The sequence below is a fragment of the Aquila chrysaetos genome, chromosome 1 (assembly GCF_900496995.4).
Source record: "Aquila chrysaetos chrysaetos chromosome 1, bAquChr1.4, whole genome shotgun sequence".
Taxonomy (NCBI): Eukaryota; Metazoa; Chordata; class Aves; order Accipitriformes; family Accipitridae; genus Aquila; species Aquila chrysaetos.
Window position 1 is genome coordinate 29,131,760 of NC_044004.1, and position 436,840 is coordinate 29,568,599.

The 436,840-nt window shown below is 39.9% G+C and overlaps 8 protein-coding genes across 31 annotated transcripts; 2 read left to right on the forward strand and 6 right to left on the reverse strand.

Moving 5' to 3' along the window:
* Nucleotides 1-549: 549 nt before the first annotated feature.
* COMMD8 (COMM domain containing 8) lies at nt 550-7,215 on the reverse strand. Of its 3 annotated transcripts, none has more exons than XM_030022503.2 (5): nt 7,099-7,215; nt 5,771-5,926; nt 4,588-4,740; nt 2,728-2,883; nt 550-1,035 (listed from the first exon to the last, which is right to left on the reverse strand). In XM_030022503.2, exons 1-5 carry the CDS (start codon nt 7,141-7,143, stop codon nt 1,015-1,017), a joined length of 531 nt encoding a protein of 176 aa, XP_029878363.1. In that variant the 5' UTR covers nt 7,144-7,215; the 3' UTR covers nt 550-1,014. The 3 variants fall into 3 exon arrangements, with proteins under 3 accessions (XP_029878363.1, XP_029878347.1, XP_029878356.1); XM_030022487.2 differs by having other exon boundaries at nt 7,027-7,160; XM_030022496.1 differs by lacking the exon at nt 550-1,035 and having other exon boundaries at nt 2,680-2,883.
* A 12,770-nt stretch (nt 7,216-19,985) lies between these two features.
* Nucleotides 19,986-79,282, forward strand: ATP10D (ATPase phospholipid transporting 10D (putative)). Of its 10 annotated transcripts, none has more exons than XM_041122832.1 (24): nt 20,013-20,068; nt 23,498-23,581; nt 32,385-32,690; nt 33,465-33,659; nt 41,351-41,555; nt 45,492-45,577; nt 46,674-46,780; nt 47,521-47,652; nt 48,483-48,610; nt 48,757-49,009; nt 52,818-53,053; nt 53,727-53,915; nt 57,971-58,586; nt 60,038-60,144; nt 61,056-61,182; nt 64,697-64,881; nt 68,161-68,470; nt 69,105-69,181; nt 69,712-69,837; nt 70,158-70,358; nt 73,117-73,197; nt 73,444-73,548; nt 74,795-74,982; nt 77,574-79,282. In XM_041122832.1, the coding sequence occupies exons 3-24, from the start codon at nt 32,425-32,427 to the stop codon at nt 78,121-78,123; spliced, it is 4,470 nt and encodes a 1,489-aa protein (XP_040978766.1). In that variant the 5' UTR covers nt 20,013-20,068; nt 23,498-23,581; nt 32,385-32,424; the 3' UTR covers nt 78,124-79,282. The 10 variants fall into 10 exon arrangements, 9 of the variants coding, with proteins under 9 accessions (XP_029867704.1, XP_040978766.1, XP_029867731.1 ...); XM_041122837.1 differs by lacking the exon at nt 20,013-20,068 and adding an exon at nt 20,436-20,881 and having other exon boundaries at nt 60,041-60,144; XM_041122838.1 differs by lacking the exon at nt 20,013-20,068 and adding an exon at nt 20,438-20,881 and having other exon boundaries at nt 41,351-41,534.
* A 3,126-nt stretch (nt 79,283-82,408) lies between these two features.
* CORIN (corin, serine peptidase) lies at nt 82,409-252,902 on the reverse strand. 2 transcript variants are annotated; one of them, XM_030011921.2, is made up of 22 exons: nt 252,714-252,902; nt 235,575-235,719; nt 224,892-225,344; nt 198,225-198,435; nt 171,269-171,450; nt 156,228-156,341; nt 140,618-140,725; nt 138,912-139,022; nt 137,864-137,980; nt 134,189-134,287; nt 126,846-127,077; nt 120,485-120,630; nt 117,776-117,883; nt 113,189-113,302; nt 110,621-110,731; nt 108,910-109,039; nt 96,275-96,397; nt 93,181-93,230; nt 91,464-91,638; nt 87,855-88,126; nt 86,011-86,144; nt 82,409-85,547 (listed from the first exon to the last, which is right to left on the reverse strand). In XM_030011921.2, the coding sequence occupies exons 1-22, from the start codon at nt 252,786-252,788 to the stop codon at nt 85,365-85,367; spliced, it is 3,393 nt and encodes a 1,130-aa protein (XP_029867781.1). In that variant the 5' UTR covers nt 252,789-252,902; the 3' UTR covers nt 82,409-85,364. The 2 variants fall into 2 exon arrangements, with proteins under 2 accessions (XP_029867781.1, XP_029867791.1); XM_030011931.2 differs by lacking the exon at nt 134,189-134,287.
* A 3,372-nt stretch (nt 252,903-256,274) lies between these two features.
* On the reverse strand, nt 256,275-306,255 carry NFXL1 (nuclear transcription factor, X-box binding like 1). Of its 2 annotated transcripts, none has more exons than XM_030016450.2 (22): nt 305,959-306,253; nt 304,387-304,557; nt 303,918-304,027; nt 301,629-301,762; nt 299,741-299,919; nt 299,412-299,573; nt 299,208-299,308; nt 297,845-297,959; nt 297,358-297,482; nt 296,254-296,376; nt 294,739-294,829; nt 291,666-291,786; nt 290,869-291,025; nt 290,034-290,125; nt 286,549-286,570; nt 280,155-280,295; nt 277,536-277,702; nt 276,669-276,738; nt 269,103-269,207; nt 267,762-267,848; nt 264,566-264,619; nt 256,275-259,551 (listed from the first exon to the last, which is right to left on the reverse strand). In XM_030016450.2, the coding sequence occupies exons 1-22, from the start codon at nt 306,116-306,118 to the stop codon at nt 259,378-259,380; spliced, it is 2,661 nt and encodes an 886-aa protein (XP_029872310.1). In that variant the 5' UTR covers nt 306,119-306,253; the 3' UTR covers nt 256,275-259,377. The 2 variants fall into 2 exon arrangements, with proteins under 2 accessions (XP_029872310.1, XP_040979379.1); XM_041123445.1 differs by lacking the exon at nt 256,275-259,551 and adding an exon at nt 263,801-264,126 and having other exon boundaries at nt 305,959-306,255.
* A 1,150-nt stretch (nt 306,256-307,405) lies between these two features.
* On the reverse strand, nt 307,406-318,051 carry CNGA1 (cyclic nucleotide gated channel subunit alpha 1). The gene is made up of 8 exons (XM_030025779.1): nt 317,838-318,051; nt 313,892-314,015; nt 313,518-313,580; nt 313,104-313,136; nt 312,896-312,994; nt 311,873-311,980; nt 311,619-311,725; nt 307,406-310,755 (listed from the first exon to the last, which is right to left on the reverse strand). Exons 2-8 carry the CDS (start codon nt 313,996-313,998, stop codon nt 309,338-309,340), a joined length of 1,935 nt encoding a protein of 644 aa, XP_029881639.1. The 5' UTR covers nt 313,999-314,015; nt 317,838-318,051; the 3' UTR covers nt 307,406-309,337.
* Nucleotides 318,052-325,741: 7,690 nt separating this feature from the next.
* On the forward strand, nt 325,742-338,352 carry NIPAL1 (NIPA like domain containing 1). Its single transcript, XM_030027814.2, has 6 exons — nt 325,742-325,783; nt 330,012-330,278; nt 331,377-331,433; nt 331,883-331,973; nt 334,467-334,627; nt 334,765-338,352. The coding sequence occupies exons 2-6, from the start codon at nt 330,104-330,106 to the stop codon at nt 335,367-335,369; spliced, it is 1,089 nt and encodes a 362-aa protein (XP_029883674.1). The 5' UTR covers nt 325,742-325,783; nt 330,012-330,103; the 3' UTR covers nt 335,370-338,352.
* A 3,066-nt stretch (nt 338,353-341,418) lies between these two features.
* LOC115341681 (tyrosine-protein kinase TXK-like) lies at nt 341,419-361,309 on the reverse strand. Of its 3 annotated transcripts, none has more exons than XM_041125790.1 (14): nt 356,690-361,309; nt 356,360-356,462; nt 355,342-355,547; nt 354,212-354,277; nt 353,444-353,498; nt 352,550-352,629; nt 351,012-351,139; nt 349,799-349,873; nt 348,668-348,839; nt 347,730-347,946; nt 346,732-346,796; nt 344,503-344,621; nt 343,996-344,043; nt 341,419-342,550 (listed from the first exon to the last, which is right to left on the reverse strand). In XM_041125790.1, the coding sequence occupies exons 1-14, from the start codon at nt 356,761-356,763 to the stop codon at nt 342,543-342,545; spliced, it is 1,416 nt and encodes a 471-aa protein (XP_040981724.1). In that variant the 5' UTR covers nt 356,764-361,309; the 3' UTR covers nt 341,419-342,542. The 3 variants fall into 3 exon arrangements, with proteins under 3 accessions (XP_040981724.1, XP_029870895.1, XP_040981727.1); XM_030015035.2 differs by having other exon boundaries at nt 343,886-344,043; XM_041125793.1 differs by lacking the exons at nt 341,419-342,550; nt 343,996-344,043 and having other exon boundaries at nt 344,524-344,621; nt 346,707-346,796.
* A 3,362-nt stretch (nt 361,310-364,671) lies between these two features.
* Nucleotides 364,672-417,566, reverse strand: TEC (tec protein tyrosine kinase). Of its 9 annotated transcripts, none has more exons than XR_005932500.1 (19): nt 417,441-417,566; nt 398,189-398,371; nt 381,891-381,992; nt 380,791-380,872; nt 379,116-379,244; nt 377,729-377,769; nt 377,080-377,261; nt 376,080-376,145; nt 374,270-374,324; nt 374,028-374,107; nt 373,404-373,537; nt 372,113-372,187; nt 371,140-371,311; nt 370,758-370,974; nt 370,145-370,209; nt 368,918-369,036; nt 368,409-368,566; nt 366,551-366,677; nt 365,719-365,794 (listed from the first exon to the last, which is right to left on the reverse strand). XR_005932500.1 is itself a non-coding variant. In XM_030025920.2 (18 exons), the coding sequence occupies exons 2-18, from the start codon at nt 398,324-398,326 to the stop codon at nt 365,717-365,719; spliced, it is 1,893 nt and encodes a 630-aa protein (XP_029881780.1). In that variant the 5' UTR covers nt 398,327-398,371; nt 417,441-417,564; the 3' UTR covers nt 364,672-365,716. The 9 variants fall into 9 exon arrangements, 7 of the variants coding, with proteins under 7 accessions (XP_029881780.1, XP_040979778.1, XP_029881790.1 ...); XR_005932501.1 differs by having other exon boundaries at nt 365,719-366,460; XM_030025920.2 differs by lacking the exon at nt 366,551-366,677 and having other exon boundaries at nt 364,672-365,794; nt 417,441-417,564.
* Between the last annotated feature and the right edge of the window lie 19,274 nt (nt 417,567-436,840).

Consider the following 436,840-nt stretch of genomic DNA (forward strand, 5'->3'; position numbering starts at 1 on the left):
AAAAACCATAAAGATTCCTGGTGTATGCTTGTCTAGTGTTACAGCTTCTAACTTGTTACATACTATGACCAAAACCCAATCCGCTTTCAGAAAGATTTAGACTACACTTCACCAGTTCTGTGCTCCATTATGTGGGCTGGGAATAGCCTTTTCACAGTCTATGTAGGTCAGCTCCTCTCCAGCACTGCACCTCCTTCTGAAAACATTGATATATTTAAGTGAAAAGCCATCAACTAAGCTTGGGTTTTGTATCTAAAACCCCAAACTTTACTCTGAGTAAAGCCCCAGTGCTTCTTCCTCAACTTCCGAATACTGGAACAGGTTGCCAACATCCTTGGGAGACACTCAAAACCGATCTCAACAGGGTCTTGTGCAGCCTGCTCTAGGTGGCCCTCCTTGAGCAGGGGGGTTGGACAACATGACCTCCAGCAGCCCCTTCCAACCTCAAACATTTTGTGATTCTATACTGCTTTTGCTTGTAAAGCTGATTTTTCCCAACATCTAAAAGGATTCTGAGTTTACTGATTAATAAATCAAGAAACAACTTACTGCAATTATTCACACACAAAGTCAAGTGTTTATTTACTATTTACAAATATAAATACATTAATGCTACAAGTACTGTCATGTTCTTCATTATCATGGCACCTTAGATAAGGATAACATATTATGCAAGTAAGACACCTTAGTTTTAGCAGGCACCTGTGCAGTCACTGCCAAAGTTTAATCAAAACAAATATGGCACACGTAAGAGATACTTTTCCATAGTTCTATAAATCTTTAGTAGTAAAAGCAACTGTACATTGGATTTTTATATTTTTGGTCAGATACAAGATTTTATTATTTTCATCAAAGGATTAGTAGTTTATTTGGTCACAAGTCGTAATGGCCTCCTCACTTCAGTATTTTACAGTATCAACAGTTTTTGACTTTGCAGAGAACATTTCTCCCCCTGTCCCCACAAGTCAATTGGGGAGCCATTGCCAGCAGACACTGTCGATGATCTGAATTCCATCATTTCAGTTGCAAGACAACCTTCATAAAGGAGAAAAGGAATGACATTAAAGTTGGATGAGACCAAAAGTTATGCAGTCTAGGAAATACAGCTTTTTGCTTTCTGTTACAGTATAATATGCAAGCATATAAACATGTCTTTCCTCTGGAAAATACACCGTATCTCTCTCAGTTCTCTTTTACAACCTCACATGACTGTCACTTCCAATAATGTTCTTTAGCACTTACTGCACACAAACCATTTCTCAGCTCCCTGTAATCAAAAAGTAGAATGGTAATTTCCAGGTCCAGTGAGATTACTTCCACACAAAGTGGAACCGAGGGACCATTTCTGGAGTGAATTCCTCCTTGTACACACATAAAACTGAGTAAGGAGATGACAGCATCCCACAGCTTCCATACAGATCTTGAAGCAGAACAAAAGGATTGTGAAGACTGCTGGAGTCTGTCCCGGAAGAATCCTTGTTTGCATAGTGTAGAGTTAATCACAAGCTACTATTTTTATATTTAGTTTTGGAGGGAAAAATCCAGGGGAAAGCAAGCTGTTAAGGGCTCTCATTTCATGAGAGCATCACCTGTATCTGGACTAATGCATTTTTCTCACTGGGAACTGCATAGTTACTCAGAGGTCTCACAGCCTCATTAAAGCAACTGGTAGACATAAACTTAGTGTGTTTTTAAATTCAAAATACTAACAGCACTGTTACAACAGTATTTAACTCTATGAGCTATAAATCCATTATTTTCAATTGTTACATATTGATGAAGATTTTTTCTAAACGTTGGTCTACAGATTCCAGCTATAGCATCATAACATTACATAAAACATGTAAAGAAACACCTTACTTGCTAAATGTTATGAAGCAACTAGAAGCTGCTAACTTCTAAAACATTGTTGATACAACTCTTTCACATCCATCCTGCAAGATGTCAGAGAACCCCATCTCCCAGATAATAGACTTAAATATTTGAAGACATTTTCAGATTAAAAAAAAAAAAAAAAAAACAACAACAACAAAAATCCCACTTTCCTTTATAACAGAGCCAGAAGTAATCCTGAAAAGTAACTGAATAAGGAGGGACTTCAGGGTTTGCAGTTATCACCTGGGTGCAAGTCAGATGACACTTCTTCCCCTAACAATTTTTCTTCAAATCCTCACTTCCTCTAGTCTTTTCTATTAAGAAATCTGAGACACTCCAAATAAAGTTTCACTTGAAATTTTCTTCTTGGGTTACTATATTAGAATCTTTGTAACTTTCTTCCTGATTTACTATGCCATGAAAATTAAAGCACTCAATTTGAACCAAACAACTCTCCCATACGCGTTCCCAGCCACTGACATTTTGTGAAGCTGGGGGAACACTGGAGTTCTCTCCCATCTTTCAAAATCAACTCTCATCTGATGCTGTCATTTCATTTGCTTCTCCACCTATTCTCGCAAGACATTTTAATGGCGGTCTGAACAGACTATTAAGCTTATCAGGATTCTAATTACATTTTTAAAAAATTCTTGACTAAACTGTGTTAAAAAAACCCTAAAGTCTATCCAAGATAGTCTGCCTTATGTAAGGCTTTCTGTAACTCTATAGTCATTTTGCCAATGAATGATTTACTTTGGGTTTTCAGCAAGATATCCAGAACAAAGAATTTCAGTTAAAATAAACTCGGTACATGAAAAGTCAGGAACAAAGGATGGTATCAGTAAAAGCTACCTTATTAGCAGCTTCCAGTGCATTTAGTAGGTTCTGCAACTCTTCCTTATTCATCTCTATAGAAATTGGTTTAATTTCACCATTTTCTCTCACATCCAAATCAAGATTGACAAGTGGCATTTGCAGCATGGAGATCTTGTCACTGGAGAGAGCAAGCTATGCAGATTGATAAAACAACAATAACAAAGTGTAAGGTGGAGCCACTAAGTTTTTAGTCTTCATACCATCACATCTGCACTTTATATTAAATATGTACCACCAGAAGAAACATCAACATGACAAAATTAACTTCTCGCAAGTCATCTCTGCAGTTTCTGGGGTTGCTTTTTTTTTTTCCTGTTGTTGGGATTTTTGCTTGTTTGTTAATACCAACAATATACTGAAATACTAACACCCCCCCCTTCACAGCAAAACACTTGTTTAATCAATTTGTTAAAATTACTGGGCTGCTACATTTTTGTGTTCTAGGTGAAAAGAAAGGATACATTTGATCATGGCTCTAAAAGTGAAGTATATGAATTCTGAAGTCACTGTATTCAAATAGTTCTGACAATCAACAAGTAAGAATGGTCTTATAGAAGGGGCAGTTGGGAGAAAGAGGACACCTTTGTGCAGTTTTCAACTCTATCTACAGCTGATCAAACACTGTTTGTCAGATATCCTATTTGACAAACATTGATGAAGAGAATTACACACCAACTGCGCTTTCTTTTTTGTTTGCTATTATACTCACTCTAGTATAAATAAGGCTTTTAAAATACATTAAAAACAAAGATCAGTTGATAATACTGTAGGTCAGTATTGTACACACCTACCTTATTTATTTAGAGAGCAGAATGTGGTACAGCAGAGGAGAGACAATGTCCTTGGTAAGTTTCAACTATAGTAAGTGAAAAAAATCACAACCAGCTCAAGGGGGACGGGGCGGGGGGGGGGGAGTGGTTTAAAGCAAAATGAACACAATAGTTCAGACACATACCAGAAATTTGTATCACAAAATAGAAACTCAAAAAATCCTCCAGAAGAAAAAGTTAAAAGAAACCACAAACAAAAACCAAGAATTCATGTAACTCTAGTTTACATTTTTGTCAGCAGTAAATACAGTTAGCAAGAGATCAATCCCTAGTATCAGTTCATCTGAAGCACACTATGATGCCATATTTGCTCTTCTAAAATCTTGTCTATTGTGGGCATTGCTCTTTGATTTCCAAAGCTGTTTGCTGCACAAAGCATTTAACAATCTTGGTGAAATGGAAAACTATTTAACAGCTCTACAAATCTGTTTAACAGCTCCCATGGACTAACTAAAAATATAAACAGTGTAGTAATGTTGTTAAGTCTTTGATGGAGCTTAATTTAAAGCAGCCATCTTTGTAACCCCAAAGCATCATCTGACTTGAGGCAACAGTTATCACTGGCTTATTATCAAAATAAGTCTAAAGATAAATGATTTCAAACTAATTATTAACTAATTGTTTACCATGGGAATCTAAAAAATTTTTTAAAAATCCAAGGAAACACATGCTCCTTCTTCCTTTGAGTAAAAATACCATCTATTCAGGCCCCCAAAATCGTAATGGCATACAAAACTTTCAGGTGTTCCTGAATAACGCTCATTCTCCTTTCAGGAAAGAGCTAGGTGTTGCAGCTTCAAAAGGAGGAAAAAAAGAAGAATTTTACTTTTACAGTTTATGCAAACTTCTGGCAAGTCTTTGATCAGTCTTATCATGAATGTGCTTTTCTGATACCTATAAAAATTGAACGATGCTCCAGAATGAGCAGGCCTAAGGGTATTATATCAATAGTTACTTCTGTGTTGTGGAACACTTCTTTCAAACAACATTAAGACAACACTCTCACCTTTAACTGCCAGTCAAAATCTTGCAGCTGGGCAGAAGAGATTGCATTTACTCTTTCCACCAGCGCATTCCTGATTTCTTCCTTTCTGCCTTTTAGGCATTTTGTGATTGCTTCTTGATAGTTTGAATTTAACTCATTTATCTGCTGAGCAGCCTACAAAAATAAAAATTGTGATTGCTTAAACTATGAACCACAGAAATAACACGTACCACCTGTAATAGCTGTGCTCTGTAAATATGCAAGCTTCTACCCAGATAGCTGTTATACTGGACTCCACAGTCTCACCTTTCTTATACTGCCCTCACTGGCAGCTCTCTACATTTGATAGTTAGAGTCAGTATTTACCACAGCAACGTATGAAGAAAAGAATAATTTTCTTGTCATTTAAATTAAAAGAGACCAGAGAACGGAGGCTTTATGTGGCATCTAAGGTGCCACCCTAAAATCAAGACAAAAAATGACACACACAAACAACTCAGGTTTAGCTCTGAAAGTTTCTGAACATAAGAGCAGAGACAAAATACATTAGCTGAAACAGACATACTGATGTAGGCACTTTCCTATGGCTACACAAGTATCTTTCTTTGATCTAGCTACTAGCAGGTAGGCAAAATATGAGCCATGTGTAAAAGATGAGAACTAGGATTTCTGATAATGGAACAAGTTTTTGCAAAGTTTATACATATTAGAATGCCCTGAACCTGAATGCCCTGAATGAATGTCTCTGTCCCACATGGTCCTCCATTCACAGTCTAAATTTTTTTTTTTTTTACTTACATACAGTCAATATTTTAACACACTTCAGTGCAGTAGTAATGAACAAAGAAAGCCAAACAAGAGTGTGAATTGGTTTTATTGCTAATGAACAGTAATGACAGTATTTTAGCGAAAACAGATTTAATTTGGTGGTACTTAAGATACCAATTTAAGTGACTAAACCAGTATTTTAACAAGTATTGCCCAGTGCTATTTTAAAAAAAAAAAAAAAAGTGTCAATTTCACTTTTTCTTTTAGAAGTCTTCACAGTGTTCTCTAAATGCTGCTCACCTTCTAACTATTTAGGCTTAGTCTGCTACTATTCAAATGCTAGACTATAAAAGTACTTCAGGACGAAATAAACTACAAGACTAATCAGTCCAGTACGATCTCTCAAAGTCAAGCCCAATCAGTGTTGTGCCCTTACCTCTTCATCAGATATGTTTTTGCCAACTGCAGTTTTGAAATACGTCATTGTTGCTTCTAAAATCTCCATCCACTCCGACAAGCTCCAAATACCGCCATAATCCTGATATCGAGGATACGCACGGCCACATATGCCATCTACTATTTTATGAAGGAACTGAAACAACGTGATACATAACTTAAGAACATAATTCTATCACAGTTAACCTACACCAGATATGAGACTGATCAGGCAACTCAGTTATCACCCCTCCCTTCACTGGGTACTGTCTCAATGCTTCCTCCGAGCGCAGCCCATGCACCATTCTAAAAAGTCATAAAGAGGTAGTCCCTGAATATGAACTGTCCTCCCCTCTTCCCCAAATTCAGTTCACTAGGTTTAGCCACCGAAAACAAAATGTGATTCAGATTCACCTTTGACTTATATTTGGACTTAATAGTTTTGTGCACAACTACAATGTACTGCTGAGCGGCAGCACTGCCACACCAAAGGGCACCTCAGGCATCTCTGCACTGGGATTGTCAGGATGCAAAGCACAACTCAAAAGTGCTGGATCTCCAAGCCTGTGCCTGCGGATCTCTCTAGTCTCCCAAACCAAACCACTGCCCTCTAGCACTGAGGCTCTTCTATATCCCTGGCTTCTTTGAGCACCGTAGTGAGGCAAATCCAGCCAGTCCAGTACTTCACCGACTGGAAATCGCTGGAGCCTCTCTGGGAGCAGCCGAGAGCTCCCGCACGCAGGCCATCGCCCTCAGCGTCAGCTTACAGCGCTCAGCCCTCAGACGGCGGAAGACTTGCGCTGGCAAGAGCTCAAGGCCATTTCCCATCGTTCAATAGCAAAGCCACCGCAGAGGGACCCGCTGGGCGCACCCCCGGCGTGTTCCGAGCCCCTGCTTTTGGCTTCGTTCCAGAGAGGCCGGCGAGGGAGGGCGGTGCGGTGCGCAGCCGCCCGAGGCCCGGCGAGGCGAGCGGCACCGCTCTGCAGCCCCGCGCGGCCGGCGGACGACGGGCCCGGCCTCCCTCACAGGCGCCGGAGAGCGGCACCTCGGCCTCCCCGCGGCGAACACCGCCCTTCCCAGCCCCGAGGGCCCGCTACCCGACGCCGCCCGAGCGGGACCGGGACCGGCACCGGGACGCGCCTGCTCCCGCCGCGCCCCCACCCTCCCAAGTTCGCTTCACGGCGGCAGCGGCCCGGAGGCCCCGACTTAACGGGAAGCAGCCGCCCTGTGGGGCGGGGAGGAAGGCAGGCTGCTGACCGGCACGGCGGTCGCGGCTCCGCCTGCCTCAGAGGCCCCGGTGCCGCCCGCCCGGGGGCGCGGGGAGCCCACCTCCAGGGCCCGTCCCGGCGGGAGCTTCTCCAGCAGCCGCAGCATTTCCCGGCCCTTCCCGCCACGCCTTCGCCGGACACGTGACCGCCCCGGCGCGTCGCGAGCACGCGCTTACCCCCTCCCCGCCGGCGGCGCGCATGCGCACGCGCACGGGCAAAGATCCCGCCCTCCCCCCGTCCTAGGTCACGGGTTCGAGTCCCAGCCCCGGCGCCGAGGGGACCGCCCAGCGGGCTTGGCGGGCAAACCGCCGCTCTGTGCAGCCTTCAGTCAAACGGCGAACGAAGTCGGAACCCCCGGAATTTTACAAGCTTTTATGTGCAATAACACTTAAGCTATTTTTACATTCCGCCTGTTTCGCAGCTTTGCTTTTTCACTCTTAGCAGGCTAACATTCCAACTCGTGGCAGGGCGGGGAGTTCAAGGCTTACAACAGGCCCACATCTCGGATATTAAGTGAAATCGAGGAAGTTAGGAGAAATACTAACTACAGAAGTCCATGCTGCTGGTACAGTGTTTGCCATGAACAGCTAATTTCTTGTTTCTCCTTTGCCAAAGTGGGAGTCGAATGCTAACCAGACCGTGGAGGATGTTTACGGAACAGACTTCAGCATTAGCAATAACCTTTCCATGCCTTAAGTTGATTTGAATGTGAATGTGAAGAAGCAAAAATGCCCCGACCACTTGTATGAGAAAACCTGTATGAATTCAAGTCTCAGGAAGACACTGACATGCACAGAAATCGATATACTTGTAGGCAGACCTTATGTAATTTTCAATAATAATTTCCTTTATCCCCCCTAGAATTTGCTTTGCTACATAATGGAAACCCATTCAATTTCTTTTGACTGTACAATGTTGCACACTACAAAACAGAGCAGCAGGGGGAGCCTCTGCTCCAAAAAAACCGGTCACAGGGACAGCACAGGAGAAAAAGAGAAAGGTCCAAACTTGGAGAGAAATGTTAGGGGGAGAAATGTTAAGGAGAAAGGTAATGAGTGCCCCGCTCATTTGAAAGGGATCAAACAAGTGACAAATGCAAGAAAGAAAAGATGTAACATATGAAAGACAGGAACACATAAAAGAGGACAGGGAACCACCATTCTGTCTGACACAATCTCGGTGAACACTTCAAAGTAGCTTATTTTTGCAGGTCTGAAGAATAAAGAGTTTCACTTTTAATGGATGTGTAGTTTAAAATAATATTTGGATTCAGCCTATTGACATATGAGGTGCAAAGTCAGACTGCCCGTGGAAACCAGAGCTGGGTTAGCTAAATCCATCTTTCTGAGCCCATGCACAGCTACAAAGCAGTAGGGCATACAAAGCTGGCCTTTGGTAGTTTGGCGTTTGTTTGAACTTCAATTATTTGGATCTGCCATCAGGTCTTAGGCCTTAAAAATACCAGATTTTCATGCTTCTGTACCACAGCAGCAACAATCCACCCTACCCCTCTGAATGTAAGCTGCCAAATAACCACAAAATCAGACATAGAGAGGGAAACTTGTAGAACAGTAAGTAGGTAGGCAAGAGACTTCAGGACAGCAAGAAAAGAAGCAGCTTTATGAGAGAGAAATACGGAGTGAACTTCGCATTGTATTATCCACATTGCTGCTGAGTTATAGAGGGTTTTCTTTGCTTTTACAGATAACCCACAACCTAACTGCAGTAATTAAACATATTTTAAAATTAATCCTTTTGTCACTCTTGGTTTTGGAGGAATAGCAATAATTAAAACATTGGGAAATAATTGAATAGTCAGAGGTTCTTAATATTATAGTAGCATAAAGGTGTTTTACACTGCTCTAAGTATATCCACTTGGGGAGAGCATCTGAGCACCAGTATAAGTCTGACCCACAAAGAACTATTAAATTGGTATGGCAACAGAAATAAAAAAATAATTCTACATTTTGCCAACACAGGGGGCCAGTAAATGGGATTTTTAAATGCCAAGGAAACATGAGGTTGCAGTTCAGATTAAGCTGAGCTAAATGTCAGTTGCCGTGGAAAAGGGAGGTCCCACTGGTCCCCCAGTCCCTGTTTTCAGCTCTGCTTCCTTTCCCCCTCCCTTTTGCCAGCATTAGGGTGGGTGTGGCTGCAGGATGAAACTGCAACTGATATGGCTGAAAACTAATTGTTATTTTTGCACTGATTTGTTTTTTTTTCACGGGTTAGATTTCAGCCACATTGGAACAGAGCACCATTTCGGACAGAAGAGAACTTTGTCATTGGGACAAAGGGGGAAGGCAAAACTACTCCTCTCACAGCCCACATTTAGATCAGATGAAATTGGTACTGAAACTACAGCTTGACACAAGAATACCAATCAGTGAAGCACTTTAAGTATTAAACCAGGAATTTTGAAAGCTTTTGTAGAAGCTTACATACAAACATCTTTATAGTGATGTGCTACAGCTGAAGGACATTGAAAATAATGTATCTCTATTTAATTTTTACACTCTGACCAGCCAATGAACTTCCTAATAAGTGAGGCTGGATAAACAACATGACACTGATGTGCAGAACATTCTTTATCAGCTATTTGCTCTTCGTAACCTATAATAATAATTTGTCCTGAATAAGAAATCAGTTCCTTAAATTATTTTACTTGTAAAATTCAAGCACAGAAAAACATGACAAGTTATAGTTCTCTTCCTCCTGCCTCCCCTTTCTGTAAATATACTACCTGTGTATTCAGTCTACGAGGCATGAAGAATACAGTACTTCATGCATAGTGGATACAGTCTATGCCCATAGCTCTATACTTGCCTTTATCTTCTCTAGCTTTTTCCAGTAAAGAGATGGAATTGGAGGGACTTCCTTAAATGTTCTTGATTTCATTTCTCACTCTGAAATTTCAAATCCTCTTGCTGGTTTCTGTAGCAGTTCTGCCCTTCCGACAGATTGCACTGAAGGTCCAGCAACAGCTGTGAGGGACATTGTCATGGTTCAACATCACCTCAGAGACACACAATTTATATACCGAACTCTGTACTTCCTTTCACAGACAAGAACATACTAAAGAGATCATTCAAAACAGTCTGCTACATTTCAAGATTTTCAGAGAGGAACTGCTGTTGCCAAACTTGCTGAGCATACTTTGAAGTACCAGATGGGAAAAATCTTGTACATGTTATTCTAAATCAAACAAGTTATTATCATAGACTTTTTAAATATGTGTACTGTATACATCTCAACACCTGCCTGCCTGAGCTAGTTGAATGACGAGGAGCTGGTATCACATCCACGATTTGGTAGGACAGAGGCAGGTGAACAGTTTAGACCAGAAGAGTGACCTACTCTATAGTCCAAGGAGCCTGTAGTTGGCTTGAGCCATATACCTAGCAAAGTAACAACTCACAGCTCAACACAAACTGGAGTCAGTAACCGGGGCTGTATGCTCACAAGTCCCAATGGTTACAACCTTCTGGCCACAGCTGGGCAGGCACAGACTTATTCTGGGACATGGATGTCTTGCCTTTCCTCTCCTGTCCCTAAGACACACTTCTTTGCACAAGCTTCTTTGACAGGAGAGGGTGGAGCCTTCGTCTCCCACCCAACACGAGGCTCTATGAATATTCTCCTAACTCCTTTCCTGCAATTCAGGACCATTATTTCTTATCCTGTGTTCAGGGAACATGCAAAAGAGTTTATTTTAATCTGATTTATTGCTACCATTTTATAAGGAAAAATCTATCATTACCATTGCTGTTCTTCTGCATCCCTCTTTCCGTGCCTAAGAGTTCTAGGTGAACTGAATACCAGGTATGCGTCAGGACTGGAATTTTACTCACTATGTGCAGGTCTAATGATTGTAATGGTGTCACAACCCATGCTGGACAGACAAGGGAGGGGTTGTGGTGAGTTCAGAATTCCCTCGGGCTAATTAAGGTGAAGTGACACCAAACAATCAGTTAAATGTTTTACTTATAGCAGAAGCAACCTAAACTTGGAAGGCATAATAGTAGGCGGTGTGGTTCCTATTGAAACATCTACAAAGGTAAGGAGGAGAAAGAGAAGAAAAGAGAGAGGAAAACAAGAATAGGGGAGAGAGAGTGAGAGATCACCACCTTTGGATCCCAGGACGAAGTTAACAGTCGATGACTCTGACACGGTAATCCTCCGGTGATGGGTGTGTGCAGGGCGCCCCGATGACTCTGACACGGTAATCCTCCGGTGATGGGTGTGTGCAGGGCGCCCCGTGTCTGCGTCTTTTATAGCCCAGTTCCCGCCTTTTCTCACATCAGCCACAGACCTCTCCATTTTCTTCACACCGCCCCTAAAGACTTATATAGCTCACAATTTTCTGCGCAGGTGTGCCATCATGGGGGGTGGTTGTGAGCCCCTTCCCCAAATAAACTCTGGGTGACCCCTGGCCATATAGGGTGAGTTGTTCTGCCCAGTTCATCAGGACACAGGACTGCACATCCTCCGACATGCCTCCAGCATCCCGTGTCACATGTGGTGTTGCTAAGCAGAACTTACCTTGTTGAAGTGCCTTGCAAGCACATTCTGTTCCTTCCCTCAAAGGCAAAAGCCAGGCCCCGGTCTCTGTCCATCACAACGGGTGTTTGAGGCATTAACTCCATCTGGTCTCTCGCAAATGGCTGGAATGCAAAAAGACAACAACAACAGAAAATTAATAATCACTTTTAGGGCAGATGCAGTAAAACTATAAGCCAAATATTCCTCCCCTTCTCTAAGCCTAACCCTAAGATTTTAATATTAATAATGAATGGTAATAGCATGTTGGTGCTTTCCAAAATTCTTTGGGCATCACAAAAGATAAAAGAAAATGCCGTGTGGGTAGATTATGATGACTCTTAGCCCTATTAGTAAACAACAATTAGTAGACACTGGAATATGCTGCATGGCAAGTTGCACCAACACATCATAATAGCAGCGGTGAGAAAGTATTCCTAAAATAATAGGCACACTACTAGGTACATCTCCCCTCACCCATACAAGGAATTCATGGACTGTGTTTATTATATGACTCTTAGTTGAGAGCTACTATGATAGCTACTACAGATTTTATTTTTATCACATAATATTTTAAGGTAATGAAAACAGCTGTTGGTCAAATAGTTACACTGGTAAAACTTTTTTGCCAACAGAGGTTGTTTCAACCAAGGGCATAGAAAGAGAAGGTAAGTTTAACAGACCAAGTAAAAGCACAATTTGTTGATACAGCTACGTCCATGTCAAGAGTGCTTTTGCCAGTACAGCACAGCAGTGCTTTTTTACCATTAAATTCGTTCCAGGGTAAATCCAGCCAACTTGCTCCCAAGGCAAATGGCCTTGGGATTTACAAGTCTTTCTCAGTCTTGTCAGTCTGTATCCAGTTTGGCAGCACATCATGCTGGCCAGAATGTCTGGACTTCTTTGGGGTCTCTAAATAATTAATATATAAGGGGCAGCTTTTCACATCTACCTCCTACTTCTGCCCTTCCCTTTTCCATGGGAGATAACAACTGAATAGACTTCACTGAAGATGTTCCTAGACTCCTATTAAACAACAAATCCCAACTATCCATGCCTGTATCCAAGCTCAGGAAAGTGGAGTCAGTTAGTACACTCTACACATATAACTTTCCTTGAAGGGTATTTAACATCTGTTCCCATTTTTAGTTTTCTGAGACAGACTGTGTGACTACCATACTTAGCACAGAACTAGCATAAAGAAAAAATTCCAACTCTGCCACTATATTATTTCCTACCCACTTCATCTTCTTGCACCTGAGTTTCCCCAGCTGCAGAATTAAGGTAGTAATATGTGACTGTTCCTACAGGTGGTGTAGGAATCCATTAAGTTTGTGGCTTTACACCATCATGTTTATTAACTTTAACTAATATCTGATAAGAACCAGCAGTTCTTCTGTATTTTGGGAAAAGTATGACCATGGCAGAAAGCCAGGTGTGTGTCCAGAATGCTAGAAATTCTTTTTTCTTAGGAAACACATGGCAACATGATATTAAACACAGCAAATGTAGTGTTCATGAGGAATACAAAGAACCACTTCGCAGAGAAGGAGGCGGCCAAAAAAAAATAATTTGAATGTGACATCTTCTCACAAAGCTAACTAAATATTCATGTATTAATTTGGAAAGCGGGTTTTGAGAAGCAGTTGTAAGAGTCCTGGACAACTTCTTTATAGTTACCACCTTTTTGAACCTCGCGAACTGTCACACTGTTGCTGCAGTTGTATAACCTCCATGACTCCTGGGACAAATTCTGCTTTGAATCATATTACTGCAATTTCCCTTTTTCTTCAGCGTGAGAGTGTCTCAAATTAACAAAGGTACAGAAAGAAGAGAGGCATACTGCATACTTCTTTACAATGGCAAACGATTTTCTCATGGCTGCGTCACTGACGAGTAAGAGAGTCATGCCAATAAAACTATTGTATCTCAGCTTGCCTGTGTATAATCTCTCTTTCTAGGTACAAAAAAAGTTCTAATTTACCTAGAAGCATTACCAGCCAGCTGGAAAAGTCTGAAAACCCTCTGGCTCATGCACAAGTGCAAGGCTTGTATAAGGTAGGAAAATACATGTGTTTATAAATAGGGTTTGCTATAGTGAAATAATGAATCTCATAATGCAGATGACAATATGTTTAATTAGTATTTTGCTCACAGCAGATTTGCAATAGTTTAATGTTGCATCGGTGCAGATATTGTTAATTTTCAGTGAAGTAGCTGAGATGACATTTGCTTTTATTTAGGGTTACTCTGGAGCAAATTCTGGAGAAGAGCTCTCCAGATAATTTCTCTTTGCACTGTGAAGACATGGTCTACTCATTCTTCCACAAGCCACTGTAAGGAATGTAACAAGAGATTTTCCTTTCACAGTTTGGAGAATATTTCAGGAGAAATCCTGAGTGACTTTAAAATACAAAATTTACAATTATATTAATTTTCCCAGTTTTTCTTAAATAGTTCCTCTACCTATAGGAGGAATATAAGGAGAAACTATAAATTGTTCATTTGAAGACAGGGTATGTTTTTTTCCATAAGTTAACTACAATGCATTATATGACATAAAATCCTAGCAAAGAGCAGTTGTTCTAATATTGTCACATACGGTACTAGTTGTAAACCCTAGGCTTCCTTCCAAGTTTGAACTTGACCTACAGATACCTATGAAAGTATAAATCTCTCTCGTCTTTACCATGGCCATGGCTTTTCACTATTAATCTTGGATCTGTGATGTACTGGGCCACCCAAGTGAATCAGGAACACACATGTGGTAACATTTCTTCAAAGTCTAAAGGCGTACTTGTGCTTTGTCTTGGTCTTGGTCTATGCTTTATCTTGGTTTACACTCGCTCTAGAAGGTGAGATGATCAGATAGAAAGTCTGCTGGGACAAGGTTTCACCTTCAAAAATGTTTAAATACGTGTGAACCATAAAAATGAGATTTATCAGTGTGGTGTTTTGTGAACACTTTTGATCTGATACTAGGTTTCCTAAAATGAGATTAACCATCTTATGAAAAAACAGCCTTGGATTTTCCCTTGTGGAAAATACCTGAGAGAATCAAAAGTCCAAGTGGCATCTTCATATCCATCAGCTGGATTATTTTTGTTTGTTCAAGAAATGGATATAGTTGGAGTCATCTGTTCAGCAGATATTATGAGTTAGAAAAACTGTTTTAAAAAAGTGAATAGAAAAAAAAAAGCTTGAGAAAAATTATAACCCAGACAATAACTTTCTACAAGCAAAGAAAGAGAGAAAAAAAACATTTACTAAATAGTTCATTTGATATCACTGACTCAGCTCATTTTATTAGTTGATAGAGTGGTTTGATAAAAAGAAGAGGCAGAATGTAAGGTTATTTTGTGGACCAGATAAAATCAACAAGTCAAATAAATTGTTTATATATACAATGAAAAGGAAGGCACATCTCATAAGCGCATACCAAAAGTGTTCTGATGCACAAGAAAACTGTAGCAGTGTAAACAAGCTAATAACAAGTTTACAGCTGTAGATAAGATAAGGCTGAAGATTAGCCATGGGAAATTGCCACACCACAGTAAACAGAAAAAGACATAAAGCAATTTACCCAAGTGCATCAAAGCCGTCTGTGTGAAATTCCACTTAGCTAGTACTACCTTCCAACCATACACACTTTCCTATCAGCCCAGAATTAGCACCATTAGATGGTGTTCCTTTTCTTTAGAGTTTCAGTTTTGTGTCTTATTCAATGGGCCTGTGTTACTTCAGCAGGGTAGCGAACCTGGGTTGTTAGAAGCTGGAGTCTCACTATAGATTACCAATTCAGCTTCCCTATTGTAGAAAGTACTAATGCCAAGATAAGAGGTAAATTCCTGCTGCATTAGGAGCTGCAGTAAGATGATGATATCTCATTTAAGATGATTTTCTGCTTGTCCTGGTAATTCAGAGCCCCTTAAGAGTGAAAGACTCTTTCAGATTCCTTGTTAAATTCCAGTTGATAGTTACTTTCTGCAGAACGGGCAACAGAATGAAAATCCCTAGAACAAAAAGTCCCATCATCTTAGTGACTTTCAGGATGGAAGTTCCTTATGCACCTGATGGCCAAACCACAGTGAGTGGTATATCAGCAAATGCTATGTCAATAATAATAACTGCTACTGACTGTTAATAACTGCCCTCCGGAACTGGGATATAATGCAAGCTTCCTGATTCCTGGCATTCTGCAATTGGCTAAAAATAATGGTATAAACCACAGGCAAAGCATGAGGATTGCATGAGTGAATATTACAGTCAGTTACTCCCTTAAAACTTGTCTACCCAAGCTATGTCATGGCCATTTATCCAACATTAACTAAGGTCTGAATGGATTTGTTAAACTGCATTGCACCTTTGGCTGGACACTTTTATTCAGAATTTAGTTAGCCTTCATTTGGTTTGATATAACTCATTCTTATCTGGTTTACTTTAGCAAAACAAAGGTGGAATGATAAACATCAGGAATAAAAAGAAAGAACTATTTAAGCCATTAAAACAGTGGTCACTGCTAGTATAACAGCAAATGGGTAGGAGCTTGAGCTTAGAAGGTAGAAGATAATTCTTAACCCTCACAGCAACCATACTCTGGAACAGTTTTCTAATACAGTAAGATGAGCAAAACGCCTAATTACTTTTAAGATAAACCTCAGTCAGTTTATGAACCAGATTACATGGCATGCTTGCAATAAAAAGGGAATAGATTCCATGACCCAGAAGGTGCCTTTCAGGAAAGTTCCCGTGATAATATTTACATAGCTATTCTACTTCTCACAAGATTTGAAAAATGTACATAATATATACAGAATATATCTTGCACTGTAAAAACATAAAGCCAAATGTTAGATCTTTCAAAGTGAGCATGTAGTCTCATAATCACGAGCAAACACTTTTATGTTGTGGTGTTTATTCTCCCTTGTTTCTATTTTTTATTTTAACATGGAAGTAGTAATACCTTCTTGTCTCACAGGGAGCTGTGAAGGAAAATTCATGAATATTTATAAAATGCTTACTCCAGTGATGAACACAATCTCCTCATGAAGAAATCAATAAACTCATACAGATTTAGACAGTGTACGGTAAATAAAGGTTATAGCCATACACAGACTAGAACAGATAAACAACTGTCTCATTCACTGGGCATCCATCATCCTGTAAACTGAGTCAGACTGCAGTCCTGTCAGGAAATATATCTGAGGATCTTGTAGTAAAAGACTACCTTAGTGCATATGCACAATAGACAGCTTTAATCTGCACTGGCAAAATATTGGGTTTTCACATGTAACGTTGGTTAGGACTCTAAATACATCATTTAGCCAATGATCTTGTAAACAATAATTCAATGTAATTTAAGTTTTTTTGTGAAATCTCTGCTAAAGTTAAATTATTTGGGTTCACTGCAGAGCTAAGTAGGAAAAAGAGGATCAAATTGCTGGGTGATAATCAAGTCCCTTTCTTGCTATAAATTATGATTAATATGCTACCACATCTTCAAAGATATTTAAAGCAGTGTGTATATCATAGTATGTCACTATTTGTACTGTAAATACACACCAGATCTCTCAGGTACATCCACTGAACTGATATGAATGTACCTTGTACTTGCTAAGCTGGTCCAGGAGCACCCACACTGCAGTAACGATAACCATCTATGTCTACAACCCAAAATCCCCACTGGCACTGCTATTTATGTGGATTTGGCACTGGAATGCCTGGGGAATCATAACCAGGTTTTTAGCATTTCATTAACTTCAGGTGCTCTGGGAAATGTTTGATGGCAGGCTATGACAAATTTCCCTCTTCCTTCCAGGTCTTCGTGGGAAAGTTTTGAGTCTGCCAACATGTTTAGTTGACAATTCCCATGATGTAAGTTCCTCTCTTTCATGTGCCCCAACCAGTGCCAATATGAGCACAGCTGGACGAGCTGTTCATGCTTGTACTTGCAGAGTTATTGCAGCAATGAACAGATAGAGGGTTTGAAGAACACAGAAGACCAAAGAGCTCTCCAACTGTGCTGGAGTCATCAATGGCTCTCACATGCCCATAGTTTTCCCTTTTCATGTGACTGTTCAGGAGTTAATATGAAAAACACCTACAGACCTCTCTAGAAAAAAAGGGATATATCTGTGTGGATGACATTCAGTGTTATTACTTCCACACAGAAAAGCTGTCAGTGAGATTTCTCAATAAAGCATTATCTCTGGTGACTATCTTCTTTGTAGTTACTCTTCCATAGGGTGCTTGGGAAAAGACAGTTTAATTACACTTCAGACATGCTGGATGGTTGCTTTGCATGCTTGGGATCAAGACCAAGACTACTGGACAGTAGTGCAAAAGGATAAAAGTGAAAACATGTCTAATGGCCAAGTCAGTGCCAGTAAAGCCTTCCACCCACCCAATCAGACCTACCTCTCTCAACAGCTCATATACTCAGCTTCAACACATCTAATTAAACTGCACAGAGAGCTGCACTAAGGCAGCTATGCTCCTTCTTGCAGCCAAGCTAGCTCATTGATGGTTTGGTCAGGTATTTTTGCAGCACACTGATGTGCAGGCCTAATCAAGGCAAATGTTATTGCTGGGCAAACAAGGGAAACAAAATGATGCCTTTTGTAGTTGTAAGCTTACAGAATGGACTGACATGCATGAAAAAATATGAATGGGAAACATGGGACTCTGTATATAAATTACTTACAGCTCTGATGTGATTACAGGATAGATGGCTATTCTCTTAAAAGCTGTGTGATGTTCTCTTCTTTCTCAAACACCTATGCTAACCTGAAAGTTCCAATAAATCAATATGTTAACCAATTAAACAACATCAAAGTAACTGTTTTCTGGCAGGCCTACTACCACCTTGGGTCTTGCAGTAGCTTGTTTTGCCCTCCTCAGAGTTGCATCCTCTTTCCTACAGCTCCTGAGCCACTAAAGGCAGTGGATCCTGCCAAGGAAACAGAAGAACTCTGTATCTTTTCCTGCCCAGAATAAACCTGCGTAATTTCAAGGCGGCCGTTATGGACTTCCTCCATGTAGATGTATTTTTATTCCATCTGACACGCCCATATGTTCTGAAATTCCTGCTAGCCATATGGGCACTTCAAAGAACAGACCATCAGCTGCTGTTCACTGAAACGTAACCAGTGTTTTCAGTGTGTGGTCAAGGGTGCAGGGCATGCTAAAACGCAGGACAACAGAGGAAAATGACGTCACGCGCATGGGAAGGAGAGCACAACAAATTACCACTGCTCAGCACAGCCCTCCCAGCACTCTGTTAGGAATTCGTTGTTGATACTGGACAAGTACTGATAACTCCAGTCCATTTCAATAGGGACCAAGGGGTCTGCAAAAAACTTTTTCTGGGTTTTTTTTTTTTCTTCCTTTTTCAGCAGAAGATGGTCTTGGAATATGAATCCTCTCACTTTTGTGTAAAAGGCCATGTGATTTCATCGTAAGGGGCAGCCTGCAAGAGTGCTCTGGAAGGCAGTAAGAGCAAAAAGGACAGTGTGGGTCTGCAAAAGGGCTATTGATGAAACAACTCACTGAGGTTCCCGATGGCAGTGATTAAAGATAATTTGGGCAGTTTCTCAATAGCCAGAGGCTTACTTCCTAGAAAACAAGAAAGAGTGTTTGCTAACCTTGATTAGCCCAGTGGCTAGAAAACTTGATGTTTTGACAGGCCGAGCTGCCTTTAGTGCCAGACTGTCCTGGCAACAGATCAAGAACATCAGCTTCCCTGACAAGCTGTCAAGGGCATCAGGTTCTGTCACAGCTGCACTCCTGCCACAGCCTCCACCTGCCGAGGCCTCAAGGAAAAAAAAAAAGAGCCTTTAAATGATAACTAACCTTTGAATGGGCAAGCGCTGCGGTTGACGGAGATTGTAAAAGCAACCCTGTTCATATTTTTGCTTTGAAAACTCAGCTCCTGAGCACGGCAGGAGAAAAATGGGTGCACAATGCCTGGGCACGATGGCCCTTTGCCTGCACGCAGTCCGCCGTGCTGGTTTGGGACTCGGTTTGCCCTCGGCTGGACAAAAGGGCTTGCTTGGCAGTACCTAACCTCGCCTCCCGAAGCGGCAACCAAAGGCCTGGCCCCCACGGCAACGAGCAAAGAAAGCTTCCTCGCCCTCACCCGGGGCCGCGGGGTGTGCGGCGGAGACGCTTTTTGGAAGGGTCCCCCGCCGCAGTCCGGCCCGGCGGGTCCCGCCTCAGTCACTCCCCAGGGGAGAAAGACCAGAGCGGGAAAGAGGCGAGCAGAAAAGAGCGGCAAAAGGCCGGTAAGCGCAGGCTGAGGTGCGGAGACCCGAGGGCGACGACGGCCACCGGGGAAGGGAAGCGGAGGCGGGCCGGGACGGCAGAGGGGCGCGGCGCAGCCGCGGGGGGCCGGGCAGCACCGGCGGGGCGGGGCGGCCGCGGAGACGGAGCGAGAGCGGCGGGCGTGGAGGGGGGTCGCGGCCATTACGTTGGGATGCGAGTGGTGCTACCGGTAAGCCCGCCGGGCCGGGCGGGGGGGGTCAGGCAGGTAGGCAGCCTGCCTGCGGGACCGGGTGCGCGGCTGGTGGGGTGGGAGGACACCGGTGCCGAGCTCCTGGGCCGAGACCTGACGGGAGGGAAACGTGGAAGCAGCGGCCGTGGAGGAGCCCGCACTAGTTCGCGAGGGGGCTGTCGCGGAGCCACCCGCGTGGCCGTACGGCCGTGGGGACATGCGAGCCGGCAGGACAACGGGGCTGCCTGCGGCTGCCGGCCTTCGGGCCTCGTAGCCCGCCTCGGCTCCGCGGGCAGCCGCCGGCCCCCAGGTGCCCCCCGCCGCCTGGGGCGGAGGCGAGGCGAGGCTGCCGCGCCGAGGCGGGGGGGCGGGTACCGCCCTCCAGCCGCCGCGCGAGGTGCGTCAGTCCTGCCGCGGCCTGGGGAGTTCCGCCGGGCAGGTGCCGCCCCTCAGGCTGAGGGGAACGTGAAGCCGTCGGTTCTCGGCGTGAAAAGGCACGGTCGTCACCACCGACCTGTCCGTTTTCAGCTCCCAGTCGGACTCGGAGGTGGAGGCAGGTCCCCTCTTCCTAACCGCGGGTGACATTTTGAGGGCGTCAGGGGTCTGGTCCGGGAAGGTGCTGCGGAGACCGAAAGGTCCCCCCCTGCAAAACCCGGCGGCGGCTGAAGCTCAGTGGTGCCTTGGCCGTCGTGTGCAGTGGAAAAGGGCGGTTTGTGCTGTTTCGTTTTTAAATGTCCGCTGGGCCACGAGACCACCCGTGCGTATGTTAATCTCATCGGCTGAGGTGCTCTGGAGGGAGACCGGGAAGAAAAGGTAGTTAAGACCTTGATAGTTCAGGGTGGTGATTGAGGGAACGGATGTAAGCTTTTACGTACTTTATAGTTTTACGGCAAGTAAGTAGACTTAGGTCCATAGAAGTCACAAGGAAATCCCTGAACCTTCAGGGAAGTACGGAGGGGTGCATCATGCACACGGGCAGTTACAGGATTAGGCCACAATAATAGGTACTGGGTTTAGGAGTGAAAAAATGTTCACAAGGATGGGAAGGAAAAATCAAAGTTCCTAAAAGGAAATTATTGTTCGGTCAGAAGTAGAGCTACTGAAGAAAAAAGTACTTTTAATATAAAAACTACTGTTATTTTCATACTAAAATAATACTTAAAATATACTCATGTCTCACCAATGACCATAGTATTGAGAAACCCCTTATTTAAAAACATATTTATCTTAATATCATCACCAAGAGATAACAGAATTGTCATAACCCCTGTTTTCATAAATGCTGGATTGCAGGAGAGAGGCACTAAATGGTTTCCCCACGATCAGAGTGGAATTTAATTCTCTTAACTCCTTTGCATGCCCTAAAAGCTGGTCCGAAGCCATCATTTTAGACTGAGTCTTTACAGTTAGTCTGTGGGCACTTAATATTTACAGGAGCAAAAGCTAGGACTGACAGACAAGGATCACATTCTTTTGTTAATTGCCACTACTGTGGATGATCTGGATTTCAAAGGCAATAGCCACAGCTGATATATATTGCTAATGAAAACTAGACCAAAATCAGGACTGAGTGCCCTACATAAGTACTCAAAGACACTCTAATCTGACATTGCTGTCCCATCTCCCTGTGCCAACAAGAATGCTTTCACGGCTGTAAACCAGATTGGGAAATCCAATGTTATTGTCTTTGAGTTAGTAAAAAGTCTTGCAGATCAGTGAGTCGAACCAGGTTCAGTAAGTACCAGATCGATTATGAAGGAGGGGACAAAGCCAGGAGCAGGAGGTAGGAGAAGCAAGAACAAGTCCTTTCAGTGTTAGCTTTTAAATCGGTTCAGCTACTCACAGCACTGATTCTTTAGTGTCTTAAATAGTTTTGAGATTACTAGGGTCAGAATTTGAGCATTCTTAAACCCCTGCATTTTTTTTCTAGGCTCCTATATCTTTTTGTTTCATTTTTAATAACACGACTTTTAAAGATACACATTTGTAGTTGAGCCCTGAATTACTGTAGGACACTTCTGTCTTTCAGGCCTGACATATCCTCTCAAGAGGCATGTCTTGTAGTGTTGCAGAAACTCTCTAGTGGTTAAAGTGGATTCATAGGTTATTCCTGTCAAAATATCCCCAAGCAGTAGACAGGTTTTATTGCTCCATGAGGAATATCTGATTGTATTCCTGAGGTTATAGAAGAGTCGGTTTTGTCAAAAATTCACTGCAGTGTTGGAAAACTATGTTCACTGCTGTCTTGAATTCTGTTGAACGGTGTTGTGGCTGATGACCACCTATATCACACCTAACTGTGGTTTCTGTAATGACTTTTAAAAGCTCCGTCTTGTCCATATAAAGCCAGAAGCCATCAATATATACTGATATGCTGTTTAAAATGGCTATAAATACTAGCATAATTTCTGCTGTCACTTTAATGAAATGAAAATATGTTTATGTGTTCCAAGCATAGGAACGATGCGCAATTCCTGTGTTGGACAGCTAATAGTTGAAATCAGTGTCATGAAATATTAAGTGAAGCCTGCAAGATCTGAGCCTAATTTTAGACCTGAATATAATAAACAGTACTGGAAGAGAAGTAAAAAGATAATGAGCATGGAGATGAGTAAGAAAGGCAAGGACAGAAGCAGCAATACTAAAATAAATAGAAGCGTCATAAAGGATGTCACAGGGCTGAAAAGAAAACTAGACGCCTGTGTAGTTTCAGTCTGACCCTCAGAACTGCCTCTCTGAAGGGATCTCCCACTGAAAGTCTTAAAATGCCAAGGAAAAAACAAGTGATGCGCAGCTTATGTTCTAAAGCAGCACTGTCATTTGCAGCTGGAGTGCATGTGAGGAAGATGCTTTGCTGGTAGAAAGTAGGAGCTGTGCTGAAGCTACAGCACAAATACAGTGAATCAATACAACAGCATTGACAATTAAAGTGCTGTCAGCTGTAGCGTTGTTGTCCCTTTGAAATATGCAGGTATCTCACATCTGTTGTAGCTGTTGTTCTAGCTTCTTAAAAATCAGAAGGCTGTATATAAATTGTTCATATTCAAGATATACTTTTGGTAGGTATGATTGCTGTATGGTTAAGGTAGCTTTAATCTGTTTGGCTAAAAACCAGTGAAGCTGCACTGCTACAGGCCTGGACATGAGCCATCTAAGTCTGCACAATACTTGAAGACCTTCATGGAAATCTGCACTTTTGTGGCTCGACTGCTGTTAGTTATCTAGATATTTAGTAGCTCAGGTTATGCTCACATGTATAGCATCGACATTTCTGGCTTCCAGTGTTGGCAGAGAAATCTGTTTAAAACCAGAAAGTCTTTAAGATAAAATCATATCTAGTATATTCATTTAAAGTGAGCTATGAAGGATTTTTTTTTTTATTTGGAGTTGTGCTCTTTTTGTAACCATATGGATAACCTCCTTTCCCAGATCCTTTGAAGAACCCTAGAGCATTAAACCTGAAAGCCTCTTGGATGCCTTGGGAGTTTGTGGAACTCTTGAAGAGCTGATAATGTAGGTGTCTTAGAAAATGAGAAGAATAGGACTAGTCAGAGGCCTAACTTAGGATCTTGGGAACTCAAGTACAGTTTCTTGCAGTAACAGGTACTTTCAGTATAAATTTCAATTGAGTGACCTGGACCTTGTTGACACAACAGAGTTTTGTCCCTTTAAAGAAGTCATTATAGTTAAAAACCAGGAATACTGCCAGTATGGATCCATTCCTTTAAAACTGTTTACTGTAACAGTAACTGTAGGGAGTGTACACTGGCTATAAAAAAAATCACATCCTTTTGCATCATAGGGACACCAGTATAAATTTTTTAACATGCCCCACACCTTAGTCTTACTGTGAAATTAATGTGAATTTCACACATATCAAAGCATCTGCAGTGATTAAATGATGCATGACCATGAGCTAAAGATATACTTTTGAGAAAAGATGGTCATAAAAGAGTAAGACTTAACCTGGAAGGTTTTGTTTTACAGTTTTGAGAGGCTGATGTGGCACATGAGAACAGGGCATAAAGCAGAACTTTTCTGATTAATGGAGAAGAGGATGTAAAACATTTGCACAAGTCATAGCTCTCCAGCAGTCTTCAGTTTTATTTTGAAACTGTTTACCTGTAGCAGAAATTCTCAGATTCATCTGAGTTTTAAACCTAAAATTTGGTAGCGTATGGTTCAGTTGTGTCTGCAGGTACAAGATCTGATTGGCATCCTAAATAACTACCCAAGATGGAGGAGATTTTCTGCTTTTATGTGCTGCTCCCACACTATAGCACATTAATCAATACTACTGTATGTATGGTTTAATATCAAATTATCTTGCAGTTGACCTTGTGTCAGGGCCTTGGCACTTCTTGGGTTTTAATGCATCCTGCTGATTGTTTTTCAGTTGTGAAGAGCTGCCAATGGCTGGCTTAATGTTCTCACAACCAAGAAATTTCCTTTCCAAGATAAGGCATTCCAAGGCTTGCAGGTTTTCAGTGTTGCTTCTGCTAAATCAGACTTTGTAGGTAGGAGTGCGTGGCAAAATATTGCCATAGCATTTCACTTTCCATAGTAACATCTGCCTTCCGCTCTCAATCCAAGAGTTCTTAGCATCCCCTTTATGAATATAACTCAGAATATGTGGTTGCAAATAACCACATTTTTTTCTTAGAACTGAAGTTTTGATTCCTGCAGGTTTTTTGCTGTTTGTCCCATAAATTGGCAGCACAAGTCTCTTATCCAGATCTGTTTAGCATATTAGGGTGTCTCTGCAGATTTCATATTGGCTTGCAAAGACATGCTACAAACTTGTGAAATTGCGTGTTACAGAGAAAGTAGCAAACCTTAGGAGAAAAGAAGTATTTGTTCTTCACAGTGTAAATTAATCTTTAGGCCATGGGTCCCTTAAGCTTCTCTGTTGTCTAATAGCTTCTGAGTTTTCAAAAATTATTAGGAGGCATTTTTAACATTTAGCCTGTATAGTTCTGACAGCGTACTCCACTCGTAATGTAGCGACACAAGTGCTAGTGAGCCTGTGCAGTAACACTTGCTAGGAGGTTTAAGTGGGACTTTGTGTGGATGAGGGATGATCCATTCTTCCATAGCTTTGTGTAGTGTGACCTCCATCTGGGTTAACATTTTTATATCTTCCCTGGTCACCCCAGAACCTCAGACCTGCAGAACATCCTGAAATATTCAGGTAGGGAGTTAAGAAAAGGGGTGTTGCTGGAGAGATGCATTGTCTGAATTGCTTCCCTTTTAGGTGCTGTAGACATTTTGCAGGTAAGATAATGCGATTTTGATTGCGTTTCCATTTGCCAAGAATCAATTTATTATTTGCTACTGGAAACAGCCCCAGATGACACAGAAGGCCTACTGTCGAAAGATTGTGCCTGAACAGGAACAGGGTAGAAACACGCACCATACACATGCGTGTGCCAAAGGTCTGAGGAACATTCTTGTGAAATATGTCATTTACCAAGTGTGTTTAACAAAGAATTTTCTGAAAGCAAAACAAGGACTAACTATTTGGAGATCACAGCAAAAGAGAAGCATGTTGTCAGAAGGGAGGAAGTGGTCAAGAGAAGCTGGGGTGAATGGTAGGGCACTTCACATGATGTGTGAGCAAATGACCACACCATAATAGTCAGGTGCAGTTCCAGAGCAGTATAAACATTGGCTGAATTATGTACACATCTGTTTTGCAGACTCTGGTATGGGAGAGGTTGGTGATTGCCAAGTGATTTGCCAAAGGCTACCAAATAATATAACTGGAACTAAGGAATTTTTAGTTGCAGCTCCATCTCCCCACAGGAAAGCTAGGAGCAAAAGCTTGCATGCGGATGTGAAGGTGATACTCCACAGAACTGGAAGCTGACAGAGTTTAAAAGAGACAATGAATGGCAAGTGATGGGAAATGAAAACAACTTTTAGACACGAAATATACATACAAGAGAATGCTTATACTGGGCTTTATGATGAAAGGTCCTTGTTTCAGGGTATGGACCATTTAAAAATAGGGGTTTTCTCAGCAGTACCACTAGCAGAGAGTTATTAAAGGCTTTTTTATTGTGGTATAGGATGGTCAAACATGCATAGTATAGTGTCGATCTGTCCTGTGGTAAAAATGACACTGCTGTGCCTTGCTTTTACAAAGATTTGACAACCAGCTATTGCACATTAACCGTATCTAGTCCTTCCAGTTTTCCGTTTCTCAGAGTGCTTCATAAGAAGAGGGAAGAATCAGGGTACATGAGGGAACTGAGGTGGAGGGAAAGCAAATATGTCCAGTGTCAGATAATTCCCTTCCACATTTCATCATGATCATGTGACATTAGTGAGCTTGCTACAAAAACTTGCCTTTTTGCATGTAAGACATAGCTGGATTATCTCTATATCAGCTATTGCCATTTAGCAAGATCCAAGTAGTGTTCACCTGAGTGCATAGCATGAAAATGAGAACAGTCTAGCTTGTGTGACGCTGTCCTCAGAACTTAGAATATAATCATTTAGGCTTCCTGTTTTCAAATATGCGAACATTATTCTTGGATTTTTTAAACATAAACTTAGTTTTAAAAAATAAACCTTTTAAAATCCTGCTTCAAAGTAACTCATCTTCTGGGTCTTTTGCCAGTGTTTAAAGAAACATCTGCAGTTTTGTATTACTGCTTTGAATTCACGTTAGCTGGAGAACTCAAGAATTTACTGTGAAAAATGATGTGACAAGAGGGTCAAATAATGTTTTAGGAGAAGGGATTTCTTAGAAAAATTGTTTAAAACAGCTTGTATTTGATCTTGGGCAACTTCATGCTTTACAATATCTAACATGAAGTTGATGAATCTCCTTTTGACCTTCTAGCTAACCAAAGGAAAGGTGCTCATTACTTTATGATCCAAATGTAATGAGGAAGAAGAAAAATACTCAAAAGAGGAAAACAAATGCAGAAGAGATTTCTGAAGTTTGAAACCTCATAAATCCTACTTTACAATGGAAATGCAAATGATTTAAAAAAAAAAAATTTGCAAATAGCTCAGTCAAATCCTAGGGGAGTCAGAGGGCGTTGTGGCAAAGTATGAGATCCAGATACTTTTTTCCCAAGATGCTGGTTAATTGTCTGATTCACCTTTTTGACCACAGGAGATTACTTGTTGCTTCTCATACAGTGTTTCCAATGTAGTGCAGTTGTGGTGGTTTTGTGTTAGTTGTTTCTTGTCCATACAATCTTCTTCAGAGTTTTCTTAAAAGTTGTTACAGTAAAATGCTGGGGATACTGGCAGAAATATGCAGTGCACACAACTGAATCTGATGTTTCCTGTTCCTTTTTAAGCTCTGCTTCTCTGAAGGAGGATGAGGAAGGGTGGGGCAGAGGTTTTGGAGCTGAGTCAGGGGTGTGTATGCCGTAGGGGGTGACTGCTCTTCAGCAGCACTGTGTATGCAGTTTAAACATTTGGCTCCAGATCCAGTGGTGAGGAATTCTGTCTTAACATGCTGTCACATTAAAATGTACAGTACTCTTCCCTCCCCACCTTTTTTTTTTTTTTTTTTTAAGAGTGGTCACCAGGTATCAAATGCTACAGAAGGTAATACATTATGAAAACCAAAAAGAGTTAGAATTTAGGAGGTTTTGAAATTTGTCAGGTTTTCCCTTTTGTTTTTCCTGATTCTCAACTCTCTCTTCCCATCTTCATTTGCATGTTACTGATAATGTAATCCTTAAGCTTTTAAAGTTTATTTAGCTGTATAAGTTATTTTGCCTCTATAATTTTCACTGAGTGAACAGGATCTGTCATTTAAAGCCTTTGCATTCCCATTAGCTGTGGGAGTTTGCTTTGAGAAATAGTTTCTTTACTTTTGCTGCTGCTTCTGGTCACAGAAGTCACCAGTATCAGATGTTTGATTGGTCTTATGAAAACAAATATGATTTTCTCTACAAATCTAACCTGCTCTCAAATACCTGGCTTGTATGACATCTTGAGAAATTTTGTGGTGTTTACTTACTTAAGTTTTCTACAAGGATGTTGCACATAGTAACAGTATGTAGAGATAAGTCAGATTACTGCACTTGGGCAAAGAACTATCGTTTCAAGCAGAAGTATGGTTAATATACACACCCTGTATGATTCATGCTAAAGATGGAGGCTTGAAAGAGACTGATAAATTTAACAGGACAAAAAAGAAATCACGGTAAAACTCTCCCTGATAATCCAGCACGTTGTTATTTAAAGCAAACATTTCTTTAAAAAGGCCACTCATCCTCTAAGATCTGTTTGTGAAATTACTGATTTGTCACAGCAGAGGCAGTTAAGGACGAATGTTGTTTCCTCAAAATGGCCAAGCCTTAAGGATGCTATTCAAAATCTAGAAGTTTGGGGTTTTTTTTAAGAGCTGAACTGCCAAAATTTGTGATTGCAAAAGAAGAAAGTACCTCTTTTCAGCCAGTCAGCTTTTCAGATTCTTTAATTTTCAATACTCTGTTCTTTGCTTCAGTCCTGACTCGTGTAGATGTGTCGGTGTTCATTTGGTTTTTAGGAGCTCTAGGTGTATTGAAGAGATCTGCATAGCCAAGTATGGACTCCACTAGCAGATGTTCTGCAGTCCCTAAATATTTTTGAAGACCTGGCTACCTTCCAAGCTTTAGACTTGTTCTCAGACTCAGTGCAAATGAATTGAAGCATCTCTTTCACAATGTGTACAGATCAATATTTGTATGTCTGATTATATGGTAGCTATACCTTAAAAGTAGTTCGTTGTTGTAAAGTTGCTGCTCCTAGATGTCAGTTCCTATCTCCAGAGGAAAGACTGACCCTGACTAAAATGGGATAGTAGCCTCTATGCAGAGGGAAGTCCCTCTGGGGACTGTCCCCCAGGCAGTAGGATTAGAAGGAGCAGGGCTATGAAGATGCCACATTCTGTGAAAATAAGAGGATGCCATATATTTTGGAAAATCTTCACAACCTCCTTCGTGTTTCTCTGAGAAGTTCTGGCCATAGCTGCCTTCCTGTGCAGCAGTTGCTTGCCTTTGGTAGTCTGATGGCTACTGGGACCACAAGGTTTAGCACTGAGAAAAAAGGAAAGTCTCTTTTTCTCAGACTGCTCCCTTACGTTGCCTGGGGAAGCACTACAGAAGGGCCTTGGGAGAACAGTAATTCACGTGGGAACTGCTGGGGCATGCTGAGAGGAGATGCTATACGGAGGTTTGTTTCTCCCTCCTTGTTCCTCTTCTCCCTTCACATGCAGGTCATGGTTTCTAAATAGGACCATGAGTTTCACGTACGTGTTAACAGTCTTCCAAGACATTAAGATTGTAACAGTCAATAACTATCCACATCTAATGATGATAGGACAAAAATGTACCATCTTAATTTGATGAGAGTAAGACACCACTTAGACATTAGGGGAAAGCTTTCTAGCTAAAGGGTAGTGATGTAGTGGACCAGGCTTTTTAGGAAGTTTGCAGAATCTTCTTTTTAAGAACAGAAGGGGTTGATGTACATATATTAATACTACCTCATTGCTGGAGGACCTGCTGGGGACACTGTGCCCGTGTTTTGAGATTTCTGCAATTGTAATAGAAGAAAGGAAAAATCAAGGAAGATATGTAAGAGAAGATACAATGGTGTCAAATTGATAGTTTGGAAAATAACTTTTTGCAGCAACATTTTGGAGGAATCTGAGCAGCACAGAGTGGCATTTGTCAATGGCAGAGAAAAAGATACCACATGAATAAAAGTCTGAGTTGATTGAAGCCAAAATCAGGATTAGTTTGATGACTGTTGTAGTAAAGTAATTTAATTTAGAAAGACCCAGCAAGTTTTAGAGGCAGCTTTTGTGTGGAATTTAGGAAGAGGATTTAGTAAAAAATTTGCTATTATTCATGCAAATAGTAAGATACAGATGGAAGGAAAGTAATCTGCAGCAAGAAGTAGCTGTACTGATGATTTGGGGCTCACACAAGTTATAAAAAAATATAAGATGAGCTGTTCTATGGAAGAAGTAGTACAAGAAATGTAGCAACTATTAATTGTAAAAAAACTCGTAAATTGTAAAAAAACTCACTGGAAAAAACAGAAGTTTTGAGCTTCTATTAAAGCATGGTTTGTGCGTAAAAGTCCTTTTCTGACTGCATTGGGTGGTTTGATAAAGTATCACCTATCCCTATGAACTTTGGCTTTCTTTAGGAAAACAAATTCCTGGGTAGATTGCTAGAGCTTAGCTAAGGTGAATAGAGGAGAAGCGTTGGCATGAAGTTTATTCATCCTCTACCAGCTGGTAAAAATTCTCAAACCTGTTTCTAATTAAATAGGAAGAGTTCTTTTGTTCATGATAGCAACTTAGTGCATTTCACAGGCCATTTCTCACTTCGTGTCTAAGGCTGTACTCATAGAATAGTTTGGGTTGGAAGGAACCTTAAAGGTCATCTAGTTCCAACCCCCCTGCCATGGGCAGGGACACCTTCCACTAGACCAGGTTGCTCAAAGCCCCAGCCAACCTGGCCTTGAACACTTCAGGAATGGGGCACCCACACCCTCTCTGGGCAACCTGTTCCAGTGCCTCACCACCCTCACAGTGAAGATTTTCTTCCTTACATCTAATCTAAATTTACCCTCTTCCAGTTTAAAGGCATTACCTCATGTCCCATATCTACATGCTCTTGTAAAAAGTCCCTCTCCATCTTTCTTGTAGGCCCCCTTTAGGTACTGGAAGGCTGCAATAAGGTCTTCCCAGAGCCTTCTCTTCTCCAGGCTGAACAACCCCAACTCTCTCAACCTGTCCTCATAGGAAAGGTGCTCCAGCCCTCTGATCAGCTTCATGGCCCTCCTCTGGACTCGCTCCAACAGGTCCGTGTCCTTCTTATGTTGGGGGCCCCAGAGCTGGTACTCCAGGTGGGGTCTCATGAGAGTGGAAAGGGGGAGAATTGCCTCCCTTGACCTGCTGTTCATACTTCTTTTGATGCAGCCCAGGATATGGTTGGCTTTCTCGGCTGCGAATGCATGTTGCTGGGTCATGTTGAGCTTCTCATCAACCAACACCCCCAAGTCCTTCTGCTCAGGGCTGCTGTCAAGCCACTCATCACCCAGCCTGTATTTGTGCTTAGGATTGCCCTGACCCACGTGCAGGACTTTGCACTTGGCCTTGTTGAATGTCATGAGGTTTGCACAGGCCCACCTCTCAAGCCTGTCAAGGTCCCTCTGGATGGCATCCCTTCCCTCCAGCGTGTCGACTGCACCACATAGTTTGGTGTTGTCAAGATGCCACTCAGATGCCTGTAACTATATTGTTGATTCCTGAGTTTAATAAAGGTTGTGAACCATGAGCAAGGACTGCAGTGTCTGAGATAAGGATTCCTTTCAAAATGCTGTTCTCTTCAGAATTAACAGCTCGTCTGCTTTTTTCACCATACTGCAGCACAAGAAACTGGTGGGTGGGCTGCTTACATGACGTGCTGTCCTGGTTTCAGCTGGGATAGAGTTTTCTTCATAGTAGCTGGTACAGCATGTTTTGGATTTAGTGTGAGAATAATGCTGATTACACACCGATGTTTTAGTTGTTGTGAAGTAGTGCTTATCCTAAGTTAAGGATTTTTTAGTTTCCTGTGCTCTGCCAGCAAGCAGGTGTACAATAAGCTGGGAGGGAGCATAGCCAGGACAGCTGACCTGAACTAGCCAAAGGGATGTTCCATACCATAGAACATCATGCTCAGTATATAAACTGGGGGGCATTGGCCAGGAGGGGCAGATCGCTGCTCGGGCATTGGTCAGTGGGTGATGAGCAATTGCATCGTGCATCACTTGTATTTTCTTGGGTTTTATTTATCTCTCTTTTTTTGTTATGTTCCTGTTGTTGTTATATTCTTTTACTTTAGTTATTAAACCATTCTTATCTCAACCCATGAGCTTTACTTCTCTTTTTTTATTCTCCTCCCCATCCCACTGGGAGCTGGGAGAAGTGAGTGAGCAGCTGTGTGGTGCTTAGTTGCTGGCTGGGGTTAAACCACTGTATTGGGTCTGGCTGAGACCTTGCCACACAAAGCCAATACAACCACAAAAGGTGCTATTACAAAAATACTGTGCATTTTAAACAGAGTAATCAAACTCTAGAATCCTGAAAGGGTAGGTGAAATTCTGGTAAATTCAACTTTTGAAGCAGGGGTTCCAGACCTCACATAACTCATAATAAACATAACTGTTACTCTCTGTTGGGCTTTTTTAAACCAAACATGGAAGTGACTTTTTTCCTAGGCTTATTCAAAACTGTAACTGTGACTTTTTAGTTGAAAAGCCTTTACAGAATTATTATTTAACTTGTGTTTTAACGTATTTCTAGATAGAGAACGCTCCTTGGATTATAAAGCATTTTGGGTGCAATGGCAGATCCCATCCGCTGGGCCCGATACCGTTGGCAGCGACTGATATCTACAGAGGGCAGAGAAGGTAGCAGCAGCAGTTCAAGTAACAAGTGCTATCAGTCATCAAAAACTACTGGCAAACATAGGATAGTGATACCCTGTTTGGGACATTTTAAGGAAGAGTATGAAAAAGTATCAAAATTGTACATGAACAACCAAATACGGACTACTAAGTATACTTTATTGAATTTTTTACCACGGAATTTATTTGAACAATTTCACAGGTAATGAACTCCTTTTTGATTGTGGTAACTCTTCTGAAGTGGAATCCTTTTATTTAAATGTGTGTGTAACTATATAGATGGGTATTAAAAAATTCCTCCTGACCTGCCTGTCACTTTTGAAAAGATCTCTTTTATTTGGCCATAGTCTCTTGAGTATCATCAGCATAGGGCTATCCTTTTATCCATAGTTCATGTAATTTCCACTAACTCTGTTCTTCAGATTATTGAAATATTCCTTACTCATGGAGCACTGCCACGCAGCAATCTGAAGTAGGATTTTCATCTAATTTCCTGCAAATGTATTTCTCCTCTTCCCTCATTTCTTCCTCTGTTGCCAGGTTTTTTTATCCTCCTTCTGCTTGGAGGACTGCTGATTTGTAAAGTTATGCAGGGAGGTTGTAGGATGGGTCCCTTTTAAAAATGTCATCTCACCCAGGAGATGATAAAATTAAGTTTAAAAGACCTGGCAATTTGAGAAAGTGCAGGTTTACCAAAGCCTCACTAGAAGACATATGCCTGGAGGACAGGTTTGAAAATACAGGAAAATTCTTGGTTTCTGCATCTTCTGATCATGCATATTAAGCAACTGTGCAGCTAAGTAATCTATTGACTGGAGAGTGAAAACAGAGTTCTGGATACTTAGTTTTTAAATTGCAGTTGGGGTGAAGAAAAGATAAATTACTGCTAACTTAAGTGTCTGTATAGCATGGAGTGGAGGAATAAGGATGACTGTCTGCTAGCACAGCTAACTCCCACGTTTTCTCTTTGTTTCAGAGTTGCCAATTTGTATTTCCTATTTCTAGTTGTCCTAAATTGGGTTCCTCTGGTGGAAGCCTTCCAAAAAGAAATTACAATGCTACCTCTAGTAGTGGTTCTGACAATTATTGCAGTGAAAGATGGTCTGGAAGATTACTCAAAGTACAAAATGGATAAACAGATAAACAACTTACTAACCAAAGTATATAGCAGGTAAGAGAGAACAGTCTTTCTGGTTTATTGTTATTATTTGATTATGAGTATATGTGAAAAAGTTGTTGATAAATCTTTTGGTTTACTTTCTGGATACCTAGAGATCATAAAATAATTTAAGTTGGAAGGTGCCTCTGGAGGTCATCTAGTCCAACCCCCTGCTCAAAGCAAGTCTAATTAGATCAGGTTGCTCAGGGACTAGTCCAGGTGAGTCTTGCTCACCAGTTTTGCTAAATGGATATCAAATTAGTGTAAAATTTGCTGAAAAAAATTATTCTTTGGTTGAGGCAAGAGTGTTCATGCACGAGTTTGTACGGTATTAACCAAGGTAGTTTGACTATTTAAGCATTGTCATACATAGCATTTATTTTGAAAGGTGTATTTTTAATTCTTCTAAAATCACTGTAAGCATCATGGAAATTCAAGGGTTGCTAATTTATCACAATATTGGTAAAGCTCACTAATGGTATCAGGATGTACTCATAATGTAATAACATTTCCCCAAACAGAATGAGATCATTTTCTATTTGAGTGCATCACATAGTTTGGTACAAATGTTAGCATCTGTTCCACAGTGCAGGACTGCAGTATTACAGACTGTGTGTAGGTGCAGGTCTGGAGTGGAGCGTGCTAGTGGTGAGAGGTTTGCTGACAGGCAGTTATTATGCATGGATAATAAGAAGACAGGAAGGCAAACTGATCATATTCTAAATTAACTGGCAAAAAAGTTCTTTTAGGGCATAGCAGTGCTGCCCACATAATTTTTCTTTTTTACCTCTCATAAAAGGATCTTCTGAGACTCATTCAAAGCCTGTAAAATACAAAGATAAAGGAAGTATAGTGAACCCTTTTTCTTTCTTGCATGCTCTGTGGTCATGCAGGGAAACAAGTATTTTGAAAAATGTCACTTTTCATGTGTTGTAGTAGCCATCATAAATAGCACTTGTAGGAGAGGATTGATTGGCAGTTAGACACTTTAACAAATTTGATAAGGTCTGAGCAGTAATATACGGTAGTTGCTGTAATGCCAAACCACATTTAAAGCTCCTTCTTTCCATCAAAGACACACCTTTTCCTAGTGAAGGCAATACACCAAAAATAAACATTTCTAAAATCTTAATATGCTAGCTGGTTATGCCAAACCCTAAACTCTGTACTGTAGACATGACCTTAATCAGCCCATGCAGCAGGTTGGCAATCTGGTACTACGTAACCATTAAATATATTGTGATATTACTCAGAAGATGGAATCTCCAGCTTTCTGGCATTTACCATTCTATATTGGTATTTTAAGAGCTAGCTCATAACTATAGAAAAAGTCTGGACTATCATTTTGTATCATCAAAGGAAAAACAAACAGCTTTTTGTTCTGCAAACATGAATATATATAGTAGCTTTCCCAGAAACTTTGTATTGAACCTATAAAAATTTGAGCTTGAAACAAGTAAGTAACTGGGCTGTTAGGGAAGATAAACCTTTTCTTTCTTTTTCGTGTCTGCAGAGAAGGCTAAAGGGAGAAGCAGGGTTATTTCTGCTATAAATTGTCATGTACCCTGAAAGAATTCATTGCCAGAAAGGTGAAGCATTCAATATCCATATTCCTGAAAACTCTGTTTTACTTGCAATCTCATACCAATGTCAATGAAGCAGCATTAATTTCTGAACTTGTTTTCTTTTCTGGCTTGATTCCTTCCCCGTCACCAAAAATGTGTAACAATCAGTGGCCATATTAGTCATGTGTAAGAATTCCTTTTTGTTCCTATAAGTATTTAGTTTTTGTAACTTTTTTTTCCCCCTAAGTTTCTTTATCATGAATTATTTTACATAGTGTAATCTGATTTTAAAAATAAGCTTGGAGGCATAGTTCAGGAGAATTAAGTCTTACTGGTACAAAAATGATTGTTCACTACGTGTGAGCTGATTTATCTTAAACTTCCATTAATCTCACATTAGGATTTGTAATTTCTGGTTTAACAAGAATCCCTTAGAAATTGTAATGATTCTTCCAGTGCATGCATTTAATCAAGTACAGTTGTATCAATTGTAAACTTGATGAAGAACTAGCTAATGTTGAATACAATTTCCAGTTAATTTCTTACTGTGCATTTGTTCATCTGGAGAAGTTGTACATGCCATCTCTATAATTTTACTTACACATCAGATATTGATACCTCCTTGGCTACTGAGAAAACTGCCCGATATAATGGCTCTTCTTGGTATCTCAAAGTAACAAAGCAATAGTTGTCATGCTTGAAATCTGGTAGGCCACCTGTTTGTATCTGAAGATAATTTGCACGAAGCATTTTCAGGAACTCTTGTGAGGTTTGCATTTATACAGTGTTCATAACAGAAACTAGTTTCACTCTGCTCTGTTGTCCATGACAAAATGTGCCAGTCTCAGTGCCTTCACAAATCTATCTGAGCAACTAGATGCTAGTTCCTGTGCTTTTTTGACAAATCTGATTTTGCCCCCACTCCCACCCCCTCCCCCACCATTTGCTCTTGCTTATAGCAAATGTATGACATCCATAGTTTCAGAGTGTTCAGCCTGCTACTTTTTGGAGTTCTGGAATGTATCCATTTGATAGATCAGAGTTATTGTATTTGGCCTTAAATACACAGAGCCTGAAGCTGATTTTTCCAGGAAGGCTTATTTCTGTCTTGAAAACATGATAAAATAAGATAATGTTGCTTAAAATGTTTGGGGAGTTTTTTTCTGTCTCATCTTTCCCTTGTGATAAAACATATCAATAAATGATAAAATGTCCTAATGTGCGCGTAACTTAGTTTGTAATTGTTGCTATGATGTTAATAGTTATCAAGTCCCTGTGCCTTTTGAGCAAGTTATCATTTTGAAGTAGTAAGATCTTATTTAAATAGCCATGAATCACAAAGTATGAAGGCACTTCTGTTTGAGCATCTGTTAAAATCATGTTGTTGGTGTCATTTCAGTAGATCTGTAATGAGGTGATTATGATGGGAAAATCCATTTATGCCCCCATTGACCTACTACTAAAGACAGTTAAACTTTTTGTCTTTCTGCTGAATTGGGTAAAGAATATGTGCATGATCCATCCTGCATCAGCAGCAGGATGGGTAACTTTGCTGGCTGATACATTTTTCTTCTCTTCCCTCTTCTGCAGACCTCTCAAATATATTTGTTTCATTCCAAGCCTTGCATCTAGATGTGTTATAATTACTGTTCTTTATAAATGCATGCTTATGCAAATCATTGTATATATTTGAAATCCAGATATAATTTCATATCCAGTTTTTCTTTATGGAATTGGGATCTGGAAAGAATAATCCTTTCTACAAGATTCTTCCTTACCTTTGGCTTTCCTTTCCTCTTCCAGACTCCAGCCTGGCAAAAAGAAAGTGGGACTTGTCCAGGTGCATCAAAAAAAAGAAGCATCATACACTTTCAGTCCCATGTTTATTAAATAGGTAGTGATTTAAAAGAGAAATATGGCTTGGGTGGGTGTACTCTTTGCTGGGTAAAAAACTGGCTGTATGGCTGGGCTCAAAGAATTGTGGTGAATACAGTGAAATCCAGTTGGTGGCCGGTCACAAGTGGTGTTCCCCAGGGCTCAGTATTGGGGCCAGTTCTGTTTAATATCTTTATCAATGATCTGGACAAGGGAATCAAGAGCACCCTCAGTGAGTTTGCAAGTGACACCAAGTTGGGCAGGAGTGTTGATCTGCTCGAGGGTAGGAAGGCTCTACAGAGGGATCTGGACAGGCTGGATCGATGGGCCAAGGCCAATCGTACGAGGTTCAACAAGGCCAAGTGCTGGGTCCTGCACTTCGATCACAACAACCCCATGCAGCGCTACAGGCTTGGGGAAGAGTGGCTGGAAAGCTGCCCGGCAGAGAAAGACCTGGGGGTGCTGGCTGACAACTGGCTGAATATGAGCCAGCGGTGTGCCCAGGTGGCCAAGAAGGCCAACGGCATCCTGGCCTGTATCAGAAATAGTGTGGCCAGCAGGAGCAGGGAGGTGATTGTTCCCCTGTACTCAGCACTGGTGAGGCTGCACCTCCAATACTGTGTTCATTTTTGGGCCCCTCACTACGAGAACGACATTGAGGTGCTGGAGCATGTCCAAAGAAGGGCAACGAAGCTGGTGAAGGGTCTAGAGCACAAGTCTTATGAGGAGCAGCTGAGGGCACTGGGGTTGTTTAGTCTGGAGAAAAGGAAGCTGAGGGGAGACCTTATCACTCTCTACAACTACCTCAAAGGAGGTTGTAGCGAGGTGGGTGCTGGTCTCTTCTCCCAAGTAACAAGCAGTAGGACAAGAGGAAATGGCCTCAAGCTGTGGCAGGGGAGGTTTAGACTGGATATTAGGAAAAATTTCTTCACTGAAAGGGTTGTCAAGCATTGAAACAGGGTGCCCAGGGAAATGGTTGAGTCCCCATCCCTGGAGGTATTTAAAAGATGTGTAGATGTGGTGCTTAGGGACATGGTTTAGTGGTGGATTTGGTAGTGTCAGGTTTATGGTTGGACTCGGTGATCTTAAAGGTCCTTTCCAACCTAAATGTTTGTATGATTCTATGATATTTGCCATCTCCTGAAGGCTGATCTCAACACTGGCAGTACAGACAAATAGGTTTTCATAGTTTTTCATTAAATATGTGGTAGTTAGAAAAAATAGAGAGATGTGACAGCACCAGCATTTTTCTCCTTTTTTTAATCTTCAGTAAATAGTTACTTCCAGGATAAATCAAAGGGTTGCTTTGTTGCAAAATCTTTAATTTCCAAATACTTCTGTGGTTTTGCAAGCTCCAATTTGCTTTGAAAAATTCCTGTAGAAGTCAGTGGCAGAAATTGACAACTTTTGACCTGATATTTTTCTCTTACTTCATTAGTGATGCCATTGCTTGCTTTGTTCATGAGCTTATTTTGTCTTGCTTACCTTTCTGTTTCCATCCTTTCTCTAACTCTTCTAGATACAAGCTGGCTGTGGAGGTAATTTTCTCCCACCTCCCTTCTGGGTTCTCATATCCTTTCCATCCTGTTTGGAGGGTGACGTAAAAGGGTGCCATTGTGGAGTGGCAGGGCATTCCGTTCTGGTTGGTGTTGTACCCTAAATGGATTCACTTGGCCTTCATAGCAGGGTAAATTGGCCTACACAAAAAGTTATGCTGATGTAGTTTTCAGTACCTGAGGGTGTAGTTCTAAACAACAAAAAAATCACTAGTTTTCAGCTTGCTCAGTCTCCTGAATAGATTTACTTTGTCAGCACCTTTGCAGCTATCAAACCTTAAGTCATACCTTCAGTAACTGAGAGTCACATCCTGTTTCAGGAAATCTTCCTTCCCTTTTCCTGTTTACCTCTATTATTAGGTTGTTTTTTGTCAATTTAGTTCAGAAATTTTTCCTTCAACTCTTTTTTTTTTTTTTTTTTTAAACTTTTCAAGGAAATATACCGGTATGAAAAGTTAATTCCTGCAGTGTTGTTTGAATCCATCCATCTTGTGATAGACCTGGCTGTAGCTTTGTCCTGGTTTCAGCTGGGATAGAGTTAATTGTCTTCCTAGTAGCTGGTACTGTGCTATGTTTTGAGTTCAGTATGCCAAGAATGTTGATAACACTGATGTTTTCAGTTGTTGCTAAGTAGGGTTTAATCTAGAGTCAAGGATTTTTCAGCTTCTCATACCCAGCCAGCGAGAAAGCTGGAGGGGCACAAGAAGTTGGCACAGGACACAGCCAGGGCAGCTGACCCAAACTGGCCAACGGGGATACCGTGTGACGCCACATCTAGGATAGGAACTGGGAGGTGGGGGCGGGGGGGAATCGCCGCTCGGGGACTAGCTGGGTGTCGATCGGCAGGTGGTGAGCAATTGCACTGCGCATCATTTGTACATTCCAATCCTTTTAATATTGCTGTTGTCATTTTATTAGTGTTATCCTTATCATTATTAGTTTCTTCTTTTCTGTTCTATTAAACCATTCTTATCTCAACTGACGAGTTTTACTTCTTTTCCCAATTTTCTCCCCCATCCCACTGGGTGGGGGGGAGTGAGCGAGCGGCTGCGTGGTGCTTAGTTGCTGGCTGGGGTTAAACCACGACAAGCTTTAATTAAGTTTTACATGCTTTCTGTTGTGCTGGTTTTCCATCTGTGTAGAAAACTAGTGATGAGCATCTTAAGGAGAAAGCAGATGTGGCTAATATTGGTTTAATTTTATGTCAGCTTTTGTTGCTTCCTGCTTTTGCTTTGTTTGCACTTTGAAAGCAATATAACTACCTCCACCTTATCTTCACTAGAGAAATTGTCATCAGTACACTGATTAATTGTGTGGGCTTTGTGCCTTCTGTTTGTAGACCAGCATTTTCAAAAGGGTACTGTCAGATAATGCAGGTCTGAAAGGTATGGGTGCAAAGCTTTATACAGGGAATATTTTTCTGATATTTTCTTTGTCATTAGAAGTGTCTGTTTCTATTTTACTATTTATCAGAAGCATTTTATGCAGCTAGCACTTTGATTAAAGCTAGTAGATAAGTGCCAATCTACACACAATGGCCATGTTGTAAAGCTTGTTAGCTTATGTCTGCACTGTAGAAGCTTAGGTGCACTTCCCAACTCACTGGTGTGAGTCTGCTTCTCAGCCAGCTTAGAATGAGATGCAGGGAAGGAAGCAGAACGTGGAAGACAGCCCTAGCACAGCCTGGACTATACCCTAATCTAGACGACTGAGAAAAGAAGACTGTGGAGAGCGCATGCTCCTCTCTTTAAACATAGCTCTAGGGTTAGTCTGTGTAAGGCAGAAAAGCCAGGCAGTCACCAAGGGCAGTAATAGTTTGTACAAAAATGTACTGCATCCAGACCTGTGCAGTGTTTGCAACAGCAACTGTAGGTGTGTTTCATCACCCATGTTGCAGGAGCCTACTACTGTGTGCTAGCTCATCAAGCACTCCTTGTTGCTTATTACCATGCATCCTATTCACCACTCTAAACTTGATTGTGTTTGCAATAAACTGCTGTGATTACATAAAAGGAAGATTCTTCATCTCAGCCGAGGACAGAACAGCAGCTATAAAAAGAAAGTTGAAAGCAGTTCAAACTTACATACATCATGCCTGGATATTTCATATTAATAAAGAATTTCAGCTCAATGCTGACGGGCCTGAGCTTTTATTGACTTCCCTAAGTATTATAGAGTTTTGGTACCTTATGTTCAAAATTAATGGAAAACATATTTTAAAAGCCTGTAAATACAAGTATTTATATTCAGAGCATCAGTGAAGGGGTTGCTGAATATTCTTTGCTTACTGGTAGACGTTCATCATCTTGGGAGACAGACATTTTTGAAAGGCCCTATCAGAAGGGAAAAACATATGCTGTTCTTGGCTGCATAATTGCCAGAAAAAGTGGTGACCCAAAGAGAAATCTGAAAACACTGTTTGTTTTCTTGGAATAATGAAAATACAGGAAGCAAGTGGGCTGAATTTTAAATAGGGCTAAAATAATTCTGGGAGAGTGCCTGGAATGTAATTCCTAGAAAAACAGGGCTTGGACCCCAGAGCTGATTCTTTGTAGTTATATTCACCTTAAGGTAATAGACTATCTCATCAGAGTTTATTTTAATGACTTGGAAGCATGAATTAGAGTAATTTTCTAGTTACAGTGTGTTTGTCTAAGCTTTCAGTTTATGCATTTATAAAAAATTACTGTTTTTATCTGTATTTCAGGAAGGAGAAGAAATACATAGATGAATGCTGGAAAAATGTCAATGTTGGGGACTTCATCCGGCTTTCACGTAATGAAATAATTCCTGCTGACATGGTGCTGTTGTATTCTAGTGACCTGGATGGGATCTGTTACATTGAAACAGCAGGCCTTGATGGAGAAACCAATCTAAAGCAGAGGCAGGTGGTGAGAGGATATTCAGAGCAGGTGATAATTGTGCATTTCTAGGGGTGTGAGAAAGTTGTCATGACAGATGGTCAACTGAAAAACAACCCAGCCCTCTAGATTGCCTAATTCTTGACAGCACAGCAATCCCCATCTGAAAACAAAACAGCTAGGTAACATAGTTCTAATTCATTGCTTGAGTTATTTTTGTGGAAATCTTTGCGTGTTCGCTTAACCCAAAGAAAGAGAGATCTATTTCAAGTAATATTAGCCAGTAAAAATAACTATCCAGGTAAATGTCAAGAAGCCATTTATGGTGCATATCATGTCATGGGTAAGAAATTGGAGTTTTTTAGAAGGGAATTCTGTGGTGTATAAAGACCTAGAGAGAGGAGCAGATATTATCTTCTCTCTTTCACTGTTTTTTTCATATTGCAAATGTATTTTTAGCTCCAATTCTAGTCCTTCAAGGATTTATAAAACCTTTGGAACTCTTAGAATTTTTCTGCTACAAGCCTACTGCGAAAAGCATTAACTGAGTCATCTCTCCCTTTCAAGACTGAGCATCACTGGGTCTCAGAGAGTTTACACGTACCAAGCAGTGGTGGGAAATAGGTGGATCTGTGCTTTTCAGCCATGGAAGTCTTGTGGTTAAGGCTTTATAAGTAATTCATAAAAGCCTTTTCAGATACTGAAGAGATGACTGCCATTGCTTTAATACCAGACAAATAAACTTTATTTAGTATTATACCTAGTAGACAAAATGCTGGAGGCTGGCACAAAGAAAATTATCTCAAAAGAACAAAGACTCCTGGCATTTCTGCAGCACACCTGAAACTGAGTTCTGCTGCTGAAACACCATGCTGACAACAACAGCAGGGAGACTCTGTGCTGTCCATAACAACAGACTGTTCAGTCCTCTGGAGATAAAATTACCTGACCTGCCTCTGAATTGTCAGCAGTGGTGAGGAAGTGAGGAGGAGTACCTTGTTGTGCATTAAGACTCCCCTGTTACTTAGCAAGTATGGTAATACCAAAGGCATGATGTGATATCCATGAACAAAGCTGTTTCTTATCCCCTTACAGTCACATGCATTCTTAAAACAATAAGGCAGAAAGGACTGACTGATCTTTCTGTATATACATATCATTATGCAAGGCAAAATTCAAATGGTTCTACAGGCTTACATCATACTGAGGTGGCCCTGATCTTATACCAGCTCCTGCTACCAAGATCTGATTTCAGTCTCACTCAAGAAAGAGACAGTTTTCTCTGTTTCTAGAAAACTTGCACCAAAATGCTGGGAAGAGTCGTACTGTCCAAAAAAGGTGACAATTCCTTCACCATTTAAGACTTACTTTAAAAAAAAAAGTAAGTCATTGTAGGATCTTCTTGTCAGGACTGCCTGGTTTCTGAATGTAGAGCCATGGTCAACTTCACAGACCTTTAGTGCCCTGCCAGCTGAGTTTGAGCCAGAGGCTTTGTCCTTATAAACTCAGGGTGAATAAGACTGGCAGTGCTGTGTAAGAGGCTGACTGCAAGACCTCTCCATTTCTTAAGCTCAGAAAAGTAGCAATAAACTACATCAAATTAAACAACATCTGAAGACAAGGACTAGAAAGACTTAACCTATCTGCAGGTGTGTTATGTCCTGCTTCTTTGCGACTGAGCAAGTAGAAACACAATGAAAAAGGTTATCAGTGGGGCACCTGTTCTTGCGCTTGGGATTCCTTTAAGAGAAGGCAAAGCAAAATTAAAGCATGAAACAGGAGCTGAAACTCTAGTAGTCTAATTTATTTTTTGGCAACTTAGAATAGCCTTTTTTTTTTTTATTCTTAAATGACAACAGGAAAGAAATTGGGAAAGTAACTCAAGGCTTCTTAGGTAACAGCGGGTAACAAGGCGCAGAACACAGTGTCTCCAACCATCTTGGCATTCATAGAGAAATACACAAAACAGCTGAGGACCTGCTCCCTGAGGATAATGAGCTATTTAGTGAACAAACTGATATACCTCTGCTGCTTTCAAGACACTCAAATGTTGCTTCCCTTTAAGACGGGATTAATCTCCTTTCCCACATCTCATGGTTAGCTGAACCAAGCGCAGGTTCACTGAAGTGGAGAAGCTAATATGCCAATAGCACTAAGTCACTGTGAGCAGTGAATGTTTCCTGTCACATTATAAGAGAGGCCACAGGACTGCACTCATCAGTTCTTTCTCAGCCTAGGTGGTCAATGACTGAATCCAGTCCTAGTTGCAGCATCCTCAAACCTAGTGGAGAGGAAAGTGCTGTCCTTTTCTTCCAGGCAGCCTAAGAAGCAAAGCTGATGAAAGGAGTTGCCAGCTCTCTTCTTTCACCTTGGCTATGGACCTACTCCATTTCCATGCTATATTATGAAACTACATAGTTTGTCTGGACCACAGTACAGCCAAAGCAGCAGGCATGGCCTTGGGAAGCTGCCTCTCTCCCCATTCCAGTGGGAGAGTGATGCAGGGACTATCACTCCCAGCTACCTTACTCAGTTCCCATCATTATTGTCCCCTGTCTTTAGGGACCTTTACACAAAATCCAAGTAACTTTAATTCTGCCATAGAAAATCTTCTCTTTTGTGCCAAGAAACATAGGAAAGCATCTCAAGAAATAAGGTGCAAAATCTTCTACTCTCAATATTTACTTTGTCAAAGTTAAGATTATAATGAAGAAATATAGACCATAAACTTATAGTTCAGGAAGATCTGACTGCCCATATCAATGTACCTGGTTTTGGACATAGTTTTTGTCACCTCTGTTTTATACTGGCAGAGTGTAGACATAACTTCTGTGCCCACTATAGGTTACACCCCAAGTTTCTGTGGTTGCTATTTCAAGGTATATTGCAAGAAGCTCCTACTAACACGTTCACTGCTATTACAAATTGTTTGACCAAGTCAAATGGTTTAGTTGTCCATAAAAAATAAGATGCTTTCACCAGAAATACGTATCTGGAGACAGTTTCCAGGCTGTAGAAGAAAAAAATCAACTGCTTTGGCTATTTTACTTCCTGTTGGAGGTAGTTCTTATTCTCTTTGTGCTCTTTTTTTGTGTAATCATTGTACAATGTGAAATGATTGAAAAGCATGAATCAATTATACTGTCTAACATTTTACAGAAATGTTGTACTTCCTGTACAAATAAACATGAGAAAGGTCAGTGGAGGGAGAGGTCTTTCAAAGTTAATTAAATTTACAAAGAGACTGAAGATATCTGTCTTTCTAAGGCTGTGTTCATATTGACTTGAGGTTAATACAGTGCAACAAATCAGTACAGCAAAACATAGCAAAAAAATTTTTTTAATCAAGTCAACAAAGTACGTGTTAATAATATTATGTCTTCTGTCTTCTGAGTTTCACATACTACTTACAGGATTGTGTTTTAACCTCACAGTTACTATTCTGCCAGTGTGAAGTCACCCAATTGTGGGAGTGCAGCCTTCCCAAGACCTGAAATTATGTGGAAGATGTATTCAATTACATCTACCTGCTTGCTTTGTTTTAGCACAGATAGCATACCATGGTCATGGTATCAGAAACAATGGCTGTTTGGAAGAAATTCTGCTTGCAGAAGATAGTGCCTTTTTTTTTCCCTATCATGGAAAAACCTGTGGGAAATCTGTGCTTTTCAGATGTTCTTATTGCATTTTTTTTCTTCTTCCTCACTATTCCACCCATTTTCTCCTCTTCAGTGTTCTCAAAATACCAGCAATTCAATGGATACTTGCCAGGGTTTGATATTTACTAGGAAGTTCTTCCATGCTGTGTAAGTCTGATTTACACTGGGTAGCAGATCCATCAACACCACCAGCAGCTTACAGTTTTGAAGCTAAATTGTTAGATAGTAATACCTGAACCTATGAATTGATGATGTTTTTAAGTTTTATCATGTTTTGTCTGAGTTCTCTGGTTTTTGTTTTTTGGTTTTTTTTTTCCTGTGGCTTTAGGTCTCTGAAATTGATCCAGAAAAATTTTCTAGTAGAATAGAGTGTGAAAGTCCTAACAATGACCTCAGTCGCTTCCAAGGCTTTGTGTAAGTAGGCTTGTTGGCACTTTAAACTGTTGTCATTTGCTTTGGTGCTCTTACTAATTTTCAGGAACTTGTAACGTTTGCTTTAAAAAATAATGACACTATGTATAGAAGTCAGTTTGCACCACTACATTTCCGGGTGCAGCCCAACAAATAGAGCTCCAGAGGGCTTTCTGAGCAGCTGACTGTGAACGGGGAAAGCCCACTAGTGCTTTTTATTTTGTATTGAATATTTTCAACATCTTAGTTCGGGCTGTTTTGCAATTGTGTATTCCGTATTTGAAATAGCTGTTTCAAATCTGCTCTTAATAACATGTGATATCTACAGTATTTGGTCTGGACCATGGCCTAATTGGACAAGCTGCATTGCTTCCCATTGGAAATGGGAAGGACTGGCTTCCTCTCCTACTTTGATTTGTTTTGTGTAACCATCAGTGACTTGATCAAACTCCTTTTGACCAACGTGCCTATCCGTGTCTTTTCTTCTTAGAGATTTATGATTTTCTGTAGACTGTGGGAAAACAGAATACGATTTCATGGGGTGACTGATTTTCAGTTTTTGAGAGTTACAATGTCTATATTCTTCCCTGTGGGCCCTGACACATTAGAAATATAAAAAGAAAAATAAATGTATATAAATCTTAGTCTCTGAGGAAACAGCTTAACAAAGAGTGGGCCTACCTGCGCTGAAAGTATGCCGCAGGAGTAATGATGCTCAGAGTATATTTAAAATGGGTTTCATATTTTGATCGAATTTTTTCTGATGTTGGCAATCCAAGTAGAAGCCATAGGCTTTCAGACTTCCAGTGTTTGTCTTGAGCTCTTTTCAATAGCGTTGCCTACTTCTCATATGCCAGCTGGCAAATGCTAGGCTTGTAAACACAAGAAAATTTTAATACAGTGCCTACATGCCTGGATTTTCAAAGGTGATCTGCATGCATGTTACGCCATTCTTTTGAAAAGTCCAATCGGAAATGTCAGAATGGCAGTCAGTGACTAGCAGCTTCTTTGGGAAATGTGCTCCCTAATGGTTTTGCAAAGCCTGACTGGTAATTGCTGGAGTCCTACAGCTGAAGTAAGTAATATGCTTTTTTTCCAGCGAGCATTCAAACAAGGATCGAGTGGGCCTCAGCAAGGAGAACTTACTACTCCGAGGATGCACAGTGAGAAACACAGAAGCTGTTGTAGGCATAGTGGTATATGCAGGTTAGTGAACCACCCTGGCTTTCACAGATTGCCTTGCAAACAGGATAAGAGTTATGTGCCCTAAGAAACAGTATCGTACAAAGGGGAATTAAGAGAGTAAAAGCTTGAATCCAGCAGGAGGCAGCTGTAGCTAGAAATGTTAAGAATGCATGTCTGAATTAAGTTTGTTTCTATTTTAACAGTGTAAAGAACCGATATCTGTCATTATTCAGGGGAGGCCAGCTCTGTTCCATGTGAACAGGTCCTTGTCCTCATCTGTTAGTTGTGATGGTAAACCCAGGTTTTGAAGTGGACATGGAGATGCGTAGCTTGCTTAGGAGGTTTTTTTGGTCCAAAACTGAAGCTAGTGCTGTTCTTCAGTGTTCTGTATCAAAGGGCAGAGGTTTTTAAACTAATCGATATGATGTATCCAGCCAGATAGTTGTAATGCAGGTGCAGGATTTTATAGAAAATACTAGAAATAATATAGAAAACAGCAAGGATAAGATTGTTTCTGCAAGAAGGAATATTATTGACAGTATAAAAGTTAATGTGTACATGACAGATTTTGGTTTAGCTTGTTCAGTTTTCTTTAGGACAGAATTCATATATTCTACGAGCAGTTAGTTTGCTCATATTTATAATCTCTGTTCAAATATTAGTTAACAGAAATGTCCCATTTCCCAGAGCTTTAGAAGTATAAAGCACTTGTGGTCCTGATGCCTGCTATTGGAGAATTTCAGCCTGTGTTGTGGTTACAGGTCATGAAACCAAAGCCATGCTGAATAACAGCGGCCCACATTACAAGCGCAGTAAATTGGAAAGAAAAGTGAACACTGATATTCTTTGGTGTGTTCTGCTTCTAATTTTGATGTGTTTAACTGGTGCAATAGGTAAGTGAGAATCAGCAGACTCCTGCTATTTTCCTCTCTCAGCCTACAATGCTTAGTGTTATAATTTGGGGCTGATCATTTAAGCAGCCTATCTTGGGAAATGTAATTCCCTAGCAGTTGGGGATGCTGCCAGGTGTTAGTTCATGTTGTCATGTTTAATCTGGAGTGTGGTCAAGAAGTATGTTCCTGATGCGAGTTCTTAGGTCTGGAAACCTGTTTCTCTGATTCATTTCTCTTTTCTCTCGCTAATTGCTCTGCAGAACTCCTACTTTCTCTTAGGATTTTTCAGGTAACATGAGATGCATGTACAGCATTGTGGGGAGAGGCCTAGTGTGACTAGAGTTGTAAGGACTTGACATTTTAGGAATTAATTAAGTAGTGGGCTTGAGTAAATCTAAACAGGCTAACTTTTATGACAAATCAAAAAGGTGTTTAAAACGTTTAAAAAAACTTCTTCAGACTACACTTAATAATGATGACATGGTGTTCACAGGTTAACTAAAACCTGGACAAGCAAGGATAATCAATTAATTGCTAGAGGTGTTTCGGGGGGGGGGGGAGTGTTTATCAAGTGTAGTTAGTATTCCTTTAGTTCTGAGATGTGCTGTATAGATGTGCTGTTGATAGAAATGCATGTAAGGTATTTATTCATGTGTGCATTGGTACTTAATTAATTTTAATGGGGTTCCTGTTGAGGAAAAACTCAAGAGATGGAATGGTAGTTTAAAAGCTTAGAAAGAACTGCAGTGTATAACAGCTAACACCATGACCCTGAACTGTGATACAGTTTACATACAACTGGCTCACTTTATCTTGTTCTTGTTTTCAAGGCCATGGAATTTGGTTAAGTAGGTATTCGGAAATACCTTTTTTTAACATCCCTGAGCCAGATGGGAAATCGATTCCTCCAACATTAGCAGGGTTCAATATGTTCTGGACGATGATCATTTTATTACAGGTAACTTTGGTCTGCTTTGAACGTGAGTCATATTCTGATCTCATTTATTTCCTTGAAGTAACTCTTTGAATTCAGTAGAGCTACTTCATGTTTGTAACTGGCCAAAGAGTTTGGTTTTATTTAATCCCCATGTTTTATTTTGGTAGGTCTTGATCCCAGTTTCCCTCTATGTTTCAATTGAAATTGTCAAATTGGGACAAATTTATTTAATACAGAATGACATTGATTTTTACCATGAGAGAACAGACTCAACAATTCAGTGTCGAGCACTGAATATTGCTGAAGACCTTGGCCAGATTCAGTATATCTTCTCTGACAAGACTGGAACCCTCACTGAAAATAAGATGGTTTTTCGGAGATGCAGCATTGCAGGACAGGAGTATTGCCATGAGGAAAATGGTAAGACGCTAAACCTGTGTTCACAATGGGTCATTTTTCTCAGAGAAGCTGAAATTTTTGATATGGGTCTGGTGGACTTGTGTGGCAATACACACTCACAGAAGGTATGAATTCAGACTGATCCTACTAATAGCCATGCATCCTTCCCAATTATTAGGATCCCTTCATATATAGTGTGTTAAGAGACTTGAAGGCTGTATCTTTGCAGCTAGTTAAGTTCCAACATATTTGATACCACAAACAAAGTATTCTTTACTTGCTCTGGAAGAAGTCATGCCAACTGTGTTTTGCTTCTGTCTTTGCAATATTCAGAACCCAGAACATTGGAAAATTGCTCATCTAGTCTTTTCTCTCTCTCTTTTTATTTTCTTTTCTTTTTTTCTCCCAACTAGAGTGCAAATGCTTACCTAGCATTTTAGGGTTCAAACAACTTTTTGACTGCCATAGCAGTGTACCACCTTTATGTAGTGTATCTTAAGGCTCTGATTTGACATACTTTTGCCCTTGAGGATACAGTAACCCAAATAAGATACATGCTGAAGTCAGAGCTTTAACAATAATGTTAAGGTACAAGTCAAGCAGGTGTGTATACATGTCTCTGTTAAGGCTGCAAAGATAAGTATCTCCATCAAAAATAATGACTGTTGTATCTTATATCTTACACATCTGTTTATTTTTAGACCAAAAGTCAACAAGCAGTGGTACTGAATAGTTGCTGCTTCATTGTGTAATAGTGTAACATCTTTCAGTATAGGTTTCATGAGAGCCTACTTGAAGCTTTCTGGGAGCCAAGAGAAGATACAAATCCAGACAAAAGAGAAAACTGGGCAGAGTGTCATGAAGTCTTTGATTCAATTAGCTATTTTATTCATTAGATAAAACCACAAAGTTTTTATTACCTTTACTGTATGTAAGTACTAGTGGCTGCAGAAATTTGCTATTTTACTGGTGGGCAATGCAAGTTTTCCATATGACATCAAAGGTGAGGTGCTGACAAGTGGACACGTGAAGCACAGCTGTGTATTAAATCCTCCTTTGTGGTTTTGGTGGTTTTGCTGCCAGATAGAACCGCTCACAACTGCGACCAAAAGGCACACCCTGCTGGCCACAGCAATGAATCAGTTCAGTCCTCCTTTTATTGTGTCACAGGAGCAGATGGTTACAAACTGTTTTTACTGTAATTTCTGCACATATTTTGAAAATTTTATGGTGCAGGTGCGCAGATGCTTCTTTGGCTTTGCATAATTATACTGGGAAGGATGACAACAGCAAAGTGAGAAGAAATATTTTTAAATTTCAAACTTGGTGAATGGCCAATTTAAATAAAAAGTAGAATATATTTTCAGAGCATTTCCTAAAGGAAGGAAAAGTATTTCAGAAGAGATAAACCAAGGAGTGGTGCAAATGATGTAGCTATGGCTGACCCAGGTCTCATTGTGCCAGGGAAAGTATGTCTACCAGTGCTTCTGCTAGTAGTTCACTTAGAGTTATCTTCCAAAACTATTAGTGTGTTAATTATGTTTATAATTACTTCGTGCTGTGCCCTGTCTTTTACCTGGAGGGTAAGCATGTGCTTCGTCCTAACAAATCTAGAAATTATGTGAGCCCTGAAAATCAGTTTGAAAAATGTTGGAGGTCCTGTGTTTTAGTCCTTTTACATTTGTTCAGTTGCATAGAGCTGCTATTTGCAAGGCTCCTGCTACATATAGTAAGAGTTGCAGTGCAAGATAGTAGTCTTTTTGCATACAAAAGCCTGTACCTATATTTCTGTATTTATATGTGTATTGCCCAGGCTAAAGGGATGCACAGGAGGGAAGCACACAACAGCAATGACTGTGATTCAGTATAATCCTCCATATACGTGCCCCCATGCAGTGTTCTGTCTAAAGTAACGTGTGCCTCTTGGACCTTGGGCAGCAGAGCAGTGCGGTGTTGTAAGAGGTGCCACATACGTTACTTCAGACAGAGTATGCGGTCTTCTCAACAGCCTGGAAGCATAGCAGAACGGGCATGTGTTGTCCAAACCTGCCTCTACAAACATGTACTAAGTCACTGTTGCTGCTTTCTGGTAAAAGCTTCATATCCCCACCCATCAATACCCACATGTGGGTATTATATTTGGCAGTTGTGGAGAGCTACAGTTTGTTACGATCCCACCTATCTTTTTTTTAAAAGAACTATTTTAATAAATACATGTTGACATCAGGGAGATAGCCTGCCAAGGAAGGTGTAAGCTCTGGTCACCCTGCTTTCCTTGGGCTCACCAGAATGGCAGGATGAGGAGCAGGAGGCTTTCATTTATGTTCCAGAAAGAGAAGGCAACAGGAAATAAGGAGAACTTAACACGCTAGCAAATCCAGTAGCTCATTTCCTGAACATAGCTAAGCTCCTGTGCTTTGGCTAGGAGAAAGAGGACTCAAAAGTGACATCATAAACCTATTTCCATCCCTTTTTGAGCACCAGAGCTGGGGACTCTGAACTGTGGATAGGTTTCCTGTTCACATAAAACAGAATAATATCGCATTTTTCACTTCTTTCCTATACAGTAGCTGCCACTTTAAATAAGAAAAAAATAGGGAATCAGTGATGTAGCAGGAGATGTCTGTATGTTAATATTTTTTTTCCTAGGATGCCATTGTTTGTATTCACACTTTAATGAAATAAATAGGCAATGCACAGCTCAGAACAGTTTTTCCATGCTGTCTGTGGATGCAGACGTTGAACTGCTAGTGTATGCTCATTGCTCACTATTTTCACAGCAACAGGTAAAAAGTGAAAGCTGAATAGTGTACAGTGATCCAGTGCTGTCTGGGTTGAGATTGCACCCTCTGCATGTGGTCACTGTCCCAGAACACCAGTGCAAATACTTGGCTATGTTCTTAATGAGCGCATGAATAGCATAGGTGTGTTTCCATTTGTTCTCCTCCATACAGAGGTTCTTTACAGCACTGATCTTCCTAGCTAGATTTGCGGGGCACAGAATTGCATTTATATCCTTGGTGCAAAGGTGTTAGACATGTCAGTACAAAGTTTTATAATTGAAACCTGCTTTTCAGTTAAATACTCAGAAAATGTGTATGTGTGTGTGAGGGGGTGTCAAATACAGAAATAAGAAACACAGTTTCAATGAGTTCCTGCGAGAAGCTGTACATGTCAAACCACTGGCATACAGTCCTGATCCATCATAAAATAATTAGGCTAGAAAACTTATCAGGAGGTGATGTGGTCCTCTTTCTCTGGCCTAAGGCAGAGTTGTTGCTGTCATTCTTTATGAATATATTTTTCTTTCTTCAGGACCTCCAGTGATGTCCAATTCACTGCTTTCTCAGGCATTCTGTTCTAGTACGTCACATCTCTGACAAAGTTTTGCTGATACCTAGCCTGAGTCTGTCTTGCCACAATATGGGACCATTGTGTCTTCTGTTACCCACAGTGTGCATATAAAACTCTATGCAAGTGCCCTTCATGTACTTCAAAACTATTATTTGGCTCCTATCAATGTGCCCTTCTGGAGGCTAACTCCAGCTTATTTTACTGTTTCCATGCGGCTCATGTTGTCTAGAACCCTGACCATTCTTGCTCCCTCTTCTGGATTCACTCCAGTTGAGTGTTGCTCTTCAAGTGCAGTGTCCCAAACAGGAAGTCAGTGTGATGGCTTGTTATGGGTTTTATTTTTCATAAATGGTGGGTTATTCTTAACTATATACTAAACTCCTTACTTCAGAATTTTGTTTCCTGAACTTCCAGGCAGTGTTTAAACAAATCTGGTTTTTCTCATGGAACAGTAATGTTGTTTCCCTTTCCACAGCAAAGAGGTTGGAATCCTATCAAGAGATGGATTCAGAGGATGAGGATTCAGCTGATCATCAGTGTGGCTCTTTGACCTATAGGTCAAAATGGCGGGGGCACAACTGCAGAGCTGTGAATAAACCTTTGAACAGAAGGTCTTTGAATCAGTTGTCTGGTAGTTACCCTGCATTAGTAAGGGAAGATGGAGCAGGTGATGTTCCCCACTCAGGACACGTTGCTTTCAGCAGCCCCATTGTAAGTAAAAGCTGTTGGTTTTGATGCTAAATTTCTGAAGTAACTCATGAAGGAATATCTTTTTAGCCCCATTTGGTCAGAGTGCTTGTCATTTAAGAAACCCTTTCTGTCTTCCATCAAAACCAGAGCTTCCCATGATTGCTTGGCTGCATCCCATTTGCAGCTGACATTGCAGATGTTCATTGGGTCACAAAGGTGTATGCTTTGGTTCTTGCTGCTGTAAGTCCATGATCACTCCAGCTAAAAGGACCAGCTTCATCTTAATAACAGTTTGTTCTTTTGTTGTGAGAGGTTTCTAGCATTTTCTTTTCTTTTTAGTAGGAAATATCTACATGACCAATATTTATTGGAGGTTACAAGAGGTAAAAACTATGCTTCTGTACCTGAAGGTGTCTAAATAGCATTCATCATATTTAATCTCTGTTGAAGTGTCTATGAACTAAGGCTCTACTGTTTACCCATCTGGGCATGAAGTTTGCCATTTTCAGTGGGCTAGCACAAGGCAGTGAAGACACCAGAGTGTTCCTCTATTTCCTAGTGTAACCAACTCAGCATCTGACAGGAAGGAAGTTGCATGAGCTTCTAGACTTCATTCATCTGTAACTGATTTAACCTCCAGAGACTGAGATTAAGCTTATATCCTAATGGACAGTTTTGTTCATTTCATCAATAGGAAACAGATGTTGTACCAGACGCACAACTGCTGGAGAAGTTCACTCAAATTTCTTCTCGTTCCTGTCAACAATCAGAAGAAGCTAGCAGCAAGTTATCTTTGGAGACAACATACATCACTGACTTTTTTCTTGCTCTGGCAATCTGTAATACTGTTGTAGTTTCAGTCCCAAATCAGCCACGTCAGAAGGTAAGAAGGCCTTATTTTTTGGCTATTTGGCCATATTCATAAATAAATGAGCTCCCTTTGGTTTGATTGCTAACGGAAAAAACAAATAAATGACATTTAAAAAATGATCCTTTTCTCCTCTATTGGTTTGTCCTGTTAGAAAGAAGGGAGTTACTGTAAAGCTACAGAGCGCAATGAGTTAGTGTGTAATATAATGCTGGTAATGTTTTTCTGATGCAGAAAAACTTGGCTTCAATTTTTTTGCTTCTGTGTATAGACTTGTTCATAACTTTTACAAGACAAATTTTGCGATTAAATTGCAATTGTGATTTTTTTCTATATTCTAGTTACCTTTTTCCAGGTATGTGCATGGCTTCCTTTAAGAGTGCCCTAACACTCAGGTTACCTTTGCAAATAGGTTATTGTTGGCTGAAAGATAAGAATAATCTCAGAAGACTTCCAGATTGGAACTGAGAATGCTCTTACCTGTTCCCTGATTATTCAAATAGAGTTTCAGCAAGAGTATGGAAGACCAAGTTTCATACATGTAATAATCTGAAGAAAAAATGCTTTGCAGTATGACATAAAGTGGTCTCACCTAGAATGTACAGTGCATTTGCTAGACTGTCCTGGTTTAATGGTCTGGAATGTGTTTAAGTCTTCCTCAGACCACATGTTGTTTTCAGAGCACTCAAACTAACATTTATTTAAACATACTACTATTTTTTTCAATATTTTTTTTTCAGTATGGGATTTTCATAACCCCATTTTTTTACCAATTTTGACTGTGTTGCAGGATAATTTCCAAGTTCAGCTTTGATTTCCTTCCCTCCATCCCCTGGTGATTTCCATTTTTTGACTTTGTCTTTTGAAAAAAATGTTTGTGTCGTGCAGGACTAGATTTTGGTGTCCATCTAGGCAGTGAACCTAAAACCATGGCTGAAGACATTCCCAAAAGGTATCCTGTGGAGTATAAAGTACCGCCTATGTATAAATAAGCCTAGTATTTTAGTCTGCTTCAGGCATTCCCAGAAAGCATAGTAGGCAGCCTACAGGTCCATGTGTGGATGGGGCAGCTGTGTTCATAGTTACTAATCAGCCATTCCTTAAAGGTGATGTAGAAAAATACACAGTCAAGATTCTCCTTTTTTTGAGAATAATATTTCTGGATGATTTGCTAGCAGGGGAGGAGATCTCCAGGTCACTAGTAGGTAGATTGGGAGGGTCAATGTGGCATGAGGTCTCTGAGTTCACAATTGGGGAATGGCATGAAAGAGCTCAAGGCAATGGAAGGTTTGTGTTGCCTTAGGGAGGGGCGATGAAAGGATGTTCCTAATCTCTATTTCCATGGTGCTGAATGGAGACACATTACAACTTGTGTGCAGTATCGGTAGAACTGAAGCCAGAGTTTGTGCTTACTTTATGCTTTTCAGTGGCAAAGGAGAACATGCTTCCTGGTGATAACTCATTCTTAACTCTTCACCAGTAATGAGAAATGAATGTCAGCCTTGCATGCCTTGTTCCTTGTTTGTAAGCTATTAGCTGCCTAACTGTTCTGAATAACAGTAAGCCAATTATTTTGTAACATTTGTCAGATGGGAACTGTCTTTTGTTTTAAATTTGGGCATTAAAAAAGTATTGATAAGGTACTGTATGTTTGATAGTACTTGCAGCTAGTTACTGTGAGGGGTATGGAGTTGGTTTACTCTTCACAAGTATCTTGCTAATACAAAACAAAAATTAAAGTGTTTATTTGCATTTGCCACAACTTTTAAAAGTCATGTCACACTGTTCCATGACTAAAACAGTTCTAAAGAGAAGTATTACATGGACAGGGAACTTTTGCTAGGACTCAAGAAAAAAAGGAGAGTTTACGATCTTTGGAAGAAAGGGCAGGCAACTCAAGAAGAGTACAGAGATCTTGTTAGGTCATGCAGAAAGGAAATTAGAAAGGGAAAAGCTCAGCTAGAACTCAATCTGGCCACTATTGTAAGAGACAACAAAAAATGTTTTTACAAATACACTAAGAATAAAAAGAGAGCCAAGGAGAATATCTGTCCTTTATTGGATACAGAGGGGAACATTGCCACCAGAGATGAGGAAAAGGCTGAGGTACTTAACGCCTTCTTTGCCTCAGTCTTTAATGGTGAGATCAGTTATCCTCAGGGTACTCTGCCGCCTGAGCTGGAAGGCAAGGTTGGAGAGCAGAATATACCCCCCTTAATCCAGGAGGAAATAGTTAGTGACCTACTATGCCGTCTGGAGACTCACAAGTCTATGGGACCAGATGGGATCCATCCAAAGGTACTGAGGGAGCTGGCGGAGGAGCTTGCCAAGCCACTCTTCATCATTTATCAGCAATTCTGGTCAACAGGGGAGGTCCCAGACAACTGGAGGCTTGCCAATGTGACGCCCATTTACAAGAAGGGTCAGAGGGAGGATCTGGGAAACTACAGGCCTGTCAGCCTGACCTCGGTACTGGGGAAGATTATGGAGCAATTCGTCTTGAGTGCACTCACATGGCATGTGCAGGACAACCAGGGGATCAGGCCCAGCCAGCATGGGTTCATGAAAGGCAGGTCCTGCTTGACCAGCCTGATCTCCTTCTATGACCAGGTGACCAGCTTAGTGGATGAGGGAAAGGCTGTGGATGTTGTCTGCCTTGACTTCAGCAAGGCCTCTGACACTGTCTCTCATGGCATACTCCTTGAGAAGCTGGCGGCTCATGGCTTAGACAAGTGTACTCTTCACTAGGAAAAAAACTGGCTGGATGGATGAGCCCAGAGGGTTGTGGTGAATGGAGTTAAATCCAGTTGGCAGCAGGTCACAAGTGGTGTTCCCCAGGGCTCAGTATTGGGGCCAGTTCTGTTTAATATCTTTATCAGTGATCTGGATGAGGGGATCAAGTGCACCCTCAGTAAGTTTGCAAGTGACACCAAGTTGGGCAGGAGTGTTGATCTGCTCGAGGGTAGGAAGGCTCTACAGAGGGATCTGGACAGGCTGGATTGATGGGCCAAGGCCAATCGTACGAGGTTCAACAAGGCCAAGTGCTGGGTCCTGCACTTCGGTCACAACAACCCCATGCAGCGCTACAGGCTTGGGGAAGAGTGGCTGGAAAGCTGCCCGGCAGAGAAAGACCTGGGGGGGTGCTGGCTGACAACTGGCTGAATATGAGCCAGCGGTGTGCCCAGGTGGCCAAGAAGGCCAACGGCATCCTGGCCTGTATCAGAAATAGTGTGGCCAGCAGGAGCAGGGAGGTGATTGTTCCCCTGTACTCAGCACTGGTGAGGCTGCACCTCCAATACTGTGTTCAGTTTTGGGCCCCTCACTACAGGAAAGACGTTGAGGTGCTGGAGCGTGTCCAAAGAAGGGCAACCAAGTTGGTGAGGGGCCTGGAGCACAAGTCTTATGAGGAGCGGCTGAGGGCACTGGGGTTGTTTAGTCTGGAGAAAAGGAGGCTGAGGGGAGACCTTATCACCCTCTACAACCGTCTGAAAGGAGGTTGTAGTGAGGTGGGTGCTCGTCTCTTCTGTCAGGTGGCTGGAGATAGGATGAGAGGAAATGGCCTCAAGCTGTGGCAGGGGAGGTTTAGACTGGATATTAGGAAAAATTTCTTCACTGAAAGGGTTGTCGGGCATTGGAACAGGCTGCCCAGGGAAGTGGTGAGCTCACCATCCCTGGAGGCATTCAAAAAGTGCGTAGACAAGGCATGTCAGGACATGGTTTAGTGGGCATGGTTGATGGTTGGACTCAGTGGTCTTAAAGGTCTTTTCCAACCTAAATGTTTCTGTGATTCTATGGAGTCATGAATCAAACTTGGAATGCATACAGTTTTCAGATCTGAAGTATTTTTACAATTCTTTTGGTTTGAATAATGAAGCTCTTACAGAAGCTGTTTAGTGTACTCATATGGTTATGTTTAACTGAGCTGGCCATCTTTTATACAAGCAATCAAACTTATGGTAAATTTTAAAATACTACATTTGTTAAGAAGCATACATAGTTTGTAAGCTGTCCTTCTTTAATAAAATATGAAGAATTTTACATAAATGCTTTCTCTAACTGTTCTGTTCCAGATGAGACACTCTTCACTGGGTAGGATGCCTATTAAATCGCTTGAGGAAATCAGGCAGATGTTCCAGAGATTGTCAGTCCGGAGACTAAGTTCCTCCCCGCTTCCAAGTGTAAAAGAGTCATCATCTGAAAGCCCCAATAGTTTTGTGAGCAAACTGTCTATTTTCAGAATGAAACTGGCTTCACCTGCCTTGGATGGAGCTGCTCAAAGGGCTGCTGAGCATCACAATACTGACAGCCCAGAAGAGTCCCAGGTGCCTCAAGAACTAGATATGGTGAATGTAGCTGCTGGCTGTGAACGCAATAGTGCTGCGTCATCTATTGAATTGTCTCCCTTACCTAAACTATGTTATGAAGCTGAGAGTCCAGATGAAGCTGCCTTGGTTCATGCTGCTAGGGCTTATAAATGTATTTTACAGTCTAGGACTCCAGATCAAGTAACTGTGGACTTTGCAGGTCTGGGATCTTTAACATTTCAGCTTTTGCACATCCTGCCTTTTGATTCAGTGCGGAAAAGGATGTCAGTGGTGGTTCGGCATCCAGTCTCCAACAAAGTGCTGGTGTACACAAAAGGTGCAGACTCAGTCATGATGGATTTGTTGAGAACTGCATCTGAAGGTATGTATAGAACTTCTAATTCTTTGCTCACCTTTGTCATTCTTCAGAACAGTTGAACAGATGGCTTGATTCATGAGAAGAGACAAGTAACCAAGCAGAACTATTATATGTGAATAGTTCCTTATAGGGAACCCAGAAAGATAGTATTGCTTGTCACCTAGATATGGTTGTGCTGGTGTGGAAACTGAGAAGAGGGAAGCAGCTGTTATTCAAAGGATTTAGTGGTGTCTAAGCAGACCCTTTGGAGCCAACTGAAGTATTTCCAGTTATAAAGTAAGGTCATGTACTTGAATAGTTGGCTTCTGCTACACGTGAGAGATGTTTATTAAAATGAGATACTTTCTAGTCTTTACCTGTGTTAGTGTTTCCGACCTGTTGGAGAGAGGTATCGCTGGCAGATGTCACCTATCAATGCTTTTTGAGATTTTTTTCCCTTCAACTACTGACTATTTCTGTGTTTCTAGGTGTAATAATAATATCTGTAAAGTTGTGGGGTGCTTCCTGCTGGGCCCAGTTGTTCGGGGGTAAATGTATTTTGAATCTGCCACAGGAGGGCTGCACCATGTTGTTTAAGCACTAACTGTTCATACGCAGTAGCGAACAGTCATTGATTTTTCACTGAAGGCAGTAAAGAGAAAGTATTATCTATGTATGTTAGAAATAAATACCTAAATATATTTAAGTTCAGAAGATGTTCCAAGGGGATTTTTTTAATGGTTTGGAGTAACATAAGGGAATTATTTTTAAAGGCTTGCTTTCTGCAAAAGGGAGTTTGGTTTGTATGTTCCATGGCTGGCTGGTCTCAGTGAGGAAGAGGGATATTTCCAGTTCCAAGGGTGGATTTTAACTCACCCAACATTAGCCATCTAAAGTCTAGACAAAAAGCCTCTGTAGGCCATGGGGCAGAAACAGTACCTCCAAAATCTGTTGTCTTAGTAGGGGGGTGATTTTCTGTCTGGAGGTGCCTCTCCTTACTTTGATTCTCAAGTTAAACTTGGATCCTAACTTCTACGTGTCCAAAGTTAGGTGGGTTGAATGCCTGTCCAACTAGTCCATCCCTTAATAGTTATTTTTAAATAAGCTTTTCTGCAACTGCCCTTTTAGCTCCCTCCCACTAGACCAGTGAAAGTAAAGCTGCTTGGGTGTCTGTGGCCCAGTTCATTTTAGAAAATCAATTTATTTTAGGAAAACAATTTGATGTACTAGTGGCATCCAAAGATGTATCAGTACCAGATGTGTTCCCCCTCACTGCTTGTGCAGACTGGCGCAGTGCATGCTCACTATAGGTATAGCCACAGTACATTGTGCAAACATGAAGATACGTTCATAGTCAAAATAAAACCTGTTAACGTTTTGGTATTTTTAAAACGTATTTAGACCTTCAAAATTTTCTGCTACAGTTAGCCTAAGAGTGCATATTTAATTTGCTTTCTTTGCTTTTTGTGTGATAGTAGGTACTAATAATTCAGAAATGGAACAAAAGATTAAAGAGAGAACTCAGAAGCATTTGGATGAGTATGCCAGAAGAGGACTGCGCACTCTGTGTATTGCTAAGAAGGTATTCCTTTTAATATCTATTTTTAAGAATGTTTACAGTCTGTGACCAACCTGGGTGGTATCACCAGTGGAGTAGACATCACGGCTTCTGAACAGATGCTTCCATTGCCACATTTTGTTTATCCTTATGTTCTTTCAGGAGGGATTTGTAAGTTGACCCAAATAAATTCTTGACTTCCATTAGATTGCCATAGTTGCTGTCAGTTCAGGATGCCAAGCAGCTTAATAGCCTAATTCTAAAACAGGGGTTGTCAAATAGCCTGATTTTTCTTCAAGAGTCCTGAGCAGGTCTGCTTGTGTGAAACTTACCCTGGTTGGAATTACAGACACAGAAAACAAATTAAGTCAGACCTGTTTTATTGGGTTTCACAAACAGTTTGCAGTGTTACAAGCTCTGGATGCAAAACTTAAGTGATGTTTTGAGATTCCATTTTAAATTCAAAGCTGCTCAGAAGTAAAATTCCATAGGGATTGAAACAGGCAAGAAACCTCTTTACAAAGGCTTATGGAAAGTGAAAGTACATGCTGTGTAGCTGTACAGTCATCAAGCTGTATACAGCTGTGCAGTGATACTGTGTCTGTGTCAATGCTGCAATTAAAGAGTGGTAGGGAGAGTATACTATGCTTACTGGCCTGCCTACCTTCCATCTAAATGGAAATCTGTCAGGCAGCTCCAGGAACCTGCAGGGTGCGGGTGAGTAATCTGGCTTGTGAAGCCTGGCAAAGTAATCTAACACTATGAACATCGTACTAATTCCATGGACATGTTGGGGCATGTAAGTTAATGCACTGCCAGGGACTGTGCTTCCAGGTTCAGTGTGTGGACAGCAGAAGTAACTGTGAGGGCACTTTTGAGGCACCTTTGAAAACACAGGACCAGATACATGCTGTATGTCTTCTCTCCCTCTGTAGGTGATGAGTGATGCAGAATATGCAGAGTGGTTAAATCATCATTTTTTAGCGGAAACCAGTATTGACAATAGGGAGGCACTACTGCTTGAATCTGCCGTCAGGCTTGAGACCGAACTAACTTTGCTCGGTAGGTAGAAAATGCTGTAACTCCCAGGAAACTGCTTATGATGTTCATAATTGGAATTTACCTGCAGAGAGCTGTGCTAAACTCAGTTTGTGTAACACACAGCTTCCTACAGACCTAGAATTTATTGTGACTCCTGAATTTTCATAAATCTTGCTGGTAAGTTTGTACTAGTTGTAAAGCACACTGAAGACAGCTAGTGCTCTTCTGTTGTTTGTAAAGTTTTACTGATTTTTTTCTTTTTTAATTGGGTTTCTTTTTTTGTGCTCACTAGAGTTTTTAAGTGTTATCATAACAAGCATGTGAAATGATAATAAAAAAAATCACAAGCCTGCCTGGACAAACATTCACAGAGATCCCACTTCTGGGCATGTTTTCCATCACTGTTGCATTTGTGGCACAGCAGGTATGCTTGTGCTATGTCCTCCTGTAATAACATGTAGGTAAGAAGTCAGGCGTGCTTCTGCAGGAGCCATTCCTCTGATGGTCATTCAGCTGTGCAGAAATGGGGAGGCCAAAACAAAATGAAAAATGTTTGGTGTAGATGTGTAAAAGGTAAACTGCAGGCAGTCTGGAATAATAGTTCTAGAGGACTGCCCAGCAAATAACATTTGGAAAACAAAGTGCAAACACCTGGCTGTGGTAGTGAAGGCAGCTCATGCTAGAAGCTGAAGAGAGACAGATCCTATTGTGTGGAAAAGTGTTGCTTCCCTCATTTTGTGCCACATCTGCTCAGGGCAAATGCCATAAACCTTGATACTAAAAGGAATTCTGGGATTGCTGGCATGTTTCTCGAGAGAAGCCATAGCAGTGCTGCTAGCTGTTGTAGTTTTAAGGGATGATGTGCTATACAGGTACCCTTTTGCACTAGAGTCAGCAGAGGGAAGTCTAGGTGCTGTGGAGACCTGCTGTCCTGCTGGCCAAGGCACTTTTTTGTCTTGTGTCTCTGGTGGGGCAGTAAGCAATATGGGTTGGCCCTAACATTAAAGGGAGTGAGAATAAGAAGGGTAAATGGCTTCATACTGCCAAGGTGCTTGCTTTCAGTACCTCTGTTAGCTTAGTTACCCCTGCCTGGGACATATGTACATTGTGATCTGCAGGGTAGAACTACTTATAGCACTTCTCATTCTTCTTCTCTGAGCCTTCCTTTACTTTCTTAATAAACATTACCTGGTGTAGCTGCAGCTGTAACTCTGGCTGTCCTCTTAGGACTCAGAAATGAAGACTTTGCTTGTTGTTCTTTGAGGACAAAAATTCAAATCATCTCAGTATTGCCAGGATCATGGAGGACAGCAGTGGTTTGTAGTCCACTGCATAGGCAGGTATGAAATCGATATGGCTATATATAAAGCCTTAGGTCTGTATTTGAATGGAACTCTATTTCTGGAAAGAATAGTCCTAATGTGCAGTACTTAAATAAGCACAGATTTGGATCTCAGCAGTATACGTATTGAAGCTGGCTTCTGTTGGATTATGAAGTGATCAAGTACCTCAGAAGTGGCGTGTTAAGTGTATAGAGTACCCAAGTTAACATTTTCCTCTCTTCCTACGATGCATCGCAGTGTCTCAAAGAAGCTTGCATCAAATAGATCCTAGCATCTTCCTTCCTGCCTCTTTTGTTGACTTGCATCAAAACGCAGGCAGAGTGCAGAGCAAGGACCCGGATGTTTTTGTCCTCCCGGTGACCAGGGGCCATGAGCTGTGTGCCCTGTTGGCAGTTACTTACTGAAGAAATTGCAGTAGCGTTGGAAATTTGCCAGACCTTTTGGCTCTTATCCATCCCCATATGACAGTCAGTGCTTTATGCACAAATTGCTGGCTAGAGTCACACACTAGAATCAAGATAGGAGGGAAAACTTTGCTTTGAATTTTATTGTTTGTCTTTCAGAATGAGCCTAGCTGCAACTGGCTGAAGTTTCTTTCTGAGAAACTTTCTTAGCCTGAGAATCCCACAAGCCAAACCATGTCTCCTGGTTATGATTTAGTACCCTTTGTATTGTGAAAAAGCCATGAAAATGTCCTGTACCGTAGTAAGTCACTGGCACCGCAGCTTTTCAGAGAGGGTTCTGCTTCATGCTGATGTTGTGTTGCCTTACTATTACCAGAACAGAAGGTTTTGTAAGCTGGTTTTAGGGACATAGGTCTGCCTGCTGTGCACACCAGAAAAGAGGGTATCTCTGTTAAAGTCTCTGTATTTTTTTGCTAAAAGTGTTTCTATAACCACTAAGGGGTGTGTGTTAAGAGCCAGTGCTTCCTCCCTGTGGGGGAGTATGTCAAGGTTGGCGGTGTGGGCAGGAGGATGGGCAAAACACAGAGTTCAGTGCTATGAATTGAAAAGACCTGGGACAGGAGGTACCGCAGCAATGAGTGGTTGAGAAACCTGATGATGAATGGCAGGTCTTTGCAGCAGTGTGCAAAAATATGATATAAGAAGAGGGGATTTTGGTGTGGAAAAGGTGAGGGCTTGGGACAAGAGGTACAGAGAATACGGCCTGGAGCAGAGTTGAGAAGAGAAGTGGACCTTGAGATAGGAAGGATCGAGGTGATACATGAAAGAAGGTTTGGGCTAGTCTGAGGTAGGAGGGAGTGGGAGTAATGGCATATATTTGTCATGAGAAGCTTGGCAGTCTGTGTCCCACAGCCACTATGGATGAAACAACTGTGAGAATGAGAAAAGTTGGCTTAAAAGGGTCTTGTGAAGAGTTGGAGGCCCCTGAGGCTGTAACAAGGTTTTGTCTTTAACCCCAGCCAGCGAACTAGGCACCACACAGCTGCTGGCTCACTCCTCCCTGCTCCCAGTGGGATGGGGAGGAGAATTGAAAAAAAAAAGTAAAATTTGTGGGTTGAGATAAGAACAGTTTAGTAACTAAACTAAACTAATAATAATAAAAAAATTATAATAATAATAATTGTAATGAAAAGGAACATAACAAAAAGAGAGAGAAATAAAATCCAAGAAAAGACAAGTGATGCACAATGCAGTGGCTCACCACGCACTGACCGATGCCTGAGCAGTGATCCGCCCCTCCCGGCCAACTCCCCCCAGTTTATATACTGAGCATGATGTTCTATGGTATGGAATAGCCCTTTGCCTAGTTTGGGTCAGCTGTCCTGGCCATGCTCCCTCCCAGCTTCGCATGCACCTCCTCGCTGGCAGAGCACAGGAAACTGAAAAATCCTTAATTTAGGATAAGCACTGCTTATCAACAACTAAAACAGTGGTGTGTTATCAGCATTATTCTCACACTAAATCCAAAACACAGCACTGTGCCGGCTACTAGGAAGAAAATTAACTATCCCAGCTGTAACCAGGACACGAGGGTATGTGTCAACAATCTCACATGTGATGGGCTCTGGGACATAAAGATGTGGAAGGGAGGAATTCCCAAGCATGTCCCAGTAGGGTGTCTGTTTTGGGATGTGGATACACACAGAGGACCATCTTGTTCTGTCACTCTTGCAGCGTTTTGGTTTTGGAAATACAGCAGCACTAATCCTTCTGCTTGTCTAAATTAAGGTGCCACTGGCATTGAAGATCGCCTGCAGGAGGGTGTTCCAGACACAATACAGGCGTTACGGAAAGCGGGAATAAAAATATGGATGCTGACAGGTGACAAGAGAGAGACAGCTGTCAACATTGCCTATGCTTGTAAACTGCTGGAACCAGATGACAGAATCTTCACTCTCAAATCACAGAGTAGGGTGAGTGGAAAATTACACTTTTCTTCAAAATTTTTTTTTTTCTCTGCTGAAAAATTCAGTCAGGCTATGTCACAGGGCAATACAGAAAAATAAAATGATCTCTGCTTTCCCAACCAAGCAAAGACAGCATGATTTATTGGAAGATGAAAATACTGGAAAACTGACAGTTTGCTTCCTTGCAGGTCAAATATGAAATCCTTTATGTGTATGTAAACATCTGTTTCTTTATTTACAGTCCCTAAATAATGATTAATTATTTTAATTGAATAGACTGCTTAATTTCTCTTTGTGGTAGGTGTGATGGTGTAGCAACCCAGACTGGACAGACCAGGAAGTGGTGTTTAATTCGAAATTCCCTCAGGCTAAATTAAGGTGAAACGACACCAAACGATCAGTTAAAGATTTTATTTATGACAGAAGCAAACTGAACTGGGGAGGTGTGGTAGTAGGTGGCGGTGTTTCTCACAACAGGAATTGGCATAAGACTACTTCTGTAAACCATGTAACCATATACATCAATTCAGGGAATAAGGAGATCCCTCCCGTTGAGTCACGAGGTTCAGAGCAGACCCCCTTGCTTTCTAGACTCCTCCTCAGAGAAGAGCCCAGGGGCGGCTGGATCTACTCTTAGTCTCAGACTTGGTTAACCGTTTATATCTTGAAACGGATGAGGTATAGGGATTGTGGAAAAGGAAAAGGAAAGAGAGAAGACGACAGAGAGAGAAAAAGGAAGAGAGAAAGATTTCACCGGTCCTGGATCCAGCGTTGGTTCAGTCAGCCAAGGGGTCCAGTTCCGGTGGGCTTGCATGCCTGGGGCTTCAGTTTGTGTCCTTTTATCATCCTTGCCCCCCCTTCGGGCACCCAAACAGGTTAATGAGCAATTTGTGAGCCTTTGGGCTTGGGGGTCGTTTGTGGAGTAACTTCTCCTTCCCTGCAGACATGGCCATTGTTTGATCTTTGTATCAGAACAGCTCATCAGAACAGGGACCTGGGCACCCTCCAGCACGCCCTCCCCCTCCTGTTGCTGACGTCTGAGGTGATGGGCTTTTCACCTGGGTTCCTTGCTGTGCAGGGTTTGTCTTTAAGCAGAACTTGCCCCACCACAATGTTTGAGACATTAACTCTTTCAGCCTCTCACAGACAAAAAAGGACTTAACTGCAGGGTTCAAGCAAATGATTTATTTGAACTTCACTTACAGACTTAACATGCCACTATCGCAGGTTTTACAGATACAATGGAGGAATGCACTATTGCAATTTTTTAAGGCAAGAATAGTACATTATTACAACCACAAGCACACACACGTTTACAAACTTAAAGCATAAACAATATTCACTTACCCCTCCAGGTAAGGGCTTTCAATCCCAGGGGAGTTACCTCAACCGGCGTCCCAATCAAGGTGGGGAAGAGTTTCTTTCACAAGCCAACTGTATAGCTGGAGAAGTGACTCCCCCATTTCCAACCTGAATCTTAGAGTTTTTATCCCCTGACTTGTGGAATGGTGTGTTTGACTGTCTGAGTGGATTATGATATATGCCTAAATGGATTATGTATATCTGAGTGGAGTTTCCCCTTGTCTTTCCTTTGTTGGTCTGTGCTTGTTTGAATACACAAGGTTGTCATTTGAAACTGAAGCTGAAACCCTCCAGGTTTTGGTTTTTTTTTTAACCTTGCTTCCTCAGGCAACTGAATAGTGGTTGGATTGAGACTCAGGGCATACTATTTGTTAAGGGATTTCAAGGCTCAGTTCAGGTTTTGGTTCTTTGAATGGCACAGCCACCACCCTGTTTAGTTTAGGGTTTATCAGACAACCCAGGGCTAAGCTGTCTACACAGCTCCCCGTGAGTCCTCTCTGCAGAGAGACAGGGCCTCAAGGCAATCCAAGGCTGGGTTGCTTTTGTAACCCCTCATGAGTCGCCTGTGTGCACTAGACATGGTAAAACTCGTTTGTGAACTATGAGCTGGACAATCCACACAGTAGGTTGGAGAGTTGACATGCTTCACATGTTATTAGAGATTTCAAATGGCTGTAAGTTACAGCATATTAGTAATGTAAGAATTATTGTTATGCAAATTCTATTGAATTCAGTTTTGTGCTGCTTTGTGTGGTATATTCGCTCAGCCCTGCTTGTCTTGCGTAAATGTACAAAGAGTTGTCGCATTAAAGTACATTGCACACTATTCAAGAAAACTAATCTGCCAAGAATTTTGTCAGAGAAAAAGCCCACCTTCTCCCCACCACTCAGTAATTGAGTCATGTGATAAAGAGTGGTTAAAAATGCTGCTGGTTTGGGTGGCAGGTTTAATCCTACTCGATTGTTATGTCTTCTTGTGGATGCTTATTGTTATAGACGCTCGTGACAAATTGGAGGAGCCAATTTGTATTAAAAGATCAAATTTATTAGCAAGCGATAAAAGAGCAAAACAGCGCTGGGCGGCCGGGGAGACAGTGCTCCGCCACAAGCTCACACCCAAAGAGGGGAAGAGCCTCTTTATTTATACAGTCTTTTTAGTCCCTGATACGTGATGGCTGGCTGGTATCTTCAGTATCTTGTGCCATCAGGTGTTAAGTGGTCGTAATTTGCCTTCAGGTGGTTGTTGGGATGAAGGCCGAAGTCTTCCTCAGCTGTTCTTTAGGTGACTCAAGTCCCATTCATGCTCTGTAAACGTCTCTCTACATATGCTAATCATCGGTACTCATGATCTTATCTAAGTGAAGAATATCCCTACCTCCACATGCGATTTCATGAACAAAGTTAACCCGTGCATTACATATTGATACCAAGAATCTTTTGGGCATCTTATATTGATTCTGACAAGGTAAAAAATTCCACAAGGCCAGTTCTTCAGTAATTCATTGCACCTCATCTATAATCTGATTTGAAATGCACTTTTGGCTTTGCATGCCAGACAAAAGAAAAGTAGAGAGCAAAAGTCTTCTATAAAAGCTGTATTTATATTACAGAATCCTTAATGGTTGTTTTTTCTGCTAGTCTATGAACATTTTCTGATTTGCTTCAGTTTTTTCCCTTCTAGTACAATGCCCAAGCCAATCTACTTAAGCAAAGTTAAATCACAGGCCCTTTTATTAACAACAGACTGCATCCTTTGTGATTTTAAAGGGTTATTCAGCGTCATGTTTGAGCCTTTCTGGATTCAAGTGAAATGCTACACAAGGGCAGCATTTGGCCTTTTCTCTATATGTATTTTATAAATTGAAATGGGAGCCAGAACACAAACAGTATTTAATAAGTTGCCTTTCTCTTGTCTTTAATTAGGATGCCTGTGCCTTGGTGATGAGCAAAATTTTAGAAGGGATCCAGAAGAATACTTCTGCCAGCAAAAAAAACAGTCAGAAACTTGGGAGTGTTTCTGCAAGTCCCTCCACCCAAGCTCCAGGGTTCAGTGCAGGCCTGGTTATTGATGGAAGGACTTTAGAGCATGTCCTTCATGACAGCCTACAGAATATTTTCTTGGAACTCACAGAAAAATGTCGGGCTGTAGTCTGCTGCCGAGCCACACCACTGCAGAAGAGTATCGTGGTCAGACTGGTGCGAAATAAGCTAAAGGCAATGACATTAGCTGTAGGTGAGTCCTGTGGTTATATTCTCTGAAAAGAAGTAGAAGCCTGTTTCTTCTCTTCTATATTTTTGTTAATGTCTGTCACAAAATTTACTTTACAAGGAAGATAATCCTTTGAATCATAGTTGTCTCTGGCAGAAAATGATGTTAGTCTTCTGAACTAGCAAATCTAGTCCATAAACTTATTCATGGTAATGTAAAGCAACAAGAGCAGCAGTCATGCACAGTGTTATGTAACATGTCCAAAGGAGCAAGTAAGGGGATTCTCTTTGTCATTCTCCATCACAACCCTCCAAAATAGGGAGGGATAGGGGAGATGACTCACTGTGATTTCAAACACCCATATTTTCTGTTCCAGCATACCAACTAAATTCTGACAAAAGGAACAGCTAATATCCATTTGGAGAATATAGCTCGGTTCAGTCAGGCCTTCCACTTACTAATCTTGCTTTCTGTAGAATTTTTCATAGGCTGCACTGCTGGCCATAAAAATGGTTTTCTCTGAACTCTCTGGTGTTCTTGTATATTTGTCTTTTCCTGCCACCTCCATGGCGATGTCATAGCTGGCAAAGCTGCCTCCAGGTTGCATTCCAAATAAAAGAGGTTAGTTTTGTTTTTTCCTCTTTTCTTTTTTCTGTAGGTGATGGTGCCAATGATGTCAGTATGATCCAGGTGGCTGACACTGGTGTGGGAATATCAGGCCAAGAAGGCATGCAGGTAGTGTATACAAAGACAGCTGCAAATTACATCAGACTCCATTTTAAATTGGTTCAGAGTTTACCCTGGAGGCCCAGTGGCTCCACAGTCCATTACCATACACAGGCAAGAGTTTGCAGCCTGAACTGACACCCAGGCCTCAACACTCTTGCAGGAGTGCTCGGAAGCTGAATGCTGCAGAAGTTAAAACTCCAAACAACAGAGCTTGCTGCCTGTCACCAAACTCCCTATTACTCATGTCCTGCCAGGAAACAAGTAGCCTAAGCATCAGTCATGTCTGTGCAGTTGTGTGATAATAATAGACAGCCATGTTCTTGCCTATGTTGTGTTGGACTGAGCTGTGTGTGTTAGTGTAAAACATTGTATGGAGGGGCTCAGATCTGAGTGAGGGTAAGACTGTAAGAACTATGTATAAAAAAATCATAAAATAAGAATTTCCAACAGCAGGTAAGTTGCTCACTTGGCAGTATCTGAAGCTTGTCTTTAACAGTTTGGATACTAACATGTCCTTTCCTTCACATGTGTTGCAGGCTGTGATGGCAAGTGACTTTGCAATCTCTCAGTTTAGACACCTCAAGAAGCTGCTGCTTGTCCATGGTCACTGGTGTTATACCAGACTTACCAACATGGTGCTTTACTTCTTCTACAAGAACGTGGTATGTAGCTGTCCCATCCCAGGGAAATAATAGTTTATGTATTTGAGAGCGCTGAAGGGTTTAGCGGGGCTTTATATTCTTCTTTAGTTTCTATTGTGAATGGGTTCAAAAAGACACAAAAAGCATATGTCAAACAATTCAGTTTCCCATTTATGTCTTCAGAGGCATATAGTTTCAAAGTGTGGCATGAACTCCACAGCATTTATACTTAATTCTCCACAGATTACTGTAACCAGACTTAAGATCTGCCTGTTTTCCTCCTGGCTTTTAAAACACTTGTCCACGGGTAACATTTTGTCATGTCATCTTTGACTTTTCAGGCCTATGTGAACCTCCTGTTCTGGTACCAGTTCTTCTGTGGGTTTTCAGGCACATCAATGACTGACTATTGGATCTTGATTCTTTTCAATCTCCTTTTTACATCGGTGCCACCCATCGTTTATGGTGTCTTGGACAAAGATGTGCCTGCAGAGATACTCATGCAGCTCCCACAGCTGTACATGATGAGCCAGAAATCTGTGGTAGGTTACAGAATTCTTGGCCTGAAGCAAATTGAAATGGTCAGCTTTTAAGCCATTTCTGTGTTTCTTTCCTTCATGGTTCACATCAGGCAAACTTGGAGCTTAAAACCACTGTCTCTATTAGAGAAACATATAGGCCTGTGCACAAATGTATGTGCACAAATAAAAGCTGTTTTTTCAAAAGTTTTTTTTGGGTTCTTTTCAGCCATACACCCAATCTTATCAGACATTTAGATGATAAGAGAAATTAAGGACTTCAGGTGAAACAATGTACTAGATAAACAAGATTACCAGCATGTTCACTTCATTCACTGCCTCAGCTGTCAACATACTTCCTCAAAATGGGTTTCTTTTGAGCATCTGGGCTTAACTTTTAAAGATAAGGGCACTAGATACTGGTTTTTCACTGTCATATAAGGGTCTCAGCTGCAAAGTAATGAGGAATGGATAAGAACCAGAGCAGATTCCTTTCAAATAATCCTCAAGAAAGTTCTGACATTCAGGGTTCTTTTCCCCTTATGGGTATGTTCTGGAATGTGCTGGTGGCACTTTTCTCCCATCTGAAAACACTATACATCATATCTGCTCTATAAGTAAATTCTGTCCAAACATTTAGCACAGAAGGCCACAGGGAGTAGGGGGTAGTTTCGGAATCAAAATTACATAAATCAGTAAGCTTTTTCCTGGTTTCTGCTTTGCTTAGCATGAATTCTAGCATAATTTTAACTTTATCTTTTTTTTTAGTTTAACACTTAATTAAAATAATATTTTTATTATAGCAATTGAAGGCAGTGACATACTGAGCCCGAGACAGAATAGATACTAGTAGCCCAGAGAGAGGAAACACTGAGCATGTGAGTCATCTAAACCTCACCATTTTCTTTATGATCATAGCCTTTCAATAACAGATTTGACATTAGGAAGCATTTTATTACAGAGAGGGTGGTCAAGCACTGGAAGAGGCTTCCTAGAGAGGTGGTCAATGCCCCAAGCCTGTCAGTGTTTAAGAGGCATTTGGACAATGCCCTTAATAACATGCTTTAACTTTTGGTCAGCCCTGAATTGGTCAGGCAGTTGGACTAGATGATCATTGTAGGTCCCTCCCAACTGAAATATTCTCTTCTGTTCTGTTTTGTTCTATTCTAAAAAATACTATTAACAAAAATGAGCTACAACATGTTGTGTACTAGTTGCGCAGTCTCATCTGTATGAACTGACAGAAGTCTAGGTCTGGTTTAGAAGGGAAAGAAGGATATACAGTGAGGGGAAAATTCGTTTTGTTTGTTCATGGACTTTACATTTCTTTTTACATAGCGGTAAATATTTTATGTTGCTTGGTTTACGATATTTTTGCAAAACTAAGTACTCTTTTGATACCAATCTGAGCCTCTGTAGACTGGCCAGAGCGGGTCTGCGCTTTGTCAGTCACAGAGACTTTTGAATAAGTAAAGGTTACAAGGCCTCAGGATTCGGCCCTTTGTTTTGATCTTCAGAATATGTACAGTGATCTGAGCTGAGATGAAGGTTTTGAGGCACACAATCAGAATTACTGCATTACACAATAGTTTTTCTCTTTCCTCCCTTTTTTTTCCCCTTACTTTTTATCAGAGTTTTTCCTCTTTTGTCTAGCATAGCATTGCCTTGATCTGTGGTTGGAGTTATTAAGTAGTATACCATTTCCTTTCTTGCATGGAGGAACACTGAAATAATTGTTTCGAATTAAGTGCAGTACAGAAGAAAGAGAAATGCTTTAAAAGATGTAGTATCACAATATTGCACCATGACATCACAAGTGCACAGCTTTGTATAAGCTATAAAAATGGACAGTAACTTGGATTCATCTTCAGTAATTTAAGACACTTCCCTGACAGGCAAATAAGAAGTTTCCCATGCCACCTCCAGAGAGCTGTTCACTTCTTGAAAGGGCTGAATGGCTTTTGGAGAAACCCATCTCTCTCCAGTACTTGTAGAGGAAGTCCTGGGTGACTAGACTGCTCACCTGTGTGTCTCAATTTAGTGCCTGAAGGAATGGGATCTATCTGAGCCAGGGCACATGAACTGGTTTTATAAGCGGTTGAGCTGTCATAGCAGTTTGCTGCCACTGAGTGAGGAAGGCTTGTTCCTTCTCCTCTTCTCCCTTCTTTTCTTCCCATTCCCTGTTTTCACCCACATAGTTAAACTACCTTCTTTGTGCCTGCTTGGTTGTCCCATCAGATCATTCCAGGAGCTGATTTCACTCACTAAAACAGCAACATGCTACTCCAGCAGAAAAGTGAATTGATTTCTCACACTCTAGTGAGTTAAGTTAGCTCACAGTGGAGTCCGGTCCACACAGATGAGTCAACCAGCACAAATTAAGAGGCAGAAGCATGTGTACCAAAAAGAAGGGAGTGGAGATAGAAGAAAGTGGGACTTGGCTTTCAGTGATGGTAAGCTGCTAGGCTAATTCACTGTCCCCTTGCCCTTTCCCTTCCTTAGTACTCAGTTAGGTAAGGCTCTGGTAGGACTGTTCCGGCAGAAACAGCTGTAAGATCAGAGTTCCCAGATGTGGCTGCTGATTTAAATACTAACAGTTAGGTGCATGTGTGGAGTGAGCTCTTTATTCTTACTATCATAACACACAAAAGATGTCTCTTCATTGGGAAACTAACTGGAATTACTTCTGCAGATAATCTTTCCCCAAATCCAAATTAATACTAATTAAGGATGCAGCAATTTGTTCAATTTGTTTCAATGCCATTATCTTTTTTTCTTACAGGCTTACTTGCCTTCACCTTTCTGGATAACGTTGCTGGATGCTTTTTACCAAAGTCTCGTTTGCTTTTTTGTGCCTTACTTTGTAAGTGCTGGGTATGAAATACATTTATACATTTTGACATACTAAAAACCCAGGCAAATTAGAGAATAAAATGAAGTGCTTGATTTTACTTCCTCATATATAAATGTGTACTAACAGGATCATCATTGGAACTGAGCAGAACTGTGTGCATGCAAATATGTATGGTATTGAAACTGTTCATGCCATTTTGTGTATTAGGACTATACATAAAGAATATATTATGCTGACCACTGTCTGTCTTTACAGACTTACTATGGCTCGGACATAGACATTTTTTCTTTTGGAAACCCTATAAACACAGCAGCGCTCTTCATAATACTGTTTCACCTTCTCATTGAGTGCAAGTCTGTGGTGAGTACTTTGTTTCCAAAAGAGTATATTCCTAACAGAGTATGTGCATACAGCTTTCATTAAAATTAAATGGAAGAAAGAGCTTCATATACAAAACAGAATAAGTATAAAAGGGCCAAAACCTAAATATTTTATGTCACCATGTGAGCTCTCCTGATGCAGCTGTCATTGGAGCCAATAGAATTACTCATATGACTAAAATTAACAAAATTTGGCCTCAGAATTATTTATAAATAGCAAAAGGATCCTGCCTCGTTAGGGTATGGTGGTTTGGGGGATGTCAGTTTAGTTTTGCAAATGGTAAAACCAACCAGTGATCTACTGAGCCTTCGTTAGTTCCCAAAGCTTGCATTTCAAAGACGAGAATGTGAACTGTTGATTTGGAATGCTTGGAACTGATGATCTGCTCTGTGGCCAGGATAAACAATTCAGAGGTATATTTTGGTGCCAGAACTAGAGAACCAATACGCTACAGAAATGCTATTCCAGTTTTTAATTAAGTCTGGGCAAGCTAAAGCATTAGCTTGGATAAATTTACAGCCCTTACAAGGGTAATACTTGGCTATTTTTTATAATTTTAAAGAAAATAAAATAATATTTACAATAGAAGGACACAGATTAATGGGTTTTATTTTTTTCTCTGTCTTTTTTTGAAAAATATATTTTAGGATTTTTTCATAATGGATGAAATTTCAAGTTGTGATTCAGTCTTTTCATTGTTCTTTTGGGAGCATGGCAGCAGTGATAAAAATGTCTTTATTGAGAATATATGGGTAGCATATGTGTATCCACGCTCTGAATAGGAAAACATTACTTAAATGGGTTTTATTTGGCATTTTTGAATATCAGCAAGCTGTCAGACCAGTGACAGTGTTGTTTCCATAGTAACTATTATAGCCATTTAGGTATAAAATTACAGAAACAGTTAATCAATGTCTCAAGCAAAATATGTAAGGGTGGTGTCATATGAAGATCTTGCCTCCATTTGCTTGAGAAGGCTTTCTCTGTTGCCAGTGGATGAGGTGGTCATGAAAAATGTCGTTCACACAGGAATCAAAAGCTATGCATTTAGTACAATAAAAAAAAAATTAAATGGCTGGGTTACCTATGAACTGTAGGAAGAAGGCTCCATTCTTCCTGGAAGAGTGTGTGCATGTTCATAAATGCATGTGTACACACATACAGGTGTTACAGGTCTTTCTGTTTACAGCTTAAATGTGATTTCTTTCCTTTTTTTGAATTACAGACTTGGATACATACAGTAGTTATAGTTGGCAGCATCCTGTTATACTTTGTCTTCACTCTGGCTTTTGGGGCAACCTGCAAAACCCACAACCCCCCATCAAATCCTTATTGGATCATGGAAAAGCATATGACAGACCCAGTATTTTACTTAGTTTGCCTCTTGACTACTTGTGTTGCTCTGCTACCCAGGTGCGTTTCTGTTTAATAATTGCAGATTGCTGCTGTTAGCAAAATTAGTTTTCCTGGAGTCAGTGATGCTATAAATCTCTCTAGGTAGAGGTCTTCCTTGCCCTGTGACCCCCAGTGTAAAGAAAATTTTGTAACTCTACCAGACCAAGCCATGTGAGGACAGCTCCTTAGTGACATGTTCTCAAAGTAAATTTCAGTAAATAAAAAATTCCTTTTGTGATTTATATAACATTAAATTTTTTATATTATATTAAATATTGTCTTTGGAGGGAAAAAAACAGTAATCTCTGTAACCACAGAGTTTATAATTTATATACAAATCAGTTAAATTAGTAATCAAAGTTGAACATGTGCTGTACGTAGAAGTACTGTGCTTAGTCTGTGATTATTTGTGAAACCATTTTCTGTTTGAAATTTATGTCATGAATATATATATATAAGAATATTTAGAATGAAGAATGCATGTACAGGCTTCTTTGTGGGGTGGAAACACACTGACTAGATTTACAAGGGGTCCTGAGTTGTGTTTTTATCGTGCCTAATGTTTAAGTGTTTTGCCTCACTGAAGAAGTGCTAACTCTCAAGTTCAATAACTCATTCACCCTGGAAAGGCAGGAGCGTTGGGTGGAGGTCCCGGACACCAGCACGCTGAGCAGTGAGACAACTGAGTGAGCCAACAGAGAAAAAGTGTGTGAAAACCAGTGAAAGAGACTTCATCAAACTCTCAGTCTAGCTCTATTTAGTAGCCACAGCCATCTTTCTTTCACTGGCTGAACATGAAATCAAGTCTGCAGCCTATTAGCGAAGTGCCTCCAGTGCTCATTTACTCATTCTGCTGTTGTTATGTCTCTTTCTTTCCCTGTTATATAATTTCAGAAAGAGTGGGACCTGAAACTGAATTGCACAGACAGATACTGAGAGAAGTGTTGAGGAGAATAACTGCTGTTTCCTCCTTACCTGACATAATTTTATATCATTAGGCACAGTCTGAGCACACTTTCTGGATCAAGTGCTGCAGTACAGGCTGCATGAGTTGGCAATGCCACCAATAGGAAAGCTGGCAGAGCTGTGGCTGTAGGTGCCTGCAATAGCCACCAAGTATTTGAGTCCCCTTTGAACGCGTCCCGATCTGTGTCTTAAGAATGTCATCACTGGAGATCGTAACTGGTAGCTTTGGTTCATACTTCAATTCAGCAGGACAAACCGTGAGGTGCAAGCAACATGTACGCTCTTCCCTCCCCATCCCTGCTCTCAGCTTGCCATCAGATGGTGACAGTAGAGCCTTTTCTTTCACACACAGTAGATCTTCCTTACACAACAAATAAATTGATAAATGCTGTTCTAGGACCTTTTGATAAGGCTGTAGAGAGCCTAGGTAGAAGAAAGCTTGCAGCTTGGAGACTGCTTCCAACATACAGGTGTTCAGTTTTGAAGATGACAGTGTTTTTCATGGTGAATTAAATGCAAAGTATTTAGCCTTACCAGTGAAATTCTTTTGAGTCTTGCACTCTCCCTGTGCCAATACCTCAGAAGATTTATAGCTGTTGTGGCTAATTCAAACTTTTCCACTTCAGTGATTTGAAGCAGAAGTGCCTATTATGGAACCACTGCTGTCACACATAAGTTTTTTTTCCTTGCTTACTTCTGATGTAATCCTCTGTAAGGCGCTGAAAAGCCACCACTCAGCGGGGAAGCTAAAGGGTGCTCTAAACCTAGCCTGAGGGAGTGAGATTGGGGCTTTCACTGGAGTTTTTAAGGAGCAGCTCTCCTACAGAGGGACAGATGTTGGATGCCCTCTTGACTGAAAATTCACTGCAAAAATCTACGATTAAAACTTTTGCCCAACCTAAGTTGCCAGTCAAGTCAGTTTTAATATGAATTATTCCTAGAGTTTAATTCCGGAACATCATTTGTACTCCATATTCCTCTTACTGCATGTGATGCTTTCTTTCTTTGGCCTTTGCTTTCATGTTCTTTCTTGCTTCTGGTGAATTCTCTGGCTCCTGCAAAAGTTAAGAATTTTAGAATGATGCTCTGCCTACTCTTCCCAGCTTTCCAGGGCTGTATTAGTGCTATATTATCAGTGCAAAACAGCAGCGATAAACAGCTTCTCACTTGGAAGCATGAATTTTTCTAGGCCTAATTTTTTCCACAGTATCTGTTAACTCCTTATATCTGCACTGAAGTGCCAGGGAAACTCTAAACTGTGCACTGATTTTGATGCCTTTTTTCTGGGGCCTGACACTATATGCAGAAAGCTCCACTTTCAGTGTAGTTGGGACCCTGGCCCTTCACTGAAGTTGCAAGTGCCCATTGCTGCAGCTACTAGTCTGTGGGAGAACCGTGTTCAGGACAGAAAAATGGAAGCACCTAATATCAATATCTGTCTTTGAAAATGCCAGTTTTAAAACATGTTCTGGTGCAGTTGCTGGCCTTACAGTTTATCTTCACAAAACGGCACCTGCAAAAACTGTTTCAAAGGCTGCTGCAGCCTCAGCGTTACTTGAATGGTGTTTGGTTTCCTTCAGTGTTCCTGGAAACAGTCTTGAGTCTGCTTCTAAACAGCTTATTTGAAACTGTTTATTTTGTAGATATTTGCTGAGAGTTCTCCAAGGAACATTGTTTCTGTCTCCGGTGTTGAGAGCCAAGCACCTTGACAGACTGACCCCCAAGGAGCAGAGGGAAGCAATTAAGAGATGGAAAGATGACTGCATTGTAAACTGTAGAGTGGAGTTCCAGGCTACTTCTGGGTCTTCCAGCTCAGCCACAGGTGCTGTATCAGAGGGAGAAAGCATTGTCAGTGTTTTGCCAACATCTAAAGCACCTCTTCAGGCCTGTTCAAGACATGGGTTAGTAGAGGACACCTCCTTCTTACCAGACATTCAGGATGAGTCTGGGACTACAAATGGCTTGAACTCTGAAAAAAACGTATTTCTGAATTCAGCAAAGAAAACTAATTCAGACACATTTGGCAGTAATAACTCATGTACCAAAGTCTCTATGTGTGCTTCTGAAGAGGGCAGCAGTGCTGTTTCTCTAGCACACAAAGCAGGTTTGAATTCTGTTTTGTGTGAAGAAGATGCTTTAATGTATTTTACAAAGTCAGAATGCTGTTTAAAACCCAAGAGTAGTAACTGCTGATTTATGCTGCATTGTGGTTTTGTTTTTTTCAGCCAAGGTAGATGATGCACACATTTCCTTAAAGGCTTTTTTGTTTATAAAGCTTTTCAGTAATTTCTTAAGATGTTCAAGATCTAAATGGCTGGGTGTTTTTTTATATTTTTTAACACAGTAGTCTTTGCATAGTGCTTATTTCTTGTATACAACATTGCATAATACCCCATGGTGTTATGGACAGGACATTGCATGAATACGGATTTGCAGGATCTAGTTCAGGTAAGCCAACCTCCTCCCTTGTACTGCTGTCCTAAAATCCTAGCGTTCCCTGGGATTCACCACTTGCTGAAGTAAGCAGAAGTGGTGGGATGTAGTGTTACTTGGCTTGTTGCAAGACTCCTCCGGTATGTGTGTACAGTAGTTGTTTTAACCGTTGTGGTCCAGTTTGTTCACCAGGCTATTGCATGGGCCATCTCGGTGCCGGCCAAACACAATTTTAACCATCAGAAGAGCGGACCAGATGAGATATATGTGTTACGTGTCTCCCTCACCTTCCTCTTCCACAAAAAGCAAATCCTAGTGCAGCCTTTTGTTCTCCACGACAGTTCATCCTCCTGCCACATCCCTCCTTTTTGTCTCCATGTGCCCTTTCATGTCATTCGCCGCCGACTGGACTTTTTTCCCCCTCACCCAACTCAGATGTTGACTGCCTGAGTTTTCACTAAACTCTACCTCATGCCTGCACTGAAAAATTGTCTGCCAGTGGCAGTGGGTAACTCCAGTCTGTCTTCAGGTCTTCTCCTATAAATAGCAGCTTCTAGCTGATGACATTACTCTTCTTCACTCTCAGGTGTTTTTACATTCCTCCAGACTTTCATAATAAACAGCTTAAGTATCTCTAAAGGCTGCTCAGAAGAAGGTATAACCCATTGCATGTCCCAAATTTGAGATCTGTTGCTCATCTATCTTGGAGATGTCCTGCCTCTGCCAGTTCCCTGCTGCTCTGCACACTGCACAAAAGCTGGCTGAGGTGCATGTGGCTACTTCTGGGTTCCAGACTGTCTAAAATATTGCCTCCTTTTTACTTCCCTCTCCAAAAAGTTACATGGCCAATTTATGGAGGAGCTTAGGAAATTGTTTGTATCCACTAGCACCTGTTGAAATAAAGTTTCCTCAAACTGTAGCTGCTAATGAATTAATCAGTATTGAGCCCATGGGTTTTTTTGGTTCTTTTTCTTTCTAAGACTTTCTTTTTTCAAATTGCCAAGATTTGTGTGTTTATTTTTAGGCACCATGTTTGGGGCAAGGGCTCTGCTTTTTAATTGAACCATGAGCTTTCCATGTGAATGATCAACATTACATATTCCACATCTTTTAAGATCTCTGAAAGAATTTAAACAAACGCTGTGAGGTCTAAGAGGCTGCTATGCAGGGCAGATATTGAGGGCATGCTAAGTTCATCCAAATGCAGGTCACCACATGTTACCAAAAGTTTAAAACGGTTCTGTTTTTGAAAGGTAGAATGTAATTAGGGCTGACTCCATCCCTAGTGTTAGTGAGGAGAAAAATATCCTTTTTGTTTAGCCTGTAGAAGAAAAACAGTGGAAGGAGCCAGTGATGACAGCCATTTCTGCAAATATTTTTTTCTAATTTGGTTCAACATATGACAAAATATTTTTGGGAAGTTCTAACGTAAGGTTAGTGGGAACCTTTGAAGTGATGGCAGACATTCAAATTCTAAGAGATCATGTCGAGCATGTTGGTTTGCAGTTACGATTTTCAGATGTTTGCCTGTAGCATCCTTCTTGCTGCAGGGGCACCTTGCCAGGAGTAGACTCCAGGTGTCCCGAGTGGAACATCTCAGCTTTCTGTACATGCCATGGGAACTGCGAGGTGTCCAAGAAGAAGACGCAGAACGCCCAGCAGGTTGTGCAGGGCGATTAGCTGGTACAAGGGCAGAATCATACAGGAACAGACTTGCTGCGACCCAGTGAAGTCATCTGCTCTGCTGCACAGCCCAAGGCAGGCTTGGCTTTACCCTTATCATTCCCAGCAGATGTTCTCCTGCTGTAAACGGCTCCAGAAAAGCTGGCCAGGCCAGTGCTTTCCTGCCCTCAAATACTGGTTTTGTTTCTATTGTCTCACCTGATTGTTTCTTTTGCACCTTAAATCTATGGGCTCTCTTCACTTGCGGTCACAGAGAAGAGATTATTCTGTTCTGTGGTTCTATGACTGAGGTGCGTTGAGCTCTCATGGAGGAGCTCTGGGACTTGCTGCAGTGACCTGAGGGAGTGCAGGGCTCAGCTCTCTCCCCTTCCTGTCACTGTAAAGGACTTTGGGGAGCAACACTGGCCTGTGACCTGCCCTCCTGTTGCTCTGCTGCAGGAGCAGAACTTAGCAGCAGATTTGGTAGGTAGCAGCTGATCATTTAGTCTCAGGAGTTCACATGTGTATCACACAAAAGCTGTAAGCATTCAGAGCAAGATCTTCCAAAATCTTCTGTGACTGTAAGCCGTGGCATCAAAATAACTACACAAAGAAACATGAGCGGCAGTCACCTGCTAGACCTGGGGCCAGCTGCACGCCTCTGGGACACTTAAATTGCTGTTATGTGGCTTTTTATGAGCCTTGTCACCCCACTACTCGCTGCTTAGTGTGGTGAGGCTTTCAGGATGGATTCTTAAATTGGATGAAGGATGATTTCATCTGCATCTCAAAAGTGCCAGGCCTGTGGGTTGCCTTGAAACTTTAGGTCCTTTTAAAAGTTCCTCTGTGCCGAGATTGTAAATACTTTTGAAGTGGTACAAAATAACACATTTTATTTTTTTCGTGGTGTGTTGTTTCACTGATGGTGTGTGTTGCTTAAAATTGTCCACTAGAGGTTGTGTTCTTTTAGAGGACTTCGACAGTCTAAGTGATAAAATTATCCATTGTGTAAAACCCAATTTTTTTTAATTTTTTTTTTTTTTGTGGACAAACAGCAGACATAACTAATGGCTATCTGCTGTGATCAGTTGCTATTTTTCACTGAAGGGGAGATGAGGGTAGTGAGTCTTTAATAAAAGCTTCAAAATGTTAATTGGCCATATCTAAAGTGGTGCCAAATGAAGGATGCAAGCGAATCACTCTCCCTTTGCTTCTCAACAGTTGAGTGTTTCCTTTATTTTTTTTAGCATTGGAGAAGTCACAATCCCCTGCTTGCTTCTGCACTCAGGCACAGCATGACCTGACTTTTCCATTTTGAAAACAAGCTTTTTAAGATCATCTCACAGGTGCCTTCCAGATGTCATGAAGGAAACCACAGCATTTACACTTTTGATTGTCAGTTTAAAACAAACCACCTTCAACTCCCCCCAACTTTGTAGCTACACCTAGAGCAGCTTTAACTCACTTTTTGAGGTGCAATATTTGATTTACAGAAAAAACCCCTATTTTTTAAATTCTTTCACAGCAGCTGCACCTGTGCTAAACATTTGCAGGTGGCAGTCAGCCACAGCTGTTACTGAGCAAGCATTTTGCAGCACAGTGAGCTTTGGTCTGTACCTGTGGCACAGTTTGAGCTGAATGTTTAACCCAAGCTGTGGTTTTTCCCTCAGCCCTGCTGGCTGCAGCCCGAGGCTGAGGATCAGCTAATGCAGAGCACCCACCGCTCCCACCAGCCCTGGCTCTGCTGCTGATCAGACCAGCCCTTGCTCTCTGCAGAGGCTAATGGACAAGTTCTGAAGGTGACTGTTAAGAACGTTCTCATAGCTGAATTTCAGTATGGTTTTTTGTATTGTTTGTTCCTGTTTTATTCTGGTTATGTTACTCTTGCCCTCATGGTCCTGCATACCTTACTGTTGACTGCAGTGAAAAGGCAAATTTTAACTATTTTAATTTTTTGCATGCTTACTGTTTTGATTTCAGCATGTGTACATGTCGTTGAAATGCTGCGTACCAGTTAAAAGGAGATGGTTATTTCAAACTAATTGTATTCCTGAGGAAAGCCACAGAACAGAGAAATTTGATTGCAGCTTTAGTTTTTCAGATTTTTCAATCCAAAGTAGTTGTTGGCAGCAGTATTCTTGGCAATGTTCTGCACTTGAAGCATACATGCAGAAAAAAATAAAAGTTGTAAAGTGCTGGTAGTGCCAGAACCTGCACAAGTATTGTAGTGCTAACAGGGCTGCTTAAAAAAAGCTAGATAAGCGTATGCACGTACCTTTTTAAGGCTATTTTTAGGCATTATTGCTAAACTTACAACTTCACACCTCCATATTGTCATTGAGTCTCTCTCTCTACGGATTAAAACACATTTTCAACAGAGAAGTTACTTGGAAAATGATAGTAAATTTTTATTAGTACAGCTAGAAAGAAATACATCTGCTTGACTGTGTGACATTGCTTCCATTTGGAGCTACAGCTGTGGTAGAAGTAAAACCAACAATTGTTACCTTACAGTGAGGCTAAACTTGTAAGAGAAACAGCGTTAATTGTGATCATAGCCGTTATGTCAGCACACAGGGAAAGGCTTGATACAGTAGAAGGAGGAGTATGTTTGCCTATTTCTTGTGCGCACATAAAAAAGGCAGTATAAAAATACATTTATAAAATTACAAATTTCCTCTTTACATGGAATGTTGTGTCAGACAGTTGTGGGGAAGGAAGAGACCCAACTGCTCCCTCCTAAAGCCGTTTGGGATAGGGCTCAGCCTGTAATTTCTTCCAGGACTGATCCCATACGGGAGGGGGCTGGACCATATGTTTAAGCAGGACTCTCCCTCATTTCCTGGGAGGGACTGCTTGGAAACTGGTGGCAGGCCAAACCCAGTTAATTAAAATGTGTAATTACATATCATTTGGTAATGCTAATATCTACATTAAATGATTATATGTATGCCAGTGCTTTACAAAATTCAAAGCTGCTAACCACTTCATCTGGTAGAGTAATATCAGGCTGGGCTGTTCATTTTACAACAGCACCTCTTTGTTTTTACTTCTGGAAAACAGACCTCACTGAAACCTGCCTGTCACCAGACACGTCGGATGGACGGCAGGGCGGGCTGGCTCTGACAGCCTGGGCCCCCTACTCCAGTAACTTTTCATAATTGGCTTCAGGACTTTGAACGGTGCCACCCTACAGCTGCAGAGATCCTGGCCCCAGAGAAAAGCTGAAGTGGGGGACTGAGAGCTCCAGCTTCCATATCTTTGAGGCAAGGGCATCAATAACCTGCTTCATCTGTAATCTGCTTGCACTGGTAAAACATGGCCACAGCTGCTTTCTCTCATTTATAGCTGGGGGAAGAAGAGCATTTATAGATTATAGTAAAAACAAAATCTTTAATATATATAAAAAAAACCAACAAACCCAAACCTAGCAAAGCCTAGAAGGGTTTTCTTTCTGAACATGAAACAGTGATACAATACTCACTTAAATAGATTTTCAGAATCCGTAACATAAATATTGAATATTTATTAATAACGGTGTCTAGAGCACTGTCTAGTATGTCTAACGTTAGGCATGTTAAAGGAGAAGATACGGAACTAAGAGGTAAACCTTCACTAAAGCAATAGTCAGATCTATGTAGATTAGTTGTAACATGATTAATAGTACCTGAAATGTCCCTTAGTTAGCTCTTTTAATGTATGTTTCCACATATGGCAGTCATGTTATTGTCAAGGTCCTGCCCTGTTGTCATGAGAGCATGCCAGAGGTAGCAGAGAGGGTAATTATATGCCTTAGGCTGGATTCACAGGGGACCAGGCACAGCGCTGAAAACACACAAATTTTTAACTGCATTGCTCCCTGGTGAAATTCATCCTGTAATCCTCAGGTTCCTGACTCCTCCGATTCTGGCCTCCCAAAAGCTGTGAGCTGTGTGTGACGGCACCTACAGCAGCTGATAAGACACACCTCCCCTCTAGCACCATAAAGAGGTGCCAAGCTCCATTATAATTTTTTTTTAACCGGATTCTCTTGGAGTCAAGGCTTAGCCTCTTACCTTCTGCACAGAGCGCTCCGCTGTCGGGCTACCAAGCACTTGAGCAGAGCTCTTTGAGCCTTTGCTGATGAAGCTGTTGTACTTTGCTTAACATATTTCTAATATTCATTTGAACAGAAGCTGGAAGCTGGAATCCAAGTTGTCTATCATTCAGATTTCTTTCTCCCAATTGTTTAAATCTTGCTAAGCAAAATGAAACTTTAAATGCAAGATACTAGAAGAGACCTATACAAAAATACCCAGTTTCCCAGTATTTGGGATGTGGCTGACTGTAGGAGGGGGAACTGCTGCAGTGGCGTTGCCGACCCTGTTACGTTTTTAGAGGGCTGGAGATGGTCAATGCACACTTTATAGGCTGAACATAGTATTCAAAATAGGGAAAAAAGCCAGTGGGCCATAGGTTTGATAAATGCGCTAGTCAGTGTAGTGCTGTCAAGACATGGGTGTTTCCTGGACACATTAAGACATTGGAAGCTTCAGAAAATTACGTGGTAGAAACTGTCCAAAGTGTCTGAACAACTATGTTTTGGTCTCGGGTGCCTCAAGTGGTAGTTATAGGGCTGTTGGCCTACTGGTCCCTCCATCGCCCCGCAGAGAAACCCAGGCTAGCTCTGGGAACAGCAGCTGTGGAGTTAGGACGGTACAGGGTTATGCCCATGCAAGTTAGCCACTCTGAGGGACAGACTGTGTTAGCTCAGGCACACCAGCAGCACACTGCCACGCACCTTTGGAGAGCTGCGCGTGTACTTTGATGTACTCTGTACCACATGGACGTACAAACTGGTTGATCTCTCCCACGCCCTCCAGCACATGGTGTGGCCATGCCAGGTGTTGCCCTTGTGAATATAGGTCCTGTCAGTGCCGTCTGAATGCACCGAGTCCATTCCTCATGACAACAAGTGAGTGAAAATGCATATGCTACTAATTGAGTGGTATTAAAACAGGTTATCTAAAAAGGTTTTTCTAGTCTGTGCTACTGCTTAGTTTGAATAGCTGAAAGGCAGAAAGTGGCTGATTCTTTTCTTTTACGCCTTTTGCTGTGTTTGGAATAGCACCACAACACAGTTAAAAGAAAAGTCAAAAGGATTATTAATTCTACCCCAAAGTATGTTCACCAGCAGAGGGTTTACCGTTAACATACACTGCATATTCCATAGCTCTACAACACGAATAGACAGAGCTTGAAACTCCTTTTCACAGAGTTTCTGGATTGCAAAATCTTCAGTGTTGAAGTGCTGATTCCTTTTTTCTTTTGTCTGTCAGCACAATTCTTACCATCTGGAGTTAGTTTAGCAGAAAGGTGTGGATGTATATTTGCCTTTCAATCCACTCAATAAAATGTGACACATTACTGTAAACTCCAGGTCCCAAAACCTTGGAAAAGCAGACAGAGCCCCAAGATGTTAAACCAAACAAAGTCCAGCGCCCTGCAGGTTGCTCACACACAAGCGGTCCTCCACTGTCACCCTGCAACATGAAAGAAAAAAAACTATCTATGGGGGCTGCCTGTGGCCAGCAGTCCTATGGTTAAAGCTATGTCTCAGTTCCTACAGCGATTTGCCTTTAATAAGTAATTCAGCTGTAAAAAGGGGCTGCTCTGCTGAACAATGTAGCAGCACACAGCATTACCAGTATTTATTCCCTGTCATATTTGTACAAAAAATTACCTGCAAAAGGCTCGTACAAATTAAAAAAAAAAAAAATCAATCTAATTGTTAACTAATACAGATAAACCTTAAAGTCTTCAAGAAGCATTTCATTATCATAAATTGAAGTTGATTACACCAATAATAATAAAAGTGGGGTTAAAATATGTAAATAACTGTTGTCATTCCTATAGGAGATGAAGTACGCTATACCTAATAAACATCATAGTACTTTGATTTCTAAAAGCAAGTCTGGCTGAGTTTCTCCTTAGAGAGAGACCTACCATGCAAGAGTCCACAGTGCCAGACTCATAGCCAGCACACAGCATCCTGCTGGTGATGGTTTTCATGTCAAAGTATGACTGACATTGTTCTAAGGGAATGATGCGAACCTCTCCTTCTTGAAGCTTGAAAGGCACTGAAAAACAGAATTACGCATTAAACTATACACACACAAACACGCAAATACTTAGCTATGATGGCTCTTTGAGATATGATAAATATTTCCATTAGGATAGAAAACAAATATTACTTTATATATATATATTAAATGTAAGGAGAGAAGAATCCCCCTTTCGCACAAAGCTAAGGTGAAAGCAGGTGGGTTTTTGCAGTGCTGCATCGCAGGATTCATGACTGTCATGCTCGTGAGCCAGGAGTGTACGTGTTGCATTCTGGAGAAGGACCAGGTATGTGGGGACTGGTGTGATGCTTGCCGTGTAACAGGCATTTGCACTGACAGACTGAGGCGGGGAGAGCACCTTTATGTGATACGGTGTGGGACTTTGAAGACGGGGGCAGGACTGGCTGGAAAACAGTAATGTGAAGGAGGTGGAGGAGAGGTTTCACTCACTGTTCCATGGCAGGATCTCCCTGTTTCTCAGTGTCTCTAATGGTAAAGCTTGGTATAATCACGGCCATTTTGAGTTATGTTTGGGTAACTTTGACTTAGTTTATCTTAAAGGGAATCAGAATTCAAAGATTTTTTAAATTATTTTAGCGCATTCAGGAGACAATAAAGGACTTCTTCCTAGTCTAAACAGCTGACCAAGCTGAACTTCTAAGGAAAGTTGTTCAACCTAGGGCATGAAGTACTAAATGCTGTGTAACCATGATGGTTTTTGATGCTTCATGACACAAAACCTTTAAAACCAATGCTGAAACCACATTAGAGAACAAAGAACGTTCTTCCACTTACCAGTGGTGCAAAAGCATTCGGGGGGGGGGGGGGGGGGGGGGGCATTTCCTGCCATTACATAAAAGATACTTTTAGATGGGTAGAGCTGCTAGTAACCAGCCTATCCCTCACATGTGCAATTTAATTTTTGCCACATGTCTGACCTGGCCACTAGAGGTGAAGTCGCACCTGAAGCAATACTCAAAGGAAAATTTTCTTCTCCAGTGTACAGAACGACGGCTTTCCCTAGCAATTACTATAATAGCGCAGGGAGAAACACAACAGCTAGAGCATTAACAGGGTTGGGGCCAGGATAATTTGCATATGATGCATACAGAATTGTTTTGCCTAAACAAATATTTACATAACACAACTGTTCTTGTCATGGGACCCAAGGATTGCAGTGGCCCCAGCACAAGAAAACACATGTTCTGTTCAGAGCGACAAAAACAACACTTGTGATTATGCATGGAGGGAATAAATCATGTCACAAGTCCAAATTGTGACACACAGCGTTGATTAAAGAAAAGGTTTGTGCAGCCTGTATGCTAGTACTTTCAGTGCCTTCCGCTTTCACTGAATGTTGCCCCCCCTGCCCTGCCCTGATGATCTGATACCTTCTCAATACGGTTCTGAATACAACCTAAACCAGTAAAATGAAAACCAATTCATGTGACTTTCTTGATAGGAGTTTCTAGATCCTCAACAATTTTGAAAATCAAGCCACTTGTCTAAATAAGGATTAAGGAGCATAAATTCAGGCTGCAGATTTGGAAAAAGCTAGGCTCTAGTCACACGTAGATCCTTCCATGAATAGTTACAGTTCCCTAGTATTTAATAATGTTCCGTAATAGCATAAATGGATAAAGCTTTGTAATGGGATCACTTATTTGATTAACTCAGTAGAAGGTTAACATGTTTTTCCAAGAGTCCCAGAAGTACTCATCTTACTTTTGTTGCCCATGTGTCCCCAGCCTGTGATGTAGCAGTAGGTATCTGGCCGAACCAACTGGTCCTTGCTGGGCAAACAGACAGGTCTTACATAGCTTGTCTCGTTGATATCCTTGTCTAGTTCCACAATGCTGATATCGTAGTCTACAACTGCTCTGTTGTAGCGTGGATGAAGGATAATGGTCTTCACTAGTCGGGTCTGCATGAAGCCTGATGGATGATCAAGATTACTAATCCCAAACACTACTTGCCAAACAGCTGCATTTTCTCTCCTGTGTAAAAAAGGGAAAATGGGAAATTTCAATCAAGAGGATTCTCTTGAGCTGACATACCGGAGAATTTCTTTCTGGCTGATTTTTTGCACATTGTGCTTTGCAAAGCATTGCGCATACAAATGCTACAAGAAAAAACAAACACTTAAGCATCACTACGTACAGCTAAGAGCTGAGCAACAAAAGACAATGGTTTCCATTTCCTTCCTGCATGTTACCAAATGAATTAAAGCGCACACCTTCAGAAGACATGTAACCACCTATTAGTTGCTGTATTAAGTACCAAAGGCTCTCAGAATGACCCCTTGGATCCTGCCCAAGTTTTAGGTGCTCGCATGCTCACTGGTAGGCGTGTACAAATTTCTCTGGGGTGACTATTGTTCAGTAGTATGCTGCTGACAGCAGTAAGTCTAACTGAAATCCCAAAGGAGCACTTCTATTATGAAAACTAAATCTTTCATGATAGCCATGGGAAAAGCCCCTTATTTATTGGGCATTCAGTTTGTGCCAAGCATACTTCGTATGCCTAAGATCAAAGGTTACTTTGACTCTTACAGTTGTTTAAGACTCTTTTGGTAAATATCCAAGATCACAGAAAAATGATGCATGTGATACAAGTGGGAAGACTGAACTAGTGTCTGTTAAGCCACATGAGAAAAACAAAGACTTTATGAAGAACTTCAAGGGTGTAATCTCTTGATCATAACTGGTCACATGATAAGTCACAGGTTCCTAATTAGTCTGTAATTCTAAAAACCCTCAAAAAAGTGAGCATTTCTCACAACTGATGAAGGACCATTCCATGTAACTAAGAACATTTGACAAGATTGAAACTTAATCAAAGCATGCAAAAATTCAGCTTTTTCACAATACTCAACAGGATTGTAATTTCTGTAATTTGTAAAGAGATTTGGTTGCTAAATAAAGGCTATTTTTATCTTGAGAGTTGCATGAAAATTCTGGTGTTTCAGACTGTAATGATCATTTTACCATCAAGATCAGTTTGTGAGTTTTTCCATAAAGTTATAAGATTATGTGCTAAGAATATTCATAAGCTATTGTGTTTATGAACACTGCAAAAAAGCATTGCTCAGAGCAATGAGCAGTCACAGCCAGAATGTATTGTCCTACAGTCAAGAAAAAAAACTTAATGTCTTGGATGCTTTGATGTAATGCATTTCAAAACAATCTTGGCAAAACTCTGGGGACTAGTCTAATAAAACTAGCAAAGGACACGCTGTTTAATGTAGCTCTTTCCATTTATGCCCTCCACAAGTATTCAAATGACTATTTGCATTAATATTTTCTGCTGCATTATTGTTAGATGGTCCTCATGTTCTGTATCGCAAACTTCACATGAACTTCATAAAATACAAAATGGAGCATTTTGTCTAAAGCACTAGAGCACTTTAAAATCTGTTTTAATTGTTGGCTTATCTGGTTGGTTTGGTAAATTTTTAAATACTTTTATCAAGAAAGCTTTGTGGGATCAAGAATCATCTTGCTGTTGCTGTATCAAGCTATACAAATGAAGAATTTAAAGATTTCAGGCCACTGGGAACATACCCTCACCTCTGTTCAGAGAGGCAGTAGAGAAAAAAGTTCATATAACTGCTCAATGAATTATTAAACCGAAATATCTTAGTACTTTAAGGCATTCAGAATACAAATGCAAAAGAGACCTTTTACACATAATACTCTTGAGCTTACATAGCCCTGAATGAGGCATAAATGAACGGCTCCAAAGTGTAGTGGCAGTGTGTCTGCATTTGACAAAAATGGGAGAATTTTTACTTTATAAATTTGACAGCTTCTGTGCTTATCTTTCACTAATGAGAGATATCTCTTACCCGTGAAATTCAGTAGCAGTCCCATATTGCTGAAGGATCTACCTCTAAATCCCACCCTTTATTTTAGATCACCAGAAAACATTCTTCCAAAGGTAAAGAAATATTCCAGATACTGCTTAGCTTTACTTAAAAACAGATGGGGAAAGAAGAAAAATTCCTTGTGCAGGACCCAAAATCTGATAAATACAATATACTTGTTTGTATTATTCAGGTTTAGCACTGTGTTAATTTAGAAGGAAGGTTACCTAGGTTACTCTTCAAAGTTTCTGGCTATTACTTTTCTTCTCTCTGAATGGAATCAGTTCTTGAACATCCTCAGGGCTTGATATGATGTGATAGTCAGAACTGAGGTCTCTCCAATGTCACTTCCTCTAGCATTTCAATTAATAGCCTCACACCTTGAGATACGCGCACTATCACCTGCCTGACGTCTTCTGGCTTGGACACAAAACCCACAAACTTTGTCCCTACCACAAGTTCCATAAAGAGCCAGGGGGGAAAAAAAAAAAAAGAAAAAAACCCCCAACAAATACCAAAGAACTCAGTGTTTCAGAAATAAAAAGATGAAATTGAAATTATTACTGAAAAAGGGAATGATTAATGTTATAAAGAAATACCAGTCAAGAGATACTTGCTTACCACAGAATTTCTGCTGGCTTGAACAGAAAGGTGCTTAGTGTAGTCTAAAATAATTTCCAATGAGCAAGTACCAGTTTAAAGCAGGATTAAGCATCGATGACAGCTGCGTAGCAGAAAAGTACTTGCTAACTACAGCAGAAAACACACATTTCAATTATCTTTGGAAACCCAATTTAAAAACTAAGGTACAAGACGAAAGAAATGAGGTAATCAACTTCCCTCCAAAATCTGTGGTTCATTAAAAATAAATGTTTGTTAGCACCGAAAAGCTGACAATGACCAAGACAATTCCTAAGACATGTAAACTTTCTCTGCACTTCAGACTGTCCATCCACCACAGGGCCTCAGATACTGACTTTTTAATGATTGCAATCCTAATAAAGGAGTGGAGTCTTTATAATTAGAAAAGGCAGTGACTTCAATATGTCAGTTGCACTGTGAGTAAATACTCAGGTTTAATTTTTACTGATGGCCACAGCACTTTTCCAGGGTCATTTCTATGCTGGTGCCCAGAATGTTTTTTTTTAATCTATGGCAGTTGTATGAGAGCTATAGGATTAGTGTTTTGGTCTTCTTCCTTTTCCTGTTTCCTGCTGAAAGTCAGGGCATCTTCATTTAGCTTTCATCAGTAGAGCCGCCCACAATGAATAATAAAGCAAGTGAAAGCCTAAGCTGATGCCGTTTTACACCATTTACTTTCTTTTTTAGCCTCTTAAAACCAGGCCTCTGTGGTTTGCCATTCTGCAAAGGTCATCACCCACCCCCAGTGTGTTTGGTAAAGGGGGAAGGACTTGGTAATTCTTATGTGCAAGTTTTTATGAACAGTAAAACTGTCTGAACCCTCTCACCCTTCAAAGCAGTGTGCTACTGTCAAGACCCATCTCTTCGCAATCAAAACACAGCCACATATGTGTCCACTTGGCTCACTCTGCAGGGAGCACTGCCACGGCCATCGGCCTGGGCGACTGGTCCTACCACCAAGGATCCTCTTGTTCATGCGAGCAGCTGGGCGACGGCCGCAGTCTAGTGAGGAACAGATGCAGAAGGCAGTTAATCATTACCACAAAGGCGGCGCATACAAGACCTTCTGCAAGAAAACTGGGCACAGAACGATATTAACAGAGTCATGAAATTACACCGAATAAGACAGTAAATGAAGTCATCAACACCACCACAGTCATAGCAAACACACTGAGCCGTTTTCATCCTTCCTTTATATTGGGATTTGCTCTCCTGATACTAACTTTGACCAGCTCAGCCTGAAATATTAACCAAGCTAAGTTTGGGATCCTGACTTCCTTTCTCTCAGGAGTTACCAGGCAGCCCTTGGGAAGATGTCCTGGGTTTGCGTCCTTGTCTTTCTGTCAGCTAGCAACATGTTTGGGCTACTTTGTCCTGTCCGTAAGAACTGCTTCTGCAAAAGCTGCTCAGCAATAATAAGGCTTTTCTTAAACTAGGTCTGAGGTGAATGTCACACTGTTTACTCAGCTACATGGCACCAAACCTGCTTTGCCTGTGGAAATTATTAAGGGAGAATATTTGAAGATCTGAAGACATTCCAGTAATCTGTCCATTCTACTTTATATCTACTTTTATTTCTACTGGAAATTATACCAGACTCCCATCTGCCTAGGATAGTTACTTTTCTGAAATAGTTAGCCCTTCACTTTCGTTTCACTTTATATTCTGGATTTGTAAGATGGCAGACATTATTTATCCTGTTTATACTCGGTCTGATTTAGAGAACAGAAGAACACCACCAGTTTCTGCAATCAGCTTCCCAAAGGAGGGTAAGCTGCCATTGCATATATCCGTGGGAATTTAGTGGTGAAGAAATAAATTGGAGCAATGGTTATTTGTAACTTGTAATTCTTACTGTGTTCACTTAACTTCAGAGAGCAAAGTGTTTTAAGTGTACTTAAAGCAACATATGTCAGAAGCAAACACCTTTGACAGGTTCCTATGAGGGTTTTGGGTTTTTTTCTGATAAGAGTAGTAAATGTTTTGATTAGTTTCCCAAATCTAGGTCATGCTTTGTGATTAGTTTTCCCTGTGTCAAGCTAATTCATAATTAAAGTGTTCTTCAGCAAAATTCTCCTTGTCTGTAGAACATTTCTGCATTTTCAAACCGCTTAAACTTGCACAATCTGCTATGCTTCCAGACTTGGTTTGAAGCTTTCTACTTCAGGTTCTTCTGTCCCCTTGAGCTTCACAACTAAACAGATCACAGCTTGAACTCCCAAGCAGATAGCCTGCTAACCACTCTGGTGGTAAAGGATATTTTCAGTAGGAAGTTTTACCAAATAAATTTCTGGAACCTGACTGCTGACAAAATTCATTTTGTGGGAGCAGGACTGGGCTACTGCAATACACAGCCTCGTAGTAAAAAAATAAGAAAAGCTGATGAAACTGAATAGAGTAGGGGAAAAAAAAAACAATGCAAAACTGGATGTTGCAGAAGTCTAGTCAAATTTCAGAATGAATCTGCACTAAACATCCACATTTGTTAAAGTAATTTAACACATCTTGAAAAACATCTTTGTTTTATATACATTTCTCTCTTACCTTCTTTAGTGCAAAAGAGAGCCACTTTGCTTCTGCTTCGACACATCTGTCTAAATATTGAAACAAGAACATGGTGGAAATCTCAATTAATTGATGTAATTTTTGGTAATTTGCAAATCAGCACAGGTATTATATTCATGAACCAGCTGTTAAAAATTCCCCAAAATGGTAAAAAGAAACGCAAGGAACTTCTTATGCCAGATCATACATGGTTTCCAGCATCTGCCTGGAGATAATTCAAAATATTAGTTCAGCTTTACAATGCATTTCATGAGTGGGTTCTACATATTTGGCAGACTACCTCGCTCTCTGGGCACTGATCCAGCTCTGAGGTCAGCTGGGAGGTACAGTTTGTCAAGTCTTAATTTATGGCACCTGAAAGGACAGATATTGCCATTCTCCTCTTCCTTTCAGCTGAAGGATAGAATTTTCTTTGAAATACCTTTGATAACAGATGACCTTTCATGCCCTAAAAGCTTGGGTGTTTTGAAAAAATCCAGGAAGTTTGCAAAAGTAAGTATTAAAACAAGAAAAAATTATCATTTCCATTGAAAATTTTCAGATGAGAGAGGAAAGAAGTGATTCTTTGTCAAAGGAAGGGAGATCCTTGTTAAAAGTGAGCATTGTTGCTCAACTAGCTGGCTGCCTTTTTATTTCCACCACTTTTTCATTCCTACCATATACATGCTTTCCTGAGACAGATGCAGAGCTAAATTAGACTGGATACACAGGTTAGCTGTTCCCCAGGTAATTCTTTGAAGGCTGTAATCTCAGTAGGTAGGCAGTATCTTTAAAATTGCAACCACCTAAAAAGAGGCTGTATTTGATTTTAAGTCATAGATACTAATGTGGGCACAACAACAGAGTGCCAGCAAGCTCACTGGATTAGCTTGAATCTGTGATTTGACCAGACCTCTGTCCCTTACATTGCATATACCCCGTTCATATACTGTGCAAATTAGTCTACTTTCTGTTCCTGAAAACACAGACCATAAAACTCTGTTTCTAGAGACAGACAACCAATTTCAGGAAAGAAAATTCTGTGCACAATTTTGAGGGGTATTTGCACTCCATAAAAAAAATATACAGAATATAACTGAGACCAGCCACACTCATGTTTCACACTCGTTTCTTTGACTTATCAAATAGCCAGCTCTAGAAGATGTAACTTCAAGCTTTTCTGTGTGCATAACCTGTACTGTGCCATTGCCTCTTATCAAAACTTTATGAAACTAGTGGTCCATTTTTTAGTTCTTGTCCAAGTTCCTGGTAGTCCAGTAGCCCAACAGCTCCTTTAAACATACAACATACTCCACAGCACAGATGTTTTACATGCTGAAGTTGATTCAGATGAAGAATACACCTAGACTGCAGGGCTCAGAAGCACTTCCCAGCTCCTGAGCCTTGTCTTGGCTTCATGTTGGGAAGAGACTAAACACATATTGTCCCCAGTGCAATTTGCTTTATACCAGAAAGCAAGCCAGGCACATGTGAAGTGAGGCAGGCCTGCAGGTCCTTCAGTGGGATGACTGGGAGATCAATATGGCTTGCACCTGATCTGCAGTGCATGCACAGCCAGCGAAAGCCATCTACACAGGATGCCTGTTGCAGCCAAAACAAAAACAGCCTCACTCTTCATGCATGGGCTTAGCTTCTCACTTCTTGTTACCCATATTCTGCATTCAGGGAGACTGGAACATCTGTTCCTACAGATAACTTTCATCTCTGCAATAGCTTTATCAATAATCCTTGTTAATGATGTTTTTTCTCCTTTAACTTGTACTTTGGGTGAAACTAGATCTCTTGCTACTAGATCTTGTAACTCAGAGGCTCCAAATCCATCCCTTCACACATACTTCCTAGCAGACCACTTTCAAACATGGCAAAGTACCTTGAAATTTCTGCTTTGTACTTCAGTGACTGAACAGAATACGATTGTGAACCTGCCTTTGCATCTGGTCACAACCCAAGGTGCTTATTCTTTTATTACCCTGGAGAAAAGCATTTAGATACCATTAAGCTAGTGGAAAGAGACAGTGAGAAAGGAAAAGAAAAGAGTTAAAAAGAAAATTTTCAAGTATCAGGCACCAACTTGTAATAGCCCTTCTAGATAAAGAAATAAAAATGAACTTAAATGAATGGGGAAAATACTGATGTAAACCAGAACTAGTACAAAGCTGAGATGTAGGAAAGCAAAAGTAGGCACTTGCAGACACAATCTTTTTAGTATTCTGCCATTACAGAAAAGTTTGACTACAGAGAATAATGGAGCCAAGCAAAAGAAAAGTAGGTGTATTCCTCAGATTTGTGTCTTCACACACTTTGTACCTCTGCATTTAGCCAAGACAGTCTTTCCTTGTGAAACAGAAGGAATTTCTATGGAAGAAGGATGTTCTGAAATCTCCTAGGCATTTGAAAGAGAAGAGGGACACAATGCATCTGCTTTTTGAAGAATGCAGTTGCAGATGGGGATTAGGTGGCTCTCCTAGTTTTGTCCTGGATGTTTGAGTTCATTGGCTGTTCAGTCTCAAAGTCACACTTTGAATGCCTCAACCATGAGATCCTGGCTTCTCATTACCAACTACCTGTTTAGTCAAGTTAATTAAAAAGAATATACCATCATCTGAAGCCAGAGAAGCTGCTAAGGAAACGTACTGTAAGTGGATATAGCTTCTGCTGAAGAAGCTGTGGTTGCTCCAAATCTATGAATCCAAAACTACACAGGCTGCAGAGCATTGTAAGATTTTGCTGCAGGTTTTGCTATATAGTACTTACTGGACTTTCTTGGTCAGCAGGGATTTAATGAAGCTGTCTGGTCCGGGTGCTTCAAGGGCATCACCTCTATGTCACTCAAATGCTGTTAGTCTAGCAGAATGGGCCCCTGAGGATTCACATGGTGGACTCAAAAGAGACTACAGTTGTAGCAGACACTAAAATCATTATAGACTGTATCTTAACAACTCACATGAGTATGCGCTGGGATTTATGCACAGATACCTTGGAAAAAAAGAGCTTACCAAAGGGAGTTTGCCATCTTCCATTGATAAGTAACTACCCACAGCAGTGAAATAAATCTCATTTACCTTTTACTTACCCATTCACTAGAAGCGCATGTAAAGTGGATGCATTTTTATTCTTCCAGTCTGAGTGCAGATTCAGCCACTTTTGATGCTGCATTTCCTCATTCTCTATTACAATTTCCGTTTTGGATGGTCCTCTGAAACAAATGAAAGACACTCATAGACCTTCCAGTAGGTTTCTGTGTTACAATTATGAAGGTGAAGAGGCCCTAATGCCTCCTGTTTGCTCCGAAGATATACAGCTGAATGTTATGTCAAAGACACATGTGGCAGAATCATAGTTAAAGGAATGAAATCACCCCAAGAAGCCAGGCCAGCTAACATATTACTGTCACTTATGTTGTATTTTCTGACAGGAACCAGAATTGAAATCAGGAACACTAAAAGCCTTCTGGTGGCATTTACTGTAGTGCATTCTTTGACATACTGGTTCTACAGTTTCTTGTCTCCAAAAATACAAAAAAAAAATCTTCCTATGTAGAAGAGGTAAAAGAAAAATACTTTCTTAGATTCCTATCTTTGCAAATCCATTGAAATTTAACAGTAAAGAGCAGTCTGGGTCTTGTTAATAACACTTGACAGTATCTCTAAGTCAAAGCTGTCTGCTTTGTCAAACAGAACAAATCATGGGTGACGATGTCAGACCTGTCCTTCTGCAGCAAATTAACAGGAATATGAAAGTAACTTAGAATGGTTCACCAGGAGATATTTTCATATAGCCATTTCCTCAGTTTACTTATTGCTTGACAGAATCAAGCCACTGAAGAAATGGCTGGTTTAGTAGATCTCAAATGCTAAATGGAAAAAAAGAGTGTATTTTGTAAATGCCTTTACAAGTCATGCAACTTTCCAGCACAGAACCATCCATGATTAGCCATCAATCCCTGTCAATGACAAGAACTTTCAAGGACTGCTCTCCTGAACACTGGTCAAAGGCCAAATTCTAAATCCTAGTCCAAGGAAAAAAGAATGAGAAAAGTTCAGAAAAACTGTGATGTGTCATAAAACTTGCCTCTGAACCCAATCTCTCATGGCAGTACCTAGGAACGCCAGTCAGGTTATTAGTTTAAGTCCAATTTTCAGTATTAACTATATTTCTTTTTAAATATTTACAAAACTGCAGCATCCTTTACCCACTTGATTTGCATAAATTAACAAAGATCAGATAATTCTGTTTTACGGTAAAGTTGTCAGTGCAACCATATGGAAATCTCTTCAACAGTGCTGGCAGAATTAACTAGGCTCTGAGGTCACAGCCCTGGATCCTGCCTGTTACATGACTTATTTTTCAGAACCTTTTCTAGGCACCTTAAGCAAGTATCATTCCATCATCTACTACCTAGAATGTGCAGGCAGATAACACAAGCATTTTTAAAGACTGTGTTTTTAACTCATTTAGAGAAAGCTGTTTTCTTCTGCAAAGAGAGCTTTCTTCCTCAGTGCCTGCTTATAGCAAACACTTAAAACTCTCCTCTCTACATTTCCATCATTTGCTTATTTCCCACTTTTTCCTGCCAAATATATACAAACTTTTTTTTCTTAAGATTACATTCTGCCTTATGATTTTCTGAACAATTATGTTCACCATTTCATAACTGTGTACAGTGGTATTTTATGTAGCTGTAAACAGTGTCTGATCTATAAAATATGTAACTCAAAAATGTGCAAAAAGGTGCAAATATCATGCCATCTGATGGATCCAAATCTGTTATCCCAAATACCAGATTATTTTGCTGAAACCTGCAGTTCTGAATTACAGCTTGTGATGCTATAATCATCATTAAGCAGATATGTACTTCTAAACCAGGGCAGCAACTTACAAGGCATTTAAGCCTGTATGAAATTTTATAATTATTAATACAAGGTATTATACTTAGTAAAAGTTAAATGATGGCTATGCCTTTTTTCCTTGGCGGTCACAGCTTGATAATAATACACTCAAAACCAGTATGCCCTAATTTATGTCTTTAGAATGCCTTCTATAAACATTTATAGAGTGTTCCCCCGTTGATGATGTTTATACAAGGTTTTCTCTCAGATAGGCAAGGGCCACCACTTGTCTCCTTTTATCTATTTTAATTAGAAATAGCCAGAATAAAAGGGACCTAAGAGCCTCATTTCTAGCTGAAGAAAGCTGGAGACAATGGTTAGCATTTGTGTAGAGATCAGAGCATACCGGGAACTGCCAGAGACTGAGAGAACACGAGCTAAAAATGTTCGAAGAGGAGTAAGGACTTGGGCTGGTGTGAGCTTCTGGGTCTGAGACTTTCAGCGCCCAGGGAGGGGCTGCTATGCCAGGAGTATACACTGCACCGGGGACTGTAAAGCACTCAGAGAAAAGGAGGGAGGTAGAGCAATGGGGACTCATTTTAGCCAGACCCATCCTGTGCTCCAGAAACACAGCAGGCAGCAGGCCCTACTTGGCCCCTCTTGGAGCTGTAGCACACACCTTCTTCTGTGGACACACTCTAAACAAAAGGGAAAAAGGATCTTTCAATGGATAGAGCCGTGCCAACTCATGGTGTATAATTTCTTCACAAGAATATTTTGCTTCACTGAGTTTCTTACAGACTCCAACAACAAGGCTATAGCTGCTAATTACTTTAAAACATCAATCTACATCCTTCAGTTCGAAATTAGCTTTCTTGCCAATTTTTTATTTTAGTGGCCTGCCAAAGTTGACCTAAATTAAGTCAATCTGCACACAAGTCACATGTGTGGCCATATGTAATATCTTTCAAGATTTCAGGCAAGCCAAATAACCTTTTTTATGAAACACTTTCAGAAGGTTCTTTCACTTCTTTGCAGTTCCCCCCCCCCCCCCCCCCCCCCCCTTTGGTTTGCATATAACAGAACAGCTTTGTTCAGAAACTCAGTGTTGATTTTAGACTAATGCTTTTAATTATTACCTCTATTGCAACAATAAGCAAAACTGAAACTGTATTTGTTGACTGAAACCATATATACCTGGAACACAATGTGCAGTTCAGAGGTGCCTCAGTTTAAGAGGATATTCAGGAACTGGAGACGGCCATGCAGATGGCTTTCAAATTTTTTACAGGCCTCTGGCACTGACGCATAAGGAGAGGTTTGAGGGAATTGGACTTGTTTACTCTTGTGAAGCGAAAGCTAAGGGACAATTCAATAACAACCTGCAACTACTTGCAGATGAGTTAAAAGGTGATGGAATCAAACTTCTCTCAATAGTGCTGCATGGTAAAACCAGGGGATGGCCTAAAGTTGCAGCTTTGGAGATTCATAGCAGATGAAAAGGAAATAGTTTTTCACTAGGAAGGTGGAGCAGCCCTGGAACAGAGACTGTGGAGTCTCAGTCCATCAAGGTTTTCAAGACTTGGCTAAACAGAGCAGTGGTTGAGCTGATCTCATTTTGGCAATAGTCCTGCTTCAAGTGGGAGATGGACTAGATGTTCTCTAGATGTCTGTTACAATGGGGATTTTATGATTCTGTTGCACAGTACAAAGATGCTGTAGCGACCAGTACCTATGCTGAAGAGCTTAATCTTAAAAAAGGCTAACAGCTAGAACAGATTTTTCACGCATAAGAGCATCTTTTAACATTACAGTACAGTCACTGAAATATCTACATCACTTAAGTAAGTTTGTTAGTGATATCTGCAAGCATAAGACATTAATACCATGGCAACAATAATGCACACCTTTTGAGTGGTGATCTTTGGACCAGATCCTCTACCAGGCTTTCAAGATAACTTACAAATCCTACCTGAATCCACATGACTTTATAACATCTCATGGTGCTATTTGGATGGAACCATTTGAGTACTTAAACATTATTTTAAAACCTATGGGTTTCTAAGAATCTATTACTCAATAGACCACAAAAATTTAACTGTCTCATGTGTCTCATATTAAATACCTGCAGTAAATCTTTATATCCAAAAGAACTATGCTAGAGCTTCTGAGCTCAAACTGCTCAAACATAACACTCAATGAATACACTTTAGGGTGCTTGTAGTCTCAGTCTATGGACTTCTCCAAGACCATATCAAAAGTGCCATAGTTAAGTAAATTTATAATATACGCACAATAAACAGCAATGTTTTATGATTTTTTTGCCCATTTGAAGTGATAGAAATACCAAGCTTAGTGGTAAAAGTATGTCTTTCACCTAGATTTTCATGAGGTGCTCTGCACTGTTTTCAAGAATGAAATGGGATTAGGACCTATGAAAAAAATCCTTCCACGAGGTTTTCTTTCACTAAACAGTTAACCAAAACAGTTAACTATGAAAAATTCAGCGAAAAGGAATCTTATGAGGCCATCTGATCCATTCCCCTAATCCAAAATAAGATCAACTTTATCTAAATTCTCTCTGACAGATTTTTGTCTGCCCTGTTTGTAAAAATCAATAATGATGGAGAATCCTCAGCATTTCCAGGCAATACATTTCAGGATTTACAGTCAGCAATTTTTTTCTAATGTTTGTTTTAAATCTTCCTACCTGTCATTTAAGCTCATTACTTCTGCCTTATTTCCACTGGAAATGGAGAACAGTTTATTCCTTGCCTCTTTGCAGCAGCCTTTTACATATTTGAAGGCTCCTATACCTCCCTCCCCCTGACTGACCAGCCAGAGTTTTCAACCTTTCTTCACAGACCATGCTTTCTATATCTGTGGTCATTCCTGCTGACCTATTCTGAACTCTCCCCATCTAGTCAAAATCTAACCCAAACTGTATACACCAGAGGGATTACACATAAATACTCCTAGTTAATTTAGGCCATTTCTCCAGTCTGTCAAAAAATTTTTGAATTCTAATCCCGTCCTCCAAAATGCTTTCAGATCCTCCCAGCTTGATGCTGAATGAGAAATTATTAAGCGTACTCTCCATTCTATCATCTGAATGAGTCACGACAACACTGAATATCACCCCAGATACACTGGGATGTGTCTAGCCCCCCACCAATACATCTTTATAGTTTGACAATGAATCATCAACAGTTTTGTATCATTTCATCTTCATCCATATCTCCCTACTTATTTCAAAAGTCATTTCACATAGCGTAAGTTAAAAATATATCACATCTACTGTTTCTTCCCTATCCACAGTGTCAGTGCCTTTTCAAGGAATAAGTTAAGGGAATCTGACATGATTTGTTATTGATAAATATATTCTGTCATTAAGACCTTATACTTCTGTAATTATTTCTTGATAACTGAAGCTAGGCAACTAGCTGTAAATCTCTGCATCTTCCTTTTCCCTTTCTAATGAAAAGTGGCATACCTAACAGTTTTCAGCCTTATTTAGTCATTCTCCACAACTTCTCAAAACTACTGGCTACCATTATTGGCAGCCATAATGGAGACCTGCCATAACCATAAATCTTAAATGCTCTTGGATTAATTTCAGCGAAACTAGCTACTTTGAAGAGCAGTGTATAACCTATTATTTTCTTACTCTACCCCCAATTCTTAAGTCTTTGCCATCTTAGAAACATAGTATGTTTTGCTGAGGTTTCTTTGTGGTTTTGTTTTGGTTGGTTGGTTAGTTTGCTTTGCTTTTTTTGTTTAATATCCCTGGCTTTTCTGATTCTTTCTCCAGATACTTATGCTTGTTCTATACCAGTTCTTGTAAGCTTGAATTACACCTCCACTCTCTCTAGAATTCTGCTTCCAGTTTCAGGTCACTGTACAGCTTGTGCCTCAGCTGAAGCCTCTGCTTCACAGAAAGATGTCTGCTAGATCTAATGAACATCAAAGGGTACATACAATTCCAACATCTCTAATATATTTAATGTAAGAAGTTTTCTTTAATTTAAGGCAATTTCAAAAGAAGTTATTCAATGATCCTACAAAAACAGTCACTCATAAAACCAGAAAGGCAAGATAATTTCATTATGTCTACCTGAGTGGAAAGTCCAACTTGGATTTTCCTAATTTTTCAAATTTCAATTTAAAAATTAGCATATTCCTTTAATACATTCAATTTCAAGCTATGGATTCCCTTATGTGTGTTTCAGAGAGGGATTTTTAGAATTAAAAAAGAAAAATAAAACCCAGTCTGTCTTCTACATTATAAATGTGCTCACAATGGGGAAAAGTAATGTTTAGGGTTATTTCATCACATAAGTTGTACAATGGAAATATTAACGAAATAGTTTTCAAAGCATTCTAGCCTGCTACCTGCTGATCACTGTGCACAAGTCAAAGGTTATAGTACAGTTTATAGTGAAACACAAGGAACATTATGACTTGCACACTAAATCATAAGAAAAAAAATAGAAGGCAGGGACTGATTTTAGGTTATGAAGTTAATATTCTGTTCACCATTAAAAGTAACATAATTTGGGATACTTCTGTACAGCAATGCTTTTAATACCTTGTTCTCCCTATTCCATTGTGGAACTCTCTCAAATTTATTAAACTGCAAGTTTAGAATAAAGTATAATCCGTAAACTGCATTCCTTCTGCCTTCAAAGTAACAGTAACATTCCTCTGTTCAGCTTCTCTAATTCCATTGTTTTAAGGCTCATGTGACAGCAGGGCTGAAAAAGGGAGCTTTGTGTTATGCCAGAAGGTAATGAATAATGTGCGTCTGGACACTAAAACAAATTAGGCCTATTTCAGAGCTGGAACAGCATCTGTTTCCTGTCTGTACTTACTTACTGGTTAAGATGTTTCTTGGTCTTCAGCAGAATTCTATAAAGCCATGGCTGTGCCATAGAATATAGAGTAAAAGAACAAAACCTTGATTTTTAACAACATTGAAATCAGAGAAATCTGAAATTTTAATGTTAAAACATATGGAGACATAGAAAATAGAAATTTAAAAGATCCACAGCATTGACAGAAAACAAAAACATGTATGATTAAATAGTTTTTAAATTTTTTGGTGGAAAGTAGGTGATCACTGTGATGTTTCCAGGTTTCAAAATGCCTACAGTCTTATGTCCTAACTGACAGACTACTCAACCCTATCAAGAATGAGTTAACATGTAATTACGCTGAAAAAAATTTTATATGCTTGCTTTTTCTCTGTGTGCTGGTTTGGGCAGGGATAGAGTTAATTTTCTTCATAGTAGCTAGTATGGGGCTATGTTTTGGATTTGTGCTGAAAACAGCCTTGATGACACAGGGATGTTTTCGTTACTGCTGAGCAGTGCTCACACAGAGCCAAGGCCTTTTCTGCTTCTCACCCCACCCCACCAGTGAGCAGGCTGGGGGGGCACAAGAAGTTGGGAGGGGACACAGCCGGGACAGCTGACCCCAACTGACCAAAGGGATATCCCAGACCATATGACGTCACGCTCAGCATATAAAGCTGGGAGAAGAAGAAGGAAGGGGAGGACATTTGGAGTGATGGCATTTTGTCTTCCCAAGTAACCGTTACACGTGATGGAGCCCTGCTTTCCTGGCGATGGCTGAACTCCTGCCTGCCGATGGGACGTGGTGAATGAATTCCTTGGTTTGCTGTGCTTGCGTGCACAGCTTTTGCTTTACTTATTAAATTGCCTTTATCACAACCCATGAGTTTTCTCACTTTTACTCTTTTGACTGTCTCCCCCATCCCACTGCGGGAGGGAGTGAGTGACCGGCTGGGTGGTGCTTAGTTGCTGGCTGGGGTTAAACCACAACACTCTGTCATTTGAGTGTCTAAGTTACAGGATTCATAAAGTATGATTTTGTAGCTAAACTTAAAAAAGACCATTTGGGGCCATCTAAATTTAAAACTTCAATTAAAATATAGATTTTCTTTGCTGGAAGTCTTAATTCAACTTCAAATTTAATGTATAGTCCTTCATTTAAGGTTAGTTAGCTTTTAATTTTAAAAAGATGAAGGACACATTTCAGAGAAAAATATTGTTTTGAAATAAAATTTTAAGTGTTTAATTTTAAAAAGTTGAAACAAAATAACTTGACTTTTCAAACTTTCTTCCCCTGCTGAAACTATTCACTGAACTTGAACAAAATTTGCTGTTATTTTTGTTCAACATTGTCCTTTACAGAATTATTATTCACTAAGAAATGTTCCCATAGTTCTACTGGTAATAACACATTAGCCAGAAAAAATGCTTCAACTTGCAGATTCCAGAGTGAATTTTCAGGACTGACAGATTTAATATCTGTTTAGTGTTAAACTGAGTAAATTTGTTTTGGAGGCCCTTAGGAAAAGAAAAAATGGGTTTTATAATGCCATTTGTACAAGCTGTGAAAAAAGATAGTTTGAAAAAGGATTTGTAATCAATCATTAGAATAAGAATGTTCCTTTGGTTGGCAGTATTCATGTATCTTTCTATTTCTTTTAGTCAATCACAGAATCACAGAATGGTTGAGGTTGGAAGGGACCTCTGGAGGTCATCTGGTCCAACCGCTCTTGCTTAAGCGGGGCCACCTACAGCCAGTTGCCCAATCATGGAGCTAAAAAGTGTTATATGAGGTAAGTGACCATATGCTTAATGCCTATTTGAAGCAATTGTCACAATTTGCAAGAATTATTAGGTTGAAATTTCTTCGAAAAAAGTCTTACCTAAATAAGTATATTTTAAACTACATATGTGCATGAAAGATGAGACATAATCTATCAGATTTAATCTAATACAACCCTAATACATTGATTAAAGTCTACGTATTTTATGGCTGCTCAAAATTACTAAAACAGTCTTCCACATCTACCACAGCTTGTAATGTTATTTTCAGTAAATTTAATGTAATCTGAAGAATTTGCTATTTTGCCAAATCCTCTAAAGATTTAATAGAACACACTGCAGCCATGGACAATGTGAATATATTCAAGGTAGGTCAAGCATATTTTACATTCTGTTGAGTGGGTCTAGAAATCCAGATTGAATTAATGAGTTCAAATACTTCATCTCTGGCATGGAATTTGATTTACTAAATGTCATCTTTATTCTTAGAGAAAATAAAGTAGGTTAAATTCAGAAGGTCAAATTTCTAATGTGGGTAGGACAGAAGTATTCCATTTTTTGTTTCTGTGATATTTTTAAGCAAGTAAGACATTAAACTAAACTTCCATTACTTCTGTTGCAGAAATAGTTAGAAAGTAGTTAGAAAGCATAATAATTCATGTGAGAACAAAAGATTATTGCTCCAGCAGCTTGACTGCTCAGCTGGCAAATATTATTAAAGAACTTTGGACCAAAGGGACAGAGGGAGTGAGAAAGTATTAGGAGAGACAAAAGGCCTGGCAGCAACAAGAGATTGGCCTTTCCCTTCCACAAATACATGCACAGTAGATGCTATGGCAGAGGAAAGAAGGAAAAGGAGCTACCTGTTTCAGTGGATCACCAGAGGCACAGCCTCCAAGAAAGGGAGCAGCAGCAGCAGCAGGAGGTAGCAGAGCTTACTGTAGATTTTTATAAACGAGTGATGTGGTAAACAGCTGTGATTTTATGCTGATACTGCTAGGCCAGAACAAGCAGATCAGCTAAAATTCCCTTGTACTGTGCTGGGTACAAGCTGTTGAAGTTTGTCATTATTACATTTGTTATCTCATCCTAGTCCAGGAAAGAAAGACAAACTACTCCACTACATTGCCATAGTGTAACAGAACAACTCCACTAATGTCTGTTTTTGTCAGATTTCAGATTTGAGCAGACCAAGGGTTTATGATCACTGTTCCATCACAAAAAATGTGGACTTCAGAGTATATGAAAATGGATTTCTTCAACTAAACGTCAAGATGAATCTACAGTCTTCTAACATAATGTTCTGAACCTGCACAGTGTGCCCATCTGCAGCGGCATAACCTCTGCAACACACACCAGGATATAGCTAATCCTTGATCTGAGACACTGATGGCCATTGCTGTTCCGTTCCCTACCTGTTTTAGCAGGAAACGTAATTGCCAGAGACATGCTTTACTGTATTTAAACTTGAGACTTAGTCAGAGGTCTCTGAACAAAATTATCTGTCCTGAGATGAACAGGCAGTCCTACCAGGTGATCTGATAGTCCCCTCTGGCTGTAAACTATGAAACCTAAGACTTGGACAAACAGTTCCCGTTGGGCTCTTAGCATTATAAGCAGAAGTCTACTTTGTATCTAACATTCTTTTTGCACTAGAGGAAAACATAAGAACTGCTAAGAACACACATTGCATAACTTGAGCAACAGCCACCATTAGTCCAAAGCCTTTCAGACAATGCTTGGAACTTGCAGAGTTTTCTGTGACATTGCATCATGCACCACACAACACACTGCATATGCTGTGCTGTGAAAAACTAAAGAAATGCATCATCTGTGGAATTAGAATTGGCCAACAGCCAGGAAAACAGCTTGAATTTTGTGCAATAGGCAGAACAGAATTACCTTTAATGTTGTTTCAGACACAATGCTTGTATCTCCCCAAAAGACAGACTGATATTCTGTAAAATGTGTTACCACTATCAGCTAAATTAACCTAGCTTTAACCACTGTCATTTAATTCTCTTCATTCTTTTCAGATTAATTTAGGTTGAAGAATTAAAAGTATCTACAAGCTGTTAGAAAGACATTGCTTTCATATTTTAAACATTACCACATTATATAGCAATTGGCAGTTGTCATTTGGGAAAGCACTGGACACAGTTATGACAAACAGTTTGCAGAGCTTCATAGAAAATAAAAATACCATATGCTACCATTCACTGTAATTCCTGGTATTAAGAAGTCTCAACTTCGATATCTCATGTGCACTATTTTTCTCTAAAAGTAAGCAAGATAACTTAAATCAAAATCAGGTATCATCATAAGTCATTATTAAAGAAGTCTGCATAGCCACAAAACTGGGGTTTCTGCAGTGTGCTATAATATGGACAGAATTTCTACATTCACAGCTTTAATTTTCTGAAGGAGTAAAATGAAGTATTTTCCATTGGGAATACCTGAAAAAATGTTACCCTCTGTGAAATTTTTCACTGAAACCCTATGCAATGTTAACAAAACAATTAAATAATTATATTAACTCGTATTACTCCTTTTTGAATGTTTTTTCTTGTAGATCTTCTTCAAAGCTAATTTACTGTATTTTTGACAACGCCACTTCACAAAACTTGGAGAATAGCTAAGAAAATCAAGCTTCAGGTGACTGATTGACAAAATTAGGCATTGAGAAAGGAAAGACCACACTACTCTGACGTACTGCCAGGAAGAATTAGAAATCAGTATTAGTCAGACTGGAGTTGTAGACTTCAGATTTGAACTGGAATTTCCCACTGTCCATCACACTATCACCTGTCATTACAAAAAAGAATTTGTATAAAAATTGATTTGTAGACTGTCTTCCCCTGTTAGAAAATAGATTTGTGAGATTTAAGAATTATTTGTGTCTCACACATTTCTTAAAAGTGATAGGATTGATAACATCTGTTAGCAAGCCTCAGTGAAGAAGCAGGAAGGTGTAAGTTTCTACTCATGCTAATTTTAGTCTAGCACACCTCTGAAAAAAGGAAGGAATCAGAGGTTTTGTGATAACTTAATACCTTTTCATTTTCCTAGCAGCAAGCGTCATAGGAAAGTTAAGCAAATCTTATGTTAGGACTATGAGACTGAAATATTAAGAAGAAAATTATTCTTAGTGTTAGGACCACCCCTTTGTTCTTAGACAATAAAGTAGTTGTAAAAGCAACTTTATTTTTGAAGGTATCAAAGGAGTTTAAGCTTATTAGGATGTTATATAAAGTTAAAGCATAAAGATAATGTCAGTATTATTTAGATATACTAAACTAGCTAGAAGAGTACAGAATTGTTGTGTGTGAGAATGGCAGGCAGTCCATACAGTACAGGTGGTCTTGGATTCAGGGCATATGTTAGAACTGATGTCAAGCATCCATGCAGTGCAAGGCAATACAGAGTAGGTTAAGTGCAGACACTGTAACCCAGGGTCTTTATCCTCATGTGGTTTTTGAGAAAGGTACAAAGAACGAGATTGCATGTCAGTATATGTAGTGGTAAAAGGCAGACAGAAAAGACACTTCTTAATCCAGTCTGGGGATCAGACACTGACAAGAGATATCCTTCTATACCATCAGGGTTGTCTTTTCCTAGTACAAGACAGCTTTGGATATTACAGCAGATGAACTTGGTTTTTATCCAACAGTTATATTTTGCATCAAGTATTCCATAAAGCAGCTATTACTTTAATGTGCATGCAATGAGAAATATGCATAGAGGCTATTTTTTTTTTTTCTGAGTCCCACAGAGAAAGCTCTGTCTTTAACAATTCATTGTTCAGAGATAGCCAAGTTAAATATATCTGCTTGCCTCGTTCACAGTACTTACCGCAGAGTGCAAATAAATGCAGAGAAATTTTCCTGTGTTTCCTAAGACAAGCCTGCTTTAATTCTTTAGGAAGACAGAGAGTATCACATTGCCAAACAATTCTAAGCCTCAGCAATAACTGCAAGTTCAAATATTGAGGGTTGGCAAGGCATCATTAACTTTTCAACACACTCTTTAATAACAATCACGTAATGTTTATAAAGTGGTGAAAGTGCCTATATTTTAGTGAGCTTTTGCTCCTGCCATAGTTCACAAAATTTCATTACCTCTTTTCTCTATGAACCATTTCCACACTAGCTCTAACACTGCAGTAATCAATGATCATTCACATCTAACTCCAGCACTCCAATCGTCCTACGAAATTCATCAATGCTACAAACTACTGACCTTACCCTAAACCCATCTGATTGCAGGCCAGTTGGCTTAAATTTTCTTGCCACTCATCAGCACAAACATGGTTATCAGCAGCCGACCTGTGAATGGTCAGGAACGTCAAGGAACTCATGTTTTTAGACAGGGTAACTGCAAAGAAAAAGAAGAACAACTTACCACTTTTGCTGATTTTATATGCTCAATAGCTATATATGTACTTTCCTTAGCTATGTAATTTAAAACCAAGGCAACCATGGTTATCAGAACCTTGCTAACATTGAACAGCATGAGACACTAAACAACAAAGGCATCTTGAGGATTAGAATACACCAGAATACTCATGACTCACCAGCACAGGCTCACATGGGTTTCTGATAGCCTTAATCTTGTTAAATGATGTTCTGACCCACAAATAGTCTCACTAAAGTAATTTGTGGGATGAATGCTGCTTGACATAAGAGCGATGCCATCATTTGACTCTCAGTAATATGCACTGTTCCCGTCATAACAATATGTGGGTGTAATTAGAGAAAGAAAAAACAACTACTGTTTACAAGAAAGATCATGACCATTGATTCTCTCTTAATCCACGTATACATGTGTGTGAACTGCTTTTATCACACACAAAAAGCTTCTCAAAATGGCCCAAAATGGAAATTTACATCCCTCCCTTTCTAGGATCCCTTAAAATATGTTGGGTTGTGTGCATTTCCTCCCCAAATACATACCGGCTTTAGTTAAACTGTTCCTCTGACTTTTGCTTTGATAGTACTAATCTTAACATAGCCAAGCATTATGCATTTTTCCTATATGCTGAATGTGCTTTTGCTTCTCTCCCCGTGAGAAAGGTATGTATTAATCCTAGATTACTCCTTTTCAAATATGCATTTCTGGAACAGTTCTCTGTTGCATAGGTTTTATTAAATGCTGTTGTTTATTAATGTTCATACAGTGTTAAATACAATCTACTTCAATATGAATACAAAATATTTGCTTCTGTAAGCCACAGTACACCTTTTTTCTGTATTTAAAATTACATACAAAGCATCTCAAAACTTAGTAATATAAACTACTGTCATGTACAGAAATACATGTTAACTCAGTGAAATCTCAGAGGACATACTACTGCTTTCCAACCTGCTTCTTTTCAGTGCAATTTTTTTTAAATCCACCTTCATTTTTATTTAAAGAATAATACTTAGAGTTTTACTTTAACAACACATAAAAGCATGAGGCCTAATCGGAACATAGATAGCAATAGCAGGTTACATCATTCTGCAGGTCTTCAGCCAGCGCAAAGGGGCCTAGTAGGACTATTTTCTTCTGAAAAGCTCTGAACCTGCACCATTGCAGTCAGTGGGAATTTCACACTGATTTTCACAAGTACAGAATCAGGGCTTAGAAGTTTTGCCCAAATAAATTCTACACCTGAATGTCTTCCTACTCTCTCTTCTATCCACAATGCTTTCCAGATTTTACACACCATCTACACATTTTAGAAGTTCCCTGCCATGTCACTTTTATCTTTGCGCCGTGACACTTCACACTGAGCCTTTCCTTTCTCTTTTGCCCGCTTTCTTGCATGCTTTCCCAACCTCAACCCAGTCTCCCTTTGGTAATAAAGGGAGCACGTCTCCACCACTGCAATTGTATTCTAAATCAAATCACCAGTGATTACTGTCATCACCCAAACATCACTTCCAGGCAGAGGGCACCATGGTGTAAACTTACCACAGTCCCATTCATCTGAGCTGTCACTGCAGTCTGCTTGCCCATCACACCAGAGCTCACGTGGCACACATTCATGGTTGGCACATTCAAGTTCACTCTCTTCACAAAATGCTGCAAGGACAAAACCATGTTTCACTCGGAGAAAGAAATGGTCAATGTGAAGTTCACACTGAAACTAAAAAAAATGAGAAGGAGGGTGAAGGTAGGCACAGAGCAGATTTATGGAGCGAGCAAGAAAGTGAGACAGTTTTGCAAGAAAATTCAGGATGGACGTCACTCAGGCAGAAGGTGGTTGCTGCCAGGCAGTGGCAGAGGGCATCGCAACTCAAAGGGAAGGAAGGGTGTCTGGAAATGGCAAGATCTGTGATTACTTAGTATCATTTCTAGTCTTGTCATAGGAAACCTGTCTAAGTGCCTCAGAAGCTTTAAGTGAAAATACTGTGTTCCATGCTTTTTAGGAGACTGATCCAAATCTGTTTATTTCTTCATGTTCTTTGAAAAAATTATTTTACTGTAATGCATATGTATTTCCTTTCATCCACAGCAATTCTACATTAACTTTTGGATCCTCCTTTGCTATTTAAAATCATGGAATTATTTTTATCTCCACTTTAGAGATGGGGAACTAAGGTACAGGTAGACATGCTCCAGTTCACAGTTCGTTGCCAGCTGGGAGCATTAGGTAGGGATTTCCCGAATCTCTGTCCAGTGCAGGAACCACAAGAGCTTCTATTGGCAAGTGACTTGTAGGCTTCCTCCCACCATAACAAACCCCCTCCCAAAAGGCAGGTGTGTAGCATTACAGTACCCTCCTCGCTAACACAATTCTCTTCCAGCTTCTATAAACCTCTTCATTAGGGAATTTTGAGAGCTGGGGGAGGGTGGAGAGAGAGAATGCGTGGAAGGAAGCTGCGTTCAGTTGCCTACATCTAGCTGTTGTCTAGCATCTATACTGCCATACAAATGTGCAACACTAGTGCAAAACATATACTCCACAGTGAAAACCATACAGATAGAGCAGGCAGTGCTGCCTACTCTGACATAAGTGATCCTTCTGTCCCTGGAATAAAGCGTGCAAAACTAGAAAAAGCTCTCTAACTCTGCCTTCCAGAGAGAGCATATTTTAAAAGCTGGAAGCCCTCAGCTGAGGAAACTTGGCTGCCATTTTGGAATATTCAAGCCCTGACACAAAAGCAGAGAGGAAATACAGTCTGATAATTATAGACTACCCTAACCTAAGCCCTCAGAGAATCTTTGCTCTGCTCTTATCTTAATGTGTGATCATGAGCAAATCACTTTAATACCACCTTCCTTTTTTTAGATTACAGCATACAGACGGCTTGGAAGTCAAATGGTATAATCTTCAGAATGAAAAACAGATTAACAAGCAGTCTGTGAGCTGCCTCTTCCCCAAAAGAAACAAAGTTAGATCTAGAGATATATGCAGGCTGCCAATCATTTTTGCAAATATATTCATATGCTCCACATAGCACATAAGATGTACCTACCATACTGTCCCTGCCAACAGAACTCCAGAGACTCAGGAGCAACTTTTTTTAAATTGTAAAATTATACCCTACAGTCCCAGCAAACATGCTGAAAAAACAGGATTGCCCAGAGAACTAAAATTTCAGCTTTCAAGCAAGTTTACCAAGCATCTCTTCTTTCTTGTGCAGGCTGAGTGTCACCCAGTATGTCTTTTCTAGTTCCTTGTCTTGAGAAAACCTGGTGTGTAGGCATGTCCCCAGGAGAATTCAGAATACCACTAATATATTCATGAAAGTGAAGCTAACATCTCACAGCACCGACTCCCAGGTTCGCAGGCAGGGTAGGAGCCTGCAAAGCAGCGGCCATTCCCAGGTCTTCCACCTCTTCCCATCCCACTAGTCAGCTGGGTAGTGGAAACAGAACACAGGGCAGCTCCCACAGGGGACCAGGGGGCCATTGCACACTGTCAGCACTGTGAGCTGTCTTACACTGTGCGCATGGACAGTATGTCCATACTGTCAGTGTACCATACCAAGTTTTGTATCTCTGATACTTATCACAGTTTGGATTGTAGAAGAAGCCTGTGGAGCCAAGTGGGGAGACAGAATCTAAGAAATGTCAAGCAGAAGAGAAATCAAATAAAGCAGTGAGACATACGAAATTTACTGAAGAACAGATCAGAAAGAAAATTGCGTGGAAATCAAGAAAAAAAAAAAAAAGCAGTGAGCAGCTATACCTATATGGAATGAAGTTGAGAAAAGTTGGGAAAAGGAGTCAAGAAGCCATAAGGAATAAAGAAAAGAAGCACGAAGACACAAGAAGGAGGAGGGAGAGACAGGAAAAAAGAGAGAGGGCTGGAGTGACCAAGGAGACAGCAAGGATCCAAGGATGTGAACAACAGAGGACACAAGATGAGGAAACAGATAAATTGGTGCCATATAAAAACTGAAAAGAAAACTGAGGGAATGACTAAGCCTTTCTGTCTGTAGAAAACCTTTTTACTTTCATTTATGTTGCACCCCAAGATCCCCAAAATGTGATCAGCCCTTGATGGGACTAACAAATTGCATAAGCCCTTACAGCAGTTCTTTTCATCCATCATGTCAGGGCAGTCTGGAAAACCATCACAGATCATAGTGTGTTTGATGCACAGCTTCTTCAAAGGGCACTCCCAAAGACCCCTTTCTCTACAACCTGGAGGCAGAGAAGCACAGTTTTGAAACACCTGCATGCAATATCAAATCAACTGTTTTCTTCTTCCTTAACAATCCCGAAACACCTCAAATATTCGCACTTGCAATATTAATTTTAAAAGGTACCAAGAATAGTTACTAACAAAGGAATGCAAATAAGGTTGTCACAGTGCACACTTGATAAATGGGTATAAAACATATAACACTTCATAATACTTCAGTGCTTTTTAAATAATAATCTATATTATGCTACATATATCTATAAGTAATGGTTTAGGCATTAGCTCAATTAGCTCAAAACCCATATAACACTACTCTTGAAATACATTTACTAGTAATATATAAACTTTTCTAATCCTGAAGTCTGTAGAGTTTCCTTTAAAAGCATACCACACAGACCTTTGGTCTTTCAAAAGCAAATCCTATGACAGCATGGAATCTCCATGAAACAGTGTAGAAATATGTAATTCTTTCTGGCAGTGCTGCTACACAATCTAATGCAGATCACAATGAAAGGTAGAGAGATGCTGTTAAGTATTGACCACAAACAGTTTTCCTGGTACCATAATCTGAGACCAAACCAGTTCAAAAAGATTAGGAAGACCCAATGGCTGTATGAATCTTCAAGAGGGTTCATTAATATGCAGGGAACGCACTGCATTATTGTCTCTTTGAAGTCCTGCTAACTAGACTCTGATTTCAAGAGGAATACTTATAAAATTGTGTCATAGTGCTTTGACAGTAAAATTCCTGTTAGTCAGCTAGAGAAAATTAAGAATGGCCCAAGGTGCATTTTAGAAAAGTGTTTTCTCTTGTTTTATTTCATTATTTATTTCCATCAACTAATAAAGCACTTCACCCCGATACCAGTTTAAATACTTTGACATACTAATGTCATGCACATCTGACATTCTGGTTTTATAGGAAGCCATAAAAACAATGTGTTCGCCTGACTAAAACAGATGATTTGATTGCCTTGTTTGTCCTATAGATGATAATCCTAATTTTCATTTTAATCAAGCTCATACTCAGGTGACAGCGCTGATGTCCCCACACACTAATAGTTGAGGTATAAGCTCACAAATTGCATTTGAAGCAGCACCTCTGTTTGCCTGGACCTGAGACTACAGCAGCATATCAGCAGTCAGTTACTAAGCAGGTATGTTCTTTCCAAAACGTGTTATTTCAGAAGTAAGTATTTTACAAACATGAACCAAAGAATCACTACTATCTTGTATGATTACTGGAAAAATCTACTCATGTTTTAACTGTAACTTGATGTGTGGAGTGCTTGATTTTGTTTAGATTCAAAAAGCCATGTAAATAAATGTTACAGCATAGAGAAATAAATAGCCTTGAACCTGTGAAACAAATTCCACATGATCAAAGAACTTGCTTGGGTATCACCATTTTCCACGTCTCCTTCTTGATAATACTTGTGATAACTATTAACAAAAAATTAACTGAAACCAAACAAAACCTTTACTCTAATAAAGAGCAGAGTATGTCAGTCATGTTAGGAACTTGATATGAAAATAAAATAAAAAAGCGTAAAAAATATAATTTATGAACCTTGCAATTTTTTAGCAGAGTGTTTACAATTAATTGAATAGATGTTTGCTTTTCCCCTTTATCACACTTTATAGTGTTACACTGTGAAGTGTACCATGACTCTCCAAAATGTATCTTTGAGACAATTCCCTAGGAAAAATTCCCTACTTACTTACTGAATTCTGTGTTCAAATATACTGTTTTGTTGATAGAAGCCATCTACCATTTGATATATTTATATTTCTTCTCTAAATATTTTGTGACATACATTTTTAATTTAATGACAATGAAAAGGAAGTGAAAATGGAGGTAGGAAAACTTGTCCATATTTACATTACCCCCACCTCAAACATATGTTTTGACAAGAGATAGGGATTCACATATGATCTTACCTTCAGTCTTCTTCAAAATATGAAGCAAGTTACCATTTGTTATTCACACGTATATTCTCCATGCAATATTACTAAGTCATTAACATTAAGACCACCACATTTTTCTCTCAACTAAAATACTACAGTCAGAACTCAGATTGCAGAAAATAGTGAAGGAAAATAATCGTTTTGAATATTATGTCCTCAATTTCTTTAGTACTCTTCTAGGACCCTCTTCCGCTCTCTGCCAGAGGCATTGTTCAGCAGCAAGTAAATTAATATGATCAATTACAATCAAGCATATTTAATACCACAAAATCTCTTGATGTCTATCATAATAATAATTTTCAGAAATTACCTTCCTCACACTTCACTGAAATGCACTCAGAAGTCTCACATTCATAAATCTGGGTCAAATTTTCTCCCCAAATCCTAGTCTAAATGGCACTAAAGTCTTAGGATTTTGCTGCAATTGCATGAGTGAGATTTCCTCTCACGAAGATCACGTGAAAGTATGATGGAGATTCCTAATAGGAGGAGACAATGGGTACTGAATACAGCTCTACTCAGCATGGGCAGAGTATACCTTAGCCCCTTTGGACTGTTGTACCTTACATTTTTGACCAGAGTAGCTTGAGCATCCAAAAGCTGTAGCTAGTCTTCTCCAGCCTTCTCCTCCCTGCACTGTGAAGTTGTTCCATGCCTGTCATTTAAGCCACTTCAAATACAAGGTTTTTAATTTAAATGCTGACTGTTATTTAATGGTATAAAACCAATTCCAAAGGATAAATCTAATAAAACGTGAGCTAGCCATTTACACGTGGAAAGACGATCAAGTTTTGATTTTGTCCTGCTCACGTGGAATATCAATGAGTCAGAGACAGTTACTTCTAAAGCTCTACAAGGACTTTCTGTTCTTCAGTAACAGCATTACCCCTGGTCAATGTAATGTCACTCTGACAGCAGTAATTTCCTAGCAGATACAGTCTTCCATATTTATAGAAACTGATAAGAATTCTGCTGATTGCTAGTGACATTCTGTCTAGACTACAGAGGCAGAGAAAGATCCACTCAAAAAATGAATGTTATATATTAAAGAAATATTTCATATGTTAATGTCTAGGAGAATAAAATTATCCCAAAAGAAGCATAGCATTTAGTGTTCTAAGGAGTTAAGAAAAGGTGGCAAGAAAGACTATTTGGCAGGGAGGACAATTGAGACAATTGATTCAAAGGTAAAGAGATGACAAACTCACTGTGATCATCACCTCTGCCTTTCCTTTATAATCCAAACAAGAGAATGACCTAGTATTAAATCCTGTTTCAGTGAGCATATCTTCTTTTTCTTTTTGCAGGGGGAGGGGAATGGGGCAGAAAGAGGAGAGAGAATACAAGCGTGATTTGAAAACTCCCAGAGATTGAGAATAGATCGCGCCTTAGTGAAAATAACCCCTTGGTTACTCCAATCATTAAAACAACCTGATCTTAAAAAAGAAGCATTTTATAGAGCTGTCAAGCTTGAATTTTAGCCTAGCTTCAGCTTTCAGGTGTTGGATCTTATTTTATTTTTGTGCAGCTGAGTAGAAAGTCTTTTATTGCCACAGTTTTGTTGCTCACAAACTGTGATTCTATCTTAACCTGCTCTCTGTTAAAAAAAACAGGTTGTGCACCTTAGCTCTACTCTGCTGGAATATTTTCCAATCTTTTACTCATATTCACACCTCTTCTCTAAATCCTTAGTGATTTATAATTATTCTTTTTGCCCCTAGGGATGCCAGGCCAGCATGCAGAACTCCATGGAGGCTACATCTTAGTCACATAAAGCAATAGCATAAACTCCCTTCCCCTTCTCAAAATTCTCCTGCCAGCACGTACAAAGATAAATAGTGACCAAGAGATTTGTTGGTTATTCTCAAGCTCAATACATCCCCTTAAGTTAAAAGTCAAGCACACCTCTACTGTAAGTAAACTCAGAAACATACTGGAGAATAAACTTTGTGGTTACCACTTTATCCTTGTACCTACAGCTTGAGGTTGACCAATCTGAAAGAACATGTAATTCTTGACCCTTGCAGTACAGAATCCACTTCAGCAACACAGATCTTTTGTCAATGCATCATAATGAGAACATTACTGTGTATAAATTTGAAACTGTATTTATGAATTCAAGATTTAAACTGCCAGGAAGTCATGTTTTAGCTCAGTAGAACCTCCAGCAATATCAAAAGAATTAAATCTGCAGCATTTTTTATCTTGATTACTAAAGGAATACTCAAACATCCTGGAATACAGTTAGCAGAATCTAAATGATCAAATAAATTGTGTTGACATTAATCAAGAAGGATGCTTGCTAAAGTATTTTTACCGCTAGTAGTGTTAGAAAAAAACAACCAAAACAAACCACACTTTCAAACGTATTTTTCTTACAGAAAAAGGGGCTTATCCTCTGAGCTGTCATACTATGGTTCAAATAACTGAAGGAAAACCAAACTCATTTTCAAATGCTTCAGTTACTCTCCGTTCAAAAGATCCAACTCATCGAATTTATTTACCACAGCTGTCCTCATCACTATCATCCTCACAGTCAGCTTGACCATCACATCTTCTGGATGCCAGGACACACCTCCCAGAACGGCACTTGAAGTGACTAGGTGAGCATTCTGTTAATGACAAGGAGCAGGGAGAAACAAGGCCCAATAAGCTGCAAGATTAATCATCACATGGTACTTGCTTATTTATCACTATGACTGTTTCGGAAGGGTAAATGACAGGAATAGAAAGCTTGTGCGATATTAAACTGCAACTATGTAGTAGGCAAGACTCTTAACAACGGCACTGTCAATGGGGTAGAGCAATATTTTCCAGACCTCTCCCTCACATGCTACCTTCTGTCAAATTTCGAAGCTTTGCCAAATAACTGGCATACAATGTTTAGATTGTGGGCAGGGATTTTCTAGCTACTTTTCTCACTGCTGTGGTGTTGTGTGAAGCAGAAATAGAACATATGGTGTGTTGAAATGAGTAGAAGAGATCCCCAGGATAAATGTATATATAGGCAATTGTGTGGCTATTTGAATTAATTTGAATTAATAAAATCACCTATAAATGTTCATGAATTAACCCTTACATTGCTTCTGCCTCATCTTACAGAGCACCATTTTGAGAAAGCTTTATTTAGATAGTTTGAAAAACCCACCCATTTTTTCACACTGTACATGTCACTGACTTTGATGTACAACTTCCATCATATGTTGCCTTTTTTTTTCCTTCCTGCAAAATCTCTGATATTGAATACCATGTAGTTCCTTGGGTAAATTTTAGGATTCAATAAACAGTTGTACCAAAAATATCATCAATGAACTTGGGAGCCTTAGAAAATAACATTCTAATGATAAAAGGTATGTGAACTGTACTGCCAACACTTAAGAATAACTCATTATGAAAATAACTTAAGTTTATAATGCATACTGTCTTGGCCAGCAGTATTCTTGGATTCAGCACTGACTGGAAGAGAAATGAAGCAATTCAGCACCTTGTAATAACTCTGTCAATTATAGCTTAAGTTGGAAAATCACCTATGTTTTGTAATCATAAACATTTAAAATGCTCTCAGAAGCATAATTTCTTTTGTTATATGTGTTTTTTTCAGAAATATTTATATAAGATTTTAAACTTCCCAGGGAAGACTCTCTAAGCAACACTGGTAGTCAGTAGAAATCTGGCATTGAATCAACATAAAATTCTAGCAGTAAGTGAACCCAAAACAACTCTGATAAGACCCCTTAATTAATTACACTGTTTCTAAAAGAATACTAAACCCCCCTCCTTTTTCATTGATTTTCCAGGAATATCTATTTCAGTGCTAAGATGATCAATAAGCAGTGAATCAGCTTACTAGGCAGAGTCCCTCTAATTAAAGTGAGAATTCTTTTAAATTATAATTTTTATAAGCGAACAGAATTTATCTCTAGAAATGGAACACGCTAGTCCTATATGCAGTAGTATATTTAAAATATAACTATTCTATGTTACATTTCAAAGCCAAATGGTCCAATAACCCAGGGAGGAAGACTAAAAGACATTCAATATCTGAGAAAATTAAATCACATTATTTTTCTTGAACTCACCTTGTTGTGCCAAAATCTTACTTTTCCTTTCCTACACACTGCTGTGTAATAATGGATAACTCCTTTCCATCAGTCCACTGCTGTGGAAGAAAATTATCTCCTTGTCTCTCAAGAGTTCCACGACAGAGGATTTCATTACTATGGTATTACACATCTTTATAACATCCTCACAGTGATACATGTGCACATGAACTTTGCTTGAAGAAATAGTACTAACTGCTATATATGCTTCACTGGTTTTTCATGATTCCTTCACTGTATTCACAGCAATACATATTCACTAAAAGAACTATAGACTAACTAGCTTTTGCCCATTGCTTTCTTTGAGCAAGATCAAGGCTGTGGAAAGACTGTCATCACCATGTAGGAGAGCAGGAGGAGAAGAGTGAGAACTGAACATGATCGGCATTTTGCAGGCACTGTAGCACACGCCATCTCGCTGTTTTCCCAGCTACTTTACTGGCATTTTGGCAAGAAAAAGAAAAGGCATGTCAGAATCCCCACAGATCTCACATCCAATGACCACTGCAGAAGGAAAAGCTGCACAGGTTCTCTCTTCATACATATGAAGAGTATCTAGAAGCATTTAAGGCATTTTCTTTCTTTTGTTCATGTTCGCACCCACACTGATTAGTATTATGGCAGAACTCAAAAACTGAAATTTGTCAGTTGCTACTGAAGCTGGTTTGGCACAACTCTCTACAAAACTGTCCCCAGACAAAAACCAAAAGCAAACAATAGCTGGCAAAGACACTAACATTACAATATTTTCCTCAGAGCTGTTGTGGGGCTCAGCTTTTTTAAGATTGCCAAGAGTCTGCCTCCTGGTTAGAAAAGCATTATTGTATCATCTAAATAGGTAAAAAAGTGAAGTATAAACACAAGCAAGCAGTAGATGTGGTGTTAGCAACAAATCTCAAACACTGCCTTTCACAGATTGAAGGTAATTGATCCTTCGTTTCAACAGTTTTCTTATGAGAACTTCCTCTGTCCAAATTCCCTGAAACCCAGTTTGGAATCATTTCCACAGCTTAAATATTATAATTTAGAGAGGAGGTATGGGAAAAAAAACCAGTGACTTTATGAACCTAATTAAATCTTTAATTACCTGTTATATGAATTTATAGGAGTTACCTTCTACATCTTCATCCGGTGTTAGACAAGTTTGATTGTCTGAGTTCTCATCTGGAAATTGAGTGCAGTCAGTATCTTCTGGCCACTGCAGACCTACAATCCCAAGCACAGACTCACAGCGTTCCTTAGACTGTACACATAATGTCCTGAGGAGACAAAGTGGAATTGCACAAAGTAACTGAGTGAAAGTCTTAGAAATTCCCAGTTATTGGAAGTTAATAATCCTAGCCAAAGTTAAAGACGAAGATCAAGGAAAAATCACTTAATCAGATTTCTTTACATGAAAAAAAATATGTGTCTAAAGATATGTTGCTAGTGTTAAAACATTATTTTAAGTTACTTTATGCAGACTATTACCTGAGTTATAACATAATAGCCAAATATAACTACTTACAAACATCCTCTCCTCTCAAAGGGATGGCAGAGAACCTTTTTTAAGAAGCAGTAACTGCCCTCCTTCAGGAAAAAGAGCCAAATACATTTTGTACTGGTGAAATGCTACCCCTTTTGATGATGCTACCTCAGAAACTATGTGGTTTCAGAAGGACAAAATATTTCAACCTGCAAACAAAAGAACAAAGAGCTCCCCAGGGAATTCTATAAAATTAAAAATTTTGGGAAAATCAAAGCACAGATCAACCTAGTCTTGAGGGTTTTGTCAGTTAGAGCAACAGAAGCTTGTATCACACCTGGAAAAAGGCATGAATATAGTCCTCGGGCTGCATTTGGTTTTTTACCACAGAAAGACAGGACTTGCCACACAAAATTAGTTCAGTCCATCTAGATTAATATCCTGTCTCTCAAAATACCCAATGTCAAATGCTTCAAAAGTACAAAGAGAAAGTGCATAAAAGAAAAATCCCCTATTGTTTTAAGCATTATTTTAAACTTCTAGCAACTCCTTTTGCCTGGAATCATAGCTGATGTGCTGTTCAATACAATAGTCTTGTCTTGTATCCATGGTATTTTGAATCTGTGTTTGTTTCAACTGCCTCTCTTGTTTTTTTTATTTTTGTGGAATATCAAGTAGGCAGTATGGGATTAGGAACCTCAGCATCCTTTTCATCTCTTCCTCCAAACAGAAACATGCATCATGCTGAATAGGTATTTGTCTAAGCTGTTCTTAAAAATTCTTCAGTTAGCAAGATTTTGTATACTTCCTTATCCCTCATTCTCATACACAGATATCTATTATTTTCCTTGTATCTGACCTATAGCTCTCCTGATGTACTTTAAATCCATTGCTTCCTGGTTTAACCTCAGTGAACATTGTGAACAATTTGTTTTCTCACAGAAGCTCACTTTTACCTATTTGAAGGCTATGATGTCTCCTCAAGTCTTCTCTTGTTTCTAGACTCAGCAACTCATTTAATTGCACCTTTCAGATCATATTTACTAAACCTATAATCATTTGGACTTTCTTCTATCGTTTCAAAGAAAATTCTCCTTTGTTCTTATAGGTTGAAAAATATTCAACAGTAGGATCCCACCCATTTCTACTTTTTTCAGTTTTCTCCATGTCACTTTTAACTTGCCTTTTATTAAATTTGATTAATTTTTCCAGATCTTTCTTCTACAAACAGACACTCCTTTCGTGGAAGACATTTCATTCCACTCATTTTCCTTTCACCTTTTGACCAATGGACCACTTTTTTTCCTGCGATAAGCTTCAAGAAATGCAGTGACCAAAACCAAGCAAACAGATCCATTTAGGATCAATTATTTTATGCTCTTTCAAGAAAACAATACATTATTAATCTTATCAAATTTGATTTTGTTTTGGGGGATTGCATGAAGAAGAGTCAATGTTTTTCCACACCAAATGATTCACCATTGAGTTGAGCAGCTGGAAGGAATGGATTGACATTGGTCAACTGTGCTACAGTTACAGACTCTCTTTCCTTTTAGATCCTCCTCAATATCAAAAAGGCTGACTCACAGCACTTTATAACCTCGGTTTTGTGAATGCCAGAATTTTTATTTACCAATGACAAAACCCCCAAACCGACAACAATATGATGAATAAATTTTAAAAATTTGATTTTGTTAGCTGAGACATATAAGCCATTTCTGTTCTGTGTTCTCTGTGCACTCAAATCTTTGGCCAAAGCTGACCATTTCCAAAAGCTATTGCAAGCCATCTAGTTGTCAGTCTGTGCTGCAAGAATTAAACTGTAAATAATCTTCAAAGTAGTGCCCATCACAGCACATATGGAAGCCTACTGCAATACTGCTAGGAAATTTGGAAGAGCAATTAGTACTTTTATTTTTTTTTTTTAATCCTTCCCACATTCCCATACCGAGTCTCACAGCTGGGGTATCAGAATACCTTGGTAACAGACTTCTTTATTTACTTCTCAGTCAAATCTCATCTGTGGTACTGTCTATGAATCAATCTAACAAGTTAACAGTTAACAAGAGTACACATCACAAAGCAGAAAAACCTTCCCCTTCCTGGTAGAAGAAAGAAATACAAGGTAAAAAGAAAAAGATGTAGCATAGAAATGTGTAATTTTCTGCAATGGAATTCAATCTAGCATTTTGAGAACATTAAGCATATTTAGCAGTTAACTAAAATATCTCTTTACTTTCTCAATTCAAATACACTAATGGGATGTCTAAATTGATACCAACACATAAAGGGCACGAGATTTGAACAGGATTATTCTTCATACACATCTGTCACAGTTTTGAAATACCACCAAAGTCAGCTGAAGACTACTTAAATACACAGACAGTGTAATCTCCGTGTCATTATAGGGTAACGTGACTAGGAAGGCATTTACTGGTCCCAAAATAAGGGACACTGATAGACTTATTGGAATGTTGTGGGACCCAGAATCTCCAGAAGCTGCTCAGCACCCTGCAGAATCAATTCATAGCAAAGATAGTTTGTAATTATAAGGAAACAGGAATTTCTGAGCTTATTCCATATATTCTTCACCTATGAAAGTCCATTTGTCTTCAGTGGGAACCCAGGCACACTTAGCTTCAAAGATTGTTTCACCAGACCTGGACTACCATTACCAATGCCTTATCAGAGACGAAGAATACTCTTCAGAACTTGAAAACATACTTGATAGATCAATGAATGGCCTCAATAACAGCAAGTTCAGTTCTTTCAAAACAACCTCTTCACCTGTGTTCCTTACTTCAAACAAAACTTCATGAAGACCTTTATAGTTAAAGAATAAAGCAGGACAGTCAAACTAATAACAGAAAGACAATGAAAAGCCTTGCAAAGCAGGGACAGATGTTTTATGCACCAGTATTAAAAAATCTAATACATCTCTGATAAGTATATTTTATAATAGATGCAGAACTGTAACATGAATTTTCAATTCATGGTTGGAAAGTGCACTTTGACTTGAAAAGCTTAACACTGAAAAACTGCATTAGCTGAACTCCATTTCATATTCAGGTAAAGCAATACATATGTCCTGTTAAGCTCAACTAACCACTGATATCTTTGAACAAGAGGGCAGTTATTTTGCAAACACAGCAGCAGATTCTCAGAACACAGTTTCTGTGCTCAGAATATAACATTCTGCCTTCTAGGAGCTTCAGACTGTAGTTAAATAGATTTATATTTATACTGATGTATCAAATGTACTTAATTTTTTTCTGCCCTAAATTTATCACTTAATTCAAGAGTTTATTGGTATGAGGCTATATGTGTTTTCATTTCTAAAACATTTTTACATTATATCTGTGTCTGAAATTCTTCCTAAAACTTTACTGTAAAGCAAATACTACACATCTCAGTGGGACCCTCCAAGGTATCCCTTCCTCATAAAATCACTCTCCACTTGTGATCTACACAAGAGCAAAACCTGAAAACAGTTATAAAGTAGAGCTTTGAATCCCAGGATTTAAAATTTTATGTTTGAATATTCAACCTGATCTAAATGTGCTGTTACCCTGCTTTGAGCAGGAAGTTGGACCAGATGAGTTCCAGAGGTCTCCTTCAAACTAAATTATTCTATGGTTTCTACGAGTTCCTATTCATCTGTTTAATACCTTAAATTTGAAGACTATTCAACTGTATTGTGATACTTCCTAAAATCCATTAGCTAGGTATGTAGTTGCTGAAGCAAAGAGCCTATAATTTAACTTTTGTTCCTCTACATTAGAATAAGTTAGCTCAATTTTTATTTATTATACTGCTTTCTTAAAAAAAAAAAAAAAAAAAAAAAAAAAAAAGAAAAGAAAGACTTGATTTTCAAACAAGCAAGCCTGAAACAGAGCTTGCACAAACCATTCTGTAACTTTGCAGCTATCCCATGTGCAATTTCCTAACTTACCTGTTAGGTCCCTATGTAAGAATTAACCGATATCTTAGTAAATTTCCCTGTGACTCTTAAGTGGGACTAAGCAGCATATCACTAGACAAAGAAATGTTATCTATTTGTCAACAATGTCACACGGTAGGAAATCTTAGGACATGTATTGCAATTTTCAATGCACTTTCTTTCAATACAGTAGATGTTAATTGATCAATACTGTCAGGATAGGCCCAATAAAAGAGACAGAAATACAGTATGAGAAGGCTCTAGCAGCCAGTGGCTCAAAGAGCTCTGCCTGCTGATCAAGTTTATTAGCTCTCCTAACCTGCAACAACTGCTGCTATCAAAGCCATAAGATTTACAGAACATAGTCTCTTTTGAACAGATACAGGCATAACCCTGAAAAGTACAGTAATGTTAATTGATGAGGATGGTAGAAAAGTTAATCTGACAAGTGGAAAGCCTAAGTTAGTCTGTAATTCAGAATGATGTGGCACTCCTCTAATTTAGAAAGGTAAGCATGCATTAAAATCTCAGGTTTTGTTAATAGTATTTGGATAGAGTTTTGCATAGATAAAGTGATATACTAAAGCAAAGAACTATTACAAATGCTAATGTTCTGAATTTAATTAATTGATTCTATGTTTAAATACCCTTTATAGTGGTGCAATTCTAATCAAACGCACAGAAATGGAAAGTGCTTCATACAACGCTCATAGCGTCCTTCTGGACATGTTGTCCAACTGTGGGACGAGTGGGTTCACAGTGCGCTGGGTGAAGAACTGACTGAGGGGCAGAGATCAAAGCGTTGTAGTGAATGGGGCTACATCGGGCTGGCGATCAGTCACCAGTGGTGTTCCTCAGGGTTCAATTCTAGGGCCAGTTCTCTTCAATACATTTAGCAAAGGTCTGGACTGAGTTGAGTTGAATGCACCATTAGCAAGTTTGCTAATGATACCAAACTGGGAGGTGCTGTTGACCCTCTTGAGGGACGAGAGGCCTTGCAGAGGGATCTAGATAGATTGGAACATTGCACTATGATAAATGGGATGAAATTTAACAAGTCCAAATGCCAGATCATTCACCTAGGATGGAGTAACACCAGGCACAAGCATAAACTGGGAGAGGAGTGGCTGAAGAGCAGCCCTGCAGAAAGGGATCTGGGGTGCTGGTTGACAGCAGGCTCAACAGGAGTCAGCAGCATGCCCTGGCAGCCAAGAGGGCAAACTGCATCTTGGGGTGCACTAAACACAGCACAACCAGCTGGTCAAAAGAGGCGATTATCCCACTGTATTCACTGTATTCAGTGTTGGTGTGGCCTCACCTTGAGTACTGTGTACAGTTCTGGGCCTCACAATTTAAGAAGGATGTGGAGGTCCTTGAATGTGTCCAGAGGAGGGCAACAAAGCTGGTGAAAGGGCTGGAAGGAATGTCCTATGAGGAGCAGCTAAGGACTTTGGGCTTGTCTAGTTTGGAGAAAAGGAGGCTGAGGGGTGATCTCATTGCTCTTTACAGCTTCCTGAGGAGGGGAAGTGGAAAGAGAGGTGCTGATCTCTTCTCCCGGGTATCCAGAGATAGGACGCATGGGAATGGTTCAAAGCTGCACCAGGGGAGGTTTAGACTGGAGATTAGGAAGCATTTCTTTACAGACAGGGTGGTCAAACACTGAACAGGCTTCTTAGAGAGGTGGTCGATGCCCCAAGCCTGTCAGTGTTTAAGAAGCATTTGGACAATGCCCTTAATAACATGCTTTAACTTTTGGTCAGCCCTGAATTGGTCAGGCAGTTGGACTAGATGATCATTGTAGGTCCCTTTCAACTGAAATAGTCTATTCTATTCTATTCAATATATACATTTTGAAAATTATTGAACTGCTGTTCCTCTCCTTGTTTTGAATACTTCAGATACTAATCACACACATGTGATGAACTGCATTTAATGACCTTATAAAATATGGTTCTCTACCTTTTGCTATGGAATTCCAATTCTGGTATTTTCAGTGGAAAGAGAAAACTGGGAAAGACTAATATGACAGACAATGTCAGTCAAGAATTAAATGAAGTATAGTATAGTACCTGCAAGGTGGGATCCGTTGATTTGTATGGGGGTCACATTTTGGTACTAAGATCGTACAGGCAAAAAACATAAGGTACTTGTAGCAGTTGGTCTGAACCAAGGCTGGGAAAAGAGAAGACTCCCAGCTGATAGAGGCTTCCTTCTGTGTCCTGTGGCCCAGGTAGTTTGGGTAATAAGTGTAGTTGTAAGGCAAGTTCATACAGAGTTCCAGAGTAATTGGTTCACACTGACCTTTCACAGAAAGAAAACAAAAAAAGAAATACAAATGGTGTGAGATTAAATGAAATACAGAAGAAATAATTACATAAGTAACAAATTTATCAGTCAGGGGATTTCCTCTCAGTCTTGAGAAACTACAAGTTTCAGAGCTCAAGACCCCTATGAGCCTATTCATACCAGTAAAGAAAAGTGGGTTTGACCTCTGCCTACCTAAGAACCTATTCAGAGACTTACATTCCCTTCCAATATGCATTAACTTCTTGAGTAACATCTTAAATTTAACATGGTACAATAAACCATTCTTTAAAAACAGATTTATTCTTTTCAAATCAAGTTTCTGATGATTTTCAAGAGCTCCTGTATCATACAACAACATACTTCCTATGGGTGTACTATGCTACCATAACACACCTCATACTGGCAGTGCAATTGTCAAAATTAAGACGACTGGGATCATAGGATACTTTGGGTTGGAAAGGATCTCAGGAGGTCTCTAGTGCAATGTCCTCTCAAAGCTTGGTCAGCTCTGAGGACGAATCAGGTTTCTCAAGAATCTATTCAGTTGGGTCCTGAAAAATCTCTAATGACAGAGACTGCACAATTTCTCTGTATAGAAAATGGCAGGACTTTTATTTTATTTTATTTTTTGCATCTCAAGATCTCCAGGAAGAATGGGGACAATTAGGTTATATATTGTACAAACAACGAGTAAGAGAGAGTCTACATGCTAATGATTCAATTCAGATAAGACATAATTGATAATAAAGAGAATGATAAGCAAGAGCAAAATCAATGAAACATCTACAAGTCCGTATGATTACACAGAATATAGCTATATACAAAAATCAACCAGCTTTTAGGGGGTTTATCACAACATATATTGAACTGACCAAGTATTTTGGATTTAAAAAGTTGTACAGCTTTTGTATTTCTTCCCACATTGGTAGTCACATATACTTATTTTTCAATTTTCAACCACAACAGAAAGCAACTGACAGAATTTCCCTTCAACTCAGACTGAAATTCAGCTTTTTATTTAGCACTGAGACCAATGTGAAATTATTTAATTTTATTTAATTTTGAAATATGAGAAAATTTTCCATGAAAAAGTGTACTATTCAGAAGTAATTTGTTATCAAAAGACCACATATATTTGCCTATTCTGGAAGCAAATGTATCTTAACATGATTAACATTCTCTGTCAGCCAGTTGCTAGTGTCAGTTGCCAGCACAGTGTGGCAACTGGGTGATCCTATAGCTGGATCTTTGAGAGGAAGTTGAAAGATCCAACAGTCAATTATTCAGCTGATCAGCAGAACTGGCCAATCTTTCATGGACTGGCATTCCCTATTATAACTTTTTTATTATTTACCTCTAATCTGAGGATCACAAAGCTCATTTTTTTATACACCTTTTCCTCTCTGCTAAATCCTTGCATCCTGCCAATACTGAACTATTTCTGCTGTCTCAAACCACTTAGTCCCAGCTTTGGGGTATATGATGTTCAAAGACTTCAACAATCCTCCTCACATTACTGCCATTTCCTTTTCTTCATGATGAACTCTGCCTTGTCCTCCCACACTTAGCCCCAAATGCCCAGATCAATTTGGTTTTGTCTTTAGATTTTTCCCCAGTAAGCATCTTTTCATGATGTGTACAGAATATTACATGTTCATCAGTATTTAATGATGAAACCCGAGTAAATAAACACAAAAGTACATGCAATGTTCTAAGTGTTTGTATAACATAACATCATTCAAGACTAAAGGGTAGAAATGCACATATATCATTCTCTCTTTTGTTACGCCTCATATTTATAGGGGTTTAGGTGAACTCTAGAAGAAAATCTAGTCCACTGAAATGGCCCTGTAGGATACCTCTTTACATGTTTTTGACATGATTATAATTTTCACACTGTGTTTAGAAAGCTTCTATCGCATTATGTACAAAAGTGTCGTTGTAGGTTTGGAAAGAATAACTTTGACTATCACAGCCAATTCCCTACAATCCACGAGCAGAGCAACAAACAGAACATACACTCCAGGGGAACATCTGACTGAATTTAAGTAACCCAAATGTTAATCTCTCCTACAGTTTAAGAGATCTTGCTACTCCCTTATTTATAGTAGGCGTAAGTACAATCTAATGAGTGGGGAACAAGGAATACAATTCATTGCATAGTTTATTCTAAATAAAAAAAAAAAAAACAAAACCAAAAAACCAAACCCAAACAGATTATATGTGGGTTTAATATCTTCATGTATTATTATTATTAACTTGCTCTACCTACTATATAGGAATTAGCTCCAAACATAGTAACAGAAGTGAATGGGATATTTCACAGAATCATGGAATGGCTGAGGTTAGAAGGGACCTCTGAAGGTCATCTGGTCCAACTCCCCTGCTCAAGCAGGGCCACCTAGAGCTGGTTGTGCAGAACCATGCCCAGATAGCTTTTGACTGTCTCCAAGGATGGTGTCTCCCTTCAGATATCTGTTCTGTTATCCTAAATATGTTGTAACGGCATTATAATGCCAGCCTAAACTGATCAGACATTATCATGCATGAAGAACATCCATCATATTCATTATTGTGAAATGTGGCCTATTCTTTGGAATTTTTCAACCAAAGAGTTATTTGGGCCAGAAAATACTGCTTTGTCAAAACTGAAATTTTCCACAGGAATTCTCATCTCTTACCAAATACAGAATAACTCTGGTCAAAATATGAACAGCAAAAATAACATGAAAAAAGACTATAGTACTTCCAGATGTTATGCAAGAAAAATCTCTCCCAAATTCTCTTGCTGTTCCATTGTGTGTAAACAATTAAATATTCACTGGACCAGAAAGGGAGAGAGACAGTCCAGAAGTCTAATTCAGATTACTTGTTACTCCTGTTGAGAATTACAGACTGTTGCCCATAATATGATGAGGAAACATCTTCACTAAAAAGCTCTTGGGTTTCTCATGACATGGAATAGGAACATTGATTTAGAACTCCAATATCACATGTCAAAAAATGTCTTTCACTATCTTGTAACATAGTCCTAGCCACTCGAACATTTTCCAAAATTGCTGTCCATACATACAATGGGATACAAAAATCTGTATGGATCAGGAAAAGATTTTGGACCACAGGACAAACTGCTTTGGACCACAGTAAGTCTCACACCAATTTATCCACAAGGAAGATGAGTCTAAGAAACAAAGTACACTTTCAGCTCTCTCTTATTGTGAGAAAGACTGAATTGCAGTCACACTGCTTGAAAGACTGTTGCCTTTTACAGGACTGTAGTCGCTGTTTATGAAAGGTAATTTGCTTAAGAGAGAACTGCTCCCCGAGTATAAGAACCAGATGCTACTGTGGGAATTTACATATTTTCCTACTTGTTGGGTAAGACTGCTGCTAGTGCCTTGTTTGCCAGCCGAATAGAGGACCTGTCTTATGCACAACTGGTGACTACACAGCCACCAGTTGTGACTCCAATGTTGATCCTGTCACAATATATTAGATACATTTTATGTGTTCTTTACCAAGCATTTTAAGTTATAAGTATTTAAAAATAAATAAAATTAAAAAATACTATCTTTTTTTGACTTGAGTAAATGTAAACTTGTTACAGTTTTAAACATATAAAACATGGTTTAGTGTAATGCCTGTTAAGTTTTGGAAGCATTATGAGCAAATAATCTTTGAAACAGCAGATAGAAATATGGAAGCCCCCATTCCTGGGTAAACCGCAGTTTTGTGGCAAAGTCAGTAATGCTCAAATAAAAAAGATCAATCTTCAAATAGAGAAACTGAGATGCAACACCTGTTCTTAGAGGCACAGGCTGCTAAAGCTGCTGCTTCTCCTGCAGGCAGAGAGATCTGGGACTAAACATCCTTCACTCCCATGAGCCTTCAGCCCACAGAGAATCAATCTTATCATATACACATTTAAACTTGCGACAAGCTAGAGTGGAGTTATTCAAGTCAGTAATTACTATTTCAATGAATACTCAAGTATTCTCACCTTAAACCATCAGGAAAATACAACCTACAACTCTCACCAAAGAAAAGATTACTTGAAGAACCGTTTTCTTTGGAGATGCTAGGTTCTAGAGGTCCCAGGTTCTTGGAACCTGCCAGGTTCCAGGTTCTTGGAACTACAGTTCCAAGGGATTTCAGCAGGAATTGCAGATGTGGTCAACAACCAAAGTAATTTGATATGTTGTGATATTTCATGTTTGATTTCTCCTTGATTAGTGTATGTATCCCAAGATATACTGCTTTTCACTAGGAGCGGGACAGCCTCTCATGGGAGATAATATCTGACCACAAATTGCAAGACACAGAGGAGAAAATGACCGAGATAATTCAATGAAGATATCTGAGATTTCAGCCAAAAAAACCTTAAATTATTTTAAAAATTTAAGTTTTATTAGAAGTTTTAAAAAAAATGAAGTAGATGATTGTTATTAGTTTTGTGTTACATGGATGCCTGCCTTCCCATTTCATAACCTTTTCGAAATATTTCTTGGGGTAGAATGATGGTTTGGTTCACAACAGGCAAGTAAAAAAACCCAACACATACTACTCCAATCACCTTAGAAGGTTCATTCTCACCTGAATAGTTTGGTTATGGATATGGATTAGAGGACAGGCCTACACAGGTGATGTACATAGTAGGCATCTGCTGCAGACCACCTTAGCAAAAAGAAGAGGTAGATGAACCTTTCTTCAGAAAGCTGGAAGATGCCTCATGATTGCAGGCCCTGGTACTTGTAAGAGTTTTAATCATGCTGATATCTGTTTGAAGGACAGCAAGTTGGTCTTAAAGGAGAGCCTCCTCAGAGCACAGGAATAGTCCATAACAATGCAAAGCAAGTCAAGCAAGTGCCTTGGCTGAACATGGATCTCCTGACTGAGCTCAAACACAAAAAAGAAATACACAGAAGAGGGGATAGAGCACTTAAGTGGAATGTAGAGACATTTCCTGAGCATACAAGAATGGAATTACAAAAGCCAAAACTCAGAGCTGAAACTTCCCAGCAATGTAAAGGGCAAGAAGGAGGGCTCTTGTAAGTACATTGGCAGCAAAAGGAAACATAAGAAAAATGTGGGTCTGCTGCTCACTGGGGCAGGGGTGACCAGGGACATGGAAAAGACCAAGGTATTCAATGTCTTTTCTGCCCCAGTTTTCACTGAGGAATGTCATTGGAAGGTTGCTTTATATCATCTTCAAAAGGTCATGGCAACCCTGGCACCTGATGACTGGAAGAAGGCAAACATCACATCCATCTTGAGGAAGTGCAAGAAGGAGGATCCAGGGGACTACAGTCCAGTGAGTCTATCCTCAGTCCCCAGAAAGATTATGGACCAGTTCCCTCTGGAAGACATGTCCACACATGAAGAAAAAAAAGGTGACTGGGAACAGCCAGCACGGATTTTTCATGGGTAAATCATGCCTGATTAATCTGATTGCTGTCTCTGACAAGATGACTGGCTGTCATTCCCTTTTATTCAGCACTGGTGCGTATCTGGAGTATCGTCCTGGTTTTTGGCTTCCCAGTTCATGAAAGACATCAACATACTGGAATGAGGTGAGTGGAGGGCCACCAAGCAGGTTAGGGGACTGGATCACATGATCTACAGGCAAAAGATGGGAAAAGAGGGTTTGCTCAGCCGTCAAAAAGGAAGGCTAAGGGGAGATCTTATTGCTGTTAACAATTACCTAACGGGAAGGTGTAAACCAGATGGAGCCAGACTCTTAGAAGTGCACAGGGATAGGATGAGAGGCAAAAGACACAAGCTGTAACACAGAGAATTCCAGTTACATATATGGAAAAAAGATTTTTACCACGAGAGTGGCCTAACACTGAAACAGGTCTCCCAGAAAGACTATGGAATCTCTGTCCTTGGAGATACTCAAAACTCAGCTGCACAAGGTCATGGGCCACATGACTTAATTGGCACTGCTTTGATCAGGAGTTTGGACTAGTGGACCAAAGGTGTGAATTAACTTCCTTCTAATGCTAAACATGATACTTATGATTGTCCTATTTCAGAATGTTAGGAGAAGCATTGATAGAAGCACATGTAAAGCATACGTGCCCAAGTATCTTGTATCTTTACTTTAGCAGCACCTAAAGGCCCCAGCATGAATGGTGCCTGTCTCAAACAAACACTTGTGGGCGACAGTCACAACTTTAGACAGACTGTGGAGTTTGGACTAGTTGGCCTTCCCATATCTGTTCCAACCTAAATGGAGTAACGTTATCCAAAAAAACTACCATATAGTACCAAATCATACCTTGCAGAGATAACTGCTCAGCACAAAGCAATTATAGGATATGTCTACATATTCACATGTAAGTGAATGCAAGCCTGTCCATGTGCCAAGGTGACCTGAATTGATGTGACTGTATTAACACATCACCAAGTTTTAATTAATTCTGAATAATTCTGTATACAGTTCTGCCCCAGTTTCAAAACCTAGCCAAATATACTTCTTCTGAGTATCTGTTCACAGTGCTGCATTGCAGAAGTGAGAAAGAGAGCTACTCAGAAGCAAGTGTACAGTGGGTACAGGAGGCTTGCATGGAGTGGTATAGACATAGAAACGAAGATACACAGTGTTGAAGACCCCAATCCTCTACAATATGTTTTGGTCAGAAGAGTAACTAGTTTTGCCAGTTTAAATGTCAAAATTATTCCTTCATAAATCGGCTAAAAGTTCTCCAGACTTCTAAACAGAGTACCATGTTTTCTTACATTTTGAAAATAAACCAGTAGCTTCTGCTTTACACTTACACTATGTTGTTTACTTTATGTAAACACTGAATGTCATTAAATGTTAGGAAAAAGTGCAACTACAAACACCCATTAAGAACGTATCAAAAATTCACAGAAGGGAAAATATCTCAATGTCAAATGTTATGAGTATCTCTTAGGACATTAATAATCAAGAGTTACGATGAAACTTTGGTCAACTTTGCCCTTTTCAATACTTAATCATTACACACGTGCATTAGATAGCAAATTAAAGTATTACTTACTGTGTCCTACCTACCCTGCATCCTATTATACTATAAAACACCCTAAAACAGTGACAGTATGAAGCATGTGACCTACTTACTGCAGTTTGTCTGGCTGTTTCTCATCTCACAGAGAGAAGTTCCACAGGGATCAGGACAGGAAGTACATCTCTGGTCTCCCTCCTGACAGAGGGTTTGACCTGAGGAAAATAGAAATTTACTATTCTAATTATTTACCAGACTAATAAAAATGACTGGAGTGTAGCAATGAGAAAATACAGAGTTTACATTACAATTAAGTATTTCCTTTACATAGCTGAATAAGTACCCTACAGCATTTCAAGTGCAGTAAGGAACTGTTGTAAGGAAGAAAAGTGTGCAGCACTGTCCAGATGTCACTTTTCTTTACTCCTATGTTTAATATAAGAATTTATATCCCAGTTTCTGAATGAGAGGTATGGATCTCTGAAAGCCATTTATCATGATTCTCTGGCAGAGTATGAAAAGTCACGTAAATCAGATTTCAAAGTGAACAATAGGTCCTAGCTGAAAGAGAATACCCTCTGGGAATTATTCTTCAGTGCCATTCAGTTGATCTGCTTCTCATTCTATGATTGTTTTGGTGGACAATAAAAACCATCCTGAAGAAAGGTCGTCAGAGCTGAAGCTTTATTGTCCTTCTTTGGCTCGTTAAAAAACAACAACAAATAAAACCCCAAAAGGCTATGGTCCTAAAGATGGAATTCAGAATAACTAAAACCAGTACTTCATCAAAAAGTTTCTGAGCACATTACCTGGGTAGTTAGTTTCTCTGACAAATACCTAGGCTTCTGTCTCATAGTGGTGATAGCTCCTTTCCAAACCGTTAAATTCTCTCTTCCATAGGACTTTTGCAAAATCAGTCATTTAATTTACTATTCTGTACACAGACACTAAACAGTTTGGATTTTATCATCTCATTCTATTTTAAATGGTTTATTGCAAGTATTGTTTAGTGTTTGTATTGCACTACTGTCCAGGAACATTAATCATTCAGTCATGGCATCATTATATTGGGCATACAGAAGATGCCGGAGAAACATCTTGTTTCAATGACCTTGACAACAACCTTGGCCCAAAGAACTGATGATGTAGTCATATTATTCATAATTATGTGGATTTTCTTCCCTTCATACATGTTACATATTGAAGCAATAGAAGTACTTTCTTTTGCTGTAGCAATTGACTGTCTTATTTTACAGGTGCATCTGATTGCAAAATGGAATTTGAAAGGTAGGGAAAACCATTTGACTTCTAAAGCTATCAAAAATCCTTACATTAAAATTAATTTTTAAAGTTTGCTCCAACTCCTTCTCATTCCACAGTGAAAGAGTTTCTCAACTCTTTAAAAATCCCTGTGCTACAGTGTAGATTCTTTTGATCCTAGCACAGTTAATGCTGAATTTCTATAAACGTTCTACCCTGCCTTTTGAAGGGACCACAGACCCAGCTGTGAGTACCTCTATGTTAGATTTCTATTGTCACAAAATGAATGACAGCAGTAATGTTAATAGTTGCCATACCTTTTATTTCCTTAAGGTATGTAGCAAAGGAGACCATTTTTCTCATTCAGATAAAGATGAAGCAATGGTCATCTGTAATCCCTGTATCTATATACTTGTACTATTACACAAGGTCTCTGTATCCTTATAAAGGCAAGTGGTAAGTCACTACATCTTGACCTCAGATTTCTATGCTGATTTCACACATTTACTGTGTTTGTAACAAAACTAATATTCCAGATCAGTTCAGCCCTAACTTCATTGCCTCTGCTAGGCATATCCAAATTGTTTGACTTGTAGAGCAGAGAAGTCTTTGTATTAAGTGTATGTACTATTACATTTTCTGTAGTTGCTGAAATCGGCAACATATGTAAGAAATACAGAAGAGTTACAAACAAGAATTCTGCCTTGCTTTTACATGGGCTTTGCAAGGAACTAAAGAGGAATAATCCAATTGAAGTCCAAATTCTGCCTATATATTCTCATGCAAATTTAGGATGGACAGGATATGCTTGCATAAAGGAAGAATTTTGCTCTACACAATATTGCAAAATATTAGACAGTTTTTTGCACATTGAAGAATGAATAAGTACAAGGAAAACTCACATTTAAAAGCTTTGCAGTTTAATGCTAAGCGGAAAAATCTTTTAGCATATAGGGAGATCATTGACTACATAATTATCACCCCATCCTACTCCTCTGCATTTAGTATCCTGGAATCTATATCTCTTCATCTCAGCAAAAAAAAAGATTTTTTTAACCATTTCTTCAACAACCACAGAGGCAAAAAGCACTGAAAACAAAACACGTCACTGACTTCTAGCACAGATCATGCATCAACATTTTCAGTGAAATTCTCTTTTACTACTGATAAACAAATTTAAGAGGCTTAAGTTGGGTGAATTTTAAAAATTGAAATGGTTGCTTACAGAATGCTCTAAATAGTTTTATACTTTTCAATTTATCCCATTCTCCTGCCTCATCTCTTTGATATTAAAAATGATAGTTTCATTATCAGCAAGAGAAATGGAGGATCATGGAGGTCATAGAATAAGACTGAGGTTGGACATCAGGAAAGACGAAGAATAAAAACTTAGCATTTTGTGAGACTGCACAGTCAGAACTTGGTCCTTGGTTTTTAGATTGCCACAGTCAGAACTGGAAGAAATTTCATGCAAGACCTTTTTGCAACATCAACATCAATTGTGAAAAGAATAATGGTAATTTCTGTGTTTCAACTTCTCAGTTATTTTTTGCAACAGAGATGTTTAAATTGGAGTAGTAAGATCCCACGAACTTGATATGAACAGAAGGGAGTGAGTAGACACACTCATGAAAGCATTTCCTCTAGACCGGTTTCCTAAAGAAATGAGGCTTATATAATTACACTGTGTATTTATCTTATGATAACAGGTCCGTTCTACTCTAATAACTTTTGAATAGGTTGTCTTACTACCACTACATCTGACAGCACTAGAGTTTTCTAAATAAATTGAATTACTCTAATTTCTTAAAAATAAGATTCATAAGAGAAAGACATTAATAATTCTCACATTGAAGGAAAGCCTACAATCCGAATCTATGCCTTACCAGAAACAAGAGACTTACATGTGAAAAATACCTTCAAATGCTGAAACCATCACAACATGACAACATTCCTTTCTGAGTGTCAAAATGTACCAGAGGACACAAGTCTTTGGGAAACTGTGTTCCAGGGCTCAAGAAACTGCCTGGTTTCCTTTTATTTCATACAATCCATCATGAGACAGCTATTAAGCAGCTGAGAAAACTTACATTCTCATATATTTTCCCTTAGTCACACAAAATCATTAGTTTACTTAGGAAAACATCTTTTCTCTGATTCTGAAGTTCTGATGAAAAAAAGATTTTTATGAGAAAATTCCTCCTCAAACAATACCAATTCCTGTGACAGTAGCTTCTAATTGCTGCAGACAATGTGAATATGCATTAACTTATTTCAGGTAACAGCTGATCATGTCAATGATCAATACTATCCTAAATATCACCTCCATTTCTTTAACTTTTTATATTTTTAGGGACTAATAAAACTCTTCTTACAACTTCATGTGTGATAGCAGACACCAACCAGCCTTAGCAAGTGTTATTTGAAAGGCAAAGAAAGTAAATTTTTCAGACAGCTTTAGCTAAAGGCACTTCAGAGCAAAGTAGTCAATGGTCGTTCAGTAAGAAGGGTAAAATGAGGGATATCCTTACTTTCACTGCAGTTTTCTTCATCACTTCCATCTTTACAGTCATTATCTCCATCACACTGGAATGCACTAGGAATGCACTGCCCATTTCTGCACTCCACCAGACCCTGACTATGACATGCTAGAGAGAAAAAAAAGATGATATTCTGATCAACTTCAGTTAATGAAGGTCTTAATTATTTTTTAACATTATCTTGAAGTTATTTTAGGAGGAGATGATGATACTGCTTAGCACTGAAGGTCCCTAGACATTTTTCATTATACATAGACTATGTTTTCAATAGCCTACAGCTGTGCTGGTCTTTAACTACAGGGACTGAAACTATGTATGTCAGGTATTAGCAACAGGCTGATATGAAGGTCCAGCTTTTCCAAGAAAAAAAAGCAAAACAGCATTTTTACTCATATAAAAATTGTCACCTTTTCTATGCCCACTTACTTATATACCTTTATTCAGATTAGGTTCTTAGATTTCAGGGAAAATCATAGGATAGTGGTTGCAAGGTCAAGCCCCGAATGGCAGCAAGAATCAAAGCAGCGTAAGCGTATGTCTCACGAGAACCTTACTCACATTAAAACATGTGCTAATTCCCCAAGACTTGATTTTGCAACCTCAGCAATATTCTAGTATAGTTGTTTTGCAGATATACACCATCATCATTGGAGCAGACAGAAGTCCAAACTCTGACAAGGTGTGATAGGTCACATACAGGCACATCAGAAAGCTGTCACAAACTCAGAATGCCTACAGTTTAAGAGGTTGTATACATTCGTTCATTACACTTTAATGGGACCATCACAATTAACAGAAAGCTAATTCTGTAATTAACAAGAAGCTGAAACACAAGGCAATGCTGGTACTTCTCAACAGTGGCAACAAAGGTTTAATTTGCTGCAGCTGTCTCTCAGAAGGGACATTTGTCAAGTGCAAACTTCTGAAATCAAATAAGCTTATAGTTTTGCCTTACAGATAATAAGTAAGTATGCTACTTATCTTACACTTTGTTTTTTTAAAGAAAGAAAAAAATAATTTAGAGATTAAGGGAACTTACAGCAATTGATTTCATCTGATTTGTCTATACAGTCATGGTCACCATCACATACCCAATCAGCTGTTATACATCTCCCATCTCCACACTGATGATGTGTCACTGGATTACAATCTAAATAAAACCCAAATTTGAGGACAAAAAAAAGGATGATAAGTTACCATTTGTATAATTTATATTATTGATCAATTGTTCTATGCCTATAAGCTAATCATTCTTACTAATGAGCCATTTTGCATTAGTAAATTACAATAAGATATTTTCTGTACCTGCAGATTTTTTTGCAGATGGTAGTTACGTATGTTCTGAATTCTATTGCCTACATAGATAGTGATGCACTCATTCCTTATCTCAGGTCCACAGTTGTTTCTATTTGCAAATAAACAAGTTTCTAAGATTTGTTAGGCAGATTAAAAGATCTTCCGGCTTCCCATCTCATGGAATGATTTTCAGTTAGACCAACATTTTCAGTTGCCATCAGAGAAAATCATTCTCTACATTTATCTTTTCACTAAAGAAGTAAAAAAGAAAAAAAAAAGTTTCTCAACTGCCATATTTGGCACTTAATCAGAAACTATGCTTTTTGCATACCCTCAGAATTTTCCATAAGAATGATCTACAAAGAAACTATTCCAATCTTCATCTTACTCTTTCTACCCAAATGCTTCCACAAATAAAGAAAAGCATTCTGTTGAGCAGGCTGGCTTTACACCAAAATAAATAGGAAGCATAGACACAGTCCAATCTGACAAATGTGCTGTGAAATCTATTTATAGCCTGTATAAAAAGTTAGATCTTAAATTTTATATAGAAAAGACTGTCTCAAGATAGGAATGGTAGGAATCAGATTAATGTTTAGAAAAGTCTTTAATCAAAATCAGTTTATGGAAAAAAACACAAAACAACCAAAAGTGCCAAACAGTTGTGAAAGATCTTAGAGTATGTTTAATTTGGAGAAGAAACATAAAACAAATCTCAGAAAAAATTGTGCCTTGATTTTCAGTTTTGAAATTTTCTGTGCTTTTCCTTAGGAAAGCAAAAGAAAAAAAGTGAGAAATAGTATTTTAACTTTTAAAGAATTATTTTAGAGCACTTAATTTTTCTCAGGTGTAGTACCAGGAGCAAAAGTTAGAAAAAATAAGGCTTTCAAAGTTTTCCAATATTTACATGTGAAGATTATTCTTTTTAATGGCAAAACTTCATTTTTTTCCTATGAAAGTTAATTGTAGGTAGAAAGACAAATACAAAGAGGCATAACATATAACGTGGATTGAAAACAGAATTTGAAAGAAACAGAATTTGATCATCAAAACATACAAGTTCACTTTGAAACTTATGTAAAAACAGTTGAGCTATAAAACAGTTGGTATCACCACTGTGTAGCCTCTTATGGTTTGCCTTAATCTCAGTTAAATTCAACCAAGTTAGCAAGAAAGCAACCATAACATCTTGAATTAGTTTAAAACAAACTGCAAATCTTTCTTCAAAATATTTCTTCAAAATACCACTACCTTCAAAATTTGGATTAACCCAGAACTCTCCTTTAAACCTTTTCAAATTGCATATAGAATTTGTGAGCTGTTTTCCCTTTGCCCAAAAAGAGTAACAGCAGGGTATGCTACTCTTTTAGCAATTTAAGGAAAATGATTGCTGGCTTAAGCAATACTGCTATCTTAAAGACTTGAGAAAAGCATAAAACTTTCATTTACCACAGTTCTGTTCATCGCTCAGGTCTCCACAGTCATCATATCCATCACAAACAAAGGTATAATTTAGGCATTTTCCTGTGTTACAACGAAATACATCATGACTGCAGTCTACAAAACAAATTTTTGCAAAATGTTAACATGACATTGGAATATTCATATAAACTATGAACACTCGACTGTATAGACTATAACAAGATTAGCTAAAGATACCTTCACATCCGGCTTTTCCAGAGAGAATGCCAGGATATAGAACAGCTGGGTGGACAATCCCTCCTTCCTGTTGAAGCTATGCCACTGGAACCAACGAAGTTCTTTGTGCCCTTTCTTACCACGATACGTGGGCATTTTAAATGAGCTCCTCCTTGGACAACATACAGAAAGAGCTCCAAGAGCAGGGACTGCAACACAAGTCTCTCCCCTCAGCTGAGATGCTCAACCACTAAACAACAGAATCATGCTACCCCTTGCTTCTCTCCTCTTGGCATGTGATTCCTGTGTTCATGATTGCATAGTGGTCACACTTTGAAAGAAGGATGTCCAAGTACATTACACACTGAAAGCTGCAGCACTTTCGCAGACGGTGCAGTGGGGTTTTTATCCCTCCAGATCAATGTCAGCCAAATGTTCCACCTCCTAGGTGAGTGCACCAACTTTAAGTTTCTCAAGGCTTTACCAACCTCAACTCTAAAACTTGAACATGAATAACTTCTTCCCCTTCCCCCACAGAAGTACTCATGCTTTCTACAAGTTTCACATCATCTTAGAAATCCCAAGCAGAATTTATAGCACAATGTGAAGGACAATGCTTCAGGACATAAAGTAAAATAATATGGCTGAGCCGTGAGCTTTGTAGTCAATAGTTAATTTAGCTTTAAAAGAACAAGAGGCATGAAACAGTAAATACCAAAACCCACAAACTAATAAAAATATTTAAGTTCTAGTTTCATGTAAGCAGAACAATAGCTGAGAGTAAAATTCTAAACTTTACTTGTTTTGAGTATGCAACAGGGTGAAGTACTCTGGCAACCTTTATCCTTATTGATCAGTTTGTAACTCTTGACAGTGTCTGTGCTTCCATTGCTCCTCAGGCAAATAAAACAAAGCTGTCTTTTCTATGTTGTTTCCTCTGGGTAAGTTTACTGTTTAATTTCCATCCAAACCCCCATTCCTGTTTACATTCATACCTCTCTAGCTGCAGCAGTGCCCTTTAGGGTATGACAGCTCTCAGGCCCACACAGACAGGGTAAACAAAAAGAATACAAACTTCCTTGCAAGGAAATAAGAGTCACTTGATGAAAATCTAACAGTCTTAACCTACATTTTCTTCAAGATATTGGCAATAATATATAGCATAGGGTAGCTAATTATTTCTATCAGAGTAAGATGGGCACTTGGCAGCTGCCATTTGTAAAAGGCTCAACTTAAATTTGTTAATGATGGGACAAGCCCTGTTTTCATAAAATTAAATACAAATTCCTATTCTAAACTCCACTAAACACAAATAAAGCCTGGTCAATCTTTTGCATTCAGCAATCCTTTGATCTCTGTTCATGCATACCCTGTTTTCACCACTTCACTGTTGCATCATGTGTCCTTCTGACCATGAATCACCTCAGCCCAACACTCAGAGGTGATTTTAGGAGTCCTACATTTTAAAGATGTATGTTTAAAGATATATGTGCAGACTCAATGTACAAATTCTTCCACTTCTAGAAGTAAATAAGACCTCAATTCAACAAGATGCTCTATTCTGGAGTGTGGCATGCAGTGGCACATATGTGTAAACATTTTTTTAAATTTTATTACTAAAATGATCTTCATCTTGTTCACTCTTTGTGAAAGAAAAGTATGACTGAGAAAGGCATATGAGGAGGAAGAGGAAGTGAGTGTATGTATTAGGGAAGTGTGTAAGCACAGCCAGTGAGATGTAAGAGAGCCTGTTGCCTTTGGTACGTTACATGTAAAACTTGCTCATCAGGACACTTCTGACAGTTCCAAGTTTTGGCACTGATAATTTATGCATTTGTAGATCAGCTTTACAGCTTCTTTCCTGTTCATATTCCTATGTGATAGCTGGCTGAGCTGAATTCTGATTCCTCAGCTGGTACCTTCCATTGCACAAAGTCACAGAGTAAATGGTATAAGCAACATGATGAAATCCTAAGTATCGGTTTTCGGCTGCAGTTGTGTAAAAAAGCGACACTGCTAAGTAAATTAAACTATACTTTCAAAAAGAGGGATGGATTCTGCTAAAGCCTAACTACTGCCTGCATACTTATTATGGCCCATCAAAGGGAAGAAGAGAAAAATGCATGTCAAGAGCCAGGAATAGAAAAGTGATTGCATCATGTGATCAATTTCTTGATGCAGAATCCTGAAAGGAGGTTCTAGGAAGAACTATTAATATGGAAAAGATTAAAACCAGAGACTTCTGCATTTCATAATGTATATCATTTTCAACATTAAAACTAAGGAGGCACAGCTGTAAGATTCACTCATGTAACTTTAGACATCTACCATCTACATCATTTAGTTTCTAAAGCACATATCCCATCTAAATTATCTGCTTAAAATCAGGCAAATCATGCATCAGCAGTGTCTGTTTCTCTCAGTTGAGTATCCATACAGCCAGTTTAGACATTTAGCTCAGATAAAGTCACCTGCACAGGGACAGACCACTCCCTCCCTAATGTATGTAACTTCATAACTAAAAACCAGAGACATCTCTGCAAGCTGGTAGCATCTAAAACAAATATAAGAAGTCCTGTATTTTGGGACTGTAGATGGGGGAAGCTTCTACAGGAACTTGGACATCCCAGGAGAATGCCTCTGTATACATTTACTTTTTTTTACCTGGAATTATGAACCAAACCCAATTGAGCGGTACCTTTTAAGACCAAAGGTACTGAGGTGAATGGGCTTCATCTCATCACCTCATCCTGCCATCGAAGGAGTTGACCACAACATTACAAGCACAAACCAATGCACCCACCACGCTACTGGAATTGGCACTGAAGCAGCAGACAAGCAAGCTGCTCTGCTATTACTGCAGCTGTCTCGTCTTTAAAAAAAATGGAGGAGGAATTATAGAGATGGATAAAAGAAATACTGAGATTAGTATGAATTAAATATGAAAGGAAAAATGTATGTGCACAAAGGCAACAGAAGCAAGAGCAGAACTAGATCTAAAGGAATGCTATATGTTAATTGCTACAGGGCACTGTAAGCATGACTTTATTTAAATGATCAGGCAGCAAGAGGATGAATAACAACCTGACCTAAAGATAAGGAAACAAGAATCATAGAATCATTTAGGTTGGAAAAGATCCTAAAGATCATCCACTTCAACTGTTAACCTAACACTGCCAAGTCCACCACTAAACCATGTCCCTAAGCACCACATCTACACATCTTTGAAATACCTCCAGGGATGGGGACTCAACCATTTCCCTGGGCACCTTGTTCCAGTGCTTGACAACCCTTTCAGTGAAGAAATTTTTCCTAATATCCAATCTAAACCTCCCCTGGCACAACTTGAGGCCATTTCCTCTTGTCCTACTGCTTGTTACTTGGGAGAAGAGACCAGCACCCACCTCACCACAACCTCCTTTCAGGTAGTTGTAGAGAGCGATAAGCTCTCCCCTCAGCCTCCTTTTCTCCAGACTAAACAACGCCACCTCTTCATAAGACTTGTTCTCTAGACCCTTCACCAACTTGGTTGCCCTCCTCTGGACACACTCCAGCACCTCAACGTCTTTCCTGTAGTGAGGGGCCCAAAACTGAACACAGTACTTGAGGTGCGGCCTCACCAGTGCCGAGTACAGGGGAACAATCACCTCCCTGCTCCTGCTGGCCACACTATTTCTGATGCAGGCCAGGATGCCGTTGGCCTTCTTGGCCACCTGGGCACACTGCTGGCTCATATTCAGCCAGTTGTCAGCCAGCACCCCCAGGTCTTTCTCTGCCGGGCAGCTTTCCAGCCGCTCTTCCCCAAGCCTGTAGCGCTGCATGGGGTTGTTGTGACCGAAGTGCAGGACCTGGCACCTGGCCATGTTGAACCTCGTACAATTGGCCTCAGCCCATTGATCCAGCCTGTCCAGATCCCTCTGTAGAGCCTTCCTTCCCTCAAGCAGATCAACACTCCCACCCTACTTGGTGTCATGTGCAAACTTACTGAGGGTGCACTTGATCCTGAAGATCAAGAACAACCCTGAAGATACAAGGAAAGCAAAAAAATGTAAGTCTCAGGAATATTTTCCAAAAAATATTCAATCTCTAAGAATGTAAAATGCTTGTCAGAAGAGTAAATCATCACTGCCAACCAAAAAGAAGCCAAGACATTATGAGGACACAAAAGCCAGTGTTTTTCACTGTGAAAAACAGGTGATTCTGGCCAGACCACTTGTGTACACACTAGGGGTGAGACAATTAAATCAATGAGTGCAAGTGAGTGAAATAAGTTTTGTTTAGGATACATACAGCCTTTCTTCTCAATGAGGTCACCCATTAAGTTTTGTTACATTGATTTCCTACAGAAACAATGATTAATTTGAATGGTTTGATTTTTAAACAAAACATGAAGTTAAATCATTTATACCAGGCTGTTGTACATACTATATCGCAATTTGTAAAGTTCAAAAAGCTTACTGGAATTATTTAGCAGCAGTTTCACCTTCCCCATTCTCATATCAGGAAATGTAATAGTAGTCACGCTTAGGTCACAAATAAGAAATGTTTAAATCCAAATTAAAAAAAACAAGAATATTTTAATTAAAATTGTAAAGCATACTTTAGAAACATTCAGAAGCCCTGATAGAATTAAATCTGACCACAGATGCCAACTGCAGCAAGACAAGCTTCTGTTGGTACATCGGTGATAAGAGGAAGACCAGGGAAAATGTGGGCCCTCTCCCAAAGGGAACAGGAGACCTAGTTATCCAGGTAATGAGTTTTTTGCCTCAGTCTTCACCAGCAACTGCTCCAGCCACACCACCTGAATCGCAGAAGGCAAAGGCAGGGACTGGGAGAATGAAGAACCACCCACTGTAGGAGAAGATCAGGTTCAAGACCCTCTAAGGAACCTGAAGGCACACAAGTCCATGGGACCTGATGAGATGCATCTGCAGGTACTGAGGGAACTGGTGGATGAAGTTGCTAAGACACTATCCATCATGTTTGAGAAGTCGTGGCAGTCCAGTGAAGTTCCCACTGACTGGAAAAGGAGAAATATAACCCCCATTTTTAAAAAGGGAAAGAAGGAAGACCCAGGGAACTACAGGCCAGACAGTCTCACCTCTGTGCCCAGCAAGATCATGGAGTGGATCCTCCTGGAAACTATGCTAAGGCAGATGGAAAAAAAGGAAGTGATTGGTGACAGCCAACATGGCTTCACTAAGGGCAAATCGTGCCTGACAAATTTGGTGGCCTTCTACTATGGGGTTACAGTGTTGGTGGATAAGGGAAGAGGAACTGACATCATCTACCTGGACTTGTGCAAAGCATTTGACACTGTCCCGCACAACATCCTTGTCTCTAAATTGGACAGACATGGATTTGATGGATGGACCATTCAGTGGATAAGGAATTGCCTAGATGGTCGCACTCAAGAGAGTTGCGGTCAACAGCTCGATGTCCAAGTGGAGACCAGTGACAAGTGGCATTCCTCAGGGGCAGTTAAGGGGACTGGCGCTGTTTAACATCTTTGTCAGTGACATGGACAGTGGGATTGAGTGCACCATCAGCAAGTTTGCTGACAACACCAAGCTATGTGGTGCGGTCGACACGCTGGAGGGAAGGGATGCCATCCAGAGGGACCTTGACAGGCTTGAGAGGTGGGCCCGTGCAAACCACATGAAATTCAACAAGGCCAAGTGCAAGGTCCTGCATATGGGTCGGGGCAATCCCAAGCACAAACACAGGCTGGGTGATGAGTGGATTGAGAGCAGCCCTGAGCAGAAGGACTTGAGGGTGTTGGTTGATGAGAAGCTCAACATGACCCAGCAACATGCATTCGCAGCCCAGAAAGCCAACCATATCCTGGGCTGCATCAAAAGAAGCGTGACCAGCAGGTCAAGGGAGGTGATCCTCCCCCTCTACTCTGCTCCTGTGAGACCCCACCTGGAACATTGCGTTCAGCTCTGGGGCCCCCAACATAAGAAGGACATGGACCTGTTGAAGCAAGTCCAGAGGAGGGCCATGAAGCTGATCACAGGTCTGGACCACCTCTCGTATGAGGACAGGCTGAGAGAGTTGGCATTGTTCAGCCTGGAGAAGAGAAGGCTCTGGGGAGACCTTACTGCAGCCTTCCAGTACCTAAAAGGGCCTACAAGAAAGCCAGAGAGGGACTTTTTAGTAGGGCCTGTAGTGACAGGACAAGGGGTAACAGTTTTAAACTGAAAGAGGGTAGATTTAGATGAAATACAAGGAAGAAACTTTTCACTGTGAGGGTGGTGAGGCTCTGGAACAGGTTGCCCAGAGAGGGTGTGGATGCCCCATCCCTGGAAGTGTTCAAGGCCAGGTTGGATGCGGCTTTGAGCAACCTGGTCTAGTGGAAGGTGTCCCTGCCCATGGCAGGGGGGTTGGAACCAGATGATCTTTAAGGTCCCTTCCAACCCAAACCATTCTATGATTCTATGCTTCTTCCAGATATGGTTTTCCAAAATCCTTCATTTCTTTTTAACGCATCCAATTACACTGGCAAGCTTCAGTGTTTTGAATCTAAATCTGTCAAATACCCTTACAAAGATACAATTAGTTACACTTTACAGAACCCTGTTTCGAAATTCTAAAAAGTGCTTTAACTATCTAGATGAAAAAATATGCTGTCTTTTAGCTTTCTGAAGCTTTAAGTGCCACTGCCTAGAAACACTGAGGACTAATTTCATTCTCAGAGTCACAGAATAGTTGAGTTGAAAGGGACCTCTGGAGGTCATGTGGTCCAACCCCACTGCTCAAGCAGGGCCACGTAGAGCCAGTTACCCAGGACTGTGTCAAGAAAGCTTTTGAGTATCTCTATGAATGGAGTCTCCACAACCCCCCTGGGCAACCTGTGCCAGTGCTTGGTCACCCTCACAGTAAAAAAGAAAAAAAAAGTTTCCTGGTGATCAGGAGGAACCTCCAATGTTTCAATTTGTGCGCATTGACTCTTGTTCTGTCAGTGGGCACTAAGGAGAAGAGCCTGTCTCCATCTTCTTTACACCCTCCCTTTCAGGCATTTACATACATTGGTAAGATGCACCCTCAGCCTTCTCTAGGCTAAATAGCCCCAGCTTTCTCAGCCTTTCCTCATAGGACAGATGCTCCAGTCCCTTAAACATCTTCACGGCCCTTCACTGGACTCTCTCCATTATGTCAGGTCTTTCTGGTACTGAAGAGCCCAGAACTGGTCACGGTACTCCAGGTGTGGCCTCACTAGTGCTGAGTAGAAGGGAAGGATACTTTTTCTAATGCAGCCCAAGATACCATTAGCCTTCTTTGTGGCAAGGGCACACTGCTGGCTCATGTTCAACTTCGTGTCCACCAGGAACCCCAGTCCCTTTTCTGCCAAGCTGCTTTCCAGCTGGGTGGCCCCCAGCATATATTGGTGCATGGGGTTGTTCCTTCCCAGGTGCAGGACTTTGCACTTCTCCTTGTTGAACTTCATGAGGTTCCTGTCAGCCCATTTCTCCCGCCTGTTGAGGTCCCTCTGGATGGCAGCATGACCCTCTGGTGTGACAGCCACTCCTCCCAGTTTGGTGTCATCAGCAAACTTGCTGAGGGTACAGTCTGCCCCATCATCCAGGTCATTAATGAAGATGTTGAATGCATTTGGACCCAGTATTGACCCTGGGGTACACTGTTAGTTACTGGTCTTCAGACTTCGTGCCTCCGATCGCCACTGTCTGGGCCCAACCATTCATCCAGTTTTCATTCCAACTCAATTTTCAATCCATCTTACTAACATATATCAGAATGAAATGAATTACTGTGACTCCAATACAGTGTACAGCTGAGAGAAATCTATTTCTCCCCCAAAAATTAATTATTGGCACCATTATTGTCATCCCTGAGAAACCTATCTGTTTGCATGCAGTTCTATGTTATGTTACAGCTTTTACAGAGTAGAGTAGGCAGAGTGAGAATTCAACAAGGAGTGAACCTAAAGCATATCAGAGACTGAAACAAAGCTGGAAAGGGCTGGAAAGAAACATATGTACAGGGCTCCCCTGTGATAAAAAAAACTTCCCAAGGATAAAAGAACACAGAACAGAATTTGCTGAGAAGAAAGTTCCTGAACTTTCTGAGTTGACTGAAACCAAGGCCAAAGACCCAATCTTCAAGGCACAGTCAGTAAAGGCAGTTTTTCTTTTAAATCCTTTTCATTTCTATTCTGCCTTATAAAGTTTCTTTCCGTTTCCTCTTTTAAAAGGTTAATTTTTTCTTTTACATTCTAATAAAGCTTGGCCTTTTGAGTTTAAAAGCCTTTTAATCTCACTTGGGAAGTAACTAATGAAAAGATTCTCCTCACAGCTCCAACTCATGGAGATTGTGAAGAGTCTCATGTGGTCTCTTCGCAAGACTCCAGCAGTAGAAATACTTGCCTTTCTGTGTAATTTTTGCTCCTAAACAATCTACTGCTACATAAGTTTGTTTGCTAGAATAAAGAGTCCAAATAATTTTCTCCATCTATATTGCCCACACTCTTTGTTTATGATTCTCATGCAGAGAAAACAGCTCCCCAGCAGTCAATGGAACAGAAATTAGATTAGAAGTGAGCCATATGTTTATACCTAGTTATCCTCTTCAATGCATTAATGCTGTTAACTCTAAGCTAAATCTGCTGCTATTGTTTCATATACTTCATTCCCACCATCCTCTAGGTTAAAAACAAAAATTTGAAATAAATTTTGCACTAGATAAAACTTTCCTATAAGCAAATATAGTTTAGACTTAATAAGAAGGGAACAACTTTTCCATGTGCTGTTCTGGGTCCCATTAAACACTGGAAAGCTATGTGTAAGCACTAGCAGTCAGAATTCAGTTTATACAAAATAGAACAAAGCACAAAAATTCAGATTTTTATTTTCTTTCTCAAATATTGGTAAATATTGCCAAATAATTAATAATTAAATGGTGAATAGCAACTACATTTTTTGGAGTACTGAATATTTTCATTATTATGGAAATGTCAGTCCCTGTGAAAGTTAGCACTGAACTATCTTGAAACTGAACTGAAACACGTTATGAACGAGCCTAGGATAAGACTTAAATTTGATAGCATATACCTTGATCAAAGGAGAAGTGTTTTAAGAATTAAAAAATCAATCATTTCTTAGATGTAATTATGAATTTGTTATAATATTATAACCTTCAGTTATCTATAATGATCACTACAGGAATAAGGCAGACTCTTCAAACTACTCATACACTTAAAACTCATTTACATTGGCTGGACTTAAAGAAAATATATTTTTAGGGTTAATCATCATTTTTGCCATTTATTTGTCATTAATGGAAGTTTAGTAGTTTTGCTTTTTTCTCAACAGAAGAAGAAACCTCTTCATTCCAATGAGATTAAGAACATAGCTGCCCTCACACATGGCTGTGACCTTTGTCAGAAAAGGGGACATGAACTGATAGGATCCCCAAAGGTCTCTTCTTTGTAGCACTCTGAAGAGGGAAGGTAATGAAAACCAAACCAAATATCCCAAACTGATGCACCTTTAAAAAAGTGTGTTTAACTTAAACCAGGAATAAAACACTGCTGTGCAAACTCCATAATTTTAGGGTCATTACTTGGCAATAAAAATGACTAGTACAAGGTTAGAGTAAGGTTGCTCTCAGTGTCTTAATGGTGTTACTTCCATGCCTTAATACTAAGTTTTGGTAAAAATGTTCCTCTAATCATGGTCAGTCACTGAGGTGAGCTGCTCTGGCCTGCTCTGGAGCCAGCCTGATCCGCAGTGGAGCTGCAGATCTTGGTGCGCAGGGATGCTTCCTGAGGCAGGGAAACACCAGGGGAGCGGAGAGACCCACTAGGAGCCGGCAGCTTTCACAGGAGATGCTGACTGAGGCCTGGGCATTGCCAGAGGAACCGCAGCCACTCCCACACCTATAAAGAGCAGCCTAGGGAGCATGAGCGACCACAGCGTGGTGCGGCACTTTGCACGGCGGGGTGTCATCACCCTACCAGCTCAAGAGGTGAGCTCAGTTGGCAGTCATCACCCTCTCAGAAGGAGCTTAGCTACAGCATCCACCTGGCAGAAAGCTATGTCCTATGCACTCATCAGAATGGATGTGGCAACCCAGAGCTCCCATGAAAACATGCAGCCATCCAGGTCTCAGGCTGCCAGCTGTGCCAGAGCCTTTCACTGGTAACGGATGGCAGTAGTGAGAACAGTTGTGTGAGGTGTAACCAAGTGGACAATCTGCTCAGCTTGGTGGCAGAGCTACAACAGGAAGTAGAAAGGTTAAGGAGCATCAGGGAGTCTGAGAAAGAGATAGACTGATGGAACCATGCTCTGTCTTCCCTGAGACAGAAACAAGAACAGCCACCAGAAAAAAACCATGATCAAGGGGATCCTGTATCCCCCCCCTCACCAGGCAGAAGGCAGTACCTTAAAGGAAAGGAGTGAATAGAGGCAAGTCCACACTCAGGGTGGCAGGCGAACCCCCTCCTTGCCTACCTTGCATTCCTACATGCCTCTGTACAACAGATATGAGGCTCTGGATGTGGAAGGCCAGTCAATGGATGATGTGGATGACGGTCCATCTACACCAGAGGTATTGCCAAGGTCAGAAAGGCCTACCCTCTGTATCATGACCACCTCCACGAGGCAGAAAAGACAGGTTATAGTTGCAGGTGACTGCCTTCTGAGGGCAACAGAGGGTCCAATGTGCCAGACAGACCCTCCTCTTAGGGAAGTCTCCTGCCTCCCTGGGGCCTGGGTTAAGGACATCACTAGGAAACTTCCTAGCCTGGCATGGCCCTCAGACTACTAGCCATTATTGCTCTTCCATGTGAGTGGCGATGAAGCTGCAATGTGTAGTCCAAGGGCGATCAAAAGAGACTTTAGAGCCTTGGGATGTTTGGTAAGGGAATCTGGACCACAGGTAATTATTTCCTCTATCCTTCCGTTGCAGGCAGCAACATTGGAAGAAACAGATGGACCCAGTCTAATACATGGCTCCATGGCTGCTGTGATTGCCACAATTTCAGGTTTTTCGATAATGGGATGGTTTACATGGCAACAGGCCTCCTGGCGTCAGATGGGATTCACCTTTCTCAAAGGGGGAAGAGGGTCTTTGCTCACAAGCTAGCAGGGCTCATTGACAGACCTTTAAACTAGACTTGAAGGGGGAGGGGGATAATATCAGGCTTGCCCATGACAAGCTGTGGGATAACACACCAAGGTTAGAGGGATGGGGTGCCAGCGAGGGCCCTCAGCCTGCTGCTCTGAGACGTGCCGGGTACACTGAAGCACACTTGAAGTCTTACAGAGATGAGCCAGGGGCTCCTGAAGTAATAGCAGTCAACAGAGGAACACCGGTGAAATACCTCAAAGGAATTAAGGTGTGTTCCTCTAAGAAGGTGACATGGCCAACAGCCCAGCTGAAGTGTCTCTGCACCAACACATGCAGCATGGGCAACAAACAGGAGGGGTTGGCCATCATGCTGCTAGAAAGCTGCGACCTAGTTGCCATTACTGAAGCTTGGTGGATGAATCCCATGACTGGAGTGCAGCTATTGATGGCTACAGGCTGTTCAGAAGGGACAGGGGAAGAAGGAGGGGTGGAGGGGCTTCCCTCTATGTCAAGAAATGGATAGATTGTGAAGAGCTGTCTCTGAAGAATAGCCAAGAGCAGGTTGAAAGCTTATGGATATGAATTAAGAGACCAAGACAACAAAGGGAACCTGGTGGTTGGTGTCTACTACAGCCTGTCTGATCAAGGGGAGCCTATTGACGAAGCCTTCTTACTCCAGCTACAGGAGGCATCACGCTCGCAGGCAGTCATCCTGCTGGGGGACTTCAACCACCCTGACATCTGCTGGAAAAGTAGCACAGTGAGCTATAGGCAATCCGGGACACTCCTGGAGGGCACTGAAGATAACTTCTTAAGCCAGGTAATAGACAGCCCTACCAGAGGGTATGCAGTACTGGACCTGACAGTCACCAACACAAGTGAGCTAATCAGCGAGGTCAAGATTGGAGGCAGCCTGGGCTGCAGTGATCATGCACTGGTGGAGTTTGCAGTCCTGAGGGATATGGGACAGGCAAAGAGTAAAGTCAGGACCCTGAATCTTAGGAAAGCAAAATTCCAGCTCTTCAAGGAGTTAGTCAATAGGGCCCCCTGGGAAACTGCCCTCAGGGACAGGGAGCACATCAGAGCTGGCAGATCTTTACGGACAGCTTCCACAGACCGCAAGAGGTCTCGATCCCCAGGTGTAAGAAATCAGGAAAGGACGGCAAGAGACCGGCATGGATGAGGCAAGACCTGCTGGTGAAACTAAAGGGCAAGAAGGAAATGCACAGGCAGTGGAAGCAGGGACAGGTATCCTGGGAAGAGTATAGGGACACTGCCTGGTTGTGTAGGGATGGGGTCAGGAAGGCCAAGGCGCAGCTGGAGCTGAACTTGGCAAGGGACACAAAGAATAATAAGAAGGGCTTCTATAGCTATGTCAGTCAGAAAAGGAAGGTCAAAGAAAGCATACCCCCTGATGAACACAACCGACAAACTGGTAACAACAGACAAGGAGAAGGCTGAGGTACTCAACAACTGGTTTTGCCTCAGTCTTCACTGGCAACCTCTCTTCCCACATCTCTCGAGTGGATAGACCACAAGACAGGGACTGGGGAAGCAAAGTCCCTCCCACTAGGACAAGATGAGGTTCGTGACCACCTGAGGAACCTGAACATATGTAAGTCTATGGGACCTGATGAGATGCATCCCAGAGTCCTGAGGGAACTGGCTGATGTAGTTGCCAAGCCACTCTCCATGATATTTGAAAAGTCATGGCAGTCAGGTGAAGTCCCCCGTGACTGGAGAAAGGGAAACATTGCACCCATTTTTAAAAAGGGTAGAAAGGAGGACCCTGGGAACTACCGACCTGTCAGCCTCACCTCTGTGCCTGGGAAGATCATGGAACAGATCCTCTTAGAATCTATGCTAAGGCACATGGAGGACAATGAGGTGATTTGAGACAGCCAGCATGGCTTCACCAAGGGCAAGTCTTGCCTGAGCAACCTAGTGGCCTTCTATGATGGAGTGACTACACCGGTGGACAAGGGAAGAGCTACGGGTGTCATCTATCTGGACTTCTATAAGGCCTTTGACACGGTCCCCACAACGTTCTTCTCTCTAAATTGGAGAGATATGGATTTGATAGAGGGACTGTTCAGTGCATGACAAACTGGTTGGATGATCATGAGGTTCAACAAGGCCAAGTGCAAGGTCCTGTATCTGGGTCGGGGTATCAATACAGGCTGGGAACAGCCCTGAGGAGAAGGACTTGGGGGTACTGGTGGATGAAAAGCGGGACATGAGCCGGCAATGTGTGTTTGCAGTCCAGAAAGCCAACCATATCCTGGGCTGCGTCAAAAGATGGCTAGCAGGTCAAGGGAGGTGATTCTCCCCCTCTACTCTGCTCTGGTGAGACCCCACCTGGAGTACTGCATCCAGCTCTGGAGTCCTTGGTACAGGAAAGACATGGATCTGTTGGAGCAAGTCCAGAGGAGGGCCACAAAAATGATCAGAGAAAATGGAACACCGCTCCTATGAGGAAAGGCTGAGAGAGTTGGGGTTGTTCAGCCTGGAGAAGAGAAGGCTCCACAGAAACCTTACTGCAGCCTTCCAGTACCTAAAGGGGGCTTATAAGAAAGATGGGGACAGACTTTTTAGTAGGGTCTGTAGTGACTAGAAAAGGGGTAATGGTTTTAAACTACAAGAGGGTAGATTCAGACTAGATATAAGGAAGAAATTTTTTGTGATGAGGGTGGTGAAACACTGGAACAGGTTGCCCAGAGAAGTGGTAGATGCCCTATCCCTGGAAACATTCAAGGTCAGGTTTGACAGGGCTCTGAGCAACCTGATCTAGTTGAAGATGTCCCTGCTCATTGCAGGGGGGTTGGAACTAGATGATCTGTAAAGCTCCCTTCCAACCCAAACTATTCTATGATTCTATGAGATGACTTAAGAATTTGAGAGGGGCAAGGACTGCAGGAAACACAGCATCTTTTGTCAGACAAGCTTTCAGGCAAATAAGTCCTCCTTCGGTTTTCTATTTGTGCTGTGTTACTCAAGAAGGTCTTATTTGACCTCCACCCCCTCTCCCCAACTCTTACCAAGTACCCTAATAAAATACATCCTCTGCCTATAAACTCTGTATCATTTAACAGACAGGCTTTCTTTCAAAGGTAATCTTAACTCATGAAATTTATAACGCTCATTTTTTTCAAGACATGCAATATTTGTATTCTTATATTACTGATTTCTTCTTTTCCCATTTCTAATGGAACTTGAGAGCCATAGTCTCATAGGCATTTTTAAATTTTTTAGCTTACATTAAAAACTGAAGTTAACACTGACAGGAAAAATTCAAAGATAAAAACATACAATACTTTTTATGTAACAGAAATTATCTCAACCTCCATTAAATAAATTGTAGGCTATTAAAGGAAAAGCAAGCTCTAGCCTCATTCATATTGAGACCAGGAGGAAACTGCAGCCATCATTTATTCCTTGGAGTATCCCAGATAAAATCTATCAGCAACTTCCTTCAAAGCAGCTTTGTGCATCTTGGAATGCCCAGGCTCTTAAATCACTAATAAGAACAAATCTTTTGAGGTGAGTCTAAACTGCACAGTTTGGAACTCAACCCCAGGTCTGACATTTTCCAAAGTCTGAATGCACAGCACTGTTTTGTGGCATCATGTCCTACCTTAGCTCCTATTTAGCCATTGTTCCACATTTTCCTTTTTTCTTTCATTTTTTTCCCTTTTCATTGTTTTCCTACTGTACATTTGCTCAGCTTTTCTAAAGGTATTAGTTGTCCAAGGATGTTTTTGTCAACAAAGAAAAACACATAGGAACTCTAAAGATACACACTACCACAGAGAAGTAAATAAGAAATTAAGATATTAAGCATGTATATTCATTTTTCTTTTCTACTGCACCATATACTGGGATTTATTTAAATAAACCACATCCAGCATTGAGGCCAAGAGAACTTTCTAAACAGATTGTTGTACATTTGCTGTAAAATCAATGCCAAGGACTAGGAAAAAGATACAACTAACAGTCTTCAGCTTATTATCAGAAGTGCTCTTCTGATGCATGTTATTGTTTAAAAAAAAAAAAAAAAAGCCCCAAAATACTTCTGATTTCCACATGGCTCCTTGCAGAAATCTTAGAATCTGCTTCCAGGCATAAAATTTGATAGATCAAAAACACATGCTGTGTCCAGAGTGAGCAAAGGTAAACACATTCAATGGCAACTGCGAGAGTCCAAATGTCAATATACACAAATACTACGAAAAGCTCCTATTCTGTACCAATAGCCTTCTTTATTTTTTAGGTTTCCCTGAATGGATTCAGTGCTTCAGTGGAACACTGCAAGGTTTAAGAAACTTACTGCAATGGACCTCATCACTCCAATCATCACAGTCATTGTAGCCATTACACTGCAGTTTCCCTGGGATGCAGATCCCACTGGCACACAAGAAACTCTCCTCTCCTCCGCACAGTGCTGGAAAAGAGAAGAAAAGAAAGAATGCATGTTATACTTTTCAGCATAAGAAGAAATAAGCAGAAATGAAAGATAGTTAGAACAATGAGTCTTCACTGATGCACTTAAGCAACAAACCCCAAATTAATCAAATTGAAGCAAGTACAAACTGGCATTTTCATCTGAGTTAATCAGTGAGCTTCAATCTGCCATTACCTCTAAAAAGCAGCTGTACAGAGTAACTGTTAAAAACTGACCTTAGGATGGGATTAAATAAGCTCTCTTTTTCTCCATTAAATAGATGCATCAGATTAAATATCCAACTAAAGTTACAATAGATGGATCTTCCCTGCCTAGGTGTTCAGGAAAAGACTACTAGGTTGCGACTTAACAGTTTCATAGCACAAACACCTTTCTAGAGAGGAAGGATTCCTCAAACATTCTTATAACTCTCCGAATACCAGAAGACAGTAATCATTGCTATTTGATATACGGGGAATTGAGGTACCTAAAGAGACAAAAGAAGCCCTAGAGCTTTAAGTATCCCATCGGAGATACCTTGCAGGGCCATTATGTTCAGAGTGAGGGAACTCATAACACCTTCCCATTCAAGTCCTTCAAGGCACTTAAAATTTAGAGATGCAGATCACCATTAATTTGTTTACACCTTAGTCCATGCAATTGTTTTGGGTTTGTGTGGTGGGGTTTTGATAGCAGGGGAGGGGGCTACAAGGGTGGCTCCTGTGAGAAGCTGCCAGAAGCTTCCCCAGCTCCAAGTTGGACCCGCCTCTGGCCAAGGCTGAGACCATCAGCGATGGTGGTAGCACCTCTGGGAGAACAGATTTGAGAAGGGGAACCTGCAGTGGGGAGGAGATTGGAATGTGAGAGGAACCCCTCTGCAGACACCGAGGTCAGTGAGGAAGGCGGGAGAGGAGGTGGGCCGGAGGAGGGGATGCCCCTGCAGCCCGTGGTGAGACGGCAGGCTGTCCCCCCCCAGCCCATGGAGGGGAGCGGGGGAGCAGATGCCCACCTGCAGCCCAGGGAGGACCCCACGCTGGAGCAGGGGGATGCCCCCCAAGATGGCCGTGACTCCATGGGAAAGCCCGCGCTGGAGCAGTCTGTGACTGAAGGACTGCAGCCCGTGGGAAGGGACCCACCCTGGAGCAGGGGACTAGTGAGGAGTCCTCCTCCCCCTGAGGAGGAAGGAGAGGCAGAGACAAGGTGTGATGAACTGACCCCAACCCCCATTCCCTGTCCCCGTGTGCCACTGACGGGGAGGAGGTAGAGAAAACCAGGAGTGGAGGTGAGCCAGAAAGGAGGGAGGGGTGGGGAGAAGGTGTTTAAGATTTGGTTTTACTTTTCATTATCCTTGTTTTGATTTGATTAGTAGTAAACTAAATTGATTTTGGTTTTTTCCCCAAGTTGAGTCTGGTTTTTGTCCATGACTATAATTGGTGAGTGATCCCTCCCTGTCCTTGTCTCAACCCATGAGCCTTTTTTTATATTTTCTCCTCCTCATCCCACCAGGGGGTCGGGGGGAGGAGTGAGCAAGCAGCTTCATGAACAGCAATAGAGATCAAACTTCCAAGCCTTTGCTTTAAAAAACATTGGCTGAGAAAAATCCCTGTAAAGCATACAGACAGGGAAAGATATCAAGTGAAAATTACATGGGGATGCAAAGTAAAGATGTCAAGCAGAAAAGCAAATATTCAGTACAGAACCTGGTTATCGGTTTGGGGGGTTGTTTTTTTGTTTTTTTTTGGTTTTTTTTTCCAAAAGCCACAATTAACAGTCAGGCTACTCAACAAAGCTAAACAAAACAGAAAGTTCCACCTCCAGTAAAGGATCAGCAAAAAAACCCCAGTAACTTTACTTTAAGCATATATATCTGAAATGAGAAACAACTTTCAGAGATCGAGGAGAAAAATCCTGTCACTTTGCCACTGTAAAGTTATTAAATGTATCCATGTGTAAGAACAGCAAGTTCGAAGAATAAAATCTCATGAAAGTTCAAAATTCTACTCATAGAAATTCCACTGTAATTCAAAGTTTGTATCCAAGTTTGCCAAGAACAATAAAGATCTCTAATTGTAGCTTTCAAACTTTACCACAATGCAAATCACAGGTATGAAAAAACATCAGTTTCAGCAGCAGCAGCTACAGAATCTCTTCCTCCACTGACATCATTTTGCACCTGATCACAACATAGCTCCCTATTTCTCATTTTAAAATGCCTAAATTTGCATTTTTCTGATTCCTATAGGAGAATACAGTTCCTATTTCTTCTCCCTTTATTCTCTGAACCTGATGCTTAACAAAGTCTGGAAAGTATATTTATAATCTACATCTCAAAAGCAAAAAAATGCATACTGAGTATTTTCATCATAGTTTTGTATTCCTCATAACTTGTCTACCAACAAGTATATTCATGCAGAATACAGTTTAAAATTAAATTAAGGAAAAATAACCAAAATCTAATGATGTAATTTTTAGTAGCATGAGCTTTTATGACCTCAGTTTGGTACTGCATAAATGATAGCACAAAGGTAACACACTACATAAATTTCAGATTAAGCCATTAATAAATCAGTGACCATGATGATGTTTGTGTCAACATTTTACTTGGTGCTGCACTCAGTAGAATTCCTAGTATAAGGAATTAATCCTTAACAGTGAAGTACTAACCACAAGAATGTGTTGATTAAGCACATTTTTGGGCAAACAGAAACTGAGATTAAGTGAAGGATCAGTCCTAAACTCACACACTGCTAATGTCCCATTTAAACTCCTCTTTTTGGAGCAAACATTTCACTTACAAAAGGAGGGAAAGTTCTTTTTAATCTCTTTCAACAAAACAGTCTGTCATGAAGTAACTCAGAGCATACAAGTAATCTCATTTTCTTCAGAGTAATGTCTTCAGAAGAATAGAAATATAAAAATGAAACAAAATGGAAAGCAAAGTAGTACTGATGAAATCTGACAGTGTTTCATGAAGCATGCATATACAATTTAAGGATATAAAAGATGAAAGGTAGAAAGAGATGAGAAACATTAACTAATAATTATTGACTTTCCATGCTGCTACCTCAATTTTTATTCACTTTATTTGGTTGTTAAGCCATACTGTTTCATAGAATTTCAGGAATTCATTATTCAGTGATGTATCTTTTGATTTTAGTAAGTGTGTCATAAAAGAAAAGTTGATAAAAACTTTTTTCTTAAAATCTCGAACACACGGCTTTTATCTTACAGTGCTTTAGACTGCAGGGTAGCAAGTGTTATGCCTTTTTTTTTCATATGTAAAAAGCTGAAGGATAGGAGGCCCAAGTGAGTTGTCCAATGACAAGGAATCAGGTGAACAATTCAAAGTGGTTTATAGAAGTGTATTCCTAAAACTCCAAACCTAAATCAGAAGAAAAAAAAGTTTATCTCCCTGTTCTGACAAAGTAAGCCTCTTACTTGTTGAAGCATGCTGGTCTTCACAAGTCTCTTATTGGGAATTTTGGCTGTTGGTGGGAGACCAGTATCCTTCAACCCTGCTGTTGCCCTTCACTTTGGCAAGGGACAGTTTGTCAGTCTTTGTGTTACTCTAATACCTTTCTCTCTTCTCACTCTCTCGAAGCACTTCCAATGATGACCAGGACCCTTTCTAGACCTAAGCCTGAAATCTCCACGGTTTTGTACTATTCCTCAGTTGTGTTGGTTTTCTTTTCACTGCTGTCCTTAATCTGCAGCTACCAGGTACAACCTACAGCCTAGAATACAGCTTTTTGTCATTCTTTTGCATTCTTGAATCCACCAGTACCACCTGCCCATAGCGACTGTCAGAGCCATGAGTGCACCAATACGCCTTGAATGGCCCTGACCAGCCTCACCTGGGACCCACACCCTGCCCATGGGCTCAAGCCCCACCTGAGCACTGCTGTAGGCACAGCCTTATATCCAGCTCCAGCTCCTGGATGGATCCCTCATATATACACCGTAGCTGGTCTGCAGCCCTCACTTTGGCCCTGGTTCCTAGGTGGGCTTGGAGCCATACTGGAGCCTTGTCACCAGACCTGTCTCTGGTCCCACCTCCTGACTGGGCTCTCTGGCTGGACCCTGGACCTGGTTCATCACTTTGCCATGTCTGAGGCCAGCTCTGCCTGCTGCATTCAGGCTCTGCATCCCAGCACAGCCTGACCTCAGCTCCCAGCTTGCCTGCCTGGAAGGAGCAGCCCCGCTCCTGCTGCTCCCTGATGGTAACCTCAGGTCCTTGGCTGTTGGGTTACAGCAGGCTGATCGCTCAGCCTGGCTCCCTGTGGTGCCTTATTTCTGTTAGTCTGATACTACCTGACAGTCAAAGATATATCTCAAGTTCCAACTGCTGTTTGATGCCTCTGGCCAGCTATATTAGAAAAATAATGTGATATTGACAGGCAGGTATTCATTGTCCTCAGTTCTCCATTATTCTTTCAGTTATCCCAGATGGCACCTCTGCCTTTCCGAGACTTCACAGTACACATGGAAGACATCTTTCATCGCATAAGTAGTGTACCCGTTGTCCCTGCACAGCATATTAGGTATGCCACCATCTGCAAAGCGAGCATCCACTTTCTTTAAAAGTACACTTTCCTGAGCACTCTCCAAATAACCCAACTCCTAGACATTAGAATATTAATAACTGGTTTGTTGCCTTCTTTAAAAGTGAACAGTCATGTTTTGACATCCAGAAGGGCTGATTTAGATTTTCAGTAGGGTGCAAAATCACCTTCTGTTGTCAGTACATTATGATTCTCACAGTTGCAAAGTATTATCTATCTCATGATAACTGCTCTTAAATCTGATGGAAATACCGCTGCCTCATTTTAAGGAAAATCACACCTGCAAATAAAGCTAATATTCCCTTACATAGTACAAGCCTCCATCATCCTTTTCCCTAAAATTCTTTCTTTTCTATTTTCTGATTTATAAAACTTCCCCATTATTTTGTGGTTCAAGAGCAGACAGAAAGTTTCTTTGAAAAACTCATTATTTCCTCTAGTAAAAATGAATTTCATGCCTTGTCTTATTAAATACCATAAGCTTGACTTGATTTTTAATAGCAAAAAAATGAGCTACTTGCAAAAATTCCATACGTGATCTTATTTGTTAAAGATTAGCTGATTTATAAAAGCACTATGAAGCAACGCCATAAAAAAAAAGCCTAGGCAAGACAAGATGTTCTTACGGAATAAGGAATCTTTTAGGTGTTCCAGAGATAAAGGTTCTCTTCCCAGCTCTGCTGCAAACTTTTTGCATCACCTTGGACAATTCAGGCAATCTGTGCCTTAGCTCTATACCTATAAAAAGATGAAAAAACTTCTCTGTTTTCTTGGGCTCTTTGATGAGAAAAATCATTAGCCTCAGTACTACAAAGGTAATGCTGCAGGAGTCTTATGAATTTATTTTCACACCAGTGAATTGATAGTCAAGGTTTCCCACAGGAACTGAATTTTGGGAAACATTAGGATAGCTCTCAGAGTAACATCACTGAATGCAAGAAGGTCAAGAGGAAAACCTGAAAGATAAATCTCAATGGAAACAATACAATTTTGAGATAAAACAATGCCATTTGAAACTGCCATGTAGGGAACACCCCATTTTAAAAGATCTCAACAGGCAGTCATGAAAAGACTATTACACCTGTTAAATCTGGCCTTGGGACTAAAGAAGGACCTTTAATGTGCCCACAAAAAAATATAATGATTTCTGCTCACAATCAGCCCTTCTGTATAGCAACATCATATTCTTCACAATTTGCCAAACCACTAGGTGCACAGTGGATGCTGTGATGTACCCCTGGGACCAGACATGCCTAAACATGCAGAGTGTGTTTTTCAAAAATTACAAATAGCTCCAGCTTGTACTGACTGCAAGTGCAATTAATTATCCAGATTTCCAATTTTATTTGTGGTCCTGGCATAGCAGTCCTTTCTATTGCACTATGGCAATGGATACACACACACACACTCTCAGCACCTTCATTTTTACTCTCAACTTTTGGCAGCAGGGGATTATTTTTTTTTCAACATTATTTACATGCTTTTCCAAGCCTGAAATATTATTTTATCATCCCCAAGAAACAGGGCAATCTTAATCAACTGGCACACACACCCTTGTATGAAAAACGTGTTTGTAATAAAAACTTATGTGAATAATTTCAAAATCTTTTCTATTACATTCCCAGGTGTACTCTCCACTTGGGCAGCACATGATCTTGATTTTGCAATAAAAACATTATTTTCCAGTTGTGTAATGGGGTCATGGTTATTGCAGTGAAAGCTGCCTACGGAATATATTTTAACGAAGGTTTCTAACTTTACAGAAAGGTGCCCAAAATACATAAGGGACTTTAAAACAAAATTTTTAAACTAGTGTGTGCCATTTAATGTTTATGACTCTTAATCAGAAGCCAGGTAGGGCAAAACCACCAGCACCATCCTTTTGCACACCTCTATAATGTGCTCCTCAGTAGGTTCCCTCACTACCTACCATGTGGTTGGACATGCTTCCTAACTTCTAACTGAAGAGTTACAGCCTCACCTCTATTCTATCATTTTTGGAAGGGTATCACAAACCACAAAATATGCTAGCCTTTACAGCAACATAAGATTAGATAGCATTCACATTCTCATTTTACAGGGGAAAAACATGAGGCACAGAATATTAAGGTGAAAGTTATAAGTAACAATGAATACTAACTTCAATTGCCCAACCTAAGACACGTCAGTATGTGATTTTTTTTTTTTTTCTGGAGAGTAAAGACTGATGTTATTTTACATGTTCAAAGAATAACTCCTGCTACCGTTACTTGTAGCTGCAAGAGCATGTTCCAATTGCAAATAAATCCCAGCTATACAAATGAAGAGTCCAGTTAATTGGAAGTATACAAAGAACAGTTGAGAAAATTTTGATTCCACTGCCTTGCCCAACATTACACATAGTCTCTGCAATAGTGACAGAGAAAGAATCTCATTCTATATTAAAACATCACATTTTCTTTATTATGAGCTGATCTTTTTGTTTCTCCACTTTCCCTGCCTTATGCATTGCACTTTCCAATTGCTACAATCAGTAAACCCTACAGGGGGCCCTAGAAACGATAGCCTTCCTCAGTATGGGCTCTAGTTCCCTGTAGACCAGTGTTTATCCCACAGATGATGACGTATGGTAAAAACAGAATATGATAACATAATCAAAAGATTGTAATTCATCATACAAGAAAGGCTGTTTGAGGTTGGAAAGGCAACTTTAACTGACTTGGAAATCTTACATTCTTCTAACTTGGGCTTTTATGCAACTTCCTGCATGTTCAAAGAAGAAAACAGCATAAATAGATCGAAAAGAACCATTAAAGGAACCATCTTGATTTGCTTACAGATCTCCATCAGTACAGATCTTCACTGGTACTAAGACAGCAACAGTAACAGACTTCTACCTTCTGTGTGAATATACCAATTTGGCCTGGGAGAACAAAGGTAAAAAACAGAAAGGATATTTATCTGACCATTTTTCCTACAGATCAGAAGTGCAAAGGTCCTGGAGTCCCATATTAATTTCTGGTCTGTGAGTAAAAGTGTGTTCAAACACTTATAAATCATTCTGACTCTCCCTTCCTAATACATCTCATATCCTATTCTGCTCCGATCCATTCTGATTTCCATCCTAATCCCCTTCTCCATTTCCTCTTACTTAAAGTGAGCATCTTCCTATTTATCTTGTATGTTATATGAAAACAAGAGGAAGAATGAAATCAGTTTTCCTTCTCTCAGTTTTAGCACCCAGCAGCAGTCAGAAGGAATTTTAAGAAAAATTAATCTCACCTCTTGCAGTCTTCTGATAGGTGATGACTGGATGTGTTTGGTCCAGTCAGTGCAGTGTTCAGGGCAAGGAGAGCACACACACTGTGAACAGTACCTCCAATGAATGTAATTTCTGCTTTCTACCGAGCTTGTGCAAGAAGTTTTCAGAAGGCTGACAATTTGATCATACCTCCAAAGATCAGACTTTAATGGAAATTATAAAAGCCTTGTCTTATGCTGTAAAACAAACATTTTTGTTGAATGTTAAGTTTCAATATTTGATCTGAAACCTAGAGGACTTAGATATGCAACCATTTATAAGACTTTCTTGAACACAGGTGAACAGTTGCATACTCAGAAATGCTGAGACTGTTTGAAACAAAGCAGCAGCAGCAGAAGAAATAAAGCCTGAAATAGATGTCTGAAGTAAAAAAATTATGGACCATTCCACTCAAATTTGCCAAAATTATCAAAAATTGTAAAGGTGTTATTATAAAGGAATGTGCTGGGAAATGTTAATTACTGATACCTCTGTCAATAATTCACACATTTATTAATATAATCATGCAAATATTCACACACCCAGACTCCTGAAGAAGAAACTATGTTACGTAAAAGGAACCCAAAGAAAATGGAAGCAATCCTTGCTGATAGAGAAACTTGCTTGGTTTAAACCTTCCCCAGAAAAGTTTACAGTCTGGAAAAGCTTCCAAAATCCCTGACTAAACACCATTGGTGGCAAAAAGTGCTTTATTTTACCTGCATCTGGTGTACTATCAAAAGTGCCTCTGAGGAGCCAAGACCATTTATGTGCTGTACTTCCCAGCTAGATTACTGGAATGCCATCTATGGAAGATGATGCAGGCACGTCCCTGGAAAGCATAGCACGTCCCCCAGATAGCACAGACTGAAATAAACATTATTCTACGGTCCTCAAGATTGGTATCTGGTTGCATTTCAAGGTATAGCAACAGATAAAGCACTGTATATTTGTGAAAACAACCATGAAAAGTACTGCTAATTTTTTTTCCAAAGTGAAGAGGAGGCAACATTCACTGTCTAATGTTATGAAAAAACTAGGTGGTAACAAATAAAATTGCCTTTAAAACAATCAAAAGGTGGTACTCTTCATACAATGCATAGATAAGCTGTAACGCTTTGCAACAGGATACTACGGATGCTAAAATGTACATAGATCCATGAAACAAAGGGACACATCAATAGAATAAAAACCTATGGTGGGTCACAAATTACAGAAATTCCTTGAATCTCAAACAGATGGAAAATGCAGGAGTATTTTGGAAAAGTATTGCCACATAGTCTTGCCCTGTTCTCCTATTCTTCTCTGGGCATCTGATTTTGGCAGCTTTTGGAGTCGGCATTACAAGACAGATGGACGTTTCGTCTGACTCAGTACAGTCAAAATAGCACAGCAGGACACAGAGGAATCCCTGTATTCTCTTGCCTACAAATTTTCATCACCTGCTCCCTATACCCTATGTACCCTGCGGTACAATGTATGCATCTTGTAGCTGTCAATTCTAGAAAGTTTTGATACTAGGATCACGATCACAGAATTGGGAAAGTTGGCAACTCCTTCCCCCCAGGAAACTGTCCATTTCTCTATTTCCTTATGATGCAAAACCCTGTGGGAAAAAGAACACAAAAGACCTTTCTCTTCCACTCAAGTGAAGTGGCCTGAAAAGGCCACATAGGAAACTCCAAGCTGGAAAAGAAACAGGCAAAGAACAGGAAGGCAGGCAGAGATAAACGGTGGGGGAGGCAGAATGGGAGAATAAACAAAATCAAAGGACATAATAAAATATAATGCAGAGTCAACAGAAGTAAAGAACAAGTGCTTGGGGGAAACAGTTTTTTCAACTGTGAATGTTCCCTCACATGAAACACCACTACAACCTTGAAAAACATTTTGTCTTCCTCAAAAAATTATTCCACTATGGCTGTTTTTGCAGCTGGTCAGTATCAATGTTATTCATACATAGATCATCTCTCTCTTCTTTTCACTGCATTAAGTAAATGCAAGGGCACAAAAGAAAGATAATGTCTTCCTGATTTTAAAAGCTTTTTCTCAAATAAATACTGTATTGGATGTGTATAATTAGCTTCATATTGCCAACAGAAAAATAAATACCTGGCTGTAACCAGATACTGCCTTTGAATCTGTGCTCAAAGGTATTCCTCAAAGACAAATTAATACCAAAAATCCTGGTCAAAAATCCTGGAAGATAAACTGAGCACCATGCAGTATCAGAACAATTTTTATTGGTGTTTTATTCTTGGAACAAAACAAAACAAGATCTGCATTAGTTAAGCATATTTGGTTAAGAACATTAGTAGTTTCCTTGTATATATTATATTAATTCTCTTGAGTATTTTCTGTATTGTTTGCACTATTGCAGCTTATGCAGGACAAGATAATGTATCGTGACAGCCACTAGAAGAAAGTTTGAACTGTTTGGCTGAGTTACTGCAAAATTCAAAGCTAAACTTGGGTAAAGGTAATGCTTTTATAACAGAGAAATACTGCTAAAGTCTGTAGTTGTGGTGTTAATACATCTATTAACTATTTGCTTTTACAGTATCTTAAAATGTTATACATTAACTGTTAATGACTATTGCTGATATTCTTAATGTGGTGCTCCAATTAAATGCGTCTTATTCAGCTTAAAACAGGCTAAGAGCTCCTGTGGTGGGATCTTCAAACAACTGAAAAAGCTCACTCCAATTATACATGCATTTAACCCTATCATGCCCTTGAACATGGCAGGGCATTTATCAACATGTACAAAAATTTATTTCTGTTCTGGCCAAGAAGGGAGATTATCCGGATTACCAGCAATGGTCTTCCTGTTCACCAAATACTATAACTTTTCTAAGCAGAAAAAAATTAATTAGAAGACTGTATCCAACTGAAAAACTGCTGCAATAGCCACTGAGTAAAAAGTTCACAAAAATTTATTTGTCTTAGAGAACAGAAAAGTTCTGTGATACTTATAATTTAATTCTACTTACAATGCCATGTGTTACTTATACACATACTTACTTACTCTCATTTCTTTTCATGATTACTTTTTTTTGTTCATTGCTTTTTACAGATTTAAAGTTTAACTACTAACAGGAAGACATATGCATTTGTAGTATATAGGAATTATTATAATACCCAGAAACCATTACAGCATGTACAGTCCCTTTCTCATATTGTTCAGAAAAAAACCAAAGAAAAGAGAAATAGTTTTTAAGAAACTAACATGAAGAAAAAAAAAGGAAGTTAATGTCTCCATTAAATCCGAGTCAGGACTAAAATCCGTAACATTCACTCCAATAGGAATGAAACTGTGATCACAGGAGGATTTGCAATAAAAGGTACCTGAAAAGAATGTACTTTCATATAGTTAACTTTCACTACTTGAAACACTGTAAAAAAATTCTGTGGAGAGATAAAATCTCCTAAGACAAAACTGTAAATTTGTTCTTGGAAAAAATGAAACGAAAAATATTTTCATGATTTGGCACAACTGATAGCTATTTAAAAACAGTTTCTCATTGGAAAAAAGGTCTCACTGTTTTTTGTCGTATACTTTTTTTAACCTTTAAGAACAAACAGTATAAATAATATGCAACATGACAATGCAATAGAATTTACATTCTGTATTTAAATTTTAATGTACTATGTCTTTCATATAACTTAAATAGTATTATTTATTACAAATCTCATGGCTATGAAGTGCAGTTCAAGCCTCTTGTGCATCATTTTTTAACAAAAACAGACATTCATAATGCCGCTTTAGTAATAATACAAAAGTGAACATTGTCCAACAGTTCCATACTGTCGCTTACACAGTTTTGCTGTATAAAGAGCAGAAGCATCATATTCGCTGCTGCTTTTGAAAGCATTTTACCATTCAAATTAACTGAAAAATAATTTCAGGGCTCTTGTGAGAGCTTCACGTTAATGTAAGCCAGCTCATTGTGTTGCTTTACTTCTCATTCAAGCTACTGTGGGGGTTTTTTCCAGTTTTAACAGTATCAGCTATGTTGGCTGGTCAAAGCAAATAAAATAACAGAAAAACACAGTGACAGCTGAAAGAAAGTAAAACAGAGCTGGAATATTTCTGTGAGTAAGGATAGGTAGAGCAGCCCCCAGGAAGGTTTCTGAGATTTCTCCCCACCTTGAATGCATTATTGGATTCATGTGAATGAATGACTGATGATGCTTCCCCCCCACACTCCCTTACATACTCACAACTCATTAGAACTGTGAAAAGAGTTCAGCCATCTATCTTAAATCTCAACAGCTGTATTCCTGAAACTATTTTCAGAGTAGCTGATTTTCTCACTTACTGGGTATTCACTTGTCACTTGTGTGAAAGGATATCAACCTGACTGATGCAGCCCTGTCTACCGAACTGCACCTTTGTGACTCATTTTGTACACTTGGATGGTTCTACTATAATGGCACATGGCTCAGATTTTCCAGTATGTTCAGTACATCTGCGGTCACATCAGGAATGTATGTCATAATAGTTTCTCCACACTGGTAACATGCACTCAATTTGCAAAGCCTGTGGAGGAAAAATCTAGGCAAAGAGACAAATATCAGCAGTGACACATGAACAAGTATAAGTCCACTAGATAATCCCAATTCTAACTAATAAACATTTTTCAGGAAAGCTGGTAATTGCCCTAGGATAAATGCTCTAGATTCTAACTAGAAGATAAGTCAAGCACACATTCTCCAACAGAGCTTGGAAAGGCATGTGAGGTTCAAAGATTTTTTTGGAAAAAAAAAAAAGAAAAAAAAATTAAAAGTTTAGCTATCTAGATTTGGTGGGACTTTTGAACACTACAGCCAGCTATAATTTGTCAAAATTTAATAGGCATATTTAAATCGTACCTTGTATTCAGTCTGTGTAGCACACATGCATGAAACCTGGTTCTCTAACATCCTATTGCTTTTTCAGAATTATACCTCATTCTGTGCCCCGTATGAGCATGCTCAATTAATATGCTAGTCACTCATTGCTCATTGCTAGTTACTCTCATTGTTCAATGTACAACCCCTTACCATATTTATGTATTTATGCTACAGCCTCTTACCTTGTTATCTGAACTTGCCATGAAGACAAAATTATTGTATTCCTAATTCCTATGATGTTCATCACTATGATACCAAAGGCATCAACACACATATGGTTACAATGTCCCTGTGAGCTAAAAGGACGGTTTTATTCCCATTTTACAAAGGGAAGGTGAGGCATGGAAAAAAAAAATGCTTTTTTATAATTACTTGCTTATGGTTCCCATTTGGAGAGATCCATTAGACCTAATTTTTCTGCATATTTAGCATATATTTATGTCATACGGTTAAAACACAGTTCCCAGTGGCTTTCACTACAGCAACTTGCCCAAAATCCCATAGAAACCCTACAAAAGACTTGTGGATAGTATCCAGTTTTCCTGGAAAGCATTCAACTGCCTTCAACAATCCATCTTTGTGTATTTCCCCACCTCAGCCGTTACAAATGTTCCCACAGGTGAAGGTAGGTATAGACAACAGCCTCCTTTACTTCATGACCCCTCAAAACATGCCTTAACAGATGGAGAGAATCCAACTGCTAAAAAGACTTGGTCCAGTAATTTAAGGCTATATTATTATGCATATTCAGAATGTGCAAGGAGATAACCCAGGATATACAATCTTAACTGTAGCATTAACTAACATTCAAAGATATACTGTACAACCTCCTGATCTTTTAAAGTAGTTTTGAGTGTGTAACTTCTTAGGTTTTTTAAACAAAATGAAAAAAAATTTTCATCATATCACTTCCTGTTTATTGTCACCCAGAACTCATTAACAAAGTTAGAACCCACAGATGGACCATACGAGCCTCTGTCACTTAGGCTCATGGGATGATGCCTATCAACAGTAAAGCCTCAGATGCCAGCAAGAGAACTCCAGCAATGGGGTCAATGAGAAAAAAGAGTCAGGCTTGCTGCTCAGTGTGCCCAGATGGCCAAGAAGGCCAACGGCATCCTGGCCTGTATCAGAAATAGTGTGGCCAGCAGGAGCAGGGAGGTGGTTGTTCCCCTGTACTCGGCACTGGTGAGGCTGCACCTCGAGTACTGTGTTCAGTTTTGGGCCCCTCACTACAGGAAAGACGTTGAGGTGCTGGAGCGTGTCCAAAGAAGGGCAGCGGAGCTGGTGAAGGATCTAGAGAACAAGTCTTATGAGGAGCAGCTGAGGGCACTGGGGTTGTTTAGTCTGGAGAAAAGAAGGCTGAGGGGAGACCTTATCACTCTCTACAACTACCTGAAAGGAGGGTGTAGCGAGGTGGGGGTCGGTCTCTTCTCCCAAGTAACAAGCAGTAGGACAAGAGGAAACAGCCTCAAGTTTTGCCAGGGGAGGTTTAGATTGGAGATTAGGAAAACTTTCTTCACTGAAAGGGTTGTCAAGCACTGGAACAGGGTGCCCAGGGAAGTGGTTGAGTCCCCATCCCTGGAGGTATTTAGAAGATGTGTAGATGTGGTGTTTAGGGACATGGTTTAGTGGTGGACTTGGCAGTGTTAGGTTAACAGTTGGAGCGGATGATCTTAAGGATCTTTTCCAACCTATGGATTCTATGATTCTATGAGTGGATGTAAACAAACCACAATTTTTGAAAAGTTTACCTCTCAATCAGTTCTGGGCTCATTTTTACAGCAAGGAAAAAGGAGATACACTTGAAATTTGGCCTGTGTACCAGGTTCCCGCTCCAAGTAACAATACTATATTTACTAGAGCTTAGCAAAGAAAAAATCAGCAGAACAGTTTTAAAGGGCATATTACTTTTCGCCTACCTTCTTTCCTTGAAACAGCTCAGAATTTTTGATGCAAAACAAAAAAGCCTCAAATCAATCCAAGTCTGAAAAAAATTCAGCCTAAACAATTAAAGCACAGCAAAACTATAACCAACTGACAACCAGACTATCACAGTAATGCGAAGGAACATACTAACAGAACCAGAAATAATACCTTCACCCCAGAGCTTTTCCTACACAATAAAAAAATACATTATTAAATAGGAACTCACAAACACAGTGTAACAGTTAAGAATGGAAACATACACTGCTTTCCTTTTTCTTGGTGTGGTGAGAAGCATACCCTTGTAGTGGTGTCATTTTCAGTTTCATTTTGGAATTGAGAGCACTTCAGGAATTCTGGCCAAGAAGCATTTACCATACCCAGCACCGGTTCACAGCCTTCTTTTGCTGCCTCACAAAATGTCCTGCAGGGCAAGAGGCCTTGACTGGAGAAAAGAGACAGAGAACAAAAATACAAAGGACTATTAGTCTAGTAGATTGTGAAAAAATTTTAAAAAGAGAAAGAAGTAATAATGAACACTTTTGAAGAATTTTACATTCTACAGAGCTAAACCAAAAAGGTGCGAAATCTTCATTATTCATTGTGAAGGTGTCATCAGCTCTGGCTTTTGGGCTAAATTTAAGCCCAAATCAAGCTCAGAACAGTTTATAAGTTCAAGTCTGTGCAAGATGAAGCTGAGATTTCATCAATAGTTGAACCAATATAATGATGTAGTGACACCACACAGGAGAAAGATTGCTTCTTCATCCTCTCCTTCTTCCCCACAATTGTGCAAACCTACCCCTCTAGGACTTTGGCAAACACTTTCATGAACTTATAAAAAAATCATTAACTTTGAAAAAAAAGTTTTCATGGTTTTGACTGGGTAAGTCTTCTGACAACTTAAGTGTGCTGAATCTGCTCATGGAGAGAACCAACAACCACCAGACATAACTTGTAGGAACCCACAGCGGAGAGGACTATATCACCCCCTTTTAGCATTTATGAGCTCTTACACTATTTCCCCTGAGCAGTCAAAACATACTGAGTGTCAGATCAAATGCAATAAATACCAACATGACTTGAATTGTATTTGTTTTAAGAAAAGCACTATAAATTAGCAATTTTAAAAGTATAACATGTTCAGATGCAGCATACTTGTCCATTTCTTATTCTGAGATATATACCTGCATATGTATTTTTTCTTTATTCTTCTTTTACATGTACATAGGAAAACCAGTTAAAATAGATAGCTATGAACTGTCTCCAGGTCTACATCATTAGAGTCAACAAAGTCAAGCAAAAAATCTAGAAAATCTATTAACATGTTTACTGTAGATCTGGAAAAGGATAAAAAAAAGTAAAGTTATAAGATTACAGGTAACACAATGCTAGCCAAGTTAGTCAAGATTTGAAAAGACAAGAAATTTCAAAGAAGCCTCAGCCAAGTTAGTTGATACGTGGCAGCTGTAATTCAGGATAGGCAGCGTAATGCACACAAGGAAGGAATAACTAAACGTCCACACATACATTTCTCTGCTTTACTGCCAGCTTCCACTAACCTTTTATCTGAAAACCATTTTGGTGGAGCAGAGGAAAAGCTCTAGCACAGTCAACATTAGTCTTAGCTATAAAGAACTGTTCAATGCCCTTCCCAGCAAGGATCGGCATGATCTGTGAGAGCACTTCATTACCTGACAGAGCTGTCAAACAGACTGACATAAGCTATCACTGGAGCACAATGGAGGAAAGCCTCTCAGTAAGCAAGTGCAATTGCATCTGAAAGTCCACACACACAAGTAACACAGCCCAAATGAGACACACTGCCTGCCTTTACAAATACTTCTCTCATCCATATGACTGGTAAGTCAAAAAGACCCAGCTCTTCTTGCTGGAAAGCAGAAGCACTAACACAGCTAGATGGTGGCATCTGCTAACACCAACCTGTTCACACTGAATAAATATCAAAACTCCAGCTTGACAGCATGATAGCCTTCCATAACCTCTAGAGCTACAGCATGTGTCACAACCATCAAAAATTAGGGAGAGAGGCCTGGATATACAGTAGGAAAGACAAGACGTCTGAGTAGTCTTTGACAGAAGACCATGTTAGTCTTCTGGATGAGGTAACAGAAAGAAGACATATAAATAGCAAAAAATATCTCTCATATAAGTCCAATGCCCCATCGCTACATTTTCTCAATGTGTGGATTCCTTCCTCAAATTAACTGTAGTGCTTATAGCATTTCTTAAAATACTATAAAAATTTACCAGCAGCAGACTGGGAAGCTAATGTACATTCATAACATAATCAACGACCAAAAAGCAGAAGTTGCATACACGTTCTAAGCAGGAAAGATCCCACTCACATTTAAAACAGTTCAAGTTTTCTCAGGCATAATTAAAATCAGGGCACTTATTCTTATGAATATAACGAAAAAATGTAACTCTGACTCGGACTTGCAAGTAAAATGTTCTTTTTTGAAAGCATTATTATGCATTGTTGGCTTTGCTTTATTACAAAATATGACATAAATCATAATTTTTTACTTCGCTTGAAATCAATGTTTTGTCATTCAGGAAAAAAGAATGACAAATTTCTAAAATATCCTATGTTTAATATATGATTAGCATGTTAATTTACTGTGTATTTATTATATTCTTAATGATACCTCTGACTTTATAATATAATATTTTATTCTACACTATATATATATGTATTTTAAACAGTGAACAAGACTGGGAAGGCATGCCTTGTTTTTTATTCATTTTCTTATCTAATTTAGAAATACAGTTCTGAATGTCCACTGCCATCACTGTCTGTAACTTCAGGGTCATCTGCTGAGATTATCAACAGCACTGTAAATAGAGATAATCAGAGAGTTACTTGTACCTAAACAATTATATCCTTTATCATAATCGTGAGCTGCCACCACCATTACCATACATGATTTTCTTATCACGACCATTAAATTCCAGAAAGATTCCACAGAGGAAGTGATGTAACTGAAGTGAATTTCAGCTAAACAAACATTACATTGACCTGGAAGGTGACTTAATACAATATTTTGAAAGGAAACAAAACTGCTTAAAGTGGAAAATGTCAACCAACTCTCAATGGAAGGAACAACAAGTACAGAGACCTAGAAATACACGTAATTGTTAAGTATGGCTCTCTTACAGAAACAGCTAATACATTCAGAAATGCCTGAGAGAACTTCACCCATACAAGTCCATGGGACCCATGAGGCTGCATCTAAGGGTGCTGAGCAAACTGTCCTGTGCTCTTGCAAGGCCTATCTTTGTCATCTCTGAAAGGTCATGGACATCAGGGGAGGTTGCTCACAACTAGAAAAAGGGAAATGTTGCACCCATCTTCAAAAAAAGGTCAAGATGGGTAACTTCAAGCTGGTCAGCCTGATTTCGTCCCAAGGAAAATCACAGAGCAAGTCCACCTTGAACACATTTCTGGGCACAGGAAGATAATGATCAGGAACAGTCAGCACAGATTTATCAAGGGCAAATCACGGCTGACCAGCCTGCTTGCCTGTTACAATAAAGTAACTACATACATAGTACTGGGATCTGTCCTGTTTGACATCTTTAACAAGGACGTTGAAAAGGTGACCAAGTATGCTCTTGTCAAGTTTGCAGATGACACCAAACTGTGGGAGGCAATCAATGTACTTGATGGTAGAGCTGCCATTCAGAGGGACCTAGACAGGCTGGAAGAATGGGTCAAGAGTAATTTTATGAAATTTAACAAGGATTAGTGCTGCACTTCAGAAGAAAGAACCCACCGTAATGATACAGGCTAGATACTGACTGATTGCAGAACAACTCTGCTGAAAACAACCTGGGGGTCTTGCTGGACAGCAAGCTGGGCGTAAGCCAGCAGTGTGTCCTGGCAGCAAAGCAGGCCAACAGTATCCTGGCCTGTATCACAGGAGCACACAGTCAGTGTATAATGGGAAAGGATTGTTCCCCTCTGCTCAGCACTTTCTAGACTGCATGTAAATATTGTGTCCAGTTTTGGCTGCTCCAACAGAGAAAAGACACTGATAAACAGCAGTAAATCCAGGGGAAGGCCACTAAGCTGGCCAAAGGCCGGAAAACTCACCTTCGGGACAGGCTGAGGGAACTGGGCTCCTTCAGCCGGAGTAAGAGACAGCCTGGGAGTAACATCAACCACTACATGCTTCAGGACCCATGGGGAGGTTATGGAGTCTAGCTATTCACAGTGGTGTATAGTGGGAGGACGAGAGACAACTGGCATAAGCTGAAACAAGAGATGTTCTGACAGGACATAAAGAACTTTTTCAGCATGAAATTAATCAGGGAGTGAAACAGGTTATCCAGAGAGGTTGTGTGGTCTCCATCTTTGCACGCTGTCGTGGTTTAACCCCAGCCAGCACCTAAGTACCATGCAGCCGCTTGCTTGCTCCTCCCCACTCCCAGTGGGATGGTGAGGAGAATTGGAAAAAACCAGTAAAACTTGTGGGTTGAGACAAGAATGGTTTAATAACTAACCTAAAATAAAATATAATAATAACAGTAATAATAAAATATAATTGTAATGAAAATGCATATAACAAAAAAAGAGAGAAATAAAACCCATGAAAAGACAAGTGATGCACAATGCAATTGCTCATCACCTGCTGACCGATGCCTGAGCAGCTATCTGCCTCTCCCGGCCAACTCCCCCCAGTTAGTATACTGAGCATGATGTTCTACGGTATGGAATATCCCTTTGGCTAGTTCAGGTCAGCTGTCCTGGCTATGCTCCCTCCCAGCTTATTGTACACCTGCTTGCTGGCAGAGCATGGGAAACTGAAAAATCCTTAACTTAGGATAAGCGCTACGTAGCAACAACTAAAACATCACTGTGTGTTGTGGTTTAAGCCCAGTTGGCAACAAAGCACCATGAAGCTGCTTGCTCACTCCCCCACCCAATGGGATGGAGAGGAGAAAATATAAAAAAAGGCTCATGGGTCGAGCCAAGGACATGGAGGGATCACTCACCAATTACAGTCACAGGCAAAAGACAGGCTCAACTTGAGGAAAAAACAATATCAATTTAATTTACTACAAATCAAATCAAATCAAGAATAACGGGAAGTAAAACCAAATCTTAGACACCTTCCCGCCACCCCTCCCTTCTTCCCAAGCTTAACTTTACTCCCCATTTTCTCTACCTTCTCACCCCCAGCAGTGCAGGGGGACAGGGAATGGGGGTTGGGGTCAGTTCGTCACACGCCGTCTCTGCCCCTCCTTCCTCCTCAGGGGCAGGACTCCTCATCCGTCCCCTGCTCCACCGTGGGGTCCCTCCCACGGGAGACAGTCCTTCACAGACTGCTCCAGGGTGGGTCCCTTCCCACGGGCTGCAGTCCTTCAGTCACAGACTGCTCCAGCGCGGGCTTTCCCATGGAGTCACGGCCATCTTGGGGGGCATCCCCCTGCTCCAGCATGGGGTCCTCCCTGGGCTGCAGGTGGGCATCTGCTCCCCCGCTCCCCTCCATGGGCTGGGGGGGACAGCCTGCCGTCTCACCACGGGCTGCAGGGGCATCCCCTCCTCCGGCCCACCTCCTCCCCCGCCTTCCTCACTGACCTCGGTGTCTGCAGAGGGGTTCCTCTCACATTCCAATCTCCTCCCCACTGCAGGTTCCCCTTCTCAAATCTGTTCTCCCAGAGGCACTACCACCATCGCTGATTGTCTCAGCCTTGGCCAGAGGCGGGTCCAATTTGGAGCTGGGGAAGCTCCAAGCAGCTTCTCACAGGAGCCACCTCTGCAGCCCCCTCCCCTGCTACCAAAACCCTGACACACAAACCCAATATAGTGTGTTATCAACACTATTCTCACGCTAAATCCAAACCAGCACTGTACCAGCTACTACGAAGAAAATTAACTCTATCCATGCCAGCCGAAACCAGGACACATGTTTTCAAGACAACAACTAGATAAAGCCCTGAATACATAATCAATGTACTTCTGCTCCACTGAAGAGACAAGGAATATCATGATAACAATTAACAATTTCAGTAAAATAAAATTATTTCCTGTTTGAGCTATTTAAATTTGGTCTGTTGAGGGAAATTCACATAGCAAATGAGAACAAAACTGAAAGAAATATCACAAACTAACGTAAGGAAGTTGAACTGAATATACTGAAATTTTTCATAATGTTGGGCAAACTGCATATTCTTGATGTTACTGGAATTTGGAAACAACTTGAAGAACTGTTACAGAAGTAGTTACCCAAAAGAAAATAAATTGCCCAGCCAAGAACAATTCAGTATTCTGATATTTTGTTTGAAGTTTCAGAAATAAATACGTATAAATACACAAACATACATACACATACACAGACACTTCTAAATATCATTCTACTTGAAGTAGATTATAGTAAGTCTAGTCATTAATGACAGTTGTCATATTTGAAATAGCTAATTTATTGCAAAAATATAAATGCATGGCTCTGAATCTTTACCATATTCTTTACTGTAAGAAGACACAGTCTCCTTAGTGTTTGAGACGAAACAAAGGGCTATTTCAAGAAATAAGTCAATCTGCCACTCAGGTTTGCATCTTCGGAAGCACTGTCAACCTGCACTTCATTCTGTGTCTTCACATTGAGGCCACATTTAGATCCCACATACCACATCTAACATGTTTTATCCCGTACCCTTACACTGATTAAATTTTTAATACAACTTTTTGCAGTTTATATCTAAATTACTGCAGACCCTTTTGGGCTTTAGCAAATGCAATTTTGCTTCATTCACAATCATTCATAATGCCACAGAAAAGATCTTTTTCCTAGTGCACCACTTAGCTCGTATCATCTTTCTTTTTGTGTCTGACTCTTGGTTGTACCTGCCGACCCCAAAAGTGTGGCTAGAACTCCAAGTTCAGGCACAAGTAAGTGACCTGAACTGAAAAAGTCCACGGTACCCAACAGTTCCCTTACTTAGTGTTTGATTTTACAGTAACAGAGAAAAACACAGTACTGCTATTAGCAACTGTGTGATACAGCAGCAAACCCCGCACGCAAGGAATAAAAAGCTGCCAGAGCTGCCTGGCTACTAGTGGTAACATGAAGAAATTGGTGTAAAGCAAAGCATTGACTTGTATAAGTATTCTGAAGTCAGTATGGTTGCCTTTCTCTGCTTAGTATCTAACAAGAAGAGTGTGCTGCCAGTGCTGCTACTGAGTTCATTACATACCCTAGCTGGAATCACTGTTTCAAAATAGGTATCTTTAGAGAGATATTCTCCAGGTAATGCTAAGGACTTTTACACAATGCACTTTACATGCTGCAGCATTGAACTTATCTCAGAAACAAGCCAAGGACCTTTAGCTCTAAAATTGCCTCTTGCAGCTTCCTAACTGGCAGCTTACTTGTTGCCTGGAAAGAAGCAGATATACTCCAAAATAGTACTTTTCACCACCAGATTGCAATGTGTTGAAAGGCAGAAAATTTCAGCACCATAAACCAAGAAAGGCTATGTACAAAACCAAGAACAAATGATCCCTCCTGATGACAGGAAGAGCTGCCACTTACTAGTTCTGCACATTGTACTGGCAAATTAAAAGTTTACTATCTATCTGACCTGTAATGGCTCTTCAGATAAAGATGTTCTAAAACACCCTTCTGTTTTTTACAGAACCTATCTGATATGGAGAGAAAGCAAGGGCACAGCAAGAGCTCCGCAGTAGCCATCACTGCCTCCTGACTGGAGCCTGAGAAACTCCTTAAAGGGGATTTGGCAAGGCAAGTGACTGTCTCCAGTCACTTTCTTCTAGGGTTTTGGACATTTTTTAGCTTTTTATTTTTAACTAACCTACTACTTCTAAAAAGTTTTATTAGCAGAACTGCATGTGGGCAGAGGTATCCACATGAGCAGACCCGTTGGTTTAACAGAGGTTCCTTAATATAGAAAATGCTAAAAGAAAAGCTGCTACTTACTATGGAAGGCACTTGAGTTCCGAGATATCTGTAAGAAATAAGATGCCACATAACTAAAATGGAGTATTGACTTGATCTATCTGTGGATGCTAGCCATTTAATTTATTCAGACTGATATGCTTAGGGTTAACTTGTTTACTTTTTAGGAAAACACACGATAACACCACAAAATTACATTACAGTGAAATGTAAGCAGTGATTCTACCTCATTAATTGTAAATGGTTCCCACTGGTCCAATGGAGCATACCTGATGATCACAAATAGTTATTTGAAGGCAGTATATTCTGCTGACTTTTTTTCCAAAGAAGTGATAGCAGGGACATTACTTGAATTTAACAAGTCTGTGACTGAGAGCAACTTGAGTTTACCACAGCTAACCAAATTCATACTGCTCTTATGCTTTATACAAATGTGACTGCTATTTGAAAAAAAAACACAAAGATTTCTTGAGGACTCTCAGATGAAGTTTTATACAAGTGTGAAGTATTCAGTATGATCTCTGCTCTCCTTGACCCACACCTAAACCAATAACTTCCAAAGCACTTCACTCCAGCTATAGTCTGACATACAGCCATCAGGTAACAGTAGTATGAGTACACCAATTTCTTCAAATGTAACTACAGCAAAGTCAAATATATGGTTCATTGTTTCCAAAGGTCTTTTAACATACTGCTCATTCATTTCAATGGAAATTTTACAAATAATAGTAAAAAGTTATATTAAAATATAACTATGCAGTTATATTTAAACATAAGTTAAAATTTTCTAAAAATGTTAGATGAGTAATTTTTTTTCAGAAGATTCATCTGCATATTAAATTGTTTACATCTATATGAAAAAATCACAAATATAAAAAGTTTACCTTACTTGTTTAGCTTATGCAGTCCACCATTTGAATATTACAGTGCAGTATAAATGTTTGGATACTGTATTGGGTTTGCGTGGCAAGGTTTTGGTAGCGGAGGGAGGCTATAGGGGTGGCTTCTGGGAGCAGCTGCTAGAAGCTTCCTGTGGTGGGTTGACCCTGGCTGGATCCCAAGTGCCCACCAAAGCCACTCCATCACTCCCCTCCTCAGGTGGACAGGGGAGAGAAAATATAACGAAAGGCTTGCAGGTCGAGATAAGGACAGGGAGAGATCATTCACCAGTTACTGTCACAGCCAAAACAGACTTGACTTAGGGAAAATTAACTTAATTTATTGCCAATCAAACCAGAGTAGGGTAATGAGAAAATAAAACCTAAATCTTAAAACACCTTCCCCCACCCCTCCCTTCCTCCCAAAGACAGCTTCACTCCTGAATTTTCTCTACCTACCCCCTGCAGCAGCACAGGGGGATGGGGAATGGGGGTCGCCGTCAGTTCATCACACGTTGTCTCTGCCGCTCCTTCATCCTCAGGGACAGGACTCATCACACTCTTCCCCTGCTCCAGCTTGGGGTCCCTCCCATGGGAGACAGTCCTCCATGAACTTCTCCAGCGTGGGACCTTCCCATGGGCTACAGTTCTTCACGAACTGCTCCAGCGTGGGTCCCTTCCACAGGCTGCGGTCCTTCAGGCACAGACTGCTCCAGCATGGGTCCCCCGTGGGGCCACAAGTCCTGCCAGCAAACCTGCTCCAGCGTGGGCTCCTCTCTCCATGGGGCCACAGGTCCTGCCAGGAGCCTGCTCCAGCGTGGTCTTCCCACGGGGTCACAGCCTCCTTCAGGCACCCACCTGCTCCGGCGTGGGGTCCTCCCTGGGCTGCAGGTGGATATCTGCTCCACTGCGGACCTCCCTGGGCTGCAGGGGGACAGTCTGCCTCACAATGGTCTTCCCCACGGGCTGCAGGGGAATCTCTGCTTCGGTGCCTGGAGAAGAGTGGTTTCTCTCACATATTCTCACTTGTCTCTTTGGCTGCAGTTTCTGTGCCACAGCAACTTTTTCCCTTCTTAAATCTGTTATCCCAGAGGTGCTACCACCATTGCTGATGGGCTCGACCTTGGCCAGCGGCGGGTCCATCTTACAGCCGGCTGGCATTGGCTCCGTCAGACACAAGGGAAGTGTATTGGGTTTGCATGGCAAGGTTTTAGTAGCAGGTGGACTACAGGGGTGGCTTCTGTGAGAAGCTGCTAGAAGCTTCCCCTGTGTTCAATGGAGCCAATGCCAGCCGGCTCCAAGACGGACCCGCTGCTGGCCAAGGCTGAGCCCATCAGTGATGGTGGTAGCACCTCTGGGATAACAGATTTAAGAAGGGAAAAAAGTTGCTGCTCAACAGCAATTGCAGCTGGAGAGAGGAGTGAAAATACGTGAAACAACCCTGCAGACCCCAAGGTCAGTGAAGAAGGAGGGGAGGAGGTGCTCCAGGCGCTGGAGAAGAGATTCCCCTGCAGCCCGTGGGGAAGACCATGGTGAGGCAGGCTGTCCCCCTGCAGCCCAGGGAGGTCCATGGTGGAGCAGATATCCACCTGCAGCCCAGGGGGGACCCCACGCCGGAGCAGGTGGATGCCCGAAGGAGGCTGTGACCCTGTGGGAAGACCACGCTGGAGCGGGCTCCTGGCAGGACCTGTGGCCCCATGGAGAGAAGAGCCCACGCTGGAGCAGGTTTGCTGGCAGGACTTGTGGCCCCACGGGGGACCCATGCTGGAGCAGTCTGTGCCTGAAGGACCGCAGCCTGTGGAAGGGACCCACGCTGGAGCAGTTCGTGAAGAACTGTAGCCCATAGGAAGGTCCCACGTTGGAGAAGTTCATGGAGGACTGTCTCCCGTGGGAGGGACCCCAAGCTGGAGCAGGGGAAGAGTGTGATGAGTCCTGTCCCTGAGGAGGAAGGAGCGGCAGAGACAACGTGTGACGAACTGACCCCAACCCCCATTCCCCATCCCCCTGTGCTGCTGGGGGTGAGAAGGTAGAGAAAATTGGGAGTGGAGTTGAGCCCAGGAAGAAGGGAGGGGTGGGGGAAGGTGTTTTAAGATTTAGGTTTTATTTTCTCATTACCCTACTCTGATTTGATTGGTAATAAATTAATTTTCCCTGAGTCAAGTCTGGTTTTTTTCCCTGACTGTAACTGGCCCTGACTGTAACTGGTGAATGATCTCTCCCTGTCCTTATCTTGACCCACAAGCCTTTCATTATATTCTCTCTCCCCTGTCCAGCTGAAGAAGGGAGTGATAGAATAGCTTTGGTGGGCACCTGGTGTCCAGCCAGCATCAACCCACCACAGATATATACACAGCACAACAATAATTTAGAAGTTACTAGGCTTCTAAAAGACAACTGCATAGTGATTAAATAAGCCAAGCAGAATTTGCAGTCTCTAGAGAAGCTCTGACAAACCAGAAAACGTAGGATTATCCAGCAATTACTGCAATATTTGGCCTAGTGCCAATGTTCAGTCATGTGTGCTCCATAAATCAAATATTTCTGGCTAATGGTCAAGTTTAGTATGGACATATCGCTTAATGTACTGAAGGATGAAAAGATGATTAAAAATCTCCATCTTGATTAGTCTTATTTACAGCTACTTAGAGACCAATCATGTTAAAAATAAACTGGCAGTTCTATGGCAATCTTACCATGATTTATTTGGCACCAGTGGCAGGCACAGAAGCAGGTTATAACATATTAGGGTGCAATTCTGCTCTTCAGGATATTCACGGAAAAAACTCTTGCTGAAGATGGAGTTTGATGAAAGAATAGATATGTGACATATTTCTAACTCTGTGGTTGGTTTCCCCACACTTAAAAGTTCACACTTAGTTATTTCAGCTGCATAGAAATATCAACATTAAGAATTGTACAGCACCAAAATAAACAAAAATGTTCTTTATAGTTTATTAAAAAGTATATTAAGGGTAAAGATAATAAATAAGGGGTTTCAATTTGCATAAGGTATCTTCAGAGAAGCTATGTATCAAAAGAGTTTTATACCAAATATTAATTGAAGATATACACAATACAGTATATGCTCTAAAACTGTTATGTTAACTGATTTTAAGCTTCCAAAAAGGCTACACACTGCCTGAGAGCAGATGATCTGACTTCTTCTTCATGCCAATCACCTACAGTTCATTTAAATTGGAATTCAAATTGCCTGATTATAATCCTACACGGATCTAGTCCTTATCACTCACTTAAAGACATTTTAAGTTTTTAGACTAATTCTTTTCAGAAATTACTCCTTCTGTAATACTGACTTCTCTTCTTTGCAATCACATTACCATGCACAGGGCTCATCACTAGACTCTGTAAGTCACTTAAGTGGTTGCTTTGAATATTAGAAATTATCAAAGAAGTATGCTACAAGAAGCAGTAAGGAGAGGGAATATCCTTTAGGCAACTATTTTCCTCTTGCTGCAGAATTTAACAGATTTTCTAAGGAACAATTGTTCAAGGTAGCTCAAAGGTCTGGCTCTCAAATTCAGCAGCCACTGAGGGAGGGCATGGCTCTTGATATGTCTTTTCTGGAAGCAGCAGCAGCATATGCAGCTCTTGTTCCCAAATGTGTATATCTGTTTCTGTGCTGCTTTCAGTTTTGCAATAATAGCTGTTTGTAGGCTGTACAGTAAGCCAGGTCAAGTAACTGATTCAGCTGAAAAGTAATGTGACCAAAAAAAAAAAAAAAATATTCTTTTTTCTCATCTGATAACTGAATTGGCCCCTCCAAAGAGATACAGGCAAAGCAAGAATAAGCTGTCAGGAGAGGGAGAGGTAGAAATTGCTAAAGCTGACAAAAGCATTAAATAAAATATACAACTAACCATCCTGCAGGGACTCTCCATGCAACCTGGTAAATTCTACAATATAGCTAGTGCTCATTATTTTCTGTGGCATTTCTTTGTGTCTTCACATTAGTATCTCCACCAGTGAAAGCACTGCCACAGCCATGATTCATTACTGCAATTTTACAGATTGAAACTACACAGGGTAAATGACTTGCTAAAGGTTATAAATGAAGTTGGTATGCCAGAGCTGAAAATACAGCACAATCACTCTTAGAACACACAACCTGTTGACTGCACCTGTTCTGTCTAAAGGTCACATTTGCAGTTCAGTAGACAACCTGACTGAAGGCAGTCTGATGAACATTTTTGGCTACTGGTGGTCCTCATTACTGTTCCTTCCCCAACTCCATCCTTTCAGTTGTTCCAGGATAACTTTCTGTGGCCACACAGTTAGCTGTATTCAGGTATTGAGCTGAGTTAATAACAACTGTAGGGTATTTTCCTAGATTATTTTATCAGCCAAATCTGTTTAAGGGAAAGTTTAAACTGGCATGACTACCAGAGGAAATATTAATCATACTACAGCCTTGCTATAGAGCACTGTGGGGTAATCCACTGTATCATGCATAGGCACACAGGCTAAGAATGATGATAGATCTAAGGTCTGAGGCAGAATAAAGAAACTGGTAATACAATTGTGACAGACTGTTGGGGTGGGAGGAGGCGGGGTGGCGACAAACTGAAAAACCCAGGAAACATGCAAAAATTATGGGAAGAAGAAAACTGAGATTATCCTTTGTGTTTCTACAGTCCTGAAATCAAACAAGTTGAAGTGACAACCTGACACAGCAGCCATTGTCAGTTCTAATCATCATTAATACTTTTCAGGATTTTCTAACAATAAAGACTTCCACAGAATATAAATGTCACAGAAAGAAGTTTCTATGGTAAACACCCACACCCACCAGTACAGTTTTTACAGCGATAGTTCTTGTGAAATCTTTCTCTTTACCCTCTCACAGGACTCCAACATGCAGAGCAGCATATTCAGAGTCACTGAATAGAGCTATATGAGGCAAGCTCATAAAAATCTCAGTATTACTTTCTGATTCATGGATTTGTAAATAAGTGGGCTGTTTACGGCTTCAAGTTCACATAATCAAGAAAACAATGTATTTTTGTCTTTCATTGTTCAGTTTTCATCTTTATCTTGCAAGTTATTTGGAAAGATTGCATTTTCTTTTCTATTTTATCTCCAGAGGTGGGTTTAAATCTGAAATTTGCTTCTTTACATGGTAATAAAATCTGAAAAGAAAGCAAGATTATTTTAGATTTTTGTGGCTATTTTGCTTGACAAAATTACACTGAATCCACATAGCAACATTTAGGGAAGATGTCTCAACTCCATGCAACGCTTTGTAGTACTGAATGCAGAGCTAGCTGCAGATATGTTTCTGACTTCCCACCTTGTTTTTAGCTCAAATGCATGTACTGTTTTCTTGAAGCAGGTTCCTGTGTATAAGTACAGAGATGCATAATTAACCTGTAAAAGGACTACATAGGACCTACAATTTGAGAAACACCTAACATCTTAAAGGAGAAAAAAAGGCCTCAGAGGTGATCCTGGCAAAAGGCAGAAGCAGCTCAGTTCCCCCAAGGTGGGAGACTGAAGGATGGCTCCAGCTGTTTACACAAGATTAAGGCCTACTATTAATTGGCTGAATTGCTGGTAGACGTCCACTCATCTGCCCTGCAGGGACTGAAGACAAGGATTTATAGCTAGTGCAGAAAGCCAGTTCTCGCTCATACACTCATGAACATTTGATCTGCTGTCATGAGGTTGGCAATTACAGATGAGCCACAAGAGGAATGCCCTTTCCAAGAGATTGAAAAAAGCCTGGTTTATACAATGAGAATGAAAAAGATAGATATACTGAATGGATTGCCTGCAGCATGGAAGAGTATGCAATCTGTTTATAGGCTATGAGAACATGAAAGTCTCAGAACCAAACAAGATGAACAAATGGGACTGGAATCTGTTCTGTGGGTCCATACAGATGCCTTATATTTTTTCCTCTAAAAATTACAGGCCCAATTAACTATTTCTTAATAGTTGCCATATCTGGTGACAACAGAAAAGAGACAGCTAAAGAATTAACATTTGCAAAAGTCTTAGAATAGATCACTGATATCCAAGAGTATCATAATTAACAAAGAGCTCACACAGAACTCTGAAGGTTGTTGAGACAGAGGAAGGAAATATAAATTCCTGATTCCAATGAAAGTGGAACTGGGAACAAATCCAAAGATACCATTTAATTACAAAGACTCCTCTTATCCATCCAGAAATGAATAAAGGTGGCAGCAGATACTGCTGAATTTCACATCTTCTACATCAGGTGCTGTTGAATTTAACATCTCTTTCAGGCGTAGTAACACTCTTTGGAAAATGTGGCCAAACTCAGCTGATATCCATAAGGATGGACACATAGTCTCTACAATGCAGGTTAGAATTTTTAGTCAGTGTAATCATTTATTTTGTAGACAAAACCCAGATAAATTATTTTGACCAAAATAAGGAGTCATTTCATCTGGAAACAGCAACAAACAAATTCAGAAATCCACTCTGACCCTTCAGTCACTTTCTGGATATGACAGCACCGTATGTGGAAGCTGAGCTTATAATACCATAACAATCAAAACCACCTAATGTATACTCTGTACAGCAGAAGCACTTTCTCTGTTCTACCATACTTAGCAAAGTGTAAATTTTGCCATATAGCATTAAAATTATTACCACAAAAAAAGCTAGTTAAACAATTTCATGTGTCAGCTGCCCTGACTCAAGCAGCCAGCCCTTCCAGATTTCTCTTACTGATCCCATCACTTGATTCAAACATGACAGTGAAAATGGTAGAGATGTAGTAAATGAATTTATTAGAGCTACAGTTCAGCCAGAAATCAGTTAAATAAATATTAAGAATATTGCTACAATTATGAGCTACTTTTACAATTTTGTACCATCTGCCAAAACTTCTCCTAAACGAAGTCACATTTCTGAAAATTCTCACCTGATATTTATCATGCAAATGCTGAACACACTGTTGATTTAGTTTACTCTACAGAAACGTCTCTTGCAAAAAAGAAGTTCCTACTATGCCTGAGAATCCAGGTTACAAGATCTTTTGATGTTGGCAAACAAAATTCAGACTTGGCAAAGACAAGCTGTCACAGTGAAATGGAAGTCCTCTGAATCACACAATGCTATTTCAACCACAGCATTGCTACAGAAATTCTGGAATAACAGTGAGTAAATCATACACTGCACAGCTGCTCTAACTATTTGTATGACCAGGATAATAAAGGCACCCAAAACAACATTGTGCCTAAAGGACAGCCTCCCATCTCCAAAGATCGCTGTGATAGGTACCCTTAATTTCACGTAGCTTTCCAGAACTCATGCTTCCCTGTGCACTTCAGAGCACTGTTGAAGGGAAGACCTCAAGAATCAGCCTAAGTTAAAACTTTTTGAGCTGCATCTTGTCAGGAATCCTAAAGAATCACAGACACATCTATCAGTCATTTACACTCTAGACTTTTCTGTTGAGTAGAAAGTCATTGTAATCCATTATTGTGCTGCTTCCTCACATTAAAGTTGTTTCACAAACACTTCAAGCTGGCAGGAGCAGATGTCACCAAAAGAAAGAAGCTGTCCTACCCCTCCTCAGCCTGGCTTCTGAACCTCCTCCCACCTCTCTTCCTTCCCTCTTTGTGCCAGCACGACACTTCATGCTGTTACACAATGAACCCGATCAGTCACTCCCAATTTAATTCAGATCAGTTTCCTGATCCACTATGTCATGGAGCTGAACAAATACTCCCGCCAGGACATGGAAAGGGCACTGTTTTGCTGCAGAATAACAAGCAGGGAAATAGGATAAGAGTGATTCTTTCAGCAGCACTACCAAATTATATCAGCTTAAAACAGTGGTCTGGAACATGTTCTCCAGAGAGGTTGTGGAACCTCCATCCTTACAGATACTCAAAACTCAATTGGAAATGGCCCTGAGCAATCTTATCCATCTTTAAAGTTGGCCCTGAACTAAGCAAGGGGGTGGACTAGAGTTGCTCCAGAGGTCCCTTCCCACTTGCGTGATTCTGTGATTCTAATCTGCCTGTCCTGCTCAGCCTGTGAGTCATAACCCTGGTGATAACCACTATGGTCTCCAGCAGGGTGACAGTAACTCCTCGCAGGAGACACAAACTTATGAAAGGTCAGTATGCCTCACTAACTGAACTCTCATTAACTGCAGATGGTTTAAAAGTTATTTGTTAATAAGCCGTGCACTAAAAGAGGCTAAACGTGAGCTGAAAAGCATATGAATTCTTGGAGGATCCTTTAACCACTGTTCAATCCAAAACCCTTTTGTTTATTAACTTAGACACAAGATGGTGTAGTCATATCTACTAGAGGAGTTTTGCTGTTAAGACAAAATGTTCCCTCATCTATATGTTTCTGGTTTTGAGGCCAGGTGCACAAGTCTGATAGGAAACTATCAGTGTTAATACTCCTGCAATGTTTGTGAAAATGCAAGGTTTTACTGAAAGCTCCTGTCCTACAATTATTGCAAATTATTAAATGAAATAAATCTCATTTTGTAAAAACAAAGTATGTTCTTCTAGTAGATATATTAAATTGCCGAACAAACATTAACAAAAAGCCATGTTCATTTTATGTTCTGTTGTAAACAATTATTTCAACTACTTAAAATGATCAGTATTTATTTATAAGTAATAAAACATTGCATGTGTAGGAGAATGACCTGCGATCCCTAGTTAACATACCAACTTAGAAACCAGAAACCACAGCTTACAATAGATAATACACACAACAAATCATTACAACAACAGGGCTGGAGGCAATCAATCAGTAAAATACGCATTCATAAAATAACCAGTCCTCCTGATTTTCTTTTCTGCCTCCTCCCCTTCTCTTAATTCCTCTGAGCAGCATTGTGAAATATGTTTTCAAAGGGACATTCCCATGCCCAGATTGTTCTCAAAAATGTTTCTCTGCTTGATAACCTTTTAACTCTGGTCTATCCATAACTCCCCCCCAATACGCACACTTTGAAAGAAGATTCTTTTGTGCTTTGGAAAAGTTTTCGTGGTCAGTACATCAGATCAGTGGAGAGGGTGAAATACGGCATGCAAGTTTGATGCTGGCTGCTGTGGCCAACACTGGCTTCATACCCACTGGACCACAGATATCACTCTGGCCAATGTAGGATGCCATTGCCTATACCTCTATGTTACTTTTCTAGCTTTCAATTTTTTAATTAATTTCTTAAGCAATCCCTTCCTTCTGTACATTGACTTCTTTACAAATTATACATACCAGTAATTGTAAACAGTCTCTATTTGTGGGCAGGGAAAGGATAGTTCTCTGAATGGGGCAAAAACATTCTCTCCAGCATCTAATTTCTCTGTCCTGCTTTCCCTATATTTTGTCCCTGGTTTGTCCTTCCCCTACACTGCATCTGCCATCTACTGGCACATTACTGTAAGAGAGTTTGTCATCAGAGACTTAATTTCAGGCCCTTTTATGTAAGGGCCTGTACCTAGCTCCAGTGCCACCCCTAGCTATTGTTAGGGTCAGTGACGTGGAGAGTCTTTCTTAGGCCCAACCTCACTAGCTGAGCCATAACATTGATAGAGAAGCTTTCAGAGACTCTATGATTTTTCAGAGATGTGCAAGCCAAAATTTGGGGATTGACTTCTGTAAGGTATATCCATAGGTACATAAACTTTATAAACAGAAGTTCCCCTAAAGTGACCACATTTTCTCTTCTACTTCCCTTACCTTCCTAGCTTCCAACAGCCATGATAAAGACCTTACCACTTATTAAAGCAACCCTCCCTGCCAGATTCCAAGTTCCATTGCTCAAATACTTGGAGATACTAGGAACACTCAGTGATTACAGGAATGCTTTTTCTTAAGGAACCCATTTTTTCTTTCTGTTTTTGCCCAGGACAGATATTAGGCATAAAAAATTTTAAATGGTGCTTTTTTTTTTTTTCCTCACCAAAATTATACACATTTGGAGAAAGGGTCCTCTGAGAAAACACGTTAATCAGCTTTAAAAATAGGCATTTTGGTCAATGCCACATCATTACCTATACCTTCCCTAGCACTCCTTGCAAAAACAAACTTTATGTTTGTCACCTTTACACAGTCTCACCTTGGGACCAAGTAGAAAAGGCTCCTAAAGTGATAAGTGTATGTTGACTTCAAGGTCTGAGCTGAGGGACAATGCAAAGTGTAATCTTCTCATTAGCACATTTTTTTCTGCCTTATAAGTAACAGTTACACCATACTAATAAAATAAGTCACGAAGTATGAAATTATTCCTAAGTAAGACCGGCTGCATTGAGAACAAAGATATATCTTCAGAAATGCTTCTTCCTGAATGCCATTTCAAGTTTCTTCATTTGTTTCTTGGCAAGATAGTCAATGCCAATCTTTCAGAAATATGTAACCATTCCTTGCTTTGAAGTCAGATGTAAACCAGCTGTTTCTTAACGTCTCATATCTCATGAAGAACATGTTCCAGTCATAGGACAGCAGAAATAAAATCTTGTTTCTTGAACAATTATCTTTCCTCAGAGCAGGAGTTGGGGTTTGAGGATTTGTTTTCTAATTCCTTTCTCCATGCAAATACTCAATCACTTTCTGAATCTGCATATTGTAGATTTTTCTTTGTTCATTTGTATCCATTTATTACTTATTCCATTTTCTGTGTGAACTATTTCTGACTTGATTCACTGTCCTTTTATTTAGGAAAAGAATTCAGGTACATTCAGCACATTCACTGCAACATGGTTTCAATCATGACCTTGCATATGATATCTGTTATTGTACATAAACATTTCCAAAAGTACACAGGAACTGTTTAGTGTTATTTTACAGATACCATAAGCTGACATTTTTGCTACTTTGAATCTCTACCCTGTGTATTACACCTGCCAACCATTTCGCTTTTTGTTGCTGTAAATCAGTTCTATTTCACCTTGATTTCGCGCATTATCAATTTGAGGGTAGGCTGGAGCTGAAACTGAGTATTTACATTGTGCATGAAACACTTTACTAAATGCTTCTCATGGAGTGTTGACTATCTGCCATTAGCAACTCTATCCTCAATGTTTTACTTCTGAAAGAATTAGACCATGCAATTACTATTATTATAGCTATTGGTGAAATTACAGCTATTGGAAGGCAAATTGACTGGTACAAAGGGCACAATGAAAGAAAAAAGTATTCATTTGTTCTGCTGGTCTGGGCTTTCTCAAGTAACACACATCCTGCGTGTTCCTCAGTTTTTCTGCTAAACAGTAACAATTATATCAAATTCCTTTGTAGAATGCTTTAAATCAACAGTGGCAGACAGAAAAATGACTATCAGCAGCAGATCAAGCACACTATTTGTGTGGGCAAGCATTCACAACTTTATCGCACTCTCTTCTTCTCTAATTTTTGTGTTCACTTTTGAAAGGATTTGACTATACATGTTTTTCATTAGCTGAATCTCCAAGGTTGCATGGTTCAAGTCACAATTGTGCTTACATGAACCACAACTAGATTTAAAAACTGAGGGCTGAATTATGACTCAGTTATGTATTCAAAGACAGATTTTGCAAGTGTACATCATCAGTCTGTTGGATTCCCAAGGGCTCAAAGCCAAGACATAGCAACATTTAAAACAAAACACATGTGATTTCAAGCATTCTAGATATAAAGCACTTCAGCCACTGAACATCACCTCTGCTTTATTCATGATTAAAAAGTTCAAGTTTATAATCTTCTGTTTCAAGACTGGTGAATAGAATAGATGGATCTCCTTGAAAGACAACCATTGCCAAAACTCCAGCTGGAATAGCCTCTTTGAGTCATGTTAACTTGCTTGGTCTAAAGAGGCACCATCAAAAAGAAAGCATATTAAAAGGATAAAGCAACTCCCAGAGGGTGTGAAAAGTCAGACTGCAAACTCAGGAAACAACTGGTAGCCATTTTATAAGCATCTGAAAGCAGCCTCCAACCCATATGCTTGGGTCATGGCAAGAAATACACTGGATGGAGTCATGAGAAGAACATAAAAAGACAAGGCAGTGGGGGGCTAGGAGAAAATCATCCCACCTTCTTCCTCAGATGACTGGTAAGCGATCATCACCAATGATGTAGCTTAACTTTTTAAACTGGATAGCACCAATTCTAATAAAACCATCACAGGATTACGATAGGGCATTCTAAATGTCCTTCCAGGAGGGTTTCTCAATACAGTTACTTCAAAAATTACCCTGAAACTGTAACTTCATGAGTGTGTAATATTTAAACATTTCTTGGCAGCTGCAGAATGGCAAAGTTGTCTATGCAACTATAATTTGACATCTCCACACAGATGCATTATAAAAAGATAGCATAGCAGCCATGTCACAGACTACCTATCAGACTGCTTACCCAGAGTTCCTAGCAGGTACTATTTTATCTTGGCATATTTACCTGCTTTTGTTACCAAAATTAGGTAGATTAAAACAAGACTGAAACATGCCAGTGGAGGATTGCTTATCCAAACTCATACATATTCATACAACATTCATACACAATTAAACCCATTATGGACTTTGCATAAAAGATATTGACTTAAATATATGCTGATAGCTTCCTGTTCAAAGTCTCAAAATAAAAACTGTCGTTAGCTATGTAAACAAGATCTTTGTGAATCAGTTAACTTTTTCTCCCAAACACTTCAAAGGCCTCAATTAACTCTAGAAATAGTTTTTATATAATGTCTTGTTATTTTTAAAGGTCTAAATGTATGCTGTTATAAAAGAAAATCAAATAAAAATTAATTTCAGTGCAAGCAGGAGAAACAAACAACATAAGCTTAGAGTGCAGTTCACAAAAGCAGGAAAAGGGAAACAGGCATATCATTGATGTCATTCATGGGTTATACAAAACATGACAGACAGAGATCCCTTACTCTATGAAAGTTTGATTCTTTCCCATATTCTAAGAGGACTTGAAAGGAATTTTCTTCCTCTCCTTCCTCCCCTCTCCTTGTACCTCACCACAAATTTGTTTTAAATTATTGTCGGCTTATAATAAAAGACACCACATAAATTTCTGGATTTGTTTTTTGGACCTAATATTTCATCCTAATTTATGTCCATAATGAAAATGAGACATTTTATTTTCTTTTTATAAATTACAGAAAATAGATGAAGACAATGAACAAGAAAAAAACAAACCCACAAAATCAAGTCTGCCACAACAAGTCGTAACAGAGCAGCTCTTCAAAGGATATTTGACTGCATACAAACTATCCACAGCTTCTTAGAACCTTTTCCATATTAACCTGATTTTCACTAGTTAATATGCCCTGCTCCCAACATACCATGTAGCCCTGTTCTGATCTCTTTGGCCCTCTACAAGTCTTTACCTGACTACTGTTGTGTGTACCACAGATATTACAGCACAACAAAAGTATTTGTTTGTTACATATAGACATTAACGTGACAAACTGCTTTGTAAGAAAGAGCCTGAAAAGCAAAGAAAGCATTTTCCCTTCATTATATTATTTTCTCCTTCAGAATGAACCTGAGTTTAAAAAAAAAATTAAAAAAATCAAAAAAGCAAGAAGTCAAATTATGCAGAGTTTTTTCCTCTTACATTCAGTAGGTATTAGACCACAACTAAAGTGAATAAATGATAATGAGTGAAATGAATTTGCAGACTTTAATCAAAAGGAAAAATAATGTTGTACCTAAAGACACAGGATGTAAGTGTTACAGGTTCAGTTCTTTGCTCTACTGCAAATTTCTTGCTCAGTCTTGGCTTCTCCAGCTATTAATGTGACAGTATTACTTTCTCTTCCTATGCTTTACTTGTTTTGCTCAGCTGGGCTATAAACTTTCAGAGGCAGGAGGCTGCCCCTCAATGCATGTTTGTACAGCATCCAGCATAAAAAGCCATCATCTCAGACAGACTCTTTGAGCCCTAACTGAAGACAAACCACTTCACAGCTTTATTTTCAAAGATGTCTGACATGAAAAACACTGTAAGTAAACAGATACAGAAATGCAAGGTGCATTAGAATTTTACCTCTAGAGCACATCATACTTTTTAATTTTCATTCCCCTAATACTATTTTCTAGGCAGAGCTTAAATTAAGTTTGACCTCCAAAGATTTGAGACTCTGGGGATCTATTAATGGAAGGCATTTCCTCGGCTTTCTGGAATACACTTCTACACAGAGGATTAGTGGAAGTACTCAAGCTATTAGTTTCTGCTTTAGAAGACAGCATGACAGCGAAGAGGTATTATGAGAAGCCATAACCTTCAAATTTGTTCCCAGCATAAAAAGTCTGAAATAAGCCATGTACATAGGCCTTCAGGATGTTATCTAGCTTGCCTATTTTACCAAGACTTTTGATGAAACATGAGTATTCAGAGTGCAAGAAATATTAGAAAGCATCGTTCAATGAGTCTGCTTGAATTACATAGTTACAGGCTGACCCACTATGAACTTCTCTATTGATTTTGAATCTTTAAATCTTATATTAATTTCAGCTTTAAAATACACCCTTTTTTCTTTCAAAAATCTGAAAACACACTAACTTTGTAAAGATTTTTTTTGGTCGTCTTGAATGCAGTAGCTGAAGTCTGTAGGACTTGCAGAATCCAATGCAAGTGAATTGCTATAAATAAACATCCACTATGTTGTAATAACTGACCTTTGGCCCACTCTTAGTGTCTCCCAATGGTAAAGTAGCATTCACTAGCTTAAACCATTAATCAGGACCAACAACTCTGAGGACAGATTTTTCTTACAACAAATAAAGTACTAGTGTTGCATTTGGTGGTAATAGATTGCAGACTAATACTTCCCAAAAGGACAAAGTTACTACCTTGAATGTTTTAGAAGTCATTATTTAAGCACATCAACTAGTTTAAGATGTTCTTGCATCACTGGTGGTCCTTATCAGGATTGCGTCATGTTCTCTTAGCAGTGCTGTTGGGACTGTGTTAAGACAGGTTTTTTAAGTCTGATTTTGAAGTCATATCAGAAAGATCTTATCCACTCACCCAAGGAAGAAGAAGTTTCATAATGCCTTTAAATAAACAGTCTCTTACTATCAAAATTATGAGCGAGTAATAAGCAAGCAAAAAGTCTCACTGCACTTAAACCTTCCACGTTCCATTCTCACACAGGTTTTAGTTGTACTTTCAAACTTTACCTTCACTGGAAAGCAGTATTTTAAAGGTACTGTTATGTATTTTCTTAAAAGAGCAGGGCTAGCTGATTTTATGTCCAGTTGCTGGAATTAAATACAGCTTTTTAAATTAATATATTTTTACTACCGCACATTATTTTCATTGCAGTAAGATACAGAAGAACAACTTTTAAGAGCAACAGTATTGTAGTATTCAGAAATCCCAGTACGTAACTACACTGTGTGTTACACAAACACTGAAGATACTCTCTGCCTAGAAACTTCATCTCCTTCAAGTGTTAATGAATACAATGTTTATGAACACATGAAAGATAAATGTGAAACAGACGTAAGTTTAAATATCAGAGCAAAGCTATGTAATGACAGCACACTGGATGCCAAAGATTAGTGTTTGTAACTTTCCTTCTTGTTGCTTCTTGTAACGCATTGTTATAATTATTGCTCCCATGGCTGCAGCTGCCAACACAGACTCTCTCGACAATACCTAAGAATAGACATCTGAGCATCACATGAGTTTCATTTCTTCTCTACTGTGTAAGCAGCATTTGTCAAATTATGCTTTACATAAATTTGAAACAAGTGCTCTATAAAACAAAGAAGTATCAGTAGATGAAAAATTATGATCAGAGATGCACTGGCAATTAGAATGAAACAGCTGTAATTGACTGGAGGAACTAGTGACAATGTCAGTAACAATTGTTCTCCATACTAGTGTATATTTTGTGATACTGTATGTTAAAAACAACCATAGTCCCAAAAAAGAGCTACAGCATACTGACATATACCCATTCGTCATCAGAGTCCTTCCACAGCGGCTCTTCCGCTTCTCCTTCAGTATGTTTCTGCTTCCCAGATTCCACTATTCAATAGACCTAAACCAGGCCTGCCTCTTCCATTTTCATATCTGCACTCAACACATACAAAGTAACTTCCCCCTATCATACCAAGAGCTTTTCATACCAACAAAGAGCTTTCTCCAGATCTCACTGAGAGGAGTTACTGGGGGGGTGGGAAGGTGGTAAGACAGGAAAGGAAGATGTTAAATAACTACTTTATGCAGATATGATGCTTCTTAAAATCATTATTCTTGGCTGTGAAATACATCTGTTTGCCCGCAATAATTGGATGCTACAAGAAAAACAGTAATCATGAAAATCACTCAGTTGCCTACAGAAAAAAGTATTCTCTTTAAAGAAGAAAGCAGATGTTAAACTAGAACAACTCAGGTTTAGCAAAGTAGATTTAACAAATCAGCACTTTGTCAATACACCCTTACGGTTCTTCCTGTGGTTGCCACTCAGCCTACATTTTCAGTGTCACCCATGACACACTCTGGAGACATATGATTACTTAAAGTGAAGTCAGATTCTAACATAATCCTGCATCATTTACAGTCTCACATTGGACTTCTTCTTCTGCAGGGGCCAGAAGAGTTTCCACAAAAAAAGATTTTAAAATAAAAATAGAGGGGGGCATTGTGACCTCCAGAACATAAACCAGGACATGGTAATCCAGATCCAGCTTTGACATTAAAAAATAATGGGAGAAGGTTGCTGCTGTGAAAAAAAAAAAAAAAAAACCACACACACAAAGAAAAACCCCGACTCTTGAATCTCAAAGTATCTTGGTTGCCACCCAAAACCAGAGCAAAAACCTGCATGTTCCAATCACTAGTTTAACAACTTCTATTAATGTTAAATTAGCAACGCAGCTGTCATAATGTAATCCCTGCAAGAAAGGTGTCTTCAGGAAAGAAATGGAAAAGAAAAGGTAAAAATGTTATCCTTTCACAATTCTATCTGATTGATTTATGACCTTTGCACTTTTGACATTCACCACTCACTCTCAAAAGGTTTGTGAAAGTCAAACTCCAAACAAGGCAGAATAAATAAAGCAAAAGAGAAATGGCCTTTTCTGTTGTTTAATATTTAAATGCATCAATTTATTACCTGAACCCACTTTTCTTATTTTGTTCTATGATTTCTAGAGACAGCAGGTAGCTTAAGGCTGTATGTTATCAGATTCTTTAACTGGAACTGGACTGGAGTTGGGGGGGGCTACAATTAATCATGCACTGAAATAGAAAGGGTTAAATGAAAAAAGTTTTTGGTAGTCTAACAGAGACATGCACACAGGTGTATTTGGATTAAACAGCTCAACCAGTCTAATGGTCAGTCTTGTTCCACCATTACCCATGCTGCCTTACCTCCACCCTAATCCTATCCATATAATCATCTATACACTTTTCTTCTGAGTTAATTTTCTGTCAGTTTAGTAAGCTTAATTGACCAACCCAGGAACCACTCTGGTGCAATGGAAATAGCAGGCATATATTGCCTGGAGTGGGATTGTACCTTTCATTGGCAACTGTATTTTAGACCAGCCTGCCTCATCTCATAGAACTTTTTTCATAAGCATCCTATCCCTTCCAAACTGCACAGCTTTTGGCTTCTTGGTTGTTATTGTGTTAATTGAATCACTTATTCAATTGCCATATTCTCTTCCACTGAGTTTCAGAGTGAAGGAAATGGAAATAAGGAGAAATGAAAATAAGGAGAAAGAAATCTACTCTGTCTCTTTCCCCCGCCAGAAACATCAGAGATTGCGTACTTATTAAAAAAAAAAAAATCATTCTCTTTTTTTCCTTTTTGTGCTGCATTTTTATTTTAGCACTGTTAAACTCACTGATCTTTTTTCAAATCAAACTCAATGAAAAATGTGCATGCATATGACGCTAATGCTGTGTAATTATATAAATGCAGAAAACAAGACATGGTTCTGAAGCTTCCAAAACAGTTTATGTCACTCTGAATACATCCTGCTAATCTAATACCATAAAATATATTTAAAATATTAACTTTTCTGAAGGACCAAAAAAATTTGAAGTTTAATTAAACTAACAGTCATCACACTTTATGCCAATATTATAAATATCCAATGCATTTATGTTGTTACAAAGCATTCCATTTCGGCACATCCAGACTGGAGAAATAAGGTACAAGAATTTTGGGGAGCCCTTTTTAAGAAAATAAGCCTGACTGCCTTAATATCACAGTTTTATTCCATACAGTGGCAATATTTTTTCTAAGAGAACTCTATCGCAGTTGGCTTATCATGGCAGAAATGTGAATAGCTTTGACAGACAGGAGTTTTGCAATGAGATGGTCATAGGCTTAGTTTGGATCTTCCCTTATCTGATTAGACAGAGAGTATTTTACCACAATTGGCTCTAGTCACTGACTGATTTTCATTCCCAAATACCTGTCATCACCGTCACTGATGCATTCAGGAAGAGCAAGACTACAGCCAAACAGCATGATGTGTTGATAGCAGCTGAGACGATTGAGATAACTGAAGAACTTCAGGAACTTTTCCATTTCAATACTTTTGACAATAGAAAGAACTGAAGTTATAGTGGTGTAGTTATATGGCAACATTTGGCACTGGCTGTTGGTGATATTTATGCAGGCACCTGTGAAATCAAAACAATATATTTAGAACAAAAGTAGCACCATTTAATAGTTGGTTCAAAGCATACATTGAATTGACTGGTCAGTACATATAATATATAAGCAATGCCTGAACCTCACGGATAAGATGACATTCCGTAATGCTATCATAATACTGTCAAAAAGTAAGTATCCAAGAAAAAAAGGAATATGGAGAAGCTTGGTAGCTTAGTTTGAAAAACCAAATAAACTCTTAGATATTTTCACAATCCTCTGACTCTCTACAAAACTGGACTAGAAATAACACAAAACAGATTTCTTTCTGACACAGCCTGGATGAACACACCAAAAGAATAGCCTGGATACAGCCAACTTTGGCTGAAACTAAGAATGGAAGTCATACAAAACAATTAAGGATGATTGGGTTCTGAAGCTGCTCTGGTTTTGGTGTTTCCATAAAGTTTCTCTTTTTGCTACCATTCTACTTTGCAGCTGGACTTTCCTATTTATTGTCAACTTGCTTACTTGTTTTCCCCAAGGTGACAGTTTTACCTTAACAGTCTTTCTTCTCTATCCTATCAACACAGAATTACCTGATTTTACAGGTTGAACACCTATCCTAAACTGTTGTCTCACTCCTGACCTACCAGAGCAACCTTTCTCTGCTAACGCCCTGTCACGTGCAGTGGGCTTGCTCAGCTATGCATGACCATCAGGTTAATTTACTACATTAAGTTCTTAAGAGTTTCACAAGCCACACACCAAATTCAGAATTTTCATCAAGAACAAACTATTAAAATCTAGTACTTATGACAGCTCCCTACTTTGATGAAGGCCTTTCTAGGCCACCTAGTCAGGCCTCAGCAGCATTTTTTTCACACTCGGAGCATATCCACATTGTACAATAAGCAGGGACCTCAGCCTATTCTCAAGACCAGACTCTGCCACTAATCATGCTGTAAACAAATCAGACTCATGCTAAATGACTATTCCAACTCTAGCCTTCTGAAGGGGGAAAACGCTTGAGCACATTTCAAGCCTTAGCACTCCTGTTCTCATTATCTGAGCAAACTGGACATAGGTAACACCAAATGGGGTAGATCCTTCCCATTAGGCATTTTGGGACTGGCTTCTTCCAAAGGTCATTCACACCCGAACTCCTGACTTGATAAAAGCTGGGGCTGTAAAGCACACAGGATGCAGCATTAAGAATTCAGCAAGTCTGTCTCTTCCTCACCTGTCAGTCTAGACATAGTCTTCGCTGTCTAAATCCATTAGTGGCAAATTCTGGTATCTATGGACTAATACGACCTCACATAAAAGTAGGGAAAGCAAAGCATAACGAAGAAAGATTTCATTAGAGCTTTTTCAAGTTGCAACGTCTTTGAAGGGATGGACAAAAAAAGGTGGGTTTCAAATTTTATCTAAACTTGGTAAAAAACAATCCCTATTTTTTCAGTGCCTGATGAGTATACTCAAAGTTCCCCTCTTGGTCTTCTCCCTCTCCAGAAATCTCAACAAAAACTAAGGAATTGAATCTTGCCCCACTAAAATTACAGCAAGTTTCTCCCCTCATTCTAATCAAGCTAAATCTATGTCCACAAGTCCCCATGTTAAGATTTCCCCCTCTCCCAATACTGCCAACGAGAAATCTTAGCACCAGCGTACACCCATTTTCTGCTACAATCTCTTCTCACTCCCACAGTACAGTGACTAATAGATCTGTTCATCCAGGAATCACATTTTTCCATACAACTGAGGGACAGACTCTCCATTCAGAATTAAAAGTAAATTCTGGGAGCAAAAAAGTGGTGAGCCTCCAAATTAAGAGAACTTTCAAAACTGCAGAGTGCAGTTTTCAAAAGTGACTATATGAGTTAGTACCACATGCCAATGATTTTCAGTGCAACTTCTGCTCTGAAGTTGTACAGGTATTTTTGAAAAATACTACCAAGATGATCATCAAATCTACCTGTTAGGCTGTGAGACCAAAATCTGGTGATACTAAAACAGCTTTCCAGGGGAAAGGGAAAAAAGGTAGAAGGAAGGGAAGGAAATTCACTTCAGAATCACAAAGTTTTCTTTTAAAAGATGCCATCTCTTTAATGACTACTTACTTTGTGACTTTTGCACGGTATCTTGACTGCTATAGAAATGTAAAATCTCCCTCCATTTTTTGCATTATATTTGGTACTTGAACAAACTCATTGCCATTTATTTGTAGTGCAAAGATTATTTTTTTTTTAATAGCATTTTTATTGCTTGGGAAAGTTTAACAAGAAAACACAAAAGTTCTGATTTAAAGATTAAAAATATTGAAGCTTTACAGCAGTTATTCTTTAAACTAACTTCCTCACAGTTATCTCTTGCCTACATTCTTTTGCTGATGCTGGGACTACATTTTCATTAACTGTTGTGATAAGAGGATAACATACCCACGCAAAATACTGGGTCTCCTACACTGGCAAAAATTTTGCATGAAAGTTATTTAAATAAATCAAATTATCCTAAATGGTGGGGGGGGGGGGGGGGGGGGGGGGGGGGGGGGGGGGGGCGCGGCAGGGGGCACACAGGGCTTACACAAGTGGAACTTCAACAAAATGATTCACAAAATCATCATGTGTCTCCTGAGGCCCAAGTCCAAAATAGTCCCTGGCATGGCATGGGCCAAGAAGCAGTGACATTTTGGCTGAGAATAATGTGCATGGGCTGCTTTAGACCTTTTAAAATGCACACAATCCTGACAGAGAACGGCTATGGTTCCTTGGAGCTATCTGATCTTTTAGGAGTAGCCAGTGGCTGGACAACACAGCACTGAATGCAACATTCATGGCTGATGGAATTTTATAGCAATTATACAAGAATTTTTAAAACAAAAAGAGATGGAAGGAGGGAGTGAACCCAGGACCTATCCTTGCACAGAATCATGATCCATCAGCAGTTCCGTGAATCTTGCATTCCTGTAAAAGGACATCAGTTCAGTATTAATCCCAGGTACAGCCATAACCTGGAACACTCTTCTGGAAAGCAGGTACCTGGGTTAGAACCTTGCATTTTTAACATGGGTCCTCAATCCACCTCTTCTATTTTTTGTTCCATCATTCACCCAGCAAGTAAATTACAGGTGAGCGTCTCATACCATCCACACCTCTGAGTCAAAACCCATAGTTTCAGGGTAATAGCAACTGTTGTATCACAGTGTTATATACATCCCAGATTGTCACTGCAGTAGTAACAAGTCCTACAGTCTCAAAAACCTTCCCCAGTAAATTAAGGAAAGCTACCTTGTGTTCATACACATTTAGTTCTGCACAGGACTAACGAGCTGAAGAACAGCATCAGCCCTCTCCAAGCTAGCCCACAGACCTCTAACCCAGCAACAGGCAGACATATCCTTACTGCTTTGCAGGGGACCTCTCAAATTCCACACAGCTGCCTAAGTTGGTCATACTTTGAGTAACACATTATTTCAGAGCAAGGTTGTTTCACGTGAACTGAGACCAGAAGAAAACTGAAAGCTTCTCTATCCTGATCATTTGCACAAAACAAGTCTCTCCATTAATTCTTGCATCAAGCCCAATACCTTGTGGTAGACAGAACGTATCTTTCAGACAGGCAAGTCTGCTCAGTGCCAAATTACTCTGTATGTAGGCAAACAGTGATACAGACACGGCATTCTACAGAGCAAGCAATAATTTATTTTAAAGGGCATTAGAAGTAGGAGTAAAGCTATTTAAAATACAAGCAAAAGGGACAGTTTATTTAATGAGGAGTAGGTATTTAAATAAAAAGATTAAAGAGATAAGGTAAAAATATATTTTAGGAAGAATAACAGTATTTTTTTTTAAAATAAACAGAAAATCTGAATAATTACACTGACAAACAACCACAGATATAAGAAAAGAATGCAGTAAACCTCAAAATGCATAACTGTTCTACCAAATTGCTAAATTCTGCTCCATATGTACAAGCTAAGTGCATTTTATAAACTATGCGGCCCTGCAGTGCCAGAATACTAATCTGACTGATGGTATAACATACTAGTACTAAACATGTTACAAACCAAGCAGGAAACAGACCAGAGAAGAAATCAAATGCTGAATACAGAGAAAAGCCTCAACCTATTTACTTCTTTTCTCCAGTAAAGATTCATTAACTATGGCAAATACAAGGCACATAAACTCGTTTCAGCAATACCTTGGGGGGAAGGGGGGGGGGGGGAGCAGTGAATGGGAATAACAACATATGAAAAAGCTGCTGATCAGAACAGCATGGTTCCTAATTATATGGGTCATTTCCGACATTTATCTAAATTAAAAGTTTTCTGTTTATCGCCGGCTATTGCCAGATGGACTGAATTGGTAAAAGAGGGCTTCCTTCTACTCCAACAATTGCAATGCAAGTCTACAGTTTCATATTCAGTGCTGCTGAAACTAATCTAAACAACACATTTTCCCTTTCCCTCTCTTCTCTTCAGATTGTTCCCAGATTGCACTACCTATGGACTGCATCTGCACAAAGAGAACTGGACTAGAGGACTGAGCTGACTGAAAATAACGACCTACATTCTTTCTCGAAAGGCAATGTTTATGGCAGCCCCAAAGAAATGCAACCGGAACTGCAGCTTAAGCTTAATTAATCATTTTAGTTTTAAAATGCTCAACCATCCCCATAACAATAAGGTCACGATTCCTCATGCAACAGTGGTTGTCACTTCTGGATGTTTTTGCGGCCATGCAATGAACTAACTCTGGACGTTAGCCTGCCTGAAAAAAACAGCCTTTCCCCTCCTCTCCTGCTGCACTTTTTAATCTTTTGGTGGGCACAGGGTGGAGGAGAGAAAGAGAGAAAAACCCAACTATTTCACTTGCATCAGATCATCAGGTTAAATAGCTTTTTGGCAGCAAAAGCATTTGTTCTAGAACAAGAGAAGGGGCAGTGCAGTGGCAGGAACCAGCAGGTAAGATCAGAGCCTGCCCACAGCAGCTGAAGCAGTGCTTTTGCAGAATGTGTCATCACTGCCCAGCACCATAAAGCATTTTGAAAGGGTTAGGAATATTTGAAATGCACCATCAGACTCAATTCCTGTCTGATGAGAAATGAAAGAACATCTTTACTTTAAAAATGGATTAATAAATTTGGTGCAGCTTTGCATTCTGAATGCATCTGTTTTGTAACTTGCACTATAAAAACAGATCCTGGACCTTTCCTCCTGGCATCAGCCATTTTAAATGTAATGCAGTTAAATGATGCCTTCAGTTAAACTTAATGTGAACTGGCCTAGATCCTAGCTAGGGTATATTTTTACTAGGATTGTCATAGCAGATCTGCAAAATAAGCCTCTGCCTCAGGTATGCAAAGCATAACATGGTATATGAGAGCACTTGAACAGGAAAGTACACAGCCAGATTTTCATATCCCAGGTCAAGTTTGCTGATATATAAAATAATCTTTTTAATCAGAGCAACTTTTACAAAACATCTTTAAGTAGCTTATGGAAAATGCAACTGTGTTCAATTTGCAGCAGTAATCACCACCCACTTCGTTACAGAACTTAGTTTAGTACACTCTCAGTACAAAGTTGCACAGTTGCAGTCTGTAAGTTCACTGGTAAAGCCTCAGTAAACCCAAGGAAAAATGGCAACCTTCACCTGGCTCTTTCATGGCAAAAGCTCTACCAACATGGAATGAAATCTCATCTTTAATCCTAAAATGGCTTGAAAATTTCTAGGAATCCCATTAAAAAGAGCAAAACCAAACCAAACTTATCCATTCTAACTTAGAAATCTGTCTAACTTGCCTAATTGTAGCAATTTGCAGACTTCTTGATTTGGGAATGACCTTTAGCAAATCAATTTTTTTCCAATCCCAAGTTGCCATGTTCTCCTGACCTTAAAGGGATCTTGTGACTCTGCTTGATTTCACAATCTCATATGTGAGACGTATGCAGCTATAGAATGCCTTTTTTACCCTCTCTGTCCTGTCGCTATTGAATATCCGGGTTGTCATGGACTTTTGCTCCAGATCAAAGGAGCATGGCATTCCACCTAGCATCTGGTCTTTTCAGCAAAACTTTTTTCCAAAACTCATTACTGTCTTCAAAAATTTTAATACCTCTTTTAATTTACTACGACATCTTGGTACATTTTTCCTTTCAATTAAAACAGAAGATGGACAGATTTTCTTGGCCTCCCTCCAGCTATGAATTTCTCATGTACAGTCCACTTGGGACTGAACATCTGATACTGCATTTCAGATGTTTTCTCTGTAGCTCAGGAAAAGCACCCAATAAGTGATTTTCTTCTGACACACTTCAATACATGCTAGGATCTATCCTTTAGAATCCGCCCAGCAGGGAAATCTACAAACTGTTTTCTCCTTAGTTCAAGTATCAGCAGTTAAAATCAACTATTTCACAACAACAGCATAGTCTCTGCAATTTTTTCACATGAGTGCTAGCTTGAAAACATGACTTCCACAACTCATGGCAGCCTCTGTTTCCTGATACGAGGGACAGCTTGGCTTCTGAGTGTGTACGCCGGGTGACTGTTCCCTTCTAAACACATTCTCAGGCCCTTCCTTGCATTTTTTCCACACTCCAAGAAAAGCTGCATATTTGTTCTCTTCCAGGACACATTATACCGTAACAGAAAACGCCAACAAATCCTTACAGAACAGCACAGAGTCATATTACACTACTGAAGAAAATAAAAAGGATACATACACATTTTGGAGGAAAAATGCCAACATTTCTACAACTAGGAAGAGCACTAGTTGGGTGCTCTTTTAACCCCTTGGAAAAGTAAAGTTAAATGCAGGACAATAGATCTTAAGAAATTTAAGAAACTAATTATATGATAAAAGATTAATAAAATCAAAGTAGTAGTGGTGTCATACTCATAAGCTGTAAAACTACAAGAAAAGTAAGGTCTGAAGGAAAAGATATTATTTAATTACAACACCTGACACAGAATAAAGTATTATTAGCATTTCTGTCAAAGGAAAATTCAGCTGATAGTTTATGATGGTTTATGAGTCTTCTGGTCTTGATGGTTCCACCAATGGCTAAAACCTATCACGCCACCCTCCAGCCAAAAGCTTTCTCTGTACTAACTACTGGTTTGTCTCTCATGGATATAATTTATTTCTCATAAATAAAAAAAAAATTTAGATATGATTTCTCTCACTTTATTTCCCTGGGCTTTGCTTCCTCTTACATGATTTAGTGAGAGGATTATGCCCAACAAAACTTGCCTGTTTTTCCCAGCTTTCTCAGTATCGGGCGTAGGTGACAATGGGGGGGTCTGCAGGGTGCACTCTGTGAGGAGAGGCCGGGGCTGCCCCATGCCAGACATGGCCAGTTCCAGCCAGTCCCAATGGACCCACTGCAGAGCACAGCTGAGTCCCTCAGCCATGATGGCAGCCCCTCAGGTAAAGCATGTTTAAAAAAAGGCAAAATGCTGCAAAGGGGAGTGAGAGTGAGAAAAAAAGAAGTGTGAGAAATAATCCTGTGAACACTGAGGTGAGAGAAGGAGGGGAGGGGGTGCTCCAGGTGCCGGAGCAGATTCCCCTGCAACCCATGGAAGAGACCCTGGTGGAGCAGCTATCCACTCAGCAGCCTGTGGAGGACTCCATCCCACAGCAGGCGGATATGTTCTCAAGGAACTGCAGCCTGTGCAGGACCCATGCTGGAGCAGGCTCATCCTGAGGGACTGCAGCCCACAGAGAAGACCCACACAGGAGCTATTCTGGAAGGACTGCAGCCAGTGGGAGGGACCCCACGCCGGGGCAGGGAAGAGGTGTGAGGAGGAAGAAGCGGCAGAGAAGAACTGTTATGGACTGACCACAGCCCCCAGTCCCCAACCCCCCTGTGCCACTCACAGCAAGGAGGAGGTAGAGGAGTTGGGAATGGAGTGAAGTTGAGCCTGGGAAGAAGGGCGGGGTAGGGGGGAAAGTGTTTTAGTTCTTGCCTTTGTTTCTCACCATCCAACTCTATTTTTCATTGGCAATACATTCAATTCATTTTCCTCAAGTCGAGTCTGTTTTGCCCGTGATAGTAATTGGGAAGTAAGTGATCTCCCTGTCTTTCACTCAACCTAAGAGATTTTTCATCTTGTTTTCTCCCCCCACCGTCCTGCTGACGGCAAGGAGTAAGAGAGCAGCTGGGTAGATATCTGGTAGCCTGCCAAGGGCAACCCACCATAGTCTAATAAAAGCATTCTTTCTTTTCAAATTCAAGTAACATAAAAAAATAATTGAAAACACTAACCCAAATTCTACAAAGGTGATTAGTTTCAACTCATGCATTGCTGTACTGTCTTTTAAAATCTTTTCTAAAGTTAGCCTAGATCCCACTTAGCCACATCTGATTTGGGTAATTTTTATGTGCTTATCACTGCATGAAGGTGCCCATGACAGAGAAGATAAAGCCCATGCCAATCAAGCAGACCATAAACAGAGACACTGGAATCAGAGTCATGTGGAAACACTTCAGTGAAGTTGGAAGAGGAAGCCCAAGAGAAGGGGAAATTGTAGGTCATCTTTCTGTATGGAAGGCTAGACAGAAGCAAGGAAGAGACAGGGACAGATCAAAGATACAGTAATGGAATTGGGTCCTTTGGATAGCTCCTACTACAGAATAAAATCCTGATGAGTCTCTGTGTCAAGCTACATTGATTATAAGAGTATAAATTGGACGAAGACATAACATGGACAGAAAACCAAAATCAAGCTGTGGAAGGAAATAGCTTTAAAACAACAACAAAAAAATCTTAAGTCTTCAATTCTTTTCAAGTCTGATCAACATCTCTGTATCATTTGTACTATTTCCCTCAGTATATAATTCTAAATTCTTCCAAAAAGTACTCTGTTGGCTATTCTGCAGCTGTTTGTGTCAGGACATATTTTGAATCACAGTTTGAAATCAATAAAGAAATTTCACAGACAGTTTGGCTATACTACTCAAAATATACCAGTCAAACTAAGTCACAATTTTCTTCATACTTTCAGGTTGGATCCAGTTCACTTGGGTTTGTTTTTAAATCAGCCAGTTAAAGATATTGTTGTTGTTGTTGTTATTATTTCTTTTTCTGCTTTTTCTTAATATTTCCCCTTCAAGACTCCCGAAAATGCTTGTCTTTCAGACATCTGTCCTAAATTTGCTGTTGTAAATAGTGAGACAAAGAATGCATTTCATTTCTTCAACAATTTCAAGCTCTTCAGTGTCTGAATGATTCTTGCCATCTGTTGGAAATCCCTGCTGCCTTCTCCCCAGAACTCTCTTATTCGGAATGCAGTGGAAATTACTCTTTATATGACTTAACCTCCCATGTAATTACATTTCCTTTCATTTTCCATCTTTACCTTCCCTTCACCTTCTGTATCACATCAACTTCATTCTGTAATTTCTACAATCCTGTACTGTCAATACAGCTCTTATTTTCAGATAGTTAGTATGTCCCTATTTATATACTTTCTCCCCTACCCAAGACATAACAATCATTACTTATGAGTGCATATTACTTTTCAATAATGAGTGCAATTACAATGACTGCAATTTACCTTTCAACATATCCCACCTTGCTTGTGTTTGTTATTTTCTTCTACTTGGATTTCATCCAATTTTTCTGCACTTAAAGGCTTATGGTTTAGATAAATATTTTTAAAATTCTTGTGTAAACAATTTTTAAAAATCTTATGAGGGTGTAAGCTATTCAGATACAAAAATGTATAGTAACTGGGTGGTTTTGGTTTTTTTTTTACATTGTTATCTTAAGTCTAAAGAACTGTTGTATTTTTATGTCACTTACCACTCAGTTCCATTTCTTCCCCTCATGGAATGCTGAAACACTTAGAATACAAATACTGCACATGCACTTTTATCTACAGTTGTTGTTAGCCAGAGTACCTAGTCATGCCTCCAAAATTAAATCTATCTGAGAGGATAACATTTGCTTTACAAGCAGCTCAGAATTATATACGTTAATGAAAACATTAGAAATAAAAAGAGTATTCTTAACTTTATTTGCCTACATATTTCGAAGCACTAAACTGAATATTTGAGACCGCCATATAAAGATTTAACCTCTTTCATTGGATATCCAAAATGAGACATCCAGTTCTGAAAAGTATTGAACATTCACAATGCACAAAGTCTTAAATTAAAGCTTCATCTAATTAGAGGTGCACTAGTCTAATAAGCACTAGTTGGATGCCTCAAATCAGAGGTCACAGGTTTGGGAAAAGTTGCAGAGCCTCTCTGGCAGACCATGGGTAGTTAAAGGAATTCCTAAGTTTAGCGCTGTGCTCAAGATCCTGTTAAGAAACTGCTTGAAATTCCTCATATCCCTGCACGTGGGGATGAAAAGGTAGCCACAGAATAAATAGAATTTTTTTTCAGAACTACTGAGCACCAGCAGACTCCATTCAAATCAACAGGGGAGGTAGACACCAACTACTTTTCGAAAAGCACTGACTTTTGCATATTTGGAATTTCAATCTTGAAGCTAGATGGCTTCTCTACTGAGAGCATCTTTTAAGCATGTGCTGAAGTGCTTTCCGAATAGGGATGAATTTAGCATATGCACAAGTGGTGTTCTAAATAGTTGCCTTCCCTTTTAAAATGCGTCACTCTCTTGACCTCTGTAGCACCTTAAGATTTAATGGGAGCCAAGGCACATTGTCACCATAATACTGGAAAAATAAAAAGCTTGCTAAAGAGACATCTGTAAATGAAGGAGGTTCCAAATTCATCATGACAAGGGAAGTGGCATGAAAGAAACTGAAGTACCACAATGAATGAAGAACAGCTGAACGGCATTTACTCATCTGTGGTTCCTGCTAGAATTCTCTTCAATTGCATGTATTCATTTTGTATGTATTGAGGTACATTTGCACAAAATCAAACCAATACTTTAAACTTCCACTCAAACTGACGCCTAAAAGGAACATCATGTACATAATAGATGTCATCTGCCTTTGATTAGCTCAAAAATTCTGTTAGGAAAAGAGACACAATTCACTTCTGCAACTGTATTAAATAAGTAAAGTATTTTAGGAGTAATTTTAAGAGCTATGCCATGCAAAAAAAAAAAAAAAAAAGTTGTAGGCAATAAGAAGCTTATTTAATAAGAATCTCATGGTTCAAAAGCATTTATTTCTTAAGCTTCAGGCTTTAGAAGTTTTATTAACAGCTCCTGTGTAATCAATGCATTTGGTGCTTCCATCCTGATGTATAGCAACCCAAGTACGTAAATAATAGGACAAATAATACAAATACAGTTAAGAAATGCTTTCTTAGAGCAGTTGTTCTCAAGCATTTTCGTAATAGAGGCCACATCTTTATGGATTATCACACGCACCTCCTTTCCCGCCAGCTGTTATTTCTTATGCCATATCGCAATTTCTTAACATCCCCAAGGCAGTTACAGCAGTTGCTTTTTTCCTGCTAAAACAATGTACTGGGGGATTATGTCACTGTGATGGTTTACTTTTACAATCTGACCCCAGCTATTTACCAAGTAGCCCAAAGGTTTCTTCACTGATGTACACCAGGCGACATTTTCCATTGTCTTACAACTAAACCCAAGGTCCTCTTACACGACTAAAGCATTCCTTCATTATATGTTCACTTCCTAAAAAAGTAGCATAAAAAGCTGTAGTTTCAAGATTAAAATTAATCTCCAATTTTTAAAGATGGAGACTTACTGAGGAGTAAATTATTCTACAGCTATCTTTCTCTAACCTGATGCCAACTACTACCACACAGGTTATTTGCCAAAAGAAGTCACAAGATCAGTGTTCAGTTTGTTGCTGTCTCCCACTTATATCTGCTCTCCATTAAAGAAACACTTACACTATAGGGGGTTGCTCTATCACAATCAAATAAGAGGGACAGGTTCTCCCCATCTTAGGTTGTTATGGTGATTATATTGGTCACTCTAATAAGCAAGTGAACAGAAATGTCTGTGGGTAGAGAAAATATTCTAGAGCCATACGAGATTTCTTAGAACCTTAATCATGCTTCATGACCCATCCATTTTGACTCTCTATTCACTAGATCACTGAAACTCAAATATCCACAAACTTATTCCCACGCTGCATACATTCCACGGTCTGATGTAGCTATATTGCAAAATTGTCCCTTTTACACCATAGCAAAATGGTAAGGTCATTTATCCTCTAAAATGTGAAGATTTGTCAAAAGATTTCACAAGTTTAATTTTAGCAAACTATTTTTGCTATAAAACATGTTAGATGTCACAAAAAAGAGAGTACTCTTCCGATACTTTGAAACAAGGTCTTGTCAGTCAGGACTCAGGCTAGAGCAGGCTTATCCTGAGGGACTGCAGCCCACAGAGAGGACCCACACAGGAGCTATTCTGGAAGGACTGCAGCCAGTGGGAGGGACCCCACACCGGGGCAGGGAAAAGGTGTGAGGAGGAAGAAGCGGCAGAGAAGAACTGTTATGGACTGACCACAGCCCCCAGTCCCCAACCCCCCTGTGCCACTCACAGCAAGGAGGAGGTAGAGGAGTTGGGAATGGAGTGAAGTTGAGCCTGGGAAGAAGGGCGGGGTAGGGGGGAAAGTGTTTTAGTTCTTGCCTTTGTTTCTCACCATCCAACTCTATTTTTCATTGGCAATACATTCAATTCATTTTCCTCAAGTCGAGTCTGTTTTGCCCATGACGGTAATTGGGAAGTGATCTCCCTGTCTTTCACTCAGCCCGTGAGCTTTTCCATCTTATTTTCTCCCTCTCTCCTGTTAAGGAGGTGGAGTGAGAGAGCAGCTGGGCAGGCATCTGGCAGCCATCCAAGACCAGTCCACAACAATATTGTCCAGTTAGCTTAAGTATCTACTTTGAGAATAAAAGGGTTTGTGTCATGATAGACTCTATGTTATGAATTAATATATAAAACTAGTTATTATCCAGAAATTATGTAAAGATAGTAGAAAGTGCTAGATAACTTAGTTTTGAAGATTTTGGTTTTGTCACCAGTAGGTAAGTAAATCCTCCATATCTGTGCTGAAGTGTACCAAAGCTTTAATGTGTATGATATAAGAGCGCAGAAAAAGACAGAAAAAGATGGGCCATCCTATTTATGTTTAGAAAGCATGTACATCATTCAAGGGCTGGGACAGTTCAAGATGTCTTTAAAGCTACTAGGTTTGTAAGATCTTTTGTTCAAAATGAGATAATTCCTTTTTAAACCACTGAAAGACGACTATTTGCATGTAAGTTTGGGTTGTTAAATAATTGTCTTGGGCTGGACTCCATTAAAAATGCTAAAAATGCCACAACCAACATTGATAACATACATTTAAGTTCCTGATCCCTCTGAAAATTAAAAATCAAAGTCAAGCTAAAGGAGCTTGTTCAGCTCATCTTTTGTAGGCTTTCTTCTATAAGAACTAATCTATGGTTAATTCCAGTTTGGCATTCAAAGCATTTTGCTTTGAGTCATCTAAAGTGTTCTGAAAACCAAATTTCAGAGGAAAAAAAATTTCACAAATTTTGTAACAGCCACACTGACATGATCTAAAGGAATCTTTTGCCTTTCTAGAACTACCAAAACCAAAATAGATTAATACCCAGCAAGCATAGGAACAAGTTCACCAGTGATGGAATCGTCAATTCCATGACGCTTCTCATTTCCTTTGCAACTGACAAACTATTTAGTTGTACCATGGACATGGAAAGCTCATACGTAAAAGAATCCATTAAGCACTCACGAAGTGAAGGAAAAGACAATGGGAATACTTGACTCTACACTCTATTGTAGAAGCGCAATATTACAAACAACCGTCAACAGCATGGTCACCATTTCTAACAGTTGGTCTTGACGAGACCAAAATGTCATTGAAGAGCTGACAAATATTTCTGTCTCAAGACTGCTACCACAGTCAACAGATTTTTGGTAAACACTGTGTCTGTAGCCAATGCAAAAGTGTGTATAAACAGCAATACCTCCAGTACCAAAAATGCAAAAATGACAAAGGGATGGAAAACAGTGTTAAAAAAAGCTTCCCTTCAATCTGGGAAAAATAAAAATTTCTCCCTTGCTAGAACTGAGATCCTCTACAGTACACCACAAAACGGAAACAAGGATCAAGATGCACTTAAATAAAACCACTAATAGCTTTTATTTTAGGTGATTATGGGTATAAATGATCCTGCAGATTTTGGGAAATCTGGTTTATCAGAAGCATTTTACACATTAAATGTAATGTCTTGATCCCTAAAGAAAGGCTTAACAGGAATGCATTTATACAGCTTCAATACAGCAGAAAGACATAACCTCAAGAGGAGCAGTATTAAGTTTGTTACATTTACACACCGGTAGACATTTGACAAACTCATGTCTCCTGAGGGCTCACACTCACATTTTGGTAACAGCCATGGTAGCCTAAAGATATAAGCAAGGCACTGTCAGACTAAGTTTCTAACAGAAGGTCATGACTTTTCTTAGGTCAATTGATAGAGTCAGAAAAACATTTCACAAGACAATTGAACTGATGCAATGGCGCAATACCGCTCCCTCTCAACCATGTGTGCTTGCCATTTCCTTTAAAACAACTTTGGTGCCAAACCAACCAAGAGCTAACTTAGCCAGTGTCAGAGCTGAGTCAGCTCATCGAGGTGACAACAAATACCAGTTCATAAAAAGAAGCATAGAGCACCGTATGGCTCTGAGCAAAGGGAATGGGGATACCTTCTCAGAACTCCTAACCTCTAAATGAAGCCCAGCTGACTCGTAGTAGCTTATGTAGGGAAGAGGGAAACAAGCTTTTGAACAGCAAACCCCATCTGCAGATTTGAAATAGAAGTCAGACTCAAAGACTAGCTGAAAACAATTGCTCTGCATTTAACTTCGTTCAGCTAATGAATTATACAATTTGAAAGGAATGAATGATTCTCAACTCCCCCTTGTGCTCCACAGGTACCAGAGGGAGAGGTGATAAGGCTACTGACCACCTGCAGTAGAGAGAAAAACAATTCATTATCTCCCAGGTCACAGAGAGGGGATTAGCCATGAGGGAAACATAACTCATATTTTAGATCAGAGTTGAAGTGTTACCATCGATTATTTTTTTTAAGGCAATCTGTACCAGCTGCTTTACAGTGGAACACCACATCTAGTCTGTACCAGACACTTCTTGCTCAGAGCTTAATGCAGTCATAAATTCTAACTCAGTTATCCTCCTGACCAAAGAATACTGCAGAAGGCTGGACTCTTCATCAAGCCACCTCATTTTTTGGAGCCCCACTTGTTTCACCAAGGTACTTCCAGACACTGCCCCTGGCCGAGACACATACTTGCTTCTTTAATCCCTTGGGCAGGCACAGCTGAGAGCAGGTAAGCTCATTAGGCAAAGCTGAGGCTGAACACCTACCCCCCATGAGGTGTGAGCTGGCCTATATTCCAGATCTGGTATTTTGATTAGTCATTTCCTAATTACAGGATTCTTTAGTGAAATTGAAGACATACTTCCAAGAACCTACCATTAAATAAACAAAAGGCACAAAATGAAATTAATTTTAGGATTATATCTATCATCAGAGACTATTTTCCATGGCATATTAGGCTGGATGGGATTTTGCTATTGTTTTGAAAACATGTGCATGACTTTTGTACTGTTGATAGGCTTTGTTAAAAAAAAAAAAAAAAAAAAAAAAAAAACACACACACAAACAAAAAGGATAAAAAATTGGTAGCTGCCACAGGACCCAGGCAGGCATCCAGATGTTTTTGGTTGGTTGGTTTGGGGTTTTTTTTTATACAAATGTGTTTGCAATAAGTGAAAATGAATGCTAGCTTGATTGACAACATTTAATTATGCACCAATACTGTTATGTTCAAAACAAAACAAAAAACCACAGTGCTTTGTAAAAGACTTACAATAGTTGAGATGCTCAACAGGCTATGAAATAGGTCAGCATGGAAATAGGCTGTGCCTGAGCTGTCCCAGTTGTCTCTGATTAATTACCTTTCTAGAATAGGCAAATTAACTCTTCTGATCTGTTCAGTTAGAAATTAGGATCTTTTTTTCAAAGTAAATCTCACAATGGTAACTTATGCCCATCTCACTTTCAGACAAAATTAACACAGCAAACGCCTCCCTGTGAAATCTGTCCAGAAACTAAGAGCAGAATACAGCACCACACTTGCTAAGCAATACACTGCCAAGCACATGAAACCTATGCTTTGCAAACTGCAGTTTCCTGGTTGGCAGTTTGCAGGTGGAGCTTAAGATCAGGGTGTTGATAAAGTCCTGGCTAACTAAGGACTGATCAGTATAACAAATTATTGTTGTCCCTATGGAAAATTCCCACAACTATGTTTTTCAGAGGTATGTATGTCCTTGTTTCATTACAGCATAGATAGTCATTGTCTGTAAAACATCACTTGCATTAGCCAGAAATACTGCAGGCTAGATCTTCTGAATCTGGTAGCACATTCGGCAAAGTATCTGTTGCAGAACATGATATACAACCTCCTGGGCCCTTTCTTTATTCTGAGCGGCTGCTACCGACTCTCCATCTATATCACTGGAATTTTCTTTTGAGCATCCTATTTCTAAAATATGCAGTCGTGGCCTAATTCTGTTTCTACTACTAGAGTCCAAATGCTTCTGCTCACAAACCTAGCTATGTACATTAATGGAGCCATTCTTTAGAGTTCCAGTTACACTATTTGACTGTTGTGTCAACAAAGAAGAATGCTGACAAACTTTCACAGCCTGGGCAATTGGTTGGCCTCGATGATCTTGAAGGTCTTTTCTAACCTAAATGATTCTATGATTCAATTAGAGGTCAAAAAACCACCCTGTTCTTTAACGTGTGAAAGGATTAGATTAATATATAGGTGTTTAAGAGCTTAACATAACTTTGGTGAAGTTTTCTATAACTGTACGTCAGTTCAGGTTGCATTTAAATCTTATGAACATGATGCTTGCAAGTTGCTTGTGCAAACTCAGATTTTTAAATCCTCATACTTCAATTGCTCTTCCCAGAATGGAAAGTCCATTTATTTCTTTCACATAATTCCATAAATACAACATAGCTTCCTTCAATGCTCTCTCTTATAGCTCATTGTTTAATTGCTTATGTTAGTTAGAGAGAAATGACAAGTTTCCCTGTGAAAGTTAGGACAAAATTTTCTCAAATACCATTAAACAAGCTGTAATGTTAAACTTTTTTCAACCATGCAAAATGCTCGTGTTCTACTCCCTATGTGCAAAAAAATTTTTTATATGTTATAATCATAGAAATACTGGTTGAGAGAGTCCTCTGGAGGGCTCTAGCCAACTTGCTGCTCCAACTGAGACTGCCACCAGCATGTTGTCATCCATGACTTTGGCCAAGTCTTGGCAACACCCAAGGACAGGGATCCCACAGCCTCTGTGGGCAACAGGTTCTACTGCTGCACTACCCATCCAGTGAAAAAGCTTTTCCTAGTTTCTAGTCTGAACTTCTGCTACTTTATTTCATTGGTGAGTATCATTAGGATTTTTTAAATTATCAGTCATAATAAAGGTGAGAAAGACAGACTTTGTGTATGGATTAGTGGCTAAATTAATCTTTAACTATATTGGGCTATTTATATTTTTCTCAAATTCCCATCCTCATAACGATTTCAAATCATGGTATTCATTAAGTTGTTCTTGAATTTCACATGATTGCGAAAGATGACAGTGACTGTAAATCACTTTCTGTTGTATCAATACTTTGACCTTCCAGTTTTTGGACAAGAGTTTAGATCTTACCATCTAATATTAATGATGGCTCTATACCCACACCTGGCTGCACTCTATCTATTATAATCCATAACAGACCGTGCAGAAGCATCAGGCAGATCAACTTCAATCAGAGAAAAATCACATGCTGCTACCAGATGCAAGGTGTACCTTTGGAAACAAAGTGATCAATTACAATATGGAACAAAACATGCATTACCATCATCTTTTTGTTGAAATAACCACACAAATAATTTTTAAAATAGTTTCAGAGAAGCTGATGGATCTGAAAAGGAAGTCAGCGGCTGCAATTCTCAGCCAATTATCTTAAGATATGCTTTGTTTCATTGTTCCCACCCTTGAAAGCTTCATGACAGGCTAAGCATATAACTTCTTGCTTAGCTTCTTGCTCAGTTCATGGTTCAATTTTGACAACAAACATCTGTGTAAACTACAAGCGACAAGGTGTAAAAAAACATAATGGATGCATAAATGGCATAAAGCTGAAAAGACTTCTGTTCTTTAAAGTTTTAAAGGTACACACATGCATAACTCCAGAAGCACACACACGCCATTTAAACACTAGAACAAAGCTGACTTTGTAGTTATTTCCAAGGAGGGAATCTCCCACTCTAAAGTAAGCCACACTGCTGAAAGGCCAAAGAGTAAAGATACGTGCAAGGGGGGTGTGATAGTTATTCATAGTACTCATTACAGTATTAATCCCAAAAGATACTTGAGGTCTGCCAGGAATCTTACACAGAACACTGTTTCATCTGACTGCATTTGGACAGATGATACTCTACAAACAAAATACTTGCAATAAGGAGCCATGAAATTATTAAAGGGAATTGAAATCACAAGCTTAGCTAGAGGTAAATGTATGAAAGCGTTAGGAACCTCATCACAATTCTCACGCAAGTATTTGAAGCTTTTGGCAAACTTACAGTTATCTGAGAACAGCAATGCAATGATAAAAGCTAGTAAACTTTTTCCTCCTTATAAACATAAGTTGTAATGAAAAATCTCTCTATATTCTATATAGAGAGTAATGACTTTTAAGAATCTTCTGGATTCCAGCCAATACATCTTATATGTCAGAAACTTAACGGTCTCCTTGCCAATCTATGCCCATGCACCCATATGAAATGGCAATGGTGGAATAGACAAACTGATGAAAACCAGGTTCTTGCTATCAAATTTAGTGAAAATTCACCATGTGTTTCTCTTGTAAGTCACTAACTTTGCCACATCAACTGCAAATTTAATTTTAAATTTCTGCTACACAAGAAAACCTGAATGGCTCTAGTGATTATTTTGACTAGTGGAAAAAAATGTATTTTTTAATAAGGACCACATTGCCAAAATTTTAGGGCAGCTTTTTTCACTTTATTCCTTTAATTTTGAGAAAAGATGTAGGTGTAGGTGAGATAAAGAAACAGAAGCTACTGCTGGAGGAGAAAACACTCTCAAGCATGAATTTGAGCACCAACAGAATTAATAGTTACCATATAAGTCTACTCATGCTTGCATGTGCCTGCAAAAAACACAGCTGAGTGGCTAAACTCCTGGCCTGGGATTTAGGAGACCACTGTTTATGATCTTCTATGTCAATCTGAAAAACCATTTTCCCTTCAGAAGAAAATCATGTTTTAAACATGTTTTGAATTTTTTTTTTTTTGAGAATGAGAATACCCGTAAAGATCTACCATGAGTCTGTTGCTGCTATTACTCCTTATATAACTGGGTCTATTCCAACTTGTGTGAGTAAACATAAATTGAGCTAGAAGACAAAGTGATTTATTAGGTCACTGCTTGAGATACTGGGGAAGAGGGAGATGCAAGCCTATGGTCTAACTTGGGATGCAGTTACTGAATACCGTAGCTTCAGTAGAAAAAAATGTCTTTAATATAAGCAGCACGAGGCAGGGAGAAAGAGGCAGGGAATTTCTTGTTTCTGTGCCACATGTGACATGTCCTGTCCAGCTATCCCCACAGTGGTTCTCATATTACTCTTTTCTACCAAACAAAGCTGGGCCATATTAGTTCTCTGTACATTCTAGGAGTGGCAGAACACTAAATACCAAGTAAGAAATGCTGGGTAGAGACAAAGAGATTTATTTCATGTATAAATTAAATGTAGTTAAACAACAACAGAGAGGATTAGGATGGCCTCTAGGCTGAGCAGGGGACTGCAAATACATTAGATTGCTCAGTTTCAAAGATGTGCATGGAACGTGAGAAGACCCAAGGGCCCTCTGCCTAATAAGAGTATTTGTTATTTAGGAAAATAGTGAAAGATGCAAACAAGCAAACATAAACGCTATGCCTTCTGAAATGCTTAACAAGTCCCCTGATACAGTCAGTCGCTTTTGCAAAGGCACTTTTCCACTTCATTCTTCCAAGCAACCGTTTAGGGCTCGGGGTTTTTTCACCCTCCTGCACACTTGCGCAAGTGCAGGGAGGGGCTGAAGGGGAACCAAATTCCACATTCATCTGGGACGCGTGCCTCTTCCTAGCGCTCTGTCAAGTACATTGAGAATAACCCGCAGCTGGAAAATACATGTCCCTCACAGCCACCCACCTTGCTCTTTACCCAGTTCTTTTCCTAAGGAAAGGTCTAGAGGCCCAGCGCTCTCCCTGGACTCCCCGGCATAGCCTAGAGCTGCGCAGCCAGGCTGCTCCTCAGGTGAAAGCCCCTGCAGCCCACCTCTTCTGCCCCCAGCGCCACCTCCCGCTAACACACGGGGGTACCTCCCCCTCCGCCGCCGCCGCTTCCCCTCCTCTCACAGCAGACGAGGCCTGCGCCCGTCGTCCCTCGCCCCGGCCGCCCCCCTTCCTCCCCGGCAGCGCCGGCAGCGGCAGCAGTGCCCTCTCGTGGCCGGAGCCCCGCAGGCGGGGCGGCGGGAAAAGCGGGGCTGGAGCCCGCGGCCCTCAGCGGCAGCCATCGGCCGCAGGACCCGATGGCGGGCATCGTAGGGCCCCGCCGCGGCTTCTGGGGCTGTGCTGAGGAACGGGCCGTGCTGTCTCAGCTCCTCACAGCGTTGGAGCCTGCTGGGGGGGAGGGTGATGCCGAGCGCAGAAAGAAAGTACGGCAGAAGATCAAGGTTGGTCGTGTTACTTTTCATGTTAGGGGCTGAACGCTGCCACAGATCTCCACTGAAACATTTTTTCGTGAAATGGCAGAGGGGTGACTAGACTGTCTGCTAGGAGAGAAGCATGAGAGACTTGGCACAGAAAAAAAGGGATGTTAAATACACATATGCATAAACACCAGTGAGTGGAAGAAACAAAATCAGATACTAATACCTCTTGTCCCAGTGCGTATTCCATTAGCTTACAGGATGTTTTTCTAGGAAGAATGTCAACCCTCGCTCGCTCTCCTTCTTCCTGTCTCCCCAAATCAGCAGCATTACAAAACAGGGAGTCTGCTTCATTTGAAACAAAAACATCCCACTCAATCTCATTCACTTGAGATCTCTCCTGGTCAATCCCCCACTTTACTGCCTAACTGCAGCCTACTTTTTTTTCAAAAAGTACCAATAAAATTGTACTGATATTTATCTTCGAAAAACATCCTTTATTCTTTAAGATAATTACTATTTAGTATATGGTTCTTCTTCTGTTAAGCATTGATTGACAGACAAACAGAATATTACTGCATATACTTCTAAATTCCATGAATATACACTACTGAACCTATTTGTTCACCTAATACTCCCTTCCTGACATTTTTGCTATCAGCAAAACTCTCCAGTGAGCCATCCTAGTGACTTAGGACCATGGCCCATGCCTTCAGAAAACATTTAAACATGAACTCACACAAGCTCAAATCCCTCCACAGGAAAAACATATTCCTTCACTTGCTTTCCAACAGAGAGGTAACAGGACACATTTAACTCAGAAGCTGGCCTTTGGTAGGTGCCACCATTATATGTTCAAGAAAAATTCTAAGAATTTAGGGCAAATATAAAGAACAACCACCTAGGAGTATAACAACAACTTCTGGCAACCTACAATTTTGAGCCTTCACAAGTCAGAGGGTACAACTAGACTATTGTGTTTAAAAGCCCCCAACAGACCAACCCCTCATGAAGTTCTCCAAGCATTTTCATACTTTCTGGTATTCTCATCATCCTGTGGCAATGAGTTCCATGTGTGCCTCCTTTTTTTTTTGTTTTAACTTACTGATAACAAAAAAAAAAACAAAAACAAACAAAAAAGGCACCTACCAATATAATGAAAAACAGTAACTGTTCCCTGTTCTATTTCTCCAGGACACTCAAAATGGTATGGATATCTACCACAACCACTTAGTCCTCAGCAAGCTGTTTTCCAGCAGGAAAACAGTGTCTTCCTCCTACTTAGTGCCTCCTCCCAGCTAAGCCACTCCAAGTCTGTACTGGTCTGGTCACCTGCTCTTTGCCCTTTCCAATTCGACCATTATCTTTCTGAACTTATACACTGATGTAATGAGATTTTCTGTTTTGTTCTTGGCAGAATTCATGATGATACCTAACACCCTGTTTGCCTTCTTGACAGTCATGGAGCCAGAATGCTGTCTGCAGCAAATGGTCAGGTCTCTTTTTTTTTGGTGGCAAAGCTAGCTGAGAGTCCAGCGTTGTATCACATGGAGTTAGGGTTGTTCCCCACTCTCCAGCATTCTTTTGCACAGAATTGCCCAAGATTGGCACAAAGTCATCTAAACCTTTTATCAGTCCCTCTCTCCACTATGAGACCTTTATGTGATTCCCAGCTATTTATTTTAGACAGATAATTCTGTATTGGCAGAAATGTTGTTACTTGACTATTCACTGCTTTCCCCAATCGGAAAACCCTGTAAGACTCCATCAGTAATCTTCTTCACTGTGGAGCCCAACCATTCATTCTTATTTTTCCCTTTGTCTTTTAATTAGCAATTAGTCTGTGAGAAGAGTCAGTTTAAGACTTCTCAGTGAAGACTCTTGTTAACAGCATTTTGAAAAACCCAGTATGTTGTATTAACCAGCATTTTCACTGACTCCTTCAAAGAACTTTCCAATAGACTTGTGAGGCATTGCCTCCCCTTGTAAAATGAAAATACACTTCTTCCATCTCTTCCTTATTGTCTCATGCACTTCCATTTAGCCACTAATCTATTCTTTACTAGAACTTCTGCCAAAGAACTCCTTCTGCTTCAAGGACTTTTTAAATAATTGATGTCATATGTGCCAAATTTCATTCCTCTCCAGTTAGTAATTCAGCAATGTCTTACTTGTGTTAAAGTCTTGACTGAATACCATATGCTCACAATGTTTATCATTTCTCTTATTAATGTGTTCTAATGTCTTTTATTGAAGCTGTGGTTCACCAGTAAAGCAAATCCAGTGCTAGCGATACTAACACCAGACCAAAAACATTACAGCCACATGAATGCCAGTTCCAATGTCTTCAGAGATCTCTGTCTGGTTGGTTTTGCACTGGCAGTCTCTATGTTGTACGACATATCATTTGTCTTTCAACACCCTGCATAAAACCAGCATAAAGTCCAAGTTATACATGCTTACTAAATCAACAGAAATACATTCACCTGCCCACATCTGAACCACATGAAACTTGTACTGATGGATTATCTGCTAGTGATCTGCCTGCTTCCATAATGATGGAACATCAGCCTCACACTTCTTTTGGCGATTATTTTCTTTATAAGATATGCCTAAAAAGCTCAAAGCTCCATTTTACATGGGTTCAAAACTGATTACATAAATTCATGGGAGAACGCCCATTAGGACTCACTGCAGATTACTGGAATCTGCTACCATATAATATTGAAGTGTATCTGTATGCTAGCCCTAGTTTATTCTTCTTTAGGCATGTGCGAATGGTGACAATTGGATCCAGACACTAAGCAAGAGAGACTGAATTTGATCTACTACCACCATTCCCATGTGGTCATTAAGTTTTACTTGTCCCAAAAAATCCTTTCTACTCCAAAAGGCTATTCCAGTCTCCCTATTCCAAAACTTATTTATATCTTATCTCCCAGTTATTCCCCATCTCCCTCCACATTGGAATACACAAGAACTTCCTGTGGACATCAGACCATGTTCTCTGTTACCTTAGAGTTCTCTCCAAGAAACAAAGCTTAGTGGGAGAGGGGAGATCAAAAGAAGGCCGAGGACAAGTGTAAGAAGTTAATTTGCAAAGGCCAGGACAAGCGAGGTAGTGAGGAGCACTGTGTACTCGTCAAAATCCCCTTCTTTCTAGTCCTCCATGCCTTGGACAGCCACAGGAACACGTAGTTATTCTGAGACCAAATTCTTCTGGATCCCCAAAATATATCTACATTTTTAATGTATCTACAGCCAGAATTAAGGCAACATCCACATGAATACAGATAAGCAAAACACCTGAAAGTGGAATTGAAGACTGAGAGGTTACTGATTAGTAACATACTAGTTCCTGATGTATCTGATAGGGGGAGAAAAACCTAACTTGAAGTATCTTGGTTTGGGGTGGGGGTTTTTTTGTTGTTTTTGTTTTTTAAAGAAACCTGTGGTATTTCACATCTGTCTTTGAAAATCTTTTGTCCTTTTCTCTTTACACAGAAGAAGCTGCCTCAAAGTAGAAACCCAAGTAGTCATGCCTACTGAATATACACACAGTCATGCTGCTGCTGGAATGAACTGCACTTACCAGAATAGAGCACATACTTACAAATTTCCTCATAGGCTACAAGTGCCTTTCTGTATAATACCAAACCCCAAATATTTGAAAGTTTAGAAATCCAGACCGAAGCTTGTCCTGAGCCACTGTAGCACTGTCCCTGCGTCAGCATCCTAGGAGGACAAGATAATCGCCTCCCATAGATATAATATGCATGCATATTATATCTATCTCGAAAGAGTTCATTCCAACATAAGAAAAGGGAAAAAAGTTTTACACTGTTTCATCTATATTTCCTGGAATTCCAGGTATCTCAAATACGATGATTAGGCAGATGAATACAAATACAAACACAGAATCTTACACAATATATCCATACTGTATCTACCCAGTTACTAAGACTGCAATGCAAACACAGCACCTTCTAGAATAGGAACAGTTAGACCCCACAACACATCAAAGAAGACCTATTTAACAAAATCAGGCAGTATATTGCCCTACAGTTTTGCTCAATATTAATCCTCAGGCCACTAACTTTGAGGTGTCCTTTGCTACAGTATTTATTGAAAATCCTGTGGCTTGGAAGTATCTGTAGTGTAGCACACTGTGCTTTTACGCTGTTCCTTGGCATGGTGATAATTAACCAAGTTACCAAAAGAGGTAAATGAATAAATCAGTAATAGGATACAAGTGTGCATTTATATACATTTGTTCTGAATTTGGGGTGCAGGGGCAGAAAATAAGAGATAAATCTGTTTAAGAAAAATCATTCAGTAAAGAGAACCTACAGAAAGCCTGTGGAGTCACTACAGTCTAGGGGACAGAAGAGAATACTGACAAATCACTGATTCACAGTAAGTTATTATTTTTGAAAGCTACTTTATGAGTGAGAAAGTAAGTTATTGCTGAAATGCCCTCGGAAGGAATCTCTTCTGTGTGCCAGGTTTTAAAAAAAGTCTTATTCAAAGGTTTTCCCTACTTTTACTTCACTCCAGAAAGAACAAGAAAAAGACATAACAGCTGTTTCCCAACTTTTATCTGCCTGTTTGGGGGTGGGGGGGAGCAGCAGGGACAAAATCCTGAAGGGACAATGCTTAAAAAGGAACAGCAGAACAAAAACTTTCAGGTAACTAATATCAGGTCTTAAAAATTAACTGAGCACAGAACCCAACAGAGGAATGACACACAGGCCTGCTCCTCAAAGTAATTTATAATTCAGCAGCCTTTCAGAAGTGATCACCACTGTCAGACACCATCTCTTCATTTTCGTTTTATAGAAATTTCAAAAATGCATTTAATAGAGTGTGCCACTTTTAGGTCACTGACTATCTCCTTTCATCTCTTTCAGATCTCTCTATGACCTGGAATAAGTTCTGCTTTATGCTCTGGGATCAAGAGCAAAGGAATGATATGCAGCTCAAAAGAAACAAAATAATTTTAATATGGTACCCTAGTGTTTCAGCTGTTAGCAAAACAGTATCAGGGAACCTTTCAGTACCACTGACATGATGAATCAATAAAATTACCATGGCACTAATGAAATGCACCTGCTTTCATAGTCAAACCAAAAAAACCCCAAACTTATCACACTTAACTGTTATTATTCTCTCTAGACATTTTGATTATAGTCCCCAGAAACGTCGTTGGAATTTTATTGCTACATAGAGAAACCGCTTCAAATTACAGAAGAATTTATCCATTAACATAGAAAAAGTTGTAACTATAATTACATCCCAAGTTCAGGAAGGTACTTGCCACATATATAATCTTAATGAAACATAGAAAATTCAATCTACAAACTGAATACGGTCTGCAATAACTCATTTTCAGCCTTGGTAAGCATGCATGATTATCACTAGTTGAAGAATGTATTGTAAGTATTCATACCTGAAAGAATTTACTGCATCTTCCTCAACAGGGTCGATCAAATGTTCTGATAAGAAACCAACTGCTTGCAACATGGAATGTGCATGACAAAATAAATTATCAAAAGGGACACATTCCTTAGAACTCATGGGAACACACTGGGAAGCATACCAACAGGATGTTTTGTACTTTTTGAGTCAGAATTATGGAGCCAAATAAAATGTAAACTTACTTTTTTTCTGATCCATTTTTTGTGACACAGATGGACGGGCAGGACCTAATACTGGCAGAGTGGTCATCCTCTCTGTGTTGTTAAAGGATGCATCTGCAGACCACAAAGTCACCTCCTTTGCAGTGGCAAACAGCTGGGTGCTGTCTTCAGAGCCTTCTGCCAAAGCAGCATCATACGTAGGGTGAGGATTGAGTACTGTGGCTTGAGTTGTGAGAGCAAATGAATTTTCCTGGAAGGTGTCTCTAAATATATTTGAGTTCTTGTTTATTTGGTCAATGTGAGATAAAGGCGCAGTGGTCCAGGAAGAGGGCCGTGTGCTGAGATCCATTGTGGGCTCAATCTTGGAACTGTTTTCAACCATGTTCGGCAAAAGAACATCAGATGTTTCAATGTCACCGTTAACTGTGAGGACCTCACTTCCATTTGAATAAAAGCATGTTTTTTCTAACACCCCTGAAAGCAAGGAAAAAAGCACCAAAATTAACATCACCTGGAAGGACAAGTGTTACCAAATTGTTTTGGAAGGTTAATAATAAATATAACAGCACAGATTAAAAAAGTAATATTTATTTCAAAGTTTAAATTAAAGAGAACTAAAGTCAAGAATTTCATGTTATATATTCAACAAAACAACAGTAGCACATCAAAACAAAAGCTATGACTACTCTAGGATAAATAGAGAAACATATAAACACTTCCATGAACTAAAAATGTTTTAATCTTACTTGTAGTAGGCCACTGAACTCTTACACGTTTATAACCATAGAGTGTAATTTCAGGGAGCTCCAACATGCATTCGGTCTATCATAGTGTTAACCAAGATTGGCAATACTATTTTTTTTCTCTTTTTAAATTGCATCATCTCTTGTTTTCATAGTACCACCATCTTCAGAAAGCTAATTCTGAAGCTTCAAGGGAACCAATACATTTTTAATATATTTTATATTCACTAACTTTTAAAATGGAAAGAGGTATTGTTTTCCCTATATAGGATTACATAATTTAACTACCACTGCTAAATATAGGTTCACGAGTTCTTTGTCATTCTTCTCTGATACTGGATTTTAAATATATAGTTGTATCCAAAATTTTAGGCACTTCCTGGGGTTTCTTTGTTGTTGTTGTTCGTTTATTATATCATAGACAAACACAGACTTTGCTTAGTTTTATGTCTTGAACAGTTGCAAGTAATTACAGTTCACAAATCAAAATAGCTGCATAAAACTAACGAGATGTATCCCATAAGCATCAGCAAATTCAAACTAAATAGTAAGAGAATCTATTTTTAACCTGTGACTATTAGTGAAATATTTAATTAATCCAAATAATAAAGAAGGCATCTCAAACCTATATAGGACATATAACTTAGTTATCTATAATAAAACCTACAAATACTAACTGAAATTTTTTAACCAAATGTACTAGAGTCATATTTAATGCTAGCAGAGAAGCACCATTCTGTATCACAATATAAGAAATTTTTGGTAAATAGCAAAAGGAATTTTTGCCACTAGCCAGTCATGTAAAAGAGTTTAACAATCATAATAAACACAGTTCAGCCAGACTTGAATACAAATAATTAAAAGGAATCCCCCAAAACATAAAATCTACCAACAACTTTTAAATACCCTGGCAAGAATTGATAATTTTAATAGCTCTTCTTGTTGTCTACTCCTAACAGTGATATTTAATCATTCCTCTCATATTGTTTCAAGACAATAAAGTAAAAAACAAGGCAAGGAAGAATATTTGTCCTTTCAACGATGGGACACAAACACAACAGCATTTCCTTAGCCAAAATCCAAAGAAAAGGCCGAAAACACGGGTTCCTCCAGCTGGGCTCCATGTGGAAAGAAGAGAGTTTTCTGCTTAGCCTTTCAGCTCCTTTTCTTCTCTCTCACCCTTACTGCTAGCTACAGGCCCTCAAGACAGAAAGATGGTTACACCTGAAGCGCATTAGCAGGAATTCACCTCCTGTTGTTCTCTACAAACCCTCTGTACTCAAGGCAAATCATACAGTTTCTTCTTTCTGCTATGAAGTGTAAATCGTTTTTTCCTAGGGTTTCATGCTGATTTGAGCCTTCATTAGCAGCTTGGTACAGATGACTCTTTGAGTCCACCAACACCCACCACCATCTCCCCGAACTTCGTTTTCAGTTTGGTTACTGCGTTTACCAAGATGGCTATTCACATGATCACCTCTCAGCCAGGCATGGTTCACCTGGCACCACTCCAGCCTCTCTTCCCAGCCAAACCCACCACTCCAGGCACCACAGACAGCCCATACCCACTGAACCCCTTCCCACTGCTGTTACTGAATTCCTATTCTCACCCCTTCATGCACTCTGCAGCTAGACTAAATCAGTTGACTGGTCTGAAATTCAAGGACTGGCCGGGAGGAAATCTTTATTAATCATAGCTAAAAGTAACTAACAATGCCAGAAGACCCCAACTTTTAGTTACAGTCTGAAGTAACTTAGGGTTGGAAAGCTTTATAGGTAAGAAGAAAAGAGAACTAGAATAGCTAAGAAGGGGCAATCTTAGTATTTCCTCTTTCACTGAGTAACTTTTATCTGTAGCAACTGGAACCAGCAAGAAAAACTTGTAAGATTCCTGAAATATAACCTGGGTCAATGAAACAGTTACCATTTGAGATTTACCATGTCCTCGTTTATCCAGCTTAGGTTGTTTTGGCTCCTGTGTCACTAACTGTGAGTAAATCTTTGTGTCTGACTTCTACTGGAAGAACCCAGGGGAACTTTATATATATACATGTTAAGGTTTCTGTTTTTCCACCAGCAAATGTTCATAATTCATTGGGATTTGGAGGAATTTACTGAGTGTATTTTACAGAAGCAACTAAAAATCTCCCACCTGCAAAATATTTCAGCAGCTTTTTTTTTTTTTTTTTTTTTTTTTTTTGCTAGAGTCCTCTGGTCAGGCCAAATGGGAAAAATGAATGTGCTCTGGTTTCACAAATAGGGACCAGTAGTAATATGATTTGCTAAAATCTAAGACTTTGTGATGGATAATGCTCAGAAATTGTGCTCACTCTTATGTAGCTTTACTTGGATGCTTCGATTCCAAATAAAGCTTTGAATCTCTATGATTCAGAAGCCTACTTTGTTTCAAGTTTCAAACTTCAGTAGTTTTTTTCTGTAGTTTGCAAAAAGTTAAAATGAGCTTTTTTCCTCCTTTGGAGGTAATTTTTTTTCCATAACTCAAGAATAGCTGAGGGGATTTTTTTCACATTCTCTCTCCTCCTCCCTAGGCTCATCTCTTCTCCTCCACTCAACACAATAGAAAAAGCCTGCAAAATGTTGGTCCCAAAGAGCTATGAATAATGATTTGAAGTCAAAGTAACAATTATTAGCTATTTATATATCACTCAGCAGAACAGCAGGCAATACATTACAAGACAGGTAAACTCTTGAAATTTAAAAAAACCCTTTTGCTTTAATATAGTGGACCAATAAGTACTGTTAAGGAAAATACTGAAGTTACCCACTGGATTCTATCCTCTCCCCACTCAGCCTTATTTCATGCTTTTTCTGGAATTACAAGTAATAGCTATGTCTTTCACTACCCATGAGGTGAATTACTTCTTTCACTGAGATCCCCAAATGTTTGTTTGCTTCTTCAACCCATCTTTCCAACAATAACATTTTTTGTTCTATTTTCACAGTTTCCTAGTGATAACTCCCCTTCTCTTCTTGACAGGTGCACCACACAATGAACCTCTTCTACACAAAAGGCCTTCCCAACTGTATCATCTCAGCTGACAATGAATAGTATTAGAACTCTTTTCAACAGTTTTTTTTTTTTCCCCACAAAACATGAGCCTGGGCTCTGGTGCATATGCCCTTAAGAGAGGTAGGTGTAGACCTCTGTTTGGCATTCCCCGCTGGCTCGCTCTAGATGACAACTCTGTTGTGGTTAGTATGTGAGGGTTTTGGATCACCTTCCTGAGTCACCTTCTTCTCCCCCCACATTTTCCTCCTATCCTCACTTCTTCCCAATGCATGGTAGGGAATTCAAGCACTTAATTTCAGGCTACAGAGTCCACTCTCTGAGTTAGGCTCCCATTTGCTTTGATTTTCATACTTTTCCCCCCTAAAAATACCACTGTATATCTTCAATCTTAAATTAAGCTTACTGGAGATTTTTTATAGCATCAAAAGCCCTGAAGGAACTATTTAAATTTTAAGATGGCTAAGAAAACAGTGTGATACTTTAAAACAATCAATTCTCTTTTAATATCTTCAGTAATGAGAACTGAATTACTCTACCAGTGTCTGCTAACAGCCATACAACACATACAGAACATGCATTTTATTCATGTATACATGTGCACTATATCCAGCTATTCTTCCAATGTGAGTTCATATAGAGCTGTAGACAGTAAATCATAAGCCAGATAGTTAACTGGTTGAGAAATAGCTGTAACCATTTTGGATTTGTGTCTCTAGCTACAGCTGGACATGTCCAGATGACAAATACACAGCATGCTGGCCTTCATTGTATTTGGTACAAAAACGAGGAACTGGCAGCCAGTCATTCAGTTCAAAGCAATGCTTTGCCAACAGTTTTACTGATAATTTTCCAGTTGGTGTTCACTATTGGGGAATTAATGTTTTATTGAAAGATCTGAAATGGACAGTTATGAGATCTAAGAAATAGTCACACTGTTCAAGCTATTAAATTAAGATTTTGGCAGTGTATACTGTGTGATTTCTAGCAGTTCACAGCAGGAAATCTCAAAAAGACCAAGTTTGTTTAAAAACCTAATGAAGCAGAGCAAAGCAGCCCACCAAAGTATGTGTAATGGATGAGGCAGTTACACAGTGAATAAACCGCTGGTTCACTACTATAAATAGCCAGCACATATCCACTGAGATTTCTTCTGCAGGGTCTGTCCTTATGACTCTGCACTCTGAAGAAACGGGCACACCACTGATAATATGGAGGACCCATAGCATACCAAACCACTGCACATGAGTTGAGCTGCAGTAATAGACTTTATCCTGCCCCTCCTGTCAGGTAAAGACATTACCTTAAACTGCTTACTAGCTGCCCAAGCGGCCAAAGAGGAAGTCAGTTCTAATTTTTTTTTTTTTCAACTTAACAGGGGACTTATGCAAATAATGGATTGGTTCCCAGATAAAATGGAACTCAAAGTAGGCTTTGTGGACGGCATCTTTTAAAGAAGCTGCACAACAAAGCCCGGCTCCTAAGGTCCTGTGCAGAAAGGAGAGATTTTCCCTTTCATCAACTCCTGGCTTTCAGACAACAAAGTCTCAGCAAAAATATCAGGATCATGTTAAAGGGCTGGAGGGGAAGAGAGTAGCTACCTTTCATATTAACAGCTGTTGTTGCCCAAAAGTTCCCAGTTACAGTCATAACTCTGTGGTCTAAGAAAAAATCTTACCTGATATCTTTTTTCCCTGTCTCTTGAGCATGATGTGTCATGTAACTAGAAAATTTTATTTATAAAGCTTTTCTTAACCTAAGAAATGAAGTGTAACATACACATAATGGCTCTATTGCAGTTCAGAAACCAGTCCTGAACTCTGTGCCTGTGTTAAATACTTTGCACTGGCTACTGAATAAAGCTCCATGGGCTCCTTGGGAATCAGTTATGCCACACCAGAATCCATGCTTCGATCACTGTGACCTTCTGTCCATCTGTGCTGGATGGACTGACAGACTTTCATTATTATTCTCTAGATCACAAAAACAATTCCCCACTGACCTCAGTGATGTCTCACAACAGGCATTCTGACCTGGAGCTGTATTCACAGCATCTTTTTTTTTTTCCCCAACATTCCAGGTGTATCAATAAAGAAGGCTTGCTAGACTAAATTAGTTCTTACAGATGGGTGAAATACAGGCTGCTCTGGGATACACTCCTTTGGACATTCCCCATAATATAGCTGGGTTGGCAAGATCAAATTAAAGAACCAGCAGATCATTTAGCTCATGATTACCATCTTCCACCAGAAAAACTCCTAGGACCAAATGGCTTATTTATATGCTAGTGTTAAATTCCTAAATTTAAACACCTGTCTTACAGCAAATATTGCCATTGATTGACAATGGAATTGTTTATATTTCATGTTGCTTTCACAATTGTAACTTTCGGATCTTCATGCTGCTAGTCACTTTAGATTTTGAGGACATCATATGCCTCAAGGCTTGACATCACTTGGAGAACTAACAGCATCTCCAAATGATTCAGGGATCAAGATCCTTTACTCTAGAGTATAACTATAACTCCCTGCAACTTTAACTTCCTCTGTGTGGCAAAAAGTTCCTTCTGGGCCAGTACAGTTGGGTTCCCAAATTGATAGAGAAGTCTTGACATATGCATGTTACCTTATGAATGTGGAAGATCCAACTGCCACAAAGCTAAGCCTAGCAGTTTTACTATAAGGTACTTTTCCTAAGGTTTATTCTGTGAAGGAGAAGCAGCTCCTTCTGTGTTCTCAGCAGGGGAAGGGAAAGGAGAATACAGGTCTCACAGATGATATACTAGTAATGATCACTGTTCAACCAGTGACATGCAAGAACATTGACAGCATCTCTCAGGTGGACAGCATCTTGCTACAGATTTCCCAAACAACAGAATGATTTGAGAACTGCCCATGCTAGTTCATACTTATACAAGGATAATAAAAATGCAGCTATTAGAGTGAGCTTTGTTTTTAAGGAGAGTAAGATGAAAATGCTAAATACAACCCCATCACACATAACACTTGTAATAATTCTCACCAAGAACCAAAATTAATCTCAAAATACATGTCAGAGCCAAAATATAAACACTAATATAAATATATATATATAAAATATAAACGCTGATAATGTAAGGATGGTGAAAGAACCAAAACCTCAATTATTTGCATATCCATAGTCAACAGTGCATCTTAGAGACTTTGATTGTAATCCTCATTCCCACCAGTATTGATGGACTAACAGATTTTTAAAATATTATTTTGCAAAATGCATGAATGCCTAACATTGTGCATAGATAAGAGAGTATGCTGCTTGCCTGAAAGGCAGGCTTCTTTGACGTGGTCCTGCAGTGTGATCATATGCCCAAAAATTACATCTGAACTGTAGAAGTCTGACATGCATGAAACCATTCTTTATGTGTGTCACAAGACTTGTCCTGAATTCTACAGAAAACAATAGACAAAGCATTAGTTGTGGATGGCTGTTAACAGGACGTGGCAGAAGATCACGTAAGTATGAGTTGAGGATACTGATGTGAAGGAATGGGAGGAAGGGGACATCTACCACGGAATGCATTTTTCACTATAAAATAAATATAACTTATTTTCCTTTATGGAACTGTAAGTATAAAGCATTTTGTTTTCCCAGAGAAATAAATGCAATGGTAAGCAATTATGGTACAATCAAAAAAATTTTTAATTTGGTATAATGCTCACCAGCCGTGAAGGACTTTTTAACTATGTTTCAAGTGGTTTAGAACACTTCTTCTCTGTAAGGAAAAAAATTAAAATGCCAGAGGTTTTTCATTCTTACAAGCATGTTAATTTTCACCTTTGTAACATTTGCATACTATTCATTATTTAAGGTATCTTTTTCAGTGTAAGCAAAATGGGACATAGACTACAGATTCTAACACAAGTTGAAGGTGATCTTACATCTCTCCATTTTAAAGGAAGATTTAGCTATTAAAACCATGGATTCAGTTATTGTTTGTTTTTCTGGAAAGTAATGAAAATTTACTATACTATACTATTATCCCCGAAGAAAATTACAGACCAGTCTTATTAGAAGGCTCTTGATGTCTATAGGGGTCAGATGAAATTTTAAGGTACCAGTAATTTTAGTCATGTATAATCTAGCCTTTTCTCCCCCCTTCAAATTTATATTGCTGAGTTAGGTCTTAATGGCCAAGGTCTTGCATGTTAGGTCTTCAACAGTCCAAAGCAAGCACCATTCCAAGCCCTCCTGTCCTCTGATGTAATCAACAAATTATTATCGCCATGGTCTAAAGGCTAGACTTCCTTCATAGCAACTGGTACTGCTTCTACTTCAATGAGTGAAACAACGTTCATTCATTACAAAGTTCTCTTCTACAGATTGACAAGCATGCTATGCTCCTGATGAGAGACAGAAGAGTATGCAGAGCCAGAGTGTAAGTACATAAGAGAAATGAAAGCTAAACAACTCAGCTTGATATTTTTTTCTATGTACCATAAAAGTCTCTTGTATCTTTAGTCAAAATAATATGTATCTTTACTGATAATTTGCTTTGTCCTTTCTTTGTACACAGTTCTAACAAAATAACTTTTTCAAGGGCTTTGCATCTTGAATACTCTGATGGTAAATAATTTTTGAAAGGTTGATTAATGACATATTCTGAATACAGGCCGCCACGACACACCTCAAGTAGGTACTGCTCTACCTGTCTCCTTCCACCCATACCAACTTTTCAGCTTCTTCAACATCAGAGCTTGCAATGATGTGCAGGCAACAAAACAGATGTAAGGAAAACGAATAGGAAAGTTCTAAGGTGCATGCACACTTTTTCATGTGTATATGCCTCATTTAATTAAAAAATATTATAGAAGGAGGAGAGTAATTACTTACAAATTTACCACAGGAAACAAAATACTCTCTTGCAAAATGTCAAAGGCCTCATTTTCTGATGAGTTCATTACCAAAGTCAAAGCAAAGAAGTTCTAAACAATATATTGGAGCTCTCCATTTATGTTTTAAGCACCAGTGAATGATACTAGAATGAAAACCACAGAACTTAACTCCTCCATTTTGTGAAAAAATAAGAACAGAATTCCCTATATATTGAATAATTTGTGTTAGCCAGTCAGAACTATCAACTCATTTCTTACATTGTAAGTCATCATACCAGTATTAGACTGTAACAGAATTCAGTTATTATTGATCTGAAAAGAATATGAACTACAATTCTGGATATAGTGTATTCTCAGTAAATAGAAAAGACTCTATTACACACACTTTAAAGATGCCCACAGAATTTGTTCATTTAATTCCAGTCATCAGATATATTTGTTCTAGGCTATCAATGCACATAAAATGAAAGCTGCTAACTGAGAGAGAAGAATACTAAAATATAATTATACTAATTCAAAAGATGCTGATGAGAGCTTTGCCAGTTTTAGACTTAGGTAATAACACCAAGCCTTATTCTTCACCCTACAGTAATTTTTGCTACCTAAGTAGGATCAGAACAGGTCCCATTTCCCCTGCGGATTTCATACATTTTAATGAGTGTTATGTCAATACATGCCTCAGAGGAGGAGACTGAGTAGGGCTGACATAAATACACCTGCTTTTTTATCTGCTTTCTCACCAAAGAATGAAAATCTAGGGCAGAGGATATGAAGGATACAAATGGAATGCTAAACATAAGGAAAGTAAATTGAATGGCATCATATTTCCTAATTGCCAGACTTATTTGATCTTAATCCACTGCAGACTGTTCTTAGTTTAAAGATACATCCCAAGACTTACTTGTCAATCATAACATTCACTAGCTTTGGTTTTTTTTTTTTTTACTTCCCTAACTTAAGCTAAATGAAAAGAACAGGCCTACAACGTCTTGTTGCAAATCCTTTACAGACTGAATTGAGAAAACAGATTTAAGTTGTCTTGATTTTGACAGTGCTGAAGGTGCTATTGAGACATGTTTAGTTTCTTCCTGTGCTTGCTAACTATTTGATTCTATGATGTGGATTGAAGTTGGGGGTTTGAAATAGGAAAATAGATTTATAACTGTATACCTCACACATTACCCCACTTGTTACAGATGTGCTTGTGAAGTCCTTAAGGAAGCTCAACTAGAAAATATTCTCATTAACAAAAAAAGAAGTAAAAATCCCAGAAACCCCCAGCACTGAAAGCAGATGATTTTTTAACCTTTTTTTTTTCCTGAAAAAGTAATGCTTTAACCTAGCATTACTGTCTTTCTCATGTTGTAGTTGAATCAACTTAATGATATGTCAGCTTCTCTAAAGGTAACAAATGTAAGGCTTTTTAAAAAAATTTTTGTAATAAATTACTACCTTTTAATTCTGTAACAGACACAGAGTTAGTTAACAGACTAAGCCATTATGAAGTCTAATATACTTGGAACAAGTTTCCACAAAACATACTTGGAGTTCTGCATTGATACATATTTCATATTTTTCCTTAGTTAAGCTGTAATATTTTGTAGGCTATTCAGAAAGATTTGTGGCTATTTATAAGTTAAATTTCACCTGAAAATAAAAATCAGACTTGTACATCAATGTGTGACATAAAGGGATAAATATTCCATTCCGCTGACAGTGATCTAAAGTTCTAACATAAATATCTTTTTGTACTTGTAAAATGACTGCTGAAAACCATCTACATACTACACGCTCAAGGTAGCATGCTCCTCAAAAATCTACTTTGAGTAATTCAGAAAAGGTTTCCTCTTCAGTACCTTAAAGAGGTTTTAAATATATAAACCTAAATAGCATATTTATTTCTCTGCAACAAACATTATTAAGTCACTAGGTAGATTAGTTTGTAAGGTAGATGTGCTCAGATATATCTTTATTGTCCACAGTTACATTTGCACTTGAGAATGCAGTCTCAGTTTTAGTCTCCTTAATTAAAAATGTGTCAACTTACTCTGTTAGCACTCACCTACAAAGGTAAGCAGGATCACCAACAAAAGGATAAGGGCACAGATGCACGGAATCAGTATTAGGAGCAAAAGTCGAAGGAACTTGGCAGAAGCCAGTTTCTGAGAGCAACCATCCCCCATATTATCCTCATCTGTTCCTAAGACCTGAAAAACAAAAGAGCCAGTTTTATCATTCTGGTGTCAATTAGTAACTCCTATGTTTTCAATAGCAGTCCTCCCCACTACACAGAACAGCTATGTGATTTAAATATATGCTATAAATGGCTTTTAGATTCTTAATGAAAAGTTGTATGTAAACATTCTTTTTGGTGGACAGCCTAGTGTAATCCATATAACAGTTTAGTTCAGCCAATATCCACAGACTTAGAGCTTCATTGAAATTTCTAAACATTTCTGATGAACTAGAAGTTGGATAGGCATTTCATTTGAAAAAATGTAAAATACATAATAAATTTAAGCAGTTAGGCTAAATACCGCTTATCTTATAATTAAAAATAATCCATTACTAATTCTTCGAGAGCTCCATGTTCTTAAGTTTCTTTTATTAAGGAATCAAGCAACTATTATAATCTTTGTTTTATGTGACAACAGAAGTGATAACGACTGTTCCACTTATTATGCACAATAATGCTGTCTCATTTTCTAAGTACTTTGCAAAATTATAACTTATCACAGTATTCTGTAGAGTTTGCAACTAATATTTTCTGTTCTATAAATGGAATATAGAAGAATAGAGAAAAATTATTTTCTGAATTCAACTGAGCTGCACAAAGTACAAAAATTCAAACCTTTGCAAAAGCCTAAACGTGTATTTAATATATATACTTTTAAACATAACTCCATTAAGACTATGATCTCATATACTGGAAAAATGTCATACTTTTTAAACAGAAATAAAAACAAAATTCCATATGAATATGTAATAGCAAGACTGAAACTGTTGTTATGAAGTTAACACATCTTTATTCAAAATTGACTAAAAAAAAATTACAATTTTCCCTATGATAAGGTGAAATTGGATGATAGGATTATTAATTCCAGACAATGTCTTCCCAAAGGATAACTAATAGATTATCCTCTTTGTCAGGAAGATCAATCACGTTGAAGTTGTTCGTGACAGGACTCGAGTGTAAATGCATCCATTACCCTGACAGCCTCCCCCCAAAGAACCTCAAGAGACTGAGGTCTACAACATATATATTATTAGTCATGTAAATGCCCGTCTCTGTGGGTTATCCCTTTGGCTGGCTCTGCTCTAAGTGCCTTCCTGTGAAGAACAGGTTACCAGACTGACTGGCATAAATGGAAGTTGAACTATTTCTTAGGGAATTGCTGCGCAGAGACTAGATTTATATCCCCCCAACCTCACTCCCCATTTACTGCTTGACTGTAGGCATAAGTGGGATTTACAGCATAACTTTCCATCATTCCGCAATGTCTCTTGCACCAGCATGGCACAAAGACTATTTGTAAGGAAATTTTCCCGGCTGATAATATTAGAATATCATCTATTTCTGATACTCCTGGTTACTAGACACTGCAGACACTGTACAGACAACAGAAATGTGCCGCTGTATGTAACTCTTCTGATACTGCTAAGCATCACATGTTATCTGATCTCCTTGAGACCCATCCAGTGCAGTGTCCCATATGACTTTTTTTGCTACTTCCACTGTTCAAAGACCAGGTAACATTGAAAATGCATACGGTACCAGTATGGTGTGAGGTACTAGCAGTATCTCACTTGATAACCTTCTTCCTATTCCAGTGATTCAGTCTCAGCACCGTCCTACTACTGGGCTTATCTAGCAAGAAGGATGTAAGTTGATGGTCAACTTAAAGATGGTAGAGTTATCTGAACATCTGAAACAGCCAGCTCAGGGTGAGAATAATAAGAGTGGTAGCTCTGTCTATTGAAAAGGGACAGCCTGGGTGAGTTGACAAGGTCCGTAATCTGATCATCACCATTTCTCACAAGAGAAATATCAAGAATGTTGGAGAAAGTTAATTTGTTGTCAGAAGTGGTTTCTTTTTAAACAACAGCTTATTCAGAAGTTGCAAATGCTGCAATCCAAGATTTCGGGATATCTCAGCTAAATTACTGCCCTTACCCGCAAGTAACACCTCAAATAGCCAGGCACAGATAAGTATTTAGGTGACTTTTAGGAACCTATATCCAAGTGACATTTAGACGATCCCTGCTTGACTATGTAACTTCCTACAGTCCACACTTGCCTACGTTTTCATATTAAAGTCTTCAAAGTCTGCCTCTAAGTTTTGCTTCTGGTCATGCTGGAATATAGCAGTTTAGCAGTTACTCATGGCAGGCTTCCCTGAATTCCATAACCTTGGTTTTCACAGCCTGTATTAGACCCCCTTGGGACACCTGAGAGCAGGTAACAGAGAAATAACACAGCTCTGTTAAGAAGACAGATCTCCCAAAACACAGCTGCCATAACTACTTTTGAGAGCACAGCCAAAAAAAAAAAAAAAAAGAGAGAAAAATGGCATAAAATTGCCCTTTCTAACTGTGCAGTGGTATAAGCCCAGCACCACGAAACCGCTCCTTCCCCCCCCCCCCCCATCCCGGTGCGACAAGGAGAAAATATTACGAAAGGCTTGTGGGTCGAGACAAGGACATGGAGGGATCACTCACCAATTACAGTCACAGGCAAAAGACAGGCTCAACTTGAGGAAAAAACAAAATCAATTTAATTTACTACAAATCAAATCAAATCAAGGATAATGGGAAGTAAAACCAAATCTTAGACACCTTCCCGCCACCCCTCCCTTCTTCCCAAGCTTAACTTTACTCCCCATTTTCTCTACCTTCTCACCCCCAGCAGTGCAGGGGGACAGGGAATGGGGGTTGGGGTCAGTTCGTCACACGCCGTCTCTGCCGCTCCTTCCTCCTCAGGGGCAGGACTCCTCATCCGTCCCCTGCTCCACTGTGGGGTCCCTCCCACGGGAGACAGTCCTTCACAGACTGCTCCAGGGTGGGTCCCTCCCACGAGCTGCAGTCCTTCAGTCACAGACTGCTCCAGCGTCGGCTTTCCCATGGAGTCACGGCCATCTTGGGGGGCCTCCGCTCCCCCGCTCCCCTCCATGGGCTGGGGGGGGACAGCCTGCCGTCTCACCACGGGCTGCAGGGGCATCCCCTCCTCCAGTGCACCTCCTCCCCCGCCTTCCTCACTGACCTCGGTGTCTGCAGAGGGGTTCCTCTCACATTCCCATCCCCCTACTCACTGCAGGTTCCCCTTCTCAGATCTGTTCTCCCAGATGGGCTCGGCCTTGGCCAGAGGCGGGTCCGACCTGGAGCCAGGGAAGCTTCTCGCAGCTTCTCACAGGAGCCACCCCTGCAGCCCCTCCCCCGCTACCAAAACCCTGCCACACAAACCCAAAACAAGTGGTTACAGTGCTTCCTCAGAAAACGGGGCTGTTGAGTTCAATTCCCTCTACAGCAGCTAAAAATCAGATCTACAACTCGGTAGAGTATCACAACCACCTGAACATAGACTCCTCCTGAATCAGAGCAGGACTGAAGTTCTTCAAGGAACTACCCCTTGAAGTCACAATATTTTGTAAATAAGAACACAGTTCTGCTGGGCCAGATAACAGGGAGCAGGACCATCACTACACCGCCCAGTGATTAGGGCACTCAAGAGCTGACTCTTAGTTTCTTCAAGAAAAACAAATGTAAGATCCAGCTTGTTCTCCTAAAGGAATGACTCCCAATCAAGATGTACTTCTCGCAAATCCCTGGCAAAAGTGCCCAACTCTACCCAGTAAGGTAAGGTAAATGCTGACCCATGACTCCAAAGAGTTTGTCTTAGGAGTAAAAAACTTATGTTATCAATAAACAACAAAATTGTTTTCTCAAAGAATTGAGAAACCACACAGAAGTAGTATTCATCATCAATTTTTTTGACTACTCTTGTCAGGAAGAGGTGATATTGAGTATTTTGGAGGTACATGAGGTCTTAATCATCCCAAGCATAAGTGTGTAACTGAGAGCAGTTACCACCACTGTTGTACAGATGCCTCAGAGTTAACCTAGGCGAAACATTAAACGCGTGCCAATGAAAACAGTGAGCTGCTTATGTTCCTCTGTTTCTGTGAGAAATTTTTTCTAAAGTCTACTGGCATTGTGGGTACTAGCTACTTTAGGCAAATATTCATGCTAAATGAGAACCTCAAACATCTTCTTTCTTTTCAACTCCTGAAGGCAACAATAAACCTCAGACTTTGCATTGACAACTACCACAGAATTTAAAAGGGACTGTTGTATCCAAATTTGCCTTCAGTGGCTGCTCCAGAAAAGAATATTAGATTGTGAAAGACATGCTTTTCTAAACACCACGACTTGCTAGTTTTGTCTAATAGCAAAGTAAATATTTGTAGGAAACTAAACAGCATGTTGTATTTTTCCCTTCTACAGGAAAAGACCTCATGAAAAACACTAAACCTATTTAAAATCATCATTGGTGACTCAGCAAGGAAAAACTTAATTTTGCCAGTTTTCCAATTTTGCCAGTTTTTCATCACTTGAACATTTACATGAGCTCTTTCCATCCATTTCTGTGGTGAATATGAAATAAAACTAGAGATAGTGCTAATGGTTCCTATATGATCAATGAAAATTTAATAGTGTCCTGTAGATAAGCATAAATGCATTATACCTACTCATTATATATTCCCTGATACTGTTTCTTGTCCCCTTGCCACCAAATATTGCAATACACAAAGAATATGTGCACCAGTTTTAAGTGCACTACTATGCCAACAGTATCAGCATAAACTTCAGACATGCTCTGTCCTCTCAATTCTAATAAATAATGGAATAGAGGCATAAATAATGGACTAAAGGCATAAATAATGGAATCTTCAGAGAAATATGGGCCTGTAGAAGGAAACAGGGGTGCTACGTGCTTATTCACTTGGCTCACTCCAAGATTCTAGGTTAGTGCCCAAGATAAGAAACCAGTCTCCCTCAACTCTCTGTGTAGTCAATAGTTTCTCTGAGTCATTCTCTAAGTCTGTAAGACTGAGGTACCTTGTAGATACACATTTATTCCCTTTCCAAAGGAAGGACAAGACTTAGAAGCAGAATCATTCAGGGCACACTGAAAGAAACCAGCCCTAAATGCTGGAGATTTTGGCATAAAATAGATTTAGCACAGCACTGGACCAAAGCGTATTCTCAATACTTGAACACTGGTGCAAGTTCCCTTCCTACCACTGTTGTCAGAAAACTTGATTCAAGAAAGACTTTTTTGAATTAAATACTGTGTGCACCGTAGTTAGGAAATGACTTGTTGCCTTAAAACCCAAACACTGACATTTGCTTTTAATACAATCAGGTTTTGTATTAAACAAGAATATAGTCAGAATACAGGATGCTTAAAAACATGAGATAATTTCTTCTGACAGCTAAAAAATTCTGTCCCTAATGAAATGCCATTAACCACTGCTTACCTGAGTGCCATTCTTTCAGTAATGACTGCAATAAAGGAAACACACCATGGAGTAACTCTGAGCTAATTTCAGTGCAGATTTTTTAAAAATCCTAGGCTTATCTAGGACTGCTGGATCAGACTGCTCACAGTTGATTTTCTGAAACTACAGAGGCAGAAAAAAGTAAGGTGGAAAAAAACCACAGTCCCATCTTAGTACAGAAAGACTAAAAATTCATTGGACCAAAATTCACAGCTTATCTTCTGCAAGATGTGGGGAGAATTTGATCTCATGGGTGTCATTTCAATAACATGCCTCTCATATTAAAGCACAGAAATGACAGATTACGTTAAGATTTATGGGTGAAAAGCCTATGGTAGCATGCAATTTTCCTTTTAGACACAAAATGTATCTAAGTTACTAGTCTATAAAACAGCCTGAATCATGGTATAAGCACTTGACAAAAATATCTTCTGCTGTTGTCACCACAAACCTAACAGATGTTCTCCCAATAAAGAAATATCATTAGGGCTAACAGCCTACTGTAGTATCTTCTGTGCATGATGGGTCTCTACAAAGAAATGTAGAAGACAACTATTGGATCAGAAGCATCAAAATATCTTGAGCAAGCCATACACCAAAGTACTATGTAGTGTTTATGCTGGAAAGAAGTGGAATGAAGACAAGAATGTACTACTGTGAAATGCAGAAAGAATGTCATTAGGGGGCAGTAAACAGGTGGCCTGGTAAAAGTCTTCATAATGCCACTGAGGAATCTGCTACCCAGCCAAGCAATAGTTCGTGTATGGAAAATATGTTAGATTATGAAAATTATCTGCAGTTTGTTCTATATCCTTGATATTGTTCCTCTTCTAATGTCGAAGCAGTGCTCTGTGGTCAGCTCCCATGATTTTACCAACTCTATTCCAATTTAGGGAAAAAAAAACCTTTTCGTACAACAAGGCAGCAAAAAAACCAAACCAAACCAAAAAAAAAACAACAAAAAAACAACCCCCCCCAGCAAGCCTTTTCATACAGCAAGGCAGCAAACATGAGAAGCATGTTATTATCACAAGAATTGTTATTTGCACAATGTAATCCTGTAACTTCTCCCAGGAGATTCCATATCCTCAGACAAATTACAAATTGCTGACATAATTAATTCAACATTCATTTTGATGACCAGACCTCCTTTCCCATCCATGAAATAAAATATTCTGATTTACCCCTATTTTAACCACTGAAATATAAACATATTGAGTCATCATACCAATCTGAAATATACAGTATCTCAGTAAGGGAAATGTCATATAAAGATGGGCACCTCCTTCCAAGAGAATTATTTTGTTGGTGCTAGATGCTATGTCCAGCCAGATTCTTTTGGCTGAAGCAGAAACCTGAAAGACATTTAACCTTCCTGACTTATATTTTCACTTAAAGTAAGTAGAGGTAACTGTGTAGGTGATATTTCTTCTCTGTACAGAAGATAGAATGTGTAAAGTAAGGTAGGTTTTTTGCCTTTCAGACCACCATAGAGACCCATTGGCCACTTCTGTTCAGCCGACCTTTCAAGCTGTTATTGGTCCAGCAGGAGATACAGTGTAGTAAAAATCCAAACCGGGCATGAGCAGAAGTCACCAATTCAAACTAACGAACATTGATGTGGTATTCTTTCCTTCATTTCTTTTGCACAAATTTGGGGTTCTTAACTCCTGACAAATTATTTCAGCAGTTTTGTGAGGCACTGAGACAACTTTGGAACTGAGAAATTGTGGAGATATGCATGAGAAGCTCAGAAGACACAAGGTGACATTCAGGTTATGTCTCACCCAGCTCTGTGACAACACAGTTCTGATCTGCTCCAGCTTGAGTTTGAGACAAAGCCAGCAGTGAAGTTGCTGAAACAAAATCCAAACACAACTATGGTGTTCCAGTTATCCGTGTGTTTGAGACCCTGCACTACTGCCTGCCAAGCCAGAACTCCCTTGGAGTATGCCTACAGTGTTGTCCAAACAGCACGACTGCAGACCCCTCAGACGTAACCCACTCTCGCTTTGAACTTTCTAGCTGAGGTATGACCAGCTACCAGAGCCGCCGACACACTGAGTTCCAAGTCTGTTTTTATCCGGGATGACAGATGAATGCTGTGGTGCCAGTGGTGTTACCAGTGTCCAAGTTACTATCTTACAGCATATGCTTAGTTTAAGAGAGCTAGCTCTTGGTGCAACATCTCTTCCATAATTCATTCTTCCCTTTCTAAAGGCTTTGAGGGAGGTGGAAATGAGTTGGTCACTCAGACATAAGCACTGCAGCCAGGAGATCTGGAGCTCTGAGGAGCTTATTCTCATTTCATCTAGTTCTTTTGGGAAAGGGTCCAGTGTTTTATCTTGGCAACGTAGTGGATTATAAAGGCACTTTGAAAAGCATCTATTTGATACTGAAATAAATCTAAATAAATAATGTAATAATTGGTCTCCCTGAGAAGATTTGATTTAGAAATCAGAAACTTATTCACATGCAAACTATTGACCTTGGTTCTCCATTACAGGCGTTCTATGCTTAACATCTCATGGAAAGGGGCAGAAATGGAGAAGAAAGGATTTTCTTGGATTCCATATATCCGGTGTGATACCAATAACTGCTCTCCACCTCATTTAAAATGAGAATTAGACACACCATTTAGCCATCATATAGAGTCAGTACTGATCACTCTTCAAAATTTTAATCAGAAGAGAGGAAAATAAGGATATTTATCACTACTAGAGAACAGTAGTATCACCTCTTCAATAGCAGTGTGTTCGAATCTCTTCCTTTTTCAAAAGAAGTGCTGCTGAATAATGATTCCACTTTGGCATAAATGTTGTTTACATACTTACTTATATATTGTACATATTTACGATTATTTGTAATTTCACTGATGTAAACTTCCAGCTACAACAATGGAAGATTCCCATATTTACAATCGAACTTTGTTGAATTTTCAAGAACATTCAGATTAAGAAAACAGTTCAGCTGATGGCAAACTTACTACAATTCTAAACTCTCTCTTCTTTATTACTAACAGCTGGTGGCAAAGATGTGTGATGTTGCCATGCTTCATAAGCTGAGCAAGATTTAGTAAACATATGGAAGACATAAAAGATTTTTCAAAAACTGAAGTGTCTATGGAAGACGTTAATTTTAAGAACTAGACTATGGTTAGCATTATCTGATATTTCTCAATACCAGAACATGAACGTCCATTCAGCCTACCTCAGCACGCAGTGGCAAAGTGTTTGGGGGAAATTAATCTTTAATTTATGCAGAATTTATGCTTCAGGGTTACTAGTTTTCTTTAAGTTTCTAGGGCTTGCAATAATTGCTCATGAAAGTTTCAGCTGTGCCATGCTGTTTTTCTGAACACACCCAGAGACCACTCTAATGCCTTCCTGACTACCCACTGCATTGAGGTTTGCTAAGCAAGTTGAGCAGCGATGGCAAGTCTCTTGCTATACCTTGTTGAGAATCACAGTTCAACAGGCAGGGGAGTAACACAGTGCTCGCTTCAGGTTCCTGCTTTGCTGGGAATTCAGTAAGCAGATGCCTGCACAAGAGCCGTTAGCACCTGAAAGCAAAAGTGGAAACCATAAAAAAAAAAACCCACCTTAGTGGCCTAATTTGTCACAATAAAAAGATTTTGAAAAAACATTTTGAGGGGGTAGAGGGACACAGTTTGAGGAAAACCTCCTCTTAAAAGCAGCTTTCAAGCCTGGAAAACTAGAAGGGACAAAAAGAAATCCTGCCTGCCCTGTGGCTCCCATTCAGTGTATCAATCACCGCCTGTGTAGAAATCCCACCAGAAGCCCCATCCCACAGAAGGCAACTAGACCTCATAATTGGTTAACCTTTTTCTTTTTTCCTATTAATGCCTGATCAGTAGGCTTAGCCGCCTGAACGTGAAGGTGACCAGTACATCATATATGTGCCATGTGCATTGCTGATTATACAATTACTTAACCTATTTAAAATCAGAAGCTTTCAATGACATGAATTGGATGCTAAACTGCAATGCAAGCTAAACAAATGGCAGGAATCTTCTTAGAAGCATTTGTCTCCTTATGTTTCATGCATTTCTTATTCTTTTTTTCCCTAAAATGTATAGATTATTCTTACATTATAAATGTCTGCCTAGAAGAAATTAAAATTTTGGATTTGAATATGTAATGTTAACTTTATACTACTGACTTTTTTTTCTGAAATGTGACTAAAAAGATACTAACCCTTAGACCAAGGATAAGAGCAGCAGCAATATTGATCAAAGGAAAGGACATGGCTTAGAGTCAAAGCAAAGCTTCATCTGTTCAGCATAGCTGGATATTTATTTGTCCTCTTCCCAAAGATGAAAATAGACTTACACAATGTCTCACAGGTTGATAACCTACTATCTATAAAATTTAGAGGTGACTCATTCATTTCTCTATAGGATACCACTTTGTTAAGAAACATGTAATCTTTGAACATTTTGCTTCAGTAGGAGAAAACAAAGAAAGAGGATATTTTTTTTTTAAACTACCAGGACACCTTGACAGAAATAACTGAAGAGGTGACTAGAGATTAAAACTATTCATTATTGTCGAAGTTGTGAAACAACGAGCTGATACAGAAAACTCAAGATTAAGTGGGTTAACAAGACACTTACATCGGTGTACGTGTTTGACTGTAACTTTGATATAGTATCAAAGGTTTATGGATCATATAAGGATTTGTAGGATAAAAACTTCCATCTAAGTCACTGAACCAGTAACAATCTGGTGAATTTTTCTGTCAAAGAAGAAAAATCCTACTGTATTTATGGCTAGGACTATTCAATTTAATTGTCATCCCTAGAACAGATGCCAGCTTTCCTCCCATTCATATTTTCTTTGGAAATCTCCAAAAGTCACATAATAATCCTATCTGTCGTGAGGAAAAAGCAAATGGAAACCATCTGGGTTCTTAGCCCTTCCAGACCACTATCAACACTAATCCATATACTCTGACTTTATAGGGGAAAGGAGAATTGGTAATAACTTCCGAACACATTCAATCGTCATTTCAGACCTCCTTTCCAGCCTTGTCTACATGCACTACAAATTATTTAAACTTACACCTTTAAAATGGCTGAGCAGGGACAAACTGAAGCTTAAAAAAGGCATTTAGTACTTAATTCTTTTGTTACATGTTGCTACAAATCAAACAGCAAGAAAAAAAAAAGAAGATAGCTACTTACTCCACAGTTCCTGATAACTCTTTCGAATATATTATCCATTCAGACAATATTTGCATGTGCACAGAACTAGCATCTTTCAAACAATAAGCTGTCTCTCAGCAATGTCTGTCCCTCAACACTGTATGATGGCAAAAACTCACAGGCTGTTAAGGCAAGGTGGGCTCAGCTATCTGTGTCTGTTCCCACAGATGCGAAAATGCAGGAGGTTGGGGAGAGCCTGACAACCGTAGGATGTTCTGCTTCTATAATCTCCAGGTCCCACTGGTTCTGGGACAACTCTAACATAGGCAAAATAATCCACCCACCAAAAGATTTGACAACGGAAGCAGGAGCAATGGATGAAATCTCTGTGTCACACCACTGGGCCATGGAAGTTCAGAGCAGGCATAACTGTATATTACAGATATATGCTGTATTGTTACATGAATGCAGAGCTGCAGGTCTGAGAGACCTGGGATGGAAAGCTCCTCAATGTTATCAGTGGTTTCATTTCCAAGAGGATGCCCTGACTGCTCTCTGAATCCTAATGAGATGACAATGCAAGGAGCACGTGACTGATTTCTTACTGCTTCATTCAGAGGCAGCAAGGGGAAAAAATGAGAGTCTTTCTTCCTAGGAAATGCTTCCTGAATCTGAGACACTCTCAAGTAACTTTCAGTAATACTGGAGTGACAGTATAGGCTACTTTGAAACTAGGAGCTCTCTGAGGTGACGAGCAATGGCAATTGCTCTGGGCAATTACTATCACTGTTAAATCACTTCTAAGTTAAATCTCTCTGGTATCAAACAGATCAGACATGGAAGATTCTAGTACATTAGTTTTTAAAACGCTAGGTTCTGTATATGGCAGAACTGAGTGTTACAGGTTTGAGGAAGAGAAGAATGGAAAGACGGATTGACAATCACTGACCAGCTCATCCCAAAGCACAAGCACCACCCACTGAGCATTGATCTTGAACTCTGAACTACAATACATGAATTGGAATAGATGCAGTCTGATGCAGTCCCAAAGAAGGAAACTCATGACTACCTTCACTTCCTTTCCCCTAGGGACTGGGTGAAGATGAATTAAATTTTCAATATAGAAAATGCTTCTTTTGCCAGAAAAAGTGAGCCTTGGAATTCAGAAGAGCAGTAGCTTACAGGAGCATCTGTAATGACACAACCCAACAGTCGTCTTTCCCACAGGGAAAGTCCCCCATGGATTATTCTATGAGGAAAAGTTTTTAAAACTGCCTCAGTTTCTGTGTCCTCTCTGAAAAGAAAGCAGTATGTATTGATTTAGCACATATGGAAAAGCTGGGGTCGCACAGAATGCATACTGTTGCGGGAAACATGCTTTGCAATGAACGGCAGGGCTTGAATCATCAAAGCATAAACTTCACCATTCCAAAGCAGTTCTGGCAGTATCTGATTTTCAGCCTCTTTTCACTTTCTACAGGGCAACGCACTAAAAACTACCTTATGCTGGCAACAAGACTAACAAAAATAGAGAATTATAAACTGTGTGGCACCCAAAGCAGCAGATGCTGCAGAAGTTCCATTCTGATGACAGAGATGGCGAAAAGGAACTGAAGGATGGCTGGATTCATTTCATTCCTTCATGATCTGGGGATCAGGGAAGAGGGACAGGGAAGCAGACAACCACGGAGGTAAAACTGCCACTTTGGTCAGCTGTGAGCAAACATACTTTCCCAAGCTGATGCTATGATGAGGTGGCCACCACTTCTAGATAATTCTGCCCCTGATGGCATGGACATCTGTACTGGGTGTGGGTGGCAAGCTGCTGGCAGTGGGGGGACTGCAAGGGTGGCCTCCATGAGAAGACGCTAGGGGCTGTCCCATGCTGGACATGGCCAGTTCCAGCTGGCTCCACACCACGGGACACAGCTGAGCTCATCAGCCAAGCTGGTGCTGCCTCTCTGAAAACATATTTAAGAAAGGGCAAAAAACACTGCACAGGCAGAGAAATGGAAAAAGAGTGATTACCAGTAATCAGTAAGCAATCTCCCAGCCTTTATCTTGACCCACGAGCTTTCTCACTCTCATTCTTCCTATTTTCTCCCCCGTCCCGCAGGACAGGGAAGAGGGAGTGAGCGAGCGGCTGTGCGGGTGCTTGGCTGTGAGCGAGGCCACCCCACCACCACACCGAGAGTAGGCCGTGCTCCAGTGTGCACTGCAAGCCAGGACTGCAACATGGATGCACCAGATGAAGGCATAGCAGCAATCAGACAACACTTTCCAGTCTCTATCGCTGGCTTTAACCTCTAGATACTCAGATTTCACAGGTAAAACAACGAGAAAAAACAGTATATGCATAAGTAAATAATTACAAGCATTCCTTTAAGTTTTAGTGGCTTGAAACCACAGCTGAGGAGAATCTATCCCTTCAGGAGAGCAGTCTTCTGCACAAGGTAGGCACGGGAAGAAATCTAATTCAGACTTCAGAGGTAGCAGGATTCTCATCTCTTTTTGAAACGGCAAGCTCTTGCTTGATCGTTGTCTCATTATTATTTTTACATTTAGGATATGAAACCACTATCCCTATTTCTTTCATGTTTGCTGATTAGAAAGACAAGCTGAAATTAAAAACACTACTTGGAAGAGAACTATATGTTCCACAGCAGAATAGCAGCAATGAATTATGCTTCCATCTGACAGTTAAAAAAGGAGAAAAGAATTCACCATTAGGATATTAAAGTTTGGATGCAGGGAGGAAGCTATCAATGCTGCGCAGGCCTGGGCCGCGGCGCTAGGACCTGCCAGAGGGGCTACCCAGCTGCTCTATTTTTACTACGGTATTTTTCGCATTCAGACTTTCCACTGCAGGCGGCCCGGGTCAGGGGATCCGCTCTGCTGGGGGAATCTGACAGGTCAGCCCAGCGAGTTATTTATAGAGGGGTGGGGGACAGAAGGAAGGGATGCGATCGGCATCATATTCTTGTGTTGCGGGGCTGCAGACTGGGAGATTCCCCCACGAACAAGGCCCCTCTGCCATCCCTGACCACCGCCGGGCAAGGTGGCTGTGGCAGGGAAGCCCCAAGCGAAAAAAATCAAGATGTAATGAGGGTAGTCAAGCTGGAGCCTGTCTGGCCACTCTCTTCAGAGGTTGTTCTGCATGTGAAGACCTTTTCAAGGCGGATTTAAGCTTTCCTTGTCCTACTGTGACAACCCCTCACTTCACAAGAGGTTATCTTCCACCTTTCTCCCCTGGCACTGGAGAATTGTACTTACCCAGCCTGCCATTTATGAGGGCCACGAGAAGGCGGAACAGGTGAGGGAATGTTGGGATGGTTACACCTGGCGAAGAAACCCAGAGGCTTCTGCTCTCACCGCTACTCAACTGCTCTAACCAACAAATGCTGAACTCTAAATAAGCCCTTTGTACACAAGCGGGAAGACAGTGCTTCCATCAGTGTGGCCAAGAGGCTGTTTGGGATCGCCGAGTCTTTGCCACGCTGAGACCCAGCAGATTCAGGCCATCCCAATACAGCAGGCACAATATAAGGACTGCAGGCACTTCCTTAAGAGGTGGGAGCTGTGGCTTTGATCCCAGCTGGACCAGTGGATACCAGGTCATCTGCTTTCAGGCTGAACAGCACACGCTGTCAGGCAGTTACACACAATGGCACGATCTCCTGGAGTGTTAGGACTGCTCCCCTTCTGGTAAATGAGATTTCTGTCTGGGTGCTTATCCACCTCAGCCTCCGCATGCACTCCTCCCTTGGCCAAGCAAGTAGTAACAAGAAATTATGTGTTTGGCAATACATGGACTTAGTATAACGGCAGGACAGTAATGTTCCTCAAGGGAGCAGAGTGCTAAGACCTAAACATGTATATCAGCTTAGCAAAAAAAAAAAAAAAAAAAAAAAAAGCTCCTACATTCAAGTAAGCCTGCCTGCATTTTTAAATAATTACTGGCACTGTTAACAGTCCTGGCTTTCATTTGTATCTGCAGACATCATCTAATACATCATTAACAGCTAAACAATGATACAGATATATTAAATTGCCCTGTGTGCATTGCACATTTTATCGAACACCTCCGATCGTGACACATTTCAAGCTGTCTTATACTTCTGATTCACTGAACACTCAAGTTATCTACCACAGGCACACAGACGAGCGCCAGCAAAGATTTCTGGAGAGAGTGAATGGTTTCTTCAGTACTTTATAGTCCCAGCTCCAAAAGACTGAGGAAAAACAATGTTTTATCCTGATGGTCCCATCAGATACTAATAAAGCACAAGCAGGTTCCTCTAATCTGGGCAAGCGAGCTGTGCTGCCAGGCTCACCACCCCAAGAGCCTTCTCAGGAAAAGGAGTACTGGTGGCTTCCTTAAAAATGCGTGCTCAGTGACGATTATGTACAAGGTTGAAGGGCCAGGCTTCCCCATGGGCAGAAAAATCTGGCTGTCGGGGTACCCCATAAATGGCTGATGGCGGAGGGAAAAAAGTCACAAGCATTTCCTTTCCAAAGGAGGTTTGGACGTTGTTCAGGATTCCCCTGTCCCCTGGAGGAGCCCCCAGCTTCCTACAGAACCTCGATGTCCCAGACACTCAGGAGATGTCACCAGCTTTTAGAGAGACACATAAGCAGAGTGGTTCTATAATTCTTTGTATTACTCCTTTATAGGTGTTTGGATCACCTCAGTGATACACTAACTCAATGCTGTCTGTGTCACAGTACCTGAGCAGCTTGTAACAGAGATCTCCACCTAAGGCATCCATTACAAAAACACAGCTAAAGAATTACGGTTTAGTCCTGCTGACTGGTCCATCTTTTAGGAACACAGGAAGGGTGGAAGTGGCCATATGGAAAAATCCATTCCCGTATTTTTACTGCTGAAAACTAAACCTTCCCAAGAGACGCCGCAAATGCATTAAAAGCTCTAGATATTTGATTTCGCTTAAGAGTTCCACCATCTCAGCCAGACTGCTAATAATTTAAAATAAAGGTTAATTAATTAATCTTCTGCCGTGAAACGCGTCCAAGCATTCTGCATTTTAAATCAAGCGGAGCAACGACACTACTGAGCCGTACCGCCCCATTCACACGCTTGCAGAACCCGCCGCTCCGCCGTCTCGGTCGCGGGCGGATCGGTGTGACAGCAGCAGCGCGGGAAGCTCCGCCGCCCTCCCTCCAGCTCTCCTCATCATCCTCAGCACTCCGGTCCGGCGCGGGGAGGAGAGGGGAGACAGTCCTCCCAGCTCCGCACCGGCACCGCCACGGGGAGCGGCCGCCCCGCTGTTCACCTGCGGCCCCCGCCGTGCCTCCCCCGCTGACGGTGCCACCCGCAGCGGGACACCGGGGTGACACCACCACCACCACCACCACTCCCGCCCCGTGCAGCTTCTCGTAGAGGGGCAGGCAAAGCATGCTCCTCCGCCCCGCTCCTCCCCGGGGGTGTGCTGGGAGACCGAGAACACCCCCGCTATCCCCTTCGGACACTTGCAATCAGCCAGGTTTCGCCCTGCAAGGATTAACTGCCTCCGTCCGTGACCCTCCGCGGGATGACCACCTCCCGTGGGTGGCGGCGGCCAGCGGTACCATGCCGCCGGACAGCCGTGGGAGGCGGGGGAAGAGGAGGGGGAAGGAGTCCCTCCACCCGACCCCGGGGTGCGGCCCACGGGAGGGCGAAGCCAGCCCTCGCCGCTGCCGGGCGGCAGCTGCCGCGCCGGGGACGAGGGCACGGTGCGTCGGCTCCCCGGGAGCCCGGCCGCCGGTGGAGCTGGCAGGGCCGTCCCGCCGGAGGTCAAGCCCAAACTTTGCTCTCGCAAATGCTGGCCGGACCTGTTGCCGTCGGGCTCGGCGCAACTCCTCCGCGCTCCTTCCAGCGCCAGAGCAATTCGCGGGCACCTCAGCCCCGCTGACCTCCCCTGCTGACTTTGTGGGAGACCTGAGCTCTTTTCCTGAAACGCTGATAACGACCGCTCGTTAACTGCGACCGGCTCACCTACCTTCTGCGCCTCCGAACTCGGCCGCCCCCCGCGCTCCTCCCGCACGGCCGCGCGAATTCGGACGCGGGAGCGCTCCGGCGGGTCGGCGGCGGGCGGTCACTTGCCCCCGGCCGCCCCCCGGGGACGCGGCACCGTCGCCGCCCGCCAGACACGGGGCCGCTCTCGCTGCGGCGGATCGCGGGGCTCGGAGCAGGGCTCGCCCCTTCTCCGCTTGCCCGAGCAACCTGCCGCTCGGCCCCGCGGCGGCAGCGCAGGCTGTGCGCAGCGCACGGCGGGTGGACGGGCGGGGACGGGACGGGGGGATTCCCCGCCGGACCGGCGGCCGCGCTCCCCTTCTCCCGTCCGTCGCCCCCTGAGCACGCCGCCCCCCGCCCGCCCCGCGGGGGTGGCCGAGCGGCGGAGCCGGCCGCCCTCGCAAGCCCGTGGCCCCCAGGCGGCCCCACGCGCGGAGGGGAGCGCCCTCGGGCTCGCCTTACCCGGTTGGCGGAGAGAACCTGCCGGTAGCGCTCCTCCTCCGCAGGCAGGGCAGGGAACTGTTGCATGGAGAGCATGCTCTGGCTGCTGCGGAACCCTCTCCACTTTGGCCGCCCCCCCTCACCCTTCTCTACCTCGGACTCTGACGAGCCGCGGCCGCCCGCCTCCCGCACATACACAGTTGCGGGGCGGGGGGGCTCCGCATTTTGTCTGCTCGGCAGACTCCCCCTCCCCCCTCCTCCACCCAATAATAATAAACCTCCGCGAGAAAGCCGCCACATCCCCACCCCTTTTGCACATCACGCTCTACCCCTCGGGGACAAGCTGAGAGACTGCCCACTTGCTAATTTCGCCCTAAAGCCGTCCCCCAGGGAGGGCGGATGAGGTGGGCACAGCCTGCGCCCCCGTCCGTGTCCGTCCCCCCCCCCCGCGATAAAGGACGTCTCGTCACGCCGCGAAGGGCTTCAGGTGGCAAGACAAGCCCGAGCCAGGGACGGCGCGCGGGGCAGAAGCCCGCGGAGCTCGCCCCTCGCACGCCTTAGCTGGGCTCGCTAGGGCTCTGCCGCGGGCGAGGGGCCGGGGCCGCCCGGGTGCGCCCTCGCCGCCGCAGCCGTCCGAAGGCAGCAGCCCGGCGCCCGGACCTGCCGGCGCGCCCGGCCCGCCGAGTTCGAGCGCGGAGTTCAGAGCGGGGGATGATGGCGAGCCCGCGCCGGGCTCCCGGGTCCATCCACCCGCGGTTCCCGGGCGCAGGAGGACCCACCTGCCATCTGGATGCTCTTTATTTTACGTTGTGGTCACGCAAAGTCTTTCGTTTCACCCCAACCGATCCTCCCTATCTCCAAAAAGAGGGCTGAAAGCGGCGCCGGGCGCTGCCGCCGGCAGAAGCAGAAGCGGGGGGGGGAAAGGGGCTGCGGCGGGAAGGACGCTCTCCCGGAGCCGGCGACAGGTTTCTCCAGCTCCTTCCCCGCAGTGAGGCTCCGGTCCCAGCCCCGCCGGGGCCAGGCAAGCCTGTCGTGCCACGTTCCCCCCCCCCCCCCCCCCCGTGCGAGGAAGCGCTGCGCCGGAGGACGGCGGCGGCCGGGGACGCGGCACCTGTGCCCCCGCCGTGACCGACCCCCACGGCCTGAGAGCTGGAGGGGGGGGGGGACGGCGGTTGTTGCAAACCTCTTGAAGCAAAGCTCTCACGCCAAGAGACAAGTGCCGCCTGAAGCTGCAAATGACAGCGCAAATGCCCCACCCCCATGAGACATCGGCTTTTAAGACTTGCATGTTGATGCACTTGTCCCCTCTTCCCTGCACCCGCATCCAAAGATGTCAAGTCTGACGGAAGCCCGGGTCTGCGTACGCAACGGAGCTCGCAAGCGCTATCCAAGAATGATAAAGTCAACAGGACAAAAAGCATGGTGGATGGGCAGAAGTGGGCGCTACTAGAACAGCAGCAGTTCAGGACCCTTCCAGGAGCCACAGAGAGCTGGCACCACGACTGGGTTATGAAAGGACAGTTGTAAAACAGAAAGGCTTCCCCTTTTTACTGTGCATGTTTTAGCGCTTCTGAAATGCTATCATTCAAAATGCGAGTCAGAAAACACCCAAAAAACGTGCACAGCCACCTCAACATGAAGATGGCTTCTAGCCCTGGTCCCCACTCCTGGCTGTCAGCAAGGATGATACCCCTCCTCTATAGAGGTTGTTTATATATGTCCAAGACGAACACTTCTTCCTAGCTTTTTTCCCAAGCTTCTTTTCCAGATATCTTTATTTCCATACCTTCAGATTTAGGCCCTGACACTTTCTGTTTGTGTGCAAACTTTATGGGGCAGAAACCCGGGGCTCTGTGCTGCTTCTGGAGTACCACTGTACATAAGTAACTTCAGCTCGTGGTAACTCAGTCCTGAATTTTTTTACCCCACCAAAGTCCCCTGCTGGAGGAAGGCATTGCTTTTGTTTTTGAAACAATTGCACAAATAATAGGAAAAGCATGACAGGAAACAGAAGCAAGAGCACTTATGCAAAATCTTCAAATTGCTTAATGTAAACCAACAAATAATCCCTAGTGTAGTGGTGATAAAGAGAGGAATCAAACCATAATTCATTACTTATTACGGTATTTCACAGAGATTAGTTAGTTAGCCCTGTCAAAAATTAGAATAAGAACAACTGAAAACTGAAATTTAAGAGGTGCAGTACATGGCTCAGACTGCAAAGCCAGCTTGGCTTTGGATGGAGGATGTCTTATTCAACAGTAGAACTGTGACTTCCAGACCCCAAACCAGTCTTGACTCCTGATCTCATACTAATTTCCTCAAGTGAGGGAGCCATTCAAATTGCAGTTTCACAACTACAAGGTTCAGCCACAGTGTACAGCAGAGAAAGCCTAAGCCGAGTTCTGGTTTTGTTGGCAATTTTATGGAAATCACTGCATGAGAAACAATTATTTAAATAATACTTGGTTGAATTAAGCCACAGTTCCCTCAGAGTATGACTTATTTCTGGACAGCTGCCATTTAGCCTACCTTATGACTGACTTTAATATATCACAGAGCTCCTACTGATACACTGTCCATACCAGAAACTTGTTCTCTGGTAGCATGATATATAAACATTTTAATGCAGAGTCCAAATAATTTATTAACATGTAACCATTAGTGGAAAGCACATCTCATTATCTTATAACTAATCTTGACTTCATTTGATTTTTCTCTAACTTTTACCTTGCATTTCCCTTCCTAGTAAATACAGACCACTACAGTATCTTAATTTTATAATCTTTAGAGCAATTGATTGATTTAATTGAATGATAAGGGCAGACATGAATACAAATTTGCATTCATGAAGCAAGAAAAGGGAGCAACTTAAATGCCCATAGATAACAACTGGTAATAGGATGAAATTGAAGCAGAAGATGGATATCTGAACTAAGCGAAACTGAGGACAGGGTTGCCCACAGACTGCACAAGAATACTCCAACCTAAAGCACGCACCAGCGAGCAGCTACCACACACACATCAAGCTTCTGCTGCCTCACACAGAAACGCCCTTCAGACCAAGCATCTCTGTGCTCTAACCCCACAACACGCAGGCACATTGCTCTCAGAAAAGCTGGCATATAGCAGATATCCTTTGGAGCCAGAACTACTGAGATTATAAACTCAAGAGTTCAGTGCTTTAAAGCCACAATCAAGCATTGAAGCTGCTATGACCAAATTTTGGTGCTATCTGCATAGTAACATTTCCCTCTCTAGTCGTTAAGGTCAGGACAAATGTCTAATAAATCAGCTGTATGTCCCCACATGAGGCCAAAAAAATCATCTACTAAATCCATTCCCATTTGTTTCATCTTAATCTACTTCCCCAACCCATTCTTGCAATTCTGTCAGAGCAGTAACATGAAGGAACATGATTACATAATTCCAGTATTAATCTGAGCAGTAAGAGCTATCCCTGCCAGAGAGGCGAACAAAAAGCACGCCTAAAAACTTCTGTTGCACTATGTCAGTCATCATTACCCAGGAGAAATTTGCTGCTTTACTACACCAGTCCTTGAGAACAAACAAATTTTCAAGTTGTTTTTGATGCATTTATTGTCTGACTTGGTTTTTACATGAAATTAACACACACACTGGCTTTGTCAATTGTTAGAGGTAACAAACTTGCCCAAGGAGTTTCCAATCCGAAACATGTTGATCACTTGTAAGCACCTTGGTTCAGCAGACAGATGAATACTCACCGGAATGCATTCAGAATCAGGAAAAGCCCCCCTCAGTTTTTTTTTTTATTTTACACATAGCTAAATTGTCTGCATGCTAAGTATCCTCATGATCAGGCTTCTCTCTATATAATTTCCCTTCAACAGCAGGTCAGATTATCTCATTTGTTTTAATGTATAATTACCAATATGCATTTTTTTGGTAAACTTAACATAAAAAATATTTGCTTATTACATTATGTAACAGTACATTACATTTTACCTTTAGTTCAATATTTCCTTTTTAGAATTACCATCTTTCATGTATACTGAATAACAGCGATTTTATCTGTACCTTTCACTTCAAAGGTTGTCATGCTTGCAACACACAGCTCCAACGAAAGAAAGGCAAAAAATTAACTGTAAAAATAATTAAAAAAAACCCAAATAGAAACTCGTGATTTATTAACTGCAGATTGCTCAAACCCCCACACTTTTTTAATGCCAAAAAACAAATATCTGGTTCAGCAGGCAGACCAAAAGAGTGCAAATGACTCAGATGGTTGGATAAGATACACAGAACTACTTTGAATAAAATTTCAAAAATAGGTACGTCTCACATATGCGAGATTCAGGAGCGATACAAATCCTTTAAGAAAGGGAATATGCCTACTCATAGGCACACTGTATGAATGGAATGAATTTTTAAAGATTGGTGTGCTTTCTTATTATAATAAAGATGATCAATGAGAAGCAAGTCTTTTCCTCTCCAATATTTCACGTAAATACTGCAAAATATGCAGAAAAAAACACTAAGAACTACATCAAACATATAACTCAAGAGCAGTTCATTTTTATAGCTCTGTAGAGAGAGATTTCTTCTCTTTGCTGTAGTGGTAAGGAAAAACTACATTGTGATTGTTTTAAAGAAAAAGCTAGCAGTAAATAGAAAAATTAGTTATGGTCATGTAAGATAAAAGCTGTTTCCACAATGGTCTCGTTCATGTTGATCTGCATGTTTCAGCTATAAAGGCATCTTTTTGTATTTTTGGACAATACATTGTGTTTTACTTTAGCTGAAGAAAAATCTCTCTTCTTTTTCTCTCAGTAACAGGACAGTTACTGGCATAAGCAGTCACATAATAGCATCACCTCACTTGGTTAAAGAAACAACCCTTATATATGGAATTATCTTGCAGGCATTAATATTATAGAAAAGAGTTAAAGTAACAATATGGAAAATGGTTTATTCCTTATACTAGAAAATAAGAGAATGCAACAGAGATGCAACTATGATTGCCTAGTATAATTTCAATTAATCTACAACTTTACATACTAATAGCTGGACACATCATGACAGAAGTAGTATGCATTTCTAAAAATCAATTAAATACTCCCCCATAAAATACTATCAGATAGCACCAATCCATGCTAAATATTGCCAAGTTTTCCTTACCTCTCTTCTCTTTCACCAAACTTAGGTGAAAAATTGAAAAGACAGTTATTTTCTCCTCATTTTGTCAATCTACGCAATCTAAAAACTACTTTTTTTGCAGCTTTTCTATTTTTTCTGCTGCTGAACCATAATTACAATTGGATATCAGCTCAAATTAATACTGGGTCCCTTTACAAGTGGGCCAAAATCAACTGAAAGACTTTTCAAACCAACTGCAATCTTCTCTACTAATTCACACAAATGGTCCCACTGCTTTTGCAGGATTTGTGATGAAACTGTATGCCTGAATTACAAGGGCAACCTAATGCCCTTTGGCTTCATACCTCATCTTTCACAGGATCTTGTAAGCACTTCTCAATTACCCACAATGCTCAAGTCTTGGCATAAAATTTCCAGCACGGGTTTAAAAATTCAGTATTCTGATTTCCCCACCCCCAAATTTAACTTGCAGTCCCTCAGCTGAGACAATGCAGCTTCTCTAATAATCTTGAAGCTGTGTAAACCTTTCAGTTCTAGGAACCAATGCTGATATCCCAAAAGCAAGGTATTCTAAACTGTCAGCAAAAAAATATATATTTTTAAAAGATTAGCTAGACAGTTTATACATGATTAACAAGCACCATCCAGATGGCTTCAGAATAACATATAATTGTATTGTTATGCTATTCAATTATGGTTTTGCACACCTATGCAAATATTCAAATGTGACATTTATCTACACAAATAGTCAAGTGGTACCCTAAGTTCAATTTCAGATTGTTTTTCTGCTGTTGGTGATGGGGGCAATGATGAGAACACATCCCCATATCCTGAAACTACTTCACATCCATGTTCAGCATATGCATCTGTCCATTAAATGAGGTTTTCAATTGGTTTGATTTTGAAGAAACAAGGGCGGGGGGAGCAACCAAAAAACAAACCCCACAGTCTGTAAGGGGGCCCTTTTTATTGTTTGTGATACAGTCGACTTGAAAGACAAGTTCACATTTCCTTTGTCTGAACAAAGTTTTGACATGAAGCCCCAGAATATTCAAGCCTAAGTGATCCGAAGTTCCCTGTTAGTTGTTATAATTAAAACTGACATGAAGCACAGAAATTATTGTGTGATACAACATAAAGACTAGCATAAGAATACTAATCTTCAATAAATGACTAAATTGATTTTACAGGAAACAAATATTCAATAAAGCATTTTATACTAAGCTATTTTTAATAATTTGAAATGGAGACAAGGAAAAGTAACACAATGTATTAATAGAAGAGATGTTAACGGACCTCAGTCAGACAAATTACATCAGCACTTCAGCATAGACTAAAATCTACTATTACTTTCAGTGTCTGAATTCAGTTTTGTGCTGTGAATGTAACAAACAGAAAAGGTGACACTTCTTCCCTCCTCTGCACTTTTCTTGGCAAATGGTATACATACATAATCTATGCAAATTAAGTTGTTACACACAGACTAACATTCTAGGAATAATAGCTACCTAAAGCCCGACTGAGGTATATTAAATATTGAGCTGTTTCAGTCATTGTAGACCATGAGCCATGCAACCATCACAACAGCAACTCCGAACATTGGCAGCATAATGAGGTTCTTGTATTTTTGCCATGATGATTGTTCAACTTCTACTTCATCCTTTCTTCTCTTATTCTTTCTTCGCCCTTTTAATCTGTTTTCAAAAGCTTCCAGTTCAGCCTAGATGAAGAAAACCAGAAGTAGTTGACATTTGTGTCAATTAAAAACAAGGAAATGTGCAATTTTAAATAATTCCCAAAACATTCCCAAAAACCACTTTATAAAAATAAGTGGCAGTCAATGGAAGTTACAAATCTCTTACAGATGAGATGATAGCACTACATCCCATGGTTACAAAGCACTTTGCTTCCAAGTATTAAACCATTGTTTAGTTTCCTATAAAAAACATTGCCAAAAATGCAACCAACTGAAATTTTACATTAGATTTTTAACTCAGGTTGAATATGTTAAACCAAAATGAGATTGTTATTTCCATTAAATATGTTAAAAATACATTATTTTTACTATTAAAGAAAAGCACTCGTAAGTATTTAAGCTATTACAGTAACATATAAAAGACCTCCCCCCATAAGGAGGATGTGCTCTCTGCTAAAAATAAATTAATAAAAATATAAATAAATAAATGATCTATCATCTTTCCCTCAATTCTTTATATTTTGCATGCTCAGCTAAATTTTAGATTAATACCTATAATCTTAGACATGTACAAAAAGTTTCCATTTGTTAAGTGTTATAAATTAACACTTAGTCAGTCATATATGATTGAAGTAGGTACATAGCATCCTTCAAGATAAAGCACATGCCCTTAGGCCCCAAAATGAAGCAAAGCAATTGGAAAAATAAAAGGAATGCCAAGTTCCACCCAGAACAGCAGTTTCAGGGTGATGCTTGGAATGAACAGTGGGATCCTCTGATGCCTGTTTCTCACCCCCCTCCACATCCTTTTAAAAGGGTATCAAGAGCATACAGATGAAACTCATTTTAGGGTACAAAGCTGAAATAAAACTGGAATTAGGCAGCCTGGAACAAAGAGCGTAAGACTGAGATGAGACTCCAATGAGCAGCCATCTAACTGCTAGGAAAATCAGAAAAGATGCTCTAAAGGAGAGCTGAGACAGACTAAAACCAGAAAAGGTCCGACGATTATCTGGATTTTTGGGTAGAGTTGTCAGCTACTAGAGAAAGCATGGGACAAGGAGCTAGGGAGCAGAAAGGCTAGATAAACTGAAAGAGACAAGAGAGATGGGAGCAGCAGAGTGCAGCAAGCTGGGACCGGCTGGGCAAAACGCGCAAGACTAAGCTGAAGCAGAGGAAACGTGGACAGTGAACAGAGACAAAGCCTGGCCATGAGAGGAAATAAATCTACATGACTACTACTGCAGTGCTGCCAGGAAGAGACGGACTAAGACAATAAGGTAGGTGCATTAAAGAAACAAGAATAAGACTTTTGGGAAATGGGGAGAGAAGTAGTCCAGTAAATACAATTTTCCTTTGGAACTCAAGATTGCCTGATGTCTGGTCTTCCTCTACTGACAGCAAATATCTGTCAGAGTTTCACAAAGCGGATCTTACTTCCCTTCTTGTGCCAGATACCACTGTTAGCAGGAGAAAGGGACCCATTTTGATGTATATTCCTTTGTACCTAATAAAGGCAGAAATTGTTGGCACTTCTCTGATGATATGGGATAAAAGTTAAAAGTTCCACAGCCTGCTATTTGAAACAAGGTTACTTTCAACTAGCTAATCCTCCTTTAGAAAATCAAAGTATTTTAATGAAACAGTTTTTCAAAATCCGAAGTCTGGAGGCAAGTGCAGAGTTCTTAAGGTTTTATAGATAATGTGGCAGTATTTCATTTTACACAGACACTAAATAAAATTTGGGGCTTCTATAGTTATTATATACTTGTGATCTGTAGGTTTTAAAAGCAGAGTGCTTCATGAATTGCAGTAATCTGAATTAAAATATAAGCCTCGAACAATTATATAACAGGTACTGAATTGCCTTCCTAGTGATCTTTATAAAAAGCCAGCTAAAAATAAATACCTCATAAAAAAACAAAACACAGAATGAAAAAAGGTTCGTGGGCACAGAATACAAGAAAGAAGCCATCACTGTCCTTGAAAAGCTACCTACAGATTTTATATAACTGTCATCATTCCCAAAGTGTCACCTCAATGATCTCTGAACAATAAAGTAATGGTTGTGCCCAGTGTTCAAAATACCTTAATTTTTCAAGCTAAACAAGCTCAAGCTTTTTGTTGAGAATAAGAATCTAACTTCTTTGTGTATAGACATATTAAAAATAAAATGAAATGCATTTATTTAAACTGTATACTCAAAACAATTTGATGTCAGATAATGTCTAGTTTAGTGTTACTCAGGTACTGGATTTTGCTCCTTCATGTGCTATTCTCTATATTCTTCCTGCACTGGAAGGAGTAGCAGCCCCATGGGGAAATGTAGCTAATTGAATGCAAGTAACAGTGACTATGCAGACACAAAGCATATATCCTGAAATTGCAGGTCTTGTATTTTACAGGGGCAGGAGCATGCTTGACTTTTGTAACTTCCAAGGATCTGTTAAAACATTTTTCCTTCTAAGAAAAAAGGAAACAAAATATTTCATACATCTCATTAAATTAGAATTCAGGTTTGAGACTTGGCTTTCAGTGTTGAAACTCTTGACTACTACCACTTACCTCAAAAATTTAACCAAATCTTTTACACTAGAGTGGGACAGATGGAGAGAGAGCTTGGTCTGAATTGCTAAATAATCAAAGCACTGATCTTTTTTCCACCTAGCAATTGTGAAAACCCTGGCCTCACATGGTGAAGCAGAGAGAAAGTTTGGCTGCTAGGGCCATGATGAAAAGCCTAACCAAGCCATCTCCCTTCCACTAAGAAACAAGTGATTCCATCTGTAAATGATATTAGCAGAAGCTGCTATCAAATATAGCAAATACCAAAATATAAATGTGCAGACTTACCAGAGCACTAACTAGTTTGTATATAAAGGATTTCATGAAGTATTAATCAAAACAGGTCTCAAGAAGTTCTGACTAACAGATGAACTGTCTATACAAAAATGTGCTAATGAGATCAGGAAGGTGGTACAAGATGCGAACTATTGTCAGAAGGGAGTATACTCAAATATATACTCTTAATGTGACCCAACACCCTATGATAGTGATGTCCTCCAATTTGCATCACCAGATAGCAGATTATGAGATCAAATTGGAAGGGAATCAATTTTAGATAAAAGGCTGAAGTAGCTGAGGTTAGTACTTGTATGCAATTCTACAGCTTATTTATTAGTTACTATTATCCTACTTTTTTTATTGGTTTTGTCCATTTTTTTTACTGTTGTCTTACTGTTTGCTATTGTGCTATGTAACTGGCCACTCTTAATTAACCTTTTAATAGGCTTGATTATGTATAGGTGAAGTCTTCTATCCCTGAAGCTGCATCCATCACAAAACACGTACACAGAATCAGTTGCCATATATTGCCCAGGGTACTGCTGGACTGTAACTGTGAGACTTCAGTGAATGCACAAGTAGAAAGCAATGGTGGTGTGACTGCAGAAACAATCACTTCTGAAGGATCAAGACAAAAATAAATGTTGCACACTATGCTGGTGGAGTGAATCTGCTACAATTTCAGAGAAGCCTTGTTACTGAGACTTTATTTGAGGGACTATAAATTAAGTGATTTTGAGGCACAAATCATTAGTAACTGGGATGCCTTCTGGAATGCACGAAAACACAGTCAGTGCAATACAAACACCAGCAACTTTGAATTTCTACCTCTAGAATTGTAAGCATGTTCTTTACATACGTAAGCATCCATGAGTACACTTCAGTACTTAGCTTGCAGAACCATCAGTTATAGATTACCTCTGCCTAACAAAATGTTTCAGACATCTGTATGCAAGCTCCACTTCCTGACCTATGTCCCTGAACTAACATTTCCAAGGTCAGCTTCGAGAACAAGAATTAGATGAACTGTCTACGAGTTGTATGAGGGAATATGTAATCAATATTGTAGACAGTTGAGGCATGAATGTAACAATAAACATTACCAGATGATCACAAAACAGTGCCTGGACCCCTGGACAACAGGTACCTAACTGTATGCTTTTCCTGCACAATGAATAGACACACTCCCCATTGAAAAACAAAAGCAGGCCTTGCTAGAGCATTGGTTGGTAGACATAACGCTTTAATAAAGTCTCTAGGCAATTAATCAAAGTATGCATAACAGGAGTTGTGACCCACAAACTGACTATCCTAATGAGATTGGGGGAATGGTACAAGACGATCAGGCCTGTCCCGCATGCCCTTTCAAGCAGGGAGTGAGCCAGTGCTCTGCGATAATAATGGAGTGTGACATGCAGGTGAAAACAGACGTATAACCTAATACATAACTGTTGTGATAATTGAGTAAAAGGAGAGTCAGAAAGCACACATTGTACTTAGAATATGACTTGATGTCAAATGCTCAGGCACAAGCATACATGGTTGGAAGGAGTGCATTAAGGCTGTAGCCTCCAGATGACAAACCTGACCTAGCCATCACCACCAACCAAGCTCACGGTTTTTGCCTGAAATATGGTTAGTATTAGTGTCTCCGGGCAGCTGGCACAGAAGCTCCTTGGATTACAATGCTGACAACATATGCTCACCAACAACAGCAATTACAGTAAATACACATTTTTTCCTCCCCTCAGAGACCTTGAAGGAAAAAGACTCATTTAGGGTTCCTCATTGTTTCAAAATGGGAGGGAGGAGGGAAGCTTCACCCAATATTTAAACCTCTATGGAGGCTATTCACCAATTCTGTGGTGTTCATGCATTATAAAGTGTTCAATTAAAATCAAGAGTACTTAGTATTTAAAAAATAAACTATACTATACACAGTTATAGTAATGCAAGATTAAACTGATTAATTATAATTTTGCATAAAATTATGAAAAATGTTTGGGAAAATACGTGGGCTCCTAACCATTGTAAATCATTCACAGCACACATCTCAGAGTAAGATAACAGCTGACAGGAATGACTGTGCATATCACATTACAAACTATACAACTTTAGTTGCATGTAAACGAAATTATTTACTAACAAGAACAATGCGGGGGGGAAGAAGCGGGTGAGTAAGAAAGGTTGATACCTGTTGTCTTCGTTTCTCTTCTTCAATAGCAGCTTTGGCTTCTGCCTCTTTTATCTGTCCAGACATACAAAGCAACTTTTCATTTTTCAGCAACTTTACCCTCAATTCAGTACACTTTACACATACAGATAATTCCTATATATGTATATAATTTACAGACACATATTTCATTCCAAGTACTTTAAATATTCCCTGACTGCTAGAGCAAAAGGAAACCTCTGTATTTGTATTAAATATGACATATATCGGATAATGCATAACCAAACTGCTTTAAAGTCCTTGGTGCAATGCAAACCAAATGGAATTAGAAATGCTCCACCATCAGAAAGTCCTATGAAAAGAAGTCATGAGAGTTACAACTGATAATTCTACAGAATTGTTTTGTAGTGTTCAAGAAAGCAAATCAAATGCTAGAAATTATTAAGAAAAGAAAGGTACAGAAAAAATGTCGATGTGTAAACACATGAGGCACTTCAATCTTAGCTCCTGCATTCAGTTTTGGTCCTGCAATAACAAAAGAATGTAAAGCCTGAACATATACAAAAGACAACAGGATGGAGTGGCTTTCATCTAAAGAGATGCATAACTAGGATTCATCAGGTGACTAACAGGGCACAAAATCCTGAAGAGTATGACGATGCCAAATAGGGATAAAACATCAATAATTATTTTTCATAATACAAAAGCAAAGGCATAAAATGAAATTACCAGGAGGCTCGTTCATAACAGAGGGAAGTATTCTACTCCCACATAGTATTTGGCTAAATCTAGAAATTCAGTGCTACAGGATGCTTATAGATGCCAGAAGTTTATGTCTACTGAAAAACAATTAGGCATGCTACGAAGAGCTAAATCCAACAAAGACCATTAAACAGAAAGACACCAGCTCAACCTTTAAAATTCCCGTAGTCAAGAGATCACTACAGTAATAGTAGTAACAGGAAGAGTATACTGGGGAAATGTATGTATCTGTCGTCTTGTATACATTTCTTGGACCTTTAGCATTGCAGCCACTGAATCACTGCCCTAGAAAAGTTAGATGTAAAAATCTGATTAATAACTTGAAATGAAAAACAGTCTTGATCCTAATAACTGGATGATTCGCATACTAACAGTGACAATAATTTACTAAATACGGTTTGCGCAGGTGGAATTTGTTCCAAACAATTTGCAATTCAAGAGCTCTTGACAGCTAAGGAGAAAGCACACCAGCCCATGCTTTAGCACACTGTAGCTGAAACAGTGTGCACTGAGGACAGGGTCAATAGAACAGTCTATTTGCAGGTTTTCAGACAATTTTTTAAATTGTTAAACCGTACATCAAATAAAAGCATTAGTGAGAATTTCATTAATCTAGACACAATCGTAGAGCCTCTCTTTAGAAAAGTATATAAAAGACCTTTTCAGCCATGCACATCTGAAACCACAGTCTGGTGTGGAAAAAACGGCACAACTAGCCTCCTGGTATTTCACTGCCATCTAATGGCAGAACTTCAGCTCCAAAAAGAAAAAGTGACCCACAAATGTTGAAAAAAGCAACAGAAGAGCTTCTTTTTATACTGGTGTGGTCATTCATGTTTGTGTAAGATATATAGGTACAATATACATAGGTAGAGGGAAGCTTAACCATTATAATCACAGTATGGAAAAACATTTCTAGAACTAGATCTTTAATAAAATGTACAGTAAAAGACGCATTCAATTCCTCAGAAGCGCATCCTCACTAGGTGCTATACGTGAAGAGTTTTATGAAGAGTTAACACACTTTGGTTTTGGAAATTGATGGTTGTTTTGCTACTGTGCAAGCTAAATTATCTTTGTAAATGTCTGCAGTTTTTAAACAGACTTTTTCCAGTCTTGACACATTAAACAGTAATTGACATAAACAAACTACTTTTATCAAGTGCATATAATAGGATATGATTCTAGTATGTTATTTACAAGGCAACACAGGCTACAAAAAGGTGCCTAGTAAAAATTTAAATAGAACTTCATATAAAAAAATCCAAAACAAATAAATCCATGTGCTTCTGTGAGGAAGGTACACACAGCTAGGTTATGCCACACAGTATGTCTGTGGCACTGCTTATAGTAGAAGCTTGTAGTCATTTGCTCATTGCATTAGACCATTCCTCCCCATGGATTACAATGTCAGGGGCAAGAAACAGGAACTAGTATCTGCTGAAGTAAAACAGCAGCTGACACTGCACTGCACCACACTGAGACATGCTGCTCTGTCCCAGCTCATGCACTCTCTTGTGAATTCACCTTGCTTTAGTGCACTCCATGTCCTATGAACTTATCTTCACACTCTTACTGGAACTGTTTGTTATGGTTGGGATTTTCTGAAGGCATATCCCAAGAGTCTTAGTATTTGACCTGCTTGCAAAGTTGCAGGATTTGGTCTTGTTAGAACTTGCCAATCAATCCTGAAAATCTGAGCAGAAGCTGACAAGAATCAGCTCTACCCATTGAGTTTTTGGGTTGTACATTTATTACATCTAACATGTACCTGATAAAAACCAAGCAAGCTATGCATGAATTCTTTTTGTTTATGCTTTTATAAAGGCTTATAAGAGCAAGGTTGATATTCTGTCTCTCTGGGTGACAGCATGCAGCAATTTCGATACTTCATAAAACAGCAGAACTAGGGAGAAGTCACATTTACAGCAGGCTAAAAAGTACACTGCAATTACTGAAAACTCTCCATTTTTCTGGTACAGGGTAACTAATACAGTGTGACAGGATTATACTCTTCATGCTGGACAAGTTGAGCATTCAATGGCTGTAAAAATTTCACAGGAAAGAGCAGATCTAACAATGCCTTGTGAAGTGGCCTGGCCCCAATCCTACAACACAAATCATTAGCAATAACAATTTTATCATCACTGATCATCACTTGTTCTCAGCAGAAGAGGAAAGAACCAGTTTTAACAAATGAAAAAAAAAAGCAAGAAAAATAACAGAATGTTGTTTTAATATAGTATTTCACTGAGTTAATTAACACTGTCTACAAACACTGTAATTCTCCCCACTAAGCCAAATGCAAGTCTGAAAAAGTGGCTGCTATTAAACAGCACAACTACTTATGTTGTATTTTTTGCTGGTATTGCCTTGAAAAATAATTCTGTGTTCGTTTTTTCCTACTTTTTTTGGAAGCATTGAGAAGAAATTAGAGCTACAACAGATACATTACCTCAGATGCTTTCCGTTTCATTTCCTTGCATAATGCATCGCATTCCAGTGAAACTTGGCCTTCTTGTATCTTACTGCACTGTATTTCCTGTTAAGTATAATTTGAGTCTTTTATAATCATTTCTCTATATAAAATTTGTTATAATGTCCATTTCTTTATGAAAATAATTATAAAGCATTCTTATTTAGTAAAACATTGGTTACACAGAAAATAAAGCTAATGATTAAACGTTATTTGAACCTGTAATTCTGAATTAAATTGCCCTTTTCTCTTTTCTTTCTGATAAACTGAGCAGAAAGCAAGAATAAATCAAACAGTCCAGTTTAATGTCTCCTCTCTTCTCTTTTCTCACTTTTTTGCCTAAGACAAAGAAAGATAACCTTCTGAACTCTGGCAGAAAGAGCTAGCATTCAGAGTCTCAGTAATTTCGTACACATTCTCTTAAGTGGCTAAGATTACAGGGCAAGGTCTGGTCATGGGGGAAATAAAATAATTCTCACTCACACTTCCTCCTCTCCCCCTAACAATGAAAAAAAAAAAAAAAAAAAAAAGGTGGCTATCTGTAAGCAGAGACCGTTCAATTTGAAGCACTTGTTCTGTACATGTCATCCTTTCTCCTGCTGAACACCCCACCTGCAAGACTTCTGGTTGCACAAGACATCAAGACATTTCATGGAGAAGCTGAGAACTCTGGGGGACTGCAGCCTGTTTAGAAGGCTCAGAAGTTAACTGGGTCCAGAAAAATAATTTAAGCACCTTGTAATTAAGCCAGATAATGATTTTTTCATTAAGTCATTATTTGCCGAGACTTCACATCAGTTTCTGTTCTTCCCTTCATAACACTATATAGCTATAATAAACTTCTTACATTACTTTGTTCTTAATCTTTGTTAGAAGCTAAGGATGCTGATGCCTGTACTTGCTTTTAGGTTTGCAGAGAACCGTAACTGATTACATTAGTTAGGGATTCACAACATCTGTGCTTGTTCCAACTTACATAATTATAAACTTTCCCAATATTGTCAGAAAAATGTATTTTTTTCCTCAAATTATGCCAGGTCATCTGACTATTCTCCCAATGGAGCTACAAAAATTCAAGTGTGCTTGAAGATAAAGCTATTGTAAGTCAGGCAGCTAACATATTTTAGAACTAACAGGATTTTATATTCTCCAGTGAATCTTTTGATATTGCAGCCCAGATCTTCAGCTGATGTTAATTGTTATAGCTCTGCTAGAGTAACTAGACCTGTTCTAATCTGCAGCAGAGACAATCCGTCCAAGCAAGCCTAGCAACATGCAAAGAAAATATATCGTTCTCAAAATTGTAACTTAGAAATTTACCTTTTTCAATCTCTTACAGAGACATCGGAGTTTAACCTTCTGGCTGCAGTTCAGAGGACAGCTACCTGAATGGCAAATCTCTTTACACCGGTGACCACAGGGCAACTATGAAGAACAAAAAACACAAAACACCCACAGTAATAAATGATTGTAAAATTACAAAGAATCTATGAACTGGTTTTATTTCAGACATAGCAGCTTAACCGAAAACTCACTCAGCTTATCAGTTTTTTCCCTTGTGAAATAGTTGATTTTTTTTTTTTTTTTTTTTTTTTTTTTTTGCTGTTGGCAAATGTTTGCTTGTTACTTACCATATTTCAGTTCCTGTAGAACAATTTATCTTTCATTGGCACAGCTTGATTAAAAAGCAATTTCTCCCTTCAAATGTTTCAAGAATAGTCGTCTCCACAGCAATTTATACAGCAACTACCCTAGCTATCTGTATGTTAGGGGAATACCAGTACATAAAGTAAAAAGAAACCAAAAACTGAAATTGTGTACTATGTAACAACTTGTTAGAGACTTGACAGTCAAGAAAAGAAAGAGGGAAGAATCAGAAGCAAAAATACCACAAAAGAAAATCTTGCATGCAAGAATCTTCTGAACTATGCAAAAGTCAAATACAATATTCTTATCATGTCTGAAATAATTTCACAAAATCCTAAAGTTCTGCATTTGGCAGATTATCCCATTTCCGACATTTGAGATAGAGACTTTTTTTACTGCCAGTGCATTTTTTAACATTTATAATGAAAAGATTATCATTCAACTACTGTGTTATGAACTGAGATACTAATTTAAATATGCTGACTGTTAGGAACGTAGCAGTGCTCCCAGCATTACATTATACAAAAAATGACAAGAAAACAGTAAGTAAAAAAAATTGTTTGCTAAGAACTTGACTGAAAATATACCTTGCTCATACACTTGCCCATAGGAAATCTTCACAATAATGACTTCTCATTTTCAATTACATAACCCAATACTGTTAATAACTGAAAGTGGACTCTCACATAAGCCATCTAATCAATTTATTTATAGAGGTAGCTTTAAATCCCTAATCTATTTAAAATGGCATTGGATAGTGTTCTTTATTAAAAATGAAATTTCACCTCTTCACTGTCATCAAGGGATTAACACAACTTGGTAAATGCCGTAAGACATACAATTTTAAGATACATTTTTCACGTTTATTAAAAATTGAAAATGTATACACACTACATCACTTCATCCACAAGAACGAGAATACTACATAGGATTATTATAAAACCCAGGTGTATACAGTTCTTGTTGATTAGTAAATTTGGATTCTCAGAAGTCCATTGGAACTGGCTCAACATCTGAGCTAGTATCATGAAACATATGTCTAAACAAAATGCAAAACTTTCCAAATAAAAATTATGGAACAGACATACATATTTTCATGTCCATGCCAGTCACAAACTATTAATATGCTCATAGGTACTTTGCGGTTTAGGCTCGGGTTTTTTTAGTCACCATTTCAGCACATTTCACACAGGACTGGAAGGAACCTCTAAGTCACCATGTTCAGTCCTAAAGTCCAGCCCTCCTAAAGGCAGGCACCTCCAGTGAGCCCTGGATGAAGTTTTACCATGAAAACAGTCCCCCATTCTGTCCCTTTCTAGTGTTTCACTAAGGAGGCTGTTCCAGGAGCTCACTGCAAGATGCAAGACTTTTTTTTTTTTTTTTTTTTTAATTTCCTACATCTATTCTAGTCAGTCTAAATCCCTTAGTTCTTAGCCTCATATTGAAATATTTCTCTACCATCTTTTCATAAAAGGCTCTTTACTCCCATACTATTCCCTTCATTGAATTTCAACCAGCTTAAATCAATGTTTACTGAATACTGTAGCCAGAACTGCATGTAATATTCCAAATGACATCTCAGCAGGAATGACTTTGTACAATGCCTTAATTGCACCTTATTCGTAATAGAGTATCTTCTCCAATACATCTTCAGCTCTCATTTGCATTTCTCTCCAGCTAAGCATGCTGTGACAATAAGAATTTCGGCTGTTTCCTGGGAGCTTATTATTAGCCTTGACATGCATGGTCTTACTGGTTTTTCTGTATCTATTAACATACCCCAAATACATGTGTTCCGCAGATGCATTTCCTCAGTTGTCATGTACAGACAACACTCCACAAATTTTCATCAGAAAATTCCAATGGGTTTTGGTGCTAAGGTCATTACCGAAAACAATGCAAGATCAGGCATCAATCCAGTCCTTGGGAAAATTTCCTTATTGTTAACATCTCTTGCTCCAACTTTTGATTTAGCTTTCTGGTTGTTGTTTTGGGGTTTTTTTGCGGGGGGGGGGGGGGGTGTCTGAACTAGATATTCACTAAATGGCATTGACTCAATTGCTCTGCTGAAGCCTTATGTAGCAGATCTAATCTAGTCACTTTATCTGGAGGGAAAAAAAATATAAACTGGTCATCTTAGCAAAGAAGGAATTTAGGTTTGTTCAGGCACAACTGATCATCAGCAAATCTATCTTGTATTTTGCCTCAGTTCGAAAAGATGAGGGGACAAATTTGTCTTCAAGCCCTGTACGCTACTGAGGTCAGACTATCAGCCAGAACACGAATGGCAGAGTCTACTCACTAGTGACCACAATCTTGGCAAAACCAATTTACTACTGCATAACCTCTGCGCAGTAAGAGGGCCCTTATCCTGGCTCCCTACCCAAGAGCATCATACATAATAACACTATCTAGTCTCACCTGCAAGTCATCCCATGCTGGCAAGAACAATCCATGGCTAGAACTATTACTTCCAGCTTACTCTTCCATACTAATTAGGCATATTTCCATTAAGAAAGTCAAAGCCCAAACAGTCTTATAAGTGACATGTCAGAGTTACAAATTCAAGACAGTAGTCCTCATCTCAACCTCCAGGTGCTACTGCAATAAAATTCTTACATTACACACCCTTAGAGCAAAATTTGCATAGCACAGAAATATGTTTAATCCAATAGTGAAACCCAAATTTACACATTTAGTTCTCTGCATAGAGCTACACAGTTCACATCCACAGCGATGCAGGACAAGAATTAAGCTGGCAGTGTAACTTGCTTTTTATTCCCTCCAATGCAAAACCAACATTAAAAAAAAAATAATCAAGAGGAGCAGTGAAATGAGTGGCAAAACAACATTTCCCCATGATCTCAGAAACCAAAAGCAATCCTACTGCTGCTTCTGCTGGATAAATAATGTAGTGGGAAAGGATTTTTTTTCACTTGTTTTTAAGCGTCCATGCTGAGCTACTTGGTGGTAAAATAGAAAGCATGTGCCCCCTTAGATCTTTTTTCACCATACAAGATCTCTTGTCAATAGCTTGCGGACTCAAGGCCAAAATGAACAGGCTTTGTGTTTGACATGGCAAGACCTTTAAAAGAAAGGTATTTAATGCACAGCTCTGACAAAAAAAAAAAATCCAAACCCAAAAATCCTACAAGTATTTTCCTCATAGGCAATGCATTTACATCTTAACATTATGTCCGATGATGATAAAATGCATCAATTTATGGAGGCTTAACTGATCTACACGAGAAGATAATAAACACAACCTGTTAATACACACCTGATAATAAAGAAAATAGCCTGTTAATAAAGAAAACAGCACTTTTGAGCAGCAATCCAAAAAGCTAAGTACAAAAGACAAGTTTATCACTTCCAAACAAAGGGGCAGATGCTTCAATTTAAAGCGTGGCCCTGCTTCCAGACATCTTGGGAAACCTCTACTGCTTAAGCCAAACATTGAGGAAAATCCTCTCATTATGGACCAAAGCTGTGCATTTGCCTTTTAACATTAAATTTTTTGCAACCCACATACATTTTCAAGGTGTGTTTACAGAATTTAATTAAGCATTCTGGAAATAAAGTTTATTCTGTTTATTAAAAAAAAAAAAAGATACACATACTCTTAAAATTTATGGCATTGTCTCTACTGCACTATCATGTTAAAATAAATTTATCACAGCAAGGTCCCATATTTCACATCAAGACAGTAGCAGAGTGCACAGTAAAAGTACAAAGTACAGTTATTTTGTCAAAAAATACTAATTACACAGAATAAAGTGTTAAACACAGATCCACAAATACTGATATTAATACATAAACGATGAAAACTGATAGACTGTTAAAACTTCTGTGTAAGAATTGTCCCAAAACATCTGCAAACATGTTCATAAGAATTTAATCACCCCTCATTGAAAAAAAAAGTTAAATTTCCTCCAACAGGATATTTTGTTATTGCTACCAAACCAGAGAAAGAGCTTTTTAATTAAAGCATCTCATCGAACAGCTGTGGCAATATCAAAGACTTTGCTTCTCCCTAAAGCAGAAAGGAAATGTGAGCTGTACTGTATAATACTATAAGTAATTTTTATAGTTTTATACTGCCATAGCCAAAACAAAAGCATGAAACCTTTCAAGACTTTCTCAAGTTCCTGTTGTATTTTTTCAAGGCACCAGACAATATAACTGATTTTCATAATCCCCAAACATACCATGCTACCTGTAATTCAAATCTGGTAGTGTACTGTCTACCACAATTTCCATTAACCAAAAAGAAAAACATCTCAAATATAAGACTTCAGTAAAATACTGTATTCTATTGAACCTAAGGTGCACCATGCTAAGCTTCATGGAGTGACAGCGCATGCTGATTTTTAACAAACAGCAACTTCACTGAGCTCTGCTAATGACTCAAGGTCAGATTCTGACATTGAATAAGAAAATTCTCATAAAACACTAATTTGAAATTTACTTGAGGCTGTCAGGACTACACACAAAACATTTCCAATTTAGTTTTGGGCAGACATATTTGATTTCTAAACTTTAAATGTTCTAAATTTGGTAGCCTTATCCATCTTATCTTTTGGCCAAGTTGTTTTTAAGTTCTTGTCATGAGGTCCCCTCAATTGGCTTGCTCTATATTTGCTGGGGAGGGGTGGTAGTGGCAGGGTGATGTCTGTTAAGGCTGCTCCTTCAAATTATCTTTATCAATGATTCCTTTAAAAGCAAACTATCAGTACAATCTGTATTATGATACAGCTAGATAATTTTCCCAAAGTTGCAGACAAATACTGTATACTTACAAAACAGACAAAATACCCCTAATACTGTTCAATATTCAGAGAAATGGGAACAAATTTTTTAGACAAAAAAATGGTAAAAACCCCATACAGTACTGATGAAGTTACCTAAATAGGATCTGAGGAAAGTAAAATGAACTGTAACACAAAGATATGAACTGCCTGAAGCAGGACTGTACCAATACTTTTATGTTTCATGAAAGCCAGTAAGAGCTAGAGCTAGAATCACAGGAAGGGAAAAGCATGCATTTTTACATCATCACTTACACTAAAAAGATTCTCTGGAGAGCAGAAGCTGCATAAAACCTTGTTTTTCAAGGCATCTATACGAATGAGAATTCTAGAGTTAAATAAAAGCTTTATAAAACTGAAGTGGACTCTGTTGTCCCAAGCTTTCTTTTACATCCCACTGAATTAAGTAAAAAAGACATCATCTGTGGAACAGGGTAATTCTGAACTGAAGCTAGAATTCAGGACCACTACTAGATGGATTTTAAATCCCAGACTGAGTCTTGGGAGTATGTCCAGAAAAATCACAACAGTTACATTAATCAAAGTCAAAAATGAGATATGGAAAAAAAAAAATCTTTTAAGAGAAGCTGAAGTACAGGAACACATAGTTCACGTTAAGAGATTATAAACACTCTTGAAAATAAAGAGGAGGAAGTCTTAGAGCACATAAACCCAAAGTAACAGAGAGGGAAATGAAAGGACAAAATTAAGAGGTAAATGGACAATGAAATAACTTCCAAAAGCATTCCCCCACCAGGAAGAGAGTTTTCAGACATCCAGATGAGAAAATTGGGACAGGCAAATTCATTTACAGAAAAAAGACATCAGAAAGGCATCTACAAGGGCAAAAAGAACATACAACTAGGCATACAGCACAGAACACAACCTTCCTGTTGGGGTTAACACAATCTTGTCTGAAACACAGGGGAACAAAGACTGTTGGGAAACAAGCAGGAACCCTGTGAATTTTTGCATTTACTCAAAACCAAAAAAGTTTTCTAATAAAGGCAAGGATTCAAATTTCATGCTTCTGACACTGGAAAATAATGAAACAAAAGTTTTGAACCTACTTTTATTAGGCTGAGGCAGAATTCAGAACTACAAGAGATGAGGTAAGAAGACAGAAATCTGGGACTAGAAGACATCATAGGTAAACCTGCATAAGGGAACTTAGTGGAATCAGGGAAGGAGAATAGGTTGAATGAATTTATTTACAAGTGCCAGCTAAATACTGCATGAGACAAAGAGACTCAGCAACACAGTAAAAGGCCAAACCAGAACAACAAATTAGTGATTATGGGATAAAATATTTTTGGGATAATAAGTGATCATGGGATAAAAAAGGCATTTTTATTGCAGGGAAGGAGAATTTCTCAGAAATTCTGAAGAGTTTAGCAGTGGAACTACTTTCCAAAATATTTCTGACTATTTCCACTTCATAAATTTTCTAACCCTACAGTGGGGAATGGTGTGAACAAAGGACTGTCACTCTCACCACAACTAGTGACAACTAAAGAACAAACATACAATAATAATTAATGCATGGATTTCTGAAAGCACACAAGCAGCACATAACAGCACTGGGACGGACAAGGAAGAAGTCATTTGGCCCATCCCTCATGTCTTACAGCAGTTATTATCCACAACTGGACAAATCCTGATACAAGTCTAAGCTGTTACTGATGAAAATTTGGTAGCTTCTCCAACCAGTTCTTTCTTTGCTCCACAAACTTTACTACTCAAAAGTAGTATTTAACATGAATCTTCCTTACTGATGCCTATATACACTGGTTCATAGTCTAAGCATCCTGCCATAAGGATATTAGTCTTCTCTTCTTTACAGCGACCCTTTAGATATACCCAGATACAGTAGAAAGATTAACTGGCTTGTCTTCTGTTTCACACTATTTAACATATATTTCACTAACATAGGGCATTATTAAATCATCTCACTTGCTAAGTACAAAATCCTCCTCCCCCACCCCCAGGAATTGTTGCACAGACAGGGATTACTAGACCTCCACTTAGACAAGAACAATTGCAAGCACAATTCTCAGTATTTTTCCTAATCAAACAGCATCCCATTATTTTGGAGACATAAATTCAAGCCCAGATTTCAACCACAATAGAGGACATACTCTTCCACATTCAACCTCATCTGCATGCTTAAACATTGAAGCCATTAATGCCTTGGAGACAAATCTCTGATCCTTTAATATAACCTTCCAATTTGATAGCAAGACATTAATAACTGTCCTCTGAGTGCAGTTCACTAACCATCTTTGTATCTATCATTTAGCATATTCATTTAGACTAAGCTTCTGTAGTTTGCTTGGCCTATGAAACTGTACCAAAAACCTTACAAAAAATTAAAATCCACAAAATTCCACACATCCATCAAATCAAGTATTTCTTTGTTAACATGGCTTACCTCTTTTGGACACTGATTTTTGCAGGAAATAAGAAGCTCCTTTTCTTTTAAATCAGCACTTGTTAGTTTTCTGTAAAAGAAAAGATGTATTATTTGTGATAAATTCTAAATTAAAAACAACAAAAGTCAATACAGTTAGGGATATATTTTAAGTATATCTCACTGTAAAAAAAAACAGGGTTCATTTGTCCACATCCTGTGGGACTAATATAAACTACACTATTTTACAGACAAAACCACATAAGTTTAGAGAATTTGAGGTACTTTAAAGAAAATGCACAAAGAAGAGCATACATGAATGGGATGAATGTTTTCAGAGCAATACACAAAGGATAATGCTTAAATCCAGAAGTCCCATTTTATATTTCGTAAAGCCTAGTTTACCCTCTATCCACACACACATACAAATGATCAAAAAGGAGTACAAATGATTACTAAGAAGTTTTCCAATTAAAAGAGCTCGAGTTTGAAGGTCATTAGCTGTAAAGACCTTTCACACTATCTACATTAATTCTAATTCTTGTTATAAAATTCTTCTTTACATACTGTAAAAGAAACACATATAGATCAAATATTAGGTAGATTACTATATATTTGCATAATTCAAAAATATTACTGTATTATAAAAACATTGTAAAAACCAGTTCTGCCTACGAGACTCCATGCATGTATAATAATTTTACCAGTAATACTAAATAAAACACTGGCAAATTTTAAATAGGAAAAAAAAAGCATTCTATTACAAATTATAACCTTCAAAAGAAATTTTATAACTTGCCGTAAGAGTAGCTCCCATTCCCAGACATTTCAAATGGTTTTCAGTTACTAGCATTCAAATGAAAAGTTGGGTTCAGTTCTGACACTTACAAGCATTCAATATACAGTATTGATAGTTTGCAGTGACACTTTATTTTAAGCATCTGGAGACATGATGGGCAATCCCCAGGATGACATGGCAAAACACATCGGTGAGGACAGCCAGATGGCCGGGGCTTGGTACACTCCTCTTCACACTGCGAACATTCTGGACCCGCCTAACAAGATAAAAACAAAGTACTAAAGAAAGTGCCAAACATTTGTTTGTTAGATGCCATTAACAAGCTTTTATATAGAAGAAAGAGTTGGTGTGGTTTTTTTAAGGAAATCCAGCTATTCAGTAAGATATCCCTCAAGCAAAAATAATTATTAAAATATGCTTTAAAAGCAAAGCAAAAATGCCAGTGTTTGTCAGTCAAAGAGACAGAGTTCTGTTTTGCTTCCTGGGCATAAAAGGACCTCTTAATATTGGTGCTTTGGAAAATTGCCATTAAACCTGTTGATCCTCCATGGAAAACTGTTAGAAAAAGAAGTAATTTTGTATTCAGAACTAACTTTTCCAACCCACCATGTCATTGTAATACTTTAGTCATGACATACTGCCCTGTAATACAGGTGTGGGGAGGTTTGTTTGCTTGATTTTAAGAAGCAAACTTTAAGTCTTCCCATTTCCATAGGTGTACAATAGTTCATATAATCTTCCAAAAAGTCTTAGCTTAGGTATATGCTGAGAGCTGCTAAGGTGTTGCTTCTGCTCCATATACTACACAAAGTCTACAAGAGCTGTGGTGTCATTCTCATTCCAGGTGACGTGATCAACATCAGTGCAACATGATGAACATCAGCACAGTAAATTAAGCTCCATTTCTATTCATATTCTCATCTTAACTCATCCAGAACCCCTGTCTGCCATCAGATACACACAGATAGAGTGACACGATTTATCAACTGAACCTACACAGCACAGTATTTAAGGTCCACCATCACATTCAAATGCTCAGTTTCACAGAAGTCAGTCAAAGTAAAGCCAATTTATCCAAGAATGAAGCTACAAAATGCTTCCCCAAAAGGACTAATTCCACACCAATGTTTCACTTTATGCTGTTCAAAATCAGGGCAAAAGAATTTAAGTTTTTAATACAGTTTTCCCCCTTTTCTTCCAGACCCCTTTTCTTCTGCTTCTACAGTTGAACAATTTTTGCTGAAATTTAAAAAGGAACCTTTGTACAATGATTGTTTACAAAACCAAACCCCCAAAAATTCGTGTCTAAGAATGTGATATAAAATTTAACAGTAAAAGCAAACACCTAGCCTTTCTGCAACATTTTCTAACACAACATGCAGAAAAAACCCTAAATTCCAGACAGAAATATCACTACTCGGACATATAAGCAAGAAATTTAATCAGCCCTTTTCTGACTACACCTGCAATTTAGTCTATCAAAACAACAGAACAAAAGCTCCAAAGGTCAAAACCAACTTGAGTTTATAAAAATTCAAAGAAAATTGAGAAATGAAATTTATCCATATTTCACATGTACATAGACTCTTGTTTTCTGAGAATGTATTGTCTCATTCAAAATGGAGCTAGGAAAAATCCTGACCCATTCATATTTTAATTGGTTTGACTGAAGGAGTAGGCAGACAGCCTCTTATAGTCACAACTAGAGATGCTTAAACAACTGTCACTCTCAGTATTTCCTGATGTCACTCTGTTGCTGCAGGTTACTGTTCCACAAGTTGCACTAACAGCTCATGTTCCACAATCATTAATAGAACAATATGGTAACTGCAATATATATAGTTATTAGATGACAACACCACTTCTAGGATTGGAACCCACAGGGAAATCATCCTATTGAAGTTAAAATATAACAGTAAGTTAAAATATATCATTTATATATTTTATATATAACGTACTGAACGCTTGCTCAGTTTTCTGAATTCCCAGAGAGACCACGTTGCAACTTTTTCTAGAGTAATGCTTAAAAACTGTTTTCCTCCAAATCATGACTCTCTCAAGCCACAAGCTATGTGCTTTTGACTGCTCAAAACTAGGACAATTTTCAGGTTTGTACTTACTTTTATTTTTGTTTCATATTATCTTCAGCAACTAACACCTACAGTTTCTTAATTGCATAAACAACAATTTCTAGTAGACACTGGTAAACATGAATATATCACCCCAGTGCTTTAAGAAGTCTTCACCAATTCTGCAACATTTCCAGTGGTGTCTCCTAAAGATTTGCTAGCCTCTTCAAGCCATTTACAGCTGTCCTCAGTAAACAGTTTCCCCAGTAGATTGCAAGTGCATTTGTATATAGGGATTATCACTAGTTCACTTGATCTTGACAGTTACAAAAAGTGACTTTAGAAGAGACTTTTCATCAAAACCTTAATTAACACTTTTGACAACAAAGTAATGTATGTTAACATAAAACAAAAAAGTATAGCATTTGCAAAATATATAATATTGTCTCAGTTTTATAGTCTAAAGAGGTATAGGTTAGCTAAATGTCACAACATCAATGGGAACAGAACACATGGAAGTGTCTCAGTGGAATCTGGTATAGATCCTGTGCCTTCCAGCTGCAAATTCTTTATTTTCCAGTTAAAACTGAAGACAACACAGGAAACACAAAAATAAAAGCAACAAGGAAATCAGCCTACCTTCTTTCCATCTGCATTACTGTTCAATTTAGTAACATGATGACATTCTTTCATACAGGTGTGATTCTGACAATCAAGAAGCCGCCCACAAAATCTTTTACATGAGTACGGATTTGCAGAGTGACACGGTAATGGACTAACCTAAAAGTTAAAAATAAATAAATATAAATATATATACACACAGATTGTGTATATATACACACATTGCACGAGTGCTGTGTGTGATACATATATACACACACAATGGAGGCACAGCATCATTACAGAGAAATTTTGGTTCTTGATTGTCTTTGTTAAAAGAAAGAAACCAGTGCAATGTCCACTTGACTTTTTTTTTTTAATTGACTTTAGGTTCCCATCCCAACATAACCACACGTTTGTTTTACACTGATTATACCAGGCAAAAAAGCCTGCTTTCTTAATTAAACAAGCTGTCTAACTTTTACAACGTAGTTTCCCTTTTTTTAAACAGACTATTACATTCTAAAATCTTTTAGTGCGATTTATTCCTTCTTTCTGAATTACACTTGCGCCTTCCATTAAAGGTTCCTAAACTGCTTTACAGTTATTGCAGAAGACAGTTACAGTTTGCTTTCACAGGGCTAATAGTGTTATAGTCATCATAAACCCAAAACATTTTACAATTCTACAAGCAGAATGCAACCTGCAAACCAGAAATTCTAAAAACCAAATACTGCCTATATCAAATATAACTCCCAGGAGTGGGAAGGGGAAGAAGAAATGGCTCTATGACAGGACTAGGATTTTAATGTCTTATGATATATTTGTACTTTCTAATTTGAGGTTAACACTCCAGTTAACAGAGCTTTGTAGTACTATTCAGAACATCTATTTAGAAGCCTTTAATCTTCATTGGTACAGAAATGGAGCGTAAACTCCTAACTTGGTTAACTAGGTTACTTTCCTAAAGTTGAATAGTACAAGTCCCTCCATATCACAAGTATTAGAGCAAACTTGCTCTTCTTATTTTCCAACCATTATATAATATTCACATGGAAAAAAATTAGTTTCTGTGATGCTGTCAAAAAAATTGTAGGGTTTTTTTTCTTAATATCATAATCATTTCGCAGAGAAAAACAGCAACTATTTGTGATGTTATTACACAACAGGCTAATGTGACATAACTCATTTTGACTAGGCTAAGGGTGTGATTTTGTGTTATGGCTTAAGTTGACTGAACAGCTTTGCACGATACTTCTTCCACCTTCCAACTCTACAATGTTAATGGCACATTTCTGCCACTTACTTTGAACAAGTCCTACCACACATCTGTCTTTAGAGCAAGACAATTCAACTAATCAAAATGGAAGAAAAGGAATTAATAGAAAAAAGTTCCTTGTCTTTTGCTAGGTTTGTGAGTTGATTAGCCATACACCAAGGTGAGGACTGGAACTGAAACGACGGAAGACAGGACAGTCCCCCACAGTGCAGAGCGAGGGACGTTCTCTCTTCAGCACTGTCCATGTTGACTTCCCTCAACCCTAAAGCAAAAATATACAAAGTAGGATTTGAATCCCCTTGCCTATAGAAATGTTTTCCGGACTTCACCCAAAAAAACTGTACTCCACATCAAGTCATTGCAAAATGCAATTAATTCACAAGACTTCTGAACTCCTCCTCATCCTGACCCACAGAGACACTGTGAACAGGAGGAATCTGCATAGCAGGCTGAACATCAAGCATGGAACACACAGGAGAAAAGCTTGAGGCTATCATGTCCAACTACTCTCCCATTCCTACGTCAGAGCTGAGGCTCATTACATTGGCTAAAGCACTAATACAACCATAGCAAGTAGTCTGAATGCCTGGTTCATACTATCCCCCACAAACATCCTACAACTCAGTCTCTGATGGCTTATGTTTCTGTTGACCAAATGAGCAGAAGTCAGCAATAGGCCTAATAAAAAGGGTCTGAAGCAGAGAACAGTATTACACCCAGCAAACACACACCAATTAGCAAAGCTTTATCGTTCCTAATATCCTGTCCCTTCTCATCCTCCTCCAGCTCCCTCCTCTTCCTTCCTCAGAGTCACAACTTCCTTTCAGTAGCAACATAAGTAGTCAAAGGATGCTGGAAGGCAAAAGAATCAATGAAAAGGTGTACTAAACATTAAGATCTGCTACTGACCACTTCTTTACCTTTCCTTGCTCCCCCATTTCCACTCAACTTTTTATGACTATTGGTTCTGCTGCTGCTCAGTTACAGCAGATCAGGGCAGTAATAGCAGACTAGGTCTATGGCTGCACAGCTCAATATGCTTCTTTTACCAAGAGTTAGCCTTCCATCAGATAAGGACACAGCCACTAGCTCCAGTTAAAGAGAATTAGCAGAAGCACATAGTCAGAAGTGGAGCACCCCTTCTGGTAGCATCCTTCAAGTACACCAGATGAGATGCAATGTTGAATGAAGCCAGGGACAGGGAAGCACACAAGCCAGTAGAGAACAGCAGCAGCTTTCAGACATCCCAGCCCTCTGGCAGCATCCAGCATAGCTTCAGCTCGCCCCACTCATTGACTTTCCTAAGTCTTGAGTCCAATAAAAGATAAGAGAGTCTTCTGGAACCTATTGACATTGTAGCCAAAACCAAAAGAATTTAGATTAATTTAAACCTACATTACATTTTCAAACTTTTTTTTTCCATTTCTTGACAAGTCAATCTGTTGTGGGTATTAGTAATAAATCCAAAGGACAAAGCAGAGAAAAGTTTTACTTTCTATAGTTGAAATGCATTTCTGAAATGGCTAAATGGAGGTTGCTACTCTTGCTACAAAGACGAATATCAAAGAAGCCACAAACTCCAGGAGGCTGAGGAGCTGAAGAATAAAGAACACAGATGAGAACCAGAAGTATTTTATGAAAGCTGGATGGAAAAAGAAAGAAAATAAGGAGGCACAATTTTCAGACCACAGGTCTTCCACAGCATAAGGAAAGGAAAGCAAGGAGAAAAGGACAAGACAACTTTCAGAAGCTTTCCAGCACATCTCCCAAATGCATAAAAGCAACTAACAGATACATCAATTGGGATATGAAAATAAAAGTCAAGTACAATAGGGCAGGGAAATTTTGGAAATATTCATAAAGGTATTTAGCCACAAAGATTAATCTCATGAAGTTTTACATAAAATTTTACCAAGAGGCAGAGTAATGGCTTTCCTCCTATAAATGAACCACAACTAAAAAAAAAAACCTTAAAATAATAAAACATAGCATTAAATTCCTACCAAAAAAACCCAAAGCAAAACAAAACAAAAAAAACCCCCACAAACCAAAAAGAAGAAAGCGAATTCTATCTGCCCAAGAAAGCAAGACTGATATTACAGGATATTCAAAATACTCATCAAGGAAACAAAACCAGAACATCTCCCCTCCCCTAGAATATTTAATGAAATGAAGCAACTACAAGATAATTGAATACAGCAGATAAATTAATACCATATCCAGTTAAGACTTCCTCATTTGTCTTCATTTACCTTGTATGGGCTTTAATTAATATCTTCCCATAAAAAACAGATTTTTAATATAAACATTAGCTCTCATAATTTGATTTTTAAAAGAGCACATGTATGCTACTGCTATGAAATGCCAATGCTTAAAGCAGTTCAAAGAAAAAGTAAAACATTAAGTTTTCAGTTTGGGGTGGCAGCAACTGTTGATGATAGGTGATTTTTCTGACCTACAACCTGAAAAAAATTGAAAGCTACTTTTAAGCACATACAAATTGAAGAATGAAGAGCTATCAATTTTTTTCTAAAAATATATAAAAACATCCAAAACTTACACAGTAAAATTATTTAAAAGAAGGCTGCACACTATAGCTAAAAGAAATCTTATTTTAGGTTAAACATCATGTAGAATCATACTTCCACTGAACACGGATTTTATACAATTATATCACCTGAAAAGCAGCTTCAGCTCTGTTGTTTCAAGTGATAAATTACTTGTTCTAAATACCCAAAGACATGTAAGAGCTCAAACTAAATCAATCCTTTAAAAATACTTTTCAAACTAAATGCCAAAGTCAAATAAATAAAAAAAACCAAACCCACAAAACCCCCCAGCAAAACAACCAACTCCAATACCTACACAAATTAAAATTACTGTCCAAGTAAAAATGTAAAGACAGTAGATTTGCTTATTATACAACTCCTAAACTGTTTGCTTTCATTCTCTCTTCTACTCATCATCTGCAGGCATCCCGGTAAAACACAAGATGACTTTATAACACATTTCGTTCTTAGTTTGTTTCTTTTATACCTCCTCCATTATAGGAGGTATAAGAACAGTCCAATGTAAGTAGTAACACAGTACAGAAATGAGCCCCTTTTCACAGCAAAACTTGGCTTCAGAAAATTACTACTCTCATCACTTGTGAAAAATTTGCATTTCCCAGTGAAAATCCCTTCAGGGGCTGGAAACTACTATAGGAGGGAAGTGTTCATAAATACATACAAGTGTTTTCTCTTGTTAACAAAAGTAAATTAGTTTGAGGCGAGATTAATTGTTAAAAGCCAATGTGGCTGTAAAACAGTGAGCAGACCTTGCATGTTTTGGTTTTTCCTTTTAGAGATCTCAGAACAACATAGAAATGTACAATGCACATAAAAATACACTGTAAACACCCCCTCACACACACATGAACAAATCATTCTGTTCTTTGATTGCTATCAAAATCTCAAATATTAGGACACTTCATTCCGGAAACTCCAGAAACTGCTAAACTTCAGCAGGAAGGAAGCACTGCACTCTGCTGGCTGAGAGAAGGAATGTTTAATCTAGAATATCATAAAGCATCAATAAATATAAATAATTAAAGTTAGGTATAGACTCCCTGGGATTTTTCCTTATTTTCTATAGTAATCCATAAAGAAAACATGACCCAAAGCCATTGACCAATTCTGCTAAGACTAGTATGCAACACAGAAGGGATTTTTTTTTTTTTTTTTTTTTTACTTATTCTGAAATAAGTATTTATAAATATGTAGTAATTGGAACTGTTTTCTCTAATAAGAGCAGCCATACTGTCCTCTGTTATGGGGAGGGACATAAACTTCAGAACCATGTTCATCTGAACAGTACCAAAACAATTGTCTAGAGCCAGTTATATATTGGGTCAATTGACCACAGCTTACATTTTGTTTATACATAAATTCATGAAAGTTAGGGTGAGATTTGATATGTCCTATCACAAAGCACGTAATTGACTTGATAAAACATTGGCCAATACATCTTCAAGTTTTACTGCAGAAAACAAAAACAAACTCCAGCTGTTTCAACAAATAGGCACAGTTGTTCTTTTCATCCATTTTCACAGCGTTTTTCTTTAGCAACTGACAAGCTGCAAAGTAGCCCTATGGAAGCTGTATTCACAGCTTGGTTGGATTAGTAGGTGTGCTGCACAAACAGACTGCAGATATATAAACATTGTTAACAACATTTGTAGATGTTGCCACCACATAATCAAGCCACCATTACAACATATACCAAAAGATTATTAAGGGGGGGGTGTCTTTAAATATTTAAAGTGTTTACTGTTTTCTAGAATTTTTTACTAGCTTACAATGAAACTAGGTTTGCTATACTATTGTTAGCTGCACTTTCATAGTGAATTTATGCCAGACTTACTAGTAGACAAAACTATACCAGCAATAGTTTTTTTTAAAGATTAGTTTAGCAATCATCTTTTAAAATAGAGAAAAATGAGTTGACCTTAAATTTTATGACTTCTAGAAATGACTGTGAATAATGATGATAGTTATTTAGCTTCAAGCATCAGTTAGATTTTCTTCTCATGTAATCCAAAATAGACAACGACTTCATCCAAAACTGGAGAAGGCTGCGCACCAAAAAGACAAGCTAATAAGTGTCACTAAAGTTTCCACTATATTGTCCAATTTCATCCGTGCATGCTCAGATCCAAGACACATGAGAATTTTCCTGTATGACACTATGTTCCTTATGCTTTTAAAATAAACACAGCAGTTTCTAGAAGAACTGAGGAAAGTCTGTGACAAGGAGATAATAACAACTATAGAATGGGGGGTGGGGGAACAAAACAGAAGAATATAATGAAAAAAGACCCCCCCCCAAAAAAAAATTAAATACTATTTAAACAACTGCAAGGATACACAAACAGCTTCATAAATCATGAGTTCACATTTCTGTCCAAAAATTCTAAAAAGTTAAGTAGTTATATATTCTTCAAAAAAGGAACTAAAATACCTTCTGATATGTAAGCCCTTGTGATACGGTACTTCATTGGCTTTAAAATATAAAAAAGCCGTATAATATTTCTCTTTAGTACTTTTATTTTGCAGACTGACAAAGTGAAATATACTTCATATTCCACTTAAAAAGGCAGTTTCCATGACTCACCTCATGCTGCCCAAGACACTCCCTGTTAAAGACAGAAAAATCAGAGATTTAGAAAACATTTATTTCTTAAGGGACTTAAAACAGTGACAGAACTTTTCACACAAAAACAATGCAACCTATTTTTAAAAAGTGCAAACTAAGAGAAAATCATCTATCTATGCAGATTAATGTCTCCTCTTTTTCAACAGTTGTTTGGATTGCTGTATTTTATGATGGCAATCCGCAACTCAGTGTTTCATGTCCAGATTAATTATAGCTGTATATGAAATTAATAATTTTTATTTTAGAAAATTACCTGAATTGCTTCCAGGTATCTTCTTTGGTTCTACTAATATATCACTTCATAGTTTTCAGTTATTTCAGAGAACTATCTAGTCCACTCTTATTTTTACAATTCTATCCCTTTTAGAATGGTCTACCATTCCTAGGAAAGAAAAGCTTCACTGAAGGTATTAAATGGTGACTCATTCAAACACTGATCTCCTGAAAATTAAATCAAGCTTTTGCTCAATTTATTTTGAAAAGTATCTTTTTTTTTTACCTCTGATTTCATATGTCATCTGCTTCCCAAGTATTATTTTGATTTCTCTACTGAAATCTTATCAGGGACAGTAATGAAAACATCATTAATATTCAAGCTAAAATACCTGTAAATCAGTTCCTAAAAATTTCTAGAAGAGTATTTAAAAAATAGTATCCCTGATAACTTCTCTAACACAAAGCAACTACCAATAGCTACAGGTGGTCTTTAGGACAGCACGATATTAACAAGAGCCATCAGTCTTTCACCTAGTATAAGCAGATGTAGCACAGAAGCCTGTTCTTCACTCTACACTGCTCAATTATCTTATATCCAAGATAATCTTCCTATAAGCAGTTAATCTGGCTTCTAGAACCTCTGCATTCCATTGTAGCATGCTTCTGTTCCACTGCAAGGGGAAACTGCTTAACCAGCCTGATTGCCTTCTGCCATGTAACTACTAAATCTGCAGATGAGAGGTTCCCCACAGCAACCCTGCATTCAAATTGAGATGTAACGGTGCCAGATGAACTACTACATGCATGAAAAACCAGCAGGATCCCTGGGCTTAAAGGGTAGTGGCTAGTTGTTTGTATCTTACTTGGACTCCAGGTACAGGTAGAATTCTTCAGCCTTGGACCTATCTTGTTAAATTCTTTTTTCCCCAGTAACTTGGAAGAGACAAAATGCACTAATTTTGCAGGCAATGCTAAAGGATAGTGCGGTCAGTACATTTAAGGGCAGGGATGCCATTCAGACGGATCTAGACAGGTTGGAAGAATAGGCCGAGAGGAAATTCAGGAAATGCAGGGACAAAGAAAGACCTGCATCTGGAACTGACTAAATCCCAGCAACACTGCAGGCTGGGGACTGACAGGCTGGGGATATAATAGTAGTCTTTCAGCATTAAGGGAAAGTTACCAAGAAGATGAAGCCAGGCTCCTTAGTGAGGTTCATAGCAGAGAGGCAAGAGACAACAATCATACTCTTAAACAAGGAAGGTTCTGACTGGATACACAGTGGAGGAAAAAGTAAAAAAAAAATCAGTATAAGAATAATTGAGCACTGAAAGAGGCTGTCCAGAAAGGCTGCAGATTCAATGTATTTGGGGGTTTTCAAGGTCCAGCTGGACAAATCTGGAGCAAATTGGTCTGAATTCAGTTTTGATCTGCTTTTAGCAGGAGGCTGGACTAGATGACCCCACCCCAGGGTACCTTCCAGCCTCAATGGTTCTGTGAAATTAATAGAGCAAATAATTTTCCAGAAACTCCCTTTTAACTATTTACAGAAACAGATACCAAATACATTCCATTCCAAATCTCTGACTGCTCATGTTCAAAAGACATCAAATTATTAAAAACATCATCAAAAAGTATTGCAAAACCTCAGTGGTGAAGGATGGAATCCCCACTAACATCCATCCACACAGAATAGGATTATTTAAACTATTCTCCATTATCATATTTGTTCAAATGCCACCATTCTAGCAATGATTCTAAAAGCCCTGCTAATGATCTAAGAAGGTGTCAGATATTTTGCTTTGTAGCAACACATTATAATTATGGTTTTGTTTACTATTATTATTTTGTTAATTCAGGAAACTTCTCTCATATCACTTTCATTTAAAAAAAAGGGGGGGGGGGAGAACATGACAGTTGCAAAGATCGATCAAGAATTAGGATATTCCAGAATTAATGTGATCTAATGCTAATAAAAGCTTAATTTGCCCCAAGTGCTATGAAATGTAACAATGCTTCCTCTAGTTAGAAAATTAAGTACAACTTTTGCAGTATGGTTTCCTTCTCACTTAGCAGACTTACCTCCTCCTCCTCGGATTCTTCAGACTAAAGGAGGTGATTTTGAGGTTGGAATTCAGAGGAACTAGATGTGCCCTACACAATGCATATTACACAGTGCTGAATACCTACATGAGACAGTTTCTACAGGCACCTACCCAAACACTGAAACCAGACTCTTCATAACTAGACATTTTTCACCTTTTGGCAGTCTGGCTTTGAACTTTGAGCCCAAGTATCAGAAGTATGAGTGTTGATAGTTTTGAACAGAAGTACAACCTATCACAGTACAATCCTCAAGAAATTAAGTTCTAAACATATCTACATAGGCAGTTAAATGAATGTTTTTGATCACCTTCCTCTGTCTACTTCTTACTTCATAAAATGAGGACATAATATTCCCTCATTAAAAACGGATGTTTAAAAAAACAAATAGGTACTAATGCCTGTGAAGTATGCAGGGTTTAAAACAGTAAGAGACTACCATACCAAACCAGACCAAAACCCCAAGTATTTCCTTTTTCAGATAAAAGTTGAATTCTGAGTCCTTACAGCACAATGTAAACAGAAGATCTATCAAATTGGAAAAGAATAGTGAAAAAAGTCATCACCATCATATCTTCCTTTATACCCAAAGCATCATCACAGAAATAATTGATCAGGCTCTACTCAAGGAGCAGAACCTTCTGGACAAGTCAAAAATAGAAAGGAGACAAGCAGATAGGATGAAGGGCATCCACCTGCCATTCATGAGCAGGTAATAACTGAACAACTGAGAAATAAAACAGCAATTCATTACACAGAAAATTACGATCCCATAAACCAAACAAGACAGAAACTATATGGAAAAAGTTGTATGTTACTGAATGGCTGACCCTGCAATTTTCATATTTTTCTTTTAAGGTAGCATTGTGCACAATATGTATTAGAAACAACCAATCTTTACTAACGCTATCAGTCCTTTCATACAGTGAGCACACACTACAAAAATGTCTATTAAACAACAACCAATGCTCCCAGTTTTACGAGAATGGTCTTCACATAGGTTCTTCGAATCTGAAGAGGAGAATATGGTTAATTTTATGTCCATCTCTACAACAGTAGAAAAAGAAAAAAATCTCTTTCCATACCAAAACTTTCTTCTATTTGTTTGCTTTTTGAATACTTACACTGGTATAGGAACCTCACAGGGAGGGCATGGTAATGCAGTTTGAATAAAAGCTGGCTCAGATGGCTGTTCCCAGGGACCTGCAGACTGATGCTGAGCAAGAGACAACACTAGTTGAATACAAAACACAATTGCAACTATCTGCTTGACCGTAAATAAACATATCTAAAGAGATCCCAGTGCTAACAAATCCACTTTCTAGTAACTAACTTTTTACTAATGGAAATCTCAATACCCCCTACACACAAAAAATTACAATTTCATCCTTAGCATGGTTAGGGATAGGAAAATGAAAGCCTGTGGCCCTACTGTTAAAAATCAAGCACAAAGCCAAACAAAAACCCAGCAAAACAATTCTAAGCATTTAATAGAGGTAAAAATATAAAAATATTTCAATTACTAAACAAGTTGAACTATCATCATGCAATGCATGCATCATGTTTAAAGATGCCAAACAATTTCTCACTTCTGACTTCTGCAAATTTTGAGGGTAAATATCAGAGTTAAAATTTATTTTTTGCTCTTATGTTAAAAGTAATTGCTTACATTTGAAATTAAACATTTGTAAAACAACTCTAACAAAAATCTCGTAATTTCTTGAGTAATTATAACTGCTGAAAACTGCACATTCAATTATATATATATTACAAAATTAATTAGATTGCAAAAAAGGAGCTAGAACCACTTAGTTTCTCGGTTAAGCAGTATGCAGATCTCTGTGCTTGATTATTAATTTACTCTGAACTCCAAAAGCCTCCAACACAAGATTAAGGTCAAACAACCGTTGCTCGTTCTTTAGAACACAAATAACACACCAGTTTTCACTATTTACTTACTAAGCCAGTTTGCTTCACAAGTGCTTCATCGTGGCAGGAAACAGGACACAAATGACCACATGTTAATGTTTTCTGGCAGGACTGACGACACGGAGGACACCGACCAAAGTGACAATAGTGTTTCTCTTGTGTAGGGTGGTGACAAGTAGGTGGTCGACTGAAGTAAAATCCAAGAATGAATCAATATGACAGCAAGAAATATGAAGTTAGTATCACTAGACAATTATGCTCAAAAAAAGAATTGAGATGAACAACTTATTTTTTTTTTTAAATTAGTTTACTTCTCACCTTCAGCAGTGGTTAATACTACAGTAAAATTATACAGGAGTTCTAAATTAAATTAAAATCAAAGTTGGGTTTGCATGTTCAAACAGCTTTTTCAATCCTAATTTTACTGTACGCTAAGTAACCTTGCTACACCGCAGCAGAAAATACTCTCCTTTTTCCTTTTGCTAGTCAAGTTTTCTTGGTAAACTGCCTTATGGAGGTACTTCAAAACGTACCAGAGGTGACTTGAAGAAGTGAATGGGACTATAGAATTAGAAGTGCTCGGTGGGACAGAACCTCCCCCTTGACAGCAGCAAGCTGCTCATGAAACCACAGCATCAAAGAGGTGTCTGATAGGAAGGATTATTGCTAATCTCCATCTGCATAGTCAAGAATACAGAAGACTGAGAATATCTGTAATCATATTAAAGGAATAATTTTTGGCTTTTAAAGTTATGTTTTACTGCTTTCTTTAAGGACACCTTAAACTCCACTGAAGAACTAGAAACACACACACTTTCTATACTGACCTGCACAGCTGTTTGCATTTGGGAGGTTTGATGGTGCGCTCTCTGCCGCAGGGCACTTTAATGACAGTTTTTCCACAATTGCATTTCACATCTACAGTCTCTGGACATGGATTACAACTACCTAAAAATAAATATATTAACAATATGATAATCTGAATAAGCTACTGATTATAAAAAATGGTAATTAATTACCTCTGAATATGCACGTGGTGTAATTGTCCTATTCTATTTGATCTAAATAATAGATGGCTGTCAATTTTTTATTTCTGCTTAGTTTCAAATCCCTCTTGGGAAAGAGAATTTCACCATTCTTAAAGAATAGTAGTAATAATCTTGATTATTCTACAGTTGTTAACTGCTATCAAGTTAGAAACGATCTGTCTCTCACATTTTAAAAAGAAGTCAGCATTATTAAAGTCCAGTCATTTGGATCACATACTTAAATTTGCTATTTACATTTCAGTCTTACATACATATGAAGACATGTCATCTTTCATCTATATTCAAAAGATAAAAAAGAGACATTGAAAAACTGGTATAATAAAGTTTTGCAGATTTTGTACGATACTAAAGGAGTGTTCAGCCAATGTATAATTAGTGCTTTTTTGAAAAGATCCTCCTCCTTTTTAAAGTTACTCATGCTACTAACCTGATATATTTTTAAAAAGAGATCTGTAAAATATCTGGTTTAATTTATAGCTCTCCCACACTATTTCTTCATCAAGTGCCAACTGCTAAGTTTTATTATTGAGTAATTAACAGTAAGAATATGCGTCTTTTAAAAAAAGCAAATTTAGACATGGGATTTTGGCTTACTAATCATGTTGCATTCCGAAACTTTAAAGAAAGCAATACTTTGAAAGCATTATTGACAGCACAACTTTTTAAGCAATTCCGACTTGTTAGCAGGATCTAAGTAGCAACACTTCCAGAAGCAGATCTCTCAATGACAAAAGGCTGCTGAAGAAAAAAGGATGGAAGTATACAGTCTTTATACTGCAAAAGTAAATTAAATTATAATATATTATCAGCACACATAAACAGCTACTTTTACAAAATAAACTGAAGGTCTAAAGCTATGCTGCCCAGAGTGGCTAATATGCATACACTTTACTTAGAATATTCTGTCAACGAAGACAACTGCCTACATTCTCAAAAAGATGGAAGGGCAGAGATCGCATATAAGACTGAAGTTAAGGTGAGAGCATACTGTTCTCAAATCAAGTGTTATAACATATTACAGTAGGAAACAAAATATTTCTATTCCCTGGCAACACCTAAATTTCACCAAGGGAAAAAAGATACATAAAAATCAAACCTCAAACAGAACAATCTACCTTTTTTCAGGGACCCCTGCTAAAGGCCAAATGCTTATTATCTGCAATCTCTAATAACTCTGAGAACAGGTACCTTTTAAAGGACCTGATCTGGCAAGTTATTTTCTAGGAGGCATACCATTTCCTTTAAAATGAGCAGTCACTGAGATCTGGCAACTCATTGCAAAATTAACCTGACCTGGTACTACGTACTAAAAATAAAATAAGTAACCATAACTTTCAGCAGCTATTAAAATATTAGCATACAAGGAAAAACAAATGAATAGAAATATTTTGAAATCAAAATCATTGCCTTTATTAGGAGAATTTTCAAACATTCTGACAAGACATTACAAATTGTACTCGACTAATTTGTTAAAGCACACAAGTTATTTTATCTTCTAAATTTATCATCTGATCGCTATTAGCTTTATTAGATACAACTTTTGGCAAGAGTTAGCACTTAAATATTGACAATTGTACCGTTTTGATAAATTACATAGACTTTAAAGTGTATATATTTGATATTTACATTCTCAAAGTTCACTTTTGTTTTCTTATAGGCACTGCTTTATTATTTTTATACTGCTGTCAGTTATTAGAAATCACTGTCACTTTTAGCCAGGCTATAAGATGCAAGCAGTATCAAATATAAACAGCTATTCAATGTAAAGTTTATCCTATAATGCAGCATTAGCTCCTTAGTTTTCCAACCAGAATTTTATTCTATGATTTAGGTATCAGTGTGCAATGTTACCAGTTTTCTTCTGACAGTAAAAAAAAAAAAAAAAAAAAGCATTTCCAGGATTTCAGAGGGGCACAGGGGAAGGAGAAGGAAGGGGAAGAAAAGAAGGGGCACAGTTAACAGAGAAAAAACAAACCACTAGTTTGTGGTGACGGATTTAATAGCAGGTTAACGGGGACATCTACCACATTTACCTGTCCTGTTCTCTTAAGAATCACTGCCTCAAAAGCAAGATTGGCTGAACAAGTTGTGAAATATTTCCTGAGTTGTTGCAATTTATAGTCCAGAATACTAAAAGAAACTACATAGGCTACTCAGCTGCTCTTTCAGCAGGGTAGCAGCTTCTGTGGGGAAAAATGCTGAGAGGGCAGCCACTTTTTCAGTCATTCCAATTTAATCCCCTACCAAGTGAATGTCAAAGCAATTGGCCAGGATAAAAGCTGCCAGGTTTGGGCTGTTTTCAGCATCTTTTTAACCAAGGTCACTGGATGCAGAAGTAAACTTTTTTGTTATCCTTCATATAGTCAGTAACAAGTTCTTGTTTTCTCTTTTACCAGTAAGATACCAATATACATTCAAATTCCATCAACTTTTTTTTTTTTAAGCCCACTTGTATCACACGTTGTATTCTAGGATTTTTAAAAACCATCTAGACTCAACCAGCACAGTCATTTCTATATATAATTAGACTTCATTATGCATATTCAAGTGAATAGAATTATTTGGGGAAAAAAGTCAAGCTACGGATTTTGAATTAAGCAGCTGGAAAGGGGACAGAGCATTTTCAGAGGAACAATGCTAAGCAAAATTACCAGGTAAAAACTCAGGTCGTCATTATGTAAGTCCTTAAGTACTAACCAGCACTAAAAACCTTTCAAACACACTGCCCCCACAAAAAGCCTACATGCAACAAGGGAGAGAATTCATTAAGCACCACACAGTCATGCAAGCACGAAGTTTGGCAAAAATAAACAATATTCCATCACTATGGGGATCCTTCACCTATTCTTACCTCTGTGGCAGCCTGAGGGACATTTGTGATTTCTGCAGCCTAGAGTCCGCCCACAGACCTGATCACAAGGTGGACAGTTTCCAGAACAGCACTATTAAAAGAAAATATAATCTATATAACTGAAAACATAGACATTTCTGGTATAAATTTGCCCTCTTAGACTATCTCATTTTTTCAATACTTCTTAAAAAAAAATTTCATGCAATTTAGTCAAATTTCCTCAAATTCATACCAGGTATAGAAAGGAGGCCAACTGTAAAGTTGTTTTAAAAAATTCAAATTATAAAATAACAAGAAAATACACATTTGAAAGCATCATTTCAACACACGAAAAAGGCAGAGGGCTTCCAAAAAGCATAAGAACATTTGCAAAGTTAAAATTCTTATAATATTTTAATCCAAAATAATTTCAGAAGATTACATGTAGGATATCCAACAGTTTGCCCCATTACTCTGCAATTTCTTCCACTTTTATACTACATTGTCCCTGGAACAAAAATGTTGCTAACCAATTTTTTTTTTAAACACCTTTTACCTTTTTTTAAACACCTTTTACGTTTGTAGTAAAGGTCAGATAACTTTAGGATCAGTTATTTACTTTCTGTTCTTATATAAAGTAGTAATGTGGAAGAATCAGAACACATCACACCACCACCACATTCATGGATGCCAGGTCAGGAGAGAACCCCATCTTTTCTATTAACTTGAAAGGTACCCTCCTTCCAAACTGTATAAAGAAGGATGGCAATTAGGAAGAGAAACCCGGATTTTTTAGCATAAATTAAAGATGTCAAGATTGCACTAACTTGTTTTTCCATCTTTTCACATAAAGTAAATTCACAATAATAATAATAATAATACTCAAAAATACCTAAGAATAAAACTGTATTTTTTCATGCCTCCTTGGGGTAAGAAGTCCAACTTTCGTAATGTCTTAATTCACACATAGCAGGCAACTTTCAGGCCTTCTTGAATCAATAAACTGCAAAGATAGGTCTGAGCTATCAATCATTCCTTTGACTTCAAATGAGAAGGGAAACAAAACTCAAATTCCCAACTGTCAGACCACTGCTGCTTGCAGTGATGCATATTAGAAGGTGGGGTGGAATGCTGCATTGTCAAAAATAAGAGTATGTCCCTTACAAAGTTATGAGAGATTCCCAGTTATTCCTACAAAGTAAGGAAATAAATGGATTTAACTACCCCAGAATGCATAAAGCATCAGTAACTACTCAAGTATCTGAAAGCAAAACTGCCTTCTGGAACTGGAAAGTTGTCAAAATCTCCTCCTAGTTTTTAAGGCCACTGAGTTTTTCTTGGTGACATGCATTCAGAGAATTGTGGTACACTGCAAACTGATTTGAATGACAATGAAGAAAACTTCTCTTTCTATACAATAACATGAGGTGGAACAACAGACTGATGTCATTTATATATAATATAAAATATTCTATCTAAATAAAAAAAATGTTATCTGAACAATACATTTGAGAAAGATCATCTCTGGACACTTACCTTTCTCCTACATTGGTGCTTTTGGCAATCACGAATTTTAGTACACTTTGTTTCACACAGATATGGCTTATGACATGGCATGCGTTTAGTGTGCTTTCCACAGCGACACTGTTTTTCAACTTCCTGGGCAGCAAGACAGGGGAAAAAAAGCAGGGTATTTTTAATACAAGAAAAAAAAAAAATTGGTAAATAAAATGTTCTACTACTAGCTGTAAAGAAAAGTTCATGGGAGAGTAACACTACTGTGCTCTGTCACAACAGGAAGCATATCACACGCTCTGAGCAGCTTACCTATCTGTGCAATAACTACTTGGTAACCTTGGGTCTGTATTGCAAACACTGTGCTCTAGATCGCACCTCTCTGCAGCCTTGGTCTCACCAAGAGGGAAGCCACTTCAAGGGAACCACTCAAGTGTGTAGTGCAAGATGTGAAGCATAAATGCAAAACAAATTCATACAAAAAAGTACCTCTCCTGCATAGTAAACTAGATTCATCCATCGTGTATACAGATAATTTAAGAAGTAGGTGAGCAGGTTTATCTGACCTTCATCCCAGCTATCATGGGCTAACTACTTTCACCATAGACTTCATAGACAAAGCTGGTTCAGGAAGAGACAACTGAGAGCAGACAGAGCAACAGCTTTACAGGCCAGACCACAGAAGGTGCATAGATATTTAGAGCAGAGCAAAATATTATTTTCTTACTAACAAGGAAATAATGTTATGTTACAACACCTTCCATTTCACTAATGAAGAAATAGTGTAATAAGACAGAGCAGCAAGGAAGCTAGAAGGGCTGGGGAAAAAATTAAGTCTCTTTTAGGGCACAATTAATTTAAAAAAACCCAAATGAAAAAAAACCAAGCCAAAACAATAAAACCGTCATCCATGCCTCAATTCAGATACATAATGTTAAACTACTAATTCAGAATTGTGTTGGGGCAGGAGAGGAATAGGGAAAAAAATGTGTTGCTTTTAATGAACAGAAAGTCATAGATTTTGAGATAGATACGACTTCATTTTCCTTAGGAGACTTGCACTGTTCCAGGCATATAGTGTTTAAAAACCCTAACAAAATGTGAACCTGCTACAGTAAGACTAACCTGTCTGCATATTTCACAGGGACCTCGATGACAGCGCTGTGAACATTTATGGATGCCACATTCCAGAACTTTGTCACAACTATCGCCACAGGTGGGCACATCTTCTGTACAAGGCAATGTAAACTCTAGATGAAGAGAGAGAAGTACAAGCAAACATTTAAGAAAAAAGCCAAAATATTTAGAAAAAAACGCATTGTGTAATTTGAGTTCAAATGCCAATTCTCTCTCATTTTTTTTAAAAGCTTTTCTAGAATTACTCAGTTATTCACATTGCCAATTAAACCCCTGGTACTAAATAAAGCTTTGAAAGATTAAGCAAAAAAGTTAATATAAGCTGTCACAGTTCACTGTTTGTAAGACCTTTTTATGGACCCTACCCTGCAGAATTAACCTAAACTACTGACTGTCAAAGACAGGATGACTTTTCTTTTTTAATTTGTCTTATTAAAAAAAAACAAACAAACAAACAAACAAAACCACAGCTTACTTGATTTTTCACAGGGACAGGACCTTTTCCCAGAACGAGGACAGTCTCCACAGGGACCAGCATGACAAACTTGTTCACATGTGTGATTACCACAAGGCAAACGTTTCCCACACACCTGGGAAAGTCAGAGAAACCAAGTGAATGCAATGTAATGGAACTACATACCAAGACAAAGCAACCCAAGGGGACAAACCAGGGGTGACAGACATCTGGATGGAATTTAACTTCTTCTGAATTTTGTTAACAAATCTTATATTCGCTGAGTTTGCCAAATAAAACTGATCACCCCTGCAGTGATCCTGACTAGAAGACCACTGTATACTGAGGAGTTAGTGGTTCACATAACAGTTGACTTGAGTAGCCCCAGGCCTGTGCTGTGCCGCACATACAGCTTGGTGGCCTTCAGGCGTGTGTTGTGCTGCACATAGCCCTTGGCCACAGGATAAACTTATTGTAGCAGAGGAGATTGGAGGCAGCTCCCACTTGGTACCAGTGATTATGCCACCTGCATGTCCTTGCCTTTATCTAAAAGTGCAGCAAGAAGTTCTCATCTGAACATCCTTTCTGTCTGACAGTAGAAATGATTAACAGAGCTGCTTGCTTGTAACAAAATCCTACAATAGTTTCAGTGACCAAAATGGGGTAACCCTTTCTACAGATGGGGTCTGCACTGCATGTGGATCAGAGGGTCATTCAATGCTGCACAGCTTGGGGTTCCCAACATCTAAAGGGCCATACTATTATTTATATTATACTCCCTTTCTCTATAGTGTTAGCTGAAATAAATGACATTTTAACTGACACTTTACAGAGGCTGAGTGCCTTTCTTACTGGGATTGTTAATGACCAAGTACCTCCTGGTGCAACCTCCCACTGCCACTTAGGGGTTTTTTTTATTCTTTTTATTTTTTACAGTCTGTCAATCTATAGCCTTGGTCCTAAGAACGAGCTGCAAATATACTTCAAAGAATGAATCACAAATCTTTCATTCTGTTACAGTCACTAGAAGTAAATAAGTATGAAACTCTTATCTACTAAGGTGTGGTTTCATGCTTATTTTTAAAGAGAGCAGCTGAAATTTCAACCTCAAGTACAAGAAAACAGAATATACAAGGTCAAATTCACTGCTAGCTTAACCCCAGCACATTTCCAGAACAATGACATTTTAACTACTGTCAAAAATGAACTGGATCTACTTGGTGGCCCATTCTCAAACACTGCTGCTTACATTTTTGATTGCACTTTCAAAACCTAAAAAATAAAATTATTTTCTTACTGAATGAGTTTTTCCCATCCTTAATACACTGAGTAATCTAATTTTATAAAAATGAGAAATAAGTTAAAAAGGACAGCTTCGACATACCTGATCACACTGCCACTGAGGACTTGCACAAAGTCTTTCTGCTGTCTGTCTTCCACAGATGCACCGTTGTTTACTGACTCGTGGACAAGGCTGACAATCTCCTGTATGTAATTGTGAGTGACATTGAGAGTAGGAATTGCAAAAGAATGATGTATGTTAACAATTAAACAACTACTCCTCTGAAGTTTAAGGCGGCAGGTCTACCTGCGTGACAGGAATTCTCACAAGTGTGTTGTCCACATAGCAACGTTCGTCCACATGGCAGGTGACACGACCATTCCTTGGCACTGCACCGTCGGGGCACTGGTTTAGCTTTCTTACAGTGACAGGTTGTTGTGACCATCTTTGGGCAAGGTGGACAGGGTCCTAAGTACAGGAAAAAGAATACCTCGCTAATGGCCATTCAGCAAATGCAGCCTTGACTACATCTGTTTTACTCTGAGAATTTTAAATATAGTTAGCAGATTTTAAGTAAAACTGTGTAACAGCTACATAAATACAGGTCACACAACCAAGAGACACAACGGATTTACCTGGATGACAAAGCAGCAGGCATTTATGACCACAAGAAGGTTTGAATTCCCTCTCACATATCTGACCACAGGAGTGAGGTACCAGCCATGGGTCCACTGTTGGATTCTCCACTTTTCCACAGTAACAGTAATACCTACTGGGAGTTTCAGACCGTTTGTATTCAAACCTACATTTTGGACTACAACAAGGGAAAAAGGGAGTGAAAAGAAAAGCAATTTTTTTAAGAATTTTTTTAAAAAGAAAAGCCATTTTTATCATTTCAGTTTCACAAGATTGTTACCGTGCTACCAATTAACATTTTTATAACTACTGTAACCAATAACAACATAATTAAATTTATAATATACAATAAAGGTCTTGCTATATGTCAAATTTTACAATAAATTCATTAGAATGTCTAAGGAATTGTCCTATCACTGCAATCTTTTTTCTCTAAGAATATATGAAAAAAAAATTCAGCATAGCATACAGAATAATTTTTATGTCAAGTTATACCAAAGGAATGTACGCAACAAAGAGTTAACCTACTTAAATAGAACCAATCAAAAAAAGAGGTTTAAAATGGTTTTTACCAGTAGCAATTTATAAGCTATGTAAAACAAGATTTAGCAATGCTATTAAAGCTATGCATAATAATGAAAATTTTATCTGAAAGATTTTAGATTGTATCAGTTCAGCATCTTAGATATTATAAGATGCACACCTTTATTTGTTATCCTTGATGGTGCCAGATATTAAAAAATACATTATTCCTAAAGGTAAGATAGGCACCAAAGGTCTGGAACTTGTTAGTGTCACAGGCCCTAAAGGCTTTCAGGTGCAAGCCATGGACAAGGGAGGCAACACAAGGAAGGAGAAACAAAGCAGCTCCTATTTCTGGCTACACTGAGAAAAGACAACAGACAAGGAGCTCCTCCTCAGAGAAGAATAAAGACCTATGTACTCATTTTCATCAAATAAAATGTCAATTTACCCTTATATAATACATTACAGGCCATAAACCACTTCTCCATAGTAACTGCACAGTTTTATCATGTGCTTAAATGTCAAATAAAATACCATTCGCCTTGAATTTTTTTCATTATAAACATTATGCTTAAACACAAAACTAGTTTGTAGTAGAATAGGCATTATCAACTTGAGACACTGCCAGCCAACAATTCTATACCTTACTTCCTACGCAAACCTGCTCTCTGAGATCCCACATTAACAGCACTATTGAATCCACCAGGCACTTTCTACCAAATTTGAGAGAGGACTGTGTATCAAAGATACTACTACAAGTTTCCACATGAAAGTAGGCGGGCAAATAAAGCATAGAACAAACATGCACAGAGAAACCTTGACTGAACTTTCAGACACAAACCTACTGAAAAAGCAAGCTTCATTATTCATGCTGCCACAATATTACCTTCTTCTTTATACAGTCTCATGTAAAACTGTAAGACTGGCTTTAATGCTCAAGTTATACAGAGACTAAAAAAAAAAAACAAACAACCCAAAAAAACCCACCAAACAACACCTAAACCTTGCTATTTTAGAACTGTTTTAATTTATTTATTTGATGGTGCCAATTTTAAAAGTGACAAATATGTAAAGCCATTCATAAATAAATATTAGAAGCTGAGACACATGATGGATAAGTTACCTTCTCAGAAGTTAAAACAAATTTGATGCAGCAGGTTTTTAATATCACTGTGAAATATTCCTGAATCATGTTAATGAAAACTTAAAAATAATTCAAAAAAGCAATAGAAAAGTCAGCCTTCTAAACTTTTTTTTTTTGTGTGTACGTCATTTACAAGTACCATTCCTTTCTAAAGTAACTCCAGTTCACATATTTTTCACAATAAAAGTATCTTTGTAAATGTACCATGAAGAGCTCACCATGGCCAGGGATAATCTTTCTTCCCAAAATCGTCATCTGTCAAAGGAGAAGACACAAGGAACAGGCTGTCCTTGGCCCACTTTTGGATACACACCAGGTGAAAAATACAAAAGCATCCACAACAGCTCCAAACCTAAAGAGCAGATATAAGTGCCAATTGCTTTATATTAGGCTTCTTTCTGTTTCCATCGACAAACATCTGTAATATCTAAAGAAATACAAGCTTGCTATTTTTCCATTTAAAAAATGGGTTTCCAAAGATAGATTATACCTATTGTTAGATTAATAGAGGCATTTTTACTGTTACAGATTCATACCTATAATCTTTTTTCCTGCTCCTGTGGGAAGTTTTTGCCAAGGCTTATGAAGCCCAAAATACTCATATAATCACAGAAATGTTGATATAAACATGTTGTTGGAGGTCATGTAGCACAGCCTTGTGCCCAAAGTAGGACTATTGCCAACTTAGCTCAGTTCAGTCACAGCTTTGCCTAGCAAAGTTGAACAATCCTGAAGGATGGGGACTCCACAATGATCCTGGGGAACCTACTCCAAGTGTCATACTACCTTCCTAGTACACAAACTGCACCTCCCAAGCACCAGTTTGTGCCATTGCCCCTTATTACACCACCTGTCACCACAAAGATGACTTTGGCTTTAGCCACCTTCACAACTTCAAGCAGATCGAGGCTGCAAGCATATCATCCCTTAGCCTTCTCTCTGCCAGACTAAACAAGCTCTCCCTCCACCTCTCTCTCTGTCCCATACTCCAGGTCTCTAGACATCTTTGTAGTAGAAGTACTAAAAAGACTTTTCCCCCCTTTCAAACTTCAGGATTTACATACAGTGCTAGTAAGAAAAAGATTTGATTAGAAGTGTGGCTTTCAACCTAGTGTCTTTTGTTCAAAGAGCAAGGCAGACATAAAATGGAACAGAATTAAAAGGAAATGTGTTTAAGAGACAGTTGATTTTGCCAGTATCCTGTCTCCATCACTAAACCTTTATGTTCTTGTTCACAGTGTACTTCTCTTTGTCAGTTCTGGAGTGAAATCACAATCCTTTGCTTAGAATATCAGCCTGCTGCTGAAAAGCAGTTTAAGTAACAGAAATCCAGTTTTATGACTTTGGTACTCTCCACATATTGATGTCTTAAATTGTCAGCTTAGAATAACTAAAACAATTTGGCAAGAGAAATGCAGCAGAAAATTTAAGTTTTAAATTTCTTTATTTTTTTTTAATAACTTATGACATTGTTATAAAATTATACTGTGAAAACAAGGAGAATTTCCTCATTAACTTATAGAGGACAAAGTCAATTACATAAGTTTCTAAAAGTACCGTAACTAACTTCCCAGAACTAAAGCTAAACAGGAGATGTTAAGTAAACACACACACACTTGACCGAAACTTTACAGATTCAAGATAACTAACAAACCACTGAGTTATAAAAGACAACTTCCGAGTTGCCAAACCATCTCACTTCTGCTGAGATTAGTTAACTCTATCAAGAGACACATAACTTTAAAATCTAAACACATATGTTAAGATTCGAAAAATTATGTATGAAACATGTTAAGAATTCATACAAAACATACTGTATTTCTTTCTAAAAAAATGTTAATGCCTACAGTTTCATTGGATACTTGTACTCCACGTACATTCAGCATAAGAAGTTAAGTTGCAAACATGTATTTGATTCAAGTAATTGTAACAGAAACAGGGTTGGACCTGTCAAAGGGAAGTTGATACAAAACAATAAAAATGAAAAAGATTTGTCCTGAAATCTCTCCCACGAAAAATACACCTATATGAAATAAGGCAATCTTCTTAGACATGCCATCCTTCTCCTTCCCGATCTGCATTTGTAGTGGCAAAGTTTATCTTAGCTCCCTTGCTATAAATCTAACAGTAATATTTCCTAACTTCCTAGTATTTCTTGCTTTGGTGATTGCTACAACATAGTTCCAAGGCTTATGGAACACTTCAGTGCAAGCACTGGCCTTCCTGCACTTCTTTTTTTCATCTGCTACTCTCTAAAATTTAAAAAAAACTGTTTACATTACAGTAACAAACATGTCACAAAACACATATTCTGATTACAAGCTACATACATATAAGCACTTATTTCCCCAAGTGTTTGAAAAACCCAAAGATGCTGAGTATCGCATTTAGTAGTCTCTCATTTTAAAACTATCAATCCCAAGAATTACCTTAGTAATATAATTAAACAAAAGTTACTCAGATAGCTATATTTGCTTTATTCTAAAAGACTACTGTAAAATACTCACAGCTTGGTTCCTTTTAACTGAAGCAATGCAGATCAGACACGTCATAGCCCCTGACTGAAAAGCTTCATTCATGTACTGTCTTGTACGTTCCAGTTCACTTGCATCTCCATCTTTAATGTATAAAGATTTTTAAAGCAATCAGTAATGTTTGATCTGCTATTTTGTACATGTTGAGACTGCTGCAAAAGTATATTATTTTTTTTTCTCTGAAGAGAGGCCAGTCATGTATTATTACAAAACCACATTATTAGAAATACTTAAGACAGTTTCAAACCCATACCATTGATTCTGCATAAAAAGGCAAGTAGTACTGCCAGCATGCATTGCTGGGAACAAACATTTTTAATACAAGACATCAGAATAAAGTGCTTTCCCTCCAATTATGGAAAAACTCTTATATACAGACAACACTACAACCTTGTTTATGCTATCATACTGAAATGAAAGTCAATAAATGAAAAAAACTTACCAGTTTGGCTGGTATAAATGGTAAATGTTTTGGCCAAAATCTTTCCTTGTTTTACTTCAGCATCTTCATCATCATCTTCAGATGAGGAGCTAAATTGGTCTTCAACTAGCTTTTTTGCTGCAGCCTGATTAGCCTTCTTAATTTCATCAAATTTCCTCTGTGAAGATAATTCTATTAAGAGAACAGATTACTGATGATTAATACCATGACAGTTAATCATAACACCACATTCAGTTCTACATACTTTCAACTGTCCTTTTCTTTAGAGAGCTTGCTGATTTTCTGTTTTTAAGGGCAGTATGTTGCTACATTTTCAATACCACACAAGAAGATATAAATTGCATTTTCTTCTTATCTGTGCATTATCCATAAAATTCACAGCAGAACTTACTATCTGTCAATTACTGGTGACAAATCCAACCAAATATACTAGAATACATACATCTATAATGCAGCTTTACTAAAACGATATTTAAAAAAAAAACCAAACACGCCACACACAAACACAACTTTCACAGCATGAGGAAGAAAAAAATAGAAATTAAAAAAATCAGGCAATTCTTGACAAGACTAATTGTTATAATTTGCTGATACCCTACAGGTACCTCTCCCAGCATTTGCTACTTTTTAAATTATGACTTTTATTGATCTCCCTGCATGCAACAACTCTTCATTGCAATAGTGGGTTCATGCTATTTCTACAGCTGGCAACGTTAAAAGTGACAGTGTATTTTAACATAAGTTTTTTAAGAAGTTATTGCACGTGAAATAGAGGAAGATTCTCACATGGACAAAAAAAATTATGTAACGTAACCGAGTTCATAATAAACCAAAGTGCCTTTAGGATAACACACCACGGAAATATAAAAATCTTCAACAAACCACAGGTCTTAAAAGTACCTCCTAGTTTTCCATATTAGACTGTCGCACGCAATACATTTCCTAGGGTTTGGTCAAGTTTTAAGGCTTTCCTTCAGAAACTACGCTGCCACTTAAAAGAGCTCAAGATTTGGCGAAGTACCTGAGAAGTGTTTCGTGAGTACTACCTTGCACTCACAGCAGCCCCATGCGTGGCAAAGCCCGCGCCTTCCCCGCAGCGGGGCAATGTGGCACACCGACCAGGCTACCTAACGTTTGTCCCTAGCGGGCAGCACCCTCCTCAGCGTTTCCAACCGTACTGACAAACGGCTGCTTCATCCATTACTTCACCCTTTCACTCTTCTGCTCGAAGGGCACCGACTCTGCACCCTGGGGAGGACGCAGCCCCGAGCCCCCAGCCGCTGCCCTAGGCCTCCGCGTTTGCCCCCAGAAGGGACCCGCAGGCAGGGGACGGCGCACGGCCAAACGCCGGCCCGCTGCCGCCCAGCAGCAAGGGAGAGGGGCCGGGGCCCGCCGGCCACACGAGGGCCCCCCGCCCGCCTCCCTTCCCCACGACGCCGGGGACAGCCCCGACCGGGGCATTCGCAGGGGCTCCCCGAGGCCCGGCTGGGCTCCGAGCCACACCCGGCTCCGCAGCGCAGGACCCCGCAGCCCCCGGCCGGGCCGGGGAAGGGGGGAGGACGCGACACTCACCGCTGGCCCCCTCGCCGCTGCTCCCCGCGGCCGCAACACAGGCACCGCCGCGGGCCCTCGGGGCCGGGGGCCGGGCGGCCGCCCCAGCGCGGGCGGCGAGCCCGTCCCCGCTCCTGGCGCGGCCCCGGCCCCGGCCGCCCTGGCGCCAGGGCGCCTCCATGTCTCCGCCGGGGGCGAGCGAAGGACGGCGGAGGGAGGCCGACCCCTCCTCACACCCCCGGCTGAAGCCGCCCCGAGGCGAGCCCTCCCGCCCGGCCCGGCCCCTCCGCCCGGAAGCGGCGGTGGAGGCGGCGGGGACGCCGGTGAGGTGAGCTCCCGCGGCAGCACGACTACAGCTCCCAGCGCTCCCCGCGCGGGCGGGCGGAGGCGGTGGCTGGGGGACTCCAACACCCAGCGTGCAGCGGGGCGCAGGCGCTGTGCGGGCCTCGGAGAGTCCTCCGTGGAGAGGGGCCGCGGTGCCCGCCGGGAGCTCGTTCCGCGCTGGATAGTCAGAAAATTGGCTGCCGATGCCCAGGTTGGGGTCTCTTTATTACTTAATGCTTGAATTTCTTTTTGCCTGCCGCTCTGGCCACAGAAGCGATGGCTTCAGCTGTCTTTCACAGCATCTTTTCAGTTGGAAAAGACCCTTAAGATCATCCGTTCCAGCTGTTAACCTAACACTGCCAAGTCCACCACTAAACCATGTCCCTAAACACCACATCTACACGTCTTTTAAATACCTCCAGGGATGGGGACTCACCCACTTCCCCGGGCACCCTGTTCCAGTGCTTGACAACCCTTTCAGTGAAGAAATTTTTCCTAATATCCAATCTAAACCTCCCCTGGCGCAACTTGAGGCCATTTCCTCTCATCCTATCGCTTGTTACTTGGGCGAAGAGACCAACCCCCCACCTCCCTACAACCTCCTTTCAGGTGGTTGGAGACAGTGATAAGGTCTCCCCTCGGCCTCCTTTTCTCCAGAGTAACTTTCTGGCAGCTGTTTCCACAGATTTTACTCGTGTTTTCTTCACAGCTCCTCTTCAGAGTATGAGAGTTAAAAATTAGCGTGGTTAGAAACATTACTGAAGTATATCCAGAAGCTTTTGCTGCACAGAAATACGTGTTGAGGAATCTGTGTGCCTCCTGAAATGTTCTGACAGATAAGTGCAGGTTGAAATAGTTTTAATTTTACTGACATTTCCTTATAGCAGTTATGTTCTGTTTTGTGCCAGGAGGGAACTCTGCATTTAGCATTTTTTTTCAGCAAATACATGCTTATAAAAGTAAAATAATACAAGGTTTCCAATCATAAAGAGTATGAAAATAGTAAGTAAACTACTGGAGGTCAATTCTGGTTTTCTGTTTTATTTTGAAGTGTTTTAAATCAAAGAGTTTTTATTCTCAAGAAAGAGGCAGCTAGTGACTACAACTTGTGTCATAGACTGAAGGATCAATAAAAGAAAAAATATTAACAGTAGATCTCTGTCTTTATTAATTAAAACTAATTATCATAGCACAAACTTCTCTAATACAAAGTCTTAAACTCTTCAACAAAGGAGAAAAGTGCTTCCTAAGAGCCCAGTGAAATATGATGCAGCCCTACAGGATGCTGCTGCCACACAGACTACAAATTATATTCAAGACCGGAATTGGAGGAATGCCGATTGCAAAGTCCAACATTCACAATATAGTTAAATGCCAGAATAACGCTTGTTCTTGTGTGCACTAATAGAATCTTTAATGGAATGATGGCATACTCTTTCCCCTCACCAGCACATTATGCCATTTGTCATTCAAAGCACAGGATCAATAGTAAATGAACAGCCGTTTCATTTTACAGTTATCCTTGTTGTTCCATATATATCCTATGCATTAATTACTTCATAACATTTAACCTTTGCAGTGAAATCAGGAGTTTTTTATAGATCTCTGGCATTCTGGAAGCCTATCAACATTACATAAAAATAAAACAACCAGAAATGCATGCACTTTAAAAAGATCCAATTTATAATATCTCCATCTTATTAAGGAGAAGAATGAAAGTGCTAGAGATATTGTCAAGTGACAGTAACATTTACGTATGTATTTTTTAAGCGTGGCAGTCCAATTGTCCAGGATAATCAAATTGCCCTAAATACAGAATTATCCATTCTCTCCTTGCAGTTCCTTTCTTTGCTCCCTGTCATCAAACTTTTCCAACATTAAGTCAAAGTCTACTTAAAATACCCAGCTGAAAATACCCAGCTGAGACAACAACTAATAAAATCAATTTTTGCCAATGGAAAAAGACATGAATTAGGGAAAAAATCCAAGGAGATAATGCTTCTTAAAGCAATTGAAAATGTATCTGACATATGACACAGTAGATTTTACTTAGTAGTAGTTAAAAACAGAAGAAAGAAATACCCTATCAATGAAAAAAATTATCTATTTAGTCATTGTATTCTTTCCCCAACAGCAGCTGCAAAAGACGCTGTAGGGAGAGTTTGGCCTCTTTCTGTCAAGTCTGTCCCTTGCACTCTGCCAGCATCCACAACTGTTACATTAGGGATATAAAAATTTTTAACGACAGATCTTAAAAACTTGATAGTCCATGATCAGCAGCCATATGATTACATGGAGCAGAACAGTCTTCAATATTACTTATTTGTTATTATTGTAGGAAGAACAGCTAGATTTTGAGCCATCCATATTTGTCATACTGATGCTTGCAAAAAGTTGTATTTTCTCCCCTTTCTATTCCAGTCTTTGCATGTAATATCCCCAAAAAAGGACCATTTAAAACTGCCCGCTTACATTTCAAGAAATCAGCCAAGGTGGACCCAATGAAGTAATAATATTTTCCTAATCTTACAGCCTTCAGTACTCACATCTGCACTGTAGATATACCTAATTTTTTATATAATATCCCATACTTAATTAATCTTATGTTAATCAATAGATTTTACGTGTTTGTTTATACACAAATTTAATGTCATGGTTCATGCCTATATTGACTTCAAATAATATAATTGTTACCAAACCTTTCCTTCTTTCCATAAGTAGACACAAAGAAATTATTTTAAAATAGTCAGCAAAACTTTCAATATTTGCCAGTATATGACTGTATAAAGATTTAATACATTTGCCGTAGAGCAGTGTTACATAATGAGTACATAACGCATTAGCAGATAATGCCACCTGTTTGTGCAAGAGCAAGGTGTTATCTTCCATCCTCAGTCTCGATTCTTCTTTTTCTTCCTGAAACCTTCCAAATATGTGCTGCTTGTAGAAAATTAGTGACATTACCTCAACAAATAATTTTTTGTAATTAATAGCCAGGTCCTACAAAGATTAGAAATGAGTGTATTCAGCCCTGTGCAGGGTTTGACCCTAACTCTTATTGGCAACCTCCAGTGTTTTATTCCGCTTTTGACACTCCAGGTTTATCTGTGAATGGATCTGTTTCTTCTAAGTCTGTGAATTCTTGCTCTATAACTGGCTTCAATATTTTCTCGATTTGTGTAAGTCTTTTTTTCAGTTTCTGTTGTGCAGCTTCATACTCAGCCAACAACCTGGCAAACTTTGTTTGTAATCTGTCCATTGCTTTTTCCATGTAGGTGACCTTCTCTTCCAGATCTCTAGGATCACTTCCTAAATTTGCAACTTCAATGTCCAGCAACCCGTCCTTCATTAGGATTTGCTTGCCTTTTTCTTCCAGCATAGCCTTTGCATCTGGATATTCTGTCAAAGCCTCCATGAGATCATCTTTAGACAGACAAAACAAGTCCGAGTATCCAATACTTCTAATATTGGCTGTTCTTCGATTGCCAGCTTTGCTACCCTTGATATTAAGAATGCTGATTTCTCCAAAATAGCTGCCATCACTTAGGACCACAAATTGGGTAATTCCATCATCAGCGACCACTGCCAGCTTGCCTTCTTTGATAATGTACATCTCTCGTCCAATATCTCCTTTTCTGCAAATATAATCTCCAGGACTGTATACTTGCGGCTGGAGTTTCAAAACCAGTTCAACCAACAGGCCAGCTTCACAGTCTGCAAAAATCCGAACTTTTTTTAGTGTTTCCAAGTGAACATTAATTGCGATCTCTGCTCTTAGTTTATCTGGCAGATACTTCAAGACTTCCCTTTCATCCACAGCCTTTTTGTTTGTCCACAGGTAGTCAAACCACTTTATAACTCTTTTTTCCATGTCTTTACTCACATTCCGAAAGTGCATATACTGCTTGATTGCATCAATCCTTGCTTGAAACTCTGCCCTGGCAGCGTTCATGTTGGAGATCATAGAGCCCACGTTACCAACAATGGTAGCGAAAATCAATACTCCAACCAAGAAGTCAATGACCACGAAGAAATACTCAGAATCTCTTACAGGAGGGGGTGTTTCACCAATAGTAGTCAAGGTCAGTGTAGACCAGTAGAGACTGTAGACATACTTTCTAGTCAGACGGGCAAATTCAGGATCAGAGGTGTTGGGGTAGACCCATGAGTCAGCCCCAAATCCAATGGCTTTCGAGATCGAGTAGTACACACAGGCGTTCCAGTGAATAATAATCACAATGTACATGATGAGGTTAGAGATCCTGAAGATATTTGGGTAGTTTGTCCTTGTTTCTGTTCGCTGGAAAAATTCAAACATCCGAGCTACTCTGAGTAGTCTGTTTATTCTTAATTCTGGGTAATTCAGTCCTAACTTAAAGTACAAGAGATCAGTTGGTATGATTGACAGAAAATCTAATTTGAATTGCAAAGATGTCTTATATTTCTCTTGAAGCTTTTCTTCTTCTTTCACCAGAAGACCTTGCTCCAGGTAACCTAAAATCAAATTGTAAATAAAAAATGTTACGACGTCAACTGTGTTGTGTTAAATGTCAATCCAGATCTACTTTGAAAAATATTTTGGGTGCAAATTCCAGATGGTACATAACTTCTCTTACTTTTTAATAAGCAATTGCTTATTTCCAAATATTCAACATAGTGCTATATGGTTCAGCTTGAGCTAAACTAAACAGCTTTGAAAATTAAACATTTCTAGCTCTGATTCTTTCCCTCCACTTTTCCACTATGGTGAACATCTGAACACACCCTCCCCGCGCCCCCCCCCCCCCCCCCCCCCCCCCAAAAAAAAAAAAATCCACGGGATATAGGAAGGGTGATTAATGAGGGAAAGAATTTGAACACGGGAATTTCAGTTCCATATTGAGGTATCTACTCAATAGCTCTGGATGTAGGATAAGATTTTAAAAGAAACAGTTGCAGCTGAAGTTAATTGGATGTCTTGCTTGCTCAATGGTCTTGAAAATCAAGTGAATACTTGAATCTCCTTAAATACAAAATCCAGATTTAGGTGCTAATTTTTCAGAACCCCTGATCCACACTTGGCCCCATTGCATGTTTATTTTGTCTTGTTGAGTCAGCTGCAGGCAGAACAGCTTCTATCTAGCTTACCTCATGCCTAGCTTACCTCAGGCTTTATGTATTTTTTGAGTAATACATCAGAGTTTCTCTTATTTTTACAGGTCACAGACTATAGTCTTTCAGAGATCTATCTCAATGTCTTTTTCACTGTTGCACTTCGTCAAGGGTACCCAGGTAATAAGAGTAGTAGTATTCTGAATATTTTAAACCACCTGACACAAATATATGAAGAGGAAGAATTACTCATTGAATATACTTACCTGTTCTTGTCCGTACAAACATGTCAGCAACATAGATGGCATCAGAAATGTAATCAATAATGAACCATACCACTAAATAGTCATGCTGAAGCTCATCAAAACAGGCTCTGAATAGGAAAAGACAAATGTAAATTACCGTGCACTGAAAATTAAATACTTGCATTAAATCAGTGATGAATAAAGTATTTTTTAATTTATTTAGGGATATTATGATTTGCCAGAAGTTTTATATAGTCATTAAAGGAGTACATCACCTAGCAATAATCATGGTCCAGTTGTACATGACAGGCATTGTGATGCAAAACAACCAGTTGTAATACATATTTCCTGCTGGATCAATAATGTAAATATCTTTCTTCTTCCTAAGTGTTAGGCAGGAAAAAAAAGGAGATTTAATAAGACACTTAAAATACACCTAACAATTTTTGAGGAATGAAGCATTCCAGAAATTGTTATTGTAGAATAAATAGTCTTTATTAAAGTTAAGCTTCCTTGCTTGAATGCATGGAGAACATGAAGCTGCTTGTTAGGTGTGACTTGCAGCGCAAGCTTTAGAATCTAAATTTTGCTGAGCAAAATCAGCTTGGCAGTCCCACTTCAGTTTATAGTGGCACATGTAATTTCAATCTTTTTAAATTAATTTTTTTCCTATCCAATTAACTGTCTTGTCTGATAATTGATTTGATCATCTTTCAAAAAATCAAATGATTATGTGACTACTAATGTTTAAATAAGTGAGCTAAATCTTGCCTTTCTCACTGGGAAAAGTCTACCTCTGAAAAAGATGAAACATTGTCATAGTTTACATAAAGAAACCAAAGAATGTGAAATCATACAACACAAGTTCCTACTGCACTATTTTAAGTTTCTCTTCCTTGGCCAGAAAGTTATGAATTTACCAAGCAAAAGGTAAAGCAAGAACTTTTAGATCATAGAAGAGTTTACTTGCTTGTAGGTGCCCTTATGTGTGGAAGAGATTGCTTTATGCTGGCACATCTTTTGCTACAGGGTGTTATCCAAAAGATATTGGATAATCAGAATCCAAAGGAGATTTTTATTGATCTATTTTTTCAGGTCAATTCCATGCATGCATATTTCTGTTGTCCACATATGAAGTTAAATCAAAACATCTCTACTCTAGGGAGAACAGCAGTCTGTATACTCATTCACTAGAGTATAAGCATCTTGTTTACAGGATGTTTGTGAATGGATTTGGTTTTACATCAAAAGCAATTTTATTAGACTAACATAGCAGGATCTGAATGAAAAATACTTACTCTTCTTTATTTTCTTTCTTCTTGGACTTATCTTTATTTTTGTTTTTCTCCTTTTTTTCCTTGTTCTTTTGTGTTTCTCCATCCTTTTTTTTTTTCTGACTTGCTAAGAAATAGATTTACATTTTCAGTTGTTACAGACTAAGTTATTACATATTTGGAAAGAAATTAAGTGTCTTAGAAATAGTAGTATTATTACTCTTTGTCTTACCTCTTCTTTTCTTTTTTCTTTTTCTTCTCCTCTCTAAGGAAAAGAAAAATATGATAGGCTCAGGGGATGCATATAGCCCTTGCTTCCACATTTATTTATTTGAATCATGTGAATTTGGTAAGGGTAACATTATACTTAGGTGTTTGGCCTTCAAAAACTGTTTTGCTTGTTGTACTCACATAGAACTACTTTTATTTTAAATTAATAGGTATAATACCAATAACTTTAGTATTAAGAATGATCATCATAATTGATGTGCCTGAATTTAAAATGTACATGCAGTGTCTTTTGGGATTACTTGAATGACATAACTGTTTATAAAGGCATGATTAGATATATATCATTATTCTTCATTGCTGCTCAAACAACCAATATTGCGGTACTCTCATTTTATGAAATGGCAAAGATACTTACTTGTCTTTATTACTATTGTTGTTAATATTGTAGTGTGCAAGTGCACCGGGTAGATACCCTTGCCTGGGGAACAGCAAAACAACACAGTTATATGATATCTGCTGAAATACAAAAAAACCATTTAATATCTAAATTGTCACAGACTGTTTCTCACCATTTTAATTATGGGCTAAGTTATCTAAGGAAACTGAAAGAGCACAGATTTTAATCTCCTAAATATTTACAATAAGCAATATATCACAATCTTAAAAACTTAATTTATTAAGAGGGAGTGAAGAAAATTAGATGATGGCAAGTATCTGTGCTTAGTTAATCCTACACAAATTATCAAAGGAAAAAACCCAAACAGACACAAAATAGTAAATTTGACATACCTGTTTTCCCCTTTGTCCATCGGTCCAGGGTCCTCACTGGTGTCTTGCACTACCACGCTAGGAACAATTGTATGGGAGTGATGGGTCTCAATCACTCCTACCTTCATGGTCAAGTTTGTCTTACCTTGGGTAATTGAGGAAGACTGATTTAAAAAGGATCAAGTCATTTCACAACTAGCAGAAGTTACAAGCAATTTTTTTTTTTTTAAGATGAATCCTTTATATGCTTTCTTCACCCAAAACCAACAACAGTATTTTCAGTTTCTTCTCTCCCATGACATTCCCACCAGACAAGAAAGGGCACTGTGGGTGCTTCAGTGTGCTGAATGACCAGGCAACTGCTGCTAAAGAAAATGTTCAACACACCTCTCTCTTAGAGGAAGCATTAATTTAGGTCTTTCTCCTGAGCCTAATCACATACTTTGAAAATATTTAGACAATTGTGTTAGAAATGTCTACTGCTGTTTCACCAGGGTTTGAACCAAAGGCTCAAAACATTGTATCAAGATGGATAAACAGATTCATGCACAGGTGACATCCTGAAAACCAGACTAGGAAGCATCTACTGGTTGTACGTCCAAAGAAATCTCAATATGTCTGATACCTGAAAGTTATACTCTGTTGAGAGCAAAGAGTAGGTTCTGTAACTAAGAAGTTAAGACTGGTGTAGCAGAGTCTCCTTACTCATATAGCAGATAGTATATAAACATCTAAATAGAAATGTTAGTGGCTGTTCATGTCTGTTTTGTTCATTTCAATATTAAAAAATTGAAAATGTTGTAGAGAACTGTCCTGGTTTTGGCTGGGATAGAGTTAATTGTCTTCCTAGCAGCTGCTATATTGCTATGTTTTGGGTTTGGTATGAGAAGAATGTTGATAACACACTGATATTTTCCGTTGTTACTAAGAATGTTTAGACTAAGTCAAGGATTTTTCAGCTTCTCATGCCCAGCCAGCAAGAAGGCTGGAGGGGCACAAGACATCGGGAGGGGACACAGCCAACAGGGTATTCCATATCATATGACATCACATCTAGTATATAAACTGGGGGGAGTGGGGCTGGGGGGAATTGCTGCTCAGGGACTAACTGGGAGTCAGTCGGCAGGTGGTGAGCAATTGCATTGTGCATCACTTGTATATTCCAATCCTTTTATTATTGTTATTGTCATTTCATTATTGTTATTATTATCATTATTAGTTTCTTCCTTTCTGTTCTATTAAACTGTTCTTATCTCAACCCACAAGTTTTACTTTTTTTAACCGATCCTATTCCCCCATCCCACTGGGGGGCAGGGGGGAGTAAGTGAGCAGCTGCGTGGTACTTAGTTGCTGGCTGGGGTTAAACCACATACATAACTGATGTAGTGCATTGTAGTGCACAGTCGTTCCAGCACCAGAGTAATTAACTTCTGCTCTCACTTTTAGCCACTGTTCTTACAATTTTGTCAGTTATATCTTGGCATCAGTGAGACTGCCAACTCTTCAGGCATGAATTGTGTCTACAAGCGTGATCTGCTCTTGACAGGGCCATTTAGATAGGATTGTAAAATAGATGCTATCCACTACAGTAACAATATCCCCGTGCATATGAAATCGGAGTATAGAGATGCCTGTAAGCCACAAATTGACAAATGAGTGGCTGTACCACTGATAAGTGATGTCAAATGCCATAGAATAAATCAGTCTTTAAGAAAGTACTTCCATTCTGTAGTCAAACACACTGCAAAACAGAAGCAGGATGATACAGCTGCCACATTACTGCCAGACTTACCTGACTTTCCTTATTAGTCAGTGAAACTAAAAATATTCCTGTACAGGAAATAGGAGAGGAAACCCGTATTTCCAGCAGTCACAAGACATGAATGAATGACACATGGTGCAAAAAATAATACAGCAATATACAACATTCTACAAAACAGAACGATGAAGATTGAAGATTAAGATGTTTTCTTCCATCAATAGTCCTAAATATAGTCCAACATTGCTGGTCAGTCTTTAAATGCTTAAGAGCAAGGATCAGGTCTAAGATGTCTCATAAAAAGATTCTAAATTTCTAAGACATAGTAAACATTAGGTTAGATTCACCAGGAGCCTTAAAGCTGTAACAGGGTTTCCACTGACTTACTCCAAGGATAAATTGTGTTTGAAAGCGTGAAGATTGAAAGTATGCCAGGTTGAATTAAGCAGCTTTATGTCTGCTTACAGGTGCTCTGAAAGCTCTGCTAATGCTAGCACACAAAATTCCATCCTGATTTAACCTATATCCTCCACGGAGCCACACTGGAGTCCACAGAGCTCACAAATAATGGTGCAAAACAAAGCAGTGTCCAACCACTTCCAAACACTCAGCACCAGACAAATGCCAATACATTCATCTCAAGGGAAATCATTCCTCCACCCGAGTGGGTGAACCAGTCACTTCACATTAGGACTCCCAGTACCAGCATTTCTACGTAGGCCGTTGTTTTTCATGTTTATCTTTGCTCATTGAGTCTTCTTCAGTTTCAAGAGCAAAAAACCCCATTGTTGACTTTCTGCTATTCAGACTTAATAATTTGCAGATGTACTAGAGGTTAAAGATGATAACTGTGGTAAAATAGGACGTGTCCAAAAATCCACACCCATCAAGACTACATAGCCTGGAGATCAGGGAAAAATCTATGATGTCCTCTACATTCTCCTATTCTTCAGGCAAAGAGGGTTTTCTGTGCATTTTTGCAAATAAACAGATTCCTCTGGCTCTGTTAGTGTCTATTGTAAGTGGAACCACTGTGGGGTGCTTTGTGTTCTGCTGAAGGAGCCGTGGCAGCCTTGCGTAGGACTTGCTGGGAAAGAGGGGCTGCCGTTTGGGGCAGGACTGGAGATTTCATCTTACTGAGGCACTGGAAGCATTAAGTGGCATAGAAATTGGAAGTATTTAGTACCCTGTAGTCTCAAAATACTGAATCTGAGTGTCAGGCTCAGGTGACTGCTGCACCAGGTTGTTTCCCTTGTCAATCGGTCAGGACATGTAGCACAAGAATATCTTAAAATTCCATTAGTCTCAAAGCAAATTGTGGGGAGTTTTGAAATTCTTGAGTCTAAGACACAGAAATGCTAATTGCTAGTGGATTAGGGACTGTGGTCACCTGGTTACAGCATTTGTGTGGCAAAACCCTGACACTGGGAACAGTAGAAAATATCCTGTTAAAATCAATGGGTCCAGAGCTCACCTTAATGCATTTTTTAAATTGTATTATAGAGATTTTTCAGACAATATTTCAGATGGTTTTTACTAAATTGTATCACGACCATGTTTCCTATTCTGTAGTCACACATATTTTTCTTAAACTGATACATTGTCACAAATTGTTACACTGCTTTCATTTTAATAGCCCAATGTTCATATTCACAGTATCATATTTAGGTAGTAAGTTTGAAAGGTAATACAGATAAATGCTTGCTTTAGAGATATTTTAGATTTTTACCATATTGTTTTTACTGTATCATCACAAATAGTTTGCTTTTACTATCTTGGATTTTTAAATCTGACTAATATTATAAACAACTGAGTTTTCAACCATTATATTAATTACTATACATCAAAATCTCTAGGGCTGCAAGAAAGTGAAGGCAGTATTATCCTTTTACAGGTCTGTAGTGAATGGAAGATCAACTTCCATCTCTTCTACTCTTTTATTTTACCTATTTCTCACTTTTCTTACTGGCTCACTGTATTCACTTCTCTAGTCACTATTTTTAGAGAGAAAATGCTTCAAGTAAGGATATCCTGGAACAGAATTTGGTGTCATGTAAAGATCTACTTTTTTTCTTTACAAAAAGCAGCAATAAATCTTCATTAACGTTAAAATCTGCAGTGTGTTACAACAAAATCTCTCTTTTCTAAGATGCAAAAAGAGTCCTTAGCACTTCTGCAATAAGCAGTTTCATCAGTGTGCATGCTTACCTTGGGAATGTAATCTGCTGCTTCCAATAGCGATTTCAGTCCTTTAAATCAGTGACGTTTCCTTACTACATAAGCAAAGCCACCATGAAAAGCTAAATATAATCAACATTTCATACATAAATCCCTTATTGATCAGTTTCTCAACCAGACAGTCCCATGTGCAGTTCTCTGAATTATTCCCAGGAAAGGACATGGATATTAGAAGAGGATTTCCTTGAGCTAGTGATGGATTTTGAGATTTAGAGAGAGATGAAAGTAACAGTGGCAGTCACTATTATCCCTCACTTGAGCAGAAGCTTACTAGCTGTATCAACACACACAAGAAGAGACAAATATTGGAGCGCACTCTGCCTTGAAACGAAAAAAAATATTATTGTAAATTACTATATACTCAGTATTGTCTGCTGTCCTGTTTTCTTGATATTGCAGATGCTGTTACTGTAGTAACAGGTCTTTACTAGAACAGATAAAACACCATAAATGGAAATTTCCTTTTTATCTTAATGTGTTTATCATATTCCTGAATAATAGGAAATACCATTTTAAACTACTGAAAGTTCTTAACTAACCTAACATAACTTTTACATCACTGTTTTGATGCTTAAAAAAGCCTATGAATTGTGAATATATATTTAGTGGAAAATGCCACAATGATGAAGTTTTAAGACACTGAACTAATCTTCAAGTTTGGTATGGATTATGACTTTGCAAAATGGTTTGTAAAGCAGCTGCAGCCCTCCTCCATTAGAAATGTGCAAGGGTTCATCTGCAGTGGCCACGCAATCAAGAAAGCCCCAAGAGCATCCTAGTGTACTTTGAAAGAGAAGATGTTGAGGTATTTGCATACCTCAGCTTTCTCGTTTCACTGCTGGGTTCCATGAGAACGAGGAAAATTAAGTTCTCAGGAGCTTGAGTGATTGATTTTTTAATCTGGCACATTTTACATGGCCCATTTTGGAAAAAAAAAAAAAAAGGCATTGCTGAGCATGAAATCCAGTGCAGAAAAAAGAGTGCAAAGCAGCAAAAAGAGTGAATGTTCAAATTTGAAATGGTATCTCTGTCACAACTGAGACATAGCTAAAGTTACCGAATTACTTTTTAACTTTGCTTCACAACAAGCAGAATCCAGGAAAGCAGTCCAGCCCCTGGGACCCCAGGATTAAGACAGATTTGTTTCCTTAACCAAGAGCAGGAAGAAGCAGTGCCACTGGAATTCATATGAACCAACTTAAATTTTGCAGCCCAGGTGACTGAGTGATCATTCATAAGTGGATTGACACATTGTAGATTTAATCACAAACCCAAAATGATGCTCAGAATCACAGGTCAGCCTCCTGACCAGAGAAACAAATTAGACACATCTGCTGCTATGACTTTCTAACCCTCAAGACAGTCAGTCCATTTTCTAGGAAAGAGAGTACACACCTGAAATTTAAAGAATAAAAAATGTTTTAAATAAAACAGTAATGAGCAACAAGGAAATGCATAACATTATGCACAGTGGAACCCAGATATACAAATCTACAGTAAGGTAACCAACATAACAAATGGACGAAGTGAATAATCTTCTAAGTTCTGGCATATGTTTCACTGTTGTTTTTGAAGGGCTGAAATACAATTCCTATCCTAAAATCATAGATATGAAAGCAATCTCAGAAGATCACTGCATCCAGCTAGCATTGAATCAGGATCAGTTTTATCTCTGTCATTCTCATGGGGTTTTGCCTGGTTTGCAGTCTGAAAGGTCTCAATGTTCAATGCTGAGCAGTGATTTTGTGACTATGTGGTGGCACTGAGTGTCTGGGACATATGCCTTGTTGTGTGTCACATGAACATCAAAGTGCTTGTGAACTCCTGCATTTGGTGCATGGTTTTGTCCAAAAGTTTTAGAGGACCAACCAAGCCAGGCAAGTCTATGTTGTGTCTCTCAAGCCAGTATGAACTACAAAGGAGATGATACACCTTTTTACTGTGGTGGAAAACAGTAATTTTCTTTTAAAATAAGCAGTCCTGTAAAGAAACTCTAACTTATTTTTTCTTATCTGTTTTACCATGGAGTTTTTCAAAGAAAACTTCAAAGAAGTTCTCAAACAGAGGAAGACGAGTCCTACTGGGCCAGACCAGTTCCTTGTCTGACAGTGGCCAGGACCTCACTTACCTGCAAAGAAGTTTGCAGGACAAGTTCTGGGTGAGCTCAACACAGTGATCTCAATTTTGCCCTCCTTTAAAAGCCAATTACCTAGTTGTCATTGGCTTCATTGACAATTACATTAGTTTAGCATCAATACTTTTTCACTGATATTTTTCCTTTCAGGCTATATTCCAGTGAAGTAACCTTGACTGATGGGAGAATGACTGCACGAATGGATTATTGTTTCAGTAGGGCAACTTTAATCTATTTTTGTATCTTGCTTTGTCATCATCTGTAATTCTTCTCAATCCTATTAAAGCTACCTCTAGTTTCAGACACCCATAACCAAAACACTAGATACATTATACATATGTATTTATTTATAAATAAGCAGGTTTTAATGGCATAACGTTGCTTTTCAGCTTACTGTGTTATAGCTGTGTACACAGATGGGTGTTTGGATTGGGAACACAGTTTTGGCAGGCTTATTTTCTGCAAATACTGTGCTGTCTTTTCTAGCGCTGATGAGATTTCAGCAATGAATGTCAAGTCAGAAGTGCTGTAGCTGAGAAGGCTCCAGGGCTCCTGGCTTATTTAATACTCTTTTGTGTAGACTGGTGTTACAGGGAATTGAAGCACAATGGACCCCAACGTGACGTGGTGACTGGAAAACCATCAGTGCAAACAGTATCACCACCAGCAGGTGGTACTGTATTTTTACTTTAGCGTTAAATGGGTCCTTGATGGAGAGGGAAGAAGTAGGAGAAATTTAAGATGTGTGTTAGATTCCCATATGCAGATAAGGCTGGAATTGGAAAGCACTGGACAGACTGCAAGCCTTCCGTGGATGTGAACGCTACCAGGCACACAGTACAGCACCGCACAGTGTGCTAAAAGACTGTCAAAGCCTTTTACCAGCATCTTCCAGGTCCAGACCCTAGTTTTTGCATGACTACTCTGAGCAGGGATCAGCACTTCTGAAATGTCCATGGCCATGACATGCACTGTGTCTGGCCATGCCCAGCAGTCATTTGTGTGCCCTAAGCTGAACCTGCAATAAGGCTATCCTTGTGCCACCCAGGTTGGGGTGGCTTGAGATGTCTCTTCACCTCCCAACCTGGAACCTGCAAGGAACAGAGGGACTGGCCCACCAGAAAACTCTCTGGAAAAAAACCTAGGACTTCATTCAATATTATCATTGGGATAAAGAATAAGTGTGGTTACCCTGCAGGAGTGACAGTAGCTCTGAACAGTCAGTTAGGATTTCTGTTTGGCAGAATTTTATTTCAAGCTAAAATAACATAGGAAATCTGGGTTGGTTGCACAGAATAATGATGTATGTTTACACATACAAAGGTGATTCAACTGAGCTTAATTCTACTTAAAAGAAAAACATCAATATGTGATATTGTCACTGATAAGAGTGGTAGAAAATGCACTGTATTTAAAATACACTTGATATATCTAGCCTTGCTTGTCTTACATTCATTGTAGTACAGTAGGAGTTATGGTGACACTATCTGGGCATTTTTAAGGCAACATGTATAGGATTAATCTCTTTACAGCAAGTACAGCAATCTAATCATATTGAACTGCAATCTAGAGGCACCATTTTTCATCCCAGTTGAAGTTAATTCCTTTCCATGTTGCTCCTGCAGGTCTACTCTAAATCACCAGCATTTTGGGGCAGGTCGAGTTCCCATGGTCAGAGCTCAGCTCTCAAATCTAGCTCAGTAATTTTTGTGTGGCTGCAAGCCAGGACAGGTAATAAACCTGTCTGTAGCTGCCATATTGAACAGAGCTCATGTTTGGACCCTGTCAGGTAGCAGTGACTGCAGGCAGAGAAGAGTAATGCAGAACAGGGAAGCTGAGCAATGATAACAGGGCTTCAAAATGCCATAGGCAGCTTTCCTAAATAATAATAATAATTAAAAAAAGATAGATCTTGCTTCACGTCTGCACCTGGACTAGCTGCATAGTGAACAGTTTTTCTCACTGTGGTGAAACCTATTGTCATCATCTTCAGTATTTACGATAATATAATTAAATACTGCATAACAACACATATAGGGAACTCAATGTATATGTGTATGAGAAAAAAAAATCTCAACAAAATTAAAGAATTTATGACAAAGCCAAGAAGTCACGCAAACTTTGTTTAATTAAGTCATTCATGGCTAACACAGAGGCAAGATGGGTTTTATTAAGGCACAAAAATGCTATTTCCAATGACTATTTTATTTATGAATGTAAAAGTATAAAGTTGGCTATCTATTCAGTGCTTGAATTTGTATTGAAAACCAACAGTTAAAGTCAGTGCCTGCTTAACAGTCAGTTTTAGCAAATCTTTCATTCATTGCAAAAGTAACGGAATTTTAACATAACTTCTGTCTTGCATTTTCCATACATTTAATGGAAAAAATTAGTACAATAACCCAGAAACGCATAGCAGGGTTTCATAACATCCTTACTTCTCTTTTGGAGAAACGGGAACTGCCACAACATTGCTTTGACTGTTAGTACATGCATATTGTTACTTCACACACAAAAAGGCCTGATCTGTGCTTAGCCATAGCTGGCATAGCTCCACTGAGGTAAGTGGAGCTGTGCTGAATTGCATTAGCCGATGATCCAGGCATTGCTCTAAATCAGTCATAGGTGCCGTTTTGAACGGTAAACTGCCATCTTTTTCCCCTTTATGTCAGATGATAAGGTTGTATATCAAGACTTTATTTTCTTTGCTGTTTGACCTTCATGTGTCATCCAAAATAAAGAAAAATATATCGTGTTGATAAATTACTTCTATGTAGTTTATTTCTTCCTGGCATTGTCTCAAATTTCTTTGAAATGAGTTCAGTATGCAAAGTACTAATCATCAATGAAGTATACCCACTCCTTTCTGTAATTATATTATAGATTGCACATTCTTTACATCTGTCCATTGACGTGGATTGTTAGCTACAAGATTTTTGCAACTTCATATTTTTTCTCAGAAAAAAAGAGTTTCATAGTGTTTTCAGAGTTTATTGCAGATATAAGAACATGAAGCATGAGCTATATAAAGATTTTCAACCAAGAAACAGTAAGTGTATAGAATCATTTAGGTTGGAAAAGACCCTTAAGATCACCCACTCCAACCGTAAACCTACACTGCCAAGTCCACCACTAAACCATGTCCCTAAGCACCACATCTACACGTCTTTGAAATACCTCCAGGGATGGTGACTCAACCACTTCCCTGGGCAGCCTGTTCCAGGGCTTGACAACCCTTTTAGTGAAGAAATTTTTCCTACTACCCAATCTAAACCTCCCCTGCCACAACTTGAGGCCATTTCCTCTTGTCCTATCACTAGTCATTTGATAGAAGAGACCAGCACCCACCTCACTACAACCTCCTTTCAGGTAGCTGTAGAGAGCGATAAGGTCTCCCCTCAGCCTCCTCTTCTCCAGACTAAACAACCCCAGCTCCTTCAGCCGCTCCTCATAAGACTTGTGCTCCAGGCCCCTCACCAGCTCCGTTGCCCTTCTCTGGACACGCTCCAGCACCTCAACGTCTTTCCTGTAGCGAGGGGCCCAAAGCTGAACAGAGTACTCGAGGTGCGGCCTCACCAGTGCCGAGTACAGGGGAACAATCACCTCCCTGCTCCTGCTGGCCACACTATTTCTGATACAGGCCAGGATGCCGTTGGCCTTCTTGGCCACCTGGGCACACTGCCAGCTCATATTCAGCTGGCTGTCGACCAATCTGTATCTCAGATTAAATATTTTATTCATTAATTAAAAAGACCTTGATGTCCATGGTCTGCTAAAGGAGTTGGCCTGTGCAGAGGCAGATCCACAGAAGTGTTAACCGTATTGTTTCTCAGTATTCTTGTTCTGGGTACCACATCGCAGTGAAGCGCTGACCCGCAGCAGGTCAGCAAGATCTGTGCCGAGGAAAGGGGTGGTCTTTGGCAGCTCACCCTCTCCCACCCTCTTCACTGCTTCAGCAGGCCGTTGCGGTTGTTACCACCTCCCTTCTTCTCTGCAGATCTGCCAACTGAGTCACTTGCAAGATTGGCACTTCCTGCGCTTCAGTCAAATAGCAGGAAGCTGCAAAAATTGACACATTTTGATAGAAACAGGGGTGTGAACACGCCGAGTTGACGGATCTGAGGGGGCACAGAACAAAAATAGGAGTTGGGAGCAGACTGCAGACATGTATCTCTCCGTATATGTGGTTTTATCCTATGGGCATGCTTATGTTGTACAATAAGATGGAAGTTTGCTCCCAATTTTTCAGATTGTGCTTTAAGATTTTAATTTAACTGTTTTAAATACTATTTAAAATTATTGCTCTTTTCTAGCAGTAACCTGTGTTTTAGAAAGATTAAAGCAGAGAAGTCAAACTCTTTTTATAAGGCAGCCTGCATTTGGTTCAGGCCACCTTCCATAGAAGTTCTTATAATGTAGACATTTGTCCTGGTTTCAGCTGGGATAGAGTTAATTGTCCTCCTAGTAGCTGGTATAGTGCTATGTTTTGAGTTTGGTATGAGAAGAATGTTGATAATACACTGATGTTTTCAGTTGTTGCTAAGTAATGTTTAGTCTAGAGTCAAGGATTTTTCAGCTTCTCATGCCCAGCCAGCAAGAAAGCTGGAGGGGCACAAGAAGTTGGCACAGGACACAGCCAGGGCACCTGACCCAAACTGGCCAACGGGGTATTCCATACCATGTGACGCCACATCTAGTATAGGAACTGGGGGGAGTGGGGGCGGGAGGATCGCCACTCGAGGACTAACTGGGCGTCGATTGGCGGGCAGGTTGTGAGCAATTGCACTGTGCATCATTTGTATATTCCGATCCTTTCATTATTACTGTTGTAATTTTATTAGTGTTATTGTTATCATTATTAGTTTCTTATTTTCTGTTCTATTAAACCACTCTTATCTCAACCCACGAGTTTTACTTCTTTTCCTGATTTTCTCCCCCATCCCACTGGGTGGGGGGGAACCGAGTGAGAGGCTGCATGGTGCTTATTTGCTGGCTGGGCTTAAACCACATCAACATTGTAAAGATAAAGTGCATAGGTAATTAAATGCACAAAAACAAATGCAATGCTCCTTTTCTCCTAACATACAGAGTGCTGGTTACATTTCAAAATAAATACAGAAATAAAAAATGAGACTAAGGCATCGAAACTGATCTCTTGGTTTAAACCTGGGACTGCAAAGTCAAGGGTGCCTAAGGCAGGGAAAACTGATACTGTCACCATATTTCACCAGTCTACACCAGAGCTAAATCTTTTCAAAACCAAGGATGAGTAATTTAGGTGCTGTGCTGCAAAGCATGGTTACAACTCTGCTGTTCTCAGGTCAGCATGTCCCTGTGGTGCTCTGTGGAGGTGTGTTCAATCCGCAGCTCGGTTTGGCTCCAGTTTGGGAAGTTCTTGTGCACGCTAAAGGTCCTCAGACCATCCCGGGAAGTTTGCGGGACAACGCTAGGTTAGCACGTAATGGTTTATTAAGCCATACATTTTGTAAATGTGTTTCACTTACCCGTGTTAAAAACAAGGGCTTAGCCTTCTACCTTGAAACTATTGATTGGGTAATAAAGATAATTGTTTCTTATGACACCCTGGAGCCCGTTCAACCACAGGGAGTCATCGGAGGGTCAGTATCACCAGGCGCTGCCCTAGTTGCGCGAGGCTGGGATAGTCTGGCCGGGCCGGGGCATCCCCCCGCCTGCCTGCAGAGCCAGCGGTCAAAGCTAGCGCGGGCAGCCCATCGCACACGTTCCGTGGTTGCACATTAAAACTGCTCACCTCTTCTCCCAGGTGAGGAGGGGAGGAAAATCAAATCTATGGAAACCTGCAGTAGGCACAAATACCGCCTGGGTAGCCCAGGAGAGAGCTCTTTCCTTTGGATTCAGCGTTCGGCTGGGGTCGCAGAAGTCGCCAGGGGCGAACTGGCGCTTCGTAACGGCTTGCTTACACGAAACAAAACCCGTTCGGGGTAGCTGCCGCAGCCCTGCCTGCCCGTTCCCCCTCAGGACGCGCCCGCAGGCCGCGGCGGGGATGCCACCTCCACCTGCTCCAGCTGCCAGGCCGGGGGCCGCGGGCGGCGGGGCGGGGCGGGCCGGGCCAGCGGGGCGCGCCCAGGTGCGCCGGGCCGCGCCCGGGCGGGCGGAGCCGCCGCCGCCGCCGCCGCTGCCCGCGACGCTGCGGCGCCCGCGGAGGGGCCGCCCCGCAGCCATGGGGCACCGAGGGGCGCTGCCCGCCCGCCCGCCCTGCCGCACGGGTCAGTGCCTGCGCGGGCGCGGAGGGGGAGCGGCGGGGGGGGGTGGGGTGGGTGCGCGGCGCCGGCGGGAGGGCGCGGGGGGGATGCGCGGTACGTGCGCGGGGGCGGGTGCCGGTGCCGCTCCTGTAGCCCCCTCCCCGCCCTCGCTGCCCCTGCGCCCGAACCGCGGGAGCGGCCGTCGTGACTCCTGCATACGTAAGACTTTGCTCCTCCGTGACGTCACGCAGTTGCTTTCCTAGAAGTGTGGCGCCGGGGGGGCTCCTGCGCTTCTAAACCCTCCCTTCGGCATCTTTCGTGCGTTTTTATGAATGGGGGTGTGTCGGGGAACGATCCCTTGCCGCTTCCCGGTACATCCGCTTTTGGCCCCGGTAGCCAGGTCTTGGCAAAAGGGGGCTTGGTATTTCCCGGGTGACGGAGGCAGGGGTTCCATGTTGCTGCCAGGTGTGAGCTGACTCCTGAGCGCAATAAAAATGGTCAAATTATGTGTCTACTCAAAGCAAATAGTTTTCCAGATGACTTAGGACCAGTATCTTCAGTGGCGGGATAAAAACTAAACTGGCCGTCGCTAATGAACCATGGGGTACGTTAGTCCTAGGCTTTTGCAGGACTGCAAAACGACAGCAAGCTAAACTTGCTACAAGGAGCGTGTAGTACCAAGCTGGCTGATCTATCCAACTCGGATAGAGGATGTTTAGGTGTTTGAGAGAACATTTTCAGGTTTAGCTGAATTGTAAAAACACTTTAGAAGTTACAACAGTCGCCACCTGAACTCAGACTGGTTTCCTGTTGCTATCAGCCTTGAGTCAGAGCTCAGAGAGTTTATTTCTGCAAGGAGGGGTTCTGCTGACAGGTTCACATTTGTTGATGTTTGGCAGTGGGAGGTGAAACTAGCTTAGCTATAGAAGCTGGGTGCTGAGCAAGCCGGGTGGCCTCAGAGATTTGTCACCTTCCTCAGTCCTTCCAGGTAATCGTCAGACTGTGCACAGTGGGCAATAAAGTAATAGTAATTCCTGGATCAGCTTCCTCTTACCATCTCTCAGGTGGTTCTTTGATCGGTGGTGTGACGTACCACTTTACATGCAAGTGGAACAAATGACACGTTTTTTAAAATTGGAAAAAGCTTCTCAGCACAATAAACAGAGATCGCAACCATTCAAAATTACTCTTCTCAGCTGGCAGATGGAACAGGTGAAAAATGCAATGTGTCTTTGTAAATGTGAGCAAAGATTGTATTTCAGAAAGGAGAGAAACATCCTGTGGCAGTCACTGAATGACTTACTACAGATGGCACGATTACATTTTCATTGTTCAGTGTCATAAAGTCTGCTGGGGAATGGAAAACTTAAGAATCAGTAGAAAAAGTAGCAGTAGTGTCATATGGAAGGGAATAAGCCTGCCATTCATCTCCAGCTAAATGAAAGTACACCATTCACAAGAAGTGGGAGAAGAGTGTTATTTTCTTCACTGTAGAAACCCAACACACTGATAGAAAGCTGTCTTTACCATTGCAAGTAGCTAAAAGACCTTACTTACCAGGAGCTTTTATCCTCATGCTTTCTTTTAATTGAAGGCAAGAAATGTTGCTGCTTTTCACATAAAGCCTATAGTAGCTGAGTGGTGGTGATACAACCGCCACCAGTCTGGTTTAGCATCATGATAAGGTGTTGAGAGCTAAGCAGTTTCATTCACTGGCAACCTCTCTGCTTTTTGCCTTGCTCGGCTATGTGATGGTTAAAGGACTTCTCTGTAATCTTCTTTTGTAATTAAATCTGTAATAATTATGTCAAAACTTAAGTGTATGGAAATTTTCTTCTTTTAAGACTATGCTAATACTTTAGAATTTTAAAATACTTTTGGATACAGTTGCCAATTCCATTTCTTTTACATTATCCAATTGCAACTTCCAGTAATGATAAGATGGCAAAATACTATCTATCCTACATGCTATGCAAAAGTAATTTCAAGTAGATGTGAGTCTTAAGATTTTAATCTTCAGATGCAGGATATGGACATATCCATCTTGTGGGACCATTTTTATGAAGTTTGGCTTAACAATACAAAACAACTTCTGTTATATAGAAACTCTCTTGGCAAACAAGGCAATGTGATTGCACAGCCTGAAAATCAAATGATAACTTCCTGTAGTGTGTTTATTGTACAGTATGGCACAGGAAAACTGGGAGCAGATACTCTTTCTAGTTCCTTACTTGTAAAGAATGGTGTTTCCCAGTGTTAGTATCAGCAGTCAGCTGCAAATGAAGATATGCTGTCAAATTTCATACCGTTTTTAATACTTTTGCTATTTTAAATATTCCTTCCTAAACAGTATTAGGTGAATTATCCAAGGCTGCTTACTGTTAATTGTGCAGTGAAGTACTTTTGACAGAACATTAATATTTCCAGAGCTTAGGTATGAACAGACACAGTGGCACATCCTTTTCTACCAAGTGTCCAAGTGTTTTTTTCAGTTGGGAAAAAAAAAAAAAAAAAAGTGAGTGTATTACTGATGGTGCCACCCAGCAGGATGAATCCTTCATGTGTCATTTTAATTAGAGGGAACCATGGAAAGCGAAACTATTTGTTGCATCCAATGCTTTATATGAATCACAATGGATTGAGCTTTTGTACTTCTGCATCAGCTGTTTCATATTTTAACATGTCTTCACAATAAAACCTTTCTTTCCCAAAAGGTTGTCCTTAAAAGCTGTTCCAGCCTAGATTCTCTAATCCATGCTGATTGCATGCTGCAGTCTACCATGAGAAACTGTGAAACATCTGCTTAGACTACTGTAAGCCCTGTTGCAGCATTGCTGCCTGTCCCCTGCTTCCCAGTGCAAAGCAATGACTCCTTTTGTTCTTGGAAATGCAATACCTCTTCTTTCTTTAAAAAACACGTTTAGGCTGATGGCAATGATGTCATTCCCGCAGGCTCTCATCGCAGTGATGCTGATAAGGCTTGGCTGGCTGAGAGTGTGGAGCTTCAGTCTTGGCTCAGGATCACCCGGCTCTGCGGCTGTTTGGCAGGGATAGCTGGGGGACTGTCCCTTGCAGGCTGTGGTCTTCCTCCAGCTCAGCATTGTTGAGGTTCAATGAAAATATCTGTGTGGTGTGATGAGGCCTCCACCTCAAAATTTTATGAGTCGTTAAAGAAGATCTGGCTTACACAGCAGTCACTAAACAATCTTAATAGTACATATTAGTGCCCATATGTAGCAAGAGTTTGCTCCCTATATAGATATTTTTTTTTTCCCTTCTCTTTTTTATTTGTTGTTTCCAAATCTCAGCTACAAATATAAAAGCAGAAGCCTGGAATAGTAGCAGATTTAGTCTAGCAGGCAAAGTCTGAAATCATGGACTTGGCTGTATGTTTGTGTTTTGAGGATGCGGTCTCTGCACAATACAAAAGAACCCTTTCTTCTTGAGGTTTCAGGTTAGCTTTTATGATTTCAAGGTGAATTTTGAATTACATCAAAGATAGTATTTTATTGTTGCATTCCTTGGTATTACCCTAATCGCTTGACTAAGCTGATGTAGTGCAATATATATATATATATAAAAAATAAGGCATGCACCTGTGAATGACAGGGGTGGATAATGACCTGGGGCAGCATTGTGTATGTTATGTGGATTTTGTGAGTTATTTGCACGGTCAGAAGTGATAAGTGCTCTGGAAACATGTGGAAAGGAGTGAGCAGAGCAAGGACGGGGCTCCTTCAGAGCTGTGGCTTGTTCGTGAATCACTTGTCCTCCTTTTTCTCCTCCCAGGTGCTGTGCTCTCTTTTCCTTGCCATGAGTCCTGCCAAGCATGGTGCCAGATCATCAACGTGTCTGAATCACGCTCTTCTCTCCTTGCCTCTATGGACGGGACTCTCAATGAAACAAACCAGAGCATTTCCACTCCTGCTGGAAGCAAATACCAGCTCTACATTGGCTTGGCTTTGGCAATAGGTTCCAGTATCTTTATTGGTGCTAGTTTCATACTGAAGAAGAAAGGGCTTTTGAAACTGGCAGACAAAGGAGTCCCCCGAGCTGGTAAGCGATGCTGTCTGCCTTGCTCCTGCTGGGGACGCAAACGCCTCTTGTAACTTGGCAAAATCAAGGTTTGAGTTAACAGATCACACGTTTAAAACCGTTGTAGGTGAAAACTGTCATACTTTAACAGTGATCAGAAGTCCTGTCTTGGCTATGGATGGAAATACAGTATTATTTCTGTGTGTGACTGCAGGGACTGGGATTTCAGAATTCCTAGGGCCATGGGGGCAGTGGTGGGTATTAAATCTAGCAAACTGTTGATATTTCCTCCCTGACAGCAGTTAGATACCAAATGAAATTCTCCATTCATCTTACCCTTCAAAATGCCTTTCTCTCTCTTTTTTCCATCTTTTTCCTCCCTCATTTGAGATGGAAAGTCTTAAGATGGTAACTAGGTTCAGAGTTTGGGGTTTTGTTTTTTTTTTAAAAAAGGAAGTGCAATGAGCTGTAGAAGGATACTTATTAGAAAAGTTTCTACAGTTAGTACAACTATTCTTTCATCAGAGTCAACAGATGAAGAGCTAGAAAGAGATCATTGGACTAATCTCATCATTCCCTTTGCATGGATTTAAATATACAGCATTAGCAGGTTTTCTTTTGTTTGTTGTGTTTATTGCAATATACTGTTGCAGAGAATTTGGTTATTTGAAACAAATGTGTTATTGAACGTTCAATATACTTAAATTTTATGTCAAAAAAATTAATGCATGCAGTGGCATTTTTCTTTCTAATTTCTCTCAATTTAAAGTATAAGCAGAGTCAAATTGCAGCTGACTGTGTATGAATATGTTGGAACTGACCTGGGAGAGCACTTTGAAGCATTTCTTAAACTCACAAACAATCTTCATGGACATTTTACTTTTGCTTGGAACTTTCCCTTTAGTCAAATATCATTTTTCAGAACTCCAAGCCACAAAACAGTAGGGTGATTAATAAAAATGTCAGTCAAAATCTAACTAAATAGTCTTCATGTCTCATCCAGATAACATGTTCGTTCAGTACTTTATATGACTAGAGGCAAATGTGAAGCTGTAGTTTAGTTTATTATAATAAGGTGATCTCTTTCTTCTAATACGAGATTATTTTTTCTGCTTTCAGGACAGGGTGGATATTCTTATTTGAAGGAATGGCTTTGGTGGGCTGGACTGCTTTCAAGTAAGTCACCTCTTTCCTTTCAACCTACATGTAAATGCAACATAAAGCAGATGATTGTTTTAAATAGATATATTCCCTGATTTTTCACTCCCCTCACTTAAAAGAAATGTCTTTGCAATCACCTTTATGACAGAAGCCATTCCAATATTCCATCTCTCAAATATTGTGTTTGCTTTTTGCAGAATAACAACCTTTTCTTTAATATCCAGCCAAAAGCAACAGGATTGAATCTGTCCAGCTTCTAGGAGTACTTAGGGGAAAAGTGTTTGGCTTTCTTCAGCCTTTATTATTTCCAGAGGAGGTTAGGTAATTTTGAAAGGAAAATTTGCATATATAGTGTAGAAAAAAGATTTTGGTTTATATGTGCTATCATACAAAATTTTTATATTGATATTCCTTTTATTCCTCGCCCCTACCTCAACCTGATCCAAATGTTCTTTCTTCTGCAGTGGGATTAGGAGAAGCTGCAAATTTTGCTGCCTATGCATTTGCACCTGCAACCTTAGTTACCCCCTTGGGTGCACTGAGTGTTCTCATAAGGTTAGTACAAATTGGGAGAAAACCTTGACAAATGAACCATTCACTGTGTGACGGAAAAATACTGTCTTTGGCTGAAAGTGGAGAATTTTAGTAAGAAAACTGAAAAGCAATATATGGACAAAAAATGCTTTCTGTTCCTCAGTGGAAAGATCCCTTTCTTATTTAGAACTGAATTTTCTGGGTAGACGGAATGAGAAGTCTTGTTCCCAAAACTAACATATATGCTTTCCCAACAGCCTTCCACCTATATTATGAAGTATTTCTTATCAGTGTATGCCAGGTATAGTGCTGATGTACAGTGGTAGAAGGCTGTAACTTATCTTTTCCTAGAGAAGTGAAGCTGTATTAAACTCTTATCCTGTTCTTCAGTTATGAAAAAACTTCAAAAGAAAATACAGTATTTCTCCATTAAAATGTTTTCAAAAACAGTTCTTTTTTATAGGAGCATAATTTCATATTAAGGCACACTTAGGAAGCATTTTGGGTTTGTTTGGTCTTTTCCAAGTCCTTCTGGAAAGAAGGCAAAGAAACTTTTAGCCTTTTTAATATCCACAGTTAAAATTTGTGGTTGTTTTGAAATATGAATGCCCTTCAAACACTCATTATTTCCAATGTATGAGGAAACAAATAACTTTCAGGTACTTAAGCACATACAGCTATCACAGAAGCAGAAAAGACATGGATTATGCTTACAACAAATGTTCTGAGAAATAATTTATTAGCAAAATGGAATTATTGTATTTTAAATGTAAAACACCTATTTTTTAGACCTAAGTATACTATATGAAACGTGTTTAAAACCAGCCTGGGCCATGTAAAAAAAGCTTCCCGGCAGAGAAAGACCTGGCGGTGCTGGTTGATAGCCGGCAGATATGAGCCAGCAGTGTGCCCAGGTGGCCGAGAAGGCCAACGGCATCCTGGCCTGCATCAGAAATAGTGTGGCCAGCAGGAGCAGGGAGGTGATTGCTCCCCTGTACTCGGCACTGGTGAGGCCGCACCTCGAGTACTGTGTTCAGTTTTGGGCCCCTCACTACAGGAAAGACGTTGAGGTGCTGGAGCGTGTCCAGAGAAGGGCAGCGGAGCTGGTGAGGGGCCTGGAGCACAAGTCTTATGAGGAGCGGCTGAGGGAGCTGGGGCTGTTTAGTCTGGAGAAGAGGAGGCTGAGGGGAGACCTTATCGCTCTCTACAGCTACCTGAAGGGGGGTTGTAGTGAGGTGGGTGCTGGTCTCTTCTATCAAGTGACTAGTGATAGGACGAGAGGAAATGGCCTCAAGTTGAGGCAAGGGAGATTTAGGTTGGATATTAGGAAAAAATTTTTTACTGAGAGGGTTGTCAGACATTAGAATAGGCTGCCCAGGGAAGTGGTTGAGTCACCATCCCTGGAGGTATTCAAAAAGCGAGTAGACGGGGTACTTCAGGACATGGTTTAGTGGGCATGGTTGATGGTTGGACTCGATGATCTTGAAGGTCTTTTCCAACCTAAATGATTCTATGATTCTATTCTATGATTCTATGTATCTTTTTTTTTTTTTTTAAAGATGCTTGCAGTAATCTAACTGTTAAAAATGCAGCCATTCTGTCATAGCAAAACCAGTGTAACCCTGTCACCTACAGATATGCTGGGATCAGCATATAGGTCGATGCAGACTAAGTGGCTGCCTGGCTGCTGCTTCGCAAAACAGCCTGAGTTTTAACGCCCTCTCCTTTGATGTGGGTAGCAATCTTTCCAATTTTCATGAAACAGAGAGGTCGTGAGAACTTCATGTCAGTGAGCTCATTACCCTTGTGTGAAAAAATAGCTGTAATTTGATCAGTGGGTTGAAAAACTATTTGTGAGCACATCCACATGCCATTAAGCCTGTGTCTGTGCCTAAGGTTATGCTCTAGCTGGCTGATCATGTGCCCTGTGAGGTGGCCTCATTTGGGCCAGGTTATTATCCTTAGGCTAAATCTTGAACCCCTTGGAGAACCTGGGGTCAGTCCTCTTCGAAGGGGGAGATGTGCCTTCTCTATGTTTTTGGGGGAGTCCTGGCAAGCCAGGAAGAAACTGTGCCTGGGTGGGAGAGCCCAGGGAGAGATAAGGAACAGTTGCCAAAACTTGTGTGCATTGGTTTTAATGGCAAACAAAGTGCTTTAAACCATTTTTGGAAGAAAGTAACAGCTCATGTGGTTGATCTACAGGTGTGTGAGAGCACATACTGAGCCAGGCAATCAGTAATGAGAAGTTCCTTGAGCAACTTGGACCCTTTACAACCTGGAGAGGAGGGATCAGGGTTGCTAACCCCCCTAAAACCTGACCTGACCTTCTTGGTCCTGACCAAACTTCTTGCAAAACTCCATAAAATTTGGTTGTTTCAGGCTGGTTTCCCATAAATCCAAATTCAAAAGAGGTTTTGAATTTGAATTACTTTGAATTATCATGTTACACAGACAGATTTTGAATGTCTAGTGTGGTGGTGGAGATGAACCTTTTATTTATATTTTGCCAAACAGTGCTATATTGTCATCCTATTTTTTAAATGAGAAGCTGAATATTCATGGAAAGCTGGGCTGTGTACTGAGCATTTTGGGGTCAACGGTCATGGTTATTCACGCCCCTGAGGAGGAGGAGGTCACCTCACTAGATGAGATGGAAAGAAAGCTGCAAGATCCAGGTCTGTATGCAGTTGCAATGAACTTGTGCTACAGTTCATAGAGAAGCATTCCGGACACTGAATAACTTCTAGCATGTATGTAGTCTCGTATTTTATCTCATGCACGTTACTCTTCTTCCCTTTCTTCTTTCTTACAGCATTTGTTACGTTTGCTGTTCTCCTGACAGTTGTTGCCCTGGTGCTGATATTTATTGTGGCTCCAAGGAGAGGTCAGACAAATATACTGATCTACATTTTAATTTGCTCACTCATTGGTGCCTTCTCCGTCTCATCTGTGAAAGGCCTGGGCATCGCCATCAAACAAATGTTGGAGCAGAAACCAGTTTATCGACATCCATTGGTTTATGTTTTGGTGGGCATCTTAGTGCTCTCAGTCAGCACTCAGATCAACTATCTCAACAAAGCATTGGATGTGTTCAATACATCTCTAGTGACACCAATTTATTACGTGTGTTTCACCACAACGGTTGTGACATGCTCCATCATCCTGTTCAAGGAGTGGAGTAGTCTGGACCTGGGTGATATCATTGGAACCCTGAGTGGATTCTGCAGTATCATCATTGGCATTTTTCTATTGCACGCTTTCAAAAATACTAATATCACCTGGAGTCAGTTGATGTCCACTGTTGCCAAAGAACCATCATTACCACACCGTGAATATGAAACCTGTCACACTTTACTGGAGAGCATGGAAGACCCAGCTTTGGCATACGAGGAGGACAACATTTTATTCAGTCAATGAAACTCTCAAGCGGCATTCATCATTGAAGTACCATGAATTGCAGACTAAGCCCACCTGTGTCTACCAGAATGCTGCTCTTTTCTGCAATCCTCTGGAAAACCATCTGTAAGGCCAGTTAAGTGTGGGCCACTCCTCTGTGTGCCAGCTGTTACTACCAAGTAATGAATGGAAGTGTTCAATAATTTACATTACAAACAGAAAAGTGATTGTATGTTAAGTAATGAAAAACCTTGTCTTTTTTTATGCAGCATCTCCTATTGAAGAATTTTAGCAGAGAAGAGTGGTCTTTGTAAGCTATGTTTACAAAGTGCAATTTTCCCATGATGATAAAAGACAATCCTTGTTGAAGTGACAAGCACTCTGCTATTATCTTAGTGATGGCCTTAATATTTCAGGCTTTCTTTATATTTTCATAATTTATTGCCAAGCAAACTTGTAGATACTCTACATGAAGGATATTCATTGGAGATATAATATGAAGAAAACAGTGTTTAACCCTTTTAGCTTTTAAAATAAAATTTTATGCAAGACCTATTCACTTTTGATCACCTACCAATGAATCTTGAATAGATATCACCAAAAAAATTTATGAAATATGGTTCTTGGTAACCGGTCTCCTTCAAAATCCATTTTTTAACAGCAAAGTCTTAGTGCTTCTACCTGAGGAATCCTGAGTGGATTGCAAATCCCTGAATATGCATGTACCTTTTTATTTCAAAACTATGACCAAGTTACAGTTTAAGAAAAAGCAGATTCATTAGAGGCCTGAAAACAGTTGCTGTTGGCTTAAAAAATTACATAAGATGAAAGAATAAAGCATTCAAAGGCAGAAGAAAACCAGAATGTGCAATTAAGAATTTCCACTCTGTTTTATACTACTCTGAGGCTTAAGAAGGGACTTCACTTCTTTCTGTATTTCTTCCTAATATTGCCATCTATTCACCAAAACCCATTTAAGCTTTTCAAATTTTTCTCTCATTTTCCAGAAAGGTATCATTGTTTCTTAATTGCAAAACAGTCCTGTTATTTTATATTCTGTTATAAAAGCAAAATCCATTTTCCAATTGTTGCACTATTTCTAAAAATACTGGGTAAAGGCTGTAAACAAGGACTGAGAAACACCAAAACATCTTTTGTTTTAGTTTGACCTTTTCATCTTTTCTAAAAATGAGTATTCACCTCTATTAGATGTTTTAGCTATTAATCTACCATAGGCCTTGAAGGTTAGGAGCTGTACAACAGTATGCTCCTCAGTTGTGGTCACTGATCTTTATTTCACAAAACCAGCTTGCACAGTCCATGTTTCACTCATTACGCTCCCCTTTGTTGCCACTTTGTCAGCAAGAAAGTAGTTTCAGCAATCAGATGTGTGGGTCATGACGAGCTCGTCAGAAAGGTAGCATTTCCAATTCTTGGGTTTTTAAGTGTGAGTCCAGGACCTTTGCCAGAGGATGCTAGCATTTCAGCAATTAACTGATTTTAGTCAGCTGAGATTTATATGCCAAGCAGAACCTCCTCATGAAGCAGGCTGTATATTCTCTAACATTCAAAGAGTGTAGTAAAAGTGGACGCTTTGGATGGATAGCGAATTGTTCTGTGAACGAAAGCTCATAATTTAGCTGTAAGAACAAAAGGGTTGCTGCTGGTATTTCATATATGTTTGTGTTGGGCAAACTTTCAGTATTTCCTTTTTGAAAGGCTTTCATAAAACATCTCACTTGTTAATTACTTTTAATGATGCTTTAGAAGCTATCAAAAACTAGAAATTAACACTAGTGATACTAACTTGAAGTAATTCCTAAATTCCAAGCACCTTTTTTTTTTTTTTTTCACTTAGCTAGGTTTGTAGTTGACATACCTACAGGAAGAGGTAGAAGTTGTATCAGTCACTTGCACCTTATTTCTAAACCCTCATTTTTACAATGAAGAGCATATCTGAAAAATGTGATACTGAAAAGTGTGTCCGGTTCTTCTTATAAAATATTGCAGGTAATCTTGCCGATTTAAAAAGAAGCCCAGAAGATGTCATTAGGCAATGGGTATTCAGGTTATCACCTGTGTTTACCTCATTTGAGAAGTACTTTCAATAGTGCAGGAGATGGCAGCAATGTTACCCCAGCAAAAGAGTCATTTTCACAGAAAACGTACTTGCCTTGAAAATATAATGGCCACGTATACAGCTTTAGAATATTTTTTCAGCTTCCCAAGTGATGAGACTTGCAACAATTCTTTGCTATTAAAACACATGTGTTAAAAAGGCTTCAGAGAAGAAAATACGTAAACAGGGTTTCATTACTTCTTAGTTAATGTAGAGAATACTTTGGCTTTATTGGCCAGATTCAAGCTACAAAATCTTTATAGTTAAAAACAGGTAATACAAATATTAAAAAGACTAAAAATGGAGTTTTCTTTACAGTTTGCCCTTTAACAAAAGCTTGCATTGCTTTTCACTGAGTTACTCATACAATTTAAAGAATAACTGAAGAAAATATTGATTGAGCCTAAAAAGAGAAAAATAAATCCTTTTGCATAGTTTGTGGCCCCTCTGTTTGCTTATATAGTCATCACTGTAGTATGACCAAATGGGTTATTTGTATGAAAAAGCAACCAGTCCAATTCTTGAACGGATGCGTGTTGGCATTTTTCTTAAGTTATGTAGTAATACTTTCTTTGCAAAGGGTCTGGACTCTTTTTATATCAACACCTGGCAGTCAGTTGACTTGTACCAAGCAAAAATCCTGTATTTTCTACTGGACCTACATATCTGCTTTTATACATAAATAACATCTAGTATAAAAATAATGTTACTTTCTTACAATGTCAGAAAACCAAGTTAATGCTTATTTTCGTGGTATACAGGAAGTCTATCATGTTAAGAAGTAAATTATTGATAATCTTTTTGTATAAAAAACATTTGCTATAAGGGATGTTATTTTTGAAAATGTTTATATTTAGTTATTAATTTGGAATGATTTTAAATTTTAGTGAAATTATGCTAATATTTATATTGTAATAAATTATTCATGGATTATGTAGTAAATGATCTGTGTTTTTTTAAACAAGGGATTAAAAAGAGTGTAATTAATATTTCTGGTAAGCATTTAAACACTATCTATCTGATAGATCCAAGGAGAACAATCTTGGGTTTAGCACCTGGTCCTGTGCACACATAAGTGGATTCTAGATGAAGAAGGTCTGGCTTATGTCTTTGCAGTTCATGTGCATCTGACCTGATCATGACCTTCTTTTAGTAGCTTTGACTTTTACTAGTTTTTCTGATAGGAAAGAGAATTTTCTACTACCCCAGAGAAGCCACGTGTGAAACTACTATATATTCACCTTGAGCTAAAAAGTCTGTGATGTTATTATGGAACTGGAAGGAAGAGTATGAGGAGATCAAGAGGTTTTAGCTTCACTTACAGAATTATCCAATTTGTCCAGATGTGTTATTTTTACCCTGGTGTTCTGTAGAAAGCATTGGCAAGGAACCTTTAATGCTGATGATTAGTAGCCAAAAGACATGGATTTTGAGGGCCAAAAATAATGGGCAAGTGAAAATGCCTTCCCTTCTAAACTAGGGAAGAAAACCCAAGGCTGATGTGTTAGGGATCTCTTTCTCATGGCCAGTCTCAGTGGAGAGTATTTCAGTGAGTTGTCAGGTTTTCCAGGCAGTGAAATGAAGGACATTATCTAAAGTAATTTGAAGTGTTTTGGAAAGTAGGGCGAATGGTTAAGAACCAGAACAAAGAAAACCTCAGACGCAATACATTGCTAACTAAATTATGGCTTTTAAATGCTGATACAAAACAAATCTTGGCAGCTACTCATTACTAGCGTACATTAGGACAAATTAATAGGCGATTAAATTCATTACATAGCTGCACTGACTAAATGTAGGTAGGTCAAGAAGACTTGGATAGGTTAAATAATCTGCAGGGAGGTTGGAAGGAAGTACATAGGTTATTAGTTTCTATAGAAACCTGTTCTACCATCTTCCTTTACCTGCCTTCCCAGCCACACCTAAAACAGCCATGCTATAAAAAATTTTCATCCCAAAGAGTACTGATTCAAAACATCAACCTCTTTACTCATCACGGTTGCATCCTGGAGCTATATGGGGAATTATATACTTCTAGCAAATGCTATTCTCTTGCTGTTTAAATTCCAGCAGAACAAAACTGGCAAGTGTGTTTGTTAGAAAATACTCTTTTAGCAGAGTGGGTTTCCTGTACCTGACTCCTTTCTGGCAGGTTTTAAAATGGTGCCGAGGTCCAGAACAGGACGAGGAGGTTGAGCGGGAGCCGGGCTGGTGGTACAAGGGAGGGGTGGTGGTGGTGATGTGCGTCTGTGTGTCTGCAGGGCCTCTGTCTTTGGAAGACTTTGGCGGGGGGGAAGTTGGTCTGTAATTGATCTGCAATTGCTCGTTGGGAGTACTTTTGACAACGGAATTTCATTTTCTGAAAATACAGTCCGGTTTGTCAACAATACAGCTTTTTTCTAGAAGAGAGATATATCCTAAGCGGCTGGTGCACAGAAGCTGGGAATTCTGCCTTTTTTCCTCCCATCCATAATACTGACTTGCTGCAAGTTTTCTGATGTTTGATCAGGAAACATCACCTGAATTTTTACAAATGCTGAGTACTAATACAGCCTTTGACCACACATTCCATGTATGGAGGTGCTATAGTGTGTCCTTCTAACCTTTACTGCTCTTCCAGGTCTCTCTTTTATCACACAAATGTTTTTAAAAAAAACCCCAGCTAACAGACATCTGTTTGCCCACATGTGCCTGTTTATGGTCAGTGACATGGGTGGCACTCACTGTTCACCCGTATAAGTACTTTCATTTTTGCCTGTTTGAATACAGTTAGAGTTTGAGCTAAGCTCAGAGACACCGTAAGGACTAAGGTGGCCTACTTAGTCTTTATTTATGGGTGTAGCTGTTCTGGTAAGTAAATACACTGTAGATACCTGACCTTTGTCCTATAGACCTTTCCTGTTGCTGATTAAGCACTGGTTTCACTGACTCTGAAGCATGTTCTAGTGCTTTTTCATTTATTTACTGTCAGCCTGACGATAGCAGCTGTTAAATTTATCTGCGTCAGTGTTAGTAACAGCCTACTCATAATTTTCCCAAAGCAGCCTATAGAAAGATTATATTGAGAAGCTGAAGCCTGGTAGGCAAGCATTATTGCCTCCTTATACTAGACCAACATGTTTCAAGCATGGATGCACATTCACCATGGGACAACTCAGTGAAACAGGAAGAGCAGGGTGCTTTGAGTACATAAATCTAATGGACCTGCTTTTACTGCATGATACTGTAGTGTATTACATATTAACTTGCAGTAATAAATGTGGCAAAACCAGTTTTACAAGAGCTATTAAAAAAGATGCCTCATACATTATTCGATGTCCTCATGTACTTTTATATTGCAGAGACGGTTTCAATTTCACATTTGTAGTGCATCATCCGCTGAAAAGCCTTGTAATTCTGTGGCCTGGGCATAAAGTGTGGTGAGCTCGATGTGTGTATTGTGTTGTATAGAGCTGTAGTTACTCTTAGGTCTGATAAGGATTTGAATGCTCATAAATAAGTCGATTATAAAAGTAAAAAGTGACATCAGTTGGTTGCAATTCTTCTAGTAGATTATATGAAACGATAAGGATATCATGCTTCAGTTGAAGCAGAAATGCCTTAAAAGTGTGTTTGAAGATACTCCCAAATGTTCAAACAATAGGACTAACAACTTCCTTTCCCAAGGGATGATAACTATCAAAATACTCTTGCAGTAAGGATGACTGATTAATGCCAGGAGTGAATTTGACACAGAGATGCCATCATCTTCTGGAAATTCAAAACTTAGTATGTTTGATATGATCAATTTTATAGTTACAGTTATTTTATAAATTTGGAAATGAAAAATTAAATTGTGCAGAACTCAGTCATTCTTTAGCTAGTGTGTTTTACATATTTTGTTCACAAAGTGGTATAAAAATCAATATTATGATGTGTTTACCTATAAATAATTCACAATTCAATCACACATTTTAAAGAACCTATTTATTTGTAATGATCTGACTATTTTATATTAAACAGTTACAAACTTCATCTGCCTTTTCTTCTCTATAATATATTTGTATTGACCACAATTAAGATTTAAAATTAAAAGTGAATAATAACATAAGAAGTAGGGTTAAAGGCAATGTCCATGTCAGGTATCACAGGATCCATGTGAGCTAGACTAATTCAAAGCACTTCATTTTACTGTCAGGTTCCAGCTTTAACTTGTCTATCAACCATTCTGGGCACTGGCACGGGGAGGACCAAGGCAAGTGTGGGAGTTTGAGTAAGCAGCAGCAGGCGAGGAATGGGAGATAATACTGGAAGACTGTGGGAGAGGTTTGGATAAAATAATCCGTACTCTCCTTTTATACAGAATTGGTAGAGAAGACACCCTGACCCACCATGCAGGGTGGGTCTTCAGGGATGCTCAGTCTTTCCAACTGCTCAGATGTGACTTGGGAGCTGCTAAATGATGACTGCTCCCTTTGCCTGCCTTTATCCACGGCAGTGGGTATGGGCGCACGCGTGGGCGCTGCTCCGGCAGCTGGTCCGTTAGCTTGCCACCCCTTCTGAAACACTGCTTTGCAGCGCAAAAGGGCTTGCCTTTAAAAATTACCTAGCTAGAGCTTTATCAGAGGTTCTTCCATCATTTTTGCTGCTGCCAATCAGTATTCCCCAGTGCATGAGTCATAGTAAGTACCAAATAATTTAATAATATTGTTGCAGGAATTAGTGTAGCTCTGACCAAAAGAAAAAATAAAAAGGCCTATAAGGTGAGTAAGCTTAGTTACTTCTTTTCAGACAGGAGATTTTTCTCCCTAATCATGAAAACAAAGCCTTGAGAGTCCCAAACCAGCCTCCTGAGGTATCTTTGTCAAATAAGTAAAAATTGGGCCAAGCCCAAACAGCTGCTTCAATACGTAGGATGCTGGTACTGCGATTTAAGTAGAGCCTGCTGTAAAAGGCTGAGGTTTTCTCTACTAGCTACATTATTGACATGCTTCATGCTAACCTTTCAGTAAACATATTGTTGTAAAATCTCTGATTATCCCATCTCTGTTATATCTGTGAGGGTCTCTATTAACTCTGCAAAAGTAGGACGTCCTTCAGGTTTCTGAAAGGAAAAGGAGAGGATAAATTTGTATTAGCAGATTGGTCAATTATAGTACCAGACTTTAGAAGATGGTTACAAGTATATATGAGCTACCACTTAAAAATTACATTTTATTTTATTAATACAGAAGAAAAGATCAAGTTTATAATTTGAGGGAAAAAAATAATCTGTTCTTCATGACACCAGCAGCATGAGCACAGCCACTTTTCCAAGCATTCCTAAAATTTCTTTATATTTATTTCAATTCTGGACCAGAATTCCTATAGGATTTCTCCTCTGCAACGGGTCACTGGAAAGCCCTACCTCTCAGGAAACCATGATACTCAGGAATGTTTCTTGGGTTGTTGAAAAAGGATCTTCCCTGCTGTATCATTTGATATACTGCAGCTCAGTATGGAACAAACTGCTGGCTGATGGCAGATAGAAGAGAGAACTTAGTCCCCATCCCCTCTGGGCTGGCTGGCATCCCAATGGATGTTTGCAGTAAACAAGCAAGCTAGACGCAGTTTAGATTTCAGTCTGTTAAGCTTTTTTTACTCAGGGTCTAAAAATTTCATGTAGAGTTAAAAGATGGGCAAGAAAGGAGAGGTAGGATAAAGGAGACAATGGTAGCAACAACGTTCCCCAGCTACTCTTGCTATATGCCTGACTATTTATATGAAAGCGTTGCACACAAAGCTCTTCTGAAAGTACTTTTTATCTAAGAATTAAAGATTCATTTCCTGTAGACACTAGAGAAGGAGGGACCTTAAGGGACTACTCAGATGGAGAAGGTGATTAAATCAATGTTTGAATAACAATACAGAAAGAAATAGGTGCTGGAGAAATGGAGAAAGAATATCAGGTACTAAATCAGAGTGGAGAGGGTGAAAGGGATGCAGCCTAGGAGCTTTTTAGTGATGTACAGAGGTACTGATGTACACCTGAAAAATGAGGTTTAAAACCCACATTTAGTGGGCATACCCGCTTTGCATATGAATGTGTTAAGGTTATCATTCAGAGCAGAGCTAGAGAAAGCTAAGCAAGATACAGAGGTGTGAAAAAGGTATTACGTTTGACGCAGTAGAGAAGTGAGACAATAGTGGCATATTCAAAACCAGGGATGGTCTAGACCTATTGTACTGATGATGTGCTTTATATTTATTAGATGCAACAGTCAAGAGAAACAGAGGCTTGTAAACCTAGGTGTGATTTGTGAAAAGCATAGTGAGAGATACTGAGGATGCCACAGATGTGAAATAAGGATTTAATGCCTCAATTTTTTAAGGTTGCTTTTAGATCCACATTACGAATTAACAACAAAGTAATATCACAGGAAAAAAAAGAGAAACAAACCTCATGCCAGCAGCTGTACATGACTTTGTACACAGTATGTGATGCCAAATATGGTCGATAAAGTCGGTTACCCTGAGAAATCTCACGGACAACTTCAGAATTTGACTTACTTTCAAAAGGCATTTTGCCTTCTGTGAAAACTTCCCACATCAGTACACCTAGAAGTGAACGAAAATATTTAGGACAAAACAAAAAACCCTAAACCCACAAGCTATTTCACAACATCCGAAGAACAAAAACCACTCTTGACTTTTTGTGTATTGAAAAATGCGTGAAAATATGGGCAACCTGAGCTGAATGGAGACAACCACAAACATTTTCAACTAATATAATTCTGCTCTCTTTTAAGTCAGCTAAGGTGGTGGTCCATGAAATTGAGATGAATATACATATGGCTAATGGGGACTTACCAAGAATGCACATTTCAGTCAAAATCTAATTTTTAGGCACAGAGCCTTTCTATTGAAAAACATACTTGTTCAATATAGGCAAGATTTGAAGAATGGGAAGGACTAAAGCTTAAGATAGGTAGCATGAATAAAAAGTTACACTATCCTAAATCACATCAGTAGTTTTAGGGAAGCACGGTATGTTGTACGTTCACCCAATCAACTCACCAAATGACCAGACATCTGATTTGCTGCTATATTTTTTGAAATGGAAGACTTCAGGAGATGACCATTTGATTGGAAACTTGGCACCTGAAGAGCTGATATATTCATCATCGATGACATACCTAAAGAATGACAGGAAACAGCGTATATTTGAATGATAGTTCAAGAGCAAGCAGTTCTGGAGACATTTCCACAGATGGTTTATAATTCCATAAAAATACAGTGTCAATTTAGAAACAAGGAAATGGTATCACTAATTTAGTACAAAATGCACACAGATACCCACACTGGAAGCTATGTACTTGAGGAGTTTTCTGTTTAAATGAATGATTTGAATTGTTCATGAGAAGTATGTCGGAATAAAAGATTTTAATACCATCTGTAAGACTGACAAGATGGATGTTATTGTCATCGTCCAGGTATATATTGATAGGACAAAACCCTTCACTGTGGGCAGGAAAACCAGCAGCAGTAAATAATTATTGTCTCTTTTTAAAAGAGTCTACCTTTTCAACCACTTGTTGTACCCAAACACTACTGGTAGAGGGCTACAATTCCAAACTGCCCAGCTTCACAGATGGAATATCTGGCACATTGTTACAGAAGCAACGCAGAAAGAAATGTTCACTACATACAAGGCAACAGCTCTTGCAGTGCACTGGAAAAGTAATTTTCTTTGCCCAAGCTCATAGAAACCGACCTCCCAGATAAGATGAAATTATGTGCCCAATGCAAGCATTTATAGGCCAACATTTTAAAAGGCTGCTAGACCGATCCCTGCATACATACAAGCTCTGTGCACATTTTCCCAGTATTAATGTTCCTGAGCAGGCGACAGATGCGCACTACGCAACATTTGTTCTCACGGAAGGCATAAAGCATTGGCACCTTTTTAAAGGAGGTCACATTGAGAGAAATCATCTCTTTTTCTCCCTTTCTTATTTTGGTGCAGGCACAGAAAGGTGAGAGGTTATTGGATAAGGAACATACTAAATACCAGTACAAAATAACCAGTAGTGGCAGTTGTGTGAGCTCTGAATAATTAGATTCTGTTCCTGTCACCTCTCCATGGTTTCCCGGGGAGAGTGAGTGCCTGTCGTAGGGCCACACCACTGGTCTCCACTTCTTGGCAACAGTGAGCCATTCAGGTCCATTATACTCAGACCGGACCCTGACAGCCCCTTGGTCTCTCGCTGTGTTTTCGGGTGCATTTGGATGAGTCCAGACCCCTGACACTGACCTTACCCTTTTGGGGAGCAGTGCAACCAGTGGGCACTGCCATGGTATAGGACAGCCTTTTGAAAAACAAATATTTAGTTAGGAACTGCTGGGGTGTTGTAATCCTTAGGTTAGAAAGAGGAGGCAAAACCAAAGGGAAAGGTGAGGAGCATGGCTGTGCTCATCTAATGACTTGCTGCTGCAAGGTGAATGTCACCACCACCTCCTCCTCAGAGCCATGTGCTGCCTTTCAAGCTCATCTGCCTCCAAAGTGAGCCGACTCAGTCTACGAATCCGGCAGAAAAACCAGCCAGTAAAACACAGACGTGGAGAGCTTTGTACTGGGCTTGCAAGAGCAACGAAGGAAGGAGTGAGACAACCCCTTTGGGTAGCAGTCGGTCATTCGGTCACCTCAGCTGTAAAATATAGCACACCCTCCGGGGGAGGTCTGTGAGGGCAGAGCTACCTTCCTCTGGCCTGTGCTTGCCGGAGTGCGTTGTGCTCTCTTTCCCCATCTTTGGCTGGTCCTCTCATTAAGCAGAAAAACCACTTCCCTGCTAGAGCAGCACACATCGCGCTTCCTGCCTGCCCTGCCAGCCCTCCCTGCCTCCTGCCTGGCCTGCTCAGCCGCCGCCGCCTCTAAAGGTCAGCACCAGCGCCCAGATCTGTCCCCAGGGACTTTCTGCCCTCCCGCTGCTCAAAAAAAGTTGGGGAACTTGTTTCTTCGAGCTTCTGGCAGCCCTGCGCACCCTGGGCATTTCTCTGTCCATACACACTTCTGAAGTTTACCTGGCACTTTGGTCACCTGTCTTACACTCACCAATAGCAAGAGAAGGCCACGACATCCAGTTCATGGTACAACAGTTAAACAACATTATAATTTTCATCAGAATTCAAAAATTGACCGCAGCGGGATTCCCCAAACCCACGAAGGAAGCGGTGAGGTTAACTCAAGGTCATGCTGCAGCTGACTGAGACTAGGTACTCACGAAACCTGGGTCAACAGCCTCGTACCTTGCCATGCCAAAGTCGGATACTTTAACGATGTGCTCCGCGTTGACTAAACAGTTTCTTGCAGCCTGGGGAAAATGTGAGAAACATACCCAAAATCTGTGCTAAAGCATTTTAAGAAAATACAACAGCTGATTATTTTTGTTTCAGGTCATACTGTTCATATTCCAAAAGGATATGAGTGTCTTGCTCAAAAATATAAGTGAATTTCTGGCTCTGACTCTGTGAACGTATTTCACTACTGTGTAGTTACACAAACATAGCATATATCAGCTTAAATGCTTGTAGTATGAGTTGCAATATTTTTACATATTCTTGCACGGTGAAAGAAATTTTAGGCTGCAGAAGTCTAGTTATCCAAGCAGGTATTTTCCTGAACACTAGCATTAGGACACTCAATGTGAATTTTTAAAAATGTTTTGTGATTTTTCATTACAGAAATCAGGAACTCCTTGGAAATTTTCAAGATTTTACATTTCTTCAGGCAGCTAAGGAGGAGAGCAGGAAGATTTCCTCTCTGCATCCAAATGTGAGCACTGGAAAAAAAGCAGAGAGTAAAGAAACAAGCTCCTTTCCCAGCATCAAGGTAAGGCAGTGGGGAGCAGAAAAAATGTAGATAGAAAAAGATTTTGTTAAAAAAAAAATCCTAATTGTTGCTTATCTTTTGTATTGCTATGATTTTGGTTGTGTTGTGATCACTCCATAATACTCTCTTATTGGGATGTCCTAACACTAGCCTGCTCCATGCTAATATCCCAATTTTCTCTGACCTCTCAAGTGTTTTTTCCAGCTGGAAAAACTTCTCTCAAGTACTTTTTCCAGCTGTCCATGGACAAAAGAACAGATGAAAAGTTTTGGTTTACAGCCAGGAAAACACTGTTGGCTTATTAGATCCTCCAGGGCTGAAGTCTTACAGGACACATCAGTGTCCCATAAAATGCAGTGGCACGTTCTAAACTGCCAATTTTTGTCAAGAACCTCAGAAAACCTATTGTACTTACTAAATCACGGTGAATAAAGCTGTTTCTTTCCAGGTATTCCATCCCTTCGCACACATCCTGGCACATGCTCAGCAGCATGTCTCTGCTGAGTTTCCCTCGCCTTTGCTGAAGGTAATTGAGCAGGCAGCCGTTTTCCATGAATTCAGTCACAACGTAGAGAGGTTTGTGATGTGTGCACACTCCGTAAAGCTGGACCAGCTTCGGGTGGGAGAGTTTCCTGTTTAAAATTGCATTTTAGACAGGCTAGCATTTGTCTTTGGTAGGTAACTAGACCTTTGATTCTCATGATGGTTTTGAAAAATACTTTCAGTACTCAATAAACAGTATTCAATTCAACTGGCCTCAGAGTTGTCCCACTATCTAGCACATTTCTGCCTGCAATTTCCTCCAAAAAGTTCACTCTTTGAATTCATAATTGTTCATCAGTTACATAAACGCAGTGAATGCAAAGCTTGATTCAGATGATATGAAATGGATAGGTCTAGTTATGCCTGACTTTCAGGCAGAGCACATAACCCTGCAAGGGTTTTTGTCTTCTGGGCTGTGCCAAGACCTGCTCTGGATAAATCCCTAATTTGCAAAATTAACAGAAATGGTAATATAGTTTCTCAAAATCTTTAGTTAGGTATGAGCTCTGCCAGTGGTCCTAGAGGAACTGAATTATGGATGAAAGAATAGTTGTAGGAACACATTTATTTATCAGCACATTTACTCCTCATGGAGCTCCACAGCACAAAGCAGTGCACGCTCTAAAGAAAGAGTCTGGCGATGAGCGCAGCAAGCATCTGCATCAGTCCGATTCAGACCTGTCTAGCAGCCTTTTTGTCCTGCACATCCACTATTCCCATCAAACTGGTCTGTTTTAAATGGAATTAGGCTATATTTATTTCTTGGTCATCTCAATGTCAACTGCCAAGTGTAATACCTTTTGTACTTACATCATCACTTTGGCCTCCTCGATGAAATCATCTTCAGACATTGCACCTTCATTGATGGTTTTGATGGCAACCTTGATGGTTGCTTTCCATTTACCGAGCTGAACAACTCCAAACTGCCCACGACCAAGTTCTTTCATGAATGTCAGTTCAGATGGGTTTAATTCCCACTCCTCTATAAAAGCAACCCAATATGTTACAATAGTCAGGCCAGCTTTCCTAAACCATGCTCCAGAAGACATGCCTTGCTATTTGCAGTTAATGCAAGCATCGAAACAGCACGATTGTTCATCAGCTATAGCATGAGTTTTAAATACCTGAAAATTTCCACATGCTCATATATGTTTATATGTGAAAGTTATTTTACAGCTTGTAGAATGTGATTAGTGTTTAAATTGCTTAATGTAGGAATGTCTGAGGCTTGAAGATAAGGTAAGTGTTTAGCTTTGATTGCATATGAGAACTTTTCTGTCATTATCATATGTGTTGTTTTTAACTCTGAACCAGTTCCAGAGGGATAGCATAGCTACAGAAATAGTTACTGTCTGCCTCTGTTGTAATAACCACAATAGTTCTACCCTTCAGAAATATTAAGCCTTGAGATTCATGGGAACATAAAAGATACTCAATTTTGGAGGTTCCTATTATCAGCCAGATGGTATGAAACTCCTGATCTATATACATAAAAATGGCATTTATTGCTTGTTTTCTGTAATACTATATAAGATTCCATTCTTATTTCTAAAACTTGCAGAACTGACAAAGAAAATCTTCCCCATAAATAATATTAATTTCTAAGCATTTAAATAAATCAAATAGACTTTGAAAAGCTAGTAAATGTATATTTGAGTCTTAGGCCCACTTAGAAAAGTCCAGACAGCTCTGTGAAATGCACTGGTGGTTGTAACAGAAGCACAAGAGTCGCTGAACAGGACTCGAGTCAGGCATCTTGTTTGGTACTGACACCTTACCTGGAAATGCGTGTCTGTTTCTGGTGAATATGTGGCTGTTTATGTGTTTCTTATTACCAAGAAATTTTACAGATACAACTTAATTATTAGCTGGGTGAATGCGATCTAAATCCTTGCCTAGGCAGATAACCAAATCTCCACCAAAAGAAGATAAAAAATTTACCGTAACTCAATGCTGCTGTTGCTGATGAAGAACATCCAGCTGATCCAACTGGATGTCGGAGGCGAGTGATAAGACCTGTAGGGGACAAAGCAACAATATTCTGTTGACCACTTACTCCATTTTAAAGTATGCTGTATCATACCTCTTCTCAAAGAAAAATATTTGGAATTTGATGTACATTTCTTATTTCTTGAGGTTACTTTTCCTTACAGCTTGTTCAGATAAAATGCTACAGTGAGAAGAAATGGAGGAAGACTATTCAATAGGGCCCTGACTACAGAAGTATCTATACTTTCATACAACCAAAAGTGATACTCTTGTTTGTTTGTACGATGTTAGTGATCTTAAATAAAGGAATACTACAATACTATGTCACCCACCTAAGTTGTCTCTTCCAGCATGATTTCTCAGGATTGTTTCCCATTGCAAGAAATGTTTTTGTGTCTGTCATTCATTTTCTTTGAATTCATGAGCCAACAGTACCAGTGAGTACATCCCTCACCAAGGACTCCCTGCGTTCATTCATTCTTCGGTTACTTTCAGGTCCTTTTCTACTTAATTTGTTTCCTACAATCCTCCTCCCTGTCCATTCCCATGTCTTCCTTCCTCACTAGTGTGAGGGATCTCTGTGTTTTCCCATCTCCACTCATTCAGGGTAAAAACATTTTATATTGTATTAAAATAATGGCCAGAACCAAGGTGAAGGGTATCTTTTAATGGTAAAAATTATAAAAGGCTGCCCTCAGTCAACGTTTAGGAGTGGCTAATTCTAGTAGGCTGCAAACCAGCATTAGAGAGTCCTTGTGCTCCCTAATTCTGCCTTTGATTGTTTGTGGGGTGGGGTTTTTTTTTGCCAGAATCAGTAGAACGCTGCCTGCTGATGCACAGCACAGCTCCTGCTTTTATTAAATTGCATGCATGCAAGTCCTGTTGTAGACAAGGCAACAATTAAGACCAAATTTCATACAAGACCCATTCAGTCAAATATGAACATGTAGATGCGTTTGACAGTTTCACTTCCTCCATGGTATATGCACACTACAGCTATGACTTTGGCAGAAAGGCTCATGGCATATTTGAATTCATTAGCAATAGAAAAACTTCTGTCTCTTTTTATAAGGAAAGTATTAGGGAAGAGTGATTTCCAATCTCTCAAAGTCCTGAGGAGCTTCAAATCATCAGCCGTAAAACCTTATCAGCTTGTATGCATTACCTGCAGCATTGTGTTGATGATACTCGATGAGTTCAGGAACAGATGAAAAGAGATAGTTCTCTGCTACATAATATTGTCCCAAGTGATTTTTCTTAATTTGATAATGTCGAATATCTCCACTATGACTTCTGAAATCAACAAAGGATTATAGTTTTAGTAAAAGTAATTTATACTATAAATCTGATTAAGTTTCACTTTGAAAGAAAGCACAGAAAAATCTGAAAATTTGGGGTACAATTCTCAACTTAAAATGGCTGTGTGTAGCTGGGATACTGTTTCAGGAAAAAAAAAAAAGAAAGACTCCTTGAATGGATCTTTCTTCCAGCTTTGGGAGATATTGCACAATGGTTTTTATTGCACAAGTATTTACCCCTGTATCATTGCATCCATAGGAAATAGCCGTAGTGTTTAACAGATGTTGCTCCTAATTCATCACTTATTTGAATCTAAGCTTTTAAAATTAAAACGCTCTTCATTACCTAAGTTTCCCCCCAAAAGTTAAAAACATATTCACGTACAGTGTGAGATTAAATTTTCTGTTCTGCTTCTCCAAAGCCTCGTCATTGGAGCTTTTTTTTTAATACATTTGCTTTTCTGTATTTCTCCACATTATCTGTCTGTCTTGCTTTCTGTATGTTTTGCTGCCCATCTACCCCTGCTTTCTGTGAGACTCAAAATGAAGAAGTTAAGTTTGCACTTCAGGCTGGGGGTGGCTGCTGAAGGTTGGTACCCTACCGCAATGGTGGGCCTGTGCCCAGCACAGGAGTGGTGGGGAGGGCTTGCCGCACCTTTCTGAGGAGGGGAGGGAGGGAGGAAGAGGGTGGTGGTAGCAGTGATGCTTTTGCCTTGCTTCTCTCGCCTCTGGCTTGCTCTAAGAAGGAGAGAAGGAAAGCAGATGCTGCTGATGCAGGAGGATGTAGGAGGGCTGAGGGAGGGGGATATGAGGCAGCTTGGGATGGCATAAGTCAGTGCTGTAGGTGATTGCTACTGGTGTGGGGGAAAAGCGAGTCCTGTGGCAGTCCGCCGGCAAAAGAAGTAAGACTGCACAGTGAGGAGGTGAGGTGATTTTAGGAGAAAACCAGGAGGCATTTGGGGACAGCAGAGTCTGGGATGAATTTACAGTGCGCAGAGCCTGCAGAGAAGGGAAGCAGTTTGGTGCGGCGGCCAAAGGCTGTGGCGGTGTGGTGCGGTAGCCATGGCACTTCATGTAGAAAGAGAGACAAGAAGATGCGAATGTAAGGTCTTATTGCCTGCATTACGTGGATGGGATGCATGGCTTTCACAGCAGATTATTTGAGGAGGATTTCAATGAGTGCAGTTAATCTTGTCTTGGCAGGACATTTGCACCCTGGCTCCCAGCTCCACTGCCCACCGTCATCTTTTCTGCACACATTGTAATTAACTCTGCATGAACAGCACTGCAGTGGTGCCCTGCTCTTGTGCACTGCATGTGCAACCTACCCACTTATCCTGAGGAGTCTGCAGGAAGCTTTTCCATCACCTCTTGATACAAACCCTAACCATTCAGAGCAACTCACCCTTTAGCCCGCGAATACATGGACAGCGTAAGAAGTCCCTGTTGGCTTGAATCTCTGACAACAAATGAGCCTTCTTTGGACTGAAAAGAAATCCAAGTAGAGTTATTTTCTGCTTTTGAGCTTGCATAATCCTCCATCAAGATAGGACTCGCAGCTGATTACCAAGTTCTGTGGGATAGCTATGACTATTTGGGAGGGGGATAAAGCAGTGGAGAATGGGAATTGATAGCCAGGTACGTAGCAGAGCAAAATTACCCAAGGGAAAATACTAAGTGCCAGGCAGTTTCTTGGAGTTAAATAATTTAGGTGCATTATAGTCTTCAGTGTGAAGTAGTGAAAATGCTTTGATTTATTAAAAAATCAAATTGTACAGATCACTAGAAAAAAAATACTATAAAACAGTTCTATCTGAGATGTTCTTCTCTGGTCTGTCTTGTCCAAGCCTTGTGTTAGTCCTTGAGCAAAGACATAATAAGTTTAACTGAGTTAGGCACTTTGGTAAACTGATAGGGAGTAGAATGCAGTACAGATTGTTTGCTCTATACATAAGAAAGACGCAGGGGTTTTGTTAACCTCTGCTAACCTCACTAATTTACTCGCTACATGGATTTCAGTCTTCAATATTTCATATAAATGACGAGCACAGTAAACTGCATGTAATTTGATTTATCTAGTACGGAAAATCTACATAGAATTTGCTAAGGCTACAACTTAAAACTCTGTGAAGTCTGGATAGTCTGCACAGTACGCTTACCCCAGAAAGCCTTTTTATTTTAAAGTACTTTCTCTCTTACTGTGTACCAAACAGATTTGGATTTGACTATGGTAACACTCTTGATGTGTCTACCGATAGATCTTGCTAGATATCGTTAGCTCTCTATATAACTCAGTTACCTTCTGGTGCAAGAGAAGTTCTGCCTGGCTTCTATTTATGTTTTTGCAGTACCACCTGCAACGAGGAGACAACATATCCTTTAATTTCAGCCAGTAAAAATTGTTTGGCCTGTTTCACAAAAGTAATCCATCTTAATAGTTGCACTATTCCCAGTCCAAAAACCTGAATAGAACTATCGTTGTATAGAAAAGTCTCTTAATTTGGAGTGACTTTATTAGACCACTGTAAACGTGACAACTTTTTTCCCCATTCACTGTGATTAAATATGAGTTCAAACAAAAGAAAGACCAGGAAACAGTTACGTCAAACTGTGATGAAATTTACAGTCCCGGATGCTGTGTCAAGCCTCTCTTCTCTAGAATTTTGCAGAATTTTACTCTTCTCTCCAGTAAACTAGGTTGAAGTAATTGGAATTATCTTCTATTCAATTAATTACATGTTCACAACAGGAAAAGATCAGAATATAAAAACATTATGTAGTAAGCCTACAGAAATAGGAAACATCTGGATTCTGACATTATGATTTATGAAAATGAATGTTGTTGAAGTGCTCAGTGTTTGTAACTTCACATTACACTCTCTGAGCAAATATTTCCAAATCAAAATGGTTAATTCATTCTAAGAGCAATTTTTTGTAACAAAAAAAGAGAGATTTCAATAAACACCTGTTCACGTCTAATAAAGATTGAAGGATCAGGCACTGAAATGTGTTGCTGCAATCCATTTTTTGAAAAGAAAGCACAATTATAGTTTTCAAGGGTACTTACTCATATGTTTCTAAATTACTTTTCTTGTTCTCAGTAACATAGTTGCTGGGAATTAGACCTTCGTTTCTGAAACAACATATTGGGGATAATGTTATAGTATGGTGTAAAATATTAAGGGGATTCAGATATACCTCTTCATTTTGTTGAATTACAAAGGTTCCTTATGCTATTGGCTATGTCATTAGATACTGAATCCCAATGTGGGAATCGAAGAGAAGTCTGAGTTCTTTCATCCCAGGCACAATCTTTCTGTCCCACAACTGTGGATGGCTACTGAAATGAACAAGTCAGCTGGGATAGGTATTTATAGAGTGCTGAGAGCAGCATGTTAGTGGCAATTCTCAAGTCAAATCAAAAGAAAATTTAGAAAAAAATATATTTCTTCTGAATCAGAAGCCAGCCTCTTCATTTCTGGCCTATACAAAGCTTTTATATGAAGAAGTCTAAAGTGTGTGCTTGCATGTATATACAAAATAATAATCAGTGTACTCTCGCTGCAAATACAAGTTAAGAAAAAGCATTTTAAAGTATTTAAAGGTGAAATCTGAATGAAAAGGAGGCAGTTATTATATAACATATAACCGTTCCCAACATCAGAGTACAGGATACACTGAAGAAAATGCAAAGAAGAAAGGGGAATTACATGAAACAAACATAAATGTGGAAAGGATCCTAACCGAAGCTGTCTAGCTCTCTAAAGCATCCAGGAATTTTGGATCAGGTATTTTGTTTCAGGCACATGTCTTAATAATCTCTGTGGTCTTTATGAAGTGTTTGCACATATAGACTGCATTGAAAAGCACTTGAAGTATGGAAAGCTGGATTTGCACATGGCTCAGAGCCCAGTAACTCACATGGTCCTCAAATGCCCTTATGTTGCTCAGGAAATTGCTGAGTCTAGGACTTAACTCTGAATTCCAAACAGATTCTAGATTCCCCACCCATTTCTGGGGTGCCAAACACTGCTGAATGTCTGCCCAGTCAGTACATGTGCCTCATGAACACTTTCAAACCTGCCCCTAAAACGTCGCATGTGTCTCATTCTCTCTGCCTGCTTTCGCAGGGGTTGTTTTAGACTTTTTTTTTTTTTCTCTGTGTAGGGAGATTGAAAGAGATGCCCACTCTCTTACCCATGTTGGTCTCTTGCCTTCCACCAGTGGGGATCATACTGTTCGAGGATAATGTATTCTTCTGACTTCTTGAGTGGTAAATCTGAGGGTCCTCTAGCAAAAAAGTCATAGAGCGCAATAACTCTGGGTTTTTTTGTGTAGTCTTCCAAGGCCCCGGCAGGTAGAGGAGGTAACGGCTTGTTCTTTAACTGCAATTGCCTCTTACACTAGTAAAAAAACCAAGTATCTTTCATAATTAGTCTTTTCTCCCTACTATTGCTTGCTTAATTTCCCCACTATTAAACCATGTCAGTAACTAAAAGGAACTCATTGTGGTCATTACTTCCCCTTGGAAAGCACTATCACCTCATCACTTGTAAAACAGCAAGACTTACATTTGAGCAGTTTGATGTAGAAGCCAAAATTATAATGGAAAGTACGGTGAAAAACAAATAAGCCATCTACCTAATCTACATGGTACGAGTGCTGGGACAACTCCTCAGCTGGTGTAAAAGCAGAGCAGCATTGAAATCAGTGGAGTTACAATGTCTGGAAATTTGGCCATTTAACCGGAGAATTAACACAGAGGGCGCTGCAGATTTTCTTAGCAAATCGGCAGGAACATAATAATTTTCTTTTGCATCAGGTTAGGTTCTAGCTTTGCACTTAGTTATGCTTTGAAAACTCAGATTAATTCAACTTAAATATAGTAAAACTGAGATGGACATTTCACATGCTGGCTGAGCAAGGTGACCTTGCATCTGCCCAACAGGGCAGTCCCACCCTTCCCATCTCCATCACCCAAATCCAAAAGTGGGAGAAGGAACCACCTTGTCCATGACAGCGAGCTTGGGAAAACTCACTGTGACCCTGTATTTACATCACTATGAATCTTTGGATGCCTCTACTCTGTAGTTTTTATGCAATGAAGAGCCTTCTATGCTCAAGAGCTAGTTACTCCTCTGCTCATTCTGGTACTGAGCCACTGTATGGCACATCACCCCAATTCTCTCTTTTCACCTGCCAAAACATTACTTACCCTGTACTTCTGAGTGGATGCATAGGAAACACCTAATTGTGAGGCCGAGTACTGGGTCATGAGGCCAGTATCAGGGTCCAGGTTCATTTTTGTTCTCATTGCTCTGATTTTGAAAAACATGAAGTATTTGTGTGAATACATACCTATAAATATTCACATAAGAACATTCATGCATATATATGCCTGCCTTCATTAGGGTTATGCAGGTTAGAGTGTCTTGAAACTTCTGTATAATTAGCAGTTCTACTGAAAACAGAGATTTTAGGAAGTCCTTTATGTGTAAATATTTTGATCATCTTAATTGCTGAAAAGCTTAAGAATTTCACATACCTTTTTTGCACTGTGCAGCAGCAGCAGCAGCAGCAGAAAACAGACTGGATGGTGTGATCTGTGAACAAGAACATTTACCATATTTGCAGTGTTCCTGTTTGTTCGTTCACAAAACTTACAGAACTAAGGACTACTGTATGTGCTTAGCCCCATTATTAGCTCTGCGAGATATCTAGCAAATCATTAAGGCTGAATTTGCAGCCACCAAAGACAGCAGAGCTTTCCTACCACCCTACCTATTTGTTCTCACTGTCTCCTTTACAATGTCTTAGCAATTATGAGGCCATGTGATGAGTTAAATCAGCTCGCTCAATCAGCAAAAATAAAGAAAGAGATCTTGTCAGCCAGATCAGTACCAATCTGACTGATCACACCACTCTCTACAAGCTCTAACCAGTGCAATGAAGGGGATGAGAACATCATCAGGGGCAGGAGGTGGAGAACTGTCCCCTTCAGCACTGACAGAATTTTTAGATCATTCAAGCAAATATAAAACCACACTTGCATGACAAGCTTTTTCTTATTGTGAGGTTTATTAAAGGCGACACACTACATTCAGTTCTTTGAATTAATACTGACTTCCAGTTTCTGTTGCAGCCATTAATATAATATACGCATTAGCCCAGGTTTAAAGTGCTAACAAAAGATGTACTTTACACTTACGTGCCAAGTGGTTGATAATCCTGAGAAAAATACATTGGACACATCATCACATACATCATACATTTAGAGAGAAATCAATCCAATATATCTTGCATGAGCAGCAGAGAGGATGTGGTATTAAATAGGTCGGAAGGCATTAAGATTTGAACAAGGTAAATAAATGGCTGACATCCGCTCTGGTCCACTTCTACTTGGGCCGAGACCTACTTTCTCCAATTTGTGCTCCCACGGCAGTTTGAGCCAGGCTGCGGCAGCTACGGTCCCGTCCGCTTTCCCTCTGCACTGTTGTTCATCTCATCTCCAACTGAGCGAGACAGGATGCTAAACCGGCAGAGAATCACGCTCTGCTGGGTCGGCTCCCTGAACCGTCTCACCTTCAAGCATCACTGGTGAGCAGGTGGGAGGGCAGCAGCACCAGCGTGACGGGCTCAGGCTCTCGGGTCCGACGTACAAGTCTCTTAGGAAGCATGAGAGCCAGGCATGTAAAGGCAAGGCTCCCCTCACATTCAGCTGCACTGACAAAAAATAAACTTTATATCCCACTCCACTGTGTCCTATTTTTCTCTGCCACAGAGGTCATAGTATGAAAAGAGGCCTTAGGAAGTTATTTGAAATAGGCTTCCTGAGGTCTCGGTATTTTGCGGCTTTATATTTCTCATGGTATTTCTTTGTACAGTCCCACCAGTCCCTTCCACTTCATTTGTTTTTCCCTCATGGCATTCTGGCTTGTTGATCCTAATGACCTAATCCAGCCTGGAATAAATAGGATGTCCCTTCTGCTGTCCTGTGAAACTTTTTGCCAATGCCTGTTACCAACATTTCAGCCAAGTGTGCTGAGAGTATGCATCCTAGCACTCAAAACATTAAGCAACCTTACTACACAATGAAAATGTAATTATTTTCTCTATGAAGTCACATAATTTAGCAAATCTTGCACTAATAGAAGCAGAGAGAACGACAGAATGATAAGACCAAAAGTCGTGCTTAGTAGGAAGAGACCTGTCTCATAAGTGTTTTGGTTAGACTATTTATCTTGAAAGTCATGAGGCAATTTCCCTTAGACTGTTGCATCCTGTGAAGAACCTATCATGTGGGAAGCTGGCGAGCCTACATTAATCAGAAGACACTATCAACTGTTTGATAAAAGTTTCCACTGACAGCTATGCAAAATGCAGCAATTACAAATACACAAGCCAGCTGACACAGACAACTTTCCTTAAAGAAACCAGGCTGAAAAGATATGGGCAATGCAATTTATTTGCTGCATAATTTTCCAGTGTACATTGAACTGTCCCTCAGCTGTTTAAAACTGTGTTTCATAAACGGTGAACACCACGGGTGAAAAAATTCTTTCCACGGGTTTCTTTTACTTCAGCCAGTGCCATGAAGTTTAATCAATGTTTATAAAGTATTTAGTGACGCGCAAAAGGGAATATGACATTTGAAAGTTGGTCTGTTTCTTCTGATTAAACCATCTAGTCTAATTAAATATATTATTCCTCATCAGATAATTTAGTCTCCTTACAGAACACTTACCAGAAATATTTAGAAGCAGCACTGCGGCGTTTCAATGTAACACTAGAATAATCTTCTAATAAGATTTTAAAGATTTGGCTGTTACCACAAAAGCAAAGGGTTCAGGCTAGTGTTAGGGACATGTAATTCTGTCTTGCTTTTCTTTTTGAGCCCAGCGATTTGAACAAATTTATAGTGTAAGCTCAGGAATCCTTTTTGCCTTCAGTGAATTTCAGACTTTCTCTGTTAATAGATGCCTTTTGTGCTTGACACACATCCCCCTTTACTGTGCTGAAAGCAATTAGCAATAAATGAATGTATGTGATGTTTTTAAAAATATCCCAAGCATATACTATCTTAAATATTTAGTTCCTTGTCCTGTCCGTAAAACCACAGAAAAGGTATAGGTTAAAGCTGCAATTATGATGCTTCCTGGGACATGTGCTTCATCTGGTGAGTGGTTTTTCCAAGGGTAGAGTGTCTAACCCATTAAAGATCACAAAACATGACCAAGTTCTGCAGGCTAAAAGTTACGGCTCAGATTAGAGTAAGGCCATGGGCCAGATAAGCCCGTGCTGAACTGAACTGCTGGGTCCAGAGGAGCAGCACAAACTTTGCACAGTTCTGCCAAATTTGCTTCTCCTCATTCTCCTTATTGGAATATTTTAAGTGTCAAACCACAGCCTATCAATCCAGCAGGTATTTACCATCCTAAAGAGCAGCATTTTCTGCTCTTTGAAAACAAACCTATCTTTACACATCTGTTCTCGGCAACCTCACCGCTTCTGAAATTCTTTTGTCCATGCATTATTCCTAGAGCACTTGTGGAATGAATTCAGCAGAAATTAATACAAGCGTAAACTAATGCAGTGCAAACTGGTAATTTCTGTTCAGAAATTTGTCAAGTCTGTTAGAAAACATTACCAGGGAACATAGACAGAGAAAGGCCTGCAGTTTTGCAGAGCTAAGTCCTGCTTTAGTTAAATTGAATTAAGTCAGGAAGTTTTGACCTGATGGATTGGAATTTCAGCATCTCAGGCAAAGACCTATGTATTGATCTATGCATTTTACATTCTCTCTAGTCATTGGTAAGCTTCTTGCACAACACTTTTTCCTCCCCTTGATTAAAATCTTTTTGTGTGTGTGTGTGTGTGTGTGTGAGTTCCTAACTCACTACAGAAAGACCCAAAGCTGCTCTGTGATGCTGTTTTAGAAAGACTTGGCCAACACTGCAAATTGTTAAAGCTTTGATACACTGAATGAATAATTTGATTAAACTGGCTCGCATCTCCACCTTCTGCTAGCGGGCAAGGAAGATGTTTACACTGAGAGCTGGCTCCGGGTGCCACGGCGATGCTCGCTGCAGTGCTACAGGAAGCCGGCATTTCCTGCCTGAAGCTTCTCACAGCTACACACACCATCCTGCGACTCGGGCTCTTCCTTCCTTTCTTTTTTCTTCTATTCAACAGCCATCAGACAAACTAAGAAATAATAATAATTTTTAAAACCCTGCATTTTAATGCAAAAAAAAGAGAAAAAAATCCACCACACTATCTTTTAAAATGCAAATAAATTGAAAATAGATTCTTAGAATTTACTCATCGTTTTAAATATTTCTTCTTGATTTTCCTTTCTGCTATGCCCTAACTCAAATCACTGAAATCAATGGAATTATTCTATCCGACTTCCCTCAATTTTGGACCAAGGACCTTTTCTTAAGCAAAACACTCTGGATTTGTCAAAGGGCGCTAGTCACATACATGTTAGCAGGCCTTGACTCCCTGGTCCCTAACTCAAGTAACCATGCTGAAGAGTTCATAACTTAAAAATTAGTTAGTGATGGTATCAGTGAGAGTTGTGCTTCAGCAAGGAAGTCACACTTTGGATTCCATATTTTGAAGAGAGCAGAGACACCAATAAGATTTACCATGTTAGGAATGACAGACTGCTTGGACAGGACACAGGAAAGAAATATAGACTAACAGAAAGAACTATTGCATAATTTTTAATAATAAATTATTTTTTAAGTCTCTTGAAATAAAGTGCTCATGGATCTATCATTATTTTCATGTCCCACTTTTCTGTTTCCTACGTAACCAAAAATTTTCCCCAAAATTCCAGAAAAAGTGGTCAAATCTCACTTCTTTTAAATCTACAGGAAGGAAGGTTTCTCCAGCATCCACAGCCCAACTAGACCTTTCAGCCCACATTTCCCCGAGTTCTATCAAAACGTAAGCTATCAAAACACATTTGGCTTTGATCCTCAGGGTAAGTTATCATGGAGCAATTAAAGTCAATATCTTAAAACCTGGGTTTAAATCAAACAAGATGAGTATTTGAGCTGTTGAATATAGAATATGCTGAATCTTCCTTCTTCAATTGTGTGAAGAATTTAATTTCTCCAATTTCTTATGAAAACTTGCAACTTCAGCTGAAGTTCAGCCAATTCTGCAAATAATTTAACACAGGAACAAAAAAAAACGTAGCCCATTCCACGGATTATGTTTTTTTCTTTCTGGAAATTACTATATTGGGAAAAAGACACTTGTTTTTAAAGTAGTGTCATGTTATCTCCCTGGTGACAGGTTAACAAATATGAATCCCAACACTAGCACAGAGCTATGATAGCCTATTAAATTATGATGCCCAAAATTAGCATGCACAGTTTTGAAACAAGAAAAGATAACATGGCAAGAGAAGCATGTGGATGAAGTGGAAATACTAGGAAACTGGTGTGGAAGCCAGCCTGACAAATACTCAGCCTAAAAATTTGCAGCTGACATTTTGATAACCAGCTTAGAGGCCTGAAAACAAATTTATCTGTGCACAACAGAGCAGATGGGATGCTAGAGGAAGAAGAAAAAAGATTGGTCAACTGTCAAGAACAGCCATTTGCTTGAGAAGCTGAAAGATAGTCCCAAAAAACAGAGAAGGCGTAGTGAAAACACACAAGTCCTTTGAGATGGTCCATTGCTGCCAATAACTGACCTGATAAAGTTCCACAACACCCAGCAGTATGCTTTGGGTTGATAACATTGTCTGTATAGGTGGCCAATTCACCCACCTTTATATCTGCAATATTCCTCCTATCTTCAGTTATAACTCTGATTTGTAGCCTTGGGGAAGTAGTATCAAAGATAAAAGCAACAAGTTTGAGATTAATTTTTATAACTTGCATTTTATCATTCTATTATTTCATAGGTTTCTTGGCTTGAGTTTCTTTTTCTGATTCACTGTTTCTCAAAGTACTATTAATTTTGAAAGTGCTGTAGTCCATGTCCTAAGACCTGCACTCTTCTAGCATGTTTTGCAAGAAGTTCTTGCTCTTGCAGTGGGGCAGCAGATTAACTGTGTTCAGCACTACAAACTCGGCTTCACCCATCAAACCCAGATCTTTACTGTAATACATGGTATGCCTCCTGATCTGGTATGTCTGTCAGTTTTCAACAGTACTAGAAAAAAATCAATGATCTAGCAGAAAGCCACAGTACATTTTGCTTCTAAAAATACTTTAAAAGCCAAGCTTTCCATGTTTCACATGTGCAAGCTGAGGCTTTCTGTCATTCCTGCAAGTTAATTCTGCTCTGGAGAAAAGACAGCTCTAGTTCTACCAAACTTTTTACTCATGTCTATGCTGTACATACTTTTAAGGACAGTATGTGAGAATATCTCCCTATCTGTATGTAGAAGTAGTTACTTTGCTGAATCCATCATACAATGGATTCGTATTTGTGCAGTAATTTTGAAAGTCAAGACAAGCAGTCTGAACAGAGATCACCTCAGCAGTGCAAGAGAAAGCTGGTTGGTATTTCTATGGCAATATTTAAATAGCTCATTTGCCAAATACACTACTACTGCACAAAACAAAACTCCAAGATCAAAATATGCGGCCCAGTTTACTTACAGGTAGAAAGAATCATGTCTGGTTGTCTGCTTATATTCAAATGAAAATGCAAACCTCTCTTCATCAGTTGCGCCAGTAAAAGAGCCCTAGCTGAGCTCTTCACTCTAATATGAAACATGGCAAACCACAAAAGCTGCTTGACCCCACCTACTTACCTTTAAAAAAAAAAAAAAAAAAAGCCCCAAACAGATTAGATCCTAATCTCACTATTGTTTAAAAAAAAAAAGTAAAAAAAGTCTGCTTTCTAGTATCAAACACACATTTTACAGAAAAAAATTACTAAACTGTAATCAGTAGGGCTAAGTATTTCTTAAAAAAAAAAAAAGGAAAAGAGTAAAGCAGATGTAAATCATAGCATTTGGTTCTGTTTTTCTGAATTTTTGACCCCAACATTTGAAAAAATTCAGTTATAATAACAAGGGGAAGAAGGACTGAAGCTGCTTAAGGATGAGTGATCTCATCTAGAAGAAATGATGGTGCAACATTTCAACTTGCCTTTGAAGACATCAGGAGAGCCAGCAAGACAACTGCCTCCAGAGCAGTTCTGATCCTTTCCAAAATTAGCCATCTAAGGCTACATTCAATTAAAAAAAAAAAAAAAAAAAGCATTCATCTAGAAACTAGGTGCCTCTCAGTTCCTGACATCCTAAGTAAGTATCAAACCCAATAGCAGGTATGGAGAAATTATCCTCAGATACTGGGAAGAGGCAGGTGAAGGGGTCAAATTCAAAGCACCTACCCTGCTGAGGAAACTGCTGCCAAAAGTCCGCATAGTTACGGTGTGTTTTATCATCCAAATTAATGATAAATATTTAATTATTGTAAAGAAACAGGCTTAAGGTTAATTGGAAACTATTAATATCCTGATTTTCCTATGCTTCATTTGTGTTTTAAGGGAAACATTACTTATTACTGTAGAATTCTTCATGATATATTGTTGAAAGTGTTGGCAATGCCATACTTTGCAGGGTCTCCACTGAGAAACTGGGGTGCAAAGAGCAGTTCGGGAAGGAAAAATGAGCTTGGCTTACCTTAGGTCTTCCACATTCCTTTTTCTACTACAGGTAGAAACCCCTAGATTTTCCCCTTTAACAATATATGCTGTTGGTACTGATTGGTTTGGACTCAACACTTTGACAGGTCGGTTTGCATAGTTGCGATAATTTTCTGAGACTTTGTCATGAAGAAAAAGGAAATAGCCATGTAAGCCTTTTCTCTCAACCTGTAACTCTTCAGTGGAATAGCATGAGAAAAGGAAAGCACTTCTTCCAAGAAACAAGAGGCTTCCTCCTTTTGAACATAAACATTTAGACAAAGCAGAGCAGGGATCTAAGCATCTCCAAAATTGATTACAGAAATACTCAAATGCAACAATGATGGAATGTATTAAGCTAACTATAGTTACCTTTAATAATTTGATTTGAAATAAACTTCACCATACTCCTCTCTGCCTGCTTGCAAAAAAAATTTAAAAAAAGGTTTTGTGCAATCTATTTTCTATTATACATGGCACAAGAGCACAAGTAACAAAAGAAAAAGAAAACATGTAATAGAGTTACTCAGGAGGTGGCTACAGCAAAACTGAAGTGCAAATACTCCTCATATCCACTGGTACAAAGTTAGATTCGTTGAAACAGGCTTCAGCAAGGCTGTGGAGACATTAGCCTCTAGCAGAGGGGACAGGGCATGTAACTTCTAAAGAGAGTTCAGGCATTTCTGCACTGAACATTTCATCATGTCCAAATTCATTTAAATATATATTCATACAACTATATATATTTAGTATAGAGTATGTATACACACAGATATACACACACACGGACTATACCACCACCATATTCACATGAACAAGAAGTTTGGCTTATGATGCACTGACAGTAAATTATTGGCAACATATTAGTTGGTTCCAAACAATAGTTAACATTCAGTTTATTTACATACACGTGTAGTATGACATTTTCTGTTAAGAACAGAAAGGTTAGATCACTGTACGTACAGATGACAGTCAGAAAGACGAGCCCTCCTTAAACACTCTTGAGAGTTTACTTTCTTTCATTTACAACCCCATGTATCGAGTTGTGTATGTAAGTGAAGGTAGGACAAACCTGTGCTTGAAAATTTCAAGAAGAAAACACACTTTATATAAATAAATGCATGGAATTTATATATTTACAATACATACAGCATATAAATTATTTTATAATTAATCCAAAACAAGGTACTATTGTACACTGACAGCCAGTTGTGCTGAATCTTGGACTTATTTTTCACAAGTAACTTCAAGACTAACTGTGGGAGGTCTCTGGTTGACCCAACAACCTAGAATGGCTTGGGGCATATCACAGCTCAGTTCTGAAGCAAAGCTTTTTGAGTGTTACACTAAATTGAGGACTGTGCTGTTAACAACCTACTTAATATGTGCAAATGAGAGGCATGTTTTGTGCTCTTGATGTGTCATAAAACACCCATCAACCAAGAAAAATAATGTTTCTGGAGAATCTCTGGGAACATCTCAATGTCAGTAAATAGCCATTTATAGACACCTTCAACTCTTAAGCATGCAAATCACTACTAATACTACTGCCTGTGTAAAGAGAAACACAAACGTGGACTGTATGTACATGAATGCATCCCACTAAATGCAAATTAGGCTCCTGGGCTTTGCCTACATTCTCTCTCTTCCTCCATAAAGAGCTCAACTTGCCAGCTATGCAATGCTGACTTTTCAGAGAAAACATAGAGACTGCTAGCATTGCTGAAGATACTGTGCTCATTTCCCAACATTATGTAAAACTCTGTGCTGGAGTGGATCAGATGTTACAGGTTCCCCATGCTGTTTAGCAGCATCCAGCAGCTTACAGGATCAAGCCTTTTAAAAGAAATGGTGAAGCCACATCTCTGGAAAGTGGCTTCTTTTCTGTACTTGTGTTGCTGTTGTCTTTTTTTCAGAAAGCATCTTCACCCTCTGCAATATCAATGATTTTGTGAAGCAAGTCTTCAAAAGTCGGGCGTCCCTCTGGTTTCTAAAAATAAGAAGCATGCACAGCTGTGATCAGAAAGCAGTAAAGTTGATTTTGATAAATTATTAGTCTTGATATCATTTTGTGGCTATAAATCTACCATTTCATTAGCTGTGACATGCAAAAATATTTCATTGTGTGAATTTTGAATGTGTTGCTTCATCTCAGTAAGCGTCACCTTTTTTTTTTCCCTACACTTTGAAAAAGCATAAATAGGTGTTGCTGGACTACACTCTTCATAATAATTCATTATTTTGCATAGTGCTACACTTCTTCATTTTTCTTCCCCATTCCCACCTCTCCCAAAGAATTGCTCCAATCTTTCTTTACGCAAGTTGTTCATGCTACTAAGAATTTTGAGTGTCATTCTCTGAAACCTCTTTTACTTCTACTTTATTTTTTGGACTCTGAAATGAGACTGCATCAGACTTACACAACGGCCTCCTTTATCTACTCTGTTCTCCATAGAGATCCTTATGTGTCATAACATCCTGTTTGTTTTTTTTTAATTACAGCAATAAACTGAGATAGTCTCTTTGCTGACCTTGCTGACACAGTTAATTTAGCATCTTCTGAATGTCTGGGTTAACTTGCACTTTTCCTCCATTTATCAGCCTCCATAGATTTGTATCACCTGATGAATTTTGAAGCCTCAATATTCACTTCCATCTACAAATCATTAATAAATTTATTAAACAAGGACTGAGGTACCTACAGTTAATCATATTTTATGACAGATTGACAGTATCTTGCCCTTACTTGTGTCCTGTTTGTGATCTGCAAAGATTCTTTCTCTCCCATGTGATGACTGCTTAGATTTTTATAGTTAAGAACCCCTGATGAAATCAATAAATTTTTAATCAATTCATTGATGCTCATGTAAGTCCTATAAATAAATATTAACATTCAAAGAGCATTAACAAATAACTTATTATCTTCCAGGTAATTTATTATTCCATTTTAATGACCATTTCAAGCAGGTTACCAAGTACAAACAAAATTTAATGATCTGTAGTTTCCTAGCTCCTGTGAATAGCTTTTTTGAACTACAGACTTATTTGTCATTCTGTGGCCCTCCAGGGCACTGTTGTTTCTGATGTTTTTTCCACTGCATAAACCAACTGGTTTGTAAGTTTTAGACCTCCACCAGTTGGTTTGATGACTAATTGCTCTCTGTTCCAGCACCTTCTCCAAGACAAGCATCAGACAGTATGTCATCTTTATTACTGGAAAAGAGAGGTTTTTTCCCAGCACCCCCTGTGGCAAAGACTAACGAGAAATAAATCATGTAGCTCTTCCCATTCTTGGTTTCCTCAATTGCTCTCTCAAAATTAGAGGCATCTATTAAATGCACCTATCCTCTTAGAGACTTTCCGCTTCAATACTACAAAAACAGTTTTATACTGATTTAGTTGATCGTATTGAGTTTGGGTTTGCTGCCTGTCCTGGTTTCAGCTGGGATAGAGTTAATTGTCTTCCTAGTAGCTGGTATAGTGCTATGTTTTGAGTTTGGTATGAGAAGAATGTTGGTAATACACTGATGTTTTCAGTTGTTGCTAAGTAATGTTTAGTCTAAAGTCAAGGATTTTTCAGCTTCTCATGCCCAGCCAGCGAGAAAGCTGGAGGGGCACAAGAAGTTGGCACAGGACACAGCCAGGGCAGCTGACCCAAAGTGGCCAACGGGGTATTCCATACCATGGGACACCACATCTAGTATAGGAACTGGGGGGAGTGGGGGGCAGGGGGATCACGACTCAGGGACTAACTGGGCATCGGTCAGTGGGTGGTGAGCAGTTGCATTGTGCATCACTTGTATATTCCAATCCTTTAATTATTACTGTTGTCATTTTATTAGTGTTATCATTATCATTATTAGTTTCTTCTTTTCTGTTCTATTAAACCGTTCTTATCTCAACCCAGGAGTTTTACTTCTTTTCCCGATTTTCTCCGCCATCCCACTGGGTGGGGGGGAAGTGAGTGAGCGGCTGTGTGGTGCTTAGTTGCTGGCTGGGGTTAAACCACGACACTGCCCCTTTGATCTCTGTGAAAATTGTACAGTCAGTATCTTTCTGGGTTAGGAGGATTAATAGTACCATGTATTTTTATCTTTCTTTATAAACCTTGGGATTTGTATTTAGATTCAACTGCAAGTTAATCTATATTTCCTATATAACTTATAATCAGGTAATAAAGCATTCCTTTAAAAATATTTTCAGTCATTCTGGCATGTTTCTGTAATGATTAATAAACTGAGGCAATATAAAATCAGATTGTCCACCTCTGGGCTGTTCCGACTGAATTTTTTTTGCTAGCAGTATTTGTATGCAGATATAATTATGACCAGCACAGATTTACCAATTATTTTATTTTGTTACTAAATGCCTTTGCATACTGAATCTGACAGTCTGTCTATTTCATTGAAATTTCCTCGGTGGTTTTTCTTATCACAGCTCTAGTTCAGTTGCAAACCAGGGGGAGATCTTTGCTTTAGTAATAAACACTCAGCTGAATAGCTGAGACAGCTGGATACAGTCAGAATGCTGCAAGAGACATTAATTGCTGTTGCTAGATTGACCTTTTTTTCAATTCAAAGACAAAAAAATAAAAAAGTATATACCTCCTGCCAGCACATCATCATTGTTTCATACACCTGCTTGCAGGCTAGTTTGGGCCGATACAAACGATGTCCTTGGCTAACCATTGTTACCACTTCATAGTTGGAGCTTTTTTCAAAGGGCATTTTTCCTTCCGTAAATACTTCCCACATTAAAACACCTTAAAAAAAAAAAGATTAAGAAAATAAGCGAATAATTTCTTAATAATATATGTTTATTTTGAGCCCTGGGCTCAGGATTTCTGATAGATAAATAGTTTGAGATCCATATTCTAAAAAGTGTTCACATCTGTCATTGCTGAAAACATCTTATTCTAGTAGCATAGGTTTTAATAAATAACAGCTCTAAAGGTCTCTGTGGAACTTTATGCAAGCATAAAACCATGGCAAATGGTTTCTCTGAGCTTCTTCTCAGATCTTCTCATATGTCTGAATCCTTCCCAATAACTGGAGCTTAACTGCTATCGATAAAATGTAAAAATAGTGCTTTCTTTCAATGACGAATGTCTTACCAAAGGACCAGACATCTGACTTGCTGCTGAATCGGCTATAATTAAAAACTTCAGGGGGGCACCATTTCACTGGGAATTTAGCCCCTGAGGAGCTTGTGTATTGATCATCAAGGACATACCTAAAAAAAAAAAAAAGAAAGAAAAAAAAAAAGAAAAAACATGATAACCTTCAGTCAGCCTCCAAGCCTGCAAATCATAATTTAGATTTGGATTTGAATATTAGAAGCTCATATTGCCACCTAATGGCCATGATTGTTAGCATCACATGATAAAAATAGCTTCTCTGGGGGAGTACTAAGGTTTCAGTCAAGACTCAGTTCATTTTTCTGACTACCTCAGAGTCTTCTCTTGTGATTGTTAGCTATACAACACAGGTCTAGGCCACCCGCGAGTTAAATGTCTGTATTACAAAAGAAAATGATGCAAAAGCATAGATTTCTTGCTCTGTTTCTCACCAGCCAGTCTGAATTCAGATGTCAGGGGACATGCAAGCTCAGTAGCACAGAAAGGTGGCAAAAGCCAAGAAGAGCATGGTCAAACCACAGTGCTTTAAGACCTCCCTTACAAGCGCTGCTCCCCACTCCCTGCCTCACCCACACGTCACCCACCTGATGCAGCACCCGTGGGTTGCTAAAATTGCTAACAAGGGCAGGAAATTAACCCCTCTCCAGGTCTCAGCACCTCTCAGCACTTAGGCTAGCGAGATGCAACTCTGAACCACCTACCCCAAGAGGATTCCAAACTCACTGAACAGCCTCTTTCTATTTACCAAAATACAGATTAACAACTATTATCTCTGCAGCATGAGATCTGCTGTCTGAGACACAAGCTCTAATGTGCCCCCCTGCGTCACTACAAGATTAAAATTTGCAAGATTTTCACAGATGCTACAGAAAGTTGCTAGTAGAAGACCAGTCAGACCACAGAGTCAGTTTAAAGCCAGTCCTCTCACAGTAAGTGCTAGACACACTTACCTCTCTAGAGAATAAACTGCCTAGTTTTGATTTTCCAGAATTAAAATGAGTAAGGAAATCCACACAAGACCATAGAACGAACAAGCTTTAAAGGCACTGGAAAAAAAAATGAACCATACGATGTTCCCTAGAGAGGTCAAAAAAGATAATTTTTGCCTGTATTTTGCTGGGCATGTGTTGCCTTATGGCTAAGTACAAGGGTTAGGTGAATTTTCCCAAATCCCCACAAGTATGTTTGCACACTCAGCTGTACCTTGTCATTCCAAAATCCGACACTTTGACCACTCCTGAGTCACTCACCAAGCAGTTCCTGGCAGCCTGCAAAGCGAATGGTTAGAGTTTGATGAAAAACTTGCAGTCTCTTGCAGACAAATTACAATGGTCTAATGAGGACTTTGTCCTCATTGCATAGAAAGTTCACCTATTTACAAAGTTCAGTGGTGTATTCTCATTATGCTCTGGAATAAAAAGTACATGTGCATTTGCTCTCTATAGTACTGCTTTGACAACTAAACTATTTTGTAAAAAATCACCAGAAAAAAATTATCATCTCGAGGGATTCATGAGTGGTGAAAATGGCACCAGTAAAGAACAGACATAAGCTATTATTTCAGTGCAAATAGCTATCAACTCTTTATAAAAATTTCAGATTTTATTCCATTTTCTCAGAAGAGAGAAACCTCTCATCTTTTCTGGATGGCGCAGCTTTAAAGACTTGCTTAGAACCTAAACAGCCAACTTAAACTACTTAGAATTTTCTGCAAGAACAAAAAGCAGTCATTTACAAACAGGCTGTATCAAAAAGGAATAAGTAAGCTCAAAAATAAAAACTTCTAAGAAGAGTGTATTGCCTAATGGGATGTTACCAGGTCTCTGTGGATAAAGCTGTTTCTCTCCAGGTACTCCATTCCCTCACATACATCTTGGCACATAGTGAGCAGGACGTCTTTACTCAAAACTCCCCGTTTTTGTCTCAGGTAATTGAGAAGGCAGCCATGCTCCATGAACTCCGTCACGATGTAAATAGGTCTCTGTTGTGTGCACACACCATACAGCTGAACTAATTTAGGATGTGTTAGCTTCCTGAAAAGATTGAGATCGTGTCGTTATTACTTCCTCCGCCCAGTGCTAGCTCTCCAACCCACAAAACTGCAAAAAATACCACCTGCCCCAAATGTTTTATTTATAATCAGTATATGGCATCAGAGGCCTAGAACTGCCAGTAAGAGTGCCAAGCACACAACTCACATCATTACTTTAGCTTCTTCAATGAAATCCTCTTCATACATTGCACCTTCCCGAATTGCCTTGATGGCCACTTTATACTGCGCCCTCCATTTCCCAAGGCGCACTACACCAAACAGACCACTCCCCAGTTCTCTCATGAATGTCAGTTCCGAGGGATTAATTTCCCATTTCTCTATAAAACAAAACAAATGACAGCCCGTGACTCCTGTATTAAGGAACCTACTGAACTGGCAGGTGATAAGGAAGAGGAAAGGGAAACTGGATTACTAGCAAATTAGGGAATTTAGGGAGAAAACCTCTTAGAATTACCTTGAAAAATGAACACTTCTATACCTCACAAAACAAACACACTTTTAGGTAGACATGACCTTTAAGCAGCTCCTGACCAACACACAAGGCAAAACTCAAACCTTCTTGAGGCCAATAATTACGTACTGATATTGTCAGACTTGATTTCAACAAGCTGTCATCATAGAAAGTTGTGCCAATACGTAACAGCTGCTCACATCACCTGATGTGCCATGCTTAAAACAGGTTATTCCAAATTAATGTAAAAAAAAAAAAAAAGTAACCCCTCCACAAAGATCAAAGGGCCAAGGTTGAGTCAGAAGTCCGGAGGCTTATGAAGGAGCCAAAGGCACAGCTCTTTAATCGGGCAGAGCTCAAGGTGTCCACAAAAGCATGGAGGAAGATGCCGAATTCCCCTGAAGCACCGGTGACACATTCTGCCTCTCCTCACTGCTGCCCTTGGCACCACATGCCTGCCACCAGCCATGATGCCTTTGCACGCTGATCCTCTGAGCAAGGGCCTCCGAGGTACAACCTGGACCCACATAAGTTACTATAGCCAATCACAGCACAAAATTAGGTCTTTCAAAATTTTTAGAAAATATTGTAGCGTCTTAACATACATAAAATCATTAGAAAAGGTACGTGTAGATGACGTAGATATGCGTAGATAACACGCAATTACCATAGCTGAATCCTGCTGTCGTTGGTGCTGTCGTCTTCTTTGGGGTCACTGGGTAACGCAGCCTGGTAACGAGACCTGAGGTTCAATGATAATTCAAGAGACACAGTTTACTTCTGAAATAGCACCAGGCAGCAAATCAGCCACGTGTTCACTGCAAACTTCAACACTGATTAACAATAAGCTTATCGTTATATACAGCTTTGACCATATTTTCTGCTATTGCATTGTGTTGACTATAAAAAGTACCTACAAGAGGTACACAGGAGCACTCACTGCATTTAACTTGCTGCATCTTCTTTCCTGGCGAGAGATGGATACAGATATATGCATACATATTTGGGCTTTACAGTTATGCTGGCACCAAAAAGACTGAGGACCCCTTTCATAAATCAGATCAGAAAGATTATCTAAAACTCACAATGTTACTTTTGATCATTTCTGTTTCACACATACAAATGCCACCAGTTTCAGTTTATGTATATTTTTATAAATAAAATAAATGCTGCATGCTAGCTGAATATTCTCCTAAAATCTTGTCAGAACTTGATATGACAAAAGGAATGAAGCAATTAAAAATAAGTAGTAAAATCAGTTCTAATAAATGAAAAGCAGCTTTATGTTTTTGGAGCGTATTTTCCAGAATATCATCAGGAAATGCTGGGTCAACTGAACTTGATATAAACATCTGGAAAATATAGCTCATGAGGGAAATTTATGCACAGACTTGACTTGAAAAAATATACTACGTTAGTATCTGTGCCTTGAACCCGATTCCTGAATTCTCCCCATCCTGTCATACAGTGGGAGGACACCAGCATCAGCTGTAGATCTGAAGACTCATCTTTAGGGATTTCCTGAAGAACACATTACTATTCTCCTCATCTGTTTGCTATATGGAAAGGTAAGATCATTTTAAGTGGTGGTGACCTGCAGGTAAAATAAGCTAGTGCCTGGGAATACTCTGGGGAAGTACCATCCCTATCCATCTGCTGTGGGTTACAGGCAGCTGTTGGAGACACAATGTGGAGCTGAAAGAAAGATTTTTCCTGACTCAATACAGCTGTTCTTCTGCTACTCTGGGGACAGTAGCATTACTTTTTATTTATTTATTTTTACATAAAACTTTTCAAATTATTGTCTATATTGGAAAAATGCAACATGCAGTATCTCATGACTTCCCTAAGAAAGAAGGATCTATAAAAACCTAAAAACCTTCATAAAAAGCCCTAAAACCACCTCACACTCCTTTTCAAATCAACCCTAAGCAACAGGAAAAATCCAATTCATCTACCTGCTGCGTTATGTTTATGATACTCAATTATTTCTGGAATGGAGTTGAAGAGATGTTTTTCTGCGAGGTAGTACTGCTTCGGTGACGTCACTGTTTCTTTTATATGGTAGTGTCTTATTCCTGATGAACCTTCTCTGGAAAAATAATAACAATAATAACAATTAGTAATAATACAACTTCATTTGTTGTGAATTTTTTAAGAGGATCACATTGACTAGGAAAAGGAAACCGAAAGGGCCAGCATGGGTGCCCACTGTCACACGTTTCAGGAACAGCTTGAATATCAAAGATCCCAAGGGCTGGTGACTCACCGTCATCTCAGTGCTCAGACCAAGTTGAAGATAAACCCACAAAAGGTTAATTTTCAGCCCAGCGAGACACTTGGGCTGGCAGGAGGGAAGAGACCAAGCGGGGTGGGAGAGCAAGACCTCCTCCTTTGGGTAGTTCAGGTCTACACTGGATTAAACCAAACATGACCTAACCATGGAGTCAAGAAGCTCATTTTAGTCACCCATCTTTTTTATCACAGCAGCCCTCATTGCTTTATTGAGCTCTCTCCTGGGGTTTCCTGCAGGCCATGGATTTGGACAAGACAAGGTGTGCAGAGCAGCCACAGAAACTCACCCTCCAAATTTTGTATAAAGGGAAACTGTATACAGGCCAGGCTGACTTGAGTCTCTCACCACAAAACCACCTTCTTTATCCTAAAATGCAAGCACATCGACAGTTTTGTACAAGCGGTTTTAAACTACACGTCTCTTCTACTCATTCTGTGATTTGCACGTACCAAAATAAGCCTTCACTTTAATAAAAGAAGCTACTTGACGCTAATTTTACGGTTAATACTGTAAGGCTGCTGTGCTCACCTCATTTCTGAGGAGCTGCTCTGCCTTGCTTCTGTTCAGGTTTCTGCTGTACCACCTGCAACACGACATCAGTAACCAAAACTTCTCCAAGGTGCATGATTACATAAAATGCTTAAAACAAAGTATTACAAAGCTACAGATTCAATAGTTTTATGGTAAGCGAAGGTCAAGGACTGAACCTTTGTTAATGTACAAAAATCAGTCCCTATTACATTGTGCCATTCTCCCATAAAAAATGCCCTGGAAAAAAACATCCAGCGAGACCCCACAGAAGCCAATAAAGTGCAGGTAACTGAACTAATTTTGTGGCAAAAACACTTCTCAAAGACATGCAGGCTGATGGCAGTAGTTGCTCTGAACGGCAGCCCGAGGGCAGGCTGGCAGCCCCAGGGAAGCAGCTGCCCACACACCGGTCGAGCCACCTGCGGAGCTGCCTGCTAGACCGCTGTTTCGTTCAATAACTTCACGGTTCTGATTTTCCAGGGAGGACCCACCTACCAAAGAGGAGCTTGAAAGTGAATTAAATGTCACAGTTGCACATCCCCAAGGCTCGGTGCTGCATGGGCAGGTTAAAGCAGCCACAGAAGTACTGACATTTCAGCCAGCTGCAGCAAATAACATAAAAAGGAAAAACAGGCAGCTCGCAAATGGCATGGTGCGATCATTTTGAGCTATGCTGTCACAGCGGTAACCAAGCAAGAAAGTGGCACAGCAGCCTCTGATCAAGTTCTGCTGTACCAGAGATAGTGGTTTCTTGCAGTTGGTAGATGACCTGGAGTAATCCTCCCTGGACTGTGCAGTGACTCAGAATTATAGCCCCAAGGTGGTAAGGCACAAAGTGGCTGGACCAGATAAGGCAGCCCAGTTCCTTCCTTCCCTTTCTGCCAGCCCCACAGCCCAGCCCAGAGCAGGGCAGGGCTCTTAACAAGAGCCTCAAAGATGAGAAAGCAACAAAGAACAAGTAAATCCCTCTTGTAAAACTGAGGGAAAAGTCCCAGAAGAAATTTGACCTTCTGTCAAAACACAGCAGTAGGAGCCATACGTGGCTGAGAGTAGTTTTGGAGCTAGTAATATGGTTTTGTAAACTGGCTTTAATTATTTCCTTACAGCTCCATTTTATCTGAAAGTCATGAGATATATCCTAAGTTCTCAGGCACAACGGTTTATGCTGTAGTGACATTTGAATATCAAGAACAACAGGCTTGGAGACTACAGTGTTAAACATTATCCTGATGTTCTTAAATAAATACTCCATAATTAAACATCAACTGGAAAAAGCTTTTACAGCTGATAAGTTATATGCATACACTGAGACTTAAAATGCACTGAGTGATATATTCTCTTGAAACTTAGAGCTGCTTTCCAAAATCTCTGTTCTGTTGTTTACTTTGAATTATTTCCACTATTTTGTACTCTACTATCTCACTGCCACACACTTTGGATAGATAGGTCACTCTAATATTAAAAAAACCCCAATTCAGCACACTTATAATAGGTAATTTTCCTTTAAAGTTTCCCCTTGTCCATCAGAGAATTGGGAGGGGTTTTTTGCTTTAATAGTAATAGCCTAAAAACTACATGCCTGATGGCCATCTCACTGACTTGACTCTACATTACAAATCACAGCAAAATCAGTGAGGAGAATCAGAACAAATATATGCCTATTTCAAATATTTAAGTTTCATCTCTCAGATCAATGCTATCCTATGTGAAGTAATTGCTTTCAAAACTTTAAAAATACATTGTTGTTCTTAAAGCATAGGTTTCATTTTCTGGTCTTCCAGATTGTAATTCAGATATTCACACTTACTCATATTGATCAAGGTTGTTGGACTTCTTTCCTGTTACATAGTTGCTTGGAATATATCCTTGTTTTCTAAAAAATACATAATATATCATCTGAGTGAAAACATGTAAAATTGCACGCCTAGAAGACACCGTTTCATTCTGCTAATCACCAGAGGTCCCTTGCTGTCATTTATTTATTACTGACCCACACACTCAACTGCTGATTATACAGAAACTAATTTTCCACGTCAACATTTCCATATTAACTTTCACTGCACCTAGAGAAGTGATACAGGCAGCAAAAGTGTCCAAGAAAACCAGCAGAAGGGGTGAAGAAGCATAACCCTCTGCTGCTCTGTCACTTCGGCGCTTGGAGGTCCCAGTCAGTCACTGGAAATACATATGGAGCCTGCCACGGCCTGATAACTCATCATTACCCCTAACATACTGTGACAGGGACCTGATAAATATTGAAGTATGGAAGCTTTGACCTTTAAAACCACAGGGAAAAGTTTTAATCCAGGGAATGTAAAGTTGTAGTCATTAAGGCATCTCAGTGCAACTCTCTCTCAACTCATTCAAAGATTGCCCCTAATGATCTAGCTATTAAATAAGATGATGCTTATTCAAGTCTGGAAGTCAGAGCCTGCTGAGCTGAGTGTTAACCATATTGCTCCCTAATGAGCCATTCCCCAGGGAAGCGGGAGTACTGTACCAGTCCAGCAAGGCTTTGCAGCCTGGCTGATGCTTTAATTGGGAAACCATAAAGTCTGACAAGAAATATAACTGGAAAAGCTTCCAGTTCTGCAACAGCGTTTGCACTCAGGCCCCAGAATTTATTAAGAACCGCACTTTTAAAAATTGGTTTCTATGTGGGAATAAAGGTATGGATGAGGTTTCAGGGCTGGGGTGCAAAGTGGGGTCTAATACAGTTATTTGTTGACACACAGTCAATATGAACTACTACAACATGGAAATAGCCTTATGAACTTTATAATGAAAAATAAGGAACTCATGTTTACCCATATTTGTCTCTCGCCTTCCACCAGTGAATGTCGTTCTTCTCAATCACCGTATATTCTTCACCTTTCTCTAATCTTAAATCATGATGTTCTGTAGGCTCAAAATCATACATTGCTACCACCATCTCCTCCTCTTCGTTGCCATTTTCTTCAACTGGAGGAACAGGTGGCGGAGGCCTTCGCTGAAAACGACCCAACATGATTATCATCCCGCTCTGCTCCATTATTCCACCCCATCCACCCTTACCATCACACCAGTGCAAACTAGCCGAGCATCCCAGAGGCCAAAAGCTGGGCTAGTTCCAGGTTGCCCCAGGAGTGAGCTGTGGTGGCCTGGGAAGGCAGCTGGGGTGATGGGCAGATGATCACCTGGGTGCTACCCATGGGGCTGCCTCGCGCTGCAGCCCCACAGCTGCCAGTAAAGGGCAACGCTGGCTGGCGTTTGCTTTTCGACCACCTCTCCCACCACCAGTACAGATACAGCTAATAGGTGCAGCTAAATTTCAATGGGATTTTTTCCATCCTGAGATAGAGCGTGATGCCTATGGAAATAGACCTTTGCTCCAGGATAGGGAAAGAATCTCTGGAATTTAAACGCCATCTCAAAAAGCAGCAGTTATCTATTAAAAATTATAAAAGTTCTACCTACCGCACTTTTTTCTGGTATTGGAGAGGGCAATCTCATTACATCTAGAAACAAAGCACAGGAAGAGATTTGTGTCTATCCATTTAGCTATAAATTTAAAAACTAAATAAAAGGTTTAAATTTCAGATAAGGTTTTAATATCTTAACTAGCCTTCAGGATAGCTTAGAAAATCAGAAAGCAAAGACAGCTCCAATTAAGCATTAGGAAAATGTTGATTAAGTATTCTTGCAAAAGCATCCTAAATCAGCCAGCAGGCTACATTCACCACAAATTTGGCAATGTCTGTGCCACACCAGAGCGTGCCACACAGACATCCCTGAATCAGCCCTCAGATGCAGAAATATATGAGAAATAAAAAAGGGATAGAGATAAAAAAAATACATAAAAAGAAAGCAGTGTTCTTGTCACCATGATATTCTAAAGGTCTGTTCCTATTGACATCTGCTCTTCTAAAAAAAATAGTACTCTCCCTTGCCCTTCCTTTGCTAAATAAGGCATGGAAGTTGTATGTATTTTTTATTATTTCTCTCAAATCCAAAACTATTTTTTCTCCCGCACTGCTTTTTTCCACACTTAAAAGGTTCAGCTATATGTCATGTTTTATTCTTGCTGGCCACGAGCCACTGTTTATTCAAGTCTTTTAATGCAACAAAATCCACAGGTCCCCACCATTGCCACTTAAGATGCCAACAAAAGAAATCATCTGGGCACCTCCGATTTCACTGGAAGGTAAGCAATGGCTCAATTTCTTTTTCTAATACGGAATTTTCCTTAAATTGAGGACTAAATAATTACTGTTAGCATCTGCTGCTGAACAAGCAGAACCTGTGATTTGGATGCTGGAAGATGCACATGCCTATGGAAGTCACGGTTCACCCAGGTTCAGCATATGGACGTTTACAAACCTCTAAGAAAATTCAGTCCTGTGTTTGTAAATACATTGAGCCTTCTTGTATCGTTTTTATACTGGACGCAACACAGTTATTATTCTTTTACATGGGTATGTAGAAGTTGATTATTAAAACTGAAGAGCTGGCAAGGATTTCTAGCTGAATCTTTTTCACCATCAGGTTTTATATTCACTCTGAGGTAAAAGCTCGGTCAAATAAGTTTCAGATGGGAAAAAAAAACCAAGTGAAATTCAGCAACCTCAATGATTCCTTTCAGCTTTCTCTAAACATTTTTTGTGAGGACAATTTACTGGCTTTTATAGTTTTTACAAAATGTTTGGAAATGAAACATTTTGATTTACTTTAGGCACAGCATCAATGATTCACTCTGCTCTATAAATTTGCCTGATATCTAGGGCATTCAGGTGTGATGACAGGATCATATAAAAAAGCAGAAAAATATGCCAAAACAACTTCATGTGAAAACATATGTACTTACTGTTTTCAAAAAGATTGTATTTTTCACAGCCAGGTGCTAATTTTTCTGTCTGTCTGCAGCACTGATAAATTCCCTCTGTCCAGAATTTAGGATGATATTTCACCATTATATTGCTATTGTTCTTTATTTCTGCAAGAAGAAAAGGAGCATGTATTGAAAGATTTAAAAAAAAAATCTGGAAGAGAGTAATTTTTAATAAATATTACAGTATCTTTGACAGGAGGCATAATCTTCACTTGTCCTTGCTTTAGCATTGCTTCTCTTAAGGACCTTCTTGCAAGTTTACATGGAGGTGATACAATGATAGTAGAGGATGTTTTTAGGATAATGCATTACTTTATTCCAGAAGAGAGTGCTATACTCCCTGCCTAAACCAGCCACCCCAACGGGCCCTTGGTACCTCCATGAAAGGAGACCCAGGCGCCCACCCACACCCTGCAAATCAGTCCAGCAGCTGTGAAGGCCATGGGGGCTCTGCCTGCCCCTTCTTTTCATTACTGCTGCAAGTTACTCAATTTCCTCTACAAACAGTGTTCTGGAGGAAAAGATAGCTGAATTTTATTGCTATTCCATGGCACAATGCCTGTGTTTGGTCTGAAAGGCTCCTTACCCCTATCCTAAGGGCTTGCTGAGTTTCAGAGGTTATTCCTTGCCCTGTGGTCCCCAGCCCAGAAGTTATTTCTTACTACTTTACACAGCACCTGCAATTAATGTGAGCATTTGATGGTGGCAGAAAGCATCAAGAAGCTCTTGGGGGGGCAGGGGGGAATCAAAAAAGTCTTTACTCACTATGATAGCATTAATCAGACCGCATCTCAGTGGAGATGCCTCCTGTCTTCTAAGTGATGCCATTAACTAGCTTGGATAAGCTTTTTGATGATTTACTAATTGTGCAAAAACAAAAAGAGTCAAATTCTAATTGCAGCTGGCCTTCACTAATCAAATTATATCAGTCTGGGTGTTTGATACTCCCAGTACCTGTTATCACATGCTGTGTATGCAAACGATGAGCTGGCCCAGTAAAAAATAAAAATCAGTGGATATCTGCAACAGAAGCTCTACCATTTTATTTTTCTAGCTTGTTGTGGTTTGACACCGGGAGCAGCTAGGCACCCACGCAGCCACTTGCCCACTCCCCCCACCCAGCAGGATGGGGTTGAGAATAGAAAGAACAAGAGGAGAAAACTTGTGGCTTGAGATAAAGACAGTTTATTAAGCAAAAGAAAGAAAAAAGCCCCCAAAAGTGATGTAAAGGCAATTGCTCACCATCTCCCGTAAGCAGACCAGTGCCCAGCCACGTCTCTGAGCAACGGCCAATATGGAAGCCAAAAAACCCCAACCCCTGTCTTCCTCTACCCCAGTTTTTAATTGATGAGCACAACGTCATATGGTCTGGAATATCCCTTTGGTCACCCCAGGTCCGCTGTCCCAGCTGTGTCACCTCCCAGCCTCTTGCCCGCCCCCAGCCTACTCGCTGCAGGGGCGGAGGGGGAAATAGGCAAAGCCTCCACGCTGTGCAAGTGCTGCTCAGCAGCAACTAAAACACTGGTGTGTTTTCAACACTGTTTTGGCCACAAATCCAAAACACAGCACCAGGTTAACTCCAACCCAGCCAGCCAGCTCAAGTAAAGCTATTTACATATGTCAGATGTTAAGTATGAGCAATTTCCATTACCTTCTTTCAGATTCCTCACCCACTGATCCCGGCTTTGTGCACTTGGTGCAAAAATATAAAGCGTATTAGCATCATATACAACCTGGAGGGGGGAAAGAAATAATCAAAATAGATTCACCTGGTAACATTCATTTATTTATTCCTCAGGAAACAGAGGAAACAGAACAAGACAAATGACTCTTGCATTTGGCAAAATTAGTGTACTCGGGCACAAAATGCAGAAACTGGGAAAAGGTTATTAGGGTTTGCTATTCATATATGATGCTTTCAGTAGCATAAGGAAGGATTTTGTAATGGTATATTATCCTGAGAGCATTCCTTAAAATGTTTGCTTCACGCTTTGCTTTGTTCATTCTTCACTGTGTGTTTTCTAAAAACAGTTCTATTTAATTGCTAAAGCTATTTCATCATCAGACATTCTTTGTTCCCAGCCATTTCATAACTCCTTGTGATTCTGTACTGCTCCTGGGTTTTTCTTGCCTTCTTTTTCTTCACTGCTTGTATTGGTGGAAGGCAAGTATTGCCCTGGGAGAAAGGGGCCAGGGTCCCCTTTCCAGCAGTGGAATTCACCCTCACTCCAACCATTCCCTCTATCATAAGCAGGCATAGCATCCGACCCCTCATATTTTTCTTTTTCCCCCTCTAAGCACTTCGTGTGTTTAGTTCCATTCCATCCACAATGGAAGAAAATGCAACAAGTTTTATCTTGATTTTCTTATTCCTATACAATTTAATGGTAATTAAATTTAATTTAATGTGAAAGAATGAAGACAGGGAAAACGGGCTGCCAGCTAACCCGTTTTGGAAGAAGACCAGGACAAAGCACTTTCCAGTCAAAACCCAAGCAGAGAGGGTGGGGAAAAGAAAAGACCAAGTGTATGAGCCACAGCTCTCAAGAGAGGCAACTGCAGGGGGAGCAGAGCTTGCTGAGCACAGGTTTTAATCACTGATCCTGAACCACCCCACAGAAAGCCCCAGAGCGCCAGAGAATGGGCTCCGTACTTGGAAGTGACAGTAATTTCAAGCAAGTTACATCCAAATGGCTTGGCGCTGTTGAAAAGAGCACTGTAATTTATATATTTTATATAAAAGGAACATACCTGAAATGGATATTTATTTTGACAGGGAATAATACCATCGCTTTTTACAACTTCTACACATTTAATCCTTGAAATATCCACAGATCCTTTTCTGTACTTTTTCTGTAAGAGAAAAGCAAAAAACATTATGTAAAATATAGCAAATTTATCTAATTCTCTTTTTTTCAGCAGAGACTTCTTGCTTTCTTTTCCACTTACGACACTGATGTTGCTTTAACTGCAGAAGTCATTTGAAAAATGAGAGAGAGAGAGACAGACCATATAAAGATCTACACTGGTAAAAGCGCACAGAGTACAGTAAAATTGCTTAGTAAAAAGTACCACTTCTTCCTATGTAAAGTTTCCAATCAGTTGTAATCATAGGTTTAATCTACTCTTCTTTACAAAAAATAAACTTGAGTACAGATGAAGGAAGGCCACCCCCCGCTGCTGATTTTAAATTATGATTAAAACTGGTGAGAGAAATAGGCACCAATGCGTCATCTCATCTGCTCCCTCACTCTGTTGCTGAAGTGCTCCCACAATTTTGTGGCTACTGCCGTGTTTCACCACGTTTCCAGAGAAACTGGGATGCTGCCCAGGCAACACAAGTTCATGCTGAGGCAGGAAGCAGAAGATAGGGGTGAAACCCATCCCTGAGCCAAGCCAAGGTCTGTGTTGAAGGAAATTCTTTGACCAAGGCTAGCAGAAGCCCTGAAGAAGCAAGGTCAAAAGCACAGACATCTGGGAAGATTTGGCTCGCCTAAATCGATAATTATGAAGATTTTAAAGAAGGAAAGGAATGCCCATGGTGCTCAGCAGGTGCTGCCCAGAGTAACAATGCATGGAAAAACACTGCAGTTCAACGCTCCAGAGGGGAAGCTCCGTGGAAGAACAGCCCATAACTGGAGGTGGCATGTACTGGGCTTTAGTCTACGTGTAAAAGCAGTAGGTAATAACAGTCCTCACACAAGTCCACACATGAGTGGACCTTTTTAAAGTGGCTGTTTCTGAAGGAATTCAAAACCATTTTCCTCTACCTGAAGCAGAAGAGGCTAAAAATGAAAGCCCAGCACAGAAATTTACAACATGCTCTATTATGTGGCAAAGGGAAACACATGAACGATACACTTCCGAGAGCAAAATCATGATTAATCTACAGAGACTGTATAGGGCCACCTCTCACTTTTGGGAGAGCTGAGTCTCTAATAGGAGAGGAAGTTTCTACTGGAATCTGGAACAAAACAAAAATGGCAGCAGCTCATGGCTGGTCCTGAATTAATCCACATCAAAAATTTTGACTTGCCAAGCACATCCAATCCAGAGTGCAGCTTATGAAAGATGAACACTGTTCAGGCAACATGGAAATAATTAGTAATTAGTGAATTATTTGAGATACTACAATCCTTACTCGGCTGCCCTGTTCTCTCCTGAGGATGGAAATTTCAGCCCAAATAGTACAAGTCTGGCACAATTATAAGCAACTGAAAACACAGTCTTATAAACAGAAGCAAACAGCAACTTCAAATATAGCTGTCACGATTCCACCACCCTTGAAACACTATAGTTACTACCCATGGAAAACATGGAAGTTTTAAAAACACATTTAGTACTCTGTCTCTTATGTATATTGTTATGAAGAAAGCAGGCAGAGAAAACGTGCATGAAAAATTCATCCACGTCATGGTCAGCATCAGGAAGAGTGACAGGAACTAAGTTCAGATAAAGCTGTAACTGTTATTTAACACCAGAAAAAACAAAACCAAACCAAAACAAGAAGCCCCAGTAAGGGGCTTTTTAAAATGGAGGGGGAATTAGGCATAGTAGTGAACGATTAAAAAAGTCAAATCATAAACATTACCATGAGCTCATGAGCTGTACTACAAAGCTGTATCATGTTATGCTGAAAAATAATTTGCACCTGGTATACAACCTTGGATATTTTCATCAAAAATTCATTTTAAGTCTTCTGTTTCTTTTATGGTACCCCCCTTACTTGAACTTTGATTGCCTAAAGTAAAACATGCATTCATGCAAATACCAAAAATTGAGTTACTGAAGTCTACAACACTTGGTACAGCAGCAAATATTGCTTCTCCCTCTCTCTGTCACTGCGTGGCAAGCCTAGCAGCTGCAGGGCTGCCGGATTAGCCAATGCAGACCAGCAGGATCCAAACGAGACATGCTTTTTCACAAAGCACAGAATTCAATGCTCCACATAACTGTGTTGAAGACACCTCTCCAGGTCTTTTTTTCTGCACAACAACATACGAAGAAGAAAAAATGCTTGCCACTTCTGTAATGTATCTAGCCAGCTTTCTGTGTCCAGTGGGGTACACACATATTGCTTGGATCCCATCTGCTGGTTAAGTGAGGCTGTGGGACAGAGAGAGACAATATGCATTGGGTACTTTTTATCCAGAATGACAGAAATTCTTTAGATGAACAGGCTTTATTACTTTCTCTGAATCCCTCTCTCCTCCAAGGCTCGGAGATTTTCATGTCAATTCTGGCATTCAGTGAGTGCTCAAAAGGAGCATACGTGTGCAGTAGGACACTGGTGAATCCAACCAGATAACCAACTAACATTTGGGAAAAAAATAAAGCAAACCTCCTGATACACAGCACATCATTCTAGTAATCATATTTCCTAAGTTGTCCCCTTTCACAAATTAAGGTGGCTCCCTCTGCTTCACCATGAGATGCTAAATTAAGCCAATTCAAAGTTGACCCACCTTGCAATCCAATTGAGCAAATTAAGCCTAATGTGAGAGAAGATCTTTCTGTCTTTGTGTACTTTACGGATTAAAAAAACCTTATATACGTGAAATTAAATTCAAATATACTGCTCCAGACATGTTTCAGATTGCATCAGAAGCAACAGTTATTAATGACCAACAGCCTTCAAATGTCAGGTGTGCAGCTGTGTTTTAGCTCAGCATTTCTCACTATTAAACCACGGGGCATAGGAACAGGAAGGAATGACTCAAGAAGAATGCTAAAAAGACCACTGCAATTCCTCTCACCTCCCTACTTCAGTGATTTCCCTTTACAGTGGGACATCTTGCACACCATCACTGTGTTGCATTTATTCTGCATACCAAACGGCTTGCTCTAGACCCAGGCATACGGCAGACATGAAATGCAGAATCAGGGGACAGCTCAAGCGCTGAAGTAATTGGGAAGCAGAGGTGGAGGCATGAGCCAGCCATGAGAAATCCACCCATGAGAAATCCACCCACGAGAAATCCACCCACAACCATTCTTTCCAACAAGTGACCTCTGCTACAAAGGGACAAAATTAGTACAATGGCTAATTATGCAGCGTCAAACCATAGGAGACGGAGGGACGTTCTTAACTGTTGTCTTTGGAGGTGGAAGATAGCTAACATAGTAGAAAAAGGTTAGGTTCACTGTAGAAGTAGTAGTATTTCACCCACACATTCACGCATGCTGCCTGAACTGGACTCTAGTATTCAGAGAGGATATGGAAACATCACAGGCCAGTGAACCCAAGGGACCTATCAAAGCTGGTCCACCCCTTTTCTGAAGATAGATATATGCCTCTAGAGGGAGGCCTATAGAAAGGAACATGGTTAGAACAGTAGTAAAGGTATAAAAATACTATATCCCAATAAGTATAACAAACAGATAAAAATACTATATCCCAATAAGGATAACAGATAAAAATATGTGCTTCAAGTCACACTAAAGATTGCAGTTTGTTTGGTTTTTGTTTTTTTAAAATGTATCTGCTTGCTGAAAATAACAAAAGGGAAGTGACTATACAGAAACTACTATAAAAGCTTCTCAAAATGCAAAATGCCATATGTACTTCATCCTTGCCTATGCTTCAAAAACTTGATTTACCATTTTAGAAGCCCTGCTCCTTGCTCACAATGAGGATGGCCAGTCCAGGCAATAAGTCTTGTTTCCACGCAATGCAAAAAAATAAGCTATTCCTATTATTTAATGCATAACACTGTAATATCAAGAAGTTGTAACACTAGACCTACATTGTCAGATATGGAACAAATATGTGATTACACAATTCCTTAAAAAAAGAAGAAAAAATCTTAGAATACAGGAGGACAAGAAATATCTAAGTGTTAGATAAGTATACAATCAAACAGCTCATCCTCTGTACACTTGGAACTACTCCTCTGCTGAATATAGCTTAAGAAGCCCATATTCCCACTATCTGATGAAATGTTTCTTCAGTGTATTTCCTCTTTGCTGATGAAGATATTGTGTTGCTTACCTTCAGAAAAGTGGGGTTGGGGGGTTAAACAATACAAAGGACATTCCATTTGGAAAAAAAACTCAATGAGAACATGCAGAAGTCAGCCAGGCTGTCAAGAAATAGCTAGATTTCATCTCACCCATGCTGTCTATCTCTCTCTCTGCTGTTCATACTATTTCTTTCTCCCATGCTTATCCCCACGTAGGAAATCCTGAGGTCATCAGCATGTGACCCATGGAACTTGTGTTCTCACAAGTATAGATGGTCTGTCTCAGCATTACTGACATCTCCTTTTATGGAGCTGCTCTGCAACTTTACAAAACCTCAGAAAAGCCTGGCTAACCCAACATCCCCTGTAGAGAACTTCTCTGGTAGAATATGCTCCAAAGCCAAATGTAAGGGTGTTTTCATAGCTTTTTTTTTTTTTTTTTTTTTCATTATTAAATAGCATTGCTATTTAGCGGTAAGAAGCACTGGATACTGCTGCAGTTCCCTCTTGAGAGGCATTTTCACCCAAGCAATTACTGATTATGCAAATATAATTACTGTAGCTAGGTGTTAGATGGCCACATTTTCCATCCCCTTATTTTCCAGTATGTCAGATATGCTGAAGAATGCCCTGCCTCCTTTCAATTAATTTTTTTAATGATTATTCTAAGACAAGCAAGTAGCAAGTACTTCTATTCACCTTTCCAAAATGGCTAGAATTGAGATTAAAAGTGAGAGGTGATTACTACTCTGATCTAGTCTGACCTGATCCAAGATCTGACTCTTGGGAAGAATTTCAAGGGGAAAAAAAAATACAAACTATAAGTAAGAAGGAGGAAGTCTTAAATGCTGTCCTGCAAATAGGAAACCGAGAACCCTTCACCATGGCCTGGCTGCTCAGCAGATGCCAACTACCACCACTGGAGAGACTGAAAAGCACAAAAAGAAATTCTCTGTAGTAGCACTGATACAACTTCCTAACCATGACTACAACGCATTATCTGTAATTTACTCTTCTCCCACAACTGAGAGGCAGTCAAATGTACACAGTTACAAGTTATGATACATTGCTGCAGTCACATAAGGCAGCACTATAAGAGTAAAGGACACAAAATAAATCAGCCAGGCCTCCACCCATATTAGGCCCTAAATCACTTACCACCTTTCAGCTTTCAAAATAACTAGCACATAGCTTTGGGTTCTTTCAGACAAATCTTCTCTTCCTGGTTTTCTGTGAAGCCCTGACAGAGCTCTGAGTCTGGCCAGCCCAGTTGTTGCATTTCTGCGCTGTTTTCTCCCCTCTCACGGCCATCACTCTGTCCGTAGGGTGAGTGACACCTTTCATTCAGCCACCCCTCTGATACAGCCTTATGCTGTCTGAACACTAGACTCGGACAACTTGAACCAAGAAGTCCACGACCATCACAGGCGAGCGACCAGAGCGCCGGGACAGGACCCGAGAGGTCACCTAGTTGAGGCACCAGCTGCTTTACCTACTCTTTCAAGGATCAGATGATGGAGTCCACGACTACAGAGCTGAGGGGTTTTTTTGTCTTTGAAGATTCCTGTGCATCACCAGTCCATCTCTCCGCTTTAAACGCTTGCTGCTCTACCAACCCTTCATCACAGTCCAGGCTTTTGGGAACCTCATCCTTCCCACTGTTCCTGCCCCAAATCTTGCAGGCGGGTCCACATCTTCCTTGAAACTTATTGCCCCAACCCAGATGTAGCACTGCAGCTGATGCCTTATCATCAAAGATTCACAGTCCCGTTCATTCATCCTAATGTAACTTCTGCCTTTTTCACAGCAACGGGGTATCATTGATGCATATCCAGCTTATGATTCACTATCCTATCACCCAGGTCCTGCTGGGGACAGCCTGACACTTTGCTTCTTACTCCCATTCTGTATTTGAACATTTCAGCATTCCTGCCTAAAATTTTACCTTTTGCACTTGTCTACACTGAATCATATTCTAAAAAATAAAACAAACAAACAAACAAACCCACCACACACCTAATCCCAATATGCCACTTTGATTTCTAGACTTTTTTCCCAAATGCTTGCAGCTCCAAGTTTTATGTCACTTGAGAACTCAACAAGCTCCTATTTCAGCAACAATATCACTAGTGAAAATACTGAAATGCAAGACAGGACACCCCATTCAAGACAGTCTTTCACTCTGAAAACAAGCCACCAATGCCTATGGAACACTGTAGCATGTGTTCTGCAATCAGATTTACAAGAGGTTTATATAGGTCATTTCTAATGCTGACATCTGAAAAAGTCTCATACAGCAGTGTCAAAAAACCCTTACTGGAATGAAAAAACAGGGTATCTGCTGCTTCTCTGCAACCCATGGCACTTGTTACCCTGTAGCAGAAAGAACACAGGTAAGTCTGAGATTTCTTTTTTTTTTTTTTTTTTTGGGGGGGGGGGGGGTGGGGTGGTGTTCTTGTCAAATCTTGTTGGCTGATGTGCAGTCTTAGTGTCTTCCAGGTACCTTCAACAAGCCTGTTTTTATTAGCACTTTTCTGGAAATTAGCTTCATAGCTTACAGTTTCTCAGCTTCTCCTCTGCACTCTTTTAAAACTAGGCCTTCTCCAGCCTTCCAGAATCTTACTTATCTTCCAGCTCTTCCTTCTTAGCACCTTTAAGACTCATCCACTCCTGTCTAGTCATAAGGTAAATATTCTCATCCATGCCTTGTCAGTGTCTCAACAGCTACAACCTACACTTTTCAACTTGAACTATGTCTAATTTGTTCCATCTCATAACCATCAAAATTATTCTAGAAAGATAATTACTGCAGATCCTCGTTTTACGTCAGATCTTTCTTTTGGTAGATGTTATAGACAACAGGGAATCATCGCTGCAACGTAACCAAGTTCTTCTACAACTTAAGCTTCTTTATGACTTGCTCTTTTCAAGCGAGTGTTCCCAAGCATCTGTTAAAGCTGCCTCCATTCACATGAAGAGCTTTAAGTTACTTCTCCAATTTGAACAGCTTTCACTTGCACCTGCTTAAAATTTCCCCAGCTGTGCCTACAGTTATCTCTTCTCTTGGGTTTTTTTTTCAGCCAATATTTGGGGTCTTCTGGATCATCATCAATACGGTAGTTCTGCCTATGAGCAAAAAATTTATTTTAAAAAATTATTTTCCTGAATCTGGGGGAAGGTGGGGGAATGGGAACAAACAAACCAGGCAGGATGGAGCTTCGTGGTTCCCAGTGCCAGTATCTACTGCTTTCCAGTAAACCTTCTATCCAGACCCTGTCTATGAGATTTTTCTCCTCAGATTCTCTCAGCTGCTGTCCTCCTGACTTGTTTTAGCCCATAAGGTTTCTGGGGCCTTTGCTGCAGAGCAGTCTTCTCTTTCACAATCACCTCAATAGGTCAAAATGCTTACCAGCTTTATGTGCAGCAGTATTATGGACAATTAATTCCTACTGTTTGATCTACCTAAAAGAAAACTGATTCCTTACTATATTTGCTCTGAGCAGTGGCTAGCTACAGACCTAGATCAACCCTTCTCTTCCCCAGGCTACCATACAAAAGAGGTGTAGGCATCTAATCTGCAGTAAAACTTTTCCTGGTACTGTCTCATCAGTGCTTTGCATCACATTTCTACTCACTTGTTGGTGCATCTTATGCTTTGATAAGCAGCTCCTCAGAAGGACTGGGTTTTTGCTCTAAGTGTTCACTGCTGTTGTGGGGGACTAGCAGCTATCACAAAATAATTAGATCAATGTAACATGGCTTATATAATTTTTACATCTGTGTATTTACTTGAAGCAAGACTCAGCTTCCCATGTTGCTCTTTCTCATCAGAGATGGATGTCTCACAATCCCATTACTCTAGCTGAGCAAAGAGATCTGTGTATAGGAATAACAATGCAGTTATTGCTATAGGAATAACAATGCAGGTATTGTTATATCAACAAAAATGTCTAAGTTTGCTTGAAAAACTATAATCTGAAGAACATCCATTGGTCAGTCATCTACAGATTACCAAGTCACTTGCTAATTCTCTGTCTTGATTTCTATGTAATCAAGTGCAAAGAAAATAAGTTAATTTTAACTATTTTCCTAATGCTGCTAATCTGTAGAAGCAATGGTTGTAGTCATTATAGAGGTATTATAGAATTAGAAAAGGTGGCTACTCATATTCTGAGTCAGCATTTAAATACAGATCTTGTGAAGAAGTTTGAAAAGCCCTCTATTCCATCATGAATTTTGACTCTTTAGTTTTTCATAAGAGGTACAAACATGTTATTCTCTACAGGGTGGATGTGACAGGCATCATTCTAGGTGGGATAACTTGTAAATACATCGTTGTACTTGCTCAGCAATACAATTTGTGCTGAAAATCACTGTTACAAGTTAATAATTACATCTTTAATTTTTTATATATAGATACATATATAAAAGCACATATGTGTGTGCATTTTAAACAATCCATTTATCCTGACTGCACTTTAAAATTTTTTGATTCATTCTTTTTTTGACAATGCTGGGAAAAACTGTGCTTGATTGCATTAAAGATTGCTGAAGAGCAAGAGCTGAACTGATCTAAAGCCACAACCTCTCTGAGAGACAGTTGGGAAGGCATGTCCTCAGTAAGTACAGCTAAGGACTTCTACATGATTCATGTAAGAAATGTATATCTATTTCTGTTTCCTAGAGGGAAAACAGCAGCCAATTTGCAGTCCTCTTCCAGGTCTAGCTGGAATAAAGTTATTGTACAAATTTGCAAGTATCTTAAGAAAGCTTGATTGTCACTAGCTATGACTTGGAACAAAAAAAACCCCAACCAAACAAAACAAAACAAACAAAAAAAAGGCTGTGCCAATCTACTCATTTCAGAAGCTATTTATCTTACATTAGAAAATAAGAATAATCAGTGAAGTAATCGGAAGCGTTTTCATAGTGAATTGTGCTTTCATTTATACAAAGAATTAAATCACCTGTGCAATGACTAAGGAAACCATACAAATCAGGGTAATTAAATAAATTAAAAATAATGACGGATAAGTACTATAGGAATAAGCAACAGTAGAATGGATACATATTAATCTTCTGTTTAAAATAAAAAAAACTAAGAAAAGTAACTAGCACAGCTTTTTGGAACTCTATAATGCTGTTATGCTCCAAAGGAAGTATTTGCACAAGACTAGCGTTGCAATGAAGCTACACAATGTTACCCTGAAACCTGCAGCTTTAGAGTGGGCCCCAGAGCTTTTAAAGTTATTTTTCCTTCCTTAAAATATCACCACGGTAATTTCTGTAGCTTCTGTCTCCTCTCTATTCAAATTACAAGAGCCAAATACAACACTTGCAGAAGAACTTTTTTCCTTAGGAAGAGACTTTCAAAATTAGCAACCTCCAAGAAGATTCAAGGGGTTTTTTTCTGCTTTTTTTCATATAAATCCTGGTTGGTTTTTTGTTAGTTGTAACAGTTACTCTGTATATGCAAGACAGTTTTCACAGAAGTCTGATCCTGTTGGCAAATACCACTACTGCCAGTGAAGGTAAGAGCACTCTGCACTTCCCAAGGTCAGCTCATCAGAAAGCTGCCTTCTACTTGACTCCACAGAAGCAACCTTCTAAAGACTCTCAAACGTTTTCCCTCTGGGGCTATTATTTGCCTTCTCTGTGGAAGCAAATGGCTTCTGCACACTAACAAATAGGTAAGTACTGTGCCTACTCCAATATCCTCCGTGCAGCCCCTCCAGAGCTAACGGGGTATGGCAGCACAGACTCTCCCCCATTTTGTCCTCCCTTTAATGCCGCAGACTCCCATTCACGCAAACACATGTGGGGTAACCATGGGGACCAGGATTTAGCCTATACCTTTGAAAACACGAAATCCGATATAAACATTTTATTGCCGTAGACTAATCCATACAGCAGACATGAGCAAACAATAAGGATGCTAAAGCTTAAAGCATTTTCACATTCATAAGCTCATATTCATCAGCTTCATACTCAAGGTCAGTACAAGTTGCTGTGGGCTGGAAAGGTTAATGCGAGCATGCCGTGCTGCGTGTGGGAGGACAGTAACCAAACCACACACATTGGCACACTTTCAAACTAAAGAGTGTCACTGCTAAGCAAGCTGAGGCAGAGAAAAATACCACGGTGAAAGGGAATGCTCCACAGCTCCAGTAACTATGAGGATACTAACAGTCCACACACCGATAACAATTTATAAAACAATGACCGGGTCTGTGCCAGCTCTGTGGAAGCACCACACTCATGAGAAACATCAATGTGAAATTTTTCTAACCAACAAACTGGCAGGACATCTCCCTTGCACAAACCAGCTCCTTTCAACCACTCCAGTGACAAGAAGTACTTTAACACCTACGTTTATTATCTTGCCTTCATCTCAAAGAATTTCCCTTACCTAAAATGCCATCTAGACCAAACACCTCTAGTCTGGTGGCACTTTTAGTTCAAGTGAGCTGCTCTGTCAGCATGAGCTAACTAAAACTTGTGTCAAGTACATGTTACCTGCTGTCATGACTATTCTGTAATGCAGCAGTAAGCCTGCCCCAGTCAGGGCCACCAGACTACCCTAACATCTTCTCACAGTTCAGAGGCATTTTCTCACCATTCATTGAGAAAAATTCACAACAATAAAATTTATTACCACACAAGGAGAAAGAGGATAAACCAAGAGCACTTGGCGGACCGCTCTGGCGGGCGCGGAAGCTTGAATGCTGTTTCTGTGTATTCTGTCCTGTTGGCTAACTCAAGAAGAATAAAAGATGCTGTTCTTTGCAGCAGCTAAGCCACTCTGCAAAGGAGCGTGTGGGGCACTTGCGCTGTGGGATGCCAGCCTCCAGGCACACTGGTAGAGCCGTAAAGTGAGTATTCCTTTCCATTACAACTGTTCAGCAGATATTTATGGAAGTATTTCCAATTCAGTGATAAGGTGGACTCCTAGATAAACACTAAGTTTGATTTTCCAAACAGAGTCAGCTGAAAGTGTGAATGTACCACACCTTTGAAAATAAACTCCAGAGTATTTTAAGTTGAATATACAAGATATGAGGCCACTTTTGACAGAAAATGGCCAAACGTACCTAGGGCCATGCATATGTGAAGTTATTTCCACAAATGCCTCCTTGGATTTCAAATGTGCACTCCCTTCAAGATGAAATCAGCAATTTGGAAAAAGTCATACCAAAACTTTAGCTAAATTTTTGCTAGTCAAAAATACAAAATAAAAAAATCCCAAATGAGATTTTTTTTTTTTAATTACTGCATTAAATATTTGCTTTTCAGGCAAGCAGATTAATTTCAAAATTTCTTACCTTTGCTTATTATTTTCCTACAGATTAGTATTTTTTTATTTGTTAGAAGAAAATAGTTCAGGAAAATGAACCACAGCATACCTTAAGTAGCATGCTGAGCTTTCAAACCACACAAAATCAGAAAGAGATTTCCAATAAAATATTTTATGTTAGTGTTTCCTCACTAGAACACTACATGCCTTTGCTATACAACCAGATTACCTGGAGAAGTTACACTGCAATCAACTCCTCCAGCAAGCATAGTGCAAGAGTCCTCAAGAGCAAGGGCCAGTTTGTGCAAAAATGCCTACTACCTCTCACTTCCAAACTGCTGTAGTTACTACTGTCTACGTAAACCTGTTTAAAGCTGGCTCGGTAAGTCTACAATGCCTATTTGAGAACATTGTACATATCTTAAGTCTTTCTGACTGTAGCATATTCAGTTTTATAGTACATCTCCATATTCAGAATAGGAAGATATTTTACTTCTTCCCTATTTTTATACATTGATGATCAGTACTCTGTGCTTGGAGGCTGGTTCAGTTATTTCTTACTACGATGAATTTTTGTCTTCGTTACAAATGGAATCCATCACACTCAGATCTCATTAGCCACTTTCGCAACATTAAGGAAAAAAAAGACAGAAAATACTCTTTCCAACAATGACAGCTTATAAACTGTTAAAGGCTTCATGCATCTTACAACATTAACTTAGCCTTTTAGATGTTTGTAATTACTGTTAATCCAATTTTGCACAATAGTGCAATAATGGCATTTCCCCAACATTTACACTTACTAATTCGCAGAACTTATGCCAAAAAAAGCCAAAACCAGAAGCCACCTCCAGCTTAAATAGAATATTCCTCTTCTCTGACAACATTAAAAATTCATCTCCATGATGCTTAAGACAAGTCAGTTCCTGATGTATCTTTATTTTCAAGCTTTTTAATGTCCATCTTTTTAACGAATCTTAAGATAATACATCTCCCATTTTTTTAACAAACAGCATAATGCCCAGAAGAAGGCAAGCCATAAAAGCCAAGGTCCTGTTGGCTTCCTACACAAAATAAGCTTCTCATGACATTACTCATAATTGTAGAGCTTTGCACAGGTAACCTAAACCAGGACTCTCCTTCCTCAGGTTTCTGTGCTTTGAAACCAGTCTTGAAATTCAGCCTCTTTACTGATTCTGTAGTTATGCTTCATTGATAGTTCACACACCTCCTCCATGACCTACAGCCCAGCAATATTTTTAAGTGCAGAAGCTACATTTCTCCTTCTCATGGCAGCACCGCAGCTCCAGCTTCACTGTAGGCACTTTGTGCCCTGACAGGGTGCCTGAGCTGCTTGAAAGCATGTATAAAAAGATTTAAATAGGTTATGAGCAAGTTTAAACAAGATTTCACCCTGTTGCTAGGAGTCATGCATGTGAAATAATCGTTTATTGCTCCAAGCAGGTATATGGAACTTTGTCAAGACATAGGACAGAAAAAATAGAGAAGAGCGCTTCTATAATGTGCAGTTTCTGGTCAAAGAGCAAGTGATTCCCCCCCGCCCCAGCTGCATCGAACAGGATAAATTAAATCTCTCAGCAGCTTTTACAAGAACAACATTTGCTATGGTTGACTGCTTTCTATTGTCATAAATGTTCCACTTCTGTCACCAGACACACCAAGCATCTAATTCTGTCACCTTATTTACAATCCCGACTTGCCCACACTTTCAGTATTGACTACTCTGGTTAATGAGATTTAATTTTGTTTTTAAAAAGAAGTGGTATGACTATTCATGTGACCACAAACCCTGGATTCTTCTTGAATTCTCTCTACTGAATTCCCATAGAAGTTAAAATGGAAAAAACAAGAAAATACTTCAGTTTGGCCAACGACCACACTGGGAATTACATACTTGCCTAGAGGAGCAGAACTCAGCCACCCTTGGCAGACTGCTACCACTGCAGTTATGTGATTAAAATGAGGGTGTGGGATCTTCTTGGCTTGGGATTTCTATGCTTATCTTACCAATCTGGACTTTGAATATTGCCAAGACTTCAATGAGATCGGTCTGTACCTATCCTTTCATCTGTCATATCTTCAAATTCTACCAGTATACACAGTAGTCACATTTATTTCAGCAATAAACCCCCAACTGTTCAGAGAGACCAGAATAATTTTAATGTCCAATAATTTTTTTGTCTTTTTATATAAATTACTTCAGCCAGAATATACAGCTGTCTTACCATACATACAAATTTGTAGCCACCATCATTGGCTTAAAAAAAAAAAAAAAAAAAAAAAAAAAAAAAAAAAAACCCAAACAGCTGATAAAACCCCCAAATCTTTTCCATTTCAGTTGCCCAGTGACACAAAGGAATAACTACCACTGTGTCACAGAGATCTTAGTCACACAGTAATTTATTTTTTTCCAAATAGAGACCAAGTATTGCTGACAAACATTCAGTGTGCCCCTCTAAGATCAGAGTTCATTATTTTCAGACAATGTTGTCAATAGAATAAAATGCAGATTAACATTTATAAGAATCTAAAGCGAGAGGAACAGAGAAAATGAAAAAAGGTTTTGAGGTTGGAAAGTTGTGTTATGGCTGAGCCAGTCTAACAACCTGCTGATGTCAACAGTCAGAGCATCCTGTCCTCCTCCACCGCCTGGCACCGCCTCTGGCACTTGTTAGATCCTGTACCGAGCTAACGCAGCTTGCTAACCCAGCAGAACACTAATCCAGCAAAAATAAAACCAGATCAAATATCTTTCTGCCGATCAGCAAGTTTTTTCAGAGCAGTATGAATTCTAAGAAGTGCCAGGACCAATTCAAGCAGATGGGGGAAGCCTGCAAGGCTAGGACACGGATGAGATGGACCTGCCTGTTTCAGCAGCAAACTGCTGGGCTAGCGTAGGTGTAATGTATATTTTCACATCAACTGTCCTTATCTTAGGCTGGAACATTTTAAGTTACTGCCTCCACAGCTGAGGCCACTATGGGCAGCCCTGATCCATCTCACTGCAAATAAAACTGATAGTTTAAACCCCTTCGCAGACAGATCCACCAGTCAGTCTCCCGGAAGGGTATTTTAGCCGGAGGATGTTAACGTGCAGGGGAAAGGTAAAGCTGGAAGTGGTAACTTCTTAAAGGGTGACAAATATACCTGCAAAACCTATTACATACATTTCTATTTGACCTGAATGTAAGCTGACACAGGATAAGCACGCAAGACATGTTTCAGAGGGCTTTTTAGCCCCCACCTATTTATTCTCTGGGGGAAAAAAACCATTAAAAAAAAAAAAAAATGCGTTCTAAAACAACTCCACAGTCAGTAAAAACATAGAAATTCATATTCCAAGGTGGATTGAAAACTGGTTGAACAGAAGGTGGTGGTCAGAGGCACAAACTTGAGGTGGAGGCCAGTGGCTAGTGCTGTACCCCAGGGGTCAATGCTGGATCCAGTCCTGTTCAACATCTTCATTAATGACCTGGATGATGGAGCAGAGGGCACCCTCACCAAGATTGCTGGTAACACCAAACTGGGAGGAGTGGCTGATATGCCAGAGGGTCATGCTGCCATCCAGAGGGACCTTGACAGGCTGGAGAAAAGGGCTGACAGGAGCCTCATGAACTTCAACCAGGAGAAGTGCGAAGTCCTGCACCTGGGAAGGAACAACCCCAAGCACCAGTATATGCTGGGGGCCACCCAGCTGGAAAGCAGCTTGGCAGAAAAGGGACTGGGGTTCCTGGTGGACACATTATATTTATGGATCAAAGGCCTGGATTCTGGCGAGGACCTAACAGTAACAGTGGATAACCACCCCAGCATAAACTCCCAAACAATGCCATACATAAACAGCTAATGTAGTCTTTGAACGTATGAGGGGAGAGTATTTCATAAAGCAAGGAAGTGACCCCATCCTTGTCCCCATACAGAAGAATGCTGTAGAGTCATGTCTGGCAGCCTCAACACCCCAGCAGTCCTTGCAGCGTACCTAACACAACCCAAACACCACCGTGTGGCATTCACTGCCCCCAAGCTCGGTACCTCCTCAGCACACCCCACGGGTCTGAGCACCGCGGCCTCGTTTCCCTTCTTCCCTCCCTGAGCCTGGTAAATGCTACTTGTCTGGGGCGTCCTCCCCTGCGGACTCCAGTCCTCCTCCAGCCCACTTGCTGGTGTTCTTCTCCCTGGCAACTTCAGGCTCCAAAATGAAGCTGTGGAGTAGATGGATCTTGGGAAGAGGAAAAAAATGGTGAAGGGATGGCACCACGGGCAGTGTCTCACGGTGGCATGGCGAAGGGGGTGGGCAGAGCATTCCCACGGTGCGAGCAGATGAAGTTTGGAGACCCAAACCGCTTAATTCCTTAAACCTAAAGGTGTAAGAGTCTTGTAGATGGCATTTCCACGTTACTTTTTATATGAATATATATATATTTATACAACACGAAAGGCTCAAGTGATATCCAGGTCACAGTTCATGTACCTCGCATCAGCTTTGATGACCAGCTATAAAATCTGGTTTATCTTATTTCTGGCATCCTGCCTATGTACTACTGCTCTGATTAAGAACCAGTTTGCACTGACTACCAGGTAAGTTATCTATACTTTTGTCAATTGGCATTATAAATAATAAAAAAGAGAAATGCCAGCTCATGTTCATTGCCACCCATGGCCATTGTCCCCATCCGCTCCTGACAGTATGATATATGGTAAGAAAAAAGCCAAAAGTATACAAAAGCAAAAAGGAACAAATGTGCTCTATAGTATAAATCTGTATCTCCTACCTCAGCTCGACCTTCGTAATATGTTAGCATAGACTTTGTAAGTACAAAAAGCCTCTCTTTGTAGTTTAAAGGAGAAGTCCTCTTCTTCTGCTGTGATCTTTTAATCAAAAGCTCTTGTAGGATAGTAGTCGTATTCATTTCAGCCACTTGTCAGCTCTGTTTCTAGCCATTGAATATCAGTTCCTGTGAAGACAAGAGGAATAAATCATTACAGTATCTTTGGAGGATCACAGAGCTGGAGGTTTCTGTAGTAAAAAGAGCATCTACTTATAAATGAAACTACCTGAATATACAGAAAACTAGAGCTCACTCTAAGCATCTGGAAGTTTACAGAAGTTAATTATTAGACAAGAAAGTTCAGGCTTTGCTCAGCTGAGGGCTGCACTGGCACATTCCCAGGAAGCCAAAAGCTGTACCTGACCAGGATGAAATAAGGGACATTGCAGCCTACGTCACAGAAAATAGGGGTGAGAAGTCCAAAACATGCTCCAGGCAAACATCAGTGTACGACGGCTCTTCACAACAAAGTCCTAATGTGTATCAAAGTTTTAATTGCTAAGGTCTGTACATATATAAATGCCATTTGCAAAAAAGTTCAGTATACAAAATTGAACATGGATCAGTAAAACTCATTTTGAAAATTCACCCCAATTATATTAATGAAAATTTCCAGATACAAATGGTCATTTAGAAGATGTCAATCTGAGAACAGAGAATTAAAGCTTATTTTTCAGAAAGTACTAAGTATATGCCCTCCATCTTCTATATAGAAAGACTTCACGCTGACCATCAACAATCCAAGGAATTTACTTCTGACGGTTCTGGTCGCTCAGTAACGTCAAGCCGCTTTAAAGTTTTACACCATGATTGCTACCTGTAGGACAGGCTTAGGAGTACATAAAACCGAACACACCCACAGTTACTTTGTTTGCAAATCTGGCTCCAGCATCCTGCCAGAGACATTGTCAGGCAACCTCTCTGTTCTTTCCAATGATGCCGGCTTAAACACAGCTGACCTCCTCCCTCATCCGCTTGCTGCCGCCCCACTGTGCCACCCTGCCTTGTGTGGGTGCCAGTGTTCCCCCAGCTGGGCTGGGGAACGGATCCAACCAGACGTTTCATCACGCAGCACAGACTGCTTGCCTGCACAGGCTTAACACAGGAGGTGGCACGGAGGCAGGAATGAAAGATGTGGGAGAGACTGTGGAGAAGCCGTTCCAGAAACCTTTTCCCCCCCCATTACCTCTCCCTTTGCCAGCGTTCTGCCAGACTGTCTGGCCCTCGCCTCGAGCGGTGCTCGGTGCTCCGAAGCCGAGGCAAGCTGCAGGCACACACCTCGACCGCAGCTCAGGCTAGAGCAGCACGGCTGGAGGCTGAAGCCGTGGCTTGAAGAAGGAACAGCAGCAGCATCTGCTGAAGCACCAGTGACTACGAATATCTTCTCAAGTGTGTGTATGTGTGGAGGGAGCGGGGGGATAACCCAAGTCAAAGCCCTAGATAATCACTGCAGATCTCTGTACCAGTAGGAAATTTCCCTCCAACATATTAAAAAAAAAAAAAAAAAAAAGCCACCAAACCCTTCCTTTCATTTCTCACAGGGCTTAATTTATGCACCTATTTACTATTTAGAGTATTTCAAAATTCACCAGGGAAACGTATGTACCGTTTTCTCTGCGGGCAACATAACTTCAAAATAGTGCATTTCACAGCATTGCGCAGAGGAGCTTGAAAAGCCACAGGCCTCCTCACAACGTTACCTTACAAAAGTGAAGTTTAAATAAAAATAAATGTAAACAAATTCACTTCAGTGCCTCTCCTTTTGCTTTGTGCCTAAACATGTCATTATTTGTTGTAACAGTACATGAAATGACACCCTTTGCCTTCCAGTCTAGTCCTGATACTGCGTTTCACTCCCTGTTTTGGCCAACTAAGCTCTCATATCCCACGCTCCTGTCATATTCACACAGCTGGATGTAACTGTTTACTGCTTTAAAATATCCTTTTCTTTTCAAGGTGTATATCTGCATATGCTAAAAAAATTAGTCTGTGGTGTACATGGAACTACGAAATAAGACCAGGTTAGGATGCATAAGAAAAAGACTATATTAGGATTGGAAATGGTGATTATTATGAATAATCTCTTTCTCTTTTTCCTCTTCCTCTGATGCATGTACACGCATACGTTTTGTTGGTCATCTGTCACATTGTGTTCCTGGGAAGAAGACAGTTAGTAATTGTCTTGAGTGAATTCCTTAATTACTAAAGCTGCCCAATTCTGGTTTATTGCCCTTCTAAAAATAAATTAGCAATCTTAAAGGTAATTGCAGAAGGAAGGATACTACCATGAACTGAAGATACAAACATTGTTCAAAGAATTAGAAGTCACTATTAACTTTCAGACCACCTTAATATCCACGAAACTATAAGGGTTCCCATCACAGGCTCTCCCACTCAAAACAATCCTTCTGTTCTCCATAGCACAAATTTGTAGGCACTTAAGAAAAACATCATTATTATCCATCTTAGAAATTGTGTTCTCAGAGATCCCCAAAGTGCTACACTAGAGAGCACAAGAAGGATTCAAAATTAACTATGATTTCAAATCTCAATACTGATAATGCTAAAATATTTCATTTCCCTACCAGCCCCCTTTGGTCACATTAACATTATACAGCAAACAAAACAAAAATCCTTTTGACAAAATCGGCATTAAAAAATAAACTCATCAATACTGTAATTGGTCAATGTCTGCACCTGGTTGCTACACTGAACTATCCCTGCTATGGAGATCTCTGCAGATTAGAACCAGTTTCCCAGGTCAGAAGATCAGCTTTTGAATCTGCATTTGGTCACAGAAACCTGTTTTGTTCAGGGGTTTTTCCAAGGCAATGGCTCTAGCCACATTTCTGTTTCCATAAGTAAGGCTCGGGACAACTGAACCCTCACCTATTATTCTGAAAGTTCCTTTCCAAAATTGCAATACTCCATCGAGAAGCACCTGTAACAACCACCCTTGCCTCTTATCAAACCTATACATCCCTACTTTTTCTTCAGTACAGTTTTAGAAATGTTCTGCACTTTTCCCCCCAAATATTCCATTGTTCCCAGACCATCCCTCAGGACACGAAGCTGTTTTCATGATGCATTGTTATCTCGTTACAAACAGCTATGGGAGTTTCATGCTGCCACCCATCTAAACTTCTCACAGCATCACTCCTGCCAAGGACTTGCCCTGTTCCCTGCCAACCTTAGTTACACGATAACAAATATGATCTAATTTGCAGAGACGCCAAGTACTCAGAATTATGACTGAAATCAGAAAGAGTTACAGATCCTCAGCTTTTTTTAGGGCAGGAAAACATTCTGAACGTTAAGTATCAAAAAGTATGCATCAACTTGCACTATCCATCGTCACATTATATAAATATTCACCTGTATGTCCATGAAGTCACCACACACCTTCCTCTCCTCAAAACAAATGAGAACAACTGTTAAGATAAATCTGCTACATCAATATTGGTCAAGATGTACAAAGTAAGTTTTTACTTGTAGACAGAGCTTCTTACACACGCCACCTTTCCCGGATTTCACTGGGGAAAACGGAGGCACTAAGTGATGAGGTAACCCCAGCAGTTGCAACACTACACACATATCTCCTGGTTCCCACTCCCAGCTCACGGATTGTGTTTGTTTATTGAAACAATTAGTCACCATAAACCGGTCGGTAAGCATATGTAACCTTCAAACAGTTGAATAAATGTATGAAAGTACCAGTGGAAGTTCTAGTGAGTAGAAAAGAGAAAGTGTATCCCAATCTGACCAGGGCTTCTCTGATCCTAACGCACTAAGTAACTGTCACTTTTTATGGCACAAAGCTTTTTTGTCACACATAGTCATGGAGCGGTTCACAAAAAAAAAGGCATTCTGAAAAACTCACTTATCACAGCAGTCATAAAACAAATACCAACAGAAAACATTTGTGTGGGGCTGAACACAAAAATAAAACCAAGCTGGAACTCTGGTTTCTGAGTTTCAACCCCTCCTTATTGATGGTAACATTTACCCAGGAATTTGGGTTCTTCAGTGCAAAGTCTTAATGCTAAGCTGATGGGTTGCCATTCAAGACGGAGAATCCCTCTAAGAAACTGGCATCCTCAGCTTTCTGACTTGGGTTTTGTGAATCCTGCACAACTGCTCTTTTTCAGATTTTGGGTTTATCAATCCAAACTGGTAGCAATTCCAGGTCTGTGTATTTAACATTGAAAACATATCACCTAATGCAGTACATTAATTAAAATAATGTAATATTAAATAATTCAATTAAAAAAAAAAGTAAATTATAAGTACACAGGTAGTAGCTTGTAATTCTGACTCAAATCTGTAACCCTTCCAGAATATGTTTTTTTCTTATTTTTTTTTTTTTAAATTAATTCAATTTACTGATCAAGTTCATAATGTGCCCCTGCAAATGGCTGCAGTGGGGTAAGTGAACAGGCAGCATGCTGCAGTTCTGGGTAGAGAGCAGAAACAGTGCAGAAGGAAGAAGAAAAGGAGAACTCCTTACCCTGTTTTTTCTGCTGAAGCTGATGTTGCTTTATCATGAAACTACAAACCAAGTTACATGTGAATAGTTACTTACATCCAGCACAGGCTTGCTTATTTGAATAATTACTACTCAGTGTAAGCAAGGATTGCAAAATCTGCTCTTGTGCTTCATATGGTAGAAAAGTCTTTTTGCCCTACATCTTAAGGTTGCAGATTCAAACCCTAAAAAATAAAAGACAACTGAATAAAAGACAAATGTTATTAACCCCCTGTTCAAATGGTAAATTTCACAGAAATACAAATACAGAAAAATGTACTTTAGCATAACCTGTCATAATTTTAAAATTGGAATTGAGGGGGAAAATACTGTAATGATATCTGAAATGTATCATATGCCAGAAAAAGGAGAAGTAAAAAATACTGGGATTTGCTTTTTTTCTCCTCTCTTTTTTTTTCTCTGAGCAGACTCTCAGAAACCACTTCTATCATATGCAACCTATTTTTTTTTTTTTTTTATAACTGAGAGAAATGCAATCTTTGGGGCCTACTTTCAAATAGATTTCAAAATTATACCCAAAGGTTTGCAAAACCCTGGTCTCTGAAAATCAGCCAAAGAATAACTGGCTAATTTTATATATATTCAGACCCTGTGAAAAGAAAATTCATATTTGCCTGCACTAAGTTTAGGTTTAAAAGTAAACAGACTAAGGGGTAACTCAGTGACAACTCTTTGACTGGAGATTCTGAGATAGCCATGTGCTGTTGCAAAATATCCTTTGTTCAACTGAAAGCTACTCACGTACACATGCAGGAGAAGTATTTCATTGCAACCAGCACAGGTTTTCCAAAATTCTTTGGAAACAGGCTCACTACATCTTACAAAATACAAGCATTTGTTTCCTTTTAGCATTATAACTTGGGTAGCTAGGGTAAGTGAAGAAAACAATGCTGAAAAAGTGACTGTCCCTCTTAGATAAGGTCAGCTGGCATCGAGGTGGTTCATCACACCAAACTGGACCATCAACTTATCAACCACAACAAAGGAGAAGTAAAGCCAAAGTGCACAGAACAGCTTGGGAAAAATGGTAAGAGCAGCAAATGGGTTTCTCTCCCCTTACAATGATGAGTTCAGATTTAGGAGAATGACATGTACATGTCTCCAAATAATTTGTAAACTCAGCTATTGTGCTTTATTGTGACCTCCTGTAAGCAGTACACTCCAATGTCTAAGTTATCCTTCCACAGCTTTATAGTGCACCTTCTTCAATTCCCTCACAAATAAATTATTTAGGAAAGGAACCTCTGCTTTGTGAAGCAAAAATTACATTATTACCATCCATGATGTAGAAAAATATGTTGATATGGGTATTTTTTAATTTAAATTATTTACTGCTAACTTTGAGTTAGCAACACTATGGGATCCCATACAAAGGATGGACTGATCAATTTTCACCATCCTCAACAACTTCTTGTATTTTTATTCATTCCTCTAGAGATGAGTATTGGTAGCTTTTCTTATTTCTTCCACATAAAAGCTCTGCAATACCTATAAACTTGCACTGACTATCTTCCCTTCAGTTTATTCAGATCAAAAACCATTTGTAATGTTCTTTGCTGAACAAAAATAAAGCTGAAACTTAGTTTGGGACACAGGAAAGCAAGGCACAAAAAAAGACTTTGAAACTTCAGTTAAAGTAGAAAAATCCAAAAGTTTTCTCAGCCTACTGACCTTCTGCATGCTCAGCCACCTGTCCTTTCTAAAGTCAAAAAGCTTTTGAATGTGTCACTGCCTCAAGAAACAGTACTGGCTATAGAGCAGGTATTCAGCTCTTGCATTGTATGCTATCCCCAACTTCCCATGTTTATTTTGTTAGTCAAAAGTATTAGGAGTTCATCTTGCGATTTCATCGAAGACTAGTACAGAAATGAAGATGACTTTCTAAAGAGAAGCAAAACCCACTGCCCAAGAGTTTCAAATCTTTCTGAACATGGACTTGCTCCCCTACTGTATTTATTGCCTGCAAAGTGACATTGGTACGGCTGTAACATCTCCAAGCCTGTGTTTTTGCCACTCTTTCAATGCTTGTGAATAATCTTTGTTGCTCTTCACCATCATCTATATAGGTTAAAGTTTAACCCCTACCTTCATCCACCCCCTTTTTCTCACACAGAGTAATAATACGACATAAGCTGACGGTTTATATTGTTGGGGGGAAAAGGTCTGTGTGTATAGACACATATAGAGGGTAGTCGTAATTCATCATATTCATAGGGAAGGTAATTAAAAATGTCTGCAAAACCATACACAGAAAACCTTTAACAGTAAGAGAACCTCAAATACTCTGCCAATCTAGATTTTTTAGATTTGAGAACATTAGATAGTTCTGTAACCACATACATAACGTGGCTTTGCATCACCCTCTGCTCAACCCGCACACAGCAGTTAATGGTTGCTATTATTTCCATTAAAATGCTATTAGCACTAGCTACTATTGTTAAATTCCACTCCAGCATCCAAAGTTACCATCTTATTTTTTGCTGTAAACTATGAAAAGCTTTCAAAGTGGCCTACCACAATTGAACAGTGCTTCCCACAGAAGAAATCCCATCTCAAATCTTCTGCAGGCAGACTGACCTCTTCTACTGAGAACCTGTGGTTTTGGGCTCACCAGAAGCCATATGCAGCCTGACAAACAAAAATATCCTGCCTGTGAGCAGCGTTTACTGCATTCACACAGCTTCCAGGCAAGAGCTTTGCATATTTTGTGTGCCTTAGCACACAGGCAGACCAAACTTTTACAGCACAATAAACTTATCCCCAGCTGGGCCTCCTGACAAAACCTCCTGCAACAGCCAGCAAAATCATATACAGCCAGCAAAATCATATGTGAGAAAATTAGCTATATTTTGATTATCACACATTCGATTCAAGCAAAGGAAGATTAAAATTAGAGAAGGCAATTAAAAAAAGCAATTTCACTTTCTTTTTAAAGACTTCTTTTTGAGGGTAGATTTCTGATTTTTGGAAGAGGGAAGCAGTGTTATCACAGTGATGAACATAAACAGATAACTGAGGATGCTCTCTCTAACTATATACACTGCCTGGTATGGCAGTTGTTGCCATTGTCATGATGCCTAACCTACGCTGTTCAGACAAGGACCAAATCCAAGCCTGACTATTATTTTTATGCACTGGTATTTGATATTAACCCTTAGAAGGGAGAGAGCAGATTTTCCCAGGTCCGAACTTTGTTGGTCAGGTTTATTTTTATTTCTGAATACCGTGTACAGAGCATGGAAAATGGTAAACTTAATTTTCTGCTGACATACAGCAGCTCTTACCCACTGTGGTGCAATCACCAGGACTTCAGGATGCTGCAGGGAGTTTGACTGCAGCTGGCCAGATGAGGCAGAGCATAAAGAGATTTACTTCTTCACTTGCACAGCATAAATGTCTGGTGAAGAATATTAGTTTGGTTTACTTGAACAAATATAACTGGCCCTTAGCTGACAGAGAAGAGGTAAAAGATAAAGCATGAACAGAAAGGGTCTGAACTGGGAGGAGATATGTGGTATACTGGTCCTTCTTACATGTGTATGTACCTTTGAAAGGAGACCATCCTCTTTGTTCTGGCAAGTATTTTCAAAGTAAGGTTAGAGAAGAAAATGGAAGACCTACCTCCAAACCAGCATGGCGTTGGTTTGGAGGAGCTGAAGCTCAGAGAAAGCGGAGTCTATTTACTTCACTTCTGCATAGAGCAAGGCTAGTCCACCAGTCCCCTGCTGGCCCTGCAGCACCGGGTGGACATTCAGTAAAGCAGAGCTTCTGCCTCAGCCTTTTTCCTAAAAATCCCCTGCCGATAAGAAGGGAAGAGAAGCAGTAACACCCACTTACTAAAGAAACAGGCAAAGATGAGATTGGCAAAGGAAATGGGCGATGCTTGTGCAAAAGCTTCTCCTACTTCTCCAGGAAGCCAGAGATTGAGGGCTGGAAAAATAAATGTTCTGTAAATCAGAGGTTGAACCTAATTCTGTTCAGGAATCCTAAAGCTCACCATTAAGTAGGAGGTCAATTGCTATTGTGCACAGAACTGCAAAACTGAGAAAAGCAAATCAAATCTATGGGGAAGAGAAGAGAAGAAAAAGAAAGAAAAAAAAAAAAGGTCAACAGTGCCTGAGGCTGCTATTCTTTTTAATTGCAGTAAAGGAGTCAGTTTAATTCACTTTCTCCACAATTTGAGTTTGTTTTTCCAAATGTTATACAATCTCAGGTGAGCATGTGATGTATTACACCAAAAATAAGCTCAATTTATTTCAGTATTCAAGACACTCTTTTGACATGGTCTAACTAAAATACTGTAATACATACAAATTATGACTTGCTTTATGCACAGGGAATGACTAATACTTCCTCAGTTACTTCTCTTTCCAAATGCTGCAAGATGAACTTTTTTCCCTAAACAACTACTTGTTCTCCAACTACTAAAGTTAACTCTTTCTGCTCTGCCAGCATACATGCCAAGTAACTGATAGCAATGCAATGAACCTAACTTTGCACTAACGTGGACATGATCACAGTCTTGTTTTGTACCATTGGGCTGACATACCACTTAAAAGTGGAGAATGGTAGAAATAAGCCACCCATTAACCATCTAGCACCACCTCTCCTCGGGTCCCAAGCCCATTCATTCTGGAGCTAGAACCAATCTCCTGCAATAATATTTCAACACATAAAAGCAACACCCAGCCTTCTAGATCATGACCTGCCATCATCTTAAAAGCTACCAAGAAAACTCAATCAGTGGCTGAAGGAAAGCTTTTCTGGCTTGAACATACTTTGCCAGCAATAAGCAAACCTGAAATACTCCTAAGGAGGCTGGCTGTTCTCTGCACCAAATGACTGCCATGGCAAAGTGTCACTGGTACATCTATATGGCACAGCTGAAGCCACAGAAATCCTGGCTTGGCTCCCGATGGCAGAAAAGCAGTACCAGCACTACCCTGCACTTGCACTACTAAACACTACTCTGGAATTATGCATTCAGGTGCAGATTCTGCTGCACCTGCTTGTGATCCTAGCCGGCTTGTTGGCAGCTTCTCTTACCTGAACTCCATGGAAAAAACACAGATGAGCCCACGGATGAACATCTTGAGTCACTCATTCCTGGGTTGACATACAATTTTCAAAGAATGCCATGAACTGGATTGGTTTTAAGTTTGATAAAGGCTTTATGAATTAAAAATATTTTTTTCCATGTCTCACAAGAGGTATGTAGAAGTGGTCTATAGGTACATCCCACATGAAGTAGAAGCAGGCATCAATTATGATTTCACCTTAACCACTCTCTGTCCCAGGCTACCCTTAAATGATGCGATATGCCTTGCGTATGTAGAAGCAGCACAGTGGGTCACAAAGCACCTGTAATTTCCTCAATACCTGGAAATCCAGTGACAGGGATACACAGGTTTTGAAATCCATCTTCAAAAGCCAGCCTTTAGTTACAAAAGCTCAGACTATTCAGTCCTTCGGGGCCCTGCTGGACCAGCTATAATAATCTGGCAGTGCTCAAAAAGGTAGCAATTCATCCTCGCAATGTGCCAGCCAGCAGTACAATTAGTGAGATGAGTTTATTGGATTGAGTCAAAACAGCATTTGGTTTTAAGTCACCCTGCAAACATCAACTATGTATTTGCTGCTTATTGCTAGGAAAGAAAGCTATTTACCTAGCCACCTGTCACCTGCTTTTTGCACTTGTATCTTATTCACAAGAAATGTAAAGGAACTTTTTACTTCTTCAGGGGAACCACCATTTCCCAAATTGATAGCAGGCTGTAGCTCCTTATCTGTTTGTCTTGTAAGATTACTTCTATCATTTCAATCATCAGATTTTCTTTGGTCAGGAGGAACAGTCTCATCAGGATTCAGGTATAAATCCTTTTATCACTTCTGCAGTGCTCCTCAAGATATTATGTTTATTTCCCCCCCCCCCCCTTTACAGCTATATAGAAACTACACTACTTCCCAAAATGGATAAAAACTTGTAACACCTGCAACATAAAAGCCAGCTGAGTGCTTTAGTATCTACAGAATGACAGCTATAGATGCATCCTTGAGCCTCAGCACAAAGGGATGGCTTGTGGGAAAACCAGTCCAGACCCATATGTAATAAATTGGCTACCTCACAGCTAAGGACCATGTGATCATAAAATAAGAATATGGCTGGGAAGAGCTGCAAGGAAGTCCTGAGGTCAGGGAAAATTTGCAAAAAAAAGTAGTTGGCTTTCAGGGAATTTGGGGGGACTCTTTGGTGTGTGGCTTGCCGAAGAGAAACCTACCTCTGGATAAGCGCTAGGTTAGAGAGAAGTGATGGCTTCTGTATTGTTCTTCTTTCATATTAACACCAGTTTAACAGAACCAGGTGAGATGGCCCTGAACCAGCTCCAGGGATGTGCTGTTATTTTTTTCCTGGGTTGTTGAAGACCACAGTCTACTCTCCATACTGCTAAAATCACAATCTTCTTTATATCTTTTATCAAGCATCCACCCTTCTAGGTCATTTGTGTAGAGTAGATGTGAGCCAAGTTCATATCTACTCCATAGGAATAGCTGTTAACAGCCCCATTGTAGGCAAAAAACCAACCGTTTTCTCTCTAAAACGAGAATAAGCTTAAAAAAAAAATCATATCCTCTTTTTAGTTAGCCTTTTAGTTGCTTTTCAGATGGTCTGTGAAGAACATCTTAGCAGCAAGCTGTAATATTGAAGTTCAGTATTGAAGTTTCACTGACTAGTTAGGTTATCTGAGGCAAGAGTTAAACAGGTTTGTGAGCAAGAGATTAAGCATGACTCCTGCATGCCCTGTATCCTCACCAGGAGCAATTCCAACATCTGTATGCTAGTATTATGCTTTTAACAAAATTAGGCATGCAAAAGACATAGCCCAGGTAACCATATGCTATGTGGTAAGATGCTAGCAATATATATTAAAAATTTACATAACGTGCTTTTTTTCCCCATAATAATGACTGTTTAATTCAACCCAGGTATACCAGAAACTACACTATGTTTAAACACATTAATTAATAGCACCATTAATAAGAAAAATACATACTTATAGTAATAACTGCTTTTAAATAGAGACAGAAACAAGCATCCACTAGACTATGTGGAAGCTACACAGTAAGAAATACTTCAATAATAAAGAGGGGAATTTCAGCTGAAGACAAAGCTGTGAAGCTGACTCAGATGATGAACTACTGGCCACAACTCACACGTTGGTGTCCACATTGACTAATGGGTATATTTCCCCTCAAAAATCTCTATTTTGAGGTAGTGTTATAAGGCCACTTGATAACTGTTACTTTTTTGCACCTACTGAGTGACAGACTATCCCCAAACCTCCCTCATACAGACAGCGCTGATACATCTAAAGTTACAGGTCAGAACTGCCTTCTGTGCATGAGGAAAAACCCAAGGCAGCAACTGGGGGACAGGAAATACTGCAAGTTCCTGTTTGTCAAGTTTCCCCTGCATCGTTTTCACCAGGATATGTCCCCTCTGCTATGAAACAAGCACAAGAGATTGAACCCAAAATGAATGACCATTTACATTTCGGCCGAGATCTCGCACTACTGTTTCCGCATCTGGCAATTCAGGGCTACACATAAAAAGCAGTGGCACTGGCAAGGTCAGCGTTCTTATCTTCTGATTCCAGATTCTCTTACCCCATTATGTTGGATAGGTTACAAGGAAAATTTCACATAAATGAAACTCAAAATTCCCTCACCATCATACCACACCCTCACTTCACTGAGATGGGACAAGACGACTTTAGTGAGAGAAGTACCACTTGATTGGACTCAACATCGTAGAAGTAATGCTACCAGACCAAATTTCATGTTCTCGGGCTTTGTGCATGTCTAGCTGACGTGCTACTTGAAGGACTGTACTTACAGCAGCTTTCATTTTCTTTACTCAGCTAACAAAGCCTTTCACTTTCTGTGTTGCTCTGTGCTTGAACCACATGTATGTTACGATAGGGATTAAAAATTTGAAAATGGACACTCTAAGTAGAATCCACGCTGCTCAGTACTTTCTGGACAGATATTTGGAAGAGCAAGACCTATTTTCCTGAAGTTACTGAGGCAGATCCCACAGACTTCTACCCTAAAATTATTTGCAGGGTTCTGTTAAATTGTTAAACTTTTACTTGCATTTCAGCCGCTTACTAATAAAGTCCCCACATACAGGACTGAAAACCCAGGCTGTGACCCTGAAGAATTTCTTCTTCACATACAGTGCAGCCCAAGCAACAAGGAATACCAAAGGACTTTAGTTTCACTCATGTCAAAATAGAAGTATTAATTTGGGGGCAAAAAATTTCTCACTGAATCTGAAAATAAACACAACTGAGGCAGTACTGTGGTCTCGTGTTTTCCCTCTCGTCTCACTCCTGCAAGGCAGCAAGCACCTCTAGCGAAGCAGCTTGTTATCTCTGCTCCCCTTGATGTCAGTTCTCAGATGTTGGGGTGTTTCAACTGTTGCGAGCTAAACAGGGAATAAGAGCACCTGTCAGGTGTCACAAGACATTTATCATCTTAAGGAACAGCATTCAGCTTAACTCTCATTGAGACATCATGCAATACTGTCATTAATGCTTGATAGTATCTTACTCCACTCTGATTACTTATGGTGAGGCATAAGAATATTGCAGAAGGGGCATCACCAGAAGCTGGGCTGCCACAATCCAGTCCCATTGAGGTCAAAATTACAAGGAATAAAGTTAAGACACTGCAAAGGTAAGATAAGATAGTCTTTTATGGCTAGGTCTCAGGTTTTCACAGGGAGTGCCTGCTTCGCACTGACTTTCAGAGTTAGTTTCAGTTCAAGAGATCCAGAAAAGTAACTAAACAAAACCGAGGGAATTTTGCCCCTTGCCCATGACTTTATTGTTTAATCAGACAGCTGTAATCCTCTTCATGCTTTGAGAGAGTGTCTTGGTGGGAAGAGTGTGCCACTGCGATGGCGGAGGAGTCACCTGCAGCCCCTGACACAGAACCACAGCCCTCCGGCCGATCTCTCACTGCTCTCACACCACACAGCCTTTCACCATGGCATTCTCCAAAAATCCCCTCCCATAAAACAGACCCTCACAGTTCATCTGACACACCAGAGCTGTAAATGTGCCTCCTCCCAACAACTGAACCCACTCCATTCAAGCATCACTGAGGATGAATGAGAGGTCACCTAAGCTGCAAGCCTGGCACCAGCCTTCAGCGCTGAGAAGGTGTTCCTCATGGCCTACTGTGACAAAGCAAACTGAAACAGCCAGACCAGCCATCGTCTGAATGAAGCAGTGGCCTAATGGGAAAAGAAAATCACATGTGGCTACCTAACTAAACATATCTTACAATGCATTACGCATAAGCGAGCTGAATTGAAGTTGTACTGGCAGTTTTGAACCAGCCACTCTTAACACCCGAGTGCTAGATTTCTTCATGCTAAAAAAAAAAAAAAAAGAGTTCTTTTAAGCATCTTCGCTGGATACAGTTTAGGTAGCAATTTTACTTCCAAAAGATCCCAAAGTATATTTAATATCACCAGTTTAAAGGATCTCCTGTGGGACAGAAAAAGTGGTCCATTCAGCTCAACTCAGTTTACACGTTAAGAACACATCCCTCAAATTGGGTCTCACAACCCGAGGTGGGACAGGCCCCCTCTCTTCTCCCACCATGGCACTGGGAATGGCCATGGTTTGCAACTCCAGCTGGGAAGAGACGCTTGTAATTGGGAAGGTGGTGAGGAGCACACACAGACAATTATTCTTTCTGCCAGGATATGGAGCTTGAGCCTGTGATATAGGACATCCTGTAATTCACAGGACAAGCAGCAACCCTAAATAGATTAAGAATTTGATGTATTGTAGTTATCTCACCTACCCTGTAGGCTAGCAAAGGGAACCCGACAAGAAGATTTCTGCAGAGGGCTGCCTAGGACAGAGTGAAAATGGATACTATGTTCAGCTAAAACTGAAGGGCAGTTACAATCCAGATCTGGTGGCGAGTTATGTTGCTACTCTATGGAGAGAGAAAAAAAAAAAGTGTTTTTTTGTTTAATAAGCATAAATGGTCAGCAGTTGGTCCCAGTCTAACGTGACAGGGGACAGTGCACTCCCCAGCAGGACAGAGTCCCAGTGCCCGCTTCCTGGAGCACCCAAAGCCATTTTTTTCTGCCCCACATTCAAATGGAAACAAGGCCTAAGATCTAAAGCGTTCTTATGGTTTAATCAGGTTGCAGCTCGTAATAGGCACAGGACTGAACAAAACCCTCCTGACAGGAAACTCAGCTGTGACCTACTTGAGCATACACGAAGTTATACCCTACGTGCGGCAAAGTGGTACCCATTCATACCTCTGTTACGATAAGAGAAACATGAATGGGGAAAAGCAGGAGTGCCAAGAAAGCGTTCACCCAGGTCCCACATACCTCACCACACTGCAATCTTTTTTTTTTTCCCCCTTTTTTCCTGCATTTGTTTAATGTCACATAGGATTTTTACCTTAAGAGCTGAAAAGGGACGGCCCCGTTGGCAGCCTGCTGCTTTGCTTTGGAAGAGGGGCTGTGACTGCAAATGTGGCCACGCTTCTCCCTCCTGTCACCAAGAGCTGAGTCCCACGGCTGCCCTCAGCAGATGGGGAACAGCTCTTGTACATCAGCTGTCAGCCAGACTTGGGCTCTCCCAGAGCAACCCGTCTCTGCGGCAGGCTCCCGAAAACCACCACCTCTCCTGCCCACAGTACCAAGGTTTGACCACACCAAGCTAGGCATGAGCTTTACTGAACCACCCAGAATACAGGACAGCCATCCAACCAAGATGCATCTTTTCAGTAATGCCATTTGCTTCCTAAATGTTTGGGTATTGTCAAAACCAAAGACTTCTCCTAGGTGATGCCATTCTTCCTAAGAAAGGTAAACCCTGCCCGTGATGGACAGACCTACTCCCAGGAGGCTTCTGCTACTTTTCCAGAGATTTCATGATCCCATTTGAACACAGCAGCCACTTCACAGCGCTTGCAAGGAACAGACCTCCCCTTACCCCATCCCACCTCCACGCCTAGGAAATTGTAAAAACCCGATCCTCCCCTGCAAAGCATCTCCTACGATGAGACTCATCTCCCCACACGTAAAAAGAAGTCTATCTGTTTTTCAAGTTTTTATCTCACATGGTATTTTCCCTGACTCTGAATCATGGCCCATGTGGCTGAGCTGGGGGCAGGGAATAACTGAGAACTGCCAGAGCTGTAATGGCCACAGGGCAGTGGTCAATCACAAGCCTCTGCTCCCCAGTTCCTCTTCTGCCATGACAGAAAAAGGGCATACCTGTTCACCCAAACATGAGCTTCCCTCACCTACACACTGCTTTCTTTCCTAATGCTTCTTCCTTTAGAAAATACACTTAGAAAACCAGACCCGAAGCAGGAGAGCAGAATGCTCCTCTGCCCGAGGGCCAGCAAACTGGGGATTTGCCTTTAAAAGTAATACCCTCCGTTAACAAAAATACATTTCTTGAGACCTGATTGACCATTTGTTAAAACGCAGGTGCGATTTCACTGGTTTCTGGAGAGTTGTGCCCCATTAGATCAGTAATACACCTAATGCCTAGTGCTAGCATGACGCCCTGGCCAGGAGAATTAGGGTAAATTGGGCCAATCTCTTTGCAGTGAGAAGGAGGTCTGTCAGACTGCAATCACTGTAACAAGAGTCCTTCCCTTGTGTTTTGCGTACCAGAGGAAGCTATGGGCATTAGCAGGTTATTTAATGAACATTATCACTCTAACTTCCATGGTGCAACAACTGACTGGCCATTGTTGTCACTTTTTAGCCAAGGTATTGGTAATTCTGTACAAATAGATGCATCTACATAACAATAAAAATATCTGTAGCACAAATCCAAAAACATATCATAGATGTCCTTCAGAAGCATGTATGTTCTTTGAAATATAAAAACCCCACCACCCCAGGCCTTCTTCTCCATGCCAGCCTTTACTCCAGTCTGTCTGAGTACTGCTTTCCATATCTTTTGATTTTTATACTGGTATTTTCTTATCCTATTTCTGCAGGAAAGCCATCGTGGACTGCTACAACTGATTCTTTGGCATACACAAACTTGCCTTTTTTTTAAAGCACAGTTCCAAGTTCAGCAGTGAAAAGGTAATAGGTTACTGAAAAAAGTCAAAACAAGAAAAAGTAGAAAAACATCTTAGAGGTCAATGGTTAACAGGGGCTAAAGACGCTTTTTCCATGATCTTTGCACTGACAGCAGGAAGCACAGACTTCCATTATCTAAGAAACAGAAAATGTTTTGCATATTTGAGATATAAATATTTATGTGAAACTTACACCATTCTGCACCTTATCTTGTGTATCCAGTTTATAAGCTAACACAACACAGAATTAAATCTACAACAGGTTGCACCTACGTTTGGTGGAGGGGAAGACTTTTCTTGATACTTCCAAGCAATTCTGTGAAAGTAACCACTTCCCAGTTATTTTAACTTTAATTACAGGATACCACACCATCACGGCATTTCTGAATACAATGTTGTTTCAGGGCAAGATGAAAAAATATGGAGCTGATATTGTTTTATCAGGTCTACTTTATTTTTCTCCCTTTTTAGCCACTGTAGGCAGTCAGCCAGGTTACTGGATACATTGCAATGCCAAATCCACAATACGGAGCCCGCAGCTAAGAATTAAAATGTAACGTAACTTAGGACATAAATCTAGCTGCCTTACAATCAATAGTTTTTAAAGATTTAAAAGATTTTTAAAATTCTACATTAACATTAAAAAAAAGAAAAAAGGGTGGTACTCCTATAAATTTTGAAGGGCTAATAAAGTCAGGTCTGCCAGCTGAGAACTAGAGTTACTTCACAAGTAAGGACTAACTGGCAGTATGTTTTAAGTATGTGAACTGCAAATCTTTGTTTTTGATTTTCACACCTGTGAGATTATCTCATTAAAAAAGAAAGAGGGAGTAACCAGGTGCCAGATATAACTACATTGCTCTGTTTTCAGTGGTTTCAGCAGGCAAGCTCACAACAGAAACCATTTGGTTCAAAACACTCATAATATTCATTTAGAAGTTCAGCAGAACATGCAAAGCACCCTTTCCCTGCGGACTAAATGCAGAGACAAATGTGATTATTTCACCATAAGATGTAATTTCTCAATAAATAAAACATGTAAAATAACACCTAGAGAAATATGAAGACTATCAGAGGAGAGAGTCTGACAGCAAATGGGCTCTTTCCTGCCGTAGTCCCCTTACAAACCGTAACTATCAAAAGGCTATATGAGTAGCACCCTGCCTGGGAGCTACCTCCCCACCTATAAGAGCAGTGCCTGTGAAACAAGACCAGGACACCTAAAAGGCCTCTTCTGCACACATGGTGTGATCCGAACAGCACAGCTGGTGCGCCGAAAGGAAAGAGGAGCATGTGCAAAATCACTCTGGGTACTCCCTCAAGTGTAACTGGGAGCCTGTTTGTGTGGGTGCTGCTTTCTGATGGCCCAAAATACCCTAAACATTTATATAGCAGCCATAAGTAACAACCCATCTTCCAGTCAATGGAGAGTTCTGAGAAATTAAACAGCGATGCTTCACCCTGCAGCCACACTATATCAAATGTGAGACAGTCAGATAAAGCATAGGCAACATTTACTCTAAAATGAAAACAAATGCTCCAGAAGCACGTATTCACAAGACACCTTTTTATCTGTGTTTCTGGTACGGTCAGTTTTTCCATCTATAAAAGGTACAGTCTCACATATTTGACTCATAAAACAATATTAAGTATTTCAGATTAGCATTTGTCACGGTAAGGTAGACATCTGTCATTCCAAGCAGAGAACTCATGGCCACGTCTACACTAAAAGCTCAGTTTACAGTTCAAATAATTCTCGGTTCCGACGTATAGGGACACAGAAAGGAAGCCTGTGGAAAAGCACCATGCAAATCTAGTCACCTACTGCATGAGCTGCAGGTACGCTGTATCCCAGCGCAAGGCTACATAAGAGCGTTCACTGCCAAGAAAGGATAACCGTGCTGTGGGACAGAAAGCAGGGGGAATTACTGTGATGACTGAACTCACACGCAAGGCTAATTGTGCCTTGAGACAGAGTGGACTGCTTTACAGTCTTAGTAAAGCACAGCGGTTACACAGATGCAAGGAAAGACTCGGAGAAGAAAGTTACATAAACAAGGAAATACTCAGTATCTGTCAGCCTTAAAATGCATTTGGCAGCCTGGGCAACAACCCTTTATATTACACGCATTCTAGCAATTTTAAGCGAAGGTTTAAACCTGCAGCTTTTGCCACAGCTCCCGCTGATAGCCTCCCACTCCGACGTCGAGGAAGGCATACCTCTACTCCTGCTGCGTCGTCGCTCACATTCGAAGCCGCCACCAGCGGCTGCTGCCGGGTGCGCTCCCTCAGCCGCCACCAGCCCTCCCGGGACAGGCTTCCACGGCACACCGCCCGCCGATGGGCCCCCGGCCGCCCCGGACCGCCGCCGCTGCGGGGCGCCGACTCGGTGACCTGCGCTCGGGGCAGCCCCCGCTGGCAGCGCGGTGAAATCAACTCCCCCCGCCCCGGGTCTCTTTGCGGGGACGGCCCCGTTGCTCGCCGGCCCCGGCTCTGCCTTACCTGGCTGTCCCGGCCGCCGCCGCCGCGGAAGGAGCCCCGGCGCCGAGGGAGGCGGAGGGAGGGAGGAAGGCACCGGACTGCCCCGCTCCGGCCCGGGAAGGCGGCGGCGGCGGCGTCTCCTCCTCCTCCCGCCGCCCCGCCGAGCGCGGCTCCTCGCGGGGCAGCGGCGGAGGAAGCGGCGGGGGCGGCCCCTGCGCCGGAGCCCGCTCCCCGCCCCGCCGCCGGGTGGGGAGGGGGGGGAGCAGCGCTGTCCCGGGCGCCCTCTGCGCTCGGGGAAGGTGCGGGATGGCGAGAAGCTGAAGTGAAGAAGGTGGCCCACATCAGACAGACCCGGCAGGAGCCGCCCGCGCCGGTGAAGTAAAAGAAAAAGGCAAATTGTACCACTCGGAGAAGGGTGAGAGCTCTCCCCCAAAATCTAGGTGCGCCCATGCGCTTGGCACCAGCTGGCTTTAAAATGTGTGTAACCCGTGCTTTGGTGCAGGTGTTTGTTGTTCCGAAACGCGGTGAAGGGCAAGCGCTCACAGGGCTGCGGGGAAGCGGTGGGCACAGTGCTCCTCCATCCTGAGCAGGCTGCGCACCCTGAGGCTGCTCCCGTGTAGTGCCCATCACGGGTCTGCTCATGCCCAGGCGGCCCCTGGGGTTACAATGCCTTCCTTCGTACTTAACCACGTGTAACGGTCACGTCCAGCCGCCCCGAAGCTCGGGCACTCACACTCGTCTACAGCCAGAATAGCTGAAAGTGGCTTTTTGCGCCCATCAGGAGTCCGTGTTGAACTTCAGACTTCAGGGTCTATAGTGAGATGTCACACAGGCTCTCTTCTTTACCTCCTTCTTTTAGCCCAACCTTAGCTATCAAAACTGTCAGTCTGCAAAACCTCAGTGAGAGAAAAAGAGCTAGTAAAGTTCCGTTGAAGTACATCTCTCGTGTTTCTAAGCGTCAGTCTAGAGGAAAGCAAGCAGGGTCTATGGTGCTTACAAGCAAATTGTTTTGTTGTGACTAGTGCGTAATAGCTGGATCAACACAGATGTCCTTCTGTTCAGCTTGGAGGAAATGACTTAGAGTCTTTGTTTTCACTTGGGGGATTTCCTCCAAATTACGCTTTTGGCACTGTGGCCGCATCTCCTGTGCCCATTACACTCCTGCTGAGCCCAGGGAGTCACAGGGCTGCACCCCTAGTGCATGGGGCGTCTCTGGTACAAACACGTGGACAGTCTCTGTGCAGCCACTTCATGGTGACCCGTCCCACCAGCCTGCTCTCACCACGCTCCCTCCACTCCGTCCCCACATGTTTGTAACAGCACGCACACAGGTGCCCATGCAGACCTCCTCACCCACTGTCACTGATGTGGTCAGTTTTGCAAAGCAGGCAACTTTTGCTTCATTTTTCAAGCAACAGCAGCTGCAGCTTTCCCTACCCTGTCTGCTGCTGCTGTGGCTGAACAGTTGCTTAAGGAGGGACTTGGAATAGCTTTACCTCATAAGGTACCATTTCTGAGCTCTGGAAAGAAGTGTCATGTAGCAAAGAGTGGTTATGCTACGATGTGACTTGACCAGCAGCAACTACATTACTCCTTGGATTTCACCCCAGAGCTGCAGCAGCAGCAAAGGGACAGCAGACCACACCTCCATGGTCCAAAGCAAGTGGCTAGTGCCATGCTGAAGGTGTCCTTCTTACAGCTACTGACCAGGAGTTAACCACTTTGATGTTGGTCAGTCAACCAACGGAGCATTTGTGGTGGAAGCATGGACCACAAAGTTTTTTGGAAGCTTTACGAAGCTTGCCAGTTCTCAGTCCTAAAAATGCTCTCTCTTTCCCGCCCCCTTCTTCTACTGCCATGGCAGATAAAATCATCAGCAGGACAGTGGGATCAAAGCAACTACGTATCCCCCTGAGCACAGGGATATGCCTCCGAGGGACTGAAGAGGGTTAGTCACTGCCTGAAGGCTGGGCTCTGACTAGCTGTGCTTGCCTTGAATTATAACTGCTCTGGGCTGGATGGCAGCTGTGAGAGCAAGGAAAAGAGCTCTGCAAAGGCTGGGTGGTGAAGGATGAGGATGTGCTTAGCAGTCTTTGGGAAACTCCCTCTTAAATACACGCTGAGCACGTGCATTGAGGAAAGGCTCAAATGCTCTCAAAAGCTTTGGGAAAGCTTTGGGAAAAACTTGGGGAAAGCTTTCCAAAAACCTTGGGAAAAAAACATTGCCCATTGTTCTGTGTGGCTTCTCATGGGTTGGTGAGCAGGGCAGCACCGTGCATTTGGATTTCTGCTGCACAGTTTTGGTTTCTCATGGCCTGTATGCCTTCACTCTTGTTAAACAGGGCAAGTGGTGTGATTTCAATTTGAGAGACATGCCAATCCTTGCACAGTGCCAGGGTTTGCAGAATTACTAGGGGAAGTAACTTCATTTTGCAAGGAGGGTTTTGTTTTCCTTCTGTACTTCATAGATGTCTAAAAGCACCCATCAACAGGGCTACTAGTATGTCCTGATCTAATGCATTTAAAGAGCAAAAGTACTTTTTCAAATATTAAGCTTCTTTTATACATCTGTATAAATTTTACAGCCAGGAGGGGACTGAGCTTTCCATTCAGCGGAATGTTTTGTCTTCAGGATTAAAAAACCAATCCACTTTGCAGAAAAAGTAGCAAGTTGGAACCAGAAGTTATTTTATTGCCCTAAAATTTCACATGAAGAAATGTTATGCAAATGTGGGGAATGCAAAAAGGAAGGGACATTTCAGGGCTTTGGTTCTATTTCCAGAAGAGCTTGGTGTTACTTGCTGTTTCCACCTTTTCTCTCCTTCCTCTTAGAAGTTCAGGACCCCTGTGGACTGGGGTGGTGTAGCATCAATTCCACCTCTTAGCTGCAGGGATCAGAGCACTTGTTGTCTGAACCTTTTCTTTGGTGAGCCCCCGGGACTCAGTGAACTGAAATGCCATAGTGATCTTGCTCCGTTTTCGATTAAAGGCACTTGGCTCCCAGAGCCGTTGATTTTGCTCTACTGCAAAGGAAGGAACAGCGGTGAAGGGTTCTTGTGGCAAACCGCCCCTCTCTAGGAGGAAGTCTCCATTTCGGGAAAGACTGAGGCTTATGAAATTTCAGGCCCACGTGTGATGTAAAGTACCAAAGAGAGAAAGAAAAATATGTAAGTTGGACAGCAACATTGATAGACCATCTTTTCCAGCAGTTACTCACCTATTTATGCTTCATCATCTCACGGTCCATGTCCATTCTCTCTTTGGAGCCAGTGTTGCTCTTTTAGGTGAGCTCTTGAGTCCAAAATCCCCTTCCCTGCAATCTTTCTGGTCAGAGAGAAGCATCTCTACCAGTCCCATGGTCACAGAAAGGCTCTTCCTCTTTTTCCTTTTCGTGCCTGTCAAACCCTCTTCACCCTACTCAGCCCTTCTTCATTTCTGAGAGGCTTCTGTGAATTCAGTTGCAGATCATTTCCTCTGTTTATTTCTCTTCCCTCACTTGCTGTGGGCAGAAATGATAAACAAGTTTTTCTCACTCTCAGGAGGGAACCTTGTGAATGAAAAAAAAATTACAGTCATTCTTCATTGTCTGGTTTCCATATCAGCAAATGTGCTGCTTTTCCTTTCTCCAGAGCTTTTTCCCAGTTTTGAGAGATTTGGGGGATAATTCCATTGCACCACTGAAAGAAACTCTAAACACTGGAGTGTAATACAGACCCACCATAAAATATTCTTTCTTGCAGTTGATATTGTTGTCTTGAAGGTGGATGGAGGGACCAGCAAAATAGCTGAAAACCACAGGGACAGTGTTGGAATAAGGCTTGGTTAGCAGAAGAGAAACCAGGAGGCAGGGGAGCCATGGGCTCTCTGTCTGGCAGACCGGCTTGCAAGGTGGGTTATGGATTGCTGGCAGACACTTCGAGCATGTTTTGGGGAGATTTTAACTGCGGGCTGGGGAGAAGAGCTCAGTCAGGTACCTCTTCATGCTGTGGTTTTTTGGTTCCACCACTTTTGTTCACAGTGGACACAGCAGTCACATTCACAACGATGTGTGGATCAATACCATAATACTCTACCAAAGTCCTGCCCAACTGGACAGAGGTCCATGTTTCGTCACCTTCTTCCCTGCGAAGCAGCTGCTAAATCCTCAGTTTTAAAGTGGTGCTATAGTATGCCTTTTAAACTAACAAAGTTTTAACTCAAAGTTTGAACAAAAATGTCTGCACTTTGACATCTGGGCTCCAAAGTTTCTTGAATTTTTAGGTGTCCTCAAAGAGTGGAGAGGCCCAAGATCTCAGCATGACCCCAGTAGCTCACATGACCACAAGGCCTAATGTCACGATAGACAAAAATTAGGTATGATGACTTTCAATGAGTGCAGCTACAAATCGGATCATATGCAAAAAATCAAAGACGACTTGGGCCATCCCATTATCAGAGAGCAAAGAGCAATAGTGGATAGACAGGTAAACACCCCAGTGCTCCAGGCATGGATGCGAGCAGCATAAGAAGGTATTTGGAGGAGCACCAAATGAAGTTTGTACAGAGACATCATGACCAATGCAAATATTATGCAAAGGAACTTATTGCAAAGGTTTTTTAAGGTACCAGATAGTAATGAACGTGCCAGAATAATTCACCAGTAGCTTAACGGTGAGAAATGCATCTTGCAGATGCAGATCTACAAGATGTGTAGTAAGAATTTTGCCCAGTATGGTACAAAGACTATCACTTAAACCTACCATTTATGCCTACCTTTAGAAGAGAGGAAAGGGCTTTTAAGATTTTGAGGGAAATGAGAAAGAAGAGAGATTGTGCACCTTAAATTGTTGCTACCTCCTGGTTGGTAGTCACATGGAATAGCTGGGCAAAATAAATACTAAAAGATTACTAGAAAGGGAAGGAGAAGAATAAATATATGAATAGACCTTCACAGAGAGGCTAACTTTCATAGCTAGTAATACTTAACCAGTTTACAGCTAACTGGGATATATTTAAACAAGCTGTATTAAACTTACCTAACTTCATATGTTTAATAAGGATGTCTGTACATGAAACTATCATTTAGACTCCTTCCAAAGAGAGAATTCATCACTTCTAGAGCCCAGTTCATCTGACCTGTTTATTGTAGGATGAGATGAATTGTCCATGGACAGGTGTCTCCTTCTCACAGCTAATCATTAAAAGCATGACAGCTAGATCAGGTATTTAGTGCATCTTCATTGTTAACTTTTGAAGCTAGAGAAGATTAATTTCTTTTTAACATGCCTTCCAGGTCAAGCATACCCATAGAGTTCCTTACTGCAGCCCACTGTAGTAGTACCTTCTACAGCTTTCTAGTGGGAAACCCATAACACAGTTCTCCCAGCATTTGCACACTGGCTCAGGCCAAGATTCTCAAATAGCGACTAGCACTTGACACCTAAAACCAAGATATAAGTAGGTCCTAGGATGAGGAGTTGTAACTCTGGGTGGTCTCATGTGAGTCTCTAAGTGAGACAATTGGTTAAGCTCTGAAGCATAAGTTTTAATTTCCTTGCAGAATATTTGTAGTTTCGTTTTGGCTGTTAAAACTCTGGATAGTCTTGTTATCCATGTAACAACCTTGCTTTTTAATCTTACTAAACTTGCTGATGCCCGTGGCAATGTGTTCCACAGTCTAATTGTGCATTCTAGCAACACTATTTCCCTTCCAGCCTTTTATGTCATTTTGTTTCTATCTGATCCTATCTGTGAAACAGAGATAAAGCTTTTGTTCTTCTTTTGCTACCTAGCTAAGTTAGGGGGGAAAATGTCAAGGGTGGTTGAATCCACCCACAATGTCTATTGAGGGAACAATAAACCCACAGTTTCAGCTACGTCAGGTGACGGAGCACATGCTCTCCACCAGCCCGTCCTAACGGGAAGTGTTTCAGGACAGGGGGTGGAGGGGGCTCCTTGGGGTCCAGGAGCCATGGGGGATCCCCAGGGGGACAGCAGGGTAGGGCCTCTCAGCCAGGCCCTGTCCCACCACCCCAGCCAGGGAGCAGGGCAGGCTGGGGGGGCAGCCAGGTTCAACCAGAGTCCAAATCAACAGGCAAGGTAGTGACAATGAGACAGATCCGAGGTCAAGATGGGAAGTCTCTCCACAGGTCAAGGACAGGTCCAGTGACTGCCAGGCAGCTCCATGGTGATGGGGCAGACCCTAGGTCAAGCCAACATCAGCCCAGAAGTCAGGTCCCACGGCCGGGCAGGGCAGGGCTTTGGGGAGCTAGAGACCAGCACTGCTGCAGTGTTGGGGACTGGCAGCCTGGGGGGGGCTGAAATGGGGACCTTGGCCATGGGCAAGGTGGTGGAAGGCCCTGCGAAGGCGGTCAGGGCCATTACAGCCTAGTGGTGCCTGACAAAGAGGAGGAAAATAGTCTATGGCCTCCCAAATCCCTTCTCTCCTTTCTCCCAGGAAATCCATACATGCTGGAGTTTCAAAGCCAGAAATACCAAGATGAAGACCATCTCTGTAATTTTACTTCAGAACCCTTGTGCGTGTGCATTCTGATGCAATATTTCACTACTCAATCACATTGTTTCTTCTGCTTCTTTCCCCACTCATCTGCTTCCTTATTCAGAATGGATAACTTTTATGAAATGATCGATTCTTCAGTCTTTTTCTTAGATATCTCACAGGCATCCCTACACTTTCTTTTTCTGTGCATTTTTTGAAGCTTACTCTGAGGAAACATTTGAAATGTTCGTGGGATTTCTGTGGCATCCTTCACCACAAATGAGTGGAATGGACAATCTCCAGCCTTTTAGAGAGCAGGGATAAAGGGAGTACAATAAAGGTCTGCAAAATCTTGAATGGGATGGAAAGGATAAACAGGAATCTGCTACTCACTGTCTCTTCTGATTCAAGAGCCAGAGGTTCTCCACTGAAGCCAGTAAGAGCTAGATTGAAATCAAACAAAAGGAGATGGTTCACCATGCAGCACCCAGAAGATGTGTCGAACTTTTTGTTTTTCAAATGATGTTATAGATGAAGCAGGTCAGATGGGTTTCAGGAGAGACACTTGGAAGAGCGATCTATTGAGAATCACTAGACAGACGCACCATGACAGATTCAGAAATCCTTCTGAGACAGAGCCTTGAGGAATACTTGTATGAAGGTGTCATAAAGGCTTGCTCTGTTCTTTTTTACCTGGTCATCCATCTGTGATCACTGTAGAAGGCATGATGATGGGCTGGATGGATCCTACCCTTCACAGATACAAATAAATGTATTTTTACAACAGAGTTATTGCAGCAACATTTATTGCCTGTCCTACAAGCCATCACAGTAACTCAACAAGGTCATCCTAGCGCTTTCCCCACTACCAACTAATATGCATCTTGCACAGCCCATGACCTATTTCTCAGTCTTCCACAAAGAGCAATCAACCTTCTTTCTTGCCTTAAAGCCTTTGCTGCTGCAATAGGTTGAGATTCATGAAAAGTAAGGAGTGAGATAGAGGCAGCTGGATCTTCCACTGAGGTTCTACTCAGCTGTGACATTTAAGAGGCACTGCATGTCTTTGAGGGAACAAATTTCCTATACAGAGAGGGATGTATTTACCAGTGCCAGCTACAAAACTCATGCCTGCTGTGTTTCAGGGAGTCCATGCATACATCTCCAATGTAGCTGTGCTTTGGGATATATGATTCCCAGCCTGGTGCAGAAGTGAAAACTGGAAACACAAGAGGCACTGTAATTTTTGGTTGGCAAGTCTCATCTCCATGATCATCAAAAAGATCTGCAAGGACATGTCATCCGACCTACTCTTTGAGGGGACAGGTTATTCCAATACTGGGTTAGGTTATAACTACAATTGTTTAATCCCATCTTGCTCTGAGGATCCAGTGGTCATGAAGTGATCTGGACAAATATGCCAGACAACTGCATAATGGCTGTGTTTAGGAAATCTCCTGCTTACCTCTGAGGACAAGCAAACTGCTTTCTGCTACTGAATGGTGCTTTTATCTACTTTTAGCTACTTTACTCCTTAAGCAATTCAAACAACTGAACATTCCCTATCCCCCTGCTTCCTCTTTTCAGACAGTGTATTTCCTCTACTGCCGTAACAACAGGCAGCTTTCTGGCCACAGTGGCTAGACCACAAAGACGTTCTCTGCTCTGTTTTATTAAAGAAAGAGACATCCTTATCCAGAAAAAAAAAAAACAACAAAAAAACCAAACCAAACAAACAAACAAACAACCTTCTCTTCTGAATTCATTACCAACAGGTTATAGTAAAGAAAAAAGTTGCATTCAACTTCAGGTCTGGCTGTCCTTCTTCCACTGACTCAAAAACCAGGTTCTCGAGCACATTATGGGCTAGACAGCAGTGATGGTGGGCTACATGCTGGATTGGACTTCTCTGCATGAGAGCGCTGTGAGCTCTTTCTTCTGAGAACAGACCACACACTTAAAATACAGAAGTGCCTATTGTCATCAGAATTTTTCTACACTGTAAAATGCAAGCATGTGAATTCATAGAATATTGTCAGCTGGAGGAAGCCCTAAAAGTAAAGCCTCACTTAACTTCCCTCTGGGGATAGCACGCCCTACCAGAAGACCAAAAAAAGAGAAACTACTAATAAGTCTCACCAGCCCTTATTACTGGGGTAAGAACATGGTAATTGGGGAATAATCAGACATGCATGCTTTCTTTGCTGTGGCCAGATCAGGTTAAACATCGGTCTGTCCCAAGCCATGGAAGGACAGGCTCCCCCGCCACTACCGTTGGTTTCCTCCAAGTCCTTTCGAATCCTTGCAGATTAGGGTCCCTCTGTTTTATGATCCATGACAGATAACTTGGAAAAAAAGACAATGTAAACTTAGGCCATGTTCTAGGACAAATTTTAACGGAACTGAGAAACAAAAAGCATTCCTGTAGCACTAACGTGCATCCGTAGGAGAACAGTAGATAAAAATGTGGGCTATTAGCCCAGTTCAAGGGATACTTACACATTTGCTAGTTAAATATTGTCTATTTTCACAGTCTATAGCCAAACAACAGAACCACAAAAGATAGAAACAGAAGAAGAAGAAATCCTGTGTCTTTCAGCCATCCTTGGAGAGCCTCCAATGGTCTCATGCTTAGCAGCTTTTACCTCCTTTCTAACTTCCAGCCCATTGTTGCCAGCTCAATGCCAGCCACCAGGGTTCTGTTTCACTGCTGTATTCTGGCTGTGCCACACTTTTGAAGAGGCATGCACTATGTGAAGAAGCAAAAGCATCACAGCAACAGGCTGGGACATCGGTGCATGGTGCTATAACCCATGTGATATGTCTGGTAAGATCTGTCTGCTGTTACAAACAAACGCCACCCCAAGGAAAGATGGTCCTAAATACAGGTCTTCCAACCTGCTTGAGAGGATGCCAATAAGGTATCAACTGTAAACATACAGGCAGGATCTCTCTTAGGTTATTCTAGAGGGCAAGGACCTGAACCCATAGACTACCACAGAAGGTGCTTTTATAGGATACTGTAGTCACAACAGGCCAAAATACCAAGGAGTTTTGAAAGCACACTGGAATACAGAGAATCTGGGGTTTTGGTCAGTGCTTAGGATATCGTAGCATTTCTGGTTATAAAAATTGCCCTGCATAGTGTGGGACATCTGTGTATGAGCTGTGGTTATAATCTAGACTTCTGGAACAGCAGTTATCCATATTCATCACTCATTCCTTTCTTTTCCTGACATTCCTGCTGCCTTCTTTGATTACCATCTTCTGTGAGGAGCTCCCTCTAAAAACTTTTCTTTCTGGACTAGGCAGCCAGCACCTCGGAGTGGGAGGTCCCAGCTGCCTCTGCCAGGATGCTGGGAAGGGGGAGTGGCACTGGCCGTGACCTGCCACCATGATAACCCTCACTGATCCAGCTGGGATTAACATTCCTGTGGATTCCAGATGTTTTTTAGCATGATGACTTTTTATCCTTTCAGCATTGTCAGCTGATGCCAGATTTTCCTTTGCCATGCAGAGTCATGCCACCTGAGATTTTGGGATTTTTTATATCCACAGTCTAGGCAGGAGTTATAAAGCAATGAATGCTAACTCCATGTAGGAAAAAGAAACTGGGGAGATACTTTATCAAACATTTAGGTGATAATTATATATTAGAGTAAAATTGACAAGACTCTATAAGGAATATTAATAGTTATTGATTTAAGAATTAAAAGGTGAAAGAAGTGTATATCAGGCTGAATTAGTCTTCAAAAACACATGCACACACCTCTTTAAAGCTACTGGATCCCTACATTTGCAAAAGGCTTTGTTAAACTTCTTTAATAAGTGTGAACCTGCTTGACCACAACGATTGGTATAATCACATAACCACACACACTTGCCAAATCTTTCTTTTCCTTTTCTCTCTGTTACTGTATAACGCTGCAGTGCAACTTGCCATAACCCAGGGAGTTAGTTATTAAAAACTACCTACCTTCAGTACAGTGCAGCGTGATTTGAGTGGTGGCTTGATGTGCTAATGTAATAAAATGGCAGGAAGTAACGTGTATATATAACATGGAAGAGAACGCAGAGTCTTCATTTATTTGCACATTCTCCCTCACATACAGGGTCAGCACAGTAGCACGGGGGAGCACATGGAAGTTCCCTGCTAGTACTGATACAAAGAATAGCTACCTAAAAAGGCAAGCATGTAGACTAGGGTGTTGGGTTGCTCAGCTCTGGTGGTTTTCAGCTTGTGATCCCTGGGCCTCTAGATACTTCTCAGAAGACCCACAGGAGGCAACCAAGAACGGCCACGCTCCATTCAGGAGGATCCTCTCTCTAAGGATCCTTAGCTCTGAACACCACCGCCCTGCCAGCTTAAGAGAGGCGTGGAAGCAGTGTGCACTGTATCTGCAGCATGCAGCTACCAGGAGCCCTGAGCAAAAATTGTGGCTAGGTGACACCGCAGGGCAGGCTCAGACACTGTGTGACAGCACCGCGTGTGGTTTACAAGCCACATGTGCGGCTGCTAAGGAAACAGAGTAAGCCTGCTTGAAGAGGCAACCCTTAGGATCCAAAAGCAAGTTTTAGCCTTCAGATACAGGTGGCAGGGCAAAATTTAATCAATGGGTATGGGTGCTACAGTGAACAGATTCTGAGCTCAGCAAAACTGGAATTTCACAGCTGACTTTAGTGGAGTTACACCGCGTTTATAGCTAAAATTCTGAAAGGAGATTTTGTGTCAGGATGTGGCCTGTTTAGCTAGAATATACTATTGAAAAGTAGGTGGTCAATGTGTAACTTCAGCTTGCACATAAAGTCTCATGTAAGACTCTGCGTAGGCTTAGAACACAAAGCAAAAATGTAAACATAACTTTTCTCCCTTGGGAGACAAGAATATTTCTCCGTTTACGAGAGGTTTTTATCATTGTGTTACATAACCATATTACACTGATTTCATTAGAAGAAATAGCTGAACCACTTTGATTAAAAGCCTATCACACCAAAACTCTAATCCCCAAGAGAAGTTCAGATTCTGATTGTGGTGACATTATTGTAGAAACATTCCTAGTGAAATTGTTCGAATTTACACGTCGGTCAGGCTATGGCTTTGCTTATGGAGCTTTAGTGTATTAGGGATTCCCTGACATGATTGCAAACCGGAGAATAAAATATATCATGCATCTGGTTGACTTTGTACACCCACTTCAACAAATGCAATCAGTGGTACGACAGCAGTCTTCAGTCCAAGAATTTTGCCACTTGACCTTAATTTATGCACTTATCAGGCTGGCACCCCAGTAATGACAATTCACAGTAAATCCACTGTAATAATTACCTACCTGAATTTATTCTACAGTGAACTTGACATCCTGCACTCACCCTAAAAACAGTTTTTCCAGTCTTCATTGACATCCATTAATGTTATATATTTTCAAAAGAGTTGCAGCAGATAGTAGTTGTTTTGTTATTAAAGACTTAGTAACTTCAATAAAAGTTTTTATTTAACTGATGTTCACTTTTCAAGTAATATTTACCAGTTAAAGAAAGTAGGGACAGAAAATATAACACACACTTTTTTGTCCAATTCAACCTGCATGAATTCCATTGCTGTGAGCAAAGCTAAGTGGAGATGAAAGTTGCACCCTTTGCAATGTCATGTCCACAGCTATGGTCTTGCTGAAAACAGTTCAACATCTTCATTGTTCCTAAAAGCTCTTAAAATTGAGGTATAGGGGCAGTTAGGGAGCCTCAAGTGATATAAAGAGACCATTTCCACTTCATGCTTCATTCCTGCTTTCTTGCAATCTCCTTTCATTCGAGATTAAGCCTGATCTTGTTCCGTTTGAAATCCAGCTTTCTAACAGTTTTTTGGATCCAACATGGTCTGCAAATATGGTGGTTATTAGATGTACGTGTACACGTATGTGCATGTACAGACACAGAGATACACACACACACGTGCACATACACACAATTTGTAATACAACTATTGAAAGACAAGTTAAAACAATGCAATTTGATTCATCAGTTTGAACTGCAGAAATATGACAATATGAACAACAGACAATAACCCTACTCTTGCCAAATTAGTATCCCCCTATGCTTCATTGGATTCTATCATAAATCCAGTATCTTCAGAGAACTATTTAGCTATCACTGCTTAGATGCTTAACTCTTAGGAAAAGTCAGTTGTGATGAGCACTAAAAGCACTTTTTAAAAATAATAATAAAATTCTCTGGAGAAACCCTAACGTTTTTCTCAAACTTTTCTTGCCAAAATGCTTATGAGAAAGGAAGAAGACTGTAAGTCCCTCGCCTTCACGTGTTTCTTTGTTCTAATACACAGGCATGTCACTAGTAAGAGATGCCTGTGCCATGACTGCAAGTGGGCTGACCCATTACTATCTAGCCTCACATTTGGCTTGTAAACAATAGTAGGAACTGAGCCCATAGAAAATATCTCACTCTCGCCAGCCTGCCACATTGTTTGAGCTGGGAAATCGAGACAAACTGCTACATTCGTGGTTAAAAATAAGAGGCCTTTGAATTTTCTCTCTACTCTGAACTTTCCACCAAGGGTTGGCTTTTGTCATTTTGGCACATCTTTTGAGGTCTGAATATAGCTTAGCTTTTATGTAGGGCTTTCTGTACTTTAAGAATTGTGCAGCACTGGAACAGGCTCAGACCTGTTAACAAAGGAAGTGCAAGATGTGTCTTACTGCACCAGACACCAGCATCCTACCATGCCCTAACGTGGGGGCTCGGTTGTGACGGGGGCAAGACAGTGTAACCGCAGGTGCCTCAGCCCAAGGCAGCTTTCTTCTCCCGGAGGAAGCCTAATCTTGGTTCATATTTAGCTTTAGAGCACCACTGACTGCAGCCACACCTGGGCTGAGTCTGTCCCATCTATTCTTTTGATTTTGCACCCTCCACAAATCCCTCACAATGAGTGACTCAGCCTTTCCACCAAGCAACAAAGGCATTTAGAAGGTCACAGCTCACTGGCACGCTCCAAAGATTCTTTCAAGCTGCAAATGATAAAATCAGTTAAATTGCGTGTGTACAAAGTACAATACTACAAGGGGCCAGGGATATTTACAGAGGATTCATACAGAAGGTAACTTCTAATAAAATGCACATGTTGTGTTGAGCTTGTTATTGTCAAGCCCTCAATAAAGGGATTTTCCATGATGGTAACTCCATGTTCAGATATTATTTCTTTATTTTAATTTTGGTAGAGAAATATCATTGTTTAAAAGGATTATAAATTTGATATTCTACCTGGCAACAAGGTAGAATACTTTTATTGCTATGTTACTTGCCATGTTAATGCTACCGTGCATTACTTACCATGCTAACCTCAGTTTAGCATTTTGACTGAAGTCAAATACATATATATATATATAAATATGTGTATTAAAAATATATGTAAAAAGATATATGCCAGTGGACACTTGCAACATGTTATATGTACTGGCACACTCAGAATTATCACATGCACTAACAAAAACCAACACCGAATCTGTAAGTTTGCAACTTACCTGAATTACAAAAGGACCTGAGGGGCTGCAAGATTTTAATTCCCACTGATTTAATAGGGAGTAAATTTTAGTTGTAGTATATATATTTTTCATCTTTATGCGCTGATGTATTTACACTATAGTGAGTTAAATTTGATTTATAAAATGCAGCAATATCTTTCCTTCGGTTAAGCTTGTATGCGTTGCCTTGCTTGAATTTGAATGAGAGGTTCCACTATACATCACTCTTTTCTCATGGTTCAGGTTTTCCCCTGAAACCTGAAAACCTGATGGGACCAATCTTGTTTTTAAAGTTAAGCATGTGCACCATTGTATTGCTTGTTAATGTATTGCTTGTATTGGGAATGTTCAGACTGTGTAGAACTGCAACTGGAATGTGGAGGAAGCTGGAAAACATGGGAGTCAGAACTCAAACCCTTCCCACCTCTATTATCACGGCAACCCCACAAGCACAGGCCATGAACAAGGGTAGCAAACTCTAGATGGAAGACAGCTGTTTGCCTCCACTACCCTCAATAATGAACAATTCTGAATTGTCTTGGTGGTGACGAGTCTATTATCAGTTTAGATTCAGTGGCAGCGAGTTTATACTCATTTGTTCTCAGGGTAGTATCTTTTGACTTGCATAGTTCTTCCTCCCCAATGTTTACCCTTGTTACTGTCTGAAACCACATCTGGTTGAGCTAAACAAGACACTTTCTGGCCTATACTGAAGGTATCGGTATTTCCTTGGCTATTTTAAGGTCATCTTTCCTGAACTTCTCCCAGTATGTATTAATCTTTCTTCACTGTGACAAAGTTGTTCAGAGTACTCTGCATAAGGTCTCAGCTTACATGGTTGCATAAATATTTCCCTTTAACTTATTTGAAATACACCCCTATAGATCTTTAGATGTGTTTTCATTTTTCACAATGATGTCACAGTAGTGGTCTTAAGACATCCTGTGATGGACAATTGACTAAACCAGCCAGGCCTTTCTCTTCATCTTTTTTCAGCAGCTGATGGACCTGTACTTACTGAAGAAATTCTTCCTAGTCTCTAAGTCCCTTGCCTTTGTTGCGTTAGACTTCTGTTAATTGAGCCCTTGCTTTATGGCAGTTCGGTCCTACTGTGCATGCCAGATACCTTCTTTCTGTCACCAGTATATTTCATTAATCGTTTCTATTATTTGGACAGATCATTAACAGAAATTATAAATGCAGTCAATCCCTAATCCACAGTTACACAAATCATCTCCCTACAGCCTGAGCATTAACTGGTAAGTACAGCCATTGCTGTTGCTCTTCAGCTGGTTTATTCCCTCTGATTTTCCTGCATCGTCACACTGACTTCCAAATAACACCATGTCAGTCACTTTACTGAAATCTATATGGATCTGCTTTATTGCAATTCCATTCTCTAAAAACACTGCATATTTTAGCAAAGAAAAATACCAAGTTAATTTGGCACAATCTATCTTTGGTAACTATTTCTTCCATTTTTATGTACTTTCATATCTCTATTTCTTTCATAAAATGTTGAGTCCTTGTAGGCAATTGAGATCATCCTAATAGACTTTTGTGGATCACTTTTCTTCTTAAAGATCACTACTTCATTTTTTATTTTTTTTAATCACATGGTATTGCCATCTGGTTTAGTAAATGCATTAAAACTCCTACCACTGGCTTTATTATCTCAGCTACTGGGCCTCCTTGAGAGCTGAGCTATTTGCCCTTTGATTTCACTTTGCACATGACAATTTCTCTTTCCATACCTATTCTCATTAACATCCTTGGTTTTGCTTCTGCGTACTGCAGCATTACTGTTACTGACGCTGAGCCAAATTACTCAGGTAGTTCGGGGCAGGACCTAGCTTATCTTTAATTGCAGCTACATCTATGTTTTATAAGGTATCCACTTCTTGTTTATTGTTTTCATGACCAAGGTACCTTTTACAATTTGCTTGAATTTCTTTTGGCACCTCTAGCTAAGCTTGACTTTTGACATTTTCACCCTTCTATATGCCTTCTGTCTAGCAAGACATTTTTTCTTTTTCTGTTCCTTGTAGGCTCTCTATTTACACATAATATTAAGGGTTTCTCAGTTAATCATTAATAGAGTTATTTCCTATAATTTTTCCCTTTGGGATAAATTTTTAAGATAATTTCTGGAGCACTGGGTTAAAGGAACTCCAGTTGCCTGCCACAGTTATCTGACTGAGATATTCTGGCTCAATATGTGCTCATACTTCAAATGAGCTGAGTAGCACCAATATTTTTAAATTAGTATTTCAGCTACTTAGATTCAGCAGAGCTTGGCTTCCCATTGAGTAGTACTATTAGGTGTACTAGGAACAAACAAAGCACTTGGTAAACAGAAGTCCAATGATTGCTCCAACCAAAGATCTTAAAACCTAAAGGGGATAATGAAAGAAACAGAGGAAATACAAAGCAGGAGTATGGCTAATGAAACAAACCATTTTATCATTTTCTTTTTTTTAATGTTTAATAGTCTTTAAAAATGACTGTAAACTAAAGTAGAAACACAGGACAATAAGTAAGATTATTTGTACTGTACACTTTGGAGGATGATCTTGCTGTTGCAGTCAATAAGTCATTACTGAAAAGAAAAAAATCTGTTATTCCGTCTGCTTGGTGAATGTTGTGATAATATGGGAAGGGAAGCAAATAATTCCATAGGAAAATAATAAAATAAATTTATCCTGAATTTTTTTACACCAAATTATTCATGAAGATCCACCTAGAAATGGGGGTGGGGGGTGTGAATCCCTGTATCAAGCCTACTGACTTGTAGTGAGTGACCTGCCATTTCAAGGTCAGAGTGTTTTCCTGTGATTTTGCTGAGAGTCATCACGAGAGGGCCATTTGCCTGCAACACTGCAACCCCTTCCAGGGGGTCTCCTGCCCACTCTCCCCGCACAGCCTGCCTTCATAATCCATTGTGGCTTCTAAACAATATTTTCCCAATTTGCCTCTCATTTACAAACACTATCATATTCTTGCAGTGGGAAACCTAATGATGGCTCTTTTGTGGACTTCAGCAAGAAGGTATGCACTTAATTAGGCACTGAGAAACACGCTTGGGGAAACAAATGAATTTGAATTTTCTATTGATTTCCCTGCAGGGCCTCTCCTTTTGCTCATCCTTGCTGACAGAGGCCACAGTGGCTAACTCAGCTCCTCCCTGGAGCTAGCTAGTTTAGTGGAGCAGCAGGAGACCACACAGTGAATGGCACTAGAAAAAGCAGCAATGTAAGCAGGAATGTTTTGCTCGATCCTATGCATTATTTGGTTTTTTACCACTGTCGGGTAAAATCAGCCCTCATTTGATATATTAAAAAAAAAAATACCATACAACAATCCAGAAGAAAAAAAATCATGACACTGTGATAAATAATACTGATGTTGAAGCAAAGATCAGTAAGTGTTGGGACCAGTTACACCGTAAGATTTACTTTATGGCATCCTCTGAATACAAGGAATTTCTTCCTCCGTGGAATGAGCAGGGGTTCCTCTCCAAGTGCTCCCAAAATCTGGGCAGAGAATTGTCAGCGCAGAGGCCAGAGCACACACCTACCCGTGCTACCTCCCCACAGCACAGGTACGGCAAGAGCTGTCCCACCAGAAACTCTCCACGCACATTTGTACCATCTCTGGGACACCTCCTCCGGAGTGAGCCCGAAGCCGCCAGAGCCGTGACCGAGGTCTGTTGACCTCAAATCCTCTGGAAGAGGCTGGCAAGAGCCCTGGCACACAACCTTCTCCCGGTGAAGGCTCAGCTGAAGTGCCCGATTGCGACTCAGGCACAACGTGGTGTCACTAGATGGCGACGGATACCTTCTTCTGTACTGTGCAAAATAGCCAAACGCTAAGGAAAGGAAAGGGAAGGAAAGGAAAGGAAAGGGAAGGAAAGGAAAGGAAAGGAAAGGAAAGGAAAGGAAAGGAAAGGAAAGGAAAGGAAAGGAAAGGAAAGGAAAGGAAAGGAAAGGAAAGGAAAGGAAAGGAAAGGAAAGGAAAGGAAAGGAAAGGGAAGGGAAGGGAAGGGAAGGGAAAAAGTTGAAGTTGCATTACTCTGTAGTTTTTAGTAATACAGCCATATGCTATTTCTTAAATAACGTATTCTCATTTTCTCTCCAGGCTCAAGTACGGAGGTAATAGCTCAGGCTTCTTTGGCAATTCTTTTGTTTGCGTACAGTATTTCTGATACTACATCCACCTTTAAAACTGGTCACACATCTTCCTCTCTTGATTGTAAATCTTAATTATTTTTGTCCGTATTAGCATATTGTCTTCAGACAGAAGCACAGCCTTGTTAAACACAAGTCATTAATGAATCAATTGAGCGTAAACCTAATATAATTGCAAAGTTTGGTCTATGCTACCTGTGCACCCTCTGTCCCCCCTTCAGTTACAAATTTTCATGAAAAACTAACCAAAAAAATATTTGAAACTTATTAGCTTTTCCAGTATGCATGTAAATACAGCATTTCAAATTTTGAATATATTTGAAAGTTGCTCACTTTTCAATTATTTTGCATTCTCAAGAAGATTTGGTGCTTTTTCCTGTTAAAAAAGTGCACAGGGAGAACTGTTTTAAGAACTTCTTGAGCGCAATGAAATCTTTTTCCTTCCAGCATTAGCTTGTTAATAAAGGCGTGTCAGGAGAGTTCTCAGTAACTTTAGAAACTTTTTTTGAATATTAGAACAGAAGATTGCTTTATATGGGTGGAGACATACAAGGTTTCACTCAATGTTACCCAAGGGAATGAGCTCACTGCAGTCTGCAGATAAACATAAATCATGAATCTTCATGACAACAGAAAATCCTTTCCCAGTGTTCTGAGTCACTTCAGTCTCACCACAGCATTTTAAGTATGTTGAGCTCAGCAGTTCTTTAATGAGCAATTAAGTTATTTCCAAGTGATTGATAAACATGAAATACTGGTAGCTAACGCCATGACAAAACAGAATTTGCATTTGTTAATGAACTATATATGCAGATATGTAAAAAATGCAAGGAGCAAAAGATCTTAAACCTGTGGAAGGTACTCAGATACCATGATGATGAACTTAGTGTGAATATTCAAATAGTAAGTGGGGTGTCTGCAGTGATCCGGGCCCAGAAGGTGGTGGTCAATAGTGCAAAGTCTAGTTGGAGGCCAGTGACTAGTACTGTACCCCAGGGGTCAATGCTGGGTCCAGTCCTGTTCAACATCTTCATTAATGACCTGGATGATGGAGCAGAGGGCACCCTCACCAAGATTGCTGGTAACACCAAACTGGGAGGAGTGGCTGATATGCCAGAGGGTCATGCTGCCATCCAGAGGGACCTTGACAGGCTGGAGAAAAGGGCTGACAGGAGCCTCATGAACTTCAACCAGGAGAAGTGCGAAGTCCTGCACCTGGGAAGG

Bases quoted from the DNA above. Each gene is read 5' to 3' on its own strand.
- COMMD8 (XM_030022487.2), bottom strand. From the start codon at position 7,143: ATGCTGCGGCTGCTGGAGAAGCTCCCGCCGGGACGGGCCCTGGAGGTG. The intron at 2,884-4,587 runs GTGAGAGTGTTG...CAATCTGCATAG, and splicing joins ATTTTGACTGGCAGTTAAAG to CTTGCTCTCTCCAGTGACAA. The intron at 1,036-2,727 runs GTAGCTTTTACT...TCCTTTATGAAG, and splicing joins CACTGGAAGCTGCTAATAAG to GTTGTCTTGCAACTGAAATG.
- ATP10D (XM_030011844.2), top strand. From the start codon at position 32,425: ATGGCAGATCCCATCCGCTGGGCCCGATACCGTTGGCAGCGACTGATA. The intron at 46,781-47,520 runs GTTAGTGAACCA...TTGTGGTTACAG, and splicing joins AGGCATAGTGGTATATGCAG to GTCATGAAACCAAAGCCATG. The intron at 73,549-74,794 runs GTGAGTACTTTG...TTTGAATTACAG, and splicing joins TCATTGAGTGCAAGTCTGTG to ACTTGGATACATACAGTAGT.
- CORIN (XM_030011921.2), bottom strand. From the start codon at position 252,788: ATGCTCTCCATGCAACAGTTCCCTGCCCTGCCTGCGGAGGAGGAGCGC. The intron at 137,981-138,911 runs GTAAGTTCCCTT...TTTTCTCTCTAG, and splicing joins ATCAGATGAAATCAATTGCT to CATGTCATAGTCAGGGTCTG. The intron at 96,398-108,909 runs GTAAGGTCAGTA...CATTTGTTTCAG, and splicing joins TGCAATCAGATGGGTTTAGG to AGGACCATCCAAAACGGAAA.
- NFXL1 (XM_030016450.2), bottom strand. From the start codon at position 306,118: ATGGAGGCGCCCTGGCGCCAGGGCGGCCGGGGCCGGGGCCGCGCCAGG. The intron at 297,960-299,207 runs GTATGTCGAAGC...TGACTTTCCCAG, and splicing joins CTCAGTGGCAGTGTGATCAG to GTGTGTGGGAAACGTTTGCC. The intron at 291,787-294,738 runs GTAAGAATAGGT...ATTTATTTTTAG, and splicing joins TCCCTCAGGCTGCCACAGAG to GTAGTTGTAATCCATGTCCA.
- CNGA1 (XM_030025779.1), bottom strand. From the start codon at position 313,998: ATGAAGGTAGGAGTGATTGAGACCCATCACTCCCATACAATTGTTCCT. The intron at 313,137-313,517 runs GTAAGTATCTTT...TCTTTTCCTTAG, and splicing joins AACAATAGTAATAAAGACAA to AGAGGAGAAGAAAAAGAAAA. The intron at 310,756-311,618 runs GTAAGTATATTC...ATTTGATTTTAG, and splicing joins GTTTGTACGGACAAGAACAG to GTTACCTGGAGCAAGGTCTT.
- NIPAL1 (XM_030027814.2), top strand. From the start codon at position 330,104: ATGGACGGGACTCTCAATGAAACAAACCAGAGCATTTCCACTCCTGCT. The intron at 331,434-331,882 runs GTAAGTCACCTC...TTTCTTCTGCAG, and splicing joins GTGGGCTGGACTGCTTTCAA to TGGGATTAGGAGAAGCTGCA. The intron at 331,974-334,466 runs GTTAGTACAAAT...TTTGCCAAACAG, and splicing joins GCACTGAGTGTTCTCATAAG to TGCTATATTGTCATCCTATT.
- LOC115341681 (XM_030015035.2), bottom strand. From the start codon at position 356,763: ATGTTCTTGTTCACAGATCACACCATCCAGTCTGTTTTCTGCTGCTGC. The intron at 356,463-356,689 runs GTATGTGAAATT...TTTCAAAATCAG, and splicing joins TGCTGCACAGTGCAAAAAAG to AGCAATGAGAACAAAAATGA. The intron at 352,630-353,443 runs GTAACTGAGTTA...ATTTCTTTTCAG, and splicing joins AACTTCTCTTGCACCAGAAG to TCCAAAGAAGGCTCATTTGT.
- TEC (XM_030025920.2), bottom strand. From the start codon at position 398,326: ATGAATACGACTACTATCCTACAAGAGCTTTTGATTAAAAGATCACAG. The intron at 380,873-381,890 runs GTATGTTCCTTT...TCCCCCCTCCAG, and splicing joins AAAATAAATATCCATTTCAG to GTTGTATATGATGCTAATAC. The intron at 369,037-370,144 runs GTACAGCTGAGT...TTTTTTTTTTAG, and splicing joins TCGGATTTTGGAATGACAAG to GTATGTCCTTGATGATCAAT.